Raw genomic sequence first — 573,461 nt, forward strand, 5'->3', positions numbered from 1 at the left:
TGAAATTAAACTCATTTCAAGTGATTGTTTAATGCAACGAGGAAACTACTGCTGGTTTACTTGCTTTCAGGCCCATGATATTCTGTGCTACAGGCATATGATCTTAAAGAAAATGACACAAATTATACTATATGCAGTATCCACTGGAGATACCAGTGGGTAAAATGTGATCAATCTGCACATAACTTGTACAGTTAGTTATTTTTATTTATCTTGTGGTTCTAACCATGTTATAGCACCTACTTCTATGAGCCTCATTTTTATTTTGAGGAATCTGTGACCTGAGCTGTGCTAAGGCATGTCATAATGGGAGAAAGAAAATTAGATTACTTGGGAGAGAGGTGAAAAGCTAGTGAGGGGAGTGCTGTTACAGCATTTTTACAAATGCTAAATGCAGCAGGTACATACCATTTGAAGTACATTTTCCAAATTATTCTGAAAGGCCAGCAGCTAATTTTATTTTCACCACAAAAAGCTCATTTTTAGATGTAGAATGCTTATTGTGACTCCAATGACTTCTTCATCCCAAGAGCAGAACTTTAGTTTGTTGGTGCTCTGAAACGCTTGAGAAGGGAAATTTACACTAGAATATGGCAAACTTTTTCCTAACTATCAAAGTTAGGAAATTAATTTTCTTAAACAATTTTAATGTGGAGGGTTCTAATTCTAGCTGTGGAGTGTACAGTTTCTAGTGCTCAATCTCACAATCCAATGAATCACTTTTACCTGATACAGACCCAAAATCTGCTGGAGTCAGCTAATTCTTTCCACTTGGCAAGAAGGTGGTAGCACTTTTACATAGCAGGTGGAATCTCAGCAGGGCAGCTCTAGTTTCACTTTGATGAGACATTCTGCCACTTGTCTCAGAAGTTCCTCTGAGTAGCAACTTGAGTTAAAATGGAATATAAAGGTATTTTGGCTTTTTCCCCCAAATACATGAACACATACTGATGCCCACATTTAAACCTCCCTCAAAACAAAACTCTATTTTTGTGAATTTTTTCTTCTGCTGTGCAATGTTAACAAGTTGTCTCTTATTCTTCACTATCTCTGAACCTCAGAGCCATAAAGTAGTCTTAATGGGTGTCAACACCTCCTCCAAGAAATACATTAAATCCTTATCCCCTTATATTAAATGATTAGAAGAAAATTCAGTTTTTAGTTATCATAGTAGTAAACTTGAAAGGAAGAACTGGAAGGGATGTTAAAAAGTACTTCTCAAATTGATTTGTTTAGTTTTTTTTTTTAATTAAGCATCAGTTCGGGTCTTTGATTACCTTAAGTTTTGTTTTTTATTTATTGCAGTATAACTGCACCTTGGAAATATTTCACTCATAAAGACATCCAATTCTCCAGGTGGAACCAGAATTAAACCACACACTTATCTGAATCCTCCCTTATGCTGCTTGGCACTGCAAAGTAGCTTTATTTCATACCAACTATTCTGTATTACCTGTTGCAGACCACTGTAAAATGTTAATACTCAAGGATCATTAAAACTAAAATCAGAACAAGAGAGTTACAGGTATTGTTTCTTTGCTTACTATAAATGATAATAAAGTTTCTAGTATAATTTATCCAAGCTTTGTTTTATCATATAAGTAGGAAGAAGACATGGGTAGGAACAGCTCAAGAACCAGTATACTCAAGAAACAAATGTAGAAATTGCATTTGAAAAAAATGCAGCTGAAGTGGAAGGGTATTATGCCTTTGTCCCTCTTAAATAGACTATACATACTGAGAAGGATGAGTTGGGGGAAAAAAAACCAAAACTCTAAATCAGTTAATTTTTCCTCCATGTAGAAGTCAGCATGCTATGAGTGCCCAGACTCTGCACCAGTCAGGAAACTGCAGAAATGCAACTGTAACATAAGAATTACAGAACACACATCACACGGGTTAAGGAAATTCACAATAGGAATTACATTACAGAAACTGCTAATGTTACATAAAACTTAAAAAAAAAAAGTTATAAGACTATTACCAATCATTTAATATAAAACCAAATTTCTTAAATTCTAAAGAACATTTTAAAGGATCCATCAAATGTTTCTGTTGTAGAATTTCTCAGAATTTTTCCTGTTTTTTCCACTGGTTTGAAATCAGGTCTCATACTATTTAGGTCTCTGCTTCACATAGAAAAGAATTTCAAATACTTGAACCACCCCCCATCCCCCCCACCCCCCCAAGTTAGTAGTATTGTAAGAAAAGTTATAAAACATTTTTGCTAAGACATGTCTGTATCCAATAAAGGATATCAAGAAAATCCGTATTTATTTCTGCTTTTCCAGGAAGTGCCAGCAGGTACAGCCCACCACTGAAACTGCAGCACAAAGCAATGGTTCCTTCTCTGTGGACAAAAAACAAAAACAAAAACAAAAAACCAAACAGAATTTAAAAATCTGGATTACTGATATGCATTGCTGTTAAAAGATGTGAGATAGGGCTTCAGCATAACATGCAGAAGTACTTGCAGCTGCAGAGCAGCTCAAGAAACTTTTCTGTCCCATTAACCAAAACACTTTCAGTTTCCAGCTTGAAGCAGGTGAAACCATAACAAACATTGCACAAGGACTGTTTATCTGTACCCAAAGCATTTGAATAAAGTGTTTATATGAATCAGGGCAAACTTATTCTTTCTTGACACTTCCACATTTACAATTCCTTGATTTCTAGCAGGACTTGATGTGGCATAGCAGTTTGTTTCTGTCTATTTACTGGTTTTATTGCACGCAAAGGCTTAAGGGTCAAAAGGAGCAAAGGGCAAACACAATTAAAATGTGCTGGGTGGGTTGTGTAATCAAGAAATCATATTGTGGATGTTCATGAAACATCAGAGATGCCTATGGTTACATAGAAAGTACAGCTGCACGGTGGTATCTCTTCTGGGGGAATGAAGCAGGGACAGCTTCACTAACAGCAGCAATCTTTACATCTCAGCAGAATGGAGACCATCCCTGCGTTATATTGGGAAGGCAGTAATGTAAATGCAAAAGCAAAGGGATCTTTTCCAAGTGTGCATTCTTTCTTTAAACTGAACCTCAAGAAGTACAGCTGTGTAAACACTATCATTTGTCCCTGCAGATGAGTAAGTAAAATACAGATTATCCAAAACTTGTGATTTGGATTATCCAAAACTATGCACAGTAAAAGCTACTTCAGCTAAAACCCAACAATGTAACTTGCATTTCAAACTGGATGAACCGCAATGTAGACACTAACACCTGGCCCAGCACTTCCCACCTTAAGTTCTCTTTTCACTTGCTGACAGCAGAAATACTTGATTTCATAAACTGTCAGCTGTTTAGACCAGCATTTTTAAAGCTCTGTCCCTCTTTTCTCAAGTGCCTTAAGTTTTGGAGTGGCAGTTTCAAATTTGTCAGGATTATGCTGGTAAAAAAAAGTGCCTTTAGTTTTTCCTTTAAAAATCTATTTGTATTTAGCCAGACTACTCCTATAAGGAGCAAGGGAGAGGATATGACTTTAAAAATCATATTTTTCACACCCTCAGAACTTCCATATAACCAAATGGAGTTTTGCAACTAGATTTTCTTATCAAACTTCCTGAATATGCTGGATATGGCCTGCTCTTTTAGTGGGACCTAATCTGAAACTGATTTTCGGGTCTGGCTGTTCATGGAGATAAATAGAAGGAAGTCCTCTCTCTCTCATGTTTCACATCATCTCCATGAATTTCTTATGCCTGGAGGAGCTAGGATATCCTTATAGACAGACTCACCACTTTTTCTACTGTGAAATACTAGAAGAAGCATCCTTTCTAGAGCTGAGTAGTAATTACAAACTTCTAATTATGTCAATGTGGTATTGCTAAAATGCTAATTGCTACAATATTTCAAGGTTTCCTTGCTGAGATTTATTTTATAAAAACTGAATACAAGGCATTCAAAAGAGTGCTGCTGTCTATACTATTTTCATAGTACTTTACAGCTGTACTAATTCTCTCTTCTGGACTTCTTTCCGTCTATGGAGAAAATGCACTTGTTCATCACCAACACATTTTTACATGAAAATTTCCTATCTTTACTCAGCTCCTATTTCTGCCACAAGAGGGAAGGGGAAAGTGCTAATTTTTTTTTGAATCCTTGACTGTGCAAAAAATGTTTCTTCCAGAATTTCTTATACATCCAGAGGGGAATAAATAAAGCTACTAGGTTGCCAGTGTTTTTGTACAATAGGTTGAGATCTCTTGTTTCAAGATCTTAGCCCTCGAATTTGGGTTCTTGCTAATTTGCAGTAATTTATTCCAGATTGATGATTTATTTTTGCATTGGACTGGACATTAAAAACCCTACTTGCTAATTTGCTTCCTCTCTCAGATCAAATTCCCAGCCCCAGCAGGTTTGTGTAAATAAATGTATCATTTCTTGTAAGATTTTCAATATTACGATTTAACAATAGCATTATCAGATAATTTCTAGGTATTCATGGAGAACAAGAACTTATCTGAGAGCTTCATCTGTGTGCTTACAGGGTGTGGTGATTCCATTTGCTTCCCAAACAATGGATTTCCTGTGAAGGTAAACTTACACTCAAGAACAGCCCGGTCTGGTTTACAGCCTGAAATAGAAATGTGAAACATTTTATCTGTGGCTTATAGAGAAAATACTATCGGCTTTTCAAATAATAACCCCAGCTGTCCTCTTTCTCAGCATGGCCTTTGCAAGAGGTTTATGCACACGCTTTCAAAGAATGAGCAGCCAATAAAAGATCTGCTGGGGAAGGACGGTCTGCAGCACTGGCCTGACATGTCACGTGGAACTCTGATGCATTTTGGACACAGATACTTCTGTAAACTAAAACCAGGCAACACCAACACATTTTATTCAATTAAGCTTTCATTAGACTCAATTATTTTGTTTTCCTTTTGAGTAATTTATGTGAATTTATTATTATATCAGTAGCTGCAATTAAAATAGTTCTTAGATTTCTCAAGGGCATTCCATTGTTATTGCAACTATCAGTATTTGGTGCAAATGGAAAAACAGCTAATAAGCAAGCAAAATCAATTTATCGGTGCAATTTACTTATCAGCCCATTCTCACATCACATGTCCCATGTGTAACTTGAACGACCAGTTTTTCCTTCCATTAAGAGTAGATTAAGAAAAAGGATCTACCTCCTAGCAAGTACCAGATAAACCAGATACTGTATCCCACCTGGAAATTTAAAAGTTACGTAGGCCTTCACTTGAATTGCATTCCTGTTTCTAGCAGCATTGACACAAGCAAAGATTGTGGCTAGCAATTAAGTATACATGATACAAGCATGGCTTTATATCTCATCAAATAAAATAAACTCCTCACGGTCTCTGGAGAGTCCCCACACCAGTCCCCACTGGTTCACTTCCATCCCTTCTACAATAGAAGCAAAACATCCCCTTGCAGCTGTGGAAGTGGGTCTTGCTACAGTGATAGATATACTCAAGACTTTATTTCTAACTTACTAAACTGCATTATCCCTGGGGAAAAAAAAAAAAACCAACAAAACAAACCAAAAGAAATAAAAAAGAAGAAACCAACCCACCCCCTCCCCCCCCCAAAAAAACCCCACAATAAAAAAACAACGACCTCCAGATGGTTAAAAACATACCAGGTTCTTTGCTGGGAATGAAAGGCTGTAGGGAATGAAGGGCTGTTGTGAGCAAGCTACTCTGGTATGCCCATCTGTGTTGTTTCTCCACCAAATGCCAAGGTTGTTTAAGGTTTTGCTTCTAACATCCAGCATTCCCACTTGGTGGCAGCTCCCTTAGTGTCCCACTGTAATCAGAAAGCTGTCAGCTAGAGGAGAGAAACAAACCTTCTGTCAGTAATGCTCAGAGGCACTGCACTGTTACCTGGCTTTAGAACTGGCTATCTCATTTCAGAATTTTTTCTGGATTATTTTGATAATCAATTTCCTTCTAACCTTTAAGAAGGATATTTTTTTTCTAACAATATAGTTAGAAAAGCCAAATAATTAAGACTTCTCCAGTAATTTTGAAAAATGTTATATTGCATGATATGAGGAATTGAAACTGTTTTCCTTGCTAACCTTTCATCTTTCTTGAATTAATGTTCAAGTGATTACTTCAGAGCATCTCTAACAATCAGCCAGGGGGGGTTCAATTCCAGTAATATACAGGTTCACTTTTTGTAAAGTCTGATAGTCCTTAAATTAAGTATTTAAGCATTGCCTAAGGCAGCCTTGTCTCCTCAGCTGTGCAAGATTTAGCTGAACTGTTGCAACGCCTTTTAGCAACACAAAAAGCTGCAGAGCAAGGCCCAGGTTAGGACCTGGTTACTACCCAAGGCACTTACTGATCTGGCCAGTGCTGAAAGAGGGCTGAAAGGGGGCTGGACTTTTGCTTTCTAAGTGTTTAGCTACTGTAGTAGTGTTTATTTGCACTAATCATAAGCTATCTATCTACTGTTTGCAAGCTTTTTCCGGTTCTGAGGTAAAATTTGGATAAGAATATGGTGCATGTGTGAGGTTAAAATCTATTTTATCTAAATTGATAGCACAAAACTTCAATTTGCACAGGGAATCAAGAGAGAAGTGGTTACTAATTAGGGAGTAATGTCCAAAAGTCTGCAGTACGTAAGTAAGGATTCCTATCTCGTAAGGACTCAAAATGGATGAGACTCTTTTTGTGCTTTTCCCTTCCCCTGTATGCTGCAGATGGTAGATAGACTGAGCTAGGAACACATATATAATCTATCTAGTCTTATCTTAGCAAAGGTAAACCAAAATTCTTTCCTAATTCAGCCTAACTGAATTTATCTTTGCAGGGTGGCCACAGAACAACTGATAAGTTGCAGCATTTTACTCCACCCTCTATGTGCAGTGAACCAATCTTATAAAGCCAACATGGTCTACATTTATATTGTGTTCAAATACCACTTGCTATTTGTCTGAACTCAAAGAGTTGCCTCCAGGGAAGAGCTGAAGAAAGCTTAGCTCCTCTGTCATTGGAGACATCAAGGGTGAAAAGTATACATAATCTTTTACAAACATATTTTAATACAAATTATTACTTCCTTTTGATGTTTCTATTTCTTCTTGATCCTACAGCCAAGTTTGTATTCGATAGCAGAAGTAGGAGTGCCATGATAGAGAATTGGTAAAAACTGACATATGTAGATACAGCTTAAACACTGAGGAGTCAAAAACACATTAATGGCAGCACAGATCTTGGAGCAGAAAGATTTATATAGCAGAGTTCAGTCATTCCTCTATAGCAATGCCATAAAGGATAGTCACAATCCAGAAAGCCTTCAGACCTGTAGTAACTATTATAAGCTTATTTTTTATTATTTTCTCTTTCACACTTGAGTAACACAAAACTTTACATAGCTAAAATAATGAAATTAGAGAATTAAATAATAAATGGTATTATTACGAAGTACCTGTACATGTGTTTCCAATTACTGCAAATACGTCAGTCAGTCAAAACCCAAAAATTATTTGGATGCATAAGCAACTTAGGAGTACTTTCTGAAGGCAGAGTCCTAGATGGTGGCTCATGGAAAGAAATGTGTGTGCCATCTGACTGACATTATATTTTACATATCCAGGGTGAGCAAAGCAGTTTCTTTTCCCACCCAAACAAATCATGCAGGTCATGTCTCATCTGCCAGTGTCTTCTCTGAGTTGAGTGTGTGGCAGTCAGCCATACCTCACTCTCATCATCAATACAGCTGTAAAAATATGTACAAAACCTTTGACCATTTCACCTCTTAAAATAGTAGAGCTGCTCTTGTTAACAAGTTTCTAAATATTCTGAATCAGAACATGCACGTGTAAAAGAACATTTTAAAGCTCCACTGTAAGAGTTTGAAATGTTTCAAAATATCCACTGGCATGAACAAAATAGCTGCTATTGCCAGAAATTATTATTGTTCCCTAGTGGAGAGAAACTTTCATGCTATTCTGTTACTCTGAATGTGGGTAGTCTCTTTCCAGTAGGAAAGAGAAATACGTGAAGTGGCTGAAAGCTAAACATGTGAAGTGGCTTTTGCTAGTTTTGCTGGATAATCATGCAATTCATGCAATCTGGCTTTCAGTAAGACCAACTGCTCCCTTGGGCTGAAGTACCTATGAGCTTCACCAGCACTGTAAAACTGATCCAGATTTCCTGTCTAAATCCTTTTTTTATTTTAATTTTTTTTTTCCAATCCACTTTCCTCCAACTTATTCTGTCCAGATTTTAAACTTGTTTTTTGTCTACTTTTGAAATTTTGTGCCAAGTAAATGGTAAAACTCTATTCCATCACTCTGATGGACAGGTGTGGAACTGGCACGCTGGAGTGCATAGCTATAATGTAGCTGTGCTACATTAACCCAGACCTTCAGCAGGGCAGCTGCACAAATCCTGACACATTTTGTATACAATAACCTGGCAGGATAAATCCACTGTTAGATATACCTTGCAAATGTAGACAAATATGGTTACAGTAGATGAACTGGAATGAAGATGTTTCTCCTATCAGCTCTGCTGTTGATTTTTTGTGTGAACTTTGATCACTTTATGACTTTATTCATCATTACCTTTTCTGCTGTCATCTGCAGAATGGTGAGATAACAAATCTCTCAAAGGCAGCTAGCCAACAGGTGCAGAAGAGATCTGAGATCGCCAGATAGAAGGTGGCTCTCACAGGATAGCAATGGGATGTATCAAATACCAATGCGACAGTTTCTTTTTAAATAGTGTTGGACACTGGATTTTCATCAGAATTTATTGCAAAGTTTTATTTCTCTGTTGGCATGTTCTTTCATTGGTGTCTTGGGGAGGTTAATTGCATTGGAGTGTTTTGTATTAAAGTTCAAACCTTCAGTGAATGCAGGTGAGCTGCTTTTTTATCATAGGATTTCATCACACACCCTGTTCCTGGGGAATTTTTTGGCTGTTAACAGTCTTATTGGTTCAGATTTTATTTCAGTAGATTTTATATTCTCTGGTATTGCCGCCTCTCTTCAACTCTTGAACTCTTACAGACACCCACCCTGTGTAGGCTCTGAATGTAGGTTTTATTGAATGGGTGAAATATTTACTGAGCAGTAATAAGCCCCATACAGTGCTCAGAAAATGACACATGTATATTGTTTTGGAAATGCTTTGAGATCCTGCAGAGTGAGCAGTGGAAAAAGCTCCCTGTTACATAGATGGGTTTGCATAATGGACCTCAGCTACGACAGAGTCAGTTTAGAAGCTGAAAGAGAATACAAGGCCACGCTTCCCAAAATGCTTCTGCATGCACACCAAGGGAGGGCTCTGTGGCTACCAGTTTTCTAAAGGAAAACGTCAGAAACGTGGACACAGAACAATATAAGTATGATCCCTGTGTTCACGTGAGCGTCGAGCTCCGTGCGGCTTTCTTCCACCTGGCACACTGTGTGCATTTTTAAATAAGGCTTCACAAATTAGATGATCATGTAGCACAGAAGGCAGCTCATTGCAGGAGGCTAACCAGCTTAATTCCAGCTAATGGTACGATTTTGGCAGTAATTTCATAAGGAATTGGTTCTTTTCCTTGACATCAAAAGGAATCCACACTGAGGGGTGTGAGTGACAAATAATTTGGAAAAGGTTTACATCCTGTGCCATGCATAATTTAGGAAAACTGGTAGAAACTATTATTATTTGATAAATCAGCAGACAGTGTAAGTAACTAAGGAACAGAAGCACAGGCACTGATGTCCCAAGCTGGCACTATGAAATAGCACAGAAGTTATGTGAAATTATTCTGGAAGTGTTGGAAACAATACAACCTCTTAGTAATTTCAGGTAATGCTTTTAATTAACTTCTAAATTAATTGTTTCATTGTAACCAATCTATATAAATTAATTACAAACAGTGTGTTATTCTTAAATTACTCTCAACCAGCTTTTAGCAAAGTTGTCATAAGCAGCTAGTGTGGGAATAGGGCTTGAGAAAATTAATGAAACTTCCAAGTTTTGTTAAGCTAACCTTGATGTGCTTCAATGAACAAGGCCTGGGACAGAGTGATGTGTTGTTGAAATTGGATACAAGAAGCACAGAATTTATGGACTACAAGGACATTTTGCAGAAACCAGAAGATAGAGAAGAAGCTAATAAAGACTCAGTATATGTGTATTGAAAAGTCCTTACCTGGGAAAAAGATATTAAAAAGACTGAAAAATATAAATTAATTAGCATGAGATGTGAGAAATCCATAAAAAAAAGAAAACATAATACTGATTAATTAAAGACAATTATGTCATTTAGAACCAATGAACATTAATTTCTTTGTTTGCTAAAATTGTATAAATAAGTGAACGAGTTTTGTATCTGCTTTTGTGTAGAGGCCAGAATTTTGTTGGCGCCACACACACCTCCAGGCTAAGAATAAAGTAATGCCTTACTCACTTACAGTAAAAAGATAGTGTTAGAGAGTCTTATTTATCCTGACAGTTTTGGAGGATTTGGTGGCTGAAACGTCATTCAGCATTCAGGGCTCTGCCTCTGCTGTGACTTGCTGTAGCCTCTCAGCATTCCCTGCCTCTCCTGAAAACACTGCTGAAGCTTCCCTGTAAGCTGAGACTAATAGAGCAGTGGCAAGGAAAGATCTGCAACAATCAGTTACCAAATAACCTGTCTGCCACAGCAAATGTCTCCATTCACTCTTTAGTAATAAAAGGCATTAATTTGTTACGTGTGTGAGTCTATATCCCTGCTCAACCTTTAATTTCACTGCTTTGGCAAAATCAGCTGGTTAAAACTGGACATCTGTATCTCTGAAGGAGTGGAAACTATGATATGGCAGGAAATTCTTCAGGCTGTCACCTTCTACCCAAAGTTTACTAGGCCAAAAAGAAGCTAAAATCCATTCTCATAAAGGCATAAAATTTGGCTCAAAAGGCAATGAGAAATGACAGAGTTGTTTTATATCTTAAATGTGCAATACAGTTTGTCATGTGACCGGCTTGAATGTAGAAGTCAGTTATCTGACTTGCTTCCTGTTAAATGGTATCTTGTTCAGAAATTGTAAACAAACTCTTTATTGCATTATTGCCTCAGATGACTGCTCAAACTATTGAAAAAGTGCATATGTGTGGATCAAAGTTAATATTTATGTACTAAATTAATGCAATAGAATTGTGGCCAGATCTACAAAGCATAGCTCAACTATGTGCTCTGTGTGCCAGTTCCTTGGGTGGTGCTTGGGCTGTTGCAACATTGCGGTGCTGATATTCCCCCAAGCTCCTGCTGGCAGTTTTAAGGCATGATGTAACAAATTTTCTGCGGGTGGAATGCTGCCCAGCTCTGAGGTAGTTTGCTTGGTTTGGTTTTGACTTCTGCATAAACAATTTGCATGTTGATTTTTAACGTGGTAACTAAGAAGGCAGACTGTGCCTACACCTTTTCCTGTTTCTTCCACAGACTCCTTGAATACAGCATTTAGTCAGCTCCACTTTCCTTATTTTATGATCTTCCTTTGTTTCATTAGAGTTCACATTTAATTTGAATGCTACTGAATATTTCTTCTAAATGTGCACAATTTAATAGACTTTTCATTTATAGAGGCTACTCATCCATTCCAATCACTGTTGTCAGATTTGCATTGAAGTATTCACTATTGAAAAATGCTATGTTCTCATACTACCCATGGAATAAATTACATAAGGCACTCCTATTTCCATAATCCAAATTCTCACCAGAGCAGTAATATCAGACCAAACTTAACTGACAAGTAAGCCTAAGTCCAAAAAGGAGAAAACACAGCTCTACTTTGTTTTACACACTCCTCTTTATCATTTAATTCTGCACAGAGACTATTTTGAAGATTTAGGTCATTGATTATCTTTAAGGTAGGCTGCAAAAGTTGTAAAAATCTTCAAACACCTATTAAATTTATATCATCATCAATAAGCAGAAAGGCAAATCCCTTCGTGACATCTTCACAGTGACAGCTTTATTTGGTCTAAACAGATAGAGCTGCTTTGAAAACTGCAAATTTAGAGATTTGCTCCATTCCAGAACCAGGCATACATGTACACAGAAATATACAGAAATTAAATATTTCCATGCAATAGAAGTTGTGGAGTCAGCTATTCTAAAAGCTACCAAACAATTTCTATTATGAAAGGGCAGAAGGGCCTAATCTAGCAGTAATGCTGAAAGGCAAAAGGAAATATTTCCATTTAGAGCATGATTTAAATTAGTTAGGGCTCCCAGGTCTGGAAAAGAATGGATTGGATTGGATTTGACTTTACAGATCACCCAGAGAAGAGGCTGGCAGCAGCCAGGTCCCAAGGAAATAAGATAATTTTTCATATGACAGGTGGTGGACCTGTGCAACATCTTGCCACAATTGCAGATAGTAAAGCTCACATGGGCACAAAGAGAGGTCTTCTAAGGGTCACTTAAGACTGCCAAACAACATCCAGCCCTAGGAACAACAGCTGGAAACAGCTGGAGTGCAGGAATGTGTTAGGAGAAAGGTGTCATTCCTGCCTGCCTAGTGCTTCTTTCCTGGGCCTCCCTGGATGGCCAGTGCTGGACATGGGGCACTGGGCTTGCTGGGGCTCTTGTCTGACGCGGTACATCCAGTAGAAGTTCTTAGATGATACAGGTTCTTGGGTGAAAACATCAGTGATGCATTCCAGGGTAAATGAAGCCTTACCTCCCTGACTCCATATAATAGTGAGCTGAACAATTTCTTCCTATTCTAGAGTAGCACACTACCAAATAATCCTGTTTTACAACTTGTTGCTAAATCAGCCCTCATATCACGGCATGGCAAAATGTGGGTATGCTAATTTTTAATCAAAGAAATTACCAACAAGTGCCAATTGGGAATACCAGCAGATACATAGCCTAGCAGTCTGGCATCCTCACACTCTGGCTAACTGACTTCTGTGCATCCCCAAAGAGTTAATCATACTTTATATGATACACAGAATACATAACTGTTGGTATTAAAACGTGTCACCGCCTTGAATTTATATTGGTTACATTTCTCTTGACTGAGTTATTAGTTACTCAATGCAATTACTCAAACAATGACAAAAAACTTACATAGTGGTGTGGTATAAAATAGTCCTCATTTACTTACAGGAGAAAGAGTGAAGAGGGATAAATAATTAGGAAATAGTTTCCTAAATAATTAGGGAAGCTTTGATTAAAATTTGATTTTCATTCAAATTGCTTTACTTGTAAAGTGAGGTGACTACATCACCACAAGTCCTGCTGCAGAGCATTCTGGGGAAACCATTAACACACTAACAGAGACTAATGGGCTTGTCCACAAGGGGTAATCAGTGCACAATAAAGCAGGAGATAAATCCAAAGCATGTCAGCCAGCTTGCAATAACTATTATAGTCTATTTCCACCTGCAGGAAAAAATTAATGTCACAATATCTTATACCTGACATGTCAGACTTATACGAAGTTTTAAGTAAGTGACAGACACTGTGAGAAGTATCCTGGTCTGTCTAACTGCTAAAAACCTTCTCTCTATTGTCTAAAAATCATCTTTAGTCACCTGAAGTCTTTCCACCCTCACACACAGAAAACACTGTAGTAGCCCATTTCAGGCACTGCACAGAGGTTATTTTAATAAGGAAATTTTGCATATAAAGAAGAAACATTTTTCTTTGAAATACACATGCAGCTATTAATTATAAATTGGGGGGACTGTGCTGGGTTTGACTGGAAGAATGCACAGGTTTTTGAAAGTCATTGAGCTTGTCTTCCACTGACTGCTCATACACAAGTGGCATATCCATGAAGAAGCACAGTGGTTCCTTGGTTACTAAACCAGGAGAGAAGAATAACATCTCCCAACAGCACCACACTGAATTCACAACTTTAGGAATAGGTAGAAAAATGAGATCCAAGCACTGGTAGGTGAACTCAGCATTGCAGCTCTGGGTGAGTTTTCAGGGGAGATGCAGACTCAGTCTTCTGCCAGCTTTACAAGATGAACAATTTCCATTCAATGTGTGTGCTTGGACACATATGCACTCTGAATAAACAGATCACCCACAGACTCTACAGTATCTTTTACAAGTCTCATCAAAAGCAACTCAAAATCTCAAAATGGGGATTAATCAAAAAGACGTTAAAGGTTCAGTTGTCGGTCTGGTCCACATATAGTGGACACGTGCTCCTGAACAGTCCAGACACAAACAAGAAGAAAACAAACTGTAGATTAAACATTTTGCCTGTCTTCTGGTACAAGCTGATATGGACCTTAATCTTATTTGTATTTATGAAAGAATTAAAGCCATTTCAGTAACATCACATTTCATGCAGTATGCATTTGCAGGTTAGTTATTAAATAAAATCTATTTTTCAGAGTAGATTTTGTTAAAAGCCTCCATGAAAACCAGCACTATATCTTTACTGTTTAGATAGGCTTGGCTTACTCTTATTCTTGCTCAGACTGTAAAATAAAACAGGAGCTTACTGGGATATAAAGCTGGGGCCTTTACTACACCCTTTTAGCAATTCTTAGTCCTAAATTATGTATAGACACTTCATCTTATTATGGATCTTTTTAGGATTATGGCCCAGAGAACCCCTGTTTTAAAAGAAATATATGGCAGGGAGGTAAGGCAAAATACTGCCTTAAATACTGTTAAGTGCCATTGAATTCACCTCATTTGACATCATCTTTCAACAACCCTGGTTACACTGCAGTTTGTAGCAATAGTTATTAGTTATTACATTTCCTACAGTATCTTATATTATATTAATACAGTAATACATGTGAAGAAGACAAAGAAGGGCTCATTGAAAAAAAGCAAGAGGAGAACTGGTTACAAACTGCTGTGTCACAAACTGGTGAGATGAAATACACACAAGGCAGAACTCTGCTCAAAGAGATAGAGCTACCTGTAAAGGAAAAACCTACTTTAAGGAGTAACACCAAACCAGACACACAGACAGTGTTACTTCATGGAGTCAGAAGTCCAGGAAAAGAGTTTGTGTATCAAGTTTTCCCGTATACACACCAAAATAAACCACAAGCAATTTTGTGTAGATAATTTCTGGCTTCCTCTAGCATGCATGTTAATTACTGCAAGTGTTTTTAATTAATCAGAATTTTAAATATGGGAAACATGCTTTATGCAATAGTAATGGGGTTCTAGAGAAGATTAAGCTTTCAACTACTCGAAGTTCAACATAAAAAGGTTGTGTTCCATTTTAATTTACTATTCAGGGCTTTGCTATAATTTTGTGCAAACAGGCAATGAGGGACCACTAAAATGCAAGTAGTCCTGCTGGCACAGCCCTGCAATGAATTTAACATAAAGGTCTGTTTCTCTAATGCTAATTTAGTGAGGCTATAAGCTGAAAGCAGAAGCAGATTTAAATGAGATAATGGCAGAGGTTTGCACTGTTTTTATTTTCTGCTATGGAAGATCTGGGGAAAATATTCCACCTAAGTAGTTGTATTTCACTCAGTTTCCTGGATAAATTCTATGGGATAAAATCCCACAAATTTAAAAGGAAATGTCAAAAAATTGAAACCAACAACCAACAGAAAACTGAAGAAAAGCAAAATAAATCAAGCGAGGAGAGGTTTGGCATTTAATCCAGGGGCAAGGGAGATTTTGAGAAGACTTAAGAATATAAAGCAATAAAGCAAGTATGCTTCTTAACTGTTTTCACTAAAATGGTCTGGAGAAAAGAATGAACTTCGTGATATCTGAGGTACAAAATCAATGCTATTGAGATTATATGAATCAATCTACCCTCTTCTTCCAGGAGCTGATTCAGTCTGTCTGCAACGTCTGCTGGATTCCACTCGAAATGTTCATAGGAAGAAGATTCTCATTGACAAAATATATAGGCCTACTTTTATTTTTGTTTAACTGAGTTTATATGTACCCATAATTGCTTCCCCTTTCTCCTTCATGTTTCATACAGTCAATGTTTCCTGTAACTAAAGCAGGCACATTTTAACTACTTGTCTGCACAGACTCTAGAAAAAATAGTGACCTGAAGAAACTCTCCACATTTCACTGCAAGTACATAACCATTACTATTAGCCTCAACTGCTACCCACTTCCAAAAGCTATTTTATCATAGACAGATAATTTCATAGTTCCCTACAAGCAGTGCATAAGAAGCAGATTGTGACTTAACAGCAAATAACTGTTCAACCAAAACGCTAAAATTTGATGGTAATTACATGAATGGTAGTACATTACAAGGCAGCCAGCTATTACAAATTTAAAACATAAACTACTCTCCACACAATAGGTTTTGACACTTATATTAAATAATATTTTGAGAAGCTTTCTTTTTCTAGCCTGACATGAAGACTAAAATCCAGGTAAAAAAAATATAAATTTCAAAATTCTCCACCTGTTGGTCAGAACTGAGGTTATTGCCTGTCAGGTATGACGTGCCCATTTATCTCATGTAAGTGTAAGAGGAATGGTCTGATCTGATGGTGCACAAGCAAGGTGCAATTTCCTTGCTCCTATTTACTTGATTTCCTTTTGCTCCATTTAGGTATGAAACTGGGAGCTGAGCCTGCTGTCACTCAGGAGCTCTCACTGGTTGTGGAAATGAAGCTATCCGTCGTAACGCTGTACCTGTAATACTTCACAGGCTGAAGTACTAAGAAAATTTTCTGTAGAAATTGCTCAGGGCAAAATCAAATTCTCACTTAGTACAGGATTTTAATTTCACTCCTATGCAGGCAGTTGTGTGTGGTCTCTGGGATTTATGAAATACAGTGATTGAAAGCTTTGCTGGAGAGATTGCTCTATGTGCTCCTGGACTGAAAATGAGGAGCATCCCTCATAACCAGGCCCACTGGAGAACATCTCTGCTGCTTCTCATTATCTGTCACTCAATTATAAAATACTTCTATCCTTGATTTCTTGCATCAGTTATATTTTTATTTCAGGTTGTAAGAAATTCTCTCTGCAAGTATATGATTTAGGATCTTACCTCTGAAATGCTGAATTTAACTCATTGTTGATATGTCTGAAACAATTCAGAGGCTATTCCAGGATGAAGGAACAATTCATCCTGCTCTTTTCTTTTCATGTCTCTTCTTGTTGTTTTTTAATAGATTTCCAAGTATTTTTAATAGAATGACAAGTATTGATATTATTCTATTCAGAAGGTCCCAACTTCACTTTTTTTTTTATTAGTTACTAGTGAGAGAGGTCACTGAGAATAAAATAAGCAAAATAAGACTTGTATGACTTGAAAGCCACACAGCCTTCTCATTGCATGAACTATAGTGCAGAATAACTTTACATGTCTCAGAAATAAATCTGCATCTCAACTTGTTGTAAGAGAAAGATTTCTTCTGCATGTCACAGAACTGTGAACATTTACATGAAAATTTATCAAGTCTGATAAAAGGGCAGATCAGTTTTCACTGTGGCTATGAATTAATTTACGAGGTTTCAGAAAGGTTCTATATTCTTCCCTTTTCTTACAGAAAAATCAATGCCTTTTTTTTTTGTTGGTTTTTTTTCAGTTCTGAATTTAAAAGACAATTTTCTCCTTACAGAGGCACAGACTATAAAGAAGGTGCCCAGAGATGGTGGCAGTCACCAGCAGCTACATAACTAAGGAACTGACATTCATGGGAAGAGCCTTTAGACAGAAAATAAGAGAAATAGAAGCATTAAGGGAGAAGACAATGCATAAAGGTGAATTTGGAGACATGAAGAGAGAGACCTTGAAGAAGAAATCAAGATGCACAAAGAACAGGTCAAAAACAGAGGTCAAACCAGAAACCTGAGCAACTAAAAATTTGTATGACATATTTTGATAAAACCAAGATAAAAGTAGCTAAAAGTAGATATGAAATAAAAAAGCAAATCTTCAAAGCTGAATAATGAAACACTGAGTGAAAGTGAGAAAAAAGAGCAGTGTAGTGAGCAACAGAATTCCTGTTGTCTGATTTCTTAAAAATTTGTTTCTTATGACTTCACTTTCTTTTGTTGAGGAAAATGCAAACTTTGAGTGAAGTTTTTCCTGGTGTTGACAATTAATAATAATTAATAATTGTACATTCACTGGAAGAAGGAGCACATGCTGCAGCCTTTCCAGCAGGAAAGGCAAGTGCAAATCTTTTTCCTTCACCCAGTCATCAATCTTCATGAGAACTGCAGGAAGTTGGTATTTTTAAGATCTTCCCTCTGTTATTGCTGAGGTTTCAGCTTACCAATGGGTTAAAGAACGGGTCATTAGATTTAGATGCTCACATAAACACACACATAGCTGAATCAAATAAGCCTTAAGAAATAAGACAAATTGGGTGGAACAAATCCCAGTGGAAGAAGAGCTGGGGTTATTGAGTGGAAAGGAGATGAATGAGGCAAGACAAAGAGAAAACTTTGTCATGGCTCCAGGACAAATGGTGATAGAGGAGGTAAAACATATTGAGATAGTGTTTAATATAAAGAGACCTGAGAAGAAGGCAGAGGAGACTGATTTATTGAAAAACAGGAGGGGAAGGGATAGGATGTGAAAAGACTGTGTCTGACTGCTTCTGAAGTAGGAAGGGGAAGAGGAAGCTCTGTCTCCCCAGTGATGGGCAATATGGAACATGAGGTTTGTAAGGCAGAAGAGAGCTCAGTAAACTGAAGGAGGAGATAATGAGAAGGAAAGTGAGCATATGCAGCAGTGGAAAATACAGTAGTGCCACCTTACTGAAGTGACAGAAGGCAGTGGACCCAGGCAGCCAAGGACAGAGATGTGGATATGGGGAAAGGATAAGCTGACATAAGGATGAACTGTGTGAAGAAAATTGGGTAATGGGCATTAGATCACTTCTGCCTTGCAACTGTGTGCCAGGGCATGAGGACAAAGGCTGGAAAGGGCTGGCAGGCCTGCTCAGCTATTCTGTGTTGTGGACGCTGCCAAAGGGGCAGGTGGAGCATAACTGATAAATGCTTTGTTCATGGGAGAAATATTGAATTATGCCTGGTAATTATAGAGCAAGGGAACTAATGATAATGATGTGCCTGTGTATCAGTGGCTCTGGGAGTATCAATTAATCATTTTTACCAGTCAAAGATGGTTGTGAATTCTCCAACAAGACATGGCTTCATCAGAGCAGGCTGGTATCAGCACTGGGATGGGATCAGCATCTGTGATGAATCATGGAGTGGGATTCCAAGGGACTGCCAGGCATTCAGCCCCTACAAGCAAGGGAGCCAACTGGCTTGGGGGCCTAGAAACTCTGAAACTGCTTCCAGAGGGCAGACACATCCCAGCAATCCAGACCCAGGAAGGGAACAGACACTGAGCAAAATTAACACCATCATCAAAGTCACAGCTGCTGTTCAGGAGGTGGGCAGCACTGAGCCCAGCGAGCACCATACCAATTTCAGCCAGCAACTGCCAGGGGTCATACTTCATTTCAGAAATCCCATGTGTTGTTATTTGCAGGCTATCTTTTCGACAGAAATTCTGTCTTACAGGAAACATCAGAAAATGGTGTCTTTCCCAGTCTAAATAAAATATATCTGTATTTCTAAGATTTGGCCGACTTTGTTTCCCACATATATTTGCTACCTGCAGGATCATAGGTTTCTGAGTCATGGCGAATCATTAAAAGGTTTTTGCACTTGGAATTTTGTGCATCATTCTTCAACACACATCACTTATTTGATAATGGACATAAAATCTTTATGGCATGACTTGAGTCCTCTCAAATGCAGTTCATGCAAAAGGAAGAGACCCTCTGCTGATGCTGTTCCAGATCAGCAAAGGTGCAGAACAGACAAATGCAAACTGAGTCAATAAACTGTAAGCATTCATCATTGATGTTTTGTGAGGGAATATTGGTTCCTCAACTCAAGAGAAGTTTCAAAACTTCCAACCTATGATTTACTGCACTTGTATTTCACCATCTGTAAATGGGAAACAGGTTTCTATAATCTGAGATGCAATCCCAATAATTTTAGTGTATAGATAGGCCAGAAGATGCCTGTAGGCCTTTTCTTGGGGACAGCAGGGAGGCAAATTTTAATTTTTTTTTTTGTTTAGATACAGCTTCACTAAAACCCAAGCTTTCTAAACACACAAAAGATGACACAAAACTAAGAAGAGTTACTTTTCTTCCAAAAGGTTTCTTCATCTAATTTCTCCTCCCTCTTGCTATTTATGGTATCCCCTTTCTTGACTTTCTCTATCATGTTCTCTGAGGTTGCTGCAATGTCCTGTCCTTCACACAGTCAGAGGTTAGCCACAGTGACGTTGCAGCAGCCTGCACAAGGATGATAAAAAGCAGATTTGCTTCTCTATCAGCCACCGCGGAAACACAGAGGTTGGAAACTGTTTAAGATCATGGGTTTGTTTCTTGCAGTGACAAGCTGGCAGGAGCTACTCTCCTTGTTACTTATCAGAAAGAAGTTAGCTGCCTTTAACATGATCTCTCCTTGCTGCTGTCTTTACTGTTCTTTCGGTATCGTTCTGACATAGACCAAGTCTAAAATGTCACCTTATCATGTCACATGTTGTAGTTTAGAAATAAATATTTCTATTACAAGAAAAATTAGCCTTCTTTATCTGGTTTTAGGATGTAAGTATAAAATGGAAAATGCAGAAAAAATATTCCACCCTCAGCTGTGAGTACTATGTAACCGTAAGGTTATCTTTACTAGCACCATTACTTTCTCACATTTCAACTATCTATAAGATAGAATCATCCTTCTAGATATGAACACTTCCCCTATATTACTTATGGGTTTATACATAGATGAGCTTTGGGACAAGGTTTTTATAGCAAGTTTCTGGTCTATGACAAAACAAAAATAATGATCAAGCCCTTTCTGAGCAAGGAACTGTAGAATCACAGCCATCTGGAAGAGGTCATTTGTGATATAACAGCGTTTGTTTTCTCTCATGGGTCTCATGGTCCATTCTAATCTGTAGCTCTGCGTTTCATATATGTAGGAGAGAAGTGTTTAACATAGAAAAAAAAAAAAAAAAGTATTAACCAGTGGTTAGCTCAAGGAAACAAACAATGCTGGATGCAGTCTTGACAATCTTGTTCAGTACACAGCCTCAGATGGGGTAACTTTCCAAGGAAGATACACTGGCAGCTCAGTCCAGAATGCTCTGATGGGTATAACTGGACTAATGATAAAGACTTCTCAAGTGTAATTGGAAAAAGGTGTTCCACCTGCCACTGGCTGCTGTTTTCTTCCTGTTCCCAAGCACTGTGAATCTTGTAATCAATAAATAAATAGGACTGTACGGATCTTTTGTCTGCAAGAAGCACGTACAGCTGTGTGGGAAATGAAGCTGGAACAATATAAAACTCCCAGCTAAATACAGTTAGAACATTTGAATAAACTGGGTTAAGCTCCCTGGAGAAAATCACAAGTTAACTATTAACGAGTCTGCAAAGCTGAACAGGGAATAGACCACACCAACAGCACCTCAGCAACGACAACACAGTGGCTAATTGTGTGCACCTCTGATATTCAATAAACAGCAGGTTAGAAGGGATGAAATGGCTAAATATAATATATTACTGTCACAGCTGCCACTGTCTGTATCGCTTTTCTCCTTGTTTTCAAGATGAGATTAACTGTATTATCTATAAATAGACCAGGCTGTGCAAGTCCTTTACCTACAAATAGCACACACAGTTCCTCACAAAGCACCTTGCTTAGGCTGGTCTGAGCACAAGGAAAGATGTGTAATGGTAGAGAAGATGGTGGTGACAGTGGTTGCTGAGGCTGAAATCTTCAATGCAGCCACAGACCTGTGACAGCAATGGTACAAACTTCTTCCAGACTTTGCCATTATTGTTATTTTATGCTGATCCACATGAGATAACTCTGCAGGTGAAAGATATATCTATAAAACTTGCCATCTTATTTCCTTGGTTACCAAGTGTGACCTTGATACTACTTCTAGTTTCCAGCCACTAGAAAATGCATTGCATAATCATATACCAAGATAAATGTATGCCCTTAAGTAATCAAACCTGCTGGAATAAAATGAAGTAGTTGAGAACACAGTGAGATATTTTCCAGCAGGGATAGAGAGCCACTCCCCACAGTTGGCAAAAATCATCCAGAAAAGAAGTGTTTATTTTTAATCTCGCACATATCTTTTCTATCAGCACTTTCTGTGATTTTTCTGCTTAGTTGGGTCTCATAGTCCTTTCCACACAAGATCCTGTAATCATTCTCTGATAGCTATTATCATCAAAAATCAGGAACCTCTTTAAAGCTAAGTTTTTTTCCAAGCAATTTATTCCCTTTCCCAAAATGATACAAGAGTCTCAGTTTGCATTTCATGCTTCAGAAATGGCTTTCTCCTTCACCAAAACAAGAGTAACATTTGCCTTTTCCCCCACGTGAAGCAATTCAGAAATCCATCCTCCCTTTCTCCTTCCCACCCTGTTCAATCCCCTTGCTCCCTTTCCCACGTTACAGAAGGCTGGGCTCATAGTCCAGTGGAACAAGGTAAGCAACCCCTGGCCAGATGCAGTGGTAGAAGAAAGCATTTTGTACCCAGCACCATGCTCAGCCAGGCTGTGCTCATTCAAAAGCAGAAACAGTGCCCATCCCTGCACAGCCCTGCCTCGGGGCACAGGGAAGCTGGGCAGTAGAGCTCAGTCAGACATGCAGCACATTCCTCCTGCCACAACAGCTGGCAGGGCATCAAAGGTCAAGACACCTGGGCTTTGGTCACATGCATCTGACCAGGAAAAGACATTGGGGTTCTGTCTGCCTGCCTGCTTCCTGCAGGAGTGCTGAAAGGAGCTACAAATGCATCTGTACCAGTATAAAATTCTCCCTAACCTTTGTCTCATTGGCATTATGCTGTGCTAGAGAAATATATTTATTTTACAGTGTAATTCTAAAGGAAGTCAGGAAGAGTTTTCTGAAGAAACACAGATACGCCTTCATTTTAAAAATCTGAAAGAATAATAAGTTGTTACTCAACAATATGTTGAAACAAGTACTTTTTCTAGATCAAAGTGCTATTTATATTAATAGTTTCATTATGATACAAACAGAAAATACTCTGATCTAGAAAACAGATAAAATATCTCAGCCATTTCAAAGTAGCAAACTCAATTCAGTATTTTTGAAATAAACCCAGAACTTTTATTATCAAATATGCCAGTAGTAACATAAAACGTTCACCAGTAGTTAAAACTTAGGAACAAACACATTAAAGACATCCTATGTTAAATTGAAATACCAAAATTCTGAAATGAATTTGTCCAAAACTACTTTCCATTTTATTACATTTTCCTGGGGAATATTTACTGAAATTTGGAAGTTCACCAAATAAAAAAGGTTCTTTTGAGACATTTAAGTGACAAGCTGTTTTAATTAGAGTTTCTGGCCAGTGCTATACTTCTGGAATTTTACTTTACAGGTCCTTCTGTGAAGGAATGTCCCATTCTGCATGGAAGTGGAGAAATCCTCATTCAGCTTTATAGTGGCAGTGAAATCAGCTGTTCCAAACTTAGGTCAGGCATGTTGCTACAAGCTCAACAGCATCTTTGCCGCCTAAAGGCAAATGATCAGCAGCAGCCCTTGTCTCATGCCAAGCTCAAATCCAGGCCCTGGGGAGCCTCTACTATGTACAGACAATACTCTGGAGATGTCAAACTCCAAGCCCTTGTTTCTACTTGTTTCTGCTCCACAGCAGCTCTGCTCTGTACCATTTGGAGTATCCATTGGCACCCATTCAAGAGGTGCATGACTTGTACTGGAGGTAAACTGAGGCACAAAGTAATTATCCTTAGGTGGTAGGTGTTACCCTGAAATTAGTCTAAATTATAAGTGTCCTCTTTGGAAGAGAGTTCTGGATTTGGTATCCCTTGCAGCTGCACTAGAGAGGCTGTCCTCATAACTTCTCTAAAAAGTGCACACAAGCTGACCAAGCTTAAGTAAACAGGAGTCTGGATGTCAGGGCACATGGCAAACAAGATGGAATTGAGGGAACCTGCTCTTGCCTACTTGTGTCCATCTTCCTGCTCCTTAACACCTGGTCAATGTGGGATGTCAGGGAAGGAAACAAGCTCCAGGAATATCTGAGCTCTGAGGGACTGTCTCCAGCTTGAGACAACTCACAAGGGCAGTCTGTCTGACTGTGCCTTCAGCAGGGCAGCATTTTTATTACAAAACAACATTTACATTGAAACATAGTAATTTATTGATCCGCAGATAGTTACTTATAAACATTTATATATAAACAGCAATCAGTGTGGGTACTCCTGGAGGCCTTCAAGTGATCTCAGTGGTCCCAGACCATTGCTTGTCATAGCCTGAAAAGCCTGAAGCCATGGGTCAGAGTCCACAGTTTCACACCAGTGTCACAGAGAAGACCAGAGATACCCAGTCCTGTGGACTCCTGGTCTATCCACACATCCATATGCACAAGGGGTAGGGGAGCCCAGTGGCTTTAAGCCTTGGGCTACTTTCAGGAAAGGCAGCCAGTCACATCAGCTTTAGCAGCAGCTGAAGAAAACTGGCATCCCTTCCTGTAGAGAGAAGTGTACCACTGTGAAGGTTTTCAGTAGCCCTGTTTCTTTGACTGGATTATGTCTCTGATGTTTTTTATACATTTTGAGTAACTGTGCTGGCAAACTAGTTTATGGTTTAAACCAAAACTCAGTCTAGAGCAAAAATACACTGAAGTAATCCCAAGAGGTCAAGGAACTCGTTCACTCAATAACAGTTACCAAAGGCTTTGTGTGTGGCTGCTCTTTTATCATTTTTGGGCAGGTTTTCTTGCCTTCATAAAGATCACTGCAGCTTCTATTTAACGTAATGACCTTTAGAGGAAAAATGGCATATGGGCACAGAGGCACTCAGACCTTTAACCATTTTGGTAGAGTAGTGCAAGAGTCAAAACTCACCAGTGTGAAAGATAAAAGAGGAAGATGATGCAAAGTAATATTAACACAACAGCATTCACCAATCAGTATCCTCAGGACCATGTTAATACATTAAATAGCATTTTCACCAACTCATATTATCCCCAGTATGAGAAAAGGAAGAGAATCACAAAAAGAGCTGAAAGGATCTTTTCCACAAGAAGTCTGTGGAAAAAAAATAACTGGATGCCCTGGGGTTTTATTCTCAGCTAGTGTACTGCTAGTTTTGGACTAGATAACATTTAAAATAGCATTGTGTCATGTTCCGCTATGATGTCACTTAATGGCATCAGTCAGGATGTGAGAGGTTCTGTGTTAATGCAGCAGAATTCAAACACCTTGCTCAGATGTATGAAATTTTCTTTTAGTTAATTTCTCATTCCCTGGGTAATCATATTTTCACTCTGTTTCATGTAGGAGAACATGAAAAGCAGAGGCACAAATTCAAGACAGTCAATTATTCTTCATATATCTCATAATAGTTGTACATTAAATTGAGGATCTCTTGCAGGGCTTCCATACCTACATAACTTACCTCTTACCTATTTGGGTGAAGAATTACCCACTTTCAGTTCATAACATCTCTATTGCACTTACCAGAGTAAAAAGATGAAAACATTACTGAGACCTAGACAGTTCCTGACACTTGGAACTGCTGTGGTAGGAACAGCAGTAACACAGCTCCAGAGTCACCCTGTTGGTACTGCAGCTAACCAAATCCAAAGTCTGTCAACAGTGCGTTGGTCATTCACAGGGATTCACCCTCACAAGATCGAGAGCTGGCTTTGTTACCTGACTTCCTTCTGGGAGACAACATTGTCTGAGGAACCAAAATCTGCTGAAGAATGCCCTTCTTGGTGTCTCTAGCCCTGGCCCTGGTCAGGCCCCAGGCACTGCAGCATTGGTCTTGTTTTTGTGCCCTGAGAGGCAGGGAGGTGATGCAATTCGTGCTACAATCGCTTCCACTCCTGGCTGAGGTTTTACTGGCTTGGCCCTTCAATTACAGCTTATGTTGACAGGAGCTGACTTAAACAGGGATTAAATATAGTGCTTCAGTGTGACTATTCACACATACAAGGAAGGTGATGAAAAATAAATGAGGAGTGTATTATTATAGTTTTGGGGTTTTTTTACTTTGTAATATATTTAAAAGCTATCTCCCACTGCTGTTCTCTTTTTCCAATTTTGACTGGAAGCTGGGACCTAATTCTCTGCTGCTTTGCATTTAACAGGGAAAAAATGCTGCTATCACAAGTTAGGTTTCTGCAACTCCCAGTTTTTAAATATGTAAATACGGGGGTATCGCTGAGAATCAGACCTAGACAGCAAGATTTCTAGCTGAAGTCAAATGAGCTCTTCTGATTTACCCAAACTGATTACCCCAGTTTGGTCTCTGCTCAAAGCTTAATGTGCTTCATGTTTGAACTTCCCTAAGAAATCTGATGGTAACTGACTGACAAGCCCACAGCTGCATAACAAAGCAGCTTGCACTTTTCATTTGAAATCATATTTAGTTAAGAAAAGCAAATTCTCCATTCCTATGAGCTATCCAGCAGAGGCATAGAGAAGATAATACAAAGAAACTCATGGATATCTTTTGCTACATGTCCATTTAACTGTCATTTGAAGACAGAATCACTTAATTATCACTACAGTGACTACCAATTAATGCTAAATATTTTAATTTCAGCCTTCTGGATGATTTTGATAGTCTTTATCAATTGTGATTAATCAGATATTTGCTCCAAAATACTAGATACCAATAAACTCAAGTGCTTCCTGTTCATAAACACCTTTTTTTCCCTGTCAGCATTCACAAATCCTACTTATATAAAGCCTCACCACTACACCAGACATAAAGATTCTCAAAAATGGTTTGTCTGCACGCAAGAAAGCTCAATAATTTCTCAGATAAACAGTAGGCTTCAGTTAAACCTCACATATAGAAGCATTTTTCATGGCTTTGGTTGGTCTTGTCCCATTTTTTTTCTAGCTGGGGGTGAGGTGCTCTCTGAGAACCTCCCAGTACCTCACTATGGGCTGCCTGAAAATGCCAGATGACTACAAAACCGTGCAGGTTTTCTCCAAGAGATTAAAGACATGCAAGTAGCATCTAAAACACTGATATCAAGAAAATCCCAGACAGCTCATCTATTTGGCAAAGACAGACTCTGTAAGTGAGGAAGTCACAGAGGTTAGGAATTTGAGTGATTTCAAATGAATGTGTCCAGCCAGCCACACCACCCTTTAAAGACAAAAATGGTATATTTAAAAAGCAAGGCTGTTTACAGCTTCAGAGCATTTTAGAAAATAAGCTCTAGTGAACAAGCAAATCAAGACAATTTGTTTTGCTGCAAGAGCTAGTATGAAACAGATTTCAAAATGTCTGATTCTAATATAAGGAAAGAGCCTGGTGAACTCAGCAAGACAATGAAATTCTTAAAAATGAAGGAGACTTGAACAAATGGATGTGCTCATAAATGCTGCATAATGTTTGAGATAGAGTCATCTCCCTGATTATAAGAACACTTCACTCTGGTGACAGAAGGCTTGCTGATCATCAACTTGTCACAAAGAGGCAATTTTAAAACTTAAACCAAATATGGACTTTTTTTTTAAATCCAGAGTCTTATAGACCTCCTTCTTGAATGTAAATGAAAGAGTTTGAAATGGTGCTATTGAGGATTGTGCACAGAAATATTTAGAAGGGTGAAGCAGCACCCAAAAGGCTTTATAAAAGGAGGAGCTCTTTGGTATACATAAATATAATAATATAAAAGAGGATTTCTCCATATGGAATAGCACACTCAGAATATGAAGAAAAAAACTTTAACATTTTAGCTATCAATGGTAAGTGCATCATATTTTGGAGAAATTATGTTCTGATTCATTTTCAAATGGATCAAAATTATCTACAAAAATCATCTGCCTTATCCTGGAGGGGAAAAAATGTTGAAAAACTGAAGAAAAATCACTGTGTATAAATTAAGACATTAATTAGTTCCCTCTGTGGTAGTCCAAACCAGTGAAATTATCTGGTAAAATTCAGAAACTTCTTGCCCCTCTTTCACCAAAACAAACAAACAAAGCCAAAAGCACAAGATGATATTTCAGATGAGATTCCAATGCCCAAGATTAAAACACAGGAACTGAGAACATGTTTCAAACATGTTAAGGCCATGTACATGAGAACCTTTGGAGGATGGGGCACTAGCAGGAAATTATGACTTGATCACAAAATGGCAAATTAACTCTCATTATCTCAGTTACAAGATTTTCCCCCAAAATTCTGGCACTCATGAAATATCACCTGGTAATTAAAACTGTATTTACTAATGGGTCACATAAGAGACAAGCTATAGAGTCAAAAAAAGAAAAAAAAAGGAAAAGGAAAATAAAAAAATCAAAACTCAGAAACTTCTCTTAATCAGAAGGAAAATAAAAATTCTTTCATATATTCATTAAAAGAAATTGTAGGAAATAGATGATTTCTCCACCAGGAGGAAGTGATAACGCTAGGGAAAGAGAAAGGGGGCCATTTAATATAAATGTATACTGTTTGCTTATGTTATTTATAATATTTCCAGACAAGAGACAAACTAGCCTAGCTTCATTAGAAAGTATAATGCAAAGGCTGAAATTTCCATGATCAAGATTATGTCTAGAATATATGATTCATAGCTGTTTTTAAAAGACAAACTGCATAAAAACTATTAAGTTACTTATTCTTGACCGTAAATATGAAATAACAGCAGAAGACTGAGATGAGATCATGCACATGATAAATACTTGCTCCAAAACTAAGTGTCAGGCAGGATTCAGTACAATCTAGCTTACAGAATGTGTGTTTCCCTATTGTTATCTCACAAGATGCGCAATATTGCCTCAGATGTCTGTATGAAATACGAAACAGCCTGGTTTTCCTTCATACATACAATATGGGAATACTAGATGGTAAAAATATTTGGAAAATCCATCTTGAAAGCAATAAAAAATTGTTAGAGACAGAGCTTGAACAGGACTTATGGACATGTGTATTGGGATTCGGTCCATTCAGAAGATTTAAGATGGGCATGAGGAAGCTACTCTTGCTGCTGCTCTTTGTAGCCAAAAAAAAAAAGCAATCTAAAAACCATGGACCCTAGGAACAGCTCCCATTATATATCACTGGGAAACAAATGGTTAGTGCAGTATCTAATAATGGAAGGGTTGACTTATTCTGTGATAGTAGTGCCACAGAAATTCTCAAAATCGGACAAAAGGGGTGGTGTACCTTGCAAAGAAAAGATGACACAGCAGAAGAACTGAGCTTATGGAGAAGCTTTGATACAGATAGTGCTGTCTTGTAAAAAGAAAAGGAGCAAAGAACATCCCAATGAAAAAAATAACTGAACTGGGTATTTCTCCTTCTCTTATCTCCTATACTGCCTTCCTTCCAAAGCATTTTCACCTCCTCCATACTAGCAAATATCCAGCTCCACAGTAAAAGCTACTGGAAAAGGTTAACTATTCATAAAATTCAAAAACAGAGGACAGCTACACTCAATCTGCAGTTATGTATTCTTAGTCACATAGAAAGCTGTCTTAATGCCTTCCACAGCAACTGCAATGGAAATGTTTTTATTACAAATGGATAAAAATAAATGTTCTTAATTTTGAAGACATTGTTTTAATTTTTTTTACAAAAACACTCTTTTTTTTGGTTTCTCTCTTTCCTACTCAAGTGCTTTAATTTACAAAGGAAAAATAGCTAATCTGCAAAGAGATGCAAAGGAAAATGAGTTTAGTGGGACAGATCAGAAACAACTTCTTTCTTTCAGCATCTTGGCTACTCAGATTACTTTTGGACTGTTACCACAAGGGTGGAACAGAGACACAACATCCTTATTATCTTGATGCTTGAAGGTGAAAATTGCAGCTGCATATATGCATTCAAAGCATTAAAGTACAGACCAAATCAGTGAAAGCTGTTTAATTATTTACAAAATGAAGATGATAGATGAAAATAAGGAAGCAAATACAGCCTGGTCAGAAAGCTAAACACATGTCAGGAAAAAGAGGACTCCAATCTCTGCCATTGGAAAAAGAGCAGACATGAGCAGAAGCTGTTTGTACCACATCCAGGAAAAAGAAGACTCTGATTTCTGTCATTGGAATAAGAGCAGACATGAGCAGAATCTGTTTGTACCACATCCAGACTTTCTACCTGTAAATTTGCTTTGCAGAGGGTTGAAGAGGAATTAAAACAGGTGAGGGAGGCACCCTGGCACTACTGCTCTGGTCCTTGCAGGCTAAATGCCATGATATTAGGATTACTGCAAAATCTTGTCAGCAGTGAAACAGTATATTTAGAGTTTAGTCTTCTACACAAGAATGAACTGCACTGGGAATGACACAATTCCAATCAATACTGATGTACCTTTCCAAACATCTCCTATTTTTACAATCTACAAATTAAGCATCAGTGGCAGATTTAGACGTCTCTTCTCACACCTGAAGAAACCAAAAAGAAAATAGAATAATGATAGTGTGGGACTAGATAACAAAACATTTACCAATTTCAGACAGTTTCCATGTCTTGAAGTATTTTTTGTTTCAAAAGATGAAGAAGCAGTATTAATGGTAAGACAGAAATTTGTAGTTCTGTCCAATAAATAGTTCAAAATTAAATTTTCAAAGTATCTTATGTTCTCTCTTTTGCAGTTTTTTTCTGTACAGACAAGGCTAAATAACCTTACAGTTAACCAAAGCTTAATCAACCTCATTAGACTCCAAACTATATTTGTGAGGTCAAGTTTTCATTCCCAGCCTCTGCTGAAGGACTGCAGTGTCATTTCAAGCCAGGCTTTTTCCTTCTTTGTGGCCTCAATTTCCACCGGTACACAAGGGGTAGTGCGATAGTCATACTCAGCTTTGTACAATTTATTACATTTTAAATTGCAAGGCAGTCAGTGAATCTTGCTCCTTGTTCATGTGGACACAAAAACAATCCTATTTTTGTCTTGCAGCTATTCAAAGGGTTTTGTTGTTGGCTGTGCCTCTGTATTGTGCTTTGAGCCTGCACTGCAAGTGCCGATACATCAGGATGCACGGTGATCTCACAGCCTGGATAGAACCAGGTGATATTCACAGTCACATGAAAAACCTCTGTCCCTGTCACACACATGCACACTAAGCCACCTGTCTGCACTGGTCTGGCAGTCAAATGAAGTTCCAAAGATGCTGCTGAGAAATTCTTGCAGTATTATCTGAACCATATCTTGGGAAAGATTTGTTTCAATAATTTTATTACAAGTGCAAGGAGTCATGAGTGCATGAACTGCAAGTTGCCTACCCTACAGCCTCTCAAAAACAAAAAAGGAATTTTAAAGGTTGATGACATCACTGTTCTGCAGTTGTAGAGCATTCCCCACCTGAGCACAGAACTGATTTACTTCAAGCAATGTAAAACATGTTCCAGAGTCATGGAAATTACATGCCTTCCATGCAAGGGATCTAAACAAGAAAAATGGCTGTGAAAAATTGCTGCAAATAGCAAGCAGAATAAGCAGAATAATATAAGAATATTTTCCTCATATGCTGTATTACATGGCCTAACACTGCAAACTCTGCTTTGAGGAGCAAATCTGCCCTGCCAGCCGGACAGTGCCAGCATCTTTCCTGCCCTGTTGCTTTCCTGATCAGCAACAGAATCTAGTGCCATTATCACTCTTACACTGTGTCATCCTCAGCTCTTGGACTAAAGACCATCCATCAGTATCCTTCAAAAAAGCTACCAGTAGTGCTGTTCTACACATCTTCTTGGTATACAGAGATGAACCAAAGTCTTAGAAATACCTAGATTAATCTCTAATATAATTAATTCAGTACTGACCCTCCCAGCTATTCTGTGATGCAGAGTTAAGAATAAGACATTTTCTTTCACCTGCTTCAAGACAATTGTTTGACAGGAGGCTGTTTATAGGACTGTTATTAGACCTAATATTAAAGATGAAGGCGAAAAAATATCTTTTGTCCTATAAATGGTCAGAAACAAAGCAGAAAATATTTTATATTCTTTTTTTCCTGCAGTTCCTTTCTCTTCAGAAAAGGCTGGATGACCTTGACAGCAAGGCTTCAGACCATGCTCGTGAGATCAGGTTTCCATTCCCAGCCTCTGTTGAAGAATTGTAAGACTTAAGAAGCCTCTGCTGTTGCACAAAGATTGAATTTCATTAACATGAAACAAACAACCCAGGGTTCAGAATGCTGCAAAGTAGATCAAAAGGTTAATTCTTCCTTTGATGGAACAAGAAAGAGCTTTTAATACTTCAGCATGCCCACAGTGCTGACAGTAATAGGGGATTGTGAGTTTGTCAGTCGCAGGCTGAAAGGTGATAGCATTTGTCACTTAGAAGAGATCTGGGCCTGAATCCTGCCGGGTGACAAACATGTGATAAAGCACTTTCACTGACAAACAGCAGAATGCATAAAACACAGGAAGATTTCGTTGCCAAAGCACAATATTCTCTAATGGAAACAATAGCCCTCTGAAAGCAGCTTTGTTCTCAGAAAAACAGCCCCACTGGGTTTTGGTTACTATGCTGGTGCTCCATCAGTGTCTATCACTGATCATGGGACTTCATCCCATGCAGACAAAACCTGATTACAAGCCTTCTTTTTCCTTGTACCTCATCACCTTTTTCCCTTTTTTTGGGTGGGAGAGGGGGTGCAAAGTTGCCAGATTTTCTTTCTAAGATCTGCCTACTAGTTCTAGATATTTTGTACAAACACTTTGTGAAGTTGAAAAACCTTCAGTTCATCTCTTACCCACAAGGTGACATAACAGTCTCCTACTAGAATAAAGGCTGAGAAAAGCATTCTTTTCTGTTTGAGTAATTTTCTACAAACATACTGGGGTTTGAGGTTTTTTCTTGGGTAACTGGGACTTTCAGAGTTGTCTAACTAATGATATTTATGCGTGCTTTTTTTCCCTAAAGATGAAAATATTAAATGTTTCAGTGTTCCCAGAGAGAAATCTTAGGTTCCAATACATGACGCTGAAGCAGAGTACTTTGCTCTGTCTCAGCACAATGTCAAGCCACAGCTCCCTAGACTGGCATATGCTTCATGCCCACACTCTCTCCTTGAGGCTGAGCTCTCCTCCAGCTCACACCTTCTGTGAGGCACAGTGACCTCTCTTCTTGGTCTCTTCCCTAGTGCAGGTACCATCAGGTTTGACAGACAAATCCAGAGGCTCAAAATAGCTCTCTAAATCTATTTTATTGCTTGAAAAAATGTTCAGCCCTTTGATTTTTTTTTCCCCCTCAATGAAAGCTGTCTGCAAAAAGAAATTCTTAGCAAATCTGCTCAGCTGAAACCTCTTTCTCTATCAGGTGTTTTCTTTAGATTTTGTATTTGAGCCCTACATTTATTTTTTGTTGTTAGTAATTTTTTAATTTTTTTTTTTTTTATTTCTACCCTAATTAGATATGGACCTTTACTGCTAAGGTGTCATAAAAACTGGGGGACAGGACAGGACAAGACAGTAGAGAACGGGAATTCTGCTTTACCAGTGCAGCAAGCTATTTTCACACAGAATATTTAGATCTCACTTCCCAGTCTGGAAACCAACTTGTAAGCTTCCACTGGGGTTATGGAGAAAATGCTTCTGTGCTTAACGCCTGGTACATGTGGCTGCTCCTCCTTTGCTACACTCCAAAGGTCCTGCACTTGAACATGTGTGTGATGCCACAGACTGGGAACTGCAGTCTTTGCAGTCTGCCCTTCATAAACACAGTCAATGCTGCCATCTGCTTCACTTTTTAAAAGCACTAATTCTTGAAAAGTAAAGTATCAGTGCGCCTGCTGTCCACCAGCAAAGAAAAAGGTAGAGAAGTTCTTAAATAATAGCTTCCCACACCATCATCTTTTTAAGTCTTTTAATGGCTGGTACTATCATGCAAAGAGAGACGATATCTGCATTAATCTTCAGATACATCTGAATAATCTTCACCTATAAAGTAAGACCAAGATTTCCATTATTTAAGCTGTTGGCAAAACCAGCTCCAGAATTTACTGTAACAAAAATCCAAGCTTTTTGCAGCTTCCTGATAACACTGTAACAGATACGCTGTTTCTGAAAGAACTGTTATTTTCAGGATGATATTTCCATTCATTGCTGAACCTGTTTTGCAGGAAACACTAGCACAACATTTTGAAAACAAATCCAGTCCTTTGTGGAAAATTACTTAGTTGATCTCCTTCATCTTTTGCCATCAACTTAGAGGGATTTTCCTTCTCTTTCAGTACAACTTAGTCAGATACTTTATCTCAGCTCTCAGACCAGATTCAAAGGCAGGAAAACAGCTAGGAGCTGCTTCATTGCAGAAGTGCTGTACACCAAAGAATACACTGAGTGCTATTAGGAAGAAAGAGATCTGAAAGAGAAGATTGTGGCTTTGTTTCATTGGTAGCAGAGGCCAGTTTTCATTCAATCCGATATTTTAAAACATATAAAACAACAAGCTATCCCCCATCAGAATAATTTTTAAACAATTACGTCAACCCACTGGGTCCTTTAAATCCCATAGTAGGAAAATGTAATTTGGGAAATAACACAGCTCTAGCTGAGGATACATTTATAGCCAAGTACAGGCAATGCGAGCTTTTGCCATTTTAGTCAAAATATTGACTCTGCAGGTGCTGCTCTGCACAAAATAGGACCTGGATCTGAAATTAAAGACTGGTGCATGAGCTTTTACTTTGGCAGGGGAATCAAAGGTAGATAATGCCCTTTCTAGCTTTTAACTCTGGAGTGAGCAGGGGTCAGCTTCTGTTCAAAGAGCTTCGGGGCATTCTGCCCACAGACTCCTTTCAAACCATTCTTCTAACCTGGGACTGACAGACTGCATTGGGTCCTAGCTCCCCTCACTATCTTCAATATATCCCTCAGGCCAAAGGCAGCAATCAGAAAATAAGTCCATTGTGTTCATTCAAGCAATGACAGCACAAGAACTGGTTGTGAGGCTGGTGTGGAGGGCATATATCCATGTCACTACTCCCATTCAAAGGGATCTTGTTGGGGACTGAAAATCTGGCCCTTTATTTTCAGGTGTAATTCTCTCCTGAAATACAATATTTCCCAGTGGGAAGATTTCTTACCTAGATCAGCCCTCACACTCCTGGCAACAAACAAACAGCAATCAGCAGGGCTTCTTACCATAAGAAGGGCTTAGCTCAAGCACGGTATCTGATCATGCCCCAAACTGTGCTGGACACCTCACAGCACTGCCCCTGTGCCCTGGAGGCTTCAGCTGCTCCCCACAGCAGGTACAGCAAAGAGGCAGGAAGCAGTGGAGGGGGGATGAAACAGGAAACAAGAGGAATCCAAGAGCAACACATCAGACGGGATGCAGGCACAGCAGGGCTCGTTGTTCCTGATGAACCACAACAGAGCTCAGGTTGCCTCCTGTTTGTGGAAGATTCTGTTCTTGTGCAGAGATTTGAGCATGGCGAGTGACAACGGGAAGGTATTCTTGCCATGCTGGGTATACAGCCACCCCACTGGCTGCTGTAGCACAGAGATGTGTCCGTGTTTAAAATTAGCTACACTGGGTACAGTGTGCAATATTGATCTCACAGAGTGAAGGCTGGAATGGGAGCAAAATCCAGCTAAGGAGCTGAAGGAAATGAGCTTATGCTGGGCTCTGCGCCGCACTGAACCCATGGCAAAATGAGGCAGTTCAAATCTAGCTAGGATACATCTCTGAACATGACTTTTGTTTGAGGGCAGTGTAGACATATCCTGGCTGGGGTACACCCAGTGGACAAAGAGACTTCACCTCCTCCCACTCTCACAGACAGATTCACATGTGATTTGACAAATTTCCATCTTCCTTCCACAGCTCCTCCTGGGGTAATCCACACCACTTGTCCCACAAGGTAGAGTTCTGGCAGAAGTATGACTAAAAAATTCTTTTCTTTCCAGAGGGTTGTCTCTGGAACTGTGGAGCCTTGTGTGTTGGTTTTTGTTTGGTTGGTTTTTTTTTAATCTTAGCATGTGTTATTAGCAAACCTGTACCTCTTCCAGTTCCAGGGATGGTACAGTTATTGTTATCAGCTGGGGATCTCTCCATCACAGTCTGTTGAGGGGTATGTACATACACATACAAGGTTATTAAAGGGGATCTCACATAACACACAGGGCAGTATTATTCTTGGAGAGTTTATTGTTCAAGAAGAGTCATCACCAAGAGAAGAAATCCTTAATGCCTGGAAGCTCATAATGCCCCTCAGTTCTCCAAGCCAGGGTAGCAGGTTATTTCTTCTACCCTAAATATGTACAATGGCAAATATTCAAGTAATGTCATCATTAATCTGAGTGGACTGTGGGAAAAAATTTCTTCTGCCAACACCTAGGTACATAGTGTCAGAAAGGCTTCTACATAAAAATAGCCACGTTTCCATGAAGCAGAATTCTCAAAATTTGAATGTAAGGTGATCAACATTAGTTTCTGGCTTGAAAAATATTGACTTCAGGTTGAAAACTCAGAGGCACAATCAAGAGTAAGGGTGCAGTATTCACGACTTGCTGATGAAGAATTCACATCTGGGTACTCCCTCCTGGCTGCAGCATACACAGAAAAAGTGTTCTCTAAGACTCCCAAGCAATAAGACTACAGGCCCATTAAACCTGCAGGGGTTTGAAGGACAATGTCAAAGAATCATAAAAATTACAAGCCTTATTAATTAACATCCTGGCTATATGTCTGCCAAAGAAGGGATTATTTTCTTTGACTTCTCCAGTTTTAAAATGGATGAGGAGATCCCATTTTATTGCAAAGGAGCTCTAATTAATGTTCATTTACAGCTCTGGGGAGTTAATTCCAATTCTGAGTGGCATATACAGCATTGCAGCCATCAACCCCAAACCAGCATAAGATATCTGAGCTCAAGAGCAGCTATGTCTCTTTCTGAGAAATTCCCCTGTTTTACTCTTTGTCCTTCCTTTCTGATACTATCTATAAGAAAACAGGATTTATTTAGCAGTTCATCTGCTCCTGCTGCATAATCCTCTGCAGCACACTGCTGGCAGTTGCAGGGATAATTATGTGACCAGGAAGGTTCTGGCAGCGGGTAGCACCCAGTGGCAGGAATGAATGAATTTGAAAATATTAGCTTATTTCCATGAAGAGTCCTTTGAGGAAGACAGAGGAATGCTGAGAAATCAGTGGGAAGGGATGTCTTTCTGAAAAAACCACAGAACTTGCAGGCAGTACCCCCAAATCTCTCTACATAGCACTGCCACAGCACCTTGACCATAGGTGTTCAGTTTCCATCTCCAGACAGGGCTTGGAAGCTGGGCACTGCTAAAATATTTTCAGATATATGGAACTAGGTTTAAATATTATTAAACACAGAAGACAGCTGAATTCCTTTACAGAATGTGCTTTCAACAGGGCTCAGTGTTTTCTTAAGGGGTTTTTGTATGGTAATGTGACATTTCATGACCTACATGTAGGCAATTATCTTTGAAAGAAAAATGACCAATTTTTTTATTTTTTTCAGAAGAGCCTTTGATTAAAACCCATTTCTTGGGGAGCTGGTATGAAAGGACAGAATGTGGATACAAAGCCGATTCAAGATCTGGAGCTGGCTTGAGGAGGCCTTAGCAGGGGGCATTCAGACAACATCAGACTGGCACCAAGTGGAACCAGTGTAGTCTGTTGTGCCTGTAAATTATTTTGCAGCATTTCCCAGGTCTTCCACAACTAGATTACTGTGCTCCAACAAGTTTCCAAATTAACGACAGAAAAAAATAATTACAAGGCATGTTGGTGCTGCTTAACATCTCAGAGTTTGGACTGTTGTGCAAACAGGACATGCAGAATGAAACATAATACCTGCTTGTATTGGTTTGAGTGCAAATTCACTAATAATTCCTTTTGTTCTCAGAAAGCATTATTCCTTGCTCCCGCAGCAATGAAATCAGTGGAGTTTTTACCACAATTATACTGGGAACAGGAAGAGGTCTTGTGGATAGACGCTTAGAAACTGCAGTCTAAAACAGGCATATTATCTCTGTCCATACAGCACCTTTGCTGTGTGAGCAGAAATGTTTCTTTTACTTTTGCCCACAACCAGCACCAAAAGTTCCCCTGGTTACGGTGCATGCAGCATTTCTGTGTGCTGTGCCTGGTGTCATCACCTGCTCAGGACACAGGAGATCTCAGGTCACAAACACCTGACTGAACAAGACTTCAGGATGCCTGATAATCCACAAGCCACGAACGTACAGCCCTTATTCTCAACCATTCCTACCAAGCCCATTTGGTTTTCCACCTACATTCTTTCTGTTATAATTTGAAATTCATCTACAGTTCCTACATTCCACAGTTACACCAACAAAAGAATAAATTTAGGTCCCTTCAAACACTTCCTTTAACCATTCCTTCCTTCCATACTCTCTCTCACATATAACAGTTACACATTTATGAGTTTATGGTTGGAAGTGCTCACCACAGGGATAAATAACGAGTCAGGAAGACAGGTTGGGCACCAAACTGAAAAACCACAAATGTAAATGTCTTTAGAATTCAACATTTCAGTGTCTGTGCTGGATGTCAGTACTTTTGAAGTAATGTTTTATCCATCTGCTTCCCTTGGTGTATAGTCCAGGAGATTTGAAAAATAACAGAGGCTTTGTTTAACAGCATAAAAAATTACAATGTGGGGTTGAGGCTAGGACTATGTAAATTCAAATTGCAACCAGTCCTATGTAAATTAGAGGGAACAAAGATAAGGAAAATAAAACCTTTTTTAAAAAAAAAAAAATGAATTTTTTTTTTAAAAAGAAGTTCTTTTTCATTCAGACTGAAAATACAACCAGAGTTTGGGCAGCTTCATTCAAAAGTCTTTGTATGTAAGTAATAAATCAAGTAAATTACAGAAACTTATTAATTTCTTCTTCTTCTACATTTTGTTTCCTGGATTTTTTCTTCCTTAGGCCTGAACATAAAATATGAGCCAGAGAACAAAGAGTACCACTCCTCCTCTGTCAAGTGATCTATTCAGTTTGGTTATGGAGTAGCTTGCTTCTTCCTGTGTATCTGAAGAGCAACCAGGTTGACAGAACAAGGACTTCAGAGAGGAGCAGTAGGCTGCTTACACAATTTCCCATTACCAGAGAGCCTGTCAGGGCAGTGAAGTGTTTATTGCACTGGAAAGTAAGTTGGGTGTGGTGTTGCTTAAGCCTTTTAGCTGAATCACCTCTAGCATAAGAAATGTACTCCCTCAAAAGCTTTGGGGTTTTGGTCAGTTTTCTGAAAGAAATAAGCCATTACCTTTATACTGTTGCACATCTCCTCCAAAAACCTGTTAACCAGTTTGAACCAAATTCATTAGAGGGGATAGATTCCTCAGTGATGTTGTGCAACTAGGCAGATCGGTAGAAAAATGCAGGAATGCCCTTGCTGGGGTATGGGAAGCAAGTGGCCTCTCTTCAGACATAGAAGGATCTACAGGAGGGCCCTGTCCCAGGACAAAGTCCTCTGGGAAACCAGGTTTTATTAGTTCAGCTGCTGCTGGAAACATTTATTTGAGTTTTTAATGTCAAGTGAGAGAAAAAAAAAGCTGTTAATGATTCCTGTTATTGCAAGAAACCTATAATATAACCTTCTCTTAAACTGATCACAGCCCATTGTAAAACCACTGGTGTTTCTTTTCCCACAGCTTTATTTAAAAGGCTGTCCCAGAATGTCACTGCTCTGACTGTCAGAAGTCTTAAAATTAGAAGGAAGTTCAGTACATCTTGGCTCTACTCTAAAGCCAACATTGCCCTTCAGCTGGAAGACCTCTTCTTCTCTCCCAACTGCCTTCCCCAAACTCCACTGTGAATTTCCTCTGAGAACCTCTGCCCTCTTACCCTTGGATTACCAAGGTTAAACCAACCAAATCAAGTTAATTCCCTTTGTATTAAAAACTCTCCATTCCCATCATCATCTGTTCTGCTTTAGCTCTCATTTCCGGAACATGCTTACTCAGATGCCTATGAGCAATATCTTGTATCTGGCTGTTGGTACTTTCTTTCTTCTTTCACTTGCTTGAGAAAAGCTCTTTTAAGTAAGTTGCACTTACTTTTTATGATTGTATTGCACTGACACCTCACAGATATCCTGCATCTCCCCCCTTTTGTAATTTTCAACTCACGAACTCTGAGTGTGTCCCAAAAATTCTGGTCATTAATTCTATGCATGATCTTAATATTTTGAAATATTAAAAATCAACCTGTCCCTCAGACTCAGATTCTTAAGGTCATTTGGTTCTTTCTGCACCACATCCCAGTTGGTCATCTGATGGTACGTCCCTGTGTTGGGCCAGACATAATTTCATCAGCAGAATTTTGGTTTTGTGCCAATACTTTAAGAAAAAAACATAAATTAGATTGGTCTTAGAAAAGATCCTTCAGAAATTTCATCATTAATTTCCCTCTAAGATGGTTCTTTCACCACAATAACTTTCTATCACTATTTTAATGGAAATACAGTTCAGTTAATCAGTCTTCTCATCTTGCAGATTTTTGCATATTCAAAAATTTGTGCCCTTTTCAGACTTTCTATTTCATTCCATGATAATTTACTCCTACATGTTATCATTTACAATAATTCCAGTCTTGGACCCACATCACTTACACTGGCCAGTTTAACATTAACAGAATCCAGCACAATCTTCTTGCCAGCCACAGACGATAATTAACATTTTTCACCCACAGCTACTGATTGTGCAGTACAGGTGAAGTGGACCCCAAGGCTTGCATTCAGTGGCAGCTACTGTGGAGGAGTGTTTCCATCTGACCACTTCTTCTCCATGGTTTCATTACTGTCTTCTCTAACTTCCAGATATCTCTTCAGGGCAACTGAAGGCTGTGAGATCGTGGTGGTTTCAATCAATATTAGACAGCCTAGAATGCAGGGGCACCCACAGAATACTGGGCTTCAGATTCTCACCCCCTTTCCTGATGTCCCAGTGCACATTCTGGTAGAGAAGCTGAGCTTTCAGGTTGCATGTATGAAAAGAGAGAAGATGTTTACTGGTTAGAAGTTCAGTCAGTAGCACAGCTCTGCTCCTAAGGGGTCTGAGAAAGAATGGGTAGGGAACAGAGTACAGGCAATGTACCTGACTATCCAAGAAATCAAATGTGAACTTGAATACACATAAAGGACAGGAATTATAAAACAAATAAATAAAAGCAGGGTTACTTTCAGCCTTCTCCGGTATAATTCAGTTTGGTGGGGCCTGCTACTGATTGTTGATTCAGCTTCTTAAACACAATAGTAATTTTTGAGGCTATGATGCCTTCCATCCATAAGATCAGTTATCTTGCTGAGAAAGCAGGTGCCCTTCTCAAAATTTCCCAAGATAAGGGATAAGGGGCAGACACTTCTTTTGATAGCATTATCTTTCAACTAAACACATGCAAGCTATTAGAGAGCATCCAAAGGAGGGCCACGAGGATGGCAAAGGGCCCAGAGGGGAAGCCGTATGAGCAGCAGCTGAGGTCACCTGGTCTGTTCAGCCTGGAGAAGAGGAAACTGAGGGGACACCTCATTGCAGTCTGCAACTTCCTTGTGAGGGGAACAGGAGGGGCAAGCACCAACCTCTTCATCTCATAGCCAGGGACAAGACTAGAGGAAACACCATGAAGCTGAGTCAGGGGAAGTTTGGGCTGCATATGAGGAAAAAGTTCTTCACTAAGAGGTAGACCACTCTCAGACACATGCTGTGCTTCTCGGGGTTGTCCTGTGCAGGGCCAGGTGTTAGACTTGATGATCCTTGTGGTTCCCTTCCAGCTGAGGATATTCTATGATTCTGTGCTTCTCTCTCATTAGCTGTTTTTGGGAATTCACACAAAAAGTTAATTCATAGAAAATTGTTTTTATTACTTTTGGAGACTGGGGTTATAAGACACCTTTTTCCAAAAGCCAGTATCCACCGATTTCTCCAAAAATGCTCTTAGCATCCAGCCTCTATTTCAAACCACAGAAAGAGGATGCTATCACTAAAAATGGGGAGTTCTACATGCATTCAAGATTTAAAGATGAACATTCCAATAATCTCCCATTTGTGCCACTTTTCAATGATCCATTCATGTGTGATCACAATTAAAAGTGTGTTTTCCATAATAGAAAAACACAAAAAGATGCCCAGCTGTTGTACCAAACATAGTTCTCAAAATATAGGAAAGATTTAAAGCCTTTTTTTTTAATTTATCAATGTAACCCATTTATTTTATCCAGTTGCTTATGGCCTCCAAGCTCATTGGCCTCACACTTGTTTGTGACCACTGTTAAAGACAAGATATTGATCTATATTGTCTATTGGTCTGATCAGCTATGACCGGGTTTATATTTTTAGATTTACACTTTTAGACTCAACACTTTATTTTCAGACACAGCAGGCTCTATCCCAGTGGAGCAGGAGTAACATTAATGCTCAAATATTTTTATGTACTACATCAGCAAAAAGCGTCTTTGACATGAAAGACAGCGGACTCGCAAACCACATTTGGTCGTGTTGACAGAGTTACACTGATTGTCTGAGAAATTAACAGGCTCACAACTTAAATAAAACCCTCCAACTTATGTTCTGTAGAAAACCTGTTTAATGTTTTATGGTTTATTACCATTCTTTTGCTAAATTATTCAAAGGCATAGCTCGGCAAAGCACACGGGAAGTCCACAGTGTCAGGTCAATTAGTTGTTTAAGCATTATGTAGAATTCCAAGTGTTTCTTTGCAATTACAAAAAAAAAAGGTTTTGATTTGGAAACAAGAAGAAATGAGGCACGTTAGATATATTCCCTTTTTTAAAAATCCAGCACCCCAAGGGGATTAGTACCCCAAGTGTTACACCTCTCCCTGTCACTACAGTTCTTACAGCAATGGTATTTCTGAGGCAAAAACCTATGTTGCTTTGTGCTAGCTGAGAAATATCAGACATGTAATGGAGAATTTAATTTTTGTATGCCTTTATCATGATTAAATGAGCAAACTGACTAGCTACAGAGGCAACCACTCTATTAGGGATCGTTTAACAATCCCATCCAAAATTTGTGGGCAGTTTGCAATTTCAGAAAGGGAGAAAACAGTCATTAGCTGATGCATTCTACCCTCCTGCTACTGTGAGATTGTTCTCTATTGTACATTTCCAATTGATCCCTCCAGGCCACTAAAGTTTTTAAGTCCTAGGTATAAGAAACCATGCTTCCCTTTGAAGGCTCCTTACAGCACAGCAGAGCTCATCAGGAAAGACACCAGCCCAAGTATTACTCTTCTTAATTGAGACTCCTGTATGTCTCTTCCACTCTGGAAATAGTTCTGGAATTTTGAGGTCTTTATACATACCACTCTGGTGTGTAAACACCCTCAACATGCTTTTAATTACTCCATCAGTTTAGCTATAACTCTGGGGTTTCCAGCCTCGGGGCATTTAATGTTTCAGCATATCATGGGCAAGAAGATCTCTAATTATTCACAGTTTTCCTTAATGACTGTTGTGGTAGTCCCCTCATTTTTCTTCAGTCCTTGATTACAAGACAAAAAAGAAAAGGCATGCTCTTAGGGGAACCTGTATATTTTGCCTTTTTTAATTTGAGAGGAGTTTGACAAGCCATGCATCCTTTGGCAGACTGCTTTCTGTTTAGCACCACAGTGAAAGAAGTACACTAGTACTGGCTCCTGTAGTATCAGCTTTACAAAGTCTTGGTAAGAGAACTGAAACTCAGCTCTGCCAGACTGTTTCCACCTGCCAGTTGGTGATAAATTTATACAATAAGAGACAGCAGAAACCTCCAGGAAGAAGTCAAATTTCAATCTCTTCTGACTACCCTTGCAGAAAATGATACCCCTGATGGTTCTGATGAGGTGGATTGTGGGTTTCCTTTCTTCTTTTGCCTGGCTCTGCAGGAAATTTAAGCCCTTTCAGATAATTTAATAATAATGTTTAGTACTTTGAAGGATTATCTATTAATCTTTTTGGCACATGTAAGGGAACCAACCTTCCCAACATGCCAGTTTAGCAGCTTGACTGCTGTTAGACACCTATCTTTTACATTTCCTGTCTTACTGCCTCTGTTATGCGTGACAGCTTCTTAAGTGAAACTCTTCTAACCCACAGCAGAACATGAAACATCCCACTTGATTGCAGGAGGCAGAGGACCAACAGACACACAGCCAAGCCTTTGCCTTTGACACAGCAGAGCTGCTGCAATGTGCACCTCTGTGTGGATGGGCCCAGGCTGCAGCACCCTGCATTGCTCCAGGAACCGCCCTGTGCCAGAAACGCAGCATGCACTGCTGCCTAACACCCTCTGCAAACACTGCAGAGGATCATGTCACCAGAATTCCCTCTAATTTCCCAAAGAGGAGGACACACCTTCCACGATGCACTTTCTCACATTAACATTTTCAGCTCCTTCTGATTTCTCTACCCTATACAGAAATAGATGCCATGTTTTTAGGAGACCCATGCATTTTTCTTGACAGTGACTCACTGCAGCTGTACAGGGATACACATTTTTCCCCACAGAGTCAGAACATACTTCACACATAATTTAAAAGGAAGAGATCCTAAGGGTAAATAGGGACAGCACAAGGAGATTCATATTCTGGAAAAATAATTTGTTAGTTTAATCTTACACTTTTTCATTCTGCTTAGCTTTGCCACTCTAGGATTATTTTTTATTGAAAATTGACATCAAAACAATGACTGCATATGAACAGATCTCCTGGTGATACCATAGCAAAGCATGATGGCAGGGGAAAAAATGTTAGTTAAAGGGACCAAAACCAAACCGTAATTTTAAAATAGTCTACAAAAAAATTTGAGGGCACTGATGCAAAGGAACACAGCCTCAAATTTTCACATGGTTTTCATTTCACAAAAAAAAAATAAAAAAAATAAAAGCAATTATGGTTCTGCAAAAGCCAAACCCACAACATCCTCTCTAACACAAAGCATTTCTAGCATTTCTCAATGCCATTTAAGGGAAACTATCAGCCTAGCTTCCAGTGAACTTCATGTGGCAAGATCAGAACATTTCAGCTATTTCACTGGTTTCTCAGTCCCCTTCTCTAACTTCTGACTTTACTGTCATCACTACCATTGAGAGGTTCACACAAATTAAAAAGCAATGGCATTTTTGTGTCATAAAGACAAAATAACTGTAGAGGTTAAAAAGAGTAAGGATCATATTTTAAGTGTTACCAAACTAGAAGAGGAAAAGATTAGTGAGAGCAGGTACCTTTTAGTTATAATCTCTTGATCAGCTGGTTCGTTATTCTAGCATCAGGTGAATGTGTTCAGATAGAATTGTACAACCAATTGGTCTTGCAGCGGGAAACTGCAGATCACTTTGCTTCCATACAATAGAAAAAAAACCAACCCTAATTGTTGGGGAAGATGAAACAGGGAAACCTTATGAATATGATTGTTTAGCAAAAGATTCTGAAAATATGAAGCCTAGGATTGAAGTAGAATTGAAAACTAGCTTTGAGCAATAGGATACTGAGTGCTAGTTACTATATAACCAAAGAACAATAGCCTAGCCAGCTGAAGGAGAATCCCTGTTGATTGAACAATACCCTTCTGCTGACAGTGAATCCAAAGGTCAAGCAGCAAGAATTTGAAAAGTAGCTTTTAGAGTTTAAAATGTAACACTGTATGGTAATGTAGTAGTTCTTATAGGCTATATGTAAATTCTATAGAATGTGTGTCATGTACTGGTTGGTTACTGGGAATTAGACTATTCACTATAGAATAAGATATATTGTATTTTAACAAGAGCTTCGCTCTCTTAATCTCTTTACTTCTCTTACTCTTACTCTTACTCTCTTACTTAACTTCTTGCACTCTCTTACCCGCTCTTCTCTTAGCCTCTCTTAACCCACCCTCCCTTACTTACTACTCTTATTCCCTGCTCTTACCTGCTTGTCTCTTACTCTCTCCTACCTTCTTCCCCCATGCTCCCCGACTCCTCTCTCCACTCTCTCTCTCCCTCTCTGACCACGTTTACGCTGGGGCTGGCAGCGTAAATGGATCCCTTCCTCCCTCCACCTAAATAATAAACTGCTTGTACCCAAACAGCCTGACCCTGGAGAAGTCTCTCACTGCGGACGTGTTTTGTACATCTATACCTAATGAGCAGGCAGCAGCCCTTTCAGTTTCATACAAGATGTGTATGTGGGGAAATATCACACAGATTACACCTTGGTAGCCTCCCTGCCAGCATGCCCCATCAGGACTGGCATCACCAGTATGTCACTGGCAAAGCACTCCGCAGATTCTTTCACTCAAGTTTCTTATTCTATAAATTCCTCCTGGAGCACTTGCCATCGTATTGTCTGTATGACCAAAATGCTATATACATACGTACATCTGTTAAGGACTTTCTCTGACAGGTCGCCTAAGCAGTTTTTTTTTAGCTCCAGGCTACTCCTAGTTGTTCTTCCAAGTTCAGGGACTGTGGGCAGCTCACTTGCATCTGTTATTACGCCTTATCCTGCACATGTCACGTTAAGCATACATGGCAGTTTAGAAAAAAATAATGCAATCCTTTCTCCAGAGTTACAAAATACATGTGAAATTATCATTCAGGGATAAATCCATATATTACAAAGAAAGTGAAGGGAGTAGTGGAGCCTCTGCCTTTGGAGAAAGATTTCAATTTAAGGAACAATTGAAAGGGAGATCACATTTTATATATGCACATGATAATACATAAATATATAAAATACAATATTGTGCAATGTATACAGAGATATTTATCAAAGATGTTGGGAGCCTGGAGGTGGAGAGGAATCCCAGCAAAGAGTTCTGTGTGGGAGAGACACAAAAGGAGCAGTTGAGAGACAATATTGGCAAAAACAGCATGTGAATTTGTGGGCAGAAAGTTGTGTGGGCAGAGTTGTTTACAGCCTTGAAAGCAAGGATGGGAAATATGAATTTAATGTGGATTTTCTATAAAATACTTTGAGATTTTTTTACTTGATTAGCAATTCTAGACTGCTCTACCTTCTAATCTAGGCTGCTTCTTCTAAGTACCTCCTAAGTCCTTTAGCTTGTAAAAGTCAGGGCAAGGGACTCATCCAGTACTGTGATGGGAAGCTTAAATGCCCAATATATGCAAAACTCCATCAGCAGAGATTTCCCAAAAATGTGTGTCAGTCCACGTGGTCTCTGGTTTGCTCAAATTGCTATTTTCTTGCAGAAATGTCTGGATATTTTTGGTTTTAGTCATGCAACAGTCAGGTGTTAGAAGGATGCATGACAGCTAGTCTTCCACCCTTAAGAAACATATTTCATGTATTTCGGCAAATAATGACACCATTTTTGTCAAAATGGATAAAAGACATGCTGCTGACACATGGATATGAGAAAATGTCAGGGAAAGAAACGATCTCACTCCTGTTGCTGGATTCACCTAATGGACAGTAAATACATTGCAAAATTATACTGTGTATTTTCAGTGCATTAATTCCCTGCATCAGAAGGGTGCCAGGGGCAATCTTTCCACTGTACATGCTGCCTTTGAGGCATGCAGTCTTTGAGACATCAGGCAGGTTCAAAATCTCACAGATAGACTTTTGTCCTAATTGAGAACAAGGGCAGTGTATTAATCTGTGTCTCTCAGATATCTTGGTAAGTATCATGCTTCTCTAAACTTTTCTATCCTGAAACTTGGAATTGATGGCAAGTGTTACTCTTACATCCTTGGGATCTGCTGACAGCTGCAGTTTATTTTGGGTGGGACCACAATGATGGGTAGAAAAGGAAACCACAAAAATGCTTTATGTGTCAGAGGTCTCCACAATCAGTATAAGCCTGGCTTGATAAATCTTCTCCAAAACCCTTGACCTAGGCTGGCAGGCAGAATATGTCCAAGGTGAGACAATATAGTATTACAGTAATTCCCTGTTCCTACAGGGATACAGGGAGCTTAGTGTGGGGGACAGCAGCCCCAAAACAGAGTTTATTTACATCTATGGAAGTGTGCCGTTTAACCCCAGCCAGGAACCATTCCCCACACTGCCACTTGTTCACACACACCCACCTCAGTGGGATGGGAGACAGAATCACAGCAGAAGTGAGAAAACTGGTAGGTTGAGATAAAGACAGTTCAATAGGTAAAGCAAGAGCTGTGCACACAAGCAAAGTCAAATAAGGAATTCATTCAATGCTTCCCATCCAGCCAGGTGTTCAGCCATCTCCAGCAAAGCAGGGCTCCAGCACACATAAAGATGGATATAACAGTTACTCAGGAGGACAAAATGCCATGGCTCCAAGCATCCCTGGCTTTCTTCCTCTTCACCCACTTTCATGTGCTGAGCACGTTGCCATACGGTGTGGGATATCCCTTGGGTCAGCTGGGCTCAGCTGTCCTGGCTGTGTTCCCTCCCATCTAACTCATGCACCCCTGCCCTCCTCACTGGGGCAAGGAGCAGGAAAGGCCTTGGCTCTGTGTGAGCGCTGCTCAGCAGTAATGAAGCCACCCCTGCTATCAACCCTGTGTTTAGCACAAATACAAACACAGTCCCATACCAGCTACTGGGAAGAAAATTAACTCTATCCCAACCTAAACCAGCACAGAAGATAAAGTCTTCCTGTGCCCACACAGAGCAAGCTCATTGCAATCAACAATACAGGAATAAAATAATTGAGATTGCAGGCTTCTAGTCACAGCAGGAAGTACAGGAGGCTAAATTTGCCCCCCTCAGAGAACCTCACCTGTCATTTCATGTAAGTAGTTTCAGAAGCAAGAAAGCAATTCACTCTCCACAGTGCTCACACACTTTGCATTTTCTGAAATAATTCTAAAAATTGGACTAAATTGTCATATGTGTAAGACATGAATGTTCATCAGCGTAGGCTTAAATGAGGTCATAATCTACTTGTTTGTCATCTTTGGAGGGACATTTTGTGCCCAAGCAGTGCAATAGTGGAGACACACTAATTTTTACAGCCAATAGCACAGAAGGGACAATTTTAGCTACCAGCTTGTCCAGTCACCTTTGATTTCCCCTTCTCCCCCACAAATAACTAAATATGTGCCTGCAGCTCGATTAAAAGGAAAGCTGAAACCCAAAGACAAATGTAGACTTATACTACACATACAGACAGAAGATGCCTTAAGTGTTTCATTGCTGGAACAGATAGTGAAATTACTAGCCTCTACCAATGGGCATCAATACAAAGCTCCCACATCCTTGGCTAAAAGCCAGCCTTCCCACAGCATGGATATCTACAGCACATGGAACACAATCCAGACACAACCCATTCACGTGACCAGCACGCACATCCATGTCCTTATGAGGCTGTGCCAAGTGGGTGCACATCTCCATAAGGTGGGGTAAGGAGTCCCCAGGAAAGAAATATTAGGGATGAAGTTACAAGCAAAGTAAATTGTGCTGACAGGCGGGATCTGTGTTGTAAATCATCAACTGCCTGGTTTTTGCCAACACAGTGCTAAGCATGTTTTTTGCTTGTCTGCACCAATCAGCTGCACAGACCTGGCAAACAAACCTTCCACTCAGTCAGGAAACATTTTTTTTCACTTTGTACCATAACACTACCGCATTTCCCTCTCAGTAGGAAAGCAGCAGAAAACAGATGACAATTATTTTTTTTACAGAAACTCATTTAATAAGAAGTAACTACCTCTCCTAAACTCACATTATTTGGAACTACTCTCTCACTGAGCCTCATTTTATTCACAGACTTGCAATAACCCAATCAAGTCCAAAATCTCTACCCACTCTTGCCCATTCAGAGAACTTCTTTCTTTGCAGAACTTATTATAGCACACTTCTATTTTCTTCATAGCTGGGGAGAGGTGCTTGCAACACTGAATTAACAGAGCTCATTTAACACTGACCCAGTGCACTCAGCAGCAGCTGAGAAGGGGACCTGTTTCAGCCAGACCAGCTCGCCTGCTACAAGAGCTGCAGGAGCAAGGACACTATTTTGGTCACTTGTCTCATGGCTAGCAATGATAAGTAATGTTCTCAGAATTTCTGAAGCAAAAATCCTTGTTCCCAGAAGTAACCTGCAAATACTCCTGCAAAGGCAGGAGTGTGGCCGGGCGTGTCTGGTCTCAGGCTTTCCTCAGAGACAGGTGCTCCAGGAACATTGCAGAGAGGGGTGAAACAGCAGTAAAATTATGTCTGCTTTAATTATGTCCATCCCTCTCTTTGTCTGTGATCTTTGCAGAGGAAAAGATTTCAGATCTGCTGGGAAGGGCAGGGGTCAGGAGGGTACATGAGGCAGGGAGCTGCATGGAGGGTCCAGGAGGTGACTTCTCCCCTCCTGCCATCCCAGCCTCCTGAGAGAAGGGGCACAGTGTGCACACACCAACTTCACCAGATGCATCCATGAACAAGACAGAGCTCTTGCTATTTCTGTGGGGATCTTGCCTTGCTCCAGCCCTGCCCCACCTCCCTGCTCCCCATTTGTCTGAGGAGAATTTCCTGAGAAAGTAGTAAGAGAAGGGGAGCAGAAACTGCCATGTTGTTCGCGGGAGTGCTTCCCTCTCTCTCCTACAGTAAAAGGGAGTTGGTTCTTCTGTCTCATTCCTCTTCATTCATGCCTCTTCCTTCCCTCACAATGCCACACCACCAAGAGGGAGCATCTTCACTCCCCTCCCTCACTCCCACCCCAGCCAGCCCTACAGATGAGCCTGAGGAGGATGAATCCCCACCACAGTGGTAGCAAGTAAGCGGAACAGGGCACACCAGGTGCACCATGGACATTAAGCAGACAATGGGGAGAGGAGAGGCTAAAATGGTTTGAGTTGTCAGCACATTGTGAATCACTGTGCCAAGTGAGATAAGAGAATGTGGGATCAGCACAGCAGAAGCTTGTCACCCTGAGAATCAGGCCTTCAATATTGTCTTTTACAAGTTCTAGCCACTTTCCCAGGAAAGTAACTATAAACATAGGTGTTTATACATTCCATTAAAGATATGCCTTTTGATGGACGTCTCTCACGGCCAGTGCAGTTGGGAAGGTGTTAACCTGACTATCCAACCCCTGGTCGTGGTCAGAAACCTATAAATACTGAAAGAACAAATAAACTATTCTCTTTCACCACACCTCGAGCTGTGTCCGTGTGACTCATTTTGTGTCCAACAGTGACAGAAGCTCAACAAATTTGGAGAGCTGTGAGGAAGATAAAAGGTCACTGTGAGGAAGTGCCATAAACAGATTGGCATGGCTTGGTCTCATATGAGTACATAGCAAGGGTTTGTACTATGTTAGCTGTGGTACTCTTATGTGAGTAGCACCCTGCCACCCTCATCTCTCACCACCACCGCTCTGGACTGAGCTGTTCCAGTGAAAATATACACATTAGTAACTCTTTACCAGTATTTGATATTTACTGTTGGAGGATTTTTAACTATGTATTTTCCAAGCATGGGGAATCCTGTTTTCAGGCTCTGAGCAACACAGTGGCCTTCATTTGTGAGGGGATTCTCTCTCACAGCCAGGCTTAGCTGTGTCACGTCAGATGGGTATCCTTTGCAGACTCAGGAAGCTCCAAATGACCTTTTAACTTTTTTTTATAGGGTGCATAGGTACCCTCCTCTAATTGCTGATTTTATTATTTTTTGCAGACTACAAGTCAGATGGGAGTGTTGACCTGCTGGAGGGCAGGAAGGTTCTGCAGAGGGATCTGGAGAAGCTGGGCCAAGGCCAATTGCATGAGGTTCAACAAAGTGAATATCCCCTGCCCTTGCATCACAACAAACATGTGCAGTGCTACAGGCTGGGGGAAGAGTGGCTGGAAAGCTGCCCAGCAGAAAAGGACCTGGGGGTGCTGGTCAACAGCAGCTAAACATGATCCAGCAGTGAGCAAGTGGCCAAGAAGACCAGGAGGAATAATGGCAGCAGGACCAGGGCAGTGATTGTCCCCCTGTACTCAGCACTAGTGAGGCCACACCTCAAATCCTATGTTCAGTTTTGGGGTCCTCACTACAAGAAGGACATTGAGGTGCTGGAGCAGGTCCAGAGAAGGACAATGGAGGTCTGGAACAAAATCCTTCTGAGGACTGGCTGAGGGAGCTCGGGTTCTTTAGCCTGGAGAAAAGGAGGCTCTGAAGGGACCTCACTGCTCTCTCCAACCTGAAAGGAGGTTTTAGCCAGGTTGGGATTGGTGTCTTATCTCAGACAACCAGCAACAGAACAAGAGGAAATGGCCTCAAGTTTTGCCAAGGGAGGTTCAGGGAAAAGAGAAAAGATTCCTCACTTTAGAGGTTAGAGCGTTTAGAGGTTTAGAGCAGTTAAGCATTGGAACACGCTCCCCAGGGAAGCAGTGGAATCACCATCCCTAGAAGTGTTCAAAAAATGAGTGAATGTGGCACTTTGAGATATGGACTAGTGGGCATGGTGGTGTTCATTCAAAGATTGGACTTGAGATTCTTGGAGGTCTTTTCCAAGCTCAGTGATTCTATGAGTCTAGATTTTAACATCTCATGATATTTTATTTACAGATTAACCGTTCTTTGTTAAACATGGGAAAGAAAAGTACCTGCATCACTCAAGCAGTTTTCAAAGCAGTTTGCATTCACTACATGTAACACAGAGTAGTCTTTTCCTCATCCCATGGTGCCTGTCATCTGTGTGTCTCTCTGGAGAAGACAGGCAATGATTTACTAACACCTGTGCAATTGCAACGTCAAAATCCAGCTCCTGAAATACAAAGCTTAGCTCTGTGATATATGGCAAGACATCCAAAAATACATACATCACCACAACAAAATCTGCCTGGGACCAGTCCTTTATCAACCCAGGTATCAGGGTCCTTCATTAATGCAAACTACTACTGGCTGCTGAAGATTTTAATACCAATGTGTCTCCACTGTACAATGTTAACTAGCTATGAACTTCTTTATGTTCACAGGTATATCCTGAATTTTTATTTTTTTTGAGGGGGGAGCTCAGGAGAAATAGAAAAAAATTCTTCAGTTAAATAAAACAAGAAACTGAATCAGCTGTAAAAGATTCACACTTACTGATTTGTGGGCAGAAGAACTGTAATTTATTAACATGATATTTGACATCCTGAAAATTCATTTAAGTTGAAACGGCCCACAACATAACTGAAAGTTAAGCAACATAAAATCTATTTATTGGAACAAGTTCTTGGTCAGTCTGGCAATGTTATGAAAGGGTGATAAGATGATTCATGCATCCCACTACAAAATTCCTTAAATTTCTGTAGGAGTAACAGCCAAGGCATTAACTGATTCTGTTAAACTTCTTTCCTACTCTGCCTGTTCCTCCGAGCAATACCTGTAGGGACTTAAGATTCATAGTCAACATTTTTCAGTAATGTCCTTGAAATGAAAAATGATCTTTGGCAGGCATGCAAAAAGACAAACACAAGCCATTGGCACTTATAGCTTTTCATATCGCTACGCAGTTATATAGTAAGCATTTTCACTGCTGTTCCTACAATCTGTTCCAAGAATCTCAGGAATTTGCAAAGTGGGTTGTTGGGTTTTTCCTACAGTCAGGAATCTGAGGAATCAATTCTTATTCCCTGGGCACCTAATAATCCTTGACATTCTCAATTAACAACAGGAACAATAGCTGACATTACAATATTTATGATGATCCGAGATTTTTTTCCAACTCCTTCCCTAAGCTGTTTCTTTGCCTTTTAACCCATCTCCCGTCAATTACTACATAAGGTGGGACTCTGGTATCATCTACATGTTAAAATATGGTGGAGGTATTAAGGATAATTACCTTTCTATGTGTTTTGTGCTAGGCAGGTGAAACCCAAGGGAGAGGCAGGAGAACTGAACCGTTGTGCATTCTGTTTGTCAGCAAATGGCTCAAAGTCAGCCAGCCCCTGAACAGACACAGACCTTGGGGACATCTAGGCTTGTTGCTGGGAGAAGAGATAGATAGCATTTAGGGGTACAAATCATACAGATCTGTGAGAAATTAGACTTACCCTACTTATTCTGTACCTCTTGGAAAAACTCATCCTAACTCTGTGTTTTAGTAAAGGTTTGGCGTATTTGCCAGATAAGATTTTTGCCTCTTCTTTTTTTTCATTTTTATGTTCACATTTAGTATTTGGAAGCCTCTTGCAAAGGAAAATCTTCCTTCATCTTGCAGATCTACATAGTAGTAAATCTGAATTTTATATTGTCATGTCTAGTTTTCTTTCAGTGGCATTTCTCTCAGCTTTCTCATTATTATTAGGTTACCTCTACAAGGAAAGCCTGTGCTGGAACTGGCAGATTTTACTGCATGTCTAAAAGTCTGCCTAAGAGTTGTTATTCACTGTCAGTCCTCAGAACTTTCCAGTTTTCCTGCATTGCAAACTTTGATTTTTATCTCAGAAGTCAGCATTCAGTAGCTTTGACAACTTCATGACTTTTGAATACAATTTAATTAACCATACTTTTCTTTGTCATACTCAAAATAAAGCTCCTCCTCCTCCCACTAGCTCGCACACCCCAACCTCCCCAAATTTTGCTTTGATTTGTGCAGGTATTCATTACTATAGATCAGTTCTTTGTTTATTCTCTTCAGAAGCAATTATGTGTATCATATTGAATTGCCCTGTATCTTATCTAAATGTTCCTTCCAAGTGGAACGAAATACTGCTTCTCATTTGGTTACATTTTTCTTCTCCTGGATGGTTACTTTATATGACAGCAGATACTTCTTTCTCTGAGCTACTGGGATAATCACTCACTCTTCTATTAGTAAAATGCCCACCTTAAATTCTTTCCTAAAGTGCTGACATTGTGCTCCAAATCTCTGCTTTCTTCCAACCATCCTTGCACAATTCCAGCTTATGCTAAAAAAAAAACCAAACTGTGTAAGTTCCAGTGTAAAATTCTGTTAATTTTGAAATTATAAAAGGAGCATGCTTCACTACATAAGTTTCATACCCATCGATATTTCTTTCATGTAGTATTGATCTGTTTATCACCCTACACAAGAAATCCATATTTCCTCCCTTATTTATATTCTACAGAAAATTCTTGTCCCTGTAGCTTCAGGATCAGATGTACAATTTTAGATGCTAGTAAACAGAAAAGTTTCTACAATGTGAGCAAATCTGGAACTCTTGCTGGCTTGATAGATTCACTTCAAACACCCTTACTGGAACCAGTTCTAACTAATCCATTTTTAAATTTGAGGTATTTTCTGCCACAGCAAAGGAGATCTCAGGGAATATACAAGTAACTGTTTTTGAGGACACTCAGGTCTGTATTTCTGCCTGTGCTGAAAATTAACCTGTCAGCAGCAGATCCTTTGCATTTGCTGTTTGCCTGTGTTAAGTAAATCTTACATTTGATTCTCAATATCAACAAAGCTCCTAGTCCAGTATGTGATGACTCTGTTCTATGAAAGGAAATGAAGAATTAATTTATGAAATGTGCTTTTGAAAATATAGTTCATAAGATGGGTCAGGTAAGTCATCTCACCCTTCCAGTAGCCTATGGGAGGGCAAACACATATTCTTAGCAGGAAAAAAAAAATGTGAAGGAAGAGTTGTTCAGCACTTCCATCACTGGTTTAAACGCCTAAGTGAGATTGTTACTTTTTCTAAGATCACATAAAGCCCTGTACAGTCAAACCTGTTTAAATATTTCTGTTGTGAGAGGATTTTTTATTTTCACAAGCAGAAGTTTTTGAGTACCAGGGAGTTTAATTGCTGACTAACTACACAGATTCTTTTAAGCTACTTTGGCTCTCTGGATTCCTTGGGCACCTGAGTGACTATCCTTGAACGGAGGTGATTCAAAACAGCTTCTGTGGTGCTCTCCTTGTGCCGGGAAGCAACTCAGTAACAAAGATGTCAAGGCTAGCTGCAGGACAGGCAGGGCAGAAAGTGAGAAGATGTACAAAATTAACAGAGAAATTAAAGATTTCTTTTATCAGCAGTGCTCCATTATTTTTCCTTCACAGCAAGCAAAGATGAGTTGGCAGATCTAAGTGAAGAGATGCTGCTCCAGGCAACCCCTGATACAGTCAGCCCTAGATCTATATCTGTAACACCAGTCTCTGTCCCACCTTTTTCTTAAGATCAGAAATGTATTACAACATTTAATGAGCCATTTGTAACAGCTGAAAACACACAGGTGTTATTGCCCCTTGGTTAACCTGTCTGGATAAACCCCTACTAAACAGCCAAGTTGACACCCAAGGTTTAACATCTGCAAACCAGATTAAAAGTATAATTAATACCAACATGGATTAAGGCAGAGATTATTCTGAAAGAGGTACAGGCTTGTACTCAGTAGCATCTAAAGAAACAGAAACTTCTTATGTACAGACTCAATCTCATTATTCAGACACATACAAGAAATCAATGAGACTTTTATAATATCTTTCACTTTACCTTTGCTGTTTTCTTTTCTTTGGGTACATTAAAAAAATAGCTACAGGCAGCTGGCTGCACTATTTGATGATAATTTAAACCTCAATTTTCTGGTAGAACACCGATTCTTTGGTTCTGTAAAATCCAAAATATTTGGAGCAGTCTTTGAGAACTAACTCTTACTCTGTAATTCCATGGAGAATCTAATGTGAATATCATTTTCTGCTGTGCTTGCAGCCTATTCAAAGTTATCTTATTCTAATGCAAAAAAGTCTTAAGCAGAACTGAAACTTACTGGTCTGTTTTCAGTATGCATGCCCCAAAACGAGTGATAAGCCAAAAACTGTTAATGATGAGATATAATTTTCATTCTTTCAATATTAGTTGGCAACTTTAACATTTTATTATGATCTTTTATTGTGATGTCATCCTCTCAAAATAAAATAATAGCTTAATTAAGGAAGAAAATGTTTCCATAAATATTTGCAGAAAAAATTAAATGGCCCCATATTTCTGAGTGAGCATGAAGAAGAAAAAAATGTACACAATGAGGTTGATCAGTACCATTTTGTTAAATTGCTACATGGTGGAGGAAAAGGAAAGGGGATGGCGTCCACTGTAATGCATGCATTTATATCAGACCTCTTGTATAAATAATGCTTGTAAAAGAATTTGTTGAACCAGATCCTTGTAGAGCTGGGGCTTAAGTCCTTGGTGGAAGTAAATAAACTCATTTGATGTGAGAGGAGTGTTTGACAAGTACGGAAAAATTAAAAGGGCTTTTTGAGTAATCAGGGTTTCAGTAATCAGCTTACAGGAAACAAATGTCAACTTGCTAGAGGTCACTTCACCTTCATACGACAGGCATACATCGTGGAGGTGTCACAGCCTAAGCTGTGCACAGTGACTGCTGTAGAGGAACAGAGGGTTCTTTCCATTAACCACAACTCCAAGAGTAATCCAATTGACAATGCAGAGCTTTGCAGCAGATAGCAAACAGAGGTGGTTTTCATCTAACAAGGTATCCAAAGGTTTTGTGAGAGATCAGTTAGAGCTTGGAATTGGGAATAAAACATAAATGAAAGTAAACCTCCACATCATTAACATAACAGAACTGGTGATTAATTTATCATTACAGAATTGGTGATGAGTTCTCCAGAAGTCCAGTGTAGGAGTTTTGTTGATGCCCCTCCTTGTTTCACCAAATATTGAAAACTCTTTTATCTCATGGTCACTGTACCTCAGACAGGTCCCAACCACCACATCTGCCAGCCCTTCCCTGCTTGGGAACAGGAGGTCTGTATGATATCACATGGACTTCCCATTTCCTCCAAAGGGCAGAGAAGCATCTGGGAGATTCCTGCCTCATCAAATCAAAACAGCATCTACAAATTTTGAAATAAGTACTGAAGTCTTCTGAATGGTCCCTGCCACCTTGGTGTTGAGAATGTGTCCAATGCCTTCTGAGTTCCCAGGCAAGATAGCAGCATAAGGAAATTTTGACCGAGTATCTCCCAGTTCTCTAAAATTATTCTGGATTCTCCTACTTGAATCTCAGATTGGTGCACTCAGTTTCACTGAATATGCCTGCCCAGATCTCCCCCAGATTCTCTTTGGCCCTTGGGATGTGAAATCACCACATCAGTCTTACTCAGCTTTTGCACTGATCTGGAGCGACCACCTGTAGGAGCATGAAATAGGTTTGTTCTCCAAGATCTGTTAAGCTTCTGGCCTCTGCCAGAGACTGATATATGACTTATTAATACCAACTTTGATGATGAATTTCAATTTAGAATTTGGGCAGTGACTTCTCTGACTACTGGGGCGTGAACATTTAACAGAAATTCACCTGTCCTTTCTATCTTGCATTTTCCTGTCAATATGCTTTCTCTGGCCCACTCAGAGAAAGTGAACTGATTTGCCATAGCCTGTAATTATTGGAGGAAGAGCAGGAAGCATTTTGAAACCTCAGAAAGTTACAGTAATAATTTAAATCATCAACAGGTTCAGCTATGCCCCAACATATGCAGCTGAAAACACAGAAACTTTCTGTGACGTGCCATCATTATCCTCCTCTGATGGTGGTATAAAATTGTGCACAATGGCAAGAAAAGCAAAGAGCCCAAACCAACTGACTGCTGTGATAAGAGAGAAAATCCTGAAGTGAGCAGGACTGCAGTGGGATTGTGACATTTTAATGATAGTTTAGAAATACAAAAATGTCTGAAGTGGAGATAGTCAGTCATCTATTCATTCTCTTTCTGTGTGAATATCAGTCACCTGACGGAAGCATAAGGTAAAATTTATCCTCTAGACTTTCAGTTTTGTAGAAAGAGATTTAAGAAATTATTTTAAACCAAATACTTTTGTCTGAAAATAATGTAGTGTGTTTTAGTTTTGCTTCTACAAAGTTCTGTGTATAATCAGTTATAGCAACACTTTGCACTTGGCCCTGCTTTCTTCTTATTTTTCCTCTATGCTCACAGTACCTGAACTATACTTAATGACTGATAAACCCCCAAAATAATCTCTTCCTAAGTTTTTTAGGATTTTTCCAGTAAATCTCACAATGAAAGGCTAGAAATGCTGCCAGTCTGACATAAAACCATTATAATAGGCTGTTCAATACAAAATTATAGCTATCAGGCTAAATTAGTAACTATTGTTTTGCAACTGAAAGTGATGGCACTATGAAGGTAGATTAAGGTGGGGAGAGAGAGGGAGTGCTTGAGTATAGGTGAGGAAGGTTTAAGATGGAGAGAGAGATCACAGCTGTACTAAGGAAGTAAGTTCTGTTAAAAATGTGATGTTTCAGACAGTGCAGCCTCTAGGCTGCCTTCAGGACTCATTAAAAACAGTTTCCATCACTTCCACTAGGGCTTTGGGAAGCTAAGAACTTTGAAAAGCTTTTTAAAAATATATCTTATATCCAGGCGAAATGTAGTTTTGAGAAAGCAGTGGAAGAAGTGTAGAGGAAAGAGTATTCCACCAGAGTGTCAAAGAAGGAAATTAAATATGTATGTTTGGGTTTTGGGGAGATCTGTAGCATAAAAGGCCTATTTGTGGAACACTGTATTTGCCTTACATCCAATCACACCACAAGAGTTCTTGGTTTAGTTCAGGAAACAAAAAGTTTTGAAATAGCTGTTTGCTTGATATAGTTGAATAAAATAGTAAAACTGAGATAACAGTATCCAGTCTGTCATTATTAGAAGGCATCAGACAACTGGCACTAAGCCTGCAAATAGTGAGCATCTGGTCAGGCCAAAGTGGGCTGGCTTCTGCCTGTGAGAGGAAATAACCCTTTGGATCACATTCATCCCGGCCCATGCCAAAGGGATGCTGCAAACAGAAGTTATACACCAAGATCTACAGTCAGGATGAGATGTCCACTTCACTTCCAGCATTCCTCATGGAATGATAGAATGGTTTGGGTTGGAAGGAACCTTAAAGATCCTTTAGTTCCCGTCTTTTTCAGTGTCTCACCACCCTCACAGTAAAGAATTTCTTTCTAATATCTAACCTAAACCTACTCCTTTTCAGTTTAATACCATTATCTCCTGTGCTATCCTTAGACTCCCCAGTAAGCAATCCCTCCCTATCCTTGCAGGCCAACTTTAGGTACTGGAAGGTTTCTGCATGGCTTTCCTGAAGTCTTCTCCAGGATGAAGAATCCCCAATCTCTCTGCTAGTCTTCATAGCAGAGATGCTTCAGTCCTCTTCATTTTTGGGACCCTCATTTGAACCCACCCCAACAGGTCCATATTCTTGTTTTGCTGGGGACCACAGAGCTGGGCATAGTGCTCAGGTGGTATCTCATGAGAGCAGAGACAAGGGAGAGAATTCTCTCCCTTACCCTGCTGGCCAGGCTGCTTTTGGTGCAGCCCAGGACATGGTTGGCTTTCTGGGCTGTGAGTGTTCATTTCTGGCTCATGAGGAGCTTCTCATCCACCAAACCCCATGGTTTTTCTCCTAGAGGCTGCTCTCAATCCATTCTTTTCCCTTGGACAAACCTAGATTAGGGACTGCTGCATTACAAGGTCCATGCAGGACCTTGCACTGTTGAACTTCATGAACTTCACACAGACCCATCTCTGAAGCCTGCCACAGTTCCTCTGGAAGTTATCCCTTCCCTGCAGAGTGTCAATCACAGCACACAGCCTGGTGCTGTCAGCAGCCTTGCTGAGGGTGTGCTCAGTCCCACTGTCCATGTCACTGACACAGGTGTTCAACAGCACCAGTCCCAGTGCCAACCCCTGGGGAACACATCAAACAGATCTCAATCCAAACAATCTTAAAAAATAAGAACCAAGGCAGAGGCTCCCAAGCCAAAATGGCATCAGATTCACAGTCTGAAGACTTATCTAACAAGTTTGATATGTGCTTAGACTTTAGTTGTCTGCAGGTGAGCCACATAGTTGGAGTTCTGAGACTTCAGAGTCTCAGTTCCACAGGTGCTCCCATCATAATGGCCTCAGTGTACATGGTTACTCTTGCAGTAGATCCAGTGTGAGAAATAGTGAGGTTTTTATGGACATGGCTCCCAGGTTTGAGCAGACCACAAGGGAGTAAGTATATATTTGGGTTTGACTTTGAGGGATAAGCTCTGGAGTTTGAAAATACTATAGCCAGAGACATGTACAGCTTCATTAGAATGGAGGAGCTAAAGAGCTGAGAAGTCCCTTCTAACCAGTGCCTGCCTGTACAACTCAGTGTACCAGGCAGTGGCCAGTGGCTTCCTGAGCTGACAAGTCATTCAAAAATTAATTGAAGTTTAATAGAACAGTAAGCATGACTGTCACTGATTACATGTCCCAGAAGAAATACCATCACTATGTTCCATAGCCTTTTGAGGTCTGCCTTCAGTTCTACTCCACTGTATCATGTTGTTATCAGCTTTTCTTCAAATCACTCTCTCCTCTTCCAAATTTTCCTATGTTCTCTTGCTAGAGCTAATTCTGCAAATAATACATTGCAGAAGTAATAAATTTATTGTAAGGAACTTAAATAAAAGGTCTCTTTCCACACCCAGTAAGGTTAGAAAGAAGATCAATCATGGCTTCAAATATTCATATTTTGTTGCCCTTTGCCTTGATGAAATATAGAAGTTATCTTCTTTATAGGATATGAATGAGAACAGATATCTTTGTATGCCAGAGAGAGTTAATGAATTATATTTCTGCCTTCAGCAGCTGAAAAACAAAATAACCAAAACAATACTGAGATTTTGGCTGGAAAACAATGCAGTCTGGGGTTTTTCAGTTTATCATGGGGATTTAGCAGACTTAGGCTAAGATGAGCACTGGTAGCTTCTCAAGTGTTTTACTAACACCAGTTTGCTCTGGTGCACTGTTGACAATATGCCAGCTATTAGATATAACTACCTTTCTGTAAGGGTCTGGGATCATATTTGCATTTCACTGGCTCACTAGAAAAGATCCTTACCTAAGAAGTGGCTCCAGTGACCTGGTGTGAGGGAGCAGAGGAGAGCTGCTCTGCGAGGCAGGGTGAGCTGGGAGCCAAGGGTGACAGCAGGGCAATGCCCTCACCAACAAGGGTGAAGTCCCACCCTGCCTGAGCAGGTCTGGTGACACTACACAGGGTCAGAGGACAATCCAGTGCTTGCCAGACAAGTCTTCAGGGATGTAACAGATCAAAGGCAACCCAGACACCGAGATCAGGGGATCTGGCTCAGGAAGGAACATGGCCAGACTACAAAACAGCAACATAGCTCAGGCAGGACTGTGGAAGGACTTGAGCCTGAGGATGCCTCCAGGGAGGCTCCGGGAAGCCCAGTCTGACAGAGCTCTTTGCACAGCAGCCTCACTCCTGGTTAGAGGTGCAGGAATCAGTGCTGACCATGGCACAGACAGCCAGAGCCCTCACAGCGTGGAGACTGTGCCCAGGGCTCTGACAACTGAAACTCAGGAGGGCTGATAGAGAGGGGCTGCTTATCTACAAGTGTTGCAAGTATGTTTAATAGAGGTCGAAATTGTTTCGAGTGCCTCATTCACATTAAACCAGATTTATCAGTTAAACTTGCATTGACAAATTTACAATAACAGTATATCCCTAAGTGATTCACTTTGATGAGAACATTTTTTTAATCACAGAAAAAAAAGTTGTGGTGGTAGATCTTTTAGCCAGATGCTTATGAGTCATACCTGAGGTAATTCATAATCCAGACAGTGATAGCTGAAAATAGTGGTGCTACAGGACTTGTAGATTCAGTTAAAGTAACAATATTCACCTGGTTCCACATTTGCACAATTAACTGTCTGTTTTCTGATACCTTAAAGCCATATGCTTCATTTCCTCCAGCTACACAGGACAGGCAGCAGTTACACACAGGGGCTGGAAGTGCCGAGACATGCTCCTATAGGAGAGGAGGCATGGCTGCAGCCCATCTTTCTTCTCCTATGGAAATCCAATCTTAAAGCCCTCAACTTCTGCAAGCACAAACTGAGATGTTCAGCTGGTTGAACAAAGAGCACACACTACCAAACAGAAATTTGTCTCCTCTCAGGAAGCAGAGATGGGCTGGACCATGCTGAATTCAAAGAAGATATTCTCAAAATTCTTGCTTATGTTTCTCTGTTAGGTCTCTTTGCATTGGAAGATGTAGTGAGCCACTAATTCTGACAACAGAATGTTATGTCCCTCATAATTATGATTTAGATCAGCACTTTAGAAAAATAATTATTAAATATTTCAGAAGGAATCTTGACTGATAGTCAAAGAAAAATATTTTCTTTTTTATTAAACTTGGGAGGAGTAATTTAGTCATCCTTGCAACTGAAAATTTGAACCTATGCTTGTTTTGATTAATTCTGATATAGGCTTTATTTTCTTTTTTTTTGTTAATGCCTAAAGCATGTTCCCCTTCTGTTGTTTGTAGCATGACTGATGTATTCAAATGCAAATAACATGGAAGTAAATATTTCATATGTCACCGAAACAGAACCTAAAGTGTAATTTAAGTAAAGAAACTTATGAGAGTTGTCTAGGAATTCTCAGAGCTCATCAAAAACCCTGAAATATCAACACAATTTTGAAAGAATAATAGTTTAATAACACAAGTTACATTATAAAAAAATAAACCTTACAACAGGAGAAATATTATGTAATAACGTAATAATGTCCATAAATGTAAAAAGGCTGCTCTAAAATTCTTTTAAATTAAACATGAGAATCTAACAAAGATAAGTCTGATCAACTTAGTTACTTCTACAAAAATTGCATTGAAATTTTTTTTATTGGCTCATGCCATCTACTGCATGGTGTAGGGAATGCAGCATAGCAAAGTGTATTTGCTGACAGTTCCATGTAACAGATATAGTCCCAAATTTCTAACACTTTCAAAGCTTAAATATCCTGCATGACACGTTTTCCTCACCTCCTTGTATTCAGAAAATCATTTTCCAGCGTATCATTCGTTCAGTGCATCAGAGTCGCTCTGGTACTCTGATGTGAGGTGCAGCTGAGTGAAACCGTGTAAGGGCTGACAAAGGGTAAAAAACTGCCCGCAGCCTCTAAGGCTGCACAAGTCCTGGGGAGAACAGCAGTCACCTTGGATTATGCTCATGGATTAAAGCTTTGCAGACTGATTGCACCTGATCTGCACCCCACTGTGATTCGTGGTGAGGTCTGGACAAAGCTGTCCTGAAGGCAGAACATAGAGAGCCTTTGGTGTAGCGAGGCTGCTTACAGCCACGTCTCTTCTTTTTGGTACTGAAGACAGAGAGCACACAGGTGGAGTCTGCCTCTTTTGTTCAGCAAGCTGATGAGGTTTAATTTCAGAAAAATTGCTCAAAGCAAGCTTCATGTTGCATGCTATGAGTCTTAAAAATGTATCAGCTACTAAGGGAAGCACCTGTAAGATCACTTAACACTGCTTAGTTCAGAAACCACTGTCCTAGTGAATTTTATTTTTAGTAAAGAAGGCAACATCTGTTTTAAAAAGGGTGTTTGCCTTAGGCAACCAGGATTCATTTTAACAACTTTTTGTAATCCGGTAAATGGGGATCCAGCCTAAATATGCTACCCCTCAGGAGATTTTCATATCCCTGTGGACAGCTGTTCTGTAACTGTCCTTATGTGACCCCTGCCCATCTTCAGCCAGCTTTAATTGGTGGTTATTGTGAAATTCAGAGGGTGGTTTCCAAGGCTGGTAGGCTGACAACCACCCAAAGCAGGAAGATGACAGGACACTGTGTTCAGGGAAATGCACAGAGTGATCCATGTATCTCCTGCGTTCAGGAGGCTCTGTCAGGGCTGCAGGGCTGTGGGCAGCAGCAGCAATAGCCCCAATGGCTCTGGCCAGCTCCACCTGGGCCTGCAGCCCTGCAGGGCTGGGGTCTGCATTTAAATTCTGCCCTGGCCCAGGCTGTGTCATGGTTATGTCAATTCCCAGCTTGCCATAGCTGTGCCGGTGGGCACCGTGGTGCCAGCCCCAGCTTGGGCAGGTTTCCAGCCCAGCTTTGTGCCCATCTTGTCAGAGTTCTCCTGATACCCTGGGCTCCCAGACAGACTGCCCCTGCCCCTCTCCCTGGCTGTTCTGCCTGGCCATGGTGGCCTTGGGCTGCCGGTGCCTCTGAGCCCTGTGTCCCTTGGGGACTGAGCAGCTCTGGCCGCCCTCTGGGTCATGCACAAAGTGCACAAGTCCTCTGAAAACGCTGTGCCAAATCCCCACTGCCCCTTCCAGACAGGGAATGAGGGAAATCAGCATCTCCTTTTGAAGTTCAAAGAAAGAAATAAAGCCCGACTTGCCTTCCAATCCAAACCATTCTGTGATTTTTCCTTCAATTTACAGCTTGATTTCTTCAATTCAGAGATCAGAAAATTCTCCCCTAGTCTTTTGGTTTTTGTTTTGTCTTACATTGCACTAAATATGATGGAAATATTCAGTGATGCCTATTGGCATCAGTTGTTCTGCTGCAAGCTCCTCCTGTAAGCCTGTGGGTGAAATTTTAATATATTTTGACTGACTACATCCCCTAAAGAACCAATTCAGTGAAAAAGCGGATACAGATGCTACAAAAAAACTACAGATGTGGTTCTCCCTGGATTGAGACTAGACTCTGTTGAAGGCTCCATTTTTTGCCCTGGCTCTGGCAAAATGAGATTCCTATGTGCACAGGACAGAAAAGGACTTAAAGTCCATCAAGTTTTTGCTCATGGCCTTGTCAGAAAATCCAAAGAACAAACTACAGTTCTCTCAAGAGTAAGAAGGACAAAAATATTAGAATTTATTATGTCCTAGTTTCCTCTATATTTTGATCACCATGAAACAGCATTTCAGAATAAATTTTAGATAGTAGGTTAACAGCAGACTTTTGTTAATCAAATGAGTTACTAAGTAAGAAATTTAATTCTGAATAATTTCTAACATCCAAACTTGCAAGACCCTTTCCAGGTTAAAGTTTCCTAGATTAAATTTTAGCAATTATAGGCTCCCTTTTCCTGTTCTTAAAATGTCAGCATTTCAAGCATTTAATCACACTATAAATTCTGTAAATTCTGTAACTGCTTGAAACTAATAGCAATTCAAGAAATATTTTTGAAACTTGTCTTAAGACATATTGACTAACTTTATTTAATTGGGAAGTGGTCGCTACTATAAAAATCAATTTAAAACCCACCAGTATGATAAAAATTGTAATATAACTCGGAAGTCAGCTGCTGCTTTGTTTTGTTGGATGAAATTCAAATATGGACAATGTTTGTTAATCACTATTAAAAGAGTAAATCGTTGTTAATGCTGCAATAATAGAGTGCAATGTCTGTGCAGATCTGTCTGCATGAAAGTTGTGCTTCTAATGATGGGAGTGTTTTGAAACAGGTCAAGCCTCGTATATTTGCAAGCCAAAGAACTGGAGGGCTGAAAAGAAAAAACACAAAAAACACAAGTTGAAAGTCAGAGGTAGTTCATGGTATTTGTCTGCAGTTCAAGAAGTAATCTGGTTGCTTTGGGATTTCTATATGGTTCTGGAGGTCAGTAAGGGCCATCAATTAAGCACAGAATATGCTTCACAATTCTACTCTCCTCTGCAACAAAGAACTCTAAAATGTGAGAGAGGTGCCAAGAAAATCCCTTGGCTTGCTATCTTCTCAGCAAATGGGTTGTTAAATCAGTAGCAGAAATAATGGGCCCTAGTGACCTACAGATCTGTGCCCCTAGATTTTCCTCATTTCTTCCACTGTGTCAGTAGCTCCAGATTGATTGTTCCCCAAGTTTCTACCTGCTTGGCTGAACAAAGGGCAGCATGATTTGCTGGGTTACACATTTGTGCCAACTCTCTTCTTGGGACCTCCAGGATCTCTCCCTGGCCAGCTAACATCTCTTAAATGTGTCTCTCCTCACAACCACATGATCTTTGTTGCATAAGAAAACCAGATTCAAAAACCCAAAGCAGTCACTAAGTTGTAGGCTTCTATTTTAATTACTGCACTTTGGAATTTGGCGATGTTGTGTCAAATGGAGAAACATTACTGGTCTTTGTCCCTTTCCAGTAACTGGTAGGGAAAGTCACTAAGCTGTTTTTGGACTGTATTGGGGGTAATTACAATAAAGTAAGTCCTCATTTCTGTCCTTCATAACACTCACAGTGTGTGATTTGAGAAATGTTATTATGCTATCTTTTGCATAAATAGGATTTCCCCTCCAGGGTCACCACAATTCTAAAAGACAAAGGAGGAGTGGCAATCTATCACACTGATAATTCTCTTGAAAGCCTTCCTTTTCTTTTACAGCACACCATGCATCATCTGGTCACATTGTTTGATGAGAAATATTTATTAACATGTGTGAGGGATTGAAACCATTTTATGTGTCTGCACAGGGCAGGAAGAAGGCACAGACTGTCAAAGTGTGAGAGAATCTTGGTCTTTCACTTATAATAGGATTTGAAATATTAGCATCTGACAGGTTTCTCCAATTTCCTTATATGAAGTAAAGATGTCTCATTTCATATTTTTATGTTAAGATATTTCTTAGGCTTTATTCCTAGGAGAGAACCACTGTGTAGGCACTGGAACAATAAACCATTTATATCAACTGCTCAAGGGTTCTTGAACTTTCCTTGATAATTTGAGATAGCTCATACCAACCTGACTTATGTATGTTTAGGCAGAGATTTGTAAAAATAAAAGATGTGAAAAATTTTTTCCTTACCCAGTACTGACTATTAATTTAGTGATTCAGAGCTGACCTACTTGTGTCTGTGTACCACACTTTCCTTTCAAAATAGCTCACTTAAATATGCTTTTTGCTTACAACTTTTGTCTTCTTTCCTTTTTTAAATCTTTTCAGTATTTTATTAATGTCCCAGGGCTCTGTCAGTCTCCAATCACACTCCTACTTTCTATTGTTTCTCTCAGTCTACAATTGTACACCTGCATGGTGATAACAATTCTCTCACCAAAAGAAGTGCTGTATAGAGAATGTTTAAAGGGATACTACACATTTATTTTGTACAGCTGCTCTCCCTTCCTGTTTCATTTTTGACTCTGCCAGTCTTCCCTGATACTCATTTCTGGTACAGGTCTGTGTGTTTTATTAAAAAGAAAATACATCTCTATTTTCAGAGAACTTATTGAGTTCCTCTTCACCGTCCAGAAGGAGAGAGCAGCAACAAAAGGAAATTACTGACCTGTTTTGTAGATCAAACACAGTAGTTTATAGCTTAACCACAGGGTCTTCTAAGGACTGATGTAGCAGCAAGAATTAAATTTGTATAGCCCAAGATAAGTTTATGTAGATGACTGAATCATATTTTAAGGGGTTAAGGACTTTGACTCCAAAAGCTTTTTGTACCAGAAGTATTGCCTTAAGCTTTATTTTTAACTGAGTATTCTTTTTCTCTCAAAGCAAAAGAGGTTGCATGTCCCTTGTGCATCCTTCTTACTTTTCTGTGTTTGCTGATGGCAAGCATGGAAGTTTCTTTCTGCAGCTGATGACTCATAAAGTTGTTTCTTTGACTAGTCAGCCTTTGGCTTGAAATGCTCAAGAATCAAGCCAAACAGGAACTTCCTGTTTACACACCAAAAGTTTTTCCCTTTGTCTCTAACAAGCTGGTATTTCAATTGTCACAAGACTTTTCTCCTGTTTTATTTTTCCAGGAGTACATAATTCATCCTTCTAGATGCCCACAATTACACTATTTTTCCTCTTAAAAAAAGTATTTTTTCATTCTAATGAACTATATCAGATGGAGAAAGTCATCATCTGTCTGCTTCCAAAATCCAAAATGTGATCTGTTCTGTCCATCATGATTTCATGACTCATGGGCCAAAGAATGGCAATTATAAGACACCACATGCTCATGATGCTTTACCTCTGCCAGAAGGACACCATTCTTTTGGACATGTTTCCACTTCTGGATGGAAAAGGCCAACAGCACTGCTCTGCAAGAACGATACTGTGTGTGTTTCATTGTGCATTACCAAGCAGTCATCAAAAGCAATGATGAACTTAACTCACAGTGTTTTCCCAACAATTTTAGTCAGCTCATCTTCTATTGTGGCATTATCCATTACCTATCCTAGTTTTCTGAAGTCTACACAAGAGAGAAAAAGGGGACGAGCCATACATACCTGGAGGCAGAATACAAAGCTCTATTTATCAAAGCACACATGAAATGCAGCTCTGAAATATCTGAGAAAGAAACTTTCACCAAACTAATCCATTGGTTGAGCTGCCTTCTTTCTTTATAGTTCCTACCCTTCTCTCAGGTTGGGGATTGTTATCACAGTTGGAGGCTGTTAGTTTCAGAAAGTAGGACAAAGAGGTAAAGTCCCTTTTCATGTTTACCCTCTCATGCTGTTTTTCACTTTCTTGCTTTGTGATATATGGTGCTGTATCACTGATCAGCTGGACTTTTCTGTTAGATGGAATGAGAAAAACAACCAAAGAAAGCAGCAATAAGTAATACCTAATTTTCCAAGAAAGAATTACATTTCACTAGATTGGAAATCAAGAACCAGAAACATAACATACTGCACGAATCCTACTATAAGTCCATTTACAACTTTGGTAAAAGATTTCTTTGAAAACTCTTCCCTAAAGGACTTGTCTCTTACAAAGAGGACTAAAAGGGGAAGATGGGAAAAGAGAAATAGAAGGAGACAATGTGAGGTCTCAGAGTTACTCTTTATTAAACTTCATGTTGAAACCAAACTGAGAATTGGCAAAGCTTCCAGGAAAATTTAGCAAAGAAACAGCTTGCAGTAATCTACCAACCAGGGTTACTATGGCAATAGCAGTACACTGTGAAATTTAGTAGATATAATTTTCCATGATTCACTGTATATTTTTAGCTATTTTTCTTTTTGTTCTCTCAGGCTAATTTCCTTTCTGAAGAAAAGGAAGGACTGAATGGTTAGGTCATGCCCTCAGAGAAGATAGAAAGGTGTCAGATGATGCTTAAGTGAAGCTCTCGTGTTATAGACTCAAATGATCAACTGTCCTAAGGAAATCTTGGGGTCTCAACTCCTACCCCATTCATCTTATGTTGAACTTTTAAGACATGTGTTCCCTGCCTCTTGACATCCTGCCATCCCTTGTTCACCTTAATTTACTTCTCTAATGATTCTTCCTGCTAGTTCAGTCTGAATCACATGAATAATTTTCTCCTCCTTTTTTTCAGCTATTATTCAAAACTGTTATCTTCTAGAATACCGCCTCTTTCCATTGTCACATGTTTTCTTCTCAGGGTCTCAAAAATCTCACATGTCCTCACAATACAATTGCACATCATCTGCTCGCCTGATGACCCAGCCCATCCCTGAGCACCAGTCTGCAGGAGCCCAGACAACTCCCCTCAGTTTATTACTGAGTATGGTGTTCCATGGTGTGCAATCTTCCTTACTGCAGGTCAGCTGCTCCCTCCCAGCTTCTTGTGCAGCACCTTGCCAACAGAGCCTGGGAAACTGAAAAGTCCTTGCCTTAGGGTAAGCACTACTCAGCAACTAAAACATCAGTGTGTTATCAACATTGTTCTCATATGAAATCCACAACACAGCACTGCACCAGCTACCAGGAAGGAAATTATTTCTACCCCAGCCAAAACCACAACACACCTTACATGTCAGCATCCAAGTACATTTAGGCAAATAGAAAACTACACAGAATCCCAGGCAATCACCAGAATGTGCTCATGCTATAATTACCTGACCTTCCTTACTCATCACCTCTGACCAATTGTTAGCTGAATTCATTTTTGGATTGTCAGTCTGCATTGTCAAAAGGGCTCTGAAGAAAATATTTGTCTCAAACACTGATAGCTGGATGACTGTGGAGCCAACCAAGGATCGCCAGCAATAATGGACAGGGATTGTTGGCAATAACCGGGGATTGTTGGTAATAACATGCTGTGGCTGGAGAAGGTGGCAGTGCAGAAGTAGGGTAGCAATTTATGTGACCAAAGTCCTCATCCTTGTTCCTGGAGATAAGCACAGCACAGTACATCACAAGCACAAGAATGAGGCTGAGAAGTTGGAATGGACTGTAGGGGCTGGTCATGACCACCACAGATTTCTGAAGCCCCCAGACCCATTTCCAGAAAGGTCTGAAAGAACTGACTGTATATAATAGCTAATTTGAAGAGAAAGCAAGAAATCTGTCTTCAAGGTGGGAAAAACCTACCCATAAAATGGTAACCTCACCAAGCCTGGATGCACACTCCAGCATGCTGCACATCCCATCAGCTGGACTAATACTGGAACCAGGACTGATGATTCCTTCCTTCCTTCCTTCCTTCCTTCCTTCCTTCCTTCCTTCCTTCCTTCCTTCCTTCCTTCCTTCCTTCCTTCCTTCCTTCCTTCCTTCCTTCCTTCCTTCCTTCCTTCCTTCCTTCCTTCCTTCCTTCCTTCCTTCCTTCCTTCCTTCCTTCCTTCCTTCCTTCCTCCCTTCCTCCCTTCCTCCCTTCCTCCCTTCCTCCCTTCCTCCCTTCCTCCCTTCCTCCCTCCCTTCCTCCCTCCCTTCCTCCCTCCCTCCCTCCCCTCCCTCCCTTCCTTCCTTCCTTCCTTCCTTCCTTCCTTCCTTCCTTCCTTCCTTCCTTCCTTCCTTCCTTCCTTCCTTCCTTCCTTCCTTCCTTCCTTCCTTCCTTCCTTCCTTCCTTCCTTCCTTCCTTCCTTCCTTCCTTCCTTCCTTCCTTCCTTCCTTCCTTCCTTCCTTCCTCCCTTCCTTCCTTCCTTCCTTCCTCCCTCCCTTCCTCCCTCCCTCCCTCCCCTCCCTCCCTCCCTCCCTCCCTCCCTCCCTCCCTCCCTCCCTCCCTCCCTCCCTCCCTCCCTCCCTCCCTCCCTCCCTCCCTCCCTCCCTCCCTCCCCTCCCTTCCTCCTCCCTTCCTTCCTTCCTTCCTTCCTTCCTTCCTTCCTTCCTTCCTTCCTTCCTTCTCCTTCCTTCCTTCCTTCCTTCCTTCCTTCCTTCCTTCCTTCCTTCCTTCCTTCCTTCCTTCCTTCCTTCCTTCCTTCCTTCCTTCCTTCCTTCCTTCCTTCCTTCCTTCCTTCCTTCCTTCCTCTCCTTCCTTCCTTCCTTCCTTCCCTCCCTCCCTCCCTCCCTCCCCTCCCTCCCTCCCTCCCTCCCCCTCCCTCCCTCCCTCCCTCCCTCCCCTTCCCCTCTTCCCTCCTGGAAGTGCCTGCTGTACTGCTGTATATGAACAGCTCTCTGGAGCTTCTATGAATTTTGCAAAGAGGGCATAACTAGAAGGAAGAGGAAAATTGCTGAAAAAGAAACAATTCTTTAAGCCAATCAAGACTGCAGAGGTTTACAAGGATCTGTGTTGGACTCTAATAAAAGACCAGAACCTGGCTACCCACTATTCTCAGCTCCAACATATTATAGTTTTAGCTGCTAGTAATAGCATACATAAATAGAAATAAACACATCAAAAATAAAGAATCACTACTAGAATTAAAAGTTAAAACCATACCAAAAATCATTTATTACTCCACAATATATTTGTAAACTCAAACTTCCTGCTGCAAGGTGTAGGAAAAGGCAATGGTTTTATGTTTATGTATATTCATGAGCATTTAAAAAGACCACGGTGTGTTTTCTCAAGACATAGCTGATCAGTAGCTGGGGCTGTGGTGCAGTGTTATATAATGCAACTTTATGACTTTGTAAGACGTCATTTTCCTTTCCAGTATTTATGGGTTTCCTTTTTTTCTCTGTTTAGAAAGCAGAGTATTTCAAAGAAATACTTGCTTCATAGGGTTTTTTTACACCATGTAGGACATACTAAATGCAATCCTAGTATAAAATATAGCAATTCTGATTGTCCTCTGTCACAGAGGATAGTAGACTAAAAATATCTTCATCTGTTCTGTGGCAACAACCTTGTCTTCCTGAAATGATGTATTTCTTTCTCTGAACATCCATGAGCCCTCACAATACAGGCATGAGGAGAAGTTGAAGGAAAAGCTTCTCAGTCCTAAGCAGCTCTCTGGATCCTTCCAGAATTTCCTGATTTCAGACAGGTGGTTAATGCACAGCAGCAGCAGTGCTGGGGTTCCTCTGTAGTACCAGCAGACCCTCAAGGTGCAGCAGACCCAGCTCAGGCAGTGCCTGCTGTGCTCCAGAGGGGCAGGCAGCACCCAGGGTGGGTGGGAGCTCTTGTGCAGCCCCCAGCTCGGCTGCCCTGCTGCGGGCACTGGGCCTTCTGCTGAGAGCCCAGCACCACCCCTGCAATTACATGGAGCCAGGAGTAAATTAAACAGTGATTCGTCTGTGTCGTTACAGCTGGTGATGATTCTCAATGTCTGCTCACTTTTGGAGAGATTTTATCACTGTAGAGTACTGCTGATGTTATTTCTGAACGGCCTTTTCCATGCGTATGAGGTGCATCCCATTCTGCCAAATTAATGTCTGGCATCTCTTACAACCAAGACATTCAAGACTTCAATTTCCCACCATGCTATACGCTTTTCTGGCACAATCTTAACATGTGAGGTGATTTGGACTGCTGCCTGTGGACTGTAAGTTCTTTTTTGGGTTTCATTGTAAAGATGTTCAAATTGTTCTATGGCTAAAATAATTAAGCCTCTTTTTGTAAATGTTACATTTGTAATTAAATACCAATATTATATACCAATATCCTGTTCCTACAGTTATCACACAGCACTTTCTGCTACATGAAGCTAGGCAGAAATCCCCAGGTTTTACCAGAGGAAAACGCTCCAGAAATAAAAGAAAACGTGAAATGTTCTAAAAAAGAAGGAGTCTGAACTGTTCTGCCTATTCTGCATGGCTTGCCAAATACAATAATGGTATGTATCATACATAGCATCGCACTTTCCAAACTGTATTCCCTGCACTATCCATCAGATGGTGCTAATGTATTACAAACTGTTCTCGGCTCAGTTTTAGTCAGAGGAAAGATGCCAGCTACAAGGCGTAGTCCTGACGCACGCCAGGCATTTAAAAAAATTACAGTTGTCCTCTTTAATTCTTCTCTTTCCTAAAATATGTGAGTCTGTGTGTCAGGATGAGTTGGGTTTTTTGAAAAATTTTTGTTACTAAAAGTTGACCTTTTCAAGTAGCAACCTACCAATCTTTCATAACCCTCTGATATTCCAGTGTGTTTGATATGTGTTTGAACATTTTCAGAAGTCCCTTGGCTATATTTACCCCCTCTTTACTAATTTTTTGTGACATTCAGAATAAGGTTTTGTGTTGTATTGAGCATTTATTCCTGGTTTCAGACTGCAGTAAATAACTGAAATCAAATACTTGCACTAAAGAGACAAAATCTAGAAGGGGAAATATACCCTTCTTGTACATGAATGAGAAAGGCAGAACTGAGCTTCCAAGAATCTTCTAGGATACTCAGCTTTCTAATATCAAACCATATTTTAATTATAGACTATGCTTTATAAGCTTTATAATCACTTCTACTTTGTGATGTATCCTGATTTTCTTACTCAGTGAGACTTGCTCCTAATTTCCACAGATGCATTCGGAATTACTTGCAGAATGAAAATGCTGCTGATCACATATATCAGAGCCCAAGATTTTTCAGAGTGAATGTGCCTGCATAGCATTTATAGATATTGTTTACATTCTGCTGCTAAAAGGAACACAGGATATAAAGAACAGGTTTCCCAAGATGGTTGCAGGGGGGAACAAAGCTGAATTTTCTTTGCTTGCTCAGTCTTAACCTCATTCTCTGAAGTAATGGGATTGTAGCCAGCCCTCTGCAGAAGCCAGGCACTTCTGCTAGGACTAGCAGACCAGCATTTGCAGTCCTTCCAGCCACTGTATCCTGTTACTTCCCTGCTGAATTGCTGCACTATCAAGAGATGGGCCAAGAGGACCACATCTCAACTCCTGAGGAGAAAATAAAAACTAGAAAAGAGGAAATTGAGCTGTCTTTCTTTGGCCTTTATTTCTTTTTCTGTGTCTTTTTTTTTTTTTAAAAAAAAAACTCTGCTCCTTTGGGAAAAGTATGGGCCCCTGAGGAGAAGGAAAAAGAACCATCTTGCTTCCTGCAGTGCAGAGGGCTGATGTCTGTCCTTTCCAGACTGTGAGTTTGAGACTAATTAGACCATTTGGCTTTTCTTATACTTTTTTCCCCCCAGGAGGGCTGAGTTATATGAGAAAGTTGAAGCTTCTTGTGTCACTCTACAGCAGGCTCAAGGACAGGCAAAACCCATTACTGATAATTGTATTGCAAGAGTTTGGCAGCATAGAGGAGATCTAAGAATAGGCTGCCCAACAGCCATCTGGGGCATGAAATAGACAGGATATCCAAGGTATAGGCCTTAGGGCTTGTGTGTCTTAGGCTAACAACTGGGGGAAAAGTTGGTACAAGAAAATCAGCACAAAACCCTTCATCAAAAGCCTATTGAGTCCTGTAAATCATAGGGGTATAATTGTGTGGTTGGTTGTTGTATAGTCAATTAAAGTGAAGGAAAACATGAAATCAGTGGGCGGGCAAGTAGAATAAAGACCACACAGGAGTCATATGAGCTTTTTCTGTCTCCCTGGCATCAGTCACCAATAAACACACTCTCAGCACCATGTGCAAGGAGGACAGAAGGAAGGAAGTGAGAGAGGAAAAGAGAAAGAATAATGCTTAGTGCAATAGCACTTCCTTTCCCTTGAAGAAGAACCACTTGCTTGGCCAGAAACCTGCCTGAAATCTGGTTTTGTGATGTGCGAGTCCTGAACTTCATACAAGTGTGGCAAAGATGCTGTATTAATACTAGAGGTAAATCACTGAAGTAGAGAATAAGTGTTGAACACTTATCTCCAACAATCTAAGTAAGGTCCTACCAACGTCCTGTTATCTAGAGAACTGGAGGCTTAACAGAAGTATTTGGATTCTGCTATTCAGTGATTGCCCCTGTGAAGAAAGAGACATAAAAAACATATTATTGAAATCTGAAAGAAAGGGGAGTGAGAAAACACAGAGGGAGGTTGCCTTCAGTCATGAAACTGGGGAGAGAAATACTAAAAAACTGGATGTGTTTTCTTTTAATTTGAATTTTGATACACCTACACCCTGAAGAGGGGCAGACTTTTTGTATAATTGACAGGGATTTTAACACAGAAGTACAGCTGGATGATGGGAAAGAAGCTGCTGCTTGCTGTAGCTTAGCTTGATAGAATTCATCAAGGATGACTTTGCTTCCTGTGACGAGTAGGCACAGGAGACATTTGATTGCTACTGTGGGGACTGTTTTTAATTCACTGGATACATTTGGGTTAAGAGGATGAGCTTAATGGGCCATCATATTAAAGTAATTTGGAACAATAATTTGAAGTATGACAGGCAAAGCTAGGTTTAGAGTGTGTTGATAATCAGGAAGAAACGCTGTAGTCAGCCTCCATAAAGTTGAGATCAGAGTATTATGCATAGCCTCGCATGTCCACTGCACTGTACGCATTAAATTGGATATTTTTTAGTTCAGTAGAACCATTTTGCCTTAAAATTATTTAGCTTTAGGGTATACAAACATGAATTTTTAGTCTGAACACCTGGGTCTGGAGAAACCTTTAGATGTGATCAAGGTGCATCCTAAAAAGGTGGATAGTGGTAAATGAAATTGATTTCCAAACAATCAGCAAAAGTGCAGCTGTCCGAGAGGTGTTATCTAGAATGGCCATAATGTGAAAAGATCTTCTTTCAAGGTATTAACTATTTCTTTAGGAGAAACTGAATTTTTACTGAGAAAAAGGTTTACAAGGCTTACATTCAATACTAAATACTTAGCATTCTGAAGGAATGTCAGGTTCTTTGTCACTTTGAACAGTGCAAAACAAAGGTACAAAAACCTTAATTTAAAGTCTTAAAAATATTTATTTTATTGTTTTATTAATTTTATAAGTATTTAAAAATACTTGCTTTTGTATGCAATCTCTGCATGCCTAAATTAATGTACAATGTAGCAAATTGTACAGCTAATAATTCAAGACTGCATGATTCAGTTGTGAGATCTCAGGGGGATTGGAGCACACTGGGTAAGAAGTTACACATTAGAATGTGAACATTTGGGATCTCAAGAAGAACTGTGCATTTTCTAAACACCTTAATGCAAGGAAAGAGTATTTACAAAGTTAGAAACTACCAAATAGTAGAAATCTGATCAAATTTACTTTTCCTAAAGAGAAGCAGGGAGTTGGGGCAGAGTTGCAAAGAAAGTAGGGCATGATGTCCAGTTATGTATGGTATTTAGAAGGAAATGGAATACATGGAAGGTTTGTACATGAATATTTATGCTACAAATAGTTACAAGGAAAGAAAATTACTCATATATTATAATGAATTGAAGGTGTGTTAGGTTCAAACTATAAATTCAATTAGCAACATGGATATCAGGAAATTATTTTTATTCAAACAGCAAAGCTCGTTGTTTGCAGACAAAGGACCTGGCACAGATGGAAAGACAAAAGCACCTTCTTCTGTCTGTTGAGTTATATATGTGTAACTCAACACAGATGGCAGCTGGGTAGGAAATTTTTTGAAGGAAAAATACTTTTTGAGTGATAAAACCAATTTGGAGCCATCTTCCATAGCACCTGTCTCAAGAGTGACAGAGAAGGCGGTTTCCAAATGCAGAACTTGTCTTCAAAGTATGTGCTGTTCATTTCTTTTTTTTTTTTTTTCTTATGAGTTGAGGACACTGCTGCTCTCTGATCACTGACTCTTTTCAGAAACATACATGTAGTAAAAGGTTGGACTTTGTTATGAAGATCTGGGCTTCAATCAAAGTTAGCTTTAATGGAGAATGAAAATAGGAGCTGTTATTTTCCAGCACTGTTTGAAATAAAAAATAGTGAAGAAATCATCACTCAAGAAATGAGACTTTATGGCTGTGTTCTGTTGAGTGGGCAGGGTAGTGTAGATGGGTGATTTATTGCAGACACTTCTGTTGTGTCATAATTCACTCAAAATAATGTGACTTATCACACATGCAGACTGGTAGCTTATTTCAACAGACACAGTTAAGTGCTAAATTGAGAACCATGGAAATGAAAAAGGCTATCTTGAAGAGCTGGGGTGTTTATATATGATTATTGGCCTGTGCTCAGATTTAGAGAAGGGGGGATTTTACTGACACTTAAGACAGCTGAAGGAGCTACCTCAGCACAGCCGGGTTTGTATAAGCCCTGTGAAGAGACGTAACACGATGTTTGTAGCAGGCTGTGTATGTGCTTGAGGATGCTGGTTGACAAACATTTCTTCTACTGCCTTAGGCTGTCCTTGCCCATGTCCAATTTCTGACTGATGCCAGGGCAATAGTTTGTGGAAATGCACAACGAACAGGACCAGGAACCTCATCCAGGTGATGAATTGCTTTTTTTTTTTTTTTCTTCAACTATTTTTGGACATATCCTTTTCCTAATGAAGATTACCATATGGCAGTCTATCTATGCATTCAGAAACATCTAAGAACGCAATTGAAGGGCAAAAAAAAAATGCAGAAGGTTAGAGGTTACTGCTCAGACCAGTGCTTTTTACATTTGTTCAGATATATTCACAGAGGTTCAGAATTTCCAAGCATGTTGTTATTGGTAAAAATAGCTTGCCAACATGTTTGTTCTATAATTTCAACTAATAAGGAGAGTTTTTAAATCCCAAGGGTGCCTGAAAGAGAGCTGATAGTAACAAAAATGTGTCAATTTGCAGAATTTTAAAAATGTGAAAACTCAATGCACATAGAAATGAGGAATATGCTGGAATTCTAAAAATATGCACATTTTCAAATTGAAGCATTGAAGAACTTAGTTACTGAAAAGATTGATCAACCTTGTAAAGATTTTTCTCAGCTTCTTTGACACATGTTCTGATTAGTCTCTTGGAGTCGAAGATGAAGGTTTAATATTCAGATTTTTAGGAACACAGGTCAGAGATGAAAAATAATTTTTGCTGTTGTGGGTAAATGCCCACATAATTCAGAATTTAATTCAAAGGACATGCAGGAAAACCAGAGATACATAGATATAGATACACACTGTAGAAAGGAAGATATCAAAATGGTTTTATTATTAGCCTAAACTACAGAATTATATTGTCTTCATTTGGATATTAAAGATAGATTTGTAAAAAAAAAAAAAACCACAGTGCCTTTTTATAGGCAAATTTGATTCTCACTAAAAAACTTTGAACTTAGCTGTCAGTGGATTCCATTTTAGTTAAAATATTTATGCATATAGGAAATAATTGCTTTTCTGCTTATGTAGCTACCATCTACAAATTTTAGGGGTTTATCTGGGATTCTGAATGGATCCAATTACAATGGTTTTGTTAAGGTTTCCTGCTTGCATATGCTGACTGATCTTCATCTTTAGAAGCTTTAGAAGCTGATACTGGGTCAGTATTATTGAATATAGACATTAAAATCTTGGTTATGATATTCAGCTTGTATCCTATTGATATGTGAAAGGAACAAATTTTCCAGAATATTTGTAAGGAAAAAGGACAAAGACTGCAAGAGAAAGGGGAAAGGCTATACCTGTAAAGATGGTTTTCTTCTTTGGTAGCTGGATAGGAACTAACTTGTTGTTAGGCAAACTGTTCTAAAATGATTTTTGTTTGGGTTTCTTTTTGTCTGTTTGCTTGCTTGCTTGCTTGTTTCTCCTAACTGGGTGAGATAGATTTGATTGTGGTGTCAGGCAATCTCTTGTTGAGTTTATACAAAACCTGTGTCTGCAGGTATCCCAGTGGAATTCAGAGTTTTACATCTCTCTGACATATGTCAGCTTCTTCAAATATAAAGGGAAAATACTTTGTTTCTTCCAGGAAAATTTTGACATTCTTTTCATGTCTGGTCATTGTGGAACGCTTGTCAGAACTTTAAGTTTCATGGAATTATACCACACCTTCTTCCCACACAGGTTATGTGAACCCTCAACATGCTAGTCAGAAAATCATTCTGACATTGTTGTGTTGTCAGTTATATCAAAATTCTCTTTATCTTCAAGAATTGTATTTTATTATTTTTCTTCTCAGGCTCTAGGAGAAAAACAAGTGAAATATTTCTCTAAATTCTTTGACACCTTATTGTGTTCCACACACTGAATTCAAAATATATTTTTCTACATTCTTCTATTGTCAATTTTTTGTGATCCTGGCTGCTTTTCTGGTGGAAAGATTAGCATTTATGTCTGTCAAGTGTCTCAAAATTGCATCATTCTGCCCTGTTATCACTGTGCTGTTGGCTTCATCTGTCCTTTTTTTCATGGAGTCACCAGCAGCTATTGCTCACCTTCCTGCAAGAATTTCCATCAGATATCTCCTGAAATTTTCTGTTACATATTGCCAGACAAGTTCTTCCATAGGTGTCTTGCGGGAGTCTAATACCTATTCAATAAGTTGAGTGTCTACCAGATTTTTTTTTTGCCAGTTAGTCACAAAGGTTTCAGCTTTTCTACGTTTTCCTGGTGCTATTTTCTCTGTGGTTCCTGCCAGTGATTCCCATTGTAGTCTTTCAAGACATATTATTCTGCTCTCACTGTACACAGAATTTCGCTTCAATCACATGAACACAACTTATGCTGCATTTCTGCTGGCGTGCACTACATGCACCCAGCATCTCTTTCAGCTGGCAAGAAAAGGAAAACACAACACACTCAGCAGTGATCACAGCAGTTGTTCCCCCTCATTCACACACTTGGCACAGAACTACTTCTCTAGAGACATAATCATAGTTCCCCTCTGATCTACCTTTCTACATGGAGATACTCCAAATTTCAACACACTTGGTTTTCTGCCATTACAACACACTCCAGACACATGATATGATCAATGACCCTCAAGGCTCAAGCTTTAAATTCTTCTAAGGGAAATGGTGCACATATATCTCTTAAGTAGGATATTCAGAATCACCGAAACCCAGACCATGAAAAGAAACAAACCAAAACAAAACTCACTGAATCCCTTCATTTCCAAGAACAGTATTTGCAGGTTGGGCCTCAAAAAAATCGTTTTAGTTATTCACTCTTGATAGTCATTAATGATGTCCTTTGCTGTTGAGAGACTTGACTGTAAATCGAGAGATAACACCTGCTAAGATCTGATTATTCCATATCCAGGTTCATAACAAATAAGTTAAGCAGCAGCCCAATGCAGGATTTTTGACACATGTGCCACAGAGGTTTATTTCTTTTAGCCTTACACTGTCCCACTATAAATTAGTTTGCAAAAGTCTTTATATATTCTTGAGGTATTCTTTTTAATCCATAGGCTTGTTTGAATCACTACTTACTCTGATATTTTTTATCTTTATAGTGATACAATAAAAACCAAGGCTTAAAAATATGGTACATATTTTTTAACAAGGGTAGAAGCAACAGCAATAAAGCAGGTAATAAGGAATATGCATACATCAAGACCAGAAGGTCTGTGCCCAGACAGAATCACATCACAGATGGCCCATCCCTTTTCTCTCAACAGGAAGGTAGCAATAAAGATACCCAAAATGAGAAAACAAATATGATGGGCAGTAACCTTGCCTAAGAATTAGGGAGGATGAAAAATGTAAAACTAAGGTCACAGTCATGCCATGACATCTTGAATCCCAGGGGTCATAAAATAGTTTGTCAAAATTGTGCTGTGTTCTGCCTGATCAAGACAAACCTAAGAGGCATCCCAAGGACTCAGGAGCTGCTGTCCCCTGTCCTCTGTGTCACACACACATACACAGAGTCCTGAGCAGATCACACACACACACATCTTGGTGCTTATGACTATGAGTGAATGTGTGAAATAGGAGTGAATGAGTGCAAGTGACTGAAATCAGTTTCATTTAAAACAAATATAAGCATCCTCTTCCACAGCCTTGAACTTTATAACACTGATTCTTATACTTCCAAGGCTGTCATTCATTAATGGCCATGAGAATTTTCAGAATACTAATACAGATAAATCATTCCAATACACCCATGGGGCTTCATGTCCTTGTGGGGAGGACAATAAACTGCAGTGAAGGCAACAGTATGAGGTGGGACTAGAAGGTTTTTTTCCACTCTCCATTTTTGGGAAGTGTATTCCTTTCCCCCCACAATACTTTCTCCTGTCTCTTTCCTGGGAACCCACAGATAAGGCAGTTCTACTCTGTTTCAGCACTTTTCCAAGGAGATGTGGTAAATCCACTAGCTGCTACTGGGTGGAAGCACAGCTCTCTTCTCAACCCTCTGCCTTTCCTGAGCTGGGGCAGAGGAGGCATGTACTAGAATTGCCCCATGGAGAAAGAAAAACTGGCAGAGGCAAAACAAAGCACAGCTCATCTGGACTACACAGGACAATGCAAAACATACATCTATTTTATAATACTGTAGTGTCTTAGTCCTCAATCACTTCAACCCCAGTGGCAACATAGATATTTAGAAGGATAGTTTATCATACTGCTGATAATTACTCATCACTGCTATCATTGCTAGATAATTAAAAGGAATACATTTGTCTAGTTTATGTCCAAGATGAGCATTCTCATATCCTGGGAGTCAGTGGTCCATTCATTCCTCCAGAAGCAGTGAATTGAATGTTGAGTAATCTGTCCTTTGAAATGTGTAAAGAAGCTGTTAAGAGAGCACAAAACATGTTTAGCCAGCAGTACCAGCTGGATGTGAGCCCATCCAGGATATGCTCTGCTCAGATGACAGCTGTTACCAGACCCACATGAGGGTTAGTCTCTAACTCTCTCATGTCTCATTCTGCCTGTCATTGACACCTTTGTTTCACTCTGTAGGAGGGAGAGAAAAAGATATAACATAGCGACAATGCAGCGCCTGGTGGGTACAGAGCTAGGGAGGATTTGCAGGGTGGCAGGTATTTAATAGGATATACACACCACGTTAGACAAGATATTGAGTGGTAGGAAGTTCTTGTTATGCCATAAATTGCATCCTCACACCAAAGAGTAAATTACTTTCTGGTCATTCCATCTGTCAGTCCTCTTCATCTTCCAAGAAAGCTTTTTGTTTTCTTTTATTTCCCACTCTCTGTCTATTGTAAGAATCAGCCTTGTGACTTGTAGATGTCTTATGTGTAAACTGATTCAAATGTGTCTGTTGCTGCAAAGGAGAAAGTCCTGGTGTCTGCCCCAGGTAGGAAAGTGGAGATGGAGAATGTATAGAAGCATGTCAACACAGGGGAACAAGGGCTGGACAATCCACAAGGGCAAACATTACTAGGTGCCTCATCCGTACTGTGAGTGAGTACACTGCCATTTAAATTCCTCCCATAGCAAGTGAGTGTTGGAGGGTAAAAGACCTTTACTGTTGCAAAGCCAGAATGTTTTTTCACATCCACATCTTTAAATCTTCTTTTTGGAAGTCAACATTAGATTTTACAGGGTTAACAATAACCATGCTTTACAAAACCCCAAATTTGTTCTTCAACTCAGATCAGGAATGTGAAAAGCCTATTATTTTGCTGTCAGTAAAAATCAATGCCAGCCGTCAAAGGAACAAGTAGTAGCATTGTTGTTGTTAGGTGATGATCTAAGGCAAGCCAAGCTTTCTAGAGAGAGATACAAGCTTTTGATAAACCAAGTAACACAGGTAGTCTATAGACATGCTTTGGGACTCACAAATCTCCAGAGCAGAAGGTCAGACATGAACATGATCTTGGGTTGTCATAAGCCTGTCGCTTCCCCCAGTCACATCTTTTGGTCTAGCTAAGGCTTTTCTCTCCCTCATCGGCCTGACGAGGCCGGTCGGGGCGGGAGCCCCGTCCTGGCTGGCTCAGCCCGGGACCGGAGGCGCAGCGCTGCCTCCCCGCGGCGCTCCGGCCGCAGCCACACCGCCGTCCTGTGCCCGGGCGGGAGCGGCGCCTGCCTCACCGCCGCTCTGCTGAATGAAGGGCATCATCCCGCGGCGCCCGTCCCCACAACGCCCTCTCCTCCCGGGAAGGCAGCGGGGAGCCCGGCCCGGCTGTCTCACGGCGCCGCATCGCTCGGTCACCCCCGTCCGTGTGGCGCCCTCACGCCCCCCCGGCCCGCAGCGCCCGCGGGCGCCGGCGCCTCCCGGAGGCCGCCCGGGCTTGCGGCGGTGACGGGGGCTGCAAGCCCCTCGTCCCGCCGCCCCCTCCCCTTCCCCGCTCCCGCCCGCCCCCGGGCCCTCCTCCCGTCACTGATTCGGCGCCGGAGCCCCGGGTGCCCGAGCCCCCCTCCCAGCCCCGGCCCCCGCCGCCGCCGCGGCTCCCGAGCTGTCAGTGCGCAGGCAGCGCCGCGGCCCCGCTCCGCACCCGCCCCGCACCGCGCTCAGCCGCCGCCGCCGCGGAGCCGCCGCCGCGGGGCGCAGCAGGTACCGTGCCGGGGGAGCCGCCGTCGCTGGGGCCGGGCTGCACCTGCAGGGCCGGGCATTGAGATGGGATCCCCCGCTCGGACGGGGGCGATGGGAGCGGGGCCGCGGGCGGGCCTGGCCCCGGCGGCTCCTGAGGGGAGGCCGCCGGTGCGGAGCGGAGGGACCGTCGGGGCTCTGGCCGAGGTCCTGGAGGAGGGGGGCTGCGCTCGGAGCACCCTGCGGTGTCCCGGCCCGTGGCCCTCGGCGCGGCGGGCAGGGCGAGGGCGGCCGCCCGCCCGGGCTGCGCTCCCTCCGTTCCCACCGAGCGGCTGGACAATAGCGGGAAATGCCGGAGTTACCCTCCCTCACACCTATCATTCCCAATATTAAATGGCTGTAGAGTTTATGTGGGAAAGGGTATAAAATTTTGGCCCCACTTTTCATGGAGACGAGATAGGAAAACCTCTCAGGGACTCGCCATCGGGAAGAGCATCCTGGCAAATTCCACAGGGACAGTTTCTCAGGTGGGAAATAGCATTAGTCTTGCATGGATCTTGGTTTCTCGGTGGAACAAAGTCCCGAGGGTTTTTCCAAGAGTAGCATGTGCAACTGATTCTGTAATGTACGATTTTCTGATAGATAATATGATTTTATCCTTTGTGTACTTGGCCATCCCACTGTCATCTCCTCAACCCACTCTGCAAAAGCTCCCAGAGAAGTAGGTCAGTGTCTCCAGATGATGTTTCTATTAGACACTGGTGAGTTTCTGCGCTGCCGGCTGACTAGAAGACAGCATTGTGACCCTTCCGTTTATTCACATACTGAATGAGCCGAGCTTCAATTATTCATTCTGATGCTATTGCAACCTTCTGCAGTTTCTCTTCTCTGGGGACATGATGTGTAACAGGAGTTTGAAACACTTCACCAGTGAGGCTGCAATCCTATCTTGGCATATGGCAGCTGTTTGCTTGTCTAGCCATTTCTAAGGGTTAATTTGCAGCACTAGAAGGTATGTCAAGGAAGAATGAGGATTCCCAATACAGCAGCACTACGCTGTGCATTCCTTCTGTTTCCCTCTAGAAAGCTGTAATTCAAAGTGCTGAATGGTTCGTGGGCTAGGCTCTACAAATGTGTTTTGTATTTTCCATCTGAAAGAAGCAGTGCCTTCAAAGGGCATTTGGTTACCATAATGGAGAACCTATGGCTTAGATACAGAATTGGTTTAAATCTTATAATTTGTTGGTGTTAGAGACGTTTGCTGTTTTGAAGGTGAAGAAACAGATGCAGAAATAAAATACGTTGGAACCAGAGATTTGGCGCCAAAACTCGGAACCCTGTTTGTTGTTATTTATGTTTTAGTTGTGTTATTTATATTTTACTTGTGTGATCATCTATCCATTGTGCTGTACCCTCCATCCATACACTGTGAACCATTCGTATTTTCCAAATACAGAAGGCTGGGTGGGCCCACAATGGCAGCAGCTATACTTGTGAAAAAGCAGGATAACTATCCTGTGACCTGTAGTCATGTAGGGTATGATAGCTTTTCTAGTCTCCATTTTAATAAAAGGTGTATTTCAGAAGAGCAGCAAGGCTGCCTGTTCATCACCAGCTCTTAGAAAACTTACTCTTGTATAAAATAGTAACCTAGATGAACACAGGCACACAGTGAAAAATGATATGTCAAAGGTGTAAAGAGACAAGATAGCTTGAACCTTCTGTGCAGAGCACCCTGTAATACAAAGACCGAAAGAAAAAGAGGCCAGTGCTAGCAGAAAGTGGACAGGCACTGAGCCTCTGAGTGATCCCTGTCATTGTGCCAGAATTTCACCTATTATGGCTAGTTATAGGCAGAAAGCATTGAAATTAACTGATACTGGTAGTGGCAGCAGATTTCCAAGGAGGTGAGTACCTCTGAGAATATAATATTTTCAGCTGGGAAATCTCTCCCTCCAAGAGATACTCGGCTCTGCATTGACTTTTAGGCAAAAGAATAGAGGAAAAAAAATAGGGTTTAAAATTGCTATAGTCTTACAGATGCTGAAGTCTAAGGCTTTGTTTTCAGCATCTGAGGTCAGATGTTAGGATTTGATGGGTTTTACTCCTGAACTCTTCCATACAGCCACCTTTTTAAATCACCAAAGTATGAAGCATGCACAGTTAAGGAAAATGATGTTCCACTGAATTACAGTTTACTGACTAGTCTATAAGGGTGAGGTTCTTTGTACCGTCTTGGAAGATACATTAAGGCTTGGCAATTTGATAAGATGATAGTTCATCTTACAATATTTGAAGTACTGGCTCTGATTTTCACCCAGTAGAAATTGGAAGCCTCTTACTTCTCGTTTGGCACTCAGAAATTTAGTATAGATCCCATTGGCCAACCAAACCAAACAGACATAAAGTCAGGACTTTGTTTTTCCTTTCAGATTTCTGTGCCTTTTGCTTTGACTTCTCCTAGATAAGGAAATTTGTGTGATGTTCAAATGAGATAAGCCAGTACTACACAACTGCTGTGCTTCTGGTGCTCTGTGAATACCAAGTCTACCCCTGAGTTCTTTCTTGTCCCTGTAAAGCTTCTTTCTGGTTGTGTGCTTGCTCCAGACAGGTTAGAGAACAAAGGAGGAATTCCTGCTGCATCTAATCAAAGGTCTGAGGTTTCCAGCAGAGGTAACACTGCCAGAATCAGATGATCACAGAGCAAGCAGTTAGTGACTACCCCAGGGGCTAATAATTGATTACTAGGGCCCCATTGGGAAAGAGGGAGAGTTTATAAAGCCCTATTTCTTCCTCTTTACCCTCCAGCTGGTTAATTCGCACCACACAGTGTTTTCTGCTGCGCCAGGGCCTCAGCCACAGTGCCAGGAAAACTGTCCATACTGGGTTAAGGAATTTTGGGGCACTGTGGTAATGACTACTAGAACAAGAGTCAGGGCTAGACGAGAGAGTTAAGCCTCTGTTGTCAGGAGGAATACCAGATCATCTTTATTCCAATGTACACAAAGGCTTACTGTCTGCGATGTGCCTGCTTGTGACCGTCATGGCTGGTGTTTAAGCTCCGAGGAAAAGATCCTGCAGTCATTGGTCAAGAGCAGATGCAAAGGGACTGCTCAGCCCATTGAAATCAACCAGCTGCCTTGGTGCTGCCCTTGAAGCATATGCTGCCATTGTAACTACAGTGAATGTAATAAATTAGGACATTTCTATCATATGCCTTAATCTATGAAGAGAAATGGTCACATCTTTCCCAATTATTTTGTCAGTATTCCAGCAGTTTCTAACAGAATTGGCTTCTGTTCAGTTTATATATTAAAGGCTATTTGTAGGATAAGAGTGAGGGATTTCATTTGGGTTTGGGGCTTTTTAATATAAAAGTTGAGATTCTTGACTGTTGTTGCACATTAATAGCAAATATTTGTTTTGGTGAGGCATGGAGCATAGCAAGTGAAGAAGGCTATAAACTGGGTAAACATGATAATCTGAAGAGGCAGATCCTCCTTAAATAATATCAGAAGATTCAGAGCTCATTATCTGTATGCTTTTAGTATGTTCCAGTCCTTCAGAGAGGCTACAGGCTGCTTAACACTGACACAGTAGCTGCATTGGGGTGTCCTGGATCTGCTTTTATTCAGTGTTTTTTTAGAGGACCTGGATGATAGTATAAGGAGTGGGTATATCACATTTTCCAGGGACATAAAACTGTGACACTTAAAATGTGCTGGAGGAAAATACTAGAATTCAAAATTTTTCCAGTAAATTGGAAGACCGCCTAGGAAAAGAGCTGAATGAAATTCAGCAGGGATAAATACAAGGTACTACAATAAGGCAGAAATTACCAGCCAGATAAGCACAAGACAGAAGTAAATGACTAGGTTGCAACTCCACAGTAATGAATCTGTTACGATAGATCACAAGCTGAACATGAGTCAATATCATGCTGTTGCAAATAAAGGCAAACATCTTGCTAGAATACGTGAAAGACATGGAAACCTGGAAGACATGAAGCAATGCTTTTGCTCTGAGGCCAAAGCCTCAGCTTGAGGGCTGCACAAAATTTTGGTTGCTGCACTTTAATACAGGTGCAATTCAATCAGAGGGAGTCCAGAGGAGGACAGCAGGACTCATCAAAGGTCAGAAAAATGTGACCTGCAAGATGATTTGAAATAACTGTGATTTTCAGACCAGAAATTTGACAGGGGGATATAACAGTCTTCAGATAAAAATAGAGGAGGGAATGATCTTTTCTTTGGGCTCATGGTGGATGGAGCAGAAAGTAAGAAGCAGCAGAAAGGATGATTATTTTAAACTACAAGAATAATTTTCTAGGACCTTGGATAATAAAAACAGTTGAATATTTGATATAGGGAGGTTCTGAAGATATTTTAAGAACAGGTTACACAACTGTAAATTCATCTGTGAATAATCAAATAAGGCTTGTGATCCTGTAATGGGAAAGCACCTTGGACTGTTTAATGTCTTAAGTTCTCCACTCTTCTATCATTTTATGAAGGTGATCATTTCATGTGAATGAAATAGAAGAAGTCTGCTGGCCCTGTTCTGATGTTTGTCTGATATCCAGGAGTAGCACAGCACCAAGAACACAGACCAGGTCTTTCTGAAAAGAGCCTGAAAGAAGAGTAGGAGCTTACAAGAAAATAGTTAGAAGAGGCCTCTGCTTTTGGAAGAAAAGGGAAGGAATGGGACATTCTGATTTCCTGGGAGCAGATACTGGATTGTGTCTATGAATGCTGAAAACATTGTTATGGAAGAAGAAAAATTAATCAAGATTAGCAGTTAGTAATATTATCTGAACTGAAAATACAAACTCTTCTAGTATTTTATTCAGAATGAAAGGCTGTAGTCCAAAAATGGGTTTTAGAGGTAAAATGAAATAAAATAATGGAATTCAGAATAGGAATAAAATAAATCATAGTCCTATGATTTATATTTTTAGGCATTTATCCAGGGAGAGAAAATCTAGGTCTTGTAGTATTCATGGTTTAACATATATTGTTTAATATAAATGGAACAGATAGTCCCCTGTGCATGGTGAAAAATCCTGGATCTCTGTGAGGAGACAGGTAGGAAGAAAAAAGAGAGCAACCATCAACACTTGCAGATGCCGAAGTGGTGGGCTGCACATATGATCCTGACTAGAACACAGTCTGAGTCCAGCCAAATAATTTTTTAATCCTCTAAAGGGACAGGGATTTTTTCTTTCTCCTCAGGCTTTAGACCTTTTCACTCAGACAAAAAGAAAAGCTCTTAGAGAAGTTAAAGACATACTGGGAGGAGTGGAAGTGTTTTTATACCAAGCAGGCAGTAGGGATTTTTTTTCTGTGAAAACAGGTACTCTTTAGGACTGAAGGACTGCAAAGCAACTGCTGCAAAGAGTCTGAGTTGAATGAACAAGACAAGGAGAAAATGAAGAGTTAGGCTGTTCTTTTTAGTAACCTCTTTTCATGGAGCTGTAGCTCAGCGAACATATTAGCATAATAATATCTTGTAATTTAAACACTCTTACACTGGAATTATCCATAAATTGATGGAAATCCTCATATTTTATTTACTCTGGGACACATGAGCACAAGCCGTGGCACTGTATAAGCAGTGATGGATTTTTCCCCTCCCCCCAAATTCCATTACTGCTAGAACACCTTGGGAAAAATAATTATATGCTTAGAAAGACAGTCACTTGATGCCCCAGATATTTCAAAGTGAATTCATATCCCTTCCACCCAAGGACTGAGCAGTGCTTGACATCAGCCTGTACCACTTTGCCTGAGCTTGTTTCATCATTCCTCTTCCCATCCTTGCTTTTACTGTCTTTACTTCTCAGATGAGCGTATAAAGATTTGAGGGACACAAAGGGTATCCAAAAGAAGGCTTACTGTGATCCAGTGCTAAAGGAAATTTAGCTTTGGAACAAGGCGGTTTTGGAAGGAGATAAATATAGCTAATGTAAAGAAAATCCTATTTTTACTATTAGGAGGAGACAACAAGGTGAGGGGGTTATTCTCCAAGAAACTTGTGAGGAAATCTGAGACAGGCTGTGCAGAAAAATACTAAACATGCTGGAGGGGGTTCTGCAGATGGTAAATGTTTCTCCTGGTGGAAAATGTGGCTAATTATCTTGAAAAGGAGAGGTGTTAGACAGAAGTAGTTGCAAGGAAGGTAGGGGACTGAAAGAATTTGAATAGAGGAAGCACTGTCTTGAAATATGAACTGAATATGAATGTTTGGGTTTAGGGTGCATGACTGGAATTTCTCAATGTGGCTGTGAGGAAATTGTGTTGGCTGTTGCAAATGGCCCTTCTTTCAGTATGAGCTGCATATTTAATGCAAAGTAATGATATCCAAGCCTGCTTTAAATGAAGCATCTGCATAGCGGGGTTCAGAGCAGCCAAATCCTTCATGTTCATGGATATTATATCCAACTAGAGTCTGAAAGCCAGGTAAAACCTGCCAATGCATTGCTGCAGTTGTTATTTCAGTATTTTAACAGAATTCTTTTCCTATAAGCAAAATCAGAGGCATCAGCTACAAGCTGTCAAAGGCAATTTTGCCTGGGAGGAAACTGGCTGGTCATGGAGATGAGCCGGGAATCTGTGAGCACTTGACAGGCACTGAGAGCTTCCTCACTGTGAATGAGGAACTGATGAGTGAACAGCAGTGTCCAGCAGCGCTTTTTGATGGCAATGCCAAAGCCTTTTTCCAGCAGCTCCCCAGTGCAGATGGAGTTTTACAGAAATAGTCACACAAGCATTTCGGCTGCCATTATGAGGGGACTGACATTTTTTGAATACTGGAAGCAATATAAAGCTAGAAAGCAGATACTGGAAAAACCTTGTAAAGGTATGTGTGTACTGGGGGCATTGTTCAGGGATGCTTCTCTCTATCCCTCCATCCAGGGCCACAGATTCTGCCTTGTAGGCGGCAGCACCTCTGTGTCAGATTGTCACAGAAAAATCCAGGTTCAAAAACGTGTGAAGTGAAAACTTGACTTATACAGGGTGTTGGGGAGGAACTTCACAGTTCCCTGTTGAAAAATATGACAAGCTGATTAAATCAATGGACCAAAATATACTCAATGTTTTAAAAGTGGAAGCAGAAACTGTGGTTTTCCTGAAGATACCAAATATCAATTCACAGCCTTGGGTTGTCTCATTTGCAACAGCTATAGCCTTCTGAGAAATAACTGCTTTTTAACCAATTTGAAAGAGCTCAAGTTCCAGCTGTCTATAGATCTTCCTCAGAGAGGCCTGGTCACAAGGGATTTGGCAGGTAAGACCACTGAAAACGGGGAACTACACATTTCTGGTTGTGAAGTCTCAGTATTAATAAGTATGACAATTGCTAACCCTGCTGATTTACTTTGCTGCTTTGAATTGTGTATCTGTAAATGTAAAAGAAAGAATGCTAGTGGGCCAAGTATTGGATAAACCTGATTCATTGTTAAAATAAAGGCTGCTGTTTGTATTGAAAAATTTCAATGTTCATCAAGAACTTCTGTTCCATACTAGGGGAAGTCTCTATCTCAAGGTATCTCAACTGTCTGGTGACAAAACTGAGGGTAGTCCCACACAGGGATTATTCTTTTGATCATTGCTTCTTGATCACTCTACCAATTCACTGGGTACAAAAGCAACAGGATTATCATGGATAATAGGAAGAAATTCTTTCCTGTGAGAGTGATGAAGCACTGGAACAGGTTGCCCGGAGAGGTTGTGAATGTCCATCCTTGGAAGTGCTCAAGGACAGGTTGGATGGGACTCTGAGCAACCTGGTCTAATGGAAGGTGTCCCTGCCCATAGCAGGTGGTTGGAACTAGGTGATCTTTAAGGTCTCTTCCAACCCAAATCATTCCATGATCCTATGATCTAGCTGGACAGTTGAAGAACGGAACCAGAAAAAACTCATTAGCATACATGGACTCTGACACCCCTTTTTTCCCCACAGAGAGTTTTCGTTCTCAAATAATACTGAGGTCTGCTGAGTGCACAATGCTTGTTCTCTGGCTCCAGGTCTGTGTCCTGACCCAACAGGAGGGGCAGAAATGAAAGTGCCAGAGCAGAGATGAGAGATACATGGATCTTAATGCCTTTTATCACCTTCCTCACTAAACTAGAGCTCAGTGAATTTCCAAATTGAGATGTTGCCGCATGTTGACAGTGTAGAGCAGCACTGCAGTGCAATTCAGTGTTCTCTGAGTTTCTTTACAGTAATGGAATAGCAAGGCATGAAAAGAAATGAAAGTGGGTTTTTGGCTGAGTGTGATGGCAGATGTTAAAAGACAGCATGTTTTCCTGACTTACCTGTCAAGACATGCTAAAAAACCCACAAGGAAAGTAGCATTCCTGTAGGAGAATAGCCCAGTACATGGAGAGTTTTTTCAGATAGATTTGCAAAGCCTGCTGTCAGAAAACCATAGTCAGTAGCATGCGACGTTTTCTCGAAGTATATTGTATTGTAGCCTTTGATGGATAAAATGACCAAAGCAATGTTTCCGTTGATAAAACAGCATAGCATAGAAGCTGATTTATCAGGCAAAGTAAAACTAATCTCATCCTTTCTGAAAGTTTTCTGTTAACTGCAAGTAGTCAGGATAGAGACCAGATTTACCTAACTTGTGAAAATTTTTGGGTTGCTAAATCAGCTCATAGCAGACAGTGAGTTCAGGCATAACAATGAAAACAAAATGGTTTTTGTTGTCATGACATGTAATCCCAGCTGGCACTTATCCATTAGTTCTCATAGGGGACCACTTCTGGACTCCACAGGTTTATCCTAACTTGAGATTTGATTATTAACCAGCAAGAACCAGCATATTCCCTCTAGCTTCTACTCAGGTGGATGATGTGGCAGGTCTTAGAGAAATGACTGGAGGGTAGCATTCCAGTGAGTGGGGGAAGGGTTTGGAAACAACTTCTGCAGGTGCAGAGTTCCAGGAAAAAATTACGATTATTTGCCCACTGAAGTGAGAAGGAGAGAGAAGGTGTGGCTATGCAGCTATAAAAGAAAGCAGAAAAGAAAAATCTAGAACTTGTTGTTTGTGTGATTAGGACCTTACATTGCAGTTAAATTAAAATGGTATATTGGCCGATACAAAGTGCAGGAGGAAGGAAACAGAAGGAAAATTGAGGACATAAAACCATTACAGAAAGGACAATGAACAAGCTTTGAGAGCACACCACAGGTTCCAGTATCTCTTGTAATATCATCACAATTTCCAGGACAACAGTCTTGAACAGGAAGGTGTAACATAAAAGTTGCAATTCCTGTAACGTATAGACAGTCAAAATTGCTTTCCTGTTTGCTACATCTTTGTGGAGCTTAGGTTCCACAGGTTCCTATTAGTTTCTGGACAAATCAACCTATTATTAACAGTTGTTCTCATTCTTAGTGAGGAAAGGAGAGAAGAACATTAAAGAATCACTGCAAGATTTTGCTCAACTGATGGTGCCATAGCATGCTGCTGGATAACTGGTAATATGAATGAAAATGGAAGGCAGCAGGGAACAGGAATGAAAGCCTGTACAGCCTGTGTTTAACTGGAATATTTACTCTCGTCTTGATGACCTTTACTTTAATGTCTCTAAGTATTTGTTAGAACTAAGGATTTAAAGAAAATTGACAAATACAGCATCAACTCTGAGAGTAGCCCCGGAACCTCCTCTTTTGGTGAATGTGATTGGAGGATGAAAACATTAATTCAGCTGCAGTGAAGCAAACTCTTGCTTAGAGAGGAAAGAGTGGTTCAAAAAAAAGTCAAATATCTGCCTATACTGTAGGTATTTACCTATATTAAACACCTAACAATGGTCTCTGAACTGTTGCTGGACTTTCGTTTGTCAGCAGAGGGAGTGGAGATTTTCCTGAAAGCTAAACTTAACTTCACTGGAAGGAAGTAGTGTAGAAAAACTGCTAGAAAAAGCTGGGATGTGTAACAATACAACAGACAGGATAAAGGGGTTAATATTGGAGTTGATTCCAGAATACTGATTCCAGTGTCATTTTGCCTACCTAGTGTTTCCACTTTGTCACTCACAGCTCAGTTTACCCAACTGAGTTTAAAGCAGAGATTTTTTTAATTTATTTTATTTTAAATGTCCCTAAGGATTTTAACTATCCTGCCACTTCAGGAAAGCCTTAATAAGCTTGTGATCAGTGGGGCTGTCCAAACAGTTTTTCTTTCTGTATGAACCCTTTAAAGTCCCCATGCTTCATACATTATTGGGAAAAATTATTTATCTTTTTCTTGTACAAACTCTTACTAAAAGAGAAAGATTACAGCAGTAGTCTGGGATGCTGAACCCATCTGCATTTTCCTTAGGTTCAAATTTTTTGTCTCCATCCTAGTTAAGTCTTTTGTAAACACTTCTTCCTCATTGCCTCTTAAGAGTCTCTCATTTGTATAGTCATTGCCTTCCTCTTCACCTTCTCCTTCAGCACTGATGTGGTACTACCTGGGTCCTGCTTGTTCATTCCAGTTTTGTCAGATGATGAAATAAAACCATTTTATTTCATGGAATCATGGGCTCATGTAATGGTTTCGGTTGGAAGGACCCTTAGAGATCATGTATTTCCAACCCCTGCCCCCATCATGGGCAGGGACACATTCCACTAGACCAGTGGTTGCACCATGCAACCTGGCCTTGAACACTTCCAGGGATGAGGCATCCACAGCTCTCTGGGCAACCTGTTCCAGTGCTTCACCATCCTCAAAGGAAAGATCTTTTTCTAAATATGTAATCTAAACCTACCCTCTTTCAGCTTAAAGCCATTCTCCCTTATTCTATCACTACACACCCTTGTGACAAGTCCATCTTCTGCTTTCTTGTAGCCCTTTAGGTACTGCAATAAGGTCACCCTGAGGCTTTCTCTTCTCTAAACTGAACAAATCCAGCTCTCTCAGCCAATCTTCATTGCAGAGGTGCTCCAGCCCTCTGGTTATCTTTGTATCCCTCCTCTGGACTCACGCAAACATCTTTAATATCCACATCCATGATATTAAGTATCTTAAGCCAGGTGAGAAGTTTAAAATAAAAACCCTGTAAATAAGTCTTGTTCATTTTTAAAGAATAATTTCACATTTGGAATAGCCTGAATTGCACTGCTTGTACTCAGCATTCTTCCTCATAAAGTGTTTGTCACCCCAGTAGGTCTGTTGCTGGTACAGTCTCTCTGGCAGTGTCCCTTTGCTTCACATGATTTTATCTTCACAGGCAAAAAAGACCCCAGGACTTTTGTGGGAAAGTCCTCCTGCTACGTGGCTTCTAGCCCAGCCACCTGGAACAAGGAAATTGGCCTCTACTCCATCCTCTGAGTTCTCTAAATCCTCTCTCTCTAGAGCTTGATTGCAGTGTTCAGTCTGCCTTTGGGGCCTTCCCCTCTCACTCTTAACTGAGATCGTTATGGTATTCACTGCCAAAGTGTCAGATACTTTCTTTTGCCTATCAAAATACCTTCTGGTATTGCAGGCCAGGCTCTTTGTTAGTCCTTTATGCCAGTGTGGTCTGCCTGGTGCAGCGATATGATTCGTGCTTGGAGAGATGAAATGCTCCAATAAAGCCTAATTCCACAGTCTCAGCATCTCTTGTGCACACCAGGAAAAAGAAATGCACACACAAACCAGGTTAAAAAAGAAAACTATGTCTGGGGTGAAAGAAGAGATGGTTTAACTTTGACATTACTGCAGTAGTAATGGGATCCATGTGAAAATTCCAACTGTTGATATGGTCTCACTGTTTTATGTCTAAAGGTACCAGTGTTAAGTAAACACTGCACAGCAACAGACTTTTGGTTTTCTCACTATGTGGTTTCTTCTGGCCTCTGCTTTCACAGAAGCTGTTTGTCACTGAACTCCTTCCCATCAATGGCTACTTTTTTTCACTGTTTATTCCTAGTGTAATTTCCATGATTACTTATCAACAGTTGGTTTATCTGCATGTGCAAAATGTCTTTACAGTATTCAACATGTTTTGTGAACTACAGTTTAAACTCAAACATTCTAGCAATGTTTTCTGTTCTTCCGCTTCTGGCCAGTGTTAGAGTATGTTTCTTTACTTTGAAATTTTAGTCCTGTTTTCTTGAGCAGTGTGTGTACATGGTGGACAGTTGGATTTGTCTAATGTGTTCATTTGGAAAAAGATATAAAAGAATTATTACATCTTAAAGCATTAGTTTTCTGGAATAACTCCTTTCTCCCACCTAAGATTTATTCAGCAATCCTCTCTACTAAAACACTATTTTGTCTAAATTAATATATTTTAAAATATAATGGTAGCCAAAAAGGCAGATATAGTGTGTCACCCTGGCACTTCAAATGCGTACGACAAATTTTCTTAAATAATGTTAAAGAATAAAATCAATCTTAATGTCAGAACTATGATGTTTTCATTTTGGTTGGTGAATTTACATCATTTCATATAGCATCATTTTAATTTAAACAGAGTTGTTAGGTCTTTGGTTGAAATATCAGGTTTAATCATATTCTGAAAGGCAGGGTAACAATAGTGGCTTCTGCCAAAAAAGTCTCTCCATTTCCTTTTCCTGATTATGGCTGGAGTTGAGGCACTTGAAAATAATTTTTGCCTTTCCACAGATCTTTGAGTACACAGAAGCTGGTTTATTATGCTAAAGTCTCCCGTGACTCAGGGGAACATTCAAAAGTAAGCACTTCCTGTATTAATGTGATACATATCTGTCATTCAAGGCATGACATAGTTTCCAAAAGGCATCCTGAATACTTCAGACAATGTTTTACCTCCCAGGATTGTGCCAGAGTTTAAAAAAAAACAAGCACATTCATCAAAAGCAGAGAAAGGCCAGAGCCTTAAGTGAATCACTGATATTGTTACTCGTGTACTTTTATACAGATTTTGATTTTGAGGATGTGCTACAAATAATTTCTCTCTGAAGTTGGAAGAACTGATGCATTTGCATCATTATCTGATGCTCCTAATCTGTATTGGATGAGTGGAACAGACAGTATGTGGTATCTTGGGAAAAGAAATCTTGCTAACTATAGTCCAAAAAGGATGTTCATTACACAGGCTTCCACTGATTCAAATAATTGAAACATTTGCAGCTGTCCTTAAATATTAGGGTGAGAGCTTGGGAGAACAGGGCTTTGCTCTTGCAGCTTACAGGTTTTAAAAAACCTTTTAGTAACAGCTGATCCTACTGTACTACTTCAATTTTGTTTCATATCTCATTCTTCAGCGATATTCCTGGCAAAACTCCCACTGAAATTAAAGGACTCTTGCATAAGGTAGGACTAGGGAATCTGGATAATTAATATTTTGGAATAAAAAGAAAACCCATGTGGGTTTCACAAGTAGGTCTGTCCTGCAAGTGTAAAAATGGGGTGACCTTTCTATTGTTGAATGTCCTTTTGAAAATCCATGTGTCTCAATAGAAGAGTAAAACTAATTGTCATTTCACTGGTGGATTGATTCTGTTCCAGGACAGAAAAACCACCTCCAGCAAACTCAAAGCTATTAAAATTTCCTGGGTCATGCAAATGGTGAATTCTGACTTACTTTTCAAGAAAGTTTTGCAGCTCTTGTTCTACTATATGAGTCATTACCACTTTAGCCCCTTCTTTTCAGGTCACTAATTTAATGCCAGTGTCTTTGAGAATTGTTTCACTGCGTCACGTGTTTTGTGCCTCCTATTCCAAAATTAGTTTCTTGTCTTCTCTGTGGGCTGCTGTCCCTGCTGGTACTGCCTAAAGTAAAAGCAGTAGCCTACCTAGTTTATCCCTTGGGTCTGCTTAGCTTTATTCCATGCTTCTGTGGTGTTGGGACAATAAGGAATGGCAGGGTAGGGGACAAAGGGCCCTGATTTGTGTATAAATGTAATGAGAATAACACAGCTGCCACATGCTGAAGACCCACTTTCCATCTCTAGCCTGGGTCTTTCACCTCACTCTTCAGTTTTAAAACTTGGATCATAGCATGAAATCAAGGCTGATGCCACAGTGTCCATGGCCAGCTTTACATCCCCAGTGCTATCTCTTCTGTGCCCAAAAGAGACTTGGGCACTGTAAACAATTTTTGGAGGAGGAACAAGGCATTTTGGCAGCTTTATCTTTCAGAATTACTATGACAATACTCAAGTCCAAAAACTGTCACAAGTTTCCTCTGTTTATGGCACCTCTGTAGCTGGATGTGTCTTCCTAATGATTGGCAAATTATTCTTAGACTGGTTTAGTGTGAGAGGCAGTTATTAGATACTTTCTAAATTATTTTTAAAAGAACCTAAATAGTGCTGAAAGTGGTGAGTGGGAGCTGTCAAGGAAACAGCTTGCTAATGGAAGCACAGTATAATTAACTGCCTCATTTAAATTACTTGCTTTTGGAAAGAACTGATAAATAAGGGACAGCAGCAGCAGAGGGTCTTTGCAACGGTACTGAGTGATCCAACGTCTAATAAGTGACCTTATTACAGAGAAATTAGCTTTCAAACAGAAGCAAGGATAGCGGTAATTTGAGGGATCATAAGGTCAGATTTACTACAGACTTTATTAAGCTTTGTCTGCTTTGGCTTTTTGTGCTTTTTGGCCAGCAGTGATGTGCTTTCAGTATCCCCCCTGACTCCTGGATATGCTGAACAAGATCTGGAGCACAGGCAGCATTTCAGAGAAGCAGGCTTGTTGCTAAAATTGCAAATGCCAAATCCTTTCCTGTCATTTGTTGTCTCAAGAGCATGCAGCCATGTCACAGTCATCCTGGTTCTCCATGCAGCCACACCATGGTGATCACTGGAATAACAATGAATGAGTGTGAATCAGGAACATCTAACAGCCTTTATAAATTTGCCTTTAGGGCTTGGTTTTCTAAGCTGGAAGCTGGAATGAACCTGCCACACTAGATGTAGCACTCTGCAAAAATAATACTGCTGAACCAGAAGCTGAGCTCACAAGTGTGACAGTTTGGGATTTAGTTCTTGGTAGGATATTAGGGTCTATTAGCATTGTTTAAATGGCAGCAGTAGCCAAATGCTGTACAGACATGGGAAGAGAGACTGTCAGTGCCCTGAGAAACACATAAACTACAAAATAAGGAAAAATAAAGACAGCATGGAAGCAGATTTGTGGGTCCTTAGCTGTGGATTAATAGTTCCATTGAAAATGCTTCAATTTGCTGGATGGAAAATAATCTTTCTGTTAGACCTGCCATTAGCTGGTTAACTCCATGTAAGTGCCATGACTAGGCTGTTTAGGGACTGAATCTTAACTTTGAGAAGGCAGTAGCTATGGGATTCAGTTACAGAATCACGAATCATGACTTAGGAAGTCTCTAGTCCAAGTTCCTGCTGGAAGCAGAGCCAACACTGAGCGCAGACCAGGTTGGTCACAGCTTAATCTGGGCTTGTTTGTAACCTTCCAAGGATGGAGATCTCATAATCTCTTTGAGCAAGCTGTTACATTCTTAGTAGCCTCATCAGGGACTTATTTTGCTTATATCTAGTCTGAGTCTTCCCCTTTGGATTTTATGACCACTGTCTGTTATTCTTCCACCATCCTCAGTGCAGTACCTCGCACTGTCAGGAACCACTAAGGCACTGGAAGGCTGCTACAAGGTCCCCCCAAAGTTTTCTCTTTTCCATGCTAAACAAGCCCATTTCAATCAGCCTCTTCTAGTCAGGCAGGTGCTTCAGACCTCAGCCATCTTGGCTGCCCTTTTCTGGAGTCACTCAAGTGCCAACTAAAGAGGAATAATCACAAACTGTGGTTCCTAGCTGTGTTCTGTTCTGCACCCCAGAGTGATGTAAGCCTTCAGTACCTGCAGGACACAGTGCTATCTCAGGTACAAAGTACTGTTCTGGACTCCTAGATCCTTTTCAGACCCTTTTCAGAGAGACTCCCAAACAGTCAGTCACCAGTCCGTACCAACACACAGGTTAGTCCATCCAGGCGCAGTATTTTGCATTTATTGTCACTGAATTTCTTTTCAGTCCATTCCACCAGTTTGTCTGGGTCCCTCTGAATAGCAGCTGTGCCTCCAAGTATATTGGTCAACCATCTGTTTTGGTGTCACCTGCAGTCTTGATCAGTGGGCATTCTTTCTGCTTCTGAGGACATTGATAAATAATATTGAAGATGACATCTGAAATTAAACATTAAACACTAGTTCTCAAGCCTGATATTCCAGTCAGGTTTTCACTTTTCTAGTAGTCCACTTACCTAGCACCACAATTTGGATAGAGGAGTGCTCTGGGAGACTGAAACAAAAGCCTTGCTAAAATGCAGGTGACATCCACTGATCTCTTCCCACAAGAACGCAACCTATGCTCAATTAAATAATATGGGCTAAATTACATGTCCTTTGACTAGAAATATGTTCCAAGAAGAACATTCCATGATTTTCCCAGGGACCAAAGTTAGGGCTAGCTGGTCAACCACTCTGTAGTTTCCCAGGTTGTGTCACTTGTCCCTTCTGAAGATGAGTGCCACATTTGCCTATCCCCAGTCACCAGGGACCTCCTCTGATGTCCACCGCCTTTCAAAGATGATAGAGTGGCCTCAAAATTACATCAGTCAGCTCTCTCAGCAACATTCAGTGCAGCACATGGGGGCCTGGAGGAGCAGGCTAGATCAGGAAAAACATTCTGAAATTGGGGGCATGGAGGAAAATACTGAGATGTCACAGGCAGAATGGGAGCTTCAAATTTAGAGAAGCCCTCCTTTCACAAACAGAAGCCATAAGGTACAGAAAAGACTCCCTTACTTTCTGAATTTTTTCTGAGAAAATAGCTGAGGTACAGATGGATACAATCTTAGTCCTGGACTTAGTCAATGGTTTATATCTAATGGTTTATATCTAATTACAATATCTAATTACACAGGTGTAATTGAGTCTTTATACAACTTCGTCCTGCAGAACTAAGGATAGCAAACCAGATATATTTATATAAATAAAATTAATTATTTATTTCAATTTATTGAAATAATGATTAGGGGGGAAAATCTTAAGCAGAATTATTTACTACACAGTATGGATCGCTATTACTACCGATTCAGTGCACTGTTTTTGAAGCAATTATATTAAAGCAATTATATTCAAGGTAGCAGAATGATTGTTAAGCAGAGATTGATGTTACTTTGCCACACCAACAACTGTTGAAAATGTCTTTCATTCAGCCTCAAGGAATAACCTTGAGGAGTGTCCTCACTGAAAGGATCTTCACACACCTTAGGGAGGTATGATAGAAATCTTTCCTGTGCAAAAGTGACACTGGCCTTTTATAGCATAGAGTGATTGACTTTAATATGCTTTCAAAATAGGTATTTTTAAGATGATGTGTTCTCAGGGTTACTCAGAAAAATATGCTTTCTGCTGAAAAATGTGTTGGCAGCTTTTTTAGTTTCTTCTCTTCAACACTTCTGACCGTCACTTCCAAATCAGGACCTGCACATCCTTGCTGCTCCCAGCCTCAGTCGGGGAGCCTCAGTCTTGTGTGTCCTTGTGGTGGGGGTGAGAGTTTGGCCAAGCTGCTCTCAGCACTCTTCAGCACTAAGTGCAGCAGTGTTATCCTTGCTCAGTGTTATCACTGATCAGCAGCCTGTCCTTGCTCCACTGAACAGCAAACTCCCCTTGCTCAGCCCTTCACTGCCAAACTTGCAAGCCTGCTTAGGCTGAGAGCCCTGCTGCAGATGTCTGTGAGAGAAGTGATCTACGCTAATGTTGGGTCATGGATGGATATTTCTTTTAGTCTTTGCTAGTGTGCCTTTTTTATGTAATTCAGAATCTAATTTATTCTTGGGTTCTTATGTATTAAAGCTGCACCTCAGATTTCAGTTTTATTCTCAAATGTGAAAGAGCAGGAATCAGACTGAATTCCTGTTGGTGAGTGATTCTAGGTATCACATCTTGCCAAAGCAGGATCCCTTTGCCACCTCACAGTCTATGTGCATCCTGTCTGCTTTACTTCTATTACTGGGCCATCTCAGATGATTCAAATATTTACCCCTTTATCCTTTTTAATGCAGGATTTGTCTTCAACCCTCCCCCTTCGATGAGTTGCATGTTTTGCTTCTGTTCTGCTGGTCTGTGAATTCATTGTTTGCAGGCTGGCAAGGCACCAGTTTTGGGGTGACAGATGGAGCAGACTGCAAACCAGGCAGTTGCCTCCTAGCCTGAATGATATTTTAATAAGCACAGAGAGGTGACAGAAAGAGAAGCTCCCCACTGTAATGACTGGCAGTTTTGTTTCCAGCCTGAAAGCACTAATAGATAATTTTTGGCCTCAGTCCAAAAAAAAAAAAAATTCATTGAAAATAGAAGCAGAAAATCCTATTAGTGCCTAATTTTTATGGGGGTCAAAGAAGTTTTTATGTCTGGTCTGTTTTCCAGTTAGGGAGTTGTTTCCCCATTTTTGGTATGTCAGTTCTCTCTCAGGAACTGTATGCGTTAGGAGACTTTCCTTTTACTTACCATTTTGTTTTCCTTGGTTTTTTATTATTTCAGTAATTTTCTCCATTGTCTTCCTTCCCTAAACATTCCTTCTTCTTCATATTTCTTTATACTTTTCACAGATTCATGTTGGAATAATGGGATCTAACAACTTACTTGGCTTCCAGCTTCCACATCTTGTGAAACAGCTACTGCACTGCGAGGCAACAGCATCTGCATGGGAATCTCTAGAGCATATGTCCTCTTCTCCCTGCCCTTCAGCTGTGTCTCAGTTGTGCAATACAGGGTTTGTGCAGGGCTTTGTTTCATCCTTGGTCTTACGAATTAAAAAAGGCACAACAAAAGGGAGCTCTGGCAAAGCCCCAGCAAGCTCTGAGATCCCTCTGCAGTGCGAGCAACATGGTGTTTTGCAGACAAGCTGTAGGATAACCAGGCTTTCAAAGGAGAAGGTTCTTTTTCTTTCCATGAGTACATATTAAAAAGGTCCAGCTCTCACTAGGAAAATATAAAAGTGGTGCTGGGATCTGAACTACAGTGTGGTCCCATACACTGCTCAAAGAACACACTGGAAATTTCTCAGTATTTGGACATGGATCTTCATGTTTATTTAGCAATATTCAGGTCTGGATTTCAACTGATGTGTGAGCTGTAAATTAATGCTATTCTTGCTAAAATATGCTTCTTTCTTCTTCCAGATACAATGATGACACTGAACATTCAGATCATCTTTGGCCTCCTTTGCTGCATGAATTTTCTTCCTACAGATGGCTTCCCAGCAGACACCAGTGCTGAATTTCGCTCTGCTTTCTCTGTGGCCAGAACCAGCAGCATGGAAGGGAGCTCTGAGATGGTGATTACCTTTGACAAAGTGTATGTGAATATCGGCAATGATTTTGACCCCAAGACTGGCTTGTTCCGCTGTCGGATCCCAGGAGCTTACTACTTTTCCTTCACCGTTGGGAAATACCCAAAGAAAAACTTGTCTGTCATGCTGATGAGAAACAAGAATGAGGTGCAGGTGATTGTGTATGATGAACATCACCGCAAGGAACGGAAGGTGGCCAGCCAGAGTGCCATGCTGCAGCTTGACTACGGGGACACAGTTTGGCTGCGTTTACATGGAGATCCCAAATACGCTCTTTACAGCAATGTGGGCCCCTATACAACTTTCAATGGCTACCTGATCTATCCAGACACTTCTGCCTTCTTCCAGAATGCTCTTAGCTCTCAAGAGCTTGGGCCACACAACCCTCACACAGTTCAGCAACTTCCCAGAGAGCAGAACGAAGCTTCACAGCGACACGTGTTGTCCGACCAACCAAACAGGGTACAAGACCCTCGCTCTGCGTTTTCTGTTGCCCGCTCGCAAAGTCTCCTGGGGACAGATGAGAAGCAAACCCAGCACGAGCCAATCACATTTGATACGGAGTTTGTGAATATTGGAAAAGATTTCAATTCCTCCACTGGCATCTTCACATGTCGTATACCTGGTGCATACTATTTCTCCTTCACCATTGGCAAAATGCCCTTTAAGACTATGTCAGTGAAACTGATGAAGAACCACAATGAGGTGCAGGCCATGATCTACGATGACAACCACTCCAAGAGGCGGGAAATGCAGAGCCAGAGCATCATGCTGCCTCTGCAGTACGGGGACACCGTTTGGCTCTACAGCCATCAGCATGATGGCTATGGTGCCTACAGCAACCATGGCAAGTACATCACCTTCACAGGCTTCCTCATCTATTCAGAGGCTCAGCCAAAGTGGCTTCCAGGTGCCAGCTCACCTCAAGGATCAAGCAATTAAATGCAGATGTGAAAGGATCGTAAGAAGAGCTAAGGTGCCATGAACTTGGGTATAGCTTCTCTGAATATCATCCTCTACTTTGAGCATGCTGTCATGTGTCCAGTGCTTTCCTTATGCTGCATGCTTGTGTCCTGTCTGCAGGGCCACTGCTGTGTGTGCCATTCATCCGTAGAGAGGCCTTTCAGGTTGTAGCTGTGTGTCCCGTGTTGGTGTTTGATTTAACATAAAGCATGAGGTAGTTTTGGGGCAGGGTTGGGGTGGTGTAGTGAGATGCTGAGGATCAGAGAACCACTGCTGTCATGTTACTTCAGATCTCCAGCATCTAGACAGCAAAGGGTGTGATGACTTTCCTTGTTTACCCAGGGAGGGAATAAATGTAATGAAAATGAATGTAATAAAAATTTAAAAAAATGTGAATGTTCTCAGTTTGGAATTTATGCTATTTTGTGAGTTGTCACTGGCTGAGGTACCAGCTCAGGTGAAAGAGAAGCATGGTAATTGTGCGAGCTGAGGTTGTGTTACTGAGCCAGTCTGTCTGTGTACATGCTTTTTAATTATTTGTGTGTGTGAAGGGCTGGTACCTCTTACAATTTTATTGCAAGTTTCACAGTGGTTTGTGCTTTTCTTTATCTGATGTAGATGAAGTCAAGAAGCTTTGGTTGAAAATCTCAACTTCCATTTAATGTAAATACATTTAGAAACAAACAAAGAGCAGGCTTCTTGTAGTGAAAGATAAGGGCTCAAATCTGTGAATGGACCATGCTCTGAAAGCCCAGGAGCAAGGTAAGTAAGAAGAGTAAGAAATGTATTTTTAAATCTGTAAAGATTTGGATCATCTGCAGGCTCATAACATTAAGTGTGAGTAGTACCATGCCACTGGGGCATTACCTTCCCCAGAAATGAGCCCCTTGGACACAAGGGTGCTGCCAACCCACCATGTGCTGCACTGATGGCCCCCTGCAGGTGGGGTCAAAGAAACCATGAGGTGATGTTTTCAGCATCCGTGTTCCGGTGGTTTTGTACGTGCAGAGTTACACCAAAAGTTTGTCCTGTGGAGAGGCTGCTGTGGCTGTAGAGGATGCTGCTGTGTTCCTACAGTCCAACAAACAGATGGACAGGCACCCGGCAGGATCCACTGAGGAGGTAGTGGGAGCACAGGAGACTTCATTGTAGCACCACTGGTGCTATTTCAGTTGAGCTAAACCCTGGTTTGTACCCCAAAAATATATAAACTGCAAAAGTGCCTCATCCTAAGCATGTATAAAGCTTCATGACATCACTTCAGCATACTTTATAATAAGTTCAACAGGCAGCAATGCTCTAAAACTGCTCCTAACAAAATTCTGAGTTCAAAGCAGTGTGCTGGCATCTGAGTCACAAGCCAACCCACTCAACTTTTTTCCATGTATTCATATGGATCAGGCTGTACATTCTCCAGCAAATGTTTTCATACACTAGTGCCATCTCAGATCAGCTTTTTGATGATACTCTGCTCAAACTGGACTTGAATGCAGCCCCTCACTGCCTCTGTCACTCCATACATGTCCTAGATATTGAAGACTGGGGGCATATTTGGTAAAAGGGTGAAGGGTAAAGATTGGAAGTATGTAAAAAAGCAGCATATGAGAACATTAGGTGAGACAAGATGTTTTACTGCAAATAAAATTCTAATTTTAATTCCTATATCCTTGAAACAAAGAAACAAACAAAAAGAACCCCAAAGCACAAACCAAAATGAAACAAACACACAAAACAAAAATCCAGCAACAAACAACCTGCTTTAAATCTATCTCCTTCTGTCATAACCCTAAGCTGACCTCTAAAACCATTGTCTGTGGCATCTTGCTTCCAGGCTTCTTGTTCCTGCTTTACCATTTCTCCTGTCCATCTGTTGGGCTACAATGGCTTGGAATAAGATTAACTAGGTCAGAAGCTAGCAGTTCCCACTCTGAAGGTCACACATGCCTCTTTTGCTGAACATGGAAAAATTATATTGATAGGGAATTATGGGTCCCATCGTCTAAGCACTTGCAATGAATGTTCAAAATTGATATACCTATAGTGGCAGCAGAAAATCTGGTAGAAACAACAAGAACCAAAATCAAAACCTTCCTGAGGAGATAATTACATTTATTTAATTCCACAGCACAGTGTTTATGACAGACAAATGTTAATGATGTCTTTCTATAAAATAATTATATTTCTGATTTTGAGGATAGAGACTATGTAATTATTATGTTTGGTTTGTAAAATTTGCCACGGCTGTGCAAGAAAATAACTTTATAGAAGACAGGCAAAATCTGCTGAAGAAATAACTAGGTCAGGATCCTTCAGAATTTAAATGAGATTTCAGGAAGTATATTCCGAAATGATAATTGAAACAAAGCTGTGCATAAGTGTAAATATGATATGCAAATACTAGAAAGCTTCATGGAATACATACATTTTCAGGTTGCTTTTTAGAGAAAAATTAATACATGAGATGGGAAATTGCTGTTGACACATAAAATATGATGCCACATGAAGAGAAAAAGCAAATTAAATATTTGACCTATATCATGAAACACAACAAAGCCTGCTTAGCTGCTACTGGAGAGGAGAAAAGATCTTGTATTTGCCTGAAACCATAGGGAGACTATAAGGAGAGTGAACGGAATTATCTGAAATGAAGTCAGCTATGACACCAGCTTAATATCCTGGAAAAATACTTCCAAGCCATCTCTCCTAAGCATCAGTGACCAAGATAGGTAAGACATCTAAATAGCACTGCCCTGTTCAGCACAGCCCACTTAGCAAAAAAATTAGGAAAGGGGGAAATTCACCTTACAGTTTTGTCCTTTTTTCATTTAAAAATAAAAGCTTGTGCATAAATCCTGAGAGGGTTGCCAGTGCAGTGCAGAAAGCAGGACGAAAAGGTGTGGCATATTTATAGAAAGTCCTGCATGGTGTGGAAAGCATTGAAAATAACCAAGGATGCAGCTGGTGCCAGGTGTGTCCTTTCCTGTAGTGGGTTCCCTCATTAGGTGTCTCTCTTGGTCCTGGCCAGGTTAGAGTGATAGAAATGTTTCAGGGAGGCCAAATGTGAAGGCTTCTCCTTCCAAGGCCAGGAGGCCTGGAGGAGAGTGGTGTTCGCAGGGCAGAGCCCCTTGCACAGGTCACGAAAGATTTCATCAACCAGCTGAGAGAAAAAGCCAATCCAGGGGGTTTTATCCAGACCCTGTATGGAGCGAACCTGATAGGCACTGTAAACACTGGTGAAAAGGAGACGCTCAAACTCTGTCGGGGGCAAGGGAGTGTCAGTCAGTGAATAATATCTCAGATGCTGCTCAATCTCCGCCGGTGTCTTGGGAACTTCCTCCTCTAAAATCTGCAGGAACCGGCGTGCCGGGCGTAGGGAGGCCAGCTCTTCATCCCGCAGCCGGATTGTCCCGTTGGCCTGAATATCCAGCCTTCCCCAGAGCATCTGCAAGAGAGGAGCAGCGCTGTCACGGAAAGCCCAGCACAATTCCGTCACTCGCAACCGCGCTGCCAAGCAAAGCCCTCCGCAGTGCTGCCAAACCTCGGGCGGGCCCAGAGCGGGCCGCTCCCTCACGGCCGGCCTTAGTCCCACACCACGTCCTTCTCCGCCAGCCCCACACGCCCCGTTTCTGACCAGCCCCACACCTCGTGGGGCCTGTGCAGCGCTTGCCTCCCGCCCTCCTGTCCCCGCAGTGCCGCCTGCAGCAGCTCCCCGGTGCGCGGGGCCTTGGCCGCCGGCGGGGCGGACACCAAACCCAGCGGGGATGGTGCCTCGTCCCGCCGCGGGCACCCCGCGAGGTGCCGCGGAGTGGGGCAGGAGGGAGCACAAATGCCGCTAGGCATCGCCGAGGCGCTCTCCGGGGGCTCCTGAAATCCGTCAGGGACGAGAACAAACACAACAGGTGAGTTTTTACGTGCAGGCAGGTGGGAGCATGGGCACTAACAGTGCCTCGGCCCAGGGCCCCCAGTGCTCAGGAGACCTCTAACATGATGCCGGCGTCCTCTGGGCCACGACGGGCTGTGTTGGTGCCGCTGTGAGGATGTTCATCTGAAAGACATCAGACAGAGCTTCGTAGCACAAGACCTTCCTGTTTACTGTTTTTGCCATTTGATTGTCAATAACATCTTCAACATTCCTGAGCTACCACTCAGCCTGCCAAATATGACAGATGCTGACCACGGGATTTTGATAAGCAAAACAAGCTTTTTAAGAGAAGCAGCAGTGGTTGAGGCGAGGTTTTGGATATCACGGCCCTTAGTCCTGCCAACAGAGCTGAAGCGTACAGCAGCAAAGGCACTGCTTTGACAGCAGTGAAAGAGGCAGAGAGGCAGCAAGGAGCCTCTCGCACTGAGAATGGATAGCATTTGAACGGATGGGGTCTGGTTGGTTGGCAGCTTTTGCTGGAGAAAGTAATGCTGTGCGATGAAAGGAGAGTTCTGGCAGGCTCCTCAAGCTGCTGCTAGAAACATAAACTGATGCTTATCCTGGTTTTTCTACTTTGTCCCTAAGCTTCTGCTGCTGGAAGAGTGTGAGGATAAAAGAAACCTTGTCAGATCCATTATGTCTCATTTGATGTCCAGCTAATTGCTTGCTGGGACACATAATATCGTGTAATCTGGGAAAAATGGATATGAGGCCAGAGGAATGGCAGTTTTTGAATATAATAGTCACATTAATCCTATGAATTGCTTGATTTTCATTTCCTAATACTTAAAGTGTTTCAGCTGTCTGCATTTATTTTAATTGGCTTTTTGTGTGTGTGAAAAAGGAGACACAAGCAGTCTTGGTCCAGGATTGTGAGAGAGAGGCTGCATCCCCTCCCTCCTCTGTTATCAATGTCATGAGGTAGCCAAGACCCTCTTTTACTTCTTACAGACTCATCCTTAAGGTTAAGAAACATGAAATGGAAAAAGATCATATAAAATAGTAAGCTCTCTGATACATTTATGGGATTGTTTTGGTTTTTTTTTTTTCATTTTTAAACGGATGAAGGCTTTTTAATATTAAAAAAAAAAAAGAGTGAGGATTTTGCTTGAATACTCCAGAGTTAAAGTCAGCAGGTGCATATAAAAAGAAGAAAAAATTATTTAGTACTATGTATGTGTGATGTGTACCAAAAGACACTTCCAAATATCTCCATTTTTGATTAGACCTTTTCAGGGAGATGTACAAGCTGCCTGGAGGAGTGCACTGCCAGCCCGCAGGCTGCAGAGGTTTGTTTCTCTGCACAGCTGCAGGCTCTGTGATCCAAGCCAGCTGTGGCTTTGGAATGTGAGCAGGGATGTAGCTTCTCTTTCCTACTCCTCCGTAGATGTACCAGCAAGGCTTTTAGCTCAGGTGAAAGCATTATATCATCTGAAAATTTTCTTTGCTAGTCTTGTGTCTAGTAACCGATCCTCTAGGTTCACAGATCTCTCTCCTGAGAAATGTCTGACTGGCTGCAGAGTCAGTGCATTGTTGAACAGGTGCCAAACTACCATCATTAGTAACTGCCTCATAATAAACACAGTGGTAGATTTTTTGAGTGGAGAAAAATTTAACAAAGCATAACAAATAATATATTGAAATAATAACATAAATATCCTCTGGGAAAGGGAAAATCCTTACTTACTTTATCCCTCAGCAGGGTTGGGTGGGGTCTTGTTTCCCAAAAAGCATATAGAAAATCCACAAACGGTATTGCAGGAGATTATTTTTTCAGTGGAGACCCAAGAAAATCCTCCCCTTCAGGTCTTCAACCTGCAAGTAGGTAGCACTGCCCGCACCAGCAAACCTCCCCCAGCTGAGCTCCTGCTCTATCCCTTGCCAGTGCAGCTGCCTGAGACCTCAAGCCACATTTGAAGGAGCAGCAAAACATCACACAAATGGCACTGCACCAAGGTTTGCCAAGCCAAGGAGCGTGTTGTTAACAGATGTGCTCCCTACCTGTCAGCCTCTGGGATGCAGCAAACACACACAGGAGCAGCCAGGCGCTGAGCTGTGCCTGGGCCATGGCAGCACTGCCAGAGCAGCTGCCACCCGCCCCGTGACAGTGCAGCGCCCCAAGCCACAGCAGTTCTCTGGGGCGTCTTCCCGTGCTGCTTCGGATCCCAGCAGCCTCTCTTGGAATGGATCCATCTTTCTGTGTTTCTGGTCACAGCCCTGGGAAGGGCTTGCAGTTCAACTTGCTGACCCCAAAAGATATTTTCCATCATATTTTGGAAACTTGGAGAACTTTGTTGTGATGTTTTTGGCAGAATTGTTTAAGCTTCCTTTTCAAAGACTGACTTTCCACTGCAATGATTATAGGAAGCGGTTAGTTGTAAGAAATTCCACTACATATGTTTGCCTCTTAAGAAGGGAGGACCCCCTAGCCCCTTCCATCTCTGCTCAGTGCCTCTATCACATACTGCGACACTTCTGCTCGCCTCCTTAGCTTCATTTTCAGTTCTTTTTCCTGGGTTCAAAAATCTGAAAACAATCCTGGAATGTCTCAAACAGATAAAGCTAGCGGACTGCAGATTCATGGAAGGGCAGTAGCAGCCAAAACATACAGGCAGGCAGAAGAAATGTCACTGGTTCAGTTCTTTATCAAACACCCTGGAGGGAGAACTCAGTACAGTGACCTAACAAACACCAAGTATCGAAGTGACTCAGGCTTTAGCACCTCATCATCCTCTCCTGTGACTGCACTTCTGGGTTACAGTGAGCACAGTCTGCCTTAGATTTTATAAATTACACAGACAAAACTTCATTTGATTCACTTTACAGCAGGCATCTGTTCTCTACACATATTTACATGTTTATTAGTGCCAAATCCCCAGTCAAACTGTTCTGTATTCCTACTCTGTATGGCACAGTATGTGATGCCAGGGTTATACAAATATGCAGTTATATGTATAAATAAGGACTAATGCCATCTCCCTCAGGTTAAAGGGAGAAAGAAGTCTGCCTAGAAAAGAGAGAAGGTAAATCTGAAATGCATGCCTTGCTCAGCAAGTTACAGGACATACTGTCAGCAGATGGTATACTAAGGGCTGGGATGATATCCTGGTTGGCAAGTTGTCTGTGTGCAAAGAACCAAATCTTCTGCTACTTTCAGGATCTGTAGCTGTACCTGGCAATACCTGGACTCACAACCAGACAAAAGAAGCAGCACGTAATGGAAGAGTCACAGAGGGTCCCACAGTATCCAGAGCCACTCTTCCTGTTAGTTTGGATTGAAAGCAAGACCTGTGTTTCTGTCATAGCCTTAGGTATGTTCAAGTCACACTGTGCTACTTTTGTTTTTCATCATTTTCTGCTGCTTACTCTTCAGTTGCATCCCTTTCTTCTTTTATTAAACTGAATCACAAGCTACCCAAGAGGCAGACACTTATGGCCCATCTGTGCAGTGAGACTGATGTGCCTCCTTCTTTGTGCCAAAGTCCCTTTTAGGTCACACTGTACACAGGACTTTGTCTAGAAGCCGCTGTGGAAAAACCCCTGTGCTTCGTGGGCCATGAAACAGCCTCTCTTTAGCTTGCAGCATGTGACATGAAGAGGATTGCCCAACAGGATTTTGGCCAACATCTGTGAGAGTTGTACATGATTTTGTCAACAGGAGAATTTCCTAGGAACAGCTTGCAGCTGAAGTGCCTAGAGGAGGACAGCCACACTGGTGGGAGGGAGAAGAGAGGAGGCGTGGGGGTTTGCTCGGATGACTGACGTAGTGGCAGATGAGGGACAAGCATCAGTGTGAATGCTGCTTTGAGCTAGGGGAATTTTGTAGAATTACCTCCCTATCCCACAAAGAAAGGCATTTTCAGAGTGATGAGCATATTCCTTAGCTGTCTGTACAGTAGCAATACTTGCACAGAAACAAGGCTGAGTTTCTGACAGCTGCACAAAGTCCCTGCATGTAAGACTGCAATGTTAGACAGTGCACCTGCTTCTCCTGAAGGATTTTGTCCTTGCCAGGTACTCACAGCTGAGCACAGCCCTACCACTCTGCACTCCCCTGGCCATACCGTCTGTTGTTGGAGCAGTTTCAAAATGTCACAAGCCAGGTTTATGCAGGGACACCTTGGCTGGTATTTTCGTTTTCGCCAAGACCTCCTGGAGCAGGAACATGGGAAATGAGAACAAGAGAAGAGGGGTCAAAAACTGCAGGAACTGGTTGGATGCTGATTGAGGCACAAGGTGTGGCACCAGAAGAATCTCTTTAGGAAGGAAGTTTCTTTGAAGTAGAACTTGAGGGAGATAGCATATTCACAAAAGGGAAATTCTGCTTATAAAATTGAAGAAATCACTTGCTTCAATCATCTTGCCCAGACCTTGAGGAGATTACTCCCCAGCCTGGGGCTGTCTGGCAGATGTTCAGGGAAGAAAGAAGATTGAAGAAAGAGGGGAAGGAAGATGCACATACATGGCTCCCAGAAAAGGTGATGTTTGAGTTACTGGAATGGAAGTAAGGTAACTTTGAGGGAAGCTGGAAGGAAGCAGAAGTGAAGCACTGACTGTGACCAGACAGGAACTCTATTATACTGGTATTTTCCAGGTATGGTGCTGCCAGTCCTTATAAGAATGCTTTCCTTATCTTCTTGTTTCACTTTGTGAGCAGCATCTACTGCTTGAAGGAATAATGAGCTGTGTAAAAGTGACAGGGAGGGTCCCATCCCACTGTACCTACTGTACATGAGGTGTGTGGACACCCTGACATTGTCAATAGCCACATCCTCAGGAAGGACAGTCTGCTTGCCTGCCTGTAGGGAGAAATGCCAGATTTCTGGAAAGCACCAGCAAAACTTACTCAGCTGGAGAAGCTCAACATGGTGACCATGAGTTATCACCTAAAGTCTATCTGTCCCTTCAGTACCAGAAAATCTCTCTCTTCTGTATAGTGTCTATAAGTCAGCTACATCTGTTATGTACAGTCATAGCATCCCACATGCTCCTACAGCTGGGGAATCCAACCCAGGCAAACAAACCCTGCAGAAGCTGGCGGTATGCAACAGGCAGGGCCAGAGGATTTGAAGACAGCTTTGTGCTTGGCCATGTTGACCACAGCCTTGTCCAGCACAAAGTGTTCACCAGCCACAAGGAGGCCAGAGTAAGCAGGCTTGATGAGCAAAATGGCCTTGGGAGCTCAAGAGCAGTGGGGGAAGCAGAGTGTACAAGTATTCTGTGAAGCTGTGAAACCTCTTGTGCCCTGGGCTAGATGAGTAAATTGCAGCCTTCCTGATCTCCCAGGCTTCACTAATGAGAAGAGACTCAGGTCCACTTGCAACTATTCCACAAATGAAAACTTGCTGGAGCCAATGCCTGTTCCCATAGGGCTGGCTTCTTTTCCAGTACACACATTCTTGAGCAAACCTTGCATATTGTCTAACTTGACAGGCATCATGTCTGACATTTCTTGATGTCAATCAAATTCTCCCTCTGCACAAACATTAATTTTAAAAGGCAAATTTCCTAGTGTTCCTGCTACCATCGGTCTGACATATCATACTGGGAAATATGTATTTTTTATAATATATAGACCATAAGTCTTGGTGTGGTGTCTCAAGCAACCTGGGATGAAGGAGAACATGGAGAGGAAATGTGATTTATAAAGAATTTTCTTGGTGATAGAAGTGGCACCAGGAACTTTTCTGTCTTGCACAATAGGCATCAGCATGCTATGAGAGCCACTGCGAAGAAAACAACCAGCTGTGGAACATCTTGTAGGAAAAACTAAAAGTTCATTTCCTATTTAATATGCTTAATTGAAGACAGATTGAAAACAGAGCTAAGAATTGTATAAAACCCCAAATTTTTGTTAATCTATGTTCACTTCTCCTTCCCATGTAGAGCTGTGACTTTTAAGGTGAATGACAAATTTATTTTAACCAGAGAGCACCGCTGGGTTACATCCCAAACACTGCTGGCCATAGCAGCTGAAACAAAATTTTAAAAATAATTTTTTAAAAAAAATTAACCAGCTTACATTATAACCATGCTTACAAGGCTGAGGCAGAAACAAATATGTAACCCAATTCTTAAAATACAGTTCAGCCTTTATTCTTGAAAAGAGATCACATTCTAGTCACAGCACATAGGGTTTTTTACTAAATTGAATTTATTGGTGTTGTATCCCTTCCTTCATTCCATACTCTAACCTCCCCCTAACCCTTATTTTAATTAGTTCTTTTACAATTTAAAAACTTAAGTATTGATTCAGGGAATCTCGACAAACTGCTTGTGAATTATTTTATGAAATCTCTTATACAGCAGTTTTAAGATCTTAATGAAGTCTGTCAGCCTTCTGATGCAGAACAGCATTATGCATTTTCTGGACCAAGGACAAGGGACATTAATTGACGACTGCTGTAATGTAATCCCATTCAAACAGGTGGTAGGTGGACTGGAACTATAGCATTCTTCCAGGATTTTTGGAAAAAAATGAGATTTTCCACAAAAGCAAAGAAAGTGGTAATGTTGTTGTATCATAGAGCTCAAAATAATTGGAGTACTGACAAAAAGACATACTCTTGTCCATGAGGCAAGGGAGGGGCATATTTTTGGCTGCAGGGGAAAAAAAGCACACTCTGAAGATGCTGGAGAAAATAAAGACTGCTTGATTGTGAAGAAAAAGCGATTGAGGGAGTGTCACATCAGAAGTTACCTGCAACTCCTGTTGGGAGAAAAGGCACTGACCTAATCCCCATGGAAATAGTAGAGATTTCCATAACTGTTTTGGTCTGGACCCACGTACATTTGTGTTGTCCTGACAGGAACTGTATTAGAACCATTTACACAAATGGTTCTAATAAAAAAAGACTTTGCCTTTTTGCCATATTATTACTGTCTTCCCAACACTCATCCTGCAGCTAAGAAACTACTGTCCTATTGCTCAAAATCCACAGCTGCTTCACTGCAGTCTCCTAGGGAGTGCTCAGATTCTGATTTTTACCTGCAGGGACTGCTGGCAGTAGTAGTGTTCAGGAAACACAGCCACAGGCAATGCTTTCACTCTGTTCAATTTGCAAACCAAGAAGACAAATTCCCTGTTTGACAACTCAAAGCACCAGATAAACATCCATCAGCTGGATCCTAAGGATTATAAATTAGCATTCCTGGGCCTTGTGCTTTTCATCTAGTTTGGAAACATTATTCAAGAGATGACAACAGGCAAGTATCTCATATCAATTTTTATTATTATAAATACTATATTAGAACAGAAAGGATGCACATCAACTTCCTTCCGCTGCTATTTGGTATCTTCCTTCTTGGCTCCTGCTTCTATTTTCAGGGTTTCTGGAGCTGGACGATAGGCAGGAAATGCCTCCCATGGGCTGTTCAGATCAAACTTACGAAATTCCTGAGCTAGCTCCACAGGCTCTGCCACCACCCGTTTGACTTCATCATCATACCGCACCTGGAACAGCACAAAGAACACAGGCCAGTCATTTTCACCCTGCTCCTGCAGCATGTCTGCTGTGCACAATGACCCAGTAATGACCCAGACAACCCTTTCTGCAGACAACTACTTCTTATCCATGATAAAATCCAGGCCCACAGGCCTCTGCCACAGCTTCAGTTCTCATGACTAAACAAGAGCTCTCCAGATGCTACCAAGATCTGTGCAGTGTCCAAGAAAACCCTCTTCCTATGCTTTGCTCCCATGCCCCTCAGGTGTCATGACTAAGCACCCAGAATCAGGAGCACCCACCCTAACCATCCACATGAAGGTCACATGCAGTAACACATTTAATTTGTCATTTGACAAAGGAATTTCTCCTGAGTCACTGAAATAAGATGTCCCATCCTGGGCCTGCATGCCTGAGGACTACACTCATGAATCTTTATAATATGGCATTTGTGTAGTTTTAGTTGTTCTAATTTTTAGCGTGACACTCAGAACAAGGGGAGAAAAAGACAACCTGGATGGAATGCAGGTGAGTACCAGACATTTCTGATTGGCTTGCTTTATCCTCACTGTGCCAGTCCAGATCTCTGAAGCCAGCTCAGGAGATGGTGCCTTATCCTTGCTTGCAGGATTTTCTTATTTCTACATTTCTTAAAACAGCCTCTTTTTTTGCAGAACTTCACTCTTTTACTTCTGAGACTCGACTCAGTCTTAACACTGCACCAAATACACCTGCTTCTGCAGGGCAGTCATTTGAAACTAGACAGATACCAAACACTCTCATTTAACCTGTGGTTGGCATACAGAAGTAATAAATGGCAAGAGTCAGTTTAATCAGAGTTTTATAATCTGGGCCTACAAACAGTCAACAAAGTCAAGTTCCAACTGAATCAAGAACGATTCAGTCCTTTATCCTTCTAGACAACTCAGTTCTGCAGTGGAAACTTTAATCTTACAGAAAATGTGCTGAAAGCAGAAGCACTTTCCCTGCCTGACAAGTATCTTTGGTAAACAGCACATAACATTTGCTCAATTTCTCCAGCCTTAGGCTGCCTTTTCATAGATGATATTTTGTGCGATAATTCAAATTTCTGTGCAGATTTATATAACTCTTCTGGAATACAGACAAGTGATTGTAAAGCAGTCACATCTTTGTACTGGAGCTCAGAAAACAGCATTGGACAGACTTGGTAACTTTAGACATGACTGTGTCTCCTACCTCCACATAACCAGAGAGTGGGAAGTCCTTCCGGAATGGATGGCCCTCAAACCCATAATCTGTGAGGATTCGCCTTAGATCAGGGTGGTTGGCAAAGAAAACACCATACATGTCCCAAACCTAGATGAAAGGGAGCCAAGTTAGTTGAATTGTATTTGAAAAAATCCCCAAAACCATATAACCTGTGTTATTTCCATAAAATTTTAGTTACATGCCTGGCTTTGTACAGTGCCAGCAAAACTGATGCAGGAATTCATTCAAAAGCAAATCAAACACCATTTTATCTCCTACTCTGAAAAGGCAGCTGGGGAAACACTTCTCTCTTTCTTCCTGAGGGCGTTGGGGAATTGCTTTAAATGTGAAAATACAGCCTCTCTCCACAAAAACTCTGTTCCCAAGTGCACCAGCACTCACCTCTCTTTCATACCAGTTTGCTGCCTTGTGTACAGGCACTGCTGAGTCAACAGGTGTCAGCTCATCGGTGTACGTCTTCACACGGATCCGGCTGTTGAACCGCAGGGACAAGAGGTTGTACACAATCTGAAGCAGAGGAACAGGCAACATTTATGGATCTCTTTGCAGTACACCACTGCCTAAGCAAAGCCACACAAGGACTATTTCAAATATTCTTTATGAGCAGGATCACATTTGGCACTTCAGAGCTGGCCACTAGAAGACATTCCTACGACTGAGGTTCCAATAGCTTATCACTTTGGTCCTTAGAAGTGTGACAAAAGTTATGAGAGACTTAGACATCATGACTGATGATGAAGAAGAGAGACACTAAATCTTAAAAGAGAGACTTCTGAGGGATGGAAACACTTGACAATGGTCTGTCTCAAATAAAATGGCCATTAATCACTCTTGCAATTACTATCAGTGGAAGAAGGCCAAGATAAAATACACTTAATTTTCAGCAAGCAAGTTGAATACTAGGGAACACTTCCAACTTCTGCAGGGATGAAGTTTAGTACAAAGGCTGTTCATGAGATTTATTGTAATCTCTGGAAAGGAAATGCATACTACAGGCAGACTGAAAAAAAGTTCCCAAAAATTTGTAAGGAATTTTAAAGCCTTGTTTGATACGGCCTTGGTGACTGGAAAAGATGAATAAATTAGGATCTATATTTCTATTAATCTACAACCTTGATTTTTGAAAGAAAAATATTTAATTAAAAAGTATTCCACTACTTCAGCAACTGGAAGCCTTTGACTTAAAGAATTCTATCTACAACTCTCAATTTTTTTTTTCTCACTGCCAAAAACCAAAGAAAGTGGTCAGAGCTGCAACAGCACGTACAGCCATCAGCACTTGTGAAGCCCTCCAAGTACTGCACCTCTGAGCAGTTCCTACCTCAAAGCGGTACTGCCGAGACGGGACATCAACAGCAGTCAGGTCAGCCAGGGATTTGAACTGAGCATTGGTGTGGTCACGAAGGAAGGTCAGGACGGGAATGATCCCATCTGGATGGATCAGAAGTTCCAGCTCATTGTAACAGGTCACCTGATGAAAACAGAGCAGTGGGAAGGGCGTGAGTACAAACACCAAGAGGACTGAACATGATGCTGATTTCAGCAGAACACTCAAACAAAGAGACACAGCAGACACAAAAAGGCATCAGATTAAGGGACTTAACAACAGCAGTACTTTTCATGGAATTCTGGCCCTTTTCTCCCCCAGAACTTCTCTGAACAGGTAACAAAAAAGTTGTGTGATCACTGGATCCTGTCCTGCCACAAGAACAATTTCTTGAACAGCACCTACCTGTACTTGCTGGATATACTTGGGCAGAATCTCAGCCACGTACTCCCCAAAAGCACACAGCTGCTTCTGTTCTACTTCATTTTTTGGTCTGACAGTAGCTAAGGAGAAAAACAAGGTTTCCAAGATTATGATAGGGAATACAGAAGGCTACAGAAAGAAGAGTAGTAACTCCATTTGACCAGTCTGTCAGAGACTGCACTATAGCAACATACTTGTGTTACATGGAAGGTGGAACTAGACACTTCGATAATGAAGGAAATTTGTGTCAGTGCTAAAATTTTGTCAACTCCGAAGAGCAGCATGAATTGTCCAACAAGCAGATGGAGGAGTAAATAGCCAGATGAAAAAGAGGGCAGCCGAGATGAACTTAGGAACTGCTCATGTCATTCAACCCGGGTCTAGAAAGGGCCTTGTTTTCTGGGTTTGCTGGATGTGTCAACATCTAAGCAAGCCCCTCATAAACAAAACACTCTAGGAGCTCATGTCGTTGGGATGTGTTTTTTCACTGTTACGACTGAAAAAGCCTTTAAGAGTCAGGGCAATGAGGGACTATGAAGCTGTTGCCTAGGCACAGCTTTGCACAGAAAAAGCAGGCTTGGCCCTGCATCTGAGAAAGGATGCAGACAAGAACCCAGAGCAAGCACGGGAGCCCAGAGCAAGCATGGTTACCAACATAACCACTTTTCTGCCCATGTGGGGTTTTCGGGTGACCGGACCAACCCTTTCCCGACACGCTCACAAAAGCGGTTCCACCGCCCAGGAACGTTCGTAGGGCGGTTCGGTGCCCTCCCGCCGGCTGGCAGCGGCACAACCGCACGCCTCGGGCCCCCTCCGCCCCCAAACCGGCCCCGCACTTACGGCGAGTGTCCGCGGCGGAGCTCCCCGCCAGCCGGGCCCGCGCCGCCGCCGGTGCCGCGCCAGCTGCAGAGAGAAACGGACACGTCTCACCGCCAACCGCCCGGCCCGGCCCGGCACGGCCCCCGCACAGCCCCCGAGCCCCCGCGGCCTCACCTCGCAGCGCGGCCCGAGCCAGGCCCCGCGCCGCCGCCGCCCACATCCCGCCGGGACACAGACGGGCAAGGGCACGGGGCGGAAGCGGAAAGCGCCGCCGCCGCCGCGCTTCCCCCGGGGGCGGAAGCGCGCGAAGAGCTTCCCGGGGACGGCTCCGGGTCGGTGGGCGGAATCGGCGAGTGCCCGGCGGCGCCTGGCGCAGGGTGAGGGCCGGGAGCAGCCGCTGGGGCAGCCCGGGGCGGCGGCATGAAGGGAGGCGCCGCAGGTGGGTGCCGCGCGGCGCGGCCGGGGGGAGCAGCGCGGCCGGCGGCCCGGGGACGGAGCAGCGAGCGCCGGGAGGTGTGGGCGCGGAGGGCGGCGGAACCCGGCAGCCCCCGGGCTGAGCCAGCGCTGAGCCTTGCACAGCGTCAGCGCGGCCCTGGTGGGAATCTGCGTTTCTCCGAGGATCGGCCTCCTTTCCTTCCTTCCTTCTCCCCGCCTCAGACCGTGGGGTCGCTGTCAGCTGTCCTTAGGGGTTCCCCGGTCCCGGGCGCCGCCGTGGCATCCGCCACCCTGTCAGGAGCAGGGAAAGAATGAAGCAAGGAAAGAATGAAGTCCTTTGAGAAGCGGCTGAGGGAGCTGTGTTAGTTTAGCCTGGAGAAAAGAGGGCTCAAAGATGACCTTATAACCCTCTCCAACTGCCTGAAAGGAGGGTGTAGCCAGACAAGGGTTGGCCTGTTCTCCCAGGCAACCAGCGACAGGGCGAGAAAACACAGGCTTAAGCTGCAACAGGCGAGGTTTAGGCCAGACGTTAGGAAGAATTTCTTCACAGGAAGGGTGATTAGAGACTGGAATGGACTGCCCAGGGAGGTGGTGGTATTGCTGTCCCTGGAGGTGTTTCAGGAAAGACTGGATGTGATACTCAGTGCCGTGGTCTGTTTGAAAGGGTGGTGTTCAGCCTTAGGTTGGCCTTGGTAGTCTCAGATGATTTTTCCAACTTAAGTGATTCTGCCATTCTGTGAAGGAGGTGTATTAGGTGTTGGTTAAACCACTGTCACTGATAGCTTGGCCTATGGAATGCATGAAGCATGTGATTTGGCTTTATGGGACAGTTAACTGTCCTTTATGCCTCTTTCTTTATAGCAGAGATACCATGGGTGCAAAGGGGAGCTTTGTCTGGGTGTCTACAAGGAAGATGCGAGATTTGTGGAGTCTTTAGTTGCTTCTTGGCATTTCTTTCATGACTTGGTATCAGTCCTCTGGGAATTGTGCAGGGCGGTGTGGGCAGCTGTTTCTGCCATGTCGAGGGGACAGAGTGGTTCATCTGTCCATATCCTGGTGCTCTGTGCGGTCTCTTCTGCATTCTGGGCTGAAGCTCCTAAGCACCTTGACTGTGAGGATAAAGAGCTTTAAGTGAAGTGGAAGCCAATTTGCAGAATAGGCTCATATTTCATAAAGCTGGAGAAAGAGTACTGATGTGTTCTGTGCTGACTGCAGTTCCTCTGTCTCTTATAGACAGGTACTTCGGTATACTTACTGTATAGCTGCTTTTCAGACAGACCACAACTACTGTAAAATTGGGATAAGAGTATAATTAAGGCAGGCTATCACCAGAGATGAGGTGGACTTGTCCGGCCAATTAGGGATGTAGACGCTACTTCCCATGAACAGAATTTGAGCAAAGAACTTAGGAGCCCTCCTGATCAAGCACAGTAATTGTAAGAAAATGCATGTGTAACAAGATAAACCGTGGAAGAGTAGCTACAAATCTGCTGGAGAAAAAAAACCACATCTTTGTGAAACATTGTCCTTGAAATAATGTTCATTATTAATTGAAGAAATTTCTGTTATCAGACATTATGGCTGGTAGTTCAGTTGTAAAAGTAAGTCTAAAGTGAAGGCAGGTTGACAACTGTTTCAAATGCTGTCAAGAGCCATGGTAAAAAAGAGCTCCTTGCTGTAGTAGCCCTTCTGTGTTTCACAAGCTTTTCTGACCCATGAACTACCTGGAGTGCTGCAGACATCCATGGTACCTGCTGAGAGGTTTTTTCTTTTACATTTTGTTCCCCTTTCCACTTGGGAAGCAGTGACTAACAACATCTAAAATGTTGTTTTGCATGCTGAAGTTGACTGGAACATTAACAAACAGCATAACCATCAGTTGTCTCATTTGATTAGCTTGAAGGACTGGTGGTGATGTCAGGCCAAAATCTCATGCATCTTTTTGGTAAAAACAAGTTCACCTTGATACAGATTCATCATTGGGTTTTGACAGTAATTAACACCTCCTGATGATATGAACTGCTGCCTGTGCTCTTTTTTAGTATGATACTGTGATCCTTTTCACATCCAGTCCAGATATGCTGCTGCCACTTTTTTTGGCTTTGCAAGTTTCCTAGGGCAGTTGCTGGACTTTCCACTTGAATAACTTGATGCATTTCTTTGTGTCAGTGAAATGAGTGGTGAAGATATGCACGTCTCCCAGCCCTGCTGGGATGTGATGCTCACTGTACTGGAAGTTTGGTATATATTATAATTTTAATTATGCCAACTTCTCATTTGCTGTTTGAGATTCTGAAGCTCAAGCACAAGTTTCTAGCTGTGCTATTTATGTTCAGTCTAAAATATGCTGGACTCTTACCAATATGTTTGATTTTTCCCTGTACCCTGAAGTACTGCATAATCTTGTTAGTGGTGAGAGGAAGCCGTATAATTATTGTGATTTTACAGATTGCTGGAGGTCTGATTTGTGTGGCACCATGGACTCGTCAGAAGAGACTGGAGGCTCCTCTGCAGAAGAAAACTACTTTGTGAACTACACCTTCACTGACCGCTCCCACTCAGGCCGCGTGGCCCAGGGTATTATGAAATTATGCTTGGAGGATGAGCTCTTTGCTGATGTTACAATATCAGTGGAAGGCAAAGAATTCCAGCTGCACCGTTTGGTCCTGTCAGCTCAGAGCTGCTTTTTTCGTTCTATGTTCACTTCCAACCTAAAGGAGGCCCACAACCGGGTGATTGAGCTGCAGGATGTTAGTGAGAGTGTCTTTCAGCTCCTTGTGGACTATATTTACCATGGAACTGTAAAGCTGAGGGCAGAGGAGTTGCAGGAAACCTATGAAGTGGCAGACATGTACCAGCTGACTGCCCTTTTTGAAGAGTGCTCCCGGTTTCTGGCCCGTACGGTGCAGGTTAGAAACTGTCTGCAGGTCATGTGGTTGGCAGATCAACACAGTGACATGGAGCTCTACACAGCTGCCAAACACTGTGCAAAGTCACATTTGTCTCAGCTGCAGGAGACAGAGGAGTTCCTACACCTGCCTCTCCGCCTGCTGACAGACATCCTTACAGGTAAGGATTTCTTGAAACTACCTAGGATGTGAATGTAGAAAGAGACTTTCAGAGTCTGGCCAAGTAGTGAATGAAATAGATGGAAAGATATAAACTTTCACAGTCACTGTCTATTCAGTGACTTAGCTAAGCAAGGCAGAGCAAAACATTCTGGATACCTTTATCAGAAAAAGTCCCAAACTATTTTTGTTACTGGATGTGAAACATCTAAGCTATAGAATAGGGACTTACAGAATAGACTTATATAATAGGATGCCAGAAATTCACAGCAGTTCCTGAGTCAACAGGTTAGAAGTGTTACATGTTTTTTAAACACAGCTGCCAACAATTTTTGTATTTTTGTTTGCATTAAAAGTAAAACAAAGAAGCCTTACTAGAACTACATACCTGATGAAAGACTTTTTTATCCCTTTAGCTCATAATCATTTAACATAGTAATGCAATAACTCAACCTCTGTAAGAAGGCTTGAGCACATATTTTTAGACTATTTTAGTGTTATTTACAATTGTATGTAATTGTTAGGATTACTTAGGCACTCAACTGACTGAAATAGAGGCATTGTAAGATCTTGAGTAATACAGTAATTGCCCTTCTTGTAAAGGTAATAGTCTTCCACAGTTATGGATGCCATGACTCAGAGTTGTGAAGGACATGTCAACACATAGACAACTTAGTCCAGCTTCCACCAATCCTTAAAGATCTGCTGCCCTAGTAGGTACAGTCAGTACTTGTTACCTCTCCAGGATGCTGCAGTCACAAGTTCATTCTTCTGCTGTTATGTATCATTGCTAGAGGAAGAATGTAGAAGCAGCTCATACATCCAAATGTGCATCTTTTCTTGCTTTTAATTACTCTTTGTAACTGAGTAAGTAACTAGACTTTGTGTGTCATGTGTTTTATATGCAGTTGCAAAAATAAACCTATCATGACTGGCTTCTTTGAAACACTGGCAAATCTATCTATAAGACCTGAACTAGCCTTGAGAGTTGATGCTATCCATATGAGAGTCTTTACATATTGTATTCAGTTATCTCTATTGCATCTAAAGAAATTTACAGTCAAGGACCTATTGAGTGTATGTACTGATAGCTCAAGAACTGTGATAAATTTAGAGTAGTTTGATCACTATCTAGCTAAAGTTTTTTTAGTAAGTTGCAAGTTCATTTTAAAAAAAACTCTAAAATCATGAAATGAAACTGTAGAGATCAATCACCTTTAATTTCCTAGGGATTCCACACAAAAAACAGTTTTAGGACTATGGACTTTAGTTCTTGTGGTCCTAAATTAAAACAATTGCTCAGTATAACTTTTTTCCATGCATCATCTATTTTCATGCGTAGAATCACATTACTCAGCATTTATGCCACAACTTAGCTCATAAATTAAAATCTGAAATATTTCCCTACTTCTTGTAGGAAAAATCCTTTTATTTTGCCTTTCCTCCATCTTTGTTTAGTTAATGGAGAATTAAATAGAGGAAGCTTTTAGTGACAAGGATTATAATTAATTTTATGAAATAGAAATTTATTAAGTTTACATTATGTTGCACTCTAGGACCAATTTCAAAACCAATTTTTTTCCATTTACGCACTACATGTGATGGTTAGCTTATGAGAATCCTTTCAAACAGAGCTGAAATACCTGCTTTTGTGCCACACTTGTTCTGCTCCCTTCCACTGTAGAGAAAAGCGTTGGAATTTCTCTGGTGCCTTCAGCATCATTGAATTCAGTTTGTCATGAGAACAGACTACAAAATCAGTCTTCATAGGGAAGCTTCTCAATGAACACAGGCATAATTGCTGGCTTTCAAACTGGAAGGAAATACCTAAAATCTTTTTAGGTAATGTACTGATGATGATGATGATGATGCAAGACTTTGTGGCTTAATGAAAACTTCCAGTTATGTTTGGAAGGAGATTTAAATCTGATGCAGTCTGTGGAGTGTTTCCTACTGTCACATGGCTAAGAAAAGCTCTAATAGCTCATTGGGGATTTCCAAATGTTAAGAGGATAGCAGCAACACCAGATGCTCAGTCATGAGGGTCAGCTGCCTGATAGTGCTCAGACACATTTTGTAGATGACTTTCACTAGGCAGGTTTCTAGGACCAGCCAGAAAGAAAGGCAGGTGCTGACATTCTCAATAACAAAATATTTTTTGCCTAAATGATTAAATAAGAAAGTATTTGTCATTGTCACACAGCATGTAACTTCTCTTTCATGTCCTCTTTCTCTTGGGCGTAGATTCCTGAATAGATTGCTGAAACTCATCCAAAGTGCTTAAGATCTGGCAGCTCTGTCTTCTTACAGTTCCTCAAATTAATTTCATGTAGTTGGCTGGCTGGCAGTGCTGATCATACCTGACAAAATCTATAAACACCTGTGTCTATTTTTCCTCTCCAGAAAGTAGGGTTTGTGGTGGGAGTGGGGGGAGGCAGCCACAGGAAAAGGGTGTTCCCGAGTACATACACCTTTGTCTAGATATCATAAATGCCTTTCTGTCCCTGAACCGCAGATGGCGTTCCATCTTCTCAGAATCCAACAGTTGCCATAGAAACCTGGATCAACTTCAACAAGGAGGAGCGAGCGGGCTTTTCAGAGACTCTGCGATCGAGTCTGAAGGTATAAAAAGACCTTATGTTCTGAGGCTGATGTAGCACTTGCTACAGAACATACAGAACTTCTCAGGGCAGGGTATTCTGCTCACAGATGTGACTTGAAAGTCACAAAACACAGATGTCATTGAAATTCATGGTGCTTGTGAGAGGATACTTTCAGTATCATAAATATCAACCCCACTGACAGCTTTTTTCATTTAACCTGAGGCTGCTTTCACTGGTGATTAGAGAAGTGCCACAAATAACTTATTTCACCTCAGTTACCAAATAAACTGGTCAGAAATCGATGTTTGGTATTCCCCTTGTAACAACTGTACTCCATCAGTGATGTAACTGGCCCTTACCTAAACCAGGAAAACTTGTGTTGTAGTGACATCTGTGGCTATTCTACTGTGTCAGATATACATGGTATCTTGAAAAGGCCTTGAGGCTCCGAATCCTGAATGTGTTAGGGTGGCAGGATTTGGGAAGGAGGGTATATACACCTCAGGCCCACAGGTGGGTCCTAAACTGAAAAAATCAGTCTTGAGCATCACTGATGTTTGTTGCTAAACAGAACCAATTCTGCTGACACACTTCTGCTTTCACTCAGGTGATTGGAGAAAATGTTCACATCTACCTGATTGGAAAGGAGTCATCACGTACACATTCCCTCGCTGTCTCTCTGCACTGTGCTGACGATGACTCCATCAGTGTGAGTGGCCAGAACAGCCTGTGTCACCAGATCACCGCAGCCTGCAAGCACGGTAGTGACCTGTATGTCGTTGGTGGCTCCATCCCACGACGGATGTGGAAATGCAACAATGCAACTATAGATTGGGAATGGTGTGCTCCTCTGCCCCGTGACCGGCTCCAGCACACCCTGGTCTCCGTGCCGAGCAAGGATGCAATATATTCACTGGGGGGGAAAACTCTTCAGGACACTCTCTCTAATGCTGTCATATATTACAGAGTACGAGACAACGTCTGGACAGAGACCAGCCAGTTGGAAGTGGCAGTCTCTGGAGCTGCAGGGGTGAACCTTAATGGTGTCATTTACCTGCTGGGTGGGGAGGAAAACGACTTAGACTTCTTCACCAAGCCCTCTCGGCTCATTCAGTGCTATGATACCAACACAGAGAAATGCCACGTGAAGCCATACGTACTGCCTTTCGCAGGGCGCATGCACGCTGCTGTGCACAAGGATGTGGTGTTCATTGTGGCCGAGGGGGATTCACTGCTCTGCTACAATCCCCTGCTGGATAGCTTCACCCGGCTATGCCTCCCAGATGCCTGGAGCTCAGTACCATCCCTCTGGAAAATTGCCAGCTGCAATGGCAGCATCTATGTCTTTCGTGACCGCTATAAAAAGGGCGATGCAAATACTTTTAAACTTAACCCAGCCACCTCTGTTGTAACAGTCACAAGTGGCATCAAAGTGCTGCTCACTAACCTGCAGTTTGTCCTGGCCTAAACAGGCCCGGTGATAGAAAGACAGCAACAGTGTCTTGCTGTGCAGCTCAAAGACACCTACGACCCTCAGCACCAGTCCCAACTACAACAAGCTCACAACATCCAGTAAAGACCCCATCCTCTACCTGTGCAGAGGAAGTACAGGCTTTCTGACTGTGGGCCTATTCTTTTACATAGCACTATCAAAACCATATTAAACTGTTGTATCTTAGATTTCAGATGGACTAAATACTATTATTTTGATTCCTTGATGATAAGCGTTTGAGGCCCAAGCGGCAGCAAATAGCTATTTTATCCTGGAACCAATCCATTACTAAAAGATCCTGTGGCATATGGAGAACATTCTCCTTGGGCCAGACTGCTAGTTTTAACTGCCTAGGAGACTGCGTGTTGCTGCTGTGTCAGTCACAGAGTTAGACGTGCACTGTGTCCCCCAGGGATACCCCCATTTAAACATTCCTGTGTCCTATTGCAGAAGAAGGGCCTGGCAGACAGGTTCCAGAACTGACCCCAGGACCCTTAGGTTACATTCAGCACTTCTCCTAGAGGAGTGGTAACCAACTGAGTACTTGCCTACTGCTCTGTCATCACCTAGTATAAAGAGGGAGATCATTTTCAGAGCATTGGCTTCCTTTACTGTACAGGAAATCCCCACCTGTAATTATAATATAGTGTTGGTGAAAAGACAGAAATAAGACCACTTCTTCCTTCCCCTCTCTGTTGGCACTGTAACCCTTTGGGTAAGAATCTGAATAAAGTCTCTACTGAGACAAAGTATTTTGTTTTTTTCTCTTTGCTTCAAATACAAATATTTTTGAACTTCTTGTGGATTGCAGTTCCACTCAGCACTGATGTGTGGAAAAGAACTATGGGGCTCTGTGAGATCTAGAATAGTAGCCATAAGGAAAGAAAGCTTTAATGAAACAGCCCTATTCTCCCTTTATTGATGAAATAATTTCATTGGTTAAGAATGAAAATGCTTAAGCTTTTGTTAGATCATAAAAACTTCTTTTATAGCAGCTGAGATGAGGATTTTGATAGTTCTTACTAAGTTATGCAGTTCTCTCATTGATCATGTTCCTGTGAAATTTCTCCAGGACCTGTACTTGCTTGTGTCGAATGAGGATATGGGGACGAATCTTGGTAATGGCCTCTATTGCTTCCTGAGGGCTCCAGTGATGCAGCTGAAAAGGCAGAAACACAGCAAATGAAAATCCATTCCATCTTTGCACCAGTTAATGGAACCCTCCTGGAGGATACAGGCAATATTAGAGATGTTAGAAAGCTTGCTGCTGCTTTGCCCTTTAGGTTTACTTGATGTTCTTCTCAGAGAGGCCTGCAAGTCACACATTCATGAAGTGAGTCCCTCAGTTAAAGAGGAATGGTTGCTGCCTGGGCGCTCCACTTTCTCGCTCACTCTTCCTTCATGTTGTGAATAGTTTCCTGTCCTAGCCCCCTCCACTAGACCACAGCCAAAGCACACCTTGCTTCTTAATTTTTTTTTTAGAAAACTCTACTGGTACTCCCATTACATTTCAGCACTTAGTAAAAAAAAGAAAAATTAGAAAAATTTAGAAAAAAAAATTCTCTTCAACACTAATGGAAAATTTTCCAGGGAGCACTTAGTAACACCAAGGAAAGAATCCACAGGTGGGATTTTATTCTTAATGCTGGCTTCCCCAGTTGGGCTGATAGAGGAACTCAGAAAACAAATCAGTCCTCTTGATCCTGAGTTGTATTTATGGAAAAGTGTAGGAAAGCTCACAACTCCAGTGAACCAAGGAGAAAATACAAACAAAAAAAAAATGGATATTTATTTGCTCAGTGAACCTATGCTCATGAGTGACTTGTTACTCCCACCTCAATCTGTTCCTTCACAGAAAGAATTAAGAAAAGGAGCATCATTCAAAATCTGCATTTGCATTCAAAACAACAAGGTACATTTGAGGCGTCTATTAAAATGAGTGTCCAAGCTCTGTAAAATCATGTAATATTAACGTGTACATGCTCGGGTTTCCTGAGCGAGAGTTAACTATAAAGGTTGTCTGCATTTTATTTCCATTTTTAAATGAAAATTAACCCCGTTTAGCAGAGACGCCTGACCTGAATTAAGTATGCTGCCACCATGGTGGCACTGCGGGAGCGCCCTGCCTTGCAGTGCACATAGACGCTGTTACCGCGGGCTCGGTGTCTCAGGATGAACTCCACGCCCTTGTGCAGGTTTTCCAAGGTGGGGACTCCAGTTAGATCTACAGTGCTGAGACGCAGTTGCTCCACTCCCATTGCCTCCCATTCCTGTAACAGACATTGCAAATTTGGTGAGTGAACTTTTGGGTTGCTTTTTTTTTTAACTGAAAGAAACTCAGAACCTGTTGAGACAGTCGAGAAATTCAGAGAGGCTTGAAACAGGCTTTGAACGTCAATTCTTCAAATCAGATGTATGGAAACTTCAGTGCTCGTCATCAGAAGGTAGCAATTAAAGGGGACTGAAAAAATATGTTTCTAAACATAGAAAGCCAAAGGAAAAGAGGGAGGCTGGGATCTCTTCCCAACCAGGGGCATTCCTGTATAGTGCTGTACGTGAGTTACATTCTCCCTGTTTTTCCCTGCCACTGCAGCGGCAGTTCACTGGCATGCTCACGTTTTAGTGGTTTGTCGCATAGTTTTTGGAGTTTGCTTAGGTACGAGTAGTCCCGTCTCTGCTGCCACAGGACGTGGCGGTGGCTGCCGGGATGACGGCAGGAGGCGGCTAAAGCCTCACCTGTGCCGGGACAAACAGCGGCGAGAGACACGTGGAGGGGGGGACGACGACCAGCAAGCCCGGGACTCACCTGGGGGGAAAAACAGAGGAACCGGGTCTCGTAGTCCTCGGTGAGGGTGACCACGCCGCGCACGTTCTCCTCCGCCAGCAGCTGCGAGCACAGGCACCGTCAGGGAGCTCCGTTCCGCCCGGCCCGGCCCGGCCCGGCCCGGCCCGGCCCGGCCCGGTCCGGTCCGCCCCGCTGCTCCCACCTTACCCTGCGGATGCGTCCCCGCAGCGGCAGCGCCCCGAGCAGCACGGCCTCGTCGATGCGGTGGAACCAGGGCCGGCGGGACCCGGGCAGCCGCGCCCGCGTCACCGTGTACAGCAGCGACGGGTAGAAGAGCAGCCGCGCCGCGCCGGCGCCCAGCGCCTCCAGCACCCCCATGCGCGCCGGGACCGCGCCGCGCCGGGCTGGGCCGGGCCGGGCCGAAGGGCGGGGGGGCGCCGCGGACGCGGGCACCGAGCGTCCCCACAGGGGACAGCGGCGGCGGGGTCGGGCCGCGGGCGGGAGGTGCCCGGCGGGGCCGGAGCGGGGCGGGGCCGGGAGGGGCGCGGCGGGGCCGGCGGCGTGGGGGGGGCGGGCGCACCTCCCCGGCCCCCCCGCGCCGCGCCCGCCGTGGTCTCTCCCGGAAGCGCCGCCATCTTGCAGAGCCGGCCCGAGGCGGCGCAGGGAGCGGAGCGGGGCGCGGGCGGATCCCGGGGCAGGTGAGGGCGGCGCCGCCGGGAGGAGCTCGGGCCGCGCACGGCACGGCAGGGACGGGACGGCACGGCAGGAACGGCGCGGGGCCGAGCCGGGCCGAGCCGGCGGAAAGCGCGATCCGTCTCGCGCAGGTAACGGCTCCTTGCCCCTTCTCCCCCGCTCCCCGGCGCTCCCGCCGCGAGGCCGCTCATGCCGGGCCGAGGCGGCCGCCCCGCTCCCGCCCGCGGAGGAGCCGCCGCCACCGCCGCACCGTGCGCGCCGTCCCGGGGCGGTGCCGCCCGCCGGGAGCCCCGCCGGGGCCCGGAGCCGGAGGCTGCCGGGTGTCGTATCTGATCCGAGCGCTGACAGCGCCGCGGGCGGTGGCGGTGGCGCTGCGGGTGCGAGCTCGGCCCGCGGCGGCGGCGCCATTGGCGGGGGGGCTGCGGCGAGGCCGGGCGGACCCCGGGGCGGGGGAGCGGCTGCCCCGCGCTCGGCCGCCGTCAGCCTGCCGGGCACTTAGAGGAACCTGGGGTGCGGTTACTGTGTTCGTCGGTACGGTGGGGGTCTGTCCGCCGGAGCAGTGAAATGTGTGCTGGTGCACCCGGGGGTGGAGGCGAGTCAGGCATACGAGAAGCACGAGCAGGGAGATTGGAGTTCAGCACAGTGTGAGGATTTGCTGTCCTCAAGTATGAGAAGGCGTGACAGACGCTACCGGAATGAAGTAGGAAGAGGAATATAAAAGCCAGGAGGGACGGAGCATAAAATGGATGATAAATACATGAAGAAGCACTAAGGCTAAGAACAGCATGCTTTTTTAATAGGACTGTTATGAGAGGGAAGTTGAGAGGGAACCTTAAAATACACTCCTTTAAATTCCTGAGGAACTGAGGCCCAGACATTGTCACCTTTAAGGCACAGGCGTTCTCTACTGCCAGAAGTTGTCGGGGAACATTTTTCAAGCATTGCAGTTTTCTTGTATGTCCTGCTTGAGTGTGGTCGTTGGGTGTGTTTCACCAGTTCTCTGGATTTAGAAAAGTATTTGGTGGGGATTTTTATCATGAAGCATACTTAATTTCTGGCTTACAAAAGGTTGCGTCTTCTCACTACCTTCAATTGGTGTTTTTATTTTTTGTGGATGTCTATCCTTTCAGTCTTACTCCTTGTACCAGTGATCACCAAAATTGCTGAACTCTCTCCTAGTATCTTTGTTGTCTCCTCTATTGTTTTTCCCTAGGTTAGTTCATCAGATAGATTTTACTGCACTGACTTGGCATTGCACAGCCATAATAAACCCATCACAATTTTTTTCTTTTTTCCATTCCCCTCGGCTATGTTCTTGGGATCTCTGCATAATATGAGATACTCTGTCTTCCTGGAATTGTGTCTGGACCTAAGTCTTGAAGAAGCAGCATTGTTGGAAATTCTGCTGCTGTGGTAGATGTCTAAAATGAATCCATATGTCTTTAGACTGAGCTAGGAAATGTTAGGGTGGGTGGGTGCAGCTTGCATCTAGCAGCTTTATGTGTTCAGTTGCATTTCTGCTGATGAAGAGCCCACAGGACATGAGCACAAATCTTACAACTGCTCAGAGATATGGTTGTATATATATATACTACTAAAATTCCTAAATAGGAATTATTAAATACAGTAATGTAAATAATTTTCTTTAGGTGCTTACCTTTCTCTTTCAGCCTCTGCTCACATTCAAAATTATTGCTGGTACTTATTTTGGGAAGGTGTGTGCTGTTCTGAGGAGTGTAATCACCCTTTCTGAATGATCATTCTTGCATGGCTGTGTTTTTTCTGGTTTTCCTTTCCCTAAGTTTCTAATGTTACGTTGGGGAAAAATCAATGCTTGATCCTAACTGATGGGTTACATGTTTCCCCTTTTGTATCTGGGGGTTTTTTGTTTTGGTTTTTTTGTTGTTGTTGTTGTTTTTTATAGGTAACAAGTTATGCGGGCCTAGGACATTCTATTTACATGCAAGAGAAAGCATCTGTAGAAAAGCAGACAATTGAAAAGTGCCTGTTCTGAAGTCACGAACACTAAAACATGAAGATTTATGTGTTAGGTAGTTTTGTTTTGAAAATAAATGACCTTCACTTCTCAAAAAGTGCGAAGGACGTACCCATCTTTCACTATGGGAGACAGGGTAAAGAAATCCATGGTAGTACTACTGTGTACTTCGTACTTTTACATATCCACATTTCTGCTAGGCCTCCAAAACTTGATGCACTTGCAGAATTATCTTTGCATAGTAAGGGGAAGGTTCTTTTAGTTCTTCTGCTACAAGTAGGGGCTCTGAAAACATGGCCTCTGGCATTACTTCTAAAGGAGAAAGCAGGAAATGTAGCAGGATCATCGATTACAATATTTGTCTATCTCATTAATAATAAATCCATTCCTTGCTAAGTAACCTGTACATCAGTTGAAGAATCATTGGTTGAAACAAAATATGATGCTTTGAAATAAGAGAAGTAGTTATAATGTTGTATAAATTTTCTTCTAAAATCACTAACAGTATCCTGAATTGGTCAAATTTCATAAAAGGTAGATGCTTCTGTGATTCTTAAATATTTATATTCACTTTGAGTTAAGTAAGATTCTACCTGAAATCCAGTAACTAACTGAACTTACTGGGAAATGTTGTGAGCAGGTGGCTTCTTAGCTATTTCTTGCATATTTTTCCGAAATGTGGCTATTGATTATCAGTTACTGAGTCATCTGCCACCAATTTCTTCAGAATGCCCACTCTGATTTTTCCTTTAGTGCCTATTTTAGAGTAGGTGGGAAGTGAGACAAATTCTCATAGATTTTGAGATTTGCTGGTTATTAGTCTTAAGCACTGAGATCTGAGAACCCACTGTTGTGGCTGTTAAACTGGAGACTGTTTTTAAGTGAACGTGTCCAATTTTCCAAATTATAATGTGAGTCCAGTTACTGAGACAGCTGCAATAGTCAAATGGACTCAGATCTGTATTTCTGCTTTCTTATTTTTCAGTCTTGCCAAGAATGTCTAAAATGTTTTATTTCAATCTGGGTATGTTTAGTATTGTTTGTCCTTCAAGACTATATGCAGAGTTATTCACTGCCTTGGAAACTGCCTTCAGGCAAGAAGGAATGATACTTATCCATTGATCAGGTATTTGGCAGGAGAAAAGAATAGTGTAGAAGAAAAGAAGACTAAAATATTTCAGTACTTATTAGAATGGGAATTGTAAATTGAGAAAAGTTATCTGGGGCCTCTAATGGGCATTTCTCAAAGTATCACAGCACAGGATCTTGAGTGGTGATCCCATTGCAAGATTTCTTGTGTCAAGAGAGATTATCTTGATAGTAAAAAGTAACCAGTAGTTTTACTGCCATTCTTCCAGTTATCAGAGATACTTGTTATACGAATAAATGCAAGAATGGAAGATACCACATTTTCTGCCATTGCTCTCGACAACCTATTTTAGAAAGATGCCAAGACATTTTGTGTTTGGAAAAGAGAGAGCTTTAGCATTCACATTTCAGGAGGAGTTTTTCCCAAATATCAGCTGAACATCATCTTTTTTGCACCTGATGTGAGACTCAAGCAAGTAGAACTAAAATATACGTTGGGTCAAAACTGCAGTGCCACTTAGTCTGCAAGTGCTTTGCTGTAGGGAGGAATAGCTCACGAGTCTGAACAGTGATGGGCAGAGCAGGCTTATTTGTGTGACAGCAATAGAGTGCAGCACAGTCATCATCCCAAGGAAAGGAAGTCATCTTTGACATCTTGAGTAGCTTCAAACTTCCAGCTGTCGTAGCTCTGTGCTGAAGAAAATGCATCATTGCTAGCTGAATTCAGGATGAACAATGAGAAACTAGATGGCTGAACAAAAATCTTCAGTAGTTTCCAACTCTTAGTGAAAAATTTCAGTTTAGATGATGCAGTTTGTGTCAGAGGTATATGTGAGTGAAAGCCTTATGCCAGAAGAGGAATCCTTGTGCACAAGCTCTCTTGTCTGTCCCATATATGCATGCTCTCCTTGTTATCTTCAATATACTTAGTATAGCATGGTCTGTCTTTTTGTTTTGTTTTTAGAAAGGTGTGCTGGCTTACTGGCTGCTCTGTTAGGGGCAGAGTATTAGTGGCAAGCGGACAAACTGCAAGTTTTGATAATGAGTATCAATTTAGAGCACATTTATAACTGATTGAATGGCTTGGATGCAATGGTAAAGTCCCAGGTAGATTTAAGATTATGTATACTGTGTTTAAAACTGTATCACTCTGGGATTTTTACATTGGTTTGACTAAATTGCTTATAATATAGCGTGGAATAACTAGCTTGAGTATTGCTGAAATCCATGCAAATGAGCAGGCAGTTTGAGTTTTTTGTCCTTTTCAGCAGCACCTCAAGGAGATCTTGAGTGAGCATGTGGATGAGAGGATAAGTGTTGAATAGCTTGTGTCATGCTTGTGCATGGCTGGTGCAAAGGCTTTCCTTTGCAGAACATTTTTTTAATGCTTTCATGCTCTGTATTCTCTCAGAACTGAATACTCTCCCAATTCATATAAGAACCCAGGTGACTGTCTTATATTGTTTTTACTATAAATTAATTTGAGTTTTTCAAAACCTTGGCTTCCTTTTTTCACCACTATCAAAGCTGTTCTTTTAGGTTGCTTTCAATTCTGCCTGCAAGCTGGTTTGTACTGCACTTTTCACAAAAATAATGTAGTTGTTATCCACTAGATTTCAGTATTTCACATGTCAAAGTAAAACTGTTGTCCTTCAAACATCACTTAAAATTCAGGCTTTCACTGAACCCATGCATATTCTCTGCTATTTTTGTCCCAAACTATGCAGTTCAAAAGATATTCCAAAGTAGGCATGCAATCCACAAATTTTTTAGACTCTGTTGAAAAGGGAATACTCATGCTTTTTCCAAAGCAGAGGAGTTTGTAATTCAAATCAAGCACTTAGCAGACAATGTCCAAATCTACATACAAAAACATAGCATCTTTCTTAATATATGTAGAGATTTGCAGAATGGACATCAGACATCTTATTATCTCTGCAAAATCTCACAAGATAGACAAGTTTTGATAAATGTTTCTTCAGAAGGCAATGAAATATTGATCTTTCGGGAAGAGAAAATGTAGTTTGAAGATCACATCTAGCTTTTGCATTTTGTGTAGGCACAGTACAGTGTAAAAGTAATTCTCTAATTTATAGGTTTTTAGTCCAAAGCAGAGCGCCATCTGAAAATATTTTTTGCTTACTTATCTGTATTTCCTTGTTACTTGTCTTCAAAGATTTTCTGTTCTCCATTTAAAACTCTGAATTAAAAAATACTTGGATGACAAGTCAACTTAGTGACAAGTTGTATTTTTTGTTGGTTGTGTTTTCTTGCATGTGATTGTTCAATGACTGTACAATGTGTAGTGCAATTGAGCACAAGTTGAAACAGTAAAAATTCCTTGCGTGGTCCTAAGTGACATTAGAAGTGATACCTTTGAATATATCAATATGCAGAATCTTTTTGGGGAAGAAAAAGGATTGTATATTATCTAAAGCAGTTTAGACTGCTCAGAAATCCATGATTATATGCACTGGAGACTTAGGAAAAGTTAAGTGAGAATATTCTGATATTTATGGACTAAAGCCACCCATGATACACTTTGGAATATGCATTCAGTGCCAGAATTTGATCACTATCAGAGACTAGCTGTAGGTGGTACTGTCTATATTTCACAGTGTGGAAGCTGCTATGACACTAATTGTCTGATGCAGAATTTCCTTTTGAATTTCTTTGGGTTTAAAATGATTTTGTCATTTAATTCAAGAGTAAGTTTAATAGGCATTTCTTGGGGAACAAGACTAGAACACATATTGATTGAAAAGATCCTTTTTTGTAAGGAAAATAATTTAGGCTGTGCTTAGGTATAATAGCACTAATTCCTCGTGTGCTGTTGTCTTCCTGAATTTGCAGGGAGCCTAAACCATTATCTCAATAATGAGAAATTTGAAAAAATATCAGGATTTTTGGTTTGAATGCCAGCACTTTTATATCTACTTGCACATGACATTAACAAAGCTACCTGACTTGTGTGCTTCTCTGAGTTCTGAATTGGCTGCTGCATTCCTGATACAGGTGGAAGTTGCAACTTCCACTTGTATGAAAGAACTCTGGTAGCTCCTGTAAGGTAATTTTCTGTCACCACATAAATGTGGGATACACCAAGGAGAAGCAATAGGCAGCAGCATGCAGTAATAAATCTCTCATGAAAAATTATGCTTTTTAATATAAATTAAGCTGCTTCTGAGTTTGCAAACTGTCTTACTTGTGTACAAAAAAAAAAGAAAAGACTGTGCTACTTTAAAGTTTTTTTTCTATGAAGACTTAGGGATTTGGGTCTTCAATTACACTTACTCTGCTCTTTCCATGCCAGAATGTGAAAGGGGTGGGGTGGGTGGGGGGAGAAGAGAGGATGCTGCATAGAAGTGCATTTATTCTGTTTTTAAGAAAAAGAATGCATAGGAAAAGCTTAGTTAGTGTTTAAACACTGGCAAAAGGACTATAGGGAAAGCAGACAGGCTATGGCAGGTCACCATAGTAATTAGTGTCAACCAATGAGAAAGGTCATGCTTCCTGGTTTAGGACAATACTTGAAAAGGGAGAAGGGTTTAAAAAGATTTCTGTAATTCAATTTGGGCTGGAGGGGGGAGAAGGTCAAACCAAGAACTTAATATGTGGATGTGTGTGTCCAAAAGCAGCAAGGAAGACTTTACTAGTTCAGTAGTTATTGAAATGCTGGTGGATGTGGGGATTCCCTGGGAGGAAGCTTTTTGTCTTGTTTCTGAGTTGCTGCCCAGATTTTGTCGGTGAATAGTGTTAGACGTTTGTGCATTATTAAGGTGGGCACAAGCAAAGTGGAGTTGGAACTCATTTCAAAACAGTAACTGCTTTAGGTTTGTAGCTTTAATTCTTTTCTTTGCTTGCACGGTATGACAGTGAATGAGGGTGTGTGTGTGTAAAGGAACTTGTCTTAGCAAAGGTCTCTTTCAGAGACCATGTATGGGTAAAGCAGTTCAGCTGGTTCAGCTCCTGCTCCTCCCTCCCAGGGAGCTGAGCAGAATCTCTTCTGCTGAAAGGGTTGTTCCACTTTCTGCTTTCTATATTTGTCCAGCAGAGCACACTGGCTCACCAGGCAGTGTGTCTGGCCTGGTGGGCATTTGCTGAGCAGAATTGAGAGCCAGGGCTTACAGTCTCTGTTATGTCTGTCTGTCTGTCTCTCGGGACAACTGGTGTTCCAAGTGAAAGGTGATCTGTTTGGGTTGTCTGTTTTGTAAAATGCAGTTCATCCAAATTTGGGAGTCTAGGGACTGGAAGTGGAGGAGTTGTCTTGCAGGGACAGTTTGTAGTGGCATCAGAAAGACACAGATTTAACCTCCAAAGGAACTGCTGTCTTCTGGGATGAGGATTTTAATCTCCCTTCCTGCTTTGGGGAGCGATTAGCCAAGGCCTGTATCCTTCCATAAAAGGTCTGTTGTCACTGTCTGCCTTGAAGATTAATGAAAGCTAGATCCTGTCCTGGAAGATCTGAGTGCTGTCTTTGCTTCTTATGGGCAATAGGGATTAATGAGGAGCTAGACCTTGGCCTGCCTAGTTTGGAATCAGGAGTTGGTGTTCAGGGATGGAGCTTGTAGGAAATACCTTGTTAGGAAGGGCTTGAAACTTGCAGCTAAGACTTCCCTGACTGTATGTGTGTGTAAACTTTGTATTAAGGCCCTGCACACATTGGGATGACAACTTACAATTGCTTTTTTTAAATAGTAGATGAGACGAAAAAATAGTGCAGAAAGTCTGTTAGCTGCTACACTGTAGTAAACTTTTGATACAATCTTCTTTGAGTAGCAGAAAGGTGCTCGAAATAGTGGCAGCAGTTGAATACACCATTAACTGCGGCAATAATTTTTTGAGAGGGAGAGGGCAATTGTTTGTAGGATACTTTTTCTGAATTTTAAGAAATACTGTCCCCTTAAAAATTCTGCTGTCTTTTGAATATCTATGCAAATAGGCATCAGCCTTTTGTTTCTGGAATTTGAGGGGGGAAAACATGGTTTCAGTTGTGAAATTGATTTTAGCACGGGTCTGCCTTTTTTCTTGAGGACCATGTTCCATAAATTCAGTTTGAATTCTTTTTCTTTCCTACCACTGCAGTGAAGACACAGTGTATTTCCTCCTGAGAAACCTGGGTGTCTCTTGAATTTGGAAGGAGGACATCTTGGACACAAGCTGGTGGATCTCAGCTGCCTGGCAATGTCTGGATTATACTGATGTCTGCAGGCAGGGACCTGTGATTGATGTGTGACAGAGGGTCATCTTCTTGAACTGATAGAACTCAAGCAACTTAGTTGTGTGGCTGTTTTCTGATCATTCTTTGTTTAATGGGGGCACACTGCAGTAATTTTTTTCCATATTCGTGTGGAAAACCTATGGAATTTGCTGTAAATGTGCCGCCTGTGACATGATAAGCTTGTTACCTGAAGTGTCGTTTGGTATTTTGCCTAATTCTAGCATCCTCTGCTAGAATTAGGTTCTCTGCCTGCCTGTCTTCCCACTTTACCACTTGCTGACTTCCTAGCTGACAATCTGTCATTTATATGAGTAACCAGTTAAAAGCAATTTTTGATACTGTTTGAGGCCAGTGATTGGAGTTTCATGATTCCTCAGCTTTCAAGTGTTTTCTTGTAGCATACTCACCTTTTCCTCCAGGTAGTCTAGGAATATGATTAGGCAGTTTCAAAGGCCTCTTGAAGAAGTACACTATTGCATGTTTAAAAAAATGTGCATGTTTAAAATTATTGCATGTTTAAAAATAGTGTGCCTATTCTGTGAAAGATACCATGATAAATGAATAGAACTCTGAATAAATAATAAATATATGTGCACCAAGGGTATTTGAGTAGTAGAATGGCACTGGGGAATTTCAATCATAGCATTTTGTCGGAATCTTCCTAAAGGCAATGTATGAGAAAGTGACATTGTTCAGAGCTAAGTGAAGCTGTCAAGACAGGAAATCTTGTTTGCTGTATACACTTCTGTGTTTAAGGGAGAATACCCAATAATCCATTCTGTCTTGACTGTTTTACCTTGTCTGCAGAAGAGGTTTACTCAGGATGGGAGACAAATGAAAAATTAACTTTTGTCTAATGTCCTTTGAAGGTACTGAAATTCCACAGGAAGGCATAATTTTTTTATGTTTTTCTTGCCCTATTGCTTTTTTTCTTCTTTTCCAAAAATAAGCCCTTTTAAAAATTACTCTAATTATGCAATTCAGTAATAAAGTTAGGCTGAGGGTGAACATATGGGAAGATTACAGGAATGTTTAATTAAGTGCAGTATGCATTTCAAATTGATGAAAGTTAAACTGCTATTGTGAAGTAATTACAGGTATAAAAATTCAGAAAGAATAAGGGAAAATTGGAAAATGTTTACTTGTTATTTTAAGAAGTTAAATCATATTGTTTAATCAAGAATATGGAGTCTCTAATATCTGAGGCAGTCCACTGACAAAGAATTGGAGCAGTGAAGATGATAATGTGGAAGGATTTTATATAGTTCTTACAAGCATATTGTTTTCTTAACAGAACCAGTGGAAGCCTTGTTTATGATTTGAGGCCTTTAAAAAGGATCAATCAGTAGAGATTTAATTGTGTGAAATTCAGTACCTAAATCTGGTGATCTAGTTCCATGAGTAATTTAAATGAGCATCTGCCAGTATTGCTCTGAAAGAGGCTTGTGCCATCTTTATGTGTTTTTCCTTTCCTTTGTGCTGCCAAGAACATCTGTGTGGTTGTGCAGTGAATTGAATCTAGGAACATGTCTGGGTTAAAACTCTTATTTTCCTGTTGTTGGTTGTGGACAAGATCACACCTTGACCATTTCCGTTCTCAGGCTTGTTACGCAAAGGTGGGGATGGACAGCTGGAGAGAAAAGTGTTGTGCACTATTCTTTTGGCAAGAACACCAGCTTAAACTGGATCTATAGCTGGAGTATCTTAATCTATTCCTTTGTATTTCTTTCCCATTTCCATTTAATGTTTATGGAGATCTCATATCCAGTCTTCTCAGTTGTATAACCTGGAAATATTAAGTGAGAATTGTTTGTTTGTGTTGCCTGCTGGTGCACATGTAATTTGGCTCTAGACAGGGAAGTCTAAATGTTGTCTTAACATACTTCCTAATGAATGCAGTATTTGGTACACACTGTGTTTGATGCTGCTCTACAGAAAGCCTGCTCTTCATTTGGGAAGAAATTGGTGAGCTTTTCTGATATGAGGACAGAGAGAAATTTATGTGCCGCTTAGACTGTCACATGTAAGGTTTTGGAAGTACAAGGTGCCTCCAGAGTCTAGGTACAAGGTATGGAGAATCCAGAAAGATATTAATGTCTAATCTGCATTCTCATGCAGCCAAAGCTATATCATAGCACTTGTTTTTGCCATAAAGTTTATGGAATCTCTTCCTGCTAGCACTGGAAAACTGCTAGCAGGTGTCACACTGCGCCTTCCAGTAAAAGTGAATGGAAATGAACTGACTGATAAGTGTGTGAGGAACATCTGAAAATACGTGCATAAGTAAAGCAAGTACTGACTCTCTAGTTCTTGGCAAAATACATTGACAGTCTTGATCCTTATCTACTCATCCAGCTAAAATCTAAGATCAAGTGTTGGATCCAGCCTTGTACAGCAGGGAAGTATCTGAGGCCTTGGGAATAGAGAGGAGCAAGCAGAGCTTGCTGTGCTGACACAAGAATCAGTGGGCATCAACCACTGGAGATGGGCAGCCTAGAGAGGGTGTTTCAGGGTCAGAAATCGACCATGAGGGTAGCTTGTGGAGTAAAAGGCTGATGATACCAGTAGGAAAGATGTTCTATTAGTTGTATTCACATGTTTGTAACTAGGAATGAAAACACAAGACAGAGGAAAGTTCATCTGAAGTGTGGCATTACATTTGTGATTGGTAGTCACACAAAAATGTTGCTTCATGGCACATATTCGTGTGTTTTCAGTAGACTGTAAATGAATGCAGATTTTTTTTAATACCATTTTTTTGGTATTATTTACAGTTGTATGTTTCAGATACTATCTAAAGATACTGAAGAGGGGAGAAATGTTGCAAAAAAGAAATCATAAGTATATACAAATGATACTACAAATGGTGACAAATAAGAAACCTTCAGACGTCTGGACTAGGAGCTTAGTAAGAACTGCTTTGCAGTGAAATGGTTACATTTTATTAAATTTGTGGTTTACAGCAAAAGTGGGACGTTTCTAAGTTGTTCCTGCAGCAATGCCAACATTTGCCTTTGATAGAGAAATAGTATAAAATATTTTTTTAAAGTTTCAGCTCTATACACCCATGATTTAATCTCTTCAAGTGTTAAGAAAAATTATTTTCTGTTAAAAGTGATTTGAATCAGTATTCATCGGTTATTATAGAGCAGTAACTCCAATTCTTTGCAGATGTAAATGAGAGTAATTTGTTTCCATTTACTTCTGTAAAGGAATTACCGTATGCCTGTTAGAAAATAAAGATAAAAATAATTGAGCCTATTTTTACTCTTTGGTTTGCAGGCGTGGCAATGGCAGATTCTGCACAGTAGAGTTCATGGCAAGTATTTGTCTAATATAAGCCAAGCAAGACAAACAGGCTTCAGGTAAATCTGTATTTCTTAGTTGTGCTTCTCTGAAAGAAAATATAAATGTTTATGCTTCAACATTTTGCAGAATTTCAGACCTACTCAGAATTTTGTATACAGCTCAATTCTGATCTTTCAAAATTGGGACACCTTAAAATTATTTTCCTCCTGAAGTAGCAGTAGATGCTGCTAACAGTCATGTACACCATGTCCTTCTTCGGCATTTTAGGTGTGGTAATACAGAATAGTGATTGCATTTGAGGATCTTTGTGGGGACCCTGTAGTATATTTTTATTCTCTGTTTGCTTTTGAATCTGTTCCCTTTTGTACAATCAGAAAAAAGGTGTGTAAGTATATTGAATTTTTAACACAGAGCTGTGCAAGCTCTATCTGTCTAAACATTGCATGGTTGTTAAAGTTCAGCTAAAGTTCTGTTGCTTCTAGGAGTAGACTTAGTGGTTAAACCAAGATATTGTTTGTGCTCACTAAAAATCAGCCTTTTACCCAAAGGAGCCCAAACTCTGCTCTGTGTGATAGGCCTTCCTGTAGCATGTAGAGTCTCCATGATGCAAAACATGAATGCATGCTTTCTGACCTTCATTCAAAAAGTAAATGAAATGTTGCTTTAGTTTGTACATTCTCTATTTGCAGCTCCTGGTGTATTTTGAGAGTCCCTTAATACCATAATCTGGAGAGAGATAGCAAGCTAAAATCTTTTGTTGATGGGATTCTTTGGCTTTATCAACAGACAGGTGTTTTGTGGAAATTTTTTTTGTGAAGTTGTTCTTGAGGTTTTCAGCCGAGATGCAACTGTAACAATGTGATGATACTCCTGACTATGCTTAAATACATTTTGTCACTAGTTTTCAAAATACCTTTTCACAAAGAAATAATATTATTGTTTCTTTGTATGTATTTGTCCATATTGTACAAATGGAAAATCTCAGAACCAAGAAGTTACTATTCAGCCACATGGTTAATAATAGAAGTTGTCTTCTAAGCCCCAGTCCCATGTTTTCAAAAGTTGATCATAGGATTGGTTTGTATTGTTAAAGTGTGTCTTTGACACTTTCGTTTTGGATTGTGAGACTTAATAATCAATCTTGGAGGTGTTAGGGCTGTAAATGCTGGCTGGATGTGGAACAGACATTGCAAGTATGATCAACATCCCAAATCCTAAGTAATTTATGATGTCCTTGTTAGAGCAACTTGAAGCATAGCATTTTAAATGTTTTTCTGTCTTTTTGTCTTTTTCTGCAGCGGTCCCAAAATGTGCTCCTCTTCTAGTCTTCATTCTGTTCTTCCTATTACATCTAAAGTTGAAAAAACTTAGAACATACTGTCATGAGTAATTCAACTTGCTAACGGTGTAATTTGCCTGCTACCCTGTATACCCTTTAGTATTCGTGCTAGCAGCACTGAGAAAAACAGTATTTGACAGCTCTGTCTGCCAAAATAAATTGAGCAGGCACAGTGACTGAGTTGTGGCCTCACATTGAACAAGTAGCTTCTGGTGCTGAGAGGTTTGGGTGGTGTAAAGATTGCAGCAGAAGGGCACTTCTCAGATAAAAAAGTCTACTTCTCTGGTAAGGTTTTTATACCCTAGGAGTTGCCTCTTGCTATCTCTGTTGTGTTGTTGGCTCTTTAGTAAGGGTTGCTACAAAGTGACACTTTCTGTGGGTTGTGGCCTGAGCTGTGCAGTGATTGAAATTTCCTCTGGTCTGTGTAGGACTGTCAGTTTGTAATCTGTGTAGGGCACTTGCTTCGTCGCTCTTTGATGCATTATTATCTCCTTCCTGTACTTCTTCCAAAGAAGTACATTTCTATATTTTCGAATTTTCATTATTGGTCACATGGGTTCCTAAAAGTATGTACATCTGCAGTGAGTCCAGACTGAATGTTGATTTATGTGAGAGACTATTGACGCCAGGATGTATCTGAGGTTGAGCTATATGGTCTGTTTGATCTGTTGGCCTCTTTAATTGCCAGTGGTAACCTTGACATCCCATAAACACTAGTTCCTGGAAAGTGTAATGAGAAATCAGAACTAACTGGTCTAGACAAAGTGCTGACTGTGACAGTAATTTCATTGATCAGAATCCATTTAATGATCTGGTATTCTTTTAGATGGTCTCAGGTGCTGGTGAGACAGAAGTTTTACCACTTAGTAGAAAAGTAGTATTACTAGATTTATTAGGCTTATATCCATTGTCTTTAGCGGATAGAGCCACTTGTTTTCATTACCAGCTGCAGTTCTATTTATATTATATTGCATATCAAAAGTTGCAACTGTTCATCAGTGAGAATATGTTTTGTCACCTTTAGATCTGGTAGGGCTGTTAAGTCTAAGTGTTAAACCTTTGGTTTTTTACATGGAGTACTCTGGTAGTGTCAGTAGTTACCAGCTCTGTGCAGTAGCTGAAAGTGACAGCTGTAGTCAGCTGCAGTACCTTAGTCGGGACAACTTCAGTAAAGTTTTATAAAAGCTGTGATGAGAGGTCTGAATTTACCCTATTAATTGTTTTGCTGTCTGCACTAAGAACACTCACATAGCTTTGAGAACAGCTGGCTATCAGCATCAAATGTTGGCTGAGGAGAACCTACTTTGCACAAGAGCTTACTGCCCCATCAGTTAATTACAGACATGACTATGCTGCACACATGGCTAGCAGCACCCAGCTGTATGTATGCATGTACTTTAGTCCAAGGGATCCAAAAACAAATTTTTCCTGAGAAGAAACACTGTTGTCAGATTCATTGGCCTTTGGGTCAGGTTTGTCTGATGTATGAACTTGGATAAATTATGTAGTGTATTTATGTTCTGCATGCAATTAAATAAACCATACTAAAACAATTTGTGATTTAAGAGCTCTCTCCCAGGCTTTCTACAGGTGGTTGTCAGATTTGCTGCTTGGTTTTTGATGTTTTTATTGTCTTGGATTTTGCCTTTGATTTGGTGAAGTGTATATTTTTTCCCAAAAGAAGAGGGTTCCTCTGACTAAGTTAGCTGCACTTTCGGTTTCTTCGAAGTTTTTAAATTATTTCACCAGAGTGTTACAGTTACATGTGTGAATTGAAGATTTTCTTTTTAACATCAGAAAGTTTTTATAGATATTCTTTAGCATTCACAAGACCAAATAGCTGTATATTTAATTTTATTTTTTTCTGAAAGTTGATTATCAAAGGAGTATTATTTAGCATATAAGCAAAAATTTTTTGTTACATGTTGTTTTGAAGACATTAGAAGTTAGGCATGAAGAAGTTCTGTTAGCAGGAATCTGAGACTCGTTTTTTTGTCCGTAAACAAGTATTTTGTAATTAAACTGCAGGAAAGCAGAGGAATCTGGCTGAGGTGGAAGAAGTGTCTGAAGGTAACGTTTGCCTCAGTCACTGTTTGGAGCTTCATAATCCAGGATGTTGTTGTGAAACAGAACAAAAATATGTAAAGTGTTCCCTGAACAACAGTCAGTTTTGAGTAAGATTCTAGGAAAGAAGAATTCATAATTTTGAAAATACACATTCCAGATAACTGCATTATGTTTGTCAGGATTCATGGACTGAGTTCTGTTTCCAACAAATATAAGAAAATTAATTTTGTTCTTGTGTTTAGGATTCTTTGTTCTTTTAGAGGCTTTAGTACTTTATTAAATAAATTGAACAAATAGGAAGCATTTAGAAGAATTGAAAATTCTCTAGAGGTCTCCCTTTGAAAAAGAGGGCATGAATACATGTAATAAATAACCAGGTATATTACATGGCAAGCTAGAAGAGGATGTGGCTCGCTTATTCTCACTGATTAAAAAAATATAGAACAAAGGTTAAGTAGGGGGCCTGCAAAGCAGTCAAGATGTGGGAGCTCAGATAGCCTCAGATAGTATAATTCTTCTTGCTGGTGGATGTAGTTTTTAGTTTGGTAATTATAGATAAGTAAATAGATTTGGATTTTCTGTAAAATACTGCTAGACTGACATGAGTGTAGTTCTGCAAAATAAGCCAGGAGGAAGCAGAGAATAAATTATCTGAGGGGGGAAAAAATGTCAAGAAACCTCACAAATAAAAGATCCCGTTTTTTTTTAAATATGGACTAGCTTGTGTTGAGAATCTGTTACTGAATTTGCAAAAAGAGAGCTCTGAATCATGAAGTAGCATCTCCTTTTTATGTGGTGCTAGTACAGAAAATCTATATGGTTCCTGGCATGATTTTCTTAAGATGTAGAAATAACATTTTTTCCTTGTGTTCAGTTCTGTGTTCCCTAATTCAATGCTTTTTGATACATTTCCATTTCTGCAGCTGCACATTTGAGTTCCCCTCTGCAGGTTCATGGTCATGTATTAGTGCTGCAGCTGCCAAAATAATGTCATGTAGGAGTTTAGGATTGTGGCTACTGCTGTTGGTAGCTGCTTCTGTTGTGACAGCCAAAAAGCCAGATAGGTGCCGTAAGTCCACTGAACGTTGCTAGGAAGCTCCAAGACTTCTGTTTTCAGCCATGTTGTGTTTGCAGTCCATTTTTGGGCACCCTTTCATTTACCCTTTATACTTGAAATATGCAGCTTCAGTTTTGATTCTGTTGAGGGCTGTTATCACCTCATGATGACTTCCTTTATTAGAAATACGCTTTGCCTTCCCAGTCCTCAGTGCCTTACCAGGTTGAGTTCATGTAATGATTGTTATTATCTGATGTTAACTCTGGAGTCCTCAATGTGTGTTTTTTCCTTATCTTTTAGAGTGAAGACTGGAACGACTGGAGAGAGGTGCATAGCTGCAGGTATGAACCAACTGAAGTTGTATCCTTCAGCTGAGTAGTAGAGCTTCCTTTCAAAGGTTTAGAGAGGAGTTGTTTTTACATTCAGTGATGAAAGCAGTCATTTTCCACTGCAGTGAGCAGTGCTCCCTGAACCTTAAACTCGGCAGTTTCCTGCCTTTGTACTGCCAAAGGGGGTTGGGAGTGTTAACAGTTCAGGTCTGTGAGTACTGAGTCAATAGATGTCTCTAACTCCATCTGTAATTTAATAATTTTAGAAACATAACTGCAAAGTAGAAATGCCTGTCTTCATAGTAATTTCTTGACCAGAAAAAAATCTGCAGTATTCTGTAGTACATGAAACTCGAAAGGTGAGTATTAGTGGAACAACTCCTTCTGGGCTGAGACAGGAACATAGTACAGTGTGGAACTGCATGGAGTCAAATGCGAGGATCTTTTGGTCCAATTTTTCTAGTGCTAGAAGTCCAGTAAGGGTGTAGCTTCATGGGACAGCTGAGACAATTGCCCCTTCTCAGTTTCCAGCTGAGAGTTTAGTGCTGTGTCCTTTGGTTATGTTTGGTTCTCATGGTAAGCTTGCATTATAGATAGAGTCAGCTTGACAACCCAGTAAAAAGCTCTTCTGTGACCTAGTTGTTTCTCTGGTTTAGGAAGTTGAAATGATTTACTGTGTGGTCAGAGGAGTACAAAAAAACACATCAGACTGTTCATACTGTGAACCTCAAGAGTTTTGCTTCACTTCTGAGACAACTGACCTGTAACTGCTGTGTTAAGTAACACTACCAGTATCACCACAACCAAACTGGTGATTTTCATTCTTCCAGTGAATTACCTCTGCTATGGCAGAAATATTTAAGGTGTACTTTGGTCTGTAGACAACCAGGGAGAATTGAGTTTTTATATTGTCTTGAGGAAAGAGTTGTTTTCTGCTGTGGACAGATGTTTGCTACAGTTTTCATTAGTTCATTGGGAAGGATTTAGTTATGTCTATATCAGAAAGAAAAACAAATTTGTCTTTAAAGTGCAGGATATCCTGTCTCTCCATATGTTACTCATCGGGGTAGAAAGATCTAAAGTTGGTTAAAGAAATCCAGGAATGCCTTCATTTTCAATCAATTTTTTAGAGAGTTGGTGATTGACCTGGTTTGAGGGCATTGTCTCCAGGCATTGTGTGGGTTGCAAAACACTCAAGTTCTTTTCTAATGACTGGTGCTCTGTATTTGGTGCTTCCTGCTCCTGTGCTGTCCATTAGGACCATACAGAAGAAAGAGATTACTGATCACTGTGTTTGTGGCTTTTTTCCTGAAGAATTTGCATCTTTGGGGGCAGACTAAACTGATTAGGCCTAGTTTTTCAAACACATGGCATTCTCCAATTGCAAAACCCAGAAACAAAGTATTTGTTATTATATACAATATATTATGTAGTCCAGAAACAATATATTTGGATTACTTAAATAACAAAACAATCAGATTATTTAAATAGCAAGATAATCACCAAGTTTCTGGTTGATGAAAGCAAGTCACTTTGATTTGGTGCAAGGTCTGTGATTTCTCATCTGAAGAGCAAAATAAGGTTGAATTCATCTGTCTAAATGTGATGAATAAGAAAGGTGTCCTAATGGAAGAGGATTGAGTATTTTCTTGAACATCTAATAATGGTATATTAAATTGTTTGTATAAGTCCCAGTATGAAATGCCTCATCATAATTAACTCTACAGAGATATAGCAGAATAAAACTGCTGGCATTCTACTTCTGGTCTGGTACAGAGAATAAAAATAAGGAGGAGTCAGCTTTGCTTTGAGATAAGGAGTCAATCCTACCTCTTGTCATATACACATATACCGTGCTGAAACATGTCTGTATTCAAATAAAATTTCTGCAGCTATGAGCCCCTTCCAAAATGGAAGTCTTTGGCATGGAGATAAAAATGGGTGTCAAAAGATTGCTAAATGATATTCATGGAATCTTTAAGGTTGAAGAAGACTCTCAAGATCAGCGTTCCACCATTAACCTAACACTGCCAAGTGTGTCACTAAACCTGTTCCTAAATACCACATCTACACATTTTTCAAGTACCTCCACGGATGGAGATTTTAACACTTCTCTGGGCTGCCTGTTCCAACGCTTGGCATCCCTTTCAGTGAATAAATTCTTCCTAATATCCAATGTAAATGTCTTCTGGTGTAATATGAGGCCATTTTATCTGGTCTTGTTACTTGGGAAGAGAGATGGACCCCTTCCTCAGTACAACCTCCTTTTTTAGGTAGCTGTAATGAGAATAGGGTCTCCCTTCAGACTCCTTTTCTCCAGGCTAAACAACCCCAGCTCATTAAAGTTCTCCCCCATAAGACTTGAGCTCCAGATCCTTCCCCAGATCCATTGCCCTTCTCTGGACATGCTCCAGCCCCTCAGTGTCCTTCTTGTAGCGAGGGCCCCAAAACTGGACACAGCACTTGAGCTGTGGCCTCACCAGTGCTGAGTACAGGGGAAGAATTACCGTCCTCGTCCTGCTGGCCACACTGCTCCTGATACAGGCCAGGATGCCTTTGGCCTTCTTGGCCACCTGGGCACTGCTGGCTCATGTTCAGCTGCTGTTGACCACCTTTCCTAGCTCTTACTCTGCTGTGCAGCTTTCCAGCCCCACTTCCCCCAGCCTGTAGCGCTATGTGGGGTTGTTGTGATCCAAGGGCAGGACCTTGCACTGTGACCCGTTGAGACGCACACAGCTGGCCTTGGTCCATAGATCCAGCCTACCCTGACCCCTCTGCAGAGCCTTCCTATCCTCTGGCACACTCCCACACAACTTGGTGTTTCCTGCACACTTGCTGAGGATGCACTTATCTTCTTTATAACATTGATAAAGAAATTAAACAGGACTGGCCCCAATACTGAGCCCTGGGGATCACCACTGGTGACCGCTCATCAGCTGGATGTAACTCCAGGCACCACCACTCTCTGGGCCCAGCCATCCAGCCAGTTACCCAGCAAAGAGTACACCCATTCACATCACAGGAAGTCACTTTGTCCAGAAGAATGCTGTGGGAAACAGTGTCAAAGGCTTTATTGAAGTTCAGGTAGACAGCATCAAAAGCCTTTCCCTCACCCTCTCAGCAGGTCACCTTGACACAGGAGATCAGGTTGGTCAAGCAGGACCTACCTTTCAGAAATCCTTGCTGTCTAGGCCTGAGCCCCTGCTTGTTCTTTGCGTGTTGTGTGATGGCACTCGGGATGATCTGCTCTGTGACCTTCCCCATCCCAAAGGTCAGGCTCACGGGCCAGATCCTCCTTTGAACCCTTCAGGTCGATGGGGTGTAACATTTGCTAACTTCTAGTCAGCTGGGACCTGCCTGGTTAAGCAGGACTGCTGGTAAATGGTGAAAAGTAACTCGGTGTCTTGGTTTTGGAAGACAGGTGTCTGCTAGGGAGGGCAGGAGCCTCCTTTGGAATAAAAATGTAGACCCTCTCCCTCCAAATTATTATAATTTCAAAATCAAGGGGCTCTCAGGCAGAGATCTGGGGATAGGAATAACAGTTCTTTACTAGTATGTATAACAAGGCAAACAAACAAACAATAACTACAGCGTTAGCAAGAAAACAGAACCAGGGACCCTGTGACAGCTTTCTCAGCCGAGACTGGAAGGGATGGAGGAGAGGCTTTGCTTCACAAACCCCCTCGGGCAGTCAGTCCCGGTGCTCCTGCAGGGCTCTGAGGAACACTCGGCTGGAACAGCAGGGATGAGCTGAGATCCCAGGCTGGTGGCTGAGGTGGATCAGCAGCTCCACGGCGGTGCCTGGCACTGCCACGTGTCCCGGCAGGACAGGGGGTGCAAGGCCACCAACGAAGAGGGAAGGAGGAGAAGAAGCAGCAGCTCCGTCTGGGTGATGGCGAATTTGCTTCTCTGCAGCAACCACTCCCAGCAAAGTGTCCTTCTCTGAAGCTGAAGAAGCCAGCCAAACTGTCCCTGCCCTCCCCTTTTCCTGCCCTCCTTCCCCGATGGGGCCGGCCGAACTCTTTGTTTCTCAAGTACCCACCAAGTACTCGCAGTTAGGTTTTCCTCAAAACTAATGGGTAGAAATTCCACAGGTAAGCCAGAACTAAAAGAAGGACACCTAACCCCCAACACTATCAGCTAATTGCATCCATGGGTGGATGCAATTAAGTCCCATGGAGATTAAGCAAATCTCTAACCCTTCCTAGATGATGGGGGTTTCATTCTGCTCCCCATCTCTGTCTTCCATCTTAGGGGGCTGGGTACCTTGAGAACAGCCGGACTTGTTATCAAAGACTGAGGTAAAAAAGGTTCTAAGTACCTCTGCATTTTCCTCATTCTTTTTCACTATGTTTCCTTCTGCATCCAGATGGAGATTTTCCTTAGCCCTCCTTTTGTTGCTAATGCATTTTGCAAAACATTTCTTGTTGTTTTTTATGGCAGTAGCCAAATTACCTTCTAGTTGGGCTTTGGCCTTTCTAATATTCTCCCTGCATAAACTCAGGACATCTCTGTAGTCCTTCCGAGTTGCCTGCCCATGTTCCAAAGGTGACAGAATCTTTCCTTCCTCTCCTGAGTTCCAACCAACACTCTCTGTTCAGCCAGCCCGGTCTTCCTCGCTGGCTTGTCTTTCAGCATATACGCCTGCTCCTGAGCCTTTAGACTTTCCTTCTTAAAGCATGTCCAGCCTTCCTGGACTCCTTTGCCACTCAGGACTGCCTCCATCAACTAGTCTCCTCCTCTATGCTCCAGATATCCTGGGTGGCTGTTCTGCTGACATTACTGCCTTAATTCTCTAGGAATCAAAAACTATCATTTTGTGACTGTGATGCCCAAGACAAGCTTCCAGCATCACCCACAGGTCTTTCCCTGTTCATAAATGACAGATCCAGTGGGCTACCTTCCCTGCTGGCTTCCTTACTACCTCTGTCAGGAAACTACCATCCACACACTCCAAGAGCTTTCCAGACTGTTTCCTCTCTGCTGTGTTGTATTTCCAGCAAACATGTGGTAAGTTGAAGTCCTCCACAAGAACAAAGGCTGGCGATAGTGAGATTTCTCCCAGCTGTGTGCATTAGTGTAGATGTACTTCAGCTGGGCTGTCGATCCTGCTGCCTTTTCAGGTAGAGAAGCTGTCATTCCTGCATGAAACTTAGAAGGCATTTTGGCTCTTCTGCTGTAAAAAGTTTATTCTTCCTCAATATTTCCAAGACCATTTATAGTTTAGGAAAGTAGATATAAATTTATTTGATGATAGAATTATTTGTTTGTTTGAAGGAACTGGACCAGCATAGTATTCTTCATTCTTTCTGGGCTTCCTGAAGTTGAAATCTGCAGTATCTAATGGTTATTTAGACCTTATTAAAGAGTAAATGTTTAAATCAGCATGGCTATATTTTCTTAGTTGATTATAAAAACTGAGATACATATATCATTCTCTTTTGACGCTAGAGATACTTTTTCAGAAATACACTCTCTGGCACTTAGATTGTGGTCCTGAGTAGCTTAAAAGCTAGTGAAGTTTTGCAGGTGGCTTCTTATCCAGAATAGGCAGCAGGAGTCCCAGCTGTGATTAGGAGACAAAATAACAACTTAATCAGTCTCATTTCTTCTGTACTTGCAAGTGTACAGGAGTGATCCTGGAACTTTTCTTGTTGCTTCTGTTTTTACTTCTCAGTGTATGTGGTAAATTGAATTGTTTTGCTTTTCAGGGATACCACATCCCACTTCCATTCCACTCTCCTCGTGGACAGTGCTGGAGCCATCTGTACCCATGTAGCCTCATGCCAAGGGGAAATTATGCCTTATTGTGCTCTAAGTTGGTGCTCAACATAAAAATTATTATTGCAGCAATTACTGTTTGAAGTGTGTAATGTGCTCTCCTGGAGAGCCCCTGTCTAGGCTACATTTGAACTTTCTTCAGGTAGCATGCAACAAAGAGCTTTTCTTTGGATAAAATGAAGTGAGAGGGAAATAGTGACTTTTTGTAGTATAATATTTACTGATTCTTGTTTGTATCTGGTACTATTCTTAAAAACTATTTGAGATTAAAGGACTCCTCAAAATGGCTTGTGCAACTATTCTGATGGCTGCAGAGGACAATGAAACTTGAGACTTGTTGCTTTTAGTCCAAAAGGTCTCTTGAAACTTAGAAGAAGAAAAAAAAAGACTATCAGAAAAAAATTTAAACATGTCTGTCTGCTATTCTAAGACATTTCAGTAAGGAGAATAATAATTTGTGGCTTGTTCTTTTTAGTTAACACATTGTATTTCTTAAGTAAAAAGAAGTGACTCTGGCCTGTTCTTACTTTAAGGTTTTAGTTTACATGTGCACAAGATGTGTTGCTTGCTGTAAACTGAAAGGCATTTTTGATTCAGAGGTTCTCCTCCTGCAGGTTAATGTAAATAATATAAAAATATAGCAGTTTTTGTACATGGTATTGTCCTGGAACTGTATAGCTGATTCTGTTGTTTCCCCTGGGTCCAGTATGCAACCACACAACCTTCTCTGTGTAAATGTAGTTGCTTTGCCTGCTGTAATGCTTTGTGGCATGTTTGGCTTGAGGACAAGCAGACTGTAGACAGCTTTCCAAGAATGACCTGGGTTTCCAGGTCCTTCCTAGAGGAATAACTTCTGGCTCTGTTTCACTGTCAGAAGACTGTCCTAAAATGCGTAGATGAGCCCTGAAAAATCTGGCGAATATTGTAGAGATTGTAAAACGTTTTTTTCCAGTGTATCTTTTTTGACTAAGTAGAGAGCTGCAGATTCATGTCATGTAGGAAAGGACAGGAAAATACATGGGTATCTGAAAACAGATTTATAGGTACTATATTTGTATCAACAAAGTAAAAATGTTGAAACATATTCAAAGTTTTCTGTTCCATAGAATTGCTTGCAGGATTATTTCTTGCACAAAAAGGTGGCCAGAAGTTTACCTTCAGCTATTTCTATCTTAAAAAAAATCAAACAAACAAACCAAACTCAGAGGCAACATTTGGAGGAGAGAAAGAAGGCAAAGACACTCTTAAGTGGAATCTCTACCTTGCTTTCAGCACAAGATTGCTTGCAAACATTATATTCTTATTCTCTTGCAGTAAATATTAGCATTGAAGTGCAAGTGTGATTTGTCCTCTTTATTTCTGTGTCTTGGGGTCTGAATTCAGTCAATAAACAAAAAGAAAGGTTGCAAGGGGAAAACTCAAAACCTTACCACTGCCTTAAATGTTCCGTCCTGTCCTTCCACAGGGTAGAAATGTGTGTCCTCTCTTCTTAAACTCATTTCCTGCTTTGTCTCCTGTGTCATACAGCTGCCTTCATTTCCTCTTGCTATTGTTGTGACCAAGCCACTTTTCCTACTTTCTTAGGAAGTTTTTTTCTGTCTGCAGTGCCAAAGTGTCTACAGGTCTTTCCAATATCTCTTAGGTACTTAAGGTTTCCATAGTTTTTTGTCTCATGCAAGCATTTTTATGTTCTAGCACTGTGATTATAAAAATTCAAAATGCTTCTCAAAATCAAACTCCTTAAATGTTTGCATATGTTAAAAAAAGGTACAATTTTAAAGTGACATTTTCTTTTACATCCCTTACTGTAGAGATTAAGCAGTACCTGAAATAGATATTTCACATCCATTTATAAAAAAAAAAACAAAGCAAAACAAACCACAACCTAGAGGTAAGGATAAAGAGCTTTTTTTAAAAATTGTTTCTGTTATTGTTGTCTTTAGTATACTAGAATGAGAGGAAGAAACCTGCAGGTCTGCTTTAAAAGCAGTTGCCCTGGGATACATCAATGCTTTTTCCTAATATCAGTTATTAATTGTAAAACATGTTGCAAAGAGGGTTAAGCATGTGATGGTTACTCCTTGTCTGTGATTTGACAAAATTAATTTTTCTAGGGAACCTGCATTAAGACTTGTAGTTATGTCTTCTGCAGGTACTGGTACAGCATTAATTGCTTCAAATTCATTACTTGGTTTTTTAGCAGTTTGTTTGCTTATATGCTTTGTGTCTGGTACCTTTAATACAGTGTCTTCTCAGCCAGACCTTTGTTGTCTTCTTTGCATCACAGTAAGTTTTCCTGTGTCCTGTGCCTTAGTTCTTAATTCACAACTACAATTTGTGTCCCTCTGCATTGCCATAGTCTGAAGAAGACACAGAAATCTGCAAAATAAACAAAATATATCAGGAAAAGACAGAAATGTAATATAAATTTCAAATCTCTATTCTGAAGGTAACAATTGAGAACTTTGATTACAAAATTAAAGCTAGAAAAAGAAAATATATTACAGTATAAGGAAAACAATCCAGATACCTCTTCTTATATTTCTATGAAGATTAATGTAAGCATGTAATATATCACTGGGGAATAGGTATATGAAAGACATAATTAAACACCAAAGAGAAGATGAAGTTTCTAGGAAACTGTTTTTATTTGAAGATTTTAGTTACGTATAGGCATATTTTTTCCTTATTTCACTGAGCTGATATACTAGTCTACTGTTCTAGTGGTGTCCTTGAAAACAGGGTGAGTACATACTGTGTGCCTTTGGAAAAATCCACATATACTAACTGAAGTTGTCTGTCACTCTACATAGCACTATAACAGATATTTGAAATTCTTTGGAGGTTTTTAATGTTAAAAAAAAAAAATTAGATGTAGGTTCTGGAAAGAATAATTGGATATACCTTAAGGTAATGCTGTGAAGGCTATCCGCTTTCATACTCCCCATTGACATTAGGGTAATGAGAAATTTTTTGGTCAGAGATGGGTGTTTTAGGTCCCTGTCAGGAGGTAGTCTCATGGGCAGAAAAATTCCGTTTTCCTCTTCTTGGTAATGCCTGTGCAAGCTTTTGTAGCATCATCACTGAAGCAGCAGACAGAGCTGCAGCAGGTCAAATACCGGGTTAGCAGCCTCATGCTGCTGTGTTAGCTGACAGCTGTGCATTTAGAAAGTAAAATTCAGGGTAGCATCGTGCAGCTGTTCTGTCCTAGAGAAGCAGATCATTGTCTGCAGAGCTGTGGGTTGCTCACATCACAGAATTCAATACCCACAGCCCCATCAGGATATTCACAGCGCAATCCTGGGTCCCCTCTCAGGCAAGCAGATGAAGAGGCAAATGAAAATGAGAGGAAAATTGAACAAGTTTGTAGGCCACTGCCTTAAACTTTGTGGACTTCATTCATGTGTTATTGGAGGGTCCTAACTGGTAATTCAGCTTCTTCCAAGCTCACAGTGGATTTGCTGTCAATAGCAGTTTCTGGCAGAGCAGGACCTAGTTGCAGTTTGGGGTGGAGGTTTTTTTTGACTTCTTGCATTTGAACAGATGTTGTAAGCTGTCTCCTGGTAGATAAACTCCCATATTGCAGGGCTACTGTCTGCCATTTGGTGTGAGTTGTCCTCAGGAATGAGCCAGATATTGAGTATATCACAGATTGAATTTGTTCATCAGTTTTGTGGTGGCATAGTGAAAGTGATTGCAAGGCATTTTTAAAAGAAGAAAAAGTGTATATACTGGTTGCTGTCTGTGCTGTCACATTTCGTGAAGTTCAGAAGTGTAGGGTTTGGGTTTTTTTGTTGTAGTTTGTGGTGTTGGGGGGAGCTGTTGAGGGGGGTTTAGTATTACTTTCTAAAGCAATTGAATATAGTGCAGATATTTTTAATGAGCATTTACATCATATGTGTATAGTTCAGTTCTTGAGTAGCTTTAAGAGGACAACTCTTTTTTTTTTTTTTTTTTTTTTTTTTACATAGTGCAGTTTGTTTTGTCCCAACACAAATGCATAGGCAAATTCCTCAAATTCCTGCTCTTTGGCATGTTCTAGGCCTATCTTTGCCATTCACAGAGGCTAACAACCTCTAGTGTTTATTTTCACCACAAAACTGACTCAGTGGTCTCTCAGCCTCTCTGTTTTAAGCTCAGAACCTCACCTGTTGTGGTTTGTCTGGTAGCCTCTGGTGGGTCTCTTCCAAGTACTTTTCTAATCTCTTCTTCCACTCACATAAGTTTGTTGCATCTGCACTATCCTGACAAGGAGTTCCAAAATGTATTAATCTGTGTGTGAAATACATCTTCTTTCCTTCTCAGAGGGGGAATGCTGTTGTGTCAGTCATTAGGATTTTGCTTTCTTACCTGTCATTTGAAAAGTTGGTTTGGAGATACAAGCTGCCCAAAGGAATAGCCACACGTACCCTTTGACAATTGATATGTGCAATCACGTGCATTCACTTCATGCTTGTTGTTTGAAGTAAAAGCAAGAGGGGATACCTAGACTGTTCAGACCAATCAATGTATGGCAGTCAAAGCAGAACTGTTTGGCATCGCCAGTTCCTGAAGGGAGCCTGCAGGAAAGATGGGAGACTGTTTACAAGGGCATGTAGTGACAGAACGAGTGGGAGTGGCTTCAAACTGGAAGTAGGTTTAGAGCAGATGTTAGGAAAAAATTCTTTGCTATGAGACTGGTGAGGTACTGAAGCATGTTGCCAAGAGAATTTGTGGATGCTCCATCCCTGGAGATGTTCAAGGCCAGGTTGGATGAGGCTTTGAGCAGCCTGGTGTAGTGAAAGGTGTTCCAGTCCATGTTAAGGGGCGTTGGAAATAACTGAGCATGAAGGTCCATTCCAACCCAACCGCATCTACGATTCTGTAATTGTACAAGTCCTTCTTGAAAACACTTGAATCCACTGTTCATATTCGAATTAATTTGTCAGACCAATAAGTGTGTGAAGGCGTTAAATTCTTAATAATTTAGCATTAAGTGAAGGGGAAACGAAAATGGAACATTCAGCTCTTGCTCTTTTCCCATCAATCTTCAAGTAGCTCTGAAGTGGTGTGGATGTTGGCTGTGATCTACACATAAATAAACAGGGAAAAGTCACTGAAGGATCCTGAGATATACTGGATTTAGTCTAAGAAGTTACAACCTAACCATAGGAAGAGCTATTTTTTTTTTCAATTCTGCTTTTCTTATGTGTTGACAAATTTGTGTTAAGGGTCACCTCTCTAGTGCATGGGTTTATTGTATAGCAAACAGTACTCTCTGTGCCCCCAGAGAGCATCACTTCCCTCCTGGTTTGTCTATGTGACATCTGGAAATTGAAGAGCTAAGGGATGTTGCTTGGATTTTTGCACTGAGTTGGTACAAAGCTGGGAACAAAGCCTTCTCTTCTACCACAGCTTTGAATCTCTTGATTTTTCTCTGAAACATCATTTTCAAGCAATAGATCTTTCCTGATTAGCTCAGTTCAGACCCCCTTTATCCAACAGGCTTACAGAGGTATAGGACTTTATATACTGCTTTGCCACTTCATAGTTGTGATATCAGTGGCTACAGAGAAGCAGTAACTTTTCTATGGTTAATTCAAACATTGTCTTCCATATCTACATTCATACAAAGATTTTGTGCTGCATTTATTGATTTAGAAAGGTGAAAAGTTGTGACTAGGGACATTGAGAACTGCCAGACTGGACATATTCTGGTTTTTGATTTCTTTCTGATAATGCCTAGTACTATGTGTATTAGACCAATGGATCTAAAATCTTTATTTATTAGGCTGTGTTTAAAGATGATATTACTTAGTAGTTCCTTCCTAATGTTAACTAGAAGATGTAATTCTTATATGCAGTATTTTGAGGCAGATAGCCCCTGGGTTCTCTGTTTTAAAAAAATAGTTGGGATTTTTATATATGTGTAGTAAATAAAAGTGGGGAAGATACCCCTGCATGCATCCAGTTATGTTCAAGCCTTGTTAAGCTTTGACAGGATTACCACCAAAAGTCACCACCATTAAATATTTGTCTATGAATTTAGTAAATGTTCCCTCTTAACAGTTTCAATTTGCCTTTGCTAAACTCCTGTTTTACTCCTGCGAACATAGGAAACTCCAGCTGCTTTGTGAATTGTGAGGAAGGAGATTCTGTGTGAAGTGAATGTTGCATAGCAGGAAGAATAGATAAGCATATGTATTTGAGGAGGCCCATAAACAATTTGACAGGAAAATTGTACCTGTATGTGCTTCTTGTCTTTTTATAAGCTTCACTGTTTAGAATTAATTAGAATAACAAATATGTTCACTTCAGTGCAAAGTTTTCATCTCCTTTTTCAAGAAAAATAGTTCTCTAACATTTCAAAAGAAATTTTATATCATTTACTGCTATAGTTTGTCTTTACTATCAGAAAAAGGTCTGTTTAGCTGCTGTTTCATTTTTCTCTTTCTAAGAATACTTAGGCAGAGGACGCCTTGTCCTGTAAGCCAGAAGGCTGGGTAACTTGCTTTTTCATCTGCTGGCAGAGAGCTGGGAGTCCTGGGGATTCTTCAGTCAGACAAAAGTTCATAATTCATTATTTTTGAGCTTTCACAGAATTAATTGAAGTAGAAGCTACAGGACTTCATTCACAAGCCAGAGAAGTAGATCAAGAATGTATTGATGTACCTCAAAAAATTTTCCCCAGAAATATTTTGAGGAAGGAGTGGGATAAAAAAGCTTATAGTAGGATCTATTTTTGGAACTAAATTTACTTACATAATGTGTAAAAATTAATCTGTGTCTAGATCTAATTCATCTGTTCTCACATAAATGCATAACAGGGAGCAGCACGAAACTTAGGTATTTCCAAGGTAAAGGCAGTTTTTTCCCCTCCTCCCCATTTTCTCTGGGAACTTCTACAGAAGTTTATATAACTGTTTTCAGTTAATTTAATCTAAATTGTAGACAGCCCAAAAACTTCATGTATTTTGATGGTAAATTCAATATTCTCAGTATGTCAGATTTGTGTACCCACTGTGCATAACAGTCAAAGAGATTGGCAGAGGAAGAAACTGCAGTTTTGGCAACTAGGTAAGGGGCTTTTTGTACCCAGTGAGGCATGGGGAGACAGTTTGGATTTCAGCAGAGGCAGAAAACATTCTGACCACATGCTTACACGATCAACAATAAAACAACAAAATATTGACAAGCAGTTACTGTATTTTGATGCATGTAAACTAGGGGTTATCAGTTTAAAAACAAAACTGCAATTCAGCAGCGCTGTAAGAATCTGGATATGCACAGATAATACAAGGGGAAGTTTATTCTAGGACCTGTCTCCTTCAGAGCTTCACAGTGTCTGATTTCCCTATAGCCTACATCCTTTCCCATAGCTTGCTCTCACCATGCCAGTAGTCCCTCAGCTTCAGATTTGAGTATGCTGTCTGAGTACAGAATGTATAAAATGAAAGATGGTAATATCTTCAGCTTTCAGAGTTAATTGCTCATTAAAACTAGTCTTTCTTAGGAAAGGGAATATGATACAGGATTTTTGGTTTTGTGGTGAATTTTTGGGATTTTTTGCCATAGGATGTGATGTAATTCTGTAAACTTAAAAGCAAAAGGTTTTCAACATTTATACTCTGCAGTCTCTCAGGAGCGCATATAATGACACATTCTGCAGCATCATCTAGGGCTTCAGAATTGTAAAAATTGAGATCTAATGTGTAGTATGTAGAAGTTTCTTAATGTTCATACTGTCAGATGAGCACCACATTTAAATGTGTAGCTACAGTCTATAGAGCTTGGCATTTCAGACATTGTTTCTGTTATCCTTTGAATAGAAACAGTCAAAGAATGGATCTGGAAGCCAGCAGGAATTTGACATCTGAGCAAAAAAATAAGTGTGTTTAACTCCCTTATTTTTCTTTTTTTTGTGAGAAATGGTTAGGATTACTTTTGGTTTTTTTCTAATTTTAAAGAAACACTTCCTCACTTAATTCTTATTTTTGTGCAGTAGTGAAATACCACTCTTTTTTTTTTCCACTCTTTCTGATATTTTCACAAGTGAAGTCTGTAAATCTTTTAATTTCACTAGCTTGAAGCCTTCAGCTAAATAACCCGTTTGTAGAGTGTTTTGTCACCGAAGTTGCCATCATTACTTCAAAAGTATGGTACCCAGAGGCACTGAGTCTTGGTTGACATATCTTCAGGTATTTATTCACCATTCTAGTATTGATTTTTCCCTTCTGACAAATAGTGCCTATAACTTTGCAGTTTTGTCTTAATGGAGCAAGAAGATAGGACTTTGATTTTGAGGAGCAGAGAGATGAGGGATAGGGTGGGCATAGGATCAAATCATAATGGCATAGTGATTTTCTTCAGTAAACTAATCAATCTCAGTAACATTTTTAAAACCCCTTTTCTAGACTATGTGTTGCCAGCATTGTCTTTTATCGAACCTACAGTGAGCATGGCAGCTGGGGCATTTTATTGGCTGCTTGAAGAAGCTAAAGAGAAGTGAAAGTCCAAAAGGAATGAGTTCTGGTCTTCCTGGATAGGGCCAGAATTTACAGTGTTGGTCTATAGATTCATGTCATCTAGGAATCACGCCCTATAATCTGTTGTTTTAATCATATAAATCTGAAAAGTTTTTCTCTGCAGTCTCATTTTAGACAAATGCATTAAATGGGCTGTAGGATCAATTTAGCATTTGAGTATGATGAATATGATGGGCTTTACTCAGCATGGCATTTTTCAAGTGGGAAACCTGTAATATGTGTCTAAAGGCAGATAGAACAATTTAATTTACTGAAAGCTGAAAATTGACCTGTGCTCCCTAATGCCTACTTGCATGTTCTTAACAATGGTTAATAATAATATTATAATAATTATAATATAATAATACTATAAATATTATAATTATAATATAATATTATATTATAATTATATAATAATGCTAATAGCTTAGCAGATAGCTAACACCTTTTTCTTTAAAGAGAAAGCTTTCTTGCATTTATCACATAGTAAGAGCATGCATGGAGTAGTTACTGTTGAATATCTGATGTGTGAGAAATTCATGTCCTCTCTTATTTTGCAGTGTATGCATATCTCTTTGTATTACAAGGCCTGGCTCCTTTTAATTAACCTCACTGCTGGCAAAAGATAAGAAATGTTCTCTTTTTAAATTTTTTTTTCAGAGGTTGGAAATGTTATTTATGAAAAAAACTATTGACATACTGTAACTGTTCAAGCTTAAATAAAGCTGTGTGTACTGGCCAGTCAGAATAACTGCAAGTACATATTGCAGTCATTGACAGAGGACAAAGATGTGATCACAGCTGCTTCAGCATGCAGTCCTTGATGCTCTGAGAGGTTATTTTGTGGCTACATCGACCGTATAGTTTCTGGATTCATGTTAGACTCCAATTAACCGTTCCTCCTGGAGTTCTCCAACACACCCAGCTGCCTCTGCAGCACTCATTCCCCACAATCAAATATTTCTGCATTTCACAGTGTATCCAGTTTTATCCAGATTATCTCCCCATTAGTTTGGGTACTGGAGACTTAACAAAAAGCTTATATTGCATGTAAGCTTTAAATGCATATAAATGCATCTCACAGTTCCTTGATCAACATGCTATGTCTGTTTTAATGGTGTAACTGCTGAGGTGTTCTGATCAGTGTTCTCAAAGATTGTAAAATGCTTTTTGATAAATCACTAGGTTTTTTTCCCTTTCTTGGTCATTTATAGACTCTGTATATCTGGATTTTTAGACAAAGTATTGTTTCCAGAAGGATGTGTGTTTTTCTTCTATAAAAGGAATTGGGTTTGGTGTTCTGTTCAGGAATTTTTGAATAATCAAATCTTCCTAGCTTTGATTTTTTTGGCAGGTTTGGAGAAAATTGTAGTTGGCATTTTTTGCTGTAGAAGTTGAGAGTGTCAATAGTAGAGCACAAGGTGAAGAGAGTGAAATCAGCTATTAAAAATGTTTATGGTGAAGGAACCTTTTGACTTCACATCTTAATGTTGCTGCTTTGGAAAATGCTTGTCTGAACTTCAAGGCCTTGGTCTGCCATTTTGGGAGACAAGGAGTTAGTTGGGGGTGGAAAGACTGGAGTTTGTATTCTTTCTGCTCTGTTACCCATTGCTATCTTCATGGATCTGACACTCTGTTTATCTGACAGTGCACTCAGTACTGCTTCGCCAGGGAAAATTGCACAAAACAAGCCTAGTGCATCAGCATTTTCATTGTGTATTAAGCTGAGCCTCCCTTCACATGGTCACATCCCCTTTTTAATCTGGGATTCCATGTCCCTTTCCCAGTCCAGCCTGTTTCTGTGGTGTCTATTGCTGGTCTCCCTGAGCTTCTGTTTCTGTGGTTTGAGTGTTTTTTGCGTGGCTGAGTGTTAAGACCTGCAGGACTTTTGGAAGTGGCGTTGTTTGGGAGTTAGGCAGTACATTGATTTAGTGTTAGTAGTTTGTCATAGACTGAGGTGATGGCTGCGTTCAAGTTGGATTTCCTCCCAGAGATGATGGTGGACCATTGCTCCTTGAATGCAAGCCCGGTGTAAGTATTTTCTTTTCATGTGTAAGTTATAACTAAAATGATAGTAGGAATTGCTGTCTCAAGCCTCTGCTGTGTGTTGGGACAGAGAGAGACAGGAAGGAGAGATAGGAGAGTCTGCAGTTTGTTTTCTTGAAGAAATCCTAGTTGTCATGGAATATTGATGTTGGTTTCTAGATGGGGAGGGAAATGGTCTGATAATTGTGGCGATAAGGACTAAGGAGGAATAAAGCTGTTTGATGATACTGTTTATAGTATGCTACAGGTGTGATATTATAAAATGGATTATTGAAATCACTTGTGGGAAGAACTGTTTCTGTTCTTCCCTATTAGTGACTCCAGACTAAACCTTTTGGTTAGGAGTAAACTATTCCTTGAATACGGATGAGGTCATGTTAAGAGTTGCCCTGTTAATAGGAGCCATGTTGTGCTCTTGAAGCTACCCATGGAAGGCAAGGTTCAAAATTATTGGAGAGGGTGAGCAATTTTCAATTGTTCTTAACTGCAATGAAAAGAGGTAGTTTACATCTTTGTAAAAGGTGTTGTTTCACTTGGCTGTTTGGAGAGGTGCTGACCCTTACTGAGTGGAAAGGTGGAGAAGAGTGAAAGGATTTATGATGATTCCCTTCCTTTCCCTTCTAGTAAGAAGCTTTGTTATTTTTGAGGTCTGTTCATACAGCTATGATATTATGAGCTTTCCCTAACATCAGTTTTTCCTTAGGCTCTGAACAGCAGTATATTGATGGGGAAAAGTACTAAAGAGTACTCGGCTTGGATTTTCTTTTTTTTTTTTTTTTTAATTCTTTTCGGAGGGAATACAATTTCAGATGGACAGTGAGAGGAATACTGTTTACTGTCGTGCAGTTAATAAGCCATTCGAACTATCTTCAAAGGAACAAAGCAGAGACAAAGAGAACTGACTACTCTGGAAGAAGACCACCTGTATTCTTCAACAAAGAGTTTGGGGGTGGGGGGAATCATTGTATAGTTGCTGTTCCACTCTTCATGTCCTTTCTAGATTATGCAGGGATTGGTCAGCAATTTTAACCAACTAATCACTATAGCTACAATAGGATGTCATTACAGTCAGACTTCTGCAGACAGAGAGGTGCTCTGGTGTACCAGGCTGGGAGTACTGATAACAGGCATCACAGTGCACCTAACAAATAACAAGGAGTCAATACAGGGAGCAGAGTAGGACTTGTCAGCTGGCTGGGTGGAGCATAACACAACTTTTATTAATAGGGTGTAAACTGCTCGTATGGCTAGACAGAATGCCTTGAAACCCATTGAGGATTCCCATACTCAAAACTTAGGTGTTGTAGTCTAAGAAGTGACTTTTTTTCTGTGTTAGAATCTGACATTGAACCTGATTCAGTCTGTAACTAACTGAATTGTCCAATCCCAGCCTTTTCAGCCTTTTGCCAATTCAATAATTGGCAAAAAAAAAAAGCCTGTTTTTTTGCCAATTATTGTTGGAAGCTCCCTAGTTTTCACAAAGAAGTATTGCCTTGTAAACTTTTGAAGAAACTTAGCAGTGGATCATTTGATTCTGTTTATCTGTTTTAAGATGGCTCTTCACCTTGGGAAACAGTTAAAATTAGTCTCATTTAAAAACCTTGTAATAACATTCTCATTTTCAGTGATTACTGATAACTTCAGTAGTTTGTAGGTAGACTGAGCTTACGTTCCTTATGGTTCTGGTTTCTTCTGTAAAATTTTACATGGTTGCACTAGTGATACTTTTCAGTTATCTCAGCAGATTTATATCCTGAATCCCAGCTGTTGACGACATTATGGGAACAGAGTTTTAAACAGCTGTGTAGAGTGTATTTGGTTCCCAAGTACACAGCTTGCCAATGAATGTGAATGTACTCTGGTATGCATACTGGTAATGTGCAAGAGTTTCTCTTTTTATGTATATTTTCATGTATATATGTATATTTTTATCTGTATGTATATATATATACGTATATTTTTGTATATTTTCATCATACACATTTATATATGTGTGGAAAATTGTATTTTCTTTAATTTTGCTGTAAGCATGCTTTTGTCTAGAATCTGTAGGAAGATATAAACCAGAAATTCCTTCTTGTTCTTCCTAGCTCAAAGAAAATGAATGGCACACTGGATCACCCAGACCAACCTGATCTAGATGCTATCAAAATGTTTGTGGGTCAAGTCCCACGGAGCTGGTGTGAGAAGGATCTAAGAGAACTTTTTGAACAGTATGGTGCTGTCTATGAAATCAATGTCTTGCGGGACAGGAGCCAAAACCCTCCTCAAAGCAAAGGTGAGAACTTCTGTACTTCTCTTGTGAGAGTTGGGGTTTCAGTCATTTTCACATAGTTGCAGTTTTAGCTGTGTGCTGATTCAAACAGCCCTGTAGGAGCTCTGTGTGACCATGTGTGCATGCAAGCCAAGACTTTATAAAGTCTTCAAGTGTGTTTGTGTAACTGTACTTGGACTGTGATCCAGTCATTAGCTAAGCTCAGAAAAATCATAATTTCTTTTGGAGCTCAGCAGTGATGGAGATGTTTGAGTAGTACGGATTGTAAGTGCAAAGTAGAACATCCAATAATACTGTGTTGCTCCTGAGTATCACTGTGATTCTGTGATATTATCAAAATGTTGCTGGATGGGATGCAGTTTCAGATAAATGTGAAATTGGGGCTTTACTCATTCATGTTAATTAAATACTTATAAACATTAAATCCCTACTAAATTTTGTGCCTGGATTTGCAGTTCAGTTATATGTAATATTTCCTGTGAAGCAAGGTCGGGTTTTGGTACTAGGAAATAACTGAGTTTGAAAATTAAGTAGCCAACAGATGTGTCTAAGTGTTTTAATGGTGTAGTAGTGATGTTGGGTCAATTCTGAACATATTCTATTTTATTACACTTGGAAATCTTTTTTTAAACTGTCACAAACAGTAGCACCTACCTGTTTCAGTGCCTAACCTCTTCTACCTATCATACATTTTGCATTGGAAAGATGGAAGTGAGGCTTGTAATTTCTGAACAGCGCTCCAAGATTTAGTGTTCTTTCCTGGGTAACATTTTGTTTCAATTACAGGGTGCTGTTTTGTTACATTTTATACCCGTAAAGCTGCACTAGAAGCACAGAATGCTCTTCACAACATGAAGATCCTCCCAGGGGTAAGAGCAGAACCCCGCTTTCTTCACAGCTCTGTGTTGTTTCTCTGAGCTCCAGCACCACTGAAGCACAAACACATTATGTTGCCCTAAAATAATGTTGTAAAAAAGTATTCAAAAGATCAGTGTTATGAGATCTATATAATAACAGGTCTTATGGGAATTTTGGAGTATTTAAAAGAATGATACAGCAGTGAAGGGGGTGGGCATGGCTTTTATAATACTCTGGGTAAGAAGAAAGCCTTTCTTCTTGGAATTTTTGTAGTAATACATGTGCACCTCTCTAGAGGCAATTTAGGCTATAATTTCTTGCACAATTCTTATGGGATGTATTTCATATAGTGTGAAGTGACTGTATCTGGGATTAAATAATCTTTTTACGTTTTAGATGCACCATCCTATCCAGATGAAACCAGCTGATAGTGAAAAGAGTAATGGTAAGCTTTGCTAAAGTCCCAGTTTTGTGTCTTCATTTGTGCTAGTCAGGAAGCTTGAGGACTTCCCTTTTGCTTAACATCATCCCTTTTGATGACATCTTGAATTGGTGGTCTGGTTTTTTAAAAGAAAAAAAGTGAAAACAGAAAGGTGTGTTTTCAATAATAGGTAGTGTGAGTGATGTCTCTCAAATTCCATGACTCAGAGTATCTCCCCTGCTGCTGCTTGTGGTAGAACCATGTTGTCAGTTAGGGAAACATCCAGTGAGTTCTTCTTTGTGCTAAGGTGGTTTAAGTCTTTGTTGGGGACATGGACAGTGGGATTGAGTGCATCCTCAGCAAGCTTATGGGTCAAGCTTAGTGCTGCAGTTGATACCCTGGAGGGAGAAGAAGCCATCCAGAGGAGCCTTAATGGGCTGGAGAGATGGGCTTGTGCCAACCTCATGAAGTTCAGCAAGGCCAAGGTCCTGCAGACATAGATACAGGCTGAGGGATGAGTGGATTGAGAGCAACCCTGAGAAGGACTTGGTGACTGAAAAATTAATAGAAACAGGCAGTGTGCACTTGCAGCTCAGAAAGCCAGTCATTTCTTGGGCTGCATCTCAAGGAGAAAATAACTGGTTGGGGCGGGGGGGTGGGGAGGGGGCGTGATTCTCCCTCTCTGCTGTCATGAGACCCCATCTGTTGTACTGCATTCAGCTCTGGAACCACCAGCATAAGACATTGACCTGCTCAAGCATGTTCAGGAAAGGGCCATTGAGATAATCAGGGGGATGGCACCTCCCCCATGAGGACAGGCTGAGAGAGTTGGGGTTGTTCCTCCTGGAGAAGTAAAGGCTCCAGGGACACCTTCTAGCAACCCTCCAGTACCTGAAGGGGGCCTGCAAGGAGGATGTGGAGGGATTGTTTATCTTACTGATAGCACAAGAGATAACAGCATTAAACTGAACAGGATTTAAATTAGATATTATGAAAAATTTCTTTACTGCAAGGATTGTAAGACACTGGAACATGTTACCCAGGTTACCCAAGGTGGGTTCCCCATCCTTGGAAATGTTCAGGACCTGTCTGGATAGAATTAACAGCAGTTCAGTAGAGAAGAAAAACTGAATATTTCTGCACATTGACCATTTCAGATGGATTAAGAATTTAGCATTTACCGCTGGGTAAATGATCATTTATCCGTGCATTTCCTTGTGAGTTTATGTGCATACATACATGCATGTTCAAATATGTATGTATCTGTATTGATGCAACCTAAGCAAAGAAAGCATTTAGCATCCTGTAGTTTCAACCTTTCTAGGCTCAGATGAATTTTATTTTCTTCATTTGCAATAGTTTGTGTTGCATCATGGAGAAGATAGTCCTGGTTTGAGAAAGCTTACCTCTTAATATAATTAAAAACAGTAGATGGAATACAGTATGAGTAATCTCCAGATTCCTCCATAGGTATACAGGACATGTTCCTGTGTATGTATATCTAGAAAGGAGTCATTCTTTTGAAATATTTTTGGGAGGAGAACAGAAAAGGTTCTCTAAACTAAAACTGACCTTGCATTACATACAAACACACATACAAGTATCCTGGGAAAATAATGGAAAGTGAAAATAGTATTCAATGGTATTATGGGATGGTAAATCTGAGGCTATTATTTAACTCTGAGTGTTAATAAAAAGTAAAGGTGACAATAAATAAGAAAGCATTAGTTATGTATTTGAACTTGCCCCCAAGACAAGGGATTCTGGATCTCTTGAACTAAAATAGACTGCTAAAAGGATTTGAAAGCATCTTTCTGCTCTAAGACCAGAAAATTAATTAGGTACAACATTAAGATTTAATGTTGTTAAAATCATGGCTGCTGGAATAGTTTGGAGTCTTCCTTTATAGCATCATAGAAGGCTCAACAAGTTGATTTCCCCTCACTATAGCACTGAATAGGAGAAGACTTTATTGAAGCTTCAAAATCTGCTAGAGCCTTCATCATACTTACTATATTTTATATTGTGATTAATGTTGTGTGTCTAAACTGTTTTATATTTTGAACTGATATTCTGAATAATTCATCTTTTAAAAGAAAGTGTTTCAGAGGTGATTAGCATCCTTAAATAAATAAATCAAGGGTATTCTGCTCTGAATTCGAATTTACCCCACTCACTCAAGTGACCTTTAGCTGACATTAGTAACAACTAACTGGAAAGTTAAGAGAAATGTCTTTTTGAACCATTTATTTAAAACAGTCTGCACACTTCAAACTCTAATATATCTAATAGCATCAGTATTTAGAGCCAAGAAATGGTACCACACGGTCTGTGGTTTGATTTGAGGTGTTATTTTTGTGGTTTTGGTGCAGATCAGAATGAGTGTATCACTAACAGAAGTATAAGTGTTCTGTTTTAGCAACTGTTGTTGCTTCTACTGTTGAGAGAGGAGCATGAAGAAATGGGCATATCTAAATTTAGGTGATTGGCATGAGGCTAAAAAGAAGCTTTCTGCAGTTCAGTTGCTTGTTTATATGCAGTTAGGTATATGTTGGTAGTCTAAAGATAGAATAAGCAGAGGACAGACAATGAAAATAGTCCAAGCCTTCCAGCCTTCTCTCACCTAGAACTGAAGACATACAGGGAAGTGCTGAATCTGACATACTTTAAGTTTTTCCTTTTTTTTTACATTCCTGTTGTTCACAGATTTCACAAGCTAAAAATAGTCAGCAAATCATAAACATAAAATCATAAAACAGACATCTGTCAGGTTCATTGAAGTGCTTCATATACATCCTCTTAAATTGAAGACACAGTCCATTACTGGGAATCTGGTTTTGATAAGCCCATATCCTAAATTCAAGGGAAATAACTACAGTTAATGGAGAAGTCCTAAGATCTAGTAAGCACTAATTTGCTGGTAATACTCTTTATCTTTTGATTCCTTAGCAGTAGAAGATAGGAAGTTGTTTATTGGAATGATATCCAAGAAGTGCAATGAAAACGATATTCGAGTGATGTTCTCCCCCTTTGGGCAGATTGAAGAATGCAGGATATTACGGGGCCCGGATGGCCTGAGCCGAGGTAAGCAAAGCAAGAAGCTTTTTTTCAGTCTGAGGATGCTGGATGCTGTCTTTTGCAACTCAACCTGGCATTTGAGCTTTTTCTGTGATTCCAAACCACACCCCCTAAGCATTTTCATTCCTGTATTCATCCCAATAATTGTGGAGGTAGTGAACAACTTGATTCCTTTTTGTTCTTTCCCCAGGTTGTGCATTTGTGACTTTTACAACAAGAGCCATGGCACAAACAGCAATCAAAGCAATGCACCAAGCACAAACCATGGAGGTAAAACAAGTTAGTGGGTGTCAGGAGCAGATGAAATTTGTCAGGCAGTCACTATGGAGTTTCAGGGAAAGCAGAGGGAAGGACAAGTGCAGTTGTGTGTTTCTTCACAAAAACTGCTCCTGGACCTTTGTGTTTGTTTTGCTCTATTTTTAGAGTTTTTAGTTATTTTTAGAGATAGAAACTTCATCTGCAGAGAAAATACCAAAATACAAAATAGAATTAAAAGCAAACAAGATTTTGAGCCTTTGATGAAATATGCTGTTTGAATATATATCTGTGTCTGTATGTATGCATAGAGGAGGAGGGGAATGTTTCCAATGCCTGGGTCTTAATTCAGTATTTTTGTGACTGCTGGGGATAGCAAGTATGTAATTGTTTGAATTGCTGTTTGCAGGGTTGCTCTTCTCCCATTGTTGTAAAATTTGCAGACACGCAGAAGGACAAAGAGCAGAAACGAATTGCTCAGCAACTTCAGCAACAAATGCAACAGATCAGTGCTGCCTCAATATGGGGAAACCTGGCTGGTCTCAACACACTTGGACCCCAGTACTTAGCAGTGAGTTTCTGATTTGGGTTCTTTACATCTCTTCAGGGATTGGAGTGTCTGACTGTCTTGCAGTGTTTAATACATTCATTTTTAGAAGGCTCCTGGTAGAAAGGAGCTGGGTTCTTAATCCCCATTTTGTGGATGAGAAGGCTGAAATTGTGTTCCGTGCTCTCGTTTAGTTGCAATACTTTTATGGGAGGATTTCAACCCCAGTCACAGTAGCTCTAATTACTGAAACCTTGGGTTTTTCTCCTGCATTCTGTAGAATGTGCTTTTTCTTTATATAGTACTGCCTCAGGGTTTACTATATAAATGTCCTTTTCATGTCTATCTGATGACATAGTTCTTGTATTCTTTTTATCATTTTCCTTTATTTCTGTCATCCTCTTCCAGTGAAACCTGGAACAGTACTTGGTACTGTCCAGATAGAAAAGATGATCAGATTGGAAGCAGACTAAATAAACCCAAACCACAACCAACCAAATAAAAGCAAACCCTGCAGAAAATAAAGAGAAGCTACTCTCTTTAGCAAAAATACTGTAACAGAGGGTAGACTGCAGTTTCATTTCAGTTGATTTTGCTAGGTCCGTAAAGGATGAGCTTTTAAAAAACTGATGCACTGTGACTCAGGGTTGCCAGAGTAGCTCTGACAGCTGTATTCATGCAATATAAAGTCTGAGGAAAAGGAAAATTTCATCTCATTCTTGGTATGGTGTATAGTTGAAATGGAGCAATTCTCTTACTACTTTTTTAGTTTTGGTAGATTGGAATTTTTTAAATAAGAGCTGGTTAATGGAAAAAGGAATTGGAAATTTCTAAAAACCTTCTGACCTGAAGCTTGAAATGTCTTTTATGTCTACTATGCATAAGGAAAGTAGAGGAGGTCCCCTCTCCTGGTGGCTCTTTGGTTTTGGTACGGCATTGCCATTTGTCCCATGCTGGCAGTGTCAGCTGTATAGTCTGTTTTGAGGTAGCATATCCTTAGGGGTGGGAATCCTGCCTTAGCGGCTTTGAATAGGAATTCTTTCTCACTACTGATTCTGCTTGTTTTGTCTTGGTGTATTGGCTATAATGTTCCCTCAGCATTGCTGATATTGAGTGAGGAAAGCATTGTGCTGTTGCTCTGGCTGCAGTGTGCTGCATGGGCTACGTGGAGCTTCACTGTGGTGGTGCTCTGGCTGTCTTGTTCAGGAAATTCTCTTTACGCTTTGCTGTGATGTGGTGCATGGGCTGCAGGAATTCTTTTGTGACGGCGCTCTGGCTGTGGTGTGATGCAGTTTCTCCCAGAGAAGCAGAGCCAGCCCTCACTCTCACTCTTGTTTTGTTTTTTGGTGTAATGTCTAGCTTTATTTGCAGCTCCTTCAGCAGACAGCAGCTGCTTCATCTGGGAACCTGAACACACTGAGCAGCCTCCACCCAATGGGAGGTGAGTTTACTTCTATGAGAAGACAAATTCAGTGCCATACAAAAGAGAACAAGGATAAACAAAGTAGTCAAAAGGCTGTAGGCATTTTAATCTTGAAAATTTGAAATAAGTCATCCTGAGTTTGCCTACTCCTTTGAAATTAATTCTCTGCTACAAGTGTGGATGATCCTTCTTAATCTTAGTTGACTATTGTCCCCAAGGTAAGTGGTGGTATTCCCCCAACCTCTGGCATTTAAAATTTCCTTCCCTTAGGAGTAGCAGAAAGAATGTTCTCTGTATTTGTTTTCATCCAAACAGCTGCATATGTGAAGAACTGTGTTTTGAAATAGCCACTCACTAATGCACATGTTTCCAGTGATTCTGGGTTCTTAGTTCCCATTTTCAATGCATCTAGCATTTAAGTTGGAAATATACTGTTGTTAGGAAAGTGAACTAGTGCTCCATTCATTCTTTTATTCATTCATTTGAATTACAGTTAATTATGCCATTACTGTTAGGGAAAATCAGCTTCACAGATATGAGCCAAATTCCTTGCTGTGGACTACTAGTTAGAACATTCATTGTGTATAGCAGTCCTGGGGCTGTAAATTGGTTGTCTCTCTTGTCTTCACCCAGTTGGGAATAATAAAACACGTTAGCAACTCCATTCCCCACATTCTCTAAAATTTTTTGCCAGCAGAAAAATCTATAGTTCTGATTTTAATACTGAAGACTTTTAATTTTCAAATTGCCTCCTGGAGTTTTTCAGTAGTTGCCGATATCATGTGCCCTTTCTATGCACAAGTTCGTCCAAAAGTGTCTTTGTAGATCTGACTTGTGTTGGCTGGTGCACCCATCAGTAACAATTACAATTACATTTACAATGTAATCAATGTAATTACAAATTACATTTGCAAAGTGTTATATTTTCATTTTTAAGAATTTGATTTGTACTGGAAGATGATTCTAAATTCAGTTTCCTACATTGACTTCTTTCATGTTGGACCTCTTCAGAGCTCTTAGATCTAAGGCTCTTGGAAAAAGCAATTATTTTTAAAAACAGTTGCACTAATATCCTATGTGGAGCTGATCTATAATGGATTTTGTTATGCACATGATCCTGACCTTTCCCCCTTCTTGTGTCTTCTTAAAAACAGGATGTAATGAAGAAAGTACAGCAGTAAGGATTGGGGCAGAGGGAAAGGGGTAACTAGCTGAGATTGAGAAGTTTTCAGGGTAATTCTGTCTTCACTATTAAAAAAAAAAAAACCAAAAAAACAAAAAACCCCAAACAAACAAAAAGACAACAACAAAAAAAAAACTTAAAAATTGAGAAACCAGACATATAAATAGTATGTTGCGTGGTTATTCCAAATCTGTCATTCTCTACCAAAAAAGTTGTTAAAAAGTTGTAGTTTTAAGGTCTTGATACCTCAGCTGATCTCCTTTCTTGAAATTCATAGAAAGAAAAATCAAGTAGGTAATTAGATCCCAAACTATATCAGACTTTGTAGACAGAATTTAATCTCGACGCTGTTTGAAAGCAGATGGGAAAACAGTGTGATGACAAGAGGACAGGTGCAGTGTGCACATGACAAACTGCCTCAGTAAGGAACAAGCTGCTCTGTTCTTCATTAGCTCCAACACTTGCACTTTTAACCCTCTGTAGCGCAATAAAAGCAAAATAGAAAACTTTCTGGTTTTAATTTCATGCTTTTATATTACAGTGTAATCTTGAGAATCTAGATAAAGGCAGAATCCAGTTGTTTTGGGAACTGAATTTGACAAAGGAAACAGATGCTGCCGTGAAGAGAAATTGAAAAAGAGTTAAAAAAACAAACAAACTATACTAAAAGTATTAGAAGTACTTTAGAAAATAATTAGTTTATACTGCGTTGTCACATTCTTATGTTGTCTGTTTACATGCTTAAATTACAAAACTGAGGTTTTAATTATTTGAGACGTGTGCTTTGCTCAAAATACTTTTTGGGATACTTACTAGGTATCCAAAAGATGAGATAACACCTCTGCTTTGGGTGTTCTGATGGTTTTAAGTTAAGGGAGATTAATTAAGTTTTGTTTTTAATTACGTTGGGAATTAATATTAGGGACTGTCTGAAGTCAGATGAAGAGAGGAAGAATTGTTAAAATAGTCAAAGGTAGAGACAAAAAAATGGAAAATAAGGGAAAAAATGAAGGGAGGCACAATTGGAAGAATGGAGCTAGTCTACCAAAGGATGCTTAAAATACAGAATTCAGGAGGAGATCCATTTTAATGGATCCTCTGGCAGAAAAAGAGAGTAAAATACAGTCAGTACTGACCAAATGGTTTCATTCAAAAACAGTGGTTCAAAACGAATGTGAGTCAGATGAATAAATTGACCAGTAAAATTCATAAACACAGGGGTCCCTTCCTCCCCCTGCAGTATTCCTTGCTCCCTATGCACAACATGCCTGAGGTTTCCTGTTTTCCTTGCCAGTGTGTTTGACCAGCCTACACATACACTGGCTGATCCTGCAGTCACGAGTTGCCACTTAACGATTGTCTCACAATTGACTGTTGCTTCTTGGCTGCCAGGGGGACCAAGCAAAACATGCTGATGCTCAGCTGATGGTGGGTTGAAGCTGTGACTTTGTGGCCTCTGTGGTATGAGGCCTGCATTAAAGAATTTTGGAGTTACTGCTGTCCCCATACAAAGAGTGTGGAGGGACATGAGAGTGGGAGAAGTTATTGGCCTGATGTCTAGGCAAGTTCTCTAGCTTGCACATGAGCTCTCAGACTCTGACTTAACTTATACCTACACTTTTGTTGACTGGAGGAACACTGCCTGAAAATTCCTGTACTTTGGGGTCTCCATCGGGTGTATATGAATGACCACCTGGCCTTCTCTGGAATCACATCCATCTGGGCAAAGAAAAAGATTTTCAATTATAACAAGGAATTGCAATGTAAAAAAGATCAGTAACTAGTATTAAGCCTGTTGCATTTAAGCTGCTTCCCATTCGTCCCTTGTGATGAGCTTGCTGCATCTGTTACACTTGGATGATGGTGGCTCTGACAGGAGAAACTCGGCATTCTTCCCTGTGTTGCAGGACTGAATGCGATGCAGTTACAGAACCTGGCAGCGTTGGCAGCTGCAGCCAGTGCAGCTCAGAACACACCAAGTGGCACCGCTGCTCTCACCTCCTCCAGCAGCCCCCTGAGTGTGCTCACCAGCTCAGGTAAGAGACTGCCCATGTTACCCTGGAAGTCCTTCCAGGATCGATGTCACCTGTTTTGTCTATCTCTTATTGTCACTTTCATGTTGATCTTTAATGGAGAAACAATTTACCAGTAGATTCACTGGCCTCTGTTTAGGGTAGATATCTTTGCCACCAGCAAAGGCTTTTTTACCTGCTGTGTCTTTTCCTCCAAATGGTCAGATTAATTTAGAGTAAAAAGAATTTTTGAGGTCATCATGAAGCAGAAAGGTAGGTGACCTCCTTCCAGTCATGTTACTTCAATCTCATCACATATTTGGTTTATCTGACATTTTAGGGAGGCATTGTGGTAAATACACTCTGTTCCTCTCAATATGGAAACACAAAATACCTTTAGCATGAGGTAATGCATTCTGTGCACTAGAACAGTACAGTTTGTATTCCATTAATGAAGACAAGGATATTATAACTTCCTCATAAAAGTAGAATAAACAGACACCTAGCACTTCTGCTGGAAAGTAGTTGTCTAGAATTTAGTGTATGAGTTACACATAAAAATCATTGTCTTCCTTCTGCATAGCTTTTTTGTGTTTTGTTTTGGGTTGGGTTTTTTAACTTTAGGTTATGTATATTAACCAGAGATACTGGAATGTCCAAGTAGCATTCTTTTGCTGCCTTATTGTTAAATGTGATCATTAAATGCAACAAGCAAAAAACTAAAAATAAATTTAGTTGTGCTTATGGCACAACATACTAAGTTTTTGTCACAAACGAAGATCAGTATTCTACTCAGTTTTTTCTATCCTATTTTGAGTTACTACTAAATCCTGGCATGAGAAGAGACACCCTGTATTTTCAGGGTGTCAAGTTTTCCAGCATCTTTGGCTTCTGTCCTACAGAGTTGATATCCTCACCTGTGATTGTGAGAGACCAAAGGGGGTTGGGGAGGATTAAATTTCCACAGGTAGATTTTGAATTGTGTAGGTGGACCAAGGAGCCAGGCTAAGAGATTATGAAGAGATTACAAGGAAAAGCTGTTTAGAAAACCTTCTGTCACATGATTGGGAGTTAAACCATGGGTGCTTTGCGCAGTTTTCTACTTAAAGACATTCCCAAGAAATAATTAGTCCAAAGAGTGTTGTGTTGCAGGAAATTTTGTACATAAAAATTTTGTGGTCTGCAATCCTTAAAAGAGTGAAATTTTTAAATCTATCTTGACTCACAGCTATGTATTCTATTTTATAATTAAAAAACAAACAAAAAACTATGAAGGGTTCAGACTACAGAAGAGCTGTATTTATAGCCCACTAAATCATCTTCATCATAAAGGAAGCATGAAGGTGAATGTATCTGTCAGTTTCTGCCATATCTCCTCATTATTTGTCAGGTTACAATTTGTTGTGACTGGCATTTAGAACTAAGATTTCCTTACTGGCTGTCTCATCTGATGACTGCAGCAAATTGGTTCTTTATTTTGTTGAGGTGGAGAAGGGCTGGCAGGTTGTGAAGTTCAAATGTCAGATGCACTAAAAAAAGCAGAAACAGCCCCTTCTCAGAAGTGTGAAAGGACAAAGGCAATGGACACAAGTTGCAGCCAAGAAAATTCTGATTAGATCAAAAAATAAAATTAATGGCAAGAGTGATCAAGCTCAGGAGCAAGGTGCCAGAGGGGCTACGAAATCTGCCTCATTTCAGAGACTGAGAATGCAATTAGAAAGGACATTTTTTAATTCAGAGGTTAGATCACTTCTGAGTAGACCGTTAGACAGGATGATTCACAGAGGGCCCTTTCAAATTAAGTTATGCTACTATTGAGTGGTTCTTTGGAATTGGCTTCCCCTGTATGAATTTTGGCTGTTCCACAGAAGTATGCAGGTTCCTTTCTCCTTGATGAGAGACATATTTCAGGACTCTGTTCCATTTTTTATTGTGCTGGTGGAGGGGCTAGGGGGGGGTGGGAAGCAGCCCATTTTCCAGTACTTTCTGTGCTGAATTCAAATAACCTTCTGATCGTCAGTAATATCAATAAATGGTTCTGTGTCAGCAAGTCAGTTATCATGATAGATCCTTTGTATTAATAACCTATACAGATTTCTCAGTTAACTCTTCACAGACTTGTGACATGAAGCAGGCACTATTGTATTGCTCTTTAAACCTAATATCAAGTAAAATTTTAAAAAGCTTTGTTCAAAAGCTTTTATGCTTTTGCAAATATGCATCGCTTCACCTTTTAAAACTACACTCAAACTGCCATCAGGGGAAGCCTCAACGTGTACAGATGCTTTCAATCCCATGATACTTCCTGTAATTATACAGCTTTTTAACTCTTTAGTCTTCAAGCAAACTTGAAATTCTGTTTTGATTAATAGTCATCTGTGCATTCACTCTGTATGTATTAACATAGAAGGCTGTTTGGCTCCGCACAGACATCTATCCCTCCTGAGCCACACCCAGACCTTGAAGAAACTCAGCATATAGCAGTTCAGTACCATGTGTCAGTAAGTGCCTGCCTTGACTGAGGGACATATGGCAGCATCTACTGTGATAACCTCTTAAACCTAACTGCAGATGAGATGACTAACTCCTTGACTTCTCTCCATCTGTCATCCAAATGTTCACCTGATGCTTATTTGGACATCTCTGCTCAAATTGCATAATTGGTGGAAAAATCCAGACAGTCCTTCTGCATAGTTGCCTTCTTGGTTTACTTTCATCTGCACTGATATCATTTGTGTCTGGGGGACTTGGAAGCCTACAAAGTGCAGTCCATGGACTATGGATGGGTTACATGTCGGAATGGTGGAACTCAAAGGCGTTACATAATGTTGTTGTGCGGCCTTCCTATCCATTTCAGACAATTTTCTTTAGATAGTTCCGAGCACGCTTGTGTATTTTGATGTAGAATGGGGTGAAGTAAAACCTTCCAGCCTTGCTGAAGATCAGCTCTTGGAACTGAACAGTCTGCTGGTGTTATGTAGTCATTGCTGCAGAGACCATGGCCATAAATAAACTGCTAGCTTGAAGTATCTCAGGACAGGAATGACTTGTCTGCCATCTTTTTGACTTGAGCACCAGTAAGAATTATCTGCTTCAGAGCAAAATAGAATGGTTGCAAACACTGTGAGGTATGTTTCAATTTCTCTTCCTTCTGAAGGCAACCTCAAAGGTCCAGCAAAGCTTAGATGATTTTTCTGGCCTTGATGTGTCTCTGGCAAAATTGTTTTCAGAAATAGCAAGGTATTTCTGGCTTTAGTGGAACTAAATCAGGTATAGCTCAGTCAGATTCACTGCCTGAATTTAACTTTCCTTCAGGTCATTGTTGGATGATAATGTGACTGAATTAGGACAGATTTACTGTTCTCTGTTTACCTGCCTCCACAAGTTGTTACTTGATGTCCTTGTCCAAGTTTCATTATGTTTCTAATAATGTCTGTCAGTATCTTTCTACAAAGCTGTTCTTTATTACATATTCAGATTTTCTGAAACACTTCTTAGGTATTTTCAGCTACTTCCGTTAGAGTTAGCTTTTTTGACTAGATTTAACTCAGTAGATAGATCTAAGAAAACATAGTAGCAAGAAAAAACCCCAACAACCCACTACAAGCTGCACAGAAACAATGTTAAGAATTGGGGATAGAGTAAAGAACATGTATAAAACAATATTGATTTTCCATCCCCATTGCTTTGTTCTCTTTTGTGATCTAAAATATAACACAAGAAAAGCAAAAGAACAGAAATGATGACTAGAACAGTAAACTCCTTCGCTATTAGAAATAACCTGAAAAATAGAAGACTGACATGGGAGAAGGATATGATTACAGCCTGCAAATACATTAGTGTTGTGATGAAAATGAATAGGGAAAAATCAGTCATTAGATATTTCAAGAAGAGAATTGCAAGATATCAAGTCAAGCTGTCACATGATAATTTAAAAATAAAAACAGATTTTTCTTAGCATAGTGCATGATTAAATCCCAGAAGTTGTGCCTTAGAACATAGTAGAGTCCAACAACTTGGTTTTCACATTGTGCTGAAATTAATGAATGAAAATTGTAACTTTATTACAAAGACATTGCCTTTGGCTGAAAAACTCCTAGATTCACAGATGGCTCTGTTGGTATATAGGCTATACACAGGAAGCATTCCTTTGTAATTCCCCTGTATTTCTGCTCTACTGTTACCTGTTTGCCTTTTGTCATCATCAGAAATGGGATGCTGTCTTCAATTCCTACATACATAGGATAAAGAAAATACAGACAAGTCTTCAGTTTTCTTGGTATTTTCAGTGCTAAAGGATTTCTTGTTTTTGTCTAAAGAAATTTCTGATAAAGGCAGAAATAAGCTAAACTAAAATAACTGAACTAAATAAACTAAACTAAAATAAAATAACTATGTGATTTTTATAGTGGTTTAACTTAATTTATTTAAAATTACAGCCTTTTAAAGTAGGGAAGGTATCCATTTTCTCTCTCACTTTGTTCTCTAGCCCTTTTTTCTCCATAGCTGCTGCTCTTTTATTTGGGATAGGTTTGGAAAGGTTTTTGAATGGTGTTCTTATCTGTCAAATACAGTGTCTTTTTGAATATAAAGATCAGCAATGAAATGCTAGAGAAACAAGTGATATTCTAAAATCAAGGTAACGGTATGATTTCTGAACTCTGGCTTTTATCCAGCCAACTCTGCTAATTTTTCTACCAGCTTGAGGGTTATACTGTAATTTGTTCTTTGTGTTTTTACAACATTTAACATGCTACTGATAGTAAGACAGAAAATATCTCCTTTTCGTCGGAGTAAGCGTCTTAAAATAGTTTCGGACATTGTCTTTCAATTTTTGGTTTATTAGGAGAGTTTGTCTTCACATGTACTAGAAGAGGTTTCTCATTCCATCTGTTACTACAAAAAGTGGTCTGAAGTGCAGCTTTTTGGTTCTCATGCAGATTTGGTTAGGTACAACTACTTTTGTTAGGAGGTTGTTAGGCTATATTCCATTTAAATAGTTCCAATATCCCAGCCCTGCAGAGACCTTGTGCCACAAACATGAAGTGGTAAATACATAGAGTGTGTGAAACTTCTTGAAAGTTGCTAACAATTCTTTTATAAGTTTTAAAGGATGTATACAGTATAAGTGAGAATCACAAAAACATCAGAAAAATTGAAAATGCCTCAAATTCCGTTCTTCTCATACCTCCTTGGTCAAACTGATAAATTTCTCTTGTAAGCAGACTACATGATGCCTCTGCAACATCAGTCTTCAGTATCTTCTAATTTTTAGCAGCCATAAATATTTTCTAGTGCATCTTGTGCAGTAAATATGAATTTCTTGGTTAATAGCACTACACATAGATTTTCTTCTGCAGTAGTGCACAAATCTGTTAGAAAAACCACTGCTTTATAATCATTAAAATGCTATGCATTTCTTACTTTATCATGTCCATAAATCTGTGTAGATGACCTCAGTGTGAACTTCTTTTTCTTTTAATATACCTTTTAACATATCATAACAGCTTGGAAAACTTTTTTTTTTTTTTTTTTTATGGTTTTTGATGTTCACTTCTGTAGAACTAACTCTACCTGGTGTAGAATTTGGTGGGCCATGTAAGCTGTTACTGTCCTAGGTACTATATTGTCAACCTTCTCTTACTGAGTCAATGTAGTTGGAGATGTTGCTGGAATAGAGGACAGATTATTTATTTTTGATGTGCATTTCAAGACTTTTCTCAGTCCTAGCCCCGGCTGTGGCAGCAGGAGTTTTAGTAGAAAATTAATGTGTCAAAATAATCTGGGCATGTGGTGTTCCTGTTCTGGCAGTATGGGAAAACCGTATGTTCAGCCTTTTTTAATGTCCCTGGTATCTATGTTACAGGTCTTTTTCACCTTGAGTGATGTTCCAAGGATATGTGTTAATACATAGCAAGTGACTCTTACTTTAGGCAGCAGGAAACAGGGCATTGCTGCTGGTTACCTTATGTTGAGATATAGAGTTCAGCCAACATTTGTGTAATGTCTCAATCTTACATGTCTTACAATTACTGACATTATTATTGCTACAAAGAGTAGGTGTTATGATGAAGTAGAAATTCTAAAAAAATGTAGGAAGGGCTCAGAACGTATAAGCAGTATGATCAAGTTGTGTGGGTTTGCTTTTTTTACATAAAGTATCCTGTGTTGCCTGAATCTGTTCCTTACTAGTTTTTTCTACTGGAATAACTTAATGAAGAAGTTGAATTATCATGAATTAAAAATATGAGTTGAAGTTTAATTGTTTTATTTTAATAGCAGGTTCCTCACCTAGTTCCAGTAGCAGCTCCTCTGTTAATCCAATGGCTTCTCTTGGAGCACTGCAGACGCTGGCAGGTGCTACAGCTGGCCTCAACGTTAGCTCTTTAGCAGGTAAGTCATGTGTAGTGGTGGCTTGGAGGAATAGCTGATTATCATTCCTCAGCCTGTCTCTGGGGTGATTTTTTTCTGCTCCCTGCTTTTTGTAATCGTGCAGAGCATTTGAAAGGTTATTGGTCTGGCTCAGTGGAAGCACTCAGTCATCTTTTATTTGCTCTTTCTTATACAGGAATGGCAGCCTTAAATGGAGGACTTGGCAGTGGTGGTCTCTCAAATGGGACAGGTAGCACAATGGAAGCCCTCACACAAGCTTATTCTGGAATCCAGCAATATGCTGCTGCTGCACTGCCCACACTCTATAACCAGAGTCTCTTAACACAGCAGAGTATTGGTGCAGCAGGAAGTCAAAAAGAAGGTAGGCAGAAAGTTGTAGAAACTACTTGAGAGGGGTTTTCAAAAGGGCAAGCTTAGCCCTTGCACCTACCTTATGTGCAGATTTTTTATTTGGCGTCATTTTTTAGAATCCAGGGTTACTGAAGATAAAAAAGGTCTTTGGGATCTTTCTACTAAGGGCTGCCCAAAGTAATTTTTATACAGGATGTTTCTCATGGGGTTTGTCTAGTCTTAAGTGCTTCCTTAATCGTACTCCTGCATGTTCTCAGAGGGAAGGAGAATATGAGTCTATAGCCTGATACATCCAACTGTCACAGAATCAGATGTGCTTTTGTTAATGTTGTTTTCTGGGTCCTTCACCTTTTCCAACAGCTACTTATGCCAGTCTTTTCACTCTTCTTATTCAGGTTAAATTTAATATGTAGTGTAAAGTAATGTAGAATGTAGTTTCAGCAGAATGTATCATGTTTAGAAGAGAATCTCAGATGACAAGCAATGTGATTATTTGTATTTTTTTTGGAAATTTACTTAGTTGCTTTGGGACCACAAGTTTTGCATAGCCAATTTTTGTTCAGTCAACATGTACTACTCAAACTTACTGTTCAGCTGTCATTACAGCAAATATCTGTGAACCAGATTTGGCACAATGTGTAAAGTACTAACAAAAGTGGTCAGAAAGAGCTAGAATTATTTGAGTGATCAATCCCAGCAAAGGGTCATGCTCATTTATTCTGGAATCAAGTGTTCTGCAGTACTGCAAATAGCACTTTCATTGTTTTATCTGGAAAATTTTTCTTGAAAATCTGGCTCTTCCACCTTTTTTTGTGCAGTGAGTATGTGGTATCCATGCTCTTTCTGAATTTATTTTCCTGCTTGTTTGAAGGTCCAGAGGGAGCCAATCTGTTTATCTACCATCTTCCCCAAGAGTTTGGGGATCAAGATCTGCTGCAGATGTTCATGCCATTTGGAAATGTCGTCTCTGCCAAGGTTTTCATTGACAAGCAGACCAATTTAAGCAAGTGTTTTGGTATGTTGGATCTACAGCTTCTTTACAAGGGGAAGCAATGGGGCAGACATTGATCTCTTATCTGGTGATCAGTGACAGGACCCGAGATAAAAGCCTGAAGCTGAGTCAGGGGAGGTTTAGGTTGGACATTGGATAAAATGATTTTTCATCCAGAGGGTGGCTGGGCATTGGAAGAGGCTACCCAGGGAAGTAGTCACAGCACAAGCCTGACAGAGTTCAAGAAGTGTTTGGAAAGTGCTCTCAGATGAACAGTGTGATTCTCAGGGTGTCCTGTGCAGGGACTTCAGTGATCTTTGTGGATCTATTCCAACTCAGGATATTTTGTCATTCTATAAATCATTATCTATAAAAAGGTGGTTTTTATAGTAATAATATATTACTCTTTTTCAGTATATTGTCTAGTCTAGCTATTAAGTAAGTAGGGAATCTCTGCATATTCCTAAAAGATAAATAAACCAAACATTTCCAGCAGTAAAATGTATTTTCCTGATTTTCAATATGACTTTTTGCTTTTCACAATTTTGTGCCCTATTATAGTGTTCTGGCCCTGGATAATTCTCCCTGAGATTAGCTCAGTTGGTTAGAGCATAATGCTAATAATGTCAAGGTTTTGGGTTCAGTCCCCTTATGGGCCATTCACTTAGGAGTTGGATTCCTTAATCCTTGTAGATCTCTTCTAACTCAGAATGTTCTGTGATTATTATTTGTTTGCAGACTGTAATCCTGAGATAGTACTTCCTCTTGCCTCTTCCTGTCTTTTCAAGAATTTCAATAACAATTTGTATCTATTACTTAGTACATTATGATTATGAATTATTTCTATTAATATCTTTATAAATAACTATTGTGGGTACCATAGTGTATTTTTGTAGTGCCATAAGCTCTCGTGACTGTTTTGATAGATGGAGATTTCTTGTGATGGAATAGGAGAGGTGAGACTTTCTCTATGGTTTTGATAGCTTTGTGTCTACATAAAATCCTGAGCTTTTTCCTATTTGAGCCAAAAGAAGTGGACAATATGATGCTTTGTGAGAACACAGAAATATGCTGATCATTCAGCTGTAACACCTACATATTATGGACTCATAGCCATTGTCTCGAATGGGAGTTATTCTCACTCCCAACATTGAGTGGAGTTATTTAAAGTAGGCTCCTTCAAAACACTGGAGAGGTTTATTTGCAGGATAATCTTTTCCAGAAATGATATGCAACCTCCCATCTGAGAGCAATCTAAACACAGTAATGGCACTAGTGCTACCCTTCCTTGGATGCTCTTTCACTCCAAACAAAACTGCTGCCATAATGTCATGAGGGTGATTTCAGTCTTATATCCTTAATGAGCTTTTGCATCTGGATGAATGTTTTCCAGGTTTGGTTTTCTCTCAGGTATGAGTTCTTATAAATAGCAGTACTTATTTTGCTGATAGACTAGAAAATGTTAATTTTCTGAGCTGTGTATATTTTCTGGCTAAAGTTCCATATGTCAAAAAGCAATGCTTTGTTTGAGTGCCTTTAGAAGTTATTATGAGGAGTCTGAAACAGTTGTGAGCTTCTGAAAATGGCACTTCACGCAAGCCTCTCTGACCTTGTGAGCTCCTGCATTTCCAGTTGTGAGTAGCCGTTGTGGGCAGCTCTGGCATGGGGTGTAACTGTGTGTTCTCCTCTCCTCAGGTTTTGTAAGTTACGACAATCCTGTCTCTGCGCAGGCTGCCATTCAGTCAATGAACGGCTTCCAGATCGGCATGAAGCGGCTGAAAGTACAGCTCAAGCGCTCCAAGAACGACAGCAAGCCATACTGAGCACCCCTCCCCTCCGGGACTGGAGTGAGAAGGATCTTCTGGTAAGTTGGAGAGGAGCGCACTTAGTGATTCGAAGCCCTAAGGCTGTGTTTTTACAGTCCTGGAAGCTGATCCATGCGTTCTATCTGGCACATCTTCCCTTGAAGACTCTGCTGCAGCCTCTGCTGAGAATCCCGCTTCGGATGGAGGACAAGTTTGTGCTTTTGTTTCCAGTGTTTTACTTTGGAGTTTAGGTGCCATATCGCTGAGGTTTTTTTGTTTAGTTTTGGTTTTTTTTTTCTCCCTTATTTGAAGTTTGCTGTGTTTGTAACCAGTGTGTGTTGAGAAGGACCAATGCCAGCTCCTTGGGGGTGGGGAGAGAAGGTTAAAGGGAGCAGCAGAAACTGACACCACACTGCCTTGGGGTAGAGAGGAGAAGGGAAAGCAGAAATAACACAGAACAGCTGATGAAAACAAAGATGGTCAAGGAGAACAGAGTCCTGGGTGAGAAAGAACCAACCCCATGTAGCCTTTGTCATACTCCATCTGCTCTTTGAAATTTCCTTAACTGTATGCCACAGTGGGGATTTATTAAATCATCTCTAAAGCAGGAGACAGGCTAAAAAGGTGAACACATTAACAAGCCAAAGGAAAACTGCAGTGATTTTTTTTTTTTCTGTATATAAACTAGTGTTTATATAGCAGTGTGAATGTACACAGCACTTTATAAAACTATTATATAATGTCTCTGCCCAGAAAATTTTACTCTCTGTCTACAGTGGAATATTAATAAGATGCAGTGAATTTCTCCATGTATAAGAAAAATTAACCTATGTACTTCATCTAGGTTTTGTGGAAAGATAGAGGCAGCTAAGCCTGGATGAATACATCTGTGTATGGAAACAAGAAACTTTAGATCCCTGGTAATCTGCAGAAATTTTTGACAATTTTTTCTTCTTAACAGTTGATCACTGTCCCCATTTCTGTGGAATAATGTCCTTTATTTGCAGAGATTGCTATGAATTCCTTTTCATAAGCATAATGTAAGTGCTGATTGTTTATTGAAATTATAATTTCCTGTTTTGTTGGCGTTTTTTGTTGGTTTTCTTTAATGAACAAAACTCATGCAGTGACTTGGTCTAGTAAATAGGTGTATCTCTCTACTGCAGTTTTCCTTTAAGGTGGTGTGTACCAGTGCAAAACAGGCCAAACCAGGAGCTGCGGAACCAGAGTATTGAGCCATTCAGTTTTTAAATGCCTTTTGGTACAAGCTGTTATTTTTTATATTGAAGGAAGATTGAACACACCCCTTAACTGAACACACACTTTTTCTGCACACCAGTGAAATTGCTAGTGCATTGCTAAGGGCCTTTGATATTCACTGGTTTTAGGGGGCTCAAAGGACTTTTGACACTCTGGCCTGAGCTGTTTCAAGAAATCAGTGTAGAGTTCCACTTTATAACCACCAAAATCCACCTCTGTCACAAGAGGAAGTTTACAATTTCTGTGTCTTTAACAGAAGTTTGATTTACCTCATAGTATCTCCTTTTCCTTGTTTTCTTTGTATTCCTGGGTTGTAAGGCTGTTTCCCAGGGCTCCAACTAACGCTGCAGTCTGGGAGCCAGCTGCTAAATGACGTGTGTGGGTCAGATGTGGGGTCAGGACTTTGTGTTCTGCTCCAGCAGGAGGAGCACTAAACCCATCAAACCTGAGATCTCGGTCAGAGTCCCCACTTGTGTGTGGTGATCTGTTGGGAATGTTGGGCATTTCCAGGGACTGGGCCCCCTGGGATCTCAAACCTCAGAATTACAAGGCCTGAAATGTAACATCCAAGGGGAGCCCTTTCCAGTTCGTAGATTGAAAATAAAGCAGTGGATGCCAGTCTGTCCATATTGATGGCAGACAGGTAAATCTGTCAGTATTATTTAAATAATTTTGTGGTGGCAAAGTTTCAAAGGCCAGATTGCCAAATTTCCCAGTTATGCTGGCATGTGGTACCCTTCTATGTTAATTATTTGAATCTCTCTAGAGACGTAAACATACACTGAAGTGAACCATGTACACTTGAATTCTGCACCATAGGAAAGATGTGTCCTGGTTTTCTGAGAAAAGAGTGTTGGAGTGTGAAGGCCTCCAGGGTGATGATGGGATTTTTTTTTTTATATATATATATATAAATTATATACTTTTCAAAAAAAAGGAAAAAAGAAAAAAAAACATAAAAAAATGTAGTTGGGAGCAACTGCTCCAAGTGTAACCTGCTGTAACCAAGAATGTTGTTTCTATTTTTATAGAAGTTTTATACCGCTCCAGGGTGGAGAATATTTATTACCTAAATTATTTCACTGGAAAAAAAGGCCAGGGTTTTGTAGAATCCTGAATGTGATTGTTTTACACACATAATGATGTGCATGATTGACACTACTGATTTTCAGTGGCCTGTTTGCAGCCCAACAACTGCTAAATGAGGAAGATGAATGCTGTGAACCAGTGGAGGAGAGCACTGTGCTCTGGGGTCTCTACAGTCACTCTTACCTTCTTTGCACCCTACCCCACTGTTACTATCCAAGATCTTTGTCCTATTTTTCTTTTAACCTGATGCTCTGGCCTCTTTATTAGTCATTTCAGTTGCCCAAAATTAGATATTTTAGCTTCTTCATCCTATAGTGTGTCCTCAATACTGTAACTTACAGATCAAGCTTGGCATTGTTGCAAATAGGTGTGACTCCTTTTAACTTTAGGAGATTGTCCAGTTTACACTGTGGCTTAGTTTGATCAGTGACTCCTCCCAGACATAATTACCTTAAGACACCTAACTTGGGCTAGTTCTTGTGCCTTACTGGCGTAACTATAAGTATTGCCAAAAAGAAAAAAAAAATAAATCTATGCAGGTTAAATTTTAAAAGATGTGATCCTCAGATGGTTTGAATCAATGCAGTTCAGCTCTCTGAATGCAGTAGAGCTGCATCAGTTTTCACCAGCTGAAGATGTTGCCCTTTTTGTGTATTTGTTTCAGATTTCCCTTTCTTGGTGTATCAATGTGTATGTTGCCAAAGTTAATAAATGTATCAAGTTTGTGACTTGGGCAGATTTTTTTTCTGATAACAAAACTGAACAGATAAAGTCAACATTTCTGTGTCTGATTTGTGGCTGCCACTGATTGTGGGGATTTAGGCTGCTCTTGCCTTTCCATCTTAAGCCAGTTTTCTTCCTCAGTTACTGGCAGGAAAGTCTGGGATTCTGGGGACTTGGGACTTTTAAATTTTTAGTTCATATCATGCTCTCATTCAAGTGCAAATCAAATCAGTGTAAAATGCTCTTATTTCCTGGATAGTAATATAAGAGTGGGGGGAGTTCAAATAAACTGCAGAAGGTTGGCTGAAGCAACCACATGAACAAAGTATGCTGTATGCTTAAAACCAAAGAGCCTGATTTTCTACAAGAAAACTAAAAGAATTTCTGATTAAATAGAATTCCTTATTTACATGCGCCACCAGGAAATACTTAGAATATTTTCAGTTTACAAGGTGGAAATGTTCTACTTCATAGATTTATTCTTTTTCTCAGGAGATATTTGATTTTACTGCAGTAATAAGGTGAAAGAATTATGAACTTTGTCTGATACTGCTTAATGTCAGTACTATAGTAAATGAAATAGTTTCTCCAGTCCCCTAGATAATCAACAGTCCAAAACAGGATAGCTCTTTGTAATTTAGCTTTTTTTTAATACAAAGCTGGCATTATTTAAAAATTCCAGCTCAGAAAAATCTCACTGGCAAGTGCATCTACCAGGAAAAAGCTTTTCACCTGAATACTGAAAGTCACATATTACGGTAATTCTGTCATGTAAGCTGAATCTAACTGGACTGGTAATGGTTGTGGATTAGGGAAGAACAACAAAGCAGAATGAAGTTGTTGCTATTTTATTTGGAAATTCCTAAAAACAACCTGGATAAATCAAATTGCAAATGAAGGGTGCAACTATGAACAGGTAAAATGCTTTGAAAGCTTCTTGTTGCAGACATTTAAACCTAAAGAGGATTGATATTCCTAACATACCTGCCACAAAATATAAAACACAGAAAGCAGAATTGTCACTATTGTGAGAATAAAACAAGGACAAACTGGAATAACTTTCTCCAAGTCATCAAGACCTTGTCCAGCATCTCATGGTTCTGTTTTTATAGGCCAGTCTTTCCACAGGTCTTTGATAAAACTCAGTCTTCGCCCTCAACATAGCTGAGTGTAATATTTGAAAAATCCGTATCAAGAAAATCCCCAGACAAATCACACAGAGGATTTCAGTGGTGCATGCTAAGATGTCACTTGACTTCATGCCTCAGTTCATGATGAATTTGCTTTTCTAGTTTGAGTGAAATCTTGCATCTATCTTCAAATTATCTAGAGTATTTCCTGAAATATAGAAATAAGTGCAAGAGTTACATTGTATTCTGTTTGCTGGAGTTGGTTTTTTAAACTCAGTTTAAAGTCCTTTCCCTTTATTTGAAAACATGAAAAGCAAATTAATCTCAGCAGTTCTAATAAGGGGAGTGTTGCTGATTTAGTAGACAATGTGTTTCTCGTTGCTTTGGAATGAGAATGCAACACTTGCTATTTTCAAATTATGTTAGATAATATGTAAATCTCACCTTGTTCTAGTCTGTAACCAGAAGCTTTGAGATGTGCTGAAGATTAAGGCCACAAAAGGAGCTAAAGGGGAGTTGAGGGTGTGGGGAAGCAGGATAAGAAAACAAGCTGCTTCCTCCCTCTTCTGCCTCCCACTCTCAGCCCAAAATGTTCCTTGTCTCTTGCAGTTCACAAGCTGAAGGGAGGGAACAGAAGTATTTATGTCACTTAATATAAGAATTATTTTTTTATAAACACTACAAGAAAATTTCAGGAAACGCATTTTTTTCTGCTCATCAAACTGGCAACAGTGACTGTAGAGTGACTTCTCAGAGCCCAGAATCTCCTCCTCATGAAGCCAGGGAGCTGAAGGCTGTTACATAAAAGGTTGGGAATGGAAAATCCCTGTGCAGGTCTAATGGTATGACAAGTGCTCAGCTAGGACAAGTCTTAACTTGCAGTCAAGTCTTAAGGAATTCTTCTCTGATGTGTGGGCTTTTTGTCTTGTATAATCTTTTTTTTTCTCCCCCCTTTTCCCAATCACCCACCCCCAGTTACATGGGCTCCTAGGGAATGAGAAGAGACTGTAGCTAAAGGAAAGAACATGGATTTGCTGGGCTGCTACTGCCTATGAACTTCCCATGTTAGAGTGCAAGAAAAGTCTCAAATGTCAAACCACCTGTGAATCCCTTGTGTCCTCTGTCTTGTCTCTCATGGTCTCAGTCGCTGTGGGCAAATGTTTGCCCTGGAGTCATATTTTTGGAATTGGTCTCCTGGGGAGGGAGTTTACTCTGTTCTAAACAGAGGTAGTAGACACACTGGGCACGGGGCAAGGTGAATGCATGCTAACCAGTGTTAGCAATGCTCCACAGACTGGGTGCTGAGAGGGAAATCCAGGCCTCTGCTTCCATTTGGTTTCTGGCAGTTTGATGTTTACTTGGTGTCCTTCATGTACTTCAACTTTTACTTGTCCATCGTTGGCATGTGCTGCCCTTCCCTGTCAACTCCCTTCCCCAGGAGATCTCATTGTACAGTGCCCATTCTTGTTCTCTCTCTCCATGTTTGGATGTACTGCTCTGTGTAACTCAGTGGGTCTCCCTCTTTCTGGTTTGTTTTTTTTTCTAGATTCCTGCCGTTTGTTCATCGTTGTGCCTAAAGCATGTCGATGTGGCGTTCAAGTACATCGTCCAAATCCTTGTCTCTTCAGCTTCTCTGATGCTTGAACTCTCACCTTTGACCTTGTGTTGACTTTTGATGCTGATGTGTATTTTTATTATGTTTGTTTCTTTTCTTTTTTTTTCTTTTTTTTTTTTTTTTTGTGCTGCCAAAATGGTTTTGCTAGAAAGACTGCTGAAGGGGAATATTTAAACTTGCATTTGAATATAAAAGAATTTCTATTTTTCTAGACCTTCGTAAGATAACCACTTGATTTTGTGAATCTGATTCTTTGTAATTTGTCTTCAGAGCAGCCTTGCTAGCATACCTTGTGGAGTATTTGTATTTCTGTGAACATACAGCCAATCACTTTCTAGGCTTAGTTTTTTCTGTGTGCTTAGTTTTAAAAACACAGTTCAAAGAAAAAGTCAATTATATGGTGTGACTCAATCTTTCAGGAGACTTCCTAGTCACATTTTGCTGATCTGGTTTCTGTGCTTGAGGAGACAGCATGTGTTTTTATGAGTTCAAACTTGTGACTTGAAGTGGCATCAACAGAAAACACTTGAACTATGTTTTACTCCAATTGTAGCTACATTTTTGCCCTGGCATTTACTGATTTTTTTTTTTAATTATTTTTATTTTTTCCCCTGCTTCCCTGTGTGATTATCAGTCTGCAGTGAAAATTTGATCAAAGTTGATGTTGTATTTTGTTAAGCTCTGGCATGCTTGATTTTTTTGTAACTACAATCTCCTCAGCAAAATGTGATGTTTTTGTTTTAATCTTTCAAACTAAGATAGTGCCCAGAAATGTTGTGCATGTTTCCTGCTGTTTTCTTCACACCCTCGTATATATCACCTTCACCTCTCTGTTTTCTATAGTTTGTGCAAAAACTGAGCAATTTAATGGGTTTCAAAGGTATCCTTTAAATTGGTGGGTTTGGTATGGCAAATAATCTGATCAGAAGCCACCTGAGGGCATCTACCTGTGCACTTAGACTGTCTGCCTGACAGAGCACCTGGACCTTGCTCATCTCCAGTGCTGTCAGAAGCTCTGAGGGTGCTTGGTTACACTGTTCCCCTAGTGGAACTTCTGATGGAAGGGGATAGCTGAGAGCAGGAAGGTGGGGGAACTCACAGTATTTCTGTTTCCAAAGCTATCTGAAGCTAGGGCTTATTTCAAACATTGAGCATTTCGTACAACTCAGGGCACATTTCTGTGAAGTCCAGCCCAAATCTAATACAATACCATCAGTCAGAGTTTGGTGGCAGGATTCTGGAAGGATCTAGGTAAGCTCATGAAATAAAGTGTTTTAAATATCCCAGAGAAAGCATTTGTAACACTGGTCCTACAACTGCTGGCTCTTTTCCCAAACGACAAGCACAATACAACAGCCTCTGAAGCTGTTACCTGAACAGGGTACCATCCCCAGCTGTCTTTTCAAGGGCCTTAGCTGGGGAATCTCTGCGGAGATTTTTTAGTTTTTGTTTAGTTTTTAATTGGGTAATGAGCTGAGCAGTTTTTCTGGCTTGCAGGATGAACTAGAACAGGTTACTGCTCTCTGGGTAGCAGGCTTCCCCTGCCCTATATACCATCTGCACAGGTAGAAACTGGGAAGTAGCTTCTAGATGAAGGCACCTGAAGAGTGTGTGCTGTGATGAAGTTTCAGTCAGAAGCAGCAACAAGCTAGTGTAGGTATCTTAACAGTTGAAATAATGTGAAATGGAATTCCAGAAGGGTTTTTTGCTGAGAAAACAAGTGGAGTTTGATTGGATAGAAATCTTAATTTTGTCCAGTATTTGGGATAATGTAAAGATGCAAAGATTGTTTTCTATCCTCCTAAGTTGGTTGAGGATACTGTATTCTCACTAGGTATCAACCAGATTTGTGTAGACAGTCCTTAATCTGCTTACAAAAAAGAACAATTTGAATATGGTACATGTACCTGGGAGTGAATCGTGAGGCTGAATGAAAAAGGGTAGGGACCCGTTAATTTGGGAAGTAGAGTTGGGGGCTGGCTGCTGTTAGTCCCACAGTCTGAATGCACAGGGCTGTGTGCTGGGGGGCGCTGATACCCTGCAGTGGATGGAGGAACTGCCAGTACGTTTCTGTACGTGTGCGTTTGGTTCCGTAAGGAACCTTGGGGGAAGCCTGTGGAAAAATATCTGAAGAAAACCAAAATGCCAAATGTTGGGTGTTTCTTTCCTTTCTTCTTTCCTTTCCTTCCTTTGGTTGTTTTAATTGTTCTGTGGTGGTTTTAATGGATTTGAGACAGTGGAGCAGCAGCTGCCTTTCTGATTTTTGGCTGCTTTTTGTGAATAATTTAAAAAGAAAATTTACATTTTGGAGACAAACCTGTGGGCTTTTTTATTGGTACAAACATTGTATTTAACACTAGGGGTTTTGTACAGTTTTTTGCCTTTTCTACTAGAAAACAATGTAAAGTGATTCACAATGTGACGAGAAAACAAATTGCCACTATGACCAAATGTAGAGTCTGTTCTGCAGTTAACGGGATTTAATCAACTCAAAGTCGTGGTTCAGTCGTAGAAATGCTTTTCTTTACCTTGTTTGAGCTGTTCCTTTTTTTCTTGTTTTGATTTGCAAAACAAAATGTCTTTTTGTGTGAAATTGTGTTGTACTCTGTAGAGAATTACAGATTTTACTTTAATGGTTTAAAAAGCAGAGGAGCGCGTGTTGCTTTTCTGATCTGATCACAGAGTTTGTGTAGTGGATTTAAAAATGAAAAGATTTGTTACAAGTTTGGAACAAGCGAGTATGTGTTAAAGGAATTTTCTTCCTTTTGTGTGTGTGTGTGGTTTTTTTTCTTTTTGTCCCAAAGGGCAACTTAAAGCTGTTTTAATTGCACAGACACACCGACAACAAGTCATTTTGTATATGCCAAGTGTGGTACCTTCCTTTGTTTATTTGCTATTAAACTGTTTGAGAAGAGTCCTTGTGTGTTGTATTTGTGTCGTAAACTTGAGGTTCTTTTTGGGGTCCAAGTGTGAGAAGATGAAGAGAGAGATGAGAGAACCATTTTACCGTTTCATAGCTGTGAGACACAAAAATATTCGCGGCCCAGTACCTCTTGTTCTTGATGTATAGTATTGCCCTAGATTTTTACTTCTGTGTAGATGAGTAGAAATGGAAAATATTTTCTGGTTGATATATCTCCATTTTGGGTCATTTGACAGTCAAGTCCCCTTCAGATATGGAAAAGCTGAGGATCTTGGATAATGCGAATACATGCAACACTTGGGAGTGAGGAGTAGGCATGTTCAGCCTCACAGAACTGGTGCCATGCAGCCACTTGCCTGCCCATGCACTTGTGCTTCAGGGTATTTCAATACCTTGGGCAGAGCAGCAGCCCTCAGCTCTGCAGGAGCAGCACGAGTGTGTGGTGCTGAGTGGGATTAGAGGCACCAGCTGATGCCACTCTCACAAACCCCACACTTGCCACCGCCTCCTTCCCCTTCCCAGGAACACAGCCAAGCTTGCTTAATCTAGCCTGGTTCTGCAGCATCAAGGTACCTGCAGCCCCCAGTGCTCCTGGTCCCAGAAATAGTACAAAGGGAAACTGCAAATGGATTTGGATTACTTACTAGTGATAAGCAAAAGCTACCTGCTTTGCTCTTAGAACTAAGGTATCTTTAATGTTATTTCATATTAATAAAAAGTATTTGGCATAGCCGAAGCGTAATTCATTTAGAAACCTGCCACAAGTTTGACATGAATATTGCCTCTCTCAGAAGGAAAGTACCACAATGGGCATGATTTTGCTGCATTTCTGAAAGCTTCTAGAATTCCCCATTATTCCTGCCTTCTCTTGTCTTACATCTTGGAGACTTGCAAGCATTTTTAGAACAGCTATTTCTCCTCCGTGTCCTTTTCCTGTGTTATCTGACATACTCTGTTTCACCCCATCACTTCCTACATGATTGTAAATCTGAGAGCCCTTGCAAAGCATCAGGATTCAGTGCTGCATTCCTTGCCCTGAGCACACCAATTGCGGCACGAGGCACGGAGCCACCTGTTACAGACTGTGCTGGGATCCCTGCAGTTAATTTGCAGCTGTTGAGAAGAGAGGCTGGCGAGATTTCAGTTTAGATACAACTTGTGGCCAAAGATGGAGAGAAACAATTGAATCAGAAAAAGGGTTTGTTTAGGCAGAATGGAAGATTCCAGCTTGGAAGCAAGTTCACTCACCTTGTCTTACACAATCAAAGCTTTGCCAGCTACATCTTACAGAACTGACACCAGATCCTTCTTGGGTCAGTGGCTTTTTTATTTTTTGAAGGCTTTTTCTTCAATTTAAAAGGCTACCACCAATCAGTACACAATCAAACTATACTTAAGAGCCAGTGTATTAATCTCTGAAAATAATTGGCATTTTTACATGAGTTGTTATATTTTTCAGCATTTGTAGGAAGTACACAAAGTGGTAGATGAAATCCTGATGCTGAATATTTTAGGAGAAACCTTTTTTTCCTCTCACATCCACCTCCATCATTCAACTACTTGTTTTGACTCCAGTCTTCCTGGCTTTACCTGCCACATTCTGCTCTTCATACGGCCAGGAGTCACTAGGGACATTATGAAGAGCAGTGGGGAGGAGGAGAAGCAGGTCAGTGTGATCACCGAAGAATTGTGCATGATGAGCCACACTGCACGTATGACAGGTAAGATTCCCTAATTTGATGTTGCCAAGCACCATTTGGGCTCATTTATTTGCACTTCCTGAGGAGAAACTGGATTGTTAACTGCAGAAGCTGTACCTGAATCTTGTATGAATTACAGCTGTCTTGAACCACAGATGGATACCATTGCTTTTTTTCAAGTAGCACAGGCAGTCAGTGTTGATCTTTTATACCTCCTTATTTAGGCAGGTACAGCTGGGCTCAGAGTGGAATGTTTTGTATCAGAGCATGTTCCTGATTTTTTTGAAAATGACCAGTTTGAACTTGATGTATTTAGTCCTTATTTTACTCGGTTGTTTTTATCTCAACAGCTGAGCTGCGAATTGATTCCTAAGAAACTATGCACTGTTTCATGGTGCTCAAAAGCAAGGAGATAAAGTGAGGTTAACAAAATGCAGGGCAGATCATCTGTTAGATGGGTTTTGTCAGGCTGCAAGGCACCCTCTTCATTTTGGCTATGCTGTGTGGGGAAGGAAGCAGTGCTTTGATGATGTGGTCCAAAGAATCTCAGGATGAGTTTGAGTGACAGGCAGCTCACTTATAGAAGGTGAGTTTTGCAAAGATCTACCAAGAATGATACTATCTTTGTTTTCCCCATTCCTGAGTCCTTGCTTGATTCTGTTATGTTGCAAGCTCCAGTGGCTGCTTTCCTGGCCTCTTCTCCAAGTCTAGAAATCTGAATGGCCTCACCATTATCAATGCTTTCCATGGGGACTGATCTTCTTCATGTTGTTTCCATCCTACCACCTACATCCAGAGAGACATAAAAAAATTACTGCAAGGAGGAGAGATTTTTTTAAAATTCTGAATCAGACTTTTATGCAAGTCCTAAAATCTATAGAGTACCTAGCTAATAATTTTAACAGTGCTGCCAGAGTGATTTTCACACATTACCCAGCCATGCCTCACCATTAGTTTTCTTCAGTTTCTGTAGATTTTTCCATAGTTTCTACTTCCAGAGTTTGACACTGCCTATAGTCTATGCTGAAATATCATCTAGCACATAACATCTCTGAAAAACAAAGCTAAGGTAAATAATGCAAGTATCATAGTGTATATGAGCTCCCAAAAGAGAATCAGTCTTACTGTAGCAAAACCCTTCTACAATTTAAAACATTTTTATGAAATATTTTTCTGATTGAATTTTGGATAAAGGACAGATGTAATCTCTTAAGATCATGACAGCTATGATGTAAAGCCTCTGGGTAGACTGTAGTTCCTTATTTTGTGTCCTGCTTTCCTTAAGGAAGGCTCCCTTTGGATTTTGCTGACAGACCAGGATAGTCTGATTGGCACCCTTTGAGGTGATTCTGTAGGTATCTGCCTTTGCTGGGGGAAGAACTGCCACCAAATTCATCAAGAAGCAGGGACACAGCTGGAGACACAGGGACACAGGGCTGCTTTTGCAGGCAGGTCAGTTAAAACTTCAAATTGCTTCTCTTTGCCCAGTAAAAGGATCACAGAACTGGTTCTTAGAACTTCTGCATCTGAAAAACATTAGATATCCCTTCAGCATTCTCCACCTGTTCCTCCCCCGAGGTTTGGTGTATCTTCTTGAGAAGGAGTGAATAAACCTCTAGACCACTAAGACTGCAGCACATCGGTGAGAGTATTAAATGTGACTCTTAGAGGAACCAGTATGAATTTTTCAGTGGAGTGTGGGAGACATAAAGCTATCTTTTAATGGGAATAAGACTTCTCTCCTGCAACCAAAAAGTGCAGATATCTGTTGTTGTGTGTCTTTACTGTTATTCATCATAAAGGATCATCAATTTCTGGATGAAGAACTTCCACAGTGCCATTGACAACTTCTGTTGGAAACTTTTGGAGGACTGCCACACTCGTCTGGCAACAGGGAGCAACATTCAGTTAAGATCAAAGGTTTACAGGTGGGTAGCTCCTTGACCCTAAAATTAGGAAGTCAAAGGTGTACTTGCAGCAAATCTGTGACTGAGCTGACCTATGCCCATATAAACAGTCCATGATGCCTGTTGTTGAGCTGAGGTCCTCGCCAAGTATCAAGTACATTGTTGCAAGTGTTACACTGCACATGTAGCAAGTTGCCTTGTTCACACCGAACTTTTAAGGAATATCTTTTCCTAAAGCTACTACTCCACTTGAGTCTTCTTCCTCCCAAGCTTGCCCACCACCAGCAGTGCTTGTCTGATGGGATGGCCAGAGAGGAAAGAGACAGCCAAGGCATCCTGAGGCTGTGACTGCAGCCAATTGTCTCTCCCCAGGGTATTTATAAGCTGCATACTGGCGGGCAGGGGTGGGCAGTTGGCACCGTGACCTTGGGAGCTGGGGAGCCTGACTAGAATTCCTGGGAGCCACGTGAGCTGGACTGGCAGGAGCAGCTGCAGCCAATGGGGAGGAGACCAGCACTGGCTGTTCAGATTGAGTTTCACTCCAGTGCCTTGAGATTTTTCTCTTTCTCTCCCTGTCGTGCTTTTCCTCTTTGTTTACGGGATCGGACAGACGAATGCACTGATGGAGCCCTAGCAAGCAAGATGTTTGCCTAGTGGATTTGGGATTCTGCCTTCAGAGGCAGAGGATTCTGCCTTCAAGTGCTGAGCAACCACTTCTTGCCATTGCCTACCACAGCTCCAGCCCCCTGACATGGCTGGGCTTTTATGGCTCTGGGCCCTCTGAGCACACAACCCGCCCTCTTCTAGTGGGGCATTTTACGGTGTGTTCTCTTGTAAGCACATCCTTTTTGCTATCCTTAGAGGTTAGTGTATGAGGCTTTTTAATCCATGGGAGATGGGTCAGGACCAGACAAAGCAACAGATAGAGAAAGGACTCCATCTTTACCAGTCTAATCAGACCGAAAAGGCCCTGCGAGTCTGGATGAGGGTTTTGGAGAAGTCTGCGGATCCTGCTGGCAGGTTTCGGGTTTTGGGTTGCCTCATCACTGCTCATGCAGAGATGGGCAGATACAAAGACATGCTGAAGGTAAGGTGAACTGGAGATGAATGCATGCCGTTGTGTCGCACCCACAATGGAACGTGGCTGGAGATCAGAACCTGAGGGGGGGAGGGTATTTTGTGTGTAACAGAAAATACCAGCTATTGAGTGCATGTTCTGGGCTGCTGTAATCACTGTGCTCACCAAGAGCTCCAGCCCAAAAGATACACAGAATATGATGTATCTTATGATATCTTCACTGGATCTGATTCCTCAGGATTCCTGGGTTACTTAGGTCTTCCTAATTATTCATGGGAACCTTTCTTATTTCCAACATACAGGCACACCATGTTATCAGGCTTCAGGAAAAGGTAAAAGAACAGGGCCCTTGTCCACTACAAGCTGTTTACAGTGTGCATGTCAGCATAAAAAGAGAACTCCAAGTGGATTCTGTAGAATAAATATCAATCTTGTGGAGACATGTTTGTTATCTTGTTCAGCTTCTGGCTGATATCTAATATAGATCTTATATTAGGGTTTTTTAATTGCAATTATTTGTTTGCCAGGAGCTGATTAAAAGGGAAAAGAAGATGCTGTTTTGGTGAGGTAATCGAGACATCCCAGATGTCTCACAGTTGAGGTCAGAGCAACTTCCAGTTGTCAGGATAGTACAGAAGAAAGAAGGAAAGATATGGGGCTTGATGGGAGAGTGGTAAAAAGCAGCTGAAGTTACATTTCAAGTGCATGAGGATAAGAAGTTTAATTAAATGAACAAAAAGAAGCTGGTGTGTGGATCTGAGAGGCAAGAGGATGTGTACAGAGAGCAACAGGCAGCATTTGGGAAGGCAAATCAAGAATCTGTAAGACAAGGCAAGAGAGGATTGTAATAGTCTTAAGAAACTGTCCCAGCCTGAAACTGGGTTGTACTAAAGGGCTTTGATACTCTTGTGCTGATGTTTTGGGTTGCCTCTTACTAGACTGGCTATCATTCAGCATTTAGAACAAAATGTGAAAAGGATGTCTACATCTCATTGAAAAGGTTTTGGTAGCTTTGTTTGGAATTGGAGTGGGGAGAGAGGCACGTCTTGCTGGTAAACCCATGCACATGTCAAAGCCCTATACTGAAGCCAGATACTTAGGATGAAGAAGAAAGGAGAGGTATTAATACACTTGGAAAACATTTGAAGACAAACAATTCTGCTAAGTGGTATGAAATTAAGTGCTGGCAAAAACAACAGACTGACTGGGGAAGAAAGAAAAAAAGGTAAGATGTAGCTAGATGAAGGAAATACTGAAGACTTAATGGGGAAAAAAAAGGGCAAAGGAGTGAGCTTAGTATACTCAAACATAATTCCTTACCTGACAACAGAACAAAAAGCAGGATCAGAGTAGGCGAATTTTAGTTCTTCACAGTATTGGGAAGGAAACATGGCTTCAGTCAAACTAAAGATTTTACACAGCAACTGGTCAAAGAATAGAGAAAGGAGAACTTTCTCTATAACTTTATAACTTTCTATATAACTCTATAACTTTCTTTCTCTATAACTTTAGCAATAAGCCATTGAGAGAGGAAATATCAGGAGAAAAAGGGTCAGAATTAAAGGCATGAAATAAAAAGTGATTTAAGAAGGGTTATGATGCTCAGCCTCTTTTGGAGAGGAAAGAAATTACTTCACACCAAGAAAAGAGGCTGTGGCAATCAGGAAATACTGAAGAACTCGGGCAAAGTTAAGGGAATGTGGAGAAGCGGATATGTGGATATGAGCTAGTGCGCATCACTGAGTCCACATAGCAGGTTTCCTAAACTTTAATGGAAGCTGAGAAGATAATTACAACCCCAACAGACACAATTTATGGTTGGTGATGTTTGGGGGTTTTGTCGTTTTGGTTTGGTTTTTTGGAATTTGGTTTTTTTTTAGTTTGTTTTTTTGATTGTTGTTTTTGTTTGGTTTGGTTTGGGTTTTTGTTTCCAAAGAATGTAAAATGTTCTAGTAGCCTAAATTATTACATATAGCCACTATACAAAAAGGAAATAATTGATTCCCCTGGAATTTGCCATCCATAATCCTAACTGATAGTGTCTAATGAAAACTGCTAACTATTTACCTTTACTAGTGATACTAATTCAAGCCAGCAGTGTGCTTGCTTCACCACAAAATGTAAGAGTTACTGCTTAGAATAGCTTGCAGCCTGAAAGAGACTTCATTTAGGAGAACAGTATGCAACAAATCCTGGAGGTTATAGAACTAAAACTGTCAAGATCAAGACTGCAATTACTAGTAAAAAATTCATTAAAGAAGTGGCTTACTTTCTTCTATAATTGAAGAGTACTTTAATAGCTTAAGAATTCCAGAGAAAGTGGGATTCATTACACTGAGTGAAAGAAAACAGAACAGCATTGTGTCAGATGTTTCCTGCTTCACCAACTGCTCTTTAGGGCCATTTAACCACTGTTTTCCCCTTACTGCCAGCCTAGTTCATCTTCCCTGCCCAGACACTATGTGAAGAGAAGGAAAGGTTTCTTCAGAATCTTCACAGGCCTTTTAAACCACCAGACAACTGCTCAGTGCATACGATGCTTCTCCGTGTGCTGATGGCCTTGTCTGCCCTGCTCAGAGATGAGCCTCTTCTCCAGTACAGGGCACTACTCTGTGGGCACTTGAGCTGTATTTAAATAAAGTACACACTTTTGTAAACACTATCTTCTCTACTTAAAGTTTGCAGTGGTACAGATTGACACAGCACGGGAGCTGGAAGACCCAGATTTCCTTACAGAGAGCTACCTAAACCTGGCTCGCAGCAATGAGAAACTCTGTGAATTCCAGAAAACAATCTCTTACTGTAAGACGTGCCTGAACATGCAGGGTACCACTGTGAGCCTGCAGCTGAATGGCCAGGTGAGCCTCAGCATGGGCAATGCCTTTCTGGGCCTCAGCATTTTCCAGAAGGCTTTGGAGTGCTTTGAGAAAGCTTTACGCTACGCACACAACAACGATGACAAGATGCTGGAATGTCGAGTCTGCTGCAGCCTCGGGAACTTCTACACCCAGATAAAGGTATAGTAACCTAAGGGACAGAAGAGTGATTGTCCCACAGATTCAGGGAAGCATTAGAAACCACGTGAATTTCAGCTTTTGTCTTTCCTATAGGAAATGAAGTACTGAGAGAGCACTGTAAGCTAAAATCCCTTTGTAATTCTCCAAATGGAGAACTCTCCTCTACAGTAAGGATGAGAGGATTAGTGTCATGTTTATACAGCACAGCAGAAGCAGCTGTGAATATGTGTGTTGAAAAGATCAAACTTAGATTCAAAGAAGATCACATCAGAGACACAGGGCTGGCAGCCAAAACTCATGGATTCTCTATTTCTACCACTGTTGCAGGCAATTAGCTGCCAGCAAGCAGCTGTAGGTAAAACCAGGCAGGGCCTGAACACGGGGGTGATTTGCCAGTCCTAACTTCTGGTACAAACAGCAAAAAATAGGTTGTTCTCACGAAGTCTTGATTTCTTCGCTCATAGAAGACTCATCACATGAAGTGTGGTGACCAAAAATAAAGAAAATAACATTGTGCTGAACACTTTTCAGGGTGAAATAAGAAGGCAGAAAGGAAATTTGAGAAATTGTGGTTTCCTTTGTGCATTGTGGAGAATTAAAAAATATGAGGACTTTTTCACTTCTACAGTCTCATATATATTACTTGAGAATGGTTTTAGATATTTACATAAGTTTTATTTACATATTTACATTATTATTGTAAAATAAGATTAATTTCTAACATGCTTTTAATGCAAAAAAAAAAAAGATGTTCAAAAATTAAAATGTATTATTACTTTTTGTGAATTTGATGAGGCCATGAGTCTTAGTTCCACTTTCCTGAAATGATGGATAATGACCTTCTTGGAGATCCCAGCTTACTGTATGGAGAAAATGAAGGCTCCATGTAGATATTACAAATAGAGATGATGTAAGAGCAATTTTCAGAGAAAGAAGAGAAAGTTTTCAGCCTTCACTTATAGAGGAGGATTCCTGCAGAATAAAGTTAATGACTTTATATACTATTTTATACTTTTATACTTTTTACTTTTTTTATATACTTTTACACTACATAAAATTTTTTTGCTGGGTCATTGCCCCAGTGTCCTGAACCCAGAGAATAATATTAATTCAGTATATGGCAATTGCCCCTTTCACAATTTGATATCCACCAAAATAATGCACAAGGAAGAGGAGCAGCATGAGTTTAGACATACAGAAATCGGGTGGCTGTTGCAGTGTTGGTAAATAATAGTTGGGCTTTTTTTCTTCTCTCCATTTTGCTTTATTTTTGCTGTGACTGCTGTCTGTGTGCTTGTCTGCCTTACAGGACTATGAGAAAGCCCTGTTTTTCCCATGTAAAGCTGCTGAACTGGTGAATGATTATGGGAAGGGCTGGAGCCTGAAGTACCGTGCCATGAGCCAGTACCACATGGCCGTGGCCTATCGGAAGCTGGGGCGCCTGGCAGATGCCATGGATTGCTGTGAGGTACGAGCTGCGAGCAGCCACAGAGCTGTGGGGGGCTCTACCAGGGGATCCTGCCACAGGACTGGAGCAAGAGAGATACTCTGGCAATCACACTTGACTGTAGATCTTCCTGTTGCCTTCCAGTTTTAGAGCTGTGCTTTCTGCAGCCCAGGGGACTTCAAAATTTGGGTCTACGAATGGCCCTTGGTTAGGAACATGTGAAAAATATTTTCCTTGCCTTAAAAGACGGTGTCACTTCTTTGGAGCTGATCTGTCAGTGGCCAGAGTGTAGAGTCCCAGCCTCGTTGTTTTGAATCAGGAATAAGCTCTTCTACTGACCAGAGGCAATTTCTTTCAGGAGTCCATGAAGATTGCCCTGCAGCACGGTGACCGGCCACTGCAAGCACTGTGTCTGCTCTGCTTTGCAGATATCCATCGCAGTCGCAGAGACGTGCAGGTACAGCTCTTTCCTGCCAGGAAGGATAAAGGGAATAGCAAGAGGGCATGAAAAGCAGTTCACAGCAAAACATGTGTTTTCCTCCCTACTTCTGCAGACAGCCTTCCCTCGGTATGACTCTTCCATGAGCATCATGACAGAGATTGGAAACCGCCTGGGCCTGATTCAGGTGCTGCTAGGAGTGACTAAGTGCTGGATGATTCAAAAGGAGCTGGACAAGGTCAGTTACAAACTCGTTTCTACAGAAGATTGTAGGAGGACAAGATTAGAGCACAGTCTTGTATTGCACTTTGGTGAGGGCACAGTTCAGAAGAGACCTGTACCCCCTGGGTTCTACCAACAGGGTCTGTTGCTTGTAGAGTTGTATTTCTCTGAATGGTCTCTCTCAGCCAGGAATTTTTTACTTATGGTAGGAACATCCATTCTGAGTCAGACTGCTAAATTACAGAATTGCCTCATTAGTCAATCCTGATGACTTTTAAGCTCTATACTGAGAAACCAGTACTGGAGGAAGGAAGCCTTATGCTCTGAAATAGATTCCCCTGCCTACTTTTTAGTTATATGACTAAGCTCATTGATGTGCTAATGATGTTTAGACAGCTCTACAGCTCCACCGTGTGCTTTTCAGGAAAATGTGGCATAAAATTCCTGGAGACACTTTTGATGGTCTATTTTACTCTGATGTGAAACAGGAATGAGAGTGGGAATTTATTTGGGAATAGACAACCAGTCAGTATAGAACAAGGGGGTAAAGTTACTTATTTTGAAAATGCTTAGGCAGTGTGTATGTGTGTTAAAGTCCAGACAACACTAGATATAGCACATTGCATGGCAGGAACATTACTCAGCCACAGAATGAAATGCTCAAAGGTTAGCCCTGAACTAGCTCTGAACAACCTGGAGTACCTGCACAGTGCCACATCAAGATGCTGGCTGGGTCTAAATATGATGAAGATTCACTTTTATCACTCATATTGACACAACAAGAACTTTAGCTCAATTGAAGCATGCCAGATACCAGTGTGTCCAGTATATGTCAGAATAGTCAAGTTCAGGGTGCTGTGAGCATCTGAGTGCCTCCATTAGGGAATCAGTTGGGTGAGACACACTGTGCAATCTCCATAAGTAAACACAATGTTTGTTAGCAATGGAAGAACAAACTGTGGACTTGAAATGTTTGTTCAGTGTCAAAAGTACAGGACAGGACAGAGGAGGTAGGCTGTAGGAGAGAATATTCAGAGCACTCATCAAACCCCTATATTCACTCATTCTATCTCAAGCCACTGTCAGTCTCTGATCTCAAGCAGCTCTCACTTGTGAGAACATGATGAGGGGTTTGCACAGAATTCTAATCTCAGCAAATCCCACAGAAGAAGAAATTGAAGGAATCTTATATTGTCCCAGGCATTAGAGGGAAGTCTGCCCTGCTGGGTCAGGTACCTTACATCTGTTGACCAAATGTGACTTCCTTAGCTGTCATTCCTGAATATTCACCCAAGCCTGTTCTTCAACTTGCCAGGCCCAGTTTCCATTACTCATGCTACTCATCCCTATATCAGTTACTTAATAAAGCAATTTTCCAACTTTCCACTTGCAGATTCCCTGGTTTTGTCCAAACTTCCTCCATCTTCCCAGTCTCTTTGGCTACTTAGTCCATTTCATTTGTGTATAATGTAATCAGTGCTAGTCCAAATCCTCCCAGGCTGCTCACAGCTTGCTTGCCCTCATTCTTGTGCAGCCTCATACTCCTGTCCAAGACAAACTGTCCCCTAGACTTGTCAACATCTTTTCCCCTACCCCACACATTTCACTTTGATTCTTAGTCACAGTCATAAATTTCAGGAGTTTCCAGTACACATTCAGTCTTCCTAAGTACAGTTCTCAATTATGTTCTCCCTGCTGGCCTTCAGCTCCCACTTCCCTCTCCTTCCATTTCCTTACCCTAGGCTGTTGCTGCCACCACAAGTCTAATGCCATCTTCTCTGCATTCACAGTGCATTTTTGCATCTCATCTGGTCCTTTCCTCCTCCAGTAGCAGTAATGCCAAATTATAGGGTAGAAATTTTATAACATGCATCACAAGGGAGATGTCTTCTTCCCCTTGGACAAATAGGAAGCAGATCTCAATAGTTCTGGAAAAGAGACTAATTATCAGAACAGGAAGGAACACTGTGACATCTAGGGGAAAATAGGGACTCATTTGGTATGACAGCTGCTATGCTAAATATTTCCTTCAGATTTAAAAAATGGATAGCAGAACACTCCTACATCACACCATGTGTAAGGGAAGGTGGATACATGAACAGCAGGGAAAAAACAGATAAGTGTGGTGTATTGGTGTCGGTGATCCCTTTCCTCACCTCTGGTACAAATTAAATTTGAGTTGCCAACAATTTTTGAGCCTGCAAGGTAGGATGAGGCCCAGGCTTGCTTTGCTTATGCTCCATCCCAGCCCCAAATGAGCATGTGGGGCTGAGTTTAAATAAATCTGTATTCTCTCTGCTTGGGAATCAGTCTCTGCCAACACTGACACTGAGTGTCTGCAACAGAAATGTAGCTCTTGCATTACTTGTGGTCTTTCAGAAACCAACCTTTTCTCATGGATTAGCTTTTGGGAGGGGAAGGAAATCTGCCCTCCAAAAAAAGCTTTCTTGATTCTTCAGAGTTGCAGGGATGGTTGTTTATCCAAATTTTACTCTGTACTACTTTACCTCTTTTTGTAAATAATTCTGATAGGACTTCATACAAGCCTGTTTTTTATATATTTGAGTGAGAACTAATGACCAGTGATCTCAATTCACAGGCTCTGGAAAGCATTGAAAAGGCACAGGAGCTGGCAGAGGGACTAGGGAACAAGGTAGGATTCTACAGCTTCTTTTCAGCACTCTCCATGTCTTGTGTCAGGCAATATCAGATGTCAAACACTGAAGTATCCAGGCTTCTTGTTGCTCATTAGCATTCCTATTAACCAGTGAGTGCTTGGGATTTGCTTTGTCATGAAGTGTTTGGCTGTGGGCAGTTGCACAGATAATCATCAGTATACAAGTCTGAAGAGGAGGAGTCGAAATGGGATAGGCAAAGGGGAATGGGAAACAGTGAAAATGGGGTATGAAACAGACAGAGAACTAGAGGATCTGAGATCTCTTCCTGAAAAACATTTCTGCCCTGAGCAGCAGCTGAACTGTGTGCTGGCTGAAGGCAGAGGAAAGTGAAATACACTGTATGTCACAGGGTAGCTCAGGGCAGCCATGAGTGGAAGAGCTGCTGAGTGTCTCAAACCTGGTGTTAGCTTTTGTGACACAAAGAAGGGCAGGAAGTGTTGAGCCCTGCTGATGTTTCTCCAGCTGGCTGATGGGGCTGTGGTGTTCCCACTGCTGTTTCTGGTCTGTTTTCACCCTGTTGTTCACCTGTCTTATGTTTCTGTCCTTCCCGTGCAGCTCGGCCTGCTGAAGCTCCACTGCCTGTGTGAAAGGATCTATCGCACAAAGGAGCAGCAGCGAGAATTGCGTGACCATGTAGTGAAGTTCCATGAATGTGTGGAGGAGATGGAGCTCTACTGTGGCATGTGTGGAGAGTCCATTGGGGAGAAGAACAACCAGCTCCAGGCACTACCTTGCTCCCACTTCTTCCACTTGAAGTAATTAGCTGGAAGTACTAAATATTATTGTCATGACATTAGCCATAGGAAAGAGCTGCTTATGCCCAGAGTAGTCGTTTGCATGCTGTTCCTCAGGTCTTTATCTTGATCCTGCAAGGCAGGATCTCACTGCAGTGCTAAGAGTCTCACTCACTTCCAAGTGCCTTGGAAGGTGAGATTTAGCCATCATATGCATCGCGTTCCCACTTGCCCTCTAAATGATTGTTCACTGATGCCCTCACTTGGTAGGTGTTCAGCCCAGTTCACAGATTGCTATTTGATTCCTCCTGGGGAATCGGTTCTTCGCTCCCAGGGGCAGTTTGGATTTTTCCCAGGTCCCCTCACCTTCTCCCTTGGCTAGTGGCACACAGAGGTGAAGAGGTTGTTCAGCCTGTTAGCATACTACTGCCAGGAAAGAAGTTAGCTGTACCATCATTAAGAAACACGAGTGTTACAAAACACATTGATCTGAAACCCAAGAATTTAGTAACAAAGTCTCACACCGAGCCCAGAATTAGGATTCTCGCTACTGGGCAGCGAGAGATGCCCGAAAAACTCTGCGGAGTTTATTTGTGGACTTGGCTCCAGCAGTACAGGAACAAACTTTTATAGAGGAATCTGCCGAAGCGTCTCCCTGGAAGGGATGGGAAAGAGATCCAGTCTCTGCCTGTGGCGGGAGGGCCCACGGGGAACAGCTTTGTGGCGTACAGCAGCCGCCCTGGGGGAGCCTCCGGCCGCGCTAGAGCTCCCCCGACCCGACCTCCTCCCGTTGCAGGTGCCTCCAGACCAACGGGACCCGCGGCTGCCCCAACTGCCGCCGCTTGTCGGTGAAGCCCGGCTACGTCTGAGCGCCGCGGGCTCGGCCGGGGACTCACGGAGCCACTCACGGAGCCGCTCCCGGGCCCCTCGGGCTGTGCCTGGCGGGGCGTCCTCGGCCTCCCCCTCCCCTGCGCGGGGTCGGCTCGGGCTCGCGGCCCGGCCCCGCTCCCCTCCCCCTCGCTGCTGTGTACGGGCACTGACTGTAATAAAGGGTTTCTGCGGGAGACCGCCCCGTCTGCCTCCAGCGCCGGGCTCCGAGCGCCGCCCGCGCCCCGCCCAGCCCCGCCATGGCGGCACCGCCGCCATCACTCAGCAGCTTTGGGGGCGGCACGTGACCCGTCGGCCGCTCCCCGCCCGGCCGGCAGATTCGGCACGGCCGCGGGCGGCGGGGGCCGCGATCGGGGCGGCGGCGGCAGCGTCGGGGGAGGGCAGGGTGCGGGGAACCTCCGGGCCGCCCGTTCTGCACGTCCCGCCCGTGCCTCTGCCCCGCCCTGCTCCGCCGGGAACCCGCGGTGCGGAATCTGCCGCCCCGAACCCGCCGCGCCGTGCGCGCGCCCGCGGGCCGGCGGAAAGATGGCGTCCGTGTGGGATGAGTCGGAGGTGAGGGGCCGGGCCGGGCCGGGCCAGGGGCTGCGGGGCTGGGGCGAGCCGCGGGCCGGGCCGAGGGTGACGCTGCCGTTGTTCCCCCCACAGGACGGCGTCGGCGAGGAGGTGCTGAAGATGTCCACGGAAGAGATCGTGCAGCGCACTCGCCTCCTCGACAGCGAGATCAAGGTAGCGGCGGGGGCCGCGCCGGGCCGGGCCGCCCTCCCGGGAGCTCTGTGCTGCTGTCGTTCGGGGCGGACGGGTTAGCTCAGCCACGGGGACAGCAAAAAATTAAACACGGTTAATTGAATCGAGAGCAGCAGATTGAGGAATACTGAGCCGCGAGGGTAGGGAAGAAATCACTGGAATAACACGGACCCAAGGAAGCTGAGGGGCCGGTTGTTCGACGCAGCCATGGATGCTTTAGCTAAAGTTAGACAGGCTCTCCCTGCCTCGTAGGCGCAGGGGAGGGAGAAGTCTGTGGCCTGAGTCAGGTAGGATCATTGGGTAATTCCGGTTGGAAGGGACTTGAGCAGACCTTCGGGCCGAACTCCTCAAAGCTGGGTCAGCCATAACCCAGGCTACTCAGGGCTTTATCTGGCTGGATCTTGAAAACCTTTAAAAGCAGATATTGCATCGCTTTGCAGGGTGTTCAGTGCTACTGCTTGACAGACTTCGTGAGGATAAAGATTTGCTTTGTATACAGGCTGAGCTGCACCTGTTTCAGTCTTTGTTATTTCATCTGCCCATTGTGTACGCCTGTGAAGTGTCTGGTTCAGTCTCTGATACCTCTTTCTCCAGAAGTTCTGTTCTCCAGCTGAACAAACTCACCTCCATCAGCTGTTTCTCACAGGGCCCAGCCATCTTGGTGGCCCAGTGCTTAACTCAAGTCCAGTTTATCGATGTCTTTGCTGTATGGGGGGGACACCAAAACTGGACTGAGTGCTCTAGGTAGGATCTGAAAGTATTGAATAAAGGGGACTGAACATTTCTGTGCATCTACTGCCTACAGTCCTGATAGTACAGCCCAGGATGCAGTTTGCCACCCTTGCTGTCAGGGCACATCGATGGCTCCTGTTCAGTTTATTGTCTTATGGAGACCCCCAGGTCCATTCCTCAGCCAGACAGTCACCACCATGTGTCACTGCAAGGTGCACTTCCCTCCCTGCTGTGGGGCTTTGCATGTGTGCTGGTATTTTGTCAGGTTTCTATGTGGCACCTCTGCCCTTAAATGCAGAGACTGTTCCCCCCAGTTTGGTGTCATCTGCAAACATGATGAGAAAACATGCCATCCTTTTGCTTGTTCATTCATGAAGATGTTAAGTAGATAGACCTGTCTTGAGATAGACATGTTTTGCATAAAAGAGCACTTAAAAATTTAGAAGGTTTGCTGCCTAGTGTTAAAGTATTAAATAAATTCTACAGAGTAACTTCATCCTACACTGCTTCAGTGTAATTCTGAATAACTAATGTACTTTATTATTCTTTAAAGACAGTGAAGGTAAATATGTGTCATATTTTTAAATGCAGAATTCAGTAAGGAGTATGAGTAGCCTTCTTCATTTTATAGTAAGAGCATTATAATTGCAAAATGTTTGTGAGAACCCTCCATTCAGGCAGTTTTCCTTGAATGTTTTTTAGGCTGTTTTATTAAAACAAATTTATTAAGTTTTCTGCATTTTATTTACCAGACTCTGTATTGGCTCCTGTAACAGTTCTGTCCTATAAATGTGTTACAGCACAGTATATGCTTAGGCATAAAGACTTTTAAAAAGATACTTTCTTGGTGAAGAGTGGATTTCCCCATTGAACAGAATCCCATACATCAATTCAGGTGTGACCAGTTCTCCTGAGATCTCTTGGTGCTCCAGTCACTTCAGTGGGGATCCCAAAGTGTGTATTTGCACACTTGTGACTAACCAGGAAAGGGACAGAAAGGCCTTTCAGTGTCAGCCAGACAGCACTGCAGACACCTGTGTTGGGTACCTTAGTGTTGGGTGTAAATGTACTCACTGTTGGATGGGGAATACATTTCTTTCTTAGAGGGTTTTTTTTTCCTTACAGTTAGTAGGATCGTAGAATCATAGAATAGTTCGGGTTGAAAGGGACCTTTAAGGGCCAACTCCTGCAGTGAGCAGGGACATCCTAGACCAGGCTGCTCAGAGCCCTGTCCAACCTGGTCTTGAATGTTTCCAAGGATGGGGCATCCACCATGTTTCTGGGTAACCTGTTCCAGTGTTTCACCATCCTTACTGTAAAACAAATCTTATATCTAGTGTAAATTTACCCTCTTGAAGTAAGCCTTATCTCTTGTTCTGTTGCAACAGATCTCACGAAAAAGTTTGTCCCCATCTTTCTTACGTGACACCTTTAAATACAGAAAGGTCACTATGAGGTCTTCCTGGAGCTCCCTCTTCTCCAGGCTGAATCAAAGAATGGTTTGGGTTGCAAAGGACCTTAAAGATCTAGTTACAACCACCTTGCAAAACATAACTAAAATAGGTGTGTATATGTAGCTACTTATGTATCTGTATATATTAAAAGAGCAAAACCAAACCATAGTTGCTATATCTAGGTCATACTGTTATGTAGGTCACATTGCAACCCTGTAAGCTGTTGTACTGATTAGGCTGAGGCTACCAAGTGACACTGGGAAGAAATCATTTGGTGTTATTGATGAGTTAGAGACCAGAATGGACTGTGTAGCCTTGATTCCTAAAAAATTGTGGCTGATTTGCTGGCTTGGTTTTTTTTTTTTTTTTTGTATTCCATTTCCTTTTATTCCTCAGACTTAGATTCCTGTAACTGTTTGCTTTTGGAATAATCTATTACTTGCCTCAGTCTCCTGACACTATTCCCTTTTCTTTCTTCTGTGTACTGATTTCAGATCATGAAGAGTGAGGTACTGAGAGTGACCCATGAGCTCCAGGCCATGAAAGACAAGATCAAAGAGAACAGTGAGAAGATCAAAGTGAACAAAACCCTGCCATATCTTGTCTCCAATGTTATTGAGGTGAGGGTGGTAGGCTTTTACATAGTGACATGAGAAGGGTGTGCACTTTATAATGTCAGGGAAAAGGGTAGGGAACTCATGAGGAATTCAAGACCTGGAGTATTCTCAGACTACTGATGCTGCCAGAGCCAGGACTTCCATGCTTTTCTGTTGGTTATTTGTGACCTGCAAGTATATGTCTCTTGCCCACTTGTTCTCTGGGTTGTTCCTTAGGCTTTGGGTACTGTTCATCTGTACCTAACAACCATCAGAGGGTGACACAACCCTTCTGAGTGTAAACTTAAGCATCTAAAATTGGATATATGCTCTCTGGAACTTGTGAAACAGCAAGTGGCTCTGTTCCTCCATCACATTCTTTTTGTAATTCAGTAATTTTGATTATAGGAAAAAGAATGCTGATAATTTCCTATTAAAAATGGGATTGGTTTGTACTACTGTTTTAAAACTTAATGAGCTTAAGCCTTCATGTGAGCTGCTGTATGGGAGAAGGAATCATGGCCATTAGCTACTACTTCGTTCTGAATTTTGGAACTTCTTTCTATGCACTGTTCCATGCTGCTTCATAAGGAAAGGAAGAAAGGAATTTTTACAGGAGGGCTTTAATGCTTTCAGGATTCTACTGCTGATGGATGGTGGAAAGTTCTGTTCATGTATGTTAGAAGCATTAATCCTGGGGATCATCCTTCTAGCCTGGTTACATTGTCTTGAACTCTTTCACCCTGGTTTTCAGCTGCTGGATGTTGACCCAAATGACCAGGAGGAGGATGGAGCAAACATTGACCTGGATTCTCAGAGAAAGGGCAAGTGTGCTGTGATCAAGACCTCTACACGTCAGGTAAAACCCATGTGCCCAATCAGGTGTGAGGTGTGATGCAAAGTATCTTCTGGTAAATCTGATTTTGCTCACCTTGATTTCTTTTTTACAGACATATTTCCTGCCTGTTATTGGGTTGGTTGATGCTGAGAAGTTGAAGCCTGGAGATCTGGTGGTGAGTGATTCTATTGTGATAGTTAGATATGATGGTGGCCAGAAAATTGCATATGTCCTGCCTTTAAGGAAGAAGACCAGTCTGTCCAGGAATGAACCCAGATGGGTTCAGTTAGATTTGTAGTAAAGGAAAGCAGTTTGGGGTGTGTGTCCTTTATACCTACAATTAGGTGCTGAAAGTTTAGAGACCACTTAGTAAGTTTTTTGTGTCTTTTTATTGTAAATAAACTGGAGCACTCATTTAAAAAGTTGAAGGTTGACAGTGGCTTTGTCCACTCTGCCAAGCTGGGGTGATTTGATGAATGCCAGTATCAAACCTGGTCATTCCTGCATCCTTGAGGTCTAGTTAATCAGCTTTGTTTGCATGTTTATTAAATGCTATCTGAAGGACCTGTTAAAAGCAAAGGACTTGTGTTTACAGGGAGTGAACAAAGACTCTTATTTGATCCTGGAGACTCTGCCTACTGAGTATGATTCACGGGTGAAAGCCATGGAGGTGGATGAGAGGCCCACAGAGCAGTACAGTGACATCGGGGGGCTGGATAAACAAATCCAAGAGGTGATACTTTATGTATAGTTTCTGGTGTGACTGTGGACAACAGTCTTTGAACTTCAACTCAAACCAGACAGCCTGGATCTATGGAGAAGAATGGATTTATGTATTAATACTTTTCTTTTGTTGTAGCTCGTGGAGGCCATTGTCCTGCCAATGAATCATAAGGAGAAATTTGAAAATTTGGGTATACAGCCACCCAAAGGAGTCCTTATGTATGGGCCTCCAGGAACAGGGAAGACACTTTTAGCTCGAGCATGTGCTGCCCAGACCAAGGTAAAAGGAACCTGTGAAAGTGTGTGCTGCTGTAGAATAGTACCTGACAAAGAGTAAGAACACCTCCAGGGGAAGAAGGTCATACACACAAATTGGTGTTACAAAGGCTGGGATTTTCCTGTCTATTTGCCTGCTTGCTTGTTTTAATTAAGGGCTTCCTATAGTACTCAGAAGTGATGCTGCTGTGAAATGAGGCCTAGGATTGATTCTCTTTCACTTCCCAGGCCACGTTCCTGAAGCTGGCGGGTCCACAGCTTGTGCAGATGTTCATTGGTGACGGAGCGAAGCTGGTGCGCGATGCTTTTGCTCTCGCAAAGGAAAAAGCTCCTTCCATCATCTTTATTGATGAACTGGATGCCATTGGCACTAAAAGGTGAGCTGTAGTCCATGTTGTAAAGTTCTTGGGAGCTGCCTAGCAACCTCCTTTGCCTGTGTATGTAAGCAGAGCCTTTTAAAGCACAGCTTACTCAGAGAGTGTGAAGACAGTCACAGATGGATAGCAATTGCCACAATCCTTGGGCTCAGCAGCAACGTTTGTCAGACTTGGGATCTGTCTGATAGACTCCTGCTGTATAAAACCCTTTTCTGACCACTGCAGTAGGCACCTGGAGGTGTTCACTCTCATTTACTACTTCTGCCTGGACAACATAAGCCCCATTCAGCTATAATGACTAAATAAGTCTTATATGCTGCTGACAGTTATTGTAGTTGCAGTCCTCATCATAGTAGGACTGTAGTTTCAAGGAAAAATTTGGAACATCTCAGCCAAGGAGCATGAACTGCAGTCATTCTGTGTTTTGATGTGATTAAAAGCAGGGACAGGGTGGTCAGGTTCATACTGATAGTTTTACTCTTGTTTCCACTCAGGTTTGATAGTGAGAAAGCTGGTGACCGAGAGGTGCAGAGGACCATGCTGGAGCTGCTTAATCAACTTGATGGTTTCCAGCCAAACACACAAGTCAAGGTTGGGAGCTAGCAGGGAAGTGCTGCTGAGGTCCAGGGTGCTCTAGCAGGGGATGGAAAACAATGTCCAGGGGAAGAGGCTTGGTGAATCTTGGGGGAGAAGAGGCCTGTCTTCCAGGTGCCTCACACTGCTGATCCTACTTCTACCTAGGTGATTGCTGCAACCAACCGGGTTGATATCTTGGACCCAGCTTTGCTCCGCTCTGGACGATTAGATCGGAAGATTGAGTTTCCAATGCCTAATGAAGAGGCCAGAGCCAGAATTATGCAGATTCATTCACGCAAAATGAATGTCAGGTACAGCCTTCTGGGGCTCTTTTTGTCACTCAGGATGGTACCTCAGGGCTGAGAAGTGGTTGGCAGTCACTTGTTGGGAGCTCACTGTGGGGCTGAGGAAACTCCCTGCATTGCTTTTTCTATTTGGTACATGCTCTCAGACTTTTTTTCCCATTTGCTCATATCAGCCCTGATGTGAACTATGAGGAACTGGCTCGCTGCACAGATGATTTTAATGGAGCCCAGTGCAAGGCTGTGTGTGTTGAAGCGGTAAGTATTCCTCCATAGGAATAGCACTGATGGGAGGGAAATGTGAAAGCTAGCGTGGAGTAATTATTTGGAACTGGTGTGGTGCTCACATTCCCTCTCTAAATACTGTCTCATTGGGCAGGGGATGATTGCCCTCCGCCGTGGAGCAACAGAGCTCACCCACGAGGACTACATGGAAGGAATCCTGGAGGTTCAAGCAAAGAAAAAAGCCAATCTGCAGTACTATGCCTGATCCCTGCCTGGTTAAGGTTGAGGCCTTGGCAGAGGACAGGAGTAGACTGGACTGTATCACTTACTTTCTGTCTGGAAAAAATAAAGCATTTTTTCCCTTTAAAAACAAATCCGTGATGTGTTGGGGATGTTGCCCTTGCTCTACAAGGTGGTTCTGCATCTGTGTCAGGAAGGCTAAAAGCCTCCTGTCCACAGTGCCCATCATGCTGCCTTTGGACCCTCCTTCAGCTAGAACTGGACTAAACCCTGCTCTGATACTCGCTCATGAGGACCAAGAGGCTACACTGCAGTAAGTGTACTGTGACATTGATGATCTGCAGCTCAGACAGCATCCCCGGTTCTTGCCTGTGCAGCCAGTGAACAGCCTTCAGCCTTGTTAGACTTTGAAACTTTTGAACATTAATTTTGCAAGGGTGAACACAGCTCACACGTGAATTGATGTTTTAACTTGGTCACTTGAATTTAGCTCTTGAAGCTTTAAGACTGTTGCTGGTATATGTATGTGAGCTCTCTGGAAAAATCAGTCATTAGTCATAAAGAACTCGAGGTTTCATCCACTGAGCAAGTCTTTCAGTACTTTTAATGCCAGTTGAGAATTACAACTTCCATTTAAAAATTACACTTTTCATAAATACACTGACTTTAGCATTAAATATCTTACATGCCACTGTATTGTATTTTAAATACAATGTAAACATCTCCAAATGCTGGCCATCTCATCTTTACCTGTGCAGTTTTTAGATGCTTGGGAGAGGGGCAGGGATGTGAGAAGGGAAAAAAAAAAATAGATGGATGAAAGAAAAATGCACTCCAAAGTACTTTGGCTGATGTTCCTGAGTTAGCCCTAGTACTTGTGCTGGTACCAAGGTCCTTAGTGCTCATTTTGGAGAGGGATCTTGTTCCAGCAGAACACGCGTGTTCTTGACACGCTGCGCTCAGGGCATTTGACATTGGAAGGGCGTGAGTGGAGAACTGAGCAGAAGCCACACGTTCCTGAGGAAAATACACTGTGGTTCCTTTGGACACTAATATTAGAGGGGGCTGTACATCTGCTATTTTAGCAGTACTGTTATTTGAGCTCAGGGAGAATTACTCATCTCCTTTCACAGCAGTTGCACCCACAAGTTAGTTCAGTAGTTCAGGAGTGAAAGTTGATCCTGGCAGCTCAAACTATGACACATTTTGAAAAATGTACCTCTGGTGGAATAAGTAAAAGCTGCATGTTGCATACATCTCCCCATTAAAATAAAGGTTTGTTAGCCAAATGAGTAACCTTCACTGTGTAAGAAGCTGAGAAAAACTTTCCTCTGCTTTCCCAGAGTCTCTAAGTTTTCTTGGGGTCTTGCTGCTCAGTTACAGCTAGCTCCTTTTGGAAACAGTTTTGAGTAGTGAGTAAATAGCTGAATCCACAGCATGGAATAGCACAGGTTTCTGATTTAAATAAATTAATACTAAGAATGGGCTAATTCTTTGGCCTAAACCTCAGCTTAGATCAAGGTTCTTTTGGGAAAGGATGGCCTGAGCCAACACTAGACATGCCACATGTTGCAAAAGTGTTCAAGCCAACTTCACTTAGCTCCTTGCCCTAAATTGGGTCTGAATTACACAGACCTGCAGCAATAGAGTTGGTGCGTAAACATCCCTTACAACTGGACAATAACAGGACCATGGAGGTACAGTTCAAAAAACAGCACAAAAAAAGACACAACCTCGGACTTAATCCCTTGTAAACAGAAGAAAAACAAATTTAAAGAACTGTCCCCCTTAAACCATCAATGATCAAGTTGCCAATAATTCAAACCTGGAGTTACTTTGCAATGTCCGTGTCTGCGACTGGAGGCTGTAGCAGCGTCCCACGGGCTGGCATTTCAACAGCTCTGGCACTGCTCTCCACACGCTGACATGCCACCTCTTCCTGGTGTTAACCCACAGCTCTGCCCAGGCTGCGCTTTCCAGAGTCTCTCCTCACTCCCTCCGGGGTCACACGGCCCCATTTTCTTGTCTGGGTTTTTGTACAGATGCCCGGGAGGTGTTGAGTGATGGGGCCAATGTGCAGAGGAACCCAGCCAGCAGGGTGAGGCCCAAGCCCCCCCAGGCACAGAACATGGACCAGCCATAGCCATGACTGATGTCCTCTGGCAGCCCATAGACGTAGCGAGGATAGCGGGATAACTCAAAATTGATCCCAGCTACGCATGTGCAGAGTGAGATGATGCAGCAAGTACCTGCAGGAGAAAAGCAAGAGGGTTCTACACTGCCCTCAGACAGGTTAATTATGCTCTTTTTCCCTCAGTATTTTCAAAGTCATGGATTTTCAAAATCAAGAATTAATTACCCTTGGGTTTTTTTCTGCAGTTCTACCAGCCATTCTCCTTATAAGGCAGAGGAAAAAAAAGGGAGGATATGTAGGACTACAAGATACTTCACAAATAACCACTGTTACCTTAACACCTTTCATTGCAATTTTGAACTCAGTCATAGTTCATTATGCTTTGATTCTCCTGAGACTACTTCCTATGTCTAATGTCTTCAGGTTCCAGACAGTACTTGGGCAGTTTCTCCTACGAAAGGTAATTAGCTCACTGAATCCCAGGGCTGCAAAGTGCAGCACTTTTTGGTTTCCACCAGGAACACCCACACTTCTGCCAGCTGTACCCTAGGCCCACAAAGCATGCCCAGGTTTTTGTCATCTGCTACACATTCACTGAACACCTATATAGAGGAGAAAAAATCCTAAGATACAAGGCACTCTAGTATGTCTAATATACATACTATCTTGTATGTCTAATATACACCAGAGTACACTAGACTCCAGGTCTATACTGCCCATTTTCAAGTTGAAAAATCAAAGCTCGGAAAAACCTTTGGCCACACAAAGTCTGCTCCCACCCCGGACAAACAGAGGTAACACCCCTGGCAAGCACTGAGCTCACATCCTTATCACCAGGCCAGGGTCCTCTGAGGTTTGGCTGGTTTGGATTTCATCATTACATGAAGATCTAAGCATCTTTGAGTACCAGAAAGGTGCTCTATATTAACTTATGTTTGCTTGTTACGATTCCTAGGGAAAACTGGGCTGAACTGTCTGACAGGAGCCACAGGCTGCACGCTTGGAGCAAGCCAGAGGACTTGCTCATTGTGCACATAGCCCCTGTGGCTACACACCAGCTCTCTAGCACAGCAGGCTCATACACACAGACTGGGGTCTACTGAAACATGCAATACCCATGCAAGCACAGGTCCTGCCCAGTGCTGAAGTGGTAACTGCGCTGTGCTGACAGTAACTGCTTCACGTGCTCCTAGAGGGCTGACCTTACTGTTACTTTTGCAAGGCAGCAATACTGAATGTGATGACTTGAGGAGCAGAAGCAAAAGGCTCTCACCTCCCATTAGGAAGAGCAGCCCAGCCACGTACTGCATGAGCTCCTGCTGTTTGCAGCAGCCCAGCACACCAATGATCCACCCAAACAAGATGATGGAGACTGCCATGCCAATGAAGCCAGCTGTCATCCTGCGCAGATCTGAAGGAAAAGGAGAAAAGCAAGACAAGACATGAAGATGGCAGTACCTAGAGAGAACAGCCAGGGTAGAGTCCAGACAGATGTGCATTTACTGGTTCTAAAGTTTATATTTCAACCATGGACTTCTCCTGTAGCTTCTTTGAGATAAATAGTTTTCCCATTACACTAAAACTATAAGGGAATCCATCTAAAATGGCTCTGTTCTGCTGGGCATTGTGCAACTAGAGAGCATTTCTGTCCTGATCCAGCCAAATACTCCCCAGCATGGGACAGAAGGGGTGCATCACCAACTCTTGTTAGTACCACAAGGGCTATTTTTATCTTTTCATTTTTTTCGGAGGTGGCATCTTTCTTTGGGATAGAGTTTGTTGGGGGAGAAAATTTTCTGCTGAAAATGGAAACAAGAGAAGCAAAACGGGACACTTGAGAGGACTAAAGGATTAATACATGGGAGGCACACAGTGTGAACTGAAGAAGAATAGTGGGAGGACAGAAGCAGACAGCAGATCAATACAGTATTATGGGAACAAGTCCAGTAACAAGCTCTAAAAGAAAAAGCTTGGGTACCAGTGACATGAACAGCACTTTGTTATCCATAGTAAAATTGCTGTTCTTGTCTCCTAGTTCAGTCTCCAGCTGAACTAGGATTTCCTTGGCACTGACTCTCACATGACAGGGGCTATGTTGAATTATGTGAGCAATAGAACAAAAAAAAAAAAAAAACAGAAGTGGGAGAAGAAAAAACTGATTAGATCATTCTCAGTCACAGACTACAGGTCAGTTATCTGTGTGGGAAGGACTTGGGCATGAGGCAGCTTGTGGTCCAGGTGCTGCAAACTGACAAAGAAAAACTGAGATGTTCCCTAAAAGAACTGGTCTCCAGGGGGTTGCATCAGGTCACTGGTGTGCACACAGAAAATTGCAACAGGATCTATACAATGATGCAGCACCTTTGCAGTAAGCCAGCTAGGAACTGTCTGTGCCCAGATCCAGAACACGATTACACCTTGCCATTCACTACACGTCTGTACTCCTGAATTCCCAGCTTTAAGCCCCTCCAAATCTCATGTCCCCTTCCAATCATACTCCTCACTAATTGGTCTGTATCTATGCTTAGAGTCCAGTGCCATGCTTAGATGAGGTGATTCTGAGCCCTCAGCTGGCATTAAGGCATTTAGTGGTCCAAACATTGTTGTGCCCTGCTCTGAGCTACTTACGGAGCGCGTGCCACTCATCCTGCCGGATGGTGTTGGTGATGTTGATGGGTAAGTTGCGAGGCAGAGAGCTGGAGGTGTAGTGGTACTTCACAGCAGTGCAGCGCTGAATAACTCCTGTAAAGAGACATCAGTATGAAACAGCATGAAACCTCTCTGCCTTGCACTTGCTGCTGAGTTGGCTGGCCCAGCAGAGCTTGCACAGGGGAAGCCTTAGTTCAGTAACTAAGAGCAAATGTAACCAAAAAAGAGCTGTTTACTTCAAAGGCTTTGGGATTAGGAGGGGAGAGAACCTACAAAGAAACACCTGCAAAGCAGGAGCCAGGTGCTCTCTCCAAGTCGCAACAGCGGAAGTTAAACAGTAATGACAGTCAGGAAAAACACCTCTAAAAGCTTTCTAGTGGAACTACTATGATCTTTTTGGATGTCTAAGGAGACAAGAACGTGGCCAAGTACCAACAGGACTGCTTCATCTCTAAGAAGTCAGAATTGAAACACTTTGAAAATTTTGAATGAATGCTGGAAAGTGAACTGCATAGGAGAATCTTTTGAACTCACTCCAATAGTCATTGGCTCTTTGCTTTACTTTCAATGAACAGTAGTACCCAGGCAGGCTTGTTTCCATTATAGCTTAAAGAAAATGTACCCCAGATGTAAATGTGAACTTATAAGCATGTTCTTCTTGAAAGGGATTTTTAATTTAGAAAATGTGAGAGAATAAACATGGATGATGGAGTAGAATAGAGCAACCAGAGAGGTAAAAGAGCTAAATGGTACAAAAAATTCCTCTTAAACAACGGCTACAGGGTCATTACTGCTATTTGAATTTTGGAGCAGAAGAACCATTCAAAAACAATCAACTGGCCAATGAGCTAATTAAGCTGGTGAACAATCACTAGCAGGGAGCTGCAGATTCAGTGATCAGCTTTGCAAAAGACCCTAGAAAACCCAGGAGAAGAACTGAGCTTTGTGTGGCTCCCATAGCAATGAGAAGCATGATTTTGTTCTCTAACAATGTTCACTGGGACTGTACTGACCTGGTTTCTGCAAGGACCTGCAAAGAGGAAGCCCCCATTTCACAAAATCAGAAGCTACATACGAGAGGCCCTGGCAATTCCATCCAGCCATAGGGTCAGGGAGGGAAAGGTGATCTGAATTTCCTCCCATTTCAAGCAGGCTCCCATTCTCAGCTGTGCTTCCCACCACCCCTTCCCTTGCTGTGGCTCCCTGCTGCTTCCCCAGCACCACAGAGCACTTCCAGCTGCACACCATACACAGAGGTGCTGCCCTTCACCTGCAGCCAGTGGCCCTCTCCTGCTGAGCAGTGCTCCCTCCTTGCATTTACCTCAGGACAAGGCTGGGGAGCCACCTGAGCAAGACAAGCCAGTGTCAGAAGGTGCCAGTTCCTTTGCAAAGGCTGCAGACATCTGAGTTAAGAACTTAGGCCGTACACAACACATCACAGTACCTAATCAAATTTCACCTGTAACTGCTGACTGAACTCAATTTCAATGTGGACATGATTTGCATGTGCTGAGAAAGATGTATATAGAAAAAACAGACATCAGATTTCAGATTATAATGCACTGCATTCATCGAAAGTATGATCGATGCACTTACACTTCCTGATCATAAAAGTAATACATATGAAGCAGCATTTTAAACAAGAGGGAGGATTACTATTTTTATAGCTCATTAAAGAAAAAGCAAAGACTAGAGACGTACATCCCTTATGATCAAAGCTATGGGCTTCTCAGCTAAGACGTCACTAAGACAAATATTTGCTCTTCATTATTCCAAGAGTTTAACATGTAAACTAAAACTAAAACCTCTCCAGCTTCTCATACAAAACTGGTTATTTAGAAATTTTTGGATATCAATTCATTCTACCTCTGGCTTAAAAACTGTACTCCTAATCCTTTCTTCCCCAAAAATCAAAGTGCTGATTTTGCTGATAGGTGGCACATACAATTATACTAAAACGGCAAGTTTGCAAAAAACAAAAACAAAACCAAAACAAAACAAAGAAGCACAACAAAAAAACTCAGGAGTGCATAGATTTCAGGGCTTTTGCTCAGTGCTGACCTCTAATCCATAGGCTCAGTAACAGCCTTTGATTACAGCAGCACAATCCGTTTTTCCAACAAGATTCCATTTTCCCGAGAGCACAGGCTGGACCCACCCTGATGTGAGCCACTATAGGCAAAACAAGGAAAGCCTCTTTCTGTAGATCTGCTGGGAAATCTGAAATAGGCAGGCAAGAGAGACAGGGAATCGGCGAAGCAGTGAGTGTGATCTCTCAGCTGAATACCTAAGCCACTTTCTCCCAGGAAATTTTAACACACACCCAGGCAACCTTCAGCACCTCGATTTTGCATTTGTCATCACTAGTTTGTATTTCCCATTTTTTGAGTAAATCTCTAGGTCTCACTTGCAGAGATGCCGTGCACTCAAATATGGCCAGGTACTCCACAGGACTGCATTTAAAGTCATGTAACACCTTGTTCTCCAAGTACTCAAGAAAAAGAGTAAAAATCAAAATCAGGTTTGCAGTCCAGAATTTATTGTTAAGTAAAAGGTGTTTCAAAGGTACTCCAATAAGTCCTTGGACCTGAGCCTTACATACCTGAAATCACAGTCTATAAAATAAGGATAGCATCCTGCCCTCCATTTCAGAAATCTGCTATCAAAGTGATTTCCCTTTTGTTTACAACACACTCAGACAAGCACCATAAGAAAGCCTGCAAAAATTAAAACCTTTGCCTTCAGGCAAGGGTTTGAATAGAATGGAGTCATGTGGTGAACAACAAGTGAGTGTTGTCTGTTCTGGCACACGAGTACATTGGGAATACAGGACAGAAGGAAACAGGCGCATGGGTCATTAGCTTACCATAAAGCACACATCCAAGAAAAAGGTTAGATGGACATCCTAATCATAATCAGGATCCCAGCATTTCTAAGGGCTTTAACAGAATGCCATGAGAGTCACACTGCATGTACAATTTTCTTGATTAAAAAATAAACATGAACTGCAATGAACTGCATCCAGCAATGTCACACTGACACTTTCATGGCTCAGCCACATTCCTGCGCCTTCTCACAGCCAACATTGTTTCTTAACACCTTGTCCTCAACATGTTTTTTTTACCCCTCAGTATTGCAACTGCAGACAGGTTCCCCTTGGAACTTGCACAGCCCTTGGAGGAGTACATGTGAGTGTCTCTCTCTGGATTCAATCTCCTGACTGAACACAAAGGATGGGAAAGGTCAGAGGATGCTTGCTAGACTAGCCAGATACCCAGGAAGAGCAAAGGCCCCTTGTTCCTAAACTGCTAGAAACATGGGAGCATCAACCCTGCTGTGATACATTCAGTCTCTAATCCTGGGTTTAGCACACCCTGACTTTCAGTTTAGTTTTTGTCTCCAACTTTGAGACATGAGGGTTTTCTTTACAAATTGTGCCAGAGGTTTATGAAGAAATTGAGGAGTTCATTTTCAATTCTGCTACGTGGCCCAGTATCAGAGCAGTCTGACTCTCACACAGCTGGGAGAGACCCCCTCCTGCCCATGAGCAGCCACAGCCAGTTAACAACTAAATACCATGTGAGGCCTGGCCCTCCCCTCCCTCATGCCTCAGGACCAAGTGGCCATTGAAGGTTCCTGGCATTTTCCTACCATTTCTTCCCAGGACTGCGAGGAGCATCACAGCCATGCTTTCACTCAGTCCACATCGTCACCCAAGGGCCACCAGATCAAATAAATCAACCTTCCTTTGAAATACCACAAGAACTCTTACGGGTCACACTGACAGATCATACTTACCAAGGGCCATGACCAAACAGATCAAGTTTATGAAACATGCCACTAGATCCTCTACAGACCTTACAGGCAATCCCATAACTCTTCCAATTTATCATCAGTCAGAAGGAATGGGAAATACAGACACCAGGACTGAGCAGGTTCTCCTCACTTTCTCAACTACTTTGTGGTACCAAGAAGTCTTTTCAGTATATATGAGATGTACCAGTCTCACCTCAGAGACTTTTCAGATTAAGCCTGAAAAGCAATAAAATCCATGTTTTATCAACAGTGATGAACTTTTTATTTTTTAATTCCCTCAGTTTAGGGATTTTAAAGTTTAGGGATTTTAAAGTGCATGTTGTTCAAGCTACCCAAAGCAGCCTGTTAGAATGGATCTTTCCCAATTCATCATTTTCTACTGTCACCATTTTACTCTCCTAATAGGTAGAGAAGACCCCTAAACAAGATGTAATAAATCCCTGAAGGACCTTACTACTTAAGAACAGTCCATGTAAATGGTTTTTGTTGTAGCATCAATTATTGCATGTGGAATCCACGTAGCATAGGCTCTACAAGATGATGTGTAGTGCTCATGTTCTTACACTCAGAAACAGAGATCCTCTCAGTTTCCTCACCAAATGGTTCAGTTCTTTGGCTTCTATCTCTTACTGATTGCTAACCTCCATTTCCCCTATGTGGTTTTTACATTATTTCTTCTTTTGCCTTTTAATTGTATTTTTTAAATGAAACTGTGTATTTTTTCACAGTTCCAAAATAGTGATTTTGCATTTTAAGAAAATTCTCACATATCATTCTCATCTTACATTTAAACATTTCCCACCTCTCAGTTTTGCATTACATTTTCTGACTTGTTTTTTCATTTTAAATATATGAAGTGAACATATTTTGGTTTTTTTTAATATCCTAGATATATAAATGGATGCTTGGATATGCATCATTAGCTACAATGCTCAAGTATGCAAGTTTCCATGAAACTGCTTTGTATTAATAGCAGTAGATAAATACAGGACTAGAAATCCATGGAATTATCTATATGGGTAAGTGTATTTATGGACTACCTAAGTAATTTATTCAGAATTCAGGAGAGATGCAGAAAGGAAAGAAATCTTACTCCAGAGAGACTAGAAAAAATGGAGACTATAAAACCAAACCAAAATTATCATAGAACTGTGAGAAAAAAATAAGATTTACTCTTCTGTCACTAAAAGACCATAAAAATATCTAGATTAAGGAATACTAGGAATAAAGAAGGGCATCACACAATCACCAAAGAGGTAGCTGAAAACTTAATGCAAATTGAGGAGGAAGTAGGACTTTCAGCAGTGCACAGTAGTGATCTTCAGGTCACACCAGGAGAAAAAATACCTTATCTTTCCTTTCAGAAGCTCCAGATATCCTGCTTGAGAGAACAGCTCAGATGCAGCCACACCTGACCATCAGTCAGAAAAGGCTGCTTAATCACAGTTGTCAGAGAAAAGAGACACAGTGGGAACAAGGAAAGGCTGCTAGTAAAGCAGGTCAGGAGAAGGGATAAGAGAGTCATATCTATTTAAAGATCTGATTCTACAAGAACTATTATTAATAATTTCCCTCTCTAAGATGACACATAAATCTTTACAGTAGCAAATGCAGACCTAATAGGCAAAGAATATAAGGGGAGCAAGGCTTTTTGTAGGGAAAGGCAAGGTCTTTTATTAGAACAGCTGGGAAAAAAAGCAAAATGAAGTAGACAGAAAACATTTTGAATTTAGAGTCCTTCCAGTTTTACACATCTAACACTGAGGAACACCATTCACCACCCTGTAATGCTCTGCAGAATGTAGAATGCAGACTCTAGTCTGTCTGTGTGACTTCTTGTAGTGGGAAAATACCTCAGAAAGAGAAGTATTGAGGACCAAACTAGTATTCTTCCCACCCCTTAGCTAATATCAGTGGGAGCTGAAAGCCTTTTGCTTGATGTGAAGCAAAAAAATAGATAAATATTTTACATGACAGCCACAATTAATAGAAAGAAATTAATGAGTTCCCTTTTAGTAAAAGGAGTTCAGCATAGAAGTAAAAATTAAATCACATAAAATGTATCCTAGGAGAATAAACAGGGAAAGAAGCTAAGCACACAGCACTAGAGTTTTGAGAAGTAAGAGTCACTGCTGTGCATTGGAAAGAAGGGACAAAGACGAGCTGAGATTCACAGTGCCAGTCTATCCAGCCTCTGCTGTGCAGGACTGGCGTCACAGTTGGAAGCCAAGCTGAAGAACTGCTCTCACTTTCTTAAGATAGCATTTCCATTTTGTGCCTCAATGGAAGCACTTTTCCCAACTCCTACTCTCTCTGTGCTAATATGTACCTGCTGGAACACTAAGTCCTGCTATTTACCATTAACCATACATAACCCATTGACTTCATGGGTCAGCCCACTACATTATTTATACCACCAAATGCAGGACTTTTATTTATACTTCATGGCCTGCTTGGCTTTGCACCATGTGCCACAATAGTAGAAGATCCATAGCTTTCTCTCCCGTCACCCTGGGGGCCCCGAGTGACATCTGCCACCACGAAAGCCTGGCAATCTACTGCAGCAATGAGAACACCCCCATGCTAGAACGGGAACAACAGGTCCCTTTCACCTTGCTGCAAAAATCACAGCGCTACAGACAACACCGCACGTTCCTCAGCACTCAACTGGAAGGAAGCGTCGGGGTTAGGAGGACGCCCACCGAGAATCAGGCCCTGCGCTGGGCCCCCGAAGGGGCTCTCTGAGGACGCGGTCCCACCCAGCACTGCAGCATTTTTAGCAGAGAGGGAGGCGCACAAGACCCCGGGATGGGGTCAGGGCCGCGCTCGCCGCTTCCCGCACGCCAGGGCACCGGGAGCCACGGCTCCGTCGGGCTCCATCCGCGCCCGCCCGCCGGCCCGGTCTCGCCCCGGCAGCGGCAGCCGCCGCCCCGTCCGCAGCCCCGGCGGGGCCGCTCCGGCACCGCGCTCAGCACCACGGACAGCGGCGGGGCCGCCGCCGCCCCCCGCCCCCGCACCTTTCCGGATGAGCTCCTCGCTGTCCGGCTCGTAGCCCGCGCGGTGGCAGCGCCTCCAGAGCCCCGAGACGGTGGAGTTGAAGCGGCGGCCGCAGTGCGAGTCCAGCGCGGCGGAAGCGGCGGCGGCCGGGGCGGGGGCCGGGGGGCGCCCGGGCAGGAGCGCCCGCGGGGGTCGGGCGCGGAGCGGCAGGTGCGAGCTGGGCGCCGACATGGAGCCGGGCGGGTCGCTGCGCTTGTGGCCGAAGCCGCGGCAGCGCTCGCGGTGCCGCCGCGCGTCCGTCTCGTACCAGGAATCGGTGCCGATGGCCACGGCCAGGAGGGCGAGGGCGGCGGCGGCCAGGAGCAGCCCGGTGCCGCTCAGCGCCTGAGCCGCGGCCGCCATCTTACCGCGCCGGGGGCGGCAGGGGCGGGCGCTTCCCTGCAGCCCGGCTGGGGCCGCCGCCCGCGGCACCGCCCCCGGAAGGGACTCGGGGCCCGCGCCCCCCGCGCCGCGTCTCCCAGCCGGGCTCGGTCCCCGAGCGCCGCATCCCCCGGGCACGGCCTCACGCGGGTCCCGGAGCCGCCCCCGCCGCGGCGCCCGGCTCCTGCTCCACGGACCGAGGGCCCGTGTCCGAGGCGGTGCGGGGGTGGCCGCGGACAGCTACCGGGGGATGGATGACCGGAGGAACGGGTGAGCGGACCCTCCGAGCCTTTCCGCGGCCTCCTCTGGCCTGGCCGCCGTCCTGCTGGCTTGCCCAGGGCAGAAGGGCAGAGGCCGGCCCTGCTCAGGCCGCGGGAGCCAGCAGTTCTTCAAAGCTACGCGAAATACAAACACCCCCCGCAACATCATTTGTTGGCATTTGGATTATGACTTTTCCTCCACCCCACCCTTCATTATCAGTTAATGGAAAATAAGGCCTGAAAAAGCTGAAAGATGTCCATCTATTTTATGCAATGAGAAGCGGATTAAATCCATCCCTTAGTTAAATGCATCATTTATAGGGGCACAAAATCCCTTCTGATCCCGCTTGTTGTATAGGACTTGTTGCTCCAGCTGCAGCACTGTCAGTTGTTAAGGCATCGTCTAATCAATTCTCCAGATAAAATGATCTAGTGATATGCTATGCCTAAACTACTAATTTAATGTCCAATTTTGAAATCCTTAGCTTTGGGGTTGTTTTATTAAAAGTAGTTTTAATTGGTTCCCAGGAGAAAATGCTCAAACTGTAGGAGATTCCGATCCTTCCCTCCTGCCACTTCTTGGTGTCTAAGCACAACCTAAACACCGTCCCCAGCACTTCTGCCAGCAACACTGCCCAGAACAGAGTACTGCTTATCTCCCCTGAGCACTCTGCCTGGTGGAAACACGCAGCAGCCACAGCTAAAGCTTGCTCTAACCACATTTCTGCATGATCCTCTTCCGCAGTTTGCACTGGACAGATGGGATTACCATCCATGCAGCTGCACACTAGTGCCTTCAAGGCAGACAAATTGAAAGGGCTGCTGTCAAAAGAATCTTCTTACACTTACCAGCTAAATTAAGTCTTCCACAGCAAGAAAGAAAAATAATTTTTAAATACAATCACTGCTCTAGCTAACATGGAAAATCCTTCAATTGTAATAGCTCTTTCCCAGAAAGATCCAAATATTCGCATTTCTTAAATCTGCAATCCTATTATGTCACCCTACTCTCCATGTGAGCTCCTCAGGCTAGTTTCAGAAGACAAGGGCTCCAGCAACACCATCATCTTAGAAAGTTCCCATTAATGAAACTCTAATTATTCTCCTTTCTGTGCTACTGCAATTGTGTCAGAGCCATCCTTCCCAGAGCCTGTGAAACATATTCATGATAATTTTGATTACTTTTGAGAAGGAGAAAGGGATGAGGGAGAGAGGCTCATAGCACAGCCCTAAGGGCAGGAGTACCAGCACAGCCCAAGAGTGCAGTGTGGTAAATCCAGGGACAGAGATTCCAAAATGTAGATTACTGGCAAAAATCCACAGACTGTGACATCATGCCCTTGATCACCTACCTGCCTTCATCTTCTTCCAGCTCTTGGGTTGTGGTTTTCCCTCTTTTTAAGAAGACTTTGGGTAAGAAGAGATATAGATGCACCATTTATAGCTGAAAATCTTCCAAATGAAGTGTGGGGTAAGACATTTTCTGAACCCATGTTTTTGAAGGGTAGAGAATTTCCTTTTTGTCCTTTCTGGGCAACTGGAACACAGAACATTTGAAGACTGCACCTTTGTCCTTAATGGCAGGTATCCAGCTTAGCATTAACTGAAACCAGACAGGCCTTGAGGATTTTTGATTTAAAAAGTAACTGATTACAGTCAAGTATGATTACAAAACTCTCTGAACGATAAAGTTACCATGCAAGCTTTCCCCTGAAAGAGGAGAAACTTACGTAGTGATGCTTTTCAGGGAACCCAGAGCAGCAGTCAAGAATTATGATTCTACCACACTGCTCCTGGACAACAGTTCCATGACAGCAGGAAGAAGAAACTGGAATAGAACTTTTTCTTTCAACTGTGAAAGTCTGGGGAAAGTCTGACAGCAACGCAGAGTCCAGACTGCTCTAGACTAAACCAGAGATATGAGTCTGTAATTTAAATTTAATTTGAATTGAGTTTTTAAATCAAAGGAAAGTAGGAACTTCAAAAAAAGCCCAAACCAACCAAACAAAATAACCCAACAACACAAACCGACATGGAAAACCATTTATTTCATCTCTATTGTCTCCGTACAGAGCAGACCAATACAGATGAAGGGGGAAAATGCATAAGAGCAGCTGAAAAAATAGAGCTAGAAAATACAATTCTCTCTGCATTTCCAAAAGTGACAAATGTGGTGGAGTGATGCTCCATTTCCTCCCAAGGCTCTCAATCCCCAGCCCCAGGGCTGATGCAGTAGAAATCTATCGTACCCCTCCCTCCCACAAGCCCCATGCTACCTCCTACCAGGGTATCTTCCCAAGAACCACAGACTATCCATGCCTGTGACAGCAGCCAAGAAAAACAGCTCAGAAATTCTTTCTTCAGTGTCATCCACTTCACATTCCTGAACGCTGAGTATAAAATCCTGACTGTGGTTTTCAGTCTTGGCAAAGCTCAGTGCTGATGCAACAACGCCAACTCATGGGCACTCACCTGGCAATGCCTCAACTTAAATGCCAGCCTTATTTTGGGAAAGACATCTTGAGAAACAGCAGGCATAGCTTTCTGTGCAAGCCTGCTTCCTCCAGAGCCCTGTTACAGGGTCTGCTTAGCTGCAGTCCCTGGGCAGGAGGAACCCCCAAAGCTAGAACCAGAGGGTTGGCATACTCCCCCAGTCCCTGCAGGCTAACTGGATTAATCATCCTTCCAGGAAAGCAGGAAGTGGATGCTACCCTTCAGACCACAGGACAACTGAATGATGGAGAGAGTAGTTGGCACAGGAAGGCAACTTTGTTAAGAGGAATAAACAATTGCACTAAGCCTCCCTCCTTGTTGCAGTGAAACTAGTTATGAACATAAGTCCAGGGAAAGGAAAGCTGAAAAAAATTCTGACAGCAGTTCCTGGGCAGACAGAACTGCAAGCATGAGCTCTCCAGAATTCACTGAAAAGTAGGACAGGAGCTGTCATAAAAAAGAACTGTGTCAACAGTTCAGAAATCTCTTAGGGAAGTAATGCCTCTGCTGTGGGCAGCATACCTGCCTTGCTGCTCTGACCCAAATCGCCCTCCTAATGCATGAGCCCTCTTGGTAAGGCCCTGGGCAGACTGAAGAGCTGTACTGCTTCACAAAAGCTGTTAAAAGACTGAGCTAAGTTGGTGTAAACCACACTGTGGCACCTGTTTAGTGTTCAGTGACTCTGCTAGTTCAATTAGACCTATTTTTAAACAAATTTAAGCAGAGCAAAGTTAAGTTCTACAGAAGGGATGACCAAGCAGCTGCACATCTCTGTGGCAATAAAACATCCCTGTGGAATTATGGCCTGGTCAGCCCTGTAAGCTAGGATGGAGGAAAGCACTAGAAATTTTATTTATTTTTATTGGTCTCAAATTGCCAAAAATTTTATCCCAAGCATCACATAACAGAAAACTCCTCTTAAAGCATACTTATTGTCACCCTTTCATATCCCTTTCTCACCTTACTTAAAAATATTATCACCAGCAGTTTCAACCTGCCCATCTAAAATATCTATTATTCATTCGTCCTCAACAGACGAGCTCCACTGTGAGGTAAGAACCCCAGAAATAGGCTACCATCTACAGTATGCTCTTAAATAGTCTACACTGAACAGAGGAAAAGGTAACCAGGAGCTCTCAGTTGCTGCCCAGGCTGTAGTGTTCAAGCCCCTCTGCCATGACAGTCTAGAGGTGCAGCAGCATGCTCGGCAGGTCTAACATGCTACACCTGAAGAAAGCTCTGAAACACGGTGTGGGGCAGATGGTGCATGAACCAGGTCTCATGAGCAGGCTCAGAGGCATGTTCAACTGATGATTATGAGGAGAGGGAGCTCAGTCACAACAGCTACATGGCTTTCCCTGCAGATGTGAGCGAGCTGGTAGTTGGCAATTGAAGAAACATTTACTGATCATTTATCAGATAAACAGTTGGGCTGTGCTGGCTATTAGGGCTGAGGCAAGTAGTCTCCAAGCTAAGTCATTTAATTGTAGTGACCTACCCTAAAGTGCCTCAAGCTTTTGGCTCAATTTCAGTGTAAACAAAATAGACCAAAAGAGCTGGACTGCTGAGGCCAATACTACCTTTAGGAACAAGTAGTGTCAATGAACAGCTGGAGATCAAGTTGGAAAGGGTCTCTTCCCCTCTATCTCATAGCACCATCAACTTCTCGTGGGTAGGGGTCCAGGCTAAAGCTGTTTATTGTTGCTTTGTCATGCCTGTTCTGCCTCCAGCCCTTAAAGCAGTAGGAAAAATCCTTTATCTTCATCAGCAACAGGAATCACCTCTGTTGTTTTCACGCAAGAGCTTGGGAGGTGCAGTTCCATCAGAATGAAACATCATTCACTCATAAGTGGAGCAGTTGTTCAGTTCATTTCTGCCCAGTGTATCTTTTGCCCCATAAAAACCAACCAAACAAAAAAAGAACAGAAGCCCTCATGTGTGGATTTTAGCAGAACAGGGATAGGAGAGCCAGGGAATGAAGTCTTGCACAGCCAGACCTCTCTCTCACCTGCTTCTCATACTAGCAGCCAGATCTGCGCACACACACGTAGGAAGTAACATTAGTGTTCCTTATTGCTTTGTAAAGCTCAGAGTCACTGTGGTGGCTCTGGGAGGCATCACGAGGTCTGCGCAGAGGTCACTCAGTTGTGAGCGCGAGTAGCACCATGACTGTAATGCCCGTACACAGGAGCAGAATTTGCTGCAGGGAATTCCTGGGAAAGAAACAGCAAAATTAAAAGGAGCCATAGATCAATCCCCATAGGCAGCTGCACAGAGCTCTCCAATGATTTGTTCTTTGCCCTTCCAAATCTACCACGTAGAGAACACAACAGCTGTATGAAGTCACTAACACAGATAAGACCCTCCCAGCACCTCCAGCAAAGAAGTTGTCTATAAACTGGCAGGGAGCTGTTCCACTCAGCTGCAAGGCCCCGCTCCAGGCTTCCAAATCAATTCAAGCTGATTCAGTCATGCAGCTACTCAGATACATATTCATGTCCTTTCACTCACGAGGAAACCAGCACTTATGCAGCATGTGCACAGACACTTTAGACACTCATCCAGCTAACAACTATAGTTACAGGAAAAAAACCATAAATTTGGCCATTCTTTTAGCACTATCTTGGGTTTATGTTGGATTGAAGTGACTGTGTGCAGCCCACTTCTGCATATTCTGCCAACAACCTCTGCCAACACAAGAGGTTACCAACCCAAATTAACACTTCTCCACAAAAAGTTCCAATCTCTTCAGATAGAACTGTGGAGCTCTTTTTTTGAGCACTGTTTCAGTCAAAATTAACTAGGTGAATCAAGGCATCTTATTTAAATTACTAAAGTTACTTGTCTTATTACAATTAAAATAGGAGGGAACATTCAGGGGCAGCTCTGCCAGCAGATCTGAGAGGGCTGTTGCTATGGAACAGCTGGATTTGGATCTGCTACAGCCTTAATTAAACTGCAAGAAACTAAAATAATACATGAAGGAAACCCAAATATATTGGAATATATATACCAGTGCAGAAGAGAGATGTCTGAGATGGAATACAATGACAGACTACGAAATGCTGAGTGATAAAGAGAAGAAAACTATTTTATACTCACACAGCAACAGTGATACCTAATAAAAAAAATATCAACAAGCAAGAGTGTAAAAACCAAATATTAAGAAGCATCACTTAGTACAGTCAAACTCTGCACACTGCTGCCAAAAAGAGGTTGCAGAGGCCCTAATTAATGGATAGGGTCAGAAAAGGATGAGAGAAGCATGGAATGATAGATTCAGATGTGGCTATCAAACATAAACACCTCTGTGGGGCCCTGATTCAGACAGTCTCTACACCAGTATGTGCTGGAATCTGAAAACAGACTGGGCAGTGGTGTCCTTACTGGACATGTTTCCCAGGAACCTGCTCTAGCTGGCCTTGCCAGCACAATCTCTGGGACTCACCCAGGTGAAAGCTCTTGTGTTACAGAGGGTCTTTGTAGTCCCACAAATGCAATAAATAGCACAGCAGTCTATTTTGAGTCCAGTCTTGTCCATAGGATTTGGAATGCTGGCATTCACACTCTTGCAGAAGAGGCACAGGGAAGGGATATATCCCTGCCCCCTGGAAGCACGAATTGCTGCAGAGGAACAGGAGGGAGCACTTACCAAGGATTCTTTTCCTCCAGGAGATCAGGCACAACATTTACCAAGGCAATGTACAAAAATCCTCCAGAAGTGAAAGGGAGGATCCAGGCTACTGTTTCTCCTGCACAAATACAGAAAGCTTTGGTTATTACTGAGACAGAGCCATGGGAGACAACACAAGGGAAAGAAGATACACAAGGATGACAAGCACTGCCTCCTGCCCCCCATTTCTACAGAGGTCCCAGGGAACCTTACCTGCTCCTTTTGGTGACTGAGAACATATTGCAAAGCAGGCTCCTAGAATTCCCCCCAGAGCTGTGGAAAGCTGCATCTTGGCTGCACTCCAGCGGTCAAAGCCAGCCCGAAGTAGGATTGCAAAGTCTCCAACCTAAGAAAACCAAGAGCTGACAGTTAATAAACTTGAATACTAAATTCTCAGTCACAAAGATCATTCACAACAAGGCCAGTGCTTCAAGACTGTTCCTGGTTTTCAATGTTGTCAGTCTCCCCAGAGGGAACAGCTTTCAAGAAGACAAGAAAATGTTAACCAGACCCAGACATCCCCTTAGTAGAGGAAGCACATTGTAATCCCCCTTGTGATGGCAGGATACAAAGCCCTCTCACCTCATGTGGGATTTCATGCAGGAGAATGGCCATTGTGGTTAGGAACCCAACCTGCAGCAGAGAGAAAGCAATTAGGAAACAATCCTAGTTTTCTTAGATGAATCCCTTCATGTCCCATACATTTACAGGGATCCAGCTGGAGCAGTAGACCCCATGAGTGCAGGGTTGACTGTGAGTTCATTCTCACAGTCATGGTGCTCCAGCTCAGGGCAATGGGGATGCCATAGCCCATCACCAGTGTTGAAGACCAAAGAAAAATGCACTAAACATCTCTGCCTTGTCTGTGTCCCAGTTTCTGAGGTGACCATCCTCATCATGTTATTTCTGGACTGCCTTCTGAGTAGATGAGGGTAGATGAGCTAATCCATCCCCTAATGCCAGTACAAATGACTAACATGTCCCAAATTCAAAGAAGCTCTGCATCATAGGGATGGATACTGTATTTCATCATAGGGATGAAATACTGTAGCCTGTATTTTCTCAGAAAATTCCAGCAAATAGGAAGGAACTCCTTTACATTTTTAGCGGTTTCACACTTGAGACAAGGCCTCTCCGTTTCAGTACACAGCTGGGGACAGAAACCTTACCTTTCTGCTAACCAGGAAGCTGGCTGCTACTGCCAGGCCATGGGTGAAGTTATCAATGGTGTTGGCCAGCAGATTGAGGTACCCACTAATCTGCAAAGAGAAGGAAGAGCCCCTGATAAAGGAAGAGATGTAAGAAGATAAAAGCAAGCACATGGCTTACACATGGGTTATGCAGTCACAATCAGATGGGAAAGGACAAAGCACGATGCTTCTGCTGAAAATCTTAAACTGTATCAGTGCTTGAGTACAAATTAAATGTCATTTTTGGTTTTAGAGTAAACTAAGTTTTAGGGTAAGCAAGTATTGTCTGAGATTAGAAAAAATACTGTATGCAAATGATGAAGAGCTCTAAAAACAGAAAAATAAAAGAAAAATAAGAAAGTCAAAATGCAAGAATATATTTAATTCTAAGTCAAAGCAATTTTAGGTAACACTGACTAATTTACACAGGTGACTGGATTCAAATATGACTTGATCTTGTTTTCAAGTCATGTACTTTAATATCCAACTGTTAAATATCTCCTCTTCAAAAGCTGGCAAAAACAATGCAACAGAACAAATGCTGCTGGAATTACTTTCTATAACTAAATAAATCTTCAAACATTGTACCAAAAAAGTTCGTGCTTGTGGGTTTGCTTTCCCTTAACAAAGAATCAAAAGAGAAGATAGTGATGACAGTCACCAAAAAAACACCTACTAGAAGGCTGGATAGCATGTATCAGCATTTGCAGATAAACACATTTCTTAAAATTATAAGCATAAAGCAGCTGCCTTCCTCAGAAGTCCATCTCCATATTAAAATTCTCTAACATTCTAACTAGGGTCATCTCCTGACAAAATCTGAGTATTTAACCTAAACTAATTTTACTGGAGGGAACCACTCCAGCTCTTTAGCTCACAGGTTTTGGGCTTTTTTTTCCATCAGATTTAACAAAAACTACTGCATGTTGGTCCTGAGATACTACAGTTCACTATAGGGCACTTCAGTCTATTATCACACCAGGTGTTATCCCATATATCATCAGTCTGTCTCTGGACTGCAAGAACTCCACATACAGGGCAGTATCCAGTGAGTGGAGAGACTGGAAACCATGAAGCATTAACCTCTTCACCACAGCATCAGGTGCCAAAGTTCAGCTGGACAACCACAAGTGCTGATGGACTTCATTAGCTCTTTTTGGTCCTGTGTTCCTCATTGTTTCTATCTAATTTTTTAAAGTGCATTGACGATTAAATATGAAAATTAAGGATTCAGCAGAACCTAACCTACTTTTAAGTAATAATATCTAAGTAACATCTCCACAATGAATGGAAAAGATCCCTGCATGTTTTTGTAAGAAAGGAAACACAAACAGATGCATGCAGGCAGACCCAAGACTAAAATTCTCCTTTTCATGTTGTTTTATTTACGTGATGGTGTTTTACCGACAGGATAATAATAATTATTCGGAGAAGTTTTACACAAAAATGCTTTCCCATACCACCGTATAGGGAAAAAATAGACTTCATGATTAAAACATTATGACTTTTTGTTGTCAGTGGCTTGGGCAAAAGCTGTCACTGAAAGAAGCAAAGCTTTGGAGTGCTCAGAAATAAATTGGGTTGATTTGACAGTTATGAGCCTCTGACATTTACATTCTGCGAATCCCTAATAGGATTTTCTCATTGCACATAAAGAGCACAGCCAGATGAAGTGTTTATGTTCATGCTTCAGAATTAATGTCACTGTGTAATAAAACAGACTTCCACAAATCAACCAGGACCCCATGTGCCACAGGGGGAAAGAAAGAATAAGCAAGGCAAAAGTACTGTACACAATGTTTTCACTTGTTGAGGGAATAAAAGCTGCAATGAGGGACAGAACTGATCTATGTTTGCATGCAAAGGAGATCTCCCACCTGACATTTTCAAGCTAGGACAAATTCTAGCAGCAGCTAAAAAGCAGAAGTTCTAATACATATGTGGACAACAGTCAACTCACTACAACTTACTAATCATTAAGTCCTGAAGAATGACTTTGTTCATTTAAATAGTATCTTTCCCTTTTTGTTTGCTGAAAAATAGGGGTTTCGGAGGGAATAGAAGAACCAAAAACATCTGCCATGCTATGGATTTCACTCTTTCCTTCGCCAGTACCTACTCTGTTCACTCCCAGCAGCACCACTTCCCTGCAGGTGCCCTGCCCAGCACACATGGTGTGGCATCCCTGTCCCCAGCAGGCCGGGCCAGCTGCAGCCAGGAGCATCTGCCAGGCAGCACACGGCACCTGAGTTCCAACTGCTGCTTTCAACAGGGCATCCCTTTGCATTCCTCCTCTACTGCCACACTGATTTTTATGGAACTTGCAGAAATCTGATCAACCTCAAGACTCCTATCCTCTCTTGAACTCAAGGAAAATTAATTATGGGTTCAAAAGTTATTGAAAATGAAGGGCAGAACAGATGGACAGACAGATGGAATGACTGCTTATGTTGTTGCCTAAGGAAACAGGCTAACAACGCAGGAGTATCTTGGTAGGTTTGATAATTTCCACCCTACCGGGAAGACTATTAAAATATTCAGATTATAAGATCAGAAGGTAGAAAGTTAAAACTATACCCATTAAGTCTTTGGTTTCTAATTCATGCATACTGACAACCATCTGTAAAACTGAACAGATGTGTTAGGATTTTAAAGGTAGAAAGGCTCTCCATGGTTGTCGAAGCCTTCCACATAACACAACTGAAAGAATTTAATTTAATTTGTACATAAAGTTCATTGTTTCTTAAGATATCATGTACTCTGTAGAGAGCAGCTTAAACCACAGTTTACAGCTCACAAGTGATAAAAAATCTGCTGTCTCTAAGGCAAGTTGGTCCATTGGCAAGTTTCCCTCAGTTAGAGAGTTGTCTCTGTGTCCTAGTCTGCTACTGTTTGCTATAGCTGTAACTATTCAAATTTAGTCATTCCTCAAACATGGGTATTTGTATACTCTAGGTCACCCTCGATCTATCATGACTACAGAGCTAAACCAAAGAAAGACTCTTATCATGTACTGCAAACTTAAAATATTGTTTTATCTCATTCCAGGCTCCTTTACAAATTATCAGTAGTATTTTGGATATTTGGAATGGCTCTACTGGAAAAAATCAGATAGTTGTTCCACTACTGCTATGCAGAAAGAAGAATTCTCACCTCTCCTCTTACATACTATTTCCTACTCATCCATCCTCCTGGCAGTAGCATCATGGGGGAAGAACGTGTTCAGACAATTTCATACTGCAATCCTCTTATGTTTTTCCAAGGCACTGACCTACTAGAAACTATCCCTATCTTGTAAATATGATCTGTGGTCCTTCTTAATCTATTCCTCATAATTGCATGTATCAAAACCTGTTAAAAATTCAGCACTTTTGATTAAGTTGCTCAGTTTAGCTGCTATCGCTGACTTCATGCAGTCACAATGTGCCATTTATGTAACACAGTACCTGCAAATGTGAAGAAATACTGTTTTTATAAATAATGACTTAGAAAAATCATAACCCACCAGTGAACAGATTTGAGGGGGGCTGCATTAAACCAGTCCCTTTTGATAACATAGAATAACAGATTTTTAATACAGCTAATATTAGCAAAGTTGATTAGAATGGGGGAGAAAGTTATGTTTTATGTACATTTGTCATGGCCTTTATTAAACTATTTAATGCCTGAATAAAAGGCAGGAAAAATGACTCGCTGATAAGAATTTATCTTACATAAAATCATATAAATTAACATTAATTACATTATTATTTTTTCTATTAGGACCATGTCCTGAGCAATTGTATCACCTATCAGTGTTTCATTTCTACTTGAAATCAGTAGTCTATAGCTCCTTATATACACCCTTCCAAAATTAGGGCACAATGTTTCATAACCCAGTCAATATTGGTGTCTTCACTACTACCACCTCTAGAACCATCCACGTGGCACCTTGCAGTTAGTGCAGCGTTATGTACAAATTACATGAATGTGACAGATGTCAAAAATACTCAGTGACCTCAGCATAACTTTCATGTTCTGTAGGAAGAGCTATAAAGTTACAGCAAAACAGATTTAAAATAGAAAGACTGAAGAGCCTCTGTCTGACCACATATGCAGTTTTAGGCTAGTTCACTTTCTGTCCATAGTTGCACTCATACAATCTTGCACATTTTTATGGGCTTTCAAACTCAAATTGCAGGTCTTCCTTCACCAAAGCAGTTGTTTACTCTCTCACTTGTAAGTTCACCCAGAAAAGGGTTTTCCAAAGTACAAAGATAGTAACATTGAACAGAAAGCCAAGCCAATGTAAAGGTTATCCACTTTCCAATGGTGCAGGGCTCTTCCTCCTCCACCTCCAGAGCCTATGAGCCTATGAGCTGATCTCCCTTATCCCAGCACTACAGGCAGCCTGTCTGCATGCCAAGCTGATTCAAGAAGTTAAGTTAGGAGAGAAATAGACCGGGGGGTGGGAGGTGGGTGTGTGGGTGTAGACAAGCAAATCCTTTGCCTGTTTAGCTCCCTGAATAGGCTCACTGTGAGGTCAGATGAGACCCAGTGCAAAGGAAGTGATGGGAAATACAGGTTTGGGGACAGAAGTGGACAAGAAGTCCTTTTTGGCAGCAGGTAAACTGATAATCTGAGAAACTGAACTTTTAAATTCTACACTGGGTAGCTTCAACACATTTCCTAAAGGTGTCAAAACACTTCCAAAAGGTGCCTTAAAAGGAAAAGTGCAGCTCAGAATCAGTACAATGCAGGCTGTAGAGAACAGAGAAATCATGGTGCAAAAAATTAAGCAAATAAAGAAATATTGACTATAAAATATAGAGTAACAAAACATGAAATTCTGTATTTTGGTATCAGAATTCAGCCAAAACACACATAAGACTTATGCCTTTATATTATTAACTTAGCCTCTTCCACATAAGCTGTAGTGTAGATTTTCTCCACGTTAGCTATTTCCTCTCTGCTGTGACCAGGACACACTTCGAGAGAGCAAAATAAAGCACAACTCAAATGCTGAGTTCCCCACTCAAGCACATTCTTTCCACAGACAATTCCTGACTAAAAAGTGAAGGAGAGTTTGTGTGTCTCTTACCTTGATTCTGTTGTTTTTTGGACCAGACTGGAGAGAGGAGCCATTACACTGAGCTCGTGCTCTTTGGGACTGAGAGGACCCCTTCGGCAGGGGACAGCCACTTCCATTGGGAATCTTTCCAGACGGTGCTTTGGAATCACAGTCCTAAATTAGGGGAAACAAACCTGCCACTGAGTTTTTTTCAGTGATGAATGAGCATGAATCAGGATCAGAAATCCAAGCTTCACCCTTAATCCTTTTGTCCTTACAATGTGACTCAGAAGCTTTGACACCCCAGTTTAGTAGTAACAGCCAGAAATGAGATCGATTCAGAGAGCATTGTGACATCTGCCCTGAAAGACAACAAGAGCTAAGACTTCCCAATCCTCAAGAGAAACAGAAAGAGGAGGAATTTGTGTCACAATCCCTTGGCATGAGATAGATTCCACTAGAAAGATAAGGGACTGAGCCTTCCCCTCCTGTTAGCAGCTGCTGCCCAGAGAAATACAACTCCATCTGGGCTGGAGATGGGGGAAAGGAGTCTTGCTCTCCCCAGTGCATCAGCATAACCAAGTCTACAGAATTATTCTATAGCTGGGATCATCATCTTCCAAACAACAAAATATTTATCTAGCATTTCAGCCTCCCTCTAAGTGAGAAGATGAAGTTCCTTTAAAGTCTCACACTGAGTCAAAGTTAACACCTAATTGCTCTTATGTAGTCCTGACCTTCAGTTTCACCTCTCAAAAGTCATAGCACAGCAAGAACTGAACAGTCTAAAGGAGCTGCAACTAGGAGTTGTGAGATGTCTGAAGACTAGGTGTTCTCCTCTGTCTTGGAATTATCTTCTGCTACCTCATCTATGTCACCCCTTTGCAGCTGGGTGACTCCTTTGAATTTAGGATTACCTGGCCAATCATAAACCCCTTACCCACACAAAGTAACCCAAACAAGTATCTGGTCCAGGACATAACCAAGACACCTTCAAGAAGACTGGCCTTTGTCCTGACTGAGATCCCAGAAAGAGAATGAGTCACAATGGGTCAGTGGAACATGCATCAGCAAGCTGCCACCCCTCAAAGCTTACTTGAGCAAAAACCTTATTTGCAGAGTGCTCCAGCTCCCAGTCCCCACAAAACAGGAGCCCTCTGTTACACTTACCTCATGAAGAACAAAACCAAACCAGAAGTGAGAAATCTCAGTTAAAACCACAAAACAAAAGCCTGAAACCTGCTCCTACTGACCAGTGGCAAAAAAGTGGCAAAAAACTCCCAAAGGGCAATGACAAGGTACTCACAGCTACAGGATAATTGCCTGATGCTGTCAGATAAGGCAGATGAGGTATTTAGTACAGAGCTTCAAATATAAGAGCACTCCCTCCCCTCAGGCTGCTAACTTACCACACCAGGATACTCCTCCTCTTTCTCTAGGAAGATCTTCTCTAGCACCAGGAAGGTCAGGAAACCAATGATCACCCAGAGACCAAGAAGCTTCTGCTGCTGAAAGCTCTGCCCTTCTCCTGAAGGACCAAAGAGAAATCTTCATGTTTCTATTAAGTAGGTAGTTTTTCATGCAGTTCCAAGACAAAAAATAAATGACAGCGGAAAAACTCCCTGCAAGGTAGAAGGAGTAAACACATCTCCAAACAGATTAGTTTAACTTGCTCATTCTTGATCTAAGAGATACCATCATCTTGAGACACTCAGAGCGAGAGCCACCAACCTTTCTTCCACATCAGCTCAACACAGAATATTTCCTGACAACACTGGGAATTTCCCTGAGCTCCAGAGGCAAGTGAATATTACATCAACTAAAATCCAGCAGCTGTACCTACTGAAGAACAAGCCCTGACATGAAATCTGCTTGTGGAGTTACAAACTCACCTTCCCCTTTCTGCCACACCTCAGCAAGTTATTATGCCCAAAGCTATAAACTTTCTTTTCAATTACAGCCAAGCTTGGGTGAGATAATAATCCAGCCTCACTGCAGAAATGGAAATTGCATTGCACTGGAAGAACAGAAAGACTCTGTAACAGGACTTACATGGGTCAAGGAAACCTTTATGCTTCAGGACAGTCTGGCAGAAGCAAACAAGCTTGAGCAGGAAGACAGAGTAATTTGGGACCCACTGTAGAAAGGGTGAAAAAAAAGTACAGCAGGTTCTGCTGACAGTCCTAGAGCTGTGAGGAAAAAGAGGACTAAAGGCCTGGAAGATTTGAAACCCCAAGACATAGGTGCAAGGAAGTCTGGGAAACCCAGGGCATTGTCTTCCCTCTCTCACATTTTCAGCAGTAAACTACTTTTTGGTTTCTCAAAAGGTGGGATGCAGCAGCAATTGCTTTTCATGATATCAGTTTGCTGAAGCAGAGAGATACAAACATTATAGGTTTCAGCAACCCTGGCTATTTGAGGGATTAACGAACCACACTGATACCACAAGGTCTATACCAACTCAGTGTTTAATTTGCTGGCAAACACAAGTTTCTGTCACTCCATTTCCTTTTTCTTCCCCTGCCCCAATCTCAATTGTGGCTCTATAGACAACATTCCATGACTTCTCATGGAGCAAAGTCTGCAACACATGAGCACCCATAAATCAAAAGCATCCAACAGAGGGGCCCCAGTTAGTGTCAAAAAAGAGGTTCTAGGAATAACACTATTATAGGGACAGATTTGTAAAAAAGGTGCACCTGATCCCTAACCGAGATGATGAACATGTTCATGTACCAGACCACATACACATTCATAACTTCCCACCACATTAAAGAAGCTTTCCCTTCCCTTACAGAAGGGACCAAAGGAAAATCAACAGATATTTACATGAGTCCAAGACATGATAAGAAAAGTTAATAGACAAGAAAACCATTCCAAGTAACTAACCATAGAGAAACCATGACCAACTGAGAAAGCTTCTAATTTCAAAGTCTGGAGGACTCCTAAGTACAAAGATGTAGTACTAAGTGTGTGGTCTTTCAGTCTCACATCCTTCCCTCAGCATCTGCTTTTATATATTACTTGAAAAAGGATACCAGCCTAGACCAGTTTCTGGGCAGACCCAGACTAGAGCTTGGGCTTTTCAAGGCAGAACAGATTCAAAACAGGCACAGCACAAGCTGCTTCCAGGCACATAAGGCTCTCATACCTGTTGTTGCACTGCATGTGTAGGCCCAGGCTTCAGGAAGCAGGTGGAGAAACACATTTCCCAGCAGTCCACCAATGGCAAAACTCAACAACTGCTTCAAACGGCGTGACCCAGCTAAAAAAAAAAAACAAAAAGAAGAAACAAGAAGCAAAAATCTTATCACTACTCAGCCAGGAACTAAAACACCTCCAGCTGAGATTTTGCACAAAGAAACCCAAACTGGAAGCATCTGGAAAGCAAGCTTTCGAAGTAGAGAGCACAAGCCAAATGGAGTACAAGAAAAAGCCCTTGCACCATTTGGCTGGGACAATAGTGTGTGGGAGGGTCCTGAACCAAGCAGGGTAAAAAACAGTATTCTGTTCAGTACAAGCTCCATCCAGGGCTTACATTTGTCAAAGGACTCCATTTCAAGTTCAAAGGTATGGATTAAAGCACTGAAAACAGACTTTCTATTTTAGAGAACATTTCTGTGACTAGGTCCTGTTCACCACTGTGCTGCTGTCACATCCCAGGACATCTGGCTTCAGAAGGCCAATGCAGTTGGCAGGTTTACCTTCTGACCGCAGCGCAGCTCCTGTCTCAAGGGGGATCACCAGCAAGGGGAAGACCCCACTCAGCCCCACCATGAAGGAACCGATGAGAGAACAGATCCAAGCATCCAGCCGCTCGCTGCTGAACAGGTGGCCCCAAGACTCTGCCTCCGTGTCACACAGAGAACCAGAACTAGCTGCAACATGACCCCTCGGGAGCTGCTGAGCTTCACAGGCCGCGATCAGGAACAAGGAGAGTGTCCCATCAAGCAGGAGTTTTTGTTTTGTCATTGCTAAGTGGTCTCAGCCGGGCTGGCCAATCTCTGAAAAGAGAAGGGGAAAGCAGTCCTGAAAACATGTTCAACCCTCTGCTCCACCATCCCAGAGGAAAAGCCTTGGAGACAGCAAGCCCTCCCTTCAGTGTTTTAGCACAGGTATGAATACCCATGAGGAACACCTGAAACTCTTCTTGATTTCAACACAGCGCTAAAGGCCAGAGAGGCTGTTTATCAATGGGTGTATGAAACTGAGACATCATGGGAAAGCATCAGGCTTTCACTATTTCCCTTCAGATGGGCTGGACAAGGACTCCAAGTACCCTTGTTCTTGCCCTTCAGTGTCCCAAGGCTTCAGCAAAAGGTATTGACCAGAGATACTACCAGGTAAATCTTCTCTTTGCTGTGGAACAGCACCCCTGAAACAAATTAAGATGCAAGACAGGCAACATAACAGAGGCCCTGTAAACTCATGAGTGGTGAAAAGATGGGGAACAGGGTAGATTATTCACCATCTCGTCAGACACAAGTGCAGACACCCATCCACATGGGGCCAGTGAGGGTCAGCTTCAAAACAAACAAATATGACCCTTCATCAGCAGGTAACTTGTGTGGTAGCACTTCTCCAAAAAAGATGAAAAATCTTACATGCACTCATCCAAAGACAGGATAAATACTAGAAAGCCAAATCTATTGATTGTTAATGGTTAAATGATTAAAGCTTGTATTAGACTCAGGAAATTCCCTGATATGAGAGGAGCTGGAGAACAGAAGTGTACTTGAAAAATACCATATCTACTTGTCCTGTTTTTATCCTTTTGTAGAAGTATACTAGATTAGATGGTCTCTTGGTCAAAATCAGCACAGCTGTTAATAAGAACTCTGCAGTCACAAGAAGACTGGAGAAGAGGGCATGTTAGAAGAGAAAAATAAAGATAATTACACTCATTGACAGAGAGGGAAGGAAAGCAAATTATATAAAAGCTGAAGTACAAATGTTCCTTATATTCCAAAAGAAAAAGTGAAATGTGGCAAGCAAAATTAATTTGGAAATGGAAGAAAAGGGTGGGTTAGAAAGAGATAGACCTAACAAATGTTCACAAAACAGCACTTGAGAGGTAATAACAGCATTCACCTGAAAGCATGTAAGAAACCAATTTAATCTCTGAAGCATCAGTGACCATCTTTGAAAATTTACAGGAGTATGGGAAGGCTATAAGAAGGCTGGAGAAGCATCATGCCTCACCTACCTTTATAAAAGGAAAAAAAAAAGGTGGGAGAAGTTACACACCAGTAACCTCAATCCTCTGAAGGACTCTTGATCAAATTAAATGATCAGTTTGTAGTTACCTATAAGATAAGAAATTGATAAAGATATCAAAGCATTAAGTATCAGCAAGGTAGAAGGGGACCTGAAATTATCAAGACAAAATTCAGGGTGTTGGAGCCAATCTAAGACTGTAGATTAAAAGGGTGGTGTTGCCCCTTGTCCCCCCCTCCTTCAGGAAGCATCACCTCTCCATGCTCACACCAGACTCTATCAGAAGAAACAAGCAGGAAAATCTACTTTTAACTCATGGCCCCATGCCAATTTCAGTCCCTGAACAAAAACACTGCAGGAGGAAAGCCAAGCTGCAATCAAAAGCAATCAGAAAGAAATTAAGGGACAGGGTCCCATGGCTTCTCCGAAGGAGAACACCAATCTCCAAGCACAATGACCAGGAACATCAGGAGCAGGGATGCAGGAAGGAGTCAGTGAAGACACTGGCTTGGCTTGTTGAGCAAGGACTGCTAATGCTATCACTTTTCTCTTACAACAACAAAAAAATCCCTCAATACAACAAGTTCAAACCAGCTCAGGATTTTGGGACATCTAATCACAGTGTTTATATCTGGCTGCAGGAACCCCACACCTACCTATAACCTACTATCAAACCAATCTCAGTAAAGAGCAGTACAAAACAGTACACTAAAGGCAGGGGAGGCAGGTGTGGAATCAAATGGAAATGACCAAACACTAATTCCAACACACTACAAAGAAAAAAGCACACACTGATTGAAAAATTAATTCCAAACCAGCAGGCTTATGTTGCTACAAAAAGGGTAAATGTCATCCTGGCACAAAGTAGTAGTGCCACTGTAGCCAACAGACCACATCCAGCCCCACATATTCTTCCTCATAAAACACATGCAAAAATCTGAGACACTGAAGTGGAAAGAAACAAAAACTAGAGTGTAGAGAGCATGACCTGGAAAAAGGACTGAAGGACCTGGGTGTGTTTAGTCTTAAAAAGATAACACCAAAGGAACAGAACAGCCTGCATACATTAAAAGTCACAAGAAAAAGGGAAAGTGCCCAACTCTTTCTCCATATCAGTTCAGACAGTAAACAAGATTTAGCCTGAATATGAAGAAACAAATATACATAGTGCCGAAGTGGGGATATACTGAAACAGGTTACCTAGGATGCAGAATCTCCAGCACTGTTTTTTGTTGGGGTGTTTTTGGTTTGGTTATGTTTTTGTTTTTTTTTAATTTTGAGAAAAAAGAAACAGCTGATGCAGATACCATTTCATTACAAAGATTAGATCCCTTCTTTTAAGTCCTTCAGGCCTACACCCCATCCACCTCTAGAGTGGGCCTGATAAATGTCCTCATTCTTTATGATAGGATTAGACCTATAAAATGACTGAGAATTTTGTGAGGAACACACTGAAAATAAATCAGAATTTATACAACTATACATGCCTATGAAGAAGCAACAGACACACATAGCTCAGCAATGATGGGAAGCAGAACACATCTCTTGTGTAACATTGTCACAGCTTTTGAAAATCAATCTGGAAAAGTAAACACTGCAATTATTTCAACGGGTCGATTTCTTGAATTTCATTCTCCACACTCACAACCCACAAAAGTCCCAGGGGACACCTGAAAGGGTCTTAGAGACTAAGACACACTAGCACACAAGACAAAGGGCATGTCCAGAACTCCGAAAAAGGTCTGCATACTTGGCTTCATGTTGCTCTTCCAGCCACAAAAAGGGATCAGGTTCCTCAAAAAGGGGATGGTGGTGGAAAACAAATGGGTAAAAAGGTGTAGGAAACTGATTCCCCTAACTCACATTAGTGTTGGTCAACTTTCTGTGGCCCACAGGTCTTTATTCTGCTATTACCCACATGAGGAAAAATCAGTACATTTCTTTACTCCTGTGCAGCCAGACCATCATTACAACATGCCTCAGGAACAACCTCCTATCTCATGCAATAAATTCCTCATGTTTATAAAACATCTATGAGAAACTCGGTGTATTGTCCAGGACACACCAGAACTGCTTTTTGTGTCCAGCTAATTGTTTAGGGCATATTCCCAGCATTTCCTTATTCCTAACACATCATAACCACTTGCTAAAAAAAAAATAAAAAAAATAATTCAAACATTCAAATTGGTTGCTCCTATGACAAATATTTAAGAGGAAGAAAATAAGCAGTGAAGACACAGTCATAGGAAAAAACTGCTCAAGAGGAAAATAATACCCTGTCAGAACAGTTGCAAAGGATGGAGGAAGTCTCTGCCTACCCTTAATTTTAGACAACAGCATCTGTTTTTAGGAACCCAGTCAGAGAATGTCTTGAGAAATTTCTAGAGAAAGCACTGCAGGTTCTCAGAGACATCTGTGCTCACGAGGCAGAGGCATAACCAGGTTTAGAGATCTGTTTTCTCAAGAAGGGTTTATCACATACTTAAGAGCACGAAACTCCGGGAGAAAAATAGCCAGCAGGTCGTTCACTTATCAGTTTTGACAATTTTCCGTCTGGCATCACAGCTCCCAGCTGTGTTCAATTCACAACCTGGTGACCATGACCACTAACGGCACTCTCCAGAGCTCCACATCTCTGAGCTTTCAGGACTCAGGTCTGCTCAGTTCCTCCTGCAACAGCCTCAGGCCTGGAATAACCATTAGGCTTTCCCAGCCAGAGAGAACAAATAAATGAGAATTTGCCATTTACACACTCCTGAGCAGAGGAAGCTGCACACCAAGCCAGGAGATGCATGAGGCTCCCAGTGCTTCCCTTACCTCACAGTGCTCACTGAGCACCTCTGTAGCAGGCAGGGACTGAGAAAACATAGACAAAATTAAAATTCCAAAGCAAAAACCTACCGGAAAAGAGAAAATGAAATATTGACCTGATGACCATGCTTCTATCTATTACTCTCTTCCTAGACATTCTGCCTTCTCAGACCACAGAATTTCTTCTCTCGGTGCAATTGCTCATTGCCACATAATAACGTTTTAGATGTTGTTGAAAGGAAAAAAAATAAAATAAAAGGCTTTTTTTACAAGTGTTTTCCCTGGAAGCCAGTTGCCTGGTCTTACAGTTGAAAGAGTACTGCATGGAATGGAAAAAAAGTTATTTTCCAGGGAGGAAGCATAATTTGCAGCCAAAAAACTCAGCATGAACCACCTCCCTCCATTAGCCCTGTGGAGAGTTTTGAATTCCTCCTGGAAACCCTGACCTCGGCAGAAGCACAAAAGGTCTCCAGTACTCCCTGAGCATTCCCTTCTCTCTGAATCACTGGCTATCTCTGAGGAATGCACTGCTCTGGTGGGACCCTTCCCTTTTGCCCCATCCCTCTCATAAAAAACCACTCTGCACAGACTCACATTTCTGCAAATGACAGCGTGTGCTACAAGCTAGGGGTGCACAGGGTTACAAACAATGGGGTCGCAGATCAGAACAGATTACAGACCCGGGGGAAACCTACGAGCTGGCAAGAAAGGCATTTGAAACAGACTGAACGCTAACGAAGTTTGGGAGACTGCGACTCCTTCCCCATCCTGCATCCTTTCATCCCTAGGATGAGAGGGAAGTCTGAGGACCAGGCAGTGCCGTTCATTCCCTCTGGGCTGGGTGGGATGTCTCTCCTCCCAGCCCACTCTCCGTGGCAGCCCGAAGCACAGGCCGGGCAGACCGCCCCTCTCCCGCTGCCCTCGCCGGGCTCCGGCCCCGCTGTCCCCGCAGGCGATTAACGCGGCGGGCCCGCTCCTGTCATTGTCTCTGACACCGCGGCGGCCGGGACAGACAGCAAGGGTTTTCCATTAGGGGAACGCTGAGCGATGCAAAGCGAGACACGTTTGCCGCGGGGGGGATTAGTAATGAAGGCTGCTCACGCACCTTTCTGGAGCAGCACACTACGCGCCGCCCGGGGTCCCTGTGCACAGCCGGCCCCCCCGCTCCGCGCGTCCCGCGGGGCAGCCCCCGCGCCGAGACCTTCTCGCGGCACCGTCTGCCGGAGGAGGGACTTCCAAAACTTTCTCGGCTGCGTCCCGCGGGGACTGCGCTCGCAGCCCCGGGCACGCCCGCAGCGGCAGCCGCCCGGCTCCGCGCCCCCGGCGAGCTGCGGCAAAGGCGGGCTGCGAGGGGGGCCGCGGCCCCGGGAGCCCAGGGACAGCCGCGGCCCCGGGAGCCCAGGGACAGCCGCGGCCCCGGGAGCCCAGGGACAGCCGCGGCCCCGGAGAGGGTGGCGCGCAGCCCACGGTCCCGCCGGGCCGGGGCACGGCTGCCGGCAGCAGCGGCACCGCCAGCCGCTCCCCGCCGCGTCTTTCCCGAAGTTGTCCCTCGCTCGGCCCGGCCGGACTCCCCTAGAACCGGACTCGGCTCCGCTGCGTGTGGCGCTGCCCGGCCCCGCTCACCCCGTCCCGCCGCCCGGGGATGAGCTGCGCTGCCGCCCCCGGCCCCCCTCGCAGCGCAGCAGCGGCCCGGTGACCCCCGCCCCCGGCTGCGCCCCCGGGCCGCCGGCCGCAGTTACCGTGCGCCACCGCCGCCGTGCCCCGGGCCGCCGCTGCCATCCAGCCGCGGCTCGGCGCGGGCCTGCCCCGCCCGGCGGCCCCTCGGCTCCGCCTCCCCCGGCCGGCCACGTCGGTCCCGGCCTCCTCGGCTCCAGCGCCGCCGCCCCGCCGGGCACCCGCCGCCGCCGCCGCCGCCGTGCTGCGCTTCCGGCCGCCGCGTCCAGGCGGGGCGGGAGCGGGGCTGCCCGCGGGCACACAGAGCCGGGGAAACAGCCCCTCGCGGCTCCGAGGTGTGTGTTTGTACACAGCCCCGAGGGGGGCTGCGGGGGCACAAACGCGCGTGCTGTGCGACACACCGACTTCTGGAACATACTGGCTGAGATTTTTTTTTTTCCCCTTATTTTTTTAATCTCCCTAAATGGATTATAAATTCTTTGGGCTACAGATGGGAAGAGACAAGCACAGTGTGAAACCGGGGTTTGAGCAGAATTTCTGGAAGTTGTTAGAGCAGAAGAAAGTGTGGCTGAGGACTGAGCCTCGAAATGCTTTTGAAAGATAGAGTGACTTTTAAGCAAACTTGGCTTCCTCCTCACACGTTCATTGCCTCTCTCACGATAACTTGTGAAACATCAGAGCTCCTTAAGCACTGGTGTCCTGTTAGTGGTGAAGGTTACCCGCGGTTCTTGCAGAGATTTGCAGAAACTGCGTGTGCTTAGGAAACTAGGTCAGAAGAGAATAAAGATTTATCTTCATACAATCCAAGCTATCGTTTTCAATACTTTCCAAAATGCACTGATGTACCTTTAAGTTCCATCTCCTACCATTTTCCCTGAGACGCAGAACTCGATTCTCGCTCCAGTTTTCGGAATGAATCCTATTTCCCAAGAAGGCAGTGCTGATGTTGGTGCTTCTCGCTACGGTTTCACCCGAGTCTCATTACATCATACCAATGTCATGCCCTGGAGCAGGAGCTAGGAATTAAGTCAGCCGCAGTCGCCTGCAATGGTTCAGCTGCTCTTTCTGCATTCATGCAACAGCAGCGCAGTCATCCAGGCTGCTGTGCTGCAAATGCAATTAAAGATAAGTTATATCTTTCTTAGTTACAAGCAGAACGTTTATATAGAAGGCCAAATTCTGAAAGCAAACTTTTAAGTATTTTGCTCTCAAATGATACAATTTATGTTTTTTGTGTCCCACAGCTGCCTTCCTACTGCTTAAATAGCTATCCTCAGCCTTCCGGAGCCTTGCTCCAGTGACACAGTTCCCTGTGCTGATGGATCATAGCTGTGATTATCACAGCTGCAACAGGCAACCCCTCAGGTAAACCAAGCCACACCGAGAATTTCAACTGTTGGAATCAGTAGGGGTACCATGGTCTCAGTGAAATGAGTGGGACTTTGCTTTTGATTCCAGCAATGCTGGAAGTCACTCCAAGGCTCTTAGTTTTTATGACATCCTGCTGTAAGTCAACACAGGAAGAATTCTGGATTAAATGTTCGCTCTGTACCTCATGTCATCAGGTGTCAGCTGCTGTTCATCAAATAGAGCTTTTATACAGTTGGTGGCTGTGCAATGAAATTTTCAGTGATAGTCTAGAGATTCATACAGAAAAATCAGGGATCTGGGGCCTTCTCCTGCCTCCCCCAAGCCACATAATCAGTTCAATATGGGTTATCTGAAAATGACTTTAAGATTTTTGTATTCTTCACTGAATTATTTACCCAGCTGAGGGTTAAAAAACTGATCACTTTTAAAGGTAGACTGGCAAAACAGTCACTGTGTATTCAGCTCTCTTTGACTTGTAACTGATGCTCTTGCCTCCCTAATCTCCTTACCTGAGTGCCTCCAATGCTCACCCTTATTTACAACCTTTGTGCTCTTCTATCGATCTCACAGGACTGGGACAATGATGGAACTGGAGGAGCTTTCCAGAGGAGAGTTAAAAACAAAAAAAGTAAACCCATTCTAGTTCAGAGGCACCCATGAGGGCAGAGACGTGGGGTACACCTGATGCACAGCCCCCAAAGGCTGGCGTGCTGTGCATCCACAAAAGGCAAGAGATTGCAGTGGAGCACGGTACATACATTGAAAAATTAAGTCACTCAAAAGTATTAGTCAATTAATGACAAATGCTACATTACTATTATTATTGTTGTTGTTGTTGTTATCTTTTAAAGTTCTACTTCAATTGATAAAGGAGTATATTATTGGCTGGGTCACCCATATGAAAAATCCGTTTACAATATTTCGGCTGGGAAAAACCCCCTAACGTTAATAAATACAGAAGGGGAGGCGGAGAATCAGTTACTGTGGCTGTGGCGGCCGGTGGCCGAGCGGCGCGGGCTGCATGCCCGGCCCGGGAGCGCTCCGGGCACGGGGCTGCAGTGGCGCGGGGTTCCCGCGCGGCGGCGCTGCCCGCCCGCCGAACGGCGCCGCCGGGAGCCGCGGCCGGGCCCGGAGCGTCCTCGGGGGGGAACGGGGAATCCCGCCCGCAGGGAAGCGGGTGTGGCCTGGTGGCTGAGAGCCCGTGTGTCGGACACGGGCAGCTAGGCCTGTGTGCGGCAGCGGAACGCGGCGGGGAGCTCATGGCACCTGCCTGGCGCCGCAGTTGGAGGCTGGGCGGGGTCCGGGCCCGGCAGTGCCCGGGCGGGCGTGAGGCGTGAGGCCTCCCCCGGCCTGTCCCCTCGAACGCGTCGTGTTGGGCCGGCAGAACTCGAACAACCCGAGCTCAGCGATGGTGTCACCTTTCCCCGGTAACTCCGGAGCCGTGGGAGGCTTTCCTTTAGCCAGACAGCCTCGAGTGTCTCAAAAAACCTGGCAAGCTGCTGCTCTGGCTGAAGGACGGGGGCCCTGCTCCCTGGTCACCGCAGGGCTTCTGGTCTTCCCCAGAAAACTGGCAGCTGAATTTGCACCACAAAACTTGCTAATAAAGGGGTCAGAGTTTTAGTAAATTCATGTCTCCTCGCAACTAATAGTGTTCTCTGTACTCTATCCCCAGGACTTTCTAAAACATATTTTTTCATACTTTTTCTTGTGTTACAGCAAGCTCACTTTTGTAAAAGGGCGGGGCATGAGCCGTGCCCTGAAACTGCACTTACTGCCCAAAAAAGGTACCAGAGCCCCAGCAAAATCTCTGGAGAGATCACATCAAAACATCTCTGGAAGGCCTTCATGTGGAGGACTCGATGTGAAGCACTGACAGAGGGCACAGGCAAGCTGAGAAACAGGGGCAGACCATAAATGTAGACAGCGCAGAAAGATTTTTAAATTTCCCAATAAAGGTGATCAGGCACTGGAAGAGATGTCCAAGGTTCCTGTGGAGATTTTCATCAGTTCAGCTGGCCCTGACCTTGAGCAAACGGACTGTGAAGCTTCGAGCAGGAGACTGGACGAAATGACCTCTCAGAGATCCTTGTCAACCTAATGTTTTCTATGATCCTCTGATTCAGAAAAAAACCAGTATCAAGGGGCAAATGAATCAGAGGGAGCCCTCAAAGTATGTGAAAGGAGCCGTGAGGACCCACCAAAGGCATTTTTGCCCCCTGTTTGGTGAGGCCAAAGGCAGTAACACTGTTGCCTGGAAGTCTTGCTCTGACTCATCCCAGGAGACATTTCTGCAAGGCACGCCAGAAAAGGAGAAGTGACTGCAGAGCCCTGAAGGGGGGTGGGGAGGGGAGCTGCCCCCATGGAAGCTCAGAACAGGGAATTTTAGTCTTACTCATCATATTATTTTTGAATTTGAGTTTTCAGATGTAAAGCTCAGTATTTCTATCAGATATTAACTCTGTGTGCATCTCAAGTTTGTCCACTATCCCTAGTGACTCCTTTTATGCCTTTACTCCATGCAAAGACACACAACTTCCAGCTGTGAGCTCAGTCTGACTAGCACTTTACTAGTGTTTGTAAGGAATAATGGAACTGCCTGGTCAGTGCTGTTTAGTCTGAGCAGAATTCAGCGTCATTCTGGAGGAAGAAAAAAGATGGGCCTGGTCTGGGAAAGAGAAGGCTGGAGAGCAAGTTAGGGCAGATGAGTGAAATGTGGCAGATGAGAAAAATGTGGCAGATGAGAAAAATGTGGCAGATAAACAATAGAGGATTTACGAAGGTTAGAATGGAGAATCATGCTGATTTACCTCATCTTAACAAGTGTAAGCAAGACATGGAAGGGAAATCTGTGCAACCATGAAAAACAAACAGTGCTGGAAGGTCTAGCAGAATCTAAACCTCTAGCAGAAGACCAGCATGTGTTTGTTCCTCACTGGAGTTTCAGACTTAAATAGCGAGGTCACAATATTACCCTACCAAGCTGGCTCTGTGTTTTGTGTTTGATACACAATTGTCTTAGTCTTAGATCTAAATGTAGTTAATGCTGTCTTCTGACCACAAAAGAAGGTTTCCTTATGTTTTTCAGTGCTCAGTAATGAAAAACCTGATTTCTGTAACCTAGCACAACTTTGTGTCTCTAGGGCAGAGAAATCTCTGGTTCCTGCCCTTCAACTGGCAGAGGACAGTTCTGTATGTATGTTTCAGTATCAGTGCTGCAGGCATACATATACTTCATAACCAACATTCCCACTTCCATTCTCTGCAGAGAGTGAGATCTACATCCCTCCCTAGCGAGGGCCATATTCTGAATACTGGTGCCAAGATTCACACTCTCAGCTACTGCGAGTAGTGAGGCCTGTGCTGTCACTCACCTTGATTACTGTAGGCTTCACACTGTACAGAGCTACCGACCCTGTAAGTGGAGGAGCCATCACTTGGCAGAGCTGTAAGAGTAGTAGTTGTAAGGCATGGTGTGAAGGGAAAGGAAGCTTAAATATCAGGCCTCTGTAATGAAGAGGTTGATGGAGTGCAAAAGTACTCTCTGAAGTTACTGCTATGGTTCCAAACAATGCCTACCTCGAGCCAGCAGAGACAAAATTAAATTTTCCAGCTTCTTAAATTCAAGAGGATCCATTATTAGCCTCGACCATGCAAAATTTAAGTGCAGTTATTGCAGCCTAGTCCAGTTTTCTTTTAATGAGGAAGTCACAACAGTGTATAGGTCAGAGTTTTACAGTCTGCTTCCAGAGTCTTGATGAATCTATGCCATGTCTGTTTGGGTAAAACACAGAGCTACTCAGTAGGTTGATACAAATAGCTCTGTAAAAAGACCACGGAGGACATCTCCTGCTGTGTTTCAGTCTGGCATCCTGCATTATGAAATAAGTTCTCAAAGACGGAAGAAAACTCTGAGATCAGGGTTTTTCCATTTCTGTTTGTCTAAGGTGACAGAAGTTGTATAAAGCTATTGCACTAAAAAAAGTGCAATTGATAGCTAAGTTCATCTGAGGTACTCCAAGTAGGTGGGGGAAGCCCTTTTTTTTCTTTTCTAGTTGACACAGAAGCCCAGGACTGGAGTAATAGTGGGAGTGTCACAGGCAAAACTGTAACTTAGTGGCAGACATTATGGAGGAGAATTCAGAAGAGTAGCAGAGGGAATTGTCACTGAATTACAACTAACATTCACAACAGCATGTTACCAGTAATCTGAGGAAACTTGATGTTTTGGTTAAATAGAAAATTCACATGCAACATCAAGATGTACACGGTGATGGTTTCCTGATCTCTGCTATGATCAAGGATAGAAATGTGCCAGCATGAGCAAATTTAGCAGAGAGTCAACAGGTCTAGTAGAAGAAGGAAACAAGCAGCTTGGGGCAAGAAAGATTGTATAGAGTCCAACTCTAAGCCTTAGTGGAGGAAATTTGGATGCAGGAATAGTATCTCAAAGATTAGGTCTGTAAAAAACTGATCTTAGTTGGACAGAGGTAGTATCAGATACAATAGTGATAAAGACAGCTGAGAAAAGTTGTGACAGTACTGCCAAATTCCTTTTCACCCCACAACTTCATATTAAGTGTTTTGTATTTCATCTCAGAAGCCAAAACTCTTGGCAAAGCAAGAGGTCCCGTGGAATCACAGTGTCTCTTTGTTTCAGAAGTTTTTAATTAGACAGCTTGAAAAATTTTGAAACATAAAACAGACAAAATTGAAAACAATCTGAACACAAAAATAAGAACCCCAAATTAATATTGCAAGGTTCTGACAATGTTTTAATCAGCCATGACATTTTTAGGTTCATCCCACGTTTCTGAGTGTCACAAATTTTGCACTATCAGAAATGAATATGCTCTGAACACTGTTTTTTTCCCAGGTCAGGCATTTACTTACACTGTGGAAATACATCTTCTGGTTGGCAGAGCCAGTGGCCCCACAAAGATCACAGATCCTGAGTTTGAAAGCTTATCTACCACCCTCATTTCTTGCTATTACCACAGGCCTCTTCTCAGCAGTCTGGGGCTTTGCTCCCCTAATGCTGGGCTTGTCCTACACAGCTGCCCACCCCTGATAACACAGCTGAGGAGCCCAGAGGAAGTTGTACAAGATGCTTTTGTCGACACTCCTTCCCACATAGACCATCTCCCATCTCCTTTGTTACTGTAAATTGACATCAGAGCTGCTGAATCATGATAGGGGAGTCACAAAAATGTTATTTATGTTGTAGAAACAAGGTCCCCTCCCTCTCATTGTTTCCTGCCTGTGTCAAAATGGAGTCACTGATTTTTGTCCTAGCTCCTCCTGCACTGGCACTTGACATAAAGCACTCTGAGTTCTCCTTTGGGGTCAAATAAAATCCATGTACAGACACAACCAAGATTTGATTCTGGCCTGTGAAAAGATATCCTCGCTGAGCAGACACTGTGTGGACAGCTCACCATGCAAAGCCATTTGGTCCCAGTTTCTAAGAGATTTGCCTAGAAGGCCAGAGACCCAAGGGAGTTTTTCAAATCAGCCACTGCACATTTGAAAAGCTGACCTCCCGAATAGAGGGAGGACTGCAGAAATATTTTGTTAGGGTGCTTAGTTGCAACAGGCTTTTTCACAAACCTGTAGATGGAGCTGAACTATGGTTTGCCTTTTCAGCACTGTAATGGAGTTCCCAACAAAGCATGGTGCTGAGGAGAGAAAACAATGCTGTGTCTGGAAAGAGGTGCAAGGAACAGGATGAATTGCTAGCTTTAGACATCATAGAAAGACACAAGAAGGACATAAAAAAAGACAAGAAAGAGGCAGAAGGAGACACTGGTGACCAGAGACAAATTATGACAACATTAAAAACACACAGGGAACAAGAGTAAATTATGTCAAAGGGGAAGTCTGAGAGGCCTGGCAAAACACAAGGAAAGGGAGAGCTCATTAGCAAAATTTTTCAATGATCAAAACTTTCTGTGTATAAAGTCATAAGCATTTAAAAGTTTTATGTGTAGATACTTATCAAAGTGATATTTTCATAACCCAGTGAGATTTAACTTTCCTGCTTTAAACTAATACATAGGCCCTACATAGGTTTGCCAGAGTATCCAGGGGAAACTTCCAGACTTCTACTGTATAAAAAATTTACTAGAATAAAATACCTATTGATCTCTTGCAGAAATTCAATTTAAAACTACATCAGTTAGAAAAATCTGGGGAAATTCACAAATTAATGAATTTAATTCACAAATTAAAAGAAAACTGTAATTTATTTCAGCAGAATCCTATTCCTCTGCTGCTCTCTTCCAAATTCTTATTTTCCAACCAACTAACAAACAGACAAATTGTACTCTCTCTCAAAAATACTTTTGTATTGTACATACAAAAAGAAAATATGGAAAAGCAATAAAAATTTCAGTTCTTCATTTACTGAGTCTTCCCCACTAACTATGACTCACCCTAAGATTATCAAAATGCATAATGAATTCAAAATAACAAATAAGCCTGGAATTATGACATAATGTAGCCAACACAAATCATTGACTTTTAAGGCATTACAAAATTGTTATTGTTGCTATTATTATAGAAGTAAGTGAGAACAAAATTTGGCTGAAATTATACCTGTGCAAGAAAATAGATTATAACCTGGCTGGAAATCAAGTGCAAAATGTGAATGACAGAACCTATAGAAGAGTTTACTGAAGAGAAAAAAGATAAATCAAAAAATATGCTCCTGACTTACATTTAGTTACTGGTTTAAAACCACGACACTGCATGATTTAGGTCATGTGAAAAATTTCTTTTTAACAACAAATGAAATCTTTCTTGCTCAATTCAGCTGCCATTGTTTGGCTCATAACACACTAAAATGGGACAAAATTAAAAATACTTGCATAGTCATTACTGTGTCTAGTTACAAACAGAACATAAAACTCTGCATAAACTTCCCTATCATGTGCTTTATGTATTTCATAGTTTCAAACATATCCATCCCAATTCTGTTCAGAAAATATCCTGTTATACCACCAAATGTTTATAGAACTGTGCTGAAATATCACTGGCTGTTGAACTACAATCCCTTTAAAATCGTTAGCCTATGCTAACTAAAGTTGACACCACTTTTGCCATTGTATTTCCATTAAATGTAGGGCATATTCAAGACCAAGTGGGTGATTTATCCTCCATAACTGATAAAGGGTGAGTGGCAGCAAGGACAGAGAGAGGAAGTCCTTCACTGGACTTTTTTTTCTTGGATTTGCATGGATTTTAAGGTCTGTAGCACAGTTTCAGCTGACTTTTCATAGTGGTAATATCATTAAGTTATGGTATTGCTGCTTTTTTTTAAATTAACAGATCTCAGAACACTTAATTCTTCTTTAGGCGCAGTTTCTTACATCAAATAAGGCACTAAACATGTGCCTGTCATGACCAAGAGGGAAAATAAAGGCATAGTGGGTGCATGTGGCCAGCTAATGAGTCAAGGAGTCAGAAAATTAATTCAATATCCTAGACTAAAAGCCAGACCCTAAACAGTAGAGCATGTTATCCTATACCAGCATTTTCTATTCCCTTTTCTTTCATTAAATCTGCTTTTCCACAAATGTAATTCAGAGGTTACTGTTAGCTAAAGTGACATTTCTGCAAGTATTTGAAGACTGAAAGAGAACACCAAAGGTGGTAGGAGAGGCAGCCAGGGAAAGAGCACAGTGATGACCACATCACCTGGCTTTAATATAAAGACAGGTAAAGACAAAGGAAAATTTTAGGGGTTTGAAGAGTGATATTATTGGAAGCAGCAGATTAGTCACCTTTCATGTTGGGGAGGAGTTATTTATAGCTCTTTGTTTTTCACATGCTTTGCTGTGGACCTTTGAAAGAAAACACATGGTTTCTATGTCTGACAATATGGAGAAGATGACAGAACAGGCTTAAGAGCCACATGAGTCTTCAGACCTCTGATTTTGCCAGTGCAATTAGTTGTTTCCAGCTGCAGCTCTTCAAAAAACTTCCACTCTTTGGTACATTATAATAGGGTTAAATAAAAGGTTTTAAATTTGGATTTACTATTCTTCCCCTCTAAGTTGCCATGAATTTTATCCAGTTATGCATGCAACATTTACTCTGGATTTTTTCCCCAGAATTAATTTGAAACCGGGCATATTATGAGCTCATGCTCATCAGGATGGCCCAAGTACAGACTTGTAACAAAGTCTCTAAAATGTGAGCTTTTTTTTATCAACTGTTTAATACTCTCCATTCCTAAGGGACTGAGAGATTAAGCAGATGGTCTACAAAGCAAAACTGTAGTATTTGAGGCTTGATGCGAGATGTGCATTTTGGCCAAGAGACATGTAGAGTGTTGCCTGCTATTTATTTCCTTTAACAATTAAGACATGCATTCGCCACACAATAAAATGGCTGCAAAACAGCTGTTCCTAGACATCATATGCCTATCCTAGAATGGGCTTTGTTATGCAAGTGAAACTGCCGTGGAGCAACATAGGAACAGTCATTACCTGGATAACACTGAGCAAAATGGTAGCTTGACAAGTCATTCAAATACAAAGGATAGGCCTGTTTCTGTTGCAGGATGGATGCTAGTTCAAACTAGAAAAGGTGAGTAGAGACTGATATCTGTAAAGGCCTTTTGCCTGAGACAATATTTAAGAAGCATAAAATCTTAAAGCCACCCACATCTGTCATAAAGGAGCTGCTTTTTCAAAGTCTGCTAAGAGGGGGCTGGCCCTGCTAACAGACAAGGAGATGGTCTCAATGCACTAATGGTTCTTTCCATCCAAATTTCCTGTGTGTGTCACAGCTGCTGATCTGTGCAGCTGTCTCTGGTGGTTTAGGTTTTTTTGCCTCCCCGCCTCATCTTTATAGACAGTTTATCATTTTATGCTGTGTATCAGGGAAGTGAAGAGTAAGAAATACTATTGTGATTCCTGCAACATATTGATCATGAAACCCTCAACAGCCTGTCTCTCTCTCTCTATATATATATACATATGTATGTCCCATTTGTTAGTGTTTAAATAGTAAATACCAACACGTTCTTACTCAGACAAAACTTTACCCACAGGCTTTAGATTTTCCTTTGTTTTCTCTTTGCTCTCCAGTCTTATACAGTCCAGTATTTATCCCTTGCCAAAGACTTTAGAAGATCCCACTCTGCTGAACTCCAATACGCACTTCTCTTTCCCCTTATGGAGATAAGTTACAGAGAATGCAAAAAAGGGTAAAATAAGTTTCCCTACTTATTTGTGGGGTTCAACAAATTTCAATTCATACGTGGAGTGATGTGACTGTGTAGTAATGGAACTTTAGAGGGGCTGCTGCCAGGAGCACAGAGATATCTGGGTGCAATACATATTGTCCCCTGGGACTGGGGGGGACATTGGTTTTAGTAATGCGTGCCTTCCGGCACACTGGAGCAGGTGCTATCACCCTCTGATTCCTTCAGCTTTCTCTCACTTCATTCAGCAGTTGTTAGTCAAATTCATTTCTCATCACCCAGAGGTAAAGACAACACCTTGGGACAAAGAAGAAACGAGTGATGAAATGCCCCTCCTGAGCACTCCAGAGCTCACACATTGTGGTGGGGAGTAGATTGGCACTGGTTTGTGAGAATATTGCTCCATGATTGTTAGTCCTTGTGCTGCCCACCCATCTTATGTTCATGTCATCCCCCTTTTCCCGTTCCATTCTTTGGGCAGATAGACCCCAGTTGCTGAGTATTGCCTCAGTGTAAAATAACACGTGGTGCTTGTGGTGTGGGAAGGAAGCTGGCTGTGAGAGATAAAGGTCTGAGGTTAAGAGCAGACCGACTGTTAAGCTCCTGGGGCTTTGCTGCTCTTTGTATAACCTTAGTGTGGCTGAGTGATACAAATCAGCACTACCTTTTCTGATAAAATCCACCTACCAGAGGCAAGCAGCAGCCATACCTCCACGTCTTTTTGTAGTTTATTACAGTCCTGGTGTTCCAAGGGGTCCGGATGGGTCAAAGGTTAGTTTTCCACTATATTAGTGGAAGACAGCGGCCAAATTTGGTTGGGGCTCAGAGACTTAGGAAATAAACTGAAGGAAAAAAACGTATCAGAGAACTTGCAAGAAACAAAAGCCTTCAGGGAAATTCCAAGATTGCCAAAGTAAAAAATAGTTGCTGAGAATGTTTGTGCAAAACCACCATTTTCTTCCTTCCCACAAGGATTAGTACAACTCACTTTGAAAGAGAAAGAAAGAATCAAGAGAGCAAGAAACATTTCACCCAGCTGTCCCACTCTGCAAAGCCCCACTGCTCAACTTCACCCAACGCAGCAGGCAGAAATGCAAAATCATGCCATTTGTGATCTACAGAAACAAAGCTCAGTGTTTGCATGGGTGGGGGAGAGAGACAGTCAAGCTTATCACCAACTGGAAAAAATGCAGAATAGAAATGCTCTGATTGCACTTTAAAACTTCTTTCTGTTTAATTGTTTTTCTCTTTGTGCAAACTTTTATTATTTTTGTTCACAGGAAATATAAATCCTAAATGAAGCTTCATTGCACATAACAAATAGAGATTGAGCCATAGTTTTGAAGACTAGAGAATGAAAGCAATGGTTCTGGAAGGTGCTGCACCAAAATCGATCTTTAACTCTTCAGTGAAAAATAATAATTAAAATTAAGTCAGGAAGCATGGAAAAAACAGAGATGATTATCTGATCTGATCTCTTCAAAGTGTTTGTTAGCCTATCGTAAGAAAAATCTTCTACCTGATTTTCTGAAGTTCTGTGCAGTAAAGGAAAATCTTACAGCCCTGATGGCTACAGAATAAGCAAGTGTGGGTTTACCAGGCAGACCTATGGCAGCTGCAGTCTCTCCTTTTGCAATGTCCAGAGCAGAACAGATATTGTCCTTAGACAACCTTGTCCAACCATTCTGTCATCAGATTCAGACTCAAGCTGACTGCTCAAAGGGAAAAAGTACTGTGGGCATCTGCATAACTGAAACCTGAGGCAAGCAGAATGTTAAATAAGTCTAGAACTGCTAAAAATGTTCACAAAGAAGGGAAACAAAAATCTGTTTTTTCTCTGAGGTCAGCTCTGTCCCGAACATCGCTCTAGCTCTGTCACATATTCCTGATATAAGGAAGTTATTCCATCCAAGAAAATTTGCTGGAATTGGCATGTAGAAACCCTGTAATTCAAAACATAGAGTATGTATATTTTAGATACTGATTTTTTTAAAGATAATAAAGTACTACTGTTACTACAAAATCCTTTGTAGATCATAGTCAACTCTGAAGATTATATTATTTATTGGTAAAATATCTAGTAGTCTAAATGTTCCAACAAATGCAGGTGAAATCAGTAGAACTCAAGAACTATGAAAATCAAGCTTGAAGTATGTAAGAGGAGAGAAAACTGTCAGTCTTTCACACTGTAGAAACTGTAAGTAATGAAATTAAACAAAAATATGCTTCAATTGATGCAATAGAAATATGCTTTGATCTAAGGTTGAATTTATAAATTGGTGGACTAAAATATATGTTATGCTGAAAGTGATGAAACTGTGTTTTGAGATTTCAGCCTTCTTTTTGTTTTTCTCTTTCTTCATGTTCCAATTCTTTTTTGGTTTTTCAGTTTTGTCAATGAATACAAACAAATGAACAATGGAATGACCAAATAAATCTGAAATTTGTTTCACACAATGAGATCTAAAGAGTCCTCGCTTAGCAAAATAAGGTTATGAGGAGTAAAAGAAGTTGCTGACTGGTGAAAATATAGTAAACATACCAAATAAGCAGAGTAAAAACCTTGGCAGTGAATTTAAGAGAACAAATGAAGGGACAGGATGAAGTGTGCAGGGAGATTTTTAAATAAAACCCCAGATGGGTTTGAAGTAAGAAATGTGTTTTAGCACACACAGCTACTGGAGAAACGGTGCTTCCTCTTCCCCTCAGTGAAGGTCCATAAATCAAAGCATTTATGGGCTTTACTTAAGGCCTCCTATACTCTTGGTAACAACAGCTGAAGGAAAACCAGAGGAGCCAGCTCAGGGAGTACCCAGGCAGAGCCATAGGCAGGAGGGATACCAGCAGCTTGCAACTTTGAAGAAGTTCTCTCTAAAAAAAACAGTAAGAAATAATTGATTGAGATCCCAAAAAACGTAACCTCCTGTAGAACAGATTTTGTTCTCCAAATCACTTATCATGTCCATACTTAAAAGGCTGTTTTTCATTTTCCAATCTGCACCCACATGATGCAGTTTAATACAATATCTCTAACACGTCTTTGCTCACAGAGGGTGTCTTTCCTAGCTTTAAGGGCAATTTTGACTTGCAAAGGGCAATGTCAAATCCTATCAAATCAATGCTTTCTCCAATGAGAGACATGGAAAGTCTGACAACAGGAGTATGACAGTTTGCAAAGCACTTAAAACTCACTAGTCCTGAACACTTTCTGTGTTTATTTGCATAAAACGCACCCCTTTCCATCTATTTCTTGCCTCACAGATTAGATTTTCATACTGCATATTAGACCACTAATAAGGCACAAATTTCAGAGAGCATGATCTCTCTGAAATAAGCACACAGAATTTAGGACTGAAAGCCCCTGGTTTCCCACATTATCTTCATTGTCTCTATGTTTTAGTGCAGCAACAATTAACAATAATGTGTGATTTTTCCACCCAGACTTAAATTTCAATCCACAGAAGTTAATAACACTTAGTTGGAACGGCTCATAAGAAAAAAATATCAATCTTGATAAACACTAAGCATGTAACAGACAAATCATCAGAACTCTGGAAAGAAGCTGAAGGCCAATTGTGAGTTGTAGTGAAAGCTGAATAAAATAAATGAGGAAGAACTGCTGGACTATTTTTTTTCTAAATGTTTGGTTTCCATGTGGATATCCAGTATGTATTTTTACAGTAAAAGACACTTAAAGAATCTCTTCCTTGCTCAGAATATGCTAATTTGCATCTTTTTATGGCTAGGAGTTCCAGAATTCCAAACTTAAGGACATGTTTGATATTTCCAAAGGGACAGAATTCAATGTTGACCTCAAAATTTAGTGAGCTGGTGGGTTTTTTTTTCTTTTTTTTAGTGTGAATGCACAGTGGTAAGACATATCTTGAAGTTTACATATATGTTGATTTATCATTAAACCCCCCAAAAATCACTAAGCTCTCCACTCAAAATCCACGACAAGTGTGTGAACCAGGACATTTTAGTAGAAACAAACAGGATCAATCTTACATTTTGCTTAGCCTGATACCAAGAGAAACAGTAACTATCATAATTTTCAAGAGAAAAGATGACCAGTAGGGCAGAATTCTGTCCAGTAAACTTCAAGATTTTAATAACATCTTTAGAAGTTCGACAACAACCAACAGACAGAGTAACCAGCAGGAAGAGAGAGATTTAGATCAATATGAGAAGAATATGGATATGCTAATTTTGGAACTAGTTGTGTTACTAATCTCTGAGCACATTAAAAATGAAAAATTATTTCATGGCAAGAAAAAACCCATGGTTGTGATCTTCAGAAAAATTCCAAAGTGTGTGTTGTTAAGAGAGTTAATGCAATGAGGGGAGTTACAAGACAAACTGACGTTGCCTGCTGAATGACTGTGCAAAACAGAAGCAATCTGTATAGAGTGAGTTGCTTCAGAAGGAAATATAATGCAGTTTTTGTCCCGGATTAGGTACTTTCAAAATTAACCTGTGCTGGAAGTATTATAAATTCAATTCCAAAGCAATCTGGAGAACAGAAATCTGGATAGAAGTCTCTCCGTAGTAAAGCAGGAGGTAAAATATTCAATTTAATTTCATTACATTACATAATGTAATACATTACATTATTCAATTTAATTTCATTCATTCAGCTACATTTCCATTTGTTCTAGATTAAGTTCAATTGAACTGTGACAGAGAAAGAAGACACTTAGCTAGTGACAAAAACAGAAAGCATTCATGTTCTGAATAAGATATTTGTCTAAAATCCACGTTTAGGCAAGATCACTTGAAGATTCTACATAGAACTTTGCTGCTGTATTAAAACTAAGCCGGCTTCCTGGGGATATTTGCTTAATATTCTGGAGACATTCTTTTCAAATCTACATTTAGTCTCTGAATAGGACTTTCAGCACTTTTGCAGTAGAGCTCTTAAAGTTCTTCAGCTCCCATTAATGACAAAGACTAGATTCAGCAATCTGACTGCTTTTCTCAATTTGGTTGAAGTTAAAGGAATAATTGACTTTTACTGGCTGAATAAAAAAACCAACAAAAACAAACAAACAAAACCATTCAAAACCCACACACACAACAACAATGAAAAAACCAAAAATAAAACAAAAACAGGAAAGGAAAGCTAGGTAATTCATTTTCACTCTAAATACTGACAAAAAAATTCAGAGAATTTAACAAGAATCTAGAAATAGTTTGGTTTCCATGACCAGATTCTCAAATCTGAATTTATTGGACAACTGAAACATCTAACAGAAATGTAATGCCTAGATGTAGTCTCAATAGCTAACATCAAATTCCAGTCCTGACCCTTTCCTTCCTTCCTTCCTTCCTAATATTAGACTTCTTTTGAAGCAACTTCTCTAATTAAGAAATCCTGCTTTTTTAATGTGTAATCCTCTAATAAAATTTTATTTGCCCATCATCCAAAATATAAACTTGCATTTTTCCTCTTTGGCTTTGCAGAATAAATTTTCAAGATTATTTTAGTATTCAAAAATAACAAAAAAGGTTCTCAAATTTAAAACATTTTTACATGTATATCTCTTGTCTCTTTTGTTTGTTGTGGAATATCCTGTTCTTCTCTTTCAGCCTTTCCTAGTTCTACTCCATGCCCCACAGCACCTCCAAGGAATGGTTTCCTACTTGAGAGCAATCTGTCCTGCATCCCCTTTTATAAGCAGAAAGCACCTCTATTCTCTGAAGTCTTGTGGTACAATCTGTTCCCTGCAACCATGAGTGTGAGAAATGATCTTACTTTTTTAGTATGAAAGACATCCAAATCACAAGATATACTGATAAATCTCTCTCTAAAAACACCCATTTCTTCCATGTTGCCAAGGAAATGAGTACACAGTTAATCACGATCAACAAAACACAGTCCTTGCCACCTTCTCTATTTCTATTTTTCAGTCTGTCAGTGCTCCAGACAAGAAGATTCTTACTGGATTTTTTACAAATTTGGGGGCTGAAGCAAAATAATTAAGAAAAAGCCTTTGCATTTTGTGTAAGAGCATCCTACAATGGGGGATTTAAACTGAGAGACACAGGACATGTTGATGAGTGAGTTAGGCTGTGGGCCTGAGAAACTGAAGCCAGGAGTTGCACAGGCAGCCGAAGGTCAGCAGATTTCTCATCTCTTTCTCAGTGTATTCTGCAGTGTTCTGTTAACATTTTGCAATAGGTTCAGCAGCTAAGTTTTTGGGGTGGGTGTAAGAGTGCACCGCTTCCTGTGGTGTTCTGCTTCCTGTTTTCTCAAGGCCGATGGAGACGAGCTGGCGGGGCTGCTGATTTTGAAACAGGGGCAGATGCATGATTGTCTTGTGAGAGCACAGAATGAATCATCATCCCGTTCTTATAGAAAAATCCCGAATCTTTCCAGAGTTGGAACTCTAACTCTGTGGCTTTGGGCTACCTGCCCTTCCATTGAGAAGAGGATGGGAAATGCCCAGAACACCAAAGAGTCAAAAATCAAGAGCCAAACCACAATAGATCATGAGATTAGTTTAAAAATCATATAACTTTTGGAATATATTTTCTCTCTTCACTGAATTTACATATTCTAAGCTACATCCTATTCTCAGCAATGAAAGTAAGAAATATTTTCTTTTTAATATGAAAAACATGAAGTATCATGAGACTTTTAATAAAACCACAAGTCAGTAGCCATAGATGGACAGAAAGATTACTGAAACACAGAACTACTTTTGCTCAGGTTTTGACAAACTTTCAAACAAAATGAATATCCAAACCATTGAAGGTTTCAAGTGTATAATAATTCACTTTATTAGTAAAAGAAGAAAATTCTTTGGTAAAAGAATTTAAAAGGAAAAAATTTTAAAAATTTAAAATTTAAAAGACAGGAAATGAAGGGAGAATAAATTGACAAAAGAAAAATCTTCTTCTGTAAGATATAATATGTAGAATAAATCTATCCTGGTGCAATTTTACCTGGTTATTATTATCCAAACCTTAGTATCAACATGAGAGATCCCCCCCCAAGTGTTTACAAATAACATAATATAACCGGGATTACAGAATATGCTTCCCTGAGTAGGACATTCTCAAAATTGAAATGAATATTTGAAGAACCTGCTTGCAAGGGCAAACACCACCCTCCACCAAAAAAAAACCAACCAAAAGGCAGTCAAATTAAGAGTGTGCTTAGAGCTTCAGAGTCATATCTCCCCCTAGATTGTCTAGAAATTTTGAGGCTAACACCTGTAAGCTAATATATGCTAATAAATATGCTTGAGAAATCTTGTATAGACAAAGCAGTGTGCATTTTATCTTGCACTGAGCTCACGTATGTAGATATTAGGCTTTCATCTATGCTTTGTTATCCATTACAGCACTGGATGTTTTTGGCAAACAGATTTTTTCTTAATCTGTTTCAGTTCATATCCAAGCTCCCCAGCATTCTCCAGACTGTTTCATAATTAAAGGCTTGATACATTGCTCTTGACATCATTCCCATGGCCAAAAGTGGCCTGGGTCTACATTTTGGAAAAAAAGACCTATGCAAAATGGAAAGAAGACAGTGAGAAGAGAAGAGCATAAAAGATCTCTCTTAAGGCTGAAGGGAGTGATGATAAAAGGAAGGACTAGGGGAGATATATGTGGTCACTCTTGATATTTGGAACCAGCCCACAAAGGAACAGAGACTGTTATTTAAACCAAATGGGTCTGGTTTTTCTCCTTGATCTCACTGTAAGGCTCATACTTCAAAGTAAGTTCAACCCCAATATTAAGTGTTTACTTTGGGCTGGATGCATCTAACATACTCAAAAATACTTTTATATTCCATTACCTATATGCTAACACCTCTGCTTTTGACCATCTATTTGAACCTCGTGCTACCTTGTCTAAAGTGCTTGAAAATATTCACATACCATTTTTCACTTCCTGGATCATCATACTCTCCCATTCTTGCCTGGTCCCTTACAATCTTAGACTGTGTTTTTCATAAATATTTTATATGGGTGAATATCCCTTTGCTTTCTGAATTCTTGTCATGGGTCTGCCCTGAGTTTTCACGGAGAAGTGAATATGAAAGAGCTTGAGTTCCTCTCCTCACACTGCATTCGTTTCACTTTCTCCTCTTTTCACTCACTGATTTAATCTGAGTCTCTCTCTGAGCTCAAGTGTAGGGTTTCTGATTTGCCAGTTCATAGGCAAGAAGACCTTGGTGCTGCTGGAGTATGCAAGCAGTGAGGACACCCCATTAGATATCTTCCTGATCTGTGTCAGTGGCTCTACCTTCAAGCAGTCCTTCCTTTAATTGCATTTTTTTTCTGAAAAATCTCATCAAGATAGTGGTATCTACACAGGGTTTTGCATATAAAACTCCAGAATATGAAAGAGCACTTCCCAGTTTCCTTACCATATGACTGAACGAAATATTTCTGAGAATCAGTCTATGGTGCTCTATAAGATAATTTATTTATTTTTACTTCCTGGCTCTAAAAGCAGAATGACTGCAGTCATCAATCATGCAGAGCTTTGACAGCCTGGCATGCAGCTCAGTCTGCAGCAATATGGGGCTACCATGGTTATCGTGGGGCTATTATTTATAACCTCAGCTGAGGGGTTCACAAGCTGGAGAAGCAGTGTAGAGAGGTGCAGACAGGTCTTGGAACATGATAGGAGATGTAATGCTAATAGACATGGATGGTGGAAAGAAAGAGAAACTCTGGAGTTATATCATCTGTGGACTTAACATTGTCCATCAGTTTGGATGACATGATGAGTGATACTAACTTTCCAAAAACGTCCTACACTGTTTCCTGGAAGTGCACTAATACAGAGGCTCAAATCCCACCACTTTGCAATTACTGATGTGCTACGGTAGCTCCAAAATCTGTGTGAGGAAGCAGACCTTCAGAGACCTGCGTGCTGAAGCTGTGCAGCCCTTTGAGAGCGCATGTTGTGGGTGCCAGGGCCCATGCTGGCCAGAAAGGCAGGCTGCAATCTGCAAATTGGCTGCCCAGGGCTGCCACGAGCCCGTGGCTAACCATCAAGTCAACTGTCAGGCTGCTGGGTGGGGGTGGGGGCATTGCAGTCATATTATGAAAGTTGTTTATCCACTGATTATCAGCAGCAAGAACACACATGAAATAACAGCAGGCTTTTACAGAAAGAGCCTCTAAATTGCATTATGGTAACAGGCAGTGCACTTGTCCATGGTTTGTGCTCCAGCAGAAACCCCTGAAAAGGTTAACTAAAAACAGTCCTACTCTTCTTTCAAGCCTCGATAAACACAGGCTGATCAATGCCAATTGAAATAGCAGTAGGAAAGTTTGGAATGTGAGAGTTCTAGGGAAATAATGCATGTGCAATGCTGGACACTCCAGAGCCTAACTCTTTCCCATACAGGTAATCATCAGCAGAGTACAGGCACTGCTCCTCTGCAGTCCTGTCCTTTCACAGAGCACGAGATGTTCAGCAGGCACAAGCACACAAATGCAAGCTTGAACTTACTATCAGATGGTTGAACTTGCTATCAGTTAGATAAGCCTTAAGTCTGTTAAAGAGGAAAAAATTGTGGTGACAGCATTTTCCAGAATGTAAAAAATTTGTGTCACTGCATAAAATAACACATTTGTGAGAAGTTGCAGGGCTGGGCTGGATGACAATTCAGAAATAATAATTAGGAATGCAGGGCCCAAAACTCATTTTCCAAGTAACCTCTCTGGTCTTCCCAGGACCAAGGCCATCTGTGTATATCAAATCCACAAGTTTTTTAATTTGGATAAAAATGCTATGGAGTATGGAAAAACAAGATCTTCTGTTCTTATGTAAGAGGCCCATAAGAAAATACTACTTTTCAAAAAGAAAAGTTCTTCATTTTGTTTTCACTCCTGTTTTTTGGCTTCCTTTCCTCATCAAGCTGGGAAAACTTGTAATATTCTCTCATCACTGTAATAAGAAACTATTAAAAAAAGAATAAAACCCTTCTTGGTCTGGGTGAAACTTCTTCGATTCTCTTCTATATATGAACCTAAGCAAATGTTGGAGACAGATACAATCAAATCCAATTCAAAATATGAAAGGAGTAGCAAAGTTTAGAAAAAACTATTACAAGGTACATTTTCTGATTGTTTTCTGAATATTTTTTTACATAATTTGAAGAAGCTGGACCTACAGGGAAAATTACTAAAAAAATACTTTGCATTTCAAACACAGTCAAATAAAATAAACATGGTCCCCTGTAACATATGCATAAAATCTAGAGATAAGTAATCTAATGATTTATCACTATCCAGAGAAGTTCTGTTGTAAGAAACAATATTCCTCAGCTGTGCAAGGCTGGTGAGCATAGAATACATTTGTAGTAAACTTGAATGTGTGAAAGGCCTTAGTTATTTTTGTCTAATAATTGGTTCTGAATAATTGGTAATGAACTGTGTGTCCTTTATCCTTATAGAGCTGGAGGAAAAATAAAGAAAACTAGTACTTTGTCTTTATAGCCATATGTTCCAACATCTCATTGGTAAAAGGCACATAACAGATGTGAAGGAAGAAAGAGGCTTGGGGAGCCATGCACACAAAACCAGAAACCGCAGGAGTACATAATCACTTTAAAACTATTTCAGATGTTTTGTTCATACTGTTGCCAAGTGGATACCCTAATGACAAATTAGCAATTTCTGACTGCTAGGATGATGAGCGCTCCACTACAGATTCTAGAAGAGGTCTCCTGAAAGATCTAGCATTTAATCTGTCAATCAGAGCTCAAAGTAATGTAATGTAAATGTAATACATGTAAGACAGGCTGAGAAAACAGTTTTAGCCCCAGTGGAGCATGCTAAAATGCTAAAAGAAGAGGAAGGTCCTGCTGGCTGACAGGATTTGTGAGAAAATACTTGAGGATTGAGACAATTCTCTGGGGGTGTTTTCGTTTTTGGTGTGCTACAAACTGTCACAAAGCATGTCTTCCCTGAGTAACATATTACTGTGCAGAAATCTTCACACTCATGCCTGGGGGAGGTATGTGACATACAGTGGCCTGGCCAGGCCCGTGGCTGAACTGAGGTTTCTTTTTAGTGCCTTGGTACCCAGGTGTAATTTAGTATTTAGTACTTAGTACCCATTTGTCTGCAGGATCTTGAAGGTGCTGCTGCACTCCGGGGCCCTCTAAACTATGTGATCTTATTCTGAGAATTTATCACCTAAGGTGAGTGTTTAGCATCCTAACACTTCGGAATTAAGTTTAGGGAAAAATCCCTGAGAGACTGTAAACTTCCCATCATTTAAATGATCAGTTATTTTAGTTACTCTTTTATGAGGCTTTATTGTCACAAGATGACACTATAAGGAGGATCTGCCAAGAGAAATTATTACTGCTTATGCCTTTTTTTAGAGTGACAGACAGCAACAATAAACAATTTTTGATGAAAAAGTGGTAAATAAACAGACTATCACAGATTTGACAAATTCAGCTCATTAGATTTCCATATTGGAGGTGATTCTCTATAGGAAAATAAACACAAATCAGATTTAATAAGAATCTAATGCCTTTTAAACTTAGAACTATATGCTAAGATATCTAGTTTTGAAAGTTAAGTCTTGATTGTTTAAAGACCAAAGGATAAAGATTTTGAAAATGAATTTGTGATGGATTAAGGCTTTACTTAAAAAAAAAAACCACACTGAAAAATGTCTTACATTTAATTTCATTGAAACAGCATGGTAATGACTTCCTGATTTGGGTTATTTTTCATATTTCAGCCAAGCACCTTTCATCGGTGACATTACCAATACCAAGCCTGATAGAGTCCTTTGTGGTCAAGGTGAAAAATTTTCCCTTACTTCTTTGAAAGCCTATCTAGGACATTGATAACTTTGATGACTGACCTTGAAGGTGTTGAAGACCTGTAAAGTATCCTTGTCTCAGGAATCATGGTTTTATGAGTAAGTACAACTGCATTCAGTTTTGATCTTTCCAAGAACAGATTGGATCAGGAAAATAAACAGAAAAATATTTAAGAAACTTTCTTTCCATGACAGGAGAAAAGCAGCTGGGGGTGATCCCAGGCCTGTGTGCACTGTAGAAGAATAAAGTATATTTCTTGGATGGAAGGGGAGCTACACAGTGTCTCTCTCCAAGCCTACACAAACTGGCCGTGAAGAAAAGCCTGGTCTCTTCTGACCTCCTAAAAAATGGGAAAGGAGAAAAATGAGAACTGTTCCCTGAAGGAGATTCTGAGGAAGATAATAATTTTTTACTAGGCCATTCTTACATCACCAAGAGGTAGCTCATGAAAAGAATTTTACAGTTGACTCTCTTGAAGATTCAAGTTAACATTTCAGCAAGAAGAAGAAAAAAAAGCATTGCAGATCCCAGTACTCAATCACAGCTGCTTGCTAAATATAAAAGGACTCTGGCACCAGAGCTAAAATCACCTGGGTATGTACTGGTACCTCAGGCCTTGCAAGAAAATTCATCCATTTGAAGCCAAAAAAGCAATGATGAAGGAAAATAAATAGTTATTATAAATTTTGTGAACTTAACTCTTTGCAACTACGCTGAGCTGCTGGGAAATTGCAGGAGTCGTGTTCTTTTGCCTCCCACTGACAGACTGATTGCAGATTGATTGTCCTCAGTTTATCCTCACGGATCATGCTCAATTCTTCCAGGGCATGCCAGTGGCAGCCCTCTCCCTAGGACTAACTCAGCCATTGAAAACAGACTCTGAAATCTTTGTATAGCTTTTGTTTTGATTCTTTGTGTTCAGATTCAGAGCAGTAAACATGCAGAGAGACCCTGCCAGGTCCTTCTTTCAAGAACTATATAGTGTAACACAAAATGCAGTTCAACTGCAAAGCTCTACAAAGAGTCAATCGCATCTCAACTAAAATACATGGAATCAAATATATGAACTCACAATGACACAAAATGAAGGAGTCATTAATAGAACTAAATTTAATCATCAGCCTTTCTCACATTATTCTGAGTTTACTTTATACTCTCTCACTTTGATGCAGCATATCTCCCATCACCTAGCTTAGCACTTGTAGCAACCAAAGTGGGAGTAGTAAGCCTGTGCCCCACTCCCCAGCTGAGCTCTTCAAGACCACCTTCCCACACTCCTCACACCCAGTGCAAGACAATTCAGTCAATAGTGCCTTAGATGATTTTCTGATACTGGTGGTTTGAGGATGAGAAGCAGTTTTTAACACTTCATAGGGCAAGAAGAATAATCAAGTTAATCCACAGAATGAAGTGGATGTAAACATCAGGAAACAATCTCAGAACAGCTCAGCATATCGTGCGAAGGGGGAGTGAAGGGGAAAAGTAAACTTCTATTTACTGGCATGCTGTTGAGCAATAGCCTCAGTAACATGGTGTGTATTCCTACTCACATACTTAGATTCTTCACACTTATGCACAAAAACACAGAGGGGTCCCCTTGAATCTGGGTGTGATTTGCAGGTGGTATTGGAAAGTGATAAATATTGTGAGGATCAATTTGTAAGATTTCACAGCAGCTTAACAGCAATTTAGAGCCAAATCTATTTAAAAACAGTAAAGGCAGAGAAGTGAAGTTGCCTTTGGTTGTGATGTTTTTCTCTTTCCCGTTGTAGCTTCCTCTTTCTCTTCACCAGCTCAGCACTGCTGGAAGCTTTTTATAAACCACGATTCCTACTGCTGTCAGCTTGTTTGGAAACTACATGGTGAGCTCAGTCCCGCAGCTACTGCTGTGGGTTTGTGTTTCATTGCAGGCCGGATTTGCTCTAAATTCTCTATCCACCACCATAATTTTGATTCCAAAACACTCAAAATGCTCTGTGTATTGAAAAAAAACTTCAGTTCAAAGCAGAATTTTCCACTAAACGTACACGGTTATGTAGCATAAGCTAAAAGTGGAAATACAATCTCCTAAATACATAGTAAAAACCTTTGGCAGGTGGCAGGGTGGGCAGTAGTGCTGGGTGATCCTAGGTTGACAGGAATTGGCACTGAACATGCAAAGTGATGTCATGACCAGAACAATAGCTGTGGAACAAAAAAGCAATATGAAGATTTTCCTTTGTGAGGAATCTTTAAAATTCCTCAGACAGCAGACACCTCAGTCTCCACCAGAGACAGGGTGGATAGGTGAGTAGAGCACTGTTCAGAAAGATTATGATTACAGGAATGATTAGGAATGAAACAATGAAAAAGCTTTATTTAGTCATGGCATCAAAGACAGATTCCTAGCAAATCAGGCAGAAACAAGGGGAAGGAGCAGGAGCAGGACTGAGGAAACACCGTGGGTTGGAGTAGTGAGACAAACAGCACCAGCACTCCTGAAGTCTTTGTAGTCCACCTGCTACTCCAGTGACAAACTTTGCCATTGGGTTACCGGAGAAGCTGGGGGGACAAACATGTTCTAATTTTTCTCACCACAATAGAGATCCCCCATTATGGACTGGGGCACGATGGCAAGATCTTGCCTGGAGACAAATGGTACTCAGAAGAAAACATATACAAAGAAAATAAAATAAAGAGGTGCCTCTAGGTCTCAGAGTTAAAAAATATTTTTTTTACCTGTAGATCTCTAAAAGTCATTTGTGTAGGTGCAAACATGCATGCATTTTACATGGCCAGCTTAAGCCCACTGAGAAGAGGGTTATTTTTATATCTCAGATTCCTCAGAAATGCTTCATTGACTCACAAAGGCCTACAGACCATGAGCTGAAAAATCCCTAAATACTGACTGAAAAATATAGGACAAAACACAATACTTTCACTAGTTAAACTAAGTTTATTCTGTATTACTGAATTAAAGGAAAACAACAAGAACTTTGGTAACAGCATGCTGCAACTCTAAACTCTGCTAAATTTTGTCAGTTTAAAACACACAATCCAGTACTTTAATTAAATTTTAAAGGCTTTGTATATAGGTGAGGTCTGTGACTGAAGAGACAAGAAACTTGAGTAAGTCCAGAGGCACGTGAGTGGGAATAAGATCACTGCAGAAGAGCTGAAGCTTCATTCATCGGTAGAGCATATTTTATCAGCAGCTTTACCTGTTTTTGCCCATGCTGTACGTAACTGCATGTAGTGTTTCTAGTGAAAATGCAGTATCTCAGCCTTCTGTGTTAACAGTCACAGAGGGTCACAGTGGTTACTAGCAAGACCCCCACTCAACAGGAAAAGCCACTGAGAAAGTCTGTCCCCTTCTCAGCTGGCAGGAGTCCTACAATCTGAGTTATAAATACTCAGCCATGGCTCTGTTTTGGTGTGTCTACTCCTCTGTCTCCTATCATCTCCTACTCAGAAAAGAACCATTTCCCTTTTCTTAATGACCACTGAAATCATTTAGGGAATTTCCAGCACATGGTGTGCAGATTCTGATTCACTTTAACCCCAGAAAATGTTTAACTCCTTCTGGTAGTTATTGTGAATTGATCCAGTCCTACAAATGAAGATATCCCAAGTTCCTCTTTCCCTTTTTCCCCCCTCAGCCAAATACAAGCACTTTACATCCAAAGCATTCTGCTCCTCTGCACCCCACTGCCACTGCACTGAAATCTGTGTCATAAAACCTTATGCTCTCCACATGGTTAATTTGTTCAGATTTGTGACTGTTTCTTCTCCTAAAACAGGAATATAATTCCATTTTTCTCATTTTCCAAGATACATACCTCCTAGTTTATTCCTCTGTAACATTCTTTAAAATAATATCACTAATATAATATGGTCAAAACCTCTTGGTTTTCCTTCTATCTCCTTCTATTAGCAAAGCTCTTGTAAGACTTGCTGTCCTCAAGGGCTGTCTCTGACATTAGGCCTACAGAATCTACACAACCAGGCTTTATCAAGGATGTGAAGCTTCCTCTTGTAGAACACCTGTGAGAACAAAATTTTTCACTTACCTTTCATTGCTTAAACTCTTGCCCACCAATGACCTGAAAAACAAGTCTCCTCCTCTCAGATGTTCCTGGCTTGAGACTCGTTTTTTTATTTTCTCTCCTTTCTCCATTTTAAGAGGGAGATCAAATCATTGTTCAAAAAATTTCTGTTGTATTTCTCTACTATTTTCCTTTAAACTATCATATCAAAATCAAATTTTGATGTCTTTTTAAGACCCTTCACACAACTACTCCTCTCATATATTTGTTCCATTAATGTGTAATATGTAATGTAATTGTTTAATGTTTGATGTAATACTTCTGGCACAACAAAAAAAAAAAAAAAAAAAAAAAAAAATAGAGTTCAGTACAATACCTACTGTACTGTAGGTACAGCAAATTGCTTGTACTAAAATGAAAAGATTGCAACATTAGAGGATCAATAGCCACAGTCATGCAAACAAGAGGAGTGAGGAAATAAAGTATCAACCCACATATTGTTAGCAGAACAACCTCACAAAAAACACAGTAAAAAAATAGAACAAAACAACTGCAACCAAACAAAAGCTTATCAATACCTTCCATGGGCCTGTAGTGTTTACCTGTCTGATGTAGCATTTGTCAAAGCAGTAAGCAAACTTTGCTCCTAAAGAAAGGTAGAGCTTAAGATGGATATACTTATTTCTAGGCTGTTAATCTTTTCTACTAGATTAGGTAAGGATTTCAGGTTTTTTCCAAACCCTGCAGATTTCAAGACACCTGAAAAAAATTACAGGCAAAAACATAAAAATGAAGACTGAATAATCTAACTGCATGTGACTTACTTAGTAAAGATAGTTTGAAGCTACAAAAGAATGAATTGTAATTAATCAAAAGACATTTTTTCTAATTTGTAAAAGGTTTCTACAGATAATATATTCCTGAGTGTGTCATACACACCTGTCTAGTCACACACAAAAAGCTGTGACCTAGGGCTTGCATACATGCTTCAGCTCTTATGTAACCAAATGTCCATGAGGAGGATGTAAGCAGAGCACTCTCCCAGTACTTTAGTTCCTCTGTCTGTGCAACATTCCAAGCACAAAGTCCTAGTCAAATTGGTGGCAGAAAGCCAAAAGCACAGCTACAAACCCACCAGCTACCTAAGCACGTTTATTTGTGACTAATGTTGTTCTCTTTAGAATTCTGAGAGATTGCTAGGAGGTATAATCCTAATAAGATGCAAGTCTGGAAAGTATTATTTTCTCTAGGAGAGCAAGACTACTATACAGCTGAGCTCTTAGGAAAGAACTGCTGCCTAAATATCCAAATCAAGCTCCACATAGCAAAGATATCTCTGACACAGCCTGGCAGAGGTCACTACAGACTCAGGGTAAGAATCCTCTTCAATGGTAAATGTGGATCAACAATACAGTTCAGATTGAAAGAGCACCACTAAAATCAATATCCTGATCCTTCCCACTCACTAGACTGCACCACACAAGGGTATTAGAAGGCATAAACTGGATTCTTTTCTGATAACTGAAGATGTAGCTCAGGTCTCCAGCGGCAAATGGGAATTCCATGGCATCAGACTAGAATCAGTCTGAAGTGACACCTTGTCAAAAGAAATACTGGGTGTATTGAGCCTCCATCCACAGCAAGTACTTTTCTCTACAAATATATTCCTCTCAAGCCAAATCACAGATTCACCTTAACCTTATAATTTAACTTTTACCATTAAAATATCTGATTTTTTGGGGGGTGGGGAGAAGTGGTGTGGAGGTGAGAGGGAAGGTAACCTCCATTGGACTGTAGGTTCTTTATGAAGGGATGATAGACAATGATACCTTCAACTTTTTGGTACTGCTGACTGTAGGTAGTATGTACACTGGATGTAGACTTCAAAAGTAGGTGGTGTTAAAGCACTCTTCCATGATAATTGCTTGAAATGATACAAAGGTTTTGAGAAATTGGATGACAATAAGCGAGAAGAAATGTGTAAACTGAAAATCTGTTTCCCAAAGAATGCAGAAGATCATTAAAAATCACATAAAATCTTATTGTTATTTGAAAATGCCTTAAAACCTAAATAAGTTTTCTCAAATACAGAAAATAATAAAATGTAGCTGACATGTAAACAGATTTTAAAGCCATATAAATTGCCAAAGAGAGATTTTCTTCTTTGCTGAATTCTGCTTTATGGAGAGTTTAAAAGTTACTAGTCAAATTAAAAAATAAATGTTTTTCCTTTCTGTAACTGATTGTATATCATAATAGTTCTTAAAATATCCATGAAGTTTTATCTTCCTCTAAATGAAAATGGTTTTCTCCATTCTGATATGGATGCAGTCTAGTCTATGCTTGAAAATCTTTGCCAGTATATCCAAGTTAGCTAAAACTGATGTTTTAATGGCATTTCCCACTAGCAAAAGTCTTTGTACAGATGCTGTTGCATAAAACTCAGGAACTCATGAAACTGAACTGTCAAAAGCACTTTTTTTGCAAGTACGAACTGCATCAGCACTGGGAAGGGATAACTACATAGTGAGGAAAAATCTTTATTCAAATACAGTCATGCCAATAAACCTGTGTGTATCACAAGGGAATACCAGTGAGTGATACTGCCACAGCAGAAATGGGAGCACATATTTCAGGAGAGTCTATGGTCAGACTGTTAAAGTTCCTAAGGCGCAGGTCCAAGTGAGAAATAGAGGCAAAAAATTCTTTTCAGCCTGAATTTGCAGCAGAAATTTTCTGCCTCCTACTCTCTCATATCAACATATACAACAAATACATTTCAACTCATATCTTCAACTTGCTAGCAGTGCATGCAACAAGCAGGTATATAGAGAGGACTGTCCTCCAGACCCCACAGGTTCCACATCAGGGACCCATGACATCTCAAAGGATAGTAGACATTAAAGGATGGTGTACAAGACCTACAAGCCATATTAGGTCTAGATAAAAACGAATTTCATGCTAAAACATAGTACTGTGAAGAATATGGAACACACAGGGGAATCCCTTGCTTAAAGGTACTGTTTTTACCAGAAAACTCAGAAGCAGAATCTGTGTAAACACATGTTTCTGATTAAAAGACTACAGAATGAGTGATGTTGTCTGTGGTTTTAGGAGGGGGGAAAATTACCTTCCAAGCACCAAACAAGGTTTGAGGTGACGAGACCTCTCTGTGATGTGGCTGCTAAATGAAACCCTTTTGCTTTGGTAGTTTGTGGTTAGAAATAGTTTAAAGAACAAATGGCTAGAGCTAGGGGAAGAAATGTTTCCAAAAACTGTGCACAGTGAGGTGATGCTTAGAGGGAAAAGATTCATATGAATATTGAATGTTATCAGAAATAATATTTCAAAAACTTAATCCTTCAACTCATCTTTTTTTTTTTTCTAGTTCTCAACATTCCATCATGGAGAAGGATCCCCACTCTACTTCAAAAGCCTTTTTGAAGGTCAGAATGCATTCTGTGAGTGGCAGCTCACGTCACATAGCTCTGGAAATCAGTTCTCTAATACACAACTGTTTTGTAATTTCATCTATTTTCTGCATGTAAGTCACCTTATAAGGCCACTGCGAGGATCTGGGGCAAAAGTATCACTTCTAGTAGGCCTTGCTTTAGGGGTGAGAAGATTCTGTGTTTAAAAACACAGGATAAAGTACCAGTTATATGCAATTGTGACAAACTAGTCCGTGTTGAAGTTTAGCAAGTTTGTTGCTAGTGATGTTCCTATACAAATATGATAAACAAGTGTTTTGTTTCAGTTTGAGCATTTCCATTTCTTGAGATACCCTCTTTCCTGGGAAAATTATTCAATTGCTGGACTTCCTGCTGGTCTTGAAACCTTATGGCATATAATTTAGTTTTGATTCAGCATACAAAGAATCAATTTAATCCTTTATATTGATTGCCTTGGTGCACTTAGGATTACTGTATGTTTGGACCTGGTCAGTAATGTTGGCAATCTAGCATTCCCCGAGTGCAATAAGGCTGGTGCAAAATATCTGCCCTTATAAGGTAATTTCCTGTGCTAAAAGACCACGCAGAAATATCCTCCAGCCTATGGAATATAGTTTCATTCCTCTTTAATAGAAGCCTCTCTGTCTAAAACACATTTTTAATAGTTGCAGAAGCTGCTAAAGCTATCTTTCAGTGTGCAGTGAATCAGATAGCATATCTTCCTTGCTCTGAATAGCCTTGTTAATAGACACACAATTTCCACAATTGTTTTTATCACCTATTATTCAATTACCCACTGTAAGATTTGTGTGTTCACTCCCTTCTCCTCTGTTTGTACTGAATTTTATCATCAGGGCGGTACTTTGCTTCTCTCCTTTTCCCCCAGGCGGTTTGATCACTTCCAGGCTGGTATCCAGGGGGAGACTTGAGAACCATCTCAGAGACAGAAGTGGACTCTTCAGCAGCTCGCTTATTCCCAGGCTGAAGTCAAGAGTTCATGGTATGAATTAAGGAAGAATTAAAATGCTTATGTATCAACTAATGGTGATGAAATTCAGTCTGAGGCTTCAAGAGTTAATATCCCATCATGTTCTTGATGTTATCCCACTGCATTAATATGGTTTGCTCGTTGAGTTCCTGAGGGTGGGGAATGAGAGGAACTTGTGAGTGGCCTCTGGTTTTACCAGTGTACAAGGGAGGAAGTCTGGAGTGGCTGAAATTCCCCCTTGCACACAGATCCAGGTGAGTGGTGAGCAGGCTTCTTTCAAAAGCAGAACCTGTGGCACATGGGCATTGACTGAAGGGGAACAAACCAGACAGAGAAACTTCACTTTTCCAAGACACTTTGCAGTAACTAACTGCAAAGCAAGAAAGCATTTTGCAGAATGAGAGTAGCCAGGTCCCATCCCCTACATCCTGCCCTGTTCACCTCTGCCACTGCCAGAACCTGCGTATGAAGGGCAATTGTTCAGCGCAGCCAAATGCAAGCAGAACAGTGGGATAAAGAGGGGGTAGAAAATCAAGTGAGCAGAGCTAACACAAAATGGACAAGGTATTTCTGCACCTGACTCTTTGAGCAAGAGTCTATAAATCTTGTTCTCACTGTTAAAGGCACTCAGGACCAGAGGGAAGTCATCATGAGGGACATGTAATACTTTATCCTTTTCCCCACTCACTTTCTCCATGAAGGAATTATAAAGAGAAGAGTTCACAAGAAACAAGTAAGAGGACAAAGTATCTTTCACTGAATTTACTCTCGTGCAAAGCCGATGACGAAAGTCTCATGGGCATAAATTGAGTGTTTTGTATAAACCTAAGGCTGTGTATTTGATACTTCATACTGCTTTTTTCCAACCTGCTAAGTATTGCCACGTAATTTCCACACAGGACTATTATTAACGCAAGTCTGTGCCACTGTTGTGGCCTCACAGAAGTTACCAGGACCGTGTCTTTATGATATATCATTAAACCTGAGAGCAGCACCATCCTTGTGGTTCATGTACAGTGGGAAGCGCAGAGCCTTCCCCAGCAGGCTGCTCCCACCCGCTCGTTTGTTGATAGCAGGCCCGGGCTCTGGGCTGCTGATTATACAGCAAAGCACCTGTCCATGGCTGGGGCAGACTTCCTGCTACAGCGCCACAGCTCCCTGAAATGAGATTTATGCAAACTGGCTAAAGTGTGATGTCACAGCGCGCTGATAGACCCAAGGGCTATCTGCCTTCTACAGACATTTGATAAAATCAGGAACTTCGCATACAACTCGGGAAGAAGTCCACCTCAGAACCTATTAGGGCAAACTATGAAAACTTGTTAGGGTTCTCCTACCCTGAGATCCACCACTGCTAAGGGACTTCACAGAGTCCAAGGATCTCACTTTTTTCTTTTTTTTTTCTTTCATTTTTCTTTCTTTTTCCTTTTTCTCCCACCTTTTTTTTTTTTTTTTTAAATATGGTTTTTTACAACTCAGTTATTCTGGATGTTTGAAAACTGAATTAAGAAAAATTCACTCAGAAGTTGGCTGAATGTTGCAAGCTTGCACAATGGAAGGATTTCCCCTTATTCCCCCTGTGAGTATATGGATTTATTTGTAATATTGATCATTGCGTTCAGTAGCAAAAGGCAAAGTAAACCAGGCTTTGTTATTTGAGAATATCTCTGTTTTGGTCTTTATTTGTAATGCCAGGAAGTTTGGCTTAAGTCAATATATAAAACTAGTGACAACACTGCAATGAAAGGGAAATTAACATTTCCTCCCCAAACTTGTATCTGATTTTGATCTCCATTTGTTTCAACAGATTAAATGTGTGGTATTTTTGTACAGGACGTTTATAGCAAGTCAGTAAATCTCTTTTCTTCAGTGCCAACTATGCGATATAAAAGCCATCTTTTCAGATTGTAATTCTTAATCATCTGAAGTCTCTGACATAGTTTATGCATTTATCTGTGCACTAATCTGTGAGAGAAGCGTTGTTGAATGTTGATTTATATATTGCAGATTTTAGGACTCTGCATGTTCTTTTCAACTATGGCATTTTAGTTTTTAACTTAATCTTTTCTTGAACTGAATTCTCTTAAATTCATTGACTAAGAAAAAGCAATTGGCAAATGGGGAAAAACCCCTACGGTCCTTATTTGGGTCTTTCAGTGTTTTCTCCAAGATATAAATTTTTCTCTGTGCTTATGGGGCAAGTCTATCCTTTTCTTAACTCTGAATCATTGTTGCACTGCTGTAAGTTATTGTATGGTGAGTTCAAAAATTATTAGTTATGTAGAAAATAATGTCACTAACCTGTTGTTCAGAAACGAGCCTTAATGGGAAATCAGTTAGCAGAATGGGTACAAGAGGCCTTACTTAGATTTCATGAAGTTTGTAGAAGATGAGGAGGTGTCAGATAAGGTGGTTCACTTGGCTTTTTATGTGGTAGATGGCTTGCAGGAATTGCTATACATGTGCCAGAGAACAGAAAGAGACAATGCAGATCCAAGGGTTTTTAACAAAAACTTCTATCAAATTTTGTGTTTGTCTTGTCTCATTTAATGAAGACTAATGACATTTCTTATCTTCCATCCAGAAAGATGGCCCTTTGAATTCCTGTCATGTTTGGAATTCATGATGACTGGAAGTATTTATCTTTATTTTCTCAGTTTATCATCAGTGTCTCTGAAATCACCTACCTACCAAAAGGATGAGAAGACCCTAAAAATATTTTGTCTTTTTCTTAAATACACAGAATTTCCCAATGGGTCTGCTGTAAATGCAACAGAATAGAAATCTGAATAGAATCCAAGAAAATAAAAGTGTATATAGAGATTTCTCAGTACGTTACTTGTTTGGCTTACAAAAAATAAAATTGAAAAGAAACACAAACCTTGTTCTTAGCTACCCCAGAAAACTGCACTTCCATTCAAAAAATCCAGTTGTTAATTTTCTGTCCATTCATTAACTCACACCCGGATTTTCTGTCTTTTTTTTTTGTTGTCAGGTGTTGAATTCCAGGGCATATGTTGAATAAATAGAGTGAAAATCTAACAGTTTGGCCCATATACTAATTTGTGTTGCAGTTATTATTTTATCTGAACTGTGTTCAGATGAGCAATACAACTGGCAGTGAAAACACAATTTCATCTTACTGAAGCACTCAACAGGGAAATTTGATTTCTATTTTTGTGATTAAACTTTCAAATTAAAAATTTTGTGGTTTGTACTTTCAGAACTGCTTTAAGTGCACTTTGAGTGCTGCCAGCTAGAGCCCTGTGTGTCTGTGTCTCCTGGGACTCTTTCAGCAGGGAGACACGAGCCTGTTTCTAGGCAGGGGTTGCAGCAACACTTCCCTCCTCCACCCCTCCCCGTTCAGTTGAGGGTGGGTCAGTAACTGATTTCTCTTGCCTATACTAGGCAATTCTTATCCTTCAGTTGGGAAACACTATTTAAATGGTTTGGGAGTACGGCACCTTCCTCTGAAGATTAGGAATTTTGTGGGGAAAAATTCTGCAGACTGGGTCTGTATCTTCCAATGCATGACAGAATTCAGTTTTGTTATGGGTGAAAAAAAATTAAGTCAAACACCTTTGCCTGAAGAGGGTTCCAGTTATATATGAATCCTTAAGTGGCCACCTTTAGAAATCACAGCTTTGAATGAAGTGTTTTTGCATGAGAACAAAAAATGCCCCACAGAAGTACTCTGTTCCACATAATTGCATTGCCAACATGGTCCAGTGAGGCTGGCCCAATGAGTAATCATGCTAATATTTTTACTCATCTTTTCTAAAATAGTTGTACTGTAATTTTTTTCCAAGGAAATATAGTTAATCTCGGCCTTAAAGTTTGTCTCAGCAGCACATCACTGGAAATTGTCTGAAGTATTTTTTAATCACATGCCAATGAATAGTGAATATCAAGACAACAAAACGATCAGCATTTAGTGATTTTACAATTTCCTGGAATCCTCTGACAAAGTCTTGGGGAGTAACAAGATTTTCAGACTGCTATTCAGCTGAGTCCAATGTGTCTCTCTTAACCAACTGAACTTTCCCTCACTGGTTTTGTGGCTGTTCCCTTGAGTTTCAGGGAAAAGATGGAAGACTGAAGCCACTCTTCATTTATCAAAGCCTGTGACAGAAAGCATTGTTTGCTGACCTCTTACTTGAGGGTAGAATACTGTCTTAGATAGTGTACTGCACCTCATGGCATGCATGAAAGGAGGTACCAACTTATGACCACAGCTGAGGGATCCTAACAAAGCTTTCAGTCACTCTTTTACGTGGAAACAACCGATAGAACAAATGGCCATTGATATCAGTTAAATATTAAACATAAGCTATTCTTTGCTTTTTGTCAGGAGTAACAAAACAGTTTAGTGTCATGGAAGTGCTGTCAGTAAGATGATGAAATGGGTGTGGGTGGGGAGGTTCCAGAGAAGGACAGGGTAAGTGGGGAAAGACTGGCACAAGAGGCAACAGCCCTATATGGTGAAACCTCTCCTCTCTAATTAGAGAAAATATTTCTAAAGAAACTTTTCTAAAAAACAACGCAAAACAACAAACTAGCCCCCCAAAAAACAGAGAGCAATTAAAAACAGGTTATTTGAAATAGCCTTCCTAATAAATAGAGGGAAACATCCCACCTTCCCACAGGATAATCAGAGGGAATACATGCTGGTTTATGTCCTTTAGCCACATCATCTAAGTTTATGATAACTAGACTTTTAAATATGTAATGTACATCTTGCCATGTTAGTTACTGTGCCACCGAAGATCAGACACCAAGACAGAAAGCGGTGGCATTGCAAGTCTTTTGTGGGGACAGACTGGTTCTGTTGTGTGACTTAACAAGGATATACACATACACATACACAAAAGGATCACTGGACAGAAAACAAATCCAAGGACCAAAATTCCAAGAATCCATAATAAAGAGATTTTTAAGCTCCAGACTTCCAAATCAGAGTTCATAGTACCCCAATGCCCTATGTAAAAACGTTTTTAGATGTTGAGCATCTGCTACTCATTCTGCAGTCAGCCAGCTCTGTAAATATTAAGGGAATCATTGTTTTAAGAGTCTATTTAACACACCTTCCTTTAATTCTGGTCATTGATTATCCATCTGAACTGTAAAACTAGCTTTTGAATGGTAAAATACAGAGACTGCCAGCTTCATTCTCAGCTGTCAGACTGAGACACAATTGCCTGTTAATGGGTATTGGTCTGAAGTGGAGGAGTTTGGATACTGAAAAAAGACAACAAAAGAAAAGAGCAATTAGGAAAATCCAAATGTTCTTTTCCATGCCTAAAATATGTATTGTTTGTCTACTTTTGGACTGATGCTTGGCCTTCCTGCCAAGCTATACTTCTGTAACAATATGAGTGATAGATACCTTGTTGTATCAGGGGAAATTTTAGCAAATTAAGCCTAGATTGACAGGATACTGATTTCTTTCGAAATTAGCTTACTTTTGGCTAAATAGTTTATAGCGTTAAAAACGTCAATGCATTTAGGTATTAACTTCTCAGTAATTTCTATCACTTTCTAGTATTTTAGTCGAGAAGAAACACATTTTTCTTTCAAACAATGTACAGTTGTATGACTTTTTTACCTCCGTTTTTGCCAAGTTTGATATGCATTTTCCATTTAGATGTTGGCATTTCCCCTTTCAAAGAATATGAATGTTTACCTTTGAATTATAGTAATTTATATATTAATTAGAAATTTAGGTTTTAATTTCTAATATAAACTATAATAATTTAAAATTCTGAATATGAAGGCATAAGTTTATATATTTAACAGGAAGCATATATTTAGGGAAAGGAAATGAGGGAGTGAGATGAACTAATTTGCAATGAAAAGGAGAAACTATTCAGAACTTTATCCTAAATAAAGCAAAACACAGTCTCATTACTTTTTCTAATCAGAGATCAGAATACACTAAAGGTGGAAGGAATTATTTATAAGTAAATACATATAACCGCAGAGAGAGCACCAAGAAAATACAAAGAGAAATAGCAGAAACATTGAGAAAATGAATGCTGTACTGTCTTCTTTGAGCACCCCCCTGAAATCTGAAGAACAGGTTATACTTCCCATTGTATCTCTGTGTGAATAAAGGGCAATTTTATTGTAATCACACAGATTTGGAAAGGGAGAGTGTACCTTCAGTACAGCTCTGGAGAGGAGAGTCACTGGTATTCCTGCTGTGGCTGCAATTAAATGATGGTTTGTCTCTTCTCCTTAGTCTTTCCCTTAGATAACCTTTATTGTGGGTTATCATCTTCTCAAGATTTCCCCAAAGCAATTATCCACCACCACCAATTATATTTGGAGCTTGTAGCCAGGTGGATGGATTTTCTCCTGAGGCTTTAAATATTCCATAGATCTGACTCCCAGTTAGTGTGTGTGCTGAAATCTTACCAGTGCATTTTAATCATACACTAATACAACACGTGACTGCTACTAAGGATTTGCCAAGTCCCAAAGTACTTTCTGAAAATGTTTTGTTGGAGTTTTTTGTTGGGATTTTTTTGAGGGATGTGTTCTAACATCTTAATCTTCAGAAAGGGACAATCTTTAAATTCCCAAATCCCAACAGAATGAACCAAAGAAGTTAACCAAAAGAATTAAAGAAACCAGAAAAAAAAAAAAAGTCCTTTCCTTTTGCTAGCTGCTTATCTACCACCTCCATCTGGATTTTAGTGGCAGCTGCTACCTTAGCTTCCATTTTCTCATGCAGTCTAGAGGAATAAGAAAAAGAGAAGCTCTCCTGTATTTCTGTCATGCTGTCACCACAGCATAAACTTTAAAAATGCAGATGATCCAAAAATGTGACAGGCTCATGGAGAGAGATAAAGGATTTGGGAAATACAGATAGGCATATGAAATATTAACACAAGAAATACACCCATCATGTAAGTTATCATGTTATTTTAAGTATTTGTCCTTCTAAGCTAGTTATGATGGAGTCATTAAAAGAATTAAAATGTTTCTATTAACACCTAGAAATACTAGAAATAATTTCCGTTCAAAAAAAGGCAAGAAGGTGGTTGAGTTCTCCCTGGTTGTTGACAGTGCAAGAATTTGTTTGGATTGGAAGGAAATACTGTAACAAACTTAACTGGACTAAGGTTTAACAAAATCTCATGACAGACACTTTCTCTAACTCTGAGGCTGGAGTGTGGGATACAAGGGATTTCTATATTACAGCTGGACAAGTTTTGCCATGCAGGCTGGGTCTCTTTCTCCTGGGATTACTCTTTCTTTTTTTCCCCAGAACCAGTGTTTGGTGTCACACATTTTATTTCAGCTGATTCAATAATAACTTGAAGTCTCCCCTTTCTTTCCCTAAGCAATATAAAATGGGTTGGCATCAGCTTTTTACTAACTATATGAATAATTTGGAAAGGATTTGTGTAAACTTACTGTTCTAAAAATTCCTCTTCTTTTTACAGCCCTCTGAAGATATGGTACCCTATGAGTCAGACCTCTACCGACAGCCCCATGACTATTACCAGTATCTCAACAGTGATGGAGAGAGTCATGGTGGTAAGTCAAAAAATATCTCCTTGGAGCATAAAGTCTCATGGGCTATCACAGGAAATGGATTTAGGACATACAAGAAAATAATAAATTTATTGCTGTGGTCTACAATGTATAGAAACACATTTTCAAATCAGGAATAAAAATATTTTATTAATAATATTATTATATTATTTGTTGCAACCCATCAAATGCTACATGGTCTCTCTGAAAGAACATTTTAAAAAGTAGTCTATGATGCAAGGAGTTTCCAGGAAAGTGGGATCACATGATCTCTATCCTTCATTATCTTTATTGTGGTTTTATTTTCCACTGCAGATCAAAAGCATTCAGCTTGCTTCTCAACTTTTTGAGAACCAGTATTTGCAACCCTGTATTCCTCTTCTTGTGTTCTCATGTCCAATTATCATTTCACTTAGGTCCTGGATAATCTATTTTTGCTTTTATTTTAATTAGGTTTCCTTGGTATTTAGCCTTTTTCAACTCCATACATTTTTCTCTTTCTTTTGATCTCTATTGCAGGTTGCCACACCTAACTTTATAGTTTTCACTCTTCCTTCAGTACACCCAAGTATTTCCTCTCTTTAAATCTATGTAAAACCTCCTTGTAGCTGTTTGTAAACATAACTCAATGTAAATTGCTGTATGATTATTTATTACTTCAATTTATGTATGTGATTTCAAAGCTTTGGTGTCTATATTTTAATGCTGTCTGGGCACTGGACTCTAAATCAATGCAGAGGCGAGAGAATTGCTCTGTGAATTTTGTCTCCCATGCAATACAATGGTCCAGCAACAGCACCCTGGAAATACCAGAGTCAATATTGACTCAGGAAGGAAAAGCACCATTCTGCTGTATTACTGGTGGCAGTCCCTGCAGGGCCTGGAGTTTCCCTGAAAGACTCCCACTGATATAGCAACTAGATCCATTGCTGTTACAATTTAAGACATGAACTAATCATTGCACAGCACGGTTTTGTCTGTGGCAACAGAAGCTATCTTAAAGCGCAGTGAGTTACTGAGTAAGATCGCTCTGAGCATTTGGCTGAAGGAGATTCCTACCTAAATCTGTTCTCTACATTTCATTCAGGAAACACCAATGACATTATTAACACCTGAAGACAAAGAATTAATTCAGTTATCTCATGGCATCTATCAAGTCTCATTAATCAAACCCAGCAAATCCCACATGGAAATTCGGGGTTTTTACATTATACCTCGTACCTGTTTGCACACTCATAAAACAAGATAACACTGATTATCTCAAAAGGCAATTGTGACAATTAAATAATAAATATAAAAGATGCCAAGCAGGAGAAAGCACTGGGAAATAACTTTTCTGTCATTAAGTCTAGGCTACCTCAAGCAAAAACATCTCTCTCTTTCATCATTTTATCACCCCATCTGGTTTACTGCCCATTTTTCCATTGAAAGGCTGTTCCTAAGTTACATTTCTTAGATCACTAACATGACTTTACTCATCATAATGAACACAACAAAAACTGGATAGTGACTTATATGGGTTATAGCCTAAGCAGTACCTAAACATGCACTTTAAACAGAAATTTATCTGTTCCTAAAGCTGTCCTAAAGACTTGTCCTAAAAACCCCAAAAACATATTTTTAACTCCTACAGTGCTCATGGAAGAGGAAACCTAAGCCCAGCTTGCACATTTCAATCAAATTTTTATTTATGAAAGCATCAGTAATGTAGTTGGTTGTGTATAAATATCTGTGCCCTGTGCTGTCCAGAATTGCTTACAGTCCAAAAGAGCAATGAACAACCAAGAAATACACATGGAGACTAAAACCCACAAATTATTGTAGTTTCCTTCTACCCAATAAACACTGAAAAACCCAACTTTGATTTTCATTTTGTTTACATGACAGAAGTATAGAGTCTTGAGAAGAGCCATGCAGAGGATCAGGAAAAGGATGCCACAAAGTACATTTAGAAATAGGTACTAAATGTTCAGAACAAAGTGGATAAAGGCACAATGATTGAAAATTGAGGGGGAAAGGAATAAAAAGGTGCTTCAGTGACAGCAGTGAAAGAGATAAGAAGTTGATTAGATAGGAGGATAAAAAGAAGAAATAAGAACAGAATTGTGAGAGAGAAATTCAGCTTGGGGTACACCGACAATACATAAAAATAATTTTGCAGGTCTATGCAGTACCACTATGAACCTCCATGCTACCAGTTAATGAAAAGAGATGCCACCAGACAGAATAATACTTCTGATTTTGCTGACAAGGGACTGTGAAAGAAATAGGAAAATTTCCTGGGGTGTCAGACTACCTCTCTCTCAATGCTAGAAAATTAATTTTGTGAAAGAGAGATGGCAATGTCTTAATCCATAGATTTGTGCTACATGCGTTACCATCATTTTCCTCCAGTATAAGACTGAAGGAAACCCTTACTCCATATTTACACAAATAGGTAGTAAAGTCCACAAAAAAGATCTGTAGATCTGTGCCACTAGTGCATAAACTATAGGAAATAATTTCCAATAAGTGAACACTGAAATTAACAAGCAAAAACACAACATGATATGTTCATCCCCACAAGAATTGTGTGCAATTATTTTACACAATACACAATGCCTTGTACTGAAGTGCAACTATGTTTTAAATACTGTAATAAACACAGAGACACAGCCATGCAGGACAGAAGCTGGTTTGAGTGATCATGTATTAGTCCATCACCCTACCCTGAGCTTGTAAGTCTGTAAGTGTAACACAGCATATTTTGTAACACCAATGCAATCTTAGTAATTACAAAATTCCACTGCAGCTTTGTCTCTATGTTATTAGCAAACATTATAGGTTTAGTAAAAAACACTTTTTGTATGAAGCTGAGTGCTGACCTTTGTTCACTTCTTTGCTAGCCTCATGGAACTTACTAGATTTCATGATCTGGGATTTTATTTTTGTCCCATATCCTGGACATTTTTGTCCCACATCCTAACATGGCCATTTAGGAATCTCAGCTTTGATTTTATTAGCCCACATAGAAGTAGAGGAAAGTCCAAACATGTGAACCTTAGTCTTAAATACTATATGAAAAAGAGAAAGAATTCTAAACTTCAATTAAAAAAATTAAAAAATCCCCTCCCTTCACAGCTGTTCTTGTGATTTGATGGGGCCTGACCCACAGGCCTTTGAACATTTGGCGTAATTAAAGTCACAAACTTTGTAAAGCGAGAGCTAAGGAAATTCTAACATTGTTTTAGATAAGACTCTACCCAGGACCACAGCATTCTTCTCAAGAGTGATTCTGCAGTGCCTGTCAAGACACTGAGTTTCCAGGGTCCTCCAATACTTTTCCCATTTCCTCTATGGGTTTTTCCCTTGGCTCGTTCTTTCAGATGTGCAAAACACAGCGGGAACTTGCAAGCTATGCAGAAGAAAGAAACCCTGCTGTAGTTCACCATGTGTTGGAAAGTCAGCCCAGCCCAGAGCAGAACCAGGCAGAGACACTGGGCCAGAGCTCCCATGGCAGCAGCTGTCTCCTCTGCCCAGGCAGAGCGCTGTGCTGACAGAGCTGTCGCGTTTCCGCTTCGACAGCTGGCTCATGAATTTCTGCACAGTTTTGCACTGCACAGTGCAGATTCAGCCCATTGCTCCACATTTATTATAAATACCTTCCTTGAGCCTGTTTCATATTCTGAACGCTGGTTCTACCATGATTCATCTATTAAAAAGGGAGCAAAGCAATTTACAGTGATGAGAAGGTGCAAGAAAAAGCTCAGTCAGGTTTTCTCATTTGTGGAGTGATAATCTACCTCCATGGTGAATATTAAGACAATACCTTTAGGTCAGCTATTGCTTCCCAACAGGCTAACATCCTCTCTGTCATGGGAGGGAGTTCAGAATTCATGATTGTCCTTCCTCTAACCTTTCACTACATACAAGACCAAAACAAACATGATCTCCATGTCTCTGTAAGAGAGAATTTTTTTCACATCCTCTTTCACTTCACATGAAGTTTCTCATAATGACTCCCTTGTGTAGGTATAGCTTGGCTTTTGATGACATTTTTCTTTGCCTAAAGAACAGGCACTTTCCATTTCTAGAATTTTTATCTCCCATCTTTTTTCTTCCTTCCACCTTCATGTTTTAGGGAAAAGAACAAAATTGCTATATGTAACTGACATAACACTAACAAAGAGCATAGAATTAAAGAGTTTCTGGTAACTCAAAAACCTGCAGACACAGATATTTAAATTTTTCTCTTTTTATTTTCATGTGCATTAACTTAACCAGGATATTTTACTGCAGAAGGGCTTGTGGAGACAGATTTGCAATTTCTCTTCTAATGCTACTACACCAATATTGTTTTTCCTAAGCATTACTGGGAAATTATAGATATTTTAGAAAGAATGAGGACTTTGTTCCCTATCACAACTTGAATATTTGGACACAAGTTTGTGTTGAAGTAATTTCTGACATAGATTATTTTTTGTAGAGTAATACTATTATGTCATTACTTTAAATCCTATATTCTGGGCTAATAGTATTATTTTATTACTTTATTTTTACAGCAGAATCTAATTCCATCAAAAATGAATTTAGTAATTAATATGATAATTACTAATTAGTTATTAGCATGGTTATGCATAAATTGTGTTCCATAGGTTAATTAATCTGCCAAGGGAAAAGTTAAAGCAATTCTGGAGCAATAGTAACCTTGTCATGGGCTCCAAAAAACTAAGAGGTATCTTAAAGTATAAAAACATTATTGCTGATAAAAAGTATTTTAAAATAATCAAAAGTAGACCACCTAGAGGGTGCAAGATACTCATGGCTAGGTGTGTTGGAAATGTTCTTTGTTCTCTCTTGGCTACCATATTTTCTGCTAGTAAGACATTCCACAGCTGAAGACCGGCCAAGAGAGCCTCAGAGACTTTTTCCTGGCTTTGTCAATCTTCCAATTATGCACTGGAGGATAAATGAGATCTCATTTGCTGTTGTAGATTATCAGTGACGAGGGATCCTTGGGAATATGCATTGCCCTCTGACAGAGCACTTTCCACCCAGCAAGCAGAGCCAGATTGCACTAAGGAACAGGAATTTAGATTATTCCTGCAATGTGTTCTCAACAACTCAATATGCAGGGCTGCCCAGGGTGTGTGGGACCTCAGTGGTTGGCTCTACTTAGAGAAATCTGCAGTAATTTAACCCAGAGAAAACAGGAGTTGGTGTGGATCTGTCTTCCACCTAAATGGAAAGGTTTCACACTGAAAGTGCTCAAAGCTTCCTACCAAGGACACAGCCTTAGGTAAATTATAGATTTCAACTCACACACTCTGCTGTCTCTGGGGTTGAAGTAGATATGGATGTAAAAACACCTAGGTCCCTTACACCCATAAACCCCACATTTTTACCCTAGAAACTGAAATTCTTCTCTTGAACTGCAACACAAAGAATTGCTACTGTGTATTGTAATTATCTTAGGGCTATAAAATTCATACATAGCCCATAGAACGTTCCATACAGCAAAGCAAAGAAATGACAGAGTAATGCAGCAGCTCCCTGGATGCTTTTATAAGCACATTTCCACCCCTTTCACATGCAGTGACGAGGTTTATTCATTAATCAGAAAAGCAGAAAGGACAATAAAGTAAGTGCTGGTGTCATAAAGGGTCTGATAGAGCCTCCAAATAAATCTCTACAGGCCTGAGCACACAGACAGCTGAAAGAGCTTACAGCTTCCCAGGTACAACTATGCTTGGTATATCACTGAGTTCACTCTAAAGGAAGCCACATTCAAAGTCACTCCCCTGGATTTCAAATCCTCAGTGTGATTACACTTAGTTGTTTGAAACATAAATGGGGAAGGGTGAGGAGATAGGAGATGAGAAAAAGAATTAACTTGATGTTTAAGAAAAATATTCATAACACATTAGTATCCAGATAATGTCATGCATAATAATATATACTGCAGAATGAGACAATTGTTCCTTTATAAATTTAACTACATTTAGAGGAACATGTTCAGTTCTGCCCATTGTGTTATTGGAAGGATGTCAACAGGTGGCAGGTGACAGAGAGCTTGGAGAAGTATACAAGTGTGAATAAGGGGGTGATATATACTGATTTATACTGAAAGACTGAGAGCTGAAGCTAGCTTAAGTCATAATTAGTGATATAATTAGTGATAATTAGAATTAGATTGTAAGAGTACATGACAACAACCTAAAACATGTGAAGGACAGGATAAATTATTTTTAATAATTTAAGAAGGGAAGAGAACATGGAATAGTAAGATATATATCATAAAGAAATTTCAGCCATGCATAAAATGATGCACAAAAAGGTGAACCCTGGAAAATTAGTTCCAAGCTCAGAGCAGAGGACAGAGTGTTGACACTGATTTTAAAAAGAGGTTGCACATAAATATGTGCAAAATTATGCGTGCAGCTATTGTATATAGAACTAGAACTAGCAAAACTTCACATTTCTCATAGAAAATTTTAAATTTTGAGCAGCAAATATGACATTCTAAAAACTTGAAGGCTTATGTTGAACTAAAAAAGCCAGAAATCTAAAACTGAGAATGATACGGAATTTGATTTCAAAGATAAATAATCAGGAAACACGATAGCGGTTATTTAAGTATTTATTGTATTTTTGAAAAAAATCCAAATTATCACAGAAATTTCAAATGTTCTAAAGTAATAAAAGAGGTAGAGAAAGAGTCTGCATTAGAATTTAGCCTTTCTGTATACCAGATTTCCACATATGTTTATTCTTTTATTCTCTAGTATTGGTACTTAAAAATGTGTGACACAGCAACACAGCAGGAAATATCTAGTAAAGTGTCTTTTCTGCAGCATTCCTGAAATTTTGATAGCACAGTAAAATAAAGACTAAAGATAGCTGCAGAATAATCTTTACATTTTTTCCACCTCCTCATTTCCATGCTATGAGGAAGAGTGTAATAAGAATATGAAGTATGTAAATCAGTTGTATTTGTTGTCTCAAGAATGACAATGTTTTGAAACTTGTTAATGGTCTCTTCTTGAGAAAGCTGCCAGCATTAACGTCTTCTAAATCTTGTGTTAAATTATCATTGAAATCCATCTCACTATCTGAGAGTATTGTCCTACTTAAAGTGGCCTAAATATTACTTCCCAGTCACACAAATTTATGAGATTAGGAAAAGAAACTTTACAGATACAGATTGTCAGCAAAGACAGACAGGTCAACAGGAGTGGTTTGGAAAGGGCAGTGACCAGGAGTAAGAATCAATTAAAGCCAGGTAAATGCCATGGCTTTTATTCTTGCAATGACAGACAATCTATTTTTACTTTCTTTAGATCATTATTGGGAATATCATCCACACCACATGCACAGTGAATTTGAGACCTTTGGAGACAACCATTTCACAGAACTGCAGAGTGTGCAGCCTCCCCAGCTGCAGCAGCTCTATAGGCACATGGAGATCGAGCAAATGCATGTCTTGGATTCTGCAATCCCAACCACACACATCGGACTCAACCATCAGGTACAGTTACCAACCCCTGCTCAGAATTTCAGACGGTAATTAATGGTAAAGAAAATAATACATTAGGGAATGCATACTATTAAGTGAAAGAGATTGCTGAAACGAGTTATTCGGGTTCTTAGGGCATGTAAAGCTCTTCATTCTCAGGAAAAATGTATTTTAAACATTATTTTTACCTGGATAATGCTCCCCACACTGTCTAAAAAGAGAACTGCATTTTGTGGAGGTGTTTGGAATTTCAAATTTTTGTTTCATTTGGAATGAGAATCAACTGGTTTACAATTCTGCAGATGAACTGGATCTGAGAAGCTTTGTATCATCATAGCAAGGGTATCCATGACTATTAAGAAGTAGTTCTGAGCTTTGAAGTAGTAGTAAAGTTTTAAATATTTCCAAAGAACCCTGGCAGTTTTACCTGACATGTATGAGAAATGCTAACAAAGACAAGTCACTGGCAATTCTACCACAGGTTGAGGACACCCTACTTGTGCTTCTATCTGGGAGTAAATAAGTCACAAGACAAAACACACTGTCCTGTCTTTGCTCAGATTTTACATCAAGCCAGGCATTTCCCTGTGGAAAAAAAGAGATACTCCACTATGCAATGGTCACCAAAGCAGCAGTGAATTCTCACTGAAGCTGAAAATATAAGGTGTTCCATCATACTGCAAAGATATTAAGCACAGGAGGTGTGGAAACTACTCTTGATCCTACAGTGCCCAAGGTCATTACTGGGAGCAATAAGAAAGCTGGGAGATCTCGTGCTAAAGAGTTTCCCAGTGTACATGAAATGTCCTAAACAGAAGACAGAGTAGAACTGAAGTTGGAGAAAAGAGCTTTTGCAGATTACAGCGCTGCATGTAACAGTACCCTTGCTGAAACTTTGTGAGAAAAACCGCACGCATGGGCTTATCAGTTTGGGTTTCTCCGCTGAAAGCAAACTGAAATTGTATGCTAATACTGTGTTAATCAAAAAGAAAGAAGAGAAAAAGTAGAATGAGTAAGTTAACACTGACAACAGGAAACTGCAAGCCATCAAAAAATCAGGAATAGAATGTAAGATGTAGATACAAACAAAGAATTAGGAACAGAAAGTTACAAATATAAAAAATGCATCATGGAACAGCAGCCTGTGGGAAGCTTCAAGTTGTTTCAGTTGCTCATTGCAACTGCTAATAATTAATGACCAACCATTACCTATGGCCAAGGGCAAAGGATGAAAATGAGCCCCTTTAGGGATGTCTTTGGAAGCACAACAAAAAACAAGAGAGGGAACTTCTGCTTATCCCCATTCATTCTAATCAGCTATGGTCTTTCATTTCAGGATGAAAGGCAGGGAATTAATCTTGTTACAACTTTGGATAAAGAGCACTGTGATCTCCCTGCCCCACAACCTACTAAGACACAGATGTTAGTTTATAGAATTCATCACTAACCTCCTTTTCCTTACCAGCAGAGGATCTTTGGCTTTTTACTTTACTTTTATTCCTAGAATAGCTCATGCAAATAGTATTTGGCATGCTCTGAAGTTCAGCTTCTGGCGTGTCACAGTCCCAGGCAAAGGAACTGTGATAGATAGAAGCAGGAAGCAAGTTCTAATCCTCCTGTAAATTTGCTAGTTTTTAACTAGCATGCTTTTCCTGCAATATCAGAGTTACTTTTTGCAATAAAGGAAGAACATGCAAATATTAAAGATATTTCTTTAATTTTCTGTTGATATCATATTACTTTGTGAAATCAGATTTGAAGTTTAACCTGTTCATGAACAAGATTTGTTTGCAAAGTTTTGTTAGCCTGCCAAGAGGGGCCTCAGAAATAATAAAATAAGAAAATATTCATTCTAAAGGGAGAATGAAAGAGAAGGTTGGAAAGCTTTGAGAAGAACTTTAGAGAGAGGAAAATCACACAGGAGTGCCACAGACTCGGAGAAAACTTCTGAATATGGAAAGTAGCTGGTAGTTCCTTAAGTTTCCTCTCTCCAGAACTGTGTTAGTAACCTGGTTCTTGACAGCACATGGGTCAGTCCTCTGTGACTCTGCCCCAAAACCGTGTGACACTGTATTTGCCTTGCTGAGTTTCAGATGCAGAGGAAGTGGGGACAAGGAAAGTGAGGACAGCATGGGGAAAGCTTGCTCAACTCCCCAGGCTGGCCTCTGCAACTACCTTGGCTTGAGAGACACCATGTCCCCTCCTACTGTCCCACTCCAGCCCCACAGAAGCGGTTCCTTACGCCCATACCACCTCCCAAAACGCTCCAGGATTCCACAACCTTTTTCTTCATTCCCACATCTCCATTCCCATGTCCCACGACACCAGTCTCCATTCCCCTCCCCTGTAGGACACTGTCCCATCTTCTCATTCCCCTTCCCCCTCGGCACAGCCTCTCCCTCCCTTCCTACCCCTGAGGCTGCAGCTTTCTTAACTGTAAAAAGCTGGAGGTGGCTGTGGTGAGGGCTGAAGTTTCGCTCCTGGGGATCTGACAGGAAGCTTACACTCACTCTTGCCCAATCCTGCCCTTCCTGCCAGATCGGCTGCAGCCAATCTGCCAGCTCAGTAACTGCCAGCTGCTGTGCCCCAAACAGCCTCGGCACGCGCCTTATTGGGACATTTGGAGTGGTGCAAAACTCATCCGAAAGGCGCCCAACACAGGGCCAGTGGTGTGCCTCATGAACACCCACTGCCCAGTGTCTGAGGTCCCCTTGGGTGGGCACCAGGCTCAAAACATCCTTTCCTGGTGAAGGAGGAGAGCAGTACAAAAGGAGCTCACTTTCAAGAACTATCATCTGTCCCATTTCATGAAAGCCACATGAAATATGCTGCTGGATTTGGGGGATGTTGGTTGGGTTTTTTAATGTAGGGACTGGGTTCTTATTCTCTGCCCCTCAGACTGACCTGTTTCACATTATTAAATAAGAAGATGCAATAATTCGTGACAACTGGCCATGTTCCCTAGGAAACCAGACCACAGCTGAGAATTTACAGAGCTGAGGTATATTCCACACTGCTTCTGACAACACCTCTATATAAGGAGAAGAGAATTGAACACAAAAACTGGCTCGCTAGCTTTGCAGATGAGAAATTCCCCCCTAAAGGGGAATTTTCAGATAGCCATTTGGAAAAAGAGAATACAGGCTGATATGCTATATCCTTTATCTTAGTGTTAAGGCTACTCCTCTCCTCCAGGGGGAAGTTTAAGAGGGAGCACTGACGGACTGGTATAATCCCATCTCCAAATTTTGTAGCAGCCCCATAGGGTTTCTGTGCCATCAGGAGGTACTATGCTGGAGAAAGGAAGAGGACAACAGAGCCGAAGCCAGCCATGATAGGGCAGAACTGTTCATCTCTTTTGAATTTAGCTCCAGATGGTCTGTGTTAGGAAAAAGTTGTTCTGAAAAGCAATTGAACTCTGGGGATCGACAACCAGGATGAGAAATTCATTAGGAAGAAAGCAAGCTTTATGGAGATATGGGGGAAGAGGGGCAGAGTTACTTGGATAGGATATAAGATATGAGAAAGTTAATTCACAATGTTATTAATTTATTCATTCTTCTCTCTTGTAAAGGTGTATCATTGTACATGTGTGAATGTTGTCTGTTATCTGAAAGTGGTTTTTAATGGGATGGCATTTATTATAAATGTCAGCAACTAAGTCACTCAGTACTACACTAAACATTTTCACTTACCTCTTACTTTCTCCCCTCTTTTCTCTGTGCCTCTCTTCATTACATTTCCCTTTTTAATCTTGATGCCCTACTCTGTATCACTGCCTTCTGCCTCTACTACTCTGTTCTCCAAAAGGTGTCCTATTTGCCCCGGATGTACTTCTCTCCACCTCAGCCCAGCTCTGACGAGGAGGACATAGAGAGGCAGAGCCCTCCCTTGGAGGTGTCAGATGGGGAGAATGATGGTGTGGACCCTGGGCCTGGAATTATGCATGGAGAAACAGGTCAGTGGAAACAGAAGGATTTTGTCAAGCTATGAACTGAGCAGGTGTTATATTACAATGACGATAATGAATAAAACTGTAGAACTGCTGTGCCAGTATTTTATGCCACAGCCAAAGCTTTTATTTCCCTGACTCCTTGCACTCTCCCGTCCTCTTAATCTTTCACAACCTAACTACCTCAAACATAATTTTTTAATGTAGTCCCCTGCCTCCTTTGGCTTTGTCTATTCATTCTTCCTGAATGGAAATGGCTTTTGCCATTTCTACTACAATTTCTATTAGCAGCCAGGAAAACCAAGACAAGAAGGTCAAGGAAGAACCAATTAAAAAAATAAATAAAATTTAGCTCTCTTTTCTCAGTACCTGAGAGTCACCTTCTGTATAACCTGCCAAAATTAGGTTTAGGTTAGTTTTGAATTAGCAATGTTTTTCAATTAGCTTCAAATCAGCAAAAAAAATTTCAGAAGTTTAGCCTTTGGAGTTACTTATTCTTGCTTTTTCTTCTTGGTATATCAACCCATATTTTGTCCTCACAGTGTTACACTGTCTACTGTTACAAATGCTGCAAACTGAAGAAGTTATGTATCTCCCAAGCTAGCTGAAATACTTAGATACTTTCTGCTGTTTCACCAGGAACTACACTCAAATACTAACGCTCCATTGGTTTTCTTCTTTGACTCTCATACAGGCAGCAAGAAAAAGATACGTCTGTATCAGTTCCTTCTGGACCTTCTTCGCAGTGGGGACATGAAGGACAGCATTTGGTGGGTGGACAAGGAGAAAGGTACTTTCCAGTTCTCCTCCAAACACAAAGAAGCGTTGGCACATCGCTGGGGCATCCAGAAAGGCAACCGCAAGAAAATGACCTACCAGAAGATGGCACGGGCTTTGAGAAACTATGGCAAGACAGGGGAGGTCAAGAAAGTTAAGAAGAAGCTGACCTACCAGTTTAGTGGAGAGGTGATGGGAAGGGGGGCCACTGATAGGAAGCATTATCCTCACTGAGGCCATGGGACCCTGAGCAAGAAAAATATTGAGAGCTCCTGGCTGGATACCAGCAGAGGAGATGGACGCATCTTTCTCTTTGCTTCCTGTGCCCTCTTCTCTGCCTTTAAACAGCCTTTATCATCAGATGTTTCTGGTACGACTTCCCTTCTTCAGCATCTGAGAATCCTAATCATGACAGAATTCTTTGCTTCCATCCTCCAAGTTGGACAGAGTTGGGAAATTTAAACAATGTACAAATATATTGTTGTCAGGGAAGATTTTTTGGTTTTTTGGGGTTTTTTTGGGTTTTTTGATTGTATTGTAACTAAAGAATACAGCCAATGAAGTTTTGCCTCCAGAGGTGGTGCTGTGTCACTCAGAGTGACACCGCGTTAGCTTCCAGCTTTTAAACTAGCATTAATACAGGCTCTGCCGCAGCTCTCAGAGCTAGAGAGAAGTTTGCAGATCTTGGAATGATAGCCGTTCTTTTAAATAGTAATAACATGTACATATTTAATAAAATTAGTTATAATGAAGTTTTGATGTTTGCATAATAAATGATTACTTCACAGACAAATGTCACGCGTTCAGTTATGCAGATACAGCTCCTGTGTGGTGTCTGAACAAAAGGTGCAAGGGGTTGTAGGGCCTTATCCAACTGTGGCTACTTTTTTATTTACCTGGAGACATCATCAGTGGTGTCAAACTCAGTAACAAAAGTAAGAGGTGAAATACATTGCTGTGAAAGACACTGCAGTACTGAAGGAAATTTAAAAATACATACATATATATATATTTCTCTCTGTTTCTTCCTGAGCGAAAATCCTGCTAGTTGAACATTTTCTGGTCATGTATACCAAGAACTGCATTTGTACTCCCATCCCTTTTAGAACAATTAACCATGTTCTTCTGTGATTTTGCTTATTTTCCTGCTCCTGTTCTTTTGTCTTGCTTTCTCCCACAGTGATACCTTGATTCTAGCTTATGAATCTTTCTTGGAAATAGGTTGTGTTTGATCATATCTTTACAGAATTTCAGTACAACAGTCTCAACATTTTAACTGTGGATTTCAATCCCTACTGTAAAACCATTAATAGTAACTAATAACAACTGCACTGTATAGATAACAGTCAAAATGCAAAATAAATGATAATTCAATACCTGAGACACCATGGTAAATTTACCCAGTACATCTAAACACAGAAAATAAATCCAAATTCAAGCAACAGTTAGAAAATTAGCATTTTAACTTTAACATTATTTAACATATCTCAACGGTTTAAATCACTCAAAAATCAGGAAATATCATCATGACTTTCCCAAAATAGATGAGGTGAAATGAGGCATATGGAGAATGAAGAGAAGGGGGTGGGGGGTTTTTAACAATATTGAAATGCAGTACAAGCTGCCAAATATCACTAAATGACTTGAAATTTTTCAGAGCTTGCTCCTCACTGAAACCAGAAATAGTTGAAAGTGATGAGCTTCTTACAGACCCGAGTTCTCAAAATTAAATCTAAACACAGTCAGTGTTATCTCCACTAACAATCTCACACTGTGGAAGTGAAAAATCTGGTGACATCACGGCCTGCAGTGCCTCTTTGGAGCCAAACAAGTAAGAAGATCCTGGTTAAAAAACATCACAAAGTACTACTTCCCAATTCTTATTCCCAGTTCATGAACATGATAAATACATCAGTCAGTGCCAAAAATTAACAGAGTTATCTTTCATGCTTCTAAAAATTTTGTAATCCAACTTTTAGTTACTGTGCTTTGAGGATCATGTCAAATATTTTTCATTCACTTAGGGTGAGGATAAGTCAAAATAAGAAGACATTTTGTTTCTAAAATTGTACTGGAAGGATTTAATTCCAGTAGGAAAAAATGTAATACTCACTAAATTAGACTCGGATATTTCCATCTGCATCCATATTGAAGTTTCAGGATGGAAGCTGAAGATGTTGAAGACAGCTCTCAGAAGACTAGAGCAACACCAAACACTGACACAATTAAGGTTCCTTCTCGCTGAGTCAGAAACTCAGGACTTCTCTGCTTGGTGCTGATGAGGACTCACCACTGCTGGCCTGGAATTAAAAAGAGATTAAAGACATTTGCACTCATCAGACTTGCAGACCTGATATTCAAGAAAAGTAAACTAATAATTCATCTCTTCATAAAAATATCTTTATCAAAAACACAGCTTCAAAAGCAGAACTGATCCTTCTCTGACACTGTAGTTTGGAGGAGAAGGATCATTTCCTCTTGCAGGAGAACTATGATAACAGAAAAGAGCCAACTGGTGAGTTAATTGTGGAGATGCTTAGGATATCGCAAAAACCATTTCAAGCTTACCAAAAAGCTTTCTAAGATCTATGAGACCTATTTTTCCCTTTCCCTAGCAAGTCTTGCATAAAATCCTATTAGATGCTGGAAAAATAATACAAAATTAAAATAAACATTCAAACAGAAACAACATGAACCTTGAAATGAGCTATTTGAGCATTATGCATTACTATAAAATGTTACTTTAGAGCAACTACTTGAATTAAATAATTTGCATTTTACACTGATTTTGACCACAAGAAACATGGAAATAGAAGAATCTGAGAAAAATATTTTGGGGAAGAGTATTATTAATAATTTAATTTTTTTTAAAGTAATATTGAATATTCTTTAGCAAGAAAGTTTAAAATTTTATCTCCAAAGCTGAAAACTTTTTCTCTTCCTCTTGTTAATGCTTTGAAGTACTGTTTCTAAAAATATTCACTCCCCATCTGCTTCTGGTTAGGTTTTTCATCTGTGGCATAAAGAGTGAATAACCATGTGTTGCAGCTGTGAAGGAGACCAAATGATGATACTTCTCTGCCAGAGTACTGTTTGTCTGCCACACAATCCAAGTGCTCGGGACACTAGGCTGTCTAAGCAATCTGAATTATCCCCATTCAGATGCACGTGCAAGCAGGAGCTCTTCGGCTGTTTTAGACAAAAATACCAAAATGAATATGACTAAATCACAGGTTCTGCAAAATTACAGAGGAGCAAGCATTCTGTTCTCTCTGAAGGTGGCCAAAGTACTAGACAGGCAGATGTGCTCGAGAAAGGTTGGGGGGGATCATTATTTGGAGAGATGACCCATGACTAGAACAAGTTCATTGAAACATTTTGCAGCCCCACTGCTATTAGATATCATCAATCCTCTTTCAAAGCAAGTGTTCATACTACAGCTGGTTATTCAGATTATATTTGGCCCTTTACAGCCTGCTTTAAAAGTCAGCTTTATTCACTGCTGAATAGTTCCTAATCAACTCTCATGGAAAAATTATTCAGAAAACTATCAGTGAGCTAAATTCAAAATACTGAACTGCTCCTACAATGTATTAAACTCCCTCTAGCTGTACATCAGAGGCATCAAAGTTATAAAAAATTCACTGGCTATACTGATAATCTGCTTATAATAATTTACAGTGGTAGTATGACATCCTAATATATCTGCTTGAGATTTCTTGTCTCCTCCATGAAATTTTCTCTCTATACCCTCATTTCAAGATTCATACACTGACAGAGTCTTATAATCTGTGTTTGTCTTCACTTGTGATTACAACAGGGCTTAGGCTCTATACATTGCCAGGTTTCTTTTCCTCAGTAAGCCTTTTGCCTCAGTTTATTTTTCTATTTGTATCACTCAATCTCTTTGCCTTTCTTCCATTTCTTTCCATTTTTTCCTCCCTCATTCAAATCTCCACACAACAAAATTCACTTCATAATCATTGAGTTTAATTTGAAGTATAGTACCAGCTTCATAACAATGACAGATCAATTCAGTCTATTTATACTGTTGCTTGAAATTTTCCTTGTGCTCTAGCTCCACATTGTAAATTCATAGCAAAGGCTTTATTACTGATGACAACACAATAAGCATTTTTATTTGAGAATGCCCAGAACAGCATGTTTGCAACGGAAATCCCACACTTGGGTATTGAAAATGTATAGGAAAGACTATGATATGACACAGACTGTGGTACCAATTCCAAGAATTTGCATTTATTTCTAATTTATTTTGTGTGTTAACTTGCTATCTCACCACCTTCCCTTGCTCTAAGAAATGCCCAAATCAGATTTACATAGTTTTGCATACCCATATACCTAAAACACTAAAAATGTAGTGCTTGTAATAAAAACGCTACAGTAATGAACCACTAATATATTACAGCAAAGCAGACAAAAAGCTTGCTCTTTAAAGCAACTGTGCCAGCAGCTAAAACTTCACCAAGTTTCACCTTTCTCTAACAAATTTGCACGCTGCAATTCAGTTGAGCTTGTGCTATTAGAGAGGTCTGTATATAAACCAAATAATCAGAGTCCTATTCCAAGAGCTGGGGAACGTGAACTTCTTCCAAAGAACATGAAAACATCAGTAGGCTGAGATATTCTTCCTCATTTCCTCACTCATAACTCATCTATGTCTGCCTCAGCCCAACACCTCACATCAGCACACGGGATCACAGAGCAACCTGGGTTGGAAGGGACGTTTGGAGGTCACCCCATCCAAACCCCTACCTGAAGCAGGCCTATTAGATCAGGTTTTTCAGGGCAACTTTCTTTCCATTCTGTGTTTCTTTCCATTCTCTCCACTCATCCAGCCACATCCTCCTTCTTCATGCCTTTAGTTCCCCACAGTGTTACCTTTTGCTATTGGGGAGCCAAAGCAGTACGTGAGAATGGGCAGAGCAGTCTATGGACAGGAGAGGAATGAGGATGTGGTGGAGCAGATAAGGCTAGCAGGAGGTGGTGGAGGAGAAAGAAGGGTGGGAGGAGGTATTGGGGAGACCAAGGTTATGCAAAGGATTGGGGAAGCGGCTTTGTGGTAGGAAGGAATGCAGTTTCTGTGCCTTAAGGGCTCCCTCTGAGCTTGTTTTAACTCCCCAGCAGCAGAGCAGCAGCGCTCTCAATATAAGAAGCCCCTGGACCACTGGTGCCTTTGTGCAGAATGCTTCAATTCCTCTGCCTTATGCAAAGTGAAAAATGTTTGGGTGCTGAGCTGGGCATTTGCATATACAAATCAGTTTGGGTTCTTTTAGATTTACCTAACTAAATTTATGAGTTTTGGGTGTCTGCTTTCAGAAACATAATTTTAGATTTCTTCTCTAGATATTCCCTCTCCCATTTTTTCCTGCTCACCCACACTGTACGTTCCTTTCTCTGCTAGCTTGAGCTATCAATTCCCAGCTCTTTGTTCAGATTTTCTCCATGCCTAGATTCAGCCAACAGATGCCTCCATATTTAGTAGATTCCTACTGCTTTATTCTCAGAGTCCATTTTCAACTTTTGCCCAGCTAGTTTATTGCTTCCTCTCTGGCCAGCTTTTCTCACATATGCCTCCAGCTTCTCTTTATGTGAGTGGTTCTCAATTCCAATGTATTTGTTCAGCATTTATAGTTTTCCCATCCCACATCCTCTTACAGTTTCAGTCTTATCACCAGTTCTCTTCCCTCTGCCCCATTTCTATCCCAGCTCCCCATCTGATACTCTTGTCCTTTGAGAATCTATTTCAAATCCCTCCCATATTACCTAGGAAAAACAATTTTCCTCCCCCCATCCATGCCCTTTCTTCACACATTTTTATTTCCTCCTCCCACTCAACTTGGTGTGATCCCTTCCCCCTCTTGAATTTCAACTATTTTCCCCCCAACCCTGCTAGTTCTCCCCTTTATTCTGGTGTGCCTGAGGGAGGTAATGTTTGGAGCACAGGACACAAAGCTGTTTGCTTTTAGTTCAAGCATGTGGATTAAGTCCAAGTCCCTCATTAGGCCAGAGATAAATGCAGAGAAAACTCTGCTGACCCCTGCAATGGACCTCATTGACACAAACAAAACTTCTTTGGAGGATGAAATGTAAAAAGTTCTCACTGAGCATATGCAGCTTGCATTTTTCCCCCCCACAGTCTAGAATATGCAGCAACTCAGAATGTTTATCATCAAGCCAGTTAAAAGAACATCCCTGAAATGAAAGCAAGTTGCTGTCAAATATACAGAAAGAACTCAAATATGGAGTGCAAAGAGTAGGGATACAAAATGGTAGCACAGAGGGAAGCTCAAATAAGCAGGACCAGAATTACCCGAATTGTTAGCGTTCAGGAGCACACAAAATCACAGAATGATTATATGAAGGTGCTTTATTAAGAGCTCTGGGTGTCAGGGGTACACATACCCAAATCTGACCTGACTTGGTTTTGAACCAAGTTTTTTTTTTTAGTTGAACATGTTTTTATACTCTATCATTATATAACTTTCATATCAACTATTAAATTTACATTGCTCTATTGTATGCATTGATTTTACCCAAGCATGGATTTCTCATGATTCTCCTCAAACCCCTAACATAGTGTCTCATGATTCTTTAAACAATAATTGTACCTAATCACATCTAACAATTATATCATTTATCATATACTGACTGCACAGGTGCAGTTTCACATGATCTTAGCAAGCACAAGGCCTAACATTTTCCAAGGCCTACTTTTAACACTTTTCCCAGAGCTTGCCAAGCCTAACTTTCTTTCTAATTCCCCAAATTTTCTATGATTTTAAAATCTTTTACTATCATCATCTCCTAAATCTCTGTAAACTCAAGTTCTGTCAGTAACATCAAGTGGTTTTGCACTGTAGACACCAGCACTTTGTGATTCGAAAACTCAAAGGAAACAGTGAGGTTTAGGCTGGGTATTGGGAACAGACTCTTCACCCAGAGGGTGGCTGGGCACTAGAACAGAACTCCAGGAAAGTCACAGCAGGACCCAAGAAACACTTGGACAATGCCCTCAGGTACGTGGTGTGAGTACTGGGGCTTGTCCCGTGCAAAGTCAGGAGTTGGACTCAATGATCCTTGTGGAATTCCTTCCAGCTCAGGATATTCTATGATTCTATGAGTGCTCCAGTGGATGAGTCCTGCTGGGCCTGTGCTCTGCACTGAGCCCCCTCAGCTGTCCCACCATTCACAGCAGTAAATCTCCAGCCACTGAGGAAATTTTACTGCCTTGTCCTCAGAAACTGCCGAACCACCGAGGAGGTGGTACTTTCATGAAACAAAACAAAGAGGCAGAGAAGAAAATATACAGAAATAGAGACAAGAAATTAAATGGCATGACAGAAACTACCAGGAAAAGCCCAAAATAGAAAAGTAATATATAGACTTTCTGCCTATATAGCTACCTATATATGCCTGGATAGCTACATTTGGGCAGAGTCACAAGCACGTAAATTATGTTGCCTTTTACTAAGAAGTTGGATAGTCTTTTTAAAAGGAGATGCTGTTAACTTTGGCTATAAATAATAAATCCTTGGTTTTCTATGTGTAAGCCATGGTGCAGCTATCCAAAATCACACATCCTGTCACTGCAGGCCACCAATTTCTGTTATTTTGAACTTAATTTTGAATTACATGACAAAAGCCACTGTCTGAAGCACAGAACAATAATTTCAGCATAATTATACTGACAAGGAAGAATTTTCCCTCTTGCTTTTTTAAGCACAGGCCCTGAGACATTTATTACATGTTGCTTCACTGTTCTTGTACATCAATTTCATTTGAATACGGGATGAAACTTCACACACTTGCTAGTGTTGCAGTGCACTGGAAAGTAGTTATCACAACCCACTACACATCTATTTTGGGTTAGTGTAGCCATTTAAATTACATATTTCATTTGCACAGCAGTTTTGTTATTAAAAGTAGTAATATAATATAATATGATGTAATGTAATGTAATGTAAAGTAATATAATGTAAAATAATGTAATGTAACGTAATGCAATGTAATGTAATGTAGAACATGCTAGAAAAAAAATTACTATTACAACAATGCTGCCACCTGGTAACCTAAGGTGTAATAGCAGACAAAGCATTCATTTTTCCCAGTCTTGAACATAGCAATACATTTGAAATGTTATTTTAAATAATATTAAAAATCACACAATCTGCAAAGGTATTATTGGATTTGGATAATTTCCCTGCATCATATTAAATCCTCATAGCTCTGTTTCATTTTGGGGAAGAAGTGAGACCCAAGCCCTTTGTAAGATTTCAAGTCAAAGCAAACAGCCATGATTTCCTGACTCCCAGTGAAATACCTCAGGCACAAGATAGTAGTCAAATACATATCATGGTAATTTGTCCTCCACTAGAAGCAGAGGCAATGGAAAATAAACACAGGCAACACCCTGCCCATCTTCCTCATTCATCCATAAAAAATTGTTTCAAGGGAAGGGGAGGAAGTATTTGGCCCCAGATCAGGAGAGGTGTCAGCAGTGTTTCTTGCATGCTCACATTTGTCCTATCAGCCTACCAAGAGAGTCAGATGGGAAAGAGACAGAGTACAGTGACTAATGAGCTGCTTGCACACTGGTCTATTCTGGACTCTGTGCTAAAAGATGAAATCCTTTAAATATGAGTTTTTACAGGGTAATAGATCTGGGAGGGAAAAATGAAAACTGCAGCTTCATTTTGTTGGGTTTTTTTTTTGTCAATCCTAGTGGTGGCTAAAATATGTTAAATGGTTGGCCTCCAGAATTTTTCTGATAAAGTTTAAAACTCAAAATTGATAATCCATCATGATAATAAAAGAGTTATTGTCCACAGTTACTATTTTGCCACATGCTAAATATATGAATAAATAAGAAGCAATGATTGGAGCATGAAGAATACATACAAGAATAATTTTCTAGTAAGATTTTCCCCCAGATTTTTTCTATATGATTAAGCAAAATTGAAACTTCTAGTGATATAAAACAGAACCTTGGAACTATTTTTAAAACGATATTTAAAAGAAGGAAAAAAACCCTTGGTAGTTATCAAGAAATGTATGCTGTGGATCAAGTGGGTGGATGGGGAGGGAGGACTAAAACTATTTAAGTAGTGTCATGCTTTCTACTTGTGACTGCAAATGTCAGTAATGTGTAAGCATCTCTGCAAAAAAAGTTCTTTCCTTAAGGTTCACAGTTACAATTTACAATTACTGTCTTGGGTAGAAAAGCTAAAAAATAAACAAGAAAAACAGTTTCTGAGGGGCTGATCAGCTCTGACCCAATTATGATGCAAAAACAAAAACTGAAATAAGTAGCAAGAATTAAGCAAATAGACACTTTGAGTAAGCAGGAACCAGCATACAGGAGATGCAACTATCAGATCTGGTTTGCTGAATGTGCTATAAAGATGGAAGTGCTGGAATTCTTCATGCAGTACATGCCTGGAGCCAGCAAATGCACTGTACGCATGTGCAACATCATATTGTGCTCTGGTTTATACCAACAGATCGGTGGTAGCCAGCCTTGGGTGGCTCGAGCTCCCTGGCTCCTGGAACTTGGCTATATTTATCCCAGCTGATGTAGCCTGTCAAGTGTGTCCTGCAGTTGATAAGGTGCCGTAGTTGACAACAGTGGGGGATCAAGGGGGAGGAGCAGGATGGGGGCTTCCATCGAGTGCTTCTTTAGGGGGTCTCAAAAGCCCTGCAGCCACATTCCTGTGTAACTCTCACCCTGCTTTCCAGACCCAATTGGGAGCCTCATCAGAAACCAAGTGAAGATGCCAGAGCCTGTAAAGAAAACAGGTAAGGATCATAACTGACAGACAAAACTAAGAGCAGCCTGACAGGGGAAAATGTGAGTAGATTATGTATTCTAGAGAAATGAGATGCCTCAAAGGAAAAAATAAAATAGATGGGAAAAAGAAGCTTTATTTTATTAAGTTATAAATGTAAGAGATATTGAGTTATCTTGCAGAGAAATCACTAACTGCTTTGATAACCCTCAGCCACAGGTTTTTCTTAAGAGACTTTGGCTGAGAAAAAAAAAAAAAAAATGAAATGCATTTAATTCTCAGGTGCTTTTAATTTCTCATTTCCTTTCCTAGTCACCTTTAGGACTCTGAAAAAAAATAAAAAAATTAAGCCTTGTAGTCTCTCTCGGACAGATAAATAGCATAAACCTCTCTTGCTTTTATTTTGGGTTTGGGTTTTTTTCCCCCTGACAATTTGTAGAAGCACTATTGGCAAAATTTGATGGTATTTATTGTTAACGAAATATCTGTGGAAATGAAAGCAAACAGTACCTGGTTTGGAGTTTATTCTTTCTAGTTCTTTCTACCACTGAAAACAGAACTCTAGGAAAAAAAGGCAACATTGTACTGTGATGAATACATGCAATTTTTTTTCCCTTGCCCTTCTTCATCCTTTCCCCTTGAGCCAGAAGATAACCAGCACTTTTCAGAATGCCAAGGTCACAGAGCTATGGAGAAAAATGCTAGGAAAGTATTTCAGATTTACGAATCTCAATTTTTTAATTTAAAATCTTTAAATAAGGAATCACTCAGATGCTGCCCACATAGAGGAGGCCTAGGATGGGGTGCAAGTGCAATGGATCTGGTGTTTTGAGAAGGAAGAGAACCTGGTAGGTAGAGACAGTTGAACTTCAGGACACCTGCAGAGAAAGATGCCTCAGGAGCACTTTGTGTCCACAAGGAAGTTTGGAAAAAACCCTGACAAAAGCTGAACTTATGATTGTTTCTCAAGTGTGAACATATTCACTAGTCAGGCCTGGAGAAACTTGTACTAAATCTGGGATTCTCCACTTTAGAGCTCTCACTTCACTGCTGCCAGTGCACACCCAGAGTCATCATTACTTGAATGTACAATTCAAGGTGCACTTGTTTATAATAATGTGCACTTTCCAGAGTTAGCCAGTGACAGCTGTGGAGGCTTATAAATAATTATTAATAATGGCCTTTGTGCTTTGCAAAGGCCTGAGCAGACTCTTGGTCTCTCAGTCTGGCCTATGAGACAATCTCCTATGGTCACAATAACAAAAGGAGAATTTGTTAAGAAGAATCTTCATTTGACCAAAATATTTTATATCAGCTACTGCCAGAGGGAGACCCATTATGCATCCAGACCCTCTCCCATTACAAGCTGCAAAGCACTAAAGCATGGTTAACTCCAACAAGATTCTTTGTGTTCCCTCTATATGATAACCCTAAGGAAACAGTGGTTACAATCCTTCCATTTTATTACAAAAATAACATAATTTCATATTCATAAGGCTGCCATTTCTAATGAAAGTAGATTTCATTGTATATAACTGTATATATAAAAAAAAAATATCTATTTTAGATCCTGCAATTGTAGACAAAAACTTGAAAATATAAGCTGCAAATGTTCAGTAATCACCCCAAAAATGAGAAAATCATACTCATATTCTGCTTTTAAAGTCACGCAATTTTTAAATTTTTTGAAATGTCTAATTGTTGTGAATGCAGACAAAAAGAAATGCAGTACAGCAGGCAAAACTTGAAAGTGTGTTCACCTTGGCATTATGACTTCTGATTTCTCATTGTTTAATTGCCTTTTAATTAACGTTTTCATTCTCTGTGGATGAAAGGCAATGAATCTGTGAAGATACCCACTTTTGCTGGCTAATGGTGAAGAGAAATTCTATTCCAGCTTATTTCTCCAGAGAAATCTAACAGGTGTCTAACATCACTAGTCCTACACAGTTCTTATGAACAAACCAGACCAAACACTGGGATTATCACAGCAGGGGGAGGAAAAGCTCTTGTTACCCACTCTGTCCGAGACAGAACAACTCACATGCCCCATAACTTTTGGAGAGGATCTTCTCAGTCTCCCAGGAGACACTAATCCCTTTGGTTTTCTATTTCATGTTGTTTATACAGTTCAAGCCATTTCAAGATGGGATAATGTTGAGCACCAGCTCAGGAGGGCCAAATAATCACTGGGCAAATCATACTTGGATAAATCAGAATTCCTGCCTTTCACACACCATAGTTAGATTACTGAAGAGCCCAAAGAAGTCCCTAGTCTATATTACTGAAATTTGTGCATCTGGTGTATAAGCAAAATAAAATTATTAATGTCAAAGAATGATCAGAGATATTCTGCTTATAGCTGCTGTTTTAACAGGCCTTTTAACATGTTAAATGAAGCAAACAACAACAAAATAAAACCACCCAGAAAACCAAATAAACAGAAAAACCACCCACCAAAACTCCCCAAAAATCCCACCAAAAAAACTAAAAAATCATTGCATAAACCATTAAACTTTAAATGAAGTGGTGAATTAGATTTTCCAATAGACATTTTTTCACTTTAAACTGCCCAACTAACATACTTCAAGATAAAACATTCCCGTACTTATTTCAAGAATGCCAAAAGAACTGTCTTAGCATTCTAGAAAATCTACACCATGCACAAGAGCAACAGAATTTGTAAGACCTGTCAGAGTTTAGTGTCAGAGCAATTAAACTTTGAAAAGCACCAATTTTTGCAGGATTCTGTTGCAGAAACCTTATGTTCTTCTCACTTTGATTTAAAGATTTCACAGTTAATCTTTGTTCAAAAGCTCACTATTTGGAAAATTTCGATCATTTTTTTCGTTCTGAAAATTCAGAAAGGTTAAAGAAACCCCAACCATTTCCCTAACAATATTTTATGACAATTAGAGGAAATAGTTGACTTTTAAAATACCAAATTTAGTAGATAAACGGGACTTAATGGGAAGTGTGTGCATAATTATAGCTGGAAAAGGAGAAGTCTATGTTACTCACCTTCTCTGAAAATCAGTCAACTTCTACTCACATATTTTATAGATTGAGGAGTCTAGATTTTGCAGTTCTGATTAGGAAATTTCATCAGGAATTTACAAATAACTTTTAAGTACACAGAGGTAATAATAATAATAATAATAATAATAATAATAATAATAATAATAATAATAATAATAGTAGTAGTAATGAAGACTAAACTACAGAATTTTAGTTTGAATATGAGATCATTCTTTCACATTTACAAGCACCTAGCACAACAAACTAACGCAATAAACTTCTATGCACCACAGGAATGCAGAAAAAACCCTAAATTCATTCCATAGTTTCCTCTTTGGTAAGTTAAGATTCAAACCAAGCTGAGACTTTTACAGAAAGTGCAGTGGATGCATAGAGAGAGAGGTGACTGATTAGTGCAACTATTCCTCGCCTGCTGCTCATGTTGCAGGAATTTGCAATCTCAGCTGCTGAAGCAGGCAAGGAATGATAAGATTGAGTCTTTCAATAGCTTTTGGATCATGGAATGATTAGGCTTGTAATTGCAAGAAGCCACTTAGGTCCTGACGGAGGAATGTGCAGCATCTTTATATAGTTCCTCAGAAAGGAGTTTACAAGCTCCGTTACTGAAGTCTGCTTATCCTCAGTTTGGCTTTTGACTCAATGGAGGAGCAAATGATACAGAAGCAAAACTAGATGCCAAGTGTAAGCAAAGATCAATTTTCAACATGAACACTTAACAAATTAAAGAATTCCAAAAGCTCATACTACTTTTGTAATATTAAATATATTGACCGATACATATTGTAACACCAAATACAGAGAATGTGCAGTAAGATAACTCAGCTTTGTGGGAGAAACATGTGATTATTTTGCCTAATTTCACTCATCACAAATTTCTGCTGTAATTTCTAGCACCTGCATTCAACCAGATACATTACATTCTCGTCAAGAATTTATACCTTTAACAGGTTTTATTTCAGAAAGGCAGAAATATCATCTGAAAATGTCATCCAACACACATTCTCCCCTACCACTCTGTAGTTAAAATCACTCTTGTAAAAATCCACATTTCTTGCTCACTTTCATTTCACGTAATTCACACATACTTTGAAATTTCAGTATATCAGGAATAGGTTTTCAGCCTATGCTTGTGACTCTAAACCAGATTATTCAGGGGATGTTTCTAGCAAATGAATTTATTTTGGTAATTTGAACATTATTTTAAAATACACCTTACCTCCACTTTTTCTGAATAATGAAATAATTGCTTTTCTAGCTTCTAATACTATTTTTTATTCTTTTTAGAGACACAACAGCAGCTTATACTTAGCTTATACTTAGCAGCTACCTACTCACAATTTAATGCTGTACAAAGACAACAGAAAAACAGTGTCTGCCTCAAACACTCATAAAATAAAAGCCCAATAAATAGATGGAGAGTTCAACAAGAGAGTAAACAGTTATTAGTACAATAGATAGAAACCCCGGTAGTAGCTTAGCCATTTCTTGGGTTTTGCATAGGAGAGTATGAAAGAGACTTGAAGCATGATAGTAAACTTGTTTGATGATGGATGTTAGAAAGATATTGTTTCAAAGCAGGTCAGAAAGTAAAGGAGAAAGAGTGAAAGTGCTAGTATGAAAATTGAATAAATGGGAGCAGAATGAAGGCAGAATATTAGTTTTGTTATTTTATTTAGTGGACTATTACAGAAAGTTAGTTTTGGAACTGAAATTATTTCATTCTAGTTTAATTTGTCCCAAAAAAAAGTATTTTATTTTTCTTCATTCTCCGGATGGAAAGACCTACCAATAAATTTTCAAAATGCAATCTGATCACAGGCCTCCAAACAGACGTTTGTATTACTGACAAATTAAGCTGTAACTCATGTAACATATATAGTGTTATGATTGATGTGTACCTCTTCAGGTGTTTCAAGAGTTTTAGAGGATGCAAGTTCTGGTAGCTGCAGCTTTAACCACCAAAAAGTTTCTGCAAGATAACTGCTGACCACATACAGCTGTTTCCTCTTCTGCCTGGGGTAAAATTTGCTGGTTTATGTTACTCAGAAATTATGTGAGTGTGTTTGCATCATGGAAGTTAGAAGTCATTAGGAAGCCTGGGTTATGGGAGGTGAAGTGTTGAAAAATGGCTCAGTACAAAGTGGCCCTAGGCTCATTTTCTTTGATTAGCTTTGTGCCCCTTCTCTCCCTCCATTAAATCCCCACAGCAGCACCAATTCCATCCCCGCTAAACACACACACACACACACACAGAGCACCTTCAATACTTTCTGTCTTCATCAGCACTGGTACCTCACATGGGCCTCTGCCCTCTCTCCAGAACTGCCATGGTGTGCTAGTACTAATGTCTCTTTTCTCTCCCCTTGTGCTGGCTGGGTTAGAACATGTCAGGAATCAGAGTTGACATGGTGGGCAGCAGAGGACATCAGGTGCCCCAGCCCCACAGCTCCTCACTGCACAGGCACCTGGAGCCTGGATAAACACAGGATAGTGCCTGAGATCTGTCAGTGGCTGGCACATTCCACAGCATCACCCAAGAGGTGCCACAGTCAGTGGGTTTTCCACAGCCTCACGGTGGTGGTCGTATTGAAGAGTGTTTAGAGCATGGGATGGATATATAGAACTCAGAGAGGTGTATCTGGGTAGAAGCCAAACATTGAAGAGAGAGAGATTGTCAGATAGGGAATGTGTTTCTAATAAAAGCAGGCAAAAGTGTTGTTCTCAGGACAGACCAGAAGTTTTGGTTGGTGGTGTTCAGGAGTATTCCTAAAGAGGAAATACCTGAATTAGATTGGTATAGCTGCATGAGAAAAAGAAAACTTCCGGTCAATTTGGATTTAAACATTACTTAAAGTAGCAGCCACAATGAAGGGGTGGGGAATAACTGAACTCTTTATTCTGTAAAGCAGCCCCTTTTTTTTCCCCAAAAGGAAAAATTATGGAATTCTCTTCACGTGCTTGTTCAGCAATCTCTCTTCTGCAGCAAAGTAATTTCCTGTAAAATCTCCAGCCCTACATCTTTAGTTTGCCTTGCAAAAAGAGCAGTGAAAGATGAAAGAGAATACAGCTGGATAGAGAGAAGCCACTCTGGACACTGCCCCACAGTGCTGGAATCTCAAGTACAGGAAAAAGGCTCAATTAAAACTCAAGTCTCCTTTACCAGTGGAAAAGTGGGTACACAGCAACTGTTCTTGCAGGCGTTTGTTCTCATGGGAGTTTTTGGGCTTTTCCAATTCTGTACTTACCAGAAATATTCACAATCATTTTAAGTTGGAACTAAAGTGAGTCTTTTGGCAGGAAAGGGGGGAGGGAATACAGGGAGTCTTACTTATAGACTTCTGCATATGTGTTTAGATTTCCTAAAGCCAGAAATGTTATGTAGTGGTGGAGATTTCTCACTGTGTTCTCACCAACAATTTTGTTCTTGTTGAGTCATCTACAAAGCAAATGTAAGAAACCTAATCACTTTACAGGGTGTGCAGCAGATCACAGAGTTACTTCCAAGTATGTGTGTCATGAAACCCTGACACTGTAGGCTGGAAGCTTTACAAATCACTTTGCTGTTAGGTAATTAATATATTTATAGATTCTTTTGTGCTTAAATAGAAGAGTGAAGATAATAGCACTTAATGACTAAAAACATGCCTCTTTACTGCTTTGTCTGTAGAATGGTAGGGAAAGGAGCCAGCTAGTGAGTGGGCCCCAGATCTGACCTGCCTGCCCACTGTGGAGTAGCCTGGCCACATTTACATGTCTTTTGGATGGTGCATGTCCAGCCTGCAGTGCAGAGAAACCCTCCTGCCGTTATTCAGGACACACTGCACCACTGAACGCCCTGCTGTGTTATTTAGGGAAGTGCAATACGGTATCAAAAGGTGCACAACTGGTAACAGGCAGCATGCTGTAGGCCACTACAGTACATCATCCTGTATTCTACAAAGCACTATATTTTTTAAAGAACTATTACACCAGATTAGAAAAAAATTCAATTATAAGCATGCAGGAGCATTCCACTCCCGGAGGAAATTTCCCACAGTTTTAACAAGGAAGGAAAGCATGCAGAAGAATAAAACAGAAGGTCAGTCAAGGCTTTTTTAGGCTCCTTGAAAACTAAAATTGTGTTTTCATCAGAAATATAAAATTGGGGGGGAATAAAAAGAAATTGAAAAAATATAATTTTAGTTTTTATATAATGAATAAAAGCAAAATTCAATATTTACTAAATCCTAAAAGTATTTGTAGCTCATATTTTAACTGATGCTTAAGGAGGTTCAAATCCTTTGCAAAACAATGCAAGAAGCACTAATTATATTATGACTAAAGACCAAAAGCCATCAGATGAAATCTTTGCAGGTGTAACTCCACTAATATCAACTGAATTATGCAGTCTGAAGGTATAAGGAATACATACAGGAATAGAAATTTTATAAAAAGAATAGATGGTATTATTAACCATATACCACTTACATGAACCAAAGCACCTGTTTGAACATGAATATGAACTTTTTCTTTTAAAACATTTCCATGCCATGTTCTTTTCATTTTTATAAAGCAGAACTAAAACTTCAAAGCTAATTATAACTGTTGTCGTGTTGGAAGAGTTCTTGTGGCTGCCAGAGGAGGAGAGCCAAAGACAATTTACCACAGAGGTGACTGATAAAATTAGATGTGATGAAATTACTAGTATTTTATAAAAATGTAGTTATAGAGGGGTGAGTCAATAGAAAGATGGCAGAATGATGCACAAAAAAAACATGCAGTGCATGAATCAGAATGTTAATTGCTTGTATTTTTACACATGTGCATGGCTCATGGCACTTAGCAAACTATACCAGACTTTTTTAAGACAAAAACACGAGCATGAAATGAAAAACTTGATTGAAAATAAAGATGAAGTAATATAAATAAATAAAACAGGTGAAATAAATTAGTAAAGTAAGTTACTTTACTAAAACCCAATCTTGAGAGAGATTAGAGTACTCACATATCAAAATCATGATACATTGCTTGTTTACAGTTTCCAATCTGCTGTACTACTTTGATTGCATTTGAATTAAAACATCATTTGGTTTACACTTGTTCACCCTATATATTAATAGTTTCATTAATTCTCCTTATAAGCTTCCTAAGTGTTTCTTGACACATTGAGGAAATATTTTAATCTACCTTGCAAGTAATTAGAAAACTAATTGTTGAGTGTCATGTAGGCAAGTGCTCCAACTTTTAATGCCAATGTAAACTTCTGAATAAGAACAGCACTTGGTATCATTTTAGCTGGAATGAAATTACAAGGGTCATCATAGGAATGGGAATCCTTTTCCACTAAAGCCTTCATCAGTCAAAACAGAAGGACAAAAGATGAACTTTCAATTTATTGTGGTGTATTAGGGCACTAATACAGGTTACTGCACAAACTGCAGTGTTGTTGAAGAACAAATCCTGGTCCTCTGTAACAACCCTAGTAAGCAGCTGTTAGGACAAAATTAATAATTCTAGATAAAAGTGCGTGGCAAATTAATGTAGACAGCTAGATCTGTAAGAATATATACCATGTCATCTTGTCATAGGTCAAAACTTTCAGTTGTGAAAAATCAGAGCTCAATATGGGGGAAAAGAAAGAGGAAGACAGAAAGTGAGGTGACTTTGCTATCCATTCCACTTTATTTCATGACAATGTGGAGGAGATATGGCATCTCAGTGAGACACCGAACTTGATAAACTCAAAGACAATTCCACAACTTCTCTGTGGAAAGTGTTGTAATTTATATCTTGCATGGGCAGATGGGAGAGAAAGGAGACAGCTGCTACAGCCACAACAGCTGACTACACCAGATACGCCACAATCGCAAAACAGATTTTTGTGAGCCCTCTCTCTTTTTTTAGTTTCTGCATTTACCAAGAAGCCAAAGACAGCAGAGGTGACAGCCGGAAACACAGCTGTGTTTGAAGCAGAGACAGAAAAATCTGGCATCAAGGTGAAATGGCAGCGAGCTGGCACAGAAATTACTGAAAGTGAAAAATATGTCATCAAGACAGAAGGCAACAAGCATTCACTGATAATCAATAATGTAGGAAAAGAAGATGATGTGACATATGCTGTAATAGCTGGAAGTTCCAAGGTCAAATTTGAACTCAAGGTCAAGGAACCAGGTACAGCATTTCCTAAACAATTTTGGTTTCATCAGTATTTCCAGTCCCACATGCTACCTTCATGAATAAGGCCCATGGAAATCAGCCTATTTTAACACTTTAAAATCTCTCTACCAACAACACAGGTGTTTTTCCCAATTATTTGAAGCTTCTAATTCATACTAAGCTGAGGAATACATTTCCTATGGTTGAGACACCTCTTTCCAGGTGTCAGAATTCCACAGAGAGGAGATCCTAGGGGAAATGTCAATGCACAGCTTTAGAATTCTGCCAAGCTTTTACACTTAACAACTGAAAATCAAAGCAAAGTTAATCTACCCCTCACTCTAACTTAAAATAAGATGCCTGATCTTAGGACTGGTATTTTCTTATAATAATTTAATTTAAATACGAAATTTTAACTATTGACAAAATATTTTTCAAGTTATACTATAATGTTTCTAGAAGCTCATACATTTCCCAAAATTGTCTCAAAATTTCCTGCTGTGAAAAATGCGTATTTCAAGACAGGCTTGAATATGAAGACTAACCTTTGTACTATTTGTATATCTCCCATTATTACTACCTTCGTACACATTAAAAGACCAGTTACATGGAAGTTTCAAAAACTTTCCCAGGCTTTTCCTGGGAATAAATCTAAAGAGTCAAATTTCCTGGAATTTTCTCATAAAAAAATATCTGAAGATGCTTAGGATAGATGAAATCACTCATTTCTTGAAGCATATTGACCTTCCAGATCCCTTTTTCCCCTCCAAAATTGTATCCATTTACCACTTCTGGTATTTGACTTTTTGCTTTTTAACTTGATGAAAAGCCTCTAACTCAGGTTGTTTATATCACTTCCTTTTCTTTGTTATCACTGTTCCAGCAACATGATGAGACCTTGTGAGACCTTCTGGTCAGCTGAAAAGAAACTGGGGAATGTTTAACACGAGTCAAGGTGTCCTGTTCCATATGCAAAGACATGGCATGGCAGATTATGTGTAAGGAGAAATCCTGGTATAGATTAGAACAACTTGGCAGCTGTCAGAGCATGCAGAAATATGGTCCTGCTGACTGTCTCATCCTGAAAGCAAACTGGTCCATATTGTACTCATTATATTTTCCTCACTGTCTTTCAGGTTGGTTCCATTAGATCCTGCTAAAGGCAGATAACTTGCAAATAATGCTCTGGAGCATAGTGGAGTATGTTATGTTACAGAGTAACTGGATTGCCCATTATTATTTGGAAGTGGCTCCACTACCTACGGGGGAAAAAAATATCTTGCTGCAACTGATCTATTTCAAGAAATTCTACCTCCCTCCATCTGCTCCAGTTGCTCACTCCTACTCAATTTTCAGACAATTCTGTCTTCTCCATTGTGCCAAATGCATTTGCCTGAATTTGTCTCTGAGGTCATGGTTTAATTGAGAGGATACAAACTTCCATAAGCCAGGGGAAGAAATTACAGATGGATTTTTTAAATACTTTATCCACATTGTTTACTAGCAGAGTCTAGAGCTTTTTCCAAGCTCAACAACAATAGCCTTTGTAACATTACATTCCAGCAGTACTGTTAAACAAAATTTCATGATTAAGCAAACTGTTTACAAAGATAATAATTACATAATTTTTCATTATTTTTTTTTCTGTTTAGACTACTGATGTTTGCAACAAATAATAGCATTATTCATCAGCTGACATGTTTCTACACATCAAGACTATAGAATTTAGAAAACCAGGCATCAGCTCTTTTTAAGCTCCGCAACAGAACAAGCCTCATCATCCAGCTTCAGTGGGCCCTTGTTTCCAGCACATCCTCTAAGCTCTAGGAAACAACAGCTAATTTCTCTGCATTTCCTAACATATATCAAAGGCTGTTCTTTTGCAAAATTTCTTCAGAAGGAAAGAGGAAATATGACTTTCTCTAATCTTGGCTTACATTCATTTCCAGAAAAGAGTGAGACAGTCACTCCTGCAGAAGAGGTTCCAGCCCCAGCTGCCTCAGGGTCACCTGTCCCACCAGCAGAAAGCAGCCAAAACACAGAAGGTAATAGACAATTAATGTTGTCAGCAAGTCTGGTTTATTAGCAGAAGGGAAGAACATGCACAGAATCTCCTTAGAGTAAGTGATATAGAGTAGATGAAAGCAGATCATAAAGAATAAGGAATCTCAGAGGCAGAAGGAAACTACTGAGATATTTTAAAATTAATTAACTAATTCGCTATATAGTTTGATGCAAAAAAAAATCTAAATAGTAATTAAGATGTTTATTTCAGTTTCATCTGCTGAGACACAACCAGAGGAACCTCTGGACCCCATTGGGCTCTTTGTGGCACGACCACAGGATGGAGAAGTTACTGTTGGTGAGTGCACAATGTTAGCCAAGTGAAGTTTGTAAACTGTACTTGTTGCTTGACTGTTAGCTCTCCAAGTACAGGGTGACAGCAGTGATATAATAGGTAAACATTATTCATAATCTTACTTTAATCTACTTCTCCTAAAAGGTGGAAACATTACATTCACTGCCAAAGTTGCTGGTGAGAGCCTGCTGAAGAAGCCATCAGTGAAATGGTTCAAAGGAAAGTGGATGGACCTGGGAAGCAAAGTGGGGCAACATCTCCAGCTACATGACAATTATGATCGAAATACCAAGGTACAATTGGTAGAATAGGGTTCTCAGTCTTCTAGATACTAACCTTTAATCTGAGGAAAATATAAACTAAAATAGGAATGTTTTGATGTTAGGGCACCCAAAGCAACACACAAGGCTATACTTATCCATAGAGACAAGCTCTACACATGGACTCTTTATCTGTGGTGAAATGTGAAAAATCTGGAGGACCAGGGGAGTAGTTTTGCACTTTCTACTGCAGGAATCCCTTCATCTTCCTCTGAAGAAATTTGGCATATTTAAGAGAAAACAATAATCAGACAGCTGTTTAAGCATAGTTTGGTTTTAATAGATCAATCATTCTGCTATTAGTGCTGGAATTTATTGCTCTCTTGGATTGTCTAGACTGCTTTAAGTAGCTGAGTAAGACCCATTTTTTAGCACAAATTTGTCCAAAGGTACACGAGCAGGAACACAAGAGTCTGTACCACGACTCTGTATCCTCTGTGGTATATGAACCACTACCACCCTCTCCTGGATGGAGCTGGACAGACTCACTCACATTAGCCACTCCTTTCGCTGAATCTTGGCATGTTCTGCATATGCTCTGGGCAGAGGCTAAAACTGCATAGTGAAAGCTTGATTCCTGTTTCCAATGCACATGCAATTAATGCATGTACATTAGTGTATGTCCCAGCACATCTTGCTGATGTAACATTGTATCCTCAGGAATACCTGTACTGACAGCACCCTTCAGCTGTTTCTACTGAATTGGGGATAATAGGTAATTTTTTGTCGCAGTAGTGAGTTGGGCGCACAGGAGGTTCTTAGTTCTAAAAGGACACAAAGACATAGCTCATCCCTTGTCTGCTTCTCTCTGGGAATGTAATTCCCCTCTCTCTGTGTTTCACCATTCCATTTTCTAATTTAATGATTGTATCATTGGTGTCTGTTCTAGATTTACACCTTTGAACTGGAAATCATAGAAGCAAATATGACTTTTGCAGGAGGGTACAGATGTGAGGTGTCTACCAAGGACAAGTTTGATAGCTCTAATTTCAACCTGACAGTCAATGGTAAGGTGAATTCCTCCCATCTAATTTTTTTTTTTTTTTTTTAAATCTTCCTGCCCCTGTATTTCTTTTCCTGCCCACCAGCAATTCTTTCTGGTACATAATGGTTACTAGACAAGCACAGACCTGAAGCATAGACCTGAAGATCTAGAGGTACACCTAGAGAGGCCCACAGAGGAGAAGAATGGGATTGAGATATTAAAAGTATCACTTGGACATCACTCTAGTCAGAACTGTGATGTTCTTAAAGAAAGCACAGACAAAAATGCAAAACTTCCCACCTTTTTTCTGGCTTTATTCTTGTTTCGTTCATTCATTCATGATGTTTAATTCCACTAGAATAGAAGTTCATTCTTATTCTGGCAAAAGTTCAGTACTTAAAATGGATATTTGAAAAAAACAGATTTAGACATGTGACACTATTGTCAATTCCTTTTTCCTTCCTATATAAATAAATTCAACTTTTATGGAAGCACCTTGTGAGACACAATTGCTTTAAGAGCAGATGACTCAATTTACCTAATGCATGGTGCCATCCTCACAAGTGCTATACTGAAAAGTTTATAAAAATTGAAAAATAAGTATATTTTAACATCAATTTGCCTCGAGTGTGGAAAAGTTTAAGTAAAACAATATTAGCATGGACTGCCTGAAAGAGCTGAATGTTTGGACCATTTCCTGCTTCAGCAATTCTGTTCAAGGGGCCACAGCATTAACTTGTGTCCAGCTACCAGTGAACCTAATGCAAAGACAAAAGTTTATTAAGTTATTTGATCAGCAGTGTTAATTTTTGGAGTTTCATTAGCTAGGACTCCTAAGACTTTGGAGCAGCAAGAACAGTTTTTCTCCCAGCAGCAGCAGCATGGCAATTTATACCAACAGTGCAATCAATTCTCTCTGTACAACATCCTCAATCAACTTTCTGTACCTCGTTTCATAGTGCCAGGAATTTACCTCTGCTGTCAGAGGATAGATTATAATTTATTATTAATAATAGTATTCAGTTGATGTCCAGTCATATTCTCATTAGGGTTTAAATACTCTGTGAAGACACTACTGAAATTAAAATTTTGCAGCAGGATAATTGACAACCAAGAGATAAGACAGTCCATCAGGCTCCAGGTTATTATGAAACATGAGACAGAAATAAGTTATCCAAAAGACTAGATGTTGAAAGCTAATTAGTGAAGGCTGCATGTTTAAAGATGATGTGTTAATCTTTCAATATGCAATTAATCACAATTTACAATATAAGAATTTATTTCTAGAAATGTCTGCAAAGGAAAACTTTAGAAATAGCAGCATATTTTTGCATTTTTTTAATTTTCTCTCCTATTTTTCTTCATTACATTTTGTCACATCAGAAGCACCTGTAAGTGGAGACTTGGATATTCGAGCTGCCTTCCGCCGCACGTGAGTATGCACAGCACAAACCTGCCTAGATCAGGTTACCATGATCACATTACCATGTGATTCCATTCACATGGAATTCATTACTTTCCCAGATAAAACTAGCTACCAACAAACACAAAGATACAGATGTCTACTAAGAAAATATTTCTACTGTTAAAAAATACTATACAACTCCTGGAAATTACCTAAGAGAGTTTGGGCTTTGTAATAATCATGCTTGCCTTCAATCAGGCAATCAATAATGTGTGTAATTGTAACGAGAACTTCAGCACCTTTTTTCCAGGCATGTAAAGAGCACTCCAGATATAGACCAATAGAGATGGAAAAAAAATACTCTGTGATGCTGGTCTTGATTTTGTCTGGCTTGAGGAATTTCATGTACTTTAGTACAAACATTTGCTAAACCAGGGAGTGGAGTTTGGTGTGAGCTCTGTAAGCAGCATATGAGTGATAACATTCCTGCAAGCATTTTGATTATACCTGTTTTCATGTTCTATACCTATATTAGTTAAATGAAGACAATGACATTGTGTCTGTGTGAAAACTCAAGTATAGGTAGTCTTAGCTATTAAAGACTGGTGTTGAAAAGGCCAATCTCCCCCCATCTTTAATACTTTCTGAACTGATGTATCTCTTTATGGAATAATGTTCCCTTCTACTAGAAAAATTCAGAAAATCTGTTGGATTTTTTTACATTTTAGACGTTATTAATATGTTCTCTCTTTTCCCCTCATGTAATAATAAATAAGTTTCTATTTTAGATTTTTATGTATTTTTTAAAAGTTATAGACCAAGATTATTCTGACATCTATTTCTCTAGAGGGCACAAATTTTCTGTGGCAACTCTGAGTATTTCTCTATAAGTTCTGTTTTCATATGAGACTTTTTCTAACATTTATCAGAAAGAATTAAACAAGGCTAGCAGAATTTGGCTGCAGTTAAGTCCATCTGTAGGTAGCTGGCCAGCCTCCCTGTAAGTAGTGGCCACTCAGTTCATAACTGCATTGTTATTTCACCACAATGAAAGGAGCTTCAACAGCTTCTCTTCATGTTGGCACAAGTGAAAGAATTCCGAATCAGTTTGAAGGGAGTGCAGTGTGAGCAGCTTCAGGCTGTTCAGATTGTTGGTTTCTCCTGTAAGAATGAAACCAGATTTTGAACTGAACTGTTTAAATCTGAAGCTTTGTCTTTGATACTGTCACTCAGGAGCATAGCAGGAGGGGGGAGACGGATGACTTCAGCCTTTCTCAGGTAGTCACTGACTGTGTCAGCAGACAAATTTAAGTCTTACAATGAACTGTCTCTCTCTGCTTAGGAAAAGAAAAAAACAAGCCCACCGAATTAAGCTGTGGCTTAAATTCCAAATAAATCACTGTTTATAATGTGTAGTATTTACATGAGATTAATACATATAAATAAGAAGTAATGTAAGACAAATAAAGACAAATTAAAAAGATAAAACATAAGAATATAAAAGGATAGATAAAAACAGATAAATAAAGGAGTTGCTTGGTAGCTCAGTGAGAGGCAGATTCATCTACAGAAAATGCATGTGTTTGGCAAGTGACATCTTCTCACCCTTGTCAGAAGACAAAAAGTAACTTTAAATTATATGCATGTCTGCTCTCTCTGTTTTGAATGTTTTCCTCTCTACTGAGCACATTTTAACTAAAATTGCTGTTGCTCACAGAAATGTACCACACAAATGAAAATCTGTTGTTTCCTGGCACACTCCTTATCATATTATCATTAAATTTTTTGCTCTATGCCTTTTACCTCTAATGTTTTCTACTATAGCAAAAAGAGGAGTTCTGAGATTCAACTTAACTATATGCATGTTAAAGCAATTATTAGTCTTATTCTTCAAAAAAGCTAAACCTTGATTGCTAGTCTTTCCTGAAACTTGAACTTGTGAAGCAAAAAGGTGAATAGTTATTCCCCAGCTGTAGAACTGATTTACTGAATATTTGATCACAGGAAATCGTTTCCAAATTTGGGATTATAATAGTTGTTTTTACGCACATTTTATGCCTGTAAATATGTAAATTCTTGTGAAAGTAGGGCCAAAAACACACTTCCCTGTTTAAGTTTTATATCCAGGAAATTATCCTTTTCAGCACTGTATTATTCTGAAAGCAATCAAATATGTAAAATCAGTAATTTCTTAAAAAAAAGATCTCTTCTCACAACATATTTCAAATTAAACAGACTCTAAATTATTATTTAACCTTATAATGTCCAGCAATACAAGACAGTACTTGGCACTTGTTTCTGTTTCTTTCTTGAACAGTAGTGTTAAAATGCCCGTCATTTTTCTTTTGAGTCTGTTTTCTTCCTTCTTGTTCCTGCAATGCCGAGATTTCCCAACACTCTGATTTACATTCTATAGACAGACTGATTTTTCCTGAAGCAACTCAGACTGTGTGTTGACAGAGGCAGCATTATGGTCTACAGTTACCACCAGTACAACTGGAAAGAAAAAATTCTGCTTACAAAACAATAATTAAATGTAAGATGTTGCTTCTGGAAGAATATGAATGCTGTGAAATGGAATCACCCAATTCTTGCACTCAAGACAACAGAGATGTTAAAGCTGGCCATTGATGATAGTAGACTGGCTGAGATGAAGAAAATACATTTGGGTGTCCTAAATCCTGTCTGAATGCAAAGATGACCTTTTTTAAGGAATTAAATCTAAAGAAGTGATTGTAGTGACTTTATGCTGTTTCCAGAGTAGGTCAGTATTACAAATGTTTAGAAGCACAGCTAAAACCCACTGGATTCAGAACACCAAAAATAACATTGTGCATCCCATCTGAGCTCACCATATGTAACAGGCAGAACTGCACATCAAAAAACTCCTGCCTGGTGCTTCTTGTTTTCACAGACCAACTCATCACAGCATTGCTTGTCATGATGCTTGTTGAACAAATGCATACTGAACCTCATTTCAGGCTGAAAGCCAAATCACAGAATTCCTCCTTCAACTCTCCCAAGCACCAATGATGTGACACTTTTTTTCAGTGTAATGAATTCTGGTGTCACAAAGAGTCTCAAGAAACAATTACAGCTGGGATAATACTAGGGGGAAAATGGTAATTTTAGATTGTGAGGCATTCCACAAAAATCTTGATTAAATACTGCCCCAACTGTAAACAATATCTACACTCCTGAAAGACAGAATAAAGAGGGAAGCTCCTGCAACACTTCTAGGATAATAAATACATTCCAAATCAATATGATGACCAAATTAATACCCTGTACAACTTCATGCACAATCAGCACATTTTGTTACATGTATTTTTTAAACCTATATGCAAATGGGTATGAACGCAGAGCCTACTTAAGTCACCTTCTGTGTCAATGCACATTCTAATTCATTATAAACTCATCTACTGCTCCCCTACAAAAATATGGCATCTATATAATGTTACATTCTCACAAGCTATTCCCACTTCCTTCTGAAAGTAATTATGGCTTTCTATCACTATACAGTACCGAGGGACATGATGATGGGGCAGAGTTTAATTTCAGCTCCCTACTGAAAAAAAGGTGAGTAAAAATCCATAGATTTAGAGAAAAAAGGCTTCTGTTGAACAGTTCTGAAATACCAGAACTGGAATAAGTGAAAGTTTCATAAACTCAGAGTCCTTCTCACTTTCCTAAAGCAGCTATAAATGGAAAAATCATGACAGGTAATTATGGCTACTTCTTGAAATGCACAACATTTGCTGCATTTCTAATAGGCTTATACTGGAGAAAAAAAAAAAAAAGAAAATAAAAAAAGACAGAAAGGGCCTGGACTCAGGTAATTACATGCTTCCAGGAGTCCTTTCCATGTGGAATTAAAATACCTATTTATAATTCTGCCTTATTAAGAACCAAAGAGCTGGGAGGACAAGCTTTTTTTATTAGATATTATTACACTGTTCAACTATATATTATCTATTATATAGATATTCTATGTTGCATAAATATGACAAATATATTTTACTCTTCCAATTGTTATTCTTATTTCTTTCTCTTACTTTTACTTTCACATTTTTGCTGTAATTTCTTTTCTAATTCTTATCTCTCCTCGATGTATCTATTCTCATAAACTGTTTTCTTATGCCCTTCTCTTTTTACCAAACTCTTAATCTGAATGCTTTGGATTCCACTGTTGCCAACAGAGAGTAAGCTTTCTATTTAACTGTATTATAAATGCATGGGTCAGACTGGATATAAGAACCATTTGGTTTGAAATAATGCATGCATCTTTGTCTTCTTTACATGTAGAACATGACAAAAATTGCATGTTGTGGAAGAAAATTATTGGCTGCTAATTTCTGAGCCAGAAATTCTTTTAAACAGTTTTAAGGTTAAAGACAATTTGAAACAATCAATGTATTTCTCTGAATGTCCTTTGGCTTTTACCATCACTTTCTTCCATATAACCAGTTCTAAAATTTCCTTGAATTTCCAGATTTTATCAATAACCTGCTGCTTTGTATTCCTGTTGTCATAGTATTTAGAATCGGAAAAATCTGCATAATATAATTGCACAATTTCATAATATTGTTGCCTATCAAATAGGTGATGAAGTTTTGCTTGCTTCTTTCTGTTCACTGACCCTGGCCACTCACTCTGTCTTTCCAGCATCTGAAACTCCTATAAAAACCTGTCACTTAGCTTCCTGTTTTGCAAATCTGAGCTTTATTAGTTTAAGCTTTCACAATCAACTTCTTAGATGAGCGTTTTTGTGAATCTGTGTTCAGTGTCTGCCCAGGTAGGTAAATCACTATTTATAAAAAGTGTTTTATCCTCACAAAGAGTACAGAATCATGCAGACATATGGGGTAACCTTCTATCAAACCCAATAAAGCCACAATAGCCTCAGGTTAACTCACCCAAACTTCAGTGGGGCAAACACGGCCACCTTCTGCACAAACCCCTGTGTTACACTCTGTGCAGGGCATCTGTCTCTGTGCAGGAATCCTGGCTCTGCAGCAACACCAAAAGCAGAACACTTCAGGGGACAGACAGATGAGACAGAAAAGACACCTATCTATATTCTATAGCTGATGCACTTATCTATTGATACACCTAAATATATATTCTATACAGATACGCCTATCAATTTCTATAGCTGACATTGACATCCAAGTTTCTTGTTTCAGCATGAACCCAAATTGTTGTAAACAGGCTCTAGTTTCCATGGAAAATGTAAGGCATAAAGCAATTGCTTATCTTCTTTATAAAATTTTAAATAAATGAGAACCAGCATGAAAATATTTGAATAATTTCATACAGAGTCTCCAGCTGGAATGAGGTGCTGAGTTCTATGAGACCCTCTCCTTGTACCTTTCCCTTTTGCTCTCATAATTAGTTTTGAGCAATGATCAAACTCAAAAATGCAGTAGAAATCTTCAGTATTTACAGAAATATTAAATTTATTGACTTAAAAATTCATTATTTGTTAGGCTAGAAATGTAATCTATTAAAAGACACTTGTAAATTTCACTGCATTTTAACAGTGTTTCTCCCATTTCTTGACTTACAAATCTCTGCCTAGTGAATTTAAGAACCTAAATTCATTGCTCCTAGTTGTTTTTCACATCCAGTTCAGAAGTCATTTGTGGACTCTTCAGGCTTTGCACACCTCAGGTTGAACCACTTATATTAATGAGAACAGATAGGTATAAAATCTCATAATGGAATGAAATAATTCTTCATTAAAACAGAACAGGAAAAGGGATCTCATGCTGGGGAGCTCTCAAGAGCTATGCAGATTCAAACAGAATTGAGAATTATTCTTTTACCATTTCTGCTCTATTACACCATTTTACAAGTGTCCCTCGATCCACAGGTAATGATCATTCTATAATAAATAGCTTCACTATAATAAAGAGCTTCATTTAACACTGTATCTCCTATCACTGTAATTTAATTAACTGGTGTTGACATACAGATGTCATGGGCCAAGGAGAGGTCATTGGGAAGAGGAAGGGAACAGCTGTCACAGGACTATTAAATGGGATAGAGAGCAGAGACCTTGAAGGAGGTGACAGCTGACAGAGTCCAATCAGTTGACAGTAACTGGATAGGAAGAAACCATTTCTGGGATGTACAAAACTATTTTTAACCCCTCCACATATGTTTAAAACATATCAGCTGCATATTCCATTTACAGCAGGTTCACTGAGCTGCATCTTGGTGCCCCCAAGAGCATAGCTAACCTATGAGGTGATCTCTGTGAATAAGGATCCCCAGCATCAGGGAGAAGAACAGAGGAGTGGGAGAAATCTCATGAGTCCAAGTGCTCTATTGCTTTTCATGCACTGCTCAGCTCCTGTAGGTAGTGGAGGAGTACAGCTTCTCTGTGCAAACTCTGTGTCTTTCTGGGATCAAAGAGAATGTTTTAACAAATGCAAAATAGTGAAAAGGAGTACTGGGATGGGGAAAACTTTGCTCAAGGGCAGACACATTTTTATCTTTTCATTTTCAGAACTTAGTTAAACAGAAATTACAACCTCTAGCCTTTAGTCCCATTTTGCATGAAACTCAAACACCTTTTCTTTCAATTAAAAAAAAAATAAATTAGCATTTCCAAGGAAGAGACTATATTCTTTCTTATGTCCAAATCTCTTATATTGCATACACCAGAATGGTATTGCAAGATAGAACAATGGGATGACACTGAGTAATGGAAGAGTTAAAAGAAAAATTAGGGAAGTCTTCTCAATAGTGAGAGATATTAGAGTCCTTTGGAACTCCTTTGAAATGGGAAGATTTTTCTCATTCTGTACTTAAAAATAACTCACACAAAATATTTTTTGAAATCTCCATGAATAGTCCTACCTATAAATTTTCATAGATAGAGTGTGTAAATACAGACAAGCCTATAAGTAGGCAGATAGAGAAACTGCCAATATTTATATAATGTCTTAAGGAAGATGATAATATTTGAATCTCTTAAGTCTTACTAACTTCCCATGATTTTATTTTTTTAAGATACAGTTTCTCCACAGAAGTTTGATTGTACTCGTACAAAGAATTAAATACATATTAGAAATACTATATGCTCTTAGTTTTATATAGCACTTAGTATTTAGTAGTTATATATCTATTTTAATATACATGGATTTTAGAAATATTTGAAAGTCACTCCTTGATATGATCAGGTCAACAAGCCTCAAAACTACTTATGTCAAAAAAAAATCTTGATCTATGTGGCAAATCTGTTCAGTTTTCCTGTCTCCTGCTAAGCAAAACTAAAAACTGTTTGCAGCAGCCTCAAACTAAATGATAGGTATATAGAGGAAGAGCCCTGGTAAAATTTGTGGGTGATGTTGAGATGCAGTGTTACAGCAAAGCAAACACCCAGTACACTGCTCTTATTGTAGGCACTCCAAAATTCAGCTCCTCCTATCAGTTCAGTGAGCGCTAGAGAGGGATTCGGGCTTAGTGAGTGCTAAGCCACTTGGAAGATATGAGATATTGCATACCATATTTCAGCTCAATCCCACTGAGCTGAAATCCTCTGCTCTTGCTTCCTTTCTGTTCAAGAGCTACAAGGTGCTGGAAATTCCAAGCTTAGATGCAGCACTTTAATAAAAACAGTGCTCCCATTACAAGCAAGCCTTTTTTTGGCAATGAAAGGAGTACCAGAAATGTTTGGTTGTATCTGCTGTCTGGACTGACTACAGTAGTACTGTTAAGTAGTAGTAATATTTCCCACAGACTAATTGGACTGCAAAAATTTAAGACTTATTTTCCTGCAAAAAATGGAAATATACCAAATAACATTCCACTTTTCTCTGCATCACCTGTTGTCTTCTTGTTGGGGTTTACCACTGAGCATGACTTCATTATAAGAGTGTGTTCTGCTGCACTGGAGTCTGCTTGGTCCTGGTGGAAATCAGAAACAACAGCCACAGGAAGTTCTTTCTCCTACGAATTTTTTAGTAAAACGTTATTTTTTAAAACGTTACTTCTTCCACAATTTCTCTATTTACCAAAATGCAAACTATGACAGGCAAAACCACCCTAATAACAGGGCAAAGTAGAGCTATTTGTTTCCCTGGAAGGCGATCAGTCATAAGTAGGAATAAAAAGAAGTGCTCACACTTCTATAAATCCCACCGTGGATCTGTACAAAGCGTGGGAGTGAGTTCGATTTCCATATGGATCAGCATTCCCCTTGAGCCCATTTCAGAACATATGCATGAGTTCCTTCATCTCCCTGTTACTGAAGCACAGGCATGTTCTGCTAAGGGTGAAGATGACATTCATGGCTCTTTTGTACTAACACATGATGCCCTTCTTCTTTCCCATTGGGATGCTGCACATTTTTCCAAATGGTTCTCTGCATTGTTCTGGAGTACAGCAGCTTCCTGCGCCCTTCAAACCGGTAAGGTTATGCCAATTTCTTTTTCTATTTATGATTTTTCAAACAAAATATATGATGGCAGATAAAAAAGAATGCCTTTCCCAAAGCCAGACAGACAAATTTTCCCTTAGTTTTACTAAACCAAACATTAATTCTTCCATAATCACTAGTTCTTTGTTTAAAATATAAAATAACTAGTACATTGTAAATACTGTCTGGTTTGCCACTACTCACCAGTCTCTTTATGTTTTATAGATTACTACAGACAGCAATGTTCTTCACAACAGATGACAAAAGTCTTAATAATTTGTGAATTATTCTTTTAAATGAAGATAGAAAATGTCCTGAGTAGAAAATGATGTATCTCTTATTTACATAAACCAAGTGCCTTTTTTCTAAGGTTGTTGCCAGCACATGAATTCAGTTCCTTGCTTTGACATGTTCCATGTTTTGAGCATTGACCACGACAAGAAAATAAGTTTCTTTATGTTTCTGTTACCCATCATTAAAGGAAGTTAAAATTTATTAGTTTTGCTTGTTAGGAAAAAAACCTGCAGGACAGAATTCAATTGTAATCACTATACATATAAATAAAATTAAAACTGTGACCAGTTTTATTTCATTATATTACATAATAATATAGTAAAAAGTTAGACTGTTGATGATTTTTTAAGAAATGGCTTCATCAAGGCCAGCTACATCAATATGTAGCTGCCAACCCTATAGATTTTTTAAAAAATATTCTTAATAGTAGCACTCAGAGACTCTAATCCCTTTCTGCAGAGGTGAAGGAAAATCTGAATCACAATCTGATGTTGATGTCTGGGATATCCTGAGGAAAGCTCCTCCTACGGAATACGAGAAAATTGCTTTCCAGTATGGTATCACAGATTTGCGTGGGATGCTGAAACGCCTCAAACGCATAAAGAAGGAAGAGAAAAAAAGCACAGGTTGGTGAGATGCATTTCTTCTAAATATAGCATTCATATCTTCTTTACAGCAGCGAGATACAAGACCATGAGAAATAGTAATTTCCTGTTCCAATTATTACCCAGCCTTTACATATGAAATACTGATTATCAGAGATTGCAGCTATACCCAAACTCTAACATTCCTTGCTCTGAAACTCTGGATATTCTGGACACACTCACTTTACCAGTTCCACAAGCTTGGCCCCTTATATTTCCCTGAACATAAAACAACACCCCCTACTTGCCCTTCACCCCAGTTAGTCAGTATGTCAGGAAACAGTGATATATTTAAAGAATTTAATTCTCATTGGAATGATACATTTTGAATTCTTGAGCCTTTCTAGTCCTATGAAGTATTAATTGTCTAATGGTAACTGACTTTTTAAAAAGTCTGAAACAGAGAAAACAAACAGCCATTCATCAGTACTGAGAAGACCAAGTATAATTTTCCTACATGGGCAGATGTAACACTATTTAGGATGTGTTGAAGTAAATATTCACATCTTATTTAGAATATTCTACTTTGCTTATTTGGTTTGCAACACATGCTTGTCATCCTATATTAAGGAAAAATGGCACAGGATGAAGAATAGACAGAAAGGGTAAAAATTCAAACAAGGATGCAGGAATTGGGGAACATTTAAGATGATGGTAAACAACATGAAAGGGAATAAAGATTTGTTTCATGACTCAGAATGAAAAAAACAAGTATAAAAACAATAAGGGTTTTTTTTTTTTTAATCATTCTTCATCATAGCATTCCTCAAGAAACTGGATCCAGCTTACCAAGTAGACAAGGGGCAAAAGATTAAATTAATGGTTGAAGTTGCCAATCCAGATGCTGATGTGAAATGGCTGAAGAATGGACAGGAGATTCAAGTGAGCGGCAGGTAAACTAGAAATTCAAGAAATCCAAAAAGGAATGAGCTACAGCTTGGACAAAGTGAAAAATCTAGATTTTCTTTAATAAACAAAGAGAAATAGGAGCTGAGAAAGAATCTCAGTAGTGTTGTGGTCAGTTTGCTGTTGTCATAACCTTTTCTTTTTTCTTCCCTCTTCTCTATTTATCTACATGTGGGACTGGATGCTTCCATCTACCAATTTAGCAAGTAAGTCTTGAGATTATAGCCTGCTCTTTATGTGTATATCTGTCGCACTGAAAACTAAAGCCCTCTGATAATGTTTTCATAGTTTTAGTTACTTTCCCATTAAAGTTCTATAAACATAGGTTATCACATTCCTTCTAAGAAATGTCTTTTGATGGACATTTCACATGACCAGTGTGCTTGGGAAGGTGGTAACTTAATTATCCAATCCCTGCTCATTGTCAAGAATCTATAAGTACTGGAGTCAGAGAATAAAGGGGGTTCTTTCCTGTTCTAACACTGAGAAGTGTTTGTGTGAATCATTTTGTGTCCTTTAGCGACATATGTCCAGGGTACTTTCTCCTGATCTGGGATATACTTCAGCATAACTTGTTTGTAAAACCAATTTCCAGTGATTTTTTTGTTGAAGCCATTTTTATTGGTAGTCATACTAGATCTTAGAACAATGTCCAACACCTTTCACAGGAGTTTGTACATCTCACCCTTGGAGGAAGATTCCCCATAATTTCCTATGCTAGTTTTTCAAACACTGCTTCTCTTCACTGCACCAGGACAGGCCTGTCGGGCTTGAGTCCTTACAAATCTTGCCACTGATGTCAGAAAAAAGAGTAGGAATCTTTTTCTCTTCCAGGCAGGAGAAGACAGTGACTGGGTCCATAAAGGTTTTTTCCCAGATAATTACATTTAGATTCTCTTTTCAGATATATTTTTGAGGCTGTTGGGAATAAGAGAATACTGACCATAAACCACTGCTCTCTGGCTGACGATGCAGCATATGAATGTGTGGTAGGGGATGAGAAGAGCTTCACAGAATTATTTGTAAAAGGTGAGCAATGGTAGCAAAAGGAAAGAGATCTCCCCTAACATTTATCATTGAATTACTGTCTTCTTCTCTACTCTCAGATTTATCTTACGTGAAAGGATATTCTTGAACATATTAACAAATTCTGAGATCTATTGAAGTAGGTATTTTTCTTACAGTTAAATTGAGGAAAATTTTGCCTAGCACTAACAAGGAAAGTAGCACAGTGATAGTACCATTAATTCTCGTTTGGAAAGTTATTTACATCTCAACAATGGGGCTAGAAACTTACTTAAAAAATTTGATTCCACTCAAGAGAAACATGTGCTCCAAGCTGTACAAGCAGATCAAATAATACAAAAAAGTAATGCCTCCTGTTTAGAAATTTAGAATATATATGAAAACTCTTTAATCCTATAGTTTTATTCCAATTCGTGAAAAATTTCTTTTGTAAATTCTCATAAGGTTATCTGGCATAAGTTGTAAGACAGAAATCATCACCATTTATTTGTCCATGGACTTTTCTTGTGGAATAGAGAGTGATGAATTCTACCTCTGGTCTCCACCCTTTCAAAATACTGTTTTAATAAAATTCTCCTTATTTCCAGAACCTCCAGTCCTGATCACTCACCCACTGGAAGACCAGATGGTGATGGTTGGAGAGAGAGTGGAGTTTGAGTGTGAAGTGTCTGAGGAAGGAGCTACTGTGAAATGGTAAGGGAATAGAAGAAGAAAACCAAAGCAAACCAAACCGACATGAAACCATCTTTCTCCATGGAACATACTAGGAGGTGTGGAATAACAAGGGAGAACACGTCCTACGTAATTGTTTTCATGAGGAGATTGTCCCTCCTCCTATATGTCAAACACTGAGGAGGAACTGAGAATCAAAAATATGACACAAAAACATAGATTAATTATAGATATTTCATGGTGACTCTAGAATTTCTTGCTCAGTGTTTACACTTCAGTAATGTCTAAGCATTGCCTAGACTAATCACATTTGTATTGTGATGAGTTTGCTGTACTTTTTGAAATCTTCTGATCTTCTCAACTGCAGGGATGTGTTTAGATTTCTAAAGTATTTTTTCTTAGGTGAAAAGTTAGTATCTCTTGAGACACAGAGGGAACACATCTGCTGTGGCAATCCTGCAAATCTGGTCATTATGCTTATGCAGCGAGACGGATTAAGATGACAAGCATGTAGACCACGGATTCTGTTTTCTTGGGCATTCCAGCCGAGCAGAAGCTGGAAGGTGCATGCTGCTTGGGCAGGCGTGACAAGCAGGGCTCGTATGCCGTGTCTCACGCGCACTATTCTCACTTCATTTCTCTACCAGATGAAATTCCCTCGTGCTTGTTAACAGCTTCAGGCACATGGTTATCAAGCATTCCCACAATGCCCATTACATTCCTGGAAAGTGCCAGCTAATGATCTGCTGTCCCAAAGGAAGGAACTGAGAATTTAAATGGAGTCCAAGAGCTAGTACAGAGTGTGCATTACACTATTAAAGCCACAAGCACAGGAACACACATTCTATTGTTCAGGAACTGCCTGCAGATGCCTGGTCACAAGAGACGGGGACAACCAGATCTGTCCCTCTCAGAACACAGTGCAGCTGCCACACTTTGATCCCGTGCCTTTGAACAACTCCCATACATCTCGCAGAGCTGTTATCTGTGGGATGGGCATTTGATGTGACAAGGGCAAACCAGCAGCTGTCTCAGTCTGAAATGCAGCAAGTGGTCAGAGAAACTCATCAAATCATGGCAATGGAAAACTGAGCAGTTAGGCATTCACACTGTATTTTACTGGTTTTGTTATGTGAGACTCTGTCAACGCTCTCTGGCAACGAAAGGGAACATTTTGGGCAGCGAAGGGAAGTGTCCAGGGAAAACTTGAAACACAGTGTGGAGAAAGAGTTCCAGTTTTACAGCTCATTAGGGAAATGCTCAGCAGTTTAAGCCAAGTAACAGGCCCTAACTCAGAGCACCTGTTATAGCTCTTAGACTCTTCAAACCCAGGACATAAAACCACACATGAAGAAAGGCAATTATGTGACTTGCATTAGACAGACATAAGGGTGAGGCATGGCCATCAGACTAAGGCTCAGAGAATTCATTATGTGTGTCTCTTCAGAGCAGTCAGAAAAGAATGTTCATTTGATCACCAAGAAAGTTTTCACATTATTTCAACACTTGCAGTACAGGTTTTTTCTAAACTTTGGATGATCTTGGAAATAATTTTCGAAGAAAACGACGTAATAAAATACATAGTTTTGATCTAATTTTTCCATCTCTGAACACTGGATGTACTATCTTATCAGCTCCAAATCAAAACAAACCATGATAATGCATATTTATAGCAATAAATCTGTGTGTCCCAATTATCACATAGTACCTACATAAATGACATGTCAGAAGACATTAACCAATTATTCCTTAGAATCCAAATAGAAAATAGGAAAGCATTTCCAGACAAAGAGGCACTGAGTGGTAAAGTTGAGAACAGATATTTGATCTTGCAGATGTTCAGGACTTGGAAAGACTAAGCCACAACTGACCCACCTATTACTGCCCTAGTTCTGCTTCAAATGTGAGGCTGGACCAATGACCTATGATGTTCTGTAAACCAACACTTCTGATTCTTTACAATGCTTCACTTATGCTTTAATATCAGCAGAATTCTTCTGCTTTGTAGTTCCAGTTGCCAAAGAAAGGCCTGTAATATTACCTTAAAGATGTTTTCTGCTTTTCACAGCAGCAGTGTATTATTTTAAGCCAAATGATATCTGGGAGTTATTTTTCAATGTTTCCAGTCTCTATTTGTCACTATACCCCTCTGCAAACTCTCAACTCATCCACAGGATCAGCAATGTGCTAGTCAGTAAAACAAACACAAGTTAAATCCCTAGGAAGGGAATACTATCTTTAAGACACTAATCATTACAAAAAGACTATTTTCATTATTTAGTCAAAATTTCAAGAGAACTCTCTCTTACCAGTAGGTGAATAGTACTTTCAGATACTTTTCATGAGCCATGTATCAAAATAGACCATGGAAAAATAAATTTTAAAGTTCAGCTCCAAAAGTCCAGCCACAGTGTATGTGCTTGGCCTTGCATTTAGTGATAGCAGCATGCTGAACTTTGGGATTACAGTCCATTCTCAGCAATTACAGTCCATTCTCAGCAATTCAGCAAAGGTATTGCATTGTAGCACTTGTTCCAGAACTAATTTGCATGAATCAAAGCACCAGCCTTAAGAGATCATCTTACACGTTGTCTCAGACTCTTGTCTGAAGAGGAATGAGGAGGAAAGAAAAGGAAACATTATCCTGGCACACTAAGCGCTGTGTTTCAAGCGGTTTTTAAAGGCATCCTCTGTTTCCTCCCTTACTAGCGCTGTTCTGTGACCTGGAAGGGAGGCCAGTCCTTCCCTAAACCAACTCTAAGCTCCAGTGAGCTCTGCTGTAACAAACAATTCTGAGGGAGTATCCTCTAGGTATCCTGAAATGCAGTTGTATCAGGAACTTCTAAGTCACAAGTTGTAGGATCCTTGTCTCTGCTTAAAGCTCTCACCTTGTGAATTACTTCAGCAGACTCTGACAGAGGTAAAAGGTTTTCTTGCATACATCTATATATATATATCTAGTATTTTAATGAGTCCCAAGTAGCATTTCAATTTGCTATTCTGTAAATTCATTTGTTAAGCTGAATAGTCATTGAGTCACTGGTCACAAATAAGTTACAAATAATGGAAATGACAAAAAAGTAGAAAGAATATTTTTACTCTATTAAAATCACACATATTTTCCATTTGGTTTTCCATGTGACTAACTATCAAAGAGAAAACCTTTTTCATTTATAAACTGCAGCAGTATTCAAGTAACATAATAGAAATTTATTCAAGTAATAATGAAAAACGTAATACTACAAAATTGGTAAACTGAAGAAATTACAAGTATTTTCTTGTAGCCTGTTTATGTTATTTAGGATTAGGAACAGGAAACCCTTAAAACACCTTATATATTTTCGTATGACCTTGATTAAACAGCGTGAGTCCTCCCTGCGCATTTCCCTTCATGACAACTGGAAATTACAATAATTAAATTTCCTCCTGGGCTGGATGCTGAAGCTTAATTTAGTAAAGTCTTAAGTATACTGTGGCATCCTTGAATGGAAAGAGCTACAAAATCCAAAATACACATTCATTTGACTCCATCCTAAAATTTTCTCCTTTTGCTGATGCCCACAAAGCATGGATTTATAACAATTATATTTCACATCAGGAAAATTAAGACTTTTAAGTAATATCCCGTCAAGCCTCATTTATGGCTGTTTTAAAGACAGTAAATTCCCTGCTGGTGAAGTGTGTTTTCAACCCTTTATCTTCTACAGCACTTAACATACTTTCATGTTTATCTATAGCATATAAATAGAAAAAAATCAAGTAAGTACTTGGTGGTGAATTCTCATGAACCAGAAGTCAAATTCGTAGGGAAAATTAATGGTCAAGATAAAGGCATTCTGGTTCCACTAACATTTGTGCAACAATCCCTTTTTTCTAACTTTAAATGCCACAATATTTGGATTCACCTTGTGTCTTCCAATCCATGGTAACACTGAGCTAACCCTTACTCCCCTCTTTCAACCATAACAAAAATGACTCAACACTATTTGGTATTTCAGGGAAAAGGATGGAATTGAACTGACACGAGAAGAAACCTTTAAATACCGATTCAAGAAAGACGGAAAAAAACAGTATCTCATTATTAATGAGTCAACCAAGGAGGATAGTGGACACTACACTGTGAAGACCAATGGTGGGGTATCAGTGGCTGAACTGATAGTGCAAGGTAGGCACAGGGAATATCCCAGAACTAGAGAGGCTGAAAAATGAGAACAGGCTGAAGGTAACCTTCTCCAGATGGTGCAGAGTGGTAGCATAATCCTCCTGATGGGGAAAAAGAAGGTGCAATAAGGGACATAGGGCTGGATAATAAAGGCTTCAAGGAGAAGTCAGGCCTGTGGGCCGGATATAACAGATACCCTGATAACAACAGGGGCTTAGCTATCAGTCCTGTTAAAGCCCTGCATGCTGTGGATTTCCCTTCAGATTTCCTCCTTCCATAGACAGCTTGCTCAGCCCTCGTCTTTTCTACTCAGTGAATCCACGCCATCTACTTACAGAGCTATTCTGATTTTTTTTGTGTGTATCAATTATTCTCACAATATCAGAGAAAAAGCTGGAAGTTTATCAGAGCATTGCAGACCTGACAGTAAAGGCACGTGACCAGGCAGTCTTCAAGTGTGAAGTTTCTGATGAAAACGTGAAAGGAATCTGGCTGAAAAACGGAAAGGAGGTGATTCCAGATGAAAGGATAAAGATCTCCCATATTGGCAGGTCAGTCTTGTTTCAGAAAGCAGGTACAGGCTTGGGTATTGCAGTGCAATCCATAAGAATTTTTATCTCAGGGAATAAGAATATAAAGCAAGACTTTGTCCTGGCTCCAGCTAAATGGTAAAAAGTTTAAAAGCTTTTCATATGCAACCAACATTTAGTGACAGACTTATTTCAGTATGTGTGTGGTCTTTCTGAATTGGTGCATTTTATATGTATGACTTCAGTGGTGTATCAGCAAAAGTAAATCTTAGTTTTCATTAGGATTATGTGGTGTCAAACAATCTAGAAAACACATTGTTGATAACTTTAAACTAACATTAGTGTTTATATAGTACATGTGAGTAAATCCTACAGAAAAATTAATGTGTTTATATAAAACACACAGTTGTGTAATTCTGTGCTCAAGTTTCCTAGCAGTCTAGCTACTAATGGAAATGGAAACCAAGAAGATTCAGCATTAAATACTAGGCAAATTCTTTCCTGGTACTGTTTTCTATATTCTGTTTTGAACTTAAAATAATACAGGGATGGAGAATTACTTTTTACTTTGTTTAGTCAGAGTTACTGTTGCACAATCGGATCATACGAAACCAGTCAGCAGTGTTACAACTGCCCTTGTAGTGGTAAAGGACTGGACCAGAGCAAGGAAACTGCTTGCTGTCTTCAAGCAATCTACCTAGACCAAAAAATCCATTCAGAGACAATGTGCTGATATGGATTGGCTTTAATACTGAAAGCAGAGCAGTTTACAGTCCTGGTGGTTGTTGATTTGTGTCATGGCAAGGGAAGAAGAAATAATCATTTCTGTTAGTATCCTATAGCCTGCACCTTGTCTCTCGAGATAGCCCTGTTTCTCCTGGGGAGGTAAGGTAAGGGAGTGGAATATATTTGCTCATGTTTCCAGAATCCATAAGCTAATTATTGAGGATGTAACACCAGAGGATGAGGCTGATTATTCCTTCATTCCACAAGGATTTGCTTACAACCTTTCTGCCAAGCTTCAGTTTTTGGGTAAGTTATCTTGGAATGTGTAATGGGAATTCCACAGGGATAAAATGGGAACATTAATCATGGTTATACCAGGCAAGAGAATGCCAATCTCTTTTCTGATACCTCAATGTAGGCTCATTGCTTTTCCTTGTTATTTTGCATTACCACTATCACATTGGTTTAAAGAGCCTGTTTTTTAATTTATTGTATAAATCTGCTGGTTAATATGCCTTATGAGGTTTCAGTCAGTTTTAAAACTGCTTTGTGGGTGCAGATGCTATGTAAATTCTGTTTTCTGATCTATTTCTTCTTCCCCATCTCCTTTTTTCTTTCCCTCCTCAGAGGTCAAGATAGATTTTGTACCAAGAGAAGGTAAGAACACCAGTCATTATTTATATGCAAGTAAGAATGTTTTCAATAGCAAAGTAAGCAGTATATTTTTTTAATTTTTAATTTAATGTGTGAATATTCTTTTTTTTTTTTTCCTTTTTTTCCATTCAGATTTGTCAAACTATATTTAAAACTTATTTTCTCTACCTTTCCTATAGAACCCCCTAAAATCCACCTTGATTGTCTGGGCCAGTCCCCTGACACTATTGTTGTGGTGGCTGGGAACAAATTGAGATTGGATGTTCCTGTATCAGGAGATCCAATACCCACTGTCATCTGGCAAAAAGTAAACAAGGTAATGTACAAGTCTGAGGCAAGTCACAACAGCAAATTTATTTTTCCTTCCCAGATATTACTTCAGCTTACGGTTATTTACAAGTATTTCCATCTTCTTTTCAATTTTATTTGCATTGCAGCTGCTTGGGACATGGCTGGATTTGTGATTCATCCTGAACTGTTCCTTTTTATGAACTGTTCCCTGTTTTTTTAGTCCAAAAGAAGGGGCTGTCTATAAATATGAGTAGACATATGTACATGCAGATAGAAGGATACAATACTCATTTATTCTCTTCCTCCATCATAGAAAAATAAATAAATTATGAGTCATTCCCATCACCTTCACCTGTTAGAATGAACATTTTCTGGAGGTGGCAGCTTCTTTTTTTAGTCTTTATCACGGATTCTACAATTTGTGAAGAAAATGTCATCTTAGCAGACTAGTGGCATAAAACTGAATTTCATATAATAAAAATAGAGGAACCTTGCTATTTACCTTATCAAAGCAATTACAAAACATCAGAGAAAGAATTTAGAAGCTAGACTTAAAATGTTAATTGAGCTTTCTTTCTGGGCATCTTAAAATATCCCCACCCCTCACCATATGTGGGCTTTTGAGCTATAACTAGCACAAAACAGAAATATTTTGCATAACATTCTACAGCATCATTACACTTCCATATGTGTAGATACAGAAAAAATAATATTGCCAATAATGTTAATTCCCCCAGTCTCCTATTTTTTCATGATTATGCGACATTCTTGTTCAGGTTAGCACAGCTAATAGCACTCAGAACATTTTTTCTGCAATGCAGAATTAGTATGGAAACAAATTTTAAAAAAAAAGCCAAGAAATTGACTCTTCTGTACAGAAGTTTCTCTGATAAAATGATGACTTAGTATCAGACAACCTCTACACAGTGTTACTTCAGAGATGTGAGGTCTCAATATATGAGGAAAAGCAGCCAGTCTTGGTTGAAGGTTGTGTAAAATACACTTACTAACAAAATTCTAAACAAAGAGTAGCACAGCCTCAAAAGATGTTATTCAATGAGTCTTACAGAGCTGAATGTATTTCTGAGTGTAAAAATATTTACATCAATTTACTATCCCATTGTTATAGAGAGAAGTAAGCCTTATTTTTGTACTTACACATACAGAGTAACTAGTACCAGAAGACACAGACAGGTTCAGAACCAGTTACAACAATACTGCAGGAATGTCACGCTTCTTCCTTTGCTAAGCTGCAAATCTGAGTTTGCTGACTTATCCTTCCCTTAATTCACTGCATTCTGACACTTTTTTTTCCATTTCTGCATTTTACTTTGGTTTTGGTAGATTTCCTTCCCGGCTCTGCTTGCTGCCTCACTTTGCTTTTCTCACACCTCCATATTCAACCCCCCTAACAAGCTCTTTTCTGTCTTGCAGAAACAGCTTTACTGCTCTGCTCAGCCTTAGCTGACTTTCTGTGGTTTCTTTGCTTATCTAGAGAAATGACCTAGTTCGAAACAATGATGATTCCATGACTGCCTCAGAAAACAGCAGTGATTTAAATACTGATAATAAGGTAAGCTCCTTATGATTTATGCAGTCACATTAGTGTTCTTAGTGTTTTCCAGACAAAAGGTTCCTTTTAATACTCAAAAGGAAAAAAAGTTTAAGTCAATAGATATTAAAAATGGTGACTCAAACAGCACATAAGGCCCCCTGTCCTGCCTCACAGTGGTAACTACCAGACACCTGCTGGACACAAGAGATCTGGTGAGCAATTTTAGAGGAAGAAGCTGATTGAGAAAATCTTTCTGATCACCATCACATGGTGACTGGGTTACAAGGAATCAAAGCAGTTGTTTGAAAACTCTTTTAGATTTAATTGTGGGGGTTTTTTCTCCCTCAGTAACCTGTAAGCTTCAATAATAACTAGAACAAAATCTAACAGGACACATGGAATGATGACAATGGGTTAAGTGAGTGGATGGACTATAAAGCAGTGAAACAGGACTCGCTTTGCAGCAACTTTCATTTTTCACAAAAATGACTTCTCTCTTGATAGAGTAAAAAATATTTTACATTTATTATACAGCAATAAACCATTCTTGGGGTTAGGATCCTGCTAATCGCTATTTGGACACATATTCTTTCTAATGATTCCTGCTCTAAATCTAAAGACACATAAACACACAAGGAAGAAAGGAGTTTATTACATATGTACAACTAAATTGTGGTTGTTTTGTTTAGATTTTAGCAAAAAAGTGGAAAGTTTCCCATATGACATTATTGAGTGGCAGAAATCACACTGATGCCATTAACAGTTACAAGAATCTTATTTTAATTTATACAGTAACCAACTGTTATCCAAGAAACTTTTCACAGTGATGCTAGCAACTGTACCAAGTAGGAATTTCTGGAAGTACTTAGTAAGTTCTTTGAAACATAACTGGGTTTGTGTAACTAGTGGTGAATCTCAACAACCTTCAGACTTCCAGAACCAACTTTCCCAAATGTTATTTATGTGAGCAAGACAGTCTATATTTTCTCTCTTCTACATACAAACAGAATTTGAAAAATTTTACATATTTTCAATAATTACTGTAATAGTCAATGATTTTTAGATTTTCACCAGCATACACACAGACTCATCAGGCTGTCCCTGGCACTACTTGGAATGATTTATCTGTCACTTTCACTGTCCACAGCTCCTGTTTGAATCTGAAGGCAGAGTCCGTGTGGAGATGCATGAAGACCATTGTGTCTTCATCATTGAAGGGGCAGAAAAAGAGGATGAGGGAGTTTACAGAGTTATACTTAAGAATCCAGTTGGAGAAGATAAGGCTGACATCACAGTCAAAGTCATTGGTAAGTGAAGGAAAGAACTAGAACATGAAAGAATCTTGAGTCTGCTGAAACTCACCCATCTAAAAGTCTAAAAGTCTCTCCGAAACAAGTTCTGGCTTTAGGTTTAGAAAAATGGGAAAGGATCATAAGGAGAGGAACATTATCAATTGCAAATTTGGCAGAAGTACTTTTTCAGAGGTGAAAAGTTAATAGAACAACTCCCAGTAGTAATCCATGTGTTTCCTGTTTCAGGTGATTCTATCATTTTATGGATGACATTCCATTCTGAAGTACATGCTTCATGCTTGTCAGAGATAAGAAAAGTTTCTAGTCATTTTGTTATGGGTTGTTTTTAAGCAGAGATGACTTCATTCTATAAGCAGTAAATGGTTCATGAATAAAGAAACATAACTTATCTGATAGAAGATGAATAGATTGACAGACTATTCAATGAGTCACAAAAGACCAGGGAGGGATATGATTTTGAGTCAGTAAGTTTTATAAATTTTTCATAATATTTAACTTGCTGACACCCTGGCATACATAACAAAAGGACAAGCAAATCAAAAATGATAAAAGAAAATTACTTTCACCTACAGTATTAAAATTCAGAATTGCTTTGTAAATACTAAGTTTTTTCCAATCTTTTTATAAATATTAAATCAGGATATTTACTATGAATATCTCCAAAGTGACATAATATGTGAGATTGCAGTCTTATTTTATAAAATTTATTCTAGAGAAAATAGGGAACCCTGGAGCTAGCCTCATCTTACAGAACAGAATTACCTTACATTTTTGCAAAACTTGAATTAAGTCTGGGAAGAAAAAGGGAGCTGAATAACCAATGATATTTAAAGGAAACCAACCAGCAAAGAAGTATCAAAGAGCAGGATTCCCTTTAGATTAAGTTAATACATTCTGGTTGTACCTGTTGTTGCTATCTGACAGAGCTGTGTCACAGAATCACATAATAAATTTGGTTGGAAAAGATTTCTGATCTCATCAAGTTCAACCCCACCATGTCAACTAGATCAGGCACTGACTGCCACATCTAGTCTTTACATTAACACCTCCAGGGATGGTGACTCCATGGGAAGCCCATTCCAAAATCTAATCACCCTTTCTGTGAAGAATTTCTTCCTAATGTCTAACCTAAACCTCCTCTGGTGTAGCTTAAGCCTGTGTCCTCTCATCCTGTTGCTGGTTGCCTGGGAGAAGAGGCCAAAACCCACCCGACTGCACCCTCCTTTCAGGGAGTTGTAGAGAGCAATAAGGTCTCCCCTAAGCCTTCTCTTCTCCAGACTAAACAACCCCAGCTCCTTCAGCCTCCTCAAAGGACCTGTGCTCCAGACCCTTCACCAGGCTCACTGCCCTTCTCTGGACATGCTCCAGCACCTCAGTGTCCTTCTTGTAATGAGGGGCCCAAAACTGGACACAGCACTTGAGCTGTGGCCTCACCAGTGCTGAGTACAGGGGGACAATCGCTGCCCTGCTCCTGCTGGCCACACTATTGCTGATACAGGCCAGGATGCCATTGGCCTTCTTGGCCACCTGGACACTGCCGGATCATGTTCAGCTGCTGTTAACCAGCACTTCCAGGTCCTTTTCCACTGGACCAAATTCCAGCCACTCTTCCTGCAGCCTGTAGTGCTGGAGGAGGTTCTTGTGGTCAAAGTGCAGCACGCAGCACTTAGTGTTGTTGAACCTTATGCCGTTGGCCTTGGCCCATGATCCAGCCTGTCCTGGTTCTTCTGCAGAGCCTCAGCAAATCAACACTCTGACCCAACTTGGTATCATCCATGAATTTGTTAATGATAGATTCAATACCCTCATCCAGATAATCAATAAAGGTATTAAACAGAACTGGGCCCAACACTGATTCCTGGGAGACGACACTACATCAATACCACACACACAAAAAAAAAAAGTGTTAAAAATGTTTAATTTACTTGCATAAAGAAATTTAAATAATAACAACTCTCGTTCATTCTCACACTCATTCTCATTCTCATTCTTCAGATGTTCCTGACCCTCCAGAAGCTCCCACAATCAGCAACATTGGAGAAGATTGTTGTACTGTGCAGTGGCAACCACCTAAATATGATGGTGGGCAACCAGTACTTGGTAAGAGTCTAAAAACATGAGGTTCCCTGACATTTTGCATGTATTTCTTGCTGCTCCTTTGAAATGGTGCAGAAGGATTCTCTGTTTAGACATAAGGAAGGCTGCCCCTCACATGGGAGCTGCTCTGATGCATGAATCCTCGCACCTGCCTTGGTTCTGGCCCTCCAATCTTGAGGAGAGAGTGCCCTCTGCCTGTGCGATTTGAGTCAGAGAAGAATTCAGCAAACAAGTTCCCAAAGCACGAAAAGGTGACATGAAAAATAGCTAAAGCTGACTATTCTCACTGAAGACTGAAAATTGAAGTCAGTATACAGGTGTTTGTGCTCAGCTAGGAATATCAAAACAGATCTGTGGCCACCTCAGTCATCAACTCCAGACATCTGTAATCTCAGGCACTCTTGCAATATGTGTTTTGTAGTGGAAAGCTACTTTATAATTCTACTTCATATAAAACAGTTTCAATCATTTTAGTGACCTTAAAATCTGTCCTAAAAACTAGAGTGCAAAGTTATCATGTGATGCAGGAAATGAGCAGGCAAATGAGACTATCAAGATTATCACTGACACCATTTTAAATTCTACACAGAGCATGGTGAGTTTTAGATAAAAATCTCTGTGATCCTCAGAAGAAAAAGAAAATAATGCAGGATCTTGACCAATTTTATGAGAAAAAATTTGTCTGGGGTCCATATCTAGCAATTTGTTTAATAAAGATCTCTGGAGCCTGAGTTTCTCAGAAATAAAAAAAAAAAAAAAACAACACTTTTTTTAATGTAAGCTATATGGACTCCCATGGGGATGCCAGAGCTAGAAATGTCTAAAATTCTTTCAATCCCCTGAATAGTATCTGGAAGAGAGGAGTTTGTATTTTCTTTTGGATGTTTGGACTTCATTCATTTCCACAGGATCTATCTCATTTAAATCAAAGCATTTACCCCTGCAGGAATGAACAAGGTATTGCTGGGCCAGTGCTTTGTGGTTTCATTCGTTTTAACAAAAAGCAAGCAAGAAGTCAGCAGTTTAAAATATTATGTGCGAAGATATTTACCAGTAGTTGTGTCATTGTTTCGTAGGGTTTTCAGGGTACATATTTTGAGAAGTTTTTTGTTTTGTTTTCACTGTCAAAGGAAGGATTATTTTGATGTTCCAAGAAGGACCCTTTGCACTACCTGAGGAGGTTTCTCCAGTTGGCACAGGGCTGCACTGCTGGTAGAGCTCCAATAAAACCCTTGCAGCAGGGGGAGAGGAAAAGCCAAATGCAGTACTACCCATTCAAACAGAGCTTTAAAAGCAAGTTGAAAAGGCAGGGGGAAAAGGCATATTCGTTCTTATCTGTCTTCATATTGTCACAGATGGCATTGTAGGCAGTCAGATACTGTCTTTATTAGCTGTAACCAACAGATAGAAAAAATGAAATTCACACCCCATCTTCACCTTTCCTGGGGTTTTGTGTGCTTTTTGTATTACTAAAACAGAACCTTTAACTCTCACACATTTGGTGCATTTAGGGAAATAATCTGCTTTACCAAATGTCACCAATACTACCAGTATCTTCATTTTATCTCCTTTCTGCCTGTTTTTTTTATTATTATTATTTAAAATGTCTTCATTTTGACATTTATGTGTTTAACACTGCTTATTTATAACAGCAAAAAGCCCCAGCAACCGAGTTGATGAAACTTCTCTCAGTCTCATAGACCCTGCTGAAGAGAGAAACAAACAGGAACATACCAAAGGAGCCATAGGTTCTTTGCTTACAGCACTTAACTCTGAAAGCTACTGAAAACAAGCATGCCAGGAGCACATTGTTATGCATTTAAAGTGATGATACAACCTGTCAGCTTAAAGATACTTCCACTGTTCTTTTCCCAGAACATTCTGCAGACTCCCATGCTGTTTTTGCCTTTCAGCATTGACAGGAAAGGTTGCATGATGTCTGTGCCTACAGCATGCCAGCAAATCAAATGTGCCCATCGTCATGTGTCTCATCCCTGGAGACACCTTAACTGTGAAACATTCTTCCCAGGTATATCAAAGGGACTTTTGCAAATTTGATAGCCATGACCTTGGTGAGCAGCAGGACTAAATCACTCCCCTGTATGGCTCAATTATAAGTCATTGCTATGGACTTACACTATTATAGCTGACCCCTGTTACAGACATCTGCAGTCTGTGGGTAGGAACACAACTATAAAATACATTCAAATACATGGCACGTGTACATGACTATTTAGTGCATTCTCTGATTATTCATTAAAAATTAATAGCTTTCATAGCAAAGTTTGTTTAGAAGAAGCCTACGTGGATCACATCTGGTCACGCTATCTGCAACACAGAGAAGCAGCAGAAATTTAATATAGCTAAATGGAAATATACAGTTCAGTAGTCCTTTGTAGCAAGTCAACTGGAAAATATCTGCCATGTATATTTCCAATGTGATATACAACCATCCTCCATATTAAGCATCAGGAATCACAGATTCCATTCTCAGATTTGGGAAATGAGAAGTTTATCTTTTATACTGATAATTCAGCCTCACTTAGTCATTCTGGAAAACAGCGTGGTAGTGTTGGAAAGGCTATGGGTGTTCTGGAGAAGTGGAGAAGTGCTAAGACATGGATTCCAGGCACACAGATGACACCTTAAACTGTACTACAGATTTGCTCTGCAGTGCTCTCAGCTCTCTTTGTTCTCTGCTATCATACAGGCTCACTTTTCTTCCCAAGGAAATCATAACAAAAAAAATGGTGAGTGGCCATATCTCACTCACTGTAGGGTTGAAGAAGCTGAGATCTGCATTGTCTGGGAAGCATTCTGTGTTTCCACAGCTTTGCAGAGAGCACAGAGATCTAGAATCAGTTTTTTGATAAAACATTAATTTAAAAAAAAGGAATTGTCAAACTGTTCATCCAATTAATTCTTTGTGGGGGATTTAGGATGTTAGTCAAGATTAGTGAATTGAAGCAGAATAGAAGAAGGAAATTAATTTTTTAACTCTATACCACATCTCAGATGTTTCAAGGAAATTTCTCTTTCGTTTAAAAGGATTTTATTTTTTTCCTGTCTGTGAGATAACAATTTCCAGTTCTTTTACATCATAACAGCTGTCCTTTCCAGGCTACATTTTAGAGAGAAAGAAGAAGAAGAGCTATCGATGGATGAGACTGAACTTTGACCTTTTAAAAGAGCTAACCTATGAAGCCAAGAGGATGATTGAAGGAGTCGTTTATGAGATGCGGATTTATGCCGTAAATTCTATTGGCATGTCCCGGCCAAGCCCTGCCTCACAACCCTTCATGCCAATTGGTGAGTTTTGAAACTCCATGGTATTTCTAGGATAAAACCAAGACAGGATAATTTTGACGTCTTCTCTTCAAGCGCTCTTACAGCTGAAAAGAATGTGTCAAGAAAGAGACTATCAACCGTCTCTATATTCTATATTTAATCAACCTTTTCCTTTGTAATGTTCCTCTTCTCTGTCTCTCATTCCTCTTCCTCAAGAGCACAGAGGTTCCAGTTTCATGAAATTGCTGATGAATTTTTAGTTGTTATAATTAGAAGTGTGAGAGTCAAGCTGGATCTGGAAAGGAGGAGAACTAATTGACAGAGATTTCCCTGTCCCTCTCAGCTTCTCCCATTCCCTTATGGGTGCAAATATCACAGTATCCCGTCCAGTGCTCCCTTAATCCCAGCCCTCTCCACAGCTAAAAGGATAGATGATTAAGAAAATATTTGAGGAATGATTTTCTATAAATAATCCTTCCCAACACAGCAGCGCAGTGTCTCCTGCAGTTTCCTGAGCAAGGAGCAAACTAAAGGAGTCCTCAGGAAGCCTGCCTGCTAAGACTTTTAGGGAGAAGACCCACAAAAATACAAATAGCTGGAGATTAAAATGACTAGAGTTTCTAAATCTACAAATAACAGCGAAGGGGGAGAGCCTGCTGACGGAGATAATGTAAAAGCAGATGATGCAGTGAAGGAGTCAGAGGGGAAGGCTGAACTGCAAGAAGGGTCTCTTAATTCTGGATTTCAGACACACAACGGCTGGTCTGCAACAAAAGAGGTCAAACAAGAACCATCCAGTGGAGCTACTGAAAAAAAAGGTCCAAAGTTTTCATGGGATAGGCAGAGTTTTACTTGATTAAGGATAAAGTTCACACTTACTTCTTCAGAGAAGAGGTTTGGGGTTTTGATCGTGTACTGTGTGGTTGTGTATGCTCCCAAATGCATTTGCCTCCCGTGTGCTGTCCGTGCTACCATGTGAATACAAAAATTTTTGAGTTACAGAAATGAAATTAGATGATTTTTTTTTCTTTTACAATAACTTTGGGAACTAAGACTGATTTGAATTCATTTCACAATTTGTGAACCTGTATTTAACTTACCTCGTAAAATCTATTATGTATATTCAGAAGATGTTCAGTTTATAATACACATAAACGCAGATTATGCCAGACATATTTTTCATTGACACAATTGCTCTTATGGTATGTATACTAAATGCTATGGTCCTGCACCTTAAATGTTATTTTGAGAAAGTTGTTTTCTGCTTGTTTTTTGGTATCAATTATTTCACAGTAACATTTATGTGTATTTTGGATCCTCTAGTAAGGACTTTTATTGATTATTTTTAAGTTAGTAGATAATAGTCATGCTGCAGAAGACTGAATTTAGTCTGAACTGGGGTTTTATATAAAGCCATAACACACCTGTTCTGAAGAGATATGAAAAAGCTGTATCTAAATCAAAATTTTTCATCCCCAAAATATTTTTCTCAAGTATGTCTCTGTTACAAAGGCACAAATCAGAAGTAGGGTTTCTGTAACCATTTAGTCATAACTTTTGGTCATTTTCTTCACTGTATGAGTGAAGTGAAGTTTAGCCGCTGTCAATTTGGTCCTCTGACTATGCAAATTTTGTCCAGTTACAATCAGTGTGCAATTACAGAATACAAAAGGTACATATTTTCATTTCTAGACTTCTCTGCAGACTTATGATGACAATTTGACTCCCTTCTACAAGTCTTTTATCTTAACCTCTTGTTCCCCTTTCTATTATAGGAATCTTATGCCGTTCTTTTATTAAATTATGTAATAGGTGTTACACTTTACAACTGAGCTTCAGGTAGATTTATTTTATTAATATAGACAGTGGTACATAAATCAGCAGTTAATCACTCCTTGTATAGTCTCTGAATTCTCATAGTTGTATTGCTATTTATCAGTATCTACTTGTCTGTGTCTCCTTACAGCTCCTCCAAGTGAACCAACTCACTTCACAGTGGAAGATGTTTCTGACAGCACTGTTTCCTTGAAGTGGAGACCCCCTGAGCGGATTGGAGCTGGGGGATTAGATGGTTACATGGTGGAATACTGCAAAGATGGATGTAAGTAAGCATGAGCACTAGGCAGCAGCAACAGAACATTTAAAAAACACTCCAATTGCAATAACTTCACCTCAATACACTACCAACAACCTAACCGCGTCCAGCATGATCAAATTTTAACTCTAATCTATGTCTATCATCCTTGCCAACCATCACCATATTCACTACAATGTGACTGTAAAACCATGGAAGTCACATCCATAATGTCATCTTCACAATCATCAGAAGCTTAAATAAACATAATACAAAAATATTATTGCTGTTCTCTATTCACTACTATACTTCTGTATTATTCATGAATTACATATTCCTTAAAACAAAAAAAAAACTTGCTTGTGATGACATCAGTCAAACTTTAAGTAACCATTACCTTACCTCATTTAATACTTGTACCAGTAATAAAGAGTGTAACAGCACCATATCTACAAAATTCCATGTTCTGTGATGCTAAAACGTAGTACTTATGAAAGTCAAACAACAAATTTACAGTCACTTTAATATTGGCATTTTCCCTGACACTAGGCTCAATTGCCAAATAATCTAAACAAGGGGGTTTACAGGGCATAATTTATGCAGAAATAAGGTATAGTCTTTAATGAGAAATCACGATAGAATTACCAGAATCTCTATGTCATTGTCATAGCAGAATGATTTTATCAGTCATATTTCTGTGCTTTATAATAAGGAAGCACTAAGAATTTTGTTCTACTGTGCCAACTGAGAATTAAACAATAAATTCCAACAGTCATGTGCTCTATTATTATATTATATGTGACTCTCATTGATCTGTTTGGAGAGCAACAGAAGGTATATTTACACCAAGAAAAAAAAATAAAATTAAGGCTTCATTTTTGTGCTAAATCTACTTCCAAAATTCTCCCCCTTCCCATGTAGTAAAAATAAATGTCAGGAAGTCCCACAGCTCCAAGCTCTATAAAACAAAATGCCAAAGGAACTACTCAAAGATGATTCCCTTATCCTTAGCTATTTTGTGTAACAAAGTGTAGAGATTGCTTAACTCCATGTGTAAACACATCACCTTGATCCAGAGTTCTTCTTCCAACTTATTTCATTCCCTTTTAAGTGTGGTGTTGTAAGTTGAATTCATTTTACCCTAATAGAAATTTATTTTCAATTGCAAAGAAGGCATCAGTTTGGAAAAATAATGTACTATTGCAATATGCAAATACTGTACTTGTAGCTACAGAATGGATTCCTGCTCTTCCTGGCCTAACTGAGCGCACCTCTGCACTGATTAAAGATCTGGTCACGGGGGACAAACTTTATTTCCGTATCAAGGCAGTGAACCTGGCTGGCGAGAGTGGAGCAGCCACAATAAAAGAGCCCGTTACTGTTCAAGAGATCCTGCGTGAGTATCCATTCATTTCCTTTGGCCAAAATTCTGCCTTTATCTGAGAATAACACAAAAACTGCTCTTCCACTTTGATTAGGTGCCCAGCGTCTTCTCACTCTGAGAACATCTCTACAGCACCCAGGTCTTATATTTGTAAAGCATAGCTCTTAAAATAAAATTCTACTTCTTACTTTCAAAAAATGGACATTTCACCTCTTGCAACAGCATTGTCAGCATTTAAGAAACATGTATTTAATATTTACCTCTCTGCTTGAAAAACTGCTATATTACTGCAAAATGACTCTGTTGGCTATGGCAAGAGATCTATTTACTTCATTGTCACAGATTATTAATTACCACCCTGTGTATCACCCAACAGAGTAGATTAAAATTCATTTGACTGGAGTCCAAAAGACATCAAGAGTTGCTAATAGTGGATTCCTCAACCTTGGCTCACACGCAGTGTCTGCCAGAGTCTCACTGACAGTAAATTGAGCCAATGTAAATAAAACGAAGTTTTAATGCATCTCAATACCAAATGGTCATGAGGACAGATACTCCAACTGTGTGTTAAGAAATTCCTTCTGTAAATGATAGGGAAAAGAATAAGGATAAAAGGAGAGCCTAGAAAGCTTTCCAGAGAGGTAGAGGAAAGCAGAGTCTAGATGAAAACACATGTAGTAAGGTCCTTTTTTGTTAATGAAAAGTAAGATGCTACAAAGAGATTCTACTGCATCAATCTCAAAGAAAAAACTGTAACTGAATGACTGCTGCAAGATAAAGGAATCTGTCAGTTGCTGTGCTTTCTATGTCCATAAATACCTCCAAGTGGCTGTTCACAAGGTGCTGCAGTATCAATATAGCAATAGATAATCATAATCTATAATCACTCTTTTACTCCAACACATCCCTAGTCCCACCCTTTCTACTGAACTGAACAATTTCTCCAAAGAAACAAAGTCAATATAGAAGACTCACATCCAACAGAAATCATCCAAATTTGGCATTTCAGATGCAACACATTTTCATAAATGCTGCTGTCACTGAAAACATGCTCAGATGTAAATATATAACTGAGATTCAATAGTAACTTTTTATCCAGTAGATAAATATATTTGAAACTACTGAGAGACTGAGCTACTACTCCCTAAAAGCATAAACAGTGTTTCCACAATTTTCTTACGCTTCCAATTATCCATTGCCTTATTTTTGCTATAAATAATGTTGCATATTATCAAAATATTTGTATTTAGTGTACTAATGCTTAACTGCAGAGCGTCCCAAATTCTGGCTGCCCCGCCACCTCAGACAGACTCTGGTGAAGAAAGTGGGTGAAACAATCAATATTGTGATCCCTTTTCAGGTATGTATCAGCTTCTATTTTGTCATGGTTATTTATGATTACTTACCTAAAGTAGTTTCCGTGATGCAAGTTCCCACTGCTTCACTGCTGAAGCAGAATTATGTAAGTATGGCTGATGATTCATTAACCCCGCTCGAGCATTTGAGAAGGGGAGGGAATCACTCTTTTCTTTCAGTCATATTTTTTTTACAGTCAGAGTTTCTTCCTTAATCCCACCTTTTGGGGAAGAAGAAAAAAGTAGTGTAAGTGCAAGCCCATTCTTGCTTCCTGAGCACAGGAGGCACCATAGAGAGAAGTAGACAAAAGTAAAAGAATCTAATTAATTATTCTTCTGGAACCAAGGTCTGTGATGTCACTGGGCAACTTCTTTGGCAAAAGGGTGCATGTTAATTTCTGAAAGGTTGACTGCAAAAATCAGAGTTTGCACATGAACTGTTGGCCCCGGGATGCAGAACCTGAGTGTGTGTACAAAGACCTGCTTGGGCAGTACTGTGCATGAGCTGGAGGCATAAAAAAAGAGCATGGTGAGGATTACAAGGGTGCATGTAGGTAACTCAGCATCACTGAGGCATGCACAAAGTTGCTAAAATATACACAAAGACTGACCTGGCCAGTTACCTCATCTTGGCATTTTCTAGAGCTGTACAGACAACTATCTGACCATTCCTAAAACTCCACATGCCTTTTTTCAGATGCAAGACTATAACATCAATAAAGTGCAAGAATTAGTGTGTAAGGAAATAGTTTTTTAAAGGAGAAATAGCAAAATAAATAGCAAATTACATACTCTGGCTCAGACAGAGAGAGCCTCAGTAATAACAGATAGATAACTTAATCGACTCCTCGGGTAAATTTCAAGACACTGAAATTTCTTTACAGTCCAGAACTGACATTTATAGAAAGGTAATTCTATTATTAATAAAGAGCTTTGGAATTCTCATATAAAAGATGCTGGAGATATGCAAATCATTTTTTCCACAAGGGAGATAAATATGCACACAACATCTGTATTCTTTTTTTTTTGAGCAGCACCAGCTGGGAAAAAAAAATATGTAAACTGAAAAAAAACATGTCTTTTTGCCCTATGGTTACTGGATCACATAAAGTGTTTTCACAAAGATATATCTGATTAGTACACAACTGCAGGCCCATGAATGGATGACTTTCTTGAATTGCATGCTTGAATTATTTCAGCATAATCATAAGCCTATTTTTCTTCTTTCACATTTCTTATCTCCAAAATTTTCAAAATGACTTTTTACTGATGTCTAGCCACACACAAAATTCAAGATTTGTACATCTGCTATTTCTGAGTTATGTAATTATTAAAAAAAAATCACTAAAATAAACAGATACTTTTCCTGCTTTGATGTCCAAGTTGAAGAAAAAATGCACAAATTTGAAAAGCTGTCCCATAAGCAGGGGAATAATGTTTAGCACTTTAGAGATTTGTGTCTTATGTTCCTTTGTGTTGATTTTGACTTGGCAGAGTTAATCTTCTTCATGGAAGCTAGTATGGAATCATATTTTGAATTAGTGCTGGAAAGAGATTGATAATTTCATAACTATTACAAAATACATAGTATCAATTATGAATTGGTAATTGATAATCAAATTATTGATAATAAACCCCAACATCCCCCATATCACCACCTTGCCAGCACATCCAGCCCCTCCTCTGCCGAGAACAGCCTCACTGCCATATCCCCAGAGATTTGCCAGTTCTTTGTCCTCCTCCCCTAACTGACCTGTCCTCAGTTCCCTGGCCAGGCTAAGTGCATGCAGCAACTAATCCAGACCTTCACTTAATCCTGCCTCATCATTCAGCTGTTGCCAAACAAAATAGTTAAAAGACCCAGCTTTCCCTGATTTATCCTCAGTGGGGATACTAACTGAGGTTTTGGTGTTTCACCCCGTCATCAATTTTTCACAGAGCTGTACTAAGTTAATCTTAGAGATTTTGAGTGCTCTGTCATATTTGGCCCAATTGAACCAACTGATTGAAAAGTTATTTGAGTAGCTGACTGACAAGTAATGTGCTGATATAAGCTCTTGTCTCCTAAAGGGTAAGGCTAACAGAAAACGCTAAAATCTATCCATTGACACCACTTTTTACTCTGAGAACAAAGCCAAAAGACTTAAGTTCAAGAAGCACTTTCTTGAGTGAATTAAATTTGTCATAATGTTGAATTGCAGTTTTCACAGTATTAAGAATTGTGGCTATAGCTACTTAGAATATGTAATAGTGATGAGCTTTCAAAAAAAGCAATTAAAAAAAAACTTCTCCCTTTACATTGTGAGAATTTTTAAGCCAGTGGCCGTTTCTACTGCAGAAGAAGACTCTAAGTAGATTCAGTATCTATGAAAGTGGAAGTCAGTGTCTTTTACTATTTGCAGTCTCTGCACAACTTTTCCACTGATCTCTGTGGTCACTACAGTGAATTTCTGTGAAATCCATTGTCAAGGTATCCTGGGTTTAATGCTACTGGCAGATCTATTTAAATCTTTGGATCAAAACGTCCTGAAAAGAAAGTAAAACATTGTTCCTAAATTTTTTTCTGTTGAGTGCATTAAGCAGGTGGAACATTCTGGTGAAAGAAAGAGAATAAACATATTCTTGCTTCAAAATTAACTACATGGCATGTGATTGGAGGGGTATTATGTGCTATTAGTGGATAAAATTCACAGTAGTACTGAGCAGTCTTTTTGTCCATCATGTATGTGTGAATATAAATACCCAAGAGCATTTAAATTCATTCTTCCCTGGCTGTGAACTGTCTGAAGTTTCTCTGGTGCTATTTAGCCACTCTGTCACTCACTGTTCTCTCTCAGATTATCTATTACACATTGCAGAAACCCAATCCTCTGACATATGTATTAGGAACATGCTTTCTGTCTGTTTATGCTTTTCACAGTCTATAAATATAAGAGTATATGAAAACCAACACTTTGAACACTTGCAATCTTTCACTGGCAGTCACAGCACCTCAAAAAAAGAGGAGCTGTGAGTGAACATATCTGATCAACCACACTAGAACACCAGCAGAAGCAATCTTGTAATCAGTCTGAAAACCTGCCAAGTATTTGCCTTGACAAAGTACAAATTTAAGTAAATGCCCATAGAACTATATTATCTAGGCAGATAATTTTTATTTATAAAGTATTCCCTAGCCAAATTTTTCAAGGAGGGTCTTCATATCATTCCAAAACACAGGCATACGTGGGAAGTGAAACAGAGTCAGTTCTTAGCATGTTCACCAATAAGACACAGATATGGAAAATAAAATGCAAAACAACCCAAGCCCTTTCACTTGATCCAGAATTTCTACTATACATTCCAGCTGAAGAGAGGAAGCCATTTCTTGCTCTGATAGGTTTTTGTGAGGTTCTATGAAATGAGATCAGGCTACAGGTACACTAGAACAGGACAAAACTATCTTCTATCTATTATTTCTGAGCTGCAGGCCTGAGATGCTCTTAACCATGCTCCTTGGCAGAAAGCTGTAAGAAAATAATTTACCAGAAAGAGAAAATGTAAGATCCAAAACCATTGTTCATTCAATGTGTATGTCAGCCCTGATGTAAAATAAACCACAAAATATTTGATGAGTTAAAGAGCATCAAAGAATGAATAGCAATTTCTAGGTGTTTTAGACATCTTTTAAGTATAATTTTGGACAGATCTTGGCCTGACTCTTATAAAAGGTGAAGGTTTTTCCTAATACCACTGAAAAAAAAATGATGGTACACAGACCTTCTGAGCAAATACCAGACAAACCTGGAATAAAGGTGTATCAATCCACAAAGATTAATTATTAGTCTGTCTTCCTTAAGGCACCAAAACCATGAGTCTGAGTATCTTAACCACCATCTGTAGGCTATGGGAAGAGATACAGTCTTTCAGAGTATGTTCCAGATACCCAGTGGATTGAGGAACCTTCCAGATCTGCTTTCTCTGCTGTTTACTGGAGGCAGTGTCCCAGTTTCAGCACCTTAGGCTTCAGTTCCAGGGCAGCCTGAGCAGAGCTGACTGCCAGCTCACAAGGTCCCGCTTTCCCTCCCCACCCATTTGAACTACTCCAGGCCTGTGCTGCACTGTTTCACCTTGGTAATCTGGCAGAAACCTAAAAAACCCCACTGAGTTATTTTCTGTTGGATTAACAATTAATACACTTAATAAATATGTTATGGCCATTTTCTGTTTTCTTAGGATTCCGTGTTTGGAGTTGAACTGTGGAAGTAGCGCTCCAATAACTTTTGAAGAACTAAATAGTACTTATCATTTTTCCTGGAAATGGCTGGATGAGAGTAATGCACACCACTGACATCTCACTGATTCCACAATGCCATCTTCCATGGATGTAGCAACACTGACTGCTTAGGTTGACAGACACCAAAACAATTCTGCAGTGCAGAAAGAATTATACAGTAAATTTCACATTCCAAGACTGCAAGATGACAATAATTTTTCAAAAGATCTTAAAAATGCCTGGGGACAGAGCATCAAACATTTTAAGAAAGGGAGAAGAAGGAGAGGAGAGCTAATAAAGTCCTCAGGTGTGTAAGGGTTCTGCTAATAATAATCAGAACAAGTCAGATGGCTTCACTGATGCCTGGGAAAGAGAACCAGAGCAGCACAAGTATAGTGTTTCTGGATTTGTTCTCAATATCATTTCAGTCTCTAAATAAATGGCATCCTCAGAGCATGGTGCCACTAAACCACAAAGATGGTAGTAAATATTTGCGTGAAAGGAAACAGAAATTGTAAGGTAATGTGTTTTTTTTTCTCTTTAGGGTAAACCAAGACCCAAAATCACCTGGCTGAAAGATGGTCAAACTCTAGAGTCCAAAGACGTGGGAATTCGGAACAGCAGCACGGACACAATCCTTTTCATCAGAAAGGCAGAGCTTCATCACTCAGGAGCATATGAAGTCACTCTTCAGATAGAAAACATGTCTGATAAAGTTTCAATTACAATACAAATCATAGGTAAGACCCTGATGACAACATCAGAATTGAGCAGATCATTGAAAACAAAATAGTGGCCAGACTGAGGGAACCCAAAGATCCATCTACTTCAGAAATCCCTTCTCCTTCAATGATTGCTTGCAGGTGGTAGGACAAAGCTCAGAGCAGGGCTAGCATGTGACCTTATTTCCCTACTACATTTTCCCCCCTTGAAATTATCTTTGTCCTAGAGACCTTCAGAGGGTGAGGGATATTCTTTGTGGTCCATAGTTCTTTAGAGCTCTGATCTTTTACTTGCCTAATTTTATCCAGTCTGTATTTTAATCCAAGTCTTGTTTGAGAATCCAAACATCCTTTTATAAGGAATTCCATTTTAAGTACATATACCTCTTTGTTTTGATTTGAGTCTGTCTCCTGACAATCTCATTTAACATCCATACAGTTTTGTATCAGAAAAAAACCCATGAATAATCATTCAGCTTTTCCATGTTACTCATGATATTATAGCCTTCAGTCACACTCAATGTCAGTTAACTTTCTCAAGTTTTACTCTCCTCATTTTGAGTATTTTCAAACAGATGCCATTCCATATCTTTAATCATCCTTATCCATCTCCTTTCTATCACTTTGAAAGAGATAGAATTTGAGAGTTCTGGTGTCCTTAGGCATAGCCATATTGTACTCAAGGAAAGAAATAGGAGTCTTGGAATGGATCTACTCCTACATGGGTTTTTTTCATTAGATAAGGATAGGGAAGATAAAATCATTGCTGTAATATACCTCTACAGTTCCAAAATTTAGAAAGCACAGTCCTGTAAATTTGGAAAATTCACATTTAATGCTTTATTCTATAGAGAATGTCTAGTTAGTCTGAGGCTTATTCTCTATTATACAATTTCCAGTCTATTTTCTAATGTCATTTTAAAGGAATGCATTGCCAAAGTTTTCACAACTTCTGCTGGGATTATATGAGAGATAGTCTGAGATCTTGCCTATTCCAATTTCATTAATGTTCAGACAGAGCTTTTCTATTTCTCCTCATTACTACTCTTTTTAACATTCTTGATAACTGTTTTTATTTCTCTTTCCCCACACTTTCACACTGTTATCCCAAATTTCCTCCAGTGTATCAATACATTTTTAGAGTATGTATCTTGGCTCAACTCCTAATGTTTTGGAATTAAAAATGCTGACTTTGCTCTGCTTAAAGTTTTATTAATTAAATTGGCAGAATGGGTATGCAATGGTGCCAACAGCAAAAAAGAACGGCATAAAAAATTGGAGCAAATATGTCTTAATACCAGCAGCTGCTTCTGCTCAAGAGGATGGCTGCAGTTCTGCAAGAGCAAAATAAGTAAATGGCAGCTAAAAAAAATTAATAACAAGAGTGCTCAGAGAGGCTGTGGATGCCCCATCCCTGGTGGTGCTCAAGGCCAGGCTGGATGGGGCTCTGAGCAATCTGGTCTGCTGGAAGGTGTCCCTGCCTGTGGCAGGGGGTTGGAACTGAAAGATCTCTGAGGTCCCTTCCAACCTGAGCCATTCTGACTCTATGACACAGGTAAAAGGGAGTCTAAATTATCTACACTCTAAATTACCTTTCTAAAACTGGTTAGTGATTCTTGATTCTGGCCATTGCTCTTAGGCCATAGCACCAGTAGCATCTTCTGCCTATTGTTTGATACTGTGGAAAGTCATAGAAACACATACCATAGTCAGAGAGTTATATCATCCAGAAAAAGAATGACTGAAAAAAAGAACTAATCTTATCACACAGGTTAGAGCTGAAGGACAGGCATTAATTTTGTACTTCTTGGCCAGTTTGGTCAAACAAATGGGAATATGTATATTTCTTTTAATTCATGACTGAGAAAGGGCTTGTAACATATGCAGATACTTCTGCAATCAGGGCATCTAATCTGATTCTTGATTCTGTTATTCTGTCATCAGAACCTACCTCTTTTCAATTCTGAAATATCTGTTCCCCAGATTTTATATTCTCTTGGCAGGACAGAAATATGGGTAATTCAGACACTCTTTCTACCCTCCTAGTGACACTTAAGGTGCTGTAGAACAGCAGGCTGAGAAGTCAGCCTGGCTTTTAGAAACACAAGATAATCAGTGATATTTTGAGGCGTCTTTTCATCAGCTAACTTCCCTTGGCAAAATTCTCCTTGATGAAGAAGTAATGCTTGTGAATTCAGCCCCTATCTTTTTTTTGGGGTAAGCCAAAAGCTCGGCTGCTGTGATGAGTCAGGTCAGCTCCAAACAAGAGGAAACAACCCTGTTACTGACATCGCCTTCCCTTGTTGCCAAAACAGTTGCTGCCATTTTCTCTATAGATAAAAAAATATGCACTTTTTCTATGGGAATACATAGTATTAATAAATACAAGTATTTATTAAAGACTTTTAGAAAGTTCTTAGATAATGAAAATATCTCCAATCTCTGGAGAATACAGTTCTCTCAACTTCTTTCACCCTCTACATGAATCAATAAATTATGTCTTTCATCAAGACTTCTACTGACGAAAGCAAACCTCAGTTCTATACTTATTTTTTTTTAACTGGAATTAATTATGTTTCTCATTATGTAATATTTGAAAATATAAACTATAATTTATCTTTGAAAGATGATTCATATTTATATCTTCTTCCCATTGTATAAATTTCATTAGTTTGCAAAACTCCTCAGCTGAGCTTGTGCTGAGGGTAACACACAATATTTCCTCAGAATATAAATCCCCACTCTGACACAGTGCCCTACAGGGGAAAATAATTTGGGTCAGAAGCATCACTGAGTTTAACTTTTCCCATCCTTTATTCACAAGCCAGAGATGTACTGGTTATTACTGAGAAAGAAGTATTTTACCATTGTACAAATGAATTTTGAATAGATATTCTTGCAGATTGCATTATCCCATTGGACCACAAAAATTGAGAATATAAAACCCACGTAGCAAATTTATCCCTCTCTTCCTTTTTTAAAGTTGTTCTTTACACACGTGCAGACAGGTATGTAGTATGAAAAATTCTTCTCTTAAATCAGAATGGATCAATTTCTGTATAATTAAGATACACATCAAACACAACAACTAGGTTGTTTTTCTTTTAAGTTGTGATTCAAGTTAACAACAAATGCATTTCCACATCCCCATAAGCAATGTCGTTCATTTGACAACATATTGCCATTCCCTACTTCAGAAACAGAGAAGAAAATGTAAGAAGGCTTTACCTGGTTGGTGGCTGTTGAGAAACAGAGAAGATGGCAGGTTTTTCTCTGAAATGTTAGTGTGAGATAGGCAGAAAGAGGATGATAAATGGAATGAGAGCCATGCATTCCATATCCCTTATCGCACATCATACGATGTTCTAGTTGGCACCACTTTGAAGGAGGACAGTAGGGGTCAAACCTAATTATAAAGCTGTTTTTAATTCCAAAGTTTGTCAGTGAAAAGAGAATTATCACATTATGCTTTGATGCAGAAAGCCACAGTTCCCCTAATAACAAAGACTGATTTATTACTGGTTTGCATATTCTTCTTTAAGGAATTAAATTACAATCCCCCTATAATTACATTCCTCTGTGCTTTGCTCATCTCAAACCTACATCCATCAGATATTTACCATTTTCTTGATTTTTCCAGCTTAGCTACAAAATGGGGAGACAGTTTCCTTTCTGCAATCTAGAATGATCTTGAACTATTTTCCACTCAATAACAAGATCAGCTACCCATCTGTCCCCAGCAGACCCCATAAGTGGGTGCAACAATATAACATCAAAAGGTGAACTCAAATTAAAAAAGACAGAAGTATTATTTAATAAGTCTAATCTAAATCTTACAGGATTTGACTAAACAACATGGTATAAATATGAATGATCCTCAAAAAGAAAAAAAGAAAATTATTATAATTTCATACTATGTTGTTTTTCTCTATATTTCCACGTATCTTTAAAAGGACACATATTTCTCTACCTCTTCAAGAGTTTGTTCTTTTTCTAGTTATTAGAGAGAAATCACCCAGTGGGCAAGCTAACAAGCACTGAGCCAAGAGGGAAAAGGTGTATTCCCAAATGGCTGGCCTTCCTCAGCTGGAAGGCATGCACCCCATTGCCCTGGTTGTTATAGCAATGTAGGTAAATGGCCAAGAAATTGCACTAAGTAATAAAACTGCAGTTAAAGAGTTAATAACATCCATCCAAACAACACAGACTTCTTATCACATTTTAAAGAATAATTTGTCTGGTTCCCATGTTACTAATTCTAGTGTGTTGTCTATTTCTCAGTGGAATTCAGGCCTCTCAGAAGAGTATTAAGAGGGTATTTGAAAATTTCCCATCTTTCTTGTTTACTGTTTTAACTTCACGTAAATGAAGTGTGTTGGTATGGAATGTTAGACATTGCTATCAATATTCAATATTGCTATCAATATTCTATTTTTTATTTTCCCTACAAGGGGAAATGACAAAGCTCTTGGATCTTGAACTGAAATCTAAGGTGTTTTCTTTTGTCTCCTCTGCAGACAAGCCTGGGCCTCCTCAGAATATAAAGCTTGTAGATGTTTGGGGATTTAATGCAGCCCTGGAGTGGACACCTCCCCAGGATGATGGCAATGCTCAGATCTTGGGCTACACAGTTCAGAAAGCTGACAAAAAAACAATGGTAAGAACTTGTGCTGAGTCTGTGGCTTTGTATGGAGTTAAACCAGCACCTGCTCTGGGAACACAGAGACTTGACAGAAATTACTGAATTCATGACACTCATTTGTGTGTCCAAGATGTCCCATGGCACCTCAGAGACAATTAAACATTGAAAAACAGAATCTATAAAACCTCCAAAAGGTGAAAGATTAAATTAAATATAGTAGAAAATGGAAGAGAGACCGAGCCTGTGCTGTCTCTGGTGGTGACTTCATAGACAGCTCTCCTTAGATGGTGGAATTATAATTTCTATTTGGAATTATATTTTTCATAAATGCAGCAAAAATATTGAAGGGGAGGGAAGAAGAGTTAGACTTGAAGTGAGACACTAGGCATACCAGGGTGTGTACTGGGAGAGGTGTGTATGGCAGTCAGACTGGAAAATATCTTTCTCAGGGAAGACCCCATTTAGTCACATTCTGAGTGTGCATCTTGTACCAGATTCCCCAGATATGAGTATGGCTAAAATATGGTAGAGAGTTGTGGGATTTTTTTCTCAAAATGGAAGTATTCATACATCTATCACACACACAGAATATAAAAGTAAGAAAAAAGATCAGCTGATCGTCACAGGAAGCAACATAATAACTCATTTCACAGGTTAGTTTTCTCTCCATACCAAAGCAGCACCATATCTGACCTCTCATAACATCTTTCTAAACAGTACAGTCTTCTTACAGGAATGGTACACTGTTTTTGATCACTATCGTCGCACAAACTGTATAGTGTCAGACCTGATTATGGGAAATGAGTATTTTTTTCGAATCTTCAGTGAAAATTTATGTGGATTGAGTGAAACTGCTGCAACCACCAAAAATCCTGCCTATATCCAAAAAACAGGTAACATATTCTTCAAAACAAAGATCACAAAAGCCACTAAGTACCAGAAGTAATACACTGGCAAATGGAACATACAGTTTTACTAGTTGCATCTCAAAAGATATTTTCATTATTTAGTAACTAGCACTTAAAAAGAATTCTAGCATCAAGAGCCCTTCTCTAGGCAGATCTCCTGTACTAATATAAATATCAGTTAAAAAATATTTAATCACACAGTCTTCTCAAACTACATTAAGTAAATAATACAACTGGGGGATTACATTTATATTTTGGGGTTAAAAGTTGAAGATGTCTCTGATGAAGACTTTCCCTGCACACATATGGCTAACATATTTTTAAGAGAAGCTGAAAACCCACAATTGCCAGGACCTTTTACCTTAACTAACACATTAAACATGAGATGTGCTTTAGAATGAAATGTATTTAAAGACTTTTTATATCACAAAGCTTTGAAGCTTCTTAAAATCGTACAGACAAAATAAATGACAGATAGATTGTACACAAATCGGCAGAACTGACAACACGGTTCTTACTATTTTGTCTCTTTGGATTGCAGGCACCACTTACAAACCCCCTTGCTACAAAGAACACGATTTCTCTGAAGCTCCTAAATTCACCCACCCTCTGGTGAACCGCTCCGTGATTGCGGGTTACAACACCACACTCAGCTGTGCCGTCAGAGGAATCCCCAAGGTACACATCACTGCTCTCACTGAGATCACTGCTATTCTGCAAAACTAACTAGAATGAGTTTGGTCTTGTGTGAAGTTTTCTTTTGTGGGTTTGTTGTTGGTTCGGTTTTTTTTAATCTCGCAGGAATATTTTCTCATTCTAAATAAATTTATTAAAGTTCCATCAAAGAGTACGTAAAGATGTACTATTTTTTTTAATCAGGAACAAGCAGTAAAAGCTGTATCAGCTAGGAGCTAAATTTAGACTTCTCAGAAAAGGGAAGTAAGATTTTTGTCGGCAGTGTAGTAATTTATCACATGACATAATCTTGTCATGAATTTAAATTAGTACAATCCCTTCATACCTGGCTGCTTTTTTTCAGCTTCTTTCACTACCTCATACCTGTGTAAGGATCTGATTTCTACAGAGCAAAACATATAACAATCACTCAGAGTCCAAATTTTAAAAAAAATCATTTGTTGCAGTTTATTGGATGAAGAAGGAGCTCCAGACAAAACTCAAAAGTAAAAAGGAAGCATATCCATGTGAACAGCTTCAAAAAAAACAATATTAGAGAATAAACACCAGCAACTGTAGGCAAAATCCATCTTCCAGTAGCTGCCTCAGCTTAGAAATGACTGTGTAATTGACAATATTCCCCCTTGATTTACTCACATTTTTGTGCATCTGCATCCACTTCATTCTGTTTCCATGGTTTTAAGAAGATTCTTAAAAAACCTTCTCAATTTTACAGCTGTTATTGTACAGTAATGGCAGGGTTTGGAATGGAGGCATGCTTGCTTCTCCTTCACATTAGCCTGAAGGATCCAATCAGTCCTCAGCCTTCAGTACACCTAATACTCTTAAAGCAGCTTTTCCAGATATATTTTTTTGTAGTTCCATTGCCCAAATTGAAAAATATTCCATTACCTGCAGCAATACTCTGCAAAAGCTCCTGTTACCTTATGTGGATGGAAGTTTCCAGTTCTTAATAACTGTAGATTCTCAAGCACACCTTGGGATGATCTGTGTGGCATGGAACAGTTACCACTGCAGGCAGAGACAGTACTCATACCCTGCCAGTAATGAACTATAATAAGAGACATACCCAGAGAGATAAAGAGGCTATAGAGAAACAAGGAAAAAATGTTAAGGCAGGAAAAATTCCAGCAGAGATCTGTCAAGAAAATTAAGCAAGTGGCAGGTGGGATGCACTGGACTGATATACCACAGGTCAAAGACAAAAGTGATTCAGTAGATTTGAATGCACTCTGTAAAAACAGTGCAGTAGTTTTGGGGCTTATGGATGAAGAAACTGAAGACATTAATTCTGAAAGAAAAACAGATAAATGTAAAGCTTGGTCTTCTGTTCTTTAAAGACTATTTCTTCACTGTATGTAATAATGAGCTTGAAATAAACAAAAGCAGTTTGTTTCATATCAGATTTTTCATTTTTAAACTTTCATTTATAAAAATTAAAGGCATATTTTCAGGTACTGGAAGCAAAACATAAAAGCTTGAACTGGTATAGAAGCAACCACTTCATTCAATATTGGAAGCCAACAAGAACCTTATTTTTAAATTCCTGAGGTTTCTAAAGATACGCTAGAGGGTTGGGAAAATCCTTTCCTGGACCAAATGTTGGCATCCTAATTTGGTCACCCAGCATCTGTGGACTTCTATGACACTTCTGCTCTTATAATCTGAGACATTTAATTCCCCTTCTGTAAGATACTTGCAGCATTCAAATACATTTTAATAAGCACAGCTAAATAACCCCTAAATAAATGAATTTGTAGACAGTTACTAGGGGTTGGGGTTTTTTAAAATTCCAATAAAACAGGGCACAGATCTACATTTTCTATATGCTATTTGTGAGTTAACAGAAATACTGAACTTTTGAATTATTTCATGAATTTGTACTGAATGAGAAGTTCCTTGAAAAATTATTAACATTGCTTTGAAAATAGACCTCATAATACTACTTAGCCTTCATGGCTATATTGAGGCTGCAAGATCAGGTGTAAACCTTCCATTCTCTACCTTCTGTTTTAAAAATCTTCTTTTTTGTTCTTCAGCCCAAGATATTCTGGTTCAAAAACAAAATGGATCTCTCTGGGGATGCCAAGTACCGCATGTTCAGTAAGCAGGGGGTGTTGACCCTGGAGATCCGAAAACCCACTCCCTTTGATGGTGGCATTTACACCTGTAAAGCTGTCAATGAGTGTGGTGAAGCTGAAATAGAGTGCAGACTGGATGTCAGAGGTAATCAGATGAATCCTATGGATAACCCTAACCCTGCAATTGTGAAAAATTCACAAATTCAACTCATTGAAATTTTTAGAAGTTTAGTAATGGACAAAAGGGGCAATATCCAGCACTGGGGTGTTTGGCAATATACCAAAAACACACTTTAGCTTAAAAGAATATTCTTATATACTGTTGCATTACATGAGTCACATGCATATTCATGTGAATTTATACATTATTCAAATACTCTTGTGATTTTAGATGTTTCAGGAATTCTTTAATTTGGTTTTCACCTTTGACTTGTCTGCATGCCATCCGGTAGATTAAATCAATATATTTTATTTCTTCTTATGGTTCAATCCTGTTGATTTTACACTCCCTGGTAATGAAGAGTCAGTCTTCTCTTGGTGCTCTGGTTTTTGTCACTGTTATATTATTATTCAGATAAGATAGTCCACAAATGTGAGGATGTTATTTTACACCATTCTCTGAGTTAGTTACATGAATAAAGCATTTTAACATTGCATAGTCTCTATTTTAATATTATGCTAAGGCCTAAGATATAATATATATATCATGCTACTATTTATATAAACTTTATAATGCATACATAAATGACAGATTATACTATACTAAAAAGCAATTAAAAGGGAATTATAAATGATACTATATAAAAATCTTTGTGATTAATAGTAACATACAAAAGTTGACACAAAAAACGTGAGAGCAAATACTATATTGTCATTCATAACAGCAATGAAGACAGGCTAATGGGTACTCAAAAGAAAACAAAATCATAATTCCCCTTTATCTAACCCTGACTTTTTGGGTGGTATATAAAAAACAAGATTGTTTTTCATTCTGAAGCACTATGATAGAATTAGGTTACTTGCAAGGTAATACAGGTCTGATGGTGTACAATTACTGCACTTCTGACTTTCCATTTCTAGAGCAGACACCTAGCAGTGGAAGGGAGGTCTATCTACAGCCACTGCTTTGAGGATAACTTCATTAGACTTTGCGCTTATTCCATAACTGAAAGTTTTAAATCGAGTTATTGGCTATTAGACGTATGTAAAAGGTAGTGCATGCTACATCACAAACATTTTTGGAACACTAAAAAATTATTTTGTTTGTCAAAAGGACCAGGAACAAAAGTCACATATTTATAACACAATAAAAAAAATATTAAATATTAAATATTTTTTGTAAAGCTGACATTAAAGTATCTATACAAATGTATGTAGCATTATTTTAAGTGCTCAAACCCAGCAAAAGCTGCAAAAGTGACCTACATAACAGTAATTGCTAGAAATCCATTTTCAGCACAGCAAGTCTGAAGGTATTTCTTCACAGCACTGAGTTGAATATTTGACTCAGTGCTAAATCAGGAATGTGCATACAGTACACCTTGCAGTGCTGGGTCCCTCAGGGCTCAGAGATTAATTTTATCATCATCTGAAGCTTGCTTTAGGAACATTAAATCTGCTTAGAATCATCAGATACTATAGAGCGTCCATATTTCACCTTCTGTACCAAGTCTCAATTTAAAATTAGCATTCTTTAATGTCTGATAATATCTCAAACTTTTTTTCATTCTCTAGCACCTCAATAAAACTCTGAATCTCAGCTGATCTGCAAGTCAAGGTAAGAATAAAAATAATTCAGCTGGATAAAGGAGCAATGGCTGTTTGGTCAGATACATGAATTCATTAGATACATTAACATTCATTAGATATTCATGGTAGAGACTTTTTTGAATGTTTATAATGTTGGTGGGGGTATGTGTGTTTGTTTTGATTTCTGTTTGTTTTTTCAGTAGTCAGTATTTCATGGGTCTCCACCTTTAATACACTCTGCCAATGTAAAAATCTGTAAGAATAACAGAATAACTTTGTTGTCATTTTTTCTTAATTCACCTATAAGCACTCCCTCTAAGAGACTGTTATTTATTAAAGCAGGGTGAACTAATATTAATAATCTTGCTTCAACAAAGACAGCATAATAAACATTTAAATGCACCTAGAAGTATAATGTACATTTTAGTCTTTAAAAGAATGCAGTAGTACAATAGCAATCAGTTAATGCATTTGACAATAAATCCTTCTCCCCATTCTCTGTCTCAGCATTAGAATGGAACTTGAAAAGAAGAAAAGTGAAGAAATTAATGAAACATAATTTCTGCTCATTTAGGAGTCCTGCTCATCTTAGAAGTCGCTTAATACACATGTACAAGGAGGCAGCAGTGTTTTGTGATGTCCTGCTTACTCGGTGTGTTTTCAGATATTATTTCCTCTTTTCATGTATCTGTTGTAGTTAGATTGCCTTTGTCTCTACATGAAGAAATTGAAAGAAATCAAGATAAAACTTTTCCCCCATTACATACATAAAATAGGCATTAAAAATAGTAAAATTATGCAAAAATGAAAAAATCCTAGTCCTTTCCTAATGTCTGAAACAAACATAAATCCCCCAGTTCTACAGTTCACTCCATTTTCTTTTTGCAGAACTCTGAGATTTTTCTTGAGAAAAAAGTAGCTCAGAATAATGGAGGAAGATATTATTTACATTATATAATCATTATACTCACCTCTGTACAACAGAATGTAACTTTCATTCCCACTGTTTTTACTGTCAGTGAGTGCTTGAAATACCCACTGCTGTGCTCTCGAGCAGAACTGTGTCCAAAACACACCATTTGGGAACCACTGGCTATAGCTACCCTTCTGCTTTTTATAGAAAATAATTCCTTTGATAATCACTCACTACTTGCTTTCTAGCTTTTAAAAAGACACCAGCATAGAATTCCAGTTATTAGATGTTTTTTGCTACCAGTCAGAGACATCACACGAATCTACAAGGATAATTTTGCACATCAGAAGAAACAGTGAAAATTCTAGCAAGGAGGACTATTTGCACATAAACAAAAAAACTTTAAAGTAGAAGCTTGGAATGAATGTAATAAATTCACTGTCATAACTCTTCCTGAAGGTTTGTGAAAGGCTATGAGTGAGATGTAAGCATTTTGCAGATGATTTTATCTAAGCAAGTGACACAATAGCATTTCTAGCTTCTCACCTCCAAGTCTGAAGAGTATTTGGGGTAGTTTTTTTCCAGATCTGCAGTAGTTTCTGGCTGGGAAGTATTTTTTAATGATCACAGTACAGGAGTTGGCAAGAAGATGATATTAATCCAGGCAGCATTGCCTTTTAGAAGAATCTACACAAAGGAACTGAAGTAATACTCCTCCCCTGCCTCCAGCATGCCACTTGGGATGGCAAAGCATGTCTGACACAGAGTGTTAGTTGTGTTAAACAAGCAAATACATCTTCATAATAAAAACACTGATGGTCATGAGATGTGTATTTTAATTATTTCATTATGATATCAGAACAAAAAAGGATACCCTCTAAAACCAAAGCAAACTCATTCCAGGTTAACACTTACCTGTTGCACATTGTTGTTATTCAACAAATAAATGAAATTTTAAAAGGAAAATATGCAGCCAGGTTTACATTGTTTTGTGCTTACATTTTCTGAGCAATGTTATTATTTAAAAAATAAGGCACATACTACAAATAAAAGACAGAGGTGATCCATATTCTGAAGTGTGTGTGACCAGAATGCAGTGGACCAAGAAGACCATCCCAACATCTGTGGGACAATGCATATTGCAAAGCAGTGACTGAATTGCAAGAGTTGGAGCCTAATTCCATAGGGCCTTCTACGAGTGCTGCACTTGAGAAGCACAAATTACTTTTCATTTCCAAGACTTCCAATGACAATGAGTCAAATGCAAACCCAAAGCCCTACAAAAAAGAAGCACTTCTCAAAAACTTCAGGTTTTTGAAAAGTCATCATAAAAATGAGAATTCTGAGTTCCAAATGCTAGCCACTCCTCACACTGAAAAGAGGAAAAGGGGGAAGGTGTACCTTCAGTCTCAATTTCCTGTAATTATTTCTAGAAAGGTCTTCAGAAAATAGTAGGTGTTTATTGATATTTTGCCAGCATACATTATTCTCATTTATCTGCTAAGTGGCTGACACAAATCCTTAAAGTAGAGTTACTAACTGCCCATTAGTTCCATGCTGGTAATAAATAAACGATGAAGTAAACAACCTTCATTCCAATCTGATTAAAACCATATACACTGAGAAACTTCTCCCAGACCTACCTGGTTAAGAACAACAAAGTATCTCAAATTTTTCCTCCATCACACCAGAAAGACTACTTGATGAAAGACAATTTACACTATCATTTCCTGGGTGAGATCTCCTCTGATGTAAAATCAGATGGCCTTATCTCTAAATGTCATGGAAAATATTCTTACCTTGTAGTTGTTTATTACTGTTAGAAGTGCACCAGGTAAATTCAATAGTAAAAGAAAAAATTAGCATAGGTCATAAAGTTTTAAGAATTCCTACCTAGCAGCATTCTCTTTTAACACACTAAGTGCCTTTCACAGTTGACAGCAGTCACTTTCAAAAACAGCAGTCCTAATGAAGTCCTTCCAGTAGTTTTACCCACCAAGACAAAAAAAAATTGTTATTGCTCTAGTAAAAAGACTTCTATGTAAAAAGAATACGCAACTTTGACAAATATAACCTCTTCAGGCTGATTATTTCTATCCAGTTTGATGAGAAACTGTTTGACACTTCCACAATTTCCATTTAAATCCTATCAATTCAGGCTGCCTGTTCAGTGTGCATGCCTTTCCTTCAGACTGTGAACTATATGCCTGATGGAGATACTTGGATGCTTTGAATTAACATATATAAGACTCATTTGAAGCACAGGGGTGTTGCAGAGCATTACTAAAGCCCAGTGCTTCACTTCAGGTAAGAAACATCAACTCTAAAATATTATGACAAGAAAAAGCACTTCCAGTACTCCTACTAGCCCAGTTCTCCCAGGGTGGCATTACCTGCCAAACAAACCCTCTGCTGACATTTTAGCCTAGGACAGCACACATTTCACACCACAGCATCAATTCTTCTGTTTCATTTGTGTTTTCAGCATTGCTGTGTAAATACTCTAAGCAAACAGTATTTACTTGCTCCTGGCAATGGGAAGCTTCATGTAATACTCTTCATAAAAGCCACCAGCTGGAATTAAACTGTCAAATGCAAACAAACCTCATCGGAGCACTTTGTTTCCCTGAGATTGCCTTAGTCCTCAAATCCAGACTGACATTATTCTGTCAGCAAACAATAATAGCAAAAGGAGTTAATGGTTGACTATTCTTAAAATAACCAAGAAAAGGGCCAAAGAGCTCCCTCGTGCTGCAGCACCAGCTCTCCCCCTTCAGTGCCAGGAGCTCCCCCACCACTCCTCAACTCTTGCTCCGAGAGATTATTGCTCAGGGCTGCAAGGCCTGAAGAAAAATCTCTTGAAATTGTAGTGTGAGCAGAGTGGATTAAGGTAAAGCTGCTGGGTTTCCTGCTTTTCCTCCTCAGCAGGCTTATACAGAAGCTGTCAAAGGCTGTGTGGGAGTTAATGGATGGACCCCCATGGAGATAATAGTTTTCCAAATTAACAAATAAGAAGTGGATCAGTTGAAGCTAAAGAAGAAAATTACAGTTATGTCCACACAGAAGTCGTGACAGTGACTGTTTGGCAGAGCTTCTCAGGTTGCAACCTATTCTGTATTCTGCTATCATAGATCCATGACTATTACTGTAAAACTAGCAGGCTTATCTGTGGTAACAGCTGCAGAATAAAAGTGAAAAGTTGTTTCTTTCCTGAGCCTTAGTTTTCTGACTGATTAATAAAAATGTCAGGAGTATTTCATTCCCTAGTCACTGTTAATCCAAGTATATGCTCTAGTACTAAAGCTATTCTTGCAGAAAGGGCGCCAACTCCTAGTATATTTTTATACCATCCACAATGCAGGTGAATACTTGTGTGTCCAGGGAAGGGTAAGCTGTGTGAGAAGCTGTGTTTCCATCAATGTAGGTTGTCACCAATTAGGTACTAATGCACTTTATTTAGCTCTCCAGGTAATGGTTAGTTACACCACTCAATGTATAACTGACAGTGCACTAGCAGCTATGCAGACAGAAATATTCTAATATGAAGGAGTCCCAAATTTTCACACATCCACCTATTTGCTAACAAACCATTGCTTGGATGATCGATCTACTGTTAGGCAGAAATCAGTGTAAAATAGAGGTAACTACTTGCATTGGGTATCATTAATTAATCTCCTTAATTGAATCATACAATGACCATTCAAAGGACAGGAGCAAGAGAAAAGACTTTTAATAATAATTTATGTTGCTTTCATCACAGAACTCCTTTGAAACAAAATCCATTTATGTATTTAGGAGAGAAGTTTGTCACTAACATGTCGTCTCAGAGCAGGTTTAGAACTACATGCTGTTCCTGTCTGCTTACAAATGAATTTTGTAAGAACGTCTGCTGAGATTAAAAATAGCCCCACTGATACCTTTCAAGTGCTTCCCAAGAAGAGAACTCTATTTCAGGGAAACAAAAGCTGTCATAGAGATATCCTTTACTTGTCATTGGGCAGGGTCCCCACAGCAGTCTGCATAAGCAGCACATCCTAAACAGAATGAACTGGTGAAAGTTTAAAAGAAACAGATAAGAACCGCCTCACTTATTAGGTCCAGATATGGAAAAAATAGTCAAGCATCTGCTTTCTCTGCCAGACAAAATCATTGACAATAACCAGCCCTGAAAGAACAGATAAATGGCATAGTTGTGAACACATTTCAGTCAATAATTGTATATTAGGACAGCTGTATCAAAGACAAATAATCTAAAAATGTGACTAAGCTAAAATAGATAAAACACCACTGGTATGGAAATGTAAAACAAAGATATGTGTTAAGTGTGATCCCTTCTTCTTCTTAACCATGGATAATAGTCTGAACATGATTTTGTTTTCTATACAATGTACTTAGCAAACATAAACAATATCATACATAGTTTCCATTGCTTTGCTTGGAAGTATAAATTGTAGGACCCGAACACATGAACCCAAATTGTGGACGAATACAATTTAACTTTCAATAAGGTTGCATTTCTTTGGTATCTGTCATAATGCTAACAATTGCCCCAGAAATCCAGATATATTCCAGGAAATCATGAAAAGTCTAAGTATCAATATAACTCTCAAATACACTTTTATTTACTTCCAGTTTTCATATACCCAGGGAAAAAATGACCAAAAAATACAAGGTTCTCTTCTGCTTTGCAGGTTAGCATGTGATGCCTGAAAAGAAAACCCCAAGTACAGTAGATTTTGATCATAGGAAAGTCCTCAAAAATTTCTACCTGAAAACAGGACTTGTTCTTCCTCACTGGTGTAAGGGGGGGGGGGAAACTGGACTGTGTATTTACAAAGCATAGTATTTGCTTTTATGATTTTTGTTTCCTACTGTACTGAAAAACTCTAACAATTTATTAAATTTTTTAAGCTACAAATCTGGTTTAGACAAATTTATTTATTTTTAGTATTAGATTAAATGGTTAAGCCATTTCTAACAAGCAGTGTAGGGAAGAGCTGCTGCTGGGAGCTATCACAGAACAGCAGGACTAAGACTGGAATCTTTTTCCCTTCCCTCTATAGCACTCTTCAGCACTCCACCAAAAATAACTAGATTTAAATGCAAGAGGAGTAAGCATGGAATAAGGCTGAGAATGAAAGATGATGACAGAGCACTTGGTAAGAACAGGAGAGAAGATGAGAGACTATGACAGGAAGCTGGAAAGGGGCAGGGACTGGTTGAGCAGGTGACTGGGAAGACCGTAAGTCCGAAGCGCCTGGGGAAAGAGGCTGGGAGATGATGATGGCCACAGAGGCAAGAATGTATGAAGAAGCTACAAATGGCAAAAGTTGGAGATGATCTGATGGGAAACTGAGGTGCAGAGCTGAGCCTGACTGGCTGGAAAGAGTGTAGGCAAAGGATGTGTGAGGAAACAGTGAGGAATCCAAGCAGGGCAATGTGTAAAAAGAAAAGAAGGAGAGTTCTTTGATACCCAGATATGGATATGGATAGACTTGGACTCACTGGATTTAATATGAGAAACCGAAAAGGCAAAAACAAGTGGAAATAATGAGAATACAGAACCAGAGTTTTCAGATACTTGAAGGCAGCAACTATTTAGAGTTTTATTGGTGTTTTTCCTGACACCATTTGTTCCTTTTTATACAGAGCTATTTTGGGAGATGGGGATTTCTATTTCTATGCAGGTTCCTAAACCACTTTTATCACTATAGTAACTGTTGCAAATAAAAGCAAGACTGTTTGCCCTTGGCTGACATATATATGCTTATTTGTTGGACTGATCCTTTACAACAAAATCAATCAGTTCTAGAGCTACTATGCTGCAGAAGTTTCAAAAGATTGTACACCTGTAAACAGAAAGTTAACTTACAATTTTACTGACCTTGGTATAAACAATGAGATCATTTTTATCATATAAGTATGATAAATATCTGGTACCTGCCTGAAAGAGGTCCTCTAAATATTTCATGTAGTCAGCTGTACTCAAACCTCCCTTCTCACTACTCAAACCTCCCTTGTCACCAACATCAAGCTTTTAAACCTCCAGACACAGTGCTGGAAAGAGGGGTCACATACCTAATATTATTTAAAGCTTCATCGTATTTCTACAGTTTTAGTAAACAGCCACACTGGGAATGGCTGTAGAATCTCAAAACTGTTGTTCACACTGAACACCTTCCAAGGGTGTCACAGGGAAGAGCTCTGTGTGAAGCCTTTACCACCAGCACAGGCAAAGTCACCACTCAGCTGCCTGGGAGTGTCCTGCCCGTGTGACAAGCAGATGCCTCTGGCTGAACTGTGACTTCTGGAACAGCAAGAAGCTCTTTGGCACTGCCTTTTGTATGACAAGGTTCTTTGCACAAAGCTGCTGTTTCTCGGTCCCTATTCCCACTTCTTCTGGAGCTCAGAGATGTTTTCTTTCAACAACACCTGGCTTGTCTAAGAGCAGAGACCTTCAGTTTGTAAATACCACCGGGGCCGAGTTAAGCAGAAACCATTTTTTTTCCCAGAAGAAAGAACTTGCCTCAGAGGCAACATCATCTGACTTTCATCCCTTTGGCAATCAAGGGGAACTGGGATGTAAATATTGCTCTTTGTGAGAAGCTTAGCTTCTATTTTCTGCCTCTTTCTGTATTCAGTGATAACAGGAGCCTATGCCTGACACTGGGGCAAGCAGCTGATTTGTTACCATTGCAGGCAACTGCGTCCTTATTAGAAACATGCTCTGTTGAGCCAAAAGTCCTCTTCTGGCATAAGCAGCATCATTATAGAAATAGTTTCAATATTTTTGCAACATAAAGGTTCCTAAGGCTTACAATCACAGACAATTTTCCCATCCACTTCGATTACCAAGCTAGAACTTTAATTGGAATTGCAATTCTTAATGGCCTATATTTACTAGCAATTAAGCTTTTTAATACTCAGATGAACATTTCATCTTACTCTGCTATCCTGAAAGTGTTAAAGTAGGATGGTAGAGATTACCTGAAGTTAGGAATCAGGGTGTAGGAAATTTTTACAGCAGGTTTCTTAAAGTAATGAGCTCTCCCCTTCATCAGACCTTCAAAATGCTTTTTCTTTTTCAATTTTTTTTTTTTAAAGATACATCTTTAACAAATATCACTTAATAAGTACCAGTGTCGTGACACTCGCTGATACTTAAAACTTTTAACCTTTAAAGTGTGGACCCACTCATATTAGCAGTGGACATGCATTCATGTATAAAACAAGAGCATTTTGGGAATATCACAGTGAAGATCTGATAACCAGAGTACAGATAAATTAGTAACTTACATTCCACTTTGAAAACTGCCAGGAAGACTACTCACAAATTCCAGCGTTTGCAGAGAACACTTAACAACCGTCACTTTGAAAACCAACATCCACAAATAAGAAATTGTAGCAGAAGAAATCTGTTTAGCCATAAGAAAGTTTTAAGGCAAATCTACGTTTTTTATCACATCTGTGTAAGTGCCTTGGAAATAACACAAGTGTTAAAATAAAAAGGTTGCAATTTTGAAATGCTTAAAAACGAAGACACAGGCTCCTCCTAGTGGTAAAAACGTAAGAATTATTCTTTTTGTGTTAAGAAATTTCTAGCACAATCTATAGTGACCAAATAGCCTGTTAGCCTTCCATTTGGTTCTGGAAGGCTTAGAGACCTCTAAGTTCTTACCTATTGCCAAGGAATTGTTACCTAAACATCAAAATGAGTGGGACATAACTAAAAATACTTGCAAATCACTGTAACTATTTTTTTTCCCCTCCAAAAATAAAGTTTATCTACCTCTTAGCACTTCAGAGTGAGGAGTGGAAAGGATGGAAGACTATATTCCAAAAGATTTACGCTTTTGTACCCATTTAAAATCCAACTTGCATTTGCATTTGGATGCATTTGCTGCAGAGAGGAACACTGGGCATTCAGTGGTGGAAATCTGCACAGCACGTCTTTGGCTCAGATAAAAATGCTACACCCCCAACATCAAGTATGCAAAAGATTTTATATATTTCAAAAATGTCTTCAGTATTGAAGCCCAGTGTCAGTGCAGTTGCTGAGCTCGTTTCTGATTCATCCCAGCCACAGAACAGCAAGCACTATATTTAGCTGCACTTGTTCTTCAAAACAAATTCTGTCAAAAGGGACAGAGGGCCATTTTTACTATCAGGTCCTTTAAAAGTCTTATTCTGCACTGATGTTTCTCATCAGCCTAAAGCAGACAGCAGCTTATGTAATTTAAAAAGGAGCTGTATATAGTAAATGATGTTGTGCATTTAATAATCTTCCCCCTATAATTTTAAGTTGATTATGTTAATAGGCCTACTAACATAATTACAATGTAAAAATCAAAATTGTCTACCTCAGTGGGACCCAGCATTGGATAAATGGAACCTCTGTTGTAGACCAATGTGCTTTCAATCTTAACTGTACTTGAAATACAGTAGCATGCAGAAAACTACAAATGCTAAAAATTTAGATATTTCTATATGAAAACTTACAATCTCAGAAGACAAAAGAAAGAAAATAAATTCAAACCAGGCTACTTTCATCATTTACCAATTTCAGTTTTGCTTTTATGTTAGGAAAAATGAAAGGTTGTTTATGTACCACTTCTACTTGCAAGCATGCAAAAGAAATTTCCATATTTCAGATGTGTCTGTTTTCCCTATTCATGTTCTTCAAACACTTTTGTTTTAAAGACAAATTACACAGATGTTGTGTTAGAAGCAAAATAACCCCAAGATTATTTAAAGCTGATTATGTGGAAAGAAATTTAGATTGTTGATTTAGAGTCTTCTCTTTTCCACTATTTCTTGTGTGTGTGTGGTGTATTTTGTAAATAATTACATTTGTTTCAGAATAACAAATGATAGAAAAGCACAGGAGGATGAAAACCAGCTGCTGGTTGAATGACATTTTATTTTCACATTCAGAGAGCTGTACAGTTTCTATAAATAGATGTGATGCTATAATATTTACATCATCCTCACCCATACTAGTATATTCCATTTTAAATGGTAGATACCCTGACCAAGCCAAAACAGGGTTATTTTTGGGTGCATTTAGTCAGAATTTTATGTCAAAACATACAATACATCAGTTTGTATCAGAGCAATTTTTCCTGATATTTTTACATGTAACATTATTTTCTCTAGACAGTCTCACCTTCCAGCATCCTAAGAGCTTTCCAGACAAGTGCAGTACAGTTCAAGAACAAAAACAGGATGCAAAAAAACCATTTGTATCCAGACTGTTTAAAATAAGGAATGTGATGGATTGTTTTAACTACATGAGTTTCATTATACATAAACACAGTATTTTCAAGATCCCTTCATATACAGATAAGGATTGAAAAAAAAATACAAAAGCAATAGTTAAAAAAATTTGGAGACAGCAAAATCCTCTGGGCTTCTGAAAATGTTCTGCAGATTTCTGTACTGTGCTTCTGCCAATAATGTTTCCAAGTTTTACACTGCCTCATTCATTTTCTAATCCCTGTGATTAACTGCTTTAGGGAGTGCTTATTTGCATCTGTGAGCTCTGCTGCTGGGGTAGCTACAAATGTTACCTAAACTCCCATTTGAAAATCCGCAGAACCCATGAAGTGCTGAGGTTTTTTACAATATACTACCTTCAAAGCGTCTCTCTCCACTTGAGAAGCAGTCATCTCCACAGATGAACCAATTAAATAACCAAACTTCAACTGTCACATGATATTTTAAGACTATGACAGCTAAATTGTTCATCTCTACCAAAAGGGACTGTAGAACTATGCGACAGGAACTCCATGTTGGTAATTAAAAATGAACAACACAGAAGGAAAACAAGAAAAACACAACACTGAAACAACATACAGGACCAGGCTGCTTCCACTGTGCACATACCAGAGAATCCGAAAGCAGAAGCCTGTAGTTGTAAAGTGATCAAACTGTAACAAGTACCACTAGAACAAAAAACAACCAAACTCAAGCCATTAAGTCATCTTAACAAAAAAGGAATTTCAAAGGAATGTCCAGAGTAAGTCACTCACAGATGGATGCACACGCTCAAAACTGTCTGATTAAAAGCTCATTTATAAACTCCATTAAGGATGAATTGAGAAGGAGACTGAACAGGGAAGGCTTAGGCTTTTCTATGGGGAAAGACTTGCAGGGTCATACATAAATAACCAAGTTCTCATAAAAGACAGAAAGTGAACTCCAGTAACTGCAGTAAAACTGGGAGTACTGCATATCAGTGTGCCAAAGGGTAGATATTTCCAAGTATCATGATCAACTGGAAACTGGTCGAGGTGGTTTGCTTTTGTTTTCTGCCTCTTTTCCACGAATTGCAGCCACGTAAGAGAAGAGACACAGCACGGAGTAGCAGATCTCATGAGCCTACAAGAATTTAGAAGAGATACTAAAATTCAGATTAAGTGTTTTACAAAATCCATTGCACATTTGTATTTTCCTCCATGTCTTCCTTCATGGGACAACTACTCTGGCTACAGACAAAATCAGGAAAATGTGTCCCCTACCACCTTCTAACTGAGATGGAGAGAGGAGAGCCATATAACAAACTAAAAAATTCCTTTGGGATAAAAACATTAACTGCTTAACAGTATGATTTAATAATTTTTAAGAACAGTATACTCAGCTAGAAAGTTGGCCAACTGGCTTTAGAAAAACTATTCTGAATGTTTGCTTTTGGTCCTGTTGCATAAATTTACAAGATATTTTCTGGGAGGGGTTGAAAGAGCTGACTAAAGAGAGGGTTTCACATAGCACTACTCAGTTTTACAATTAGTTGACTAACTGTGCTATTATTTAACCAAAAATCCTCTTTTATCATTTGACTGGCAGCACAATCCAGAAAAGTTAAGACTTACACTTAATTAATATACTAGTTCTAATACCAGCTCTTCTGGTGATTTTAAAAATTCTTGTCCTTTAAACTGACATTTAAAATTTTCGTTAAGGTAATAAGCATAACAATATGTTTTGCTGTTTTGCAGTACAAGCTAAAACACTTCCAATAAAATACTTTTCTTTTTCCATTAAACTGGCTTTTCTTACTAACAGATACAGCTATTTGCTTCTTAAAACACATATATTCTAAAGATTTTGTTCTAAAACATTTCCAGCTTCTTCAAATAATTTTGCTCTCCTCTTGAAGGACTGAATTTCCATGAAATCACTGAATGTGCACACTGCACTTCAGACATAAACTGAAATTTCAGTTCTGATGATAATCATTGGTTTCTATTTTTTTCTCATGAGTGCTATAAGCCTGATCATGTATAAAAGTGCTAAACACTGTTGATCATTAAGTTGATCATTATCAACTGCTGGTGTTCACAAAAAATGCTATAAAAACTGAACATAATACCAGAACAAGAACTCATCTATACAGCAGGAATTAATACTTTTACTATTCTCTCACAAGTCATTGCTCATGAGGAGATGGGAATTTTTTGTAAACTGTTAAGAATAATTTTATTCCTAGGAAGTAGTCTCCCTTTCCATCTGTTCTATGGAGCAAGGATTGTGTTCTGCACTGTCTTAAAATTAACAGTTCCACCAGTTCTTACAGTGCTGAAGTTCAAACATCTGGCTTAAAGAAGGAGACAGTGCTTTCTGTACTACTGGTGAGGTCCTCTAATTTCATAGATCAAACAATCACTGAGTTTTGCTGTCTCCCCATGATGAAAACATCATAAAGAGCAGCTGGTGTTTTCAGTGAAAATCCTGCAGTCTCAATGTAATCTTTTCTCCACATGAAAATGTCAAGACACATCCTCTAGAGAACCACCAGAGGCATCACAGTGGACTCACCATTGGCGTCTTGTACTTGTGGCTCACCACTTCTTTAGTTTCAGGAACTAAAACCGGACGGGCAAGAGACAAAACAAAAAGTTCAAAAAACGAGAGGCAAATGGGAAAGAAATAGCACAACGTTCCCATGGGAAAGGGAAGGGATGCAGACAGACAGCAGGTGCAGGTACAGGGCACTTCACTATCCTTCACTGCTGCATGCTTCTACTTCTTTTCATTTACATTATATATATCCTTGGAAGACACTGGTAATGTCACAATAAATTACTCAAACTGGAAAAAAATTTCACTGTGTCTGTTTGGCACAGCAGATATTTGATGATTCTTAAGAGATTCTGGCTTTTCTCATATTACTTATTCCTGCTAGACAGTGAAAATTAAAAAAAAAATATGTTTAATGACAAAATACACCTAATGCCTAATACAATAAAAAATAACCCAAAAATTCCATAGGAATATGTCACTATATGAGTCCCAAAGATTGTACCCTTGAGATGTTTGAATCCTTCTCTGCTGAGTAACAGATCTCTAAAGAACTTTACACTATACAGTTGGACACTGTATAGTGTATAAAGCTAGTGAAATCCAAGGGGAAAAAATGGAGCTGAGGGTGAAATTTTTCTTAACTGGAAGACTGTTCTCCAGCTCTATTTTAAGTTTCTCAATATAGTCTTTCTCCTGTACAGGATGTGTGTGATGGTATTTACTTGAGACATACTCACTGAAAACATTCATAGTTTTTTAACGAGTTGCTTTAAAATAAAATGCTGAGTTCAGTGACACATATTCCTAAAATACCAGGCTGGCTGGTTTATAGAAATCTTCCTATAAAAAGAGGATTAAGACTGATGAAAAAATCTATTAACCAGAAAATCTGACCTTGTTCCACTGCACTGCCTCAAACTGACAGAAAGAAAACTGGCATAATTAAGCTAAAGGAAATTAATCTTTATTTCTCATTGTGGAATGCATAAAAAAAGCAAACAGTAACCACCCTGTTCATGTGCAATGCATCTGAACTGTGCCTTTGGCCCGCACTTGGTCTGCAAATGTTGTGAACAGAGACCATGGGAAATCACCAGAAGAGAACAAAGACCACACTAGAACATACAGCTGGCAAATTTAAAATGTCAATATCAGGGGAATATTGCTATCAACTCTGAGTATTTCCCTTCCAGAATAGCTGGAATTTGCCATGAAATTTCTGTGTCACAACAAAAGAATTTAGAAGAAGCAGTACAGAAATTATGCAAAACCAAATCATTCCAGGTTCATAGAGGAAGGATGTTTTATTACACATAGTACTAGTGACAAGAAAAGAAACAGAGGCAGATGAGTTCAGTATGAAGAACCAGGAAAAATCCACAACAAAACCTATCCATGCAGATGTCATCTCTTTAACTATGATATGACACAGCTAAACGCTGGAGAGGGAGACGGATCACACTCTAAGGGGCCAAGAGTAGGCAGTGCAGACTGGGTTTGAGAAAGTTCTCAAATTACAAACCAGTACCTACTAATTCTCATATGTCATGGTATTGTCATTCTTGAAAAGAAACTATGGAAAAGTACAGAATATGATGGTAAAAAGTGATATTTTTGTTTTATTTTTCCACGCTCACTCTCCTTGGAGTTGGCAGTTGCATGAAAGGCTGAGTAACAAGGGAAGTGCACACCCAGGCTGCACTGCCCCAGTGATACCAGAGACTAAAGCTGGGGAGATAAGGAGGTGCACATCCAAGCTACCTTACCCGTTGGCACCAGATGTTCCAAATTAACTCCATGTCACCAGGGGATAAGGGTGGGAGTGAGGCTGGTGCACAGCCAAATAGGGTAGGACTTTTACAGCTGTGTAAGTCTCACTGCCCACTGGATAACATACAACTGTTCATATACTCTTCAAAAAGCAGGAAGGGAAAGCTGTAAGGACCTTGTGCCACGAGGGAAGGAGAGAAGGGAAGCTGTAAAGTCCTGTATCATAATTGAGAATAGGAAGAGAGGGAACAGGAGAGCAGCTAAGCAAGGTACTGTCTCTCCACTTCACAGTAAGTTGCCTTGTCTTTACTTAAAGTACTCCTTCACAGTCCTTCCAATGCAGAAAATTCTCCTGAGAGGACTGAGGTAGGAAGATTAAGAGCGGGTTTGCATTTACAAACACAGAAGTCAAAGCACTACCACTGCAGAATACAAAGAAAAAAGGAAGAAAGGAAAAAAGAAACTTCCCTCCCACAAAAAAAAAAATCCCCAGAAGAAACCCCCAAAAAAGAACTCCCACCACAACAAGAAAAAACCACAAAGAAAAGACCCAAGCTTTCAAAGATTCAAGCCTCAAACTGAGAGATTAGTACTTCTAACATTAGAAGTTATTTCTGATGTTCTTGAACTGAGTGGATGAAGGGAGTAAATTAAGCACCATCCTGCAGCCTTTGGTCCTGTAAATGAAAATATGGTGCTACCACAAAATGAGTTCAGGGGAGATCACTTTACCTGCTGGAGAATGAAGGTTTTCATAGCAGCGGTGGTGAAGGGGCCACAAGAAAGTAAAGCACAAGTACACAGCAGTAACTCAAATTCCAGAGGGAAAAACCTTACACTTCCTCATTTACTTAAGTTTACACTTTCATCTTTGGAACACAATTCCTGAACCTCTGCTTGCATCCTGCTCAGAAACCACAAGTCCAACTGTGATGCTGCCATCTAAACCCAGCACTAACACAAAACAGAGCTTTAATTTCCTCCTGTGCTATCACTAATTTGGAGCACACATGCCTGGTAAAATCAAAATCCTGCACTGAAGTACTCCCTATCAGACTGGAGTATGCACACTTATCAAATTCTCTAAGAGCATCTACCTCTCTAAGAGCATCTACTACTTCAACATGCTCCTACTATAATAAATATGATGGCAAGGTTTACAATGTTTGACACTAAATAATAACTTCATTCTTAAGAAGTCCAAGCAAGTTTTTGCTGAATGCTTTTAGTCTACTACTACCAAACATGTTCATTTATCTTGAACAGGACAGACTGTCATATCCTCTCACCCTTACAACAATTCAAAAAACAGCTCTGAGGCAGACTCTAATCTCAGCATAAGAAGAAAAGTTAGCTCCTCTGCAACAGCCTCCTTTTTTTTCTTTCTCAGTATTAGCTGGATGGGAAAACTGTCAATCTCATTTGGTACATCTAAATTTGTTCTTGTCTTTGACCTCTGTCTTGTGAGAGAGGATATTTTTAACTCAAGTGGTCTAATTTCTCAGTTTTTGATTGTAGATTTCAACTCCCAGTTTATTTTTAATTACTTTTTAAAATTACTCTTTTATAAGTTTCATAAGACAATTCTAGATTTTGTAATAGGCCCTTGATTGACATCTTCTGTAAAAAAATAAATACTTTTTCTTACATTTAGATAAGTAACTTACATAATACATTTCAGGTAAGTATTGTACATAAGTATCTTACATAAATACATTTCTTACATTAGTTAGGGGCTAAATGCTCTGTTACAGAGTCACCAATACAAATTAATTAGAAATAACCAAGTCAAACACTCTTTCTTCTCATGCAATATAAACAAACTATTAAAAGAAGTACTTTGCACTGAAACCTCAAAAAATGATCCAAAATTAGTTCCTGATCCAAGTAATTTTTTTAAGTAAAGATTTCAGAAGCTGAAGCCATTTTTTAAGCTAATTTTAGGGCTTCTGAATTCTCATCTTTGTAAAACCCATTGATAATCTTTTACTGACTTAAAAAAATTCTGTAAGTAATAAAATAAATCATGCCCATCAGCATGAAAATATGATATCAAAGGAACTGAAATTGAACAGAACTTAGAAACATCTAAACTATTAGAAACTTTTTATCTTTTAAATATACAGATCTGACCATATGAACCTTGAACAACATTTTCAGTAAATGGGGAAAAATTGTTCACTAATTCAAATCTGAAACACCTGGGAGATTTACAGTAAACAATAAATAAACTGCAACAGTCAGAAGGGTTTTATCACTTAGAACTTTGTGTCACCCAAAGGAGAACAACACATTGCAATGGAAAAAGACATAAATTTCAGAAATCTCATTATTAATAGTCTTCTATAATTCAAGGGAGAATCCCTCAGCCAGAACATTCCATTCACAGTACCAAAGAGCAATGACAGTCTTGGTAATGGGAGCTGCTGATTCAGATTCTGATTAATGGCCAAAGTGTGTATGCTGATCTACTATGGAATGTTGTAAAATTCAGCTTCTTTTTATGTTTCATACATACTCCTAAGACCTAAACAAATGTCCCAAAGATGGCTGGAAGAATAAACCAACTTGGGTTTCAAGAGAAGTATGTGGATCACCCTTCCAGAAAGCTGCATCTGAAATCACTCATATGGTTTTCAGACCCTAGCTAAGAATATTGTGACTGACACTAACACTGAAGAGTAACCTGAAATTTTGCCCAGACTCCCATGTAGGCAGATATGCAATAGCAGTAACTGACCAAAATAGCACAAACTCTCTGTTCTCCTTAACCTTTACCTTTTCACTCATGCTCTAAAATAAAAACCACAGGATAAATAAAGTGCAACCTGATGAAATAGCTTCTGCTCCATTAAACAAAAATTAAACTACACTTAGAGCAAAAAGAAAGTTTTGCAACTAACAGTAATTCTTTGTAATGAAAAAATGGTATGTTGAGAAAGACCAACTTTAAATCCTGCTTTAAAAATGTGGTTTCTCAGATGAAAAAGGAACATACCAAAGAAAATTAACACACACATCAACATCTGGTTTTCATTATTTCAGAAGACTCAGGACCTTTTCTCTGTGTAATAATAAAAAGCACCTAGATCACAAATCTTAACATGATAAAAATTAATGTGCAAATTTTTATGTAAAGTCACCCATCTCTCAGACAACTCCTTACATGGAACCTACATTCTCTCCCATCTTTGAAACTGCAGTGCGACTCTGAATCTGAAGACTGGAAATTTGAGTTACTGCCATGTGAGTACAGACCTAATATCAAAATAATGTAATTACCAAATTCCTCCAGGACAAAGACTCCTCGCACAGTATTGCACTTTTTAATGTGATTCAGCTCTATGAAAACCTACAAAAACAGGAGGAAAAGTAACACAAAATTAGTTGGGTTTGGAGGGTTTTTTAAGCCAAAAATCAAAACAAACAAAAAATCATCACGACAGATACATCCTGAAGTTTTATAGCATACACTACCAGTTCATTTAATTTTTCAGTTTAATATATAAATAAAGGGTGAAATAAATATTCAGAAGACAAACTTGCCACAATGCTAGAAATCAACAAAAAACTTAAAAGTGCTAAGAAGCGAAGACAGCAGAAGATGAAGTACCTTCCGCTCCTTGCAGGAGGAGAAAGCATGGAAGAGAAACGAAGGAGTTAGTAACTCTGACATATCCAACATTGCTACCCCTTCAGGCACTCAAATGAGTTATTGCAAAAAGAATACCAACACACCTGAAATACAGCAAGAGGGGGACGAGAATAAAGCTGGCTCCCAAATTTGGCACTATTTGTAGCCTCTGATCCATCCCAGGTAGTTTCTGCCCCTCCATGCGTCCTCCTCCAGCACAGAGGGCAGGTAAGGGGCACTATCCCACCCTGACACTGATCCTCCTAACCTACCAAGTAGTCAAATTGAATCCAATGAGGAGCCACTAACCTTTCTGCTCCCTGACGGTTCTGCCATGTAAGATTTTACTAGAGTTTATGACATATAATCTTCAGAGTTACTCTTGGAACCATCTCCTTTTAACAGTCAGTACCAGTTTTCTGCTTTGAGCAGGATGGGAGAGTTTGGATCCTTCTCTATGGTTTGCTCACTTCACATATGGCTCTGCCAGTTGTGCAAGCCATTTAGAAAACAAACCTGCCTTAAAGTCATGTTTTACATACATGAACCCCAGAAGAAAAAAGCAGCTGAACTACATGATGAGGTTTTCCAGTCCAGAATGTAGATGCCAAGTCGGCATGAATAAACAAGTTCTCCTTGCATAATGATTTTGTTTAACACCCAATCTATTTGAAGATACAAAACAGCCCCTTTCTTATGTGCACATCTCCAGAAGGGTCACAAACACAGACATAAGAAGCTGTAGCAAGTGCTGTAAGGACTCTAATCCGTATCCCAGTTTCTAGCAGACTTGCTTCTCAAGGCAAGAGAAAAACTAAGAGTAACATTGCCCTAATATTCACAGTGTCTATGTCAAACACCTTAGAGAGGGCCTTGCAAAACTTTATTACAATAGTGTGGTTTGATACTTTGCGTGCCTACACCTTTAGGACACCATGATCTCAGGACCTTTTTTTAAAGTGGTACTGGAGAACTTCTCTGTCTTGGAAAGAAGGGAAAGGAAAATTCTGCAACCCTCTTGAATCCCAATGTAGTCATGCATTATATGCTATGCATGAAAGACAAAGGATGTCAGCATTAGAAATTGTTGCAGGGTTTTTGAAGAGACTTATCTGTTTCAAGAGAGATCAGTAAATGCACCATACACCTGAGATAAGACATGCTGATTTTCAAGTCAAATGAATTTTATTGTTATTTTTATTGGCAGAGAACTAACCAACAGACCTGAGATACTTTTTGTTCACCATAAAACCCCAAAACTTCCACTTACTTAACCAAAAATCTTGTTTTCTGCTTATGTTCAAGCACTCAAGGGAAAGGAGACTGTTTGTTTGCCTGATTTCATTCATGTTCTGTATCAGTTTACTTGGTCAAAAGCATTTTCTTTTTTGAGACATATTTACAGAATAAACAAATCAGTAACAGAATACTTTCTTTACTGCACTTAGTTCTGTTTTTCTGTAATCTTTTCTATGAAAAATTTTTGCTAATAATTTGAAGTACAAAAACTCAGAAACTCAATAGAAAGGCTCAGGCAAAACACTAGCCATTTTATTTGGGAAGAATAAAACTGCCTAAGAGACTTGACTGTCCCAGGTGCTCATGATCTGAGTTAATGTTACGGGGAGCTGCATTTCCACAAGACCTATGAGCGAGATGAAAATTTATCAAGTTTGTCACAATTACAATCCATTTTCAGAAGATATGAGCCAAAGGAAAATTTCTTGCTATACTGTTTAAGGGGCAGAGATGCTCTTTTCTTGCTCCATCAGAAAACACGCATAAAGGAAACAGCAGTTACTTACCCTAGGGAAACTGTGGTTCCTCAAGACAAAGCATTCAGTGTGGATCCTACTGTAGATGGGCATGTGCTTTATGCATCTTATTAAGCTTCCATGTATTTTTGACAGATGAATTTGTAACAGGCACAGGTTACTGAGTCCCAATATTACAACAGAGTTTGTAGATGTGAACTCAGAATTACCTGCCAGTGCCACAGGCACACTTGATTCCTCCCTATTCTGAAGAACATCCTCTGATCTGCTAGGCACAGACAGACTTCAATATTTTTATTCTTAAACTTCCATGTGCTGCAGCTTGGTGAGACAATCTGTGAACACTAAAGACAACTCTCACATATCAATAACAGGTTGTCCCACCATGCATCTGAGACATTTCCTAAGGAATTCACAGGATGGTAAGAAAGTACATACACCGCAAATCAAGAGCCTTCAAAAACAGTTCCATAACAGCAAGCAGTATGTTCTGTCTTCTCAGGTAAACTCCATTTATACTTTCCTTTTAAAAAGTGGAAAACCCTCTTCCTATGTTCTAAATGAATTCTATGATGTCCAATCAAGCAGAGCAATAGAAACCCCTTATACTAGTAAGCTGCAATAAATACTTGGAAAGATAGCTAAGAACAGGGCCTTCAGATTAAGTAAGGAGAGGAAGATGAAGAGAAAGCTGGGCCTGCTGATATCCTGTAGGTTTTTGTTGGTCAGTATCCCCATTCAAACTCAACAGTAATAGAAAATGCCATTTTCAACACCAAAAAATGGCTGTGGGATCCTGGTTTTAATGAAGGTTATATAAATATTCTGAAATCAACCACCTTAGGGAGCAATTCACACAATGTATACAAGGATTGAAAAAAAATATCATCCAGAATAGCAGACCTTTTATTAAGAAAACAGACTGGTTGATGAGTGGCAGAATAAGAATGCCAACATCCTTTAGCTCCAAAGATTATGAAACTGGAGGGGGTTTTTTTGTTTGTTTGTTTGCATGGTGCAACTAGTAGGAGTCCATTCTACAGAAACCCTCAAATGACACACATTTGATATCCATCTAGACACTTTACTTTGAGAAGGAAAACAAGGATACATATTTTAGATCTTCTAAATGGTACTGAATGCCCTGGTCAACTGGCAATATAATCTAACAGACCAAGAATTAAACATATTGAATAAAGGCAGTGTATTTTCCAGAAGTGCACTTGTTTCAATATCCATCTTAAGTAATGGCAACTCATCTGGCTGCAGCTTCATTGGAAAGGTGATGAAGAGAAGGAATAATCTTTCAGGTGAAGGAGACGGCTGGCATATGTCCTGGGTCTGACCTGCACAAACTCTTTTCCAGAAAAAAGATAGGAATCTTCATGACAGACAGCAAATTAGAACACCATTCTCTCTAAGGAAGGGTATTATAGAGCTGGTATTTTATGAGTTCTGCTAGTAGCACAGGTCTCAGTATCTGTTGTACAAAATTAAAGTAATGTTCCAGACAGTCCCACACTAAAAATCAATACAAGGTTTCCCTAAAGTTTTGTTCTTACAGGAAAGGAAAAAAAAAGACTTGAATCTGGATATTTTCTTTAGCACAGATACATGTGTGCTCACTATGTGCTTAACACTGACAGCATCTTTGTCTTGTGAAGATGCCTGCTACACTTACAAAACCATGCTGCTGCTGATGTGGCTATCTTTTCATATATCTTTTCTCACTGCAAATCTGAATGTGACTGCCTTTTCATTTATGAAATGGAGTCATCTCCATAGAGATGAGCATTTTGAGCAGAACTTCTTTGACTTCTGGGCAAAGTAGCAAACAGAACATTCCTATTGTGTGTCCTTACCTTAGGACAAAGTAATTTCTAGTATATCTATCTATAAGGATATCAAACTGTTGCTTTGAGACCAGGGTTTAATTTTCAAAGACTTTAGACCTGCCATTTTCAAGAACTATGAAAATTCATTCTGTACAACCAACTTCCTTTTACAGCTCTTTGTATTTCAGCACACCCAATGAAAAGATAAAATCTGCAACTTAAAAGAGTGTTCCATCACACAGTAGATCTGAAATTCTTTGGCAGGTTGGACATAATCCAGGTTCTACCCTCATAAGAGACAGCAAGGAAACTGAGGGAGGTTCACATCTCTCTACTCCTTATACTGGCATATAAGAACTTGAAGTGGCACATGGTGCTGCTGTGACCTTGGGAGAAGTATTAAAGACCCTGAGCATGTGTGTTTGAGATGCATGTGCACTTCCACTGGGATCTACACTGATGTATCCTCAAAGAAAAACAATAGTTGTGTGGGGAGAAAAGTCTAGTCAGGAGGAAAGGAAAAAACACTCCACAGAGAACTGACAGAAGCTTTTCTTTCTTTCTCTCACACACACACACACATACACACTCTCCCTTCTCCCCTAAAAATTTATTCTACTGTCTAGCATAGCATGCATTTAATATATGCAAAACAAAAAAAACATAAAGCAAAATAAAAAACAAGGATCAAAGGAAGCAACAGAAACAACATCCAGAGAAAGGAAGAAATGACAATTCTACTTGTGTTTCCTCTATGCCCACAATATCTGTTATTTGGAAGGAAAAAGGATTCAGTACTTTTTTTCTTATTTTTGTGAATTACATCAAGACCCAGTTTCCTATTTTATTTTCATACAAATTTCTACAGATAATTTCTAAAATTTTAAAATATGATAGATTAAATATGACGCAGAAAGTTGCCTTCTGCACCTGCAATAGTCAAACACTGTATCTTTAAGGCTGACTGCTTATGCAACGAGGATTTGTTCACAGGGTGATGCATCATAGCAGCTTAGATTATTATTGATCACTTTTTCTGTCCCTTAATACAGGCTAACATTTGTTTTGTGCTTAGACAATTCTGACCACAAGAAACAAGAAGCTGAAAGATGTATCAACATCTTTCTTTAATAGATTATAGTTTTCCTGAGGATATTTAAATTCAGTGTGTTATAACATATATATATATATTGATACACACTTATGGGTTTGAATGTAAATATATCTAAGTTTTTTTACCCACATCAAGCTATCCCCTGTCCTTATTAATACTCTGGGAAGAGGAAACACCTATACAGGCGTGCTGCAAAAAGCTTCATGCTCAGTCTGTTCACAGATTTCCCTCATACCTGACTGTGCATAAATTTCAGGTTAATTCCTTCCAGTGTGACCTGAAGAAGACCTCCTTCACCGGTTTTCATATCCTGCACAGGGAACTCACCACCCAACTCAGGACCTGTGATGTTAATAAAGGAATAAAAAAACACAAAACAAACAAAGAAAAAAACCAAAAAAAACCACAAAAAAAGACAACAAAAAAAAACCAAACAACCAAAAACAAAAATCCAGAGAGACAGAGGGTGCAGAAAGCAGTCAGCCAAGTCATGGTATATGGAAGGGGAATATAAAATAGTAAAAACATAATTCCTATTGATGTGTATAGCAAAAGGACACTACTAAGAACAGCAGAGGTCATTTCAGTGAGTCCACTCACTAATGACAGACAGTGGTTTCTGAGAACCACTAGAATTTTAAGTATTGTAATAAATTTCATTCTGGTAACATGAAGTAACATCAATGTCAGTTCATCCTGTATTTATTGTATGTCATATTTGGGGTATTATTTGTTTGCTTTAAACATTTCATTTCTGTATAGTAAGACCCTGTAATCACATAATACCATAGAGAGCAGAGTCTTAAGTACAGATATATAAGCAGCACAAAAGAGGCTTGAATTTGTTAGCTGCACTGTATGGTATTGTTCTAAGCAATTAAAATGTCAATATATGATTAAAACAATAATTTAATAGAGGATATTAATAGATGAATAATCTAATAATTTTCATCCAGTTTCTTTTGCATTATTCAGTTCAGCTAAAAAGTGCATTCTTAAAATTATTTTTGAAAAATTATCAAGTTTTGCAGAACTACTGAGCTCTCGGGAATGGCTTTAAAACAACTCAAATACATTTTTAATACTACATTATTGCCCAATTCTTAAAATATCTTTCAAATACACTCTTGCTAAAGAAAACAATCTGCTATTTGCATGTGGATGCACAAAATTACCCAAAGATTTCCAAATTAAAGGAGATTACCTTCAAAGCAATTATTAATTTTAAAAAATTGCTTATTGGAGATTAAACAACAAATGTTCCCAACAAGTAAAATCTTGTACCTGGTTTTATGCTTTGCTGCCTTGCTGCTGCTCGCTCCATACTGTCTTTTACACAGTAGTACAGTTCCCGACACTAACAGATAAAAGAAGAGTAATACAATGTTATTTCTCCAGATTACTAAGTGGGGGAAAAGAACAGCAAGATTCTAAGATTCTACAAAAAGAACAAGCCCCGCGTGGTGTCAGATGACCAAAAGCCTGTTCAAGTTTAAGCACACCTAATTACTAGTTAGTATTTATATTTGTTTTACAAGATGGTAGAGAAACTATTTCATAGCATTTAACCACACAAGCTAGTGAAGAGTTCATGCCCTGGCACATTCTGACCAAGTCCATTCAGTTTCTTACTGTAGAAAAATCATCAAAATAATCCCTCCCTTTCTTTCCAGCAATCAAGATTGCTAGTCATGTACATAATACCTATCTTTTTGTTATTCATATCAATTTCCTTATGACATGTTCTTCTCCTCATTTTCCTTCAACACTGAGATTAAGCCATAATCTCAGAGCTAAATTTAAGAAATTTTTCTGTCCATAGCCCAAGATACAGGACACAGAGAAGGCTAAGCTACTCTATACTATAAAGGAACAAATTTCATGGATGGACAAATTCAAGAGTTGAGATCAATGGCTCAACATCCAAGTGGAAACCAAGTGACAAGTGGTGTTCCTTAGGTGTCAGTAGTGGGTCCAATGCTGTTTAACACCTTTGTCAGTGACATGAACAGTGGAACTAATGGAAGGTGTCTCAGGGCAGTGGAGGGGTGGAAAATAGGTGATCTTAAAGGTCCCCTCCAACCCAAGCCATTCTATGGTTCTAAGATCAAAAATTATCCAATTAACTCCTAGGCCATAGTTTTATTTAGGTTTTGCCCATGAATCCTCTGTAATATTTTTACTATCTTCACAAGCCTGTAAGCTCACACAATATTTAGTAATACTGATGCTTTCCTTCTTCTAACAAAAAACCTACAAGTCATTTCTTAAATTACTTGCTGGTGGACAACTGTCTTCAAGTAAATGACAGGGCACAGTGCCAGCTTCAGATGTCAGTGCCACTAAACAGCCATTTCAGTTCAGTAACCAGCATTGGAAAGAGTGCTATTTTTTGATTAAATATGAAATATGATACGCAAAGGATTTGGTTTTTTCTGTGCTGTTATCCCTGCAGTATTGTCTATATTAAACAAGATTCAAACCTTCTTTGTGTAGAACTTGTTCAGTTGTGTCTCCTGACCATTCCTGCGCCAGAGGCAAAGCACTTTTGTTTTGGGACAGTAAGTCATGTTGATGAGTTTTTCATACCACCAACGTTCATACACAGTTCCAATGTTGCTTCTCAGCACAATACAATCATCACATACCTGGGAGCACAAAATAATACGTAAGATCTTTTAATCTATTTCTCTCATTTCTTCTGCTACTACTTGCATTATATTATTCTTGTCTCTACCTCCATGAAAAATATGTCTCCCGTTGTGTCTGTCCCAGCATGTACTACAAAAGTCTGCTTCTTGATGTGGCGGCTGCCACTGGGTCTCACAGGGAGTTCCCGTCCATTCTAGAAAAAAACCCACATTAATGAATTGGGGTGACATTAGGTGACACAAATGAAAGAAAGATTAATTTTTAACATTATTTAATGAGCTTATTGGAGATAAATTCAGACAAAGCCACAAGCAAGATACTCCAGTAAGTTTAGTTTCAATAAGTGTGACTGTGAGAGTTACCACAGCAGAAAACATTCACATGGTACCATACTCAGGATAGGAAAATGAGGTGTCTGAGTTCTGTTATCATTGCAGGAAACTGGTCTGATTTTTCCCAATCAATTATAAGATGATTTTGTGTCTTTTCAGTGCAGAAAAGTAAGACCCAAATGTAGAAATTACCTTTAAAAGAGCCTAATTTGTGTCCACCCTGGTGATGATTGTGTTTAAAACTGCCTAGATTTACTAACTGAGGCTTTAGCCTATATTCTTATTGATCACAGGACATCAGGTTTATTCTGTATGAATCCTGGAAACAGATTTGTACAGAAACTGATTACAGGTCTTATACTGGCCTGGAAACTGACAGAAGACTAAACACTTCTTACAGTCAAAGTAATCATAAAGGTTCCTGCCAACAAAACTTATTAACAAAATATTAATGTTGCACTGAACTGTCATATGTGTCATGTTTATACATACTTGTATGTCAGCTCTAACTGATAACTGTGTAACATTAAAACATAAACAGGCCCATATAGTCACAGTCTTTATTCTACACTTGTGAAGAGTAGCACTTAAAAATTCAATTAATTTAAATATTTTTAAATTAGTGTTGCAGAGAATATACATAAGATTTTTCAGGCAATTTATCTCTTCCACTGTAGATACCAGAGGTATATCACTCATCACTGTTTTACTTACCAGATTGGCAAGTTTGTCTAGAATATCATTTATTTGCTGGCTGTGCACCAATCCAATATGTGATTTTCCCATTAAACGACGCACCTTTTTCCTAATATCATTCTTGTTCACCTAGAAAGCAGATACACAGACAGTTGCATACTCTCCTCTATTCACAGGAGGCAACTCCAATCTCCCAAACATATCTTGGTTTCCACTGCTAAGAAGCAAAATAACTGACCTCCAGTTCACTCATGCAAGGGCCTCTTTAACTCAGCAGTACAGGACCACGTTGCACATATCCCACTTTTCAGCTACTGTACAAAGGATGCTGTGCTCAACAGATTTCTTGCCTGCAGATTTCCTGTGCACAAGCTGCAGTTCCACTACCCACCACTTCCAACTCCTGACATCAAAAGCCTCAGTTCCCTATGTTACCACTTGTGAGCCTCATTGGCCAGACCAGCTTCACCTTCCTCTGCACAGACTCAAGTTAGGAAGCTGTGGAGCCCTCAATATCTTTCAGAATTCTCATTCTTTCAGCACGTGTTTCCTGGTCACTAGGCTGTGGCTCTAACACTCCCAGGGAATCTTCCAGCAGCAAAAGGTTCTTCCTGAAGATGAGCTGCAGGCAAGCTCAGAAGCAAAATATTTCTGCCTCAGTTGCCATTTCAAAAGGCTACTATAAATGCCAGCCATTGTTACTAAAGGCTTCAAAGACAGTAGTACACTCATGTTTGAGTGCTGATTTCAAGCTGGATGAAACACTGATTTTTAACACATTTGCATTATGACCTTGATGTTGTGGAGTGTATAAAACTAAATCTGCTTCCTTCCTTTAGCAAGGGTTCTTTGTGCTTGAAAGAAAGCATTATATTTTTCAATACACTTTAAAATTAAAACCTACTAGGCTCTGCTATGCAAAACAAAAAAATAAAGTACCAAAGCATTGGGTTTGCAGGATTATGCCTCTCTTGACAGCTCAAATAAATTAATCTCTCTAGTGACAGAAAGCCTTCCAACTTTGCAGTTTCTAGAAACTACCCTTATTATCCACTGCTCTGAGTTTCATAAACAGAGATGTATGGTTTCAAGACAACACCAACAAAATATATTGCTTAAATGTGAGCAGCAATCTATTAAAAAGAACAAGAAGTCACCTTTATCATGAGCATATAAGCAATCATATTATGCAGCAGTGTAGCTAACAAACGATCCTCATCATCCTCCAAACGCTTTCGATCATGTTCTCCCAGGGAAAGATACCTGCAAGAAGAGCTACATCTGAAGCAGACTCACAGGCATTCTTCATCCACATCACTAAAGCACTGGCAAAGGACACAGCACTGTTTGTGAAGTGTATAGCAAATAAAACGTCTAAAAACACCAAGTTAAATGGGCGTTTTCCAGTAAAACAGTGTGATCAGTAATTAAACATTTCCCTTAATTATTAACTAGTTGAAGCAAATAACATCTGCGCAGTGGGAAATTTGTTAGTGGTCCACTGGGCTTATCCATTTCCTGTTCTCTGCAGTCACAGCTCCATGACAATTACAGCTGTCAGAAGAGGAGCACATAACTCAGCACAAGAGCTATCCAGGATTAGAGCTTAAATACAGCTGCAAGGCAGAAGAAAGCTGATGAAGGAAGTGCATCAGGCACTCTCTTCTGTCAGTAAGGCAGGCAGTTTCTGGAATAATAATTTTGAGACTAGCACCCCAAATTAGTTCTTATTTTGGCTACCAGATTTCATGTTCCATGATAGCTTAGCAGTAGAGCTGCAGGTGGTAGACAAGAGCACAGAATGATCAGCTGTTAACAGAGCTGGAGGGAGGAAGAGGAAGTTAGTCAAGATTGACATCTTAGAAGCAGTCAAGCCTTAGGCAACCACGCAGATATTTCTAGAGAGTGGCTTCCTCATAGGTTTTTGGTTTGTTTTTAACTACAAGCTGTGAAAACACTTTGCATTTTGAGAAGGCTCAAAATGCCTTTTCCGGAAATATATAATTCTTTCACTTTATGTCAACACACTATTATTCCAGAATATAGCCATCCTGCCTCAGAAATGTCTTGCTTTACTAATGATCTAGTCTATTCCATCTGTTCATATTGTTATCATGCTTACATTAACCATTTCTCTGGAAAGATCTCACCACAAGGGTTAAAAAATACCTATGTCATAACTGAAGACAAATATTTCAGTATTAGCAGCTACTGACCAGCAGAGAGAGAAAAGGCTCCCTTTGCAATAGCCAGGTATAGTAACAAGGTTTACAAAGTGATAATAGCATGTTAGGCAGAATTAAAGTATTTTTTCCTCTACTATTTTTACTATTTCAGCCTTGGGTGAAAAAATGAGGAGGAAAAAGGTCAACTAAAGAATTTACCTGTCAATCATCTCCTGAGGTCCCTGGTCCATCCCCATTCCTTCTCTCTCTAGCATCACAGCATCCAAAAAAGCATCTTCCCAGAACTGCATCTGGTCCCACAAAGTTGAACGCTCTTTGCCTATGCAATGTATAAAAAAAATTGAGCATTTATTCCATTTATCCAGTCAGATACTTTAGGGTTAATTCCTGTTCATTCCCACTCCTTGAAAATACCATAAGACAACACACAATGAAACTATATTAAAAAAAAATTTAAAAAAAAGGTTACTTGTAAACCACAAGCAATATAACAGTTGAAGAAAAGTGTAAAGGAAAAGACAAGACAAAACTCTCATTCTAATTAATGGCACAATATTTTTAACCCCTTACAGTAAAGTACGTCTCATCTCTATTCTTTAAGGAGTGTATCTTCCGTAAACTGTTAACACTGCCCGAAAGAGACAGGAATATCTCATACAGACACAGATCACAGCAAACACACAGAGAAGTGGAAAGATAAGATTATTACTCAGAGAGAAGGTTTCCATTGCAGCATCCTCTAACTGGTCCCAGACAGATCCTTTATCCCTACCTGCACCATTCCAAGCAGGTAGGAACGATAAATGGGAAGGATGAAAAACACAGGAAGAGAGAGCTTTTGATTAACAGCAAGTCCAGACAAAATACAAAAAAGCCAATGTACTTCTAATTCAAGGATACACTTGAAGCCCTTTAGTACTCTGAGTTTAGCCCTCTGTTCAGTGAGTTAAGCTGAATGATCTTTTTTTCAAGATCAGCAATATATTTTAGCTTTTCACCCCTTCTGCACACTGTTTAAAGAATTCATATCCAAGAAAAGCAAGAGACTTGGACAGATTTAATTTTACTACACCATAATATATATACTACACCAAAATAAACTACACACCAATCTCCTCTTACACTTATTCAATTTCCCCAGCAAAACTTTGGCTTTACTCTGAATCGTCTGATGTGCCTTCCTATTCTACCAGCATGGACAACAGCTAGAGGTTAAAAACAGTGTCAGTTTTTAAACTGAAAGTGAAAATTCCAGTCTATTCTAGACATGATTTCAGCTGAACTTCAACATGAAAGATTCCCTCCCCACCAAAAAAAGTAGCTTACCCAAGAGTCCTTCATAAAGATAGACACGCTGGTTCCCATCCTCTGGACCTCTCCCTGGAGTACTCCCTTTGCTATCCTTCACATTCTGCTTCAAGTTGTGAGACTTGGCCTGAAAATAATACAAAAGAAGTATTGGAACTTAACTCTGCACCCTGCAGGTGAGAGTTAACACTCTTGCACTGTTGGGTTTCAGACACAGTTTGCAAACTATGCTTCAAAAGAGCTTCTCCTGCAAACATTCACAAAACAATTGTTTTGTTCAAAGAGTACCATAATACACTTAAACGTCCAGAGTCAGACAAAGAAAAATCTAAGAGACAAAGAAATCAAAACACAGAGGAGGCACAATGCTTCCCTGAAGGAAAACTGAAGCAAATCAAAATTGCAAGCCTCAGACTAAAGGAAATAACCTCTTTTGTCATCCCTCATATTTCACACTTATGCATTAATAAAGGTATGACATTAAGCAAATAATTACATATCATCTGGCTAGTAGGCCCAGAGAGCTGGGACTACCAGCCAGCAGGAACTGACAACCAAGCTGGCCCATTCATTTCTCTACCACCAGGCAAACTATGGTGTGATATTTGAATTCACTGCACATTACATACACTCATCATCTTTGCTCTAAACCTCTTGCAAGCCTTCTTAGAATTTTATTTAGTTTCCATTTAGTTCTATTCTATTTAGTTTAGTAGAAAAAGGCAGAAAAAGTAAATGTTAAAAGAAAGTTTGATTCTTCAGTAACTGAGAGGACACCCTCTTGCAACAAAGGAAGCAGACACGGTTAAATCATTTTCATGTTTTTTGTAGAAATCTGCCATGAAACACAATGGTTTTGTTTGTTTCTTGACATTAGAAGTAGAAGCCCTGTAAAGGCTTTTACAGTCTTGTCACAATTATAAAATAATGAATACAGTGAGACTAATCTTAAGGTTAGTCTTAAGTTGATTTCTTATTTCACTGAGAGCTTGATTTAGCCAAATCAAGTGTATCCTTATTTTCTGGGTAAGATGTATATTAGAGGTTATACACGATAATCAAGGACTTTACAAAATGAATTGCATTTGGATTTTACCACATACAGATCTTCCAACTAGGCAAATATATTTAAATGTTATAATTACACTTCAAGTAGAATTAAAGCAATATTTTAAAGAAACAGAACAGCAGCTAAAACTAGAATGGATCATTTCTTTACTCTACCAAACAGCTGCTCTAAGAAACAGGGAATTTTCCTTTTAGTAAGGATGAACAATGCCCACCAATGTTTCATTGCCTTTGAAAGGTAATGAAATGTCGATTTCGTTGAGAGAAATATTGAATTAATATTAAACATTACTAGTGTCTCTAAGGTGGTGCAAGATGTTTATCTACTACTTTCAAAAAACTATTTTTTGCACAGGAAATGAAGAAAGATATGTGGATCCAGACAAAACAACATCTTTGACATTGTAATAACTGATTAACCCTTAGAACTGAATCAGAGATCCTCTTCCATACATGCACACACACTGAAATATTACTGTACAAGATATATTACAAAAAAAAAAAAAAGGAAGTCTGCAATGCCCTTACAAAGATAGAGCTAGTAGCAGAGTTTGTCTCAATTTCACTGTCTGACACAGTGCCTCTGGATCCTGCTAAATTGCCACCATTTTCCACACTAGGGCCATCACCAGCATTGCTACTCAAGTCACTGTCTGCTCCCAACGTCTCTCCAGAACTGTTACTAACCTATGGAGAAAAAGAAAGCAATTACCTTCAATGGATAACACATCTGAGAATTTTTCTTATTTTTAATGCAACAAACAATTTGCCTTTTTGGCTCTCAGGCTACCTTTTTAAACTTCTATTCTATATAGATGGTTTATACACAACTAAGACATATTTACAGAGTTGTTGCAATCTAACACCAATATGTTGGAATATGTTGACAGCAATGAGCACCACATGTGAAGGCTGCAATCTGCTCATAAAGCAAGCACAATGTATGTTCTGTCAGACACACATGCTTGCTACACGCTCAGGGGCTCTGGAGAGAGAACTCACAGAGTACATTATGTATGTGACAATGTGCTGCCACACCACACGAATAGTAGGCACAAAATGCCCTTCCCCACTTTAATAAGCAGTCAATCACATCCAGATTTCACTTTGGGCATATCCTACCACAGTGCTGACTTCAGAATCCTGGCTTGTACTTCGGACCATGACTGTTGGTCCTCCACTGGGAAGAGAGTCAAAATCACTCTTCTGCAATCAAAACATATAAAGGACAAGAAGGGTCACATTAGTTTTTACCATACGGAGAGGACATCACTTCCCATTCTTCTGGGCTCCTAAATCACATGCCTTACACTTCCTTAGTTTATTTAGCCAATCAAATAGAAACTACTGTCTTAGTGTCAAAAAGATCATGGTGTCCTGTAACCCAGTTTACAAAAATCAATGCTCTGGAGTAAGGGGTGAAGAAATGAGCCTCTCAAGAATATTCAAACCCTAGAAGTCTTCCCATAATTAAGTAGTGAACAGAAGAATCCTGTCTCTTACCACACAAATAAAGCAAGCATAGGAGCCACTGACCTGAGAACCTGAGGCCAAACTGAGGCCACTGTCTGCACTGATTTGGGATTTCTTCTCATCTGTTTCTCCCAAATCCAACTGTTTCACACCTTCCGGTCCTGAACAAAGGAAAAAGTAAATAATTACTGTACCAACTAAAAACAGCAAAGGAGAAAGCAGATGACAGATTGGAAGCAGGAACAGTACCAAGAAAACAGATTTGCTTTCTCATTTATTTGAATTTTAATGTACTTTTATTATTCCTTGGTACTGAAAACAACAAGACCAGCAGAACCCATCTGCTAGTCTTCAAACATTGGTTTGAGTTTCAAATACTCTGAAGTCCAAGAGTGACTATAATTAAACAGTACCTTTCTTAGCCATTCAAGAGAGATAAGAAGACAGACAACAGTCAAGTAGCTTCCAGCTACAGTAACACATGCAGAGCAGCTGACATTCAACTCTAGGAAGCCACTTCCTTTAATTCTTGGTAATAAAAAATAATACCTATTTACTTAAAAGTCAGAATCCTTTTTTGAACAGCTGAATTGCTCAAAGTCCTGGACTGAGTTTTTTTGGTTGCCCACTGCAACTATCTAGGCAAAAATCGGGCAACACGTGACAAGAAAATAAACAGCAACAATTGGTGTTACCCAGCAAGATTTTCAAAGACTAAGCTTGTATGATGCTGTACTTCACAACATTCCCCAATTACATTAACAAATGGCTCTCCAGAGTTGGCAATCACATAGGTAGGAGAGAGAGAGGGAATCAGCAAGCTTTTAAGTCATGCATTCATTAACCCAAAGATCCAAAAAACACAAAAGAGAAAGAAAGGATAAAGAACTTCATGTTCAATTTCCCATGCACTTCTAGAATTGTATCATCTATTGGCCTCAGATGGGATGGCAGAAAGAAAAGAGAATGATGGAGAGGTAGAGTCTGAAAAGAAATTTGGATAAGCACTGAATGAAGTAAATAACAATGCAAGAAAGAAGTGTGTTATAGGCTGTACACAGACTGTTAATACTCTCAGAAAGGGGAAGAGACTGAATGCAATATTTCTGCCATAGCCATATCTGCCAACTATTCAGTAACAGGAAGACATGATCAGCTGCTGGAATATTTATATTATATACCCATGTCTATAGCCAGTATCTCTAAGCAAACAATGCCACTATCTCTGAAACCAATGACCACAACAACCTGGGAATTATGAATATGTTTGTACTATATGTAATATTAGAGAGGGTAAGACAGTGAAAAGGAAAGAAAAAAGGAAGGGAAGAGAGAGAGAGAGAGAAGGATAATATACAAAGATTTGTGTGAGTGAGTTTGAAATGATATGTAAACTCATGAATAGCAAAGCCATAAGCTGGCTGTGCAGACCATAATAGCTTACTACTCAACCACTAATTCTTCCTGTGAAGTGTTTACAAAAATATTCTTCATTTTTATAGTATTTTGTCTCTAGACCCAAATGCCTTAAGTTACTGTTAATCAAGTCCTCAAAGACTCTAAGAAAGAGAAAAATAAACAAAATTTATGAAGAAGAATACCTAAAAATATCTTTCCTAAGAATTTGGAACATTATTTTTCACTGAAATGCACATAGCTCACTTCTAGAGGTCTATTTCCGCTCATTCAAGTGGTCATCATTTCTAGTTCTGATACAGCAAAAAGTTTTATATCTCATTACTACAGCAGTAACACAAAATTTCAGCTGTGTGTTTTAAGTAATTGAGGAGTTTCCTGTCCCAACACAAAAGTCAGGCATGTTTCCGGCAGTTTGACTTTTAAAGGAATTGAAATTGACTAAAGCGGTTCAGATATTTGAGGACTGTGACTGAGTTTAAGGAGCACAACAGCCACAATTACATCGTTGTCACTGTCAATTTACAGGCACTTAAAAACCTCGATTTCCCTTCTTTATAGAGCCATATGTCTAATACACATGAACACTAAAACCTCTATCCCTCCCAATGTAGGCACCTACCTGAAAGGCTCAATTTGGGAGAGCAGGTGTGTGCATGTGCTGTGTTTGTCTCACACACTCCTACCTCAGCAGATAGCAATTCACACCTGAGTAGAGCACACTGTACTGCAGAGGTGCCCCATTCACCCCATTGTCTCTGAACTAACTCCAGAACTTAACAGAAGGATTTAACTGAGGTAAGCAAACCCAAGCCTGGCCAGAGGAATCTTCACCCATTCATCTTAGCTATCAATCTTTCCCAAACTGCAGTCTGTTTGGGAAAATAGGCAGCATCAGCTCTGCAAAGTACAAACTAAGCTCATGGTTAGGAAACACCTACCACAACATGGTTGTTATAAATTGGCTGTTGTCCTAATGTGGTATGTCCCTATTTACAACAGTGACAACCAAAAGAGCAAAACCTGGTATTGCACCTGCAGAGTATACATCTTCAATATTTTTTTCATTATCATATTTCAATAGATGTTCAGATTTGTGTAGATTTAGACTATTATTTAGACTCTGCAACAGCCCCAAACTATTTCACTCCTTCTTTACTAAGGGATATGAAAAACAAAATCAAGTTGATTCCTTATCATGAGGCTATTTTCTAGAAGCCATCACTAAATACAATTCTTCACATACACCTTCTCTCTCCCACTCAGAAGTATTTCTTGTTGCAGACTGACTGCTCATGGTTGATACCAGTTAAAATTTGCCATCCCACGGCTTGAACAAACAGGAATTCTTCATTCTGGAAACATTTAATCAATCAACATATCCATATCAACAACTTGTTAAACAAGTTTTAACTTCTAAGGAAGGAGATCTTAAAATTCTGATTGGTGAGGATGCAGAACACCTGCTTCCTCTTCTTTGAAGGCAATATTTGGGGGAGGAAAAAAGAAAGGAAAAAAAAAAAAAAAGATATATTTGAACACAATTTCCTCAGGGCAAACAGATCTGTTTGGTCTCTTCAATGGAGACTTTCTTGATAGATTTTTGTTCTTGTGAGTATAAAACCTGTGTGCCATAGATGCAAGCTCACCCTGCACCTGGGGAGTTGGCAGTTATGGGGAGGCTGGAGGAGTCAGTTTCTACATTTTTTTTTAATTTCCTTACTCGTTTTTTCCAAAGATTTTTGCTTTTTCACTTCCTGGTGCTTGTTCCACAATTCTACCCAAGATGCATTGAAAGCAGGAGAGAAAGAGAAACAGTCAGCAGCTGGTCAGACAGGTGAAAATGGGGAAAAAATTTCAAACAAAAACCCCGCCCCTTCACCTCCAAAAAAATAAAAAAAAAATTAAAAAAAATAAAAAGAAGTAAAAAAAAAAGGGTAGAATTTTATGACAACTACTGAGTGAAAGGTTAATTAACACCATTTCATTTTAAAAGAAATCAATGTTATGTATTGACCACTGCATCATCTCTTAGTAACAGTATTCAAACATTAGAGATGACTTCATACAGTTGTGGTTGTGCATCCCCCCTCCCCTCCTCGGGCCACACTTTGACAACAGTGAATCAACTAAGAAAAAACAGCTCTTATGAACAAATAATCACCTTTTCTAAGAAAGGGATTTAACACTCTTAGATATTTACTCCTCTAAAACGTAGGCACCACAGAAGCTCTAATTAACAGAAACATTTTAGTGTCTCTAGTTTATATCACTGAAAGGAGAAAGACACAAAAACAGCAGCAGCAATTCCAAAAATATTGAAGTGTAGGTTAATACAATATTTAACCAATATTATATCTTATATATTATCACAAAGTTTACCAGTTATTTTTGACCTGACAACATTCTCAATAAATGCCTGGCTCTGCCTATGAACCTGTCCTATATGCAAAGAGCTGAACTGCATCCACTTGTTCCAATCAGGGTATAGAGAACAGAAAAAGGTAAAGAACTAAAATGAGCAAGGTATCAGATGTGCTTAACTCCCACTTCCAAAACTCAAAGTCACAGCACTCTAATCAAGTTGACAAATTCCATAAGAGAATATACAGTGCACAGACCAGCAAAACAATCTGAAGTTTTCTTAAAACTGAATTGGAAAATTAGCTCTGGGATAAAAGAGTGATGAGGCACTTGCACTTTTCTATCACTCACTTTGTTCAGCTCTCTGAAATGCAGTCACCTTTTCTGCTCAGAAACATCAGATCATTCCAGGTGCTGGCCTGTTGGCCAAAGGAGGCATTACAAGCAGACATGCTGAGCTGACTCTGAGTGCTAGGCACTGTCCTCTCTCACTTGCACCATTAAAACTGGGGACACTACAGAGGAAGACCCTCTTAGAAAAGTGGCAAAGGAAAGGAAAAAGAAGTAAAATGTTCTTTTACTGCTCTTTAAGAAAACTTCATGAGCAATTAAAAGGTCACTAAAGTGTGTTAGAAACCCATTCAAGCCTGCAAATAGCAGAAATATGGATAGGACAGGCTCTAAAAAAGTTCTATTCAGCAAAACATCCACTGAAAAAAAAAATGTAAAAGGGTAGGTTATAACTGCAGAGGAAGGCTCCAAAGTATTATGAAAAAAGACATCAGAAATGAGACAAATGCAACAAGTTAGAAAAAGCTAGAAAGATGACTTCTAGCCTACCAATCTCTAGATCTGCTTCATGATTGATGGATGTTCCTTCAACTTTCATAAATAGACAGATGGATAAGATAAAATTGCTGAGAGATCCAAACAGCATCCTACAGGCTTATCATGCTGAGCACACACTGGCACAGATAACAATCTCTAAGATGGACTCAATTTGTTTGTTAAAGGGCTTTGAAAACATCTGGCCTCTTCCATCCTTAGTCTATCTGGCTTCAATTTTAAAATCACCAGTCTGAAAGCTACAACACCTGTCATTAACTTACTTTTAGCTGACTTGTCTGTTAATTTAGTGTAAAGTATATCCTAGCACATTAAAAACAAACTAGGTTTTACTCTCAACTACTTAGTCAAAAAAGAAAAACAAAACCTCAAATAAACTCACAGGGCATAAAATACTACACCTATGGCTTTGTTGCATGACCCTGAATTAAACAGGACAGCAGGTCCAAAAAGGACCTGATGCAGATGAAGTATGTAGCACAATCTTTTCCGTTTAAAAAAAAACAGCCAAAATAAAGTGATCTGACTGGATTAAACAATTATTTAAAAACTAGCAATGGAAACTTCAATAAGTACTGACATTTTCATTAACAGTTATCGAAAGCATGCAATAAACCAAACTTATGACTAACATAAAGGGGTAAATTAATTAACTATCAACTTAAAAGCCACCAGTGTCCTAACAAAAAGACCTACACTACAGGTGATGACCTACACTACAGATGATGAACCCTGGAAGACAAAGAACCTGGAAGAACGGAAGTAAGCAATTGGTGAGTATGAGAAGCATCATCTTCACACAGAATTTTCTAGGTAGGAATTAGCACAGTCAAGATCAAAGCTCAGCAAGTAAAACTCCATCCCACTACACCTCAGAAACAGGAAACCCTGTGAACTTCATGGTCATTATTCCTGTAGTACCAGAAAACTGCACAGATTCAGCTACCACAGATTCAGCTCTAGATGTGCAATGCAGTTCAATCACCCCACTAACATACACTTTACATAATGCTACTACAAACAGAGCTGTACACTGTTTTATTCCATCCTTCTGAAGACTTCTCCTTCCAGTATTTCCTCCTGTATCTAGGTAAAGAGGTTAGCAGCCAAATTTGCATTTCATCTATACAATACCAAGAGATTAATTCAAAGTTTTATTTACATATCTGCACCCTGAGGCTGTAAGTATCTTCCAGATTTCACAGAATTAAGGAACTACTGAAGTTCAAAGGAACCTGTGGACATCATCTAGTCCAACCTCCCTGCTTAAAGCAGGATCAACTAAAGCTGCCTGTCACAGGACCATGTCCAGTTAGGTACTCACTTTCTCCACAGATGGAGAATCCACCACCTTTCTCAGCAACCTGTTCCAGTATTGGATCATCTTCACATAAAAACATTTTTTTCCATGTTAAAATGGAACTACTTACAAATATGTTGTTAATTCAGCAACATGTAAATATTTATCAAATGCTCTTCCATAAATAAAATAGTTTGAATGAGAACATCTGCATTTCACAGCCAAGCCACAACTAATACCAATCCTGTATATCTGAAGTTGTCTTATTCTGAAGTTCCCATGACAGAATATAAAGGAAGTATAGTAAGCAAGCAGCTTTAAATTATCTCTCTGCAACACAAGAGAAACACCCTTTACTTGTAGATCACATGAGTCAGATGAACATGGAGACTACACTGTTTTTACAGAAATTTCCTAAAAAGTGACTTCCATACCAGTTCATGTTTTGTGGTGAAAGACAAAAGCAGTTAGAAAAAAAGACTTCAGGAAAAACATTCAAGTCTTTTGAACTTGGGTCAGTCTAGGTAAAACCATATCCTTCTTGTAATTTAGCTCCATAAAGACAAGTGGAAATCATCATAGCATCAGAAACACCAATGAGAATGTATCTCTGCATGTCCTTGAAGAGTGAATTGTTTAAGGCTAATATTCTGGCAACAACAGTTAACACGGCATATTACATAGCACTTCTTTTGAAAAGCACTTCTTATGATGCTTCACAAACAGGAATTATCTGATCTCTATGATTTCCATTTATATGAGGCTTTAATTTCATCTAAGGGAAAGAAGCAGTCTTAGCAATCTCATCAAAAGATCTCTCTTCATTCTTTAAAAGAACACTGTCCTAGAGCCTGGTTTATTCTTAGTTGTGCCAGCAGCATACTTTCCTTTTTCACTTCCACAGAAAAGTAATGAAGTACCCAGAGCAAACCGAAAAACTAACTGAAATGCTGGAAATCTGAAACTCTTTCAGCTTCCTGACAGCTTTTCAAATCGAGGGCAAGACTAGTTTCTGAGCAACTGCCTCCATAGACTACCTCTTTAGAAAAGAAAGCAAATCAAGTCAGAGGGGTTCAGTATAAGTTCAGGACTCAACAGCACCCAGCCTTCAGTTATTATGTGTGTATAAGAAAGAATGTCTGTAGTCTTGTCACTCAGCTGCTCAACACACACATTCCCTTGTCTCATGCCAAACTACACATATAAGCACCACACTTTCAGAAGATTAATCTTTCATGCAGTGATTTTACATTATTTTAAACAGGCTGTAAGAAGCAACATCTATAATTTAACATGACGTATTTTTGCAGCTGACAAAAAATTTCTCATATGCTGATGGTACTTCTCATGTTTACAACTCACAGCATTCCACCAAAGTAATTTTTTTCTTTCTCCTCCACCAAAAGAGTCTGTAAAGCCCTTTTTATACAAAACAGTTCTGAAAGCCCTACTTCAAACTTTAACCCAAGACATAGGGAAAAGCTATATCATCAAAGAGTAAGACAGGAAAATCTTCAGTGACCAGCCTAGCAGATGCTGTTTAGAAGAACACACATTCTATTTGTTATTGCATAGAAGGAAAATCCATCAGTCCTGCTCACTGAAACTGTAACACTATAACTAACATCTTTTTGGAAATTTTGTTGTTAACAAACTGCAGATTTTGGATCCCACTTATAACAGGATACAATCTACATAATTCACAGGTAGCCAGCAATGACAGAAAACCTTTGTTTCATGTTTCCCTTCCACAGCTGCCCTTTCTGAAGTCCTGCTGTCCCTGTTCCTCTTTTACCATTTCCCGTTGCTGGAAAACAGCAATCACACAGCAAAAAATAAGGCTGTTTAAGGTGTAATGAAATATAGAAACAATTAAGATTAGACAACTTCTGGGAGAAAATTGTGTTGGATAGTTTATCTGAGAGTAGGGTGAAAACACGTATGATTGTTCCTTGTGACCCAAGGTGTAAATGAAGCATGTTACTGTTGCAATGTAGTGTGTTAAAATGGAGAGAATGCAAATAGAACCTAATGCCAAACCAGAAGTCCCCCCTGCACTTCACATGCACCTCAATACACACCAATGGAAGCAATAAAATTTTCTTCCTTTAGACTTCTTGTGTCAAACTCCCGTGGCCCTTTGCCTGCAGGGCTCGGTGGCTTTGGCATTAGATGAGGTACCGGCAGCTGCGTTGCAGGTTTTGGCTCCACTCTTGGGGATGATGCAGGATCCTTGCCAACTGGAGTGACAGATCCATCTGTAGGACTTCGTTTTCTCTTTTCTGGTTCTTTAAATAAAAAAAAACAAACAAAAACAAAACAGTGTTGAGAGAAAATAAATAAATAAAGAACTTGAAAGAAGCACAAGGAAAAAGGAAATGAGAGCAGGAGAAGAAAGATGAGACAGATGGTCTCACCTAAATCATTAAGCCTGGCACTGAAACAGCTCATTGCACATTTGTTCCCATAGGTCAACATAGCTTGCTGATAGTCTGACACACTGGTGGAAACAGTAAAGGAGAAAGCCAGGGTACTGTTTTAGGGATACTCAAGTATCTCATTTCTGTATATCTGAAACCTAGGAATGTTCTCTGACACAGTAACTGCAGCATCTCCTCTGCCGAACTGTGAAGAATTAAACAACTCTGCCTAAACTAACAAGAATACAATTAATAGGAGGTAAGTAAGTTCCTTTTACAGGGCAAACATAACAAATACAACCAATTTCGTGGGTAACACTAAATTAAACTTCAGTTAGGGAAAAACCCCCAAAAATGCCAACCAGCTATAGCTCTTCCATCAGTCTGAGACTTCCTATAACCAACCGTATGTCCTTAAAGGCAGTTTGGATTATTTCTCTGTATCAAACCCCACAGTCTGAATTACATCAAAACCTTCAGAAAAGAATAATTAAAACCAGGTTTTCCATAAAGAGCCTCCTGCACAAACTATTCCAATACCTCATGAATCTAATACTCAAAACTTCATATCCTATTATCGAAATCTGTCATACCACTAGACCTTGTGACACCTTTGTTCAGTGGATTTAAGATTCTGCTATTAGTAACACCTTTCTATTTAGACAGTAATTGAAAAGAATCAACACCTAGCACTCAACAGACTAAACACTTCCATCCTTAAGAGCAAAAGTGTTCCCCAATTCCTTGTAGATCTTCTCACAGACCTCAACTTTGCAGGGTGTGATGACCAGAACTGGGAGCACTACTTCAGCTGTGGGTCTTGTTACTGACACATCAAGACAGTAGCTGCATTCCAAATGTGTATTCACAGATACACAGTGCCCCCCTTCCCAGTTTTTACAGACACAGTAAATACTGGGAAGGCCACACACAGCAGCAGGAGACTGCTTCCTAGGATATATCTCCCAATCCTACTATTACTGCCAACTATCCTTGTTCCTAAATACAAGTACTTAGTTTGACCACATTATAATAACTTAATCACAACCATGCTTTATTAAGAATTAGCTTACTCTAGACAAGCTCTAGATAAGCTATATCCATCATGTCCTGTAGGATTACTAGTTTATTACCATACGTTAAATAATATCAATGTAAGGCCTAATCTCTATAAAACATTTCTAGAAATAAATACTAATTTCAAAAAGTTGAAAACAATTAAAACATACTAAACAGCTAAAACTTGACTACAAATTAAGATGTTATGCAATAATGAGAAGAGTCTTCAAAAGTTTGCACCAAATTTTGTCTGCCATGACCCCCATTACTTTTCTGGGAAAACTCTACTTACCATCAAATTATGCTATTTGGTCTACACTCTAAAACTACTGAGCTTTACATCAGCCACTCCAATTTTCCTTAGAATCAGTGTCAGACTAAAATTAATTACCAAGATTGTAATTGTAATTACCAAGATCAACCTATTCTCCACATTCAGGACTGTTCCACTAGCACAGCCTTCCTTATCTTCCTCAGCATTCCAACAGCAACTGGAAAGGAACACGGGGTGTATCTAAGCCAACTCATAAAAAATCCCTGATGCAATACCCAAAACACCAACTACAAAGGGTTTAGTAGATGCTACTCCTCTGCTACAAGGAAATAAGTAACTTTCCATCATTTGAGATTACAGAAAAGTCAGATACTAAGCAGAGATTTAGCTTTTCGTCATCTTTTGCTTTCTTCCTTAGCATGAATTTTCTTATTTCGCATCAACAATCAGATTCTTAAGAAACAGCTGAAATTTAAAAGATATTTTCAGTCTTTCTTCTCCAAGAGTATTTAGTTGTATGAGAACAATTGTGTAGTGCAATGTGGTTGGTGAGATGTAAGTCTTGTATGGTTCCACATTACAAGTATCTCCCTCTCTACTGAGGTTGCCTGCGACAACTTTCCAAGATTGTGGCTGGAACAATTTTAGCTGAAGGTCCCCATTCCCAAAATTTCCACTTCAGCTGTAGAAGTGCCAGGTTTTGTATCTCCCTGAAGAGTTCCCACTTTCAATTAAATATCAGTATGACCATTATTTTGCTCTGGTCCAGTAATGTGTATAAGAACCACAAAACAGGCTTCAAGCTTCATAAGGCTTCAGTAACAATGGTACAATTCTCACCATTTTGGAAGTGCTGGAAAAGCCCTGAAATATCAAAAGGCACAAAAACAGCTACCTTCCCAAACTTGCTTGGTTCATAAATACTGTATTCTCATAAACACTTTTCTTACCTTTATTATAGTAGTGAGTATGTGCTATCTCTAGTAGGCCAAAAACACTGGCCATGCCTCCCAGGCCAGCATTTGCATATGATTGCTCCAGGCTTAACACAGTGCACTTCAGCAGATCCAGCATGCCTTTATAAACTTTGCGGCTGATCTCCTGCAACGAAATCCCCATTAGTGCTGCTATTTCAGAAATGAGAAAGTAATTCAAGAACATAAATTCCAAAACTGATGTAGCATCAGCTTTTCACAATTGACAAGAACTTCCTGTGAACTGAGCCTCAGCAGACACTCAGTGTGAGGACCCTGCCGAGTTCAGCACTGACCACGTCCTGTATGACATCCTGTCGAGCATCCTCCTCTGACTGGATCGTGCGATTCAGCTTGCTCAGTACAAAGACGCGGAGCTGCTCACTCTCCAGCAGACGTCGGACTCTCTTCATGTTCAGCCAGCCAACACCTTGCCCATCAAGAACATTGTGTACCACCTCCTTCAGGAACTGCTGGTTCTCACTGACACATTTAAGAGAAGGCAGGCAAAAGTTAGTCACCCTCTGCTTCCTTTGGCTTGCATGGGAAGAGAGCTATGGCCAGGGCACACAAGAAGTACCTTCTCTATCAACAGTAGTTAACATCTAGCCCTGTTTGCTGCTAATGTAACTGCACACAGCTCAAGTTCTGTTCCATAGGTGTAGTATCAAATACTTTATTCTGTCCTTTACTTCCTATAAAAAGCCATAATCAGGCTTTCCTCTAGCTCCTCTAGGTACCACTCCACCCTTCACTTTCAAGCACCCCTCAGAATTCACAGGAATCCTTTATGCCTCAGTATTCTTCCACAGCCCCCATGTCTGAGCTGTAGGCTTTCTTTGAAAGAGGAAGTGCAGCACTACTAATGCATTACTGCAGCAGCCTTGGCACATGGTTTGTGTGGCACATGTTTGCTCAGCTTCTTTTGCCACAGAGGGGAAGGTAAGAAGGAAACTCCTGTGCAACCTGCTGCATTGCCCAGTCTGAACTACAGTTATTGTCCTTACTTGTCCCCCAAAGCCAGTAGATCAAAATAAATTCACTCTACCCATGACTGCTACATAAGAAAGGGAGGAGAAAGCACAGGCATAGGTCATGTAATGTTTACTTGCACCATTCTGAGCCCCTTCCCAAGGCTGAGAAAGGCACTTCACATGAATTTATGGAATCAAACTGCTTCATTGTACTCAGTTGATCGCCCTGCATGGTGCATTAAAACTCGACTGGGCTAGATCACCTTGTTCAGAACACTCAATTACAAAGAATAACTACTGAGTTAAAGTAGAAACCTAGAACATTTTGGATCTCAGACAAAAGGGGGATATATTTTGGAGCACAGAAAAATAAGCATATGTCCCATTAACTGAAAGACATCCATACCAAATCTTCTTAGACAATAACATGTCCAGGTCTAGGACAACAGAAAAGCATTATTTAGTTTTCAACAGTTAGACTTCATAGGAAACATTGGCCAGGTATGAGGCCACTCTAACTACACTGTACACTTCAAAAGCAGGAAAAAAATATTACCTGGAATTGCTGGTTCGTCCCTGAGGTGATGGAGATTCTCTTTTCACTGTTGGGCTGTGCTTTATGACTGAAGACTTCTGATCAACAAGGGCTCGCCTGTTTCCTAAAGAGGAGAGGAAACAGAATGAAAGGAAAGGGTGGAAAGAAAACAATCTGATCCCAGCACAGTAACAAGCAACACTAAAGTTGGCTAACACACCTATTCGAATTACAGGTAACAGACTTCAAACAAAATGGAAACTCCAAAAAAGCAGCAGCGTATATCATATTCTAGCGTCACACATCGGCAGAAAACAGTAATGGGAGTAATGCAGAGAGAAAAAGAGAAGATGATAATGGGAGCAGGAGGTGAGAGGCAGGAAAAGTTTGGCTGCTCTGCATGCAGTTCCACAACAAGAACCATCTTCAAATTAGTCACTGTATGTAAAAGCATAATGCATTGAGGGTGACTAGTATAGATCATGTGGTACTGGTTACCCAGCGAGAAAGGTAGCCCGAAGTCAGGCACAGGGAATGCTGGAAATTGTTACATCATGCACAGCTCATGCTGTAGGGAACCCACCTTCATTGCTTACTGGGCCAGCTTCAGTAATAATCTCCATTATAGTATTTAACCCAAATACTGGGACACAAAATATACAATTAGTAGTGTACTGAAATATCTAAACTCCCCACTGTCAGCATCAAAAGAATCCAACTAGCAGTTTCTTCCCAGCCCTCCCTCAAAATAAAACCCAAATGACACTAGAGCAGGAAGGATGTTTGAAAGCCCAAGACCACAAGGGCCAGAATAACTGAAGAGATAGTGCTTGACTTGAAATTTGGCATAGTGGAACCAGCATATTGCATCTTCAAGGACATTATTGCATATATTGTATTTGAATGGCACTGAAAAACCATCTGCATCACCAAGGAAAAAATATCAATGGATGCGCATGAAATAAAAATTAAAAAAGAAGATGGAAAGTGGTCAAACAGCAGCAATGAAATGGAGTCCCAGCATCATTTCCCATTACAGTTAGAAACACACACTTGGCAAGAACAAGTAAATGCAGCAACTTTGTACCTCTACAGCAGAGACAAAAACATCTAAAAACCACTGAAGTGCCCAGTGGGAATCCCAGTGAGCCAGCATGCACATGTAAATGAACACACACACACTCTCACACACAGTTGCACATGCATAAAACAGACTGAGCTACTCCATGGAAATCCCATCCTCATATCTGCACAGTAGCATTAAAGGCCCTACAGGATTAAAACAGTCAAGAAAAGAACGCCAAAGTGCAGAAGATGAGGCACAAAGCATGAATGTGGAATGGCAAACCCCATCACTGTTTTCTTCCAATGCATGGAATCAGTCATTAAGTTTACCCATGGAAAAAACCCTGACACGAAGCATGTTTCTTATCCAGTATAACTGGACATGAAAACATAATCAACTGGTAAAAGGTTGTCAAAAACAGCTGTGCAGAATCTCTGCTAGTGTTTTCACCCTACCAGTCCTGTTACTCCTCATTTTACACACAGGGAATGATTACTTGTCTCAAAAACAAAGCCCAAAGCAGAAACACAAAATCTAGCTTTAGGTCTTTGTTTCTACAAGGTCAAAGGTCAGCAAAACATCATACCAACCTTCATCCACATCCCTTCCCAATTCCAGATTAAAGTAATCTTTACCGATAAAAGTGATGAGGAGGAAAAAATAAATGAAAAAAAAAAAATCAACATATTAAAGCAAAAGCAGTAAGTTCTAATCAGATAGAATAACTCAAAAGGTAAAATAAAACCTCTCCTCAGTATAGCATCTGAAAAGGTCTCAACACTACGACACCAGTGCAAGCTCAGTCACCCCTACAATATTACATTTGGTACAAGGATGACCAGGCTGTCTAACACCCATGGTGTGAGGGTCATTTCTCTAGTGCCCATTCAGACATGTCATCTAATGATACTGCAGACAAACAGGAGATGTTCTATGAAAAGATTGTGCACATATGCTTGGGATTGATCTTCACTCTCACAGAACTGAAAGCATGGTTGTAACTTGATTTTCTATTCAGCAATCTGAAAAGAGGATAAACACTTTTGAAACTCACGTCATCTGCAGTCTCCATGGGAGGTTGGCATTACCCCCACTTACAAATGCAGTATCATCACTCTAATAAATTACCTAAGGCTAAGCATGATAAGATAGTGACAGTACAGAAGCAGGACCTACCTCTTGGTTCCCATTCTTTATACTAAGTAGTTAAAAATAAAACAAAACAAAAGACACTAAGAACGTTGGTTTTGTTTTGTATCACTCAGCCTAGATGGGACAGTCTCCCATCCCAACATAGCCCAATTGTTGGGAAAAAGACTGACTGAGAAATATCATAACAATTAACAATTAACTTGCTTCTTAACACAGGTACTACCCAAACAACCAAAAGGCTTCACTCCCAGGATTCCTATTAGGGATAGGACCTCAGACTGCCAAGTCACAAGAACTGAAAAGGCTGTAGAAGACAAAGGGAAAAATGGTTACCTTTCAGGCTGGGAAAGGGAGTATTCTTGTCTCTCCCAACTTTGGTTGGTAGGGCTAAGTTGGACAGACTGAAACTTGTGCTGTGGTTTCTGTACAGGCTGCCTATGACAGAAGACAAAAACAATTAAATGCCTCCTGCTCACTGCACACACCCAAAGATCCTGTAATTCACCATTTTATTTCAGACCCTTAAGGATTAAGTTCTTCTTTATTACCCAGAAGTCTCACAATCATAACATGACCTCATTTACATTGCAACCACAACTATACTCAGATTATTCTAAACAGTACAAAAACATAAGCCTTAGCATTCATGTCACAATAATTGATGTTACATCTTCAAGTCTGAAATGTAACAGCAAAACCCTTCTGTCTTCCTGCACTTAGATCACATCACCTTAGCTCTACCTTGTAGTTTGATCCTGTTTTTGGGAGCAAATGAATGACTGGGCCCTGTGAGAAAACAGGATGACAGAAGATCTGCAAAACATGTAACTCTGAAGTGAGTGCTGTGCACTGTGTCTTGTGAAACACTGTAAATCTGCCATAAAACCACGCTTTGAAATAGAAGCTTTTCATTTATTAGGAAAAAACATTCTTCCTGATCCAGGCAGATCTTAAGGACACAATTATGAATCATCATCTGCTTAAGCCCGTAGACAGTCTGAAAGCATCACATTTAGATAAAGGAGTTGATTAACACTTCAAGTTATTAATTTAAAGTGTCAACATATTATTTCAATTTGTTTCTTTGTTTTTTGTAGCCTTATTTTAGTGACAGTTATTTTACCAGAAACATTAAATATACTTTCCCCAGTGCTACAAACTTCTTTCACCACTTTTTACTGTAGTGCAAGACTCCAGTGGCCATGTCTTCTGTCACTCATTAAGAGATTATAGATTCATGTTCCACACCTGTGATTTTTTTTTTTTTTAATTAAAATATAATTGAAAGTAGGCAGTCAAGGAATTGAATTTAACACCTAAACATACAACATGACAGCATGGAAGGCATATTACTGTAAGATTTTTTTATCAATTTCATAAAATTACACAGTGCTTTGTTAAAATGAAACTGAAGAAATTTCTGATCTGTGCCCTAAAGTGCCATACAATTCAAGGGGCTAACCACAAAACCAAAGTCCTTCTTATTGAAGAATATAGAAAGCAATAGTTGTCAGCAGTTGTCAGTAAGCCACTATGACGACTGGAGAGCTGGTAGCAATTTGACAGCCAACTCATTCTCTTGACTAGCCATCCCTCTGTTCCATCTCTCTGTACCCTCTGATACAGTAAATAAAACCAGCTTAATGAATGCATTGTACATACTTGCAAAAGACATGATGCCCCCAAAACCTTCGCTGCTATTGTTGGAGACAGTAGAGTTTGGGGAGCTGGCCCTGGAATCTGAATCTGCATCAGAATCACTGGCCAGTTTTAAACTGTTTGGCCGGAGTAACTTCTGAGACCTTTAAAGAAATTAAGTACAATTGTTATTAGCATTCCCTCTTCCCACCCCAACATATTGTATAGTTGTGGGAGACTGATGTTGGTCTCATTCCCACCACACTACCTGCACCTTCTGGGAAAGAAAAAAAACACCCAAACCAACAAGGAAAAGGAAAAAAAAAAAGAACTGAAACATCTCTACATTCAGGCTTTTATAGCCTTTCAGGGCATGCTGAAAACTTGTCTACAAAAGGGTGTTGGCAGACTTGCAGGTGAAAGGGTTCTGGTTTGAAAAGAGTAACAAAAAACCTGTTGCCACAAATAATTGCGGTATCCTTCCCCCAAAAGACAAAGACTTACCAAAACAGTTTCCAGAATCAGTACATGATATAGCAGAATGTTCTACAAAGAGCTGTTAATTCTCATAGCTTCTACAACTTACATAAAAGTAAGGAACTGAGGGACTAAGCAAGTGCTTTTATTCAAACCAGAAGGGTTGACAGAATTTCAATATTAAATAAAAGTGATCAACAATACATCTCACGTGCCAAAGACATTTGAGTGCTCGAATGTTAAACTACATGAAACAGACAGAAACCCCAGAAGTGCTGTACAGAAGGGCAGGAGACAAGGAGGACTCGCCTGCTTCCATTGAGATTCTGGTTAAATCTTGGAGTGTAACTCTCCTCCTGCTCATCATCTTCATCCTCTGTAGGAAAACCATACTGTGGTTCAAAGTATGGATTGTCATACTCCCGCTTCCTCACCACCCCTTCTGAGGAGCTCATGCTGCCAGCTGCGATGTCACTCTCGCGACGATCCAAGCTTATCTTGGGAAAGCTTGCTTGCAGTGGCAAGGAAGAGAGATGGTTTGAAAATCCAGCAGCCAACTTCTCTTCTATTTCTGCTGAGTCTGCTGCCTCCTGTGGACCAGTCAAATCATTGATCTGTTCGCTAATTTGCGATACATACAACTGAAGGGTAGGACAAGAACAATTATTTCAAACTGGGAAATCTGCACAGTCCTTGCTGCTTGCTAAGGGGCCCCCCACCACATCCCCACCATCTGTGTCTCTAAACTAGGATTTTATATACACTGCAGTATTTGTGCATAGTTCTAGGGACTTATTCTCCTTTAAAACAGCTCTGACTAATGTTAGCTCAGGATAATGGCTTTCCATTACCATGTTCCCATTCGTTTTAAAAAAACACAAATTTGTGAGTTTCCCCACCCCACTCTCTATTCCTCTAAAGACATCAGGTCTTTCCATACTCTGTAAAAGCAGTTCCTGCAGTCCCAACCTGGACCATTTCTCCCTGCTAATGCTGCATTTTTCAATGCACTGGAACTCTTTGTACAGGAATGGTCTATCCCAGCATAAGGGTACCAGCAAACCCCACCTTGCTCAGAAAGTCCAGGGTGAGCATGCAATTTAATCTGTGCATGGTGTCACAGTCCTATTAGTTTTTGCCCTTCTCAGAAAGAACCACTTGTATTCTCCCATTCTTTATATCCTAATACGCTGATCTTGAGGCTGAACCCATCTCAGTACACACATGATTCACTCCATGGATGACAGTGCTGGGGCTGCTACTGGCTGTAGTACTGGAACTTGAACGAGGCTGGTTATTCTCTTGGGAGTTCTCACTGTCCATGGTCTGTTCATCAGGATCCCCTGAATATTCTTGAAAATCATCAAATTCCACTTCACTAGCATCACCAAGGGCTGCATGAGTCAAGGGGTCAACGTCTGCAAACACATCATTATTCATTAAACAACATTGCCTTCCTCAGCCTTTTGCCCATCTAACTAACTATCCCTAGAAGATGAGGACTGCTCAACAGAATCAACCTGCATAAAAATTTAGGTTGTAAAGGGCTTTTGGAGGTCATCCATTCCAATTCTCTCCTCAAAGCAGAAGCACCTTCAAAATTAAAGCAAGTTACTCAGGGCTTTGTCCCACTGAATTTTTGAAAGTTTTTAAGGGCTTGACATTCTACAGTGATCCTGGGAACTTCTTCAAGTACAATAACCATTAAGTTCTTTTCCTTATGTCCAAGTAGAGTTTCTTTTGTTGCAGCTTATGATTATTACCTCTTGTCCTTGGGATGTGGGAAATGTTTTGGGACTCCTAGATTTAGTTTGTTGAACAAAGTGAGTGGCTTTGTTATATGTAACAGCTTATATATGAAGCTTATATGTAGCTTCCATGTAAGCCACAGAGAATACATTTTTCTGCCCCCACTAGGATAGAGTAAAAGCTAGCACTGAAGACCAACATGCAGGGGCAGGAGGGAGCTCACACTCTGCTGTCCATATTGCACAGTATTTATTACTGGCAGCAGCAGGTTGTTTCCAGATCTAGTGAACCAGTTTTGTTCAGCAGCACCTATTTCTGTTCTTCCTCTTCACAGTGTCCTTTGGAAGAAGTTGTTTATAAGCAGGAGAAATGTCCTTTTTCAGTCTACCCATACACTTTTACCTCAGAGCAAAACCACAATGGAACAATATTTTGTTCTGATTCAGGGATTTAGGGGAGGCCTTTTTCCCAAAGTGCTGCAGATGAATTGGGAACTGGAACCTATGTGGACCTTGTGAAAGTAAAAGCAAAAGTTACTCACTTGGGGTATCACCATTAATGTCACATTTCATCATCTCACTGACAAAGTCACCAAGGGAGGAGTAGGAGGAACTTGAATCGTCATAGTCGACACTGTCACTGCCACTGCCACAACAGGTGAGAGAGAGAGATGAGTGGCAGCATCAAAGCAATAGCAGGCTCTGACACTTTAAGGATGTGAATCAGCATTGTTTTCATGGACCCCCTAAAAATTTCATATTATAGTAGCTATAAAAAAATTCCAGGGGCCAGCTTCATGAAAGGTAAGAGCAAAAAACTTAACTTCCACTTATGTGAAGAGTTATGGGGAGACATTTAAAATCTCTTAGCTAAGTTAATGAGGTCAAACATAAGTGAGTAGAGAATACTGTGTTAATTCACAAAACACATGTGTGTTTATGTAGGACAACTTCAAGGGAACTGGGAATCACAAGTAAAAGCATTTTCTTTTTACACTAGTGATAAATCCCATTCCGTTAGGACCACTGGTGCTGTGTAAATGCAAAATATGTGCAAGTCTAAGGCTGAAAGATCTCACAAACCAGTAAGGAATGAAAGGGAATAAAACTGGACACAAAACTCCAAGAAATATGGCCAAAAGCTACTATATAAATCCTTTCATTTTACTGTGAACACACAAGGTGGTCACAGGCAGTGGGTAGTACTAACAAGCTTTGCGTAACTATGGATAGGGAACAGAGATTAGAAAGAGCAGTAGGCTGGGTGGGAGTATTTGTAGTACTGCGACAGAAATAACCAGAGAAAGAATAGTGTAGAAGAGAGGAGAAGAGAATTAGGGTGTGGGGAAATGACAAATGTCAAGTGGCATACAAGTAGCAAAAGAAAACCAGAAAATAAGGATGGAGAATCGCATTAAATGAATACACTAGCAAAGGGTTAAGAGGTTTGCTGTGATAACAGAGCAGTGAGAAAATTTATTTCAGTGTCAGTATTCTGCCCAGACAAGAAATGAAACAACAGCCTGGCAGGCTACAGGAAAAGGCTGCAAATGAGAAGTGGGAGAAGTCCAGCAATCTGAAATAACTCTCATGTGACTATGGACATGTTCCCCACTAACCTGTCATCAGTGGGATCAGAATCTGTTTCTTTCTCTGCTGGGACATTCAAGGCTTCAGCCAGCTGTGAATTGGTGTCATAGACCCGATAGTGGATGGGCTGCAGCTGGTGAGCATACCACTTGGGTTTGTCACCAATTAGGGCTGGGTCAAACATGTCTGCACAAAAAACAGAGAGAGTTAATCAAACTCATTTACTGCTTCATGCACAAAGGCTTCATGCACAGTGACGCTACCCTCTACTGAGTCTTGCACAAAAGGACAGTCTTTAAGAAGCCTACAGGACTTCTCCATAATCAAACGAGGGAAAATTAATTGGAGGAGCAACTCGCCAATAGCAGGGCTAAGTTGGGAGAAACCCATGAGGCCATACATAAAAAGAGAAAAATATTCCTTGAACTAGATTTTCCTCCCCAGCAGGACTAATATGGTATAAAATTAAACCCTTCCCCAGAATGCCTGGTTTTTAAATTTCTGCATTATATCCAAGTGCAGGAAAGGCAAGACCAACACTTACTGTTATGAATTCTTTGGAAAGCATAATTAGTAGGGTTGAGTGACCATTCTCCAAAGTATTCTACTGCCTGCGTTCTGGAAAGCTTATCTGCAAAAGGTGTTTGCTTCGGCCTAGAGGCAAGAAAAGAATTTGCCTGGAAGGCCACCACTGGTCGTGGGAAGAGACGAAGAGTGCGAGTATGCATTTGGAAACCTTGCAAAACATTTGGTGAGTTGAAGAATCTCACCATAGCAACCCTAAAAAGAAGCAGAGAACAATATATATGAGATGAAAACACAGAGCATAACAAAAAAGTATAAAGAGGACCCTTAAAAGACATGCCATAGACAATGTTTCAAATCTTTGAAGAATGGTAACCTAACTCTTCTTAGAAAACAGCTGTCTTGCAAAAAATAAAAGAAAAATCCAAGCAAACCAAGACCCAAGAAATCACTTTGTTCTAATTCACCATCTTAACACAAACACCCATTCAGAGAAGGATATCATTCTCATTTCTGCTAGCTAAGGTAACAAGTAAGTCCCCAGCTTTTTTTTCCTGTAGTTCAAGGCTTGTGATTTAAGATGAGGATACAGACTGACAAATCTAGGTAAAGTGGATGATCTATAGGAAAATGCAAGCAAAACACCCCCTCAAGATACAGTTGTTCATGCAGGTAACAGATATGAGATAAACACTGTAATTATTGCTATTTTTCCCCACATGATGTCAAGTAGAATCTGAAACAGTACCTGACAGATGCTGTTTCACTCACAGAAATGTTTATACTGCCCTCAGGTGCAAACTTTTATGAAGACTCAATGCTACCTTCCTGTTAAGCCTTACCTGGTAGCCACATCGACAGAGTCCACATCATTTCCATAGATCAAAGGGTTGAATTCTGTGGAGGGTGTAGACTGCAAATCATTCTGTGGTCTTCCCAGCAGCAGAGGCACCTCCTGCCCCTCATGAAACTTCTCTAGATTAAGAATGGGCTGAGTATTCAGGCTCATGCTGGCCAGGGCCTATTGAAGGACATTATGCACACATTCAGCAAGAACAGTTATTTAAGGAACAAAAGATCAGAGCTACCCAGCCCTCTAGGCAATTGCAACAATTATGCATGCTCCATTAATTTGTCTTAAACCACCTCCATGCTGAGTCAACAAGTATCTCCAGGCCCTCCTTTATGTTGATTGTCGAAATGATCTCCTCAGTGCTGAAACAGTCCAGGAGCCAGTCAAGGAGTAACACAGAATTCCACTTTGCTAGATCATTCATGACATGAAAACAGAGTCCTAACTGGACCACTAGTAGAATGGCACTGCATAACTACTGCTTGTAGAGTTATTTCCATGTGTAATTTGAATACATCTTGGGAACTAGAGGCCTTGAAACTTGCCCTTAAAGGTGGCTATTCAACCAGTAATTTGAGACACTTCTACACAAACATCTGCTTGTATCTCTGAAAACCTCCATTTTCCATTTGAATGAAATCTTCATCTGTCCATAAAGCTATCTCTTCAACACTCATAAAGTCTTCAAGGAGCAGCACAAGTGGTGAATCAGTCCTGGACACCCAGACCAGGTCTCCTAAACCTATCCTAAATCTTCCTCATTTATCCCATTTGCCCACCAAGGCATCATCTTTTCATTTAAAAAATAAATTAATAAATAAAACCAAAACAAATAAAACAAACTAACAAACAAAAAATACTCCAAAGGAAAAAGGTAAAATGGAAAATTGAGGGGAAAAGAATAAAATAAAGAACCTTGTTGTCAGGAGTGAGCAGCTGTTTCTGAGTGATTGCAGTCATGCTAACCAGACACTGGAGGCAAGATGGAAGATCATATGATAACACCACAGCAGCCCATCAGAGCCAAGACGAACACATGACCACAGAGAAACAGATGGAAGGAAAAAAAATATCTATTACTACCAAATATCACGAATGAGAGGAAAACAAAAGGGACCACAAAATAGACACATCTTAGGAAAGAGGTGTGACTGCCCCACCCCCAAACATTCATATCTGGCCACTTTGGAAACAGGCAAGCCTGTTGTCCTTAATGATGCAGCTAAGAACTTTCTACAACAGCTTAAAATCAGATCTCCTGAAATTCATTTATTGACTCTAAGATGCAAAGGCACACAGAAGTGTTAATGTTAGTAATGTGGGCCACAGTTCGTCTACTTCGTACCAGCAGTACCCCTCTGCCAATGGCAAACCCTTAATGACATTGTCCATACACAGGGGATGTAAGCTGACTTTGGGTAAACACTCTGAGAATTTTAAATCTGTCTTGAAAAAAATTGCAGCTTGTTCTTCTGATACTCAAGTTTGCCTTTGCAGTAGTGAGAAAGTTTTGTTAAATAGTGCCTGAAATTGCAAGGGGGTGAGGCAGCAGTAGGGGGAAGGCTGATCTAACAAAACTCCAGGCAACACATCACTTCCATCTGTGCTGACAGCAGGTACCAGGATATCAGAGAGGTTACACACTTTCCTCTCCTTGTCTATGAGGAAAGAGAAAGAGCAAACCTCATCACATTAGTAACACACTTTACCTTTAGATACTGCATGCAGCGTGCATAAGGAAAACAGAAATAAAGAGATAAAACCTGCTTGACACGATCAGCCAGGATGACCCAAGCTGATTAATGGCTTAGCAGGACCTGAGAGGAGAGACTGACACTTCACACACAGATCTGTGAATGGAGGGGAAACAAAGATGATCATAGCTTGATGGATCAAGTCAGAGTTTAAAGCCCATATGGCAAACGTAAAGGAGGAATCTGGAACTTTCTGCATCAACTGGAAACAAGTTAGCCCCAAAAAACAGTAAAAATAAAAAAACATCTGTTGAGTACAGGGGCATTTCAGCTTTACATTCACTGACTTCCATTCTTATCCACTATAGCAGAAGATCTGGGCAACACTACATATGCTACGTTCTACTGAATCAGAGTCCTTTCCACAAAGTGCACATTACCTGTTTCAGATGCTTTTTCAGCTCTGAAGCCTCTGGTTCTGGCAGTGCTGGCAATGATTCTGCATTTGTGGGAACAATCACCTGGAATTAAGCACAACAACACACTAAAAATTCTCCAGGTGTAGTCACTTCCAAAACAGAACCCCTTGAATCTCCAGCACCAAGATCACTCCAGACACCAAGGAATATAACACAAACGTAAATTAAGAATTAAAAAAAACCAACACATTCTCAGACACAGACAACCACTTTTCACTTCTTTATGGTTGTTATTGTTTACAATATAATAAACAGTTGAGTTACTTTATCATTTACCACAAAAACAAGAAATTTTAATTGACCCACACTTTCCATCAAATAGATGATGTTACACACATTTTCCTTGAATTAGCCTTGCTCATACCCTTGTAGAAAGTGAGATACATAGCCCCACTTGAACCATGACAACCAAGGCTGTGGGAAGACTCTTAACAGACTGGATTTCTTAGGTAGGGCTGTAACACACAGTCTGACAATAAGTCAAGAAGAAAGTTCTATAATTTGGTTGAATATTTACCTTCTAATGATAGAGTCAGATCAATTACCTGAAAAAGGATGCCAAATGCAAAAGACATGGGGACCTTGAGACACAACAAGGAATGGAATCCTAAAGTTTAAAATGGAAGTAGCAAAGGCAGACTGAGGGCAGACATTACTAAATTCTCAGTGAATACACTAGTGACAGTACACGGTTCCTGGAAAACAAGTTCTTACTGGTGCCACTTACCCTATTGGTATCCAGGTCAATAAGCCATACATCATCAGGCATTTTAAAATCCAGTTTGTAAAGGAAGAAACTTGCTGGAACACCAATGATATAAGGTGTAGGGGCTAGAAGCAACTGAGAGAAAGACAGACTTTACTAAGGACAAGATCTGCATTTGATATCACCATGTTCTTCCCAAATATTTATTTATTGACTACGGTATGTTTATAGCAGAGTAGACAACACAAAAGGCATTGATAAATAAGTAATTAATACTGTACAATGGAAGTATTAAAAAAAAAAATAAAAAAAAATAAAAAGACAAAAAAAAAGTTAATAAAATCTCCCACACAGAAAGCCTCAATTTTCATCTAGGAGAAAATACATTTCCATCTCCCATGTTCCATGCCCCACTCCCACCCAGGACATAATTTATATGGCTACATGGCTCTTCGGAAACAGTTTGCCATGTCTGTTATGGACCATAAAAAAAAATAAATGTTCATAGTAAGAGCCTAAGTTGAAAAGCAGGAAGCCATGGATGAATACATCCTCAGCTCAAACTGAGTCTGTGCCATTGCAAATAGTCACATACAAGGACTTTACCCTTATGCTTGTAGTGGTAATTTGGTTTCAAAATAATAACATCTCTAAGAAGTACAAGATAGACACATTTTTTGAGATGAATGTGGAAAACCTATGGGGAAATTCAGGTTGCTTCTGACAAGGGAATGAGCAGAGCAAAAATTTGAATCAACTAGGCACACAACACCTTGAGACCAGTGGCTTGGGAGGCTAATTTATTCTTTTAATCTAAAACTGTTGGCCACCTCCAAGGAGGGGTACAAGAACAAACCTGCAGCATCAGGATATCATCAGGATAGCACTGAAGTCGTAAGATGGTCTGAATTCTATCTTTCCAAGCAGAATAATGAGTTCCTGCAAAGAGCTGACTATTGGCAAAACCCAGGCTCCCAGCTGAAGTAACACAACACTTCATATTTCTGAGATTGCAGGCAATAGTTTCTGAACTCTGAATCAAAGAGCCCTCAAGCATCCTTAAATATTGCTCTGGACCCTCCTCAACAAACTTTAATACTCAGTTTTGAGGAGGGAGGGGGTAAATATCATCATAATATTGTCAATCTATGGTCATTCAGCCATTGTTTGTGAACTACTGCTTTGAATCATTCTATTCACTGAGTATCTTCACTCTGAAGATATCCCACGTAAGTGGTGTTACCTATGATTTAAACAGTCACTCCCAAGCAGTGTTCTTTGCAAGGCAGACTTTGATATAATCTCTGAGAAGACAGTGAATAAAAAAAGGACTACAACTAACTGAGTTTTAGACATCACAGAAACATCTTTTGTGAAAGACCAATAAAGGAAAAATATGTACCTGTTCTGCAGAGGCCATGCAGGTGGGAAGCAGAGGGATCACGGGGAACATATACTCTAATGGGTAGATCATGGCCACAAAGGCCATCACAGACATTGAAAGTGCATTATAATCTCGGGACTGCAATACAACCTGCAATCAAAGAAACTCCCATTAGCACTGCAGCAAACATTCACTTCTAATACTCCCCTCAGGTGTATAAAAAGACCACAGATTTTGTGATCTCTGCAGACTCAAATTCGACGTCTGTGAACTGGTAACCCTCCATCAATCTGTCTGAAAACAAGCTTTGGGTGTTTTTTTTGAGGGGGAACAGAACTCTTCAAAACAGGAACTTCAGAAGAAGCTATTTATTCCCCTCATTCTCCACAGACAAAATTCATTCCAGCCAGTGCAGAGAGACAGCTGTTCTACATATCCAGTCTACCCTGGTTTGGAAGAGGGCAGAACTTCCTACATACTCACCAAAGATCACCTCGTCCCTCCTTACCTTGTGCTCCAGAAGGATGCAGGTCAGCACCTGCAGGCAGGCATCCACTCCCAGTAACTCCAAAGGCAGATGTAATGGAAAATCCACCAAAGTGAAGCGGGATGGATCAGGAAGAGCAAAGGTCAAAGCTGGCTGTAACTCATGTGGCAAGACTTCCACATCCACCCGCTTCTGCCCAGCAACGGGCATGGGTGAGCGGAGCAGGCGGTATATCCAAGCCTCGATCTCCCGCAAGTCGTGAAGCAAGGCGCTAGACTTTTCTTCCACCAGGAGGGAGCCTGTGAAAATCCGCCACATTGTATCCCTGGACAGGGAAAACGCCAAGATTAACACTCCAAGAACTTCACCTTACAGCCTTTCCGCAAGGCTCTTCCAGAGAAAGGGCAGATCCGACAAGGACTAGAAGAGTCAACTCATAAGCATTTGATCACACAAAGGAATGGCAGATAGGCATTTAAGCTTCCCAACAAGACTCACAATGTGAGGAAGAATAAATCTCTTTGTGGCAGGAATCAACACAAGTATGCCACTTCAGACTTCATTCACACATTTAAAGGATTCAGTCAGATCCAGATCTCTGAAGAACTCTCATCACCCTCCCACCTGAAATTCAGTGGGCACACAGGATACTCTCCTGTCTCATCCAGAACTGTAGCAGATCGACTGCAGGACTCTGCTTCTAGCAGTCTACAAACCTTTGCTAGAATAGGAATGAAAACCAAGATAATAAAAATATGCCACATCCAAGATGTCCTAGATATTTTGGCATGATAAAATACTTTTCATCATTCTGTCCTAAATTTCCTGGTATCATTCTTAAGAGCTGAATAACCCATGGGAAAATTGGATCTATTCCAGCTAAATCTCTGAAAGTTGTGTGGAAAAAATTTAGGTACCTGAGCAAAATAGCCAGCAAGTTTTCCAGACCCTAAGATGCCAATTGAAGAACTGTAGCTCATAGGCTGGCCAAAAAGCATGTACAGCATTGCTCAGGGCCTTCAGAGCTTCAAAACTCAGAACTGGATCTGAGAAGGGAACCACAGAGTCTTATTCACTTCAGCCCTTTACCCTGTAGCACCTTCCCAAATAACTTCAGTCTGATAAATATCTTGAGCCCTTAGAAAGCTATGGGTTCAAATTGGAGGTTCTATCTTACAGTTCACAACTTTAAAAAAAAAATAAAGGAAAGGAAAAAATATTATGACACTGGAGGCTTCACAAAGAATAATTGAGAAACACTTGGATGGCTCAAAATAAGGGCAGTTTGAGATTAGGCTGAGTACATGATACACCTCTCAGGAACTGTGATGCTTCTCATCCTCCACTCTTCCTTTAGCTACTTGTCATGCACATTAGGCTTCCAAGAGGTAAGCTCCACCTTTTGCCAGCTGTAAGGATTCAGTTTCACCTTTATTCTGCTACCACTTCAAAACAATTCTACTTTTCCATGTCACCACATGGTGATTCAAACCTGCTGCTTTACTCTTCCCAGAGATGTATGCACAATATTCCCACAATATTCCTTCTCTTGCCATCCTCATCCATCACTCAATTATTCTCTTTAAGAATTATGTCCAATAAGAGCAAATTTTTTAAATACCACATGTCATTTAAACACCAAATTGAGGAAAATCATGAAATTCAGTGGGGTATTTTTTCTTCAAGAGTTATCAGGCTAAACCAAGTGACAAAATAACATTCCTTAACACATACTTCCACTGGGGGGAGAAGTTTTGCTCTGACAAAATAATTTATTCTCCATCAGTAGATTCAAGTGATTAATTTGTTAATGCAGGAATCAGTCATACTAGCCCAGAACACTCTCCTAGAAATATTCCAGGGCAGTAGCCCAAGAAGTAGGCCAGGGCTCCATGAGTAGGACACATTTTCCATTTCACACAAAATGTAAAGAGCTTATAAAGATAAAAATTATCGTAATTATAATCCTGTCATATTTTGCTTTTGACAAGTTTAATTTGGAGTGTACCAAGCTACTTAACTCACATTATGTACTATCTCACAGTGCAGTCCCTCAAACTGTTGAGATAATCCTCTGCTTCTCCATAGATTCATTTCATACTTTTTCTATTCAGCTAGTACATTGGACAGGAAAACACCATCCTGGAATGGAGATGTCAGGCACAGCAGCACAGATAAATGGAATACATAAAAACATTGTTCCTCCCATACCCTACAGTGCAACTGCTTTTGTTACATACTCCACACTGTAACAGCAGATAGATTATGTTTACTCTATTGTATTAAATATACACCAAGTTCCTGTCAATTTGCTGTTACCAACAACCATTCCCATGTTTCCTAGACAACTATGTTTTCTACCTCTCCTCCCTCTCTCCTTCAAATACTGTACTTTGACCTATTTCAGCTGATCCTGCTTCTCTAGTCTTTTCTCTCCCACGCTGAAGTTCAGACTGTTTCATAAGCTTGTTAAGCACATTTTCATCATTTCCCTCCTGCCCCAAGTGGAAATTCTCTCTGTTATTTCTTGGCTGCTTCTAATTTCCCAGAGAATCAGTCCTGACATATACTGCCACAGAGCTTAAATGCCAAAGCAACAGTAACAGCAGTCAGCACTCAGCTTCAGTGGTCAGAAGGGTAGTGCCTCCTTAGGGGCATCAAAAATGAAAATTATACCAGATTACAGAATCAGAGAGAGAAGTTTTAAAGAAATTGTTATAAAAAATTCCTTTTCCTACTGTGAACCTGGGTTAAAACAGTGAAAAAGGCCAACCCTTGGTCTCTGGCTGCTTCTGCAACCACATCTGCAGCCACAATTCACCATGTAAATAAACTGCAGCACTGAACACAAACACTAGGAGGAAAAAGCTCTTCCCTCTCAACGTACCTCTGCACCCCACGTGGAATCCCCAACTTCTTGCCCAACAGTCTCTCACTACAGCAGTCCACAAGTCTCTTGAGGGTGTACAGACACTCACGGAAGGTGGAAAAGAAGGGATAATGACTAAGGATGCACAGAGAAGTCAGAGTGCTGTTCCGAGAGCGATGGCTGCCTTTGGCCAGGCGCTTACTGCGCGGGGATCGATTCACGTCAGGGGTAGACTCTGCACTGGGAGCCTGCAGTGAAGAACCACTCTCTGAACTCTCAGTGCCCACTTCCTCTTGGGGTGCTGACACATCCCCAGATTTAGGGATCTTCTGTCCCTCTCGAGCTCGATGTCCCCCCGTGCCTTCTCCCTTCTCCTTGGGTACCCGCTTCTGGAAGGAGCGGTAGAAGTTGACGCAGATTCCATAGCGAGTGACCCCCGTATCCTTGTCTGTGAGGGTGAAGACGAAGGAAGTGTCATCACGGAAGCTCATGCGCTTTTGCCGCACGCTCAGGCATCCTTCTGGCTGGCAGAAGAACACGACGTCGGGTGGGAGAGGAAAGTCTGCGTGGTCTTCCAGAGGGTAACGCCGCAGCAGTTCAGGAGTCTGAGCAACACTATCGCTGCTTGGGTGCCTGCGAAAGAAACAAACAAAAAAACCCAGACATAGTTGACTAATAATAAATATTTCTGGGAACTTCCTATTAATGTGTCAGGAGCCTGTGGACTCAGCTTCATATTTGTTTCCTCTCTTCCGTACTATCCAGGAAAAGTGCAGCTTCTCAGCCACTAGCCACAAAGCTCACTCATCAGCATAAGGCAGAAAGGTTAAGTAAAGAAGTCTAAGTCTCTACAATCATTAACAAGGAGCCTGTTCAAATCTGATTAAGAAAAGGCCTTCCAGGAATACGTTGTTCCCAGGAGAACACTGTATTGTCATGTTGCTCTGACTTTGATTTTCAAAATTAATTTAACTGCACAGGTCTCTGGGCGACACTTTGGTAGGAAACACACTGTCCCTCTCCAAATACACAGTCAGAGGAAATCCTCCTAGATTTCAGCCATTTATGAATAAGGTGCAAAATTAAATGAGATAATCCAGTATCAATTCTTAACTGGGAAAACAAGAATTTACAAGGGAAGAACTCAGATAAACAGTGGAGTGATATGGATCCCATCCTAAAAATATTTTTATTAAAAAGTTCTAGCAACCACACAAACATATGTGTTTGATTTTCAGATTGGAATTTAGAGTGTAATTTATATAAAAACTCTATGGTAACATGCACAGCTATTTACCACTGTGACTCACTAATCTTTGTACCACAAATCACTACAGAAACATGAAGACAGAAAGGCAATACTGTTGTTTCCTAATTTTCCACTAGATTCTTCCAAGATATTATGCTTTTGACTATTTCAAAATACAAATGACACTTGCTTTTTTCATATATGAGATGTGAAAAAAACTCAAACAAGTAGTAATAGAATGCTCATAATTTACAAAAGAAAATCACTGGTGTAAATGGCTCTGCTGACTAATTCTTCCAAACTAATATTTTATTTAAAACAAGGAAAAATGCTTTCATAATAAAACTGGTAAAAAGATTTATACTGCCTGCAGAGTTAGATACTGAAATACTGTATGAAAAAAAAAGAAACACTAGAATGCTTTTGTATGTTAATGGACACAACTAATGCATCATCTGCCAAAAAAGAAATGTCAAATAATGCTGGTACTATCTAGACAGTCTAGACAGTCATTTGGCAGCAAATGGTCCAAAAAATGACATCAACAAAGTACGAGTGCACGTATCACCATTTCACGTCTTTGCTGTAATGTTAGCTACAAGAACAAAATTTTCTCAGACATGGAAGTCTGAGTTTGAACCTAGAAGTTCCAAAAAGCATTGCACTTTGTGCATAGCAGATAACAAGATGTAACAATAAAGGCCGCATGGAGCTCCTAATGGCTTTGTAGGAGAAGCTACTTCAGCCAGCTCCATCTCTCATCATAGGCATTTGCCAAAGTGCCAGATGAGATAGCACCTCTGAGCAGAAACAGTCTAACCAGCATGGGATGGCAAAAAGCAAGAGAACTGTAGGAGTCCAGAAGTGATAGTAGCAAATTTCTAAGTGAGAACATCAGACACCATAAGCTTCACTGGAGGAGGCAGCTAACATTTCTACCTCCTCTTCCTAGTTGGTGACACACATATAGAAAATTTGGTTGTTTTTCTACAGACAGTAAGAAGTATTAAACTATTACAGTGTTCTGTCCGTAAAATGCAATAATAAAAAAACTAGTAGTCAGGATTATGTAATTTCCTCCACTCAGCCTATTTAAACATTGCATTCAAAGTATTCTGAAAAGAAAGCAAGAGGTACAGCAACAGGCTGATGCACATGAACCACTGATATTTAGAAGTGAAACCAAAATAGACTTTGGCATACACCCATTACATAGAATTTGCAGAAAGCATAAACTTTGAATAAGGAAAAAATAACATTTACTGAGCACCTATATGTTTGACAAACAGAACACATCAACCCTTCATTTCATATGTGCTTTAAGTAAATATGCATAACATTTTATCTATTAATAAGAATTTAAAACCAGAAAGCATTCATGTCATTCCTATGAGGATAAATAAGTATTAGAGGGAGAAACAGCCAAGTAAAGCAAGTTCCAGATTTTTTTCTAAACTGAGTTTACAGACTACATTTCAAAAGCTAGATAAGTAGCATTATTCTACTACTAGTACATTACTAGTAATAAAAGTAGTAGAAAACTTGTCTTGTACTTGCATTTAGCTTTCAGTGTTTCCAATTTGTGAATCCCTCTGTCCTGATGCCAGAAGAAGCAAAGTTCAGATACACAGACTACCAGAGAGTGATAGATAAATTAGCTTTTTTTAGTCACCGTTTTCAGATCCTTGAAAAGAAGTCTGAAGACCACACATTTAAAAACTTTGACTGCACTAGTATCTTTCAAGAAGTGCCCTGGCTCAAGCATGTGCTTCCCTCAGGGGAACACTCTGCACACACTTCAGACAGCGTTTCCTGAGCATCAGGCAAGGCCTCATCAGTGGATGCAAGGCTATTTATCCCCCCTCTACTGCCCAAGCAAAAGCTCTGCTGGACTGTTTCACTTTACCTGGCTCCAATGATCACAAGATAGTCAAGTAGCCGAGAGCAGGTTTTCTTTTTCTGCACCATTGTCCTGGATGCCCCTCTCTATGTCATCTCAAGGAATTTCTGCTCATTGATGCAGTGGTCAGTTATCCCATCAGCCGTGAGGAACAGAATCTGCTTGGAACTGTCTGCCAAGTCCAATCTACAACCAAGAAAAGTAAGAGTGTCAAAAGCACAACCAGGAATATACAATACATAAAAGCAACTTAATGGCCTTAATTATATTCCCAAAAATCCTCAACGTTCTGTGCAGTCATGGTCATCCACACATCTCTATCTTCGTGAGTATAAAAACACAGCCATACGCTCACAAGAGCAGAGAGATGAAAAACACACAAAAAAGTACAAGAGTATCAAGAATTAATGGTTGGAGTCGAACATCTTAGAGGTCTTTTCCAGCGTAAATGAGTCTATGATTCTGTTCTAAGGGAGAACACTGACAAACAAAGCTGCCTATCAATGGCAAAGAGCTACTCATTAAATGGTTTGTGTGTTGCTTAGGCAAATCCATAAGATTCCGAGAGTGCTTGGGAAGGGAGCTTCAACTGGCAAGACTGAAGAGAAAAAACAAACCACAACCTGAACTTCAAATGTGGGATAAACAAAACAACTAAAGAAAGGGTAACACCAGAAATCCAATTTTATAAAATGCATCCCACCATCCCAAAACTGCAAATGGCTGTCAGCAGCAATGATCTCCACAATTCCCGAAGACTGTGATCTCTAACACTTTTTCTGTGAACATACAGAACTGCTGTTCTACAGAACTGCAGTTTGCAATAACAAAAGTGCACCTTGTAAATCACACTGGGTTTTTCACTTACTTCATTCAGTTCCATTTCTCTTGTTTAATTTCACTTCTTACTCTTGATACCCATGCCCCCTGCAGCTGATTTCTCTGAATACTTTATGATAGGAAGATCCTTTTGGCAAAATGAGATTTTACTGCAGCATTACTACTTGCCAATAATTATGCTTAATAGATATCCAGAAAATAATTCTTTCCAATCCCACCATTCATAGTTCATAGAATTCATGAAAGAACAGGGAGAAAAATAAAGTTTTAAAAAGTAATACAGTTACACATTACATTATTCCCAACAGTATTTGAAACCAACCTGAAAACAGAAACTTTCTGAAACAGAAGGGCCTCAGAAACTCTAAAAATCAGAGATGCTCAGAGTATTCAAGAAGTTTACTGAGCATTCCAATGAAAATTTCAGTAATAGTTATTTTATATTAAAAAAATTGAATTGATTGCTTTCTGGGGCATATTCAGAATAAGGTTTCCATTTCAGTTCATGTTTACATCCTAAGGCCATCATAGAATTATTATTACTGTACTAAAATCTTTCCGTATTGCAGCATAAATGTTTAGATTTTACTTGTATAAAAGTATAACATCTTTACAAACAACCTGTAAATCTCAGCAAAATCAGGTAATTTTCTTGATGTTTCCCTCATTACTTCATAAGCACTGTAATTCTCAGCATCTCAGAGTCAAATTCAAAGTCCAGAAATATATCTGATTTTTTCCCAGTCTTTCACATTGCAAGAACAGAGCAGGGAAATTTTACTCATTAGCCCTCCAAATGACAGTAAGAACACAAAAACATTACAACAGCAAGAATAAAAAAAGCACGTATGCAACTTATATAAAAGGAAAATCATACTTGTAAGTACTAATTAAGGAATAATAAACTGAAAGAAACTTTAACTCTCACATGTAAACAATACCACATTTTGTGAAACTTCTGTGGCATGTTTTTAGTAGATCCTCAACTATCAATTATCAACCATCTTCTCTGAGCAGCAGTACTGCTGTAAATTATCTTCTCTGAACAACAGAGAAAATACAGACGTAGGAAGCAAAGTTTTTGTTTCTGCATTTTAATGACATTATTGAAAACATTGTAGAATCTGTCCTGGAAAAGCTCTTTACCCTTGATAGTCTGCAAATATCTTGGCAGAGAAAAACTCAAGAGGAACAAGACGAAGTTGGGATATCAAGTGGTCCTTTTTGTCTCCAGGCACTTTATCTGTTTTTTTTTTAAACTACTTTATCTGTTTTCTTTCCAAATGGCTTTACTCTGAACTCTTTAAGGAATGAACTGCTCAGTCACAGACAGGGACATAGCAATAAGTCATCACAATGAAACCTAGAAGTATGGCTTTAAGGAATTTCTGCTACTTAGTGATAAGCAAAGATGTTTTTCCTCAAAAACAGAGGCTACCCAACCCATCAGTGAAGGTGGAGAAAATACACTGCATTTGTTTATGACTGCAACTCCTTACACATATTCCCCACAGCTCTGCAAAGGAGTTAGCAAGGTACACACTATGAAGGTCTCAGAAACCGTGAAACTTCAAGAATATCCGAGCAGACAAGTACAAGGAACATATGCAGGGCTTACAATGTCCCTGGAATAGCTGAAGCTACATCTCACTGACATCAGACACTGAAGTTTCTGTCAGTTTTTTAAAAAAAAAGATCTGAGCACTTTCTGTGATTTCTGCTTTCTATTGCAACACAAATACAAGGGAGACCAGACTGATGCAGAAGTGCCAGGGCTTCCAGAGCCACCTTCATGGATTTACTATACTTAACAACACAACAGTTACAGTGAGACATAAGAGGACAAAGGCTTTTTTGGGGAAGATGATTTGTTGTTGGACTGGAGCAAGGGTAGAAGAATAAGAACAAAGTGTAGGTTTTTTGCCTTCCTCTATTCAATCTCTGGCTTCTTCAGAGATCTAGTAATGGCTGATGACAGCATTTTGAAGAGTATTGCATCAGCATTTGTTGGAACTCATCTTCCTATTCCGGCTTGGAATCGGACACCACAGTTGATGATCTGTATAAAGCAACACCAGCAGGCATCCCAGTCCTGCCTCCCCCCCATATCTGCCAAGAGCTTGCTTTCAGGCCAGTGTCATTCCCTTCTCTGTGTTGGCAACAGAGTTTGTGCAGCTAGAGGGAACAGCTACAGGCTGTGGAATTGATATGGACTAAACCTAACGCCTTCTCTTCTTCTCCCTCAGCACTTTTGTTTTTACAAGTTTGGGTTGTTTTTTTAACTTTGTTCATCAAGTGGCCCCACAAATGCTTGTGCAGGCACCAAGAAAAGGTAGCAGAAAATTAAAAGAATCTGGAAGACTTGACTGAACACAATGTGATCACAGAACTACACACAGCACCTCTACAGCCAATACAGAGGTAGCTTCTTTTTAAAGATTTCCCATCATCCTTCCAACACCTCCTAGATTTTAGAGACTAAGTAGATTAGGACAGAAATAGATCAAACAACCAAGAGATACTTCAATTTTTCCTCTTTCACGCTGGAATTTGGACCTGAACCAAGGGATTAGCTTGACTCTGAGATGGTGCAGGTTTTGACATTGATATGTCAAAATCTCTTCTCTCTCTCAAACTGCTTTAACTTTAGATTGCTTTCTCTGTAAAACATATTGGAACCAGCCCTTTGAAGGCTGAATCCTCAAGCAGCACCTGATGAGAAATTTTCTGTAACTTCAGCTCTAGAAAAGGAGAAAAACAGAGAAGTGAAGGCCCACCACAGAAACATACTGCACCAACAGATCACGTCTCAGACAACACCAAAATTGAAATAGGCACTTATATGGATGGTGAACGGGTTGGTGAGAGCTAACACTACCCACACACTGTAGCAGCTGTCAGCAATACTCACTAATAAAAGTTGGCACCATACCTAAGCATAAAGAGAGAAGGCAAGAACCAGCACAAAACCACAGCTTACCAGTAACTCAAGACATGAAAAAAGTGTTCAAAACAACTAACAGTTCTATTACTGGCATTACTCTGCATTTCAAAATTCCCCAAACACCCACATTTTAGGTTGTAGCACAACTTCTTAGAGAACAATCTGCATGGTATTCTGCAATTTAAACTCCTCCCAGAAATAAAAGTCTATGTAAACAAGCACACACACTCGTGAAAAGCACCACAGCACGTGATGGATAGGGCAGCATGAAAGAACCTCAACAGATTTTTTTATCTGTTTAGAGTCATCTGTGACAGAGCCATGCCCTGCATTAGTCCCAAGAGACATGAATTGTGCAGTACCCCTATTTCATCTATCCCCTGGAGTCCTCAATCTTTGTTAAGAGTCTTCTCATTTGAGACACAGGCCTAGAGGAACAAAGCAATTTAGTCAAAGTATGACTTCAATACAGCAAACTGTTAATACAACTTGTGTCACTGTCCGGGGTCTGGCTGAGATGGAGGTCATTTTCCCCACAGCAGCCCTCCCAGTGATGTGCTGTGTACTGGTAACTGGAAGGATGCTGGTAACACATCAGTTCTGGCTACTGCTGAGCAGTTTTGGCACAGCATCAAGGCTGCCTCTGCAACATCTTCCCCCAGCAGTGCTGGAGAGTATGCAAAGTCTTGGGAGGGGACATAGCCAGGAATGCTGACCCAAACTGACCCAAGGATATCCCATATGGCATCTGCTCAGGATAAAACCTAAGAGAGAGGAGGAGAAAGGCAGAGAACCCATTATTTAAAACATTTGTAATCTGGAGCAACCGCTAAGCCTACTGAAGCTCTACTTCCCAGGAAATGGCTGGACAGCACTTGCTTCTGGGAAATAAGTAAAATTTCTTGGGCTCCTTTGTTTCCATGAATGCAATCTCTGCTTTATTAAACTGCCTTTACTTTGAGCCACAAGGTTTTTTCCATCTCATTTTCTTCATCCTGTCCTGCTGAGGAGGAGTGTGATAGAGAGGCTCAGTGGACAAAGTGGCATCCAGCCAAGGTCAACCCACCACACTCACCTGTGGTTGTTTCCCTCACACAGAGGCTTCCAGCTTGGCTGGGCCAGGCTTACACTGAACTGCATGATGCCCAGCAGGTAATTACATCATTGCTTGAAAAAATGGTATGAAGTCAACACATTAATTTACAACAGGAATGTACTAAGCCCTGCTTTCCTTAGGACTCTTCCATGCTTTCAGAAGGTACCAGAAAGGCTTCTCCTTCCATTATCTCCAGCTTTTACCTGGTAAAAGTTCTAGTTCGCAGTTCACTAGTCCATGGATACCTTTAGAATATAAATCAGCATCATACAATTCAATTTGCACACTGTCTGAATAAAGAGCATACATGGGACATTAATTTGTAAAACAAAAAAGAGAAAATTGTGAAAGAGACAGAACAAATTACAGGACAGAAGCCACATAAATTACGGGTCACTGAAATTTCACCTTGTGAAAGACCAAATTGCCAGTCACACCCAGAAGGAACTAAATTTTTAGTTGTGTTGGAACATCCTGAATTTCTATTTACTCCCAGCCAAGACAGTCTGTACTGAGTTCAGGTCTAATAGCCACTATGCCTGACCTTAGTGCGTTGTTTTCTGTGAATTCAAGAATCACCAATCGAACTAAACTGAAAGCTGGAGCAAGCCAAAATAGGGCCAGGAGTTTCAATGCCCACTGGGTTGATTTATGCTTCCTTTTCTCACATCACACACCTTGACTTATCTGCTAAGCTATGAGAAATAGGTGTGAGCACCTCAGGACCAGCCAACCTCACCTGTATGGGCAGGAACGCCATTCAACTCACTGCTGAACTGGAAACAACATGGTTTGAAGCACAATATGAACTCTTCATGGTAGCTTTGACCTGTCATTAGACATTTTAATAATCTTTATGGAATCTTTACCACTGAAATTTTGGTTACTTCTTCCAAGTGTGCTTCAAATGATCCCAGACATTATCTCTGGTATAACACATGTATTTTTGCTTGTACTGAGCTTTTAAAGAAGCAGACAGGCAGCCCTCTTTTCACATGAGCCATTTTTCATTTCCTCTGCTTAACAACCATATAAAACACTGTTAACAGTTTTATACTTTAAAATATGCAATATTCTAGGAGGCTCATTATTGCTATTATCCAGATACTACAGTGTTTCTGCTAACACAAGAAACACAGGCAACAGCAGAGATGAGAACACCTCCCCTTCTCCAGAACTTGAAAGAACATGGAACAATTTCTAAAATCCAACCTGGATGGACTTGCTATACTGGTGTAGCTGCTCTGTGTGTTACCATGCACCCTGGCAAGGCAGCAGTCCATGCCAACACTGTGACTCCTAAGAAGATACTTGCACTTTGGAGAAAAAAAAAAAAAAAGTGGGTATTTTCTAAGAATTGCAAGCATACCTAAACAATGACAGATTTATCTAGTATGGCTAATCTATAACATAGGTGTGGTTCTGCAAAATGCCTAGGGGATAGTTCCAAGCATAAGAAATCGCCCAGTAACTGCAGGCAAATTCTAAAAGCATCCACCCTGGAGCACATGCATCACTTCAGTCAATAAGAGTTGCTTACAGGTAAAACATCAGATGCACCCCAACTATTTCCACTTTTCATCTATCAATAAATCTTGAGGGAAAGGACAGAACAAGCCAGATTAAAGAAAATTAAAGAATTAATGAGGAAAACAGGTTTTGGCAATACAGGAAGACTTCTTTTGGAGGCCGTCTCAATAAATATAATAATTTAAAGATTTCTTCCTTTTCAACTAAACAATGTTACCTCTTTGCCTTGTAAAACAGTACTGACACAGACAATCATCTTTTGCCTCCACATTAGTTTTCAAGATCACATTGGAAGTAGCATGGGCAGGGTTGCTGACAGATAGACTGAAAATGACCAGAATTAGTCCACAAACAGAAGTATCATGCCACACAAATGGGAGATTTTTTGCAGCATCACGGAGTGAAGCTGGACTGATTCAGGTTCCCGGTTGCTATAGTGACAGATTTCCCAGTCCTTGCCATATGTCAGCCCTTCAATGTTGCTTCCTCTCTCCTCCCTGCTTCAGCCAAAAGCTTGGCTAAAGCTGCCTGCTGTACATGCGGGATCATGCAGTCACCACACATGCACATGCTGTGAATACAGACCCACAGGTAATCTGATTCAGATCAATCACCATAGCAACCCAATCTTTTAGTCCCTAGATTTTAGCCTGTCAGGTATATTTATAGAGCAGCTGCAGCGCTCCACCCCCTCTGCTCCACCACCAAAGCTCCCAGCACTGCCCACACTACCAACAAGCTTCACCCAGACACAAGGACTGCCTGGAGTCAGCACTGAAACAGAGCCCTCCTGGCACCTGCAGGCCCCAGGCCAGATGACAGCGCAGTACCTGCAGCACGCTGAACGCCTCCCAGTCTGTGAGCTTTCCATAGCCACGGGTACTACAAATATCAGGAGTCATTCTTGCCCACGGAAAGCTGAGTACCAGCCACAGGTGACGAAATCCACTTATCCAGGTACCCACAGGACGCTTCCACAGACGTGCAGTGCAGGCACAAAAAGAACGTGCGGAGTGTGCTAATACAAACACGCAATCTTAATGGGAATTTGCAGGCAGCAGCAGAGCAGCGGTTCCAGCAGCACCTGCCCCACAGAGCCACAGCTCCAACCCCAGTAGGCACATGAAAGACATGAAGAAAATTCAAGACCAGGGCTTGAATGAACAACAAGAGATAAGCGTGTGAGGAAGAACGGTATGCAAATACTGTTATCCATTTTATTGCATTACACGCTCGGGGAAAACCATCAACAATAAACTAATGCAGGAAAAGCACACCCTTTTATAGTGCTCCACTTCCTAATAGGAAGGAGATGACAGATTTTAGCCTCAGCCACAGGACATTTCACACGCTTCAATTTAGGTTAAAGACCTTACTCTCCTCCCCTCCTTTACTGTGTGAAACATCTCTCTCGTGATCCTTCCTGGGCAGGATCATCGTGCAGGGCATCAATCACTATAGAGTCATAGAACAAATTCTGGCATAAAAACCCTCTGCCAATCTGGCCAGTTCTCCGGCTCTACACTTGAATTTAAATTCATCTCTTATTCAAAAATAATCTCCAGAGATTTGCATGAGAGAACAGTAACACAAGGCCAACTCTTTTGAAGTCTGTCCCTTTTTGCCCCTCCTTGTGAAACATCACCATCACAAAATATGAGAGCCTTCCCATTTTCTCTACCTCATCAGCTTTTCACTGATCACCAAATCTGCTCTCATACATTATACAAGGAGAGGGGGTGGGAGTAAGGAAGGGCAAACCAAAACCCACACAATGCCCCCAAGCCAAATTAGCCTCACACTGCCTGCAACCATTAAAGCATTACATTCTTTTCCAAGCCAGAACTGCTTCTGGCTTGAGCTGAGAAACGTTGGTGCTGCTTCTGAGTGCAGCCTGGACCCCAGCACCCAAAAGACGCTTCCATTCCCAGCCCTCTGCCCGGCTCCCATTTGAGCAGTAGGCCACAGTTCCCATAATGCAGGCACCAGAAGGCTTTTTCCAAAAGCCAAATGGTGTAAATGTACAGCCATAAAAAAATTAACAAGAAAACAACGAAGCATGTGACATTTGAGAGAACTGCTGGATGCAGCTGCAACTGCTAAATTATTCAGTGCTTTCCCTTACCACAGGCGCCTCCCCCAGCCATACTGAACAGCTCTGGGCCAGGAGACATCACTCATGGCATCACCACCACCAGCTACAGGCACATTCAACTCTTTCCTGGAAATTGGTCACACAGACAAAGGGGATACCAACAATAAATTACAGCCATTTGTAAGACAGAGGAGGGGGAATGGTCACAACCAGTGTGGAAACACTGAAACATTGTTCAGGATAATGTGAACCAGAAAATAAAGTACTTTAAGTAATCCTGTCACTTGGCTGCTGTTGGCACCTCAGAACTCAGAGCCCCACATCTGTTTATCCTTGTGTATTAGAAACACTCAGCCTACCTCCCCACGTGTACCACCTGCTTGTTATTCCTTCCCTCTACACACCTTCCCCTTCTCTTCAACACTGTGGGAGATGAGAAATTCCTACCCTCAAACCGATCCTACTGTTAATTTTGGTGATAAATCATAGTACCAGCTGGTCAGAAATGAAAGGAAATAAAAGAGACAAGCCCATTTTCCCTCTACAAGAGCTCAGGGGTGTGAGAAGCGTGGTTTGGCAGACTCACCCACACGTAAACATTGGGGGAAGCAAGCTCCGAGTGAAGAAGGGACAGGAACCGCCTCAAGCGACTGCTGGAGCCAGCAAATGACAGAGCAAGGGCTCTCAAGAGGACCTTCTGGACACTGGCAGTGGCAGCCACCACGGCAAAGGAAGGGAGGGAAAACACCACCCTGCTGGGCATGTATGTCTGAAGACAACTAACACGAGAGAAGGGAGGAACCAGGTGGCCTGGAGGACAGAAGCAGCGTGCCCAGCTCGTGGCTCCAGCAGAGCAGTTTAACTGCTTATCAAGAGGAAACAGACACGGCAGCAGAGCGGCTCAGTGTTTGTGGCTGCATGAAATTATGGTGGATACTGGTTTCAATTTGCAATTATCTGTATCACAAAAAGCACTCCTCTCCTCCCACTAGCTGATGATGAAACAGGCAGAGGCACAACTCCTCATCTCTTGTCACAAGGGCTTTTCCAGAGCAAGGACGAGATACCCAGGCAAGCAGAGATCCAGGGAAGCTGGTGTCAAAGCTACAGGCAAGAAGGCAATCAAAAGTTTTACACTGACATCGGGAAATTCAGTTAGACTATAATGGGAAGCAGAACACAACCAGGGCACTGATCTTGCAGATGTGACAAAGTAACAGGATATGAAATAAAAGGCTGCTCTGCTCAAGAGATAACACACAGTTCCTGGAGGTCATCAGATAACAAATTTGACAGTAATCTATCTTTGTCTCTTGTATAAAAAAGCGAATGTTAATTCCCTGATTCTCACAACTGCTTGGGACTAGTTACAAACAAAAAGGTGATATCTGACAAACATTACTGGATACATCAAAGGCAACATGATGACCAGCTGTGTTTTGCGAATGTTGCTGCTTTGAAATAATGAAAGCTGTAGAAGAAACAGAAAACCATAAAACCTTGCTCCTTGCTGTTACACTGATGCATTATTTCTCACAGCAACCCACAAGAGTCTCTCTTTTGACTGCAGTGTCTGGGATCACAGCATGAGAACTGCCTCAGCTTAGGTAATTTAGGCATAAGCAAGCAGAACTTCTAATTTTTAAATTCCTGCAAGGGTCCTGCTAGTAGCAGCGATCTGAAGTGAACACAACCTCTCACAATTCAGTGGTTTCTGGGAGTTGTGTAAAGATATTTCAGAGCTCCTGGCAGTAAGTACATGGGTCAGTTCTTCAGTCTGCTTGATTTGGGGTTTCAGCTGGTTATTCTAGTTCCAAGACAGAAACCAGGAGCGTGTTTGTCAATAATTGACAGTCATTTCCATGTGGTTTTGACAGGTTTAAGGAGATCCAGTGACAGAGAATCTAACTGCTCTAAAATTATTTTCTAGCTCAAACAACAGAGCAAAGACCAGCTGAATTATACATGTTCAGCCACAGAGTGAGCAGTAGGTCCATGTAAGTTTGTCATAGCTCTCAAGGTAGAGAAGGAAAAGCAGCAAAGCATTCTGTCTTCAAAAGAAATATCACAATTATTCCACAGATTATACCACTAAAATACATTCCTTTCTAATTGATGTCTCATGATGCTCCTTTTTATTTCACTTTGCTTCTTATTAGGTCACTGACAATGCTTTTACTTCACGAAAATTCCTATCTTGAGATAGAAGAAAGCTCTTTCAACTGGGGACATGATATTAATCTTGCACATCAAGCACTTTCATTCTTTTTTTCTAAATCCTTTCCTCACTGCTGCAAATCCCTAATAAGAAGCTGTATCTGTATTTTCTACCAGTGTACTGAAAAACTACATCAACTGCCTGGAAATTTAATGCAGTGTATCTTAAATGCAAGCACAACAGGGCAAAAGGACATTTCAGGAATTCATCTGGGTTGTAGCATATGCATTGCCTGTCTCCAATTCCTTCCTAATGGAAAGTAAGTGAACCATTCACCTCTGTACTAAGTTTTAACATAAAAGTATCAATTACCATCTTGTGAATATGATGGCCATCATAAATCCAGTTTTAAAATGACAGCATGAAATGACAGGGTATGACACTCTATTTTACACCATTTGTTATCCCCTCTCCCATACTAAATCACTACCAATTTTCCCCCACAAAAAGAAAGACATTCCTCTAGAAAATGTATCTGGAAAGGAGTATCAGAGAAAATCTATTAGCTGGAATGCTGTAAATTAAAAACTTTGAAGAAATTTATTCTCTTAGAATTTAGCAGTACTTCTGACTTTCTAATTTAGTACTCAACATTTTCATAAATATTTGGTTTTTCAACTGGCTCGCCACAGAAGATATTAAACAGACCAGACTGTACAACACTACAGAGGTATGCCTAGTATATCCTGTCTGTACAGAACCTGAGTATTTGATATGGCTTGAGGTGAGAGGGGAAAAGCTATAAATTATGAGCCTCTATGAGCCCGAGGCAGATAAAATGAAAGCCAACACTAATTTAATTCAGGAAAATGATATAAACAAGTATTTTAGTAAGGCCTGAAATGTACTGATGATTCTACCATTTCTACTCAACCATCAGTCCTGATGCTGTAATACCTAAAAAAGCTACTTTGGCTAGGTGAGCTAGGATTACTATTAAATATCTTGGGAACTTTTACTCCTCTGGCCCCCAAATCCTTCTAAAACTGACAGAAGTTGGACTCAGTACTCTCAGGCACATGGTGTGGCTTTTGGGGATGGTCCTGTGAAGGGCCAAGAGTTGGATTCAATGATTCTTGCGGGCCCCTAACAACTCAGCACATTCTGTGATTCATTACATGCACACCCTGTCTGCTTTCAAAAGAGTTACAGAATGGTACCATGGTTGAAGAAGAGGTTTGACCTCTAGTATATATACATATATATATATATATATGTTTTCCCATGAAAACTTTAAACCAGTAGACTTTTTTTTTTGCCAGCTTACAGCCTTTGGTTCACCACCATTCACAGCATTGGCATATAACGTAAATCCTAGAACTGTGTCTTGGCCATGTTATGCATTTTGTGTAGACAACATTCTTTCAGTGAGGATACTGTCTTCCTTTTTTCCCCATCCAGTAAAATTAGAATTGTTTTAAAAGCAGTAACTTTGTGGAAAACAATGCAGAAGGACTCTGAAGCTTACAGCTTGAAACCTGTTCATTTGGTAAGAACGCAGGAGTCCAGACCTGTGATACAACTGCAGCACCACTGGACAGGCAGGTACAAGGTCTTTTAGTGAGGACAAGGCTGTATTACTCTCCAAATAAAAACATTCTAGAGATTTGCTGATGATTTTGCATTTTGTTAAACACACGGTAAGATACTTAACGAGTGCGCATTTAATTACAGTGCCTATTAAATTGTGTTCAAAAACCGTGCATTTTCTAACAATACAATAGTAAGGCAAAAATAGTATTTTATAGCTGGAATGATCTATCAGTTCAGTGTTACATAACATGCTGTGAGGGGATGGCCAGATTAGATCCAGTAAAAACTGCATTTTAGCTATGTTGGATGTGAAGTGCTCTCTTGCATGTGTCAGGATTGCAGCTTCTCATTAGTGCTGAAAACAGCAAGTACTTCTTGTGCCCAATCCAAAACAGTTCCCTAGGTCCAAGCAGTATAAAGTCCAAAAATAGAGACACTTCCCAAATAACCTATATTTGGATGACTTTGGTTTGATTATGTGACCCTCAGGACACCACAATAAATCTTCCCTCCCCTTGCTTGTGTCTACAAGTAGCATCCTTTTTGCAGATAAGCGATGGTGCAAGGAGCACAGCAAGGACACTTGAAGCACTCCAACAGAAATGCTGACCCAGAGTCACACTGGATGTGGAGAAAATGGCTGGCTTGTCTAGGGAGAGCACAACACAATGCCAGATCACAGTCCTACCCCATCTCCATGGGGCTGCATTTATATTTATAATGTGTACTATTTTGCTTATGACTCTAAACAGTATACGGAGGAGTTCAGGGGGGAAAGGGAATCAAATGGGATGGGAAACAAATCAGTTTCTTTCCAAGCTTATCATTTCTCGAAACACTTCTTTATCGTGACTCCACACAGTGACACACACCAAGCTTTCTTCCCCTCCTCCACCTGACGATAAAAGCGAGCCACACAACAAGGTGGTGACACCCATTTCTGAGGGGAAAACGCTCTTGATTTATAGTCGACTTCATAAGAAATTGGCCGGTATAAAGTGGATTTCCTATTCTATTGTCTTGCGGAGTAACAGGATCTGCTGTTTACAAACCAAGGAGTAAAAGCATCTTTCCAGTCACATTACCGCAGCAACCCCTTCACATGGCTGCACACCTCACCCTTTCCAAGGTGTTCTGTCCGCCCTGAGCCGCCCTTCTCCCTTCCCTCCCTATCCTGCCCGCTCCCACCCGGCAGGGAGCGAGGAAAAGCCGCCGGGCTGCCCGGGACCGAGGGCGGCCCCGCGCCCGCATCCCCGGCCCCTGCCGCCGGCAGAGCCCCCTCCCCGGCCGGCCACGCCGCTGCTCCCAAAGCCGGCCAGTCCCGGCTGGACCCCGCGGGGGCCGCTGCCGCTCCCGTGCGGGGACGGCTCCCACAGCGCCGGCTGAGCCCCGCGGCCACAGCGGGACATCGCGGCCCCGCCCGCCGCCGGCGCCCCGGGACGATGGAGCCGAACCCGGCCGGCCCCGCTCCTGAGGCGGCGGGCCACGATCTCTGCCCGCCGCCGGCCGTGACCTTGCGGAAGGGCTCGCCGCTCCCGAGCATCACCGCAGCGCCCGGCCGGGCGGCTGCGGCTGCGGCAGCGCTCGGGGGGGCCCCGCCGCCAGCTGTCCGGGCGCGGGTCACCGCGGGCAGCGCCGCCGGCCGCGCTCCGCGCTCCCCAGCCCGACCCACAGGTAGGGTCGGTGGGGCAGGCTCCTCTTTTGACATGTGCACGCATCCGGCCGCCTGCGGCACCGGCACCGGGCCCGCCCGGTCGGGCCGCCCCGCTCACCTGCTGCACCGCCGCCGCCGCCGCCGCTCTGCGCCGCCCGCCCAGTTCCGCATCGAGCGGCGGCGGCGGCGCGGGGGGGCGCGGGGGCGGGCGGAGCGAACCACTCGCAGCCGGGGCGGGGGGAGCCGCGCCGCCAGCCGCCAGCAGGGGGCGCTGCAGCCCGGGAGGGGCAGGCGGGATGGGGGCGGGATGGGGGCGGGATGGGGGCGGGATGGGGGCGGGATGGGGGCGGGATGGGGGCGGGATGGGGGCGGGATGCGGGCGGGATGCGGGCGGGATGCGGGCGGGATGCGGGCGGGATGCGGGCGGGATGGGGGCGGGATGTCAGGGAGCATGGAGGGAAACAGCTCTCCGGAGCAGGCTGCGTCGAGAGAAGCGGGAGCACTTCAGCCGCTGGAAGCGTCGACAAGCAGCAGCGGAAGCCTCACGGCAAAGCCCGGCTCCACTCGGACGAGGAAACGCTGCCTTGCACAGGCACAGTGCCGTGTACTTTCACTCTCTGTATTGAGCTGCATACTTGCTGATGTGCTAGTAGATTCGTAAGATTACAAGAGAATTTGGTTATTAAAAGCTTGAGACACAGCTTTTTTAAATTCCTTCCAAGCTCCTAAAAATCGGTATGCTGCACAAACAAATCCATTTATTAACAAAACCAAATATGAATCCAAAATGCCACCAAAAAATCATAAGTAGCCCACAATTTTTATACACATGGAGTGCAAAATTGAAAAACACTATTTGATATTTCTCATTTGTATTTTGCCCACTGTAGAGGAATTGGGTTTTCAGAAATACCTCTTCAGAAATACCTTTCCTCCCTCCCCATAGACCTGAATGCATCATGAGCCAATACAGCTGTTGAATAAGGGAACAATCAACCATGAACATCTCCCAGGACTCTTAATTCAAACACCCCAAGATTCCTCCAGAGGCCAAATCAGCAAAATTAATTTGAAATAGATCAACCAGAGAGACTTAGAGCAGCAGGACTGAACCTCAGGCCTAGATAGCATTTTGTAAACGTAGAAGTACAAAGGGTGACCAATCTCATGGACCATTCTTCCACCACACCTGCTTACTTGAGCTCCATGGGCTAACCTGGGAAGCTTCTAAAAGAAAAGAAAAATGGCTCTGTACTGATTTGCATTTTCACACGAAGTGAGAATGTGAAGCTGTGAACAAGGAGATTGACTACATGATAATGAAAAGGGATGCAGAAGGCAGAGTGTGCTGGTTTGGGCTGATAGAGCTCATTTTATTCACAGTGACTGGTACAGGGCTGTGTTTTGGATTTGTGCTGAGCACAGGGTTGATAATACAGAGATGTTTTTGTTATTGCTGAGTAGATCTCACCCAGAGCCAAGGCCTCTTTTGCTTTCCATGATGCCACACTGCTGAGGAAGCTGGGGGTACACAGGAGGCTGGAATACACAGCCAGGACAACTGAGCAAAGGGATATTCTAGACTACATGGCATCACACTCAGCACATAAAATGCAGGGAAGAAGGAAAAGTGGGATGGTTTGGAGCAATGGAGGTTGCCAAGTAACAATTACACATTAAGACCCCACTCTCCTGGAGATGGCTGAACACTTGCTTGTCCATAGGAAACGGTGAATTAAGTCCTTGCTTTGCTTGTATGTGTGGGTTTTGCTCTCCCTATTAAATGGTCTTTATCTCAATCCATGAGTTTTCTGGCTTTTACCTGTCTGATTGTCTCCCCAGTCCTGCTGCTGAGGAGTGAGCTAGTGATTGTGTGGGGCTTGGTAGCTGTCTGGGTTGAACCACAGCCCAGAGGCAAGGAAGTCACTGTTCTCACCACTGCCATCCACAGCAATGTTACAGGTTGTACCTTGAGAATCCCTCAAATTCACATGCAGTTTTTCTCTTCAAATTGAGATGCAGCCCAAAGAATATGAAAATGGAAGTTAAGCTGCAGCTCTTCTGTTGACAGCAGGGCCCAGCCACCGTCTAATCCACCCAGCATTGATGAGCTCTTGAGATCTGCTCATTATTCCCCCTCCCATACTCTGCTCCAATCTCCTATAAGCCTACACCTATTCCTTCTTCCTCTGGTTCAGTAGATTCCAATTTAAATTTTATACTCCAGAGTAACAGAATGGCTTCAGCAGAACAACCTGGGGTGTGCAACCTTGCCAAATGACCATTGTTTTCCTTTCCCAATGGGGCAGGGGATCATCAAGCCCTTCGGAAGCAGCTAATGCTGGACAGCTGTCTGCTTTTCCCCATCCTGCTGCTCCCTTTGAGGTAATGCACATGTTCAGGTCTTCCTGGTGTTTTGCCTATGAACATATCAGAAATGAGCAGCATATCAGGGATCAGGTAAGGTCCTGCTGAAATACACTTGACAGCTGGGATGCACTGGACTCCTCTTTCCATTTTGGTGAGCCACAAAATGCAGAAAATGGAGTAGAGCATACGCAATAAAAGGGTTACATTCTGACTGCAGCTGTACAGATCAAGGTGAGGTATGTATGCATAATGCATGGTCTTTGTGATACATACTTAATCCACTTCACCTATTTGCCAGCTCTGGCACACAGCAAGGCACATACTGAGCTATAAATCTCCTACTGAAGGCCAAAGAAACTGCCTGGGGTTGCACTGCTACTTCTTTCTCATCACTTCTTGCTTCTCCCCAACACATACACTCATCATTTCTTATGAGATTTGAGCTTGTTACAGCAAGAACTTATTCCAACCTCCTCCAGTCTCATTACAGCACATCAGAAAATGTCAAAATCCTGTATTAGGCTTTATTCTTTTATATAAACATTAACATTTCTCAAACAGATTAGTTAAAAATACAGATTTAAACAAGAATTTCTGCAATTGCAATGAGTTATAAAAAACAACAGATTATTTTACAGATTGTTACAAGTGCTTTACAAAGGTGCAGAGTGAAGGCCAGTGGCAGGGGACCAACCTCAAGTGCAAAATGGACACGATACCCTCACCGCGGGCATAGCGCTCAGATACACAGCCAAAAAAACAAACGAACCAAAAACCAGACAGACAAAAAAACCCCGAGCCATGTGAACCTATGCTCTTGGGATGCTCACCGGGCAAGCAGACATAGACCCCTATGACAGAGAAGACTCATGAGACCAAGCTACCAGGATACTTAAGGTTACATCTCTGAGATCAGCCATAAGATGTTTTCTCTTGGAAAATAAGGAACATGTTTTATAACAGTATATTTCTTTTCTGTCAGACAAAATATTGCTATAAATCCTAGAATACTTATGGATGCGGATACCTAAAACTTGAGCCATAAATCCAGCGTGGATCTCACAATGCCCAAAGTGAAGAAAGGATACAAGACCCAAGTGTCCTTCCGAAGCAGTTGGCACTCCTCATACAGGAGGCCCCTCCATATCCCATGATCATCACTGAAACCATGAGCAAGTACCTTGGAAAGACTTTGGCAAAAGGAAGACGATGCAAGTGGATCTGATTACACCCAATATTCCTGCAGCCTGTGATCTGAGAGTTGTACAGCCCACAGCTTATGCAATGCCCACATATTTCACTAAATGCAGTGTGTCCTCTCTCCTTGGTCAATACGTCTTCACACCCACCTTGGAACACATACCACATGCTCCAGATTCCTGGAAGCTTTTGAGATCCTTCCACCACACCCACCTTACTTAGGTACCAGGCCTACCCACCTATCTTTCTTCTATTCCACCCCTAAAGATAAAATCTATGTCCTGATTTGTTTTGAACTAAAGTTGTCCAGCTGTTAGCAAATCAAAGGTAAATAGAACTGTCTGCGAACCACCATGAGATAAAACCGTGATGCATTACATTAAAAAAAATCCACTACTTTATGCCTGACATCTTTTTGATACACAATGTTCCCTACCCAGAGGACCTCCTTGTTAAACAAAGGGCACTACATATTACAGGAATCCTTTTTCCAAAGGAGGGCCAGAATAAAGGGCAGCTCTAGAGATGAAGTCTCATAATAAAGAAATAAAAGCTACTTCTCTTGGAATTATTGTAAAGGGCAGCACATTCAAGAGATTTTATTTATAGGAAACCCAGTGAAACCCCCAGAACATCCACACTGACTTCCCTGAGCTCCTCAGATCCAGGTACACTGGGGACCCTGCCTTTTGAGCTGGGATACGCTCAACAGAGAGCTTTTGGCAAGTTCCTGCAAATTCATTTTCATAATCAGCAAGAAGAGGATCAATGGGCAAACCCTCAGCATATGCTTAGAGAAGAGAAAGATTCTGAAGAAAAAGGAGTTGAGGGGCAGGGGGAAAGGTCTTCATTTCTACCGTTTTTGAATGTTTCACGTTATTCCTGTGGGGTACGGGTACTACATCGAAACCAACCCCTCCATCTGAGCTACCCCAGCTGCCTCCTGCATAGTCTCATGACAACACTGAAACCCCAGGCTCATCACTCCCTGCATGCCCAGCCCAGGGTCCAGTGCCTTGGAGAGGGGAGGCTGGCTTCTCGTTAGCAAAGGCTGGGAGATGGCATTATGTCAACATGTCAGCGCCCTGGGAGCATGCAGTCACTCATGCACATCCCAGATTTCTGAGAGCAAGGGCGGGAGTTTCTTGTCCTGCAGCCGAAGGGCAAACACCTGTTCAGAGTGGACACTGCTCAGTGTCCGAAGACTGACCAGCTTCATTAACATCCGTGGAAACATCAAGCGGTCCTGCAGGGGCAAACAGACAGCTGTTAGTAAATTCATCTAAAACTTTGTTTAAAAAAAAAAATCACCACAACTGATGATATACTGTAATCACAATCCTTATTTCATCTAGACCCAGAATTCTCCAGAAGGATGCAGTGTGAAAGAATACAAGCAGTACATCATGTCCCAAACCTCCTGACTTTCCATGCTGGCTAGAACACGATACAGGAGAGCAGATTGTGACAGCTCATAAACCCTGCATTTACAGCTGCCATCAACGAGCCCAGAAGGGACAAGCATGACAGTACAAGCAGCAAGAGACCTGTTACAGACAGTACTGCAGGAACTCTGCCGGCATAAACACAAAATCCACTTGCATCATCACTGGAGACGTTCTGGTCAGGCACTTACATTTGGTCTGTTGATGCAAATGTAAGAATGAAGCGCTTCCACATAGGTGTGCTGCAGCCTCTCTACCAGGGACTGGTCCTGCACATTCGGTCGGTCTGCCAAAAAGCAGGTTAAAAGTAAGCAGAGTGGATGTAAGCAGATTGCCATGGGCAGCTGCAGTGGCTTTAACATCTCTGCCTAACCCCACTTCCTCCTATGTGTCTTCCCAAAACTTCATCTCACATTCACACAGCATAGCTGGGAGATATATACTTAACACTGCGGCAACTCTGTCAGTTGCCTCTAACTTCTTTCTCAGTGATGTCTACTGCACATGGAGAATCCAATCCACCTCCTATAGAGGTGGGAGGTTAGAGACCAAACACATTTACACAGTGCTGTTTGGTCTAATGTTTCTGTCCCAGAAAAAATGTGAAGCTGCCTATTCAAGAGCAAATGGCAAAGTCTCTCCAGTAGTTGAGACAGTTAGAAAACAGGAACAAATGAAAACAGTCATTAATCAGGTCACAAGAAAGAAGAGCAGAGGTGGCTTCTTGTCAAAGCCCTGTCCTGGCCCGAAGCGATACTGCCTCTTGTCCAGAGAATTTTAGCTTGCCCACTAGATGTCACTCATGCTGTGGGATCTGCATCACACCAGAGAGGTGCCAAGGACATTAAGGGGGCAATAAAATAGCGATTTCTAAATGAGTAAGATAAATACTGGCTGGTTTTTCTCCACACTTTTCCAGCAATGAGGAATTCAGTTTCCTTTGAAAGTGTCACTAGAAAATTTCAGAATATAATGCTTCTTTTATCACTAGATTCTATCCATGCTCTATTACTCCTTTTCTGCTTGTTACATCACTTCACTCTACTTTCTTTGCCCTCTGACTCACTGCTGCAGCTCTTCAGATCCTCCTGGCTTTTTACCTGCAGAGAAAATGTTGATGGCAATTAAAAGTGCATATTCAGCATCATTAAGCTGTAGCTCATTCATTCCCTTTGAGAACTCAAAGATGGGGTTAATGAACTCAAACTGCAGACCTGCAACATACAGAAGAGAACAAGGTGAGGCAGTAACAATTGTCTCCATTCTCTTCCCCTCCCTTTCATGGAAAAGGCTGCCAGAAACCCACCACTATAACGCCAGGGAGTGGGGAGGACAGACAGGCAGGGAAAAACCTTTACATTATGCTCTAATGAATCCTCCCTTTACATCCACTACTGGTGAACACCAACAACAGTGACTCAGGAGTCAGGTTCTAACTGTAAAATGACACTATTTTTCTGTGTTTTCCTAAAGCCTTAAATGCCAAGCAGCATATTATTGGGCAACAGCTAAAGGAACATAACCATCAGCTATCAGACAAGTCCATCAAAACCTCAGAAGCACAACATTTATACTGTCCACTCTCACAACATCACCTTCTTAATACCCCCTAGCCTTTATGCCTTCAAAGAAAGCTTTAATTCCACACTTCAGGTTCATCTGAAGTATGTATGAGCTGAAAATACATGGTTCCAAGAACTCTGAGCTATGCCATTTCCTTCAGCTCAAAGAACTGGGAGACCTGAGGCAGAGCCTGGCCTAGGCTTCCAATAACCTCATTTGATAAATGCAGTCAGACAGAAATGCACTGATATTTATTGTCATAACAGAGACCACTGTCAAATTTGTGCTATGTAATCATACTGAAAACTTCAGGCCCTTCCTCCAAAACAACATCCAATTTTCCAATTTCCTGCATTACAAATGCATCAGAGAAGGAGGAACAAAATGGATGGAATGTTTCTGGATCCCTGCTTTTTGCCTTTCTAATAACCTGAAGTCTACCAGGGAAAGAGTCATAAAGAAAAGTTGTATATAAAGACCATCTCAAGTATAAATGGTTAAAATAGCTACTCAAAGAATAAAACTTAAAAATCAGCTGAAGCACAGCTAAAATTTTGGGGTTAAAAATGCTGAAGATACACTCTTCTTGTTAGTTCGTCTGAAATTACAGATACTCAAAGCTCCTGGAAAAACACACTTCAGAGATCACAACAACACAGGCTACCATATATTATGATGATAAAATGTCTAAAGCAGTCTCTGGGGATCCTCAGCACTTAGCACAGACTCCATATCAATTGAAATATAATCACAGTAATGTCATCACTCCAAGTATCCATCCCGATTAGCAAGTGATACACTTGCAAAGGAGAGAACACTGTACTTTGGATTGGTATGATCTGATACAGCTCCACCACCACATCACACCTCTACAAGCAAGCAATTTCACACCAACTGCTAGTCCTAGGTGGACACTTGCAACAATATTTTCATGCTTTAAGAGTCCAGATTTTCCCAAGCAAATTGACACCTAGGAAAAGACATGAACTGAGCTGGTACCATACATTAAAAGCAAAAAAAAAACATTGTGGGGCCATTGGTTTGGTCCTGTTCTAAACCTCTCTCACCACAAACTGCTTCCAGCTGCCTACATTAAAAAGGAAAATATATAAGAACACAAGACACTGGGGAGGAAGAAACACCTGTCTAATGCACCACCTGCTTTGGCGAAGTCATCCCGATTATAGCTCAGGTCCTTAAGAAAGGTGATGCTCTCAATCTCTGGATTGTAGCGCCGAGATGTCTCCAACAACATCACCTGAAGACAGAAATAAGATATATTTGATTTGAAAGCAGGAAGAAATGTTATAACATCAATAATTTGCTGACTTTTGAAGCATCTTTAAAAAAAAACAAACAACAAAAAAACCAAAAAAACAAACCAACTACCAAACAAAACCACTCCAGTTTCCCTCAGAGTGCTCAAAAATTCTAAGATAAGGTCTGCTGCCATCCTTTGTGGTGTCTGCTTCTGGGAAATGGGAAATTCCCGTTTACCACTACCTTTTTTTTTGCATTTTTTTGCATTTGCCTCATTCCCTTCCTGTATAATCAGGCACTGCAGTATATAACTAGGCATCTTGCCAATATAACCTCGCACCACAGTAATGGTCCAACAGCTGAGGTCCTTCAGTCTGCCATCCTCAAAAAAGCGATGGAACTAGTTCTCTAGGTGGGAAATGCCAAATCTTACATCTCTGCTACTATTTTCTGGGGTGGGGTCAAACCCTCACCTCTATGGTAGATGTCTTCAGTAAAGCGATCTGATCTTCCCTGGTGAGCTCCAGGAAGCCAGGTAATTGCTTGGCAAAGTCCACTATCTCTTGCACAGAGATAATTGCAAGTTCTGTGAAGTGAGCAAAACGCTGCTGCCTTGCTTCACGGTTATTTGGATCAGGAATCTGGGGCCATGGCTGTGGGAACGAGAAGAGACAGCATATATTTGTGAAAGACTGAGCCGAAGATGAAAGGTAAGATGACGAGAACAAGAAAAGAAAATGACAGCTTCAGAACATCACCCTTTGCTATTCTTTACAGAGTTTTAGCCCACAGATGCAATGCCTAAAAGTAACTGTACTCCCAAATGTTTTACCTAAAGTGCAACTCCCCAAACTTCACTTTTTCTTATTCTGGGTACACTGGTAGAGTTTTTACCGTCACTTTGAGTCTGTCTGTGAAGGAGCGCTGGTTGCACTGCTGCTGAGCGGCCACGAGCTTTTTTATCATGCTCAGCTGTTCCGGCGTCAGTTTGTGGGAAGGGCTTGGCGGATTTGGAGGGTTTGGACGCACCACAACTGTCCGAGCCTGATCATCTTCCTGCTTCTTCAGTTTCTTCAGTCGGATCTGTTCTTCAGACAGAACATCTAAAGCAGGAATAGCTCATGATAAATCATAGGAACACAATGGGAACCACACTAAACACAAGGTAATGTGCTGTAGATGGAGAGGAAGAGGTCACAGCTGCCTGTACCAGGCATAAGCAGAGTGTACACAGCACAGCCAACGGTGATACTTACTTGTTTCTCCCTCTATTCCCTACTTTAAGTTGTTCCATTGCCTAACCACACTGTCATGTAAAGTGTTCACAAAAGGCAGAAGCTCCCCTCATGATGCCTGGCAGATCTCAGAAAAACAGTGACTTTCCCCCTAAAGCAATTCACTAAAATGTCATGTTACAACAGGTGCTCCCTTCATGCCATGGTGTGTCCACCATATTTTATATTATCCTATTGTTACATCTTTATTCAGTATTGTTAGTTTAACAGCTTGTGTCATTTCACCCTCTTCAAAGGTCAGACTCAGTCCTGGGTGGAGTTTGAAAGGCTAATTTGCTATACAGGCCATCTGCAGCAAACTCTAGAGCAGTAACATATCCCAAGATGAATAATGGAAGAGTAACTTTGCACATAAATGTACTGAGGACCAGGTCCTTCAGGAATAGGGTTACAAGTCTCCTTCAGTTGTTAAGTCAAAGGGGAGATGTTATTTGGATGTAACACTGTAAGGAACAGAACAACTCAAAGGCATCTGCTCTACTGAAGGCTGATGAGGTCCCTTGGTCAGAGAAAGGAAAGCACATCCTTTCTCATAGGCTTGCCAAGCAGTGAAAAGGGATTTAAACTAAAGCTGCCTAGGGACAGGAACTTCAATCTATCCCTCTCCTCTCACAGTACAGTTTGATGCCAGGGCCAGCATGAGATGCCCAGAGCCTGGAGAGAATATGCAGGTCAGCAGGAGAGCACCTGAAGAGCAGCACAATGGAATTCTTGCCACTCCATCCAGTCAGTCAGGTTCACTGGGAGCCCAACTTAAATGTCTCTATGCAAATGCATATAGCATAGGCAGTAAATAAGAGGAGTTGGAGACATGCACACAGGGCATGTGACAGACATGACACAGAGACTGCAGGGCAGTGATCATACTGGCACCACAGAGAGAGGGTGCACAGCAAGTTCACTGGCCTGGACTTCAGGAGAGCAGACTCTGGCCTCTTGAGGGATCTGCTCAGTAAAGTACTATCAGAACAAGTGCTGGAGGGAAGAGAGGCCCAAGAAAGCTGGTTAATATTCAAGGTCGCCTCCCCCAAGCTAAGGAGTGATGCATCCTTGTCTCTAAATTGGAATAGCATGGATTTGTCAGCTAGATCACTTGGAGGATAAAATAATGATTGGACAGTCACACTCCAAGAGTTGTGGCTCAATGTCCAGGTGGAGACCGGTGATGAGTGGTGCTCCCCAGGGGTTGGCATTGGGACTGGAGCTGTTGAACACCTGTGTCAGTGACATGGACAGTGGGACTGAGCACACCCTCAGCAAGGCTGCTGACAGCACCAGGCCGTGTGCTGTGATTGACACTCTGCAGGGAAGGGAAGCAGAAAAGGAACTGATTGGGAAAAAAAAATAACTCTGTATCTTCAGGAACAAAAATAAACAAAGCCTGACTTTTAAAACAAGACTTTAAAAGTGCTGAAAGATTCTTTGGCCATTTTTTTAATGCACAGATAACACAGAAAACAGAAGAGGTTGCAATGAGGTGGGGGTTAGTCTCTCCTGTCACTCCGACAGTGAGAGAACAAGAAGAAATGTCCTTAAACTGAGACAGGAGAGATTCAGATTAGGTATTTTTTTAAAAAAATTCCTTGCTAGGACATGCATTAGAAATTGCCCTGTGAGATGATGGAGTCACCATCCCTGGAGGTTTTTAAAGGGCACCTGGATGTGTGCTTGGTGATATGGTTTAGTGGTTTAAGGGTTACAGTGGTACTGCTGGGTCAACATTTGGACTTGATGATCTTTAAAAGATCTATTCCAACCCTGATGATTCTAGAATTCTATAGCGGCTACACAGAAAAGCAGGCCTTAAAACAGAACAGATATATAACTGCACTTTCTTAACAGAATCATGTTAAACAAAGACAAGAACTGTAGAGCTACTGTAAGACAGCATTCATGGGATTGGAAGGATAGACAAAGAACATAACACTGTCAAACTGAGAGTAACCTTTATCCCTGACTTCCAACAGGGAGGATGGGTGCACAGGTACATGCACCATGCATAAAATTTACAATTCTAACAGCAAAGGCATTCAATACAATTACCAAAATAAAGGGGATCTGTAAGATTAGAGAATGCTACTTACAGTGTTAGTTTAAGGAGGGAAGTAATTGATCCAAGTGATTACAGTCCCTCATCTTGGGACTCCAATGCACAAAAAAAAATTTTATCTGGTAGCATGTTATTTGGCTATTAGTGACTCTTGAAAACTGCCTATGTGAAAGCTCCTACAGCATGCTAAATTTAAAGCAATCTAACTTACTTGGTTTGTCAGGAAGGAATTATTTAACCTCATGTTTCACACTGGCTTAAGAACAATAAACTGGCCATGAATAACTTCAGTCTGGGAATCAGAAGAATGTTTCCAACAATTACTAGAGGGGAAGTTCTGCAATGACCTTCCAAGTGAAACAGCTGGAGGAAAAAGCCCTCAGTTTCTGTCTAAACTAACAAGGCAAACTGGCAGTGGGGATTACAGTATGGACAAGAATTGCCAAGTTCTTGATAATAACACCAAGATTCCTTTTGACCTAATTTTCCTGAGCTGTCGCCAATACAAAACAATGACTAAATGCAGAAACATACTGAGGCTCTCTGCATCTACCTGCAACAAAAGAAGCTAAGTGAACAAGTGGTCTTATTGCATTGCTTTTCAAATACATCCGTTTTATAGCTCTTGGGAACAGGGCAATGGGGTAAAAACAGCATAAATAATGTGAGACAAAGATACTGATATGCTGTGTTTCATGCTGAAAAATTGAACAGCATGTCACTGGGATTTAATTTTTGCAAAATTATGTTATGTTTCTGAAATACCCACTGTTCCTAGCTGTTCTGGGTGCTGGATGTCAGAAAAGAAGACTTCACACAGATCTAACATTAATTGAGCACCCATTCAGTCAGTCTTTATGAGTAAAGGGATGAAACTTGGATACCTGGGCCAAGGAGGGTGGTTCCTGATATGCAAGCAGAAATACTGGTGAATTATTCAGAAACGGCAGCCTTGTGGCTTGAGTGAGAAAAATAGCAGAGAACCCTAAAGGGAGCAATGAGATCAGCTCATGCACAAACACAGCTGCAGTACTGTGGTGCTGCCCTTGACCTCTTTTGCAAGCTCACAGTAGGAAGCAAAGAAAAGTGCCTGTTGTTCAAGGAGCACGATGACCAATCTTACAGTCCTGGTCACAAGCCTGGTGTTACTGACACTTTACAGCACCATGATGAACACGTCAGTCTTTCCTCTGCTGGTATATTCCATGAGTTCTTACAAGGAATAAAGCAGGGCTGGGGTTTTCAGCACACCAGTGGCGCTCCACTAACAACATCAGCTCCCCGCATGATCCTTGTTGAGCTCTCAGTGACTTCCCACGCACATTCCAACATCCAGCCTGCACGACTCCCACGTCCCCCCTCCCCAAGCACTCTCCCCGTCCCCTGCCTTACAGCCAGTGTCCCCAGAGCCCTCCTGTCCCGTGCCCGGTGCCCGCACTCACACTGCTCCCGCATGCCGGCCTCCTGGCACTTGCGCAGCCGGCACTCCTGGCACTTGCGGCGCATGTACATGTCCATCTCGCACTTGCCGCCGTTCTTGCAGGCGTACTGCGCGCCCTTGATGACGCTGCGGCGGAAGAAGCCCTTGCAGCCTTCGCAGCTCAGCACGTTGTAGTGGAAGCCGGAGGCCTTGTCCCCACACACGCTGCACACTTCATTTCCCAGCATCTTAGGGGCTGGGCCCTTCTTCCGCTTCAAGGGGGGATTTTCTACCGACACAAACGGTAGCGAGGAAAAAAAACAAACAAAAGAAAAGAAAACCCACAGTCATGAAGGAAGAGTGGTGTTTGCAGCTGACTGCCCCATTCCTGACAACAAACATCCTCACTCAAACCCGCAATCTCCCAAGCACACGGATGAAAAGATTAAGTCTCCTCCCTTTTCACACACCCCCCCAACTGGGCAAGCAAGTCCTCTGCAACAAACTTACTGACATAATCAACAAAGTTTCACCTCAACTATATAAACAAATGTAGCTTCACACTTGTTCCCCTCCAAAACAGAGTCAAGCAGCCAAAACATGCTCAGGACAAGTGTTCTTCTACATTTTCAAATTACAGTTAAATTACCAGGGTGAGAAAGACCTACAAAATAGTTGAGTTGAAATCTAAGATTGTGCAGAAAGTAAATTTCTTCCAAACTCACCTCCAGTTCTCTTACTTCTATTCTCTGACAAATGTATGCACAAGAATAAGCAAAATGTTTCTTCAATTCAATAGTGACAGAAAGCCAGCGCTGAAACTGTGACCCTACAAAAACCAGACTGAGCAGACAATCCCTGTAACTGGAACACTTGGGGAAACTGTCGAGACAGAAGACAGCAGCTTGTGGAATTAGCTGCAATAAGCAGACAAGCATTACACTTCACAAGCTCTGTGAGCCTTTGGAATCCTGAAGCCATCATTTCCTCTTCAAGAAGAGGAAACTTCTTGAAGTTTCTCAAGTGAAGTTTCTGAAGTTCCTCACTCCTAAAACTGAAACACTCTCATAGTGACATTTTGTTTACTAAAGCTTGCTCTTCTGTCTCAAACACGTGGCCTTCACTACTGCTTCACATTTCAGGTGGTCTTGTGCAGCAGCTCCCAATTCTTCCTACATCATTATGACAGATTTTAATCTTATTATGACAGATTTTAGTCTTATCAGTGGCTCTGCATTTTGAAAACATCTTTGGTCTGCTCCAACACATCTTACCCTAAGCACTCCAGTCAAATGCTCACCAGTATTCTATGTGCATTCCCTCACTATTAGCCCTCTCTCTTTTCCATCCATTTAATTCTAGCTATGTTGACAACTGATATTCTAGCTGATGTCAGATATAATAGATTCTTCTATGACAGCTGTCATAAAGATTACAATCAGCATGTCTTGATAAATCTCCAGATTATGTTTAGATATACCTGGAAAACATTTTCACTGGAGTTAATGCTTAGTTTCAAGAACAAGGCTACAGCATTTCTTGATCAGCATCAGGGTTACAGTTGCATGTCTCATTTTTGTACTTACTGTTCCAATACTTCTATCCTTACTTGTGTTTACACTTATTATTCTGCTCAAGTTCCTGAAATGGTAACCAGTTTTAGGTCAGTCTCAGTATCTTGGTGTTGATTTTCGATCCCACTGACTTTATAGAGGCCTGGAGGTCACTCATTTTGGCCTGCACTTCTCATTGCAGATTGAACAGAAAGAAAATATCACCAGAAAGGTTAAATTTTTGATATTCTCCTCTTTCGTTCAACTATATTTCTCTTCACATAATATACTACCAAGTAAAAATTATGCAATGCCTACAGTTATTTCAGATTACTCCATATAAACACATGTAATGGTAGACTAACTGGTAAAACAACTTTGCTGAGGCCTCAAGAGGTGTTCATATGCTTCTGAGGAATAGCAGAGTAATCCAGTGACTTCCACAGATAAATCTGTCCATCTTTTGGATTTCTTAGCTCTCCTTAAGACATTACATAAACTTCTTATTATTTTTTCTATGACTGCTTTATTGAGACAGATAGGCTTATTCTTTGATCTATGCAAATTATTTTCAATCTCTGAACATGAAGCATTTTAGTTATATAGATGAATATTATTATTTTCTGTAGTCAAAGACAACAGAAATAATGTAAGATGTATAAAGAAAGCATGAATGCCATCTCTGAACATTTAGCTCTCATTAGGGTCCATCTTCCTCAGTAGATGCCCTAGCTAATAAATATTTTCCACATTCTGTGTCTTTTTTCCTTACACTTTCATAAGGAAACAATCTATCAGTCACTTTCTTTTCAAGTCCTCAAATCCATTTTAAGGACTTTAATTGGGTAGTCTCATATCACCTTTTAACTACTCTCTTTGTTTCTACTCTACTAATGGGTCCTCATTCAATGTTCAGATTATCTCTTTGTTTTATATCAAGGTTGCCCATTGCCTCACTGCTGAGCAAATACATTATTGTGTCATACTTCCATTAAGAGAATGATCCTATGCACTTCTGCTTTCCATTTTTTCCTGTTACCATCCAGAGATGTCTTCTTACAGTTTGAAAGTGTAGGATTGTGGCCATAAGCAGCAGCTTTAACTACAGAATCTCAGTTCTGTGTCTGATACTCTTCATCCTCAGTTAACATAAGAAATGCATGGAGAAACTCCTACTGTCTTCCTACTGTATGAATCTGCAAAACCCTATCATTTCTTTGCACCACCTACCTTTGTTGGACTGTCTCCAGTAGTAAAGCTTTATTGTTTAGCAGCTTTTGATAAGGCTAAAAAAATTAATTTATTTTACTGCCATGGACCTAGCCACTAGAAGGTCAAATAAGCAAAATATTCAACGCATTTATCACTTAGATAAACCCAATCTTCAGCTATCAATAACTGACTCTATTCTTAGGCATCATCTCTGAGTGCCTCAAGCAAAGAAGAACTTGTCCTAAAATTTTGACAAGTATCAGTTCTGCTTGCAGCTGAAAGAATGGGGGTAGCCTTTATCTCGCATGGATTTACTGAGAATTTTTGCATACCTGCATGCTCAGGGGGGTTATCTGAGCCAGGGAAGAGCGGGAGCCCTTCCTCCTCCATCTCAAATACACTTGCCACCCTCTTCCCATGATCCTGTGTGCTGAGTTGAGTGGGACCCATGGAGGCCACACAGGAAGGGCTCGCTATAATCTCATCGCTGCAGCATTGTTTCTGCCAAGCAAGGGGCCACAGGCATCTATCTTCAAAGTCCTTAGTTTCTCTCTCCTACTGAAAGTCAGGAAGTACCTGTGGGAAAAAAAACAAACAGATGCAAAAGAGGCAAGAGTTCAACTATTGAAACTATTAACTTCCAAAATCTATTACAAGCTGTATCACGAGCAAGCTTCAGGATTTCATTTCCATAATTAGCTTTGTTTTATCAATGTTTATACTCTTGAAACACAATATATTAACAAACTGGTAAAAGGTACAAGACTAGCATATCCAGGTGCAAAACTATTCCTTCATTGCCAACAGATTTATTAAAACAAGACAAGTCTTCATTACTACTAACGCTACCAGTGCACTTCATCTCTGATCTCTTCAAGTGTGTAAAAGGGAAATTCCTGGTATTATAACCAGTGGCCTTTGTTAAAGCTTCCAGTAACAGATAGCTCAGTGCTACCAGCTGCCCTGAATTTTGGTGTGTGTGTGTGTTGCAGAGCATATAGAAAACTAGAAACAAGATTTTTCATACAATTATTTAGCAGACTACGAAACATCAAATTTCTATCTTACTATCAGTAGACAAAGACTGTGAAAAAGGTTGATGACGCATCAAAGACAAGAAAGACAAATCCTCCCCTCCCCTACAGTAAGAAATTGAAAGCCAGCATCCTCCCTATGGGAAATAGCCATGATGCCATTGTCAGGAAATGGATTCACCACCAACCTTCTAAGGACATCCTTTTTTGGAACCTAGAAACCATACTAGAAAGCATCTTCATTATACAGCCCTTACTCCACAACAGAACCTGAAACTGGAAAGCAAATCCAACCACTTTTTCCAAAAAGCCTCACCTGCACAGAAAAGGACCCTACTCATTTGATCACACAGATTCAGTGAAACTGATGCAAATTGCTAATGTAAACACCCCTAAGCTGATTGAACGTCAGTTGATCTTAACTCAGTGATTTACCAATGCAAGCTAAAGAGATTAACTGATTTAAAAAGGAACTACGTGAAAGGCCTGTACCAGTTTGAGTGACTGAGTTCAGGACTGGTAGTCCCTGAAAGACAGGAGGTGACAGAAAGCTCTGAAGCAGCCCAGATACAAGAGCCTCAGGCAAGCAGGGGCATGCCTCACAACTGTAGGGCTGACCATGAAGAGGCAGAGAACCACTGTCCCAGGTCCCTTCTTCCCTCCTGGATATTTAGACCAGACCACACAACTTTTCTGAGAATGTCAAAAACAAAGATTAAAGCAATGTTTCCACAAATGAACCCCCTTCTAAAACTCTGAAACAGTCATGAAGTATAAAAGCAAGTCACACTGTCAGGCCTGCTGATCTCCTGTCATCTCCAATGACACTGTGGATACAGGTATTAAAACCCACAGGGCACATTAATTCACGTGATATTTGTAAACACAGCTTCAGACTGCATGGAGAATTCAGAGTTCCCTTCCCTGAGGGAGAAATAGACTGCCTAGGATAAAAGCAGTGACAGAAAATATGGAACTTAAACCTACCGGCAGAAAGATGTCCTACTACAGCAAAGTACCACCTAAAAGATGTGATTTGCAACCAATTTGAAGAAACTCACAGTCCTCAAAGGAACAACAGCTACTACAATTAACTGTTTTTTTAAAAAAATCTCCCCAAGAAATCTTGCAGAATCTGAAAACCTTGTAGAAGCAGAACAGATGGAGATGTGAACTTTACTGTAATAAATCCAAACATACCTTGTATTCCTAGTCTTATGTAAACTCCTCACCGATGCTTACACAGATGTCTCTGGACATGTTTGGGCATGAAACAAGAAAGCTAAGAGTAAGCCTCTGCATCTCCACATTCCTTTAAACCACGCAAAAGACTCACTCAAATATTAATTATTGTGCAGAATGAATCACCAGCAGCACTACTGCAGCCATTTTTCAAAGGAAGTGTTTGATCACCCATCTGAGGGACTGACTGACAATGCTCAGGCCCAGCCCTTCGGTTCAGTGACCCATTCTTAGAGCATCCCAGCCACAACTGAAACCAATTCCAAAAAACAAAAGACGAAGGTACAGTCTGATGGGATTTCAAAACTGTGTGATCTGCACAATGACTGACATTGCAAGAGTGAAACTTACTGTCAGCAAGACATCTGGAGCCCAAAGGGGAGTGTCAGAGACTGCAAGCTACTGAGAGGGAGGGGAATATAAATCCACATGCACATCCAGGACATATCAACAGAGAAGCCACTATCTGTGCTGTAGAACTACCCAACGTGTTCCTGCTTCATGGACCAGCCTCCAACCTTCCCAAAACAGAATGGGCCAGATAGAAAACATTACTTGTCTTCTCTACTCCTAAAAAGAGCATTTCTTCTTTTGAAGGTGCAGTAATGTTTGCAGGCTGAGGAAAACCGACCTAACCACAAACAGCAGCACTCTGGTGCTAAGTAAAGAAGCCTACTGAGCATTTTCCTCACATGCACACAAGTGAGAGGCTGTGTGACAAGGCCTGAGGCTTAGTTTTCACAGAAATACATGAGGATTGTTTTTATGTGACTAAAAATCCTGCCGAGTTTTGTACTAATAATCACGTTATTAGAGATTCACATCTTCCCGTCTGCACCACCACTTCAACCAAAAACGCAGAAAGGTCATGCAAGCTGTAAGTGCAAGAGGGAACACTGTCTTCTTGACACAGTCTGCTGTGCTGCCTCCCACTGTCTGTCTCAACTTCTTTGGTTTTAGAAACCAGGACTGTCCATGTGACAAAAGATGAAGCAATCACTTCTCTCAAATGCAGCATCTTGAAGAGAGTAACTTGATGAGCAGACATATACTCCAGTGAGAAAACGTGTAAGGACAAAAGGCTGAGGGAAAGAAATTTCTGCTAGCCCTTGCTGCCCATGGCTCAAATTTGACACTAAACACTTTTGAAATGTTGCCATCAGCTCCACCCTACTCCATTTCCTCCATCTCCCACTCTTTCTCAGAAAACAGAACAACTCAGATACTGATGGTCTCCAGATCATCACTCTTGCAAAAAAGTACTGCTTTTTTCAGAGGCTAAAGATGGCAGTCCTGGCTCTTGCCCCTCATGCTAAATGCCAGAAACATTCATCACTTCCCCCAGCAACAATCACATCCCATTCCCTCAGTCCTCTTCTAAGCCACCTGAAACACTTACACATTCTTCTGAAGACTTTGATCTGACCCGTCATCAACAGACTAAGCTACAGAATATACCATCCTATTGTCCCACATTCATTGAGGACAAGTAAATGAGATACCATTGGGCCACACAAAACAAAGAATTGAAAACAAATGCAATTACTGTGACACTTCCACTAAAGAGTGCTGTCCTCTCCCTGGTCTCCTTAGTTTGGCACTTTCTGTGAGGAGCTTAAGGATCAGGAACCAGACCAGATGCAAGCACATCTCTGAAGAAACCATATTGTGTAACACATGAATAATCAGAGGAACAGCACAAGTCCTTTACCTCCAAATAATGGATGCTCAGAGGAAAGAGTAAAAGGAAAGCTTTTTAGGAATTTTGTTCAAGTCTCTGTGATCCTTCAAAACAGGATTTACACATCACAGTCTGGCTCTGTAAATTACAATAACCTACAGTTTCTGCCAAGGCAAACATATATAGCTATGTTTCGGTTCTGTAATGAATCACAAGCAGGCACTCTGCAGCGTGTCAGCATCAGCAGAAGAGACCTCATGCTTGTATACATATACTAACATGACTGTGCTCACTGTGTGTCAACAGGACAGCAGCTCTCTGCATGGGCCTTAATAGGCTGTTGGTGACCAAATACATCTGACAGGAAGGGTTATCTTTCAGAGATAACTCTGAAAGCAGAGATATAATTTAGCATTTTGGCTTCTAAGTGTGCTCTGCCATGCAGTATAGATTAACACTGGCTGCTAGCATTTATCTCTGAAATCTGGACCCATGGCACTGCATAATGACCTCTGCTGAAACCTAAATGCAGAACTCACACAGTGATAATGCTACCTTGGGCATCAAAAGCCAACTGCAGATCTAAATGGCCAAGAAAAAAAAACAAACTACCAGTTAGACTAAGATTTCACAGGACTCTACAGCACCAGCAGAGAACTATGCCCCTTGAGAGACATCACTGTTCCAATCCTTTCACACAGAGTAGCCATATTTTGTGACCTAATGCTTTTCCTATACTCTGTCTGGTGTAGCAGCCAGAGTATTTTTGCAAATATTCCCTAGGAACTTGGTACTACCTTGTAGCTGTGTCAGAGAAACAAAGATTGAGCCAACATGAGCTGGGAATATTCTCCTTCCTTCCTTCTACATCGTCACATTTCTCAAGAAATGCTGAAACAGATAGCAGGTCTATAAGTGAGGCAAAAGTATACGTATGACACATTTGAATTAGGAAAAAGTTGAAAAAGACACCTTGTACCTTTCAAGACATTAAATGAAATAATATTACATGTGAAAACTGTCGAAACTCATGTGAAAAAATAGTAACTTCCAATTGACAATGGGAGACAAATCACGAAAATGCAAAATGTGAAAAGCAGTGCCATAGGACACTGTAAAGAATGATTTTGAACAGTATGTTTACAAAAAATGGATTCTAGAACTGTCAGGGAACAGACTAGCTCAACGCCCCTGCTGTAAATTCCTCTCTCAGAGAACTGCAGGGACACAGTTTGAATCCATATTAGCCATTTTGATCTCCCAGAAGCATAAAGGCAACTACAAACTGGAAAGAGTGCCACCATCAGTCCCAAGCTGATAAAGAAAAGGAACAGCCTCCTGATTGCTTTCATCTGCTGTCCAGCTACGCTTCAGCTGACCATGAGCAGCTGTCCAAGATTGTAGCACTGCTTTGTGAGCCTTTTAAATTGTTGCCACCAGTGACAATTATGCAGAAGAGCCCTGCAAGTCACTCCCAGCTACACAGCTGCATTCCAGTCTCTTGCCCTCAAGTTAAGGGTCTTAATTGCCACCTCTCCCACCCTAGCTCAGTTCCAGAGCCTGCCTCCCCCTGCCCCCACCCTACTTTGGGTTTTACTCCTGCTGCCGACCAATTCCTTTATTACCCATAATTTTGCTGACTCCCGGCATGACCTTTGCCCTGGCATTTGTCTCTCCCTTTGAAGTGGGCTCACTGCAGCATCCAGCTCTCACTGGGTTTCATTTGGTCTCAACACAAGGCACGCTGTCTCCTATCCAGGTCAGGCATGGAAACCACCACAAAGTTCAGAGAACAACAGCAGAAGTGACTAACAACTGAAAATGTTAAAATAAACAAATATATGTCACTTGGTTGAAAGAGTACTGGGAAGAGAAGAAAGGTGTAACAGTGGTTTCCTGAAAGGTGTTACTCTGAAAGATACTATATCTTAACATTGAGAAGGGAAAAGTCTGGCTATTACAGAAAAATACCCTAAAGCTGAGCTGTGGGAGACTGGAACTCTCCATAAATTTCATTCTAGAATTAGACCTTATAATTACAACCAAAATGCAAAGAGTTCTATGAACATTTATGAATCTGAACTTAATATGACTTAGCTATCCTGTGGGTGAAGAGTGTCTATTATAAACAATCAATGGTAGCAACAGGAGTTCCAAGACAGTTTCACCCTACATCAGGCAAGAAGGAATGTAGGACTGAAACAAGTGAACAAGTGCATTAGCAAAGTGAATTAGAATCTTAAGGCACAACTGTATGACCAAACACAATGCAGTAAAACAGGGCATAATAAGCCCAAAGTACTTCTACTTTGCTCCACATAGAAAGTCCAAACAAACAAACCTGCTCCTTGTCCATGATCTGCAGAGTACAGGATTTGTTTCTTTCCTGCAGAACTTGCCAACTCCCACATTTTGGAAATATGACTACCCAAATTTTAAATCAGATGACAGAGTGCACTGTCTCCAGTCCCACACAGGAAACTACAGGTTCTGCAAAACTCACCCCCAACAGCAACTGCTTTGCAAGTCAGCTCTCCTGCTCAATGCCTCTTCCAGCAGCAGGTGCTCCCTACTCTCTCACCTGCCTCTCATTATACCTTGCCTGGCAAAGGCTGAGGTTTTGGGTTTGCCCTTCTCTTCAACTCTTGGTTTCTGCCTGATCAAAGAGAGCCATGTCAACACAAGGAACAAGAGAAAAAGAGAGTATATGTGTGACTGCTTTGAGAGTGGGTAAGATCCTGAAATGGGCTGTGCCTTTATTTTTCCTCCCTCCCTCTCTCCCAGCTGCCAGATGTCCTTGGTTCTGCAACTGAACAGAGGAGAAAGGAGAAGAGGTTATTTGAGTTCATTCACACTGCACACAGGGCTGCTCTCGCCTCTCTTCCTGTTTGCAAGGAAGTATTAGTCCCTCTGACAATGGGGAGACAGAGGCAGACAAGTGGATAGGGGAAGAGGGAGAAGAAGAGGGAAGAGAAGAGAGAGAAGGGAGGGAAACAGGGAGAGAGGGATTATCGTAAGAAGATAAGACTTTACCCTGGTTAATGAACTGGAAATTAATAACAAGTGATATTGAGAGTGATGTAGCCACCTTGCTGCTATGAAATTCCTTTAAAAGGTCATTGACACAAGTTCCTCTGAACTCTGGAAAACAACACAACCCTGATCTGGATTAAAAAAAAACTCTAGCCACTTCAAGGCTTTCTACTGTCACCTCAGCTTTCAAGCTTCTTAGAGTATAACCACCTCAGGAATGGTCAGCGCCAGGGCATGCACAGGCTTACAGCAAGGACAGTAGCAGCATCCTTTGATCTTCCCCTCCCCTCCAAGCCATCCCTTCTCAGTTCTGTCTGGCCAGGTGAGCTGTGAAGCCAGCGTCCCAACATGGGGAGCAGACAGAGCAGAGTCACTTTAGAGGGACACCAACTTCTGCAGCACTCACAGGGATGAACATGAGCAGAACTTGCTGTTTGTAGCTGAACTGCAATAATCCCCCGTATCTGGCCACAATTCCAGATCACTGACAGCTCAACACCACTATCAGCACCGACCTTCAGATGGCAGGAAGCACGACTGAGTCTTTGATAGCGCTTCCTACAGGAAAGATCCCATTTGTGCTTCTCCCAGGAGGATGAAACAGTCAGAGCAGCTGCCCCCCCTCCTGCTAGCAGAAAAGCAAAGGGCAGCTCTGTGCCACTCCTTGGGAAGAGGAAGGGAGGGAATTCAGCCTGGGTCCTTGTCCACAGAATGTGTCAGCATCAACTGCAATAGCAATTTTTCCCTACGGAAACTCACTTCAAATTGGAAACAACATTCTTTTGCCTGTAGCACTCAATTTCTCCAAGCAAATTTAGCTATCCTAGCAGTAAGTCTTTTTTCCGCTTGAACATCTAAATGTATCTATGCAAAGGTGGTTTTGGTCTACATTGTTTTTCTTTCTAGGGCCCTGTATTGACTAATAGTGTCATTCCTTCACATTTCTAACCACAGCACCAGATACACACACCACCAACCAAAAAACAAAAGAATAAAACCACATGTAAAAAGAGTTCAAGCAACCAACAAAATTCCTACTATAAAATAATCTAACAAAATCCCCCTTCAGTTTAGAAAATTAAAGTTGAGGTGTCTGCAGCTCATTAATCCTACTGCTGACCAGCTCTTACACACCCTTCATGCAGGGACAGCTCATCACATCCAACTTGAAGGCCAAAAATGCAATCTGACCCCACCACCTCTGTTTCTTTATAAATGCTACTGCATGACATCATGGAAAACAGGACCACAGCCTCAGTTTCTTTCTGGATGCCTTGTCTATATTTACTCAGCCACCGATATCTTGTTCTGCACAATTATACATAGCTATGCAAAACATAACAGTCAGGCATTCTTTGAAGCAACAGTTTTATACCCCAAAGCTTCCTTTGTCTTCCCAGAGAAGAGAGTTTAAGAGACAAGAAGTAACAGTGCCACTGAGATGAGAAGCAATGACAATAACCAACTAGGTCAAAAAAGTCAGGTTTTTTAAAGTGGGGCTTGCACAGAAGTTGGAATGGGGTGGAGAGAATTAGAGAAGCCTCTCTCTTCAATAATTGTGGACCTTCTTGGGAGCACCACATTACAGAAAAACTCCACCATGGATCCTACATTCCTCCTTTATGACCCTTAGTCCCACGGATGTTACAGCCCTGCTTCAGGGAAACATGAGCCTGACTCACAGCAGATTTGAGAAGTCACCCCAATGCTATTTTCAATCTGAAGCAAGATATCAGAACTTAAAAAAAAATAAATTAGAGAAGCAAGAATGAATACCCAAAATAACATCCTAGTAGTGAAGATGCCAGGGAAAAGGGCTAAACCAGTCCATAAGGAACAAGAGGACCAACAAGATTATGTCTGGAAAAGAGTACTGCAGGCCTTTTTTCTGCATATAGAAAATGGTAGTGATAAATAATCCCACAACATACTGGGGCTTTTTTACCTGATGGTTTCCTTAAAAAATATTTCATCTTGACTATGCAGTAAGAGAATAGCTCATGATCCATGTCTATTCTAGCCAAGCACCTTTATCAGCTAGAATCACAAAAGGGAAATCTCTTCAGCTCCCCAGGCTGTCTCAATGCATCTCTTCAACACAGAACCTCAAACTGCTGTTGACTCCTCTGAGCAGGAACATAGCACAGTCCATTCACAGCACTGAGCTACTAAAACAAATAGAAGCAAAAAAGAAGTAGCTGCACCATTTTATCAGAAAGACAAGATGACAAAAGACACATAAAGCCATAGGATATATGACAGCAAAGCCAAAAAGAGAAACAAAAAGAGAACTTAAAAGCCCTCCACTCCTATGCCTTGTCCAAACCATCTTCTCTTTGAAACTGGTCTTCTCCATCCTCTTCCAGCTATAAAACTAGAGGACATGAAGAAAGGCTAAAGAGGAAAGAACAGAAGGGGAGGACTGCTTACAGTAAAATTGTTTGCTCATTTTTCTGACTTCCTCCTTTCCTCCCACTCCAGGAGTACTTCCATCAGCATGCTGCACATCACCATAACTGATACAAGATAGTTTCTGGGAAACAGCTTCTTAATAATGTCTCTATATAACACTTTGTATCCAAGCACCATTCCACCCAAAAGCATTAATCAAAACAAATACTACCGCTCACAGGCAAACCAGAAATACAGTACTGGATTGCAAAACAGGCAGGAAACTCATTAAGATTCCCTTCAGGGCAGTAGGGGAAAAGCACCGATTCCCATTCATAGAAGGATCATCCCTAGATGTAGCACAGAGGTCAGGAAGAAATTACAGTACTACAGAAATACCCATATAAAGAACACATCAGAGGAATACTGTAACGGAGTTTTAAACTGCTTAAGAGCTTGACAGGTACTCTATTCCCCACTCAAGCATCATCAAGGATCTATTTTGTCAGGTTTTGCTAATACTGCTCTTAGAAGAGCAGGAGGAGAGAGCAGGGTTGCAGATGTACATATCCAAACATAGATCAGCCAGAAAACTGCAGCAAAGCAAAAAAAGGAGATCAGAAGAGCTGCCAAGAAACACACTGAAGACTGGCAGAGGGGTGCAGGTCAGAATACAGGACCAATAAGGGCTTTGCTGCAAAGTAAACTTGCCCTGCTTTTGACTATTCCTCTGGATTCTGGCCTGTATGGGCTATTTCTGCTTTGGGGCTCATTGCAACTGAACCCTTACAAAGTACAGTATCAACAAAATAAAGAGGACTTCTCTGAGTTTTATAAGCCCACCAAGCAGAAGCTAGGAGGGAAGGGTTAAAGGTCTGAAAATGAGAGAAAGAGATCTGTGTGACAGGAAGGGAGCATGTGAGAGGGCGTGTGACAGGCTGTGTAGCAGAATGTGTGTGTCGATCTCATTCCCTTCGAGGCTCTTGGCCAAATGTGGAGCTGAACTTTCTGCAGACTTTGTCCTGCCAAGTCATGTTCCCTTCTCACACTGCCTGACATCACCACAAATACTCAGCTCAAAAACAGTCCAGAGCCGGACAGAATCCACCGCTCAAACCCCAGCCAGTGAAATGGCTGCACTCATGGCACACCCACCAGATGGGAAAACAGAGCCACCGACTTTCCTCACAGGTTGTCTCCAAGTGTCCAGGAGGCCTCACCCTCATCCATGCAGAAAGTGTGCTACCAGAGACCAGAGGTGCTAATAGACCAGTGTTTTCCTATTGCCCCAATAACAACTCAGAACAGACTGAAAATCTGCACAAAGGCTCAAACAGAAAAATGCAAAAAACATAACCATCAGACCATCTGAGTTTGTCACAAGCATCCTACTGCAAGGAGTGCAGTCTGTTCCCAACGCTGGTACAACCCTGCCACAAGAAGAGAGCCATCACACATGACCCATGGTCAAATGAGAAGCCAGTGATCCTGCAAAGACTGATGCTCCAGCAGGGTCTGCAGGAAGCCAGCAAGCAAACATTATCCTATCAGAGGAGTCCTATAACCTTGACTTCTCAGAAGTAAGTGCAAATCCAAGATCAAGGCTGCAAAATGCAGCACATGTACAAGTGTGTGGGAGTAGGCAATGGGACTAAGCCAACAAGTGGCTCCATTTCTTATTTTGATCCCTGTGTCAAGGGAGAAGGGTGTGGATGGCCCACTGATTCTGGGATATTGCTAAAGGCACCACCCAGAGCAAGTATCAGGGAGTAGCAGTGGAAGATGATACTGAAACAATGGAGAACAAAGTCAGCAGTCTCTTCTTGTTTTTTATCTTCAGCCTTCACCCCCAGTCTGCTGCTTAAAAGCAGCACTTTAGAAAATGCTCTCAAAGTACAAGTAATAGGGAGAAAATCCATGTTTTCTTCAGGCAAAGGTTTCTCCTTTCTCCACTCCTGTTCAATTTCTTCAAGAACAAACAGCAGCTTGGGAGCTTTCTGCAGATCAAGGAAAAAAAATTTTTCAGTCCCATACAGGCCAGAAAGTTAGGTCCCTGCTTTTCAGACACACACTAACATAGGCTACATTGTAATGATCTACAGTTATTTTACATCTTACATTTTAAATTTTTATTTTTTGTTTTAAAACACTCCTCACGACAGAAGTTCCCTCTTCCTTTGCTAAGGAAGGGGTCCTGACACCTTCCTTAAATGTGCATTAGTGCAGCCTTGCCCATCCACATGCTATATGGACCTTAAATCGTATCCTTACCAAGGGCTTCATGTCCAGACTTGCAGATGCCCAAGAATGTTCATCTCACCAGCTGCAAACACAAAAGCCATCTTGTGAACGTCTTCCTAGCCCTGTCACAGAAATCAGCATATTATCCCTTTCCTGCACACAATGGCCAAAGGTGGGAAGCAGTCAATCAGAACAGTGGACTCCCAAAGGTGGTGTTTGAGGACCAGGTGACAGCTTCTCCTTCTACTCTTGGAGCTCGCAGCTGGCTGAGCTGAGCTGCCTCGGTGGCACTTCTCATGCAAGCCAACGCACGCTGCTGCGGGCTGCCCACAGGACTCTGAGCGTGCATGTGTGCCTGCATGTCAAGGCATGCACCACCACAGCAAGTCCCAAAGGCTGCTCCAGTGCAAGTTCATGTGCCTGCACAAAGCTGCATGTGAGTTTCTGCCAACAGATGTGCAAAAAGCCACTATGTGTGCATCTCTGACTGTGAAATCCTCCAGCAAAAATCTCTGGCAAGGCATATGGAGTCCTTTGGGGGCTGGCACATTTCTGCACATATGTCCATGGCAACCAAGACATACCACAGAGCTGTTACAGAAGCCTACCTGTTCACCCTCATTTCATAAGAGCTCTGGATAAGACTACTTAAATTCCAAACATTTTCCTTTAAATGGGTTTTACACAGAGTTTTCAAGACTACACTTGTTAATTTATTTTCTAAGTTAATGGCAATTTATGATGAAGTCTAAAACAACCATTTAAACAAACACACACAAGCCCTATTCAAGCAGGGCATGGCTACTGGAGAATGTTTAAAAAGTCTAATTCTTAAACTCGACAGTCACCAGGTCCCCAATTCTTTCTTAAAAAGGCAGAAATATATGTTTCTTCAATTTGCTTATTAAATTAGCTCAGGTCACTCAAAGCTGGTAGAGGCAGCATAAAATGGGTGGGAGGTACCTCTCTCTTAAAATCTCCAAATGAAAACAAGACAAGGAATGATGAGTTATGCTCATTCAAAGATCTGAAAAGAGACAATTACCAAAACCAACCAGTTCATTCTGCTAAATACAGATAACACTACCCTGATAGAATCAGTTATTTAACAGCACACTCCCGCAAGCATATTTTCTCTTATGTATCCAGCGCATGATTTGTGTGATTATAGTATAATTATTAAAAAAGTGCATATTTGATTTGACCTTTTTATTCAAATGCAGTTTTGTACAAGTCATGGGGAAAGAAATTCACCCAGTAATTACAACTGACCATTTTGTAATGTAAACACTGACTGTGATATAATAGCATAAATAAATGTATGCACATACCCTGTATTGTCCTGTTTGGCAAGAAGCAGTAATAGATGAGCCTAACTGATTAGATTAAAGCTGCTTTTTAAGAAATTATCAAATGCAAAACAAACTTTAACTGAATTATTTAAATCACTAACTTTAATCATTATTTCTATCAGCAAGTGGGAAGCCTTATTTAAACCACTTGACCTTGTTTGCCTCATAGCTGCAGTAGGACCAGTGGGCCAACAGTACCCCATACCTTGAAGGGAGAGAGGATATGACTTCCATGTCCTATTGGTTTCAAGAAATTTTATGAGGATATCTGCCATTATTTTTTAAATCTTTAAACAAACTAGAAAGCCTTATATACCAGGAGACACCTACTCTCGTCAGTCATGTGCTTTAGCAATCAGCCTGATACTCACCTAACGTCTTATTTACATCTCAGAGAGGTTTCTGTGAGTACACAATATAACCTGACCCTGCAACATGGCTTTTAAATTGCTTCAATTCTCACATCCCACAAGATAGTTCTCCTACTTAATCTTTATAGACACTAGTTTAGGTCTCTTCAAAACAGGAATATAGATTTCTCATTCTCTAGCATTTTCTCTTCATTTCTTCACTGACTTCCCACTAAATAAGCTTTTTTTTTTTTTTTTCCATCCTTAAACCTACTGGGAAAGCTTGCAATGCCCTGCTCTTCTCTGTGCACTACCTTAGTTAACCTTTGTCCTCCCTGAATAAGATTGTTAAGAGCTTGACAGTGTATACTTCAAAGTTGTTTATAATATTACACCAAAATTATGTAAATCACCTTAACATTTTCTTTTTGACACTCCATAAAGCAAGTAATTTTGCTTTACAGGAAATCTGGTTTTGAGATCTCCAGATATAAAAGTACAAGTTACACTAGCTTTAGGGGTGTCTCCCTTCCAGTAGGAACACAAGAGAGGAATTTGTCTGTTCCAAATATGGAAAAAAAAGTACTTGGTGACAAGCAGGAAGTCACAGAACAAAATTGACACAGGAATGCTAAAGGAAGCCATTGTACCATTTCTAACTGATGTATTTTTAAGGTCTGACTGAACATGGACAGCCTCTTTTAATTTAACAATATTATACACATCTCTCAAACCTGAAGTAACAACAATGAAAATGCTAAGTCAAACACAGAACTTGTATACCAGCAGAAGCGTGATCTAATGACCAAGTTCAACCTGTTTATAGCCTTAGTGCACACCTGTGCCTATCAGAAGGAAGCACTCGCCTGAATTCCCTCCTAAGATGAAGTTCCTTCTGACCGAGACAGTTTCAACAGCCAAGAGAATGTGTCTGTGCCTTCCTGAGTTATTGCACTATAAGGAAAACAAGTTAACACATCCTACAGAAGATCAGCAGAACATTCTCCCCCAATGAAACAAGGTATCTTTTTACAGAATCATAGGATGGTTTTGAATGGACCCAAAAATCAAGTAGGTTGCCACCACCATGGGCAGGAACACCTACGACAGTTCTGGAAGAGTGACTTTTCTGCAAGGCTGTCAGGTGTGTGACTCTCATTACTTGGTGGGGGAGGGAAAAGAGGGAGAGTGACAAACAATCTGATAAGCTTTCCTATTCAACATGCAAAGACCCACACATCTGCAACAATGAGACTTCCACAGCAGCTGCTTCTAGAGCAGAAAGCAGTATCATCCTTCAATGCACCCACGACAAAGCATATTATATTCTATACTCTTCCTTAGGCAGATGGGATCATAACTTCTGAAAAACAGCAATAGTTAAAGATTGTTAACTTCAAAACTTGAAATTTTGAAACTGTCAGTCTTGACAGCCATACAATCACCGGCCAGATCTAATTACAAGTGACATACTTTTAGGATGTGAGACCATCACCGCTTGATCTAACACTCAACAACAGAAAAATATTAATCCTTCTGTTTACCTAAGAACGAGCATGCCGAGTTGTGAGGACTAATCAGAGAGAAAGGAAAATCAAGTCATAGCAATCAAATGCACTTTAACACACTGGAAACACGACTCTTCCTGCAGGTGTAAGACAGGGACAAGGCAACAAACTCCTGCTGTGTATTTGTACGGCTGCACGCCTGTCCTGCACAGCCTCCCCCTGCCTCCCTGCACAGCCAGCTGGTAAGGGAAACATGCTGACAAGGCACAGGGAGCTGCAGCAGCAGCAACTGGAAACAGCAAGCAATGGCAACCCCAGGCACACTGCCAGGACACACTAATTCTGTGATAAAGTTTCCTGTCCCTATTTTTTTTACATTAGGCAATATATATATATATATATATATAGTCCCTGCTGTGGTACTTCTCCCTGCATCCCTTCACAACACGAATAGCTGCAAGTTTCCTCCAGCAGCTACAGAACTCCCATGCAGCTCCACAATGACCCACTTTCTGTCCTCCCTCAGGCTGGTTTAGGTTTATTTCCTCCACCTTTGATTTTGGAGCTCTGGGAGAAAGTTGTTAAATATTTTCACCCTGTTTTTTCTCCTGCAAAAGCTGGCCTTCCTGTATGAAAAAGGATGCATGGGCATATGCATGTATGAGAAAGAAGTATCACTGCAAGTGCTAGATTTTTTTAAAAAGGGTAGATTCCTCACACCAGGAAGCCACAATCAGTCTGCCCTCACAAGCCTTGAAGCACCAGAATATGCCACAGGTGTGGTGGCAAAGTGTAGCAAGGCCAACCTCCATCTGGTCCTGGCACAATGTGTACCACATCCAATGCCCTCTTTCCACAGCCCAAATGATAGAAGGGTAGAGCTCAGCGACAACTGGCTTAAGTTTTCAAACAGTTTTTGTTTCCATAATTAAAATATAAGGAATGTTTTTCTACCTCAGCAAGGGGGTTGTCTTGATTCAGGCTCAATTAAAAAATCAAACCCACCACTCAGTAAAGGAAATAAAAACCAGATTTTCTGTTTTCTTTTGTCTGTCCTCAGGTATAGCCTTCTCTATGACAACCAGGAACAGCAGATCAACTCCATGTACCTTGGAACAAGAAGCAGATCCAAGAGGACTCTTTCCTACAGTCAAACATAACCTGCAGTCATAGCCAGAAACTGTCTGACACACAGTGATCCAAACTGTTAGTCAGAAACGTGACTCAGTGTTGGAGACTCCCTCAAAAAAGCCTTGCAGGGAAGGGCTCAGCTGTCCCTTTAGGAAAAAGAAAAGAAGGGAAGGAGACAGAGCATTTCTCTTTCACCAGTGATCCAAAGTTTGCTTCCAGCCCATAATGAAATCCTATCTTGACAGATCTGTGGACCTTAGCACCATAAGCGTCAATGAAATGGCACGATGAAGAGTAACCACCAGTGTAAGCGAAGTTACCTTTTAACAGCACCATGCAAACTGACAGCCATACAGACAAGTTTCTGACCTAGAAAACTCACGACCTGGGTTGACAGGATGCAACAGGTGAATGACACAGAGAACTTCAAGTTGAGCAGAGAGGAAAGCTAACAATTTACCACAAAGCAAGTAAACATCTCCTGACAGCACCTCCGGAGACAGCAGACAGAAACCCGAGCTCTTCAGATGCACAACAGCCACGAGAAACTGACAAAGCTCCCCAGACGCCTCCGACTCCCTTAGCAAAGGGGGTCTCTCCGACAACACGACCGCGCATCCCGGCCGGCGCTGGGCTCCGGACCCAAGCCGAGAGTGACCCCTGACCTCCCGTCCACCGGGCCCCGCCGTCACCCCGGCCCGCACCCCGCCAGGCCCCGGGCGCCTCAGCGGGACGGGCCGCCGTCGTCCTCCTTCCTTCCAGCGCCGCCCGGCCCGGCCCGGCCCGGCCTGACCGGCAGCACGACGCGGACGGGCGGCGCCGCGCCGCCGGCTCCGGGTGGCAGGGAACGCTGCGGCGCTCGGGCCAGCGCAGGCCGCGGGGCGGGACAGCGCGTCCCCGTCCCCCGCCGTGAGTCACGGCCCCGCGGGCGGCGAGAAGGAGGCGGCGCCGCCGCCCCCACAGCCAGAGCGAAAAGTTACCGGCGCGGGCCGCGGCTCCCGGCGATGCGCGGCCGCCGCCCCCCGTGGCGCAGGTGCCCGAGCCGCGGGCGGGAGGGGCGGTCCGGCCCGGAGCTGCTCCCGGAGCTGCTCCCGGCGTTGCTCCCGGCGCTCTTCCCGGCTCCGCGGCGGAGCTGCCGTGATGTCACGCGGGCCCGGGTCACGTGCAGGCGGCGCCCGCCCCGCTCCGCCCCCGCGGGTCCTGCGGGACGCGAAGGCTCCGGGCCCCCGTGCGCTCCCGCCGCCCGGGACTCGCCGAGCCTCTGCCGCCCGCTCGCCCGCAGAGCAGCAAAGCCGGCAGCGACAGCAGAACAATCCCAAAGCAGGTGCCGCAGGAACAGCGCGCATTCCCCCTCCGCAGAGAGCCTTTACCTTCTAGCACTCACCAGGAACCTCCTCAGTGGTGCGGTATCGGTAAACAAAGAGAAAAAAGAACGCGGCTTCGTGCTGTCCTAGAGATAGGAAATAGAATTTAGTTTAAATTCACTAAGCGTTCGAGCATGAGCAAATTAAACACGTTATTCCGTCCAGCTGAGCCTCGTGTATTGCACCAACACTGCCCTGAAATGACCTCTCTTCTTCACAAACAATTTGGCACCCTTATTAAGACCTTACACACAACTTTCTAACGCTGCAAACCACGTAAAGTTTTAAGCAAATAAACAGGTACAAAAGAGCTGGGTTATGAGCCCCTGTGCTTCGTGACTCCAAGACTTCTGTGCAAACGCGAGAGCCATGTTTCCTTCTTCAAAAAGAGAAAGCTAAGAACCTCATTCACCTCTCTCTATGCACTTCTGCGTGGAGATAAACACTAAGCAGCACTAAATTCGTGTAACTGCCTATGATTTTTGCCTCTGCACGGCACCTACGAGATCCTCGGCCAACGATCCAGCGGATGCACAGGCGGCAGCAGAACCTCGGTTTCGTCTCACACTCGTTTAATTCGACCAAGTTTCGTAAAGAACAACCAAAACTGGGCAAAACCCGCCAACACTGGGCAGGCTCTCTGCCGAAAGCCAGGAGCAGCAGCAGCAGCAGCTTTCCATTCCACACGGGCATCCTCGGGCTGACCCGAGAGATGCGACGATGAGCGACCCAGGCGGCGCGGCTGCCGGGCAGTGAGTGCCAGGCCGCCGTCCCCACTTCTGCCCACGAGTTTACCCAGGAGCACACGGAACACGTCAGAACACTGAAACCTCATGTCCTAGAGCGAAGCTGCGGCGAGAGGTGACGCCGCTGCCCCCTCACTCCCCCCCGCTCCTACCGAGCGCCTCCGCGGCTGCACCCCGGGGCGAAGCCTCCGCAGGGCTGACAGCCCGGCGGGCCCGAGCGGCTGCTCCGGGGCTGAGCGGGGCTGTGCCGCCGGCCGGACCCTCCTCCTCGGGGGCGGGCGCAGCGCCGGGAGCGCGGCCGGGGCTGTGCGCTGCGAAACCGCGTCCGCGCGGGCCCGCGGCCGGCGGCGCTCGGTTCCGGGCGGTGTGGGAGCGCCATGGCGGGCGGGCGGGGCGGTGCCGTCCTGCTGCTCCTGGCGCTGTGCCTGCAGCCGCCGCCCGCCCGGGCCCGCAGCCTCCGCTTCGTGACGCTGGTGAGGGGGACGGGGGGACGCGGGGGGAGCCTGGCCGGGCCGGCGTGGCCGGGCCGGACCGGGGTGACGCGGTGCCGCCCGCAGGTGTACCGGCACGGAGACCGCTCGCCCATCAAGGCCTTCCCGCGGGACCCGTACCAGGAGAGCGCCTGGCCCCAGGGATTCGGGCAGCTCACGCAGGTGCGAGCGGAGCGAGGCGAGGCGAGGCGAGGCGGGGCGGGCGGCGGGGCCCGGGCCGTGGTCCGGACCGCCGGTGACGCCCGGTGCCGTTGCAGGTGGGGATGCGGCAGCAGTGGGAGCTGGGCCAGGCCCTGCGGCGGCGCTACCGCGGCTTCCTCAGCGACACGTACCGGCGGCAGGAGGTCAGTGCCAGCCCCCGCTCGGCAGCGGCGCTCTCGGCCGCCCCGCGGTGGGCCAGGGCCACCCCGCGGGCCAGGGCTGCGGGTGGCTCCTTGGGGAAGGGAAGCGCCGCGCCGGGACTCGTCTCCAAGTATTTTCGTTCCTTAGCTCCTTCCCACTGCAGCAAGGAGAAGAAGGGCCCGAGCGCAGGCTCTGTGCTGAGTCTGGCCGCGGGGCACGGATCGGCCGCGTCTCAGCGCTGCCCTTGCAGCGGGTGCGAAAGCAAATCCAACCAGAGTTGTGAGACTCTTCGTGCCACCACTCTGAAGTCCAGGGAACTAAACAGCAATGTGTGTTGTAGCTGGTATTTGTCTCTTACTCGAGTTTGTGAGATTTTTTTTTTTTTCCTGTTACACTAGCTCACAAGAATGCAGCCCGTGTTTGCCCTGCCCTCCCCAGTATACTTGAGGTACAATTTCACCAGAGCCTGTAAATATAAGTAGTAGTTACTAGGCAGCAATGACCCTCTCATTTCCTTTCCCCTGTAAAGTATTGACAGCTTCCGTTGCCCAAAGCCATTCATTCCCCTCTCTCATTAGGATGTTCTCACACTTTATGATAGTTCTTGAGAAACTGGTAGGCTTCTTTTAGAAAAAGTCACAGAGCCCTCGTGGAACCGTGTACTAAGCACAGGTGAATTTATAAAATATAGAAAAAAGTAAGGAAATCAAAAATCCTCCTAAGTACCCCGGTTAATAATCAACTGGTATTGAGTCAATTGAAACATGAACAGGTCTCCAGACAGGAGTCTGGTTCAGATGGACAGCAGGCAGCCAAGGCCCCTTGTCCCATTACAGGCTCTGTACCACTTCATTTATTTTATCTGAGCTTAATTAACCTGATTGAACTGATGGGGAAAACTAAGAATCCCTATACACTTTTCCTTGTTTCTCCCCTTCCAGGGCTTCCCTGTAAGAAACCATCTTGTCACAGTTCAGATTAAATTCCTTCTTTGACATTTACTTCATCAACAAAACTTCCAGCATTGGCTCAAACACAGATCCTTTAACTATCCTCAGCAGTTCCTTTCCAAACATACTTCACTCTTTTATATATACTTCACAGCTTCTGTGAGTTGAAACTGTTTTCCTTCTCTCACTTGAGAAAGAAAAACAAACCAAGACATGGGCAAACAAAAGCTGTTCTGCTAACCAAGTCTGAACCCTTGCTCAAGTTGAGCAACCTTCCTTGTAAGAAGTGTTGCCTCTGGGTGACACCATATGACCGTCTGTCACCTGACCCAGCGACAATCTGGAGCCTGGGAAAAGGTGCTGAAGAAAGCATGTACACTCAGGGTTTAATTGCTTGGGGTTTTAATGATACTTCTAGAATTAGGTCCTTATCTTTTAAAATATTTCCTTTTTATTTCTTCAGAGCTTACCAAGGATAAAAGCAAACCTGTCTAGTACAGGGTCAGATTTTTCAAGCCACAGTTAAGAGGTAAAAATGGGCAGACATTGATGTCAGAGAAAAGACCAGTTGGGTTTTTTTTCTTGTGACTGTAAAGTTTCTGAGGTACACTTCACATGAGAGAGATTATACAGAGTATATATATTTTATGTTTCTCTCCTAACATTTAAAAAAAAAAATTACTATCTTTACATTGTATTTCATTCTTCAGGTTTTTTGTTCTTGTTTTGGATCAAACATGCTGTTTCCTGGGACATTCTTTTATAATTTCCTGTTGTTCCTCTTGTTTTATAACTGGTTTCTCTCCAGTTTCCCCCTAACTGTTTTCAGTACACAGACACCAGAATACTAAAGTTTTGCCATTTTGACCTTCTGAACATTGCTGTATTTTTCTAATTTCTCCTTTTTTCTGGCTCAGATCTCTATCTTCTGAGATCTGGAACGGTCAAGTCTTGGCCCAAGACTTAAAAAAAGACTTAAAAATTAATCCCAAGAGTCCACAATGATCACATAAAATCCCAGCCCTCCCTGTTTTTGTTTACTCTCCTGTTAGTCAAATCACTCTTGTCTTTGTTTCTCAGATGGAAAAACTGAGGCCTGAAGAAGCCATTTCTTTTCCTGAGCAGAGTCAGTCATTCCTAGAACTTAGAACAGAATGCAGGAATTTGCTTCAGTCCTGCTCTGAAAATACAGTGTATTTCCTATCTTTGCCCGTAGTTTTCTGCATCTTTGTCTTCCTCTTCTCTGACTCTTCCTCAGACTCAGACCCCTTTCTATATTTAACCTCTGCACAATGCACCTGGGTATCCCACTGATCCAGATCAGACAGCTGCAGCATTAGACAGCAGATTGTCTTTGTGTGTGTCCTTACAGTTTTGTCCAGGCCAGCACCAGCAGGCTTGGTCCCTTCGACTCCTGTTCCGCTGTTGTTCGTGAGCCACTGCAGGGCACTTGGCAGTGTTCCCGGGCGAGTGTATCGTCCTGTGCCTGAGCATCACCGCTTCCAGGAGCAGTACTAATGGTGCACTGTCCCTGTCCTGGCAGATCTTCATCCGCAGCACGGACTGTGATCGGACACTGATGAGTGCAGAGGCCAATCTGGCAGGCCTCTATCCGCCAGGAGGACAAGAGATGTTCAACCCTAACATCTCCTGGCAGCCTATCCCTGTGCACACAGTGCCTGAATCTGATGAAAGGGTAAGTTCATCTCAAAGACATGTATTGACTACTCAGGTAGTGTAGTGTACAAAAATATTTGCTACAGTCTTGATTCAGACTGTCTTGAACTTCTCCTTTGCAGAGGTTTTACTGTTTTCAGAAAAAAATGAGAGAATTCAGGGATTGGATTCACTCAACACGTCAGGTGCAACCAACACCTGAGCAGTCCACACATGGACTTGCTGTTAGTACTTGGGGCTGTTTATAGATGCAGTCAGGGTTTCATTACAGCTGTGCATGTTTGCTGCAAATTCTGTACTCTAGCATTCTTGGGTGACCTGGCTGCTCTTGTCTCTTCCCAGCTACTGAAGTTCCCTTTGACCCCTTGTCCACGGTATGAACAGCTACAGACTGAAACACGACACTCAGCAGAATACATAAATAAGACCAAAGAGAATTGGGTAAGTGATTGTTTGCATGAGATAAAGTGGTTCTAAGCTTGTAGTTACCACCTCCATATAATCAGAGCTCGAGAAAAGGGAAGGGATACCAGTGCATATAATACACTGTGAGATTAGGACCTTTCTCTTTTCTCCAACCTACAGCAATTCCTGCAGATGGTGGCAAAGGAGACTGGGATCCGGGATGTCTCTCTTGAGAGTATATGGAGTGTTTATGACACACTGTTCTGTGAAGTAAGTCTTGCCATCATTGTACACCCACTGGAATCTAGTCTTCAGGATTCACTAGATTTGGTAGAAATTATTGTACAAAATCCCATGAAACAACCTTTCACCCTACAATTAGAAGTAATGTTCTGATTTCAGAATAATAACAGTTCTTACTCACTGGAGGCACATGCCAAGAATTACCTATTTTTGCACCCTATAACCTCTCACTATGTAGCTCAGATGTATATCATGTCAGAGTCAGAAAAAGTCCCACCTACATAATAAGTATCTCTTGAAAGTCACTAGAAGATTACTGCAATCTGAAATCTTTAGATCGCTGTGGACAAGCCTAAATCCAATAGGGTAGAAATGAGATCTCTGCAAACTGAAGAAACATTAACTTTATGATTTAAGTTGGGACCTTAATTAGGACTATTCCTGGTGCTACCTCTACCTCTCTGTTCCTTTAAATCAATCACTTTTCTTTCTGTGCTTCTGTTAATACCATATCTAACAGAAAATAATGCTATCCTAAGTTAAGTGGGGTTCACTCACTTCTGTTTTTGACCTATTTTAAGGTCCTTTGTCAGAGAAAGACTCTAGATACAAATGCCCCTTTACCATTTGGGATGGGGACACCAAACTCTGTATTTGAGTTGATTTCTATTGAAAGCATATCTCATGAAGACTTAAACAAAATCATAAATTTGGCTCACTGTGCTAATTGCTAAACTAAAGGTCACAAATGCAGGAGACCTAAAGTTGTTACATACAGGTTCTTTGGTGTATAACTGTACAGCGTGATGAAGTAAATTAAGGACATCTTTCATGTCAAACTAGTGAATTATTTAATTATGGACAAAGTAAACCAAAGCATTTTGACACTGATTCTATGAATGTACAAGACTGCTTTGCTCACTGGCAGTGATATACAGGGGTGTGCACTATTTTGGGGGTTAACAGATATATCAGCAGGGAATTGCACTTTGCTATGTAAAGCAGCAGCTTGGATTGCAGCAAACTGAAAATATTCCAGTCCAGAGCTGCATTGTACTATGTGAATTTGCCCTTTGTATCACAATCCTGATTTCCTGTCTTGTAACAATCACAGTGAATCAACTTCTATTGGTAACAAAATATCCTTTGGTCAGACAGGTCAAGAATTTCAGATCTTCATTTTCAGGAGTCACTTAATGAGCTTGCAGGTTGGGCCTGGAAGGCCAGCTGACAACCACTGTAATCCCCAAGAATTTGGAGAACAGCCCACAGTCCCAAAGCAAAACCAGAATGTTATTAAGGAAGAAGTATTTCTCACTCAGAACTGTACCCTCGGGCTGATTGGTCTCTTCAGCTCCTTTGGTCTTCCTTCTTTTTAATAAGTCATGCAAAAAGTGCCCTGAAGAGGATTGTTTTTCTCACCTGAGCCAGTAGAGTCATTCTGCTATCTGGATGAAGACAAAAAAAAATCCAAGAAATAGCTGAACTTACTGGCTATTCTCTTTGTAAATTAATGAAGAACTAAATATCTAAGCTGCTGATGGAATTTCTCTGAACCACTCAGACAAAATGGGCCCTTAAGGATATTTAGCCTCAACTTCTGGAAGTCTAATGGGATGTGGCAAAGAAAATTTTTCTCAGTAATGCTGGGAAACCACAACTGCTGTTTGTCTGCCATTATAACTAATCCTTTCATGTAATGGGTTGGCTGCAAAGCAAGTACTTCTCTTGATTCCCAGTTCTTGGGCTCCTGGGTTTGAATACAGGGCTTTGTCAGTGGTGCATCCCACTGTTATGTCCACAGAGCACTCACTAACTTTGTCCAGTATCTTTCAGTGACCCTCAGAGCCTCCAGAGAAGCAGGTGCAGGTATACCAGAAACCCTGAGTTTGTGTTCCCTCTCTTATCTGTTTTTTTTCCTTTGACCTCATGTCATCTGCAGGGCAGAATCAGCCACATGTAAAGTCAATGCCCTAAAATTATTGTATCAATTACAACATAGCCTTGCATTCCAGCTGCACTTTCACAGAAATGTAGCTCCTAGGTTGCAATCTTTATTCTTCTCATTACTATTTTCTGAAACAACATCAAAACCCACATATATTATTTGTATGCAGCATAGCAGTGTGAGGTCAGAAGCACAAATAGGAAAGAGGCATATTGTATATTTAAAATAGTGTAGGAAAGCAGCAGCAGTATAGGCAGGTCTCCACACTCTCCCCTTCTCTGTTTAATCTATGACCTGTGCTACCTGCACATGAATGTTCTGTTTCTTTCTAGCAAGCACACAAAATGGATTTGCCTGGATGGGTGACTCCAGATGTCATGACTCAGTTGAAGGAACTAAAAGACTTTGGTTTTGAATTTCTGTTTGGGATCCACAATCGGGTAGAAAAAGCCCGTCTGCAAGGTGGTGAGTGCACCAGGGAAGGAGCCTCGTGCTGCTCTGTCTGGCTTTTGCCTCTTACCAGCTGTTTCCTTTCCTCAGGGGTCCTGCTGGATCACATAAGGAAAAATCTAACCAAAGCAGCAAATGTTACTGCCCATCAGAACCTAAAATTACTTGCCTATTCAGCGGTAAGTTAGAGCTGGAGCTGGCTTTTAGCCATCTCCTCCTGCTTACAGGGGGTTGGGCTTGGTGATAGTTTTAACCCTTTCTAGCTTCCCTACAGCCCATGCAGTGATCAGGACATGCATCTTTGCCTCTGACTAGGTGGGAGATGCAGTATCTGGCATTGTTCCTGTGGGATCCCTGAGGAAAATTCCAATGTGTCCTTGTTCCTGTTAGCTCAGGTTCATGAAGGAGACTGGCAGACTTTGGGGAGCTACTGCTCTGTGTATTTGCTAGATGAGTTGATGATAGTCAAATGTGATGTTTCAGAAGTGTGGATGCAGTTGTCTGCCCTTTCCAGCACTGCCTGGAAAGTCAAGCATCTCTTCCAAATTGCTCTCTAGAGATTAATTCTTGAAACACAGTGCAGGACATATACATGGCTGTTTCACTTCCTCCCCTTGTGTGGCACCATTGCAGACCACTGTTCTAGCAGTACAGTTCCTCTCTCATTTTCCAGATGGAACTTACAAAGGTGATGTCCCCTCAGCACTGCCTTGTCCATTACTGAGCTGCCCTGCCACATCCCTAAGGGTGACTGATTTGGTTTTTTTCCCTCTTTCTCAGCATGACACCACACTTGTGGCACTGCAGATGGCTCTAGATGTCTACAACGAGATCCAAGCACCATACGCCTCATGTCATTTATTTGAACTGTACCAAGAGGATGATGGGTGAGGGCTGCAGTAAAGACATCTGCTGTGATTTCACTTCGACAGTTAGATACCTAGGCTAGGCTCCTCCACTCTTGGGGCGTGCAATCTTGCTCCTAGATGCAGACTCTCATGAGAAAATCTAATCACCAGAATAAAGAATAGGGTGTGCACACTGAGTTTTTGGGAAGGGATGACTTCAACTAGAGAAAAAAAAAAACCATCCTGCTATGTTTCATTTTCAGTAACTTCTCCGTGGAGATGTTTTACCGGAATGAGAGTGGAAAGGAACCCTTCCCACTGACAATCCCTGGCTGTCAGCATAAATGCCCATTGCAAAGATTCTTGGAACTCACAGATCCTGTTGTTCCCCAGGACTGGGAGCAAGAATGCAAGGTATCAAGCAGCATGCACGACACAGGTGAGCCCAGGCTTGAGCAGAGTGTGGCAGAAGGGGAAAGTCTGGATGGTACCGTGCTGACCACTTATTTTCTCCCTTACAGAACTCTTTGTGGGTTTGGCTGTGTGTGGATCCATTCTCCTTCTCCTCATTATTCTCCTCTTGACTGTACTCTTTCGCATACAGTCTCAGCCCCCTGGCTACCGGCACGTTTCCAACGAAGGAGAAGAGCAGGCCTGACAGTTGCTTCAACTCCTTCCCAGGCAGTAGGAGGGAGCTGTGATGCCCCTTAGGATGATTGGGCACCTTCAGCTAATCAGCATTTTTCTATTTTGGCCTTTGCTTGCCAGAACAAAGCTGGACTTGATTTCTGGATGTTTTCTAAAGGTGACCTTCTTTAGAAAGAACTGAGTAAAAGAACTGAGCTACTCTAAGGAAACGACACCTTAACTTTGAAGCCAATACACTGTGTGGTGCCCCGGTCCTCATACACCTTACCCAGTCTGGGATTCCCAACATGGCCAGTTTCAAGTTTTCCTGCTTTCAAGTGACTGTAAACATCACCACTCACCATGACTGTGGCAGAGAAGCTTGGACCTCCAGCAGCTGCCACATCCAGTTGTTTCTCTTCAGAATCAACCTACTTTGAGTGCATGTCCCTCACACCATAGGGCTGCTGATGGTGGAAAGGCTGGGCTCGAGCTGAGGGTGCAGCTCACCAGCAGTGCACTAAGACTCATCTGCTGTCCATGCAGAGGGAACTGCTGCAGATGGTGGGAAACATGTAAAGTGTTTCTTGAGGTTGCTGTCAAGTAGTTTAGTTGTTGCTGGCAACTGGTGTTTTTTCTCCTCTTCACACTGTGGTTCAAGGGAGGACTATTGAAATCAGGACAAGACTGAAAACCTAGCAGTTTTCAATCAATCCTAGGATTTGGCTCAGAGTAGAATCAGAGTAGAACCCAAAGAAGCTCTAAGACCTTCATGAAAGAGCAGTTCCTGTGACTGAAGTAATTGTTGTGCAATGTTTGCTCTAGAAAAGAAGGTCCCCCTAGATAAGAAACTTGGTTTCTGTCTAATGATCCTAAGTTTAAATTTTACTTCCCACATCTGAACTTCAAGGACCTATTAAAGGGTGTATCCAGTACTCCAGGCAGTCCAGATTTCAGCCCAAGGAATATACTTTATTAGCAGAATGTTTTTATGCTGTAATTAAGAGATGTAGCAGAGCTGTTGACCCAAGACTTAGATTAAGTGCCAAGTTCTATAGTTTTTCTTCTTATCTTCCCTACTGGATGGACAACAAACAAACATTAAGGATCAGAGTTGGCAGGTGACTGTGGACTCCTTTATTTGTCACACTTGAGCATTTTGTCCAAAGTGTGATTCTTTCTCCAGCGTCTCTGCGCACTGCAGCTGCTGCAGAGACCAGTGTTCACCACCTGCCTTCTAGTTTTTGGCAGAAAATGAGAGACTGCAGCAGGCACCAGAAGCACAGGCTCTTCACATGGTGATACTGCACATTCACTTCCTATTTTTACTTCCTTTTCTGATGCAGTTCCCTTCCCCTCTTGGATGCAGAAGCCAGTTTCTTAGGTTACAAACATTTCCTTTTGTTTCCCCTAAGGAGTACCATGGGGACTTTTCTCCACACCGTAATCAGCATCTGCCAGCATGGGAACCCTAAATCAGCAGAAGCAGCTTGCTGTTCTCAGCATCTTCCTTACCTTTTTGTCCTCTGAAGATACATACTAGGTCTCCTACAGAGCAAGATAGTCATAAAGAAAAAACTACTGCCTGTGAGAATAGGCACAAGAAAGAGGTAATAGAAAGTGCATTTAAGAGGACCTGTTATTTTTAAAGGCACCAAATTTTGCATACACACAGAAAAGGTTTCTATGATGATTTAGACATTTTGACTGTGAATGACTTTCTGTACTTGTTCCAATACATTTCATTATTAAAATCAATTTCGCACTGAACTCTACTCTTCTTCTCTAAGAGTTCACAGGGTTAGCACCGGTGTGCTCAGTGTTGGAAAGCAGGCAGAATTTACTGCAGCATACCCCCCTAAAGGAATTCCCTGTTTGACAATCCCACACATAGCACTGGGAGATTTGACATAAACTGGTTTTGACTGCAGCAGCTATGCATAGATACAGCTGACGATGCATCCTGTCCAGCTTGGAGGGGTCCACTGCAGACCCAGTACTATGACTGGTACTTCTACCACAGTTGTACGTCTCATAGCCCTCCTGTAGAAAGGTCTCAAACTTCTCCCCTACAAAAGCAGTTCAGTATCCTCAAAGCATCCACTCTGTCAAAGAATTTTAGTTTAGTACAAAATTTTATTGATATTAATATTGCAAAACTATAAACATGAATGTGGAGAATCTGCACAGGCCTGGAACCCATGCCATCAACCTCTGGGACAGCAGCAAGGTCCCAGGCAGCCTTGTAAACAAAGTAGAAAAAGCAAAACTTAACCCTTTAACAACAGTCTTAAGATTTGGCTCTGAGCAGGGGTATTTGGAAGAAATCCCTCATTCCTGCTTTATAACACTCTTACCAAACATTCTGAAGCACATAGGCATGGGTGAAAAAAATTACCTATCATTGGCAAGAAACAGCCTAGAACTCTGAAAATGGAAACTAGAGAATCAGCAGGTGCCCAGCTCCACACTGTCCTTGCAATCAATGACAGAGACCTCTGGCATCCTGTTCTTTGTGGTCTAGTTAAACAGCTGCAAGCAGAGAACAGGCTAAGACTGATGTCTTGACAAACACATTTTCCAAGCTTGCATGTGAGAGCTTGGTGTTTCCTAGGATACCCAAGCTATCCATGACTTCAACCCTGTGAACATTCTATCTTTTCAGGATGTCAACCCTGTTAGCAAATGGTTTCTTAACTGGGTTGGACCAGAACAGGCTGAGGACCCTGTCATGAGCTGCTCCACTGCAGACTACAGGAAATGGGAACCTCTGACAAGTGATGACAAATAGATATGGTAGGCTGAAAGCAGTAAATTCAGCAAGATCTGGGAACATCTTTTAAGTTTTCCTAGTGCCTCAGAAAATGAGTAGTAACTCCACTTAGAGGAACCAAGTACTGACACAACTTTCTAGAAAAGGAGGCCAAGAGTATCAGGGAAGCAACATCAGATCCAGGAAGGAAGGACAAAGTCTAATTCCCTGCACGGCTTATACTGCCCATTGCCAACAACTGAGTTTCTACCCTGGGATTCAGAAAGGATCAAAATACTAAATCAGTTCCCTAGATCAGTCTCTTTTCACTTCCTTCCCTGCAGTTTAGAATCACTGCTTTTCATTTTCATCTCCTCTAGCTCCCCAGACATTAAGTTAGCTTTTGAGTTTGCTTGTGCCAGGGTTTGCCTGCCTCTGCCCTCCACGTCTGGATGAACTCCAGCTTCCAATCCCCTGTTCTGTCATGGTTCAATCTCCTCGTTTCTCATGGCTTTCAAAAGATGTTCATGCTTCTTGACTGCCATCTCCTCCTGGTTCCAAATCAGAATATTAAAGCCTGAGAAGAAAAATTAAATGCTGTGTATCAGAAACTCTACATCAATCATAATACCTTAGGCTATGTCACTTAAATGCCAGAAATTCAGAAAACTTTTTCTAAGGTATTTCCAAGGTATAGAGGATGCAAAAATAATTATTGCAGATGCTGTATCCACATAGCTGTGGAAATCTGATCTAACTAAGAAATATAAGTAATTCCTAGTCTCATCTGTCACAGGTCTAAGACCTAAATCTATAGCCAGCTAACTTAATCCCACACAGCCTGCAAAAAACTGACTAAACTTGGCTCTGTAGCCTAGGAAATGAGATAAATTAAACAAAGGGAAACAGTACAGCCTAGGAGGAAAAGGCTTTCCCCCCTCCATTGTTTTCTTCTACTGCTTCATGGATGGCATGGAACAACAAGCCAGCCCTTTTCTGGGACTAGAACCCACACGTTTAGTGCCCCGGGTTCTCTTCACTTACCCATGCCAGAAGCCAGTGTGTCTCCCATAGGGTTAAACTTATTGAGCTGAAAATGAAAACACAGAGTCTGTAAGAGCACCATTGCTTATGTAACAGTCATAAGAGCAACACAGCTTATATAACAGCAACAAACCATCTGGAAAAACCAGTGTTCCCTAAGAGTATCACAAAAACCCCACAAAGAACCATGGACTAGCCCTGCTTGAGTCAGCAGTTTTAGCTGACAGCCATATCCCATGACTGGGAGTCTGTCACAAGTAAACTGGGTATGGTTCTAGTCCCTAAACCATGCCTCTCTCCCAGAGACATAGCAGTGTTATTGACAGCTCTTTCAGCTGCAGCACTCAACTCACCGAGATGATCCCAGAAGCATTTGGATCGTAGAGCTGACAAACCATCTCGCCGGTGTTTCCATCAAACACATCCACAGTTCGCAGCTCGTTCAGCGTGTACCCAGGGAACTTGGGGTCGGGGTAGCGACCTACCACAATGAGGTCATAGCGAGGATGCCACGTTGCCTGATCAGAAAACAGAGTCATGGAGACCTTAGAGAAAGGGACAGAGCTCAGCACTGACACAATCCAGACAACTGACACTGGGAGCAACTCTTACTGTATCTCACCCACAGCTTGAAGAAGAGTGCTCCACTGGGAGTTGCAGCAGTGTAAATATTCACCCACCAGTGTAGTATCTTGACCAGAAATCAGACCATTTCTGATTTGCAGATGGCTAATAGCACCACACATGATGCTCCTCTTAGACTTAACTCACCTTAATAGGTGTGAGGTGCTGAAACTGCCTATGTGGATGTGGAATCAGATGCTGTGGCTTGGTCCAGTCTGAAGATGAATAAACCCTGATTTCATTGTGCTGGTCTGTGCTCAGAAGCTTGGCACCATGTGTTGGGCTGAAGTAAGCTAGGAAAGTGGGACATTAAGGCAAACTAAAGATCACAATGCTGTAACTTACAAGAAACGTGTCACATTTCAGTGATTGAAAACCCATCACTATTTCTTTAATTGGGATGTGAATATGGCTGTGTGTCCCAACCGATAAAACTTTGACAAGACAGACTACCTGTCTCAAACAAACTCAAAATTCCTACGAAAGTAAGCTGAAACTTACTGTGCTGGGTTACCTAAGAATAATCTTTTTTCTCATTTCAGAATCACAAGAGGAAAGAAAGGAACTTGTTCATTCAAACAGAAAGACAGTGGAACAATGAGATGGACACCTGCAGTTTAAACTTCCATCAACTGGGAAAGTTGCACCCTAGAAACAGAGGTTTGAGTTCCATTCTCTGCTCTTGTTAAAGGGATTGCCCCAATAAATTCAGTTTTCTAATCTCAGCCATTGCTAATTTCAAACTCACTTCTATGGTACAGTGTCACAGTTTGTATGGCAAGTCTTAATAAGGTGCTGCAGCTGCCCTAGCCTGCTGCATCTCCCTGCCTCTGGCCACACATTCCCAGTAGCTTCCTTGCTTTAATCACAATGCAACTTGGAATGTGAGCAAAACCTAGCACTGTCACCACAATAAAAGCTGAACTGAGTGGACTCTGCAGATATCTATGCAATGAAATCCTTAACTCACCTGCATTGACCGGTTTCTCATGTGGAAGCAGATGAAGAAAGTTCGTTTTGTTTTTGATGTTTCTGAGGTCCCAGATTTTGACTGTCTGATCCACAGATGCTGTGGCAAACATCCACTCACATCGGGAGTTAAACTCTACATGAGTCACTTTCTTCTTGTGCAATTTCAGCTTCCAGATCTGAAGCAAACAGAAAATCATGTAGAAAAAAAATAATCAAGATCTGGAGTAAAGGAATGAAATTAAAATCTACTAGTGGCAAGTAAAGAGATCTCACATTTATAGAGTAACAAATATTCTAAAATACACCAATAGTGTACTCACTGGAAACAAGAAAGGAAAAGATGACCTTGGGAAATAACTACTTCATTCTAGAAAAGCTCTGATCTATCAATTTATTACAGCTATGAGAAAACACAACTGTGAGCCTTCATGGAGGGAAGTATTAGTGCCACTGTACAAAGCAAGATCACATCTGGAAGACTTAAAGCAGTGCCAGCCTTTCACTTGCAGAAAGATTTAAACAAACTGGAACACACAGAGAAAACCTGCTGCCAAGATAACAAGGAAGGAAGGAAGGAACTGCTTTGTGTGGAGAACAAAAAAAACCTTGCTTTAAGTAAAAAAGATGAGAGGATATAATTGGCTTTTAGACACATGTGAAGAAATAAACATGAGGGTAGGATAAATATTTCAATTAACAACAACAAATAAACACAAAGTAGCCATGAATAAATTTCTATACAAGGCCAGAAAGTTATCTCTAATCTAAAGGTGGAAGCTGGCCCATCCTCCCTAGAATAACAGATATCTCCCAAGATAAAGGGAGAAAAGACTGTCACATTCTTTCAGGGGGAAAAAAAATAAAAGTCAGCAACTAATGCTGAATAAGGACAAGTCACTTGGAGCACTCCTGACTCTGTCCACTACTTTACACAGCTGCCTCTGGCCACTGCACATTTGATGGCAAACGTTTACAGATATTACCCTTACACACAGGAGAGAGGGCAGTACCAGTGTGACAATACTCTTTCGGTACTACTCCAGACTCACATTCTGCCTTTGCCTGCCCTCTCGTGTCCAACGGCAGGAGTGCAATTTCCATCCCAACAGTCACTGCATTACTGCTCCGTGCCTATCCCAGGTCACAAAAGGGTGTACAGCAAAGCAGTACCTCCTAAATGACTCTCATCAGGACACGAAGTTTCTGGACGTGTGAAGGTTGTTGGCAGAGGGTGCTCACATCTTCAGGTTACCCTATAATAATTCTGGCTAACAGCAAATACTCTCAAGGAAGGGGTAGTAAGTACATGACAGTACATTTCCTTGTTTAGAAATTATTACCATTATACTTAACAATGTAAAATGTCTACTGGGTAACAGAAGTGGGAGATTTCTCACTACCCAGACAATGAGTGAACTCATCTCCTGAGCTGCAAGTCACTTGCCCCCCTTTCCAGGGTCCCTGTAGAGTAGGAAAGCACATGAGCCATGAAGATTCCTGTAGAGGAGATGCTGCATGGAGCCATACAAACCTCTTCACCGGAAGTGCTGAGCAGGACCACGTTGCCCACATTATCACCTGTCACCACAGCACGGCAACTTGCAGAAACATCCACACTGCAGTACCAGCAACTAGAGGGAAAGACACAAATCAGTGCTGTTCCTATAGAAAAGTGAAGGCAGTGGAGTTCTGGTTCACATCTCCTCCCTGACAAGGGAGACTGCAACAAATTTTAACTGCAATCTCCTGCCTGGTGGTGTGGGCCTGAGTATTAGGAAGAAGAACAGCTTATCAGCAATTCTTTGTGTTGGTAACTGAATGCGAAACAACTTCAAAGTCATACTGAAGGGCTTATTGGGTGGAGTGTAGCACATTGCAATAGCATAACATAACTGAGGCTGAAGAACCACTTGGCACCTGCACATGAAAATACCTTGGGAAAGATCAGAACATTCTTGGGACTTCAACAAATGTGAAGAAACAGCTTTAAAATTACATTTTCCACAAAACACTGAAGCAGCAGTAAAGACAGAAGCTTTGGACTGAAAAGCTGCACATCAAACTGTCTCAACTTCATGCTCCAGAAAACAAAACTGAATAGAAACTTATCTGATAAAGACATATGTGTTAAGGCCATCTCTCCTGGGAGAAGATGGGGTCCTTTGGGAACTTGTTGCAAAAGCTTTGCTTGCAAGATAAATTATTCTAAGAATTCAATGCCATGGAAATTAACATGGTGAGCCTAAAGTCTGCCAAAGGGCGACAGGGTAAACTCAAGAAACTGAAATTCAGATTGTGCAGGAATGTTGTATGGCTTTCCTTACCCTACCTGAGCTGCCACTGATAAAACAGACTACTGACAACAATGAAGAGAAGGATGTTACCTTGCTCTTCTCACCTCACACTTCATAAAGTAAAAAGCCGTCAGTATCTGCAAGATAGGAGATGGCATCACCAGAAAGTAGCATGGGACGATGTGGGCAGCACGCTCAGCTAATGTAAAAGCCTAAGTGCCCTGTGGCTGCCTAGCAACCAGGACCCTGTCTCCAAGCTCCCCCATGGGACCAATCCATACCAAGAGTCTCCTAACACTAGCAGAGATAAAGAAGCAACACAGCATTAACCCCACGGAACAGAAAATTAACCTTGCCAAGCCCTCTTCTCACCAAACATTATGATGCTCATGGCCACAGTCCAGGGCATGAGAGATCACCTGCACCGCTCTGCCCTCAAGATCCTGCAGACTTAGGGTGCCATCACCTGATGCCACATAAAGCTTCTCTGCCTCATAAGGACTGAACTTGATGTCTCCAAGAGAATCTCCTGGCCCTTTCTGAAATACACACAAAGCCAAGAGACATCAAGGTTAGAGTAAAAGTGAAAAATCTTAATTTAAGAGTCACCTCCTGGTACACACTGTCAGTTTCTCTAGGTAAAAGCACTGCTTTCTGACAGAGCATATACACAAAAACTCTTTTTTTCTAACCTGTTTCAAATCCAAGCACATACATTCTGATACTTCAAACTTTGGGCTGCAAACCTCATTAGCAGCAAGCACTGTTGCTTCTGTTATGGAGGTAGGATTAATCTGCAGTGAACCACCTGGCTCAGACAATGCTTAGGAAATCACAAGCAACACCAGCACCATTCCATGCATAAACCACATAAAATCTCATGATAGCCCAGCACCAAGCTTTACTTACAGAGATCACATTGACTAGCTCCCTACAGGCTGCTTCCAGTGCTCTATCTGATCTTTCTCAAGGTACCAACAAGCAGGAAAAGCCAAGTGCAAATCTTACTGCTAAACCCAATTCATAGGAATCTTACGTTCTAAGTTATGTTGTAGTTATTATTATTACATTGTTTTCCCCCAGCCTTTCTACTAAGGAAAAGTGGAAACCCTACACAAAGAAAAAAGAGCTAACTGGGAGTCCCCAGACTCTTTGGTACTCAAATGCACTCCTGCTGCTGCTCACAGAACAACTACTTAGTAAAGTCTCACTGTAAATACTAGGTTTCAAGAGGCCGATGAAGATAAAAAAGGCCTGCCCATAGAGCCTGCCTGTCCTCACAGCAGGAGGATGGCATGCCCTGTCAAATCTAGGCATCACTGTTGTGACAGGCATCCCACTGGGATACAAGATCCTCATATCTCAGGACCCAGTTTACCTCTCCTTGCTCACCCCACTAGTCACCCCAGCACAACCTGGGTTCACCTTCTGCCCTGTTACAAAAAAAGGTGGCAGGTGAACAGCCAAATTAAAAAGTAACCATGCTGCACTCAAAAAGAATTAGGTGGGGAAAAGTAAAGTGAAAGCTAACTGAAATTCTCTCACTTACCTTCAAGCACAGAACTCAAGTAACTAATTGAAGAGCTCAGGCTTCCTCATGAGTCCACAGAAAAAAACAAGAGTCTTGAGAAGGTAATTCTACGAGCTGCTTCTAGCAATTCATCTCCTCTTTTCACTCACTACTGAAAGAACCCAGACTCTTAATTTTGGTATTTTAGATAAGCACCAGAAGCTTGGTGGGATGAATTGGCATGACCCTAATGGCAGGCACTGCTTGAAGTCAGTGGCATTTGTGAAGCATGGAGAGAACTATGAATTGTCCTGTAAAAACCATCTGAGAACAAGCAGCCCTGTTAGCAGGTGAAGAGGTTAGAAGGTCCCCAGGGCACAGAGCTTTGTGATGTGTTAAGAACAGACAACTAAGGAAATCCACTGGATCCCCACTCACTCATATACAACAGGAAGTTAGCAGCATCGGAGTCCCTCCCCATTAGTGAAAAGCTCTTTCCTACCCACTACCCCATTTCAAGGAAAAATAAAAAGAATGAGCCTCCCTGAAATTCAGAGGATAAAGAACATGTACATTGGGAAGAGGAAGCCCAGCTCTCACATATTAGAGACAAACATATCTCTCTCTGTTTCTCTTGCTCTCTGTAGTGCTTCTGCCAGCAGGACACAGAGGCCCAAAGCATTACTGTATTCTTACTCCCAGTCCTCGGTGCTGGTGAAGACCCGGACAGTATGGCCATTAAAATCCTGCAGGGTGGTAGTGCCGGCAACTGACGCAGTGTACAGCTGACTAGGGTTAAAAGGGTTAAACTTCATTGCTGTGATGGCCCCTCCAGCTCCCATCTACAAGGAAGGGGATGAACAAAAGAAAAATCCACTGAGTGATGGGGAAGGAGAAGTGTGTTCTGCAAGTCTGCAGGCACTGCTATGTATTTAATAGTAACAGTGAAACACACCACAGTCCTCTAAGCAGGAAAGACAACCATGTCTCCCACATGACAGCTGTCTAAACCAGGAGCTGCCCTCCTGGGGCAATTCCTTCAGTCCCCAGGCAAGGTACACCCTTGCTGTCTGGCACCAGCCTATTTACAGAAAGAGAAAGATGACTCTGGATTTCCAGAGGATAAACCTCTCAATGTGTTTCTATCTTAACTTAGAAAGGTAATAAAAGTTAAAAGTCCTTGAGCCCCTGTTGGAATGGAAATGGCTGAATACAGCAATGAGGGGGTATGCCAGCTGTACAAACCATTCATTCTACCTTAGTTTATCACTTAAGATAAAGGCACCTTGTTTCTCCCCAAAGATATTTCTTCATCTGCCACAATAAAAGATGAGCAGAAAAAGATTGAGACCTAAACCAGACAGACCCTCTCTGCCTACTTGTTTCTGGTATCCTTTGAAGATAACTCTTTTGCCAGTTGCTGTATTATTTTTCCACTGAGCACACACCAAGTGCTGCTTCACTATGAACTTAATCACCATGCCTCAGTTCTCCCCAGTGCTAAAATGGTCTGGGACTTGGGAACAGTCATGCTGATGCATCTCAGTCCTACCCATAACTGGCTACTTTGAAACCCAAGACTCTTATGTGCTTTTCACAACAGACCTTGGTTTTTATCTGCAGTACTCCATAGTACTCCAGTTTTCCCTCCCACCCATTTCTCACATACAGAGGCTTACCCCCTTTATGAAGCAGGTTTTAGCAAGCACTTCACAGTCCCAAAGGATGATGTCTCCACCTTTGGAACCAACAGCTAGCGTACTGGGGTGTGTTGGGTGCCATTCCAGACATGTCACTCTCCTGTCAAAGGGACTTGCTCTTCGGAAGAGACAGTATGAGGAAAGAGAACGCAGAAAAGCCAGCTCCAATCTCTGTTTAAAAGGTAAAAGAGAATTATGACTTTTGCAAGCACCCCTGAGATTCACGGAATGAGGAATGCTAATAATTTCTAATTGTCATTAATGTTAGTATGTTCACACAAAATTCGTAACAACAAAGCTCGCCCAGGTGCTTCCCACCTATGGATGTTACAGAAAGAACTGGTTTTCAAATGAAAGGCATTCAGCGCTGCGAAACAGTAAAACATTATGGACTTGATGGCTATGTCTGTGAAGAGGGAAAAAATCAACACTTAACATGACAAGATTGGTAAAGTAAAGTGGATACAAGAACAGTACCACAAACCAGATCAGCATACAAAAGTATCACTGTGCAATAAGTCAACTGGGAGAGTGGGCAAATTTAAATATGATTCAAGGAAGTGCAGAATTAACAGAGGCTAAAAATTGGCAGGGCTGGGTCAACCAAAAGGGACAGCCATCTCAGCTCTTGCATTTTACAGGATTAAGAAACATAAGGGTGCATCAGACTTGGAGCCACAAACTGTGTACCCCACAAACTGGGGAACATCTCATCCCTTTAAAGTTCCTCTGCTTGTGCTGAAGATCTTTTTATGCAGGGAGCTAAGATGTCCAACAGGTCCTGAAGGAGACACTCCTCACCTGCCTGAGCTGTGCCTGAAAGGAGCCTCCCAGCATTTTCTGGTAGACATAATGAACAATGCTGCATCGCCGCTCCAGCTGAGAGGAAAGGACTCTCTTGTTTCTCATCACAAATCCATCTCCACAGCAACCTGCCAGTGAGGAAGAGAGTAAAACTCACTAATTAGCAACACCTGTCATGCTCATTCATTAAACAATAAAGGAAGACATCTGAATTTCCTGCTACATCCATAAAAAGCTTCAGCCACAAGATAAAAGCCTCTAAATAATTCTTGCACATCTAAGGTTCAGTAGCTTCTGCAATTATGGAGTCCAGTGCATCCCATAGCCCACCAGAGCTTTGTGTATGCTTCTTCTTGTTAAACTTTCCTTCTCTTTCCCAAAGATTTATCAAAGACAACAGGAAACGACTAAAGCAATGCCACAGGTGGGTGGTAGACCTCTTGGAGAGCATACAATTTAAATGTTTTATACCCAAACCACAATGCTACTATCCAAAGCTCCAGCAACTTGGAAATATGCCATTGGAGGTGGTAATTCCCTGCATACAGCAAAAAAATAGCCGTATGTGTAATCAGCAGGAACACCTGCAAATTTCCCAAGTATGGTAACATGAGCTCCCACACAGTTCCTGAAATGCCTGCTGTGAATCAGAACTTTCTGTCTGCTCACGCTGTAGCCCATACAGTCTGCTCACAGCACTGAGAGTTTTGTTTTTGATAACAGACTTGCTGACGCCTCACTGCCTGAAAACCTTTCTGTTTGGAGTGATTTTTGCTGAGAGCACAGCTTGTTTCTACATTTTGTTCACGTTCCAAGTTTTTGTCTTCAGGGGCCTTTAGGTAAAAAATAGATCTGTTCAGTCCCATGTCTGTGATCTAATCATCCCCACACCAATGGTCTGTAACACCCCAGGGGATCTAAATGTCAAATGCACTTCTTAAGAAACACAAATGATATTTTCATTTAAGGATACTTATTTAAAAAAAAAACACAGAAGACTGAAAACACATGGCTCATCCTATATGGTTAAAACCTAAATTAAATCTTTCTTTAATGCAATGATGGAGAGAGACGCACTTTTTTGTTCACAGGCTAACATAATGAGAACACTTGTAACACCTGTTGAAACAGATACAAAAGTATTTCTACTCTAATTCCCTTTTTTTACTGAAGAATTGGTATCCACAGTTCCTTCTTCAGAGGCAACAGAAATTGAGGTAATTTTTTTCAGATTCCATTTTATAATGGACAATAATTTATTAAAAAATAAAGCTTCAGACCTTTTTAGAGTCAGCTGAAAGAAACCCTCTAAAAAGGTGGTTTAATTGTAAGAAATGGAAACTGTCCTATATGGATCAGGAGGAAAAAAAAATTCCAAACACTTACAAACTGAAACACAGAATGGAAAAGCTTAAATAAAAAGCTCTTCATCTTTTTACAAAAGGGTTAAGGGAAAAATATGATTAGCCTCATTTTTCTGAAGTATCTTGTAGGAATGGCAGATGCTTACCAAATACAAAAATCAGGTCATGAAGTTGCAATAAAATCATGGAGCTAAACTACAGAAAATGTTCTAACTATCTACAGTTATGGACAGAACTCCTTTTAAACAGAGCATTTTACCTCTTCAGCTACTGTTCACCCTGCTAACTCCTCCAAGTTTGAACTTACAGACCACACAATGGAAATGTGCAAAATCATAGAACCCCTGTATCTCTGACTTTTGAAAAACACTTCAGCAATTTCTGGATCCTTAAGCCAAAATTGTACAGAAAACACAAAGTATCTCCACACAAGGCAGTAACCCCAGTGATCACCTAAACCACTGATGGAATTAATGGGTTTTTATTTGAGAAAAGGAGGCTGAGGGAAGACCATATTGCTCTCTACAACCACCTGAAAGGAGAGAGAGGAGGTTGTAGAGAGAGGTGAGTTGGTCTCTTCTCCCAAGTAACAAGTGATAGGAAGGAAGAAATGGTCTCTAGTTGCACCAGGAAAGGTTTAGGTTGGCTAACATGAAAAATTTCTTCACTGAAAGAGCTGTCAACCATTCGAACAAGTTTTCCAATGGTTCAGGGAAGCGGATGAGTCCCCATTCCTAAAGATACTTAAAAAATGTGTATATGTGGCACTTAAGGACATGGTTTAGTGGTGAATTTGGCAGTGCTGGGTTAACAGTTGGATTCTATGATCTTAAAGGTCTTTTTGACCCTAAATGATTCTATGAAGTTGCTGTAGGTAAATTCTAGACAGCTTCCCTGATAATGCAAAGCATCGAGCTTTCCAGCATATTAGGAATTAACCACAACTCCACATTACATCAAAAATCTTTAAGATTTTTTTAATGTAAGTTAGACACCAAAGGAAAAAAATCCATATGAGGAGAAGTAATTACAGGAAATTCTGTCCATTCTAATCTGAACAGAGGTAGAAAGTATTCCTACGAACTGTAGCAAAAGTTAGAACAGGGAAAAAATGGGTGCAAATACCAGTTCAGACTGGATGCTGTAGGACACCCACCTTGAAACTAACAACTGCATTCAGAATTGCATGAGAGTAAGAATGGATTACCAAGATTGGTCTGTCCTACACTAAAGCAGAGATCTGGTAATGCAGGAATTCCACAAAACTAAATCATCCTCGAATGAGCTGTAACAGCATCTTCAGTACTTCAGTGCTCGTACCAAAGGGTATGGAGTCTCAAACATTCATGCATGCATACACACTCACTAGACAAAAACTTGGAGGATGTACTACCCCAACGCAAGTCTGCCTACTACTTCAACATCTAACCCCATGTGAACACTCGTGTCTGAACATGCTTCTTGGCATTCTCCCTCTTCAACTAGTCAATGCCTGTCATTTGCAGTAAATCTGGTAGGGAAAAAGGGTAAGAATCTGAAGAAATATTACCTCTTTTCCCTAAGGCTTTAAATGTTTTTCTCACAGACTTCTTTTCTTGTTTCTCATTCCCTCGTTCTCCATAGTCCCGTTTCCTCTTCCCAGCTGATTTTGCCTCTTCTGGCCAATGCTGACATGCTCTCTCACGCTTCTTGTCCTTTGGCTGGTTCACTGGAGCCATTCTGTCTGATCACTGAAAGCAAACAAAGCATGGAAGGTAAGACTGTCATATACTTCTAACCAAAGATCAGAGAGGAGAACTGGAAGGGAACATACCCCAGTTAGTCTGAAGCTAGTGATTAGACCTATATCCTCTTTCATTGGGATAACACTAGCTTTTTGTTGTTCTCTACTGAAGACAGGAACAAGTTCAATAAAATCTTCTTTGTTCACATATGAAAACTAATGTATCCTAAAGCACTGGAATATGTTTTGACAGATGTTCTTCTACCAGACATTCAAGCCTGAAACCCAAAGATCTGCATAAAGTACATCTGTGAAACCACATAATACTCTAACTGTTCCTCTGGTAGCTCACACTAAGCTCTTTAGATTCAGTTAAGGAAAAGGTCAGAGTTTTAGCAACGATGGCCAGGGCTAACTGGCCTTGCAACAAACGGGTTCAGAAGGTACTTGTTGCATAATGGCCACTTTTCCTCACAACCACCACCTGGTATTTGGACTGGGCTCCTGCACTGCCTGGCAACCACACCGGAACTGCTCATCTGACGGCGGTGGGATTCAGCCACTCGTGTCCCGTATTATGCCAGCCACAACGCCACCAGGCCCCTGAGGAAAAGCACGGGCCTCCCACGGCCTTCTCTGCAGCCAGCGGGCCGTGCGCCAAACGCCGTCCGCAGCCGCAATTCCTTCCCACAGAGCATCCCTAGGCTGAGCCCGTGGTCGCGCTGAGCTTACTCAGAATTCCTGAACAGCCGTCACGGCTTTCTGCCCGTGTCAAATATAGCTCGGATGGCACCGCGCGGACTCTTGTCCTTCCGGCGCCTCCGGGCCTGGCGCGGATCCGCCCCGGAGCCCCCGGCGCGGCCCGGAGCCCCCGCGGCCTGGGCGGAAAGACCACCCCGCTCTCACCTGCGCTCCCGCGGACTCGGTTCTCCCGGCGCCGCCGCGGCCGGCGCTGGCCCCTCCCCCCGCGGTTTCATAACCGGGGCGGGAATGGGGGGCAGCGGCTTCGGCCCGGCCCCCCGGAGCGGCACCGAGTTAGCCGGCACTGGCGGCCCCGCCACCCTTCGCCGCAGAGGGGCAGCGGCATCGACAAGGGGAGGCTGGGGAGTGCGCAGGGTCCTTATCTAGGCCCTTGTCTAGCCCCTGCCCGCCTCCACGCCCCTAGCCCAGCAGGCCTGCCCGGCCGCCAGCATGAGCAACGCCTCCGGCTCCCCGGGAGCGAGAGGCGGCTGCGAGGGCCGCGCTGGCCTGAAACGCTCGATCCGGCTGTGTCTGCCTGTTGTTTATTTAGTGCAGCATGTAAAATCATACACCACTCAATAGTTTCTAGAACATCAAATTGTCCTATCAAAGCTGTTTGGTAAGGGCCCCAAACATGGCAACAACAACAAAACCAAAAAAAACCACACCATTTCCACAAGGAAATGTACCTGGTGTTGGAACACAACATCAACAACAGCATCAACAACAAAAGGCGCTTCAACAGCTGATAACAAAGTCTCGTGGAGAGTAGCTCAGAGAGCACCAGATCCTACGTGACGAAGCTGACAAGAATGGGGAAGGAAGAGCTCTAGCGACACAGAGGGAGGTACCAGCACTCCCCCCTCACCTGCAAAGGAAGCTGCTGTCCGCCGGCCATGTTGTGTGGGGAACCTTATCCCTCATCTCTGGAGCAGTAAGGTCGCCCGCTTCAGGCCTACCAGTAACTGTGATGAGCAATTAAGGTACAGTCATCCACACAGGTGGCTATGAACACAGGTTCTAAAATAGCTGTTCACAGCCATGCCTTCTGTAGGGTGCTACTATTTTTTGTGCTATAACTACAGTTACCTATGGATTTTCTACCATACTAGAAAATGCACAGAAAAACTTCACAGAAAAAAGACAAATACTCAGTCTCTATGCTTTTTCCCTGAAAAGTAACAAAATTGTATTAGTTGCTGTATCAGAATGCCATACACAAAAATGACAACCACTATTACAATCTGGTTTTGGACATATACATCAACCCAATTAGTAAGTCTTAAAGTCTCATCATGCACTTTTGTAATACACAGCATTTGTCTTAGAACTGTACCCATTAGCAAAACACATTGTAACCTACACACTTCCATCTTGAAACTATCACAGTTAGCACTTTTTAGAAATGGAATTGAATAGAAAAGAGTAGAAACGTCTATTTCCTATGGAAGGGACCTTACAGTGAACATCTAGTCCAACTGCCTGACCAGTTCAGGACTGATCTAGTTAAAGCCTGGTATTAAGGGCATTGTTCAAATGCCTCTTAAAAACTGACAGCTTGGGCCATTGGCCACCTTTCTAAGAAGATTGTTCCACTTCTCTTTACAGAGAGAGTGTTTGACCACTCTCTGTGTAAAGAAATGCTTCCTAACATCCAGTCTAAGCCTCCGTCGGTGCAGCTTCAAACCACTCCCATGCATGTTATTACTGGATCCCAGGAGAAGAGATCACACCTCCCTCCTCACTTCCCCTTTTCAGGAAGCTGTAGGGAGCCATGAGGTCACCCCTCAGCCTCCTCTTCTCCAACTTAGACAAGCCAAACTCTGGACAGCCAAGGACTTCAGCATCATTCTTATATTTTGAGTCCCAGAACTTCACACAGTACTCAAGATGAGACCACATGCTAAACAGAGTGTTTGTGTCAATGACTAACAGCAAATTTGATTTCTCTCTAGACAATCAGAAGATATTTTTGTAATTATTATCCATGAAGGGCAAGAACAGCAGACAGTACACAATTCATGCAGAGAAAAAATGCCAATGGCCTGATGTCCCACAGCTTGGTGGGATGGTACTCTGAGCAAGTCAGAGAAAGACTATTTTGAGAATAATTTGAGAAAACATTCTTTCATGTTTTTACAGTCTCACACTCTTCTAACTGCAGCATGCAACAAAGTCAGAGGAGTAGAATTCTGCATGGGCAGGATATAAGGCTTATTTTTAGGATGCCTTTTCTCAGATGTACAATTATGTTGAAGATCTGCCTCAGTTATGGGACATAGTTCTCTCCCACAGAACCAGGTTGTCTTGTCACTGAGTCTGTCTTGTCACTGGGTCTGGTAAAGCTAAGATCAGCTTCATGGTATTAGTAATACCCTTAGGTGTTCTGCCTCCTTGTTGCCAGGGTCTTTGTCCAAAGCACGAATATTTTTGGCTACTTTAGTCTCACTACTGATGTATATACCATTAGAACAACTAGACTTTGCCATCTATATTAAAACAAGCCTATATTCCATGAAAAAGTAAAACAAAATATAAAACCCTAGAGATGAAGGAGTAAATATCATGCTATCTGACCTCTTTCTTTCCCATGACAATTGCTAAGCTGCCCATACCAGGAAAATAAACAAAAAGATCACTATCATTATATCCTCATTTACCCAAGCACCTTATCTTCCCCAAGTCATTCCAGCCTTGGAGGTCAGGATTGCAAGTGTGCTGGTTTTGCACAACCCACGACAAACAGCCATGCTATTTAGTACTCTCACCTTGCAATGAGTATTGGTGGTGGCCAGGTCCCACATGAATAGCATCTGTCTTAGGCAGTCTATCTTAGATGCACATGGAATATCGATATAGAAATTGGCATGAAAACATAGGGCAAACACTGGATATAGACTATTAAGGGATGACAGGTATCTGCCTTTTCTGACCTTTAGTAATGTACATTAATTTGATAATGGAAATCAAAAACTCAGAACTTAATTGAATTAGGGAGTATCTATGCAAAAAGTTGGGTTCAGTTTTGTTTCAGTAAAAGACAAAGTTGTTGCTTATACTCTCAACTGTGATTAACTTTGAGGACAAGATAAGCATGTTTCCTCACTTTTTTAAGAGATACTCATGATGACAGCATAGGCAATGACCTGTCATGGGTGTCCACATTCCAGGGACCCCATGCTGGTAAAACTGAACAGAGGATTAGTCTCAGAAGAAATTAAGCAGAATGGTTTCTGATGTCCACTTTCTGACACAGCATTTCACTGTATGTGAAGGGCATCAGCAGAGTTATTTTTCTGGCTCTTATCAAATCTAGTGCACTTGCAAAGAAAGGCAAAACACCCAAGTACTGCTCTAGAGAAGTGGAAGATTTATGGCATGATCTTTCCTCTCTTCCTTCTGCAAGGCTCTCAGTCTTTCCTTTTTCCACCAATTGAATAAACATCACTGCAAACCCACAGCTGGTTCTTGGAATTGTGTCCCAAGTCACTGGGAAGAAGTCAAGAGGAGGCAGGCCAGCAAGATCTCCTAGTGTTCCTTGTACAAACGCTGCCCCGGGGGAAATTGCACTTGGGGCCTGGCGTTACAAAAAGAAACGCTGGCAGGCAAACTCCCTGGCATTTAGAAAACAGACGGTGTCATCTGAAAGGCTCTGAGGACTTAAAGATGAAGTCCGAATTATTCAGATAGAGGTTTTCAGAGGATTAGAAGAGTGATTGAAAACAGTTAGCAGGATCGGGCTGAAAGAATGCTGCCAAGGCGAACTGAGGTGATGCCACCCTCTAAGCCCAGGGAGAGTGACCCATGCCACTTTTACTAGGGAGACCACAGCACTTCACTTGGGTGGGAGCCGGCCTTGGGGAGCCTCCTGCTCCAACACACCTGGGCGGCTCCCGACCCTGCAGGTCAGCTGGCCGGTACAGCACACAGATGAACGAACTCACGGACAGGAGCCGAAATTCAGGGCTGGGTCGAGCGGGCAGCTCCTCCCAGGGCTGCCTCCCTCCCGCCCCCGCCACGAGGGGGATCCCGGCCAGGCAGACTTTCCTCAGTCCCCTCCTCACTCCGCGGCTCCAGGCCCACCCCGGTGTGGAGGTGGAGGGGAACGACGACGAGAGCCGGAGCTGCCCTCCCGGTACCCTCCTCCGACCCCACCTGCCTGGGCAGAGCCCGCTCCCGTTAATAGGATCAAGGGCCGGGCGGCGGGGGCGGGGAGGCGGGAGCCGTGCCGAAGCTGCCCCGCTGCTACCATCGGAACACCCCGAGCCCGGGCCCGCCCCACGGGAGCTGCTGGAGGCGGGGTGGGACCCTCTAGTCCCGAGGCTGAAATAGGGGGAGGGCTCAACCCGCGCCTCCCCCAGGTGGCCGCTGCCCGCCGACCGTCCCGCCGCGCCGCCTGTGAGGTAAGCGGTGGGGTCACCGCTGCGGGCTTCGCTACCCCGGGCACGGCGCCTTTCGGATCTGTGCTCCGTGGGGTGCTGGGGGTCCTGGCAGCAGAACCCATCCTGGTCCCGGCGCCGCCTTCCCGCGGCGGGCAGAGTGTCTCGGGACGCGCTGGCAATTGTGAGGGAAAACTTTCCTCATGGAAAGGGGGCGGGTGGGGGAGGCGGTACCCGGCTGGGCGCTGGCTGTGGGCAGGAGGGGACTGGGAGGCGGCTCGGCGCGGTTCGTCTGGAGGCGCAGCGGAGACCCCCGGTAGGTGCGGGAGCGGCGGCGCGCGGGGCTGGGAAGGGCAGCGGGGCTGCGGTCCCGGCGGGTTGTTCGTGAGGGGCTGGAGAAGCTCTCGCCGGAGCTTCGCTCTCTTTGCGTCTCTAAGCTTCGGTGGGTGCCCCGCCGCCGGCCTCTCGGGGCCGGCCCGCTGCTGCCGCCGCCCCGTCACTGGGGGCTGCCGAAGCTCCCTCTCCCTCCCTCTGGAGCCCGCGCCTCCGCTCTGCCGCGGGGACAGGGGCCTCTTTGTGCTGGATCCGCGCAGAGCCGCTTCCCACTCTGAAACCGGAGCCGCGGGCGCTCGCAGCGCCGTGGAGAGTGGGGATAAAGCGGCTCCAGGACCCCCTGGGGAAAGGGGCCGCACCGGGGCCCATGCTCGCGGGACTGCAGTCTGTTGTCTCGGGCGTCCGTATTGCCGGTCTGTGAGACGGAATCCGGGCAGCTGGATGGAGAAGTTCGGCAGATGGGACAGTTCTGTCCTTGTTCGTCCGCTTCCTCTCTTCTGGCTGCCGACAGCAGGGAGGGGAGGGCGAGGGGCATGCACCAGGGGTGCTGTCTGCGGCCGTGTCATCGGGCCCCTGGCAGGCTGCTGGGGTTACCGTGCCCTCTCCAGCCTAGGGCAGGAGAAAGCTGATAAACAAGGGAGGGTATTAGTGGGCCTGAATATCCAGTGCTTGAGAAGACAGTCTGATTTGTCACTGGGCACGGGAGGGGAGGGTTCCATGATCTCTGCAAAGCTATCGATAAGTGAAGCTAGCGTGGCCCAAACGCATTAACCTGTTCCACCACTTTCTGTGCCAACTATGTGTTGTTCTTTGCTTGCTTCAGTTCTTCAGGCATGCAAGAAGGCTCAGGGCTTGGTGGGGCGGGGGATGTTAACTGACCACTGCCAGACCCTTGTTCCTGGCCCTAGGAAATATTCTGGCCTTTTTGTTCACTCTCTGACCTTCCTTGTAAAACTGGTGCTCCCTACTTCCTGAAACTGGAAATGAACTTCCCTTCAAATCAACTGCCGGTCTAATTCACACACAGGAATTTCTGATAGGATGGTAATTGATTGCAGTACAGAACCCAAGCAGAGCCTCCCACTCCACCCTGGAATCGAAGTGTCAGTAAGAAGTCACTAAGCCTTACAGTGGGTGACTCAAGTCATTCTTGGGAAGGAATGAGAGCAGAATGCACAACTGCAGTGTGTGGGCTAAAATGACAGGGTCCAGATACTCCTTGCTCCAGGTGTGAGCTGGTCTCTGGGTGGAGTCAAAGTGGAGCTTCTCCCTATGAGTTGCATAACTGGGCACATTCTTTCATGCAAAGATTCACCTTTCCTTGAAGTCCACAATCTGCTTTGTGTGAGATGGAGTCTGCTTTGATAGTGTTTTGTGTAGTTAATGGTATTTATCTAGAAGTTCCCCAAAATATTTACTAGATTGTCCTTTGAGTTGCAGCTTGGAACAGAATGAATGTGTGAGCTCAATCAGCTGCCTGCAGCCTTCCCTATTCTATGCCTGGTCTATTGTATTGCTTTAATGGCTTTTTTTATTTTTTTCTTCTGACCTGTGTGTTTGAGCTTCTCTGGCTTGCCTGCACTTGTTCAAGTGAAGACTGTCTCCTTCTCAGGCTGTATAAAGCAGTAACTTCAGTGTGTCACCTGTGTACAGGGCTGAGAACAATTGCCCGCCTGGAACTCTATTATCAAATGTCAACAAGTGAATAGGCTTGTGTGTGACTGGACTGTGCCAAAATGCTGCAGCTCACTGGCAGACCCTGTGTGTAACCAAGTCATAAAATCCTGAAAATTTTATGGACCCAAATTAATTTCTTCACAGGATAATGACTGCTTTCAGTTGTTTTAGGTTTTTGTGGATTGTACAGGACCTAGCCTGAACCTTCTGGGCTTTCCCCAGATGATCATGAATTTCCAACAAAAAGAAAAATATATATCAGAAAATTAATATATATTTACATACATACATGCTTTTATATATATATATGTATGTATGTACAAGATCAGTAATACAATAATGGGACTATTTAGGAAATGCAAAGCTGTAAGAATGCCTTCATTACCACATTGGGGTGATGTGAGCTTCTGTCAGAACTCATGATATCAGCAAGCATGGCAAACACTGAATATTCTTTATTCTGGCCATCTTAAGGGCTGGAGATTATTCAGTTGTTTGAACCATTTGGTCTATGTCATGGCTGACATCCAGGGATTGAACTGGGGACCTCAAAAGCTAAAAGTGTCTGCTTGTAGCCTGAGTGGAAAAAGCTATACTCTTGATCAGAGAGCATTAATAAACTGCCTCTATGTTTGCCATCAGCTGATCAGTGATCTGTGAATTTGGGCTGCTCTTGAGAGTTCATGGGGAAATGTCTAAACAATAGGAGAGCTGTTTAAGCCCTTTAAGGAGCTCTTATCTTTTTAAAACAGACTTTGTGATCAGGCAAGCTGTTTTATCACTAGTTATTCAGTGCGATGGGTGTAGAGGGTACTCTGTGAGAGGCAACTGTGACAGATAGATTAAAAAAAGCCTTAATATTTTAGTCCAAGACTTTAGTGGATGGGTTAGAAAACAGTGACTATTGTATGTGGAAATTTTCACGAAGAATTTAGGATTTTGCTCTTTGACAAATTGCAAAAGAACTTGACATCCTTGGAGCGGTTAAGAAGCTGTTCAAGTGGTAGCTTTTTGCCATGCCTTGCAGCATGGTGATCCCTGTAATTTAACATCAAAATGCACTCTGACTGGGCACAAGTTTTTCCAGCAGCACAAAGGAAAATGTCGGTGCAAAAAACCTGGTGCATCCTCTGCTGTAATCATCCAGCTTTGTTTCAGTGACTGGTACATTAATCTCAAGTTCCTTCATGCTGAAATGTGGGCTGAAGCTGGGCACTTCTATAAGGCAGTAAATGTGACTGGCATCCTAATCACATTGAGCCTTCACTGGTTTCTCCTTGCTGTGAACAGGACGATGGGAATGAGTCTTTCAGACTTGCAATAGTTGGAATTTGTGTGTTAAATCTAGTGATTGTCAGTGGGCACTGTCGTTTGTTGAAAAGGCATGTGAGAGATCTCCATGGTACCGGGGGCCTGGATCCAGAGGCATTAGGTTTGTGGGGGATTTTATGCTCTCTTAATAGGTGACTGTGGTAGGATTCTATTTATTGCAACTAAGTTTTTCCAGGCTAGAGGAGTTAGAATTGCTGCAGGCAATCCAAAAGTAACAGTGCTAGCAAGTCTTCATCCTCCTCAGTCCTGTCCCTACTGGGAGCTTGACCAAGCTATGTCTCTCCTGTTTGCAGGAAGATACGATACTTGCCTTCTGGGCTCTCAGGGATGTAGTCAGTCCCTTCAGTCACCTACAGGTGATTTTCTGTTGGTAGTAACTTCCTGCCATCCCTCACTACAGTACCCCTGCTGCCAGGCCAAACCTCTCCCACTCCTGAGGGTGCTGAGCTGCACCAGCTGCGGTACTGCAGTGCAGAGCTCTGAACTGGCCTTGCTACCTTTTCTGACAAGGGCAAGAAGCTTCCATAGAGGATTGGGAGAAGAGGTAATATATTTCACTTCTTGAATGATTACAGGTATTTATTTCTGCTTATTGATGTTTTCAGTCAGCTCTGCCTTGTACGAGGATGGGTGAGCTGTGGTAACCCATGTGAAAGCTTGCTGTTGACTCCAGCAGCTTCTACTCCAATGCAGGCAAACAGCTAGGGTTTTGAGCTGCTTCAGGAAGCATTGCAGGGAAGTAAAGCCCACCGGATTGCTTTGCTGTGCTTCTGTTTTTTTTTTTAAAAGCCTTCCAGTGTTCCTTCCTCACATGTCAGGTGGAATCCTGAGGACCAGAAACTGAAATCATTCCTTTGGGCAGTGGACTGAGAAAGTAAATGACATTCCAGTGATGCTGAACATGAAAATCTATCCTGTCACGTGTGCACTTTGGGCTGATTGCCCCATTTGCCCTGTGTTCTCCTGAAATATTTTGAATAACATTTGGAATATTAAGTGTTAATAGTCCTGTTTTTCAGCCTGAGATCCAAAAATTTATTTTAAGAGGCACTACTGATACTAAGGAGCGGATTCTGTGCAGATACTATGAAAGTAGATAAAAGTTGCTCCATGACATGCAGGGCAATGAACTTCAAGAGGAATGTGTGAAGTATTCATGGCCTTTCAGTAGAAGAATTTCAGCCTTTCAGTACTTAAAAGGAACTTATAAAAAAGAGGGAGAGCAACTTTTTGCATGGGCAGATGGTGATCAGACAAAGGGGAATGCTTTTAAACTAGAGGAGAGATTTAGATGTTATGAAGAAATTCTTTACTCAGAGGGTTGCTAGAACAGGTTGCCCAGAGAAGTTGTGGATGCCCCATCCCTGGTAGTGTTCAGGGCCAGGTTGGATGGAGTTTTGAACAACCTGGTCTAGTGTGTGGCATCCAAGCCCATAGACATGGAACTAAATGATCTTTCTGTTCCCTTCCAACCTAAACCATTCTATGATTCAATGAAGTATGAGTTTCCATAGTGCATGCCAGTTCCTAATGACTTTCCTACTTCAACCTTGTTACCTGTGTGTATCTCTGGGAAATCTGTTGGAAAGGTGTATGAATGTGTTTAGAAGTGGAATACCTCCAAAGTGGCTGATCTGCCAAATATTCCTTGAACCAGGAGATGTTATGAACGGAATACAAGTTCTCTCCAGTCCACAGAGCAAATGATGCTTTCTTTTCACATGTTTGGTTCCATAAAAGACTATGCAAAGTGACTCTGTGTAACAGCTACTCTACAGTCCTTCCATTTCATATGGTGTTGAAATCTGCCTTAAGTTGCAGTTGTTTTTATGCTCTTTAGATTTTCCTGCAGAATAAACGTAGCTCTGTTAACAAAATGTGAAAAAAGAGCCTTGCTGTCAAGTGGAGAAACTGGTCACACCTGGAACAGAAGTAATGGGTGTGATGCTTTAACCTCATTCTTCTTTACCATAAGAGATGCCCTAGCACTCAATCTTACCTTATTCAGCTCTCAGTTCAAGGAGTTGGTTGTACTCCCTTCTACAGACTGTTTGGGACTCAAAACTCTGCAGGGAACTGGATGAACTTCAAAAATGCCTTGAAGATGATCTTTCATGTTTTTGTCTCCATTATATGAATATTTGGAAGGAAAGTATTCACATAATAAGCAGTTTTAGTAAATCAGATTTTACCATGTAAAACCAGAAATCTATTTGATGCAGCCATAGATAAAGAAATGCAGTACTTTGAAATAATTTGCCATAAGATTGCCACACACTTGGTCTGAAGGACAAATTTCTTGCCAACTCTTATCTCCCATTCCCCTTCCTCAAAAAGCAGCCAGTGGAAAAGACAACTATTGGTAAAGGAAACCCAGAAGTTGCAGAACTGTGGATGAGTTAAAAACTCACTGTGGCTTCCAAGTGGGAGAAGGGAGCAGAGAAGGCTGGACACTTCTGACTGCTGTGCAGTCTAGTGAAGCAAGAAACCACCAGAATCTCAGTGTTAGAATGGAGCTAACTGGCTTGTGTTTCCCACAAAGGTTGTTTGATTGCATTGACTACAGTCTGCTTCCTTAGGACTTCCTAGTGGATTCATGTAAACTTGTTCCCTGCTCTTGGCATTGCAAGGTGATTCAATCACAGGAGAATAATCCAGTGGCAGGAGCTTACTGGAGTTTGCTGCCTTACCACTTCCCACCCACAGCCACAGGAAACATCCCTGATCACCACTTCCCATTATTTCTGCCTTCCTTACTCAGGATTAGATGAGTCCAGGGCATTTTATTCTGTTTGGAGCAGTGTTGTTCACGTAAAGATCCAAACAAATCAAACTTCTTACTCCAAGCCTAGTTGGAGAGGGTAGACTGCTCCAACCTGCTCCTACAATAACTTACCAAGTTCCAGGCAACTGTATTATAGGATGGACTATTGATCTTACCAGTCAATAAGTGTAAGAAAAAACATTACCACGTAAAATGTAGATTAAATCCTGGAAAATGTTTGCATTCAGTGTGGATTGAGACTGCTGAAGAGGAATGTACTAACTTGCACTAGAGCTTTAAGCACCTGTTTATTAGTGATTTAGGAAGAAAGAACTTTCAGTTGTTTGGGGTCCCATCTGATGAACAGGAAGGTGCATATATTTGCTGGCAAGCTCGGTGTTTGCTTGCAGAGACTGATGCAGCAGGGTGGGAAGTACCCTGGGAAATATCCAGCATACAAGAAGCAAACAAATGAAGAGGCCAGGAAGTGGAACAGTAGGGATTACAGGTTCTCAATATCTGCCTGGGTTAAAACCTTGCCCTGAGAGAGTGGTAAGACAGAGAGTGTGAGAGGTGGAAAGTGGGCATGCTGTGACTAATGAGTGGAATAGGAATGATGCTGTTCACAGGTCTAAGAAAGCAGCTAGGGTAGTGCTGTTCCTGGTAATTTTTATGTGTGTATGGCTTCTTACTAACTGGCTGCTGCTGCTGCTAAACACACAGACACAAATACATGTTTAAATTATTCCAGCAACCATTTGGAATAAAAATGAACATAGCCTATTGCCCTGTTTGAATATGGTACACAATGGTTCAGTCCCAGCTTCTTCTCTCCTTCATCTCTGTATTTGAGATAATAATATATTTATTTTAATACAAAGAACAACTGGGGGAAAACTGTAGCATGTACCTTGATATCCCACTACATTACTTCATTAGCATTGTCTCATACTGTCATGTTAACCAAAATAGATCTATGTTCCTGTAATATTAAAGATCCTCTACATCACATTGGAAATGAAATCAATTTTTTTTTTTCCTTTTCTTGGTGAAACAATTTTTTCCTGGTAAAGCTATGTCAGCCAGGAATCTTAACCCCTTAATCACCAGCAATGTATTAGTAGCAGCCTGTCCTGTAGCCTTGGCTGCTGACAGGGAATAGCTAATAAATGTAGAAAGAATTGAGTTCTGCATGAATACTATGAAAACACCTTGGGGTGGCACATGGGGAATGTCTGTCACCAGTATATTAGCTTGGTCTGAATATGAAGACTAAGCTAAAGAAGCTGTGGTCTGGACTGAGGGGGTCAGCCCTTCAAGTGGAACAGGATCTTGCCTGTGTTTTAGTACTTTGGTATAATCATGGAAAAATTTTGCTAGTGGACAGTCACATGATCTCTAGATCCTTATGGGCTGGGAGATGGGCTTCTGTTACAGGCTTGCACAGAGCTAAAGTGACCTCTGTGTGTAGTTACTGTTCTGCCTGGTGTCTCTCTGACCTTTCCCTGGCTGGAGAGATGAGCTGAAATCTGGCTTGAAACTGTATTAGACAGCTCTGGCAGGCTTCAGTCCTTAGGGAGAGGCTGGGAAACACTGGCTTAGTCCCTTTCCCAGTCAGGTGACTGCTGAGGGCGTGACACTGCAATAAGATAAATACCTCTAAGGGAAGTTTTGGAGGATCTTCATGTTACTTGGCATCCTTTCTAGCAGTAGACAAGAACTGTCCCCTCTTCAGAAAGGAGAGTATGCCTGTAAATACCAGACCTCCTGTATAATGGCAGTGGAGAGCACATTACTGGGCATCATCCCAGTTACTGGTTCAGACCTACTGGATGTGCAATTCTAGAAATGGTGAGTCTGGAAAGGACATCCTGTCCCATGCCCCATTTTGTTCTCTCTGTTGGGGACCTTCCTAGCTCTGCTGTACCAACAGCAATTGAGTTTGTTGCACTGCTAGAACCTCCTGGCTTCAGCTCTCTAGTTTCATTCTGACAGGTTAAAAGGAAAAAGGGATTTCAAGTTCAACTTAAAAGGGATTTCATGCTTGTCATTCTATAAGGGGAGGCTGCCATCTTTTTGTGTATTTGGATTGTTCAGTTTGAAACGTTTATTTGACATGTAAACCAGAGTGCCAGTGGTTTTGGAGGGAAAAAATATGTTGACCACTGTGTGCTGTACAAAAATATAGCCAGGGAATCAAACAAATTGGTTGCAGAAAGTATCAAATTTCTGCTTTGTGGTGGTAGTTGTCTTGAGGTGGGAATTAGTAGCAATCTATTACTGAGTAAAACTTTTGCTTAGCTTGGCTTTAGCTCCTATATAGGAATTGATCCGTAATAAAAATGTGTCTCCACCAAAGCCTCATTCACTAGATAAACGCAACAAAATTTGTTCCTACGTATGTTTGCATCCAGCATTTGCTGTTGTAGTTGGGAAAGGGAAGAGGAGTTGGGCAGAAGGCCTTGTCTGGTGCAATATGCAAGCTTTGTTTCTGTGGATGAATTCAGGCAGGGCTGCAGCCCTTTAAGCCCTTGAGAAGAGTTGAGAGGCTTGATCTTGGGGATCTTAGGAAAACATTTGCTCACAAGGATTCTCAGGAGGCAGTCAAGCAATGCATAGAAGTGTGGTGCCTTGGGCATTTGGAGGCTGGAAGTATTGGAATGTGGTGTAGATGGAAGAGAATTTCTGTGGTTTACCTGCCTGAGGGAAAGCTTTCAATGGAGAAGAGCTATTATTACTTTTGGATCTAGAAGTTTTCTTTGTGGATCAGGACCCTGTTGCACAGATGCTGTGAAAGCGTGAAGCAACAAGGTACACTCTACAAGGCATAAAGGGTTTCACATGTTTTTGAAGGGGAAGGTTTTAGCCTGACATTTTTGTCTGAGGGCAGGGATCTGTGGTCTGAGATGTGTCCCTTACTGGATCATGAGTGAGAGTGGCTTAAAGGTAGGAACAGTTCTATCACAATGAGCCTTCTGGTATTTTCCTGAGTGGAGCTCAGTAGCAGTGAGACAGTCGTGAGCTATTCCACCTTTCTGCAACTAAAGAACAAGAAGCATTTTTTGATAACTTAATAGGGAGTTGATAGCAGGCGTGGCCTAATAATTATGTTGGCTCCTAAATGAGAGCAGGTATGTGGGGGAAGAAGGGAGGTATCTTTCCTAACACAGCAAGTGGAAATAGTCGTAGCTGTTATTTGCATGGTTCAGTTTGCTTGATGTTGCTGATTGTAGTGGTGTCTGTGATGCCTTTATCTGTAATCCTCTGGAGGTGTGAAATGAATAGCAATGTGGTCTCTCCCTCTTCTTCAGAGACCTCATCTTGTAGGAGTTGCAGTGAAGTCTTAAGTAGCTCTTAACTATGAGAGATGATAAAGTGGGAAGGTAGGAATAAACATTCCTTTGCCCTGCAAATATGAATTTTCTAGATAGCCTCCTCTTAGCAGAGGTGGCAGTGACATCAGGAAGAGTCTTGTATGTCGTACTAGCCACCATAAAACTCTAGTCGGCCAATATAACTCCAGTATGTTGCTCATACTATACAGGCTCTGCCAGCACTCCTGAATCATTTGGTGGCTTTGCTAAATCTGGCTTTCCATGAGGTATCACTGTCATCTTTGTCATCTTTGGCACATACATTTACCTTTCCCATGAAACTCGGGTTTTCCCTGCTCTCAAACCCTTATTGGTTCACACCACGTGGTATTTCAGGAATAGACAGGCATGAAGGGGTGGACTATCTACTTGCTCTTCTAGGGCTCACTCAGGATGACAGCAGCAGCTGTTCTTTTCAGCTCCTCTGTGCAGTACTAAGTACCTTCCCTATGTCTGCATGCAGATCCATTTTGATCTGCTGACTGACATGGGCTCATGAAGTATGTAAAGTCCAGAAAAAGCCCAGCAGGAAAGGGTCCTTCTTGTTCTTTGACCTTTTTGCTTTTGCCAAACTGGATTTTTCTGGATTTTTATAAAGGCTCTACAACTGCTGTGGAAATACATACTCAACTGACTGCTACTCAGGTCATGGAGATTAATCTGTAGAAATATTATACCACTTCATTGTATTTTTCCCTCAGCTTCTGTGCTGATGACTACAGTAAAGCCTTAGGCTGTGGCATATTTTGCCACCTGATATTACAGATGCTGAAAAATCATATGAGCTCAAAAGCAGGTTGAAGAAATGAATGGAAGAGAAATCTGTTGAGTGCTCATTCATAGGTGGCATATCCAGCTCAGGGAAGTTCCTGTCAGCAAGTGGTTAGAGGCTTGGAGAGCATGCAGGGAGGCATCATGTATGCTCGTTCTGTTGTCAAAGCAAGGGAAGGTATCTCCTTTTGGCTGCTGTCTAGAAAGGCTATGAGGCCACGATAAACCTTAGTCTGATCCAGCACAGCTACTATTATATTTCAGAGCCTATTAAGGATAGTAAATCTGGTTGACTTGGTAACTCATGAGAAAGCAAGAAGATGTGACTCCAATTCCAACATGGAAACCGCAGAAAGAATGGATTCAGGTTTGGGATGTTTGTTTAGCCTGGCTGTCCCTCAAATGAACAAGCATATACCGCCATACAACAGCTTTCCACATTTACCCCCCCAAATTCTAGTACCATGCAGTCAGCCTGAATTGGAAACCAGAGATGGAAGGCATGTTTGTGATTCATTGCTTCCTGATAAAGTGGGGATGGGGGAGTAGAGTGGAAAAAGTGATACAGTATTCATGTGTCATATATAATTGATCTATGTCTTCATCAGGAGAAAGAAAGGATGGGTTTTAGATACACTTTTACATAACTTCATTGAGGTTCTTTTTTAATCATAGCAATTTCTGAAATGTTTAGTCTGGATTTACTGGGGACTACTTGGAAGACTTACAGGGTTTTTGGTGAGCTTTTATCCAGTGACCTGGACTACTCAGAGTCACAACTCTTCCCCTTCAACCTCTTGCCCGCCCCTTCCTCACCAAAAGTCTTTAATTTACAATCACCCAGTCTGCTATTCTTTCCTTCCTTAACTTTCCCTTCCTTCTTTCATTTCTTCTCAAAATGGTCTTATCATCTAGCTAAAAATCCCACTTCCAGGTTTTGCAGTTTCTACTCTCAGCTGCCCAAACTTTCCAGTCTCAGCTGAGTGCTTATTGGTGACTGAGATTTTTTTGCTGGTCTATAGTTGAGGTTTTTTGGGTTTTTTTTTAACGAATGAACTTTTTACATTGAGGTAAATCCCTAGGGATGTAAGTGTGAGATAAACAAAAATGCCTTATTCTGCCCTTGCTTCTCTTAGCCTTTGTAGACCTTTTACTTCTGTTTGCTCGGTGCAAATCTGGTGACAGTTACCTGTACCATATAGCAAAGTAAAGTATTTCTGAGAATGTGATGGGAACAGCTTACAGAAGCAAGGGATAAAAAAACTCTCCTGCTCTAGAGGGCCACATCCTACCAGTGCTGTGTCAGGTGCTCTGCTACTAAAGGGACTGTAGACCAGAATATGCATTCTGGTAAGTTTTGGTGGCTTTTTCTTTTTTTCTTTATGTAGAATTATGAAGTTCTTTGACTTGTGTATAAATCTTCTTTGTCTTTAGTTAAAAAAGACTGGAAAAGGTATGTATGTCTCTTTCCCTCTTTCTCCCAAAGGCAGCTGTGTGTCAAAGTATATGCAGGGCATGGAGGTGGTAGGGTTTGCTAAACTGGACACTGTCCAGAGAGGGGGGACCAGGCCTCATGTGGGGTGCCGGGGGTGCGTGCTTATTTTAGGCCTTTCTGGCCCAAGCTGTTCCCAGTGCTCAGCTGTTGTGATGCTACCTTTCCTGCACAGTGCTGTCAGCCACCCCAGTGTTTCTATTTTAGCTCTCTCTGGGGCTAGATCTTGTGACACAAGGATTTGGCATCTCTCCTACGTGCTGGAACATGGCATCTCTGGAGGCACAGTGGCTGCAGCTGCTATATCGAGGGTGCCCCTCCTATGTAGCTGGTAGAAAAGGGACACCCCTAGGACTGCAGTGCATCAGAACAGGCATCATCCCTGCAAAGGAGTGTCTGACTGTGTCTATCTCTGTCTCTTTCAGTCCTTTTTCAGAGTCTGAAGAGCTTGAGACACACTTGCTGGCTTCCCACTGCTCCCCTGCGGCATCTTTCACCTTTCAGGTATGTAGTTACTGGGGCCAGGAGTAGAGTTGCATGCCCTGGAGGCTGTAAGATGGCTTTGCAGACAGATGACAAACGGTGGGGAAGGAGGACAGGGACAGCTGGTAGCATGGTGGAGGAATTAATTTTTCAAGGTTCATGTACCTGAATGTCATATCCCATTTAACAACTTGCTTCAGTGCCTGGAATTCAGCATTTCCAGCCTTCTGAAGAAGGCCAGAGGAACAGCATTAATATACTTCTGACACACTTCGTGGGATGACACTGGGAAAACATAGCCAAATGTTGGAAATCGCTTCACTGTGCGGCTCATGCCACCAAGAAGGATTAGCATGAGGTGGGAGATGGACTCTTGACCTGATCTTCATCTCTGCTGTGTACTCTGTGGGCTGGCACAATGAGCAGATACCTCTCTGGGGTGTGAGAGAAGCTTTTTATAACTAGGAATGTGCAAGAGGAGAAGTGACAGCAAAGGCCATGCATGCTGCATTAACCTGGGCTTGTCTGGAAAGAACTGGGTTTGTCAGCAAGTGACTGGGCTTGAGTCCTGTTACTCCTTCTCTCATTCTTGCACAAGAACAACCCTGAACCTCTCCCCAAGGAATTCATAGTGTTATACCACAACAGGAACAAACTGGCAGTGCAGGCTAGCAACAGGGGAATGGGCAAAAGTTCTGAGACAGCAAAGAATGAGATGAACCTTTTATCTTCCAGCCTAGATTTTGAGCCTAATGCAGTGAGTGTAGTGAAAAGCACAGCTGTGCAGGGATGTTTCTAGGGATGCAGTGCTGCTGGGTAACAGGCATGTGTGCTGCACTGCCCTTTGGCTGGGTATGCCCCAGCATGTTTCTGTACTTCTGCTCAAGCCCAGCTCAGCTGGTGGGCAGCTTATAGGGCTCCTCCCCATTCAAGACATGCCTGCCTGCTGACTGCTCAGCCTTGTTTTCCCCAGTCAGTTGTTGTAATCCTGTAATCCTGAGTCATACTGGGAAGCTGGAGTCATCTCCATTGACACAAGACTTATTTAAAATCTTTCACGGCAGATTTTAAATAGCTTTAGCTACCTCAGTTTCTGTTACCCTCTTGAGGACCTTGGTTAAGAAAGGAATCTCTGCAGAAGTATTTGGTGCTGCTGAAGAGTGTTGGATTCATGAGCATCTCTGATATCTGCACAGCCAAGGTTTGGCAAGATTGTCTTCTACAACTTCCTTTCCCAATGTGTTACAGGCCTGCCAGGGAGGCCTCTTGTCTGCAGGGAGGGAGGAGGCCAGTTCAGCCCTGGGCATCTCTGCTGGACCTTGCCATGTGCAGCTGGAGGGGCACTGATGACAGTACCTGACTGCAGGGCAGCAAGTTGGGCTCCTCCAGCTCCAAGAGTCATTGAGAACTATGCTCTCTCCAAAGGCTCAGCCAGCACTATGTTTGAAGTCGCTTTTCTCTCTTCTCAGGTTAACTGAAATCTGCAAACATTCTCTGCTGCAAGAAAAAGAGGGTGATGTCATCAGAAGATGATGCTGGCGGGGAGGCTCCTGGGGGCAGTTTCTGGGAGGTAAGGAAGGATAATTGGAGTGTGAGGGAGGTTAGGAGTGTCATCTTACCACCCACTGGTGGAATTAGGTGGTTGAATTCCAGGTCTGTGGGTGACATGTTGCCCTTGGGGAGTGGAAGGGAGGAGCTATGGGAAGGTTCAGTACCATGCTGTGTGTTACTGCAGGGAGTAGTGTCTCTTTCTTCCACAGATACTGTGGAATGAGAGTTCCTTGTTCAGCTGAACACTGATCTGAGCAGTGGGAGAAGCAAGCAGAGCATCTCAGCTTCTTCCTCCAGTGCAGTGTCTGCCTGAGGCTGCCAAAGGAGGGTCTGGGTCCAGATGCTGGTTTCAGAAGGGCCTGTGTGTCCTCCCTATGCAATGATGGACCTGCTGTTGTCTGTATTGACGGAATGTGACAGTCAGTATGGTATAAACAATAATGTTGTGTGAACTTTCAGGCTGGAAACTACAAGCGGACAGTGAAACGTGTGGATGATGGGTACCGGCTCTGCAATGACCTTATCTCCTGCTTCCAGGAGCGAGCCAAGATAGAGAAGAACTATGCCCAGCAGCTGACAGAGTGGTCCCGTAAGTGGAGGACCAATGTGGAGAGAGGTAAAGCTGGCATATTAGGCTGGGAACAGGAAGCAATCATTGCACTCCCCTCTTTGAGTGTTCCTTTATTGAGGTGACAGTTTCCTTGAGGGACAGGCTTCCCTTCCCCAGGAAGGGGGTGACTTTCTTGGATGTCTTTTTTGTGTGTTTGCCTGTTTTTGTAGTCAGTCCTCTGATTCACTTGGAGAGGTGTTCTCTTGTCATGTGCTTGGTTATCAAAAAAAGTAAATCTGTGTGCTTAGTTTGGCAAGTCCTTGGGCAGTCCATGTCTTAAGTCAAGCTGGAGATACCCTGCTTTTAAGGATGGCTTAGCTGTATTCTCCTCCGGTCTGAGAATAACTACTAATGGTGTGATTTAGTGGCAGTGTGCTCAAACTGATAGTGTTTCACAGAGTAACAGAAATCAATGGGACAGATGTCCCAAAGGACCTACTGGTCTGTGGAGCAGCAGCCTAGCCTCAGTCATGAACTAATGTTGCTGTCTGTTCTGAAGCTCAGGCCAGATTTGGGAAGAAAATTTTCTACAGAACCCTTCTCCTAGCAGGCTCCATCTGCGACAGCTGAGGCTGCCCAAAGAAATGCCGGTCTCATCCAGCTCTAAGAGCCAGTCTAGATGCTGCCTGGTGGGACTGTGGAGACCAGTCAGTGCTGACTTGTTTGGTGGGGCAGACTTAGGAAAGTGACTCCATACTGATAGATGTATGTAGGAGGAAAAGAATCTGCATTCCCTTCTGTGGGCAGTAGGTATAAGAGCCCTTCTGGTGCTTGTTCCTGCAGGTCCGCAGTATGGTACTCTGGAAAAAGCCTGGCATGCCTTCCTGACAGCTGCAGACAAACTGAGTGAAATTCACTTGGCTGTACGGAACCACCTGGCTGGTGAAGATTCGGATAAGATCAAGGCCTGGCAGAAGGAGGCCTACCACAAGCAGATGATTGGAGGCTTCAAGGAAACAAAGGATGCAGAGGACGGGTTCCGCAAGGCCCAGAAACCCTGGGTGAAGAAGATGAAAGATGTAAGTGAAATGTGAATGGGAAAATAGAAATAAGAGTAGTTGAGCTGGCTGCCTGATTTCAAGAGCCACTGGGCAAACAAACTAAGTTAGCCAGAGTAGAGAGAGGGAGGGATGTCTCGAGGGTCTCTTGTTCTTTTGGTTTTATAAGTTCTTTCCCATATGGGAAAAGGTTCCCATTTGGTAACAGGTTCTGTATTCCTGCACAGCAGGTGAACACTGAAAAAGAGATCATTTGAAGGTACCTCTTCCCAGTGGACCATTGTTTACTAAATGCCAAATTTGCATTCTTGTTAGGTTGCTGCAGACTCTACCAAAAGTTAACATGTCTCCTCTGAGTATTGGAAGATCAATGTGGGCAGGATCATGGCTTTTTTTGCCTCCCTTTTTCTACAGGTGGAGACTTCTAAGAAAAACTATCATGCTGCCCGGAAGGAGGAGAAAACGGCCCATACAAGGGAGAACCATGCCAAGGCAGACTCATCCGTCTCACAGGAGCAGATGCGCAAGTTGCAGGAGCGCGTAGAGAAGTGCACTCAGGAGGCTGAGAAGGTGTGTGGGTGGGGGGGGTCACAAGGATACTCCTTTCAAGGAAGAAGCATTGGTGGTAATGTCCCTCAGTGAAATGACTTGGCTGAAGCCTTGTAAGATGTGAAATCCCATCATCTGAGGTCTTAGTGAGCTAGACTGAGACTTCAGTAACTAAGGTCTTGGTCTTTGGAGTTAGGCAAGATCCTAATTTATAAATAAATTTAAAATAAGAAAGGAAAAAAGTGTAGGGGATTTGGTCCAGGGGTGGAACCTGTAGAGCTGAAGACTTGGGTACCAAAAATAGCTGATTGATCTGTCCACAAGAGAGAAAGTGTGGAAGGCCCTCTATGGAGGAGAGTAGCAAGGAAGAACAGAAAACCTGCAAGAATACTAGGAGTGCAATGAGCTGGGCATCAGCTGTGACATTTCTTCTTATTTCTTTGGTGTGTTCATTTAGCAATGCAGGGGGGAAAAAAGCTTGTCAGTCCCAAGCCAGAGTAGGGAGCGTTGCTACTGCCATCAGGGCAACACATCTCACCATTGCTGTGCTCCTGCTACAGTGCAAGGATCAGTATGAGAAGATGTTGGAAGAATTGAACCGCTACAATCCCCGCTACATGGAGGACATGGAGCAAGTGTTTGAGGGCTGTCAGGAAGCAGAGCGCAAGCGATTGTGCTTCTTTAAGGAGATGCTTCTGAATCTGCACCAGCATCTCAATCTCTCCACCAGTGAAAGGTACTGTCCCTGATGCAGAGGGGAATTCTGCCAGCCTGGAGTGCTTAGGCTCTGGTGAGGTGCTATTACAACCTTGTCCCCAGCCCCTCTGTTACCACTGTCCACCCCGCAGCGGGCAGGGAGGCTGGGGAGGTAGTTTTAGCTTGCCAGATGAGGCCCTAAAAACAAGGCTCTTTCCCTTTGCTGAGACGGCAGTTGCAGTTTTATTCCTTGAGATCCTTCGGGGTGAGATGGCAGGAGGGGAAAAAGGAAGAGGTATCTATAGACAGCTCTTTTTCAAGGCAGGAGAGAGGGGTGTGTGGGAATTTACACAACCAATAAGGGGACCTGGGGAGAACAAGATAAGGGAAAGAACTTAAAAGTCTACATTTTCGGGGGTACATTCTTTGGGTCATACCATTTTTCCTAACTGCATTACAACAGTGAGGGGTGCCAATTCTGGTGTCTCTGGAAGCTGCTTGCTTGCATCAGCCAGATCTTGCTCCTTCCCCTTTCAAGTGTATCTTAGCACTGGCATTTGGTCTCTTCAGAATGACCAGTGCTGGGGTCTGTGATTGTAGACAGTGCCAGGTTCCCCAGAAGGATTTTCTGCCTTTGAACCCTTCCTTTTTCACTCCTGTCCAGTACTGTCCTGTGTATGTTTTCTATCCTATGAAATTCCTCCACGTTGCTATATGTCTTACCAGGCTAAGGAGTGTAGCTCTGTTGCTACTGATAACTGATGGTTATTCTGCCCATTTTGCCCTTAATCAGGAGAGCTTTTCTCAAATAGTGCCTGTAAGCCCACAGGTTGCCCCAAGCGAGGTTGTGCAGGGGTAATAGGTGCAGCCAAAAATCTTCTGTGCCCCTTTTATGGTAGAGGCAACAAATCTGAGCCACCTTCTGTCTGTGTGCAAGAATGCACTGAGTTATTTCAGTGCTCATTTAATGAGCTGTGCTGAGAACTGCCACTTGTGAGGCACTGCCACATCAAACAAGCCTGTCCCGTTTGCCAGGCTGACTCTCCAGTAAGGGAAGCTGTGTTTTCCTAGGGTGAATAGGTGCTGCTCTAGCATCCTTAATCACATGGGATTGAGGATGCTATGTAATTGTGCATGAGGTTAATCTCTTCCTTCCTACTTGGCTTTTGGGAAAACTGCTGAGAGATTTAATTACTGGTGGCTCTGTCTGTTTTGGTTGTAGCTTTCATGCATTGTATCGGGATCTCCACCAAGTCATCATGGCTGCAGACAACCAGGAGGACCTGAAGTGGTGGCGCAACACTCACGGACCGGGCATGGCTATGAATTGGCCTCAGTTTGAGGTGGGGGTAGCTCTGTAGAGTGTGTTATTGCTATTTCCAAACAATTAGCTGCTTATCTAAAATTAACTGGAGATTACCAGTCTTGTGTTTGAAAGACTATGTCTTTGCTCAGCAGGCTTGGGATGTTGAGCCCTTCTGAAATGTGTTGCAAGCTGTCTGCTGCCCAAAGGGGCACACACAGGCTGCCAAGCTATACTCCAACCATCCAGCTGCAAGGTCAAAGAACAGGAGGTGGTGCTCAGGGCTTTGGGACAGCTTTCTGTTGTATTTTCTCACAATCTCTCTTGTTGCACCTTGGGATTCAACAGAAATGGGCCTGCTATACCAGCAAGGCTATTGAGCTGACCAGTTCAGCTGCTACTGAAATACAACCTGGTCTTCTGTTGTTCTATGTTTCTTGGGCAGAAAAGATGCACAGAACTTTTCTACCTGGGTGGCTTGATGGTATTACTGGTTTTCCCTGGACAGGAATGGTCTCTTGAAACACAGAGGCAAATCACCAAGAAGGAGAAGAGTGGCAAGATGGCGGACGATGTCACACTGACCAGCATTTTGCCTACACGAGATGGTGTTATCTCACAGACCCCTCTGCAGACAAGGTAAAGGCTGAATTCTGGGATACAAAAGTACAGTCCTGCCTAGAGTCATGAATGAGTTGGATTGATAGGAGTAATCTCTTCCCTAATTTCCTGTCTGTTGCCCATGGCCTTACCTGTGGCACTCTGGAAAAGACCATGTAGAAAATGCAGTTTAGGGCAGCTGTTTGCTTTTGGGTTTGTTTTGTTGGGTTTTTAGGGTTTTTTGTCTAGCATGTTCTGCCTCACAAAGTGCCTTCCTGGTAAAGATCCTTCTAGTAACAAGATTTAGTCCAGTCTGACTAGTGCTGTCTGATTCTGGCATGTATTTCCCCAGTTCTTCCACCCAGACAGGGTGAGAACAGTTGGGAGTTGTGTGATTTCCTAAATGAAAGCAACAAATTCTTGCCGTTTCTCCCTGGTATGGTGCTGAGTAGTAACTGACAAGTTTGGGTATAGCTGCTTCCCTATCAAGGAAGCAAGCCTGGAGAATTGGGAGAGGCAGAACAGACTCATCCTACTGTTCCAGTAGCTGTCCTGCTTTAAAAGGTAGACTGGCCAAAGTGAACTGATCAGAGAAGAATGGGGATACAGAGATTTTTCAAGGCCACTATTGTATTTCACAGTCAATTGGATTCAGGGGCCCTATTTGCCAATCTACAGGTTTTCCTATCAAGAGGAGCAGAACAGCCTCTTCTATGACACCCTGAAGGCACCAACCCATGTGAAGTTAGTATGGAACATAGCCTTTGCAGGGCTTTTTGGGTTCCAGGTGTCTGTACTCTGGTGCTCTTCCCCTCTGCTCTTTTCCCTGAGTTGGAAAACATAATTCCAGACATCTCTTCAGGATGCAAAACATAGCTTTTCCTTTCTGTCTTATTCTTGGCTGGAATAACTCTGGATGCAGCTGGGTTCTCCAGTTAGGACTGGCCTTCCTTGTGTGAGAGGGTCTGCTAGAGTAGGAGGTCATGAAGAGTGTGCGTGTGAGAGTGAGTTATATTCCTGGCCCTCAGGGTTCTAATGCTGGGGTGCTTTCAACAAAATCTAGTAGCTCCTGAGATCTCTCTTCCCTGCTTGCCTTTGCCTTGACTTTTGGGCCTCTTGCACCCTCTCTATAGCAGAGCAGTCTCAGGGGGAGTCAGTGGTGCATGATTCAGGGGGAGGTGGGTGAAAGATCAATCTGCTAACAACCATCTTTTCCCCTCTCACCTTCCACACTCAGCGGAGGGAAGGAAGACATTTCAGAGTGGTCAGATGAGGACACTCCCAAGAAGTGCCTGGATGCCAATGGGCACGAGGAAGATCTAAAGGTACCAGGTGTACGGGTACGAGCACTCTATGATTACACAGGACAGGAGGCTGATGAGCTGAGCTTTAAAGCAGGTACAGAAGCACTAATCTCTTACTAACCTTTCACTGTCCTCACTTGGGCTCACTGAATGATTGAAACACTCTGTAAGAATCAAATGTGCACTTGAAAACTGACATTTATTCTTCCCTTGGTCTGACCACTGCCAGCTCCTTTGAGGTGGGTGGCACAGTGGGAAATCCATTTTTTTCCTAGACCAGAAGGTAGCAAGGTTGCATGGAAAGAGACTAGGCCTTGGTCAAAGTGCAGGGAGAGCAGACCCCTGCCTCTTCTTAATATAATCTCATTTATTCTGAATTGTCTTGAACCTTCATTAAACGGTTCTCCTTTGCACCATTGATATAAAAATTATATGGGTGTTCTGGATTGTGTTTTCAAATAATGTGAAGATAGATGTTTTGGGAGAAGCTCACTTGACTGACATGTACTACTGAAGGCACAGGTCAGCTGGCAGAAAACAGCTGTGCAAACTATTGCTCAAAATGGGTGTCTTTAGAATGGAGATCCTGGCTTGCAGCAGAGGATGGAGCATTGAAGCAAACAGACCTTTCCCCTTTTTTTCCTTTAGTTAAATTTAAGTTTGTATGTGCCCCCCTCTAATCTTCAAGTGGACATTGTGATCTTGGGAGTGTTTCTGATCTTGCTTGTTTTGAGTTTTACATGGTATCTCTATGTTATACCTCTCCAAAACACACCCACTGAAAGTCACTGAAGTCCTTCAGTAGCAGAGCCTTGTGCTTGAGGCCAGTATCTGTGCTGCAGTGTTACCATACTAGTAAACTTCCTAACACTAACTTTTTGTTTTGAAATACCCTGCAATATGGGTGCTCTAGAACTTGACTTTGTTCTTTCTTTCCACTCAGCAGATGAAATGGGTATTACTAATGACTTGTTAGATGTAGTCATCTCCTTTTTGAATCTGCTCTGAGCAACGCATACCAGTAAGGCTTCAGCTTAACAGCAGTGACTTTGTGAGACTCTGCCAGTGTGGGATGTGCCTATCGATGCAGTCACACCTCCCTCTCTGGCAGAAGTATGACTTTCTACTGATGGAGGAAGGGATCGTTCTGCCTCTTCCCAAAGTAGATGTGTTAAAAGTCTTTCCTGGTCATAGTCTGAGAAATCAGTTGATTTCATGCCTTACTGGCCAAACCAGACACTCCATCATGGAACAGGCATTTTGGGTCCTAACAGCCAGAGCTTAGCAGCTTCTTGTATTTCCTTCCCACTTGCCTATCAGAGAAGCCACTAAGAAAAAAATGTCTCAGATCTGTCTGATCATTCTGGCTTGTAAGCATGTTCCTTAGGGAGAGAAAAACAGACAGAACTATAGGGCACAAAAGATTTCTGATGCTGAGCAGAAGAAGCAAAGGTCTGTTTAAGTTTCATGGCCGAGGTGATAGTACTGAGCATAAATATTGAAAAGATCAGTTGCCAGATTCTGGCTTTGATTAAACTGCATTATCATAAGGGTGTTGATAAGGGGAGAAGAGTGTGATGATTGAAACCAATAGTCTTGTTTTTTATCAAGTCATCTTAGGTGGGTAAAAATACCATGCTACCTTTCTCATGGCTGTCTCCTAATTACTTCTTACTTTTAGGTGAAGAACTAATGAAGATTAGTGAGGAAGATGAGCAGGGCTGGTGCAAGGGCCGACTTCTCACTGGTCAAGTTGGACTCTATCCTGCTAATTATGTTGAGAAGGTTGGATCATGATTGCTGCTGCCTTGCCAGTGCCTCACAGCCATACCAGCATCTCCTGCAGAGGTCACTGGGTCATTCCTGGCCCCAGCCCACCTTTGCAGTATATCCAGCAGCTTCTGGACTTTAAAGGCACATATTCCATGTAACTAATGCTTCATTTTAAACATCTAGAACTGTAGGGATTTTCTAAAAAATAAACAAGGATGAATAAAGACTTTTCTGAGCACTACAGTAGCATAGGAGTGCAGAAAGAAACTGATCCTTTTGACTTGCACTCAGATAAGGAGGTAAGTGTTTTCATAGAGCTTTATAAAAGAAAGAAAGCACACTTCCTTGACTTCAATGCACATGCATCCATAGGGTGTTGAGGTCTTCCCTGCCTCCAGGCTTCCTGTTCAAGGAATTTTGGATATGCAGAGTAATAGAGAACTATTACTATAGTTTCACCTTTTTAGCTCCATCAAGCTGACTGGCAGAAAGCCCTTGATTCTCACAGGTCTCCTATAAGATTTCAGTATCCCTCGCCTGAAAGCTTGTTGACTTCCTTGGTAAGGCAGATGGTAGAAGTGATACAGCTTCAACCTGAACATCCCTTTTCACTGCCCTCATATTTATTGGGATAACGCCAGGAATGGATGATAGCATAGCTGAGGCACAGGAGCAAGAAGCTTCTGTCTTGCATGGTGTGGCTGTTCAGGCTAATGAGTTGTGAACAGAGACCTGTTGTGCAGCAAGTTGGAGTTGACTGAATGCTGCCTGAGCTAAAATAGGCTTTGACACATGCTGAAGGCTGGTTTTAACAAAATTACAGGCACGTTCCAGTGCTGTTCTGCTTAGGATTCCTAAATTCACTTGTGTATGTTGGGATTTCTAATGCATCTAGATTATTTTTGCTACACCTCTCTTCAAGAGCACTTAGTGCACAGCCAACACCCTCTTTTTTTTCCTTGCCAATGTCTTCTTGACTTACATAGGGGTAGAAGTGCATTCCCTGCTTTGCAAAGACCCCTGCACTGTGATGAGGGTTACACTGTGGAAGCTGCTGGCTGGCTGGCACAAAATACCTATAGAGGGGTAACTCCCCTTTTTGTTCTGAATTGCTGCAAGTGCACTTATGCCCGGTTGTTAAGTGCCATTCAGCAGGAAGGATGTATCTCAGACATCTTAATCTCACCTGTTCTTCTGCCTTTGAAAGCCTGTGAGGCTGCTGGGAAGAGCTAGCATCCTGATTGTAGTGCTCTACATATTCCAGTGTAGGGACTGATAAGCCCAAGAGCTTGAGGGAACAAAAAACTGGAAAAGCTCCTGTTGTTGGAGAAACAAAGGCAAACAAGCAGTTGCTTAAAAATGACTTGGTACATCTGCTTGAAACTGCTGCTGAAATGCATTTTGAGTTTTTAGTAACCTTCTGTAGTGACATTCTGGCCCAGCAAGTGGGAGTGACCTGGCTAAGTCAGACTCACAAAACTCAGTCGAGCCTCCACCAACCACTTGGGGTGAACTGCTTCAGAGCTGCTTGGAAAATGGGTGCTACACATAAGAAAGTCTGAAGTCATGGGTGAACATTGGGATTAAATGTGTAAACACAGTATTGGGTTAACAGCGGCTAGTAAGCCAAAATGTAGACTGAAACACAGGAGGGGATGGACATATTCAGACACTTAATTTATGAAGATTAAAGTATCACAAACATCTCAATGCCTGGCTGACAACAGAAATTAAGTTTTTACAGCGTACTGGATGCCTTGAAGTGTAGTCTGCCATGGACAAAGAGATGGGAGACTAATGCTATTTAGTGCTTTTGTGAGACCACAGAAACTAACAGTTGAAAAGTTTTGCTTGAAATAGCCCTAGCACTGTACTTTATGAATGGGGAAGAGGGGTGCAAACCAAAAGAATAAGGATGAAGTGTTTTGCTCAGTCTACTATGTCATTTCTCAATAAAAGAGAAGGTATTTCCAAAAGGCAATTAAATATCTAAGCAACATGCATTAAAAATGCCTGGATTTTGCTATGAATTTAATTAGTATTCTAGGTTCAATATATGAAGATGTCTCTAAGCTTATGCCATGTAATTAGAGGTGTTGGTATATAAGCACTTGGCTTTATTTAAAGATCCAGTCTCTGCTTTCAGTTCTGTGTCCCAAGTAAAAGTATCATTAGTGTAGAGCAGTAATTGCAAGTGTTCCACTTGCTGACCCACAATGGAATGATTTGTTGCTCCTTTATCCTAGCACACGGGAATGTGAAGAGAGCCATGCCTGTCAGGCTTCTGACAGAACTGAGACTAAAACAGCACTAAAATGAGCTGAGATGGCCTATAAACAATACTGAAGTTTCTCTGATTAACCTGCATATTTCAAACATTAATGTTAGACCTTCATTCAAGGTCAAAAAATGGTAGAAGGGAGCTACAGAGGATAACATGGAAAATTGACTTTAACTCCTGAGTTTTAGTCAGGCTGTAATCAGGGATGGAGCTAGGTGTGGCCAGAACATGCTAAAGGACAGAAATGTCCAGCAGACAGAACTTCTGATTACAGTACAAATAACCTGAAATTCCACAGGACAAAGTCTGAACAGACTTGTTTGTCCTAGGAAAACATGACCACCTGATTATAGTGGGCTGCTTGAAGGTTTCCAGAAATAGTGACATATTGCATCTTACGTGAACAAGTTTCCTAAGGAATGTTTGTACATCAGAAATTCCTGCCAAAAGCTGAAGTAATGGACAGCAGACAACACACTGAGAATGAAAAATTGCTTGGCTGGACTATACCTCACAAACAGGCATGGCACTTAGTCCTGGCTACCCAAAACCATCTGGATTAGTAAAAGAGAGTCTGTGTAGTAGAGATCCAGCTGGAGGGAAGGAGGGGAAAAAAAAAAAAACAACCCACATCTAATGATTTTATACTAAAGTAATAGCTCTGTCTGGATACTTGGTTTTCCACAGAAGCAAATGAGGTTTTGTTAACCACAAAGGTTCTAGCTGAAACTTGCCCTCCATGCCATGCCAAAAGTTTTGTGTGTGAGCAGAGACATATACACATAAACTAATTGCTGTGCCTGAATTCCAGAAGGCCCATGAAGCCTGTTCTTCCCCCACGGTTTTTGTAAATAAAATACAAATGCATCTCTGTGCCTGATGGGCAACACAGTGAATAATTATTTTTTAATAAAGCCATTTCTTGTGGAAAGCCCATACACCTGTGGTTAGCAGATAATTCATTTGGTTCTGGCATCTTCCTGGAAACGAATTTTGGAAGTATCATGCAAAGCTTGGATTTCCTGTTGATGAATTTTCTAGGAAGAGGAAATTAAAATTTTCTATGATGGATCACACCCATTTCCCCTAAGTAGCAGCTGAGCTTGCCTAACCCAGTAATGGTTTTGCCCTGTAGGCAAAATCTGGGTCACAGAGCCCACTGGCCAGCTGTGCTGTGGGATGGCAGCTGAGTTGTGGTTAGCCTCCAGCTCTGGCTGGCACTCCCACAGCCCTGCCTGGAGCTTGGGGCCATTGCTGCTTCAGTTTACTTTCCATCCCACTTCCCCTCCCCTGCGTCCTTGTAGCTGTTTTGCTTGGCACTAAGCACAGGGGCAGGTGCAAGTATGTGGCAATCCTGCACAGAGATCCATCAGTGTTGTTAAAAACTGTCCTGCACCGCCTCTGCTCCTGCCGTGTTTGCAGGTCCGGCCCAAGGCCACAGCTGTGAGGCTGTGGAGCTCAGCTCTGTTGTCTCCCACAGGCTCCCCTGACTGCAGAGCAGGCTCTGAGTGAAGTGGAGCTGCCTTGGTTGCCTTTGTGGAGCCATTGTGGAGCTGCAAGCATTATGCTTAGGGACAGTAGGCTGCAAAAATCCCTTCTGCTTGTGAAGAAAGTTGCAGTCAAAATGGGCTTGAACATTCCACTTAGACCTTTAGGTCATCATTTCTAGAGTAACTGCACTGAGACCAGCTGCTGACAGATCATGGGGCTGAATGTGAGACAAAGCTGGTGCCAAAACCCCACCCTGACCCATGGAAAATACCCACTGCAGGCTGGCAACAAAGGTTGTGCAAAATAAACATGAATAGTAAGGTGGCACAATACAAGGCAAAGTGTCTTCAGTGGGACCTTGCACCAAATCAACCCAAAACCAAAAAAGGAGTAACAGAGAAAACTTGCAGCCATGTGTTGAAACACATGTCCAGGTCCAGGCTACAAGGAGCTGAAAACCTCTGGGCTGCAAGGGAGTGAGACTTCATCAAGCTACCTAGGTCCTTAGCAGATCAAAGAGGATTAATATGAGATGAACAAATCCTTGCTGAAAGACAGGGGAAGGGTTAGGGTCTTCTGTAACTGGAAGAATCTGGCTTTACCTTTAGAACATCTTGACTAAGCAACATGGCTCCAGTGAACTTTTCCAAACTAAATTTCAGGCCAAACACCCTCAGCTGCTTTAGCACATCCATTTTCTGGCCATGTCCTGTTTTTCATCATTCAGTAACCCTGCCTGCAGAGGTTTCTGGCTTGTCAGTCTCTCAGCTTAAGGCAACTATAGCTGCAGTTTAAGACACCTCAACAGGCAGTGTAGTGGTGCTCAGCACTTCTTCTGTCTTAGTGTGGGGGTCCCTAAGCTCTCCTTTTCAGTTTTCAGCACTTTCACTGGGTCCTTCTAGTTACACATCCTGTGGTCCCTTCCTCCCTGCATTTCCTTTCTGTCCAAGCAACTGTAAGTCTTCTTCCAGGTCCTCCACTCTCACCCTTTGATTTCATTGCCTCCTTCCTGAGTCTATTGTTCCTGCTTCCAGCAGGAGGCTGACAATAAAACAGTCACTGTCCCCAGGCTGTTTCTCTCAAATTCTCTTCAGGGCTTCCCTCACAGGTGCCACACAGTTCCTAAGGAATGCTCTATCCATAATTCTATGGATGTTTCACCAGTGGCTCTGCATCTCCTCTACACATTCCAGCCAAGTATGGAGCCAAAGCACTGCTACCTAACCCCCGTGCACACAAATCCTTCATAGTGACCTCTTTGACAGTGGTGATTCCACTCTGAAAATTCTTTGTTTTCAAAAGAGCTTTCTCATTTTGCCTTGCTTATGACCTTGTCTTATGGTCAGCTCTGCCTGCCTTTCTTTCATGGGTCACTGTCTTCTGCTTAAGGCACACTCCCCATGCTTGTACAGGCTGCAGACAATTAGTCCCTGTACTAGAGGGATTCCGTTTATTTAGAAAACTCCTGAGAGGGGTGATCTGCAGGGAAGAGAGATTACATATCTACTGGAGAATCTGGAAGAGTCATGTCTTATGGGTGGACAGCCCTGCTGGTTCTGACCTCAGGCAAGTTAGTGCCTGTGCTGTCAACTGCCCTTGAAAGAAGGGAGCTCAGGGTCTGCTCATTTCTTAGTTTTTCACCTTGCTTCCATGTGGCATGATGTGTATGTCTTCCATCACTTGAGTGACTGTCCCCTGCCAAACAGCCTGCTTCCAGCAGGGACACCTGTAACGTTTCCAAACAGACCACCACAGCAAGATCTAAAACTAGTCCTCAGATCCAGGAAAACCCAGGCCACAACAGCCAGCATACCTCTACTTTGAGGTATGTCTAAAGTTTCCCAAGTCCAAAGCACCTGCCAGGCCAGAGGTGGTATTACCAGACATTTACAAATCAACTTTTAATTGTAACATTGGAAATGGAATAACAAAAGAAAAGCCTCAAGATACACATGTATATACACACAGTTGTGTAACAACTACAGGAGCAGCATGCTTCTGCCCTGGCCCTACATTCCTGTCACCCTTTCCATCAAACCACAGCAGTTTTGCCTGGCAGCCCAGCAACACTGTTTGGCACAGCTGAAAGGGACAGTCCTCTCTTTCTCCCTTTCAAGACTTCCTAGCCTTTGCCTTACTTACTCAGCACTTGCACAAGCAGGAGATCAGCTCAGCAATGCAATGACAATCACTGTTTGAGCAGGGCTCAGGACAAGACAGCCCACAGCTACCACTTCCCAGAGTGGGTGCAAGGGACAGCACGTGCAGCAGGACCAGCCTTTTGGCTGCAACACAACCCCAAATCACAGCAAGCCATCCATAACTACACTCCTCTATATCTCTCAAGTTACCCATCTGTGGTGTTCCTTAAATTATGTGTTCCTTCAACCTTTGCTGGCTTTTCTCCAAACCACAACATTTGCAAGACTGCAGTAAAATTGTGTAAGTTGTAAACTTTATTCACTCTACACTTACTATATTAGCTCCTTATCTTAGATCTTGCTGGTAGAATTGTGTGGAGCCAGTGAGTGACATGACTGCCTGCCTTGCTGCTGTACTTTTTCCTAGGGAGGCAGCTACTGATTACACTCAGTCCAGCACACTGGCAGCCTGGTCAGCCACAACCCTCAGCCAGCTGCTTCCCTTGCATCAATCCAAGTGAATACATGGCAGGGCAGTTTGCTGACTTGACAGAAACCTAACCTAACCCAAGGAAAATTTTCCATATGATCTCTGATGATAGAAAATTAGGAGCATCTTCTTACACACTGTCCCTTTCAGCTGGGAAGGAGCGCACTTGCTGAGAACACGTCTCTTGTTGTAGTGAGGAGGAGAATGCTTTCTATTCGATTTTCCTCTCCTCCATTCATGGCTGTGTTTGCTCCTTCCACTACTGAAAATAGCCAGGCTGCCCTGCAATATTGAGCAGAACTTTCTCCCAGAGTTACTGTCTATCCCCAAGGGAAATCACATGGATTAGTTAGTGTCTGTGAACTGCTTAGTAAGAGAGAAGGACAAAAAAAATTTTAAAAAGTTGTGTTAAGAATTGCTTCTTTGCCCAAGGCATCATTGTAGATTTTTGGTACCCCATCACTCAGCATTATGATCCATGGGAAACTCTATCTCCCTGTTACTTTTTGGGTAATGTGGGCAGCTAAGGTCCGGTGGTCAGAAGATATTGCGATGTACAGAAAGATAGAATCACTCCCCTCCTCAATAGTTTATGGTAATTACTCCCATAATTAGCCAATAGCACCTAGCTGTGATGAAAGCAGATGGGAGTGACACTGTGAACCTAGGTTATAAAGTGTCAAATTCTTCACCAATAAACGCCATTTCACCGTCTACCACATTGGTGTTAGCGTGCAGATGGACCAAGTGACCTGGGATTGGTCACCGTGCCGTCCCTGAACCAGGTCACCACTCCTTTGAAGGTGACAGGGTAGTTTATTGAATTTGCCAACCCCTTCCCCAAAACTTCTCTTTCAGCAAAAGTGTGAGAGGGCAATGGGTCTGAATAGGAGAGGAAGACTCAGCCACCTCATCTCTCTACTGCACAGTCCTATCACCCATGTTCTTTGCTGGGTAGTGAGAAAAGGACAAGGTCCCTTTTTCCCTCTACCACCCTGCTTTTGGACAGACACATAGAGAAGCACTTCCTCTTACCTTTGGCTCAGGCCTGAAAGTGCAAGGCATATTTTAACCCCATCACAGCACTTCCCTCCTGAATCTCTCTTGCTCTTCCACAGTAACCTCATGCCCTCAGATAACCAGACTTCTGTACTGAAAATGTGTCCCTGGTGGTATGGCAGATTCCAACATCATGCCTGGTCATCATCCTTTGCTTTCCTTTGCTCTCTTGGATACTGTTGGGAACTATCTTTTATTGACAGAAGTGGATAACAGCAAGGTGATCTCTGATTAGAAGGCTACATCAGGCTCAGGGTCTGGTGCCACAGCAGTCAGGAAGAAAGAGGTAGATGTCAGATGGGATGTAGATGGATAGGGAAGCTGAGAGCCAAAGAGTAGGCTGCCAGCTTGGAGCTCAGAAATTCAGCACTAAAGCACTAAAGCACATGAGATGCAAAAGAAACAGATGCAGGAAATAGCAAAAACAGTGTTGTGACAGCACTCATTCACTGGGAACAGTCAGCAGCAGGAGGTCTTTCCTGTAATAACAAAGGCAACAAAAAGAAGCTGATTATTTCTCAGACCAGCAGCATGCTCTCCCTGCTGCTTTTATGGAAAACTGATGGACAGGATCAGCAGCCTTGCCAGGATCTGGAGCAACCAGCATGGATTTGAAGGCCTGCAAGAGACCCTGCTGAGGTACAGAAGCTGAAGTAACCCTGCTGTAGCAAGCATTCTGAGAACACAATGCAGTGAACAGAAACCATGCTTCCTACATGGAGGAGAGGAGCTTGCACTGTATCTCCCCATGTCTCCTAGCACAGATGGGCAGAGACAAAGTGTGACACTGACCTACTGGCCTCTGAGGCTGCCTTGGCTCCTGAGCACATGCCATTTCTCTCTGTCATGACTTAACCCAGCATCCAAGCATCACACAGCTCACTCCACCCACCCCATAGCACCCACTGGAATGGGGAAGAGAATTGAAAAAAGGTACAATTGGTGGGTGGAGACAAGAACAGTTTAATAACTGAAATAAAGAAAAATATAGTAATAATAATAATAATAACAACAATAACAATAACAATAATAATAATAATAATAATAATAATAATAATAATAATAATAAAGGAATTAAACCCAAGAAAAAAGTGATGCTCAATACAATTGCTCACTGCCTGCTGACTGATGCCCATCCCATTCCCAAACAAAAGAAACAAGAAGAGAAGGGGAGCAGCACTACACATCTGATGATGACAGGGCAGGAACAAGCAACTCAGGTTGAGGCAGCTCCAGCCAACATGAACACGAATACTCCCAATGCACCCTCATCATCTGAACTCCCTCCTCTACACAAGATACAGCTTACACAACCCAACACCAGAGACTCTCTCTCCTGCCCTGCTGTAGCTTCACCTGTCAGGGCCCTGAATGCACTAACAGGCCTTCATTGTCCAGAGCAGCCTCACCTATGGCTCTACCCAAAGCCCCTGCCCCCATGGGGTTTAGGGTGGATGTGTTTGCATTTAAGCTCAGCCCAGAGTTCTCAGGTCCTGCCTGAGCTACGTTGGAGGAGTAGTAGTCTCTGTCTGTGCTTTGTTGATCTTAACCTGTAGGATGGTTTATCAGCCTGACCTCAGGCTTGCCTTGCCTTATCACCACAGACACACCTGGCAATCACTGGGCCTGATCCTGACTCAGTTTGCTGCGAACAACTCATCACCATGAGCTTGTCCAGCTATCTCAGTTCTGGTCTAATCCAGATGCTATGCCAGGCCTGCTGGGCTCTCAGTGGCCAGGTACTGTGGGAATGGGCCATGCCCGATGATGGCTCTGGTTTCTGGCCTCAGGAACAGCCCCTCACAGCTCTCCTTGTCCTAGTGTGCAGCCAGCCCTTACTGCACCCTGACATCAGCTCTCCTGGTATGACTGCCAGGACAGCTGCACCATGAATGGCATCAGGGAACTCAACTTGTTTAAAAATAACTCTGAGGAAAATGCTATCAGTTACTTTTACCTGCATTGCCTCCCCAGCACATGTGTGTGTAATCCCAGAAATGGCATATAGGTACCATAAAGGTAGTAGAATTAAAGCAACAGAAACTGGAGAATACTTAAGACAAAAGTGCTGCCAAGAGTGAGCTCTGTCAGGTTAGATCAGGCTTCACTACCCAGCTCAGAAACTCATCTCAGAGCAGTTTCAATCAGATGTGCCAGCCAGAAGCCTCTCATCTTACTGCATGTGCCTACCATATCAGATCTCACTGTAATCATAGTTAGAGCTTTGCTGATTCCCAGAACACAAGACCCTGCTAAACCTGCAAGGGTTTTTCTGCAGGGCTATTTTTTCCCTCAACAACTCTGTTGCTCCTGATTGCATCTCTATGTCCCATTACTTTATGTATCTTCTGAAGACCACGGGTCCTAAGTTCCCACTGCAAGGAATTCTATTGTCTATCTTAACATCTGTGGATTGTCTGGAAATGAGTGAAGAAAGCCTTTAAATTTAAACTGAAAGTTGTCTTGTCCAGATATTAGTACATTTAAGAGTTTCTTTTAGTGACAAGGTACTGCTGCAGAGCAATCTCTTTTCAGAGGTAAGGAAATACCAATGCATTCCATCTCTGTAATACCAAGCTACTGATTAACTTTTCTTGTTGTTCTCATCCCCCTGAACCTCTCATTGCTCTGCAGTCACTTATTTTTTTTTCTCACTAAAGAATGAAATGGATTATATGCCATTGACTTTTAGTTCACAGCACAGCCATATTTTTTCCTATTTTTCTTGCTTTATAACTCAGTGCCTTTCTAGCCAATACTCTACTGCTTCTAGGCAGGTAATACAGCAGTTAAAGGCCCTGACATTATCTTTGCTCTGAAGTAACAACTTCCCTACCTTGATTGCTGCCTCATGATGCCTTGATTACTGCATAGTCAAGTACTAGCCTCTTGAGAGGTCCCCCCCTGATTAAATCAGGGCTGTGAAGATGGAGAAGAGTCTGAAGGGGAAGCCATACCAGGCGTGGATGAAGTCACTCGGTCTTTCAGCCTGGAGGAAACTCATTCCTCATCGTGGTCTTCAGTATCATCACGAGGGGAAGCATAGGGGCAGGGCCATTCTCTTTAATGACCAGTGTCAGGACTCTAGGCAGAGATTTGGGTGGGCTATTAGAAAAGAGTTCATCACGCAGAGGGTGACTGGGCACTGGAACAGGCTCCCCAGGGAAGCGGTCACAGCACCAAGCCTGACAGAGTTCAAGAAGCTTATGGACAGTGCTCTTAGGCACATGGTGTGACTCTTAGGGATATCCTATGCAGAGTCAGGAGTCACTCAATGATCTGTGTGAGTGCATTCCAACTCAGGACATTCTGTGGTTCTGTAAATCACTTCCAAATCACCGTTCGTTTGTGCCAGTGTACCAAGCCCGGTGCCCTAAGGTCGGCTGCTGGAGCAGGTGATGCCTGTAAACGTTGCCCTGAGCTTTTCCCCCGGTAGCAGATGACCCACGGCAGGCACTGCCCCACTGCTATTCTAAAGCGCCCTTCTCTCGGTGCGGGCCCGCAGCGGCCCCAAAAGGAGGGGCACAGCCCGCAGGGCTCCGCAGCAGCGCTGAGCAGGGAGCTGTGGGCCTGCCCTAAACGCTCCGGGCTCACGGCGGTCTCGGGGCGTGCAACGTCCCGTGTGCGTAAGGCGATGCCGTGACCCCCGCGAGGCGTCGGGCCGGCAGCCGGCGCAGCGGCTGGGATGACCTGGAGCTAACGCTGCCCCACATCCCGGCACCGGAGGGAAAGCGGGACCTTGCTCCCTGCTCGCCGTTCAGACCCAGGGACGCGGCTGGGGGCCGGCCCACGGGCCTCTACCGCGGCCGTGGCGCCGATTGGGCCCGGCCGGCTGCCGTCCCCGCGGGGGTGTCTGGGAAGGAGAGATCATGGCGGCGGAGCCGAGCAAGACGGAGATCCAGACCCTCTTCAAGAGGCTTCGGGCAGCGCCGGCCAACAAGGTAGGGGGGAGCGGTCGGGGTCCGCCGAACTGTCCGTGCCGGCTTTTGCCCTGCGGCCGCGGCTTGCGCTCCTGCCGGGCCCCGGTGGGCTCCGGGCCGCGCTGCGGCGGCTGTTGGGGCGGCCGGGCAGGGGCCCTTGGGGAGCGCCTGGGCAGAGCGGCCGGGCCGCCGAGCTGAGGCGGGGGTCGCGGAGCGGCAGAGCCGTCGCTTCAACCTGGCTGTCCCTCTGCCTTCGCTTTAGTCGTGCTTCGACTGCGGCGCCAAGAACCCGAGCTGGGCCAGTATCACCTACGGGGTCTTTCTGTGCATCGACTGCTCCGGCGTCCACAGGTCCCTGGGCGTGCACCTCAGCTTCATCAGGTGCGTGGGGAGCGCGGCCCGCGGCACCGCCGGCAGGCCTGGAGCAGCCAGCCCGCCTTGGGGTGGGAGCACGCAGGGACTGGGAGAGAAGCCTTATCACGGAGCGATCACCTCGGGGTTTATGTGGCTTGCTCGCTGGAGGTTTTCAGCATTTCTAGTTCCAAAATGGAGTTTCCAAAGCACCTTAGGTGGAACGTCGACATGTTGCTTTCGCTAACCTTGCAGAAACGCTGTCTGGACTTGGCATTGTAGGAGCAGAGACGCGAGTGTGGTGTGTGAATCTTGCCAGTAAGGCAGCAGTGTGGTGTATATACATTTTCATAATGCTGAGCAAGGCAAAAAGAGGAATATTGTTTAATCTTTTTGCTATTAACCTAATGGGGATGATGGTGTTGGCTTTTCAGCCTAGTTCTTGTTTTCAGTACTTGTAAAAATTAGCATTTTAAGTTAACAGAACTGTGACCTTTATTTATTAGGAGAGAAGTTGAGTAAGTGGTATGAGACACTCTGTGTCCCCCCTAGCTTTACTTGGATGTATTCTCAGTTGCTCTGTCACGTGTTTTGGCCCAACCTGTGGGATGGGCTGACTATGAGTCTCTCGTGTTGCGGTGAGATCACATGTAGAATGGAAGTTCTTGGCTGTGCTTTCCTAGCTCAAGCTGTGCCCTCTAAAACAAGCAGTACAAGGGAGAGAGCCTCAAAATTTGGGTAAAAGCTGGTCTCCTTCCTTACTTTAAAAGTTAAAATTATTTTTTTTACAGGAGCAAAGAAATTCCCAAGATGTTCTTTTCACCCTCGCCTCTTACACTTTGGAATAGTAGTGGGATATCTGACCATTTTAGGCCAGAGCTTGGTTTTGCATTTGGTTTGCCTGGTCTTTATTAATAGAAATAATTGGTTCTCACTCACACAGGTCCACAGAGTTGGATTCTAACTGGAACTGGTTCCAGCTGAGGTGTATGCAAGTGGGCAGTAATGCCAACGCGGTGAGGATCCTCTGTAGGCATTTTGCTTGCTTTCCCTCTTGCTAATCCACATTCTCTGCTTCTTGTCCCTTTCCTTTCTGTGGCTTTCTTGGTACCAGTCTCATCTGAAATGTGTTATGAAGGGGGGCATTTGTCAAGTGTGCTTGGAAGTCAGACTGTGATTTTTGCATGCGTTGTTTTCTGACGTGCAGATCTCTCATTTTTTTGCACGTCATTTAAATGAGAGGTATAGCCTTCTTAAATGATAGGATTTAATAACACTGATCAATTTGAAAGCTAATGCTCAGCATTGTGACTCAGAATCATCCCTCTGTAGAGAAGATGGATGATTTTCATAGGCCCCTGGAGTGAGACTTCGTGTAGAAAGCTGATCAAGGAATGGTTGGTTCATGCTGTGTTCTCAGTTTTTCATCCTCTGTCTATGGGAAGTTTTGTTTTTCTGTTGAGTTTGCCTAGTGCTTGCTTGAGTATGATCTCCCAGTCAGGAGACTAAATATTCCTCTCTTTTCAGACTGCTTTCTTCCGGCAGCATGGCTGTACCACCACAGATGCCAATGCTAAATATAACAGTCGAGCTGCCCAGATGTACAGGGAGAAGATCCGGCAGCTGGCAAGCGCTGCCATGGCCAAGTATGGCACTGATGTAAGTCTGAGAGCTCAGGAGTGCTACATGGGTATGCTGGGTGCTCAATCTTGTAGGATACCTTCTTTTTTGCCTCTCCTCTCTTTAGTTGCTTATAGATGGACTGAGTGGAGCCCCTGGGCACTCCCCTGACAAGAGTGATGCTGATTTCTTCATGGAGCACACACAGGTGAGAAGAATTACCTAAACCAGGCAGCCTTAATGGCTCTCCAATAGCCAGCTGTTCAGCCAGGAGCAGTCCCACTTAGCTTGGAAGGACTCTAAATTGTATAATTACTCAGTATAATGTGCAGTCATCTGCCTGGGACATAGTCACAGATCTGAACAGTCCCTGTAATATCCATGTCCTTTGTTTTTGAGACCATCTTTCGCTTCAAGAAGTACTCAAAGCTACCACCTATGCTCTGGAAGATGCTTTGTGTATTGTGTTAATACTTAGTTTCTTTCTACTGTTAAAGCAAGGTCTACCTATTACTTTGAACTTCTGGTTAAGAAGAAACTTTTCAGAACATAGACCCTGATAAAGTGGATTTGGGCAACTGCACCATGCCAGGCAGACTTTGTCAGCTAATGTATGAATTAGATATATGGCAAATAGAGACAGTGGAAGTGGAGATTAATTTTTCTCAGGAAAACTCATTTAAACTTTCTCCCAGATTGAAACTCATTTCCTTTAACCTGGGAAGTGCTCACATTAGCCAGCTTGTCAAATGATTCTGTCATTCCTCCTGGCCTTACATTCAGCTTAGCTTCCTTTTCTTTTTTAAATTTTTGTCCCTACTAAGGGAATCCACACATTATATTCAGGGAAGGCATAGTCTGAAGTTTGGAATAAGTTTCTTTTGGCTTAAAATTGAATACAGGTCACTAAACCTGTATTAAATTCAGGATTATTTGGTTCATTCATCTTCTGCAAAAAGCTGGAATGAGTCTCTCCTTGCAGTCTTCCAGTACCTGGGATGTAGCAGATGCCAGCCAGAATCCTGCACAGTCTTCTTCAGAGGTGGAAAAAGTGGAAAAGTCATCAGAAGGCAGCGAAGTTTCGAGTGAGTTCTTTACTGAGTAATTTTTCCAAGAATCTGCCTTCATTTCTGGGATAATACAGTTCTGTACCACCGTTGGAAGGGCTGAACTTAGCCTTTGGTTCAGGCCTGAAGGAGGGGAAGTTCTATGCACTCTTATCCTGTTTAGTTAAATTAGTGGAGACTTCTTAAAAAACCTCCGTTTTGGCTCAGTTCTTCACTTTTCCTGAAATGCACACACAACTGTTTTGAGGATTAGCTGCCCCATTTGCCTCCTTTCAGACATTATTATTTGTCTAAACACTCTTCTCTACCCCTTGAACTTGGTGGGTCTGAAAATGACATAGGACAGAAAACTTTCTAGGGTGAGGGGATAAGGAAACCAAGAACCTGGGGGCATAGCTGTAATTTGAAATCAGCTTTGTATATTTCTCTGCAGAGTGTTTGCTTTCTTTTACTGTGTTAAGAACACTGCAGAAGGAATAATTTACTCTGTGGAGATGTAAAGTTGTTTTGCTTGGGAAATTGCGTATTTCAAGCTGCAACTGGATTTATTTGTGGGGGCAGAGGAGAGATGTAGAGAAACTGTGAACATACTGGAAAGAAAAGGGTTGAGAATCAATCTGCTTAATATTCTCTTCTGGTTTTGTGCCCACAGATCCCAGCCAAGGTCCATCTATTGACTTGCTGAGCACATCTCCTAAAGCTCCTCTAGGTAAGACTCTTCACTCTCAGATCAGTCTTGTTCTTGCACCCACTGCTCAGTAGTAAGCTCAGTGAAGGTGGAAACAGTGAGCCAGTTTCCAGAATGTCTAAACGAGCTTACCTCCCTGTTGAGCCAGTACTTGGGATGTTCCTGAATGAAGCCCAAAATCAAGTCACAGTTTCCTGGAGGTTTCCTCCTCGTTTGGATAATTGAGTTCAAAGCTGTTACTTTTCAAAAGCATGTTTTCCTGGTTTTGAGCTTTGGACAAAACTTGGCACTTGCACATGTAGAACTTGGGTGATCAAGGCCACATGGCTGGTTTTTTTATTTGTTTCCCCACAGAACCTTTGGAGGCAAATGAAATTTTAGCTTTCAGAATAATAGGGATTTGTATCCGATTCTTTCCTGCCATTACTGTCCTGGCTGCACACAGAACATCTAGCTGGAGCTTCTTTCCTTATTGAGAGCATGCTCCTAGCCCACAGTGGGTTCATTCTGGGTGGAGGGCCTGTGTCCTCAAGTGTCTGTTCATTCCCCATGTTTTACATCTCTTCCTCAGACATGTCCATGTATCTGTCAACACAAGGGGCTGCTCCTGCTGGAGGTAACTGGCTAACAGCTGGCCTGCACTGGCTGCTTGTGACAGCTCTGCTTGCCCCTCCTGAGATTCTGCCTTCAATTCTAACTTTAGCTTCCTGTGCTTAGAGAGAGAGAACAAGACAAGGCTTATATTGTTGTATTGAGATCTAAACCAGATATGTCTTATCTGTAAAGAGCTCTTATTAACATTTCTGTTAAATGTTTCCTGAAATATAAAAAATCCCAAACACAAACCCAAAAACCTCGAATCAAGTGTTAGGAACAACAAGCAGAAAACAGTTTCAGATAGTGTGAATGTTTTGAATCCCCTTATTTAAAAAGACTTATCATAAGACTAGAAAAGATAAAATTGAACATGTCACGAATAATTTATGGGCTAACATCAGTCATGTGGCTGTAGAAAGTCAAGAGACACACACACAAAAGAAAAGCCCAACAAGGATAATTAAAGATTCTGGACTTAACTATAGGAAGCTGGAAAATGTTTTGGGCAGTCCCTCTCTGCTTTGTTCTTACACTTTTCCCCAGACATCTGCTGCTTGGCTGGCCCTTGTCTGGTTTTACAAGAGTGGCATGCCCTTAAGAGTGACAAGTGCAAGGTGTTGGGGAACCTGTTGCTTTTACAGCTTGCTGCACTTAAGGTCCATTTTTTTTATGTATGTTCATGGAAACACAACTTTAGGGTTCTTGCTGCTTTATCCCTAAGGCATTGGTGAGGCTCTGACCTTCACATGTCTCTGAAGCTGCAATTTCTTGAATTTGTATATGTGATAAACCTAGTCTTTCTCTAGCTACCCTGACACCTACTGTGTAACACTCAGAGGAGTTATTCACAATTCTTAATTCAATTATAAGTTGCTCCAGAAATACACATGCTTCTTTATCCACCAGCCTGCAACTGTGGAGCTTCTACATGCATCTTTCTTGCCTGGATGAAATCACCCAGGCTTCTGATGTGAAGCTGCATGGTGTGCCCTGGACGCTACTGCAGCTGGACTGTGGTGGATGTTCGTGTGGGTTGCTGTCTAATTTTGGCCTCTTAAATTAATTTCCTTCTGCTTATTTGCTGCTTCCCTCCTTTTGCAGAACTTAAATCCTCCCTCATTGGAAAGAAGAAGCCAGGAGCTGCCAAGAAAGGGGTATGTCCGAGCTGTTTTATGGAGGGGAGGTAAAGCATGTCTTGCATTTCTGCTGTCCTTTCCCTGATTGTTGCTTTCTGCTTAACAAAGCTGTGTGACAAAGCTGTAGAGATCTGTTTTGGGGAAAGGAGACCTTAAACAGCCTGTATATTATTGCCAAAAAAATTATGTTCTGGATCATTACTGGTTGTGGTCTGAAGCTTATGTGGTTGATCTCTAAGTGTTGGCCACTGGTGGGTTAACTCAGGTGTTCTTCCATACTGTGTTGCCAGCTCTTTTGGGTCCATAGGCTGTGACTACACAGGGAGACTGAAGGACTCAATGGTGCAGCAAGAAGTAGGATTCAGGCTTTCTTCTACAATGAACAATCTACAATGAGAAATTCACAGGACTTTATTTTTGTTTTTCAAGCTGGGTGCAAAAAAAGGTCTTGGAGCCCAGAAAGTCAGCAGCCAGAGCTTCACTGAGATTGAGCGGCAAGCCCAGGTAGCAGAACAGCTGAGGGAACAGCAGGCTGTAGAGTCCAGGAAACAAGCCGAGGAGTCCATGTAAGTGCCCTGTTCGGGATGAGTACCGTGCATACCTAAGGCAGAAGTAGTGTGAGGTGAATGCTGTTCATCCTGGGATCACTAAATGTGGCTACAGAACATACTGCATGAGAGGAAGAGCAGTAGCTATATGCCAATATGGCCCTTGCAGCAGGGCACAAGTTATACTGCTGTATTTTATTTAAATTAGCATTCCTGGAAGAGTGTAGGGAGTAGATACTTCTGTATCTTGTGTTTCTGTTCACTTTTGGACAGGAGTGAAAAAGCCAAAGGCTGAAATAGATGGATCATTCTGGGTGCAGGGGTGGGTAGAAGACAGACATTGTGATGCTTACAATAAGGAAATCATGGTTAGCCAAAGAAGAGTTGAATCCCAGTGGAGGAGATGGCAAAACAAGTAATAGCTTCTCTGTGCAAGGATTTTTGGCAGAGCTGTTGTGAAAGTGGCTGTTTTGAAGAGTGGTCGGGGTTACTTAACCACTTGTTCTACAACATGGGCAGTGAGGGAGGGTAATGGGCTAGCACCCACCATGGATCTTTCCCTTAGAGTCACCTCAATGCGACTGGCTTACCAGGAACTGCAGCTTGATCGGAAGAAGGAAGAGAAGAAACTCCAGAACCTTGAAGGGAAGAAACGTGAACAAGCAGAGAGGCTGGGCATGGGATTGGCATCCAGAAGGTACTTGGTTGTGGATGGTGTAGGACAGACAGGTGTCTTGGAAGTACCCTGCTCTGGAAAAGTTTCTTGAAGGCAGTAGTTTGCTCTTGTAATAGATAAGGAGGTGAGTTAAAAGTGCTTATATGCTGGTCTCTGACTGAAAATGCTTCAGGCCCCAGAAGGAATAGGGACTCTGTTCAAAGGTTCTGGTTCTCATTTGAGCTTTTCCCCAGATATGTGTGGCCTGTCAGTGTCTAGCACTAGAGCAGTGCTGCTTGACAAGTATCCCCCTGCAGAATCCTTCCTTTAAGAAGGTAGTTGAAGTATCTTCTGAAGGAGCACAGATAACCATTCAACTATCACATGATAACCATTCTATCATAGAAGGGGACTGACATCCCACAACTCTCCCTCAAAACTTGTGTCATCTGCCCTGCCTGTGATGGCTGGATTCAGTTTTGAGGCAGACTTGGTTGTAGGGACTGGATGCTGTCAGACCCATCAGTCCTGACTCTGCCTGTTTGTTGTGCTAGTTCTGTTTCACACTCAGTGATGTCTGAGATGCAAGTAATTGAGCAAGAGACGCCGCTGGTAGCAAAAACTTCCCGCTCCCAACTGGACTTGTTTGAAGATGGTGGAAGCTTCACATCTGGACCCCCCAAGTAAGACTTAGCTTCAGTGTGGTCTTTGCTTATTCCTGAATTTCATGTCTGGTGTAAATTACCTATTTTTGGTACCTAGGTACAAATACAGTCCCTTCTCATTCGAAGATGCATTTGGTTCACGATGGGAAACGGACTCTTCATGGGGTATGGACAAAGAGGAGGAACCGGAGGTGACTGTTTCCAGCATTCGGCCGGTTTCAGAGAGGTAAAGTGCTTGCCACTGCTAGTGTACCTTGTGCCCCTTATGTAGGGGGCAAAGGATGAGTGTGGGAGCTGTGGCACAGATGCTACTGTGTTATAGTAGGAGCCTTGCGCTGCAGAAAGTTACTTGAACAGCACAGACAAGCCCAAGAAAAAGGGCCTCGAGTGAAAGGGCCTTGGACATCTCTTTGCCTGTCATGTCTGTAAGTTTATACACTGTGGTCATCGAGTGCTGACTGTCCTGAGGTGGGGAGAGGAGACCCACAATGTAACTAACACTTAAGGGTAACTTACTTGCCTCTGATAAGATGAGGTCTGAGACAGAAGTCTGATTCTTTACTGTGTTGGTGAGCTTAATCTGAGATGTCTCCTCTTGTTTCCTCAGACCCACCAGCAGGCGGGAGATTGAGAACAGGCCCTCCATGGTGGAATCCAATGAAGCTCGGCAGAAGTTTGCAGGGGCTAAAGCTATCTCTTCGGATATGTTTTTCGGGCGGGAAGCAGATGCTGAGGTAGATGCATTCTGCAGTGCTTACACTGGTACAGCTCTGGCTTTACCACCTCCTGTGTGCTCAGGTTATACTTTGTTCCCTTCCTATATAATATTTTTGTTGTGTTTTCTGCTGCAGTATGAAGCCAGATCCCGACTGCAGCAGCTCTCGGGCAGCAGTGCCATCAGCTCTGCAGACCTGTTTGGAGAGGCTGACAGTGTGCACTCAGGTTAGTTAGCACTCAGTGGGTTGAGGAAGGGAGCAGTTTTGGAAGACCTAGACTGGAGGGGATCAAGGTGCTTTTTGGAGCTGAGGGACTCTGGGCTAACTCCTCCTGGTTCTTGTAGGTGGTGTGTCTATTGGAAATGTCCTGCCTGCAGCTGACATTGCACAGTTCAAGCAAGGGGTGAAATCAGTTGCTGGCAAGATGGCTGTCCTGGCCAATGGGGTGATGAACTCCCTTCAGGTGAGTTTACATTATGGCATCTTCAGAAAGGCTATTGTCATGTTCAGGGACTTTCACCATACCCTGGCTTTTATTGGAATTATCACTATCTTCTCAAATTATGTGGAAAGTCCCAGGTAGACACCTGTCTTGTATAGCTTTTGACTGCAGTACTAAGCAATTGCAGGTGGCCAGTGAACTCTACTTGGCCAGCCTTACTGTCCTGCTGCACAGGACACCTTGTTATGTCAGATACACGTTTTCCCACAAATTCCAGGTAGAATTTTAAAAATCAAGGTCATTTTACCTCCTGCCTTTGTACAGTATCTAGATAACCTCACACTGCATAAAATACCAAACCCCCCAATTTCTTGTTATCTGTTTCTGGATTTTGCACACAGGTGTTGTAGCAAGATGTCTCTGTTTCCTCCTTAGGATCGTTATGGTTCATATTGATGACCCAGGGACTGCAAAGGGAAGCCAGCAAGAGGCACTGATCCCACCTTTGCCTGATGTAAACTCTGCAGGATTGTCTTATTTGTCTGGGTTGGGTGGGTAGGGGAGAAGGTAAGCGGAGGGGGTCAGGACGTGGCTGTGCCCAGGATGCTTTCTGAATATCTCTGGATTCCACTCTATTAAAATTCAATGTGCCCTCATACCCACTGCTATCTACTAGCCAGTGGAGACAGGCCTTTTTACAGGGTTAACCTCATTGCTGTAAAAGATATGACAGGAACTCCTGGGCTGCCCTCATCAGTGCTCCTGCCCTTTGGCCCACACCTTAGCACACCAAGTGACAGAGAAAAGGGGAATGCTATTTTCCTGAACATCATGTGACATGACTGTTTTTTGTTCTGATCACTCTTCCCAATCCATGGTGCTGTGGAGTCCTCTGTATTCGCAGGGTTTGCTTTTTACCGTGATCTAGTCCTTTTTACTGTCTTCTAAACCAGCATATATGAATGCGGGAGAAAAAAAAGATCAAATCAAAGATTATTTTTTTAGCTTCTATCTACATCATCAGCAAAAAAGGCCCAGGTAAAGAAGTAAAGAAATTTACTGGATCCCTGGTTTATTTTGTTGCCCAGCTTTGCATCAGATCAAAGTACTGAGCCTCTGGCTTTACCATGAGGTGCAGCAGTGAGGACTGTCACTTTGGTCCTGTTCAGCTTGGTCTCTGGTTTTAACAAGAGTGCTTTTCTCTTCCTTGGACTATGGTGTTGAGAACTAGGTAGGAAGAAGAAGGGTGGGAAAAGGGCTAGCTTTTAAACAGTGTTAGCAAAAGTGAGGCTGGGGCTGTTTGTTGTGGAGCCTCCTGTCTGGGACCGAGAAGAGGCTTGCATGGACTTCACCTCTCCTGTCCAATTGAGGGGCTGTGGGTGGGAGGGGAAGGGTTACTCAGCTGCTCTGTGCTGATGTTTCATCTTGGCGGGAAGTGAGGGGATGAGGGTCGGGTCTCCCTGTTCCTTGTCTCTGTGCTCTAATGTAGTTGTGTCAGTGTCTCAGTACCCACAGCAGGCTGGGGCTGCAGGGAGCGGTGGTGCAGCTGCGGGGTGTGGTGGTGGTCCAGGCACTCGGGGTTGGGGCCGGTGCCTTCCCAGTCCAAGGCAAGAGGTTCCTGGGGCTCTGGAAGCTGGCCTGCCCACCAGATACTGCTCCCCTGAGGAGGGGCTGGGGCAGCCCAGAACACCTGAAGACCCAGACACAGCAGAGGCCTGACACAGCGTGCTTTATTGCCAGGCTGTCACAGCCACTCACCGAGCTGGGAGAGAATGCACAGATCATAAATAATTCAACTTACAATAAATAAATAACCCTGCTGGCACCCTGCTACAAGCTTTGGGTTACCAGTTCCTGGTGACCTGTGCTGCAGCACTTTATGACCAGGAGAAGCAAGGAGGCTCCCAAAGAAGCATGAGAAACTGAAGTTCCCTAAGAAATAACTAGTCTATGCAAGCTAGGGCAGAGGAGCTGGGCTAGACAAAGCATTTGGGTCTGTGGAGGTTTAAACTGATGAGTTGGTTGCTATTAATGCAATGTGTTGCTACTTATTTTTGTAGTTTTAAGGGCTATGCTGCTGCTCCAACAATACCAATATTTACAAAAACCCCTGACTTGATTTCATTTGAGGACTGCTGCTTTTTCCCTTAGTGCTTCTGCCCACCCAGCTCCAGTAGGTGCTCTGTGTGCTTGCAAGCCATACCACCTGTGGCCAAGGATTTTAATGACCCTATCCCTCTCTTCCAAATCCTCTGAAATTCACTTCTCCAAATGACTGTAATATGCTGTTGGAAAGATGGCGACACCTCACAGAAGGGCACTCAGTACAGCAGCGGAGCCAGACAGCACCATGCAGTACTTACTGCAGTCTAGCTTATTTGCTGTATTTGCTTTGGCAAGTTTTGGACACATGGAGGAGAAAGCACAAAGCAGAGACAGGTTGCATGGCAATATCTAAGTTGCCCTTTTTTAGGAACTTTATGAATTTCCTTACCTTTGATCATGTGCAGATGCAGCTTTACTGGGAATAATAATGGAACACAAGTGCAGAGCTGCTGCTGACGATTTAACCACTGTGTTATCTGGGCCAAGTCTGAACAGAGCTACACAACGAAACACTGGCAAGCGGCCTGTACTAGTGCTCCCGCTGCTTCAGCACCTGCTGAACTGCGGAACTGGGAGGGAGAGCCCCGGTGAGAGCATACCCGGCTGCTTCCAAGCGCTGGCAGAGCTGGCGTTTGCTGGCTTGTCTTGCCTGCCAGTAGAGGGAAGCATAACACTGTAGCTGTAAACGGCTTCTGCAGAGGCGCTATTCCTGCACGGATTTGGAGCTAAGAAAAAGGCAAGTTGTTCCTGGGAAAAGATGGGTGAAGCTGGCACTGGGGATTAGCACAGCCACACACACACTGCTGACATAGACAAAACCCACTTTTAGAGCAGATGCTCTGGGAGGAGGTGCTGTTCCTCCACTGGGTTCTGGAGAAACCCAAGATGGGAATGGTGCCCACCCTCACAACCTTCAGTTTTCAGAGGAGTCTGTCTCTTCATTGGAGCCTTCACTCTCAGCATCCATTTTTCGACGATGGTGCAGAGGTTTCCAAGGTGAATTAATCCTGGGTGAGTTACGAACAGGCATATTTGCTGTGTCGGCACTGGAGCTGGCAGGACCAGAGACAGAAAGCCCTGAAACCTGAGCTACCCTGAAAGAGAAAAGACAAACGCTAGGCAGCATGTTGCAAAAACTTCTACTGCAGCACTCTTGAAGTGAACCTGGGAGAAAGGCTTAAAACTAGTACAGGGATGGAAAGATGTTCATGGCATAGTGGGGGAACACGTTGCACTGGTACCACTCAGACTCACCAAGATTCACTCAAGATGTGAATCTTCTATTTAAACTTATCTTCTGGGCTGATGTCATTCCTTCCAAGACTCCTACTTTTCACCATCCAAATAAAATTTCCCTGTTCATTAGAGACTGCTGCTTCCTTTAGATCCCTCTTTGAGTCACAGTCTTCTCTGTTTCTGAAGACTTTTGTAAGGATTTTGTTAACTGCACTGAGGCACCACAAGAAAGAAACCCTTCCTGTTCAGGCTGCTCTTTGAGCTCCTCTATTGTTTTGTAGTAGAGCAGAGGAATAGGACAGTATTACACTCTTCTTTATCATGCTACCTTTAATATGTTATTTTACCTCCTAGTTTAGGCAGTTCCACTTACAATTTCTCAAGTTCTTGATCCATGTCAGGGTCCAGAAACAAGTCTCCTTTATCTGGCAGAGCCCCTGTGAGGAACAAAACCAACCAAAGTATCAGCAGAGTTAGGCTAGTCATTCTTTGAGAGAGGTGTTCAAGCCATAGCAGCATCCAAAATCTGGCCTGCAAGACAGAGGACAATTTTCCTTATACCTATTAGAGAAATGGACACAATGTTTGGGATCATAGATAAAGAACGATGATTGATGATCCATTTTGCATGTTTTACATGCTATAGCTGAGCTCAGACGACATGGGAGGCAACCTCAGTAGTCTCACTTCCTACAGTCCTGAGGACTGGCAGTTTTCATTCACTGTACAAAATTAGAGTACTGACTGTCAGGGAGATGGCAGTCTGTCAACTGGGCCTCTGTTCATTGCCCAGTATAGTCACCAGTACCAGATGTAATACATGTGGTGCTCTCAGTGCCACAGCCTGAAACATACACTATACCACTCAGGATTATTTATTTTATTATTTTGTGCCACCTGCCGTTCTTGTGGTGCACTGAGCTGGGGGATCAAAACACTCCATAGGTTTAAGGCTTTTGCTTTCTTTGCAACTCAGGAAAGTCAGGCCTGACTCTTATGCACATTGCCTACAGGAGTTAAGTGTGGATGAACTGTGCTCTAGCACTGCTTACTGTCTGTGTGTGAGAATGAAAGGCTGGGCCAGTACTTGGGTACCCTCTCAGCATAAGATAAACATGCTTCTTTTCACTTAGAAACCCTACTCCAGATGAAGGAAATGGTATAGTTCAGGACTGGAACAGCTGATTGATAATCCTTGCTCTTCTCTGAAAACACTGGGACCTTAGCAGGGCCAGAAAGGAAGATGGGGCTCTTAGGAAAGCCCTCCTTACTAATTCTAACTCCACCTTGTGTAGGGGTCATTGGAGAGTGTGATCAGCCAGCACAGAGATTATCTACCAGACCCTGGAGAGTACCACTGCACACCAGGATAAAAAGCCCATTTGATAATCTATACCAACAATATAGTGAGGAATGCTCTAAGGTTTTTCAGGAGACTTGGATGCTACACTCAAAACCTTTGGAAAGGGGCTTTGTATTCCTTGTGGGGACACAAGCCTGTTTTCTGGCTCTGTTACCTTCCTCTTGCAGGAGAGGCTGGAGAGCCACCTGTTCCACAAAGACAGGCTGGGACCAGTCATCAAAAATGTAGTGATGAATGCCTGAAAACTAGAGTAAGTTTAGACCAGAACTGATTCCCCCATTTATTTGGGTTCTAGTCTACTCCTCTAGTAAATGAGCAGGGAAGTCTAGCACTGCAAAACAGTATCAAGAGATCCACAGAAATGTCCCAGTCTGCTTTTCTTTGTGGTTGCAATTAAATTAAGAATAAGCAACTAAAGGTTAACTTGGTTCTGTAGTTACAGGGCACACAATGGAGTCTCTAGGGCACAAGACTTACTTGGGACAGTTGAAAAATGGCACTTGGAGCATTCACAAATCAGCACTGACATTGGAGATTGCCAGGCGGACTGGAATCTGCAGTCCAACTCAGTGGCACTGTCCCAGCCTGAAGAAGCTGCTTTAATCTCTATCCCTGTTCCTCAAGAAGAGCTTCTGGCTTTGTGAGACCAAAACCTCCTCTGCCTGAAACTGCTCTTGCTGAAGGGCTTTGGGGAGCTTGTGATCCCCTACAGACCAAAGACTATTGAAATCACCCTTCAGGAGAGATTAAAAGACACCAGGAAAAGAATCCTCCTTTCCTTGCCAAAAACGCTAGCACCTGTCAGACTTGTGGTTGCTGCCCCTCCTCTGAGAGAGGCCTCAGCAGGAGGCTGGCAGAGGGCCAGAGGACAGGCCTACATTAATGGAAACTAAACCCACTCACTTTGTAGATGGCACAATGGAGGCTGTGGGCAGGATTTATTTTTTTCTTTTTTCTTTTTTCTTTTTTTTCCCTTTTCATCTGTTTTCTTTATGCTTGACTAGAAGTGGATTTCATAGGGCATAGGAAAAAAAAGATTTTGCTTGCTGCCATCCAGGCATCACCTTCCTCCCAGTGAATACACTGCTTTCTAAGCCTGTTTTCAGAGGGGATTGCAGGGCTGCATTCATGCACCTTTGATATATAATCTGCCCTGCCCCAGAGGAGCATTAGCAGCTTAAATGGTTTGCTGCAAGAAGGGGCTCAGCCAGGGAAGACACACTTTTACTGCACTAGGACACACCTGTGCAAAAGAAGCAGCCCTCAGGCAAGGTACACCTTTTCATTGAATTTTGTCTTTGCAATTAGGGACTGGCAGATACTCAGGCCTAGAAGTAGAGGAAGAGGGTATTTACCCAAAGACAGAGAGACATCTACCCTTAATGGCCAGGTGTTTTGCTGAGTAGAGATGAACGAAGATAACTGTTTGAGAACACCCCCCCCTCCCCCAGCCCTCCCTCCCTGCTCCTGCCATTTATATTTATCTCCTGGATACAGTCTTGTCAAACAGAAAAGCCATTTCTGTTCTTCTTTGTGGGAGGAGGAAGAGCACAAGCAAGGCATATGGGGGAAATATGAAACTGTGAGTGAATTATGGATGGATTACATACTGTCCTTTGCCAATGTAACACTGTTTCCTTGTTCCAAACCAGCACAACAGAAACAAGCAGTGAGATGCTGGTTGGTAATCCCTGTGGTTCCCACAGCACCATGCTACAGATTTTTGTAGCAGTTTGTGTTTTCAGCAGGCCATAGCTAGCTTCTAGCAAGATTTTGCTGCCTTGAGGGAAAATGAGGAGGAGCTGGGAAAGACTGAGATTTTAACCTTTGAGTCAAGGAAATAGCAGTTTTCCATTAGGTGTGCCTTCTTGTCTTATAGATGAGAGCAGCCATTTAAAATCTGCGGGAGCACAAAGGGCTAAAATATAGGATGGCACCTCAACTCAGTAATCCTTGAGGAAGCTCCACAGCTTCAGGCAGACAGTAAGGCACATGTTATATTTTTAAAGTTAATGCATCAACAAAAAGATAAAAAACTTCCCCTCACTCTCTTCCTGACAGTGTAAAATATGGGTTATAATTACAAAAGAAATTCCACAGAAATACAGAATGACTGGAAATCTAGAGCTGTATCATTTAGAGAAGTCTTACCTAGGGCTCGATTGATGCCCTGATCCTTTGCAAGAGCCATAAGGAATCCATAGAAGGTCATTCTCTGCACACTACTCAGCATTTCCTTCACAAGAGCAGAAGGTGGGCAGCTAGGAAAAGAGAGACTGAGATAATTTTGTTTTCTAAATTATAACCTTTTCTTTTTCTCAGACCCAGCTCAAAATCGAGAAATAAACCCTTTACCTATTCTAACACTGTGAGGCTGCCTTGACTCAGTTTAAAATGCTGTTATCACACTATTATCAATGATAGTCAGACAAGGGGCAAGAAAACCTCTCCAATGATAGCCTAAATATGTCAGAGAACACTATTTAGGTGAAGACTAAATTAGCATATCCCCTTCTTCTACACTCACCTTAACCCCTGGTCCTGAGTTCTAAGCAGTATTTTCATGGTGATTCTTGCTCTTGACCAATACTCCTTGAAGGATTTCATACAAAATCAAGCTGCCTTATAAAGAGGAAGTGTTGAACAGTCAGTGGTGTGGTGGTACCCCTGGGAGATGTGGGGGTGAACTGGTTACTCAGGCAGAAGTGCTTACCAAAGCCTGACTGAGTATTGAGCTACTGCATGAAAGGCTGGGAATTGCTCCCCTCATAGTGCTGTGCAAAGCACAACACACCTACCAGATGGGCCCACAGTACTCTTCCCTGAAGAATCTGAAGTTCTCAGGACATACAAGGAATGTATGTCCTTTTTTTTGTTGTTTATAAGATCAAAACAACCCATCAACTCCATGCTTAGGTATCTATAGAATTGGACAGCAGTTCAGCAATAATTTTGTGGATCACAAATCTGGATTTGGAAACCTGAAGTATAAATCAGGTGGAACTTGTTGTGAGTTATTTTGTGTTTCTAGACCATGACCTTCTAGGAGGGCGTATTCTCACAACCTTGAAGAAACTATGATGAAAGTGTCTGTCAAAGCTATACAGTAAGGTCTGGTGTTGCTCCATCCTCTGCTGAAGTAAAGCTAGTCTTTTACCTGGCATCTGTAGCTGGAGACCTGCTACAACACAGGCTCAGGTACAGACTAACAGTGTGAACTCACCTATGTACTAAGGCTTCATACTCCATCCACCCAGTGGGCTCTTGGAACTTCTAAGAACCCAACTGCACTTGTTTATTCCCCCTAGCTAACAAATAATGGATCTCTTCTTGATGAAAGTGTCAATGCAAAAATGAGATGGAGAGCAGAGACCCAAATCCATCTATTACTTCAAGAATCAGTTCAAACCCCATGTTTATCTGGTCCATGAAATTGTTTCTCTCATTTGGTTAAAACTGTTCAGCTATGATGTTTTCCTTCGTACTTCCTCAGTGAGAGCCATGTGGGAATATCAGCTTGTTCAAAGCCCTCTCTTTCTTAACAGCTCCAACCTTACAAAGGGTTTCCGCAGACAGGGACTTCAAATTTGTATATTAGACTCCATTCGTACCTGTACTTTGATCTGTCACACAAGGACTCCAGGCACTGTAAGAAGAGAGATGCCTCTACTCCTTCAAGTGGATTGCAGTCATTTGGAGGCTGGCGTTGCCGATGCTGTCCAGAGGATGATGTTGGCACAATCACAGTATTTGGATTCTTACCAGCCAGCAGGTCTTGATAAATGGCAGCCACACTTTCCAGGAACTCTAAAAGAATAGAAATAAATTTAAAACTCAGGGCTGTAAACAGCAAAGCAACCTCCTGACCTGTGGCTTTAACTGTTGTTCTGTGTTGTACATAGCACTAACAGGAAATAAGCACAACTCTACAGTATCCTGCATGTTCAGAACAGATATTATGCACACCCATACAGCCATTTCCATAGCATTTGCTATCTTCTTATTATTAGGATGATTATGAGAGGTCACTCACTCTGTTGAGAAGATTAATCTCAAGGGAAAAAAGGCTAGATAGTACACTGATGAAACAGTGAGTGTGAAAGCTAATGTCAAACACAAAACTAGTTTGTGAAGTCTAAATATTTTCCTTCTCCACCTCTTGCCACTGTTAAAACCTCATCCAAGCTGGGAGCAAACTATATTGAACTGCAACAGGAGGAAAGGAAGCATATTAGTTAGGGCTCCAGGCAGTATCCCAGCTTGCCTCCGTGCTGCTCCAAAGTAAATATAACACAGGATTGAGAAGAAGGGCCAGGGCAGGTCAGGGCTGGAGTTGGCAGAAAGCCTCTCCCCAGGCTCCTCGTACTACCCACTGTTTACTGCAGGAGTCTAATTTTAAACAAGTTTGTTTATGGATGTGGTCAGCAGTTTACAAATCCAGATTCCATTTGGAGTGGTTTGCATGTGTGTGGGTTGGTGGGAGAGTGTATGACAGGCTGCGTGTGTGCACTGTGCCTGGGTGAACAGGACAGGGATGGGATCTTTGAGTGTGTGTACACAAGAATGAGCTTGCCAGGACTCCAGTGGCATTTAAGTTCCGAGTGAATGGAAGTGCAATGCTGTGCGTGAGGTGGGTGGAGAGGAAAGTCAAGATGTCAGCAGGCCCTGAGGCTGTGCTGAGGTTCTGCAGCTCTATGGAAATATTTGTTTTATCAGAGAAAACTTTCCAAACACATTTTCTGTCCCTGACTAAAGGCATTGCAAGCCTGGTTCTGCCCAACTCAAAATCACCATTTAGAACTGTTTTTTATAATGAGTTGTCATGGATAAAGTGATATGCACAGTAGAGTTACAAGGGACGTATATACAGAGAACTATTAAGAAAAAGAGATTTTTATATTAGGGATAGCAGAGGACTCCGAACTGCTATAAAGATGGGAACTCACAGGTTGGATCAGATCAGAAGGCCACCCAGGTTTACTCTCTGACCACAGACTATGCTCACAACAGCTTCTAGCCAATGTTTCTGAGTACGTAAACCTGGCCCGTTCCGCCTGGTCGAGGCCAATTGTGAGTAACGTCCATCAGAGGGAGCCATTTCAGTGTGAGTGGACAGAAATCCAGGACCTTCATGTTAGAAAGTGCTGTGTGACAGATGAGAAAGTGGCATGCTAGCCAGTGCTTGGGAGCATATCTAATGCTTCCCTCTTTTTGTCCTGAATGAGATTCTCGTTCCTCAGTCACAATTTAGAGGGGCTAGGGTGGCAGGACGATATATTTTAAAGCAGTCTTCCCATACAGGACAAGCACCTTAATGCTCATCCAAGTTTCTCCACCTTGTTTCCTGAAGTTTAAAAATACTTGGGGATTTTCCAGATGTGTATGTGTGGGTGAGCATGAGAAAATACACACACACACAAACCAATATTATTTTATTTGTACTTTTCCTGCCAAGAATTTTAGAAGTATCCTATCTAGTTAAAACTCAGACTGGGGAAGGGGGATTGAATACAATAAATGACCAACAATATGAAGACTGTTCACATGGGTTGTCTGTTCCTTTTGCTTTCCAACTAGGGGCTCTCTAATCAAACAAAAGAGGTGGTTCTTCACTGGACAGGTGTCAAACCTGTGCAATTCTTCACCAAAAGGTGTGGAGGTTACAAGTTTATATGATTTCAAGGGGAGACCGAAAAAGTTCTTGGGAGTGGAGTCCACTGAGGGTTCCTAAACCCATGGAAATTATACCCAGTTCAGAAACTCTCTGAGCTGAAACCACCTCATAGTAGAGCAAATATTAAGGGGAAGAATTATATAGATTTGTCCAGTTGCTTTTCCCTTAAAGGCACCAGCTGGGGGGCTTTTCCTATCCTGTTTCCAGCAGGAATGAATAATTTCCTTAAAGGGAAGAAATGTTCCTAGTAAAAGCTAATTGTTAGGTGTTGACATAGTCTAGATAAAGCTGGAAATTCATGTCTCAAGACCAAGACAAATAAACACATCAGACATAGCAGTTGTGGATATGTCCTTATTCACAACAATTTGGAATCTCCTCATTAAGTCTCCTAATCTCTTCACATCTGTTATGTTTTTCATCAGTAGAGTCCATTAGCTATATATTTTCTGTGAAAAAACATATCCTCTCAAAAAAGTGCAAAGATTGGGAAGCTGTAAAATTGTAATTCTACAAGTGGGAGAAGTCAACAGCTTCCTGGCATTTACCTGAATAGTAGAACTGGATCTGGAAAGCAAAGAGGAAATCAGAAAAAGACATCAGGCAATCCATTGCATCATCCATCAGCACAATCCTATGATAAGATGAGAGAAACAGTTCAGCATCTACAAAAAAACTAAAGTCTGTAACCAGGAACCCCAGACCTTTAGAAAGTGCAGCCAAGAAACTGTGTGCAACTGAGGATTGCTAGTGGCCCAGTACAAGAAGTTAGGAGAGAGAAATGGGAACACCCACTGCTGCACGGATGTGGATGCCCTAATATCAAATGAAGGCAGTTTAAGAACCTGAAGCGAGCCGAAGATCCTGAATATCAATCACACACTTCAGCTACAATGTGAACAGAGCACTGCGACATTCAAAGCCCAATGGACAAGATGGTACAAAACACTGGTACATAAATATGCAGGGCTAGTTCATATGGTTATATAGAATTGTAGAATACCCTGAGTTGGAAGGGATCCACAAGGATCAATGAAGTCCAGATTCTGACTAAATGTGATTACAGACAGGACAGGTACACAAGTAGTAAACTCGTACAAGCAGAACGAGACTCATGCTACTCCTCTGTATATCAGAATTCATCAAACTGGGACATTTTTCAGATTCATGAATGTCACAACAGTTGCAATTCACCATGTGTACTCAAACAAACTCTACTTGACTACAGAGGAAATAACATTGCACCAAAAATCAGCTTCCTAACTGCACTCTCTGAATATCCTACCCTCCCTTCCTGATAAAAGGATTGGTCTTTTTTCATATTAGGTTTATTATTTGACTATCAAGTCAACTGTCACAGCAACTGAAGACTTCTTGGGCCAGGGACAGTCTTCTTTGTCCCTGCTAAGTCATAGGTGCATGTAGGGAGCTACACACATCCTTACTTTGAAGCCTATTTCTTGAATATGGAAAATACCAGCCACAGGCCATAAAGATGAAATGTAAGTGATAGCAAAATCCAACTCTTCCTTTCAGAAAAAAAAACTTGTTGATTTCAGGGCAAAAATGAAAATTAAAACAAAAACAATACTCTGGTCACTGCCACCACTACCTAAGGAAAAAAAGGTCAGTCTCTGAATGAGTGGGGAAAATCAAACTCATCTAATCAATGACGACTTAGTCTGTAAAACAAAAGAAAATACTCCACTTGGAAGGGGAAAAAACCTGGAGTATTCAGGCAATGCTAAAGAAACACAATTGGTATTTCTTTTCAGCTGCATGTAGGTCTACTGAATTGGTACAGTCAGCATCTGGCATACTGTGCTATATGAGGACTGTCAGTTCATTACAGCCAAAGTATGGGTCATCCAGTAGGACCCTTTTGGAAACAGGGCCAGATGCGATTTGCACACCAACTCCTGCAGCATCAATTGTCTAAACACACTGCTGAGGAAACACTGTTCTGTCTCATGTAAAAGACTCAAGGGAGCTGTGTGGGAGGCTGACCTAGAAGAACATAGGATCTTGCAAGACTTCCCTGCCACTCAGACCAGTTCTGTTCACTGTGGCAAAATCAAACATGTAGAGCAGCTTGAATTAATTATCGCAAAGAAGAAAGACTGGGGCTAAGAGGGTCCCCAGGAGAAAAGCCAGTATTTAAAACAAAACCCTTTGAAGATGTCAAAGTGCTTCTGATTTATTTATTACATTCCAGAAGCCTCCTCTCCTCCTGTATAAAGAAGCAGTAGCTTCAGTTCTTAATTCTCACTAATAAGCATGCTACTGAGATTGTCAGTGGCCACATCAAGGAAATGGCTTTGAAGCTGGCAGGCAGAGCATCTTCATCTCTCAGGCAATACTGTTCAGCCACTGGCACTTCCAGCCACTATTTAAGCACTGGAAATGTGATTGGCCACATCACTGATGAGCTGCACTCCCTCCTTTGAAATGATGGTCTGTCTCCCAGATACCCTCAAAGCACTGAAGCTTTCTTCTCAAAAATGCAGGAGAACAACAGTGGAGAGTGGTTTTACATATTTGTTATGCAGAGAGACAATATTACATCACCTTCATAACAAGAAACTCATTTCACTTGTTAAATTTAAAACTCTGGTCAATGGCAGTGCTCTGCAGCACCAAGTTCCAGTCTCTTACTTAAAGGAGAGCATGAGGAAGTATGCAGAAGTATGAGAATTTGCTGGACAATTTTTGCTGTTAAAGACAGGAAGGAGCCTCTGAGGAAGCCTGTACAGCACATATGTGACAGAGGAGCATCTAAATAGAAGCAGGTGCACTCTGGTGCTAGGTTACTGACTCCGCTTGGCCCAGGGGTTTGCACACCGGAAATGTTGAGAAGTCTTTAAATCCCATACAATCATTTATGAGGAGATTGACTGCAGCTGGCAATTCCCCCACATGACCAGCTGACTAAGCACTCAAGGAAGCAGAGAGAGCATCATATGCAACATATCTGCACCTCTTCCTTGAAATATCTGGCAAGGAGAAAAACCTAGCTATGGACTGTAACCTAGACAGCAGGACCAAAACTGAGGACAAAATCTGAAAGTCTGAACTGCAGCTCAAAAAAGTTCATCAGGTATCTCATATTTCAAGGGATTTTTTTTTTTTCTTGTCCAAATTAGACTTTAAACCCTGAGGCCACAGATGTATTTAAAAAGTTAGTAGCTGGCACTCAGTGAATAATGAAAATCAAGGAGGAACTTTGGAAAGGACTGAAGAAAAATGCCTACACTTGAGGCATTCTGGTAGAGGGTATAGTGGTCTTTCAGGGTTCAAGTGGGTTTGGCTGGCAGGAAAGCCTAACTGTTGTGCCAATGGGGAAACTTCATGGTCTCCTGATTGTGGTTAAAATCTCAGAAATCCAGACTAGACAGGATGTTCCCAGGACAAACTCTAGACGAGGCAAATTGAAAGGACTTTTACCATTTTCTGCTACCATTAAAGGCTGACACAATCTGTCTTAAAGCCAGGCTGGCTCAAATGAGCTTTCAGAGACTTGGTTTATTTACTGAGACATGGAGGCAAAAATAAGCAAAATGTACAAAACAGTCTGCTCTCTTAGGCAGTCTTTTAACAACAGGGTTACTGAATTGCAAGCCCCAGTTCCATTAGACCTGATCGGTGCAACGTGAGCTCACACACCAAATAAAAGAGCATAGGAGCTGTGAACTACTTGGCTGTAGCTACTCAGATGTGGGCAGTGAGTTCCTTGTGTTTCTCTTACAATAGAAAAATCAGTACTCAGGTACAGATCTTAAAACCATGGCATCAAACCAGAAAAAAATCCTTCATATTCTGTCCTGCATTTTCAAGATTCAGAAAGCCAAGAGGGGTCTCTAAAGATCAAAGGTATCTCTGTAGATTAAAGTATTTAACCTGCTAATGGCTATAACCATTAGCATAAAATTATAACCATTATAACCATTACCATAAAAACCAAAAAAAACATCCAAAAAATCTCACAGACACAGATATCCTAGTTCATTTTTTGGGTATGACTTCTGCATTTGTGTAGCGTGCCAAGAACAGGAAAATAGAGTTCTCTGATGTCATGTGAATAAAACCTATATTGTTGTCGTCTCTGTTCTTATGTTCTGACATATTCTGATCTTAGTCTTATTGTTTTTTATCAGAGCATAGCAACAGCTCCTGGATGAGTGGACTGCACCGTGCTGTGAGATCATCTCAGTCATGCAGCACATAGGCTACAGCTATGACTTCCCTCTTCCCAACAGCACCAATACAGGTCCTGGCTGTATCACTGAATGTTGCTGCTACTTTATTTCATTCACCCTCGCTGCTACTTTATTTCTTTCCTTGCCAAAGAAAATTAGAACAGAACTATTGGGTGTGTGTGGACTGAAGAAGGAACAATGTCTCTAGGTTTGCATGTGACCCTCATGTTTTGCAAAGACTAGGTCAACTGGTGCTGTAAGAAAGTCGGCAGAGCTCACCCTTCTAACAGGCAGCAACCAAGGAGGACAATGGGGAGTGTAGACCAGAAAAAGGACAAGAGAGTGAGCAACAGTTGTAAGCAAAGACAAAAATGGTTTAGAAATATGACAAGTTTTATTAAAATTGTTCAAATAGATCAGCTTGTTACAGAGCTAGCAATGTGCAAGTAAATCTCTAGCCAGCCAAAAGTAGGAATGAGGTCACCCCCACCTGAGCCTCTGACAGAGATCTCATATCTCTCCAACACCTGCTCCCAAAGCCAGCTTGTCTGTCTCTATGGCACATGCACAACAGTACTGCAGGCCCCTGAATGGGGCCTCTAGTTTACAGCAGCCTTGTGGACTAAATTCCTGGACACAAACATCACAACATGTGTAGATACGCTGAAGTCTCCTTCATTGTATGCACCATCACAAATTCCTGCTCAGTTCAGCTGGAGCCCTATGAAATACACACCAGCACATGGGACTGGTGCTTGTGTACCTCCATGAAAGGAAGCAGATTTCTGCTGTAGGACTAGCATTCTTAGTCTGGCACTGGGGGCCACGCAACTGAACAGATGTGTGTACCTTATTACATTTTCAATATCAGATAGCTAATAATCAGCTGCCTGGGCTGGACTGGAATCAGCAAGCACAATCAGTCAAATACTCCGTATCACATTATCAATGCCCTGAGCCAACTATCTGCTTTTTGCCGTGTCTAGATTAAAAAAAAATTTCAAACAGATTAGCTGCCATGCTCTTACCAAACATACTTTAAAACACTGGCAACCCTTCAGAGGTTAGTGTGTTTAAATGTGATCAGCCATAGAAGCTGGGGCAAGGGGGAACACATTTTAGAATGGTAAACAGTATTTTAAATCGAGTTTAAAAATCATGTCAGTTAAAAACATATTGGCTAACATTCTTTTATCTGTAACTCTTCTGAACATAGAGCCAACAGCAGCATTCTGCATTGATATTTCAGTCTTTGTATATCTTAAATACGTACTCTTTCACACTGCTAGAGAAACACTCTGTTCTTAACCTCAAAAGATGGTGTCTCTTTTCCCCAAAGCCTTAAAAGCTGAAGGTCCCTGTTCATACCTTTACCTAGGTAAAGATCATGCATGTAGGTCTAATCTTGCCTTTAAAGAGAGAATGAGGACCCACCTTGCTGCTTTCTGAGTGAGTTCCATTGGGAAGTCAGGGCAGAGCAACTGCAGCAGGCAGTGGTATTCCTGTGCTGTCAGCAAATCTGCAGGAAAAGAGAGGTGAGAACATTGTCATTCTTTTATAGGCTGTTCCCTCCCCTTGCTTCCTCTCTAGGAAAAAAGCCTCATATTCCCTTGACTCCCAATTCAGGTAGTCTGAGTATTAAAGACAATATAACTGTTCCCTAGACTTTCAGAGATGGGCTCTTCAGATGGAGTTCCCAGCACCATCTGAAAGAGGCCTGATGAAGGGGAAATCCTATTGAACAGGTCCTGCAGAGAAACTGGTAACAGGTAGTGATTCAGTGTGAAAAAGGGGTAACCAAAACAGGGCAGTTTCAAGTGAGAACACAGTTTGGTTTGACTTGAATATAACCATGTGGAAAAAGGAACAATTTCAAAGTTGCTTAAATTTGCTGAAATTCACTGGCATGGTGACATTCCCCACAATACACTTGAAAATCATCCACAGAACATCTGGCAGCAGTAACAAAGGCAAACAAGGCTTTTGGGTTGTGTATGGAAGGCTACAGAGTATAAACCACAGACGTTATTACTTTGGCATTCAGTAAGGCAGCTGGATGGTCTCTTTTGGAATAATGTGTACAAATCTGGTCACTGTATTATAGGAAGCACAGAACAAAGTTCCAAAAAACACAAGGAAACCAATCAAATGATTCATGTTTTAGAGAGCAGCTTTGTGAAAGACTGGTCAAGAAGGAACATTGTGGCTCAGCAGAGGGAGTCTAAAAGAGGTGACTCTTAGGGAAGCTTATAGGATCCCAAGGGAATGGAAACATCCTGATGTTAAAAAGCCCTACATGATTGTATGTTCACAGTCCAAAAGGCTGTGGACTGGAGTTAAGAAGAAGACTAGCTGAACAGCAGCAATTTTGCAGTACTTCTATATACAGAAGAATGCAAAGTATGGAAGAAAGAGCCAGAGGTGGAAGCAGAGCCAAGCAGTAGTCAGGGAGGGGATCGCAAGGGCACTGGCAGTGGGACTGAGGTACAGAGCATAAGTTCTTTTGCCACAAACACGTTAGTCTTTATTAGGCTCTTATCCATATAATTAACCTTGTTTCAGATGACAGCCACAACTTAGAATCACAGAATCATTAAGGTCCAACCATTAGCCAACACTGCCAAGTCCAGCATTGAACCACATCCCTAAGCATCACATCTACATGTTTTTTGAACACTTCCAAGGGTGGCGATTCCATCACTTTCCAGGGCGGGGTGGGGCATTCCAATGCTTAACCACACTTTCAGTGAAGAAATTTTTCCTAATAGCCAATCTAAACTTTCCCTGGTGCAACTGGAAGCCATTTTCTCTAACCTTGTGTACTTGGGAGGAAAGACTGACCCTCATCTCTCTATCTCTTTTCAGATAAATGCAGAGAGCAGTAAGGTTTCCCTTACACTTCTTTTTCTCCAGGCTAAACAACGCCAGCTCCCTCAGCCATTTCTCCCAAGACTTGTACTCCAGACCTTTCACCAGCTCCACTGCGCTTCTCTGGACGTGCTCCAGCACCTCAATGTCTTTCTTGCATGGAGGGGCTCAAAACTGGATGCAGGGTTCAAGGTGTGGCCTCACCAGTGCTGAGTACAGGGGGACAATCACTGCCCTAGTCCTGCTGGCCACACTACTGCTGATAGAGGCCAGGCCATTGGCCTTCTTGGCTACTTGGGCTGCCATTCAGAAAAACCTCAACAGGTTGAAGAGATGGGCAGAGAGGAAACAACTGAAATTTAACAAAGGCAAGTGTAGGGTCCTGCACCTGGGAAAGAACAGCCCCATGCATCAGCATAAGCTGGGGGCTGACCTGCTGGAAAACAGCTCTGTAGAGAAGGACCTGGGGGTACTGATGGACAACAAGCTGTCCCTGAGCCAGCAGTGCCCTTGTGGGCAAGAAGGCCAATGGTATCCTGGGGTGCACTAGGAAGAGCATTGACAGCAGGTCCTGGCAGATGACCCTGCCCCTCTATTCAGCCATTGTGAGGCCACATCAGGAACACTGTGTCCAGTTCTGGGATCTTCAGGACAAGAGAGACATGGAGCTCCTGGAGCAGGTCCAGTGGAGGGTTACCAAGATTATTAAGGGTCTAGATAATCTCTCTTGTAAGCACAGGCTGAGTGACTTGGGCCTGTTCACCTTGAGAAGAGAAAATTGAGAAGGGACGTCATCAATGTCTATCAGTATCTGAAGGGAGGGTGCCAAGAGGATGGAGCCAGGCTCTTCTTGATGGTGCCAAGCAGTAGGATAAGAAGCAATAGGCAGGAACACATACACAGGAATTTCCACATATGAGGATATGAGGAAGAACTTTACTGTGGGAATGACCATGCTGTAGGTTGTCCAACAGGGTTGTGGAGTCTCTCTCACTGGAGATACTCAAGAACCATCTGGATGCAATCCTGTGTCGTGTGCTCTAGGATTGATTCCTTGCTTGAGCAGGAAGGTTGGACCAAATGACCCACTGTGGCCAGTCACCCATTCTGTGATTTTCCACAGGCCCAGCACAGGAAACAGGTTACATGAAAACATAGAACTTGGGCATATAAAAGCTCTTGATGAAACAGACACTTTCTCTTAATTGAACAGGTAGTATGGACCTCTTACTCTTCAAGGATTCTAAATCTAGCTTTGAATAATGCTGGGCAATAAATTTCTGATCTTTGCCAAAAGGTCTAGATGTTGGTCTGAAGGAATCACACCTGCTGGAAACTTTATGCAATACTCAATTGACAGATTTTTTATTTGCTTAAATTAAAATTCCTATTTATGCATCCTTACACCTCTTGCTTGTTATTATTTTTTCTTTCATTTGTCACCAGACCATTATAATTACGCTTTCTTCATACTATATCTTATTCAATCCACTTAACAGATAACTACATTTATCTAAAGTTAAATCTGTTTACCTTACCCTCTACTTCTTTCCCTTCTTAGCCCAGTTATATCTGTTCCTCTGCTTTGATCCCCTTTAGATTTTCACAGTGTGGTGGCCAGCAGTATACAAAGCATCCTTCACGCATTCAGAACAGAAAGGCTCTAGGAGGATAATCTGCCTGCTTTAATCAGCTAAGGCCCATTTCATTAATTTTGGTTTTTAGTCTCCTCTTTTCTCCTGGCAGGTGAAGGAGTTTGAGGCCAGCTTTTTTTTGAAGGATGAGGTCTCCAAAGAAAGTTGCACTTTTTTCTCGGTCCCTGTCTGATTGATAGACAAAAGCAGCTTGAGAAGGTAACTGGGTTCTAAGAGAGCATTAGTTTTGAGACATAAATAGAGATCTCTCACTTGGCAGAAATAACATCATTCAAAAACTTATTATTATTTATGCTGTCTTTTTCTTTGGTCTCTTCTTACCAAATCACAGCATCATCCTTACTACTCTACCATAAAACAAAAAACAATATAGAATAAAAACAGAAGTCTGCTCAGAAAGAATCTGAGAAAGGGTGGCAGAGATCCTCTCCAAGCCAGCACATTAGAGAATAAAGTTTGTTGTCAATAAAAGCAGAATTAATTACAGTTTCAATCCTTGGGCAAATGGTCCATTTAGACTAGAAACTGCCCATAAAGCTGAAGTGGTACAGAGAAGTTCCTCCTCTAAAGAAACCCTTTGTTTCTAACACCTGGGGAAATGGCACCAAATTATTCACTGAAGTACACAGGCAGACTTTTTTAGGCTGTAACACAACTCAGCCTGTAGACAACCCCAGGCGTCTGACCAACAAATCATACCAATTTTTCAGGCTATAGGTGGGTACCTCTTACACAGGAAGTGGGATCACCACAGACCTTAGGAGGTGTCTTCAGTTTGCTGTGATCACTGTTTTCCTATCCCCTACAGCAAGGTCAGTGAAGACCATGCAGAAAATTACATTTGCCCATGTACCACATTGTCTGCCAAGAGCTGCTTGGAATAAACAAAGGCAGTTTTGGTGCATGACCACGTTGCTCCTTCCTGTCTCCAGGCCACAGCTGAGTAAATAGAGTTCAATGTTGCATGATGAAGAAAGAACGAAAAGAAGGAAGGTATCAGTCAGAATGAGTGAAAACTGGAATCCACAACTGCTACTTTGGTTGCTACCACAAATTACTGCATCTCAAGTTCCAGTAACAAATGAAGCAAATCATGGAGTGTTTAAATCTGACCCCACAGCACAGGGCAGTGAGATATACACATTCTATGGTGCCCTTGCAGTGGAACAAACTTGCTCATAACCAAATGCTCAAGGATGGAGATTGCAGTCTCCATGTTAATCATGTTCATTTACATCTGAACTAACACTTCGCTCTTCTACCGAAAAAGAACTAAAATTCCAAAGTCACTTTAAAACAACAGGTCACTAAGAAGGAGCTTAACAGGAAGTACTTTGACCATTCAGCATAGTTTTTTCTCTACTAGACTTCAAATTCTTGCCTAGCTTGTACTGCTACTGAGACCATGACACTAGCAAAATCCTAACCCTTTCCTAGAGATTGGATTGTCCTCTGAGTAGTTTATGGTCTTCTAGTGCCTGAGGAAGATCGTTTCTCATGTTTTAGAGGTACAGTGGAGAAAGAATTTTGTCCATGTGGTACAGTCTTAGAAGGTACCATTTCTGGACAAAAATGGCCTGCCTGAGAAACATGGAGGCAGCTGCTCTGTGCTTTTTAATATGTGCTTTAAAGCACATATTAAAGCTGTTTCTGGTTTGTATGTGGCGAACAGATGGCACACAATCTGGAGTGATGCAAACTCTAGGAATACTAAATGATGTGTTAATGCTGCTGTCAGTGTTGTTCATGAAGTGTAGACACACCTGAATTATCTTAAAACCAGTTATCTTTCATAGTGACAGCAGCCTAGACATAGAAGCCTGGAGCTCAGTGAAGGCTGTAAAATCTACCCAGGAAGCCAATAAATATTTAGGACTTAGCCTGAATTGCAGTCATTGCTGCTGTATCTAGGCTGCTTTCAGCACAAGAAGTAGCTATCTACAACATTGTCACAACATTGTGACAGCTATAAAATGCCCAAAGCAGTAGGAGAATATTTACTGCAGCTGGTGTATGAAATCTGCCCCAAAAAGTCACATTATTAGCTTCCCAGAAACACAAGGATTGCCTTGATGAATATACATTAAAAGTTCCCTATTTCCATAATTTTTTATGTACAACCAGTATCCAAGCAGACTGGAGCCCTGAGCAATGTAGCTGTCCCCTTTGAATTATGGTAGGACACACAATTTCCACAGGTTGTTTTTCTACCACAGTCATGAAGTCATTCAAGAGTCATAAAGGCATAGAGCTGTAAATTAGTCTCCTGCAAATATAACAGAGAACAGCCTATTTTTTATTTATTTTTTTTTTTTAAGTGTTGGAAGAGTCTTTGTTGGCCTTTAGTTTTTTAGTGTTTCTGGTGTAAGTACCACATATTTAGGACTCTCTCCATATCCATGAAGGATTGCAACCTTGTAGAAAACAACAAAACAACCCCTCCCCAAAATAAAAGTCTACATCTTCTTATGCTGTCAACAGGAATGACAATTTTACAAAAAAATGAACATAAACATGAGCACTGATAATATTGCAACTTAATAAGTATCATCTGGCTAGTAGGCTAAACCCTGCACATGTCTTGTTCACCTACAGGATACCTATGGCCTAACTTCCTCCATACATCTATTGCTAATAACAATCAGAAACCCAAGAATTCTAGGGAAATTAATCCATGGAACAGGACTGAGCATGCTCATGTCAGACATGTACAGCAGAATTCATTTTGCTCTTGAAGTGAACACACAGCTTCTACAATCATTAAATTATAGTGTAGAGAGTGTAGGAAAATCAGAAGAAAACAGAGAGACACACTTGTTACTTCTGAGCAATAGGAAAATGCTCTAAAA

At 41.2% G+C, this 573,461-nt stretch overlaps 19 protein-coding genes and 4 long non-coding RNA genes across 177 annotated transcripts in view; 13 read left to right on the forward strand and 10 right to left on the reverse strand.

The window, feature by feature from the left end:
* Positions 1-2,189: 2,189 nt before the first annotated feature.
* Positions 2,190-84,498, reverse strand: LOC111930154 (uncharacterized). Of its 2 annotated transcripts, XR_002865052.2 has the most exons (6): positions 55,640-55,759; positions 54,637-54,718; positions 53,650-53,794; positions 5,611-5,798; positions 4,490-4,578; positions 2,190-2,350 (listed from the first exon to the last, which is right to left on the reverse strand). It is a non-coding gene; the product is annotated as an uncharacterized LOC111930154 (long non-coding RNA). The 2 variants fall into 2 exon arrangements; XR_015288272.1 differs by lacking the exons at positions 53,650-53,794; positions 54,637-54,718; positions 55,640-55,759 and adding an exon at positions 84,004-84,498.
* LOC147652554 (uncharacterized) lies at positions 14,608-19,487 on the forward strand. The gene is made up of 2 exons (XR_015288273.1): positions 14,608-16,596; positions 17,510-19,487. It is a non-coding gene; the product is annotated as an uncharacterized LOC147652554 (long non-coding RNA).
* Positions 60,762-73,648, forward strand: LOC147652555 (uncharacterized). Its single transcript, XR_015288244.1, has 3 exons — positions 60,762-60,816; positions 72,990-73,225; positions 73,358-73,648. It is a non-coding gene; the product is annotated as an uncharacterized LOC147652555 (long non-coding RNA).
* On the forward strand, positions 83,874-104,624 carry C1QTNF4 (C1q and TNF related 4). The gene is made up of 2 exons (XM_086893899.1): positions 83,874-83,999; positions 103,096-104,624. Exon 2 carries the CDS (start codon positions 103,101-103,103, stop codon positions 104,205-104,207), a length of 1,107 nt encoding a protein of 368 aa, XP_086750025.1. The 5' UTR covers positions 83,874-83,999; positions 103,096-103,100; the 3' UTR covers positions 104,208-104,624.
* Positions 104,625-105,855: 1,231 nt separating this feature from the next.
* Positions 105,856-110,273, reverse strand: FAM180B (family with sequence similarity 180 member B). Of its 2 annotated transcripts, XM_023928021.2 has the most exons (3): positions 110,152-110,273; positions 108,206-108,273; positions 105,856-107,670 (listed from the first exon to the last, which is right to left on the reverse strand). In XM_023928021.2, exons 1-3 carry the CDS (start codon positions 110,216-110,218, stop codon positions 107,227-107,229), a joined length of 579 nt encoding a protein of 192 aa, XP_023783789.1. In that variant the 5' UTR covers positions 110,219-110,273; the 3' UTR covers positions 105,856-107,226. The 2 variants fall into 2 exon arrangements, with proteins under 2 accessions (XP_023783789.1, XP_023783788.1); XM_023928020.2 differs by lacking the exons at positions 108,206-108,273; positions 110,152-110,273 and adding an exon at positions 107,871-108,068.
* KBTBD4 (kelch repeat and BTB domain containing 4) lies at positions 107,189-127,762 on the forward strand. Of its 5 annotated transcripts, XM_086893900.1 has the most exons (5): positions 107,563-108,127; positions 111,308-111,461; positions 122,299-122,919; positions 125,434-125,540; positions 126,129-127,762. In XM_086893900.1, the coding sequence occupies exons 2-5, from the start codon at positions 111,368-111,370 to the stop codon at positions 126,987-126,989; spliced, it is 1,683 nt and encodes a 560-aa protein (XP_086750026.1). In that variant the 5' UTR covers positions 107,563-108,127; positions 111,308-111,367; the 3' UTR covers positions 126,990-127,762. The 5 variants fall into 5 exon arrangements, with proteins under 5 accessions (XP_023783787.1, XP_086750026.1, XP_086750027.1 ...); XM_023928019.2 differs by lacking the exon at positions 111,308-111,461 and having other exon boundaries at positions 107,189-108,127; XM_086893901.1 differs by lacking the exons at positions 107,563-108,127; positions 111,308-111,461 and adding an exon at positions 119,590-119,854.
* On the reverse strand, positions 115,362-119,686 carry NDUFS3 (NADH:ubiquinone oxidoreductase core subunit S3). The gene is made up of 7 exons (XM_086893904.1): positions 119,590-119,686; positions 119,437-119,499; positions 118,579-118,676; positions 118,168-118,317; positions 117,228-117,353; positions 116,814-116,933; positions 115,362-115,603 (listed from the first exon to the last, which is right to left on the reverse strand). The coding sequence occupies exons 1-7, from the start codon at positions 119,633-119,635 to the stop codon at positions 115,436-115,438; spliced, it is 771 nt and encodes a 256-aa protein (XP_086750030.1). The 5' UTR covers positions 119,636-119,686; the 3' UTR covers positions 115,362-115,435.
* Positions 127,763-127,902: 140 nt separating the features above from the next.
* On the reverse strand, positions 127,903-130,308 carry PTPMT1 (protein tyrosine phosphatase mitochondrial 1). The gene is made up of 4 exons (XM_086893905.1): positions 130,006-130,308; positions 129,820-129,900; positions 129,092-129,283; positions 127,903-128,172 (listed from the first exon to the last, which is right to left on the reverse strand). Exons 1-4 carry the CDS (start codon positions 130,174-130,176, stop codon positions 128,041-128,043), a joined length of 576 nt encoding a protein of 191 aa, XP_086750031.1. The 5' UTR covers positions 130,177-130,308; the 3' UTR covers positions 127,903-128,040.
* Positions 130,309-130,401: 93 nt separating this feature from the next.
* On the forward strand, positions 130,402-193,552 carry CELF1 (CUGBP Elav-like family member 1). 23 transcript variants are annotated; one of them, XM_086893962.1, is made up of 16 exons: positions 130,408-130,496; positions 142,080-142,162; positions 146,870-146,910; positions 165,320-165,507; positions 166,291-166,373; positions 166,759-166,807; positions 169,733-169,867; positions 170,052-170,131; positions 170,526-170,687; positions 172,023-172,104; positions 175,177-175,305; positions 181,561-181,674; positions 181,850-182,035; positions 182,897-183,040; positions 184,712-184,880; positions 190,570-193,552. In XM_086893962.1, the coding sequence occupies exons 4-15, from the start codon at positions 165,330-165,332 to the stop codon at positions 184,837-184,839; spliced, it is 1,470 nt and encodes a 489-aa protein (XP_086750088.1). In that variant the 5' UTR covers positions 130,408-130,496; positions 142,080-142,162; positions 146,870-146,910; positions 165,320-165,329; the 3' UTR covers positions 184,840-184,880; positions 190,570-193,552. The 23 variants fall into 23 exon arrangements, with proteins under 23 accessions (XP_086750108.1, XP_086750088.1, XP_086750104.1 ...); XM_086893978.1 differs by having other exon boundaries at positions 172,035-172,104; positions 181,564-181,674; XM_086893981.1 differs by having other exon boundaries at positions 169,736-169,867; positions 172,035-172,104.
* A 4,363-nt stretch (positions 193,553-197,915) lies between these two features.
* RAPSN (receptor associated protein of the synapse) lies at positions 197,916-207,751 on the forward strand. 2 transcript variants are annotated; one of them, XM_023928030.2, is made up of 8 exons: positions 197,916-198,255; positions 200,925-201,263; positions 202,573-202,731; positions 203,069-203,167; positions 203,265-203,387; positions 205,971-206,024; positions 206,605-206,804; positions 207,580-207,747. In XM_023928030.2, the coding sequence occupies exons 1-8, from the start codon at positions 198,040-198,042 to the stop codon at positions 207,650-207,652; spliced, it is 1,263 nt and encodes a 420-aa protein (XP_023783798.1). In that variant the 5' UTR covers positions 197,916-198,039; the 3' UTR covers positions 207,653-207,747. The 2 variants fall into 2 exon arrangements, with proteins under 2 accessions (XP_023783798.1, XP_023783799.1); XM_023928031.2 differs by lacking the exon at positions 205,971-206,024 and having other exon boundaries at positions 207,580-207,751.
* Positions 207,752-207,970: 219 nt separating this feature from the next.
* On the forward strand, positions 207,971-214,888 carry PSMC3 (proteasome 26S subunit, ATPase 3). Its single transcript, XM_086893987.1, has 12 exons — positions 207,971-208,223; positions 208,317-208,397; positions 211,096-211,221; positions 211,952-212,056; positions 212,148-212,210; positions 212,631-212,768; positions 212,895-213,038; positions 213,263-213,411; positions 213,906-214,002; positions 214,153-214,298; positions 214,466-214,547; positions 214,669-214,888. The coding sequence occupies exons 1-12, from the start codon at positions 208,197-208,199 to the stop codon at positions 214,777-214,779; spliced, it is 1,269 nt and encodes a 422-aa protein (XP_086750113.1). The 5' UTR covers positions 207,971-208,196; the 3' UTR covers positions 214,780-214,888.
* Positions 214,889-215,326: 438 nt separating this feature from the next.
* LOC111930164 (transmembrane protein 178B-like) lies at positions 215,327-226,834 on the reverse strand. 2 transcript variants are annotated; one of them, XM_086893997.1, is made up of 4 exons: positions 226,371-226,834; positions 219,517-219,630; positions 218,162-218,299; positions 215,327-217,003 (listed from the first exon to the last, which is right to left on the reverse strand). In XM_086893997.1, the coding sequence occupies exons 1-4, from the start codon at positions 226,750-226,752 to the stop codon at positions 216,759-216,761; spliced, it is 879 nt and encodes a 292-aa protein (XP_086750123.1). In that variant the 5' UTR covers positions 226,753-226,834; the 3' UTR covers positions 215,327-216,758. The 2 variants fall into 2 exon arrangements, with proteins under 2 accessions (XP_086750123.1, XP_023783802.2); XM_023928034.2 differs by lacking the exon at positions 226,371-226,834 and adding an exon at positions 220,551-220,852.
* A 2,225-nt stretch (positions 226,835-229,059) lies between these two features.
* Positions 229,060-355,429, reverse strand: SLC39A13 (solute carrier family 39 member 13). 8 transcript variants are annotated; one of them, XM_086893996.1, is made up of 11 exons: positions 355,260-355,429; positions 301,874-302,060; positions 243,141-243,440; positions 242,588-242,701; positions 240,846-240,964; positions 239,467-239,610; positions 234,366-234,455; positions 233,779-233,829; positions 233,410-233,542; positions 233,176-233,275; positions 229,060-231,736 (listed from the first exon to the last, which is right to left on the reverse strand). In XM_086893996.1, the coding sequence occupies exons 3-11, from the start codon at positions 243,406-243,408 to the stop codon at positions 231,661-231,663; spliced, it is 1,095 nt and encodes a 364-aa protein (XP_086750122.1). In that variant the 5' UTR covers positions 243,409-243,440; positions 301,874-302,060; positions 355,260-355,429; the 3' UTR covers positions 229,060-231,660. The 8 variants fall into 8 exon arrangements, with proteins under 8 accessions (XP_086750122.1, XP_086750120.1, XP_086750116.1 ...); XM_086893994.1 differs by lacking the exons at positions 301,874-302,060; positions 355,260-355,429 and adding exons at positions 249,985-250,240; positions 251,019-251,583; XM_086893990.1 differs by lacking the exons at positions 301,874-302,060; positions 355,260-355,429 and adding exons at positions 250,005-250,245; positions 251,019-251,523.
* LOC147652556 (uncharacterized) lies at positions 249,331-256,909 on the forward strand. Its single transcript, XR_015288274.1, has 3 exons — positions 249,331-249,473; positions 250,383-250,503; positions 252,226-256,909. It is a non-coding gene; the product is annotated as an uncharacterized LOC147652556 (long non-coding RNA).
* Positions 281,010-300,553, forward strand: SPI1 (Spi-1 proto-oncogene). Its single transcript, XM_023928036.2, has 5 exons — positions 281,010-281,573; positions 287,446-287,539; positions 294,856-295,043; positions 298,842-298,989; positions 299,678-300,553. Exons 1-5 carry the CDS (start codon positions 281,529-281,531, stop codon positions 299,992-299,994), a joined length of 792 nt encoding a protein of 263 aa, XP_023783804.1. The 5' UTR covers positions 281,010-281,528; the 3' UTR covers positions 299,995-300,553.
* Positions 309,474-370,887, forward strand: MYBPC3 (myosin binding protein C3). Its single transcript, XM_086893998.1, has 34 exons — positions 309,474-309,576; positions 318,489-318,755; positions 320,690-320,785; positions 321,016-321,102; positions 321,244-321,392; positions 322,309-322,426; positions 323,788-323,836; positions 325,043-325,087; positions 327,332-327,388; positions 328,009-328,011; positions 332,205-332,228; positions 332,991-333,157; positions 333,936-334,068; positions 334,986-335,110; positions 335,695-335,800; positions 339,778-339,944; positions 340,327-340,492; positions 341,397-341,503; positions 341,825-341,854; positions 342,031-342,167; positions 343,638-343,715; positions 344,845-345,004; positions 347,006-347,110; positions 350,228-350,416; positions 352,362-352,496; positions 353,698-353,865; positions 355,125-355,213; positions 360,008-360,203; positions 364,703-364,842; positions 365,561-365,720; positions 366,277-366,413; positions 368,471-368,657; positions 370,247-370,289; positions 370,769-370,887. Exons 1-33 carry the CDS (start codon positions 309,552-309,554, stop codon positions 370,255-370,257), a joined length of 3,813 nt encoding a protein of 1,270 aa, XP_086750124.1. The 5' UTR covers positions 309,474-309,551; the 3' UTR covers positions 370,258-370,289; positions 370,769-370,887.
* Positions 370,888-380,074: 9,187 nt separating this feature from the next.
* On the reverse strand, positions 380,075-448,909 carry MADD (MAP kinase activating death domain). 50 transcript variants are annotated; one of them, XM_086893907.1, is made up of 37 exons: positions 448,827-448,898; positions 434,805-434,984; positions 431,668-432,282; positions 428,802-429,105; positions 428,312-428,443; positions 426,931-427,044; positions 426,165-426,245; positions 424,946-425,002; positions 424,020-424,198; positions 423,197-423,432; positions 422,682-422,838; positions 421,605-421,711; positions 420,539-420,732; positions 419,624-419,955; positions 418,862-419,001; positions 417,533-417,634; positions 415,565-415,624; positions 415,003-415,105; positions 413,769-413,955; positions 413,449-413,599; positions 410,827-411,033; positions 405,959-406,012; positions 402,883-402,980; positions 402,469-402,552; positions 401,875-402,033; positions 400,297-400,405; positions 399,680-399,742; positions 399,169-399,289; positions 397,942-398,047; positions 396,803-396,913; positions 395,842-395,949; positions 395,588-395,752; positions 394,389-394,461; positions 393,340-393,446; positions 388,029-388,098; positions 382,992-383,038; positions 380,075-381,554 (listed from the first exon to the last, which is right to left on the reverse strand). In XM_086893907.1, the coding sequence occupies exons 2-37, from the start codon at positions 434,864-434,866 to the stop codon at positions 381,447-381,449; spliced, it is 5,103 nt and encodes a 1,700-aa protein (XP_086750033.1). In that variant the 5' UTR covers positions 434,867-434,984; positions 448,827-448,898; the 3' UTR covers positions 380,075-381,446. The 50 variants fall into 50 exon arrangements, with proteins under 50 accessions (XP_086750033.1, XP_086750042.1, XP_086750037.1 ...); XM_086893916.1 differs by lacking the exon at positions 415,565-415,624 and having other exon boundaries at positions 417,533-417,630; positions 418,858-419,001; positions 419,624-419,904; positions 421,605-421,708; positions 448,827-448,909; XM_086893911.1 differs by lacking the exon at positions 415,565-415,624 and having other exon boundaries at positions 421,605-421,708; positions 448,827-448,908.
* A 2,679-nt stretch (positions 448,910-451,588) lies between these two features.
* On the reverse strand, positions 451,589-482,979 carry NR1H3 (nuclear receptor subfamily 1 group H member 3). 29 transcript variants are annotated; one of them, XM_086893679.1, is made up of 12 exons: positions 470,537-471,020; positions 469,659-469,848; positions 468,831-468,924; positions 464,409-464,652; positions 462,921-462,952; positions 461,334-461,600; positions 457,441-457,649; positions 457,020-457,199; positions 456,445-456,544; positions 454,824-454,937; positions 453,915-454,009; positions 451,589-453,524 (listed from the first exon to the last, which is right to left on the reverse strand). In XM_086893679.1, exons 6-12 carry the CDS (start codon positions 461,557-461,559, stop codon positions 453,378-453,380), a joined length of 1,071 nt encoding a protein of 356 aa, XP_086749805.1. In that variant the 5' UTR covers positions 461,560-461,600; positions 462,921-462,952; positions 464,409-464,652; positions 468,831-468,924; positions 469,659-469,848; positions 470,537-471,020; the 3' UTR covers positions 451,589-453,377. The 29 variants fall into 29 exon arrangements, with proteins under 29 accessions (XP_086749805.1, XP_086749798.1, XP_086749802.1 ...); XM_086893672.1 differs by lacking the exons at positions 468,831-468,924; positions 469,659-469,848; positions 470,537-471,020 and adding exons at positions 481,424-481,489; positions 482,302-482,454 and having other exon boundaries at positions 462,898-463,053; XM_086893676.1 differs by lacking the exons at positions 468,831-468,924; positions 469,659-469,848; positions 470,537-471,020 and adding an exon at positions 482,761-482,826 and having other exon boundaries at positions 462,898-462,952.
* On the forward strand, positions 482,432-499,839 carry ACP2 (acid phosphatase 2, lysosomal). Of its 7 annotated transcripts, XR_015288229.1 has the most exons (13): positions 482,444-482,622; positions 482,707-482,802; positions 482,898-482,984; positions 485,476-485,628; positions 485,952-486,050; positions 486,195-486,284; positions 488,538-488,670; positions 488,746-488,834; positions 489,436-489,542; positions 489,767-489,942; positions 490,025-491,740; positions 495,093-495,210; positions 495,923-499,839. XR_015288229.1 is itself a non-coding variant. In XM_086893652.1 (11 exons), the coding sequence occupies exons 1-11, from the start codon at positions 482,527-482,529 to the stop codon at positions 490,159-490,161; spliced, it is 1,263 nt and encodes a 420-aa protein (XP_086749778.1). In that variant the 5' UTR covers positions 482,432-482,526; the 3' UTR covers positions 490,162-491,900. The 7 variants fall into 7 exon arrangements, 3 of the variants coding, with proteins under 3 accessions (XP_086749778.1, XP_086749779.1, XP_086749780.1); XR_015288228.1 differs by lacking the exon at positions 495,923-499,839 and having other exon boundaries at positions 495,093-495,275; XR_015288232.1 differs by lacking the exon at positions 490,025-491,740 and having other exon boundaries at positions 482,456-482,622.
* Positions 492,247-542,964, reverse strand: DDB2 (damage specific DNA binding protein 2). Of its 19 annotated transcripts, none has more exons than XM_086893620.1 (11): positions 541,946-542,964; positions 504,744-504,924; positions 501,828-501,958; positions 501,006-501,197; positions 498,189-498,355; positions 497,054-497,153; positions 495,521-495,698; positions 494,698-494,843; positions 494,280-494,444; positions 493,927-493,972; positions 492,247-493,459 (listed from the first exon to the last, which is right to left on the reverse strand). In XM_086893620.1, exons 2-11 carry the CDS (start codon positions 504,910-504,912, stop codon positions 493,365-493,367), a joined length of 1,389 nt encoding a protein of 462 aa, XP_086749746.1. In that variant the 5' UTR covers positions 504,913-504,924; positions 541,946-542,964; the 3' UTR covers positions 492,247-493,364. The 19 variants fall into 19 exon arrangements, with proteins under 19 accessions (XP_086749746.1, XP_086749756.1, XP_086749758.1 ...); XM_086893630.1 differs by lacking the exon at positions 498,189-498,355 and adding an exon at positions 500,023-500,168; XM_086893632.1 differs by lacking the exon at positions 498,189-498,355 and adding an exon at positions 500,023-500,168 and having other exon boundaries at positions 542,067-542,214.
* Positions 509,819-534,866, forward strand: PACSIN3 (protein kinase C and casein kinase substrate in neurons 3). Of its 13 annotated transcripts, none has more exons than XM_086893636.1 (14): positions 509,965-510,061; positions 522,206-522,284; positions 522,464-522,621; positions 523,328-523,464; positions 523,733-523,833; positions 524,274-524,430; positions 525,208-525,443; positions 525,837-525,992; positions 526,532-526,707; positions 527,890-528,010; positions 528,479-528,609; positions 529,249-529,314; positions 529,808-529,968; positions 531,556-534,866. In XM_086893636.1, exons 5-14 carry the CDS (start codon positions 523,780-523,782, stop codon positions 531,669-531,671), a joined length of 1,374 nt encoding a protein of 457 aa, XP_086749762.1. In that variant the 5' UTR covers positions 509,965-510,061; positions 522,206-522,284; positions 522,464-522,621; positions 523,328-523,464; positions 523,733-523,779; the 3' UTR covers positions 531,672-534,866. The 13 variants fall into 13 exon arrangements, with proteins under 13 accessions (XP_086749766.1, XP_086749759.1, XP_086749762.1 ...); XM_086893638.1 differs by having other exon boundaries at positions 510,048-510,353; XM_086893643.1 differs by lacking the exon at positions 529,249-529,314.
* Positions 542,200-552,578, forward strand: ARFGAP2 (ARF GTPase activating protein 2). Of its 2 annotated transcripts, XM_086893612.1 has the most exons (17): positions 542,923-543,050; positions 543,292-543,410; positions 544,324-544,396; positions 544,908-545,039; positions 545,128-545,208; positions 545,983-546,085; positions 546,720-546,776; positions 547,327-547,371; positions 548,454-548,506; positions 548,918-549,054; positions 549,602-549,733; positions 550,246-550,374; positions 550,454-550,582; positions 550,964-551,090; positions 551,208-551,298; positions 551,417-551,535; positions 551,950-552,578. In XM_086893612.1, exons 1-17 carry the CDS (start codon positions 542,979-542,981, stop codon positions 551,968-551,970), a joined length of 1,620 nt encoding a protein of 539 aa, XP_086749738.1. In that variant the 5' UTR covers positions 542,923-542,978; the 3' UTR covers positions 551,971-552,578. The 2 variants fall into 2 exon arrangements, with proteins under 2 accessions (XP_086749739.1, XP_086749738.1); XM_086893613.1 differs by lacking the exon at positions 547,327-547,371 and having other exon boundaries at positions 542,200-543,050.
* Positions 543,849-573,461, reverse strand: part of CSTPP1 (centriolar satellite-associated tubulin polyglutamylase complex regulator 1) — an 89,410-nt gene continuing 59,797 nt past the window's right edge. Inside the window, exons 4-10 of one of the 4 annotated variants that reach the window (XR_015288236.1) lie at positions 567,524-567,608; positions 562,442-562,527; positions 559,831-560,026; positions 558,371-558,480; positions 555,230-555,293; positions 554,009-554,714; positions 543,849-547,462 (exon numbers count right to left, since the gene is read on the reverse strand). Coding sequence is in view for 1 of the 4 variants with exons in the window: in XM_086893681.1 (XP_086749807.1) it covers positions 554,534-554,714; positions 555,230-555,293; positions 558,371-558,480; positions 559,831-560,026; positions 562,442-562,527; positions 567,524-567,608 (722 nt within the window). In the remaining 3 variants the exon portion in view is untranslated. Of the gene's footprint in view, positions 547,468-548,881; positions 549,090-553,226; positions 554,715-555,229; positions 555,294-558,370; positions 558,481-559,830; positions 560,027-562,441; positions 562,528-567,523; positions 567,609-573,461 lie in introns of those variants that run through there. The other 3 variants (XR_015288237.1, XR_015288238.1, XM_086893681.1) reach the window with 3 other exon arrangements.

The sequence above is a fragment of the Cyanistes caeruleus genome, chromosome 6 (assembly GCF_971803275.1).
Source record: "Cyanistes caeruleus chromosome 6, bCyaCae1.hap1.1, whole genome shotgun sequence".
Lineage (NCBI taxonomy): Eukaryota > Metazoa > Chordata > Aves > Passeriformes > Paridae > Cyanistes > Cyanistes caeruleus.

What these genes read in the sequence shown, in the direction of transcription:
- MADD (XM_086893907.1), bottom strand. Translation starts at nt 434,866, where the DNA reads ATGGTGCAGAAAAAGAAAACCTGCTCTCGGCTACTTGACTATCTTGTG. An exon ending in GCATGGCCTCTGCAGAACAG is followed by an intron (nt 427,045 to 428,311) that starts GTACATATTTTT and finishes TCTTTCTCTCAG; the next exon opens with TTGCTTCTAGCCCCTACACC. An exon ending in CTGCTACTAGCTCTATCTTT is followed by an intron (nt 400,406 to 401,874) that starts GTAAGGGCATTG and finishes TATTATTTTCAG; the next exon opens with GCCAAGTCTCACAACTTGAA.
- SLC39A13 (XM_086893996.1), bottom strand. Translation starts at nt 243,408, where the DNA reads ATGACAAAACAAAAACTCCTGCTTGATGGGACACTCTCCTTGTTCCTG. An exon ending in TGCATGAAATCCCACATGAG is followed by an intron (nt 233,543 to 233,778) that starts GTGAGAGGGCTT and finishes TGGTTTTCTTAG; the next exon opens with GTTGGAGACTTTGCAATCCT. An exon ending in CTGGAGGAAAAGAATCCTTG is followed by an intron (nt 231,737 to 233,175) that starts GTAAGTGCTCCC and finishes TTTCTTTCCCAG; the next exon opens with GAATTCCCTGCAGCAAATTC.
- SPI1 (XM_023928036.2), top strand. Translation starts at nt 281,529, where the DNA reads ATGTTGCAAGCTTGCACAATGGAAGGATTTCCCCTTATTCCCCCT. An exon ending in ACATCGGACTCAACCATCAG is followed by an intron (nt 295,044 to 298,841) that starts GTACAGTTACCA and finishes GTTCTCCAAAAG; the next exon opens with GTGTCCTATTTGCCCCGGAT. An exon ending in AATTATGCATGGAGAAACAG is followed by an intron (nt 298,990 to 299,677) that starts GTCAGTGGAAAC and finishes ACTCTCATACAG; the next exon opens with GCAGCAAGAAAAAGATACGT.
- FAM180B (XM_023928020.2), bottom strand. Translation starts at nt 108,068, where the DNA reads ATGCCTAGCGGCATTTGTGCTCCCTCCTGCCCCACTCCGCGGCACCTC. An exon ending in CGCTGCACAGGCCCCACGAG is followed by an intron (nt 107,671 to 107,870) that starts GTGTGGGGCTGG and finishes CCTCTCTTGCAG; the next exon opens with ATGCTCTGGGGAAGGCTGGA.
- PTPMT1 (XM_086893905.1), bottom strand. Translation starts at nt 130,176, where the DNA reads ATGGGGGTGCTGGAGGCGCTGGGCGCCGGCGCGGCGCGGCTGCTCTTC. An exon ending in TCCTCTGTTTTTCCCCCCAG is followed by an intron (nt 129,284 to 129,819) that starts GTGAGTCCCGGG and finishes TGTCTGTTACAG; the next exon opens with GAATGGGAGGCAATGGGAGT. An exon ending in TGGCAGCATACTTAATTCAG is followed by an intron (nt 128,173 to 129,091) that starts GTCAGGCGTCTC and finishes CTGCCTTTTCAG; the next exon opens with CTGCATCACTGGAGCCCTCA.
- KBTBD4 (XM_086893900.1), top strand. Translation starts at nt 111,368, where the DNA reads ATGGAAGAGTCACAGAGGGTCCCACAGTATCCAGAGCCACTCTTCCTG. An exon ending in GCTGACAGACATCCTTACAG is followed by an intron (nt 122,920 to 125,433) that starts GTAAGGATTTCT and finishes CCTGAACCGCAG; the next exon opens with ATGGCGTTCCATCTTCTCAG. An exon ending in CTCTGCGATCGAGTCTGAAG is followed by an intron (nt 125,541 to 126,128) that starts GTATAAAAAGAC and finishes GCTTTCACTCAG; the next exon opens with GTGATTGGAGAAAATGTTCA.
- DDB2 (XM_086893620.1), bottom strand. Translation starts at nt 504,912, where the DNA reads ATGGCTCCAGTGAACCAGCCAAAGGACAAGAAGCGTGAGAGAGCATGT. An exon ending in TAAAGCCTTAGGGAAAAGAG is followed by an intron (nt 501,959 to 504,743) that starts GTAATATTTCTT and finishes CCTCACTGGCAG; the next exon opens with GTTGCTGTGGAGATGGATTT. An exon ending in TGAGAAACCGGTCAATGCAG is followed by an intron (nt 494,844 to 495,520) that starts GTGAGTTAAGGA and finishes CCACTTTCCTAG; the next exon opens with CTTACTTCAGCCCAACACAT.
- NR1H3 (XM_086893659.1), bottom strand. Translation starts at nt 464,526, where the DNA reads ATGGGTCCCACTCAACTCAGCACACAGGATCATGGGAAGAGGGTGGCA. An exon ending in TAACCCCCCTGAGCATGCAG is followed by an intron (nt 461,601 to 464,408) that starts GTATGCAAAAAT and finishes TTGTGTCGGTAG; the next exon opens with AAAATCCCCCCTTGAAGCGG. An exon ending in CAGACAGACTCAAAGTGACG is followed by an intron (nt 457,200 to 457,440) that starts GTAAAAACTCTA and finishes TCGTTCCCACAG; the next exon opens with CCATGGCCCCAGATTCCTGA.
- PSMC3 (XM_086893987.1), top strand. Translation starts at nt 208,197, where the DNA reads ATGGCGTCCGTGTGGGATGAGTCGGAG. An exon ending in TCCTCGACAGCGAGATCAAG is followed by an intron (nt 208,398 to 211,095) that starts GTAGCGGCGGGG and finishes TACTGATTTCAG; the next exon opens with ATCATGAAGAGTGAGGTACT. An exon ending in TGAAGCCTGGAGATCTGGTG is followed by an intron (nt 212,211 to 212,630) that starts GTGAGTGATTCT and finishes TTGTGTTTACAG; the next exon opens with GGAGTGAACAAAGACTCTTA.
- ARFGAP2 (XM_086893612.1), top strand. Translation starts at nt 542,979, where the DNA reads ATGGCGGCGGAGCCGAGCAAGACGGAGATCCAGACCCTCTTCAAGAGG. An exon ending in ATTCGGCCGGTTTCAGAGAG is followed by an intron (nt 550,583 to 550,963) that starts GTAAAGTGCTTG and finishes TTGTTTCCTCAG; the next exon opens with ACCCACCAGCAGGCGGGAGA. An exon ending in GGGTGATGAACTCCCTTCAG is followed by an intron (nt 551,536 to 551,949) that starts GTGAGTTTACAT and finishes TTTCCTCCTTAG; the next exon opens with GATCGTTATGGTTCATATTG.
- ACP2 (XM_086893652.1), top strand. Translation starts at nt 482,527, where the DNA reads ATGGCGGGCGGGCGGGGCGGTGCCGTCCTGCTGCTCCTGGCGCTGTGC. An exon ending in GCCTCCGCTTCGTGACGCTG is followed by an intron (nt 482,623 to 482,706) that starts GTGAGGGGGACG and finishes TGCCGCCCGCAG; the next exon opens with GTGTACCGGCACGGAGACCG. An exon ending in TGCCTGAATCTGATGAAAGG is followed by an intron (nt 485,629 to 485,951) that starts GTAAGTTCATCT and finishes GTCTCTTCCCAG; the next exon opens with CTACTGAAGTTCCCTTTGAC.
- RAPSN (XM_023928030.2), top strand. Translation starts at nt 198,040, where the DNA reads ATGAGGCTTTTTAATCCATGGGAGATGGGTCAGGACCAGACAAAGCAA. An exon ending in ACTTCTACACCCAGATAAAG is followed by an intron (nt 201,264 to 202,572) that starts GTATAGTAACCT and finishes TCTGCCTTACAG; the next exon opens with GACTATGAGAAAGCCCTGTT. An exon ending in GCAGTCGCAGAGACGTGCAG is followed by an intron (nt 203,168 to 203,264) that starts GTACAGCTCTTT and finishes CTACTTCTGCAG; the next exon opens with ACAGCCTTCCCTCGGTATGA.
- C1QTNF4 (XM_086893899.1), top strand. Translation starts at nt 103,101, where the DNA reads ATGATGACACTGAACATTCAGATCATCTTTGGCCTCCTTTGCTGCATG.
- CELF1 (XM_086893962.1), top strand. Translation starts at nt 165,330, where the DNA reads ATGAATGGCACACTGGATCACCCAGACCAACCTGATCTAGATGCTATC. An exon ending in TGATAGTGAAAAGAGTAATG is followed by an intron (nt 166,808 to 169,732) that starts GTAAGCTTTGCT and finishes TTGATTCCTTAG; the next exon opens with CAGTAGAAGATAGGAAGTTG. An exon ending in CAGCCTCCACCCAATGGGAG is followed by an intron (nt 172,105 to 175,176) that starts GTGAGTTTACTT and finishes CCTGTGTTGCAG; the next exon opens with GACTGAATGCGATGCAGTTA.
- PACSIN3 (XM_086893633.1), top strand. Translation starts at nt 523,780, where the DNA reads ATGTCATCAGAAGATGATGCTGGCGGGGAGGCTCCTGGGGGCAGTTTC. An exon ending in GCACTCAGGAGGCTGAGAAG is followed by an intron (nt 525,993 to 526,531) that starts GTGTGTGGGTGG and finishes CTCCTGCTACAG; the next exon opens with TGCAAGGATCAGTATGAGAA. An exon ending in TGAGCTGAGCTTTAAAGCAG is followed by an intron (nt 529,969 to 531,555) that starts GTACAGAAGCAC and finishes TCTTACTTTTAG; the next exon opens with GTGAAGAACTAATGAAGATT.
- LOC111930164 (XM_086893997.1), bottom strand. Translation starts at nt 226,752, where the DNA reads ATGGCGGCCGCGGCTCAGGCGCTGAGCGGCACCGGGCTGCTCCTGGCC. An exon ending in CGAGGAGCTCATCCGGAAAG is followed by an intron (nt 219,631 to 226,370) that starts GTGCGGGGGCGG and finishes GTCTCTTTACAG; the next exon opens with GAGTTATTCAGCGCTGCACT. An exon ending in GCTGCTCTTCCTAATGGGAG is followed by an intron (nt 217,004 to 218,161) that starts GTGAGAGCCTTT and finishes TTTCTCCTGCAG; the next exon opens with GTACTTGCTGCATCATCTCA.
- NDUFS3 (XM_086893904.1), bottom strand. Translation starts at nt 119,635, where the DNA reads ATGTGGGCGGCGGCGGCGCGGGGCCTGGCTCGGGCCGCGCTGCGAG. An exon ending in GGCTCGGGCCGCGCTGCGAG is followed by an intron (nt 119,500 to 119,589) that starts GTGAGGCCGCGG and finishes TTCTCTCTGCAG; the next exon opens with CTGGCGCGGCACCGGCGGCG. An exon ending in CAAACTGGTATGAAAGAGAG is followed by an intron (nt 116,934 to 117,227) that starts GTGAGTGCTGGT and finishes CCTTTCATCTAG; the next exon opens with GTTTGGGACATGTATGGTGT.
- MYBPC3 (XM_086893998.1), top strand. Translation starts at nt 309,552, where the DNA reads ATGCCAGAGCCTGTAAAGAAAACAG. An exon ending in ATGACTTCAGCCTTTCTCAG is followed by an intron (nt 325,088 to 327,331) that starts GTAGTCACTGAC and finishes ATCACTATACAG; the next exon opens with TACCGAGGGACATGATGATG. An exon ending in TTCCTGCGCCCTTCAAACCG is followed by an intron (nt 332,229 to 332,990) that starts GTAAGGTTATGC and finishes CCCTTTCTGCAG; the next exon opens with AGGTGAAGGAAAATCTGAAT.